This window comes from Dermacentor albipictus, chromosome 3 (assembly GCF_038994185.2).
Source record: "Dermacentor albipictus isolate Rhodes 1998 colony chromosome 3, USDA_Dalb.pri_finalv2, whole genome shotgun sequence".
NCBI lineage: Eukaryota > Metazoa > Arthropoda > Arachnida > Ixodida > Ixodidae > Dermacentor > Dermacentor albipictus.
Window position 1 is genome coordinate 155,442,563 of NC_091823.1, and position 576,716 is coordinate 156,019,278.

The 576,716-nt window shown below is 46.7% G+C and overlaps 4 protein-coding genes and 1 pseudogene across 8 annotated transcripts; 1 reads left to right on the forward strand and 4 right to left on the reverse strand.

Annotated features, from left to right (window-relative positions):
• Positions 1 to 41,619: 41,619 nt before the first annotated feature.
• Positions 41,620 to 255,199, reverse strand: LOC135920595 (mucin-3B-like). 2 transcript variants are annotated; one of them, XM_070536202.1, is made up of 9 exons: positions 254,392 to 255,199; positions 249,881 to 250,264; positions 211,878 to 212,027; positions 168,189 to 168,418; positions 104,795 to 104,919; positions 87,715 to 87,826; positions 73,733 to 73,915; positions 68,675 to 68,821; positions 41,620 to 43,000 (listed from the first exon to the last, which is right to left on the reverse strand). In XM_070536202.1, exons 2-9 carry the CDS (start codon positions 250,206 to 250,208, stop codon positions 42,848 to 42,850), a joined length of 1,428 nt encoding a protein of 475 aa, XP_070392303.1. In that variant the 5' UTR covers positions 250,209 to 250,264; positions 254,392 to 255,199; the 3' UTR covers positions 41,620 to 42,847. The 2 variants fall into 2 exon arrangements, with proteins under 2 accessions (XP_070392303.1, XP_070392302.1); XM_070536201.1 differs by lacking the exon at positions 254,392 to 255,199 and adding an exon at positions 253,256 to 254,376.
• On the forward strand, positions 120,501 to 350,732 carry LOC135920594 (acetylcholinesterase-like). Its single transcript, XM_065454913.2, has 9 exons — positions 120,501 to 120,597; positions 294,345 to 294,625; positions 296,842 to 297,157; positions 302,245 to 302,480; positions 307,282 to 307,593; positions 315,139 to 315,346; positions 324,146 to 324,328; positions 326,974 to 327,275; positions 349,160 to 350,732. The coding sequence occupies exons 2-9, from the start codon at positions 294,393 to 294,395 to the stop codon at positions 349,353 to 349,355; spliced, it is 1,986 nt and encodes a 661-aa protein (XP_065310985.1). The 5' UTR covers positions 120,501 to 120,597; positions 294,345 to 294,392; the 3' UTR covers positions 349,356 to 350,732.
• Positions 256,470 to 470,776, reverse strand: LOC135920597 (uncharacterized). 4 transcript variants are annotated; one of them, XM_070536206.1, is made up of 12 exons: positions 470,621 to 470,776; positions 457,158 to 457,308; positions 450,886 to 450,995; positions 409,054 to 409,261; positions 406,441 to 406,581; positions 395,589 to 395,671; positions 389,949 to 390,168; positions 286,415 to 286,633; positions 281,226 to 281,341; positions 269,335 to 269,426; positions 260,848 to 260,993; positions 256,470 to 256,601 (listed from the first exon to the last, which is right to left on the reverse strand). In XM_070536206.1, the coding sequence occupies exons 2-9, from the start codon at positions 457,257 to 457,259 to the stop codon at positions 281,321 to 281,323; spliced, it is 1,104 nt and encodes a 367-aa protein (XP_070392307.1). In that variant the 5' UTR covers positions 457,260 to 457,308; positions 470,621 to 470,776; the 3' UTR covers positions 256,470 to 256,601; positions 260,848 to 260,993; positions 269,335 to 269,426; positions 281,226 to 281,320. The 4 variants fall into 4 exon arrangements, with proteins under 4 accessions (XP_070392307.1, XP_070392305.1, XP_070392306.1 ...); XM_070536204.1 differs by having other exon boundaries at positions 281,226 to 281,363; XM_070536205.1 differs by lacking the exon at positions 260,848 to 260,993 and having other exon boundaries at positions 256,543 to 256,601; positions 281,226 to 281,363.
• An 11,619-nt stretch (positions 470,777 to 482,395) lies between these two features.
• Positions 482,396 to 544,906, reverse strand: LOC135920568 (uncharacterized). Its single transcript, XM_065454888.2, has 9 exons — positions 544,651 to 544,906; positions 524,664 to 524,865; positions 516,604 to 516,707; positions 511,444 to 511,646; positions 508,163 to 508,331; positions 493,091 to 493,366; positions 488,792 to 488,936; positions 487,023 to 487,292; positions 482,396 to 483,339 (listed from the first exon to the last, which is right to left on the reverse strand). The coding sequence occupies exons 1-9, from the start codon at positions 544,771 to 544,773 to the stop codon at positions 483,212 to 483,214; spliced, it is 1,620 nt and encodes a 539-aa protein (XP_065310960.2). The 5' UTR covers positions 544,774 to 544,906; the 3' UTR covers positions 482,396 to 483,211.
• Positions 544,907 to 556,259: 11,353 nt separating this feature from the next.
• On the reverse strand, positions 556,260 to 557,359 carry LOC135920577 (uncharacterized; annotated as a pseudogene).
• Positions 557,360 to 576,716: the final 19,357 nt, after the last annotated feature.

Consider the following 576,716-nt stretch of genomic DNA (forward strand, 5'->3'; position numbering starts at 1 on the left):
TGGCTTGCATGAGAATCATATCGTTGTTGCCAGATGTATATACTGAGAATTTTATCTTTTTAACCGTATATCCGAAGAGATTGAATATACTTCTATGCCCATGTTTTGTACTTCCCCCATTTTAACACAAGGGGATTGACTGAGATCGAACATTTGTGAGATACATTATAGGATAGTCTGGAACAATTTAGCATCCCTTGAGTACGTATGCCTCAATGACTGCTTTATATATACTCCATGAAACACGTTTTCGTAATCTATGAACACTGCAGTCTTGATTGTGAAAGAATGTATGACAACACATTTTTGTATATATAAACAATATATAAACAATAGTACAGGAAACAATATACAGACTTGGTTGTGCCCCTTGGGTTTCGTAATTGCCGGGCTCACAACATGCATGTGATCGATTGCTTAATGAATTTTACAGAGGCACAGCTGTTTTCTTTGCTCACTGTAGTCCATCTAGACTGAACCATATGCATGATAGATTTGAAAATTGAACTGCGCGAGTCAGGCATTTTTTTAGCTTTCCATATTCCTTTGTTATATTTCTTGTCCTGAAGTGGTGACACCACAGCCTCTTTTAGTACACTCACGTCTGTTTTGTCGACTACTCCATGGGACTTCTTTGGCTTGAACTTTCATATAGCGCTCTGAGAAGATCAGTGCCAACCCAACCGGCCCTAATTCTGCAGTTTTCGCACAATTTCAACTGCCACCGTAAGCTTTAACATACATGAAACTTATCTCTTTTGCCCTCATCTGTGATACTAATTAAGATCGCCCACACTTGCAAAACCTTATCGATAGATATACAATGCGAAAACCTCTTGAGTTGGGCGAGACGACAGTTATGAGTCCTGCCCAAGATTTCCCTATGGTAATTATATTAGCGTAGTTGCTTAACATGCTCTAAACGTGAAACAAGCAACGCACCTGATGCGAGTTGGTGAATCCACACTGATCTGACTAGGAACTTAGCCGTGGAAAGGCTAACACGGTAGCATTTAAACTTTCGCAGAGCGAAAACTTGTAGTTCCACGTTGATATTGTGTGGCACAGTATTCTCGTCTACGCGAGCAAACTGCCGGCGAATAAATGCGCACAAAACAACAGTTTACTGACAGGCATTACACCCAGAAACACACAGTTTGCCACGCATTATTCACCAGAAACACTTCGCCACAGATAATAGTGGACATGCAATGCAGCTGTAGAACACTTTCAATTAGTTGGCAAGGTGTAGTTTCTGTCTAGATGAAAAAGAATGTGTAAGCAGGATCAATTGAGAGTGAACCCCTGTTCTTGTAAGCACGACGTCGCTTGTCCTCGCGATGAGATTAATGAATACGAGTCGGTTTAAACTATGCCATTCTGAGCCTTTGCGGTATGCATGAAATAGCCTTCTTTTAGCCAACGATAGCGCGTTACACTTGTTCGAGGTACTTTGTGGAGAGTTGCAATGTTTCTTGCAGTGAACAAGCAGGTAAGGGAAGCGTCATACATACATAACAAAACAACGCTCAATGCGAAGAGGAAGACAAAGGGGTTCCTTGCTTGCACTTGCCTTCTGTCACTCTTTTCTTTTTGTTATTGTGGGAAACCTCATTTTATGCTGCAGATGTGCAATGCAGCTCCATTTTCTGAGCCACAGGCATCCGCGCACATATCAGATGTGCAGCTTCGTACCTAGAACTGCTACCACATGCCGGTCTGGAAATGAACAGCACCGGTACCCATTGTCGACGATGCACTTAGAATCACTGCGCATTGTAGGAATACTTTCCATGCACAGTTTCACAAAAACGCTCAATCGGTATCTCAGTGTCAGCGAGATGTACGTGATGTTGCAGGCTCAGTAAGGGGCCGTTAAGGCGCGGACCACTTTGTGGGTCAGAGAAAGCGTAACCTTGCCATTCAAGAAGTTAAAACCACTCGGGTGGCTCAGTTGCCGCGGCATTTTGCTGCTGAGCTACGAAGGAAGAAGGTGTGGCTGGTCCCTAGCGGCGGTGACCGTGTTCCGTTGAGCACAGAATTTTAAAAATGCTAGTGTAATTATAGTCAGCTGTAAGTCAGAAAACACCCACAAGTGTGGCCTGTCTTATATCCCATGCGTCACCCAGCGACATTAAACCGGATAATTTTATTTTACTGGACAGTTATGCTCTTGATTGTATTGAAGCAGTTCCCATGCCTAGATTACTTCGTGTCAATTCTTCAGCAGGACTCGCCTAAAATTTGCGAATACGAGGTGTTCTTTGCCCCTTACCGGACATTCGGCAGTATTGAGGAGTAGGTTGGTGCTGTGCCTCATTTCCAGTTTTATCAGTGAATGGAAAATGTGCTTGTGGGTGGAATTCATTACATTCTTCTAGTGCCACAGCAGGATAATTGACCTTTAGCTTGAAGTCGCAGGCATGAATCCTCCACAAAAAAATTCAATGTTGGAAATTTTACCGGGTCAGAGCTCGTGCTTTGAGAAGGCTTACGTGGGCGCAACGTCATACAGAGTAGACTACGTCTACGAGCCCTTGTTAAAGCTTTTTCTTTTAGACAGAAAGTGGCTTCTGCGATCGCACGAAGTACTGCTCTATAGGTGGTTTGTTCTCTCTCGTTTAACGGGAGCATGCGTGCTGTTTCTCTCCCTCCGAAACCCCAAGAAAAGCGAGCACCTGTTGTGCCTGTTACTTAGAGCGTCAAACAATCATCATCATCAGCAGCAGCAGCATCAGCCTGGTTACGCTCACTGCAGAGGAAAGGCCTCTCCCATACTTCTCCAACTCCTCCGGTCATGTACTAACTGTGGCGGTGTTGTCCCTGCAAACTTCTTAAAATCCGCCCACCTAACTTTCTGCCGTCCTCTGCTATGCTTCCCTTCCCTTGGAAACCAGTTCGTAGCCCTTAATGACCATCGGTTATCTTTCCTCCTCACTTCATGTCCTGCCTATGCCCCCCCCCCCCGCCCCCCAGTTCATTTTCATGATTTCAACTAAGAAGTCATTAACTCGCATTTGTTCCCTCACCCCATGTGCTCTGTTCTTATTCCTTAACGTTACACCTATCATGCTTCTTTCAATAGCTCATTGCGTCGTCCTCAATTTAAGTAGAACCCTTTCAGTAAGACTCCAGGTTTCTGCCCCGTACGTGAATACTGGTAAGACGCAGCTGTTATACACTTTTCTCTTGGGAGATATTGCCAACCTGTTGTTCATGATCTGAAAATGCTTGCCAAACGCACCCCAGGCCATTCTTATCCTTTTGATTATTTCAGTCTCATGATCCGGATCCGCGGTCACTACCTGTCCTAATTAGATGTATTCCTTTACCACTTCCAGTGTCTCGCTACCTATCATAAACTGTTGTTCTCTTCCGAGACTGTTAAATGTTACTTCAGTTTTCTGCAGATTAATTTTTTGACCAACCCTTCTGCTTTGCATCTGCAGGTCAGTCAGCATGAATTGCAATTGGCCCAAGAGTTAATATGCAAGGCAATATCATCAGCGAGTCGGAAGTCAATAAGGTATTCACCGTTCACTATTATCCCCAATTCTTCCCTATCCTGGTCTCTGAATACCTCCTGTAAACATGCTGTGAATAGCATGGAGAGATCGTATCTCCTTCCCTGACGCCTTCCTTTATTGGGATTTTGTTGCTTTTTTTATGGAAGACCACGGTAGCTGGGGAGCCGCTATAGATATCATTACGTATTTTTACGTACGGCTCGTCTACAACCTGATTCCGTAATGCATCCATGACTGCTGAGGTTTCGAATGAATCAAACGCTTTCTCGCAATCAATGAAAGCTATATATAAGGGTTGGTTATACACCACACATTTCTCTAACACCTGATTGATAGCGTGAGTATGGTCTATTGTTGAGTAGCCTTTACCGAGTCCTGCCTGGTCCTTTGGTTGACAGAAGTTTAAGGTGATCCTGATTCCATTTGCGATTACCTTAGTTATACATTGTAGGCAACGGACAGTAAGCTGATCGGTCCATAATTTTTCAAGTCTTTGGCGTCTGCTTTCTAATGGATTAGGATTATGTTAGCGTTCTTCCAAGATTTCGGTACGCTCGAGGTCATGAGCAATGCGTATACAGGGTAGCCAGTTTTTCTAGAACAATCTGCCCACCATCCTTCAACAAATCTGCTGTTACCAGATCCTCTCCAGCTTCCTTCTCACTTTGCATAGCTCCCAAAGCTTTCTTTACTTCTTCCGGCATTACTTGTGGGACTTCAAATTCCTCTAGACTATTCTCTCTTCCATTGTCGTCGTTGGTGCCACTGGTACTGTATAAGTCTGTATAGAACTCCTCGGCCACTTCACTTATCTCATCCATATTAGTTATGATATTGCCTGCTTTGTCTCTTAACGCATACATCTGATTCTTGTCAATGCTTAGTTTCTTCACTGCTTTTACGCTTCCTCCGTTCCTGAGAGCATGTTCAATTCTATCCATATTACAGTCCCTTATGTCAGCTGTCTTACGCTTGTTGATTAACTTCGAAAGTTCTCCCAGTTATATTCTAGCTGTAGGTTTAGAGTCTTTTATACATTGGCGTTTCTTGATCAGATCTTTCGTCTCCTGCGATAGCTTACTGGTCTCCTGTCTAACGGAGTTACCACTGAATTTATTGCACAACTCAATGATGCCCATAAGATCGTCATTCATTGTTTCAACACTATGGTCCTCCTCCTGAGTTAAAGACGAATACCTGTTCTGTAGCTTGGTCCGGAATTCCTCTATTTTCCTACTTACCGCTAACACATTGATCGACTTCTTATGTACCACTTTCTTCCTTTTTCTCCTAAAGTCTGGGCTAATTCGAGTTCTTACCATCCTATGGTCACTTCAGCGCAGCTTGCCGAGCACGTCCACATCTTGTACGATGCGAGGTTTAGCGCAGAGTATAAGGTCTATTTAATTTCTAGTCCCACATTCGGGCTGTTCCACGTCCACTTTCGGCTATCCCGCTTGTGGAAGAAGGTATTCATTATCCGCATACTTTTCCGTTCTGCAAACTCTACTAATAATTATTCCCTGCTATTCCTAGAGCCTATGCCATATTCCCCCACTTACTTGTCTCCAGCCTGCTTCTTGCTTACCCTCGCTTTCAAGTGACCCATCAGTATAGTGTATTTTGTTTTGACTTTACTTGCCACCGATTCCACGTCTTCATAGATGCTTTCGACTTCCTGGTCATCATGACTGGATGTAGGGGCGCAGACTTGTACTACCTTCAATTTGTACCTCTTATTAAGTTTCACAAGAAGACCTGCCACCCTCTTGTTAGTGCTATGAAATTCCTCTATGTTACTAGCTATATACTTATTATTGAGGAATGCGACCCTAGTTCTGGTCTCTCCGCTAAGCCCCGGTAGCACAGTACGTGTGCGCTTTTTAGCACTGTGTATGCTTCTACTGTCCTCCCAAGTTCACTAAGCTCTATCATATCCCATTTACTGCTCTCTAATTCCTGCAATAGCACTGCTAGACTTGCCTCACTAGATAACATTCTAGCGTTACACGTTGCCATATTCAGATTCCAATGGTGGCCTGTTCCGAACCAAGGATTTTTAGCACGCTCTGCTGCGTCGCAGGTCTGACCACCGCCGTGTTCAGTTGCTTCGCAGCTGCTGGGGACGGAGGTTCGGGGGTTGATTGTTGCATTCATATAGGAGGTTGCGGCCAAGTACTGCATTGGGGTGGCCAATCCTGCTCTGCTAAGGGAGTGCGTTACCGGTTCTGGTCACCGGGATCAGGCCGCACTCTAGGCCTGTTTACGCAATTTTATCAACATGCGGATTGCTTTCTTTAGATCTGGGGGAATATTGCGCTGCACCGAGACACCAACCACGGCCCTCTTGCACGCGAGGTGCATGCTATAACTCTACGCCACCACTGCGCGCCCGTCAAACAACAGAAAGCTTTAGAAATTGTGCCCCCAGAGCCTTGGGGCACCAATAGATAGCGGACCACAACTGAGCATGCGCAGAACGCAAGGTATCCTTGGGTTATTGCGTTTGCGTCAACACAAATACCCTAAATGCGAACCGTCCATGTTGCCCCTGTCATGCAAACTGGGAGCGTTTCACCGGAGTAACGGCTACGTTTCAGAGGGAGTTGGCGGTTAACGAATTTTGTATGGCCTGTGTTGTGTGCGAGCGTTTGAGGTTTTCGAGTGGCCTCCCAACCTTTACTGCGCGGCAGGACGTCAACCAACACACGGTTGCCTTGGCTACGGTGAAGCAGTATTTGCCATCGGAGTGCAGTGAGGTACGTGTCTGTTCTATGTGCGGGATTTTTAGTAAAAGGTGTCGTGCCGCGTTTTTCAACAATACATGGGTATGTATACGCCCCGGTGCCTCATTGTCTTCCGAGGCTCAACGCGCTGTAGGAGCGTCTAGTCATGCCTCGCCTCCCATTTATGTTGCATATCGCATTTCACGCGCATCAATGGTCAGTTCGCCAATATGGGGCCCGCATAGACAACTTCGCTGGTCGTTCACCTTCACAAAGTGGAATGGCAGTAAACTTTTGTAACATACCTCGAAAGAATATTGCTGATAGGCATGGCTCCAGTGCAGAAGACTGCTATTTTTTGAAGGACGTTGTTTGTAGCCCTTCGACAGGCCACTGACTCGTCTCAATAGTGAAATTAGGGCTCGAAAGGTACCAATGCAGTTCTGAACTGCAATAATACGCATACTAACTCTTTCTCGGTGACATTGTACGCCTGAAAGAGCACAACCAGAACGGAAGAACGGAAAGAGCACAAAAACCAATCCCTAAAAAAAAAAAACGTGGACAACTTTTTGTGGCTATAAACGGAAAGCTATGGGTTCGTGGCTGCTGCACATGTGTTACGCGCCAAATAGTCAGCTGGCGTTTGACAGTGGTCTTTGTTGCACGAAACAGGCGCTGAATCGACGCACCTTCACCTGCGACGATATCGCGTTGATGCAGACGTGCAAGGGAAAAGCTGATAAATAAGTAAGCTTCTACATTCAGTAGTGTGTTTTATCTCATTTACCTGTTGCTAATAAGGTATTCCTGTTCTTTTCCCCACCTTAAACTAACGTCGACGAAAACACGGGACTCTTTTCAAAAGCGCCCTCAATTGTGCGCGCTTTGCCTCGGTACCTTTCTCTCCATTGCCACAGAAAGTTGTCCGCGAGTATACATAAATGTCGACTGCAAGGCCTAGTGTCAGCAAAGTCTCAGCTGTTGTATTGTTTTACCCACACTACGCCTAATTGTTCAATGCTTTGTTTGCGTGCAGGCAGCATGTTTCCACTTTGCTATCGACCACCAAATGGTGACACTGCCATGTTTCTTGGTCTTACTGATCAATTCCATGCATTTATGGTAGAAAATAAATCTACTATGTTTCTTCAGGGAGACTTAAGTTTGACGTTAGTTGTACAAGCTATATTAGCCGTGACTGTAACGTTTTCATGCCGTCTAATGGTTTCATTAACACAACGCAACTATAATAATATCACTTGAATGCGAGTAAGTCCTTGACCTATTTCAAATATGATTGAGACTAATAGTATGTCACGTGTTGTTGAATTAGTGACCATACTCCAATATCTTTATGTGCCAAACTAACGACACAAGGTATAGCAAAACCCTGAGTAATTAAGTTTCTGTTAAGTACAGATAATGCGCTCAGTGTTTTTCGTAACAGCCTCTTACGGGTGGACTGAAGCAATATAAGAAAATCTGTAGAGGCAAACAATGCTTATTATAAATTTCATGCAATCTTCCAGCGATTATATTATTTGAATTTTCCGCTTAAACAGCGCAGACTCAACAGTAAAACACGAAAACTGTGGATAGCGACTTAGATGCGTCATCAAATGAAAACAAGAGATCAATTTTGCCAAGCGTTCTTGCATACTCATTTACCGAATGAGTGGGTGGCCTTCAAGTGTTATCGCCACAAACTTACAAAACGCTTGCGGTCTGTAAGAACTCCTTATCCTCACCTTGATGTTCCTGGCCATCGTTCATCAGCGTACGGTGGTTTAGATCAAACACACTCCTTCATCGCAGTCACTTTGCCGCCCTTCTTTCAAAACTGGAAGTAAACGACAAAGATATGGATGGATCAGGATTGGCTGACACATAGAATCATTTTATTGCGGTAGCAAATATATGGACACTCCTGAGGCATTTTTGCCTTCGCCGTTGCCGTCTTGTTTCGCATAATGTTTAAGGGCGACCACAGGGTCGCCGCGCCCCGTGTGCTGCATGTGCGGGTGAAAGCACATGAGGGCAGTCGACGATCGCGGCTCAATCTGGCGCGCGCGAGGGAGGAAGACGGAAAGCAAACGCGCCGTCTTCCGTCGCGTGAATGGCCTTGGGGCGATGGGAGGGAGAAAGGTGCGGTGCGGGTTGGGCTCCGGCAGCAACTGCCAATTTCGCGATCGGCCGCAAGAGGAACCGGCGACCACAGCTCAATCTGCCGCGCGAAACGGCAAAAGTGGTGAGACAGGGTGAGAGGTGGAGGGGCCGGCTTTTCTTCCGGCAACCACTGGGTACCTTTCGCGGCGGCGCGCGGTCATGCGCGCCGTATCTTGAAAGCGATCTGCAGATGGCTCAAGTTCATACATCTGTACGCGCTGCTTTCTCGCCACTGTTTGCGTCGAAGCGGTAGACAGCACGAAGGTCACTTCACACCGCTGCTGCTGCCGCGCTCGCCCACGCCAGCGTTTTGACAGCGAGTGACCGCGGTCATAGAGTGGCACGTGTTCATCTTTGCCCGTGCGCGCTGAGAACATGCTTGTTAAATAGGCGAATGTTTCGAAGTTTTTACGGCTGATAAAACTGCTAACCTTAGTTATAACCGTCTACTATTTTGCTCTCGCAAACGATGCTTCGCCTTTCGGGCGAACTGCGACTTTTTTTCCCCTGTTATGATAACAGCCGACACTCCAGTTTATGCTTGCGAATACGTAAATGTTCGGAACGCTCTATTACTGTGCTTTCGTCCAGTCAGCGCCCAGGGATCTTATCAACAACAAAAATTAGAAAAGATAGCGCCAGGTGCGATATTGTCGCAATTAAGATACGCTCTATCGAGGGCATTTCTCATGTTATCGCGCTGACTTTAGGAGATATCTTTAACGCTTGTTTAGCGAATCCGTCTTTACTGTAAATATGCAAATAGCAAAAGTGACCACGCTTTGTTATAATGGGGACAAGTGATTGGGCCACTTATAGACCACTGCTTATCTTGCCTTTTCTCAAAGGCTTTCAAGAAAATTCTGGATATTCTATTTTCAATTTTCATCGACAAATATAATTCGCTTACACCTAGTCAGGTTGATTTTTCGGGAAAAAAATCGGCTGAACTGGCGCTGCTGGAGTATAGAGTGCATAAGCGTGCACAAATTGAAAATAAGGCCTTAGTTCTTGCTATATTTAACGATTTCTCCAAGGTCTTCGATTTAGTTAATCATAAAATATTCTTAGGCGAATTGCTCTACTATGGTATTTGTGGACAGGCTTGATCATGTATTTACTCTTACTTATCAAACAGAGACCAGGTCGTTCAGTAAGCAACTCTTATTCCGTGGTGAAACCGGTGCTGCGTGAAGTGCCTCACGACAGTACTCTCAGGCCGATATTTATTCAGCATCGGTCTTAATCGTAATAAAAACATTAATTGCGAAGTCAAATACATTGTCATGCTGATGATACCAGTCTAATGCAATCGCACGATGACAGCAGTAGGGAGATCGTCAACAGAAAATGCTATGAGTTTAACAAAAATAAAATAAAAGCTCGTATATGCCGACCAAAGAACACAAGAATTACATCTCGTCAAGATATAATGATTAGTACCGAGACTACAGAAATCGTTGATCATTTGAAATGTCTGGACCCAATTTTCTGCATGAATATTAGCTGGGATTGCCATGGAAGACATGTCCTGCCAAAATTATATCAAGTGACAGGTGTAATTCCTTGGCTGCGATACTTGCTTCAAAAGGGAATCAAGCTTCTTCTCTATCACTCGCTCTTTAGCTTCTGTTAAATTATTGCCAACTAATACAGAGTTCAACGACGGTCACTAATCTTAATCAAATGTACTTGGTTAAGAAAAAGATGTCTTACGCATATCTTCAATCCTACTGAAGTTTTATCCTGCATTCCAGCAATCGTTAAGGTACACTAGATATACAATTATAAGGCAGGTCTGAAATTCAAATGAGAAACTCGAAAGAACATAACAAGTTTCCAAGTTTTTAGGAACTTACGACTTCACTAAAAGTATCCCGCTCGACATGGATAAAATTGGAAGGTGGACAAAGTACGATGAAACTCCGGAAGAGAGGGCTTGCCTTGCGCTCTTCCCTTCCTTCCAAAGCACTATTCCGTTAACAATTTTGACGTCCTTAATTGTTCATACCAGGATATCCGCTAGTTATATACAGGGATGAATAATTCTGAGATTTTCCCTACTTAGCAGTTTTTATTACACACTTTGGCACAGTGTGAAATCGATACTCTTCGGTCTGTCTTATTTCTATAGTTCTTTCTTTGTTTTCTGCATATCTCATACATATTCAACTGCATAGCATTCAGATTTTCACGTGTCTAAAAACTGTTTTGTATTTCCTTCTTTCTAGTACACAGAATATATTATTTCAATAAAGTATTATGTATTTAGGTATTAGCCTCAATTTTTTATATTTAGCGTGTATGGCCGGCCTATGGTAGTAGGCTGCCTGTTTAGAGTCGATATTTCCTTCTTTTTGCACCGTAGCGCTGGTATCACTCCGTAATTTATCTATGCGGCTGTAAACTGGTGAAGCTGTCTTGAATACAGCTAATGATCACAGTCATTCTTTCTGTATCTTGACCGAATAAAAATAAACTGAGTTTCATTTGATAGAGAACAGGGTGGTCCTCCTCTCCATCCTTCTTCGGACATAATACAACGCCCATACATCGCTCGCTAGCATCACACTGATTTAAAAGCTCCTTAGTGTAGTCCGGCGATCTGAGTACCGGTTAATGCGCTCTTTAGGGCGCTGAAACCCCTTTTCTTTTCCTCGTCCAATTGAGCTGTTACCTATTCCGAGTACCTTTCAATGTACCTCTCATAGCCTGCGACTCCTAAGAACTGCCCAATGTGGGTATTTGTGTGCGGCGGCGGAAAATCATGTATCGTGGCCACCCTCAAGTCGGAGACGGTGGCCGCGGTACGCCGCCGTCTCCGTGAAGGCGCCGACGGCTCCGTCCGATGACATGTCCAAGGCAGGTTACCTCTGTTTAATGCCAGCTGACATTTCGGTGCATTGACCGTTAGGCCTGCGCCACGTAGGCGCGTCAGTGCGGCCCGAAGTTGCTGCATGCGCACAGGCCAGGACGCGGAAAATATCGCTGTGTTGTGAGGTGTGTTGCGGCGAACTCTTTCTGTCCCCGCAACACTCTATTGATGAGGCTACAGAAACAGCATGGCGCCTTAGTTAAGCCAAAGCTCTTACGCTAGGTTACAAAAGTACCCGATGGCGAAATAAATGCAGTGCATCTGCAAGCCTGCTCAGTGGGGGGGACCTACTAGTAACCTCCGACTAGATCTAGGGTGTAAATGAATTGTGCCCTGCTCTCTCGACGCGTTCTTCATTGTAGGGAAACGGATTGATTTGACCCTTTCCGATTGAATTTAGGCTGCGGCAATCGACGCAATGGCGGATCCCTTGCTGCTACTTCAACCAAGGTCGAAGATGAGGTTTAGTCACTCTCGCAAGCCTCAGTCACTCTCAGTGCAACATTTCGTTCACTCCGGCTTCAATAACTCCACGCTGACGCGGTGATAGGCGTTGCGCCATCAACCGTATTGCCTCTGAGGAGGTTAGTTTGACGTCGTGTGTAACCGCAGACGTCCCGCCTCGATTGTACACAAGAATGTTCCGTAACTCATGCAGTTATGCACCGTGGTAATTTCTGAGCTCTTTTCATACCCTCAAGTAGCTTAACCCTTTATTGCCGAGTGTTGCCTACAGGTAACATAGCCGAAAAAAATTCTTGCTGTGTTTCAGTATTGCGTACGATGTATTAGGTCATCGTCACCTGACAAGAAGCAAGCGTGAATTGTTGGTTTAGAGCTGGAACACTGGATGACGAGGAAGTAGGTTGGCACGCGATTCACTTTCTTTTTAAAGCAAGGCCAGAGTAGACAATCCGATGGAAGATATGAAGCTGCGGTGGTGCCGCACATGTGACGTAACGCAGATGAAATGTGCACCTGTGGTTCACATATGATCAGAGCTGTTCATATCAATTCAAAACGATGCCGAAAGTAATTTGGGGCGAAGCCTACCTCCAGCTTGCTGCCTAGGGATTTACCGCTGTAGCTAAATAATTTCCACAAAATGTGTTTTTATGTTCATTATGCCTATTGTTGATGCGTTTTCATACTTAGCTAGGAAATAAACATTTTTCTGGATTTTTAGTTTTATCGTCCTTAACTGTTTAAGGACGTATTGCACCACGACAGGATTGTCGCTCCAGCCTTCCCACCATTCTCGAATCATGCGGAGCAGACGCGTAGTGAGCGTCTGTACACTAGATCCGCTGTCGAAAACCTGGTTGCCAAATGATGCATGGTTCTTAGGCCAAACATTGCTGCCGGTAGCCAAAGCTGCCAGTCGGTATTCCGTTCGAAGAACAGTGCCCCCAAAGCAATTGCTGATTGAAGCTTGTCGATCGACAGAACTTGATTGGGTGCGGCACACGAAGCTGTTGATCAGATTTATTCGACACCTCTACTAAACGCCGTAGCTAGAGATCGACTGAAAACAGTGCTCTTATCCGGATTTAAGCGGGAAATCTGACTCGCGCGATGATCGGAAATAGCACCTTCACTATTTATACAGAGCCGAGCTCTTTAAGTGCATGGATCGGCTTGTGGGAACTTGGTCACGGCAGGAATTACGATTAATATATAACGGGATCCTGATGTCGTTGCTGATAGTGGGCCTTCTGTGTCCACCATGAGCCGACGAAAGGGCACCATGATTATTGGGACGAGCTTCATTGGCGATCTCGATTTGACCACTGGTGTGCCCACACGCTTGCATGTGCTGCATTTCGGCCCCAATCGTGCTACGTCTCGGAAATAGCACTCATGCCATAGATGGTCTTTAGTCTTCTTAACAGCTAAGTGTACTGACCCCAAGTTTTCATGTGCCAAACGAAAGAGAACCTGACCATGTGCCTGAGGCACGATCACCTGATCAAACTTAATTCACCTACAGTCAAGGTACTTTCGGTACGTAACACCATCTCCCTCAAGAAGCTTTGCATTTTAGAGCGCAACTTTAGGCACCTGTTCCTGTGTTTAGCGTCTGCCTTCGACTTAACCGAGCGAACGAGCATGGCGAAGGATGAAAGAGCAAACGCAGAGCGCAGCCGGGGACGAAAGACGTCGACACCGAAAAGAAAGTGAGACGCAAAGCGGAGGGAGAAAGTGCAGCGCAATCATGCGGAAATCGGAGGAGAACGGTATAACGAAAGCGTGAGAAGAAATGCGTAGTTCCGCGCAAGACAGCTTGTGCGGCGACGACCGCTACAAGATGGCACCAGAGTAGCGCACTGTCGTCCGTTCAGCGATTGCATGTGCCGAGTGCCTCTATCGATACCATATACGGAAACAAAGCGTTGCCGGATTGCAGGTGTGTCTGCGGCGGCTACGGTGAATTGCACCCACGCGTCACCAGCCCGCTGCCGCTCGCGATCTTCCATTAGCGATTCACTCGCGCCACGCTTTGCCCCACTTTGCAATGTGCAACACGAGACAGATTGTCCGCACCAGTTAGCATGTCGCGAAATGAAATAATACGTACAGATCTATGATCAAATACCGCATTTGGGAGTACCATAATCGTTAATGTCTTTTTTTCCTTGTAATACATTCTCTCACAGTGCATCGGATGGTTTTCAGGCTAGGGTCCTCATTTCTCGCGGCTATCGAAGTGTTTCTGTTAATCTCTGCAAGCTTCTTTGGGTTTTATTAAATGGGCGTGACACAAAATTCCGTCGACTGTTCGAATTTTTCGGAGTCGGGCGTTTTCTGTACCATTTTCTTTTACACTCATAACACGAGATCCTTTTCCTCGTCTCAAATTTCCTTTCTCGCTCCACCTTAACCTCTGGTTCCTCTGTGCAGCAAGTATCACTTTTGGGACGATTCTCCTGCGTCCGCTCCTTCCCTTTAGCAGGCACGAACTTCTGCCTCTCGAACTTGTATTGAGGGACGGCCTTCTTCTCGTCTTTTGTTCCGCAAACCCGACGCGTCACGTACTCTGCTAGCTCGGCGGCGGTGGTCACTGTGCTGACACCTGGCCCATCTTGCACCCAATAGCATGCTTGCTCTGGCAAACGCTCATGAAACAGCCCCGGCGTGAAAGACTGGAGAAGTCTGCCGTGATCCCGAAATGCCTTTTCTTCCAGAAGCCACTATTGCCAGCTAGACATTAGATCGTACGCAAATTCTGTATAAGGCTCGTTCCTAAGCTTTTCAGGTTCGTGAAATATGCAATGGACCGCTTCTGCCGAGGACCTTTATTATGCGAAGCATATTGCAATCACTCAGTTCAGCCCTTGGGCGCGGCCGCGCAGCCACCATTGAGGGTATGAGCCATGGTTCATTGCTTCGCGTCTCATATGGGGGTCTATTCTCCTTTAAGCTTGCTATGTTTGTTAAGTTGCTTCTAGTATTTTGTTGTGTCTTCGTATATATATATATATATATATATATATATATATATATATATATATATATATATATATATATATATATATATATATATATAGCCAAGCCACAGCCAATTTCTTTTTTTTTAGCAGACAACTGGACTTAGTCGTAGTCCACTGCCTCTTGTTTTCTTATTTGAGCTGTTACGTCAGCTGCTCGGCAATGTAACAGTGTGAGTAGGCGCTGTGGCCACAACTCACAAGAAAAGTCTTGATTTTCACAAGTTCACTCAATGTTCACCGAAAACTGACCGTTTTCGTCTCCGAGCTTGTGTGGCCGCGTTAGACCTGCAAGTTTATCACATAACCTCCTCCACTGGGCGCCTCACAGGCCCGACTTGGTGCCCGAGCGCGTTTCAACTCGATGTAAAGCCGCTTCATCTCAAGTTTGCGCTGAAGATCTCGCTCTTGCATTTTTCCTTCCAGGTTCAAGTTCACACTGTACTCTTGCCTTTCCCGTGCACGCTATTCCGCCTGCCTTTTCGCCCTCTCCCGTATTTTATCTTTGCATTCCGAAAGCTCAATATCGTCGGCCTCTGACGCATGAATAGCCCTGATCAACTGTGGTCTTTTGTGAGCCGCAGACATATAGACGCAACTCCTTCGCAAGCTCCAAGAGCCATGTTTTCGGCTTTTCGGCTGTTTCCAGAGATTCTTAGCACTGTCTTCCGCGCCGCTGCTTTGACCGCCGCGTTGGTCAGCTGGTCCGCAGGCGCTGGGGACTGGCGGCTATGGGTTAATTGCAGGAGTCGTGAGGAAGGTAGCAGCCGAATAGTGCACCAAGGAGGCCAATTCTTGTTCTGGTGAGGAACTGCCTTTGTCTAAGCTTAGTGGGGCTTCCAAAGTGTGTGTCACCTAGACTAGTATAGCACCAATAGGACTGCGCAACTTTTGTTTGTCGATGTAAGGCGCTATTCCACGCCAGGGAATGTAGTGAACTGGAGGAGGATTCCAATTTACGACTTTCAGATCATAAGCTGCACGCCGCAACTTGCAAGATACCCAAGATTTAAACCACAAATATTAAAAGAAACATGCGTGGTTAGTAGCAAATGTGCTTGGCATGCATGCTAACCAGGGACATCACTGCACTCGGCAAGCCGCGGTTTCTCGACTTACGTGCACAACTTGAAAAACTTTGTAATCTGCAATAGGTGGATGCTTTTGGATATTTACGAAAGTTGGGCACTAGTAAGCACGCTGCCCTACAGTGAACTTTCACGAGTTGATCCGCAGATTTAAGCCTGGGGAACGCTACTAGGCTTATATATTTAAGAGGATATGCCTTAGCTTTCTTCCCAAAGTCTCGCCAGAAGCATAGACAGGTACACAGGCACTAGCGATTCCATTATGCTCGCGCATGTTTGAGGAGACCCACCCGCCGCGCCAGCCGCTGTTGTTTACTCCCCAATGACCCGCGCCTTCGGCCGAGAAAGACGTTAACAAGGGCAACAAAAAATCATTGGCGTGGCATCCTGGTGAAGACACATAGCTTACTCTTCCACCGTGCCCCACATATCGCACGGGCAACTTCTTGTAGAAGATACAAACTCGGGGCATCATGCGATAAAATGTCAAAACTCCCGCGTAGTAGCGCGCGTCAGGCCGTCGTCAACACGCCCTCGGAAAACTACCAGTGTTTGGATCTGAACAGCCTAGGTCAGAAACCTGGCTACATAGATGCACGGGTTGGCGATTCTGCAATAGTCCTATAAGAAAGCGTTGCTGGCCAAGGAAGTCCTCCGCTTCCGGAGTAGATCCCGCTTACCGGTGAAGTAAGGATGGACCAGCAACGATGTTCCATCAGGCTTCGCCCGGCGGCCCTTGTTCTTGTTCCGTGGCGATTATGATGATGGTGAAGCTTCAGTCAATGGCACAAACCCACTGAGGGGGATAGGCCAGGAATCTGGTGGTAATGTGATTCAATAAATAAAATAAAATGGTTAATAAATAAACAACCCGAAAAAAGAGAAGAAAGCAAATAATCCAAGATGCAAAAGAAACAATGACAACATGAGATAAAGTATTGATCAATACTATAGTAAGCCTTGCGTTTAAAGGAATGTTTAAAAAAAGAAGAAAAAAGGAAAAGGATATACCTAAACTTGAGTAAGGTAAATTATGAATCGTAGTAACATTAAACTGTGAATTTGTGCTTTTACATTTCGAATTTTTCACAATGCAGTAGAAATAAATCAATTCTTGAAACTAAAAACTATTAACAAGGCATTCTTTTTGTGCCACATAGAAATTTATAAATGGCTAGGCAAACGTTCCTGTGGCTATATCCCAAAACTGTTGCTCCAATAGAGAGTATAACAGTGCTACACAAAGGTAATCCTAAATTTTGAAGTGGAATTTCTAGACATGGTTTTCGATGAGTAGAGAACGGGCAGCATGATAATGAAAAATGATCTATAGTTTCTGGTTCATTGCAGAGGTAGCATAGAGGGGATACCGCCACACCACATCTGCGTAAGTAAAATTTAGGTGTTGTAATACGGCAACGCAGCCTGGTAAATGAAAGTTCGTATTTCCGGTTAGGACACCTATGCCGGTTCCAAGAATAATTTAAGTGTAAAAAATGTGAAGATTTTGCTAATGACAGAGCTTTTTGTCCTCACTCAAAGAAAATTGCCGATATCTGGCTGCAGTAATGTGTGCACTTGCCGGCAGCACAAATAGCACAGGAACTGCTAAAGAAGCTCGCGCTAAAGAATCCGCAATTTCATTAATATGAATGTCTCGGTGGCGAGAGACCCATACTATATTCACTAAACTTAAGTGAGGTGGAGCTAATGAATGAAACGTGTTACCGGTTGTCGACTTTGTCGACGCAGTAAGTGCACTGCATACAGATAGAGAATCTATGACGATAATACCTCTTGTAATATCAATGGGTAATTTCCGCAAAGCAAGAACTATTGGCAGAAGTTCGGCATGAAAAACTGATGCGTAATCTGGTAGGCGAAGTGAAAAAGACCAATTGAGGGATGGTGAGTAGATACCCACACCTGACTTCTCTTCACACGAAGAAGCAGCGGTCGCTGTTGCGTTTATTGTGAAACGGGCCAAATAATCTTGTAATTGTTGTGTTCATATAGGAGGTTGTGGCCAAGTACTGCACCAGGGTGGCCAATCCTGCTCTGGTGAGGGAGTGCGTTACCGGTTCTGGTCACCGGGAGCAGGCCACACTCCAGGCCTGTTTGTGCAATTTTATGAACACGCGGATTTTTTTTTTAAATCCTGTGTGAAATTGCCGGCACCGGGATTCGAACCACGGACCGCTTGCACGCGAGGCGGGTGTTATACCTCTACGCCACCGCCACCTTAAGTCTTGTAAATCTTGTAAATCTTGTAAATAGTACATGACCGGGGTCGTTGGCGAAGTATGGGAGAGGCCTTTGCCCTGCAGTGGGCATAACCAGGCTGATGATGATGATGATGAATCTTGTAAACGGTCATTCAAATATGTTGTGGGCAGAAATTTCGCATTGTGTGGAAAATTGTTTGGAAATTCAATTTTCAGCCACCCCGGAGACCTATGGAGCGGAATTATTTCTGTAAGGCGAATATTAAAATGTGCTAATTGTGCTTGCACAAATACAAATTGCGGGGTATGGAACCATGACCACGTGGTCTGAAAAAATGGACTTGGTTCACTAATAAATGCATATTGTCCACGTCGTAGCCAAGACTCATAAGCTCTTAAGTAGGTTTGAGCCGTAAGCATGCGGAATCGTGTGTGAAGACTAGGTAGGCGCGCTTCCTGGTATGATACATTATTAGCAACGAACTTAGGAAGACCTAAACATAGTCGAAGAGCTTCTCTTTCTAACAGAACAGGGGGCCTTAATTTATATTTTGCACTTCCGGAGAACAAAACACAGCCAAAATCTAGAATCGGTCGTACACACATACGATAAATCATAATTAATGTGTCACTTCGCATACCAGAGCGTCGGTTACTGATTCCACGTAGTAAACTTATGGCTCATGTCGCCTTCGTTCCAATATTTTCTATGTGAGAACGCCAGATCAGTTTTCCGTCATATGTGATACTCAATTATTTAGGCGACTCTACCTGAGGAATGGTTCTCTGTTCATATAATAATGATAACTGTAACAGCCCGGACAGCGGAAAAACAAGGACTGCACTTTTGGTTACGCTTAGTGACAGGTGCAGGTTGTGAAGTCACGTCTGTAGAGTACAGAGGTACGTTTGCAAAGAGACGTGAAGGGAATAGATGTCTCTAGCTGTCGCGAAAAATGCAATGTCATCTGCATAGACATACAGACTCACATCCTGGTGCAGTGGTACTGAACTCGTCAACAGGTTAAATAGTAGAGGAGACAGAACAGCCCCCTTGGGCACCCCTCTTGTCTGATCAAACATTCTTGAAGAAAAGCCGTTTTGAAAACAATGAAATTTTCTGTGTCTTAGAAATTCAAAAATCCGTGTCGTTATATATTTCGGAAAATTGTACGACTGCAATGTGTCCAGCAGTAGAGAGTACTCTACGCTGTCATAAGCTTTTGCTATGTAAAGTGTCACTAAAGCGCTAACTTCTTTTCTATGCTGAGCAAGTTGGATGCGGCTTTCCAAATCTACATGCGCACACCAAATGGAGAGACCGGGCCGGAAACCTATTTGACTTGGGCTCAGTAACGAATTTTCAAATATATGATCTATCATACGATCATATAAAGCTATTTCAATTAGTTTCACCATTTTGACGTAAGAGAGATAGGCCTAATGTTGTCAAGGTTGTAGCTAGCTCCTTGTTTTTTAAGCAGTGGAATAACTTTGGCTGTCCTCCATTCTGGTGGAATCCAAGCATTTTTTAGACAATAATTAACTGTGGTAAAAAAGTATCAGAAGGCATTTGAAACAACATTTAAGCATGACATTGGAAATGCCGTCAGGACCTGGAGCTGAGGCAGGCAGAGATCTAAGGACATTAGAGAGCTCTGACACTATGACTTCCACGAAGTCATCAGCGATGGGAGGCCGTAGTGGCCCATTCGGCAAACGCGATGTTTAGCGTTGCGCTAAGCCCTATCCTATGAATTCTAAAGAAGGAGAGAACTCGCGCGGTGAAAGTATTAGCGATTCAGCATTCGCTGGTGTTGGCATGAACTTCCTATATCGAAAGAATCTGAACAGAGCTTTTTTGTTGCTGGGCTTAGAGAGGAATTCATGATGTTTTTCGTCATCCTCGTGTTTGGCATTCGAAACTGTTCTCTTGAACGCAGCAGCTGCGAATTTATAATCACTCCAGTTACTCGGGCACTGATTGTAAAGTAATTTCTTCCACGCGGCTTTTCGTCTTCTATATTCCCGCGTGCAATCTGAATTCCACCAAAGAGAAGTAGTACTTTTGCTTATCTGAACATTAAATTGGGGCTTTTTAAAGGAACATTTTATTACTTCGCAAAGCCTAATGGCTTTGAAGTCATTCGGTATCGTTTTCTATACATATTGCGGCATCTGCCCTTGGTGCGGCGACACACGCCCTACACTCTTCCACATCTCGTGGGGGTGCGGGGGCAAACCTCAACACTTAAAGAAGCCTAGCACGTCATTTTAGCGGTGGGAGGTACAGCTGACCGGCGATATCCTGGCGGGACAAGAAGCTCTCGTCCAGCAAGTACGTCGAGCAGCCATGGTCAGTGCAGTCCTGGAATGAGGACACCACCCACTCGACCTCAAGAGCAACCACCTCGATGGTTCGAATAAATGTTTTCTCTCTCTCTCTCTGGGAATTAAGGACCGTTCTCAAGATAGTCTGCAATTTCTGGTAATTAACAAAAATACGCGTCGGAGACTCCAGGGGACAATGCAGACAGGGCAGACAATGCAACAGAGCAGACAATATCAAACCTAATAGGTAGATGGTCACTATTTGAAGCTGAGTCGACAGTAGACAAGGAAGTTACGGAAATTCCTGAACAGGCAAATGCTAGATCCAATGCCGATTTAGAAAGACCCTAAATAAAGGTAGCTGGCCTCGTGTTTAAGCAACAAAAATTTTTGATTATTTACGCAGTCGGATAATCGCTTTCCACATGAGTTCGTTTTGAAACCCGAAGACACATGATGCGAATTAGTCTCCGGCTATCACAATTTCTTTCCTACAAGAGTTGACAACGGTATCGACGAAACGAGTATCATGCACGCCTGGGGGAAAATATGTATTAACTAAGGAAAATGAGGAACAACCATGAATAGTTACATCTATTGCTAGTATCTCAGACTCCGTGGACATATACTGGTAGGAAATTTATCTTTGTGGCATATTTTAGTTGCTATCAAGAAAACAATTCCTCCGCCTCTCGATGGACGGTACAATCGTAATATGCGATAATTTTTTATATGAAAATCTTCGCCATTGGAGAGCCAAGTTTCCGGCGAAAGAATAATGTCGGGAGAAAGTTATGAGCAAAAATATATTAAATCAGTAACTGCAGAAATAATGGAATGGCAGTTCCTCTGGAATACCTTTAAATAACCTATGATGAATTAATGCCTGCTTTAGAAACCGCTTGCTCTAAAATACTGTCTTTTAAAAAATCATTCTTCGAAAGACTGTCTTTACCGTAGTTTGTTGATTTTGATTGAGGGTCAGAGCTGAAAGAGTTAGGACTAGAATCTGACTTGGAAAGACTATCTTTCACAAACCTTTTGGTTTTTGAGTGCGGGACAGAGATCGATGAATTATAGTTTGGTGATCTTGTGCGTTTAAGAGTCGGGAGGTCCATACCTACATCCTGGCTGTGTACCGACACTGATCCAGAGAAGCATCCGTTGTCGGTTTGCCGAGTTGGAGTTGATGGCCTCGCATTGTCTGCGTCTTGTACAATAACTTATGAGGGATCCATTAGTTGTTCTGCATTCTATGTTAGGGTCTGTGTAATAATCTGGGAGCTAGCATTAGAACTCGCTAAAGGACTGAAAAGCTGAATCATTTGTGATGTGAACACTTGAGCTAGAGTCTCCGACAGGTATGATGTTAGTCGTTCCGTAGCTTTTGACAACGCCTTTTCAACCGCTGTCGCAATAGAATCGGAAAGGGCTGCGTCTGCAACCATTTGCTGACGGGCTGTCACTCCTGCATATCCCTTAGACCTCCCCTGGACCTCAAGAACAGCAACACGGCATGAGCAACGTCTCCTTTCAATTAAATCTACAATTTGCATTTGCTGTGATCTTGCAGGACAGTTCGAGTAGTTGGCGGAATGACCACCACCACAGAGTCAACATTTCTCTAATTTGGAGGAACAATCACTAAAACTGTAGCTGTCTCCACGAGCACTGCAGCGAGATGCAGATCTGCAGCCTCTGACACTGTGGCCAAATCGCCAACACTTGTTACATTGCAGAATGCGTGGAGTTAGAGCTTCTGCCTTGTAAATTAGGGGCCAGACCCTAATTTCTGTTCGCCGCATCGTTCCAGCACATGTAACTGTGACTGACTCTGTTGGTATCTTCTAATTGTCAATCACTCGACTGCACCGGTAAACGGAGATGACGCCAGCCGCCGAAAACATTTCTCAAATCTCCTCAGGGGTTAAAGTGACGTCCACCCCTCGTACAATGCCTCTATAGCATGCGAGATGTGGTGGTACGAAACAGCTCACCGGATGGGAAGTGAACGTGCAACAATTCAGGAGTTCTTTGACACAGGTGTGGTCTGGCGAGCAACAGAGTATGCCACCTCTGCCGAACTGACGGACCTCTGTGATTTGACGGAAGTGGGATGAGGCCTTCTGCAATTCGCCCTGAATCGTTTTTGGGTTTTTCATATCGATCGTACCGCCGTCGGTCGGCGCCATGGCCACAGGAACAGTGCTGGCTCCTCTGCGAAGAAAAACTCAAGTGGCAGCTCCTGAGAAGCTACCGAGGCTGACCACGAGGAAGCCCCGTAGCCAGGTGATGCTATCGATATCAAGCAAGGCTAACACAAAGACACATCATTAAAAATATATATAAAAAGGTTATATGAAATTACAAGCTGACCAAAGAAAATACCACCCGATACTTGACCTAAGCCCCCAAAGCAGGAGGAGCCAGAACCAAAAAACGCGATTCTTAAGCGCAGAGCAAGCACAGCCGCCCCGTTGTTGTTGTTGTTGTGGTTGTTGTAGCCTGTGATGCGTGTGGCTCCTACCCACAATGGGGGATTGGCCAAGAAATGGGTGGATTATTCGAAATTATTGTGGAGCATAAATTTCCTAATAGCTATTGAAATAGCATTGAATAGCGCAGAGTTACCTGTTAAATAAAATCATAAAGGTCATATGGAATGAGTAATAATTAATTTAAAAGTAAAACCAAAAAGAAAGGAATTTAGCAGGGCATTCGTTTAGATTCCGTAAGAAATGTTCGGACAGCGAAGCATGCATCCCTGTGGCTGAATCCCAAAGTGGACGCTCCGAACGAAAGAATTGTAGGTTCTGTCAAGTCTAGGCCAAGTCTTCGAAACGGTATTTCCAAATACTTTTTTCTAACCACAGTTAAGCGGCGACAAGATAGGAGAAAGTGGTGTATCGTCTCTTCCTCATTACAAAAAGAGCAGAGGGGGGAGGGAACCAAACCCGACCTGTGTAAATAGAAATTCAGCGAGGGTATGCGGCAGCGTAATTTGGTAAGGCAGACGTCAAGCATCTTTGTGTCACAGGATTCGCTATGCCAGGGAAATGTCAGGTGCTTATACTCTGGAGAAGCAGTCAAATGTGGGTTTGCTAAGGCTAATCTTATTGATCGCATCCGAAATCTTGCCGCCGTTATCTGTGCTGTCACTGGTAGAATAGGAAGAACAGGGCCGGATAATGATGCATTGGCTAGTGAATCAGCAGTTTCATTAAAAAACAAACCTTTATGCCCTGGCACCCAAATCAAATGAACACATTGCACATGGGCTGGAACTAGTAAGTGGAATAGTTTTAGCATGGGTGACTCATTAGTTGCGGTAAGGCAAGAGCATACTGAAAGGGAGTCAGTCAGAATGGTAGCCGTTGTAATAATTGGGTCTAATTTACGTAAAGCTAGGATTACTGCTAACAACTCGGCCAGAAAAATAGGCACAATATCAGGCAACCTTAAAGAAAAAGACCAGTCGAGTGCAGGACAAAATATTCCAATGCCGGCTTTTTCCTCGCACTGTGAGGCATCTGTTGCAATGATAACGTTTGTTTCTAGGCTGCTTAGGTGGTCTTGCAATATGGCGATTAAGATGCCGTGAGGGAGTATTTTCGCGTGGTTTTGGAAAATGTCATCGAACCTGATCTCTGGGTAATTCGAATGCGTATTATCATGAAGCACCTCGCGAATTTGCACATTTAGTGGTTCAAGTAATGTTTGCACAAATATAATCTGCGGTCTATGAAACCAGGGCCCATGAATATGAAAAAATAATTCTGGATCAGAGAGCAAAATAATTTGAAGGCGGTTTAATGGGGATAGTGGCAACCTGCTGTTCATGATTTGAGAATGCCTGCCAAACGCACCCCAACCCACTCTTAACCAGAAGAATAAGAGTGGGTTAGGGTGCGTTTGGCAGGCATTCTCAAATCATGAACAGCAGGTTGCCACTATCCCTCAAAAGGAAAGTGTATAACAGCTGCGTCTTACCAGTACTCACCTACGGGGCAGAAACCTGGCGGCTTACGAAAAGGGTTCTACTGAAATTGAGGACGACGCAACGAGCTATGGAAAGAAGAATGATAGGTGTAACGTTAAGGGATAAGAAAAGAGCAGATTGGGTGAGGGAACAAACGCGAGTTAATGACATCTTAGTTGAAATCAAGAAAAAGAAATGGGCATGGGCAGGACATGTAATGAGGAGGGAAGATAAGCGATGGTCATTAAGGGTTACGGACTGGATCCCAAGGGAAGGGAAGTGCAGCAGGGGGCGGCAGAAAGTTAGGTGGGCGGATGAGATTAAGAAGTTTGCAGGGACGGCATGGCCACAATTAGTACATGACCGGGGTTGTTGGAGAAGTATGGGAGAGGCCTTTGCCCTGCAGTGGGCGTAACCAGGCTGATGATGATGATGATGATGAATGGGGATTCACATAGCCTTAGGAAAGTTTGAACTGTCAGAAGGCGAAATCGGCATATTATGGGTGGTATTCTTGCCTCGATGTATAATACGGCATTCGAAACCTGTTTTGGGAGGCCTAAGCACAGACGTAGTGCCTCTCGTTCCAACAAAACTAGCGGCCGAAGCTTGTATGCTGGAACACCGGAGAATAAAACGCATCCAAATTCTAACACCGGACGAACATACAATGGTGGACCGCAAGCAGTCTTTAAATTTTTTTGCAATTCACGAAGATTCTGCCTTGTCGTTCAACTGATATTAAAGGGCATGCAACTTCAAAGTATACCAAGAGATGATCACTGTTTGTACAGAAATCAATCGTTTTCCAAGAGGTCACAGTGGCACTTATGCTAGAAAACGTCAAATCTAACACTGAGCGAGATTGTCCGCGGACAAATGTAGGTCCACTGATATTAAGGCATGAAAGGTTTTTATCTATGGTCCAGTTCCACAGACGTGTCCCACCTGAATCTGTTTTGTAACCCCAAGACACGTGATGCGAGTTGAAGTCACCAGTAAGAATGACCATTTTTGCAGCTGGCAAGCGCAATATCCAATTGGTATGTACTGTGTACGCCCGTAGGGAAATAAGCATTTATAATTGAAAATGTACGGTAGCCTGGGATGCTAAGGTGCACTGCCAAAATTTCACATTCCGGAGACATTAACTTGAAAGCTATTTTCGCCTTATGACAGAATTCAGATGACAACAAAATCATTAAGCCACCTCCTTGTGAAAGGCGATCTAATCGAAAAGATCTAAAATCGTTAAAATGAACATTTTTCTCAGGAGTAAGCCAGGTTTCCTGTAAGATTATGACGTCAGGATTAAGATGAGTTGTTAAGCAATGTAAGTCTGTTGAAGCAGAAAACAGGGAACGACAGTTCCACTGTAGCACTTTTAAAGTAGCTATGGTGATGAAATAATTGATATAGTTACTTCAGCGACTACCGTCGCAATGAACTTTCTTGGATGCCGGAATGAGAAACTGGATTACCCTTTTTGTTTTTGGTATATGGAGAAGAAGCAGTTACTGGAGACCCAGTTCGTTTTTGCGGCCTGGTATCATGACCTGTTTCCATGTCGACCTGCGAGTCTGACTGACGCGAAGAACAAGGATCGGATCCAAGAAATGTTGGGTCCGATGTGGTACTCGGCACTAGGACTGAACTAGCTGCCTGTTCTGCAGCACAAGCGATCGATTTGGTGACTGGTGTTGCAGCTATTTGCAATAGCTGTGTCATCTGCGCGGTAAACACTTGGGAAAGACAGTCGGTAACACTTGTGACAATATGTTGCATAGCCTTCGTCATTGCTTTTTCTACGGCCGATTCAATGAGTTTCTACAAGTTGTCTTCCTGTAAAGTAGATGGCGTCGCAGTGACGCCAGCGTATCCAAAGGCTCTTTCCTTGACGACTGCAATAGCTTTTCGCCGCGAACATCGTCGCCTGTCAATTACATCGAGTACCTGTATTTCGGTAGCCCTAGCCGGGCAGTTTGCATAGTCAGCCGCATGGTTTCCTCCACATAGGCAGCAAGTTTCGGCTTCAGCTTTGCACTCATTGGGAGAATGATCGGCACCACAGGCGCGACAGCGTCCATTGGATTTACAGCCTCCTGCACTGTGGCCAAAACGCCAACAGTTCCGACACTGAAGTGGACGGGAAGCGAGAGGCTCCACTCTAAAAATAAGTAGCCATACTTTCAGTTCAGAAGGGCAGGACATGCCAGCAAACGTAGCAATGACTGATTCTGTGGCAACTTTTTCTCCATTTACCAGTCGGTTACACTGGTATACAGCTATGACGCCAGCATCAGACAGTTTCTCCAGAGTCTCAGTTAGGCTCAATCGAGAGTCTAAGTGTCTCCAGAGCCTTTAGTGCATGCTAGATGAGGAGGAATAAACGCACTCACCGGGACTGATGCGAAAGTCTTACACTTTAGGAGGTCTGCGACACAGGTTGAATCTGATGACCTACAGACTATCCCACCTCTTCCAAATTGTCGGACATCGCTTATCAACTGTAAATGACGCGTCATGGCCTGGAGCTCGGCCTGAACAGCTTGTGGGTTGTTCAGCCGGATGAATCCACCGTTCGAGGGCACCAGCGCGACAGGGATGCTGCTAACACCGCTGCGGAAGAAAGATTGCAAAGGCAAATCATCAGGGGAAAGGGAGGCTGTCCAAGGGCTGGGCCCTTGTCCAGGAGAGTTTTTAGACATCAGCGTTGTTTCAATAACGGATAAGTACTACAAAAATAAGATAAGGAAGATAACTAGGTCAAATCCACCCAAAACTCAGCCAAACCACCAAGTAAGATCCAGCTTGGGCACACCGGGGCGGAGATCGAACGCTAGCACGTACGCCCCGTCACCCAAGCTCGCTTCTTGTCCTCGTCTCGGCGGCGATAGACATTGCCCACTACGTGACTCCCACCGTAGGCATTAGGCCACCAATCGAGCTTCGAGACCTTGCTAAAATGATGACCAAGAAAAAAACTCATGTTACAAGAACATGAGAAATAGTTGAATATATTTTTAATAAGGAATTGCAGTTTTCATTTCGTGCTTTCTTAGGTTTCCAGTTTAAAAAAAAAACTTAATGCGCTATTTCAATATGCAGGTTGTCCCAACAGTCATGCGCCAAGATATTAAGATATGGAAATGCCACGTAGCTGGACAGAACCACAGCATAGGATAGGATAGGGATAACTTTAATTGTTTGTCGTGGCTCGGAGGTACTCATGTTTTTTTTTTTTTCTTGCATTACGCGTAATTACATGAATAGCCTTAAATAAATAATGAACTGCTTAAATGTTATATTTAGTTTAAAAGTGTCAATGAGAAAATTGTAGAGCAGCATGAAAAACTCCTGAAATAGCTTTCTGCTGCTCAATACGTGCTATATAAAAGCGCTTTTTCGAGCGTGAAATGAGCCCGTGAATGCACGCAAAATTGCCGCCCTACTGGCCGCTGGAGGATCGTTGCGTGTATTCGCAGGCTTGTTTTACGTTCGGCAAAGTACTTTTTTTTGTAGGACTTATTAAGTAACAGATAGCTATTCTCTCCCAGTTCACAAACCACGTCCGCGCACTGTCTTGAAGCGCGAAATAGACATTAGACAGCTTTTGCTGGGAGCCCCAGTCATTTTAACTGGCGACACGCTCAAATTGGTCCAGCCAATCTTGGCCATCTTCAAAAGCGTCGCCATGGAAACTTTCTGGTATCTTAGGATTCTGCAGCGTCACCTGCGATGGAGTTGCAGTAGCCATGGCGGAAGTAGGTAGACGCGTTCCAGCAGGGTCCTGCAAAGGGTTGAACTCGGGCGTCAGGCCTAGCAGGCGGTGACTGTACCAGTGAACAGGAGTTCCGACGAACGAAGGTGATTCTATTTTCGAGGTATGGCTCCGCGAAGGGGTGCCGAGCATGAGGCAACCATACCCAGCACCTCCACCAGTGTTGCAGCCTAGTAGAAGACGGGAAAGCCGCCGTAGAGGATGTATGGAAGCACTTTATCCGAGCAGTGAAGGCGACGTCGTTGTCGTCTCTATTTTTCCACTCGCGCGCTACTTCAGCGTCGTTCTCATCACCTGGCACATACCCGCGGCGACAATATAGGATGTCGCAATATGAAAGGATACTAGATTTATCAGCTTTATAACCTAGTAAACACTCGCTCACTAAATAAATTAACAAGCATGGTGTCAGCCCGCATAGACAAACATGCACACATAACTCTCGATCACCGCGGACACTCGCTGTAAACGCTGAAGTGAGGAAGGGCGGCAGCAGCAGTGAGCGAAATGACCTTCTTGCTGTCTATCGTTTCAACGCAAAGTGAGCAGCAAGAACACAGCACACGCAAAGCTACGAGCCCTCTGCCCATCTAGACTCTGCCGCCAAAGCAGGTCGCATTTAGGATAAAGCTCGCGGGACCGCGCGTGGCCGCGCCATAGGCAGTTATTGCCTCTGTACAATAACCACCCCCCCATCTCTCCTATTTAAGGTTCCATGCGCGCGACGGAAGATGGCGCGCTTCTTGCCCACTTCCTTTGCGCGTGCGATATTCAGCCGTGAGCGTCGACTCACGCTCGTAAACTTTCACTCGCGCATACAGCATATGGGAGGCGCCCACGGTGTTATCGCCCTTGCAATTTCCCCGCAACGTCACCGCGACGATGGTGGCCAAAATGCGCCTGGAGTGTCTATATATTTGCTATCGCAATAGAAACCTTACAAAGGCCAGTGAAGCGTCATTTACATTACTCTTCGTTCCTTCTGTTAGTAAGTCAAACAAAATTATGCCTATACAATGCAATGTTGGAATTTATATGTTGCCAAGACTTTTTTTTTAATTTACCGAAGTAGCAACAACAGTGGATGACACATAGCGTAGCCTCGTTGCTCTAGCTGTTACTGTCTGCGTCACGAGGGTGCACGCGATGTATATTGCCTGTCGAAGGAAGAATGTTGATAAGAGGCACAGGTACAGAGGAGTACAAATCCGCGGACAGCTATACTAAGTAAAAATGGTAGTTCTATCGGCCGTACAAATTTGGAAGCATAGCCCTACTAGCTAAACTAAAAAGCATGATGTTACGCATGCATAAGCAAACACTGACACATCTTGCACGATGAACGCGGAAATTCGTTTGCATAACGATGGAGCAAGAGCGGCAGCAGCAGCAGGCGAATTGAACTTCGTGCTGCCGCTCGCATCAACATGAACTAAGGCGCTAAAACACCGCGCTCGGCGGACTCTGTACACGTCGCATATAGCTTTCTTGATAAACCGGCCTGAGAGGGCGCGTGTGGCCGACTTTTTCCAAAGCCCCTGTATAAAACTAAAGGTAGGGACATTACCCCTCGAGCGGACGCGTATAGGGAAAGCATATCCCCTGGGTGCCGGGGGTCAGAGCTGCGCGCCTATTGGCTCCCGTCACAGGCCACTTCCGCTAGCACGGCGGCACCCAGGGACGCGGTCTTCGACGTTGCCTCCGAGATTTAAGTTTCCTTACGCTCCCACGATGGGCCGCCGCCGCGGTGGACACGATGCAGCAGTGGGCACTGACTCCCGTTGATACGAGCACGCATACCTTCCATTGTGGTGTATCCGAGGCACGTGAAGCAACTATAAATGCTTTAAGAAACGCCTGTGCAACGTTGCGCAATGCTTGTGTGCAGTCCTTTGACAACGCCACGCCTCGCATCCGAAAGCCTCGTCGCTCCGTTTTTAACGATGCTAAAAAGCATTCTTGCGTAAAGTGGACATGCGCTACATCGAAAAGGAAGAAGCCGGCGGCGACATATAATCAAGGCGCCGTATCTTGAGGCCACAGCAATAATGACGACATGGTAAGTTATTGTTGCAGTTCAGAGTGCACATTTCCGAGAGCCCTTGTACGATGATCCGTAGATTGCGATTTCAATCGCAATCTTCACTTAATGCCGCATGTTAAGCGGATCGCGTACTCCTGGAAAATATTTCGATGCCACCCAGAGTGACTGCGCGCATGTCACATGGAATGAGAAGCGTGCATATAGTTGCATATGCGCGTCCATAAGCATTCAAAGCACGCTTCAACCCATGAGCGCTGTCCTGCTGCTGCGCTTACGGCTTAGCTTTGGCGCCCCATTCTTCATGGGATATAATTTACTTATACCTGCTATGCGTGAAGCAAAAACGCATGGCCAAAACGTAGTTGTCTCGTCTCTTATTGGAATAAAGCGTAGATCAAGGGGAAAATTCTACTAAAACATCGAGCTCCCTATAATTTTTCAATTAGGTAAAAACAAAACTAATTTCCGATGGCTTCCGCACACAGCACTCCTGTGATACAGCGAAGCATTGAGCGTATTGCAGTAAAGCGAGCGAGAAGTTTCGTACATACGCAGTGTGAGCAACGCGTTATTATAAACACTGCAAACCCCACTCGGCCAAGTGTCTAGCTTTTCTTGTTATATAAGGCGCTCACCTGTGGTCTTCGCGCTGAAGCCTACAGTGTGTTGCAAAGAAGACAGATATTGTTATAAAAATTGGACACCCCACTGGCCCACGCTTTCAGTTTTGATTATCATCTCATGTGCGCACCTGAAGCCTTCATCTGGCGCTATTACTTTTCTTTTAGGTTGCTATAGAATGTCCCTGCAGTACAAATAAGTGTTGTGGAGAAGATATTTAAACACATTCGCCATCATGAAGGGCGTTTCTTTTTTTACATCTTTTTATAAGTATTTTTATTCTCTAAATAATGAGGTAGGCTTCATTGCACAATAACCACATGCAAGTATTTGTAGATCATGAGGACAACGCGTTGCATCTTTAAACGTTTGGATACAAGCATTTTCATTTACCGCACTTCGGCACGCACATATAATGAACTGAAGCTTACGTCAGCATGTCTTGAGAATTAAGAGCAAATTAAGTGCTTCCATCTCGATACGCTGTTTCTGCTAGGCTAGTCGAGCGATCTCCGAGTTACAAGACCAAGTGCAGAAACAATATGGTACCACCAAGTTGATAAATTCTCCACTTGCTTTTTGTCAGGTGGTTCCTCGGAAGTCTCTCGTTAGCATATCACGTGTGAATGAAGTATTTCCTCGTGGACACGTAACTTCAACGCATTATGGAATCTTCTACACTATTTTCAGATTATATGCCTTGTTTGATTAAGCATTGGTTTCAGAAAATTTTCTAAACAATGTCAATAAAACCAAAAGATGTTCGTATATTTGCAAGATGTGCGCTGATTTCTGAAGACTACGCACCTGTTTCTGCTACTATTTCATGGACGCTTTCTTGCGTCATTTGGGATCTGGTAGGTATTGTTCTCGTTTTTTAGGCGGGTGGAAGGGGGGGGGGTATACGCATATTAAGATGTGTCTTACTAGTACTCACGTACGGGGCCGAAACCTGGTAGCTTAAGAAAAGGGTTCTACTTAATTTGAGGACGACGCAACGAACCGAATGATAAATGTAACGTTAATGAAGAATGATACGAGGAATGATAGATGTAACGTTAATGCATAAGAGCAGTTTGTGTGAGGGAACAAACGCGATTTAATGACATCTTTGTTGAAACCAAGAAAAATAAATGGGCATGGGCAGGACATGTAATGAGAGGGGAGATAACCGATGGTCATTAAGGCTTACGGACTGGATTCCAAGGGAAGGGAAGTATAGCAGGCAGAAAGTCAGGTGGGCGGATGAGATTAAGGAATTTGCAGGGACAACATGGCCACAACTAGTACATGACAGCGGTAGTTGGAGAAGTATGGGAGAAGCCTTTGCCCTGCAGTGGGCGTAATCAGGCTGATGATGATGAGGATGAATATGCATTAAAAAGCTTCTCCACAATACTTGTATGAACAGCGTAGAAATTGCAATACAAGCGAAAAGAAAAAAATACTGGCATGTGGAGGCCTGAGGTGCGCACCTGAGATAATAATTGAAGACTACACCCGTACTATCCCTACCCGTACCCGCACCGGTACGCTCGTACTTCCAGTGGGGTTTCCAGTTTTTATAACATGTTGCTTACACTTGGTACACGCTCAGATTCTATCCTCGCTTCACTGCGTAGAGTATATGCTTCAGCTCGGAGGCCGCAGGCGAGCACGTGAGATAATAAAGGGTAGAAGCGCAGGCCAAGTAAGGTTTACAATTTTTACAATAACGCGTTGCTTACACTGCATGGGCGCGAATGTGCTCCCTCGCTTCACTGCAATACGTGATTGCTTTGCCACATTACAGTGTTGTCGTGCGCAGAAGCCATTCAAAATTACCGTTTTTTTTTTTTTTCAGGATTAAGAATCGTAGCAAGCCCGGTGTTTCATTTTAATTTCCCCCTTAATCTACGCTTGGTTCTAATAAGAGATCGAGACAATTACGTGTTGGCAACACGCATAGTCGGTAGTCTTCACGCATAGTCGGTATAAGAAATCACATCCCACGAGGAATGGTGGGTCAGAGCTAAGCCACCCGCACGGCAGTAGAAAGCACTTATCGTTTGAAACACGCTTTGAAGGCTTGTGAACGCGCACTTGCAAATATTGCGCGCTTCTCGTTCCACATGGCATGCACTCAGTCACTCTGTGTGTTGTCCAAATATTTTGGACCAGTGTGCGCTTCGCGTAACGTATGCGGCGTTAAGTCTTACCTGATTGCCCTAGCGTTCTAGGAAATATGGACTCTCAACTGCAACAAAAACTGACCGTGCTGTCATAATTGTTGTGGGCTCCACACATGGTGATGATGATGATCAAGCCTCAATTAGTGGCACAAACCCACTATGGTGGATAAGCCATGATTTGCTTGGTAATCTGATTTAAATACAAAATAACTTAGTTAAAAATAAATAGCACTAATCTATTAATAAGTGATATAAAGGAGTGTTGAATATGGTAGTCAGCCTTTCCGTGATAGTAGTAGTAACAAGAACATAATACTGAAATACATAAAGGCTAGACTTAAACATAAGCAAGTTCTATTTTTACTAATAATATTATTTATGTTACTTTAACAGTGAATTTGTATTATTTTCTGAATTTCCTAAATAGAAATTGATGTAAATCAAACATGGAAACTACGAAATATTAATAACGCTGTCCTTTTGTAACACACAGGAAACTAAAATGGCTAGGCAAACATTCCTGTGGCTGTATCCTAATACCGTTGCTCCATGGGAGAGTAAAACAGCATTGCTTAAAGGCAGTCCTATATTTCGAAGCGGAATTTCTAGACATCATTTTCGATGGGTAGAAACCGCCGACACGATAACAAAAATTATCGATGCATTTCTACTCGTTGCAGAAGTAGCAAACAGAGGTTACCGCCAAGCCGCATCTGTGCAAGTAAACATTAAGTGTCACAATACGGCAACGCAGCCTTTTAAATGATACTTCGGATTGCCCATTTGGGCATCATTGTCGGTTCCGAAAATTATATAGATGCATGGAGTCTGTAGATGTTGCTAATGACAGGTATTTTGTCTTTGGTCAAAAAGAACTGCCCATATCTGCCTTCAGTGATGTGCGCAGTGGCGGCACCACAGATATCACCGGACCTGTTAAAGCAGCTCGGGCTACAGAATCGGCTATTTCATGATTCCATGGCCATATGCCGCCACCGTCCTTTTCCTTTTCGATGTGGCGCGTGTCCACTTTCCAAATGCTTTTTTAGCGTTATTGAAAGCGGAGCGAGGCGGCTTTCGGCTGCGAGGCGTGGCGTTCTTGAAGGCCTACACACAACCATTGCGCAACTTTGCCCAGGTGTTTCTTAAAGCTTTTCAAGTTGCTTCACGTGCCTAGGATACACCACAATGCAAGTGATGCGCACTCCTATTACCGGGCGTCAGTGCACACTGCTGCATCGCGTTCACCGCGGAGGCAGCCCAGCGTCGGAGCGTAAAGAAGCGTGAATCTTGCAGGCAAGGTCGGAAGCTGCATGCGTGGGTGCCTCCATGCTAGCGGAAGTGGCCTGGGGCGAGAGCCGACAGGCGCGCTGCTCACACTCCGCGGTGCCCAGGGGATATGTTATCCTTATATCACTACACAATAAACATAACACGACAGACTGGACGCCTACGCAGGGAGATCGGCAAAGCTGAACTCACTCACTCGTGAAAAATCAGGGAAGCCCAATAACAGGACGCCGACACAATCATGAACCTGGAAGACTGGTGTGACAACTTCCGTCGACATTAACTATAGCACACAAAGGAAATCGCCATAACGGCAGAGATCCCAGAGGTGGATCCGCACTTACTACACCTATGGGATGCCAAACGGGTCCTCACGCGCCGCTGGAAGAAACAGAAACACAACAGGAAACTGAAGATGCACACGGCGCAAATAACAGCGGAAGCAGAAGAATGTGCCATGCAATTCGCCTCGGCGAACTGGTATGCATTCTGCGACTCTTTCGGTTGCACCCTGGTTACGACCAATACATGGCACATTGTAAAATCCATGCTGAAGCCTAGAAAAACCAAAGGAGAATGACGAGGCTCTGGAGCGGCTACTACACGCCTACCCAGGTAGCCAGCCAGACCTCACTGGCAGGTCCCACAAACCTTGGTGTTCCAAGCTATATCAACATGAACCCAAGAAACCTGCTTGGTATCTCGTCACGTCCAGGACAGGTATCACGTTGCCCCGATACCGCACAACATGAACCCTAACCTACACTCCGGCAGGACGTGAGCAAGGGCCCAGTACATGGAGAAAGCATTCAGGTTGAAGGCCACGGCCCGTTTTACGGACACCGCCATGCATGGAACGTACAACAAGGGCGCAGTGGCACTGGTATGCGACCACCGAGGCAACGTTACCTCCACTGCATCGACCCGCCCCTGCACGATCACGGAAGCCGAAGAGCCGGCCATCGCGTTAGCCATCCGCGAAGGCCAACACGCTAACAAACCACAGACGATCCTCACAATTTCTCACTAGGCCTGCCGCTACTTCCTACATTGAAGAATTGAAAGACCTGCTGCACAAGTCCTAGCCTAAATACTAAAGGAGGAGCCTGAAGGCATCACCACCCAAAATATCATCTGGATACCGGGCCACACTGGCATTACACGTAACCTGCAGGCCGCCAGAGCAGCTCGAGGATCCGTGAAAAACCGAGCACTCATCACGCCGGCTGCAGAAGGCCAGGACCCTGTCGACCTCGAGTATTCAGCCACAATATCCTACCACAGAGGGAGTCGCTTGCGATATCCACCACCCCATCGAAATCCAAAGACAGAGGACGCATGTGCCTGGCGTAGGCTCCAGACGGGCACTTAGACGAGCCTACTCATATTACCTCGCATACACCCCACAGCCTCCAGGGACGAAGGCCCATGGTGCGGGGCCGCACCAACCTATACCACATTACCTGGGAGTGCACACTACACAGCTAGAATACCCCGACACGAACGCCCCGAGGGAGCAATGGGAGGCACTGCTGTCCTGCTCGGCCGTTGAGGACCTGCTCAAGGTGATAGAGCTGAGAAGACGGCAAGAGCCAGTGTAGCCCTGGACTAGGGGCCCCGACCATTAGCGACTCTTCTGATGAGCCTTTTATTAATCTATCTATCTATCTATCTATCTATCTATCTATCTATCTATCTATCTATCTATCTATCTATCTATCTATCTATCTATCTATCTATCTATCTATCTATCTATCTATCTATCTATCTATCTATCTATCTATCTATCTATCTATCTATCTATCTATCTATCTTACACGCCGCCCGGCCCTATCCGTATCCTGCCTTACACACTGCTTGCTCTCCCTCCCATGTGGTCGTTCGCTCGGCGGACACCCATAGAGTTACACGTAATGAGTTCATAAAAATTCTAGATGGGCATTTGCACATGGATTTTCACCGTGCTTAAGGTTTCCCCATTCTGTGTTGGGCTAGCAGTGATAATGCAACCGTGTGAGACGGGAAGAAGCAGATGATTTTTGTGCTTTTTCAGCGAGTAACTACGCACTTGTTTTGCCGCTTTATGTTGGCTGCCTGCTTCTAGTTGGAAGCCTTGTGAGGCTAGATTGGTGGACAAATTACTTTTAGTGTCGTGTTCCTGCACAAAAATGACAATTTTCTGTCTCGACAATAACGCATACGTGATGCACACGATGTCCATGTACCTGCCAAGGCTTTATTTCAGTGTTGTCTCGTCCACGACTTTTGTATCTGCCCGCAAAAGCACTGTTGCGGCTATCAGATCAAGCTGCTTCGCGAGATATTTCTTTTCACTGATCAGATTCTTCACTTGCCTTTCTAAAGACACTTGTCCGGCGCGTCAGGGCTGAGGTGAAGTCAAGGTTTCGCCGGTACCGGCAAAAGGCGATGCATTTGCGTGTGTGCAGCACTATGTAGCGGCAATTCGACGACTCGGATGTGCTTAAGCTGCTCGAAGTGCGTACGTGTGTTCTTGCGCATACCCAATCGACTTCCGCGTGTCGAGCTTCTGCAGATTGATAATTTATTTATCTTATTACCATGATGGCCTAACGCAAGGCGCTACAAATTCGCTTGAATAAGGCGAGCCTCATCTAGAAACGTGCGCGATCAACGTGGAGCATTTCAACTATTCTCGTCATTTTGTCATGATGCTGGCATCTCTTTCTTTTTTATGCAGTGAAACTGGTGCCGTTAGCTCTCAAGCGCAAACGTCACAGTGAAACCTGTACTTTGTTTGTAAATAAAGCATATGCAAGCACGAAAGTTCCACTTAGAAATGGTTTACATCAATGTACACTTTCCCTCGTTTTATTGGGCAGTACGAAGTCAACATCAGTCAAAATCGTCCAATGCTTTATTCTGCAGAGACGGCGAAGGAGAGAAAGCGTGCTCACAATAGAAAAAATAATTTATTCTTGATAATGAACAGCTTGTCCTCAGAAAATATTTTCGTAGCGCCTAACAGAAGCATGGACTGATAAAGCTACACACTCTCCGCACTAAAACTATAACTCTTGTTAGGCTCCCAGCGTGATATATGACAGAACACAGCCTGCGCACCCCGTAGCTTCATATACATGTAGACGATACCGAAAGCAGGAAAACAAATCTGAACGAGCACCCAGAAAAGCACCCGTGCATAAGCTTGCCCATGCTTGTGCTCCGCACAATGTGAACAAACAAAAAAGCTCCGTTCGCACATGTTCGCGCCTCCAGTACACTTAAAATCAGTCCCTAACGTAAAACAAAACAACAATTGAGTCCTTCAATGATGCGGTTAGCCACGAGACTGAGCCAAAACACGGCGAATCTCTTGCGAATGCCTCGCCACGGAGACTCAACGGCCAACTGTCATGGAAGAGAGCGCGCCTAGACGCAAAAAAAAATATATATAGAGAAAAAAGTATACAAAAGGACGCGAGAAACACCACGTGATGGAGCACAGCAATTGGGAGACACAGACCTTCCTGCCTGCCTCCCCGGGTGCTCGTCGCCGCAGCGGCAGCGGCAAGGTAAAGTTATGTTGTCGCTACCTTTGGTTTCATTCAGGGAGTGACTGCGCCACCCCAAGTAAAACGCCCCCCCCCCCCCCTTCCATATCCACGGTGGACCTTGTCTCCGTCGAGGTTAGCTTTCGAGATAAATCGGCCCAAGCGGGCAAGAGTTGGCGCATGGGCTGCCCATAACAAGCCCTCCCGTCCGTTCCATCCGCCCACTTTCCTCTCTTTAGTGCTCGAGAAGGCAGCGCTATCCGGCTCAACCTCGTAAGCTTTCACTATCCCGCACAGAGAGCAGACGGTGCGTGGCGACGATTTTATCGCCCTGTGACTTTATATGAAACCACACGGTGACGGCGACGCCAAAAGTGTGCTTAGAGTTCCCAAAGAATTTATATCAGAATATTATAATTGCACTGGGAGGCGACAAGGCAGTGCAACCAGAAGTCTTTTCTTAGGTCCAGGACATTGTGGCGAGGTATGGAGCTTTTGCCGCGTGCCCTAATCGCAAGTAGAGGAAGACAACAAGGAGTCAAAATTTTCCATATTGTTCCTGTACCGACAGTTCAGCCAATACAAAGAGAACGAGTTCACCCCCGCTATAAACGGTGATGCAAATCACATGAAAAATATCGTGAACGTCAAGTGCATGCACCGTTACCCACAGAGAAAAATATTTCGAACCTTATCTTACAGAATATATCATTGCGACGAGTACGTCGGGACTCAAAACGGAGTCATATGCCAACTGTTGTTTACTTTCCAAACGCGATGTTAATGCAATGATTAGTGCCTACTTGTGGCCTTAATGCATCGCAGTGTACGTAGGGTAACGAAACTTGGGCCACAGCGTATTCCTCGTCAGAACATCTATGCAAAACATTGAAGAAAGAGGGTTAACCGAGGGGCCATATTTTTATTATTTATACCATGAGAAGCCAACAAACACTGGCACCAAGGACAGCATAGGGGAAATTACTTGTGCCTAATACCTGAAGTAAAGAAACGATACATTATTGAAAATTAAAGTGGATGAAAAAACAATTTGCCGCAGGGGGTAACCTAACCCACAACCTTCGCATTTCTACCAATTGAGCTACCGCGGCTTTTTCTCTTTATTTCCAGCTTGGCTACAGGCCTCAAAAGAGTTTGTGATCATAGATCACACTCGTTTTATATGTGTCAAAGTAGCAAGGATTGACAGCACAGCTTCACCACAGCCATTCCCTTTGTACACGTCACGTACCTTCACAACTATTTCTACAAAATATTCATAAACAGATCGGCCTTTAACATCACAATGTCTATATGCCAACAGACTACGCCCGACTGCGTGCAGCCCAATTGAAAAGTTAACATCCCGCTGTTAAAAATCGCGTTCAGGTGGTAAAAAACGAATGTCATGTGGATTGAGAGGTAGGTCTATCTTTAACGTTCTCTGTAATATATCCCAAAAGAATATGGCATTATTACAATCAATGAAAACATGTTCAATCGTTTCAGCTTTGTTGCACAGAAAGCATCTGCTTCCTCATGGCACATAAATCTCTATTTCCTCTAACCACGTTTTAACAGGCAAGGTTCCCGTGGGGAGCTTGAAGAAGAAGGTTCTAACGTTTGCCGGTATACAAATATTTTAACCCTTTCAGGTAACGTCTTGCCCAGGCCCTTCTTGAAAAAGTTAACCGATACAATAGAATAGGGAACAAACCTTCAATGAGATCCTTCATAAGACGCTTTCTTTTTACATTGGAGAGGTACTCAAGCGAAAATCTCGCCCTAAGGAAACAATAGGACGTTGCGACTTCACGCAAGAACCTCGAAATTGTGTCACGAGGGCCAATGGCTGCAGAAGCAAAAAAAAATCAGGCATAGAAACTGTTAATATAGTTTGGAAAAAAACACAGAAACGGGTCTATTTCGTCCCTTATCAATATGAAACGTTATACAACTTGCTGAAGAAACAAGTGGCACACCGACAGACACCTTTCTTTACTCGAAGAAACAAATTTGTCCTTGATGTGCGCTCCCACGTAGAACACCAGACAAACGTGGCAAAGATTCGGTGAAATTTTTTAATGTGCTTACGTGTACAACACAGTGCATGCAGAAGATTACATAATTTTTGCAGCGAGAAAAACCTTACAAATAGTGGCACGTGCGAAAATCGACAATTCACGGTCACCCCATGCTTCGGACATAGCACGCATTACATCCATTTTTACGAGCCAGAGTGACTCGTTCTCACGGTACTCATCCAAAGGTACCCCCAGGTAAGTGCTAGGTGTCGTGAGCCACCGGATATTTTCAAAAACACCGGGCGTGGCATTCCTATGGCCATGCGAGAGACCAATACTCTTCAGCTTATTGATTTCACTGCCGCTTTTCTCACAAAACCTTTCAGTAATTCCTAATAATGAGCTAACACTCTCCCTATCTGCAGCAAATAGGGCAACGCCATCGGCATAAGCTAGGACACATACTTCACAGGACTGTATCTTAGACACCCTGATTTCTGTGCTATTAACTATTTTTCTACAGAGTGACTCCAAAAAGAAAGCAAAAAATAAAGGACTTAACGGACAACCCTGTCGAACGGAAGAGAGTACTTGTATGCGTTGTGGGAGTTCGCCATTAACAATTAAATCGGTACATGAGCTTTGATATGCCATTTTGGTGCCTTTACACAAGATGGAACCAAGTCCTGCATAATTAATTATTAAAAAGAGAACACTATGTGGCACCATATCAAAAACCTTAGCTCGATCTATTTGCAGCATCGCTACCTTGAGGAGAGCGTTATCGCAATATTCTAAAATGCTTTTAGCTGTATGAATATTTGTAAATATTTTCCTACTTCTGATGCCGCATGTCTGATGCGGCCCAACTAACTTCCATATAATTCCCTGCAGCCTTACTGCAACAAATTTCATGAAAACCTTGTCCTCAACATTTGCCAACGTAAATGGCCTGTATCCCTGTACTTTACGTAATATATTTTTATCATTGCCTTTTGGGATTAGTACTGTGTGCGCACGAATGAACGATGGACGTAAAGTCACCCACTCGAGTGCCTCTGAAAACTGTTCATGCTGGTCTCGAATGCGGCAACATAGATGCCTTCAGGTAGCATACGTGGGTTTATTGCCCAGCCGCCTTCAACCAAAAGGATGTCGGAGCTTATGCTAAGGAGCTATTACGAAGCTAAGGAGCTTCGTAATAGTTCCAAGGCGTGTCCACTTGGAATGAATTTGCAGAATGACGCCAGTTTGCAGATATGAGCCAAGAAACCTGCTGTAAAAATTGCACTATTCTTGCCCTTTTTCAACGAAAACACTCCTTCATGCATTTGTTGGCAAAAGTAACTGGAACGCCCGTGTATTTCGTTCCACACTTTGGGAAATAATACCTCGAAAGTGGTTTCATCCCGCAAATATATACAAGCGGATACCTCTTGCAAGCTCATCAGCTACAATTATTAAATTGCAATAAGTACCGTAAAGTAATTAGCAGTTATCGTTTTTTCATTATTTGAAAGTGCACTTAGATTAATCGTGCTACTTATGTCCCTGTCTGCGAATTATCCAGCTCAATGACAAAGATTATGCTATCTGCCTCAGGCGACCTTTACAAATTCCATAAACCTTAAAAACGATCACATTGCATTAGTATATTCATCAGATTCATCATAGGTATAACATCACATTACATATGTTTTTAATACGAATCCACAGGCTAAGTTTTGTAAGAAATTGTAATGATATCTTTGTTTCTATCCTTATCTTCTGTAACCCCCTTATGTAATACCCCGACAAGGGTCCTTAAGGAAAAAATAAATGATGATGATGATGTATATTTATCAGTGATTGGGCGATGGGATACGACTGATACTTCGCCGAGCACAATGTTTTGCGACCCGCCAGCTAAACCAATTGGGAAGCCATAGCTGATACAGTTTACTGCATGAGGTGCCTTTAGTTTGCTACCCACATTGCAGGTCCAGTGTGCATGGAGCCTTGCATGTTTTAATATCGGTGACAGAATTTTCTTACGTTTTTTCCGTCACTTCAGTTCCTTTGCGTTAACTTTTCATTTTTGCTGCCGATCTGGAGTATCTATCTTTAGCGAAATAAACGCTGCGCCTCCAGTTGCTCCTTGCGAAAGCAAGAGCGACACCTTCAAGTCTATAGGAGGGGCCTTGGGGGCCCGACTTCACCCCTCCCCGCCTCCCTATGACATGCGAACGCGTCAGCGCTGGGACAATCCAGTGCGCAGCAATCCAAACCAACCCCCCTCCCCCCGCACATACACTACTAGAAAGTCTAGAAGGCTGCGGTGGACGCTGCAATGATCAAAACCTGACGACACAAACAAAGTGATAACTCCAGCCACTCATTGCTAAAAGCACGAAAATCACAATTTGCGCTACTTGCGCCAATAAAGAGGACGCGTGTGCACATTTCATCAAGTGTATCAGTTACTTCTGAAAGTATTACGCTCGTATAGTTGCGTGACATCCGAATTATGAATCGTTATATCCTATTTGTGATAGTCTCTTTTTTTTGTCCTCTATGGCGTACCCGCACATACACTACTAGAAAGTCTAGAAGGCTGCGGTGGACGCTGCAATGATCAAAACCTGACGACACAAACAAAGTGATAACTCCAGCCACTCATTGCTAAAAGCACGAAAATCACAATTTGCGCTACTTGCGCCAATAAAGAGGACGCGTGTGCACATTTCATCAAGTGTATCAGTTACTTCTGAAAGTATTACGCTCGTATAGTTGCGTGACATCCGAATTATGAATCGTTATATCCTATTTGTGATAGTCTCTTTTTTTTGTCCTCTATGGCGTTCCCCTGTACAATATTGTCTCGTTGGCGAGATGATGCGTCATCTATTTCAGCGTGTCTTTTCACAATTTGCAGCTTGAAAAGGAGCCCTATGTATGGCTGCACCATTCATCGACCATGAGAAGCCGCTGTACGGTCAGCCTATCGCTTCACGCATCTTGAGGAGCCGGTTCGCTTGGCCCCCGCATTCCTGTGGGGCGAGGTTAAACGTAAGGTTATGAGCCAGCCATCCAACTACGTGGGTGGAAACGAGGTTCAGCTGCTGGAGTTTCTCGTTCGTCTTGTTGATCTGCAGAGGTAGAGCAATACGTAAAAAAGTAAATACAGATGTACAAATCAGGAGTTCCTTATCAGAGATATGAATTTTATACCGCACCTCGTCACCTGCACAAACACACTAAAAATTTAAACCAAACATTTTTCTTTCGCTCGAGCAGTCCATGAACAAGACTCTATGGTCCCGTAGATCGTTCAACCTCTCATCATATTCTGCAGCATGATTTAAACCGTATGAACTTTCCGCAAAGATAGCCATTGTGACATAGCCAGAAAACTGCCGGCCCAACATATGCGTGTAAAACAGACATGCTATTTCTTGTTTTATGTTATCAGCGCAGTAGTAAAATGAGACGCAGACAGCAATATTTTGTTGAGGTCTATAAGGACTTACCTTAGCAAGGTATTGCTTCATACCAATTAAGAGAACCCTCGAAATATGGATTTTTTTGCGCTTAGTGCACACGCTGGAGCAAGCATTTATGACACGAATGGGCACAGACACAGCTCTCCTAGGATATCTGCACGGAGCAGGATTTTCTTGACACAAAATCTGAGGGAACGTGCCCTGCACGAAGCAATGGCTATGAGGGTAACTATACGGCGTGGGTAGTGAAAGGTATGTAGCGAGACCTTGGCGGTTCCAAATTTTATGGCATCAGGTTGCACGCAAGTAGTGCACACATTATTCGCAAAGATGACAACATGACTGTCGCTATTTGACACTTAGACCAATTCAGTGCTATTTAACCCCTCCAAACACGTCAAGAGCCATGCAGACGAGTTGAAGGTGCCTTTACAACGCAGTTGAAAACACGATTAAAACGTCTTATTACCACTGGGATGTGAACCGCTTGAATCTGTAAAGAAGGGTCTATCGTTCAGACAAACGTGGCTGGGGCATTACACACACCCCAAGTTATGAGCATTAGGAGTGACAAATACTGTTTTGAGTGGCTCCATATTGTCCAGCATAATCTGTCATATCCAGAGTGAACGTGGATAGAAGAGAAATAGGCAGCACAATACATGCTATCAAGGGCATGATCAATTGTGGCAAACGGCCTGTATCTTCGTAATGCTGTTGACGTGGCTATAATCCATGGAAAAGTGCTATGACTCAAATTTACTTCTAACGGCCGCAACCAGGGATTTCGAGATATTGGACGATGGCTCGATAAGGCCAATGGTAAGTATGTTCACGCTTTCTGCTGGATGACGCTTTTCCAAGGGGCAGACGCTGACTGGATAGGGGCGCCGGTGAACAAGGCTGACATTACTAGTGTGTATGGGTGGCGAGACATGTCTAGCCGAAAGGCCTATTACTGAATGCTAAAATTCCAGAATGGGACACGACAAGCAGCCGGCGGCCTTCAGGGTGAGTAGGAGGAAGGCCTGAGATTACGCTGTGGATTCTGTAGCAACCACTAGTTAGCAACGTCGGTGTGCCTTTCTGAGGGATGGCAGCGTTCGGTTCATAGGCTCTGCGTGGAAGCCTTGCAGTGAAAAACGGTGAGGCATGGAGATCCCCTGTGGTATGACTCTCTTGGTGAAGCCAACATTGACAACTTGAAGGTTGTTTCTAAAAGCCATGACTGACCTTAGCAACGTTTAACACTCGGACCCTCTCGAGTGAAGCTAGCCTAGCTGAAGTCTTGAGGAAATATCAGGCTGTTTGGGATATCATTGACCTTAGTAAGTAATGTAAGAAGAACTGATGCAGCTTTTACAGTGCTGACATATGGCCACGTCCTATTCTATAGAGGACTAGCAGATAAGAAGCAGTTCGGAGTAGGATTCCTGATCCATAAGGTCATAACGAGCAAGTCTGACGAATTCCACACAATTATTGCGAGGGTTGCAGTAGTCGTAAGAAAGCTAAATAGGAGGTATACTATAAAGGTAGCACAAACCTACGCTCCTACCTCAAGTCACGATGATGAAGAAATAGAACAGTTTTATGAAGACATTGAATTAGCGATGCGAAAACTGCGAACTCAGTGTACTGTAGTCAAGGCGACTTCAATACAAAAGTGGGGAAAAAGTAGGCTGGTGAACGAGAAATTGGCAACAATGGCAGGGAATATAGTAACACTCGAGGAGAGACGTTGGTAGAATTCGCGGAACGGAATAAGCTGCGAATAATGATAACGTTCTTCAGGAAGCATTGGAATCAAAAGTGCACCTGGAAAATCCCTAATAGTCAAACAAGAAATGAAATTGATTTCATCCTTTCTGCCGATCCTAGCATAGTGCAGGATGTAGAAGTGTTAGGTAGGGTAAAGTGCAGTGATCATAGGTTAGCGAGGGTTAGCATTCATCTGAATTTGAAGAGAGAAAGGATAGAATTGGTCAAGAGGAAACAGACCAACCTAGACACAGTAAGGGTGATAGCGCACCAATTCGGGTTGACACTTTCAAACAAATTTGCAGCCTTAGAAGAGAGAGATGAAGATTTACATTACATTAAATTCATAGAGACAATGAATGAAACCGTAGCTATGCTGGCTTCAGAAGCAGCAATCGAAGTGCGAAGCGATGCCCCAAGGCAACCGGTAGGTAAGCGCGCCCAATTAACAAAGGAACTAATAAAACAACGACAAAGAATGAAAGCGTCCAACTCAAGAGATCAGATAGAATTCGCGTAACTGTGAAAACTAATCAACAAGGAGAAAATAAGAGATATTCGAAGCTATGACATGAAAAGAACTGAGAAAGCAGTAAAAGAAATGGACGCAACCTGAAAACAGTCAGAAGGAAGCTAGGCATTGCACAAACCAAGATGTATGCACTGAAAGATATGGTAATATCATAAGCAATCTCGAAGACATAGTACAAGCGCCGGAAAAATTCTATAGCGACTTGTAAGTACGCAAAGCAGAAACAATACCTGCATTCATATTAGTAAAGAACACGTTAGAGAGGCTCTTTATAAACCTATCGATGAAGTTAGAAGCGCCTTGCAAGAAGATATGAAACGGGAAGAAGCGGCAGGAGAAGATGGCATATCCCTCTATTTAATCAAAGATGGTGGAGGCATAATGCTTGAACATCTAGTGGCCCTTTATATGAACTGCCTATCGACTTCAAAGGTCCCAGAGAACTGTAACAATGCCAAACTTTAATGATCCACAAAAAGGGAGACGTTAATGAATTGAAAAATATGTGCCCATTAGCTTACATCCAATATTATATAAAATATTCACCAAGATAATCTCCCATAGAGTAAGAGCAACACTAGACTTTATTCATCTAAGCAAACAGGCAGGTTTCAGGAAGGGATACTCTACAGTGGACCACAATCATGTCACCCATCAGGTAATCGGGAAATCTGCAGAGTACACTCTGCCTCTCTATATGGCTTTCATAGGTTACGAAAAGGCATTTGATTCAGTGGAGATACCAGCAATCGTAGAGGCATTACGTAAGCAATGAGTAGAGGAAGCTTACGTAAATATCTTGGAAAGTATCTGCAGAGATTCCACAGCTACCTTAATTCTCCCCAACAATAGTAGGAAGATTCCTATGAAGAAAGGAGCCAGACAAGGAGACACAATCTCTCCTAGGCTATTCACCGCATGCTTGGAAGAAGTATTCAAGCTTTTAAACTGAGAAGGCCTAGGAGTAAGTACAAACGACGAATATCTCAGCAACCTTATATTTGCAGATTACATTGTCCTGTTCAGCCACTCTTGGGAAGAGTTACCAAAAATGATTGAGGACCATAACAGAGAAGCTATAAGAGTGAGGTTGAAGGTTAATATGTAGAAGACACAGATAATGATGAATACCCGTGCAAGAAAACCAGAGTTCAGTATCGCCAGTCAGCCCCTAAAGTCTATGAAGGAGTAGGTTTACCTTGTTAAATACTCACAGGGGACTCCGGTCATGAGAAAGAAATTCACACAATAATGAAAATGGGTTGCAGCACGTACGGCAGACATTTTAATATTCTGACTGGAAGTTTAGCGTAATCATTGAAAAGAAAGGTGTACAACCAATGCCTTCTACGGGTGCTAACATAAGGGGTAAAAACTTGAGATGGACAAAGAAGCTGGAAAACAAGTCCAGGACCACGCAAAGAACGATGGAACAAAGAATGTTAGCCTTAATGATAAAAGACAGGAACAGAGTGGTGTAAATCAGAGAGCAAAGAGGGATAGCCGATATTCCATTTGACATTAAGAGAACGAAATGAAGCTCGGTAGGCCATGAAATGCATCGGATAGATGACCGGTGCACCATTAGCGTTACAGAATTGGTGGCAAGGGAAACGCAGTCGAGGACGGCAGAAGGCTAGGGGGCGGGGGTGATGAAACTAGGAAATTCGCAGGCGCTAGTTGGCATTGGTTGTCGCAGGACAAGGGTGGTTGGTGATCGCAGGGAGAGGCCTGCATCCTGCAGTGGCCATAAAGTAGGCTGCTGCTGATGATGATGAATGCTCAGTACTGCACTGTAGAGAGGAGCGACAGCGGAAGGGACGACATCTACTGCTTTGGATGTAGAACCAGCAGCAAAGATGGTACCTCGGCAGGCGTCCCAGTTTTATTCGGCAAGTGATCAATCTGGCTGGAATGTAAGTGACTCAGAGGTCGGACATAGAGGTAAGAAAATTCTACACAGTACAAGGTGAAACGCCCCGGTGAAGCAATCCGTCAGATTGTAATTAGAAGAAAGAATATGAAGTCTAGGTACTTTGTCAAGGGGCTACTGCGCAAGGACGACAAGAACCTGGTGACCCGTAACCGTAATCTGGATTCTGCTCAACCGAACAACAGTGACTCTCACACCATCGGCGATGCATCCGGCTTGTGGTATAGGAGGTGTTAATATCTACATTCGATGACGAAAACTTGTGCCTAAAACACAGATGTGTACTCCGGCGTCGGTCATAGCTCTGATGCAAAGGTTGTTGATGTATACTTGAAAGATATTCCAGTCGGAAAGTAATTTAGCAGAGCGTTTTAGCTCAAGCTTCACTTCCCGAAACTCTGTTGAGATACCGGCGCCTATGCGCGTTTTGCGCGCCGATGGACGTGCCACTGGTGCCGGCCTTGCGCAGAACACCGGAAAATGAGCCAGGAGCGCACCGTGGTTTCCTGCGTCTCTGAGCGCGCTTCTCTTTCTTATTCGCGTTTTCAGATAGAGCAAAATAAGCAACAACTTTCGCATGTGTGGGGTGGTCAAAGCTGCAAGGGATGTCGAAGAAGAATTCTGGCATGGTGGGTGGCTCAAATACCCGCAAAAACGTGCCGACGTTACGGCTTTAATCATTCCCCGCAAACCCTCATCAGCGGGAGCAACAGTTGTAATTAATCGCTGCCGTTCAGCGGCAAATTTCTTGTTCCTATCCTTTCCTTTGTCGCGTCGGTGTTTTTTCCGATCAATCATATTTAGATGGGTAAGCGATCAAGTTCGTCCGTAGTGACGCATGCCATTTAAAGGAAATTCGCTAATGTTCTGAATGTCGTATGGCGGTTCATTAGTTCATTACCACGTGCGCTAACTATTCAGCTGAATGGCTCGACTGAATGAGTGCTTCGTGTTGCACGTTAAAGCTACTAAAGCTTGCAAAATCGAAATTGTTGGTTTTATGCAGCCCGGTAAATCCTCGCACTAGCTGTCATGCAATTCATGTTTTTCCATCTCTTTTATGTGCGATATCGCTCATGTGGAACTGTTGCTAGTGGCTTCGTCCAGACCTGTTGTAGATTTTTTCGAGGTGCGAGGTTTTGACCCTGCCTCGTTTGTAAAGGGTCTAAATCGCGCTCATAGCTGTTGTGGTTTTTTCGGACATGTGTTTAGAAAATAGGTAGTTCAAAGTGAGAATTATTAACAGTTGCTGCATATACTATTTTTGTTACATTTTCGCTGAAGAGCTTGCGTCACGTCTGGGAAGCCGTCACACCTAGATGCTGTATCAGCATACTTAACACGCCGATTCATTGGTTTGGTTTACAACGTAGCCCCTCTCTGCATATTACTTTTGTGCTCAATTGAATTGTTTCTTGCTTTGCTTATGCCGCAGGGGACTAAACCTTGCATTGCCGCCAGCGCCCATTTGCTTCGATTTGCCCTGCTCTGCATTTAAAAATATCATGTGGCATCTCCCTCTAGGAACGTTAAAAAAAAGTACTGAAAAGTTGGCGAGACTTTAGCATTGTACGTTTCCAAGTAGCTCCCTTAGGGAATTTAAAATTACAAAAAGGGCGGTGGGTACAGCAGTTCATCGGCATATGCAGCAGAATTGCTTTGGTGGTACAGCACTAACACTCACCCTGATTAACCCGTGCGTTTGCTGGCTTCGTTGACTAGCATACGCGTTTCCAACAATAAATTCGCAATTACTCTACTTGAGTCGACTTTGAGTATACTAATTCGTCGATGTCTCTTGTATTCATTGGCAGAAAGATCCCAACGGCATGTGCAGACATTGCACCGTGCGGATTTGTTGCGAGATGTAAGTCTTCACTAACGACGAGTGCTTATTATTGAGGTACAGAAGCAGTATTATGGCATGGGTATTATTTAAAAAAAGCGGTCGAGACATTGCATTACTCTATAAAATTTAGCGGCTAGTTAACGTGAGCTCCACATCATTTATATGGGTTTCATGGCGTTTGTCTGCGGAACGCACCTGGCATGTATGTGGACCGAGTTGTCCCAAGCACGGGCAACATCGTGTTCATGCCCGCTCACACAGAGGCCCACGTATTCCCTTGAGCTGTCAACGCAGAAGAAGCAGACTGGCACCCGAATAAAGGAGAAATCGCACCCGCTAACTTCAGCTATCCTTGCTGCAAAGTGTTGCCGTCTGCTACTACTCGCGTGCGTACTGTTAGAAGCGCCCTCTAGGTGGCTATCAGTGGCGCCTCTACTTTTAGCCTTTACAGGCGGTGCACTACGCGCACAGGACGGGGAGGGAGAGCGATGGCTTGTTGGTGAACGACATGGACAGCGGAGGCGACTGGGCATGACACGTACCGCCTTCGGGAACTGTACTTGCAGATAACTTGTTGTGGGGCGGAAAAGGCGAGCAATGCTGCAGGGAACGAGGTAAGCGCGAAACGGAGAGGTGACAGAGAGGCATTCTGGCCACGGTAGTAGAAAATGTGGTGTGCAGCACGATTAGGCCGGAGGGATATAAGCTTATTTACATCTCTTCATCATAAAGACGATTCCTGGTACGACAAAAGGAATACGTGTGGCCTCGACGCCCTCCACGTAAGTTACAGCACCATGAAAATTATTCATGGTGCAGACACTAAACAGGTCCATGTCTAGGAATTTCCGAAAAGCAACGGCTTGGATCAAAGAAACAGTCAAAGTCGAGTTGTCTGAGAGCACAGTGTTATGAGCATCCTGATACGCTGCCTCGAGTTTACATCAGGCCATACGTGCAAGGTCGTCAGATGTAGACAGTTGACAAGTAGTTGCCTCGTATCCCGAATTTGCAACGGGGCTCGGGAGAAGCCCGAAGTGATGCGATATGAGGTGACTCTTCAGTTCCTCTAAATGGTGGCACTATGATTACGCTGCCAATGGTCACCACGTTGATAAGGACAAGGAGACGAATGCGTCATCCGTGAGGGCTTTACGTTTGTGAGTCATCTGGTCAGTCACAGACATCGTCTAATAAGACTCTTCACACAAAGCTAGAACGCCATTTATGTACGATAAGAAAGGCTCAGTTCACGTGTGGCTATGTAGCGCCCGTTGCTTCTCCTCAGCAAAGTGGCAATCATGTGGTTTGCTGGGAAGGTGACAGAGGTGCTGTCTGAAAGCGTCCCAGGTGGTCTAATTGCCCTCATGGGTTTGGACGTAGGCCCCAGCAGGTCTGTCAAGGTGGAAGATGACGTAGGTCTACACGACGATGGAATCCCAACCATGGTTACTGTCACACTCTTAGATGTTAGGCAACTCGTCGACCTCACCACCGTCCATCTCCAACAATATGACGAGATCGCCTGAATGTCAGAGGGTGGTGATCTGAATAGCTTCAGACGCAGTAGGCGGTGACGTGTGTTCACTTGGATGCCAGGAGGTAGACTCTATGCGGTGTCCAAAAGAGCCCCGCTATCGAAGGAGTTACGAAGCACCTCCATCAAAACTCTCACCTGCAATTACAGAAAGCTGCTAAATGTTCTCACAGTGTATTTACAAGTCTGGCCTTAGCAAACCCTGGCCAAGATGAATGCCAGGACACATGCGCATGTGATGCAGTAGCGGCTACTTTCTTTGATAGTCATGTAGCAATAAGATTGGTCATCTTTGGATTCAAGATAGAGTTCCAATGATGTTTTGCTAACCCTAAGACGCACAACTTTTAAAAAAAACAACTGCGATTGTGTAAAGTTGCCTATAATACTTCATTGCAGGTTTCTTTCTTCGAAGCTCTCTCCCCAGTCGTTTCTCTTCAATTAATTTCAGTTGATTCAACATCTTTACATGATGCCAAGAGCAGAACAAAAAAGCCGTTTCGATTACTGGCTTGATGAAGTGGCTACTCATTCACTGCTCAAGGGGTCATTACTCAAGGTATATTGCAGATAAAGGCTTAACTCGGTAAGAATTATTGCGTGCAGCTTTGAGAAGAAGTGAATATCAACACCTTATGGGTATACATGTGGTGATAGGAAAATATATAATAAATATTTCATGGGATTCTTTAAGATATCCGAACAGCCCAAAAAAAATTTGTGATATGCTGCAGAACAAAGTTCGCGCCTCATTCGCAGAAACAACAAAATGCACACGTGTCGTTCAAGCTGTTTCCCTTCATTTTGATGTTACCACAAGGATTGTTTTCCTCTACCCTGATACGTTGTGGTGTGAACAACAAATGCCATATTCCGTGCCTCTAGTTTTGCTATGGAAAGATTCAGCCCATAAACATGCCTTGTTTTCACAGTTGACCGAGCCTCTTTCGTTTACCATGGTCACAAATCAGTGAAACTCTGATATTTTCCGTTGTGGATCGAAATGTCCCTGTATTCTGAGGAAACTGCACTAAATTCATGGCATGCCATGATAACTATAAGCACAAACAAATGCATCCGTGGCGCAGCGAGCGGGTGGAAAACTTGGCACGCCCTCCACCCTGACCCAGAAATTTCTGTGTTGGCATGCGATCGCCCACCCTCCCCCAGTTACGTAAGTGCTTCCCATGAGAAATTGCTCTGGCTACGCCACTGAAATGCACATATAGGCATCTATAGCGAACCATTTATGTAGCTACACCAGGCCATGATACGGATAAGTGAGCATCGGAAGCACACTTAGGCTAACTTCGTACACGTGTGCTACAACAGTTGCTATATTTTAGGTCGAAGCACATATGACCACGCTCTCGAAATGAGGAGCTAGACTTGCAGCATTCGCAAGTGCTAAAGAGCACCGCGAGATACAGGCAGTCTCAGTTTCGATCGCATCGTTTATCTCCATAAAGTTGTTACGCGTTGGCCTTTATCTCGTGTCCAACTCACGGGATGAACGGGCATGCGTTCCTGCTGTACCAAATACTGCTCTTGCAGCCTCAGAAGTTTAAAGTGAGCCATTTAGAAAAGCTGGCAGGATAAATGAAGCAGCCATTATTTCGTTTGACCGGCGCAGGAGATTTGTTCATAAATAGTGTGACGATGGCTCGCGTTTATTTACCGGATGGAAGATGATAGCTCATCGTAGGCCGTTACAGAGACGCTCGCTGTACATTACAACTTCATCCTCTCATTTTATCTTTGGTTAATACGTTTCGTTTTCCAGTTCGCAGACGATAACCACTGGACAACTTCGTCGTGGGATCGATGGCGGTAAGGCTTGAGGCGCGTGATGCCAGCGGCGAGCACCACTCGTGAGACGAGGCATTACATACGTTACGTCACTGAGGCGGTCAAGAATCACGAGCGGACCGGAGTAGTGCACCGATTACATCTGGCGCAAACGTCGCTTGCAGAGTTGTGCACAAAACCACACATGGTCACATTTAGCTGAAGAAATGTGTCGACTGCTGGTGTAGTAGCGCGCTTTTGACGCTGTTGAGATCCCAAAGAGCGTGGGTGGGTGATAAGATGGGCCTCTCCTGCATGGTATAGCAAATCAGCAACTAAGGTATCCACGTCGAGTGTGAGAGGAAGAGTGGTGTGCAGACAGCTGCGAGGCGAGCTAGCTTACAGAAAATACATTGGAAAGAACCCGGTACATTTAGTCTGCACGGTGCTCTACGTGTAAGCCATGCACTGTAGAACATTGTTCCACTTTTGTTGTTTAGAATGAACATAAATGCATAGTATGTTCGTTATAGTCTTGATTGGGCTTATGATGAGGTCATTGATCTGTAGCGGAGGTAATGTGGCACCATGAAACTGGCAGGGAGGCACACGGAAGATTTAATCAGTGACGACAGCGACGAATGGATGTCCCCGATCGCTCATGTCGTCGCGTGCAGGGCCATGGCGAAGAATTATAAACAAAGGCATGAACTAATTAGGAGAAAATCAGACGCCCACCCGTTCATAGCAATTGCTACAAAGGTTTCCTCTTAATTAATTAGCACTCTGCACCTTGCGGGTTTCTGCAGAACTATTCTGCCAACGCAGGAACTGTGAAACAAGCAAAGCCATTGCAGGGCAGGTATTGCGGCAGTTTCTGCGTAGCGCGTCAGAAGGCGGACGCATGCGACTATCCAATGGTGGGTGGTGTATCATCGTGCGAATAGGCCTAGAGGCTCCACACACACACATTCTCAAAGGGAGAATGAGGTGGTGGCACAGGATGAAGACCCGGCGGCATAGTCGGAGAGTGCTTATGACATTTGCAGTGCTCGCAACCTGCAACGTATATTTTAGTATCGGGTCGGCATATTGGATAGCAGGACATTTCTTGTATGTGATGCAACATTGGCGAAACGAATGTGACTACAAGTTGGGTCACCTTGCATGACGCAAAAGACGTTTGAGTGTATGGTCAGTGGAACGACGAGCCCACGGACTCCTTGGCAGGAATAACTTTTCTCGTAAACGCGATCGTCGTGAACCACAAAACAGCTCCAGCTTACATTGACTGGCCGAAGCGAATAAATGATCTAAGCTATGGTCTTTGTGCTTTTCTATCCGGAAATTAGCAACGTCAGGAATCGGAGAGTGAATAGCGGTAAGATAATGATCAATGTTGTCAGCATCACACTCAGTAGTTGGCAGAGGAAAGAGGGAGGGACAGTCAGCGTCAGCGTGGCGGTTACCACTCTTGTAGTATACCAGAAAGTCAAGCTATTGCAAACGTAAGCCCCATCCCGATAGAAGGCCATATGTCTCTCGTAAGCCACCCAATGAGCAAAGAGAGTGGCAGTTCGTGTCGATTTAAATGTAACGGCCGCCAATGTACGGACGAAACTGGCGAACGGCTAATACAACTGCGAGGAAGTCTTGTCCTTTGACTATATAATGGCGCTCCGTTTTTCAGCACAAGTGGCTGCCATAGTACAGTGCATGTTCAGCATTGACTAAGCATTAAATTAGCACTGCGCCGAGACCGATTCCACTAGCATCGGTATGGTAGCACCACTAGCCGATGGGCAAAGGGTCGTAGCACTAGCCCTGAGGCCAGTAAAACTTCCGCTCTAGAAATGAGGATTCACAATACGGCGTCCAGTGGAAAAGTACGTCCTTTTGCAGCAAGTCTACCAGGCAGGCACACTAGAGATGTCAAGTTGTAGGTCAAGAACACTGTAGCAAAACTATATGACGAAACCAAAATTTATTGGGCGAATTTGCGCCCTCAAAACAGGCGACACTCGATGCATAATGATAGCGGCGAGCACGGTCGGCGATCGTCGAAAATCAGAACCTCCGGTCAATCCCGTCGGCTTTCATAGATGAGTGATTGAAGTTTTTAGGGTAATCCCTGGTGCCCACGTGTCTTCCAGAATGTGCTAAACAATTCGCGTCGCGCCTACAATCAGATTACACAGGCTTCGATGACAACACACAACGGATGCAACCGTCGGCAACATTCCAGTAAGTTCCAATCATGCTGGCTCGTCTTGTGCTGAGTGATAACTTTAAGTTATTAGTGGTTGGAAAGCAGTCCGCGAGAAGGGAATAAGTACACGTGTGAATAAGTCTTATCAGCAAAATTGGGAACAAAGCGCTGGAAATACGAGCTAAGGCTCAGGAAACTTCGCAGCTCCCGAGAGATACCGCAGCTAATTGAAGTTCCTGACAGCGGCAACTTAATGCGAGTCTGATGTAATCGCATGCTTGATCAGAAGTTGTATAAGAACCAGTGTTTCGAGTTCTCCAAAACGACGTTTCTTTGAGTTCAGTGCTACCGCATCTTTAACCAGACAGGCTAGGGCAACGTCAAGGCAACAGTTTGTGAAATGTTTGGCCAAAGATAACCACATCGTCCAGGTAACATAGACAAATGTCCCACTTTAGGCCCTCCAGTACTCTTTTCATATATATCTTTCAAACGCTGCGCTGGCATTGCACAAGCTGAACGGCATGCCATTAAATTCAAACAAGCCGTCTTGTGTAACGAAATGCGTCTTTTCTTTAACATCAGAATTTGCCGCTAATCAGATCGCAAATTCACTGTACGCAGAGAGAGAGAGAGAAAAAAAAAACATTTATTCGGACCATCGAGGTGGTTGCTCTTGAGGACGAGTGGGTGATGTCCTCATTCCAGGACTCCACTGGCCATGGCTGCTCGACGTACTTGCTGGACGAGAGCTTCTTGTCCCGCCAGAGTATCGCCGGTCAGCTGTACCTCCCACCGCTCAAATGACGTGCTAGGAGTCTAAGTATTGAGGTTTGCCCTCGCACCCCCACGAGATGTAAAAGAGTGTAGGGCGTGTGTCTCCGCACCAGCGGCAGATGCCGCGATATGTATGTGGGAACATTTTGCTGTATCTGTGTAGGTTTGGAAATGTGTTGGTCTGTATAAGTCGGGGAGCTACGGCATCTTCAGTGCTGACCTTTTTGTGAGGCGGAGGATAAATCCTGTGGTTGATTCGCTAGATCTCGAGTCGGTCGCAGTAATTGGATGGCAGGGGCATGAAGGTAGAGGATGGGGATTGAAGAGACGATTGGTCTTGCCCCGCTCGGTTGATTACGGCTCGAGCTAGGGCGTTCTCAGTTTCGTTCCCCTCCAGACCTGCGTGACCCGGCGTCCACGTGATTTGATGGTATTCTTGCAGCCTCGGGCCTAGAATCTGAGCCGCCAGCAGCGGTGTTCGTCCGTTCGTAAAGTTACGGCAGACCTGTTGCGAGTCGGTAACGACATGGACTTCCCTGCCTATCCTGTCTTCTTGTTTTATAACCAGCGCCGCGGCTATGGTCTCAGCCGCAGCTGGGGTCTCTGCCCTTACGGAGGCCGCGAGGATCAAGGAGTTGTCTCTCCCGTTCACGGCGGCTACCGCGAAGAGGCCCCCTACAGGGTACGCCGCCACGTCCACGTACGTTACGTACGGGTCACCCTTGAATTGTCGGCGCTGTCTCTCGACCCGAGCTTTGCGTCGTCCTTCATGGAGTTCAGACTCATGTGCTTCGGTATCGGGTTCGTCTTGATCTTGCCTCTGACCTCAGGCGGGAGTGATCGTTGCCCATCGAGGGCACGGAGCTCCGTTGCCGTTCCGGTCCGGTGGAGGATGGCTCTGCCCGCCGACGTCTTCTCTAGTCTGGCCTTTTCCGAAGCCATAACCGCGTCCGACAGCTCAGCGAAGGTGTTGTGGATCCCGAGGGCCGCTAACTTCTCGTTTGAGGTGGCGACAGGGAGACCCAGGGCCGTTTTGTACGCGCCTCTGATGATGGCATCGACTTGTTCTTGGTCGCGTTTGTTTAGCGAGTGATAGTGATACGGCATGCTATACGTTATTCTGCTGATCACCAGAGCCTGGACGAGGCGAAGCGTGTCCTTCTCGCATGCCCTTGCGGCTTTTTGTAACTCGTTTTATAATCTGCGAGATCTGGTTGGTGGCAGACCTTAGGGCTTGGATGGTGTGGGAGGCTTTCAGGTTGCTCTGGATCCAAAAACCCAGAATCCTAGTCTTATTGCCTTCCGTTATCTTCTGGCCCTCAAGGTAGAAGTCGATAGGGCCGGGGGACTTGTAGATTCCTCCTCCGTGCACCCGGATCACTTCGGACTTTTCGGAAGCACGACGCATCCCGCTCGCTGCCGCAAATCCCTCCACGGCCGTCGCGGCCTTTTGAAAGGTCACCTCTTTTCGCGCTAGGGAGCCCTTGGTGGCCCAGAGCGTGATGTCGTCTGCGTACAGGGCATAACCTAGGTCGGGGATCTTCCGCAGCTCTTTGGTCAGCGCTAGCATCGCGACATTGAATAGAAACGGGGAGATTATCGCCCCTTGCGGTGTTCCTTTGTTCGGCCCGTCGATCGTATATGATCGAGTCTTGCCTGTTCCGATGGTTGCCGTCCGGCCCGTCAGGAACGATTTAACTTATTTAAACATGTGCTCCCCGCAGCTGATGTCGTTCAGTCCCTTGAGAATGGCCTCGTGGGAGATGTTATCGAAGGCCCCTTTTAGGTCGAGTGCGAGCAAGAGGTGTTCTCCTCCCTTCGGGATGCCCTTGGGAACTACTTACCTAAGGATTAGGAACGCATCTTGTGCAGAAAGTCCCGGCCTGAAGCCAAGCATGGTGTGCGGGAAGAGGTCACCGTCCTCTATGTAACGTTGGAGGCGGGTTTCGATGACCCTATCGTAGAGCTTGCCGAGGCACGAAATCAGCGAGATGGGACGCAGGGCGTCGATCGCGGGCTTCATGCCGGGTTTGGGAATTGTTACAATTTCCGCGTGTTTCCACTCGTTCGGTACGTGGCCCTTGCTCCAGAGTTTCTCGTTTAGGTATTCGGTCAAGTCCTGGATGTGCATCGGGCTCAGGTTTCTAATCATGGCATTGGTGATTGTGTCAACTCCGGGAGCAGTGTTGCGCTGTGAGGCTCGTGCCGCGGCATACACCTCTTCCTCCGTGGTGGGAGCGTCCAGTTCTGGTCTTGGTTCTCCTTCATATTTTAGGAGGCAGGGTTGTATGGGGTCGCTACCTAGGTATCTGGTTTTTAGGGTGTCAATCAGATCCTGGTCGTTTCCGGGGTACTTGTGGGCAATTTCTAGAAGCGTCCGACTGTTTGTCGATTTCGCCTTGTCGGGCTCGATCAGGCAACGTAGGATGGCCCACGTCTGCGCCGTACTCAGGGTACCCTTAAGCGAGGTGCAAAACTGTACCCAATTTTGCTGCGTCAACTCGTTCGCGTAATTTCTGGCTTCGTCTGTTATTTTCTCGATTCGTAGACGTAGTGTCCGGTTTAACCGCTGTCGCTTCCACCGTTTGAGGAGACCCTTACGGGCTTCCCACAGGTGTAAGAGCCGGCGGTCGACTTCGGGCGTCTCGACCATGCGCTGGATGGTTTTAGTGGTTTGGATATGGGCGTACCGGAGGTGCTGCATCCATTCCGCTATGTCCGTTATACCATTTTCGGGCGGGGGGTACTGCCTGAATGCCTCCCAGTCCGTAAGCCTAATTTCGCCAATTGTTCTCTTGAGTTTCTGCGTGGATACAGAGATGCTGAGGATATAGTGATTGCTGCCCAATGTTTCGCCCAGGTGCGCCCATGAGTATTCCCTTACGTTTTTGATAAATTACAGGCCCGGAAACGTGTCTCGACTTACACTGTTGCCTACTCGGGTTGGTTGGAGGAGGTTGGTTATCAATTCTAGGCCCATTTGGTAAACCGCATCGAGGAGCGACCTTCCCTTGTGCGTGTCTTGTTGGTAGCCCCAAGTCATGTGTCTAGCGTTCATGTCTCCCACAACTACCAGCTGGTTGCAGCCAGCGGCTCTCACGCTGTCATAAATAATGTTGCGGAAGTCGCATTTCTGAGCCCTCGGCGGACTGTACAAATCCAGGATGAAAGTGCTACGTCTACCCCTCTTTTGCGGGAAGACTTCCACTAGCACGTGATTAATGTCATGATGTTGATAATGTTTTCCCACGGCCGTCACCGTTTTGTGAACTAAAACCGCGTCCTTCGGTGATCCCGGGTGTTTAATTACGTAGTAACCCCGTAGCCTGATCGGCTGGTTCCCGACCTCCTGAAGACAGATGACGTCGGGGGGGTATAGGTGATTTTGGATGAAGAGTTGGAGTGAACTTGCCTTCTTGTTGAAAGAGCGACAATTCCACTGCCAGATCTCGAGGTGTTCGGGCGCGCTGCGTGTGGTGTTAGCCATCGCTGACGTTCATGCCACCGCCGTCGCAGTTGTCGGCGTCCCTGACGTCACCCGTGTTATTTATGCGCCTGTACGCCTTGATGCGTGGGTTGGTGATCTCGTCGTCGACCCGCTTGCGCGAGCCAAACTCAACCTTGCGTATTCTTCTTTCAAGGTCTTCATGGCTTAGTGTGTTCTCCTTGACTTGATTTTTAATTCGCCCATCTGGTAAAGCATCTGTTGTATCGTAGAAATAAATACATTCGAGGGTGACTACACTTGACTGGACTGCCGCTGCCGAGGCCGCACCGGGTAGCGATGAAGGCGTGGTAGTTCTTGAGGGGGGAGGAATAGAGATGGCGGGCTCGTGGCCTATCGTTCCGCTTTACGACCCCGCCTGTGTGTTGTTGCTGGTTTTGCTTAGCGACGCTTCTAAGCGTTGCATGCGTTGGTTTAGGTCGTTAACCTGAGCCTTGAGTTTTTTTTATTTTCTGCCCTGATGCGCGTACATTCTGGGAAGCATTTACTATTTTCACTGGTATTTTGAGCGGAGGAGGTACTAGACTGATTCCGGCTCACCTTTTCGTTGTTGGCTTGGTTCTTCTTGCCCGATTGGTTCTTCTGTTTAGACGTGGATGTCGAGGTAGAAGGCTGCCGCTGCCCTTGCTTCTCTCCTAGCTTTGGCCACTCCGAGCGGAATCGGGACCTGAACTGGGACCGGGATCGGGATCGGAACCGGGACCGGGAGCGGGACATTGACCTGGACTGGGCCCGGGACCTTGAGTGGCTCGTCGAGGATTCCGAGCTGAACCACCATAGGCGGCTTCGCCTTGGCCTTCCTCCATCATTGTCGTCGTCTTCCATCCTCCTTCCGGGTGGACGATGCTTCTTGGTGGTAGTACCGTTGTTTTTTAGCTTTCCCTTACACTCGCGAGACCCCGTGGCGTGGGCTTCGCCGCAGACGGCGCACTTGAGCGAGCACTCGTGGTCGTCTGTCGGGTCATGCGTCCCGCAAGCGAGACAAATTTTGATGTTCGGGGTAGGACAAACGTCCAATCGGTGTCCCTTGCGCTGGAAAACATGGCAGATTGGTTTTGTGGGCTTGTAGGGGTGGCACTCGGTCTCCCCTCCGTAGTAGTAGACGTATCGTGGAACTACGTGAGAGCTGAACGTAATCAAGGCCGTCTTGGTCTTTCCCAGCATGCGGCCCTGCACGATGTCCACGCCTTGGGTCCTAACAATTAGGTGAGTCATAAGCCCCACCTTAATGTAGGCAGTCCACGACGTCATCAATGCGACGAAGAGGTTACAGATTTTCTTTCTTATAAAGTTGAGAATGTTCAATATAGAATCAACCCCCGGAAGGTGAGTGCTAGTTTCGGTTCCAAGGTACGTGAGCGCTATAAGCGGGTGCCGGACATTCTAACTTTCTTTATTTCTCTTTTTCTGAATGCTAAATCGGGCCAAGCGCGGGAAGTGGCTGTCTTCGTGCGGACTTCGAGATCACCCACTCACGCTTTCCAGTTGCTCAGCGATATCAAAAGTCGGATCGCGGTTGGTCACGTGGGGCGCGATCGGAGATCTTGGTTCGATACGTGTTATGTTTGGTTGCCGCAACGTCACAACGTGGCAGCATGCAGAATTTTTGAGAACGGGACAGAGAGAGCAGCCAATCGGCAAGCAATGACTCCCCGGAAGTTTACTTGCCTCGTTTGTCGTCTGCTTGTAAACAGTATACTGCAAAACGAAATGTTTCTCGTCTTCCAAATGAATGAAATCTTTATCTAAAAAATTTATTTTTTTCTTCGCTAGACCAAACACGCTTTTAAATAGCACTACGCGTGACTACTGCAATATACAACAATTACTTTCTCTGCGTGGTGCGTAGGTGGGTGTGGCGCACAACGAGAAGAAAAAAGAGCAAAGAAACGATGGAAACAGTGGCGCACTTTTCAAGAGGCAGCAACAACATCCCAGTGGAACGCTGGCACCGATAATGGGGTCGATTTCACTCTGAAACCAACGCACTATTTTTTCGAGAAAGAAACTGACACCGAAATTCGCTTTCTGCCATTTCATCAAACGCGTTTCGCACCACCACCCGCTCTCCTTCCTCCTCGAACAACGCCAGCGCAACAACCTCATTTCGCAAAGCACATGCCATTTTCTCGAATTACACTATGGATTGGATCCGAACGTGCCATTCTACAGCCGCCGGTTGTATCCAATCCAATCCACCACACGTGCCATGCGAAGCCGGTCTAGTAACGAGCGTATGATCACTCCAAACTTCACAACTACCGTCGGGTTCGGCGGCTAGCAGACGACGTGCTCGGTTGCACGGTGATAGACAGGAGCGTGTCGTCATTTTGGCGTCATCAAAAACGTGGCTGTGCCCCGCAGCTGGTGACGTCGGCGCGAGTAGTCCAATCGCGCGTGCCGGTAACCCTCTACATTTTGACCTCACCTGGGACATAATGGAGGCATTGTATTGTTTGTGGATTATTTCCAGTTAGCTATCCAGCAACCGCCAGTGGCGGAAGCGGTGCTGCTGCCACGTATCGGCTAAAACCCCTTCATAATTTGAAAGTAGCGACACTCTCCTCCTCACGGCGCTTTCCTCCTCGATTCTCCTCGCCCGCCAGCTGCGCACGGCGCGCTTTTCCTCCTGGGCTCCCGCGGACGGGCCGCAGGATTCTATGGAGGCGTGTTATTTAGGGCCAGTTGCGCGGCTGAGTGGGGTTGAAAATTTTGAGAAATGCTAATAACAGCATCGATAATGCTGGAGGCAACGTTTATGAGGAAGTTGGTTTTTCCTAAAGCCATATGAACGTGGTATACCGATGTAAAAGGAGCTTTGAGGCGAGTTCTATACTCCAGACATTTTTTCTGCCACATGATCCGATGCTTTACTTCGTGCGTCTGATCTAGTATTGCTCGTGACACATCCCTTTGTGTGTGGCTTATTAAGCGAAAGCCATAGACCTCTGTTTCAAGGTCCCTTAGTGAGCTACAGAAAATATCACGTGACCGAAGGAAGGCGGGAAGCAAACTAAAGCATGTGCAGCCGCGTTAAGAGATGATCAATGAGTGGTAAAGTAAGTATTGATTAGTGGTTGGATTAGGATGAATTCGGGTGTATTTGGGAGGATCAAGGTGGACTAAAGTCGATGAAGGTGCATTAGGGTGGATTAACGTGCATAAAGGAGGACTAGGTTGAATTAGGGTGATGAAGGTGAATTAGGCTGGATGAAGGTGCGTTGAGGTGCATTGAGGACGATTATAGTGGATTAAATTGCATGAAGAAGGATAAGGGTGGATTAAGGAGGATTAAGGTGCATTAAGGAGTATTATGGGGGCTCGGGTGAATTAAAATGAATGAAGGAGCATTAGGCTGGACAAAGGTAGATGAATGTGTATTCGGGTGGTATAAGATGAATTAAGGACGATTATCGTAGGTTAGGGTGGATTCAATTGAATGAGGGAGTATTAGGGCTGATTAAGGAGGATTAAACTGCATTAAGGAGGGTTAGAGTAGAGTAAGGTCGATGAAGGTCGATTAGGGTGCGTTAACGAATACTTTCGTGGATTATGAATGAAGGAGTATTAAGGTCGATGAATGTGGATTCGGTGGAATAATGTGCATTAGGAGGATTACGGTAGACTAATCGGTCTTAATACTCAATGAACCCTAATTCACTTGAGTCCACCCTAATCCACCTTAATGCTCCTTCATCCACCTTAATGCAGCTTAGTACTCCCAATCCACCTTAATACCACCTAATCAACCTACATCGCCCCTAATGCACCTTAGCCTAACCTATACGGTCTTAATCCTCCTTTATCAACCCTAATCCATCATAACGCGCCTTAATCCTCCTTCAGCACCTTAATCCTTATTCATGCACGTTAATCCACCTTATTCCTGCTTAATAGTCCCAATCTATCTTAATGCACCCTAATCCACCTCTATCAAACCTAATCCAGCTCGATGGTCCCTAGTCCACCTTAATATACCCTAATTGACTCTAATCGCTCTTAATCCTCCTTTATCAATCCTAATTCACCTTAATCCACAATATTCGACCTTAATCTTCCCTAATCCTTGTCAATGCACCCTAATCTACCCTAATCTGTCTTATATCCTTTCATCAACCCTTCCCTCTAATCCACCTTAAGTCGCCTTAATCCTCCTCCACCCACCTTAGTATTTGTTCATGCATCTTAATCCTTAATGCACTCTAATCCACCTTAATCTTGTTTAATACACTTTTATCAACCTTATTCCTCCCTAATCCACCTTATGTCAATCACTAATGATTCATTAATTACCTTGGGTAATCATTCTCTTATACAGGGGTGGACATGCTTTGGATCACCTCTGGCCTTCCGTGGATCACGTGATACAGTTTACAACGCGACCTTGAACCATAGAGATCTAAAGGCTTTCGCCTTAAAACTTAAAAAAAACTCGATGTTGACTAGCTAACGGTCATCACCTGCAATACCACGGGTATAATTGCCACTAATTTTTTCAGGGCGCAAGCAGAATCTATAATGCTGCACTTCAGACTGAACAACAACAGTTAGCGACTTGCGAGGTGATGGAGCCGCCCTAGAATATTAAGCATACTGAGCAAATGCTGGTGAGCAGGCCGGAAGAATGAACAAAAAATGCAGCATTACGTGATGCTTTGCTACGAGCTATAAGAAAGACGCCTCAGCTCGCAAACAACGCTATTCTATGTCGGAACAAAGTTATTTCGGCCAATGTCATGCAGCCACTGCTTCTTGCGCAAGCCGCCACGCTTTCCTTGCGGTATCATAAAAACGGCATAACCATCTTCAGGCTTCTTGCTGCAGTTATATGCGCAACAGCCCGGCATAGCGCTAACACATAGAGCAGGAAAGACAGCGTACAACGTTCGCAACGCGGAGCTAAAGCGCCGAGCCAGCCGTGGTCAGGAGGAAAAATGGCGCGAACGAAAAAGAAAAACACAAGCAAAACTCAAGATCCGCGCGTTTCCAAGGGCAACGGCAGGGAGACCCATCGTCGTCCAGAAAAACGGGGGCAAAACTGGTTGCCGTGGGCGGAACGGGCAAGGTGCGAGGAGGAGGCGAGGTGGTCGCGCGGCGCCGGCAGAGTTCAAAGAGTGCCGCTACTTTCAAATTATCAAGGGACTTTAGTATCGGCAAGCGACCGGGTGTCGCAATGGAGGTATAGGGAGTTCCCACCCCCTGACAGAATCTCCAGGAACCGTATTTTTTCTTCACCAAGACGACAGGCGCAGCCCAATGACTTGTAAAACCTGTATAAATCCTGCAATTTCCGTATCGCTAGTTTGCTGTGAGATTACTTTGCACACTGACGAGGAAATTAGGTAGGGCTTCAGTCAGATAAGGTGGGTGCATCCGGTGTGGATCGTTTGACAAAGGAGCGCATTCGATGCGTGATTTTATGCGCCTTCTGAGCAAAATCGAAAACCTTAGCGTGTTTCGACAGCTGCGTAACAAAGTCTTGGCGCTTCTACGAGGAAACAGCCTCGTTTATTATGCTAAACAACTCAAATTCGGCTGCGCAAACAGCGGTAGATTCCGACGTTATCACGTTGCATAGGTTCACATGCAAACGCTGTTGTATTTTGAAACTGCAAGACGCCTACTTTCCGGTAGTGCAACGGACTTCGAAGTGCAAGACAGGGATATTTTTCTTCGGTGAAGGCAAGGGTAAGGCCTAAATCACCGCGTCAAATGATCTCGCGCAGGCTTTAGAAGCATTAACTGAAACGCTAGTTCACAATAAGCCACTATAGAAGGGCATCTTGAAGTACGACATCCTGTCTCGGGGACGAGTCAGCCGTTTATTAAAAGCGCACAAGAGACCCTCTCCTGTTCCTCAGTCTACAGCGGCACGGCACTCCTGCATAAAATTAACCCCAAGGATTATATCGTGCGGGAAATGAGCAAAGACTGCTTATTAGACTTTAACGCCTTGCAAGTGAAACAGACGGACACCGGACGCACCAACTGGGCGTTACGACTCGCGGCTCACAGCCCGAAAGGTAGCAAGTTTATTCCAACCAAACGTAACATTGTAGCGAAGTCGTTCATTAAAAACTGAACTCATCAGCTAAGCAGTTGCTCCTGAATCTATCAAAGCTATCGCAAAAACTACGCCGACAAACACATGAACCTTGTCTTGAAGCACTGAAGCTGGTAGAAGCTTACTTTTGTGCAATGTGGTATTTCCTGCGACTTCACCTCCACTGCTCACTCCAGTTAGTTTCATAGTAGTTTGGATGTGATCCGCGGTCCTGACCGTGACGAAGGGTATCGTCGCTGGCGCATAGCAGGTGGCGTTAAACTCCACGAAAAGGCCGGAGAATCGCTACGCAGGTTCTGCTGGTGCTCCTTTGCAAAGTGGGTGTCCGAGGCACCCTGGTGCAGTGGGGTCATTGGCTGCTCAGTGGACATGTTATTGGTCGATGCAAAAGTGTTGCCCGTGGTCGACGTCCTGTAGGTAAGAAACGAGCGATTTGTCCAGGAATGCTGCAGTGGAAGTGCATATTGAATACTTGTTGTACACGTGGAGTGGTAAAATTTGCGGCGTTTTGACGGTTGTCGACACACTCTTCCCACTGCTCGGCTAAGAGAGGTGGTCATTGATGTAGCCTCCGGGGTGGGGGGGAGGGGGGCAGCAACAGCTACATCTGGGGAAACGGGGTGCCTGAGCCGTGGTACCCGTTTAGGACGGTCATAATCATCGAATCTCGTGGCATTGATAGTTGTAGAGCCCGGTTAACATTGCCTGTGTCCACTTTGTATGGGGAGGGCAGCATGCCGCCCAAGTGCCTTGCGCAAGATTGAATGGATGATTCATGAAAGGTGGCAAGGCGGCGAATCTTGTCTCACGTCGATGGCAGCCACCCCCTGGCAGCGTTGGCTAGTCAACCGAACTTAGATGTGATGCGACGTGTTTTACCAGTTTCGGAAGTTCCACAGTAATTAATAACGTCAGCTACGCACTCCGGACTCTCATTCCCGATGAGGAAGTGATAAATGTGCTCGGCGCTACCTTAAAGAATGTGGTCCATTTTGTTCTCTTCCGCCATGAGGACGTCCACATACTTGCACAACTTCAGTTCCTTTTTAATGCATGTTCTGCATGTCTCGCCAGTAACCTGAACAATCTGCGTCAACATCTATTCCGCGCATTTCTTCTTCATGGCTTGGTCTACAAAACAATTCCGAATTTCTTCTACAAATGGTTCCCAACTATTGAACGTGTGTTCGGGGGTCTCAAATCAAAACAACACAGTGAAATCAACGGACGACCCAGCGTAACGTAACTGGGTAGCAGTATTCCAGCCGTTCTATATATTGGCTAACACGCTGATAGGGGCTGAGCCACTCGTCCACATGGTCGTCTGGCTTTTCAGTGAATGTATGTGGCTCCCAGTAGTGGTGTACAAGCGTCCATGCGGAACGCTGCTGGGCGTCTCCATCTAAGCACACCAGTTGGGGTAGCGGTGCAAGGCCGTCGAGTCGGTAGCAATGGCTAACCTCGTACTGCTATGTTTCCGTCGTTTGTGGACGGCGATCTTCCGGAATTGCTTCGTCATGGCTTACCCAGCACCTCGATCATATCTGCGGTGATGGCTCATGTTTATTTATATGATTAAAGACGCCAGCTCATGTTAGGCCATCTAAGGAAACGCTCGCAGTAGAGTACAACTTTATCGTCTCCTTCTACCTTCCACTAGGACGTTTCAGTGTGTAAGAAAATTGCTGCTCTAGGAAACAGAAAATTGAACATCAAGGAAACACACGCAGGAGAAAATTTTCGTGTTATTTATTGTATATCTTGCAAGAAAAGTGCTGTGGATCCGACTGTAAAATAATGACGAAAGGTGAAGCTTGCAATGATTTTCGAAGTGTAAATTCAGATGTGAATTCATGCACTTTTTCACGTAATATTTTCCCGGTAAACGCTTGTGGGAATGAGGTGACAGCAATGAGAACCGGAACTGCCAAGTAATAAATTAACAGCTTGAAGAGCGGGACATTACAATACTCAAGAATTGGAGATTGAAACCACTGTTTCTGATTCCTAATCAAACTAACGTGCAGAGGACGAGTGAATCACCAGACTAGTGTGAGTATGCGCGCTGCCACGGAGTGGCGAAACATGCCAGGAGTTGGCAGGAGCAACTGAAGTCACCCCTTCAAAGGTTGATGGGCCGCCAGACAAGGACGCAGCTGCCGGTTCTTCCCCAGCACCTCGAATCGCAGACTGTGCCACCACAAGCCCTTCGCAATCGCCTCCAGGAAATGCGAGAAAAGCAACGGATCTTCCACAAGCGGACGGCCAAGCGGCTGCCCCATCTTCGCAGCGGGTCTCCAGTATCAAATTCGCGAATGAGGACGAAAAACAAGACCTCGATAAGCTCATTTAAAAATTCGAGGCCCACTACAAACCAGCAAAGAATCTAACGTTCAACGAGTTTCGTTTCGGCTCCCGAGAACAACGTGAGGGCGAATCTGTAAACGAGTGGCTGATCTATATCCGAACACTTGCTCGCTTGTGTGAACCGTCGGGAGGCAGGGAACAAAGTGTTTTTATTATCAGACAAGGGGCTGCTTATATAAGGACCGATACAAATATGAGCATGCGCGATTCGTACCGTAAGGGCACGTGTTAACGGGACAGCGCGCATACTTACAACTAGCATTACGAAAACAAAAGCACTATCAAAAGAAAAGCACCACCAAAAGCATCATCAACGAGATCAGCATCGAAAATCCTCAGATGAGAAAAAGTAATGTCTTCGACATGAACGAAAAAAAAGGTATACCACTAAAAACGACCATCTAGCATCGCTGTATTTGGCCAGAGCACACACGTGGGGCGTAGCCTTGAGCGAAATGACAAATCATTTTAACTGCGGCGAATAATCTCAGAAGAGGCGCTGGAAACACAATGATCGCTGTGACTGTAACAAATATTTTCATATATCGATTATTTCTACAGCCCACTAAACCAAGAGTGGGTGGGGAGGGGTTCCTCAGGACACATTAAAGTTATTTCGTCCTCCTCTACAGCGCTATTGCAATGCACTTTCACCTGTGTCAGAACTAATTAAAGGAAACTAGCAGAATATGTTGATACAGGTTTAATTTTTGATGCAGGACAGTGCCAGTGTTTCATACGGCCGTTCGACAACTTTCATTATGTAGCTGTGTCTTTTTTCTCCTTTGTAGTCTATTTAAATGACGAATGTCAGCAGCCATGGCATATGTTTGACTAACTGAGATACTTGTACTTCTGCATGCTAACACTTACTCCACAACACCAGCTCCCTCGAATGTCGAAGTACCTTCGTCCTCCTATTGAACAGACCAATGTTTCTACAAATTTCCTGAAAAAAAGATGAAGAGCGCACAAAATTCTTTTACGCTATCACGTACCTTATCCTGTATAGATTGAGCCGTTTCAAAAGAAGCAACTCCGCTATGGAAGGGATCGGAGAATTTGGCGAAAGTGCAACAGCCGTCTGGAAAGTACTTGAAGTTCGCCCCTTTCATGTCGCTTTTGTACACATTTGCATAGCATACCTGCGAAGGCAAAAGGAACAAATGTAATTCTTATCCTCTAAAAGCGAGATGTTTGAAGAAGCATATCATGCGTAGCGCCCATTTGCACCACTGATTTCAGGGCTTTCGCTTTCATAACGTGCATGGAAAACTTTTTGAGCGAATTACGCAGCACTTCAAAATCTGTGCTGATTGCTCTGAATGACCACGTGATTACCGTTTTCGCAAAGCCACGAGTGTGTATTTTTGTGCCTAGCGGGTTTACTTTGGCAGTATTGAAACGAAAGAAGATTCACGATTTCGGCAGATCACGCTGTCCAAGGGCCCTATAGCCTAAAATGATTCCAATATGTTTTTATTCCAATCTCCTAATGTCAAATTTGCATAACGGCCGACGCAAGCATCGGGCGTTGTCCCAAAGGGGGGTCTGGAAATACCAATCAAACGCTCTCCTCGTTCATAGGAGGTCACTTTTGTTTGCTTGAAAAACGAATAACATGGCCTACACTGAGCAGCTTGTCTTATCGAATTGACTGACAAGAGACGAGGAGCACTCTCGAGTGGAGGAAATTCAAAGAGGCCGAGTGACTGCACTGAATTTCGATAACCCGGTCAAGATGGTGGTGCCGGCGTCAGCGGTTTGTCCGTTTTTCCTTACTCTTAGCTTGCGGTGGTTTATGGAAAATCGCGGCGGCATGCAACGGAAGCTTAAGAATGACGCTGAAACGGATCCTCAGCAAAGAAGAGTTGGCAGAACTAGGTCGTAAATGTGCGGAAAGTGCTAGAAAATGTTACACGGCCACGCGAAACATTTTGTTCTACGCAATTAAGCCCATGCTCTTCCGCAGGTGCGAGTCGCCAATGCCCTGAGCGATCGGTGGCATCCATCCTTTATTCCTTTCAGAATGGGGGCAGCCTGCGGCTATTCCTAAGAAAAGTCAGTTTTCTTCGGTATAATAATGCATCTTTATCGCGTACACGTCACTTTGACGCGGTGAGTTTTTCAAATTTTGTGACGTCGCGTGACAGGCAGGTGAAGTCGGTGCAGCCCGAAACCTTTTTATCCATAGCCGGCGGCTAAAGGCGAAAAGGGGTCGAATCAGAAAGAACTATTTTCCCTTTGTTCGATAAAATCATGCATAATGAGTGTGTACACATCGTATTAGATGGGGACCTATCACGGTTTTCATGACGTCGCTTGACAGACAGGTTTAGTGGGGTGGTCGAAAAAAGTTTTTGACCAATCGGGAATGGCTGATTGCAGAATTTAATAGAACCGTTTGGAATAGCTTTGCGTTAAAGCGCCCCAAGTTGCTGTTAAATATTAGATATGAAGTGTTGTTCTACACTGCCACAGGGCGATATGTTCCAGTGAATTATCTGCGACGAAACGTACCATGAAAACAAAAGAGTCATGTGCAAGACGTTCAAGCTCTATGCACCGATTTACAAAAAAGGCACGCCTTCTTTGCGAATCGTTCCGAGTGTCTTTAGTGAACATCAGCTGCAATGAGCGTCGACTACTACAGGTGGATAGCGTGTTCATTTGCAATTGTTCATAGATCTTGCAAACCGCTTTAAACAGCGCGACTGAGGACATAGCAAAGGAACCACATATCATCCATGCAGAAAACATCGTCCTGCCTTCTGGTTCTTTTTCTGGGTTTAATGTGGCGCTATTTAAATGTCTCTTTTACTACTTCTGTTGCGTTTAAAAGAAGTGTGCTCCATAAAAAGCCAGGATCCTAATTATTCTATTTAGGGAAGATGTCATTGTCAGGTGCTAGAACACAATCTAAAAGAAGATGTCTATTGCTTGCGACGCTCTATCTTATCTGCGTCACTTTCTTTCCCTGTGTGTGATTAAACAAGCGCCCGTGAAGCATGCTTTCAAAAATACGATCCCGCTAGCCGCTAGCGTGCCATGGCGGCCCTGCAGCTCTCGAACAGACTGCGAATGAACAAATCACGCTAGCATAATGAAGCGTTACAGTCATATATATGGTATCGTACCTGTCGTCGACGTAGCTGCTGCATTCTTTCCCGTGTAGCGCTCTTATTTAAAATTTTACATAGGCGGGAAACGTGACATAATGGGAAGGCAATAAATACTGAACATGGCCGTATAACAATGCAATGATGAGAAAAACATATAGAGCAAAGTGTGAGATATTGAAATCAAAATCATGCATCCTAAAGATCGAACATACCTCGTCTACGATGACTATCCAAGTACCGGAACAGCTGAAACACATCATTTAACAGGCTGGTACTGCAACCAGGCTCGTCTATGGCGCTTCGCTCTGGACACCCAGCGTTTTCTGGCGGCGCTGCCGTGAGCTCCGCCCCCTCTTGGCGTCAAGCGGGTTCAATGAAAAGCAGCGCATGCCCAGTGGCCCATAGACATGTGAACAGCCCACATTTAAAGCTGCATTACCGTCACAATCACTCCACATTTTCTGTGGGATAAGTGAATAGCTAGTGAGCTAGCTAGCCGAATAGGAAAGTGCTGGGACAATGTCACTCGCAGTATTGCAGAGAGCTAAGTGTCGCGCCATGAGCACATTAAATCAAGCACTTCAATGAAGCTAGTTGGTACGAGTCCACAACTTCGGAGAGCGCAATAGGGACGTATGCTGGAACAAGAGTCTGTCTTGTGTACTTCGTTCCGTCCTTCATCCCTTATGCACTGTCCCAAAGTACGCATCAAAATGAACATGACAGTTACGCGAAATTGGTTCAAAATGTCCAGCAACACACATAGTTCTTCAGCTGTGATTAGTGTTGCTATCACCTCAGAATTATCCAAGTTGGTGCGTGAATGCCTCTGAGTCAGTAGTAGAGGCTACATATTTTGCAGGGGAATTGTGCTCTTTATTGTCGACAATAGGCTAAAACAATGACTGATTAGATTTCTGCAAGCAAACGAACGCTGAAGAGTTCAGCTGTGCATATACCATAAAAATATAACGCGGGCTGTTCGAAATAATTCACTCTTATGAGTTGCTGTAGAGCTTGTGAAAAACTTCTTAGGCTGGAAGTTATCGTTCTAATTTGCAGTGATAGCATATTGCTGCAACTTGTATCAAGTGAAATCCTTTAACACGATGACAACTGACCAGACCTGCTAATTTTACCACGATTCAGTTCTTTCATAGAAATAATACTGGTAATGGTACCGGAGATATATATATATATATATATATATATATATATATATATATATATACATACATACATACATACATACATACATACATACATACATACATACATACATACATACATACATACATACATACATACATACATACATACATACATACATACATACATACATAACGTGACCAGCATGCCAAACCAGAGGCATACGCTTTGTTTGCAGTTTCACATTCCTAATGCTGCCGCATTAAAGCGAAATCAACTACCAAGCTACAGCCTGAGCCTGTCCAGCCTACACACCTGGGAGCGCATCAACAAACTAGGACAAGTGTTTTCCAACGTTAGTTTCAGCGCTGCAGTTCTCCGGTAAACACAGCGTCGCTTGTCTCATTGGCGTGTTCGCGACACTGCTTTCGTACTGTTGCCCGAAACTACGGATGAGAAAAATGCTGCCTATAGTGTCCTCAGAATGACCGGCAAAACTTTCACGTGCTTCCTAACAAAGTTTAGAGGTTGGCTCATAGGATAAGCGAAAACGCCAGAGGAATGTGCTTCGCAATCTACCTTTCTCGCGAGAACTCGAAGTACGGGCTCGCGTTTCGTCGGCTGTCTCAAAAAATGTGGGAAAGCACACTCTCGTAAAGCACAACAAACAAGAAAAACAGCACAGCCGGGCGAATGGCAAAAGAGAACAAAATAAACGAGCAGTGGCAGCGCGCCTGAGCACCAAACACTGTCTCTAGCCCAGCTGCGCTAGGTACTAGGCACGCTAGGCCCAGGTGCTAGGCATAGGTGTGCAGCACACAGGTTGTTTTGAACACCTTCCTCACCCTTACCGAGGGAAGTCGGAGGAACGAGGGGTAATTAAAATGTCCTTCTTGGAATATGCCCGTTTCCAGCTTGGCACCCTTAGCCCATCACTAGCTCAGAACATCGGCGGCACCCGTGCATTAACAGGTGCGATCGGTGGCAAAGGGAAGGGGGGAAATATCAGTAGAGCGGGCTGCGAGTTACCGACGCAGTCTCTGCCATTTATGGCCAGTAGCAAGATATAAGGACTAGGAGATTCATGCCAGACAGAAAGTATGTCACGATATTACAGAGGACACACGCATTGTAGACTGGAATAAATGATTTTTATGCGAAGCATATTACGAGGGCTCAACCCAGCTCCTCAGGCGCGGCGGTGACCATGAAATCACGTGACACCGTGACGTCACGACAGAGGAGAAGTGGCTTTGGCTCAACTCTTGCAAGACGGGCTGGGTGGGAATCGAACCAGGGTCTCCGGAGTGTGGGACGGAGACGCTACCACTGAGCCACGAGTACAACGCTTCAAAGCGGTACAAAAGCGCCTCTAGTGAATGCGGTGTTGCCTTAGAAACGCGCTGTTTCTAAGGCGTGCGTCTGTTGCTCAGGCGCACATTTCGTTGCCGCGCCGAACGCTGCTTTGCTCGACGCTCACCGCGTCCAATGCGGGGCGCGTAGTCGCTGCCCTGTAGCCCATTGTCTTACACCCCTTGGCGGGTCGACGGGAACGCTGTCGCGTTCCACTCTTGAAGGCGAAGAAGTAATGCATGAGTTGTTTCTTCGTCTAGCCGAACCAAATATAGCCAAGCAACAGCAGTTCACCAGGCTAAACAGTGGTTCAACAACTAAAATAAAGGCTAGTATGCTTCGCATCCTGGGCTTAACCTTACCTAAGCCACAGCCATTTTTTCAATTGCAGTTCAGAATTGTACCCTAGCTATGCACTTTTTCTTTACTTACAGATTTAAATTCTTGAATTATGTGATTACTGCTGCCTCCCACGCGTTCCAGGCCCGGCGTAGTTGTCTTCTGGCGAATTTCAGAGAGTTGAACCTTTGGAAAAATGTCGATTCGAAAGCTTATTGCGAGGGCAAACATATTCATGGGCGGTGTCACCATGCTGATAAGCCGCACCGCATCCTCCTGGGAATATAAAAAAAAATCACACCGCTTTCAAAATTCAAAACTTTAACGTGGGCATGCAGAAATAAACTCCGATAAAACATCACACCTGGGCATCTGTGAATTCTGAAATGTAGAAAGCGATCTAACATCTGAAAACGGATCTGGCTGAATCAAGCCTCGCAGACCGAAAGTATTGTTTTCAAAAGTGACGGAAGCGCTCCCACGCTATTTGTGTACGCATTGGACGCAAATAAGTACACTCTATACAGGGTTTCGCAGCTAAAATTACCCTGAGGTGAAAAAATACCCGAAAGCCATGTAGCTGCACAGAACCAAGGTAATGTTATTTGCCGTCAGTTGGAGATGCTCAAATTATTTTTTATGCTGCCTAATTGGATCATCATCGTTAATTAATTAGTCAACTTCTGAAATATTATAATTAGAAGGAAAGTGTCAAGAAGAAAGTTGTAGAGCGACATGAAAAACTCCCTATGCAGCTTTCAGTTGCTCAGTACGTTCTACATAAAGATGTTTTCCCGAGCGTGAAAGAAGCTGGCAAATGCAGGTTAAATTGCCGCGCGACTGGCCGCTCGAGGCACTTTGCGTGTGTAGGCGGGCTTGCACTAGAAGTTCGGCCTTTCTCTTTTAGCGACGCTTGTGAAAGTCTTGAGCGACTCGCTGCCTAAGAGGTGCCACGTCTTTAACGAGGAATCTCCATTTGCGAAGCCAGTCCTGGCGGATTCTTCCAGTTAAAAATAGAAGTGATGAAGCTTGTCCTCAGGCATCCACTTGCTGTAGGTTAACAGTCTCGAACGTATCGAGCCACGTCTCCTGGTCTTCCGATGAAGCTCCACGGAAGATAGGTGGCTACCTTAGTCGCTCAACAACAAACGCTGATGGCGACGCTGGTGTTGTCACCGTGGCTGTTGACATGGTGCCGATCTTTCTGCTCTGCTCGGGTAAAGATCCATGCCCCGGGATCAAGTTGTGTAGTCTGCAACTTCCTCGATGGTCAGGGGTGGCGTTAGTGTTGTCTTTACGGTTCGGGCTGGGATGCCGGCATTAAGGGGGCGTCCGGTACGTGAATGCACAAACAGCTCCACCACATGTCACGTTGTAGTCACCGTGAGGAACACAGTAGCACAACTGTAAATCACGAAACAAAAAATTTCAAAAGTATATTATTACGTTTATCGTGCCAAAACCACCATCTCATTATGTGGCACGCTGTGCAGGGGCACTCCGGATGACATGGGGTTCTTTAAGGTGCCCGCACATCTAAGTAGACGGGTGTTTTCACGTTTCACCCCCATCGAAATGCGGCCGCCATGGCCGGGATTCAATCTCGCGACCTCGTGATTTGCAGGCCAACACCATAGCCACTAAGACACCGCGGCGGGTTAAACCACGAAACGAACGCTTTCTTGGGTGAACCAGTGCCCACAAAAGCAAGTGACCCTCAGAGCACAACGACAGCGGTGACAGCCGTCGGTGATCGTTGAAGTCAAGCGCGCCGTCCAACGTCCCAGCGTAATCACTGGTGCCCGCTTCGCTTCCATACAGTACTGCACAATTAGCGCCGCGCATACATTCAGATTACAAAAGGTTCAGTGACAACAGCCCATCGATAGAACAATCCGTAACGTTGAAGAAACTTCTGATGCATGCAGATGCGTGCAGTGGCGACCGACAATGTTTAACATTTGTTAGCCGTTGAAAAGCGGTAACCGATGAAAGATAAATATGTACGTCAAATAATGCAAACACGTTAGAGAGTGCAGTAAAAAGTGCACTTACACGTGCCCATATATATCTGGTATCATTTCATGGTGAGGCACGCAATAAACATAAACGTACTCGACAGAACTGTTTCCGTTATATGCCCTATCTCTAATGTTTAGGAGAAATAAACAATATTACATTTCGTACCGGAACTTAGACAACACATTACAGACTATTCGCAATAGATGTTCCTTAAAGGTTACGGTATCTTCAATCACAAGCTGTACTTCTCCAATTTTAAAGCCCTGATTTTACTGCCTTTTTTTTCATTTGCGTTGTCATCTTACGCCAAAGCCCGCCTATACGGGCAAACAGCGCAGGAGCTTCGCGTGCGAGCAGCTGCGCCGGGTCAGACAGCCTAGCGAGTGGTGGACAGAGTTTTCAATACCACGTACAATAATTTCATGTCAGCAAGTTCACTGATCCTCCCGAGACACACTTTTCATGGTTCCTCACATAACAGGGAACCAACGTGCTAGGACGTAGCAGCGCATGCGCTCAACGCACCGCGCATGCCCATGGACAGATCTTGGCTATCGGGCTATGCAAAGTCGACGTATGCGCACGTATGTTATCCTTAAATATGTTGTGCGATCTTCGCAGTCTCCCTATCGGATAGTGTCAGCATATTTCAGTTGCACAGTGTAACTGTTGGAGTGACTCCTGATCAGCGCTCCATGGTTCCCCATAGTACGAAACTTCCTAACCTGCACCATCGAATCAGCGGGTTTAGTGCTACACATTCCGAAAATGTGTAGTAGTAGCAATGAAATACACCGAAAATATTCAAAGCCTACATAATAACAAGAATTACCAAAAATAATGTGTCAAATTCGCCAATTTTTAAGGAAATTGCAAACCTAGCTATAGCAATGTGGCAAGACACCCTTCCCACACAGCCGCATCGTTGGTCGCGACTGCCTCGCACGTAGTTTTTATGGTCACGATGAAGCTTTCAAGCGCATTTACTCGCTTGACTCTCGCAAAATTATATCATTTGTTAAGTTAGCGGCATCGTGCCCACTGATGACTTCACTTGGTCCTTTGCGTCAGCGCTCTCCTCACCGGCAAATAAATTATGGTTCTCTGTCACCTTGTAGACAAGCCCGACGTTATACCGGACCCACGAAAGGTAGCCGCAGCGAGAACCTTGAAGTTTGTGGTGGCAGCAAATGTGCAGACATTAGAGGTGAACTCGTCCCGTAAGCACTCGAGACTTGCCTGCAGGCGCGCGCGGTGACCCGAGCCAGGTAGAGCACCCGTACCTGCCAGGAACAGGGCCGGTACTCACAAAAAACTTGTTGGGGATCGCCTAAGCTTCGTCCTTAATAAAGCCCGTTGATCTAAAAGTGACGTCATTGTGGTATCCTGTGTTAGCTTCTGGTTTCGGTTTTGGTTCGTTTGCGTCAGGGCCCCACTCAGCGCCAAACGCTGTAAGTTTCCTCCTGTTTACCCTCGCAGAAATAAAAGAGCATTCTTTGTATGGTCCCCGACTGAAGCAGTCCGTCTCTTTCTTGCGGCGCTGTGCGCCGCGGCCGTTTAGGCCTCATGCCATAAACCTTTCATCCGGCCGCCCCGTCGAAGCTACAACAAACTGGCGACGAGGTAAACCGCTCACTTTACTTTTATGGCCCCTTGCCTTTCTACTTCTGCTGCTCCCCTGCTTCCGGCATGGAAGACGCTACGTCCACTTAGACGTCGTCCACCGCAACTCCCCCGCCTTTGTTCTCCGTGCCCAGCATGGCGTCTGCACCACCCATGCGGCCTTTGCTTGCATTACCCGGTACTCCTTCGGTACCGCGGCTCACATGGAAACGTTCATTTTGCACGTTTCTTCAGGCGATCGGATGCGAAGCATTACAAGACGAGAGGAAGAAAGCCATTTTACTGAGTAATTTAGGCTTTGAGGGGCAGCGTCTGTACTATGACCTCGCGTCGTAAATGAACCAGACGGCTACTACGTTCGAAGACGTTCTCCGCATCTTCGACCAGCATTACGAAGAAAGCACAAATCCCCTGGTGCACCATATTACCTTCCGGGAAAGGAAGCAACTACCGGGAGAAACCTTTCAGGACTTCGTCACCGTGCTACAAAGGGTAGCGCCTGCTTGTTTGTTCGGCGCTTGGCACGACGAGTCCCTTCGCGACGAAATCCTCCAAGGCGTCGCATCAACAAGAATTAGAGAAAGGTTACTCTACGAAGGAGCGTCCTTCACGCTGAAGAAGGCCCAGGATTGCGTCGAACCGTACAGCAAGTTTACAAAAAACTTCAAGTCTTCGACAGCTCGTCCGTTCGGCGCGTCTCGACGCAACGCCAAGATGGCGTCGACAGCCATCACCTTCCTCGCCCGGGCGCGCAAGATGGCGGTTCCCGCCACCCTTCTCCCTCGATCCGGCGGCTTCAAGATGGCGCTCGGCGGCATGGCGGAAAGTCGCGACCTGGGGAGGCCGGCCAACACGGCGGGTGGCCCGAACTCCGCGAAGCCAGTCGAGACATTGCAGGCCATTGCTACTGATGTGGTTCACCTCATCACATCGCATCTTATCCAGGCTGTGCAGCCGAGCACAGGGTGAGGGAACAAACGCGAGTTAATGACATCTTAGTTGAAATCAAGAAAAAGAAATGGGCATGGGCAGGACATGTAATGAGGAGGGAAGAATAACCGATGGTCATTAAGGGTTACGGACTGGATCCCAAGGGAAGGTAAGCGTAGCAGGGGGCGGCAGAAGGTTAGGTGGGCGGATCAGATTAAGAAGTTTGCAGGGACGGCATGGCCACAATTATTACATGACCGGGGTTGTTGGATAAGTATGGGAGAGGCCTTTGCCCTGCAGTGGGCGTAACCAGGCTGATGATGATGATGATGATGATGATGCAGCCAAGCACGTTTCCTGCCGTGCGTGCGGAAAAGTTGGACATTTCGCTTCAGTTTGCTGTTCAAGGAACCGAAAGCATCGACAGTCCCCTGCTCGTACGTAGCTTGTTTTCGCTGCACGCCAACAAGTGTCAGTAGTTCCAGCTCACCCAAGCGTTCAGTTTCCGTCTCTCCCGCACAACGCTCCCTCGGAGTTCGCCCAGCCGTAGGCCACCTCGTTGCCGGGGACGGCTTCGTGCGCCGGAGTCCAAATTATTTGAATTTTTCTATCTAGCTTTCTCTGGTCTAGGATTCTGGCCGCTAGGGGCGAGATCCTTCCCTTGCTAAAATTTTTATGGCAGTTTTGCTGTCAGTGATCACAAATGATCTGGCTCGAGATCTCTACCGCCGAGTAGCTACGGAGCCCCTCGATGACCGAGGCTGCGGAGAGCGCATGCTAAAATATGGGGAGATCACGCAGCATTATAGATTGGCTCGTAGACTGGTATCCCCGCCGTAACCAAAATTAAACAGACAAGCAGTCGCGAGGAGACGACTGCAAACTTATACATATCCGCACCCGGTTATGGCGAACCACATGTTCCCCGAGGCCAAGAGCGATAAATGTAATCTTTGTGGGGCGAGAGGGACCCTCGACCACATAATATGGGAATGTCCGTACTCTCCCGGGGGAACGCACAAAATAGGTAGTAGTGACACCTGGGGGACCCTGCTGCGCAGCTCGGACTCTGAGCTCCAGCTCCAGCTCACCCAACTAGGCTGAAGAGGCTGCTGGGAACCAAGACCTCCCAGCCTGCGTCTGAGGCGGCGGCACTCGCCCCCTGACCAGCGTGTCGGGGGGTGGGTGGATCCCCTTTTCCGGTGTACATTAAAGTTTATTCTATCTATCGCCCAGCCGTACTCAGGACAATCGGGACTTCTAAAGGACTTCATCCACGACGTTCATCATCGAGCTTCAATGCAACCAGTCTCGGCGAAACTGCGTCCTCAACCTCGGCTTCTCCGTGAGCAAGCCTGCGCTGCAAACGGTATTTCGCCGCTGGAAAACAAAGTTCAGTCAGTTGTTGAGGCACTGCAGCCAACTGAGAAGATGTCGCTGCATTCATTTCTTGGTGTCACGCGATACTATGCAAAACTGATCCCGCAGTATGCTGAATTGGTAGAGCCGCTTAAGAAACTGCTAAAGCAAGGAAAACCGTTTGTCTGGGATAAGGATACCGAGTATAGCTTCCAGACAATTAAGGAGGTAATTGCATGCGAATTCGGCTCTTATGACAAAAGTGTTAAGGCGTACGTGGACCGTCGTCGTGCATCAAAATGCCCTCAATGTCGTCCAGGAGATCTTGTCCGAGTAAGCAACTCGAGAATGTCCGATCCTAAATACTCGGGACCATTTAAGATTTACCGTAGGGTAGGTCGCAATACTTTCACGCTTGGATATGGCAAACGATGGAATGCCTCTAAACTTGTGAAATGCCCTGCACTGCAGAATTTTCTTGGAAAATTCACTGAAAAGAGTCGCTGCAGTGGCTACCCTTCCCTTGATGATTGTCTCCCAGCTTTTCTTCCAGTTACTACTGGTATAGGGGATACATTACGTTTCTTGTAGCGTAATCGTGCAGTACGCACATCATTACTACGGTGCCGACCGCCAAACTAATTTGTCTTTCACGCCAAAAAGTTTTTAACATTAAAAGTCGTTACCATTCTTACGGGGGGACTATGGAGTGTAAAGTGCTTTTACGCACAATGACAAATCCACGACAGCCACAGAGACTGTCTCGAGTCAGGCTCAGGGCAAATGAGCCACCCATCAGTGCTGTCCCAGGAGGCACACAGATGTTTGCACTGTCTACGTTTGTACTCTGAATTTTTTTTCATGTATGATCCGTGTGCAAGGCTGCATCTTATTGTCTTCCCAAGACGGGTACTGGAACTGCAGAACTGGAGTGCAATAACTCATATTCAGTTTTCATGTTGTGCGTTTTTCTTAAATGGGGAAGCCAAAGATATCATTTTCTGTTGTGTAAAGAGGTCACCACTAATCATGTGTGTTACAGTGCTGACATGTGTTCTTTGACTGGTGACTTGCTTTTGTTGCGAGGAGAGCGAGTAGAGCATTTTTCCTTTCAAGGGAGAGGTGATGTGGTATCTTGTGTTAGCTTCTGGTTTCGGTTTTGGGTCGTTTACGTCAGGGCACCACTCAGCACCAAACGCTGTAAGTTTCCTCCTGTTTCCCCTCGCAGCAGTGTTGCCAGGTTTGGCTATATATAGCCGAATTGGGCTACAGAAAAAACATTTTTGGCGTCGACTTGGGTGAGTTGGCTACGCCGCTATATTTGGGCTACTGAAAATTTGCGACTTGGCTTTGTTTAGGCTATGAGTGGATCCTTAATCCCCGCTCCAGAGGTGACTCTCATAGAGTAGAAACAAAACTTGAAGGCTATGTTTTAGATGGCTGAGCCAGCAGCGTGGCTGTGCGTGTGTGCGCGAAATGCCCCCCCCCCCCCTCCCCCTCAGTGCGTCATTCTTTGAGCCGATGATTTTATCCTTGACTAACCTAAATTCACACCACGCTTCACCGTGCTACCATTTACTCCAGCAATGTTGTCTCATCTTCGTCTTATCCCGACACCCACTCACCGGGCATCGGGATGAGCCTGGGAGTGGAGGGTGTTTCACAGTGCACTGTACTAACATGGCTATGCTGAGAAACAGAGAGCAATATGGTTGTGCCATCGTGGCGCCGACATGAAAGTAGGGAAGCCTGGGTAAATGACACGCTCCAGTGTGTCCAAGGCGAAAGTGTCTGGTTGAAGTATCGCGCTAGGCACAGTTTCTGACCTAGTCCGCGTTTCGCAGGGTAAGCTTTTTTCTGCCATTTTCCTTTGCATGTGAAATGAACTTTAATGCGATAGGCGTTAAGGGCCCCGTGTCGCAGAAAATCCGGCGTCGACACCGTTTCCGTGTGAAAAAATTATCCCGAACCACGTAGGCCCTTCGGCTGGCGCATATGCATTACCGATGTAACTGATTTTCTCAAAGTAAAACGCGGCAGAAAATTCGTAAGATACGACTTACACTCACTCTATAGACATGGTACCGTCGAATGGTAATTTGATTATGCGAGAAAACTATGTTTGTTAAGCGGAACCTCGAACACAAACCCCTTTTCTAGCTGCTGTTCGACATCTTAGTGGGGGGGGGGGGGGGGGCGATGGCTTGGGCTAGTTGGTTTTCCATGAGACTGAGTGGTGCAGGCGAATCAGGACATGGGACAAAGGGAAAAAACGAGCACAAGCGGTTACTGCCAAGTAGGACCGGCGCGCCCCGCTCGGTTGCATGCAACACCATACAGATGGCCCTCGCCTCCGCAGTATCGGCTGCGCCTGCCATGCGAGCGGAATGAAAAAAAAGAACCAGAAAGCTCGCCTTCATGCATAATGTTCGCCTCCAGCGTATGCAGGTAAACATTATGGTTGCATACACTGCAGTTGCTGGGAAGGGTGAGAAGCAGTCGGGGATCTTTGAATGTTATGACATTCCACTCTTAAATGTGAATATTAAAAAGCTGAGAGCCAATTTTCATGGTACCTATTTTTTATTGCGATGGAAAGTTTGCTAGTCAGAGTGTGTAATCATGAAGTGGTAACGCGGAAAACGCCATGGAACATTTTTTTATCAGAATTTTTTTATCGGCTGTGACGATGTAGTCTTTCACTGGCAGCTTGTTGGCAGCGGTGGTAGGTGAGCGCGATAGTGATTATACGCCGGAATTAATGGGAGGCAGACGACAAATGCGGCCGTAAGTGTGACAAAGTAGTTTGTCTAACAAGTCGACGTTCCTGCGATTCATGTTTTCCGAAGTCTTAAGTACTTTTGCGGTAATAGCTACGTGCTTCCATTGTTTCCTGCCCAACTGCTTTGGTATTTAAACAGTCAAAGCGGAACCAATCGGATTGAAAACGAAACGACGATTTTACGCGTGGTACGCAGTTCAGCGTGTTGCCGTAGCCATGCGCGCGCTTTTGATTTCCGAAGCATAGAATAAAGCGCAAGTGTCTAATACTATAGCAACTGCAATTTTAAGCAATAATTATGTTGTATTAAATAACAGCCGACTTACTTACAGTAATCGCATAGACTACATTCGAAGTACCAAGATTTCATTGCCAGGTCTCGCCACTTACTGCCCTTTGAGATATTCTTTGCCAATTTTAAATTATAATCCCTACTTCAATCCCGAACAGCGTGCCTGTTTCTATCGCCATAAATCATGATCAGTTCAATTCCATGAACGTCCCACAACACTTTCTGACCAGTTGTCCTCGAAGCGTCCTCCAAGTTTTTTGTTCGCGCTTCCATTCTAAGTCGAGGGAGACCACGAGGGAAATTATGGAGGTCTACTACATCAGAAATAAAGGGTCGCGTTGCGTAAGCAGGGCATCGTTAAATTTGCATGACAGTGAATTTGAATTTTTAAGCCGCCTCATAGTGTAACATTAGATTACAGAGTTTTGCGTTTTTTGCCTGTGCACTGTTAATGACGCCATTGATGGGAGAGCACGTGGCTATGGGTTGTGTACATAAGTTTGTGCATGCCTTCGAATGAAGTTAGTTGTGAGATCAGCGCTGTCCTGTGTGTTCCTGCCTTCTGTCTTCGTCATATTGCGCTGCCCCTTCAATATGTTTAGCTGTTGTCGGTATCAAGGGTCAACCATCGCGGCATCACGGACATTTTTTTACGATGGGTTGTAGAAAAGCGATTACCGTAGTCGAATGCGAAAATGTATATACAGATAAAACTGAAAATAACAATGGCTATATTTGGCTACATACTTATTTTGCTCTTTTTTGTGTTTGACTACATTTGGGCTACAGTTTCTCTAGCTTTGGGCTACTCCACGTTGTCCGACCTGGCAACACTGCCTCGCAGAAAGAAAAGAGCATTCTTTGTCTGGTCCCCGACTGAAGCAGTCCGGCTCTTTCTTGCGGCGCTGCGCGCCCCGGCCGTTTCGGCCCCATGCCGTAAACATTTCATCCGGCCGCCCCGTCGAAGCTAATACAGTCATCTCTTCTCTCCTCCTCCTATGCCGGTGCTCCCTTCTTCCCTGGGCTCCTTCCAGGCGCCGACGGTGGCGGTAGCCTGGTGGGTTTGGTTGTTGTGTTCACAACAGGAGAGCTTCATAAATGAGTTGCTTCAATACCTGCCGGTATCCACGTTTCACTGCTTTATCGAAGCCTCGTCCACTGCCATCATTTCGATTGCGGTGTCAACGGTGGCATTCGTGTGCTCAAGCGACCTAACGGAGTGTTCTTTCTCCAACGGCGCCTTTTGATCAGCTTCACTTCAACTTCCACGCCACCGAGGGAAATTGGAACATGCGCTTTGTATGTGGATATTTACCTTTTACTTTTTTAAAGCACACGCACGGTGTCTAGGCTCTGTAAGAAACGATGGTGGTGTACCACTTCCATAAACTCTCAAAGGCGCGTTTCGTCGTACTACAAAAAAGCTTAATAATGCATCGGACCTTCGTTTCTTCATGCCATAATTCTGAAGAATGTGGCTTTCAAATTTACCTTCGGTGAAGTGATCCTAAGATGAATAAGCTAAGATTTGGTATGGTACAACTTTTTGAGAAAAGATACTAGGCGTAGAAGAAAAATATGCACCCTGACAGTTCACAAATAATTTGAAAAAGAACTGTGGGTATGTCAGCCCGCCATGTGCGTGGCCATAACAATGAGATCAATGTGGAACGTTTACAATGGTCTGGGTCATGGCGTGTCCCGTCGTTAAGAGGCTCCTTTTACCAGATCTATCCGCGCTAACAATGGTTCAACGAGCTTAGATTTGCACGACATCTTTGAGCCCATTATATTTTCGGCTGTGTTTAGCGGATGTCTGAAGACTGATTTATTATGCGTGCAGATATAGCGTACTCAAGATAGAGCTGCTGTTACTGTGCCCAGGCACAGTAACTTCCGACCTTGGTAACAACCCCGGGAATAATATTACGCGCAGCGATGCGCGCTACATAAAAGCTAGACCTGCAACGCGAGAAGCAGAAACACCGTGGGCCCAAATGACGACAACTGTCGTTTTAGTCTAGGGTTCGTCAGCAGACTGCAATTCAAGAAAATGTCTAGCAATACGCGTCACTGCAGAGGTAGACCTGAACCACTAGCAGCGCTAACAGCGTGGCCGAATTAGCATATGAAGGGGAACTTTCGTGTCTGAGACCAGAAACGGTTTCAATTACAGCGGAACGAGTGCGCCAAGCGATGTGCGTGACATCATAATAAAGCCTGCCGAACCAGAAGCGCTCACGGCGAGGCTCAGACAACACGAGGCACGGCTTCTGTAGCAGCGAGTGAACCCTTCCAACTTCAACCATGCAGAACGTTACGTAGTGCAATGAAAGGCGGCAGACGCCCGCGCTTCTCACCAAATCTTTCGAAAAAATACGAGTAACTTCTGATGAATGGCACTTACCACACACAGACGCGGGTCCCACGCATTTTCAAAGCTTTCCTGGCCGATCCTGTGCAGCGGCGAGCCGCGTTGCTTCTTCCGGATGGAACGACGAATAGTCTCTTCCCCTAGCCCCCTCGGTTGTTGCACCCAAATGCAGAACACAGGCTAGGCATCGCCGTAACACGTAAAGGGTGCCAGCGCTAGCGAAACGCTCTCCGCCAAAACTCCGCCACCAGAAACGAACCACCAGGAACGAACTGATGCAGATGGTATCGATGTGCGTCCCCGGTGAGCCACAACCACAGCCTTATGCGTCATCATACATTTGGTGCCGCTTACCCCTGCGCAGCCCAGTGCTGCAGCCAGAACAATGTTGCCCGGCTACACCGAAGGACAACGTTTGGACCGTCACCTCTTTTCCTATGGATCCGGCATCGCCATCGTCCCTGACATCATCGGATCAACTGTCTTTAAAGACCGGGCTCTCATCATTCGTCTTCAGTGAGCAGGAAAGAGCGGCTACGATTCGGGTGTTCCAAATCTATCTTTGCTTCTCGATGCAGGTCAGTCCTGGCACTCCTTTGCACTGTAAACGCTCTAGCAATACTAGCTTCTGCTCTTTCCATGCGCAAACACCATGTTTAGCATTGTTTGTGACTGTGCTTATGTCATGAAACTTTTGCTTTTGGGGGGTGATGTCGAAATTAATCCCGGGCTTCCGAAGGAGGACCCTAGAAAAAATTCTAACAAACTTCTTTCTTTGATGAAGACACTTAATGCTAAAATAGACAAAAATCATGCAGAGGTGCTCTGAGAACTTTATACAGTAAAGGAAATTCAGATGAATCTGGAAAAGCAAATGACAGACTTAAATGACAGGTTGACAGCTGTTGAAGAAAAATTAGAACAGTGCCAACTAGGGCTACTCTATAGTTAGACAAGAAAGGTTCATGCTGTAAACACAGGAACCGCTAAATCAAACGTATTCATTGGCTCGCCTGTATTCAGTTCGCCTGTCCTAAAGCTTAGTCGAATATCTTTACAACGATTGACGCCATAGGCGGCATCATTCTGTCTATTTCAACAACAAACGAGCTTAACTGTCCGTAGAGTTACGGGGTGCAGTCGTCCGACCATTGCATGTCAATTCACACACTTCCAATCAAAAATTTATTAAGGGTAAGGTTGCAAACTAATTGCGCACAAAGAGAACACTTGGCCACCGTGGAACCATGCACTACCAGCTTCAGTGGCCGAGCACGAGGCAACGCGTGCGCGATTACAAGCTCTGCAAGTGCCGGCACCGAAGTGCTGACATCGCAATTTGCGCAGGCTTCATTAGCAGCTTGTTGCGGTGACTTCTTCGAGTGTTTTCGGTTATAATCATGCTGTGTTATGATAGTCCCCAATAGCTCTCGCTCTTCATTTCCCAGGCACCATATTATACATTTGCGTGGAAGGACCATATTGTCGCATCTTTGCTACACTTCTCCTAGTTTACCACATGGATCAAATCGCGCTTGAGGAACTGTTGGTCCCTGAGCTCGCCAGACCGGTTTGGTCACGTGTGTCTCTTGAGCGCGGCGGAGGGACGAGGCGGCTCGGCGAGCGGCAGAGCGGCTTGGAAGACGGAGCAGGTTGGTCGAGCACCGGGAGACAGCTGAAAATGTGGTCGGCAGGCTGAAACCTCCAGGCCGAAGTCTTCGCCGTTCAACCGACAGACGGTGCAAGTCCGTCAGGATCTTCAGCAGCGAGGTACCAGCAGCCCGACGCTCTTCAGATCGGGATCTCGGCCAGCACGCCCCAGATAAGCCTCGTGTTCCAGGCCGCTCTCAGAACTTTCTGCCGGACTCTCTTTTCCAATCGCGTTTAATCTTTCATTTGTTTATCGATCGCGCGTTATTTTTTGTATGTTCTGTTAGTTTAGTCTTTGCCGCATTTATTGTTGCGTATATTTTGTATTTGTGTCGCGGATTTTTGTTATTTCGCGAGTGCAAGATTTCCCACGTGGTGGGCTTAGTGTCGCGCGAGCGGCGTCAGGGCATATGTTGTGTGACCCGCACGCCTTCCGCGAACTAGGCCCCGCTGCTGGTAATTTGTATGTCTTTCCAATATGTCTCGCGCATGATTTCATTTTATTGAATTGAGTGTGTGTGTTGTACGACGTCGCCTCCCGTCTCATGCCTCTGGTTCATGGTCGATCAGGCGTGGACCTTATCGCCGGTCAGCAGTCGAACCCTCAATAAACGCACGCGGGGTGGGTTTGTTGTCGCCCCATCCCCTCCGGTTCGGAGGGTGCGAATTACCCCACCATCAATCCTTTCACAGACGGCCACAAGCGCAGAAGGTTGATTAACAAGATTGAGGTGATATCTTATTTTTTTGTTCCATATATACATACATAACCTATGCCACATAACCTATACCACATACCGAGTGGCAGAGTGTGTGTGTGTGGGGGGGGGGGGGGGAGGCATGTCCGCATGCTTTCTACCGGCTCTTCTACTCAATGACATTACATGATGCACCAAATGTCCCATAAGTCAACGCTTCTGCATCACGAACTCTGTGACATGTACTACGCATACTACAGAGTGGGCAAATTTCCCGAATAATGTTAGCTGCATTAATAAAGCACCGAATTGAAAACATGACGTTCTGGTGTTGGATGAACTCACTATTCTGGTTTGCGAATCGAAGAACAGGCAGCTGCTGTCCCAAGCGCCTGGCGGCTCCGGCTGGCTGTTGCCGGCCTCCGTAATAGTCAGAATGATTATCACACTTGCCATCCTGCGCACAATAAGCACGATTGTGTTGCCACTCGCAGTTCACAACTGCAGGCGCGCTGCAAAGCGAAATCTTATTTCTATAGGTTGGGGAAAGCACTGTGATACTGCGAAGGGAGAAAACTTGTCCTCATATGCCACAGACTTATGAGGACAAGTTGTAAAATTATTAGTCTCCAGCCATGGTTGACGCACTAGCAAGAAGCATTGTTCAATTGTGTCTGGCAGTAGTTTGTTAAGAAACTAATAAATACACTAATCATAACGCGTTCTGATAGGCAAACGTAATTTGAGCTGCTAAGATAAATGGCAATAATAAGCAGTGGTTCATAAATTGCCAACATGGTATCACTGACACGTGCAATTATTTACAAAACTCAAGCATCAATATTCCTTGAAACGCGAGTGTTTAACACGCCTGCATGCAGTTCTCAAACAACATCTAATATGACGTTTAGCGACAATTTTCGTTACACTAGAGAACAATGTAAAGAATGAACGCTTGAGCTTTGCCTTATAAAAATCCAGCATATTTGCATGGGCTCTTAGTTATCCCACGCAATATAATTTAAAATTTGGCATGATTAACTTACCGACACCTGTCCTTGATGTTCCATCTATAATTACCAGTCTACAAAAGTGATCGAAACCACATGAGCTGTGGGATTCAATGATATGCGAAGCATTTGCAGGCGCCGTGTTGCGGTGTCTCGTTTGCGGTCTGGAGAAAGTTACCAGTTGGTGACAATTATTTCTATAAGGTGAGCAATTGTGTAGGTGTGACGAGAGCGTGTCCATTACTACAGCAGCAAGGCCCGCATTTATGGCCCGCATTTATTGTACTCAGCTGAAGAGACGTTACAATCACTTGCGTTACGACCTCAACCAATACAAAATGCGGTAAAATATTTGAAAACGAAAAACGCTCTCACTCTTATAATATTCTTGCTTCTATGGGACCAACGGAATGGGAAATGTAGTGATGACGTTGAAATTAGCGGGTGTGCTCCCTTCATCTGTCTTATGTCACGCCCACATGTTCTTCCTTCTTTATTGAAACTGTTTTATGCAACCTGACGCATAGACCATTTTTAAGCATTAGTCTGCTTTGACAAGGAAGAAATACGCATGCTTCCTTGGTGCAAATAGATCGATGGCCCTCGTTCAATCCCACCATCAAGGAAGAAATCTCTGGGAAGCGCAAGCCCTGATTTTAAATTATCTGTGTAAAGCTGACGCGATCAAGTCTCACACACACGCTTCTTGAATGACGCCTGTACAGCTAAGCCGTTATCACGTATAACAAGGCCTATTAACCATCTAAATGATAAAACTGCCGAACAATATGCGGTGTTACACCAAAAGGAATGAGCAATTGAAGCCTACCTGAACTCTACTCATATACCCTCGGTGCTTTGATTTTTTTAAGGAGCACCCGCCGTGGTTGCTCAGTGGCTATGGTGTTGGGCTGCTGAGCACGAGGTCGCGTGATTGAATCCCGGCCACGGCGGCCGCATTTCAATGGGGGCGAAATGCGAAAACACCCGTGTACTTAGATTTAGATGCACGTTAAAGAACCCCAGGTGGTCGAAATTTCCGGAGTCCTCCACTGCGGCGTGCCTCAAAATCAGAAAGTGCTTTTGGCACGTAAAACCTCATACTTTAATTTCTTTAAAGAGACAGTGTTTTTAATTTGCTATCATTTGATCTATCCTAGAATGCTTTCTCAACTGTTCGTCTCTTCAGCGATGCAGACATGAGCACCCTAGCAATCTGTTCGATATTTAACTGAAATTTTTTACTGATCTCTTTGACTGCTACTGCTAAACTCAATGATCACGCATCATTGAAGGAGGGCATGGTGAGAGGAAGAAGCATTTTCCATAGTTTAGAGCGCCATCTATTTTCTGTGTGAAAAGTTCCTGTCTTTCTACTGCAATTGCGAAACTGGCCGCACAAGCAACGTCGGAAGGATTGGCCACGTGATGCTAACTGCCTCGTTTAGTCCCTTCACGCGAACGTGACCTTCGTTCTTGCACCGCTGTTATCTTTAGAGCTGATTTTGATCGATTGATCTTGGCTTACAGTTCCAGCACGTGACAACACACCAGATGCCTCAACAGGCCTCATAGCCGAATGTTTTTCGTCCCTGAAGCATCGAATGACGCGAACAACTCTCGTTTCGTGCTGTATCAAATTCGGCGGGCCAAATGACAAACTTTTACCGACAGATCTCCGAACCATGAATGATCATTTAAGACTGCCCAACTTGACCCCAACTTGACCAAGTCTCGAACAGATACACGCGACACGCTGCAATACCGTTAACTTGATTTCATGAGTGTTAAGCACGCTCCAAATAAGGAGCGGGCTTGGCCCTTTGCTTTTTTGATACTGTAACAGATACGAAAGGCACGGGCAAGAAGAGAAGAAAGAGAAGATGAAGAGAACAAGGAGTTTTAGAGGCCGGGCTACGCTGCGATCACGCTGCAACCATCATGGATCTCCTGTAATTAAAACCATTTCTTCGCAACTCATCGTAACAGTTGTGGTGGAAGGTGCTGGGCAATCGACACCCGAAGATGGAGGCTGAATCACAAATTCTTCGACGTAGCCGCCGCTTTGCTAGGCTCCCACCGAATCCACCGGAGTTGAATATGTCCCACGACGCAGAAGAACAACGGCCCATTCCAACTGCTGCGCCGACCAGTTCCGTTCTACAACTGAGAGATGCGCGTCCATTCGCCGGAAGATCGGACGAAGACGTCGAGGAATGGCTGATCCATTATAACAGGGTGAGTGCCGCTAACAAGTGGAACAACGCTTTTCAGCTTTCGAACGTCGTGTTCTTTCTAACGGATACTGTGTTGTTGTGGTTCGACAATCACGAGGAAACGTTCACAACATGGGGAAGGTTTGTATCGGAAATCAAAGAACGGTTCGGCGACTGCGCGACAAAAAAGAAAAGGGCAGAACAGACGCTACTGCAACGTGCGCAAGTGCCAGGCGAAACCTGCACAACTAACATGGAAGCAGTAATAAAACTGTGTGTAATGGCGGACTCAGGAATGTCCGAGGAAGCCGAAGTCGGGCACATCCTAAAAGAGATTGCCGAGGATGTTTATAACTTCCTCATCACAAAAGACTACCTGGCTTCCGTCGCAGACATCATTCGGCATTGTCGTACTTTCGAGCAACTGAAGACAAGGCACATCACGCTGAAGTTTGGCAGGCTAGCCAATGTGACGACAATTGCAAGCGTGGACACCAACCAGCCCCTGCATCTGGCATCAATGATCCGACAAATAGTTCGGGAAGAGCTAAGCCTGCACGCGCAAGTGACACATCCAGGCACTCATAGGTTCCGCCTATCACCAAATTTCGAGCCAAACGTGGCATCCTTCTCCCCGTATCCTGCGGCGAGAGGCACTGAGGATTATGAACTCACGCCCCGACAGCAGCCATGTCTCTACGACAGAGGCCCTACATATGACGCTCGGCCACAACGAGAGCAGCCGCGTTTTCACCCCCGAGGCCCTGTGACTTCTGTCAGGCTGCGACAAGAACAGCACCGACCCTACTACCACGACGCGGCTTATGCACGATATAACGGATTTCAGCAAGCAGCAGAGCCACGTTATCCAAATGACCATGAACTCCCTCGCCGACCGCAGCCGCCTACCATTCGTTTCGAGGAAGACGCTGTGAACCGCGACCCTCCCGTGTGCTACAACTGCGGTTCCACAGGCCATATAGCTCGGTATTGTCGCCAAGGCCGTCAATCACGCAGGACACCACCGATGTTCTCGCCACCCAGAACCCGTACTTCATATGACTTGCGGACGACCGATTTGCTCCCAATGAACCACTTCTCACACGAGACCAGGCGCAGCAATTCGCCAGCATCTGAGAGGAGTTTGACGCCACCAAATAACCATCCCCGTCGCTCTCCGTCTCCTCGGCGCCTTTCTTCCTCACCGTCGCCGGGAAACTAGCATCCGCGGCCAGTGGAGGTGTGGTCGTTCGAAGGTCTTTGCAAGAAATACCTCTGCCTGTTATGATGTTCAAAAACAACGCGAATGTGTCGATTGACGGAATACCGACCATGGCGTTAGTCGATACTGGGGCGACTGTTTCTGTGATGAGCCTCGCTTTCGAAAACCGGCTAGGCCACAAAGATATGTTTTTTTTGGAACGACGGTATTACCTTTCGTGGAGTAGGTGGCGAGTGGCTTCATCCCCTTGGTGTTTGTGCTGTGAGTGTTTTGTTGGCTGGGAAAGTGTTTGTGTCGGAATCCCTTGTTCTTTCTCGTTGTTCGCACGACGTTATTCTTGGTATCGATTTTCTTGAGCAGTGCGGCGCTTCCGTGGACTGTGCTTGTGGCGAAATCTCATTGAACAAGTTATTTATATCAGCACATTCCGAACAAAGATTGGGTGGCAAAGATGGGGACACAGACACACTCAGTGTTCTTGATGAAGTGATTGCACCATCATGGTGCCTCACGCCCGATCGTGTTTCTACCACTACTGTTGATGCTGATTGTGTTGACCTTGTAGTTAGGCCTCTCCGCATAAACTGTGCTAAAAAAAATATACTTGTGCCTGGCTCTGTCGTGTGCATGACGAAAGGAGTCGCCACATTGTGGGCACTGAACTGTTCCGGCACGCCGGTTGTCCTTCCTCGCGGCATGATAATCGCTCTTTTCGATGAAGGCGCATGTAGCTCAATAGCGGCACTAACTATTGACATCTCTACAGCTTGCTCTCCTTGCGATAATCGCCATTCTGAAGAGCTAATGCTTGGCATGATAAGCAATACTCTCGGTACATCGGAACGGCAAGCAGTGGTACAAGTGCTTGCCATGCATGAGGCTGCATTCGACTTCACGCATGGAGATGCACCCCTTCATTACCGTCGTCCCGCGCTCGTCACAGAATAGATAACGCCTCAGCACACCCCATCCGCCAGAAGCCCTACAGAGTGTCATCGTCCGAGCGCAAACTTATTGCCGAGCAAGTCAAGGAAAGGAGATGATGAACAAATGTGTCGTTCAAGAGTCATCTAGTCCATGGGCAGCCCCAGTAATCCTGGTCCGAAAAAAAGATGGCTCCTGGAGATTCTGCGTGGATTACAGACATCTAAACGCAGTGACAAAGAAGGATGTCTATCCACTACTGCGAATCGATGACGTCATTGATTGCTTACACGCTGCTTCTTACTTCTCAACGCTTGATTTGCGATCGGGGTATTGGCAAATACCTATGGACCCTGCCGACAAGGAAAAGACCGCTTTCGTGACTCCAGATGGCCTATTCGAATTGAATGTTATGCCTTTTGGCCTTTGCGATGCTCCTGCCACCTTTGAAAGATTCAAGGACACAGTACTACGTGGTCTAAAGTGGGAGATATGCATGTGTTACCTCGATGATATTGTAATCTTTGGCCGCACGTTTGAAGAACATAACGAACGCCTCACCCTCGTTCTCGACTGCTTTGAGAAAGCTGGACTGGTCCTAAACTCAAAAAAGTGTCGGTTCGGTGAACGTCAAACACTGGTCCTGGGACACTTAGTCGACAAGGATGGCGTCAGACCCGATCCTCGTAATATTGAATCCGTGAGATTCATTGGCCTATGTTCGTATTTTCGTCTTTTTGCCCCCCGGTTTGCTGACATCGTTTACCCGTTGACAAGTATTTTGCGACAAAGTACATCCTTCAATTGGACACCAGAGTGTGACGCATCAATCTCTCAACTGAAGTTTATACTAACGTCAGCGCCCCTCTTGCGTCACTTCAATCCATCTTGCCCGACTGAAGTTCACACTGATGCTAGTGGAATCGGGATAGGAGCGGTGCTTGTACAACGTCACAGTGGCGCAGAACATGTTGTCGCATATGCCAGCCGTTGTCTGAGCAAATCTGAACGCAATTATATGGTTACGGAACAGGAATGCCTGGCAGCCGTTTTCGCCGTACAAAAGCTTCGATGTTATCTTTACGGTAGACCATTCAAGATTATCACCGACCATCATTCTTTATGCTGGCTGGTTGGTTTGCGCGATCCCTCTGGTCACCTCGCACGTTGGGCGCTGCGCCTCCAGGAATACGACTTTGTAGTATAGTACAAGAGTGGCCGTCGTCACGCTGACGCAGACTGCCTCTCTCAGATTGCTCTTGCGACTACCGACTGCGATGCTGAGAATTTTGACGACTGTCTCGCTGCTGCTACTCCTACGTTCCCTGACGCGGCAGACTTTCAGCGAGAACAACGGGATGATGTTACCATTGATCCGCTTTTTGTCGCTGTCCGTACTTCTGAAGGCAGCGGTCGCTTTACTGTCCGTGATAAATTGCTGTACAAAACTAATTACACCGGGCGTGGAGCGCGTTTTCTGCTTGTTGTCTCTGCTCCGACGTTCTACGCGCCATGCATGACGATGTGACATCCGGCCATTTCGGCTTTGTACGAACGCTGCACCGCACGCAGGAGCGCTTTTACTGGCCCAATATGTACGAAACAACCAAGCGCTATGTCGCTAGTTGTGAAACGTGCCAACGTCACAAGCGACCGACCACCCCAGCCCCGGGTCCCCTTCGGCCATTGACACCGCCCAGTACGCCGTTCGAGCAAGCAGGCATTGACCTTTTGGGTCCATTCCCGTTATCTAACAGCAAGAACCACTGGGTAATTATCTGCGTAGACCATCTTACACGGTACCCAGAAACTGCAGCCATACCGTCATCCACCGGTGCTTGCGTGGCGGTCTTCCTGCTCCGTGCCGTGGTCCTTCGTCATGGCCCACCAGGTGTCATCATCAGCGACCGTGGTCGCCAGTTCACGGCTGATGCCATTGAACAGTTACTTCGTTTGTGCACTTCACAGTTCCGTCATCCCACGCCGTATCATCCGCAGACCAATGGCCTCGTTGAACGAACAAACAGAACGCTGACTAACATGCTTGCCATGTGCGTCTCCTCCAATCATAAGAACTGGGACGACGTGCTGCCCTTCATCACTTGTGCATACAACACGGTGAAGCACAAAACCACGAACTATAGCCCATTTTATCTCCTGTATTCAAGGTTACCGCGAAGCCCTCTGGACACTTTCTTACCCCTCGTTCTGCACAGTGATGATTCTGTATCGAAGACTTTGTGTCTCGCCGAAGAAGCGCGTCCGTTAGCTCGTCTTCGTACTCTGTCCTCACAAAATCGTTCGAAAGAGCGATACGACGACCGTCACGTACAAGTATCGCTGCGAAAAGGTGACTTAGCCCTTCTTTGGACACCGCAACGCAAGCATGGATTGTGCCAAAAGTTCTTGTCACAATATTCAGGCCCATTTGTAGTTGTGGATCGCCTGAGCGAACTCACTTACGTCATAGCTCGCCTACTGTGCAATGGTCGGTGATCAAGCAGAACTCAGCTCACTCATATTGCTCGCCTGAAGCCTTTCCACCCTGCTTGTCCATCCTGACTTGCCCCACGGGCTTCGTCTGCTTGCGGGGAAATGTAACAGATACGAAAGGCACGGAAAAGAAGAGAAGAAAGAGAAGACGAAGAGAACGAGGAGTTTGAGAGGCTGCGATGACGCTACGACCATCGTTCACCTCTAAAAAATTAAACCATTTCTTCGCAACTCACCGTAACAATATTTATGAGCGATTTACTTGACTGCATCTCTTCGCAAATAAGACTTTGCACTGACGATTGTGTAATTTACCGCAAACTTCATTCTCACCATCACCGCTTAGCCTTACAATCTTACTTCGATTCAGTAAGGGCGTGGTGCTCTGCCTGGTTCATGCAACATGACCTTTCGAAAACAGAATTTATGCCTCTTAATAACAGTGAGTCTCGAACCGAAGCGGCGCATACCTGAAATAATACTACAGCCGCATTGGTAACTACACATAAGTACCTCGGTGTTCAGGTTCATTCAGAGCTAACATGGAACCACCATCTTGACCTATTTCTTGCATGCGCTAATCGGACATTAGGGGGTATTCTGTAGGAGCCCACTTGTGTCCTCCTCGCTCGTACAGCTGCATCCCATCAGCAGCAGCCGGAAAAGACATTCCGCTAGCTGGACTCATAAGAAATAACCCCCCGCCCCTCTAGATCTCCTAAAACATAATTTGAAGCATGCTCCATGTGACCTGTGATTACGGGCGTTCTGTACACTAATTGAACCTAAAATTGATTATGCTTCGGCTATTTTGAGGCCCTCATCAAGCATATATAATAAATAAAATTGCATCATTGCAAAAATTTGCGCTTTGTTTCATTTACTCTGATTACTCGCGTCATAACTGCATCACAGCATTTAAGAAACACGCAGAGCTGCAAGAACAATGTCACCACCGAGAAGCAGCGCGTTTGTCACTTTTTCAAAAGCTGTATGATCACTCAACACTTCACAATCACATTTTTCGTTTGCCTTCGATATTTGACCGACGCGCCCATCCGTTTAACGTTCAGCACTTCTCATGTCGTACATTTAACTACGCATATTCTTTCATACCAGGCGCGTAACTGACTGGAATGCTCTGCCTCCGCGTGTTGCTACTGCCATTGATCCCGACAAGTTTTGCAATCTGCCGTCTCCCTTCCTGCTGCTTAACATGATGCGTATATTATTATCTCATGTTTGTACTGGTTGATTACTTTGTATTTCTAATAATGTAGACAGTGTTGTTTCATTCATTTATCCTGTTGTTTGGAAGATGTATAATTTGTACATTTATTGACTATTGCCGTGTTCATGTTATTGCTTCTTTTGTTTCTTGTTGTGCTTCTCGGAATTAACAGTATTCGGTACATATATCCTAATGTCACAAGATTTGCGCTAAATTTTTTTCAGTGAATTTGTGCCGTATTCTATTCTTTATCTATTGCCCGTAGCCCCCCTCCCCATATAATACCCTCAGCCGTGAGGGCATTTAGGGGTATTTTGTATAAATAAACATAAATATAAAATAGGCGAACAGAATAAGATACATAATGCGTGTCTAATGTCATCACACTGAACTGACAACTACGGAAAAAAGCATAGTCGCATCCTTAAATCTTATTTTCAGAAAATTTGTTTTGAATGTCAAGGTCCCCTTGAACTGTCTTCATTTTTTCCTTAATTACGAGAACACGGATGCGCTCACTTGTTGTACTTCGCATTTTTCGAGCTGACTCGGCCACTGTTCAAAGTCAGTTCGCATATATGAACACAGCGAGAACAATGCTTGCACGTTGACATGTTCAATTCTTAAGTTGCGATCTTTATGAGTTCGAATAAATGGGGACTGTATTCACAAAAACTCGAAAGAACGAATTTCAGCAATCGTAATCTGAACATTTCATTAGCGAAGATGGATGATCAATTCCAAAGCGCGCATACGAACAAAAAAAATAATTGTGGGGTCGCAACATTCATATGGGAACCGATTACCAGGAAAGCTGTTTAGGCTTCATACATGGTTACATACATGGGCTGCACACGTTATGAATTAAATCAAAAAAATTTTATAAGGAACTCCAACATACCGACACAAGTGCCGCCGCGGTCACCCCACCTCCCATGCATCTGCAAAGACTGCTGCTGTAGCTGCGCCGGCAACTGTGACGCACGTGACGTTATCACCATAAAAGCGCAGGTCACGTGCACAGGCGCCGTCGCCACACTCTTTCCCCATCTCCCCAAACCTGTCTCCATTACTGGAGCGCGGTTGCCAGACACTTTCCCCATCTCCCCCTACCCGTCTCCCTTGCTGCAGCTTGGTCACCACACTATTTCCGCCTTTGCCCTACTCGTCTCGATTGCTCCTGTGCCGTCGCCACACTTTTCCTCTCTTCCCCAAAAATTGTCGGTGGCGCGCGCACTCCTGTCCATCGCGCAGTGTCCCCAATGCGGACGCGATGCGCGTAGGAGGAGGAGGAGGACGAGGAGGAAACAGGAATAGACGAAAGACAGGAATGTTAGCCAGTCCTCAGACAGCCTGGCCGTACTGGGGTAGGGGGGCACCGGGAAAGAAAGATAGTAGGGAAGAGATGATACAAAAAAACTAAATAGAAGAGCAAAGAAAAGGAATAAAGAGAGATAGGAAAGGATGGCACGACATTCTTTAAATGTGTTCTCTATGGCACGACATTCTTTAAATGTGTTCTCTATGACCAATAAGACCAGTTCTCCCCAAAAAGCGCAACAACACTTTCAAAGCCTTCTGCGCGGAGAACGGTCTCAGCCAGTGTCCGTGGGCCCTTCCCTCCGACAAAAGGTGTTTTTCAAGACAATCTAACACTCTTGGAAGTCCTTTCGTGGGCGCACTGAAGCGGGGATCCTCGAACAGAAAGTGGGCGATTTTTTCCTCGCAGCTACAGTTATCGTGTATAGTGCTGTTGGCCATTCGGATACGAAATCAGTAAGCCGCCCAGGATACCTCCTATGGCAAAGCATGCCGGGGACACATTTGCACCGACGATTGTGAAACTCCATAATACGAAATTTGAGCGCCACTGTACACATGCGTTAATTTCGTGATATGTTGGCTGGCGCAGACAATCTGCCTCGTGCGGCAGACTGCATACGGTGCTAAGTGTGGCGCGACGACCTCGCTAATTGAGAGATCGCGAAAGGAAGTGCGTGGGTGACGCGTGGGCGTGATTCACAGCAGCCACCACAGACAACCTGTGCTCATGCAGCGCTTTGCTTTCATACAGATAACGCACGCTACTCAGGGGCCATCTCGTAGCTGTCGTCCCAAAAAAGCCCCAACATGCGCCATACAACGCTTTTCTTCTCACGCTTTCGTCATACCCTCCTCTTCCGCTTTCCTCCTCGCGTTCTCTTCGTTCTCGCCACTTTTTTCATCCACCGCAGCGCTCCGCGTTTGCTCGCATTTTTCGCTGTGGTCGTTCGCTCCGTTACTAGGGAGGACGCCGAAGCCGACGCTCGCCGCAGGAACGGGCGACTAAAGGCTGCGCTTTAATATCGCTAATTTGACTCCTTTCGTAACACGCACACAATTGTGAAGTGTGTACATGTAACGGTAGTGGAATATTCACATTAATGTTTACTTCATGTTTCTCGTGAACCTGTTGTAATTTATTATTTCTACATTTCATATCTAAAAGAAAAACAAATTTTCCTTGCCCTTTCTTTGGTATCGTGGTTATAAATGGCAAAACATAGAGCCCTTTCAGGCCCGTTGACGTTCTCGCTTAGTGTAGCGATGTTATCTTCAACGCTGTCAAATCTTGCTACATTGTCGAATTCACCCCTTTGACGCCTGTCTGGTTTTCTGAAAATCCCTGCTTGTCAGAATTCGACAGCGTCTTAAATTAAGAAAGAACGCTGTTCTCACTGTTATGCGAGTCACATTATCCTGCGTGAAGTTTCGGTTATATCATGGGTACGCTGGATCGAGCCAACTGTGGTCGTGGTTTAGCAGTTCTAGCTCGGTGTGTAATCTAGGTGCACCTCAGGCCCGCCGTGCAGTGTACGGCAAGAATTCGCCCCCCCCCCCCCCCCCCCCGCTGAGCCATAAAGGCAAGCAATGCTCGTGCCGGCAACAAAGAAGCATAACAGCGTCTTCACTCCGCTGTCAGGCCATTCAGCGCAGCACGAAGGCCTGTTCATTTGGATGTTTTGTATTTGACCCATGTTGACCAGGCGTCTAGAAAACGCGCTTCTACATATGCTAAATCAACATCGTTCTCTGCAATGCCTTGTCTCTGAAATGTGAATGGCTATTCAGCAAAAAAACTGCATGCTTAGAAGTATGTCGAAGAACCTGATGAAAGGTAATCGGGCGCGCTCCCCTGCGGCGACCTTTATGACTTGTGCGCTTGGGAGACATAAAGTCCCACAATTTGGTTTTGTTGTTTGATCACAGATACACTGTTTGCGATGGAGTGAGGAGCTCTGGGATGTCACCATGGTAAGGTTCTAATGGTGGGCTGTCCCTTCTCTGTGTTTCCCAGTGCTTATTATGCGGGCAGGTAAATTTTGCTACCTTGAAATAACGATCATTTAAATGCCAAAAACTGATCAGCTCTCATGCTTTTCCGAGTGGCTAAATATATATATTTAGCGGTGGCCCATGATGTTCCGTGCCGCTGGCTAATTACGTTCACATTCATACTCCAACACCTTCACACGCAGCGGAATTTCCAGACTTAGAGAATTTCGCCGGGTTGGGCGGGTGTTCCAATTTTTTAATAAAGAATATAATATGGTTCTAGTCGATAAGGTCTTCGGACGAATAGTCAATATCTATAACAGCGAATATTTTTCATTAGTTTTCGACTGTTACAAATCGCTGAGTGGGCGCATCTTAAAACAAAATTGGACCGAAATACCGATAAATGTACTCCTCCTCGCTCTGATACCTGCTATAAAACATGAGGCATTACGTAGAAAAACACACTAATTAGCACAGGAAGCCAGTTTTATCTGGATAAACAGGTATCAAGCACAATCAATAATGAGTGAACACTAAATGAATATACTATTCATCTGTTCCTAGTTCTCCATTTCTTATTTTAATAAACAACGTTTCATAACGTACAATGCATTTGCAGAAACTGTTAACGTTGGGAATATACTTGAATCTAAAGTCTGCTTCAAAGTAAAAGTAAAAAAAAATTGATGCTGATTATTCGAAAACTGTTATAGATGTATTCGATATTTCATTGCATTTGATTTCCTCCAAGCCCTATTCAATACTCATTCGACTGTATCTGGAAATTACTCTTCGCACACCCCCTAGCTTTTTTTTATTAGGTCTTAACGCGCAGCGTCACCATATATACAAACGGGGAAAATTCTGAAACTGCATCAATAATCTTTGTTTCGTTTTATAATTTCCCCGCATTCTTAGCAGTGGGCTAATTCAGACCCTAAACCGTAAACTTCAAACAACTATACGCTTATACCCAAGCTACAAGGGCAGCTTTACTATGGTTAAACATAACTGCGGTTAACTCGTTCAGCCGTGGTTAGTGGCAACCGTAGTCCACCAGAGGTTACACGAGCTATCCTGTTCACGGTTAACCACATGATGACATGTCACGTGATCGCTTGCATGCAGGTTTCACTTTGGATAATTGTCCAGAAAAATCCCATTAAAATTGCTTTTTGAGCAAACAAATTGCTATATTAAGAGTACCACTGTGTTACAGAGATTTCCGCGTTTCATTTCCTCATCTAACCTAATTTTAAAATAATCTGCAATCGGTTGTCCCAATCGGCGGTAAAGTTGTTTTTACGGCCGCCAAAATCCGTTGGCCTCAAGCTGTTGTCTCTTTCAAGTTCGTACATCGTGTCTATACTGAGTTCCATGCGTAGCAGTCAACGCTATGCAGGCTAGAGAGGCTTCTTGCCGTGGCTTCGTTTGCACTTGAATATAGTTCACTGGGTTCGGAACGCAATTGTGTGCAACTTTTTTTTAGCAAGTTTTAATTAAACCTTAGAAACAACCACACTGCGGTATACGGCTACCGATTCGATGTGTTAGAACATGTTTATTTTTGTTGTTCTTTTCGGATTTTTTTATTCGACACCCCTCGCGTGGAGCCTCACCTGTCTGCACTCGCGAGCGAACGCTGTTGGCACGCAGCCACGCTTGGACGGAACGCGCGGAAAGATAAATTTTCTTGGCCGAACTTCCTGCGTAGCTTCCACAGCGTGGACCACTGTGTATGAAAATGAGTAGACATTCACGTTTCGCTATGTGTTCTTTCTGTGGCGAAATGGCGTGTCTGATTGTCGTCGTTACAATTTTTTTCTTCTATTTGTTGCGTCGTCATTGCGCTGTGTGTCTGGTTCCTGGTGAACTGTCGTCGGTTTCCCCACGACGCTTCTTCGCCCGCCAGAGCAGCGTCTCCGTGACGATCGGCTTTTGTGGCCCGCAACGTTCAAGCTATCCAGGACATGGAACAACAGAGTGGGCTGAGAAACGGTGCCGCCAACTAATGCTCACAGCTTTGCTATTTAGCGCAGTCGAAAGGCCAATATGGATGTATCCGCGTGAAAATTCGTGGCACGAAGCAACCACGTGTGACGTGCTGTAGCAAAATGGAATGAAACCTCCAATGGTCGTGGCAGACCAAATGATACGCCTGTGGGGAAGATGTTTGTGAAGCACCGGCGCTTTGTTCGAAGTGCCTTGCGCCATTGGGCCCGTTTCCGAAACGTCGTGTATCCTAAGCCGATGTTGCCAAGCCCGTTTAGCGGTCAACTGCGGTTAGCGGCCAAACCGCCGTTTAAGCTGCCGTAAACCTGCGCTAACCACGTTTAGCGATAAACACAGTTACGATAACTTCCGTTAAGTTCGTCAAAGAAGATATCGCACGAAACGGCGGTCTATCGAATAATTAATGGGTAAAAGGTGTTCGCTCCCGCTGGCGCTTCAAATTTTCATGAAGGTACATCACGTGGCTGAGGAGATAGTATGCCACTGAATGACGCTTCCATACCACTTGGGTCTGCTAAATAGCGCTGATGCGATTAGTCGCCTTTGGAAGGAACAAGGTGTCAATGGTTTTGTCCGCTGAAGCCCGCTCGAAGCGACATTCATGTACGCTAAATGTATCTCAGAACTCCTGCGGTTCTTGCAGCGCTTACAGAAATGAGGACAAAGAGAAGATTTACTCTGGACATGCGCTGACTCAGATCCTGTTTATTTACTGAAAACACTCGCATATATAGGCATGCCACCTCATTAGCAGAAGAGCAGAAAGACATCACACGGAAAACATTGCACATGAATTCATCACAACATTATCGCCGTTATCACAATTTACACATGCCAGTGAGGTAACTAAACGCAACGTCACTCAGTGCGGTGGACAGTAGGCTAACACACCTACATATTTTCTTTATGATGTAGGAAGCACCGATTACTTCCTTTGCAAGCTGCTGTCTGTGAATGTTGTGACTACCTGCTGTCCAGTGAAAATGGTTGTGCACCTATGTCTGAGAAGCCAGTGGTCCTTTCACGGCAAGCGAAGTAATCGGGGCTTCTCATATCAGACGGAAAGGAGAGGGATGTGCTAGCCTGCCATCCATCCACCTTGGTGACACTGAGTTTAAGTAACGCGCTAGGGCGAGTATTATGGTAGCCTTGATAAGGCAGTTATGCATCCAAGTAGAATTCCTTGGGTTTCATGTCTTTAGGTTCTTCTGCTAATGTTATTGTATCCATATACACACGAATGTTTTCAATAGCAAAATATAGTTGCTGCTCAAGGCAGGTCGAGTGTGCTTCTTCCCTTAGTGGGCGATTTGTGAGCCTTGCAAGAACCTTATGTTCACTGCGCACCAACTTGCTCAGTTTACAATTTTGATGTATCCCAAACCTGCTCTTCCCTTTGAAAGCGAGTAGCTTTGCCTCGTATAGCCCTCCCTCTTTCGGCTGCTTTAGCGGTAATTCGGTGGCATGAAAGTGGTCGGACTTTGGGCAATGAAGTAGAGGGAACATACCCAGGGAAAGGTTGGAAGTGACGGATGGGAGGCGGTGCCATCGTGCTTGAGACCTCACATAACCAAATGGTGGGCAGTTGCTAGAAATAGGAGGGACCCCGCTATTACTCCGATTCGACGTGGTAAGGTGAGGGAAAAGGTGCCCGTTTTCGGGCAAAAGAATGGCCCGGAAGAGATCGAACAGAGAAGGAGGGAGGTTGTCGTTCATTCGCTCGCTTACTCGTTCGTCGCACGTGTCTCTAGCCACCCGGCGGTGCCCACTCAGTAGCAGACGATGCGGCGGACGAGAAGTCGTAGCAGATTGTGGTCTCTCGCGCAACTGAATTGAGATGGGTGCCATTGAACGGTTGAGGGTACTGTCGCTCGCTCGTTCGCCCGTAAGTCTGTCGGGCTATTCGCTTACAACGATAGTCATCGTTGGTGGTTTCTGCAAAATTTTCTTTGCACGCTAACCAACGCTGGTGGTGTTTCTTTGGTGCCATCTCTTGTACCCTTAAAGTGTAACAGCTGCAACACCAGTGGCACGCTCCACGTCACGGCAGCGTTCTGACTCCTTCGGCGCCATCTCACTGCTTGCAACACTTTTCCTTCGAGCGAAACTGAGTTTTTGTTTCGACTTGGTAATTTCCTTTTACCACGGAAGATTCGGAGCACTTGGTTTACACTAAGCATGGTCTTAAGCAGCGCTAACTTGACAAAACGCCAGAACGAAGAGGGGATAGACACGCCAATCAGGACATGTAAAAGAGCCCGGTGACAGACGTGTCATGTGTCTCCCTTCTTCCTTCTTGTGTTACGTCAAGTTTAGCGCGACTTAAGACCCCCCCATGCTTGGTAATATTTCTCAACTCATTTTCGACTGCTTGTTTCCGGAGGGCAGAGAAGTACGTATCCTTCGCGCTTTTATATTTTAAGACCCGTGCAATACATATAAGCGCCTACCAGGAATTAAGCCGCGATTTTGCCGTAGGAAACAACTAATGTGTGCCAGTATATTTTTATTATCGTATTAAATCGTGCCGGCCTGAAACACATCTGTATGTCAGTGGGCTCGGACGTCGAATAAAGCTGAGGCTCGAATTTGTTTACTACTTCTTGTGAATATTTTGTTCACTTTGCCCTCCGTAATCATCCTACACCATGCCGGGCCAATGCAATAATCACTGAGAGCGACTAATTAGAGGGATGGATAACAAGAAATAAAAAGAAAGGATTGAAAATAATTCTGACGGGATGCTCCAAAAGGACTTCTTCTTGGGCAAGTTGGTGCTTAGATTTCCTAGGTATACTTTGTGGCGCAAAATACATTTCTGGAAAAGGGACAGAAGAAAGGGAGACAGTGAAGCGCCAAACAACCACCTGTTTAACTACCAACTCCCTTTCTTCTGTCCCTTTTCCAGAAATGTATTTTGCGCCACAAAGTATACCTAGGAAATCTGACGGGATGCTTCTGCTGGAAATGATAACAATACGAATAAAGCTTTGCTCACCCGCTGATACTTTGCATGAATTGTGTATAGGTAGCAAAATTGGGCGCAAGTTTGTATGGCCTGAAAGCGTAGAAGGTGAACGGCGTTTTTATGCCAACTTCAATTTTCAAATTCTCGTGCAGCGTCTGAAATAATGAGAGGAAAACATAAACAAGCATATTAGAAGCTGTTCCAATGCGCTCGGAGCTGGTCACTTAAGACCACGCTTGGTAATATTTCTCCACTATCTAATGACATGGCTGTCAAACTTTCCGAAACAAAATCAACAAGGACACACGATGGAAACCACAGGCGGCGCCGTATGCCATCGCCAAAAGCCTTGAGCCATAGTGTCCCGACTGCGGATGGCTGCTGCGGCGATGCCAGCCATTCGCACCGAGAATAACGCCAGTGAGGTTTTTCGGCAACCCACTAAAAGTCATGGTCCGAAATGCAGCTGATAAAACCGCACACACCCTGTTATTGCCCACAGAACACTCAGCTCGCACACGAACTCTAAAAGAAGAAGCAATACCCTCGTTTCTCAATGCTGGTTCATGTTGTTGTCATCTTGAGTACTCCCGCGATGCTTTTAGCATAGACGTCCTTTGCAACCGGTCGTGAGTTTAAACTTTCATCGCAGTGGTCGGCCGCTTGCCCTTGAAAGGAATAGAGAAAACTCCTGTGTGAGGCTCCGGTGTGCTCCAATTTATTTTGCAGCATTAGCATGTGCATGTGCCGACGACGCCGATGTGCCAACCAATGGAGCGCGAGCTGCGCGAGCACGCTAGCCGCGCGCGCATTGAGCAGGGAGGATAAAGTTAGGCTGTGAATAAGATCCGCGATTATACGAATGATCTGCAGGTAAAATAGCGGAAAACATCATTTTCCTAAAATACGGTGAGAGCTTGTGTTAAAATAAGGACAGTGCTGCCCGTCTTAAGTTTTGCGGACATTTCACGCGTGATAATATAGAGCTACTTTTCTATTCTTCACAAAACAGAAAGAATTCCGCATTTCCTTGTTTGTTGAATTCCGCGCTGTTGCCGCACTGTGTGACTGTGTGAAGAACTGTCACTGTGTGAAGAACTAGATGTCGGCCGCTGCGGAGCTCCGTTGTGTCTAGTTCGTACATCACACCTGCACCAAAAACGTGATGGGGATAATAGTAGGCAAAAAAAAGTCAAATTGTTTAGGTAACATATCCAGAAACAAGCGGAGATGGCGGAACAACACCCAAACGAGCGCTGCTTCGACCCTCGATTTCAGCCCCGCGCCCCACGCTTGCGCGTTCTCCAAAGTTAGGGAATGGCTAGTAATATATATATATATATATATATATATATATATATATATATATATATATATATATATATATATATATATATATATATAATATATGAAAATAAATGCATGTTCTATGACGTTACGTAGAAGCGCAATAGGTAAACTATTCAGGCGACGTGTGCTTACGAGGGCTAACAGACACTGGCCACCATGATTGAAGCCAGCGAACATCAAGATCTCAGATCAGCCAGAGGCCCCTCATGAGTACGTCCCACTAAATGCAAGTGTCCACGTCATCTGCTTTGAATAGCACGCTGCATGACCCCCGGCGGCGGAAGCGCCGGCCCGCCACCACTAAGGATCTACAGCAGAGAAAGGATGGCAATGGTTAACTCTGGAAACGAGGGCGACTTCGGTAAACAACGAAACCGATGATGTCGCATTGGTGGACGAAATCGCCTACGTGATGTCAGTCACTTGATGATGGATGTGGCATGGGCCCATGTAGCAAGGGAATAACTTTTCAGAGAGGCCCACTCCTCATCAAGGGGTCCACAGTCGCCCGAGCACACCAGGCGAAAAACTGTCGTCGCACTGTCGCTGGTCTTAAAGGCGCTTCTGATTGTCTCGGGAAGCCGCGAGTCAACTACAGGCTTTTTTACCACGTGTAATCAGCACGAGCAATACCGTCGCGTGCACATACAGTATTCGAAGTCACCAGGGAAGGCAGAAATGTGTCCAGAGGTAAACTCGGTTCACGTCCGATCAAAAGGCACACGGGAGATTATCCAGCATTATCTTGGCGGGAGCAACTATATGCGAATGTCACTTACGGCAGTTCAAGGTCCAAATCACGGTGGTCAGCAGGCACGTACTTTGACAGCAGGTCTGTTACGGTCCGATTCAAGCGTTCGCCGACCGCGTTCATCTGGGACGCTATGATGTGGTGATATTGTGCTGCTTGGAGCAACACCGCAGGATATCGTCGATTATCGTCGATGACATTTGACAGGAAATTACGGCCTCAGTCAGTCAGTAATTTACGTGGGGCACCGTTTGTTAAAACTACGTCATGAAAAAAAAATCGGCCACGTCTATTGCACAGCTAGTTGCCAGCGCTCGTGTCATTTGGTAGTGCGTCACGTAATCGGTACCAACGGAAACCCATTTGTTTCCTGAAGCAGATGTAGGTAAGAATCCGATAAGCTCCAAACCCATACGGAAGAAGTCAGGTAGGACGACAATAGGCGGAATGTACGCAACGGGAAGAGCAGACCGTCTCTGTCGCCGTTAACAGAGCTCCCAGGCACTGTCATACCACCGCACTGAGTAGGCTAGGCCCGGCCAATTAAAGCGACGTCGCATGCCGTCGCGCGTACGAGTAACACCAAGGTGGCCAGCGATTGGGGCGTCGTGAAGCTCAGAAAGAACATTCGAGCGCAGGTGTGATCGCATAACTAGAGGGAGATCAGCATTGCCAAAAAAACACGTTACGCCGATATAATGTACCATTCTTCTGGGGGAATGCGCTCAGGGAGGCGTCGCTGAGAAAGTATTGCAGGCGCTCGATTACCTCCCTTAAGTAGGCATCTTCACACAATTCATGGGGCGGTGTTAAGGAACCGGCTCATGGAAAGGACAAAATGGAGGGATTCAGTGCGCGAGGAGTCCCACTCGGCCACACGGTGGCAGGACAAACAATCCGCATCTTTATACAGGTTCCCTGTGTGTATACCTCCGTCCAGGTGTACTATGGCAGTTGCCCTGCACATCGAGGGAATCTGCACGTAGGGTCTTTCAAAGAGGCCAGCCTCTTTTCAACAGTCGGCCAAATAGATAAGGGTGAAATTTTGCTACTGCCAATGCAAAAGCGAGACACTCACGTTCTGTAACTGAGTAAATTCGCTGTATTGTAGTCAGCAGCTTGCTGACATAAGTGATGACGCAGTTCGCCCCACGCTGACGTTAGGCCAAGAGCTCGCCTATCTCCTCACCACTCTCGTCGTTCCGTACTTCGGTATTAGTCTAAGTGGGCCAAAATTGGAGACATTTTTCGAGGAGAGTGGTTAAGTCGGAGAAAGCCGAGGCTTGTGCAGACTTCCAGGTAAAAGGGACATATTGTTTAAGAGCTGCGAGCGGCATCACAATCACTTCGAAATTCTTCACGAACCGGCGAAAATTGGAGAAGAGCCCCACAAAGCTGCGAACATCTTTCGCAGACTTGGGCAAAGGGAAATCTTTCACGACTCCATTCTTTTCTGGGTCAGGGTTTACGCCGGCAACCTCCACAATATGACCGGTGATTGTGATGTGGCGACAGTCAAAAGGGCACTTCGATAAATTCAACTGCAGTCCGGCACGGCGCAACACGTTAATATTCACTGAGATGCGTTTGAGAACTCTAACAACCTTAGGAGAAAACACAATCACGCCGTCTAAATAACACAAACATGTATACTACTTGAACTCGTGAAACAGAAAATCCATCGTTCGTTTGATGTGGCTGGGACATTACACAGACCTAAAGGCGTGGCCTTCAACTCCTAAAGCCCATAGCCTGTTACAAAAGCCATTTTCTCTAGGTTTATTAGCTCCACAGCAATCTGCCGATATTCAGATCGAGTGTCGATAGAAGTATGCGGCACCATATATACAATCAAAGGCCTCATAAGTTCGTGGTAACAGCAAGCGCATTTGTTAGTAATGTTCTTGAGGGGCGATAGTTGACACAAAAGCACTACGATCCGTCCTTCTTTAGAGCAAAAACAACAGGCGATGCCCACGGACTTGAGGATGGCACGATAATGTCCTTCGCAAACAACTAGTTGACTTCCTGCGCAATGACGCTTCGCTTAGACGCAGGCGCTCGATAGGGGCATCGGTGAACTGGATTGGCATCGCCTATGTGTATGCGATGCGCGACAGTGGACGTCTGGCCAAAAGACCGATTACTGAAGTAGAAAAGATCTCGGTACGACTCAAGAATACATCTAAGGCCTTCAGGGGGCTCAGGCGGTAGGTCATTGTGGATCATATTGCGCATTTCCCCGCTGGCACCAGTACTCGGCGTCGGAGTGTCCTTCGAAAGACATGTAGGATCCAGTGCAAGAGGTGCTAGCTGAAAGACTTGCAGGATGCAATGGTGGGCTAAGGAAAAGGCCTTGTCGAAAGAATCGCTTGATGAAACCAAAATTAGTGAGTGGAAGGCAGGTTCTGTAAGCCGTAATCCTCCGTACCGTGTAGAGTGCAGCGATACCGTGCAAGAGCAGGACGACAGTAAGAGACGTCACGTAGTAGTCGCCATCTGGAACAGCCGGCGAACTTGGCAATTCGACATACGCAACGGTTTTAGATGGTAGGCGAACAAAATTTCTGCAGTATACCAAGATGTAGGAGGTTAGTGACTCGTTTCACAGATGCGAGGCAGTTCAAGGCAGAGAACACTAATAGAGCAATCAATCGGAACAAAATGGGGCTAAAAAAATCGAAGTCCAAGTATGAGGTCGTGAGGTCACAGCGCAAGGACCGCAATTTAACTACGACCAACCACAGTAACGCGAGCTGCGCACATCCCAACACCAGCGGTCATCCCATCGTCAGCGACACGCACGGCTAAGGATCTTCTTTATGCGATGACGAAAAGAGGCACTCATGAGAATGACGTACGCCCCACTATGAACCAAAGCTCTGACAGGAAGGCCGTCGACGTGGACTACAGGTGTGTTCCGGTGGGCGCGTAAGGGCCAAAGGGAATTTCGGATCATTGCTGTCAGTGCAGCTTTACTTACAGAAGCTGCACAGTCTAGTTTTCCGGCGAGAAGCGACGGCTAATGGACGGCGAAGGAGAGCGGCGGCGAGTCGGTGAACGAGATGGACGGCGATGCGGCAGAAGCGACTGGGCGTAGCGGCTGACTTCCCCAGGGACATTTTGTGCAGAGCATACGGTTCGGAGCGGATAGCGGCTTACAGCAGGGAAGCGACCAGAGTTATTGGTAAATGGGCTACGGGACTGAGAAGGTCACTAGCTCCCGCAATAGCGAGCAATGTGTCCAGCTCGGCTGCAGAGGAACCAGGTAGGCATATCGTCAGCTTTTGTCCATTCGGGCGGATTTCTGGAACGATGAAGGACGTACGGCCTACGACGAGGCCTGTCAACGGATGGTGTCAGGCGTGTTCATGGCGCAGACAGTAGAAACTAAACCAAGGCTTGCAAATTCCTGGCGAACAACGGCCTGGGACAAGGCAGCAGGCGTCGTCGAGATCTCGGATACAGTGGGTTTATAAGAAGCTGGATATGCAACCTCGAGTTTTCGAAGGACGATGCGCGTCATGTGCTCTGATGGAGATGATTGACACAGAGTTGCCTCGCAGGACCACGTTGAAGCAGCATTACGTATATACGCTCGAACTGAGGCGACATGCTCCAGAATTTCGCTTTCTCTAGACGACGGCACTCTTTTATCACACTGTCAACGGTGGTCGCATTATTGAGAACGGGTAAATTGAACGCGTCGTCTGCGAGACCCATCATGATGCGGCAGACCTTGTCAGCCTCGGACATCTTCAAGTCATCTTGTAGACACAAGGGCAGCATGTCCTGTATGTACATGTAAAGCGCAGTTGACGTCATGTTGCATACCGCAAGTTGTCTACTGGCAGCAAGCTGTTGATAAAACATCATCATCATCATCATCATCATAATCATGAGCCTATTTTATGTCCACTGCAGGAAAAAGGCCTCTCCCTGCGATCCCATATACCAGTGTCCTGCGCCAACCGATTCCAACTAACACCCGCAAATTTCCTCATTTCGTCACCCCACCTAGTCTTCTGTGGTCCTCTACTGCACTTACCTTCTCTTGTGTGACGCAGGTTACTTTGTTTAAGGGTTCAGGCAGTTCTCTGAGGCAGAGCCTCCGAGAAAGCAGTTGAGGACAAAGCTGTTTGTTTCAAACACACACACACACACGAACTTTTCATAAAACTAGAAAAATTATAAAACATAAAATATACACTCGAAGAGACATCACGGCAAAAAACACACTTAGGGTTAGTATGGTGTTAACAGTACGCGATTCCGGGCTGACCACGACTTCAAAGGCGCATAATAATCTCTGGCGTATCGCGTCATTACAAGCTCGCGAATCGCACCGCGAAGTGCGCATGCACGTGCTGATTCGTGCAGAATAAAAGCAGTCGCGCTAACTTCAATAAATTACTCCATTGCCTGCACCTACTGCGTCTGTTGTTGTTACCTGCGCTATAACAGTGGCGGCGAAGGTGGGATTTCATGTGAGCATGGTCTGCGACTGACAGGATCGAATGATGGCGTCTCACCCATAGGTTTTCGACGATACGGTGAGCAGCTGGAGCCCGTACAGGATACGGCTCGAAGCTTATATTGAGGGTAATGGAATTACCGACACGGCCAAACGCCGAGCTCTGCTGGTGTCTTCATTGAGCGATATTGTCGTGCGCATGTTGCAAGGACGCCTTTCCGACCATGTCCGGTAACAGCCAGACTTACGATGAAGTCGTTGAATACCTCGAGGAACATTACAATCATCAAGTTAATGAAATAGCTGCGAGTTTTCCGTTCTTTATGCTCAAGCAAAGGGACGGAGAGAGCGTTCGGGAATACTCTGCCGACCTTCGGAGACTGGCGGAAAGTTGCAACATCGGCAACTCGCTGCACCGTATGCTGTGACACCGCATAGTATGCGGAATCAGCGACGACGACGCACGACGCTGGCTATTAACGCGGAAGAAGCTAAAATTTGAGGAAGCACAGGAATTTGCCACAGCTTCAGAGAATGCACTAGGTGACGTTCGTGACATGCGAGAAGCAGACCCAGTGACTACGGGAACCAGCATCAGTGTTGTACAGTCGCAGCGAGGACGACGACCCTGGACGCAGTGGAACATGGCAAAGATGATGAGGCTGATATGCTGTTTTTAATGGCGCAAGGGCCAGTTATGGCCAAAGAGCGCCTTGACAAATGGCAATTTAAAGGATTGATTCTGAATGGCGTGGACAGTGAATTTATTATGGTAGGTGTGACATGGCTGTATCAGGGCCTAAAAACTTTAGCTGTACATGACGTAAATCTGTAATGACATAAAGCTAGTAAAATAATGACACTGACTAGTTATGTACGTGGACGATGGCAGTTGTGTTTTGATAAAAAACATAAGAAAACGAGACAACAGTTACGCTAAAGCATCAAGACGTCCCTCAAATACAAGGGCTGGTAATCACATGTTAAAACTTCCTGACCAAATTATTTTCAGAATGTCGATTTCGGCTGAGAAATCTAAGACTATTTGCAGTTTAAAAAGCGGTTCATCACTAAGAAAAAATCCAGGATGAAGTGGTATATTTTCCCGATATGCCGAAGGGAAACACTTTTTCCTCTCTGTTTCTATTGCAGGGCAATGGATAAGAACAAGGAGCACTGTCAAGCTGTCGCCCCACCTACTACAAGTAGGATAATCCCCGCCACTCAAGAGGTAGGAATGAGTACTGTGAGTTTCTCCTATTCTTAATCGGCAAAGAAGCACTTCCTTGTACCGTGCTGTTTTCTCACTTATCCAATTCCGTAGTTTTGAAAGAAAAAACCAGTCAAAAACACAAAGGACAAGAGACAAGTTCACGACACAACGACTGGACTATCGTAGTTTTGGTTTTATGATGTGAAAATCATTCAATGTTTCTGTATCCCACTCTGCTTGCCAATGTTTCCTCAATTTACGGCGCAGAAAGGGCTTAGGTCTGTGGCAGGAATGGGGATATTTCCATCTGTGTCGCTAAAACTCACTGAAGTAGCGTTTTCGTCAGCAGATACGTTGCTTTTTATACCTTTTTGGCTAGGTACCCAGCATAGGATATCTTTTGGTTGCACATATATGCGGAGCGCAACAAGCTATACAGCCCATTCAAAACGGGATTCTTATGCTTTCGTAAGATAATTAGGGCTCTCACGACGCTTAATGAATCTGTAAAGACAACAGCTTTACCGACATTTCTGCGCCTTATGATTTAATAGCCGAATGTATAGCGTATGCTTCTGCCGTAAAGATACTGGTGTGTGGGTTTAGTGGTCCAGATGTTGAAAATGAGGGTCCGAGAGCTGCGTAAGCAACACCAGCAGGAGACTTCGAATCATCTGTGTAATATTCTTCATAGGAGCACTTATCTTTAAGTTCAAGAAAATGTGATTGTATGTGAGCATCAGGTGCTTCTTTCGATATTTCTAAGAAAGAGAATTCACATTGATAGTCTGCCACTCCCAAGGCGGTGGAAGCCATGTAGGAGCCATTAGGACATTGTGTAAAAGAGGGACCCCTGCATTTCCTGAGAGTGCTTCCAACCGGAGGGACAGAGGAGGCCTAGTGGCCGGGCGGTTACGAAACAGCCTAGCAGTGGACAAGTCGCATATAGTCGAATGACAAGGATGTTTAACATCTGAGCTAGCTTTCATGGTGTAGGAGAAAGTTAAAGGGACCTTGAAACGCTTTTTACGATTTTCTACAAACGTACTCAGTCGTTAGAGTAGGTCCTTCTGATCATTAAATGACACATCTAAGCGCTCTGCGTAAAGCGTGTAATTTATTATAAGGTTTTAAAAATGCACATCGCTGCCGATCGCAGCGCACTGCTCGGCGGAATTTTAAGCCGCCCCTACCCACATGACCGAAATCACCCATATGACGTCAGTGGGGCGAGCTATCTGATTGGCTGACCAGGGCGCGTGATCGATAATTTTTCCAACTTTATGGTAAACAAATGATCTTCGTAATAGTTAGAATGTTAGTTAATTTGTTTTTATAAAGAGAAAGTAGCAGAAAGAGAATGCACAAGAACAATTTTTCAGTATACTTAAGCACTTCCGGCACACAGCAAGTGCCGTCTGCTTGTGTTACAACGTGCTCCATTTTGACGAGAGCTCCGCGGTCAGAGTTGGTCTCAGTCTTTTCGCGAGCACTATGATTCGACTTTGTTGCCTTGTGGACTGCAAACGTAGCGATGTCAAGCTGTGACATCGTGTCCCTCTGCAGGGCAGCGTACGAGCGAACTGGCTGCTGCGCATCGGACTGCCGCTATCCGATCGGTACCAGGGTTTGCACGTTTGTGGCCGTCACTGTACACCGGAAGATTATTAACGCACTAGCGTTTCGCGAGTCCCGTATCAGCGCAAACGTAAGCGCAAGGGGACAGGGTCTGGCCGCTTGACTGTGCCGTACGGGATGAGCCGAGATGAGCAGAAGGGCAAAGGTGAATGGTCTGCACGGTGCAGCCACCTGGTGGCATAGAGCTCAACCATACACAGTAGCAGCAACGAAGCGTATTCTTTTTTGCTGCTGGTGCGTATTTTTCGCGGGAATTTAATCATCAACACGTTGTTTTTATAAATGTTTAAGATGTTTTACACTTGGCTAGAGCAATATTAGCGCTTTGTTTGGCTGGTTAAGCGCTGCGCCAACAAGTGTCTGGACCGTGCAGACCGATCAGGCCGCTCACGTACGTCTGCGCCAAAGTTCCTTCATCAGCTTGAGTTAGGCCTCCAGTCATTTGCCGATATGACCAGCTTGCCTGTGGCTAACGGAATACCAGACACGTTCGGCGCTACGACAGAATGCTCGCAACGCACGCTGCTTCGATAGCTGTCGCTTGGGGTGGACAGCCAAGCGGCTAGCGGAGAGGTCTCGCGCGGGCAGGGGCGGGCTTCAAAACAACCGGAAGTGGACGTTGTGACGTCGCATCGTGACGCAGGACCAGTGAAGGCGGAGCTTAGCCCCGCTCGCTCGGCGATCGAGTTGAGGAGGAAAAGCATGGCTGGGGAGGAGGGCAACTTCTAATCGCTTGTAGTTCCATTAATACGTAACGCTTCACTTAAATTGTGGTGCGAATGTTCTACTTAACCTGTACCCTACGCGTCTAAAAAATTTGTCCGAACCGTTTCAGGGCACCTTTAATTATGTCCTTTGGTAGTGCAATGACCATTGGTTTGATTCGACATAGAGGCTCTGCACAGGGCTAGTCCTAAAGGCGCCTGTAGCAAGGTGGATACCTAAGTGGTCAATAGGATCTAGCATTTTCAAAGCGCTGGGAGCAGCAGAGTTATAGACTATTGCTCCGTAGTCAAGCCATGTTAATATTAGACTTTTGTAAAGTTTTAAAAGGCACCGTCTGTCGCTTCCCCAAGATGTACGTGACAAGAGATTCAGCAGATTCATAGTCTTGAGGCTCTTTGATTTCAGATACTTCAGGTGTGGTACAAAAGTCAGCTTACTGTCTAAAAGGTATAATAGGAATTTGTGTTCATGGCTCGCAGATAGCCTTTCTCCGTTTAGATCTATTGATGGGTCCGCAAGTATGCCTCTCTTGTTCGAAAACAGGACGCTCGTGCTTTTTTTCGGATTTAGCTTAAAACCATATTCATCCGCCTACTTAGACAATTTATTTATGCAAAGCTGTACTTGTCGCTCACAGATATTTTGACAATAAGAAGAGTGCCGCTCAGCACACCTCCTTGTGAAACACCAGGCTCTTGCGTAAATGGACGAGACAGAACGTTACCAATTCTAACACGGAACGTGCGACTGGACAGGTAACTCTGAATCACGTATAGCAAGTTGCCTCGAACTCCCATTTCAGACAGATCACGGAGGATTCCAAAGTGCCAGGTTGTGTCGTATGCCTTCTCCATATCTAAATATACGGACAGGAAAAACTGTTTGTGGACAAAGGCATCACGGATAGTTGTCTCAACACGGACAAGGTGGTCTGTTGTGGATTTATCCTCTTTAAAACCGCACTGTAAAGGATCGAGTATCTTGTTTCTTTGAAGAAAATGGATCAGGCGATGGTTAATCATTTTCTCAAATAATTTGCATATACAACTTGTCAAAGCTATAGGCCTGTAACTCTTGGGTGAGGAAGGGTCCTTGCCCTCTTGGATAATAGGGATTACGATTGCTTCTTTCCAGACAGAAGGAATACAGCCGGCAGACAACATGGAATTGAAGAGTGACAGTAGTGTTTTTTGGGTTTCAGGGTGTAAGTGTCTGATCATCTCATACATAATTATGTCACTTCCTGGAGCGGACTTGTTGCAACAGTTCAGTGAGGCCTCTAGAACTCAGCCATTCCAAATGAACGATTGTATGCTTCATTGGATATGCCTTTCCGACTCAAATGCAGCTGTTCTTCTAGTCGCTGGTATTTTATGAATGTATCTATATAATGAGATGTACTGCAAATGTGCTCAAAATGGGCTCCTAGAAAATCAGCTTGGTCCTCAAGAGTGCCTGTTTGTGTGTTTACTGTTTACTGTTTCGCGGCCTTTTAATTGGTTTAACCTGTTCCAAGCTTTTCTTTCGTCTGTATGAGAATTAATGTCAGAAATATAGTTTCGCCAGCTATGCCTTTTAGTACGGTGGCACGTTCTTCTGCCTTTTGATTTTATTTTCTTAAAGCTGATAAGGTTTTCTATAGTCGGAGAGCCACGGAGTTGATTCGAAGCCTTATTCCGTTGTTTTCGTGCTTCCTTACATTTATCGTTCCACCAGGGAACACGTCGTTTATTAGGCGATGAATTTCTTTGCGGGATACATATTGACTGTGCGTCGAGAATAAATGTGGTTAAATATGACACTGCACCGTCAATATTAAGCGCACGAATATCATCCCAGGTCATATATGTCAGCTCTGCGTATCGCTGCCAGTTCGCTGAGTCAACTTTCCACTGGGGTAAATGTGGAGAACATTCGTCCCGTTTCCTTAATATTAACACAATCGGGAAATGATCACTCCCGTATGGGTCCTTATGTACTTTCCACTCCAAGTATGGCACGACTGTACTTTAAACAACGGATAAATCTATAGATGAAAATGTCTTGTGCGCAACGGTGTAAAAAGTTGGCTCCTTTTTATTTAGCAAGCATGCACCCGTACTCAAGAGGAAGTTTTCAATCAGACGCCCTCTGTCATTACACCTAGAGTCACCCCACAAGGTACGATGGGCATTTAAGTCTTCCGGGTTCCGGAAGTTGCGCCATAAAGCTTTCAAATTCAGTTTTGGAGAGTTGACAGCTGGGAGGAATGTATAAGGATGCAACTGTCAGCAGCTTACTAAACAGCACTGCTGTGACTGCAACTGCCTCTAGGGGCGTTTTAAGTTGTAACTGCCGGCAAGCAACGCTCTTATCTACTATTACTGCCACTCCACCCGACGAAGCGAGGGCCTCGTTGCGGTCTTTTCGGAAAATCACATACAGTCGGAGGAAGTTTGTCTGTGAAAGTTTAAGATGTGTTTCTTGGACACACAGCAGCTTTGGGGTGTACCTATGTAAAAGTTTCTTAATGTTGTCTAGGTTGTGGGGTAAACCCCTCACATTCCACTGTAATATCTGCGTGTCCATATCATTTATGTTTTGTGCTGTGTGTCGAAGAGATATAGATTAGGTTAGCTCACGAGGCCTTTCCAGGCTCCGTGATAGGGAAGGGTTCTTTCTTCCCGGTGCGCTCAAGAGAGCTGCGCCGTTGCTTGGGCGTCTGAGACGCCGGAGTTGTATTTTTTGTGTCCATCACCTCGTCTGAGGCGGTGGATACTGCCCGCGGAGCGGGAATTTTCGCAGGAGGGGTGGGCCAATCTGCACGAGCAGTGGCCCTGGGTTCAACAGGTCCGAGGGTCTGCTGTTCCTCCTTTGCGGGGGCTGGAACAGCGCTGGCTCTTCCGGCCGGGGGGGGGGGGGGGGGGGGCTGATTGCGTGACCGCTGCCACACTCTGTGTGACTTGGGCTGCCACCGAGTGATGTAGCGCTGCCCCCCGGCGCGCCACATCGGTGTAGGACGGACTAGATTGGTTCATCGAAAAGCGCTTGCGCGTCTCTTGGAAAGAAAGGTTCAGCTTGATTTTTATTTTGGTGATTTGTTTTTCTTTTTTCCAGGATGGGAAAGAACGGGAGTACTCTGGGTGATCCCCGTCACAGTTAGCACAATCGGTGGTGGATGTGCAAGTGTCAGATGAGTGCTCGTTTGATGCGCATTTTGCACAATTAGTGCGCCCTCGGCTGCTTTGTGAACCGTGCCCGAACCACTGACACTTGAAGCATCGGCGTGAGTTAGGAATGTATGGCCTTAGACTTAGTTTGCAGTATCCTGTATCTATTGAGTCTGGTAAGTTGCTAGTTCCAAAAGTGAAGATTATGTCTTTTGTGGGGATTTCCTTGCCGTCCCGCCTAATCGTTATTCTCTGGACCTTTACTACATTTTGATCTTGCCATCCCTCAAGTAGCTCACTTTCACTAAGATCGACCAGGTCATTTTCAGAGACGACACCGCGGACAGTGTTCAAAGATCTGTGTGGGCCTACTGAAACTGGAATGTCCCCAAAAGCAACTAGTTTTGACAATTTACTGTACTGTGTCTTGTCACGAAGTTCAAAAAGAAGATCGCCGCTTCCTATTTTAGTCACTTTGTAGCCTTGGCCGACGGCGTTTGCCAATGATTTTGCCGCAACAAAAGGAGATAGTGTTCGGACTGTCTTGCTTTCATGTTGACTGTGATTAACATGGAATTTTGGGAATGTTTCTTTCGGACTCATGAAGAGGTTGAAGGAATCTTCGGTGCACCCCCTCTTGAAGGAGCGATCAGGGAGTGGAGGGAAAGTTGATTCCATGAGTAATAATAACATATTCGGCAGGGATGGCCGCCACCCACCATAGAGCCCAACCAGGGGATGACACAGGACAGGAACTATTCAGTTCTGCGCACGCCAGAGGTACATCCCCACTATAACCAAATAGCTATAACCGAAGCTGGGCATAATGCACAAGGTTAACTCTTGCCGCCAGGAAATACGGATGTAAGATGAAGTGAAGAGAAGAGAGGAAAGAGAAAAAGGTGAGTGAGAAAGACGAAGATGGAGAAGAGGAGGACAGGAAAAGGCGACTACCGATTTCCCCCAGGTGGGTCAGCCTGGAGGTGCCGTTTGTGTGAAGCAGAGGCCAAAGGGGTGTCGTGCCTCCGCCAGGGGGCCCTGAAGGTCCATACACCTAGCATCGGCTCAACCCCCAGGATCCCCTTTTCCCCAGACACGGCTAAGCCATGCACGGCTACACGCGGGAGGGCCCAAATCTCGTGTGCTCGGGTACGTGGTGTCGGAACACTACATAGAACAACCATTCATGTGAGCGTTGCGACATCCTCCACGCAACACACATCTGCCGTCATCGAAACACCAAGTACCACCATTGCGGCAGGAAAGGTCATCTGGCGAAGGTTTTCAGCAGTGGCCACCCTCGAGAACGTCGTGCCTTTCCCGTCGAGGAAATGGAAGGTGAGAACGAAGAATAAATATTGCTTGCTCTTTTCGCTCAGATCTCCGCCGACAGAGCTAAGTTGAAGCCTCTCGAGGAAGTGTTGACATGGCAGGGCCGGGAATTGCGAATGATTCTAGACATGGACTATTCGGTCAGCGTCATCTCAAAGAACATATTTAAGAAACTTCGCAAATGGTGACCGGCACAGGAATAAACGTCGCTCCGCTTAACATGCTTCCTCGGGCCATTGCCTGTTGTCGGCGAGATAACCATGACAATTCAGTCTGGATCGATTGTTGTGACCAGCAAGCTAATCGTGGTGGCATGTAACGGACCACTGCTCTGCGGCCGGAACACGATATAGGCCTTCCGTAAGGCGGGTGTGTCTTTCTGAGAAACTAGAACCACCTCAAGTGTAAATGTTGTTCGTGATAACAGGATGACGCCTCTGCTCTATGAATTTTCGGATCTTTTCGACAAGAAGTTTGGCTGTTGCAACGGCCCCCCGGTGCAATTACACCTCAAAGAAGGAGCCCGCCCACGTTTCTGTAAGGCACGTACAGTCCTTTTGCCATGCGCTCCAAGGTTTCGGCAGAGATCGACCACCTTCTACAAGACGGTGTGTTTCGTCGATAAGCATTTCAGATTGGGCAACACCGGTGGTTCCGGTAGCAAAAAAGAACGGCGAAATACGATTGTGCGGCGACTTCAAGTGAACAGTCAACGCGACGTCGCACTTGGAACAGTATCCCCTGCCCACAGTTGAAGACATATTTGCGGCGCTTTCTGCAGGCAAAGTCTTCAGCACTCTGGACCTACGCAACACGTAAAATCAGCTGCCGCTGCACGACGAAGCCAGAAAGACGGCGGTACTCAACACACACCGGGGCCTTTACTGATACAATCGCCTAGCATTTGGAATTGCTTCAGCCCCCGCCTTGTTCCTGCGACGCGTGAAATCGATTTTGCAAGTTTTGCCGAATGTTCAAGTGTAGCTCGATGACATCATTGTGACGCAGAAGGAAAACGACAAATCGGGACTGCGGGAGGTGGTTCAGCGGCTTCGTGAACACAACCTGAAGTTTAACAAAGCCACGCACCGGTTTAGGGAAGCACAAGTGTCGTTTCTGGGGCACCACATCAATGGCAATGGTCTTCATCCTCTGCAAGATAACCTCGAGGCGATACTGGCCGCCCCGAAGGCAACATCGGTAAGCCAGCTGAAATGTTTCTTGAAATGTTACTTATTATGCTAAATTCTTGCCCAACTTGTCATCGACGCTGGCTCCCTTGTATCGCTTGCTGGCAAAGGGGGCCTTGTGGCAATGGGGGCCGTCCCAGGACAGCGCATTTAAAGAAGCAACGAGTGCCTTAGGCAAAGCTAAATTTCTGGTCCATTATGACCCGCGAAAACCCCTTCGACTCGAATGTGAGACCTTATTGGTCGGCTTGGGCGCAGTGCTGTCCCACCGCATCAAACGCGAAGAGAATCCGATAGCTTTTCGCTCTAGAACCTTGACGCCGACGGAGCGAAATTTCTCGCAACTGGAAAAGGAAGCGCTCGCCCTAGTTTTCGGTGTGACAAGGTTCAGAGACTATCTTTTCGGTAATAAATTTGTGCTTGATAACGGATCACAAGCCGTGACAGGGCTGTTCCATCCCGAGAAACCAATTCCGCAGATGGCGGCGGTCAGGATACAGCGTTGAGCGCTCCTTTTATCAGCGTATCAGTACGACATATAATTCCGCAAAGAACCATTACACGCGAATGCCTATGCTCTGAGCCGTTTGCCGTTGCCGGAGCCAGGGCTCCCTGGTGAGGACGATCCCGTCGAATATGTGCTACATGCGCAAGCTTTGGCAGATTTTTCTCTTAGCGAACAGCAGTTGGCAGACAGCACAAGCGAAGACATGCTTCTCTGACAGGTGAAAACGGGGATCCTTCGTGGTTAGCCAAACCAGCTGGGGCCGGGCAACAGTGCCTTCAGCCATACTTCACCCGCAGATACGCACTCACCGTGATTAAAGGACTATTATACTGGGGGCATCGCGTAGTTCTGCCCGAGAACACGCGGGCACTTATTCTGAGAGAACTTCACGACACCCACCCAGGCATGACTTCAATGAAGCGTCTGGCCCGTACGATGTTTTGGTGCCCCACATTGGACCACGACATAGACAAGGTGGTACAAAGCTGTCAGCAATGCGTGGAATGTTGGCCCATGCCAGCGGTACAGGTCCCTTCAAGCTGGCCGAAAGCCAACAAACGTTAGTCTCGCCTGCATATCGACTATGCAGGGCCAGTGGAAGGTGACATGATCTTTGTGGTGGTAGATGCGGAAACGAAATGTATAGAGGCAGTACCCCTTAAAACAGCTATTCCCAGAAACTAGTCGAAGTACTGCGAGGGGTCTCCGCGCGTTTTGGTGTGCCCCATACGGTCATTTCCGACAATGGGCCACAATTTAGCAATTCAGTGACTGAAAGATTTTTCAAAGATAACCATGTGTGTCATGTTACCTCCGCTTCATACTATCCGCAGTCGAATGGATTGGCGAAGCGTGCAGTGCGCACCATTAAGGAAAGTGTCAAGAAAAATAAGGATGGTAGTCTGCTCAATCGTATTTCCAAGTTCTTGCTACGCTACAGGGCAACATCGATCGAGATGGCAAGTCGCCCGTCGAGATGTTGCTGGGTTTTCAACCGAGGAGCCGCCTAAGTGCACATTTTCCAGAGGAAGAGAAGGCACGGGATCCCAAGGTGAGCAGACCCCCGGCGCCGTTGTCACAAGTCTTTTCACCGGGAGCACCTGTTTGGTGGCGGCAGTACAATCACGCTTGCCAGAGATGGTTCCCCGGCACAATGATGTCAACAAGAGCTAGGCGTGTGGTCACGGTGGACACCACAGGAGGGGTGCAGCACCGTCACGTGGACCAAGTGCGGCCACGACTCACAGCGGATGAAGTGAAGCAAAAATTCTACGCAACTCGACCTGGAGACGACCAAGTCCCATAGGGTAATCAACCCTCTGCAGTGGAAGACACTGAACCATGGTCAGACGGATCACTTGGTAAAGCCCAAGCTTCCAGTGAAGCAAACTCAAGGGTACTGGTGGGCTTAGGACTTCCTAGGCGATCTACGCGCACAAGGAGACCACCCGACGGGCAAGCCTTCTAAGGGGGAGGAAGTGCCGTATCGCGTCATTGCAAGCCCGCCTATCGCACCACGAGGTGCGCATACACCTGCTGATTCGTACAGAAAAAAAGCAGCCACGCTATTCTTCAATAAACCATTCCATCGCTTGCACCTACTGCGTATGTTGTTGTTACCCGCGCTAGAGCAGTCTGGACGTGGAGAAGCGGCGACAAGATGACGAGGGAAGTGGCCCTGGTCTCACCAAAGGTCGGGGAGTAGGACCATTGCTCGGGCTACCAGAGCGCGACAGCCGTGCCATGGAGAAGGAAGGCAGGCGGCTTGGCGGCACGAACAGATGGCGGCGGCGTTCTGGCCAGGTACGTGGGCGTAGAACTTGGGCCCGAATCCCAACTGCTCTCGTCCTGCCCGCGGGCTCAGAAGCCTGATCGCCGGCCTCGGGCAGCAGCCGGCACTAGCAGATGGCGGCGGCGTTCCGGCCAGGCGGGTGGGCGTAGAACTCGGGCCCGTAGCCTGACTGTTCTCGTCCTGCCCATGGGCGCAGAAACTCACCGGCCTGGTGCAGCAGTTCACGGTCGGGTAGAGTGGCGACGCAGAGGAATGGGTTGGCAGAAGGCCCCGGTCGGGTGAAGTCCTGGTGGCTCGGGTCCGGAACCCGACGGCCTGTCTTCAATTCCCGGTCCGGTGGCCGATCTTCCTCTGGCGTCGCTTCCTGGAACTCTCCCTGCGTCTCCCCCTTCTCCCAGCGCGTCTCGCTTTCATGCGAAGCATATTAACGTAGGTTTCGGGCCTTCGCGCGACGCCCGGCGGTGGCCACCATTGACCCTGAAGTGGGGTCACGTGACATGACGTCACGTGATGACGTCACACAGGCTGCAGATGGGGCCTCATATCGCGCCGTCGGTCGCCTCCCGGCGGTGGCCACCATTGACCTTCAAGTGACCTTCAAGTAGGTCACGTGACATGACGTCACACCGGCTGCAGATGGGGCCTCATATCGCGCCGTCGGTCGCCTCCCGGCGGTGGCCACCATTGACCCTGAAGTGAGATCACATGATGTGACGTCACGTGATGACGTCACACCGGCTGCAGATGGGGCCTCATATCGCGCCGTCGGACGTCGCCCGGCGGAGGCCTCCACGCTTCGGTTCGCGCCGTCGCGCGCGACGCGGCGGTGGCGCCACCATCGCTGCATCACGTGATATGTGACGTCACGCCAGGGATGAAGCGGCGCGCGCCCGCCGTCGCGTCAGTCTCTGTGCCCGCAACCGCACCAGCATCTTTGCGCCGGGCGTGTATGCGGTCAAGATGCCTCGAAACGCTAAGGACACGCTTAGGTTAAGCCCAGTGGATGCGAAGCATCCACTGGGCTTAACCTTGATAAGCCTCTAATTTTTTTTTCTCCCGCTCGCGCCGATTCCTCGTTTGCTCATTGGTTACTTGAAGCTCCGTGGTCGCTTCTGATTGGATTAGATTTTTCTCTTTTAGTGTCTTTTCTTGCACCGCGTGTTCACGTGCCGGACGCTCTTGACGTTGTCATTTTCGTTTCAGCACGGAATTCACTTCGGCGCGCGCAATTCTTGTCGTCTGCTTCTTGCCCCCTCCAACCACCGCACCGTGTCGCGTACTACACACATCGCAAAGGCCCCTTTTTTAAAAAGTATTTTTAAAAGAAAAAAAGCTGCCTCTAAGTGCGCGACAGGCTATCTCAACACAAACTATTTGAACAAACATAATCCACTCTTTATGTAACCGTGCCCAAGGACAAAAGTCCGACAGATTTCACAGGTAACACCCAAACCTTTGGTGAGACCGGCGCCACTTCTCTCGTCGTCCTGTCACCGCTTCTCCACTTCGAGGCTATTATGCACCCTTGCAGCCGTGGTCAGCCCGGACTCCCGTACCGTTAACGCCATACTAACTCTAAGCGTGTTTCTTGCCGTGATGTCGCTTTGGGCGCTCATTTTATGTTTTATCCTCATTCTAGTTTTATTTATTGTTTGTGTGTGTTTTTGAAACAAACCGCTTTGTCCACAGTTGGGTTCTCGGAGAACCTTCGGAGAACCGTCTGAACCCTTAAACAAAAGCACCTGCATCACAGATTGGCGTCCGCGAGAGGACAAAGCCGTTCGTTTGGATTTAAAAAAATTCTAATGGCTCGGAACCATTGCTGCCACACGAGACCTGTTAGCTTTATCTGAATGCATGGGGCTGGAAGGAGCGGAGTTAGAGGCATGGTTAGACGAGCAGGAGGTGCGGGCATGAAAAGAGCGGGCGGCGAAAGGAGCAGCTTGCGTTTGAAGAGAGGAATTGACAGTTGCAGCTCAATGTAGCAGAAGCTGTGGGTAAACGTGGAGAGACAAGTCAACAACAGTTAAAATTGAAGTAGCTGTAAAGAAGTGTGCCATGAAGAGCTGCGCAGCCGGATCGCCAGTGCTACTGAAGTGGGGCTCGGGCTAAACGCTTTTCCTGGTGTGACTGACTAAGCCTACGCTTTTGTATCTTTCTGTCGACGTCCTTCTTGCCGTCCACAGCCATGTTGAACTTTCTTGCGAAAATTGGTGGAGGTTTGCTGGGTCTCCTGTAATCCTGGAATTGCGCAGCCGGATTCTCCCTGCCATGATCACCACCGGAAGTGCCACGAGCTTACCACCACCTGCTCCCCAGTGCTCCGTATGTCCCGGCACACTCCGTCAGCGGGACCCTCCCATCTTCAATGCCACAGACGACCACGACGTTGATCACGGGCTGTCATCGTACGAGCGCGTCAGCCTGAACAACAAATGGGATGACGTCACAAAAGTGACCACAATCATTTTGTATCTCACCGGAATTGCCCACTTTTGGTTTCGGAACAAGAAAAGCGAAGTCCCAAGCTGGACGGTGTTCAAGACAAAATTCAGCCAGGTTTTCGGCCGCCCTGCTGTTCATAACCTTCGTGCCGAACAGCGTCTGCAGTCGCGCCTTTACCAGCTACAGCTACCAGCTTTACCAGCTACCTTTACCAGCTACATCGAAGATGTCTTCGATCTCTGTAAACGCGTCGATGCATCCATGACTGACGGGAATGAGATCAAACATATAATTACGGGTATCGACGAGGACGCGTTTCAGATGCTCATTTCAAAAGGCCCCTCTACTGTTGCTTAAGTTATTGAACTGTGCCAAAGTTATGACTAATGGGCCAAAGAATTGTGCCAAAGTGCTGATGGGCGGCTTCAACGCCAAGGTAGGCAAGGTGCAGCCTGGAGACAAGGCAGTGGGGGAATATGGCATAGGCACTAGGAAGAGCAGGGGAGAGATATTAGTAGACTTTGCAGAACATAATAATATGCGGACAATGAATACCTTCTTCCGCAAACTGGATATACGAATGTGGACGTCGAGGAGCCTGAATGGATAGACTAAAAATGAATAAGACTTGACACTCTGCGCTAGCCCTGGCATCATACAAGATGTGGATGTACTCAAGAAAGTGCGCTGCAGTGACCATAGGATGATAATGACACGTGGTGGTGACGTTAAGAACACAGTGGCAATACTGTGAAAGACAAAACTAACTTTTATTGGGCGAACCTGTGCCCACAAAACAGGCTACACTTATAGCACAACGATAGCGGCGAACACGGTCGGCGATCGTCGAAAATCTGATCAGCGGTTCAAGCGCGTCGGCTTTTATGTTCCAGACTAATCGTTGGGACCCGCGTGCCTTCCATAAAGTTCTACATCATTCGCGTCAGGCGAATGAATCAGATAACACAAGGTTCGGCAACAACAGACTGTGGATAGAAGCATCGATAACTTCCCAGAAACTTCGGATACATGCAAGCGCATCCCGCGCTGTGCGATAATATTTGTTAGGTGGTGAAACCTGGTCGCCCGATAAATATAAATACACGTGTCAATACCCCCCTCTTAAAAAGCATCGTCCCGATGCTACAAAGATAGCGAAACACAAAGGGACACTTATTAAACATCAGTAACAAAACAACGAAAAGAAATAAAGTCCAAAGGTCAGTTACGCGAAGTCCCAAAGTTCGTCAACGCTGGTGGTACGGCTTGAGCCGCACAACGTGGACAATTTCAGGTCGTGAGCGGCGCCGCTGTGACAGCGAAATGCCGTCTGGCACGACCTCGTAGTCCAGTGCACCAATACGTCGGATGATCTTGTACGGTCCAAAATAGCGACGCAAAAGCTTCTCGCTCAGTCCTCGTCGGCGTATAGGGGTCCAAACCCAAACACGGTCACCGGGCTGGTACTCGACAAAGCGTCGTCGGAGGTTGTAGTGTCGGCTGTCGGTCCTCTGCTGGTTCTTGATCCGCAGGCGGGCGAGCTGCCGGGCTTCTTCGGCGCGCTGGAGATAGCTAGCGACGTCGAGATTTTCCTCGTCAGTGACGTGGGGCAGCATGGCGTCGAGCGTCGTCATCGGATTCCTGCCGTAAACCAGCTTAAACGGCGTGATCTGCGTTGTTTCTTGCACCGCCGTGTTGTAAGCGAATGTTACGTACGGCAGGACGGCATCCCACGTCTTGTGTTCGACGTCCACGTACATCGCTAGCATGTCGGCGAGGGTCTTATTCAGCCGCTCCGTAAGACCATTCGTCTGCGGGTGGTAGGCCGTTGTCCTCCTGTGCCTTGTCTGACTGTAGTTCAGAATGGCTTGGGTGAGCTCCGCTGTAAAGGCCGTTCCTCTGTCGGTGATGAGGACTTCTGGGCCACCATGTCGCAGCAGGATGTTTTCGACAAAGAATTTCGCCACTTCGGCTGCGCTACCTTACGGCAGTGCTTTAGTTTCAGCGAAGCGGGTGAGGTAGTCCATCGCCACGACGATCCACTTATTTCCGGTTGTTGACGTCGGAAAGGGTCCCAACAAGTCCATCCCGATCTGCTGGAATGGTCGGCAAGGAGGCTAGATTGGCTGTAGTAATCCGAACAAGAATACGACAATTTTTTTGCAAGGTACAGTGAAGGCCACACAAGTCCGAATGAATTGTGGTTGAACTTTAAACGTACGGTACATATGTGTATTCATCGGTACGTCCCGCTGAAGAAAAAGAAAATTCATAGCCACAGCCCATGGATTACACGAGAAATAATTCACCTAAAACGTCGCGTAAGCAGACTTTCCCGTAACATTTCGAGGGCTGCACATAGTACTGTGGCGTCACTTCGTAGAGAGCTAAGAAATCAAATATGACAATAAAAATTCCAATTCATTAACGTAAAACTACACAACTTCCTCATTAATGACCCGCGAAAATTCTGGACTTATCTAGCCCAAAAAAAGGACCCCATACACAAATTGACAATAAATGACGTGGACGTTAGTGACGGACAACATATAGCGGCAACGTTCAACGACTATTTTTCTTCTGTGTTCCTGCGGGGTGGTGGTCCGTCTACCAATTTCAGATCAACCAGCTTCCAGGTACCCGATCTTACCATAGGCGAAGAAGGCATTTTTTCCGCCCTTCTACACCTGAATACAAAGAAATCATCTGGACCAGATGATATTCCGAACACGTTTCTTTCCAGATACGCGGAATGGTGTTCAAAATTCCTCTTTATTATATTCCGTACTAGTCTACGAGAGGGTGACGTTCCCAGGGATTGGAAGCTGGCTAAGGTTATTCCTGTGCACAAATCTGGTACAAAACTCCATGTCGCTAATTACAGGCCAATTAGCTTGTTGTGCACCGCAGGTAAAGTGATGGAACACTTTGTTTTTAAACACATCGCCTCATTCTTGGAAGACAATAACTTTTTTTCTGAAGCTCAACATGGATTTCGTCGCGGGTTATCTACTGTGACACAGCTAATTCACACTACCAATGATTTCTGTAAAGCCCTTGACAAAGCAGGACAAATAGATGCCATTTTTCTGGACTTTGAAAAAGCCTTCGACCGCGTACTGCATGGTAAACTTCTGCTAAAACTTAGACACATCTTACAGAATCAACAAATTTTACAGTGGCTTGATTCATACCTATCTCACCGGCAACAGTACGTCCAGATATCCAGTTCAAGCTCACCCATCGCTCCAGTATTTTCAGGAGTGCCACAGGGCTCAGTCCTTGGGCCGCTTCTTTTTCTTATATATTTAAATGACCTAAAACTTGACTCTCCTGTGCGGGCCCGTTTTTTCGCAGATGACTGCGTAATTTATCACACAATTCTCACCGAAGGTGACCAGCTCGTTCTAAATAACTACTTGTGTGCTGTTAGTAATTGGTGCCAAAACTGGTCGATGACATTAAATGTCACGAAATGCAAACAAATGACCTTAACCCGAAAGAAAGATCCACGGAAGTATTCGTACAAAATTAATAGCGCTCCTCTAGAACCAGTAGAACAATTTAAGTATCTTGGCGTAACGATCAGCTCTAACCTCAGTTGGAGCCCCCACATTAAAAACATGGTTTCAGTAGCATCCAAAAGACTATGGCTAATAAGACACCGGTTAAAACATGCAACCACTAAAACGAAACTTGTAGCTTATACTTCGCTCGTGCGTCCCCTACTGGAATATGCTGACGTGATCTGGGATCCGCACACTAAAACAAATGTAAAAAGTATCGAGGGGGTTCAGAGAAAGGCACTGCGATTTATACACAACGCCTACGGAAGACAGGTATCGATATCTGATCTTCTTAGCCGCTCCGGTCTTCCTACCTTGGAATCTCGTCGAAAAATGCACCGTCTGAAGATGCTATTTGCAATAATTAATAATCATACCAAATTAGACTTCCACACTTACATGCAGTACAACAGAACCCGACAGACTCGACACAAACACGACAAAACAATTATAATGCCTCAGTGCAGAACCAACACATACAAGCTGTCGTTCTTTCCAAGAACGATAGCAGACTGGAACAAGTTGCCCTACGATGTGGCCACCTTATCATCACCCGATGCATTTTTTTCAGCAGTCAGTTCTAGCCAATAACCTTTGTGAGCTCGGTTTTTTTTTCTCTTTTTTTGGATTTGAATGTAACGCGTTTGCATCTTGTTTTGTTTGCTTTGCTTCGCAGTGCCTATGTGGTTCTGTCTTATCTGTTACTGTTGTTTTCTTGATGGACCGTTAATATGAAAAGCGTCATGTACCCACTCCTGCCCTGGCTACCAAAAGGCGGCCGGCAGTATTGAATAAATAAATAAATAAATAAAATAATCCGGCTGGCCTTGTCGGCGGTGTGTTGCGTCGCTGACAGTCTCGGCATGTTCTGACATAACGGGCGATGTCGGCGGTCAGGTGCGGCCAATAATACTTTTCTTGTATCCTTGATAGTGTCCGGGAAAATCCTAGGTGTCCAGCGGTCGGATCGTCATGTAGGGCGTGCAATACTTCTGGACGAAGTCCTGACGGGACAACAAGAAGGTAGTTGGCGCGGACTGGGGAGAAATTCTTCTTCACGAGTAGATTGTTTTGAAGCGTGAAGGAAGATAATCCGCGCTTAAATGCCCTTGGGAGAACGTCGGTGTGCCCTTCCAAATATTCGACGAGGCCTTTTAGCTCCGCGTCTGCCCGTTGCTGTGCAGCGAAGTCTTCCGCGCTTATCATTCCGAGGAAGACGTCGTCATTCTCGTCGTCTTGCGGCGGCGCGTCAATGGGGGCGCGTGATAGGCAATCGGCATCGGAGTGTTTTCGTCCGGACTTGTAGGTGACAGTGATGTCGTATTCTTGTAGTCTGAGGCTTCACCGCGCGAGTCGTCCTGAAGGATCCTTTATACTCGCTAGCCAACACAACGCGTGATGGTCACTGACGACTTTGAATGGCCTGCCATAAAGATAAGGGCGAAATTTAGCTGTAGCCCAAACGATGGCGAGGCATTCCTTTTCAGTCGTAGAATAGTTGCCTTCCGCTTTTGACAGCGACCGGCTAGCGTAAGCTATCACCTGTTCGACTCCGTTTCTCCTCTGGACTAGTACGGCACCGAGGCCTAGGCTACTGGCGTCAGTATGGATTTCTGTATCGGCGTACTCGTCGAAGTGCGCAAGTACCGGTGGCGACTGCATGCGTCGTTTGAGTTCTTCAAATGCGTCGGCCTGCGGTGTTTCCCACTTGAACTCGACATCACATTTCGTTAGATGTGTTAGCGGCTCCGCGATGCGTGAAAAGTCCTTGACAAAGCGCCTATAGTAGGCACACATGCCAAGGAACCTACGCACTGCCTTCTTGTTGATGGGTTGCGGGAACTGTGCGATTGCAGCTGTCTTTTGCGGGTCTGGTCGGACACCAGATTTGCTGATTACGTGGCCTAGGAACAGAAGCTCATCGTAAGCGAAGCGGAATTTTTCCGGCTTCAGAGTAAGCCCTGCCGACTTGATGGCTTCTAGTACTGTCGCAAGCCGCTTGAGGTGGTCGTCGAAATTCCCGGTGAAGACGACGACGTCATCCAAGTAAACGAGACAGGTCTGCCACTTGAGTCCTGCTAATACTGTGTCCATGACGCGCTGGAACGTTGCAGGCGCCGAACACAGTCCGAATGGCATAACCTTGAACTCGTAGAGGCCGTCTGGCGTGATGAAGGCGGTCTATTCGCGATCCCTTTCGTCGACCTCTATTTGCCAGTAGCCAGACTTGAGGTCCATCGATGAGAAGTATTTAGCATTGCAGAGCCGATCCAATGCGTCGTCTATCCGTGGGAGGGGGTATACGTCTTTCTTCGTGATTTTGTTCAATCGACGATAATCGACGCAGAAACGTAGGGTTCCGTACTTTTTCTTCACTAAAACAACTGGAGACGCCCACGGGCTTTTCGACGGCTGGATGATGTCGTCGCGCAGCATTTCCTCGACTTGGTGTCTTATAGCTTCGCGTTCTCGCGTCGAAACTCGGTAAGGGCTCTGGCGGAGTGGTCGAGCGCACTCTTCGGTTATTATGCGATGCTTTGCGACTGGGGTTTGTCGAATCCTCGATGACGTCGAAAAGCAGTCTTTGTATCGTCGGAGCAGGCTTCTGAGCTGTTGTTTCTTAATCACGGGGAGACTTGGATTTATGTCGAAGTCTGGCTCGGGAACTACGGTCGTCGGGGTAGATGCAACAGAATCCGAGAGGACAAACGCATCGCTGGTTTCCTGAAATTCCTCGATGTATGCGATCGTCGTGCCCTTGTTGATGTGCTTGAACTCCTGGCTGAAGTTTGTCAGCAACACCTTCGTGTTTCCTCCGTGCAGTCGAGCGATCCCCCTTGCGACGCAAATTTCACGGTCGAGCAGTAGACGTTGGTCGCCTTCGATGACGCCTTCTACGTCAACGGGTGTTTCGGGGCCGACCGAAATGACAATGCTGGAGCGAGGCGGGATGCTCACTTGATCTTCGAGCACCCTCAAGGCGTGGTGACTACGAGGGCTCTCTGGCGGTATCGCTTGATCTTCCGACAGCGTTATTGACTTCGACTTCAGGTCGATGATTGCGCCGTGTTGGTTTAGGAAGTCCATGCCGAGAATGACGTCTCGTGAACACTGTTGGAGGATAACGAAGGTGGCAGGGTAAGTCCGGTCATGAACGGTAATTCTTGCCGTGCAGACTCCAGACGGCGTGATGAGGTGTCCTCCAGCGGTTCGAATTTGATGGCCTTCCCACGTAGTCTTAACTTTCTTCAACTGGGCGGCGATGTGTCCACTCATGACGGAGTAATCAGCCCCTGTGTCGACTAAGGCAGTGACTGCGTGGCCGTCGAGAAGTACGTCGAGGTCGGTCGTTCTTTGTCTGGCGTTGCAGTTAGGTCGTGGCGTCGGATCACGGCTGCGTCGTGTTGAACTGAAGTTGGAACGTCGCTTCGTCAAGTCGTCGTTCGTCGGTGTAGTCTTGCCTTCCTGACTTCGTCGGGACGGCGGCGTGTCGTTGTTATGTTGTCGAGATCGTTTCGTCATCGTCTTCGTCGGCGGCGGAGGATCTTCGTCAGTTCGATGAACAGCAACCGCACCTCCATCGGTTGCTGCTTTTAGTTTTCCGGATATGGGCTCGCTGACCGGCCCCGGGCTGGGCCAGTGTATGGTCGGCGCTGCGGCGACAGGTAGCGGCCTGGTGATTGCGAACGGGACGGCCGTCGAGGGCTCCACTGAGTAGCGGCGAGGTAATCGGCGATGTCACGTGGGCGCTCGCCAAGCTGTGGACGCGGCGCGTTGACGGCGAAACCTCGCAGTCCCATCTCCCGGCACGGACATCGTCGGTAGACGTGACCCGCTTCTCCGCAGTGGTAGCAGAGCGGGCGGTGGTCAGGAGCACGCCAGATGTCTGTCTTCCTCGCGTAGGTGCGCTGGGCGACGGGTGGTCGTGCTGGCGGCGGCGGCGGCGGACGACGAAACTGTGGCGTGACAGGGCCCTGGCGTGGTCGCGGAGGGGGTCCTTGACGGCGTGCGACGGCGGCGTAGGTCATCGCTTGCGGCTCACGCTGCGGCGATTCAGGGGCTACTCCAAGTTGTTGTTGGAGTTCCTCACGCACGGCGTCGGCAATCGAAGCCACTTGAGGCTGTGATGACGGGAACAGCTTTTGTAGCTCCTCCCGCACGACAGCTCGGATAGTCTCGCGTAGGTCGTCGGCGGCCAGTGACTGAACTCCGGCGTAGTTTGTCGAGGTCGTGTGGCGGTCGAATTGCCGGTTTCGCATCTCGAGTGTCTTCTCGATGCTGGTGGCCTCGTGAAGAAACTCGTCGACGGTCTTCGGTGGGCTTCGTACCATTCCGGCAAAAAGTTCCTCCTTCACACCACGCATCAGCAGGCGGACTTTCTTCTCCACGGGCATTTCAGGGTCGGCGTGGCGGAAGAGACGGCTCATTTCTTCCGTGTAGATCGCGGTCGTCTCATTAGGTAGCTGCACCCGGGTTTCCAATAGCGCTTGGGCTCGTTCTCGGCGTACGATGCTTGCGAATGTCTTCAGGAAGCCGCTTCGGAAAAGTTCCCAGGTCGTTAGGGTGGCTTCTCGGTTCTCGAACCACGTCCTGGCCGCGTCTTCCAATGCGAAGAAGACATATCGCAGTTTGTCGTCGCTGTTCCAGTTGTTAAACGTAGCGACTCTCTCGTACGTCTCAAGCCAGCCTTCCGGGTCCTCGAAAGTTGAACCACGGAACGTCGGAGGTTCCCTGGGCTGCTGTAGCACGATGGGCGATGCCGGGGCTGCCATTGGGGTGGACTTAGTGGCAATCTTTCTGGTCGTCTCAGGCAAAAGTCCGTGCTCCGGGGGCAGTTGTTGAAGACGGCGGCTTGCTCGATGGTCCGGGACTGCGTTGGTGTTGTCTTTGCGTTCCGGGCTTGGATCACGGCTTGTCGGGGGCGTCCGGTACATGGACCAAAAGCACCTCCACCAGATGTCACGTGGTGGTGACGTTAAGAACACAGTGGCAATACTGTGATAGACAAAACTAACTTTTATTGGGCGAACCTGTGCCCACAAAACAGGCTGCACTTATAGCACAACGATAGCGGCGAACACGGCCGGCGATCGTCGAAAATCTGATCAGCGGTTCAAGCGCGTCGGCTTTTATACACAATCGTCGAATGTTCCAGACTAATCGTTGGGACCCGCGTGCCTTCCATAAAGTTCTACATCATTCGCGTCAGGCGAATGAATCAGATAACACAAGGTTCGGCAACAACAGACTGTGGACAGAAGCATCGATAACTTTCCAGAAACTTCGGATACATGCAAGCGCGTCCCGCGCTGTGCGATAATATTTGTTAGGCGGTGAAACCTGGTCGCCCGATAAATATAAACACACGTGTCAATAAGAACTCGATTTTGCCTTGACTTCAGGAGAGAACGGAAGAAACTAGCACATAAGAAGCCGGTCGATGAGTTAGCGGTAAGAAGGAAAACAGAAGAATTCCGGATCAAGCTTCAGAACTCGTATACGGCTTTAACTCCGGAAGAGGACCTTAGTGTTGGAGATATAAACGACAATCATATCGGAATCATTAAGGAGTGTGCAATAGAAGTGGGTGGTAACTCCCTTAGACAGGATGCCAGTAAGCTAACGCAGGAAACGAAAGATCTGATCAAGAAACGCCAATGTATGAAAGCCTCTACCCCTACAGCTAGAATATAACTGGCAGAACTTTCAAAGTTAATCAACAAGCGTAAGACAGCTTACATAAGGAAGTATAGTATCGATAAAAATGAACATGCTCTCAGGAACGGAGGAAGCCTAAAAGCAGTGAAGAAAAAAATGGCTGTGGCTTAGGTAAAGTTAAGCCCAGGATGCGAAGCATACTAGCCTTTATTTTAGTTGTTGAACCACTGTTTAGTCTGGTGAACTGCTGTTGCTTGGCTATATTTGGTTCGGCTAGACGAAGAAACAACTCATGCATTACTGCTTCGCCTTCAAGAGTGGAACGCGACAGCGTTCCCGTCGACCCGCCAAGGGGTGTAAGACAATGGGCTACAGGGCAGCGACTGCGCGCCCCGCATTGGACGCGGTGAGCGTCGAGCAAAGCAGCGTTCGGCGCGGCAACGAAATGTGTGCCTGAGCAAGAGACCCACGCCTTAGAAACAGCTCGTTTCTAAGGCAACACCGCATTCACTAGAGGCGCTTTTGTACCGCTTTGAAGCATCGTACTCGTGGCTCAGTGGTAGTGTCTCCGTCCCACACTCCGGAGACCCTGGTTCGATTCCCACCCAGCCGGTCTTGCAAGAGTTGAGCCAAAGCCACATCTCCTCTGTCGTGACGTCACGGTGTCACGTGGTTTCAAGGCGACACCGCCGCGCCTGAGGAGCTGGGTTGAGCTCTCGTAATATGCTTCGCATAAAAACAACGAATAGGCAAGAATCACATGTATGGGTTAAAAGACAAAGCCGGATGTCATTAGTAATATGTATGACATAGTTCAAGTGGCTGTGGAGTTCTATAAAGATTTATACAGTGGCAAACACGACGATAATGGACGAGAGAATAGTCTAGAGGAATTGCAAATCCCACAAGTAGTGCCTTAAGAAGTAAAGAAAGTATTGGAAGTTATGCAAAGGGGGAAGGCCGCTGGGGAGGATCAGGTAACAGCAGATTTGTTGAAGGATGGTGGGCAGATTGTTCTAGAAAAACTGGCCACCCTGTATACTCAATGCCTCCTGACTTCGAGCGTACCGGTATCCTGGAAGAACGCTCACATAATCCTAATCCATAAGAAAGGGGACACCAAAGACTTGAAAAATTATAAACCGCTCAGCTTACTGTCCGTTGCCTACAAAGTATTTACTAAGGTAATCGCAAATCGAATCAGGAATACCTTAGACTCCTGTCAACCAAAGGACCAGGCTGGATTACGTAAAGGCTACTCAACAATAGACCATATTCACACTATCAATCAGGTGACAGAGAAATGTGCGGAATATAACCAACCCTTATATATAGCTTTCATTGATTACAAGAAAGCATTTGATTCAGTCGAAACCTCAGCAGTCATGGAGGCATTACGGAATCAGGGTGTAGGCGAGCCATATGTAAAAATACTGAAAGATATGTATAGCGGCTCCCCAGCAACCGTAGTCCTCCATAATGAAAGCAACAAAACCCCAATAAAGAAAGGAGTCAGGCAGGGAGATAGGATCTCTCCAATGCTATTCACAGCCTGTGTACAGGAGGTATTCAGAGACCTGAATTGGGAAGAATTGGGGATAAGAGGTAATGGATAATACCCAAGTAACTTGCAATTCGCTGATATTGCATTTCTTAGTAACTCAGGGGACCAACTGCAATGCATGCTCACTGACCTGGAGAGGCAAAGTAGAAGGGTGGGTCTAAAAAGTAACCTGCAGAAAACTAAAGTAATGTTTAACAGTTTCGGAAAGGAACAGCAGTTTACGATAGGTAGCGAGACACTGGAAGTGGTAAAGGAATACGTCTACTTAGGACAGGTAATGACCGCGGACCAGGATCATGAGACTGAAATAATCAGAGTAAGAATGACCTAAGGTGCGTTTGGCAGGCATTCTCAGATAACGAACAGCAGGTTGTTGTCATCCCTCAGTACTCACGTACGGGGCAGAAACCTGGAGGCTTACTAAGAGAGTTCTGCTTAAATTGAGGACGACGCACCGTGCTATGGAACGAAGAATGATAGGCGTAACGTTAAGGGATAAGAAAAGAGCTGACTGGGTGAGAGAACAAACGCGAGTTAATGACGTCCTAGTTTAAATCAAGAAAGAGAAATGGGCATGGGCGGGACATGTAATGAGGAGGGAAGAAACCGATGGTCATTAGGGGTTACCAACTGGATTCCAAGGGAAAGGAAGCGTAGCAGGGTACGGCAGAAAGTGAGGTGGGCGCAGGAGATTAAGAAGTTTCCAGGGACAAGATGGCCGCAATTAGTACATGACCGGAGTATTTGGAGAAGTGTGGGGGAGGCCTTTGCCCTGCAGTGGGCGTAACCAGGCTGCTGATGATGATGATCAAAATTGTGAAGAGTTCCGCCGTCAATGCATCATCATTCGCCGTCCTTTTTCCCCATCAAGAATCGTTGTCCGGCTTGGCCTTTACTTTTTCAGTTTCCACCCTCCTCTTGCAGATCAAGGCTTTCGTCCGGGAAGAAGTTGCTCGCGAACTCTCCCTCACCTCCAAGCCGCCGGATTCAATTTCGTCCCTCAGTCCGATCTTACGACACGTTATAGAAGAACAAGTGTCCGAGGTCCTTCCTCTCGAACGGGCACCTCAACTTACCACCCTCTTGACTGACGCCGACGACGTCGCTCGACCACAACCGCCGACATTCCGGGTTCCGCCTCCGATGCCTGGCCCTGTTTTTACCCCCACGCCACCACGACCTCTGGCACATCGAGTAATTAATCCCTGGCGCACAGCGGACAATCGACCAATCTGCTATTCGTGCCGTATTCCCGTCAAGTTGCACGCCTGTGCCGCCGCCGTCGACTTTATTCACGTGACGGCCCACGCACAGCCGCGTTTAACCATCCGTTGTCCTACGCTCCAGACCACGATTTACAACTTCCCCGCCCAAGCCTTCGCCCAGTTTCCGATCACCATCCTCCTACTCATCGTCGCTCGCTCTCGCCGATGCGCCCACGTCCCTCTACCGCTGACACGGAAAACTAAATGGCACAGTTCCGGAGGCAAGAACTGCGCCATCGTCGCAGCGCTCAAGCCCTCTTCTTTTGCCGCTCGACGTTATTGATGTCGCTGTTAAACGTGTATCTGTGCTTGCCCTCATGGACACAGGTGCCGCCATATCTTTCATTGCCGAAAAACTAAGCCGCTCAATACGAAAAGTCACAACGCCTTTCTTCGGTCCTTTACTCCGAATGGCCACAGCACAGCATGTCAAGCCGGTGGCTGCGCGCACCGCCAGACTTGAAAGTTAAGGAGTGCTCTACGCAGTCGAGTTCGGTGTTCTTCCCCACTGTTACCACGATATTATTTTAGGTTGCGACTTTCTATCCCGTCACTGAGCTGTCAATGATTTCTCCCGTGCAGAAGTCGCCTTCTCTTCGCTTTACAACGCCATATTTGATGACGCTTCGTTTTATTGCACCAAGTTGTCCCTCGGCGACGACATCCATATACCTCCACACGCATCCGTTCTGGCACCTGTATCCTGCCCCGTTGCCTCCGACTGCACCATACTCTTCACACCTTCCACTACTTTCGTTCATCGCCACCTCTCACCACTCCCAACTGCACTGTTTGGCCTTCAAGCTGGTGCGACTCACCTTCTTGTACACAACCACTTCCCATTCCCTATTGCGTTGCTTCACGGTGAATCTCTCGGCACTATGAAGCCTTACGACACCATTACTACGTTAGAACTTCCAATTGGATAGTCACCGGTCAGCATACTCTACTGTAGTCCTTTAACTTCCACATCGCCTGACTAAGTTTTCAGCCACGCCATCGACAACGCCTTAAACCCCACCCAACGCCAAGGCCTTCTCAGTCTCCTCGAGAAATTTCGACCTGCATTTGACAGCCATAATACTTCTGTCGGCCGAATGACCAAAGTATGTCGAAACTTGCCAAGGTTAAGGACTGGGCGTATTGGTATAGCATATTAGAGGCTTGCTTGCGCAACATTTGCACGACACACACAGAAGAGAAACACACACCACAGAGCGAGACTGTATGTCAGCGGATTGACAACGGTTATCACTCACTGCTACGGCAGCGACCATCCCGCGTATCGTCGACAGAACGACGCGTCACTGGTGAGCAAGTAGGTGACATGCTAAGGCATGGTGTCATTGAACCGTCCGACAGCACATGGGCATCGCCAGTTGTTTTACTTAAAAAAGATGGCTCGATTCGCTTTTGCGTGGATTATCGTCGCCTAAACAAAATAACCCGAAAGGATGTTTATCCATTGCCGCAGATCGACGATGCCCTAGACTACTGACAAGGTGCGGAGTTCTTTTCCTCCCTCACTCTACGCTCTGGTTATTGGCAGGCGCCTATAGCTGCAGACAATGATATTAAAACTGCTTTTATTACACCAGATGGCTTATACAAATTTCGCGTGGTGCCATTCGGACTTTGCAACGCGCCCGCGACTTTGGAGCGTATGATGGACGCTGTCCTTCGAGGGCTCAAATGAAACACGTGCTTTTTTTTATTGGGATGATGTAGTAGTGTTCGCAGCAGATTTTCCTACGCACCGTCATCGCTTGGAGCAGGTTTTACGCTGCCTCACTGACGCTGGCCTCCAACTAAACCTTAAAAAATGTGACTTTGGGGCACGCAAGCAGACAATACTCCGACATTTCATGTCGAAGAACAGCGTTCTCCCTGATGCCACTAAACTCCGTGCTGTTAAAAAATTCCTGAGGCCAACGACGCTAAAAGGCTTGCGCAGTTTCATTGGCCACTGCTCGTACTTGAGCCACTTTATTCTAAATTTCGATTGGAGTATGGCACCTCTGGCAGAGCTTCTTCGGGGAGACCCTAATCTTTCCGCGTGGTCCCCAGATTGCGATGATGGCTTCGCGACGCTACGTCGCCTGCTCACAACACCACCGATACTGCGCCATTTCGATAGAAGTGCTCACACGGAAATACACATGGATGCTAGTGGCGTTGGTCTTGGACCTGTGTTCGGCCAGCGAAAGCCCGGCTGCCAAGAATATGTTGTTGCTCACGTGAGCCGCACTTTCGCGAAAGCTGAAGCGAACTATTCAGTCACGGAAAAATAATGTCTAGCGATCATCTGGGCCATCACTAAATTTCGTCCATACCTGTACGGCCGGTCCTTCGATATCGATCATGACGCATTTCGCTGGTTGTCGACTCTCAAAGATGCCTGCGGCCGCCTAGCCCGTTGGGCACAGGGGCTCGAAGAGTACGATATCCGGGTTTACCACTCAGGCAAGAAACACGCCGATGCCGATTCTCTTTCGCGCTCTTCTGTCTACGCCGAAAGTGTCTCCATACTAGATGGCCCACTTTTCCCATTCGCTTCTGTCTACATGGCTTTGGAGCAGTGCAAGGACGCCTTAATTTCATCCTTGATAGATTACATCTCTAATTCAAATGTACACCCACCACCCCTAGCGTTACGCCGACAAGCTTCGCACTTCACCATCCGCAACGGAACCATCTACCGTAGTAGCTATAGTTCCGACGGCCACAAATGGCTCCTCGTCATACCCCGGCAGTTCTGCACTGATGTATGCGCTAGTTTCCACGCCGACCCTCAGTGCTCGCAAGCGAGTCTCTTCACGACATATGCGAGACTACGCCATAGGTTTTATTGGCGCGATATATACAAATTTGTGCAAAAGTACATCCGCTCTTGCACAGAATGTCGATGCCGCAAGCCTGATCCTGCCGCCGTTCTGGACCAATGCAACCTTTCCCGTGCCCTTCGCGACCCTTTGACCTGTTTGGAATAGACCTATACGGACCTCTGCCATACACAGCTGCTGGCAATCGCTGCGTCGTTGTAGCGATAGACCACCTCACGAGGTATGCAGAACCAGCCGCTCTGCCAGCCGCGACGTCTCGTGACGTTGCATCCTTTCTCATTCGCTCCCTACGAACTTCTGAGCGACCGAGGCCGCGTCTTTCTCGCCGATGACATTCAAGAACTTCTCGCTGAATGCCGCGTTTTTCATCGCTGTACCACCGCATATCACTCGCAAACAAACGGATTGACAGAACGCTTTAACCGAACTCTTGGTCACATGCTTTCGATGTATGTCGCCTCGAACCACACCAACTAGGACCTCATCCTTCCCTATGTCACGTACGCCTACAATACGGCACCCCAGTGAACGACGGCCTTTTCTCCCTTCCATCTTCTATATGGCCGCGAACCATCATTTCCCATTGACACCATTCTTCCTTACCGTCCCGACTTATCAGATGGTACACCGGTTTCCGATGCCGCCCGATATGCAGAACAATGTCGGCAAGTAGCTCGCTCCCTTAGAATGCTAAAAAAATTCCAACAAAAATTTCGTCATGACGACGGGTGCCCCCACCACCAGTTTTCGCCTGACGCTCTCGTTTGGTTGTGGGTGCTTCCTAGTTCGACACCTGGTGTCTCCTCCAAGTTTTTATCCCGATACCATGTACCATACCGGATTTTACAGCAAACTTCTCCGATGAACTACGTCATCGAACCTCTGACGCCTCCTACGGACCTGCGTCATGGAGGCCGCGAAATTGTGCACGTAGATCGGCATAAGCCGTATCACTTCGTCCTCACGACGCCTTAGGCCTCCTCGGCGGCTCCGTCTTTAGAGAGGGGGGAATATGTAAGGAAGAAGGGTGCCATGCAGAGCTCCGAAGCCGGATCGCCAGTGCTACTGAAGTGGGGCTCGGGCTAGACGCTGTTCCTGGTGTGACTTGCTAAGCCTACGCCGTTGTTTCTTCATGTCAGCGTCCTTCGTGTCATCCACAGCCGTATCGGATTTCCTTGCCATAGAGCGAACGCTTCAGTTGCGCCTTCAAATGGCGCACTTGGCCACCATGGGCAGTGGTTAGGTTTGCATGGGAAACAGTTGGACAAATGGGTTCAAGAGCGATGATCGACAATATGCGAGAAAGCTCAGAAGGAGCGCGAGAAGCGAGTGGTTGAACAGGCGACTGAGAAAGCAAATCTGGAAGAAGAGCTTTGCAAGGTACGCCTTCGCACCAAATGCCTATATTCATCACACACGCAGGCTTGCTCCGAAGGGAAAAGTTCGATGGTTGGGGATGCAATAGAGCAGTGCAAAGGTGACCGGAAAACTCTCTCGATAGTGCATCGGACGGTTTGCACCATGGTTAAGATAAACCTGAAGGTGACAGCGCTTCTGAGGAACCATGTTTTGTTTTCATAAAAATGTACTGAGGTGTCCTTACTGCGTTCCTCGAATCCGACAAAAGCAACTCCTTGTGACACTATGCGCAATTGGGAGGGTTCAGGACTGTGTACCAAATAAACTCATGGCTTTAAAGATTCAGAAGATCCTTTCTGTTTTCATTCACTCGTGTGTCGTTCCACCATTGGCAGTAATGCTGCAAACATGCATCACAGCATTCACTACCTTATAACGCCGGCAGTGACTTGATCGATGCCATCCACAGACACTAATGCCTGGAGCGATATGATCGCCGATTGGCCAGTGTACCCTGACCGAGAAGATAGATGCATTCTACGGTTGATGTGGGAACGGGTCACTAAAATGAGCTGTAATGTTTAACCTATGATTTCTCTCGGACTTTTAACCTTGGACATGGTGACATAAAGACTAGATTTTGTTTTGTTCAAATCGATTGTGTTGTAATAGCCTGTCGCGCACTCAGCGGCAGCGTTCACTCTTTGAAAAAACTTTGTAAAAAGGGGGCTTATGTGATGTGTGTAGTGCGGACACGGTGTGGTGGTTGGAGAGGACAAGAAGTAGACAAGTAGTGCGCGCGCCAAGGTGAATTCCATGCTGCATGGAAAACGACAACGTCTAATACCGTCCAGCACGTGAACATGAGGCGCAAGAAAAGAAACTGAAAGAGAAAAAGCCAATCCCATCAGAAGAGACCACGGAGCTCCAGGCAGCCAATGAGCGAACGAGTAATCGGCCAGAGCGGGAGAAAAAGCAAGGCGCGCTGGCGGGGGAGACGCAGCAACAGTTCCAGGAAGCGACGCCAGTAGAAGGTCGGCCACCGGACTGGGAGATGAAGACAGGCCGACGGGTTCCGGACCAGTGCCACCAGGACTTCACCCGACCGAGGCCTCCTGCCAACTCATTCCTGTGCGTCGTCACTCTACCCGATCGTGAACTGCTGCCCACGGCTGGCCAGCTTCTGCGCCCGTGGGCAGGACGAGAGCAGCCGGGCTACGGGCCCGAGTTCTGCGCCCAGCTGCCTGCACAGAACGCCGCCGCAATTTGTTCGTGCCGCGAAGCCGCCTGCCTTCCCTCTCCATGGCACGGCTGAAGCGCTATGGTTGCCCGATCAACGGTCCAACACCTCGACCTTTGGTGAAAGCGGCGCCATTTCTCGTCGTCTTCTCGCCGCTTCTGCACGTCGAGACTATTATGCGCCCTTGCAGTCGTGGCCAGCCCGGACTCGCGTACTGTGAACGCCATACTAGCCCTCAGTCTGTTTCTTGTCGTGATGTCGCTTTGAGTGCTTATTTTATGTTTATCCTCTTTCTAGATTTATTAAAGGTTTGTGTGTGTTTTTGAAACAAACCGCTTTGTCCTCAGTTGGGTTCTCGGAGAACCCTCATAGAACCTCCTGAACCCTTAAACGAAAGCACCTGCATCACATCTTGGTACCCATTGTGTCACCATAATGGTCCAACGGTTATCTAATTTGCGTATTACATGACCTGCCCAGCCCCATTTTTTTTCTCTTAACGTCTATTAGAATATCGTCTATAGCCGTTTGATCTCTTATCTAAAAAGGTCGCGGAGCTGCTGCTTGAACGTGTCATAGCTGATAGTATCGGCCGTGTGGGTCGGAAACAGGACGCGAGGGGTTCAGCCGAGGTAAATATGACGTTGACCAGCATTACAGTTGCATCCAAGCCATTCTCCTTGCTGACACGCTCGTATGTCCTGAGCCACTCTTCCACGTCAACGCTGTTATCCGGAAAAGTTCCCAGGATCACGGGGATGTGAGAGGGCGATAAACTAGGTGGTGTTGGCAGACGTAGTTGGCGGCGTCTTATCATCAACTGGCGTCATGGCAGTAGAATCGAGACGGCGTGCTCTGCGAAGCTCCAGTGTCAGAAGTACCCAGCACCTCCAACAAATAAATTTTACGTGGAAGCACACCACGTAAACTATTTAAACAATGCATTTGCAACGGCTAGCAAGCATTGGCCAACATGGAAGCCAGCCAATATCAAGCAAGGCGCATCGACATCCTCACGTGAGCCAAAGGCCGCTTATGGATATGTTCCAATAAATCCAAGTGTCCACATCTTCGTGGGATCGCACGTTGCAATATATATATATATATATATATATATATATATATATATATATATATATATATATATATATATATATATATAGTGGAGCCGCCATCTTGGAGAAGGGGCGCGCGCAGAGAAGGACGTGGTGGCCAGGGCACAGCATTCCAGGAGAAGACGGCCGGAGATCGCCTCTCTGGATCCTGCCCCGTCCCGCCCGAGTACCAGGCTCGGCGAGCAGATGTCCGACGTCCCCGGAACTACCGCTGGCCCGGACCTACCAGCCAAGACACGTCAGCGTTTGTGCCGTTGAACGTAGACGCGCGGAGGCTGGCTACAGCCAGTCACCGTCCCGTCTAGAGAACTAAGCTGGGCCGGCGCGCACCAGGAGCGCCAGCCGGCACGAGCCCCGCTCTTCCGGAGCGCGACAGCTCCTCAACGACCGTGCCTTCGTCCCGTCGGCCGGGGCATCGGTGATGCCGGACGCCAGCGACGACTGAAGACGACCAGATCGCAACGACGGACCACAGACCGGAGGACGCCGATATCCACATCGAGCAGAAGCGGTAATGCAAGCGCCCCTACTAGGGCGTATAGACGATCGCCGCACGGACGTTAGTAAACGAGGTAGTGCGTGCGTAAAGCTTAGCAAGGGAGGACGCATTCTGTGTACAATAAGTGTTGAAAGTTACCCTGTGTTCCTGTAGTTAAAAGTCGAAATCGAATGAATGTTGTGTGTGCTGCAACTTTCGTTCATGTGTTCCTTCCGCCTGCTCAAGGAAGCGTACCAGGCGTTAACGTATGCGTGACAACATTGGCGAGCCTGCCAGGATCCCTTTAACTTCGTCACGTGCCTCGGGGTGTCTTGACCAGCGGAATGGACCTTGAGCGTTTGATGACAGCAGGGAGTGCCGCGGGCATGTCGGCTTAGGCCATTATAGCACTGTATCGCGAGGAACAGAAGCGATTAACAGGAGAACGCGCAGAGGTGCGAGAGGCTGCGAAGGAAGAGGAAGAGAGAGCCACGGGAGCTGAGGAGATAGCCGAGGCAGCTGAGGAGAGAGCGAAGGGAGCTGAGGAGAGAGCCAAGGCAGCTGAGGAGAGAGCGAAGGCTACGGATGAGCGTGCATATAGGAACTTGATTTTGGAAAAAGAGGTTACGGAAAAGTAAATGCAGCTGCGCTTGAGTAACAGTGGAGAAGAGGCAGGAAATAGCACAGATGTGCTACCTGAGAGAATAGCGACAGTGTGTCCCCAAAAGCTTATCAGCCCTTTTGACGAAAGGCGAGATGACCTAGATGCCTACATGCAGCGTTTCGAGCGAGCAACTGGACAAGGCTGGCCGAAGAGTGACTGGGCAACGGTATTGAGTATGTGTCTCGTGTGGGAAGCGTTGGCCGTGTACAGCCGAATGTCCGCGTCTGACGCACTAGATTACGACAAGGTGAAGAAGGCGCTCCTACAACGCTTCAGACTAACGACCTAAGGTTTCAGGGATAAATTCCGAAACTCCAAGCCACACGAAAATGAGACGAGCCAGCAATTCGCCGCTCGAATCTCCAACTACTTTGATCGTTGGTTGGAGATGGCTAACATAGAGAAGACATTTGAAGACTTGAGGGACAACATGATTGCAGAACAGTTCCTAGGATCACGTCATCAGGGTGTGGCAATATTCCTGAAAGAGCGCAATTTGAGGACGGTGGCGGAATTATCTGAACACGCTGACCGCTATATAGAAGCTCAAGGCCAAAAGAATTTGGAAAAGGGGAAGGAAGATAAAAAGACACCAGATGAGAGACAACAGACTAGAAGCACAATCAAATGTTTTATGTGTGACACGATAGGGCATCGGGCTCTGAACTGTCCCTTGGGTCGCACTCGCAGTTCGACGTTGAATTATGAGTTGTGCGGGCGGCCTGGATATACAATACAAACCTGCCGAGCTAAGCCAGAGAATAAGACTGCCTGCATTGTTGAGAGTGAGTCACAGTGATGTCGAAAGGACGTAAAAGGAACAGAAGGAGTCCAGCGACAAGGCAAGCTCTGTCAACGACGGCTCCGAGGTCAGAAGACCCGGAAACCTCGATGCCTGTAGTAGTCGGAATGCTGCAGGGATGAAAAGTGTCTGTACTCAGAGACACTGGGTCCAACATTGTTCTGGTAAGGCAATCCATGGTGTCGGACAGAGATATCACCGGTACAGAAACACATGTTCGATTGGCGGATGGTACAGTACGGCGAATGCCTATGGCTCGTGTATTGCTCTTGACATCTTATTACTGCGGTTGGATTGAAGCCCGGTGCGTCAAAGAACCGCTTTACGACGTCATTCTTGGGAATGTGCCAGGAGTTAGAAGAGTGGATGATCCAGATCCCCTCTGGAGTTTTTCCAGTATCCAAATTACAAGTAGGACGGAGCATGAATTCACCGAAGCCGGTGGCTAAGACAACGAAAGAAGTTCGGATATGTATACCAGAGAAGCTAGCATATTGTCAGTAGAGAAAAGCACAAGGAACCAGGATAGGAAAGATGTCGGTATAAAGAATACATCAGGCACTACCATCGAAATAACCGTGACGTAAGTGAAGAAAGGCAAGAAGCGGACAGTACGCTGCGACATTATTTTGAAATGTTAGGGAAATGGATTCAGAATAAGAAGATCCGGGTCGTACATAAGTTTGACAAGGTTGGAGAATTACTTCACCGAATAGCCAGAACTCACGATGGAAGAGAAACACGACAGATAGTAGTGCCAATGAGTTTACGAAGAGCAGTCCTCGAGTTGGCGCACGACACTATAATCGCTGGCCATCAAGGAGTAAGAAAGGCGACCAGCCGAGTATCAGAAGAATTATTTTGGCCGTGCATGCAAAGTGACATTAAACGGTTTGTGCAATCTTGCGACATATGCCAGAGAACCACACCAAAAAGATTGGTATCAAAGGTACCTCTAGGGACTATGCCTATTATTGAGCAACCTCTCCAGAGAGTCGCAGTGGACATTGTAGGCCCTATTAACCCAGCATCAATTAATGGAGACAAGTACATCCTCACGATGGTGGATGTTTCCACTGAATATCCTGACGCTGTCCCATTAAAAATGGTGGACACGGTAACAATTGCTGAGGCGTTGGTAGAAATGTTTACTAGGTATGGAGTCCCGAAGGAAATACTGATGGATAGAGGAACTTATTTCACATCAGAATTGATGACAGACATTTGCAGACTGTTGTCTCTACGACACCTCTTGACGACGCCATATCACCCCATGTGTAACGTGATGGTAGAAAAGTTCAATGGCACGCTCAACAGCATGTTACGCAAGGTGTGTCAAGAGAAACCCCAGGAATGGTATCGCTATCTACCTTCACTCCTGTTTGCATATAGAGAAGTGCCGCAGGCTAGCACTGGATTTTCGCCATTCGAGCTAATCTATGGCAGAGTGGTGAGGGGACCATTGATGGTTTTGCGGGAAATGTGGTCGAACACGAAATAGTAAGAAGAGCAAAAGTCCTCGTATGTCTATCTATTGGAATTGAGAGATAGGCTAGAAGAAACCTGTCGCATCGCCAGAGGGAGTCTTTCCGAAGCCCAGGCATCGTACAAGAAATATTATGATAAGAAAAGCCGGAAACGAGTTCTTCAGGTTGGGGACATGGCACTGGTGCTACTTCTGAACGACACTAACAAGCTCCCCATGAGTTGGAAAGGACCATTTAGTGTCAGCAAGAGAGTAAGTCACGTAGACTACAAATTAGAAATCGGAGAAAGAAGAAAAGTATTTCACGTCAACATGCTGAAAAGATATGAGTTGAGACAACCAGAAAATGTAGAGGAAGTTGCAGGAATGGTCATCACAGAATCGGATGCTGAAACTTCACACGAAGCAGAAATCCCAACGTACAGCAGCAAGAAATCAACGGGTCGAGAGAAGGTGGTGATAAACCCCACTTTATGTGAGGTGGAAAGAGAAGAACTGCAGACAGTGCTAAAAGAGTTCGATGAGATATTCTCGGACCTCCTGGGCAAGATGACAGTGCTCAAGTGCAGCATTCGATTAACAGCTGACAAGCCAGTCAATGTGAAGCAGTATCCTCTCCCGTTAGCGGTGCAAGAGGACATAGATAACGAAATTATGCAGATGTTAAAATTAGGAGTGATCCAGCGTTCCACCTCTACGTACAATTCACCTCTGGTGATGCTAAATAAGCCCGACGGGTCGAACAGAGTTTGTGTCGATTTTCAGCGCCGAAATAAGGTGTTGGTGAATGATTGAGAACCAATACCACGAGTGGATGTGGTCTTTGCGAAGGTTGCCACGGAAAACTTTTTTTCTAAGCGGGACCTAACTAAAGGGTATTGGCAGATACCCCTTGACGAGGAATCGAAAGAAAAAGCAGCCTTCTCATGTGCGCGGGGGTTATTTCAATTCAGGTTTATGCCATTTGGACTCAAGACTGCTGCACAGACGTTTGCTAAACTTACGCGAATAGTACTTCAGGGACTGCACAATGTGGAACACTATATATATGACCTCTTAGTACCGACAGATATTTGGAAGGAACACTTGGAAACGTTGCAGGAAGTGTTCGATAGGCTTTGCGCGGCGGCGATCACAGTTAAACCGAACAAATGTCAAATTGGGTTCCATGTAATTACATTCTTTGGTCACACGTTGGGCATGGGCCACGTCGCGACCCATACAGACACCTTAGAGAAGATCCAGAGTGCTCCTAGACCAGTGAATAAGAAACTGCTGAGATCCTTCTTATGTTTTACGGGCTACCATAGAGAGTTTATCCCTCAGTACGTGGAGATAGTGAGTCCCCTTACCGATCTCACGAAAAAGAATGCTCCAAGTATATTGCCCTGGTCAGAATGTCATCAACACGCATTTGAACGAATCAAGAAATGTATGGCAGAACCTCCGGTTCTGAGGGCACTGGATCTCAACAAAAAGTTCGTTCTGCGAACAGATGCATCGAAAGGTGTGTGAGGGCTGTGCTGTTACAGGAGGCTGATGGTGTATTGCACCCTGTCCTTTATGCAAACCGAAAGTTTCATGACCGGGAAAGAAACTACGCTACAGTAGAAAAGGAAAGTTACGCTTTAGTGTGGGCTGTCAAACGATTTCATATTTATCTATATGGGACTCAGTTCGTTGTGCAAACTGATCATCAGCCACTAGAGTATCTAAACCGGGTAAAGAACTCCAAAGTCATGCGCTGGAGCCTAGTGTTACAAGAGTATGACTTCTCGGTGCAGTATACTATAGGGAGCGACAACGTGGGTGCGGATTTTATGAGTAGAGTGATCTTTTATGGAGCCAAAAGGTGCCGCTGCCAAAGTAGAACAGTGGTGTGTGAATGGTGGCACTGTTGACATTGACGTAGTGTTAAGACTCGGCAGAAACTTGCGTGATGTGTGTGTGGGTGTAGTGAACTGCGGTGTAGTGCAGTGAGGTGTGAAGGAAGAAACGGCGAAGGGAAGTTACATGTGGTGTGGTGAAGTGAAGTGCAGTGTCCGCGTAAACCGAAGAGGTGACGAAGAGTGAGTGAAGTTTTCGTGGACGAAAACTCGGAAAACAGGGGGGCTGTTGTGAGGAGTGACAAGCATAAACAAGGAAAGAAGACGAGGAAGAAGGAGTGCAGCGACCGCGTGGAGCCGCCATCTTGGAGAAGGGGCGCGCGCAGAAAAGGACGTGGTGGCCAGGGCGCAGCGTTCCAGGAGAAGACGGCCGGAGATCTCCTCTCCGGGTCCTGCCCCAGTTCCTAGGCGACACATCGACGTCCAACCCGAGTACCAGGCTCGGCGAGCAGATGTCGGACATCCCCGGAACTACCACTGGCCCGGACCTACCTGCCACGACACGTCAGCGTTTGTGCCGCTGAACGTAGACGCGCGGAGGCTGGCTACAGCCAGTCACCGTCCCGTCTAGAGAACTAAGCTGGGCCGGCGCGCACCAGGAACGCCAGCCAGCACGAGCCCCGCTCCGCCGGAGTACGACAGCTCCTCAGCGACCGTGCCTTCGTCACGTCGGTCGGGGCATCGGTGACGCTGGACGGCAGCGACGACTGAAGACGACCAGATCGCAACGGCGGACCACAGACCGGAGGACGCCGATATCCATACTGAACAGAACCAGTACTGTAAGTGCCCCTACTATAGCGTATAGACGATCGCCGCACGGACATTAGTAAACGCGGTAGTGCATCCGTAAAGCTTAGCAAGGGAGGACGCATTCTGTGTGCCATAAGTGTCGAAAGTTACCCTGTGTTCCTGTAGTTAAAAGTCCAAATCGAATGAATGTTGTGTGTGCTGCACCTTGCGTTCACGTGTCCCTTCCGCCCGCTCAAGCAAGCGTACCAGCCGTTAACGTCCGTGTGTCAATATATATATATATATATATATATATATATATATATATATATATATATATATATATATATATATATATATATATATATATATATATATATATATTAGCATGGGTGTACTCGCGTGAGAGCGAACAACGTAGGTGAATGATCGATGAGTATTAACTATACACCAAAATGAGATAATTAGTATTATTTCGCCAAATTTACCACCTTTGCCTTCCACCGTGTTGTTTCTAAGGTTGGCGAGTTTGCAGCAGCTTCGACTGCAGGATGTCATTTTGCATGACAGAGTGAATCTGTGTGCATGACACCTTGTCGACAACAATTTGGTGCATAGAATGTCATGAGTTTTGTTATACGCCATCGACCACCTCAAAAACTGCCCCTTTTTTGTTGGAATGCGACAGTAAAGAAAAGCATGGTTGGTGTTCTAACAAAAGAATCCAGCCCCGTTATCCCCGTATTCCCCTAATTCGATGCCTTGGGTTGAAATAACATAATGAACACCAAGAGAGGAAATCTGAAATATAATCATTGTGTGTATGTACAGCAGTTTTAGTGGGCTTTTCGGATGGTATGGGTCAGTACAGTAGAATGCAGCTTTTTCGTCATTCATTGTTAACAAACCTCACTATTGATTGCTGCAACAAATGTAATGTAGTTTGCTACAACTCCTGCGAACCTATATATTGTGAATAAACTGGCGTGAAAATAAATACAAATACTTTGTAAGGAACAGATGTTCATTGAGACCAATAAATCTTAGCCTTACGTCTGCAGATGGTACTGCTGAATGAATGCCCACACTTTAGAATTATCCATATCATATTAGCCCATTAAAATAAAGCAATCTTCGAACAACATATGAACATAACATTTGTTGGATAAATGATTCCTTTTTATGGCCAAGTAATACAGAAATACAATATACAAAGGAAAAAGAATTAGAAGGAAGGAAATTGAAAGCATCAACTAAGGCATGAGTATAAACAGCGCAACTTTTCGCAATCTTGCAGCTGGTTATCGTCTTGCCTGAAATTTTCATTATTCGTATTTGTTTATGATGTTTATTTTTATGTTATAGCCAAACTCACACTCACTTTATTTTGACGTCATTGCTTATTTATTTATTATTTGGTCATTCCCTGTTTTTCATTACCGCCTAACAAATGTGTATTCATAATATTTGCCTTCATTTGACATCTACACTAATCTTAACCATCGTGATACAACGCATCGTGATACAACGTGTTTTTTTTCTAATTTGTTCATTGTTTGTTTTCCGAAGGTCCAAATACTTTATCTTACTTACTAGGTTGTTTTCTGGGAAAGCTAAGTCTACTGCATTATTGCCTGCTTACATGTGTCGATGCTTTTTTGTTGGGTCATCCCTACTCTTTGTAGGAACTGACAGCAGTGCCCTTACCTACTTCATCATAATCACTGCTAAACACGCCTTTCGGGCCTTTATTTTAACACTGAGGCTTGTCTTGACCTACACGATATGCAAGAGCTTCTCCCCCAATGAGGATTTGGGTGAGTGAGCAATGCGCACACAAGAACACTGCCAAGGAAAACACTTCCTGACCGGATGACAAGAACCCTTGTTCAAATGTTGGGTACAGCAACGTCTCTTCCAACAATATTTGCCCATGTTCATGATTTTCTAACCCAAAGGTTACCCTTGTTCTGTTCTGTGATTATACTTTATTCCCGCTCTTTAGGATGGAAGTTCACGAAAACTTTTCGTTTCTCCTAGTAGCATCAAATTTATCCTTGCAAAGATGTTACGTTAAGAACAACTTTTGCCAAGAAACTGTCCAAGACGTGTAGTTGAAGAAAATAAACATGCTTAACTGTGCAAAACAATTTGACGACGGCATTTTTTCAGCTATTTGATTAAGTGATATACCGTTCATTCATATCACACACACAAAGATTTCTCAACTTTTCAGCTATGTCAACGTGTTGGCCAGAGAGCTCTATTTTCTGAATATTTTCACAATATAGCTTCTGCTACTATAGTTACCTTCGCGGCATTTGCATTAAAGGGAATTTACTATCGGGAACGAAAATGCCAAGGACGATGAGCGTAAATGGATTCGCATTGCTACGGGATGTATATAGCAGAGACCTTTAGCGTGTCCGCTATACAGGCAAACCGGTTTGGGCGGATTACCGGATGGTCTTGAGCGGCCAGATTGAGCGGCCAGATTGGTGGTGCCAGCTTGTGGTGCAAAGCTTAACCACCTAAACACAGAGTCAATTACTATATTCTTCTTAGCTGGGGTTAAGGTTTCGACAGCGGCGTAATTGGTAACACAGTTGCGCCGCTGCCGAAAATTTGCACCAGCAGCGAAGCAGAATAAAGTAGGTTACTGCAATTTTAGCTGTGCGTTTGTCTGATTGAGCTCTACAACACTAAGCAGCTGCACCGCTCGGGCCACTCAAGTTTAGGCCCCTGACCATCCGGTAATCCCCCCAAACCGCCCCGGTTAGCCAGAATAGCGGACACGCTTGAAGTCTCGGTTTATTTTATGTGCCGGGATGAGCCGCGCTATCATCTGAGTTCGAGAGCGCTGGAAAGCGTGAGCCGCGCATGCGCTTTCCCAACGCCGATCTTAGTGCGGCTGATCCAGGCGATAGCACAGCGATGCAATCAAGTCGAGGCTCGGCCGGGCTTTACCACTTGCGTCCAACGATAGTACGTTCTCGAAACAGCCAATATGCGCTGTAAAACGTAATACCGGAAGCATCTGTATTTTAACGGTTGGACCATATAGTACTGTTTCACCATACAGCCCCTTCCGTTTTCTAAATACACGTAGAACCTGTTTATTAAGGCTTGGAACGTATAGTACGGCGTCACCATACAGAATCTTACATTTTCCAGACACGAAAGTGCTCGCTTTTTGTGTTACCGTCTCTGCCGGACAGGCCGTCCGTTCTCAGTATATTCCCTTTTTTATTTACGGAAAGGAATCGGTGACATATTACAGGCCCATTTTGCCCTAAACCAGCCAACTTTATTTTACAGTATGGTAAACGTATCTCGACGTCGAAAAATATCTAATCACCAACAAAGCCAAGGAAACCGTAGGGGTAATCGGCTGTTGTTGATAGTGACATGTAAAAAAAAATCAAGAAGAAATGACAGTAAAGAAAAATATAACCTGTCGGCTGTGAGGACCGAACCAACAACCTTTTCATTACGAATTGTGCTACAGCGAAGGCCGTCAATCCGTCCCCTTGCTTATATTTATGTGTACTACATCTAGCCCTGCGAGCGTTAGCTTGCGCCACTCAGAGCCGTGACAAGCTGGGGCGCGATCGGAGATATTTTGTTCGATACGCGTTCTGTTCAGTTGCTGCAACGTCACAAAGTTGCAGTATGCAAAATTTCTGACAGCGGGGTGGAGAGAGCAGCCAATCAGGAAGCGGTGACCACTCCAATGCGACCGCTGCGGCGTTTTCGGCCATGCCGGCGCCACCTGTTTCCGCGACGCCCGCTGCCTCCGCTGCGGTGACACGCATACCACTGGAGACTGCCCCGCAGAGAAGCCACGGTGCATTAATTGCGGCGGTCGTCACGCGACAACTGAGCCGAGCTGCCTTGAGTGGCAGCGCGAGAGAAAGGCGGCCGTGTTGCTGTCATCTTCCGAGCGGCCCCTTTCGCGCAAGAAAGCGTTGGAGCTGGCCGGCGCCACATCGGCCGCACTTACGGCCACTCCATCCGCATCTCGCACCCCGCAGGGCCGATCCTACAGTGACGCCCTGCGAGGCCGCAACACGCAGACGACCGCTACTCAGCCGTTACGCGGTCCACAAGCCGCTCCGAGTAGCGACCCCAGGGACGCGCTCATAGCCGCTCTCGCGGCTGCACTCCGTGCCCTGCTCGTCCAGTGCCCATCCATCGACGGCAACGTGCGACAGATGTGCGACGCGGCTCTCGCCGCACAGGAAGCTCTGCTTCACCACGACTAGGCGGGTCACCGCGCCACATAAGCGAAGGCCGCCAACTTGCCCACGCGCTTTTCGGGAGGCCACCGCCGCATCTCTTTCACCCTACTTCTTTCAATTCCCTCCCCCCTTTGTGCTGTGCGGTTGAGTTGTCCTCATCTGAGAGACAATTACTGCGCTGCACTTTACCCGAATTTTTTCCTTCCAACAAGAATCTCTCTCTCCCCGGAAGTTTACCTCCGTCGTTTGTCGTCGGCTTGCAAACAGTATACTACAAAGCCAAATGTTTCTCGTCTTCCAATTGAATGAAATCTTTGTCTAAAAAAACGTATTTTTTCTTCTCAAGCCCAAACACGTTTTCAAATAGCAGTACGTGTGACTACTGCAATTTATAACTATTAGGTTCTTTGCGTCGTCCCTAGGTGGTGTCGCGCACAGCGAGAAGGAAAAAGAAAAAAAAAACGACGGGAAGAGTGGCGCGCTTTTCAAGAGGCAGCCACAACATCCCAGTGGCTCGCTGGCACCGATGATGTTGTCGATTTCTCTGTACAACCAACGAATTATTTGTTTCGAGAAACAAAAACGACGCCGGAATGCACTTTCTGCCATTTCTTAAAACGCGTTTCGCCCCCCCCCCACTCCCCTCCTTCCTCTAGAAACGCCAGCGAAACAACCGAAGCTTCCAACAGAAGCGCCATTTTCTAGAATTAAACTATGGATCGGATTCAAACGTGCCATTTGTGCCATTCCGCAGCCGAAAACGCCACCTGTTGGATCCAATCCAATCCACCAGACGCGCCATGCGAAGCCGTATGATCGCTCCAAACTTCTCAACTCCCGTCGCGTTCGGACGAAATGCTCGGTGGGCCGATGATTGACAGGAGCGTGTCGTCATTTTGACGTCACCAAAAACGGGGCGGCGCCCCGCGGCAGGCGACGTCGGCGCGGAGTAGGCCAATCGCGCGCGCCGGTAACCGAATGAACGCGCCGAACAACCATTTCCGATCGCACCCCTGATGTGGAATTTCCCTCTTTTGCCCGATGATGTCGCGTAACACGTGAAGGTTCTAGAGCGCGCACCTGGCTAATAACCCTTTATATGCTATCTAATGACACGAAGGCTGCCAGTTTCGAGGTCCTCAATGCGAATGAGCGAGAAGGCAAAGACATACGAGCTCGATTTTTGTCAGTCACGACCATTTAATGCCAACAGGCAATGAAGCCAAGGAAAGCACAGCGGTAATTATCTGTGGTTCAAATCTCAATCTCCAAAATGATGAACTGCGCCATAACTCACCTCACGATGACTGTCGATGGCAATGCGTTAGCATTGAATCAATATGGCGACACTGCGTATTGCCACCGCCGAAACGACTTAAGTATGAGGCCTGTATTGCAGCAGCAGTCCTCTTCCGCGCTTCCCTAAGAACACTCGCAGCCAGCTAGAGCCGCCGCCACGAAGCCTGCGCATGGCACAGGAAATGAATCGCGTGGTGGTGCGAGCTAAAGCGGAGAAATGGCTTATACACCAAGCGGGCTCCTTTCTGACTGCTCTTTGTGGACAGTCTGTGCCATCTAGCGGTGCTGCGGAGAAATCCGTGCCTGGTGTTTGACACGAGAAGCGTGGCACGCCGGTGCCTGCGAACGCTGAGAATTGTTACCTCGCTTGGCCGCACGCCCAGTGGTGCATACTCTGTGTCCCAACTTAGCGACAGCTTCACTGAAGAGTGGCACATACCGAGTGCATTCATGGCGCAGCTCACCGAAGCGTTGGCGTGAAAGGCGTTCATTGAAATGCAGCACATAATTGGCACATTTGTGGTGCAGCCAGCGATTGCTTGAGGCTGCTGTTCTTCAGGAACCCATGTGACCTGCACTCGTTACCGCTCAGGGGCCGAATCTTGTAACGGTTCGGTTGGGGAACCGTTCCTTTGGCCTCACCTGATTGGCCAAAATTTCGATTACGTCACAGGTCATCAGAGGCAGCGGGGCGGTATCGCAATTTTCGAATACGTCACGCATCTGTCAATAATCCTCAAAGCGAACCGGTCGTAGGAACCGGCGAAGGGGTAGTCCGCTTTGGGTTCCGTTGCTGTGGCTTGGCTGTTGGCTTGTGACCCTGGCCGCGCGCGCCGGTCGCGCGTCCCCGGAGACACGCGGGCGTCGCGCGCGCGTGCGTTGGTTGCTCCGGAGGCTATTACTTGCCTGCGTCGTCTGCTTGGCGTTGCTCTTTCGGTGTCGACCTCGGCTGGAAATGCGATACGCTTTCGAAGAAGTGACGGATAATGAGTTGCATCGCCCTTGCTGGCTTTCTAAGTAGACCTTTAGCAGGCTACGCTATCAAATGGAAGAGACTCGGCTGCAAGCGTGCGAGTAGCCATTCCACGCAGAGGAAGGAATATTGCACGCTGCGGTTCATCGCCACCGGCCTGCAGCTCCCAGAGCTCAGTCGGACGCGAAGCATTCATCGGAATTGCCCAGATCTCTGCTGCCGGCATTGTCCACAAAGTTGCTCTCGCAATTACTGTGTTGGCCGGTTGAAGGGCTGGGTCAGCTTTGCCGTGACCGCAGTTTAAAGTCAATGCTAAGGAGATATTTGCATGGTGAGATCGAATTCCCAGTGCTATCGCCAGTGTGAATAGCTCACAGATTGCCGTTCAGCAATCAGAAGGGTTCAACCTAGGCTGGTTCAGCGCTTCCTTCGTTCGGCTGATAAAACTGTACAGTCAGGACGGGAAGGTATTGTGGAGCTCTCTTATTTGGCTGCCCTTTTTTCTCTAGTTCGGTAGTGCCATACTCTGTCTCTCAATTTCACGGCACAGCGCGCACCATCAGCACCACACTCTTCGATTTGACTTCGCGCAGACAATGCAGGGCCCGTATACCATAATGTTCGATTTAAGTTCCACTGCTTCTATCACGGGACGCGCCGTGGGGCAGATCGCAGGGATAGCGGCAGCGCGGCGGCGAGCGAGTCATGTCCGAGCCGATGACGAAGGGCGAAAAAAGAAGGAAAATTGATATAGTCGGCTAGTAAAGGTGTCCCTAAGAACCAGTTCACGGTGTTGTCGCGCTAGCTACTTGAGAAGTGCTGGCAGTGCGTTCCTGTTGCATGCATCGTGCGAGCTCCTGGTAGCAGACGACATAGCGCTGCGCTCTGCCAACTCCGTGGCCAACTCATCTACGCTTACGATACCGCCTGTGGGCTGAGAATGAAAAAGAATGACATTAATAAATTACTTCTGCATTGCGTAAACGCCCGGCACCACAAGTTTATACTTCAAAACTTGGCGTATATTATTTAATTTATATTTTACATTTGTTTAGCAAGCAGAAACATTCTGCAATTCCTCGATTAGCTCGTCATATAGTGACGTATACTTCAGAGGCGGCACCCTCTCATCTATTGGTCGCGTCCTCCCCTTCTTGCACCGCCGGCTTGGGAGGGGCACATGAAGTGACGTAAGTGGCGAAGCGAACGGTTCGTATTCCGAACCGTTATAGGATTCGGCCCAGGGGTGCGATCGCGCAAACAGCTCGCTTTTCCGTTCTCTCGCTTGCCCTATCGTGATTCGTTGGCGCCCGCGCGTTTGTTCGCGGCCGTCATTGCTCCGGGGCGGGACCACAATATGCGCTTACGTCACACGCCTGTCAATCATTCTAAAACCGAGTGGAATCGGCTGCTATCGTGGAACGGTCGACAAGGGCATTCGTTTCGAAGAATGAATGGCCGTTGCCATAGCAGCGCTAGTAGGAGACGATGCACCTGTCGTCTGCTCATAATGTCGGCGCTCGCCGAACATGGCTGGCCCTGGCGGGGGTCCATTTTTTCGAGATGAAAACGTTAGCGATGTTAATTATTGAAAACAACTGTGATCACAGTGAAATTAAATGTTGTGCCTGCGCAGTGATAAATATAGCGTTGTTTTTTTTTTTAAATTTCGATTTATGTGAGCGCGTTTGTCAAGAATGCTCACGGTTTCACGTTGTGCTCAGAGAATCGCGCTTATTGTTCGGCGGTTTGGCGCTCACTAGTCACGATGGCCGCTCCTATTGTCGCGCTTTTGGAGTCTCTCGGGCTGCCTCGGCGACGCATCTTTCTTGACGCATTTGACGAGCTTACAGAGGAAGAGTTCCGCGAGCACTTCAGGGTCTCGAAGAGCACTGTGGCTCTGCGAGCAATTGGTAGACGCCATCGGTGGCATCGCGACGCAAGACAAAGTGCTTTGTGCTCTCCGTTTCTTCGCGACGGGGAGCTTTCAAAATCCATCGGCAGCGAAGAATTCGTATCCATGGGGCAGGCTTCCGTGAGCGAGAGCATTCACGCAGTTGCGGAAGCAATAACCGTGGTGGGCCAGCAACAAGGTTGGGTGAGCTTCCCGTTGACAACGGCCGGCAAGGCCTGTGCAAAGGCGGCCTTTGCGGATCGCGGCCGCATTCCCGGTGTAGTAGCCTGTGTCGACAGGACGCTCATAGCGATGAAACAGCCTGAAGGACTCAGTCCGGACGAGACTGCCGGCTTCATGTCAAGAAAAACGCTCTACACATTAAATACCATGATCGAAAGTACTCACCATCTGCCATTTTTGGCACGCTTTCATCTTTTATAGTAGGCTCGCACACTCCCGTCACCCTGGAGGTGCCAGCCAAATTGAGGACACGGCCACGAAGGCCGGGCAGGCGGCCTCTACCCGTGCCGGTGCAATTACGGACAGCATTGTAAATATCGCGAGCAACAGAACCACTCCTCGCAGTCACCTTTGACTTGCGGAAGCTGCGGCGGCAAAACACCTGCCATTGTTCCGCTGTCTTCGTGGCAGGGCTTTCTGCGTTCAGCAGGGCGGCAAGCTCGCTCCAGAGCTGCCGCCTACGCTCGAACGTGCAGTCTTGGGTCAGCGCGCACGATGTCCGCACAAGGTACGGGTGGCCCTCCATGAACGCGACCAACAGGTCGCGTTGATGTGGCGACACGTGCGGGCCAAGTCTTACATTTTTGTGCGCCGACATAACGATTCGCTGTCGATGAACAGTGATCGCCAATTGAACTGCGCGCTCCCGCCAATTTGTTTTGGTGTGTGCGATACCACCTAGCGGACTAAACTAAAGTAATACCGCTTAAATTAGTTTCCATTTCTCGCATGAAATTTCCGAGGCAGATTATATGTTGCAACAGTAAGAACTTTTTTCTTATATTACGTGTTTAATTATTAAAGCATCACAAACATTCTGCGCTTAAGATATTGCCCCCGATCGAAGCCCAAACTGGTGTCGCAAACTTCCGGGGCTGGGCTCGCTCGTTTATTGGCTGTGCTGTCCCTCCCGTTCTCACAAATCTTACGGACGGCCCACTTTGTGACGTCGCAGCCAGACCGAACGAACAGAAAAGCGAGCTGTTTGTGCGATCGCACCCCAGCATTGGATAAAATTGACCACAGAAATCCTGAACACCAGTCCACATCAAGAAACATCGTAACAACTTGGGGCCCTATAACGTAAAACCTTTCCAATATGTTTTTATTCCAATCTCTTGACGTCAAATATGCACAACCACCATCGCAAGCATCTGCCGGTCACCCGCTGGGTTGGCTAAAAAGGCCAATCAAAAACTCTCCTTATTCATAGGAGGGCTCTTTTGCTTACGAGCAATAAAAACAGCGCTAAACGACGGGACGAGTGAAGGGACACAGACAACGGCGCTGACTAACAACCAAAGTGTGTTTATTCCGTCAGTCAGCATATATATGCTCCGCCGCTATCTGAAACCACAGAATCTACAGGATAGGGCATGCGCAGGGGGAATGCAATTGATGTGATAAGAAGGCAATCTCCTTTGGAAGGAGAGAAATGGACGGGAGGCTTACACATGCATCACCACTAACGTGAATGTGGAAGGCTTCGGATATAAGGCGTGCGCGGTCATCACGATATTTTGACAGATAGGTTACACCTTCGAAGGATGGCTTGCAGCCGCATTCATTGCAATGTAGTGACAACTGACTATATTTTGCCCGTTTCTGAAATTTGTTGAAGTGCTCGCGCATGCGGTCGTTGATGCAACGCCCCGTTTGGCCGATATAAAAAAAACGCTTGCATGAAAGAGGGATCTTGTAAACCACACAGTCACAACAGTCAGCAACAAACCTCTGTCTGTGCTGTTTTTTACAACTTTTCTTGTTGTTATTGCTTACCCTATTGACTTCGTGGCACAGGCTACCTAACTTATTTTTGGCAGTAAACAGCAACCTGACGCCTGCCCTACTGACAACCTTTTTGAGGTTGTGCGCAACCTGGTGAACATATGGTATTACCGCAACCACTTGCCGTGAGCGATTCTCGGACAGAGCAGCTGCCGACTGCTTTCCTTTAAGTTTCGCTACGAGGATTTCGGCGATGCTGGTCAAAAGTGGTACCGAGAACCCTGCGAGCTTCAGTCTGGCTACTTGCTTTTCGAAGCTTACATCCACTTGGTGGTTACATGACCGGATGAGGGCCGCCTTCATGCAGGAACTTGCTATACCACGCTTGACTATCTTTGAGTGCACGGACGAAAATGGAAGAAGGTGCTTATGAGACCGAGGAGCGTAACCCCAACATACATGATTGCTTGAGAACGTTAGCTCCAAGTCTAAGAAACGGAGTTTGTTGTCTGACGGATGCTCCGTGGTCAATTCGAAAGAATCTAGAACTGTGCGGAACAAGTCAAATATTATAGCAGCAGCAGGCTGCGCGTCAGTGGCGTTAGTATTGTAAAAAATTAGAAAGTCATCGACGTATCGCATCACTTTTACAGTGCTTGTCTGGCTGAGCTTAGTTACAAGATTGCGGTCATAGCTGGCTAATAAAATGTCACTAAGAACAGGGGCTATACATGAACCGATGCACACACCTTTCTTCTGTATAAAAAGCTTATCCTCCATTGAAACGAAAGTGGAAAGCATATAAAACCTTAAAAGCTCTAAAAACTTGTCGACGTTGATACCACATGCATTCTGAAACCTAAGAACGCCATATTTGTCTATGCAATGGCCGACTTCAATGCATACATCATCTTGAGGCAAGGAGTAGTACAAGTCCTTGATGTCCACGGAAAAGGCTCGGACAGCCTCTGCACATTCCTCACGGAGGAAGGTGGAGACAGTACCTGGCGTCTTTATGAGGAAGGGGTCATCAATGTCGAGGAGGCACAAAAACCTTTGCAGGAACACTCCCAATTGTCGTTGCCAGGTTCCACGCTCAGAAACAATGGCCCGAAACGGGCACAGTTCTTTGTGCGTCTTGGCACTGAAAAACACCGAAAGGCTGGTTTCCTTGCAGGCCTTTATGGAGGAGGCCAACTTGGAGAGTCCGGCTTTTTCGTAGAGCTGAACAGCCTTTGTTTTGACCTTCGCAGGAGCCACCCCATGCACTTCCTTGAAGTTGCCTAGAATGGCCGAATCAGCTTTGCTCTTGTACAGGTCACCAGGCATCACGACAAAACCGCCTTCTTTGTCGGATAGGAGCAGCTTGAGCCCCGCATTTCGAAGGACGGTCACTGCTGTGCGGAGCCGAACTGTGTTGCCTTTTTTGACCTGCTGGGGCAGGCAGTCGACACCTTCTCTGATGCATCTGTCAGCTTCATCTGTTCTTGCTCTACCGGCAGCTGTCCTGACGAGGCTGAGCAGTTCCGTCTTGTCCAGACAAGTTTTTAGAGCTTTTAAGGTTTTATATGCTTTCCACTTTCGTTTCAATGGAGGATAAGCTTTTTATACAGAAGAAAGGTGTGTGAATCGGTTCATGTATAGCCCCTGTTCTTAGTGACATTTTATTAGCCAGCTATGACCGCAATCTTGTAACTAAGCTCAGCCAAACAAGCACTGTAAAAGTGATGCGATGCGTCGATGACTTTCTAATTTTTTACAATACTAACGCCACTGACGCGCAGCCTGCTGCTGCTATAATATTTGACTTGTTCCACACAGTTCTAGATTCTTTCGAATTGACCACGGAGCATCCGTCAGACAACAAACTCCGTTTCTTAGACTTGGAGCTAACGTTCTCAAGCAATCATGTATGTTGGGGTTACGCTCCTTGGTCTCATAAGCACCTTCTTCCCTTTTCGTCCGCGCACTCAAAGATAGTCAAGCGTGGTATAGCAAGTTCCTGCATGAAGGCGGCCCTTATCCGGTCATGTGACCACCAAGTGGATGTAAGCTTCGAAAAGCAAGTAGCCAGACTGAAGCTCGCAGGGTTCTCGGTACCACTTTTGACCAGCATCGCCGAAAGCCTCGTAGCGAACCTTAAAGGAAAGCAGTCGGCAGCTGCTCTGTCCGAGAATCGCTCACGGCAAGTGGTTGCGGTAATACCATATGTTCACCAGGTTGCGCACAACCTCAAAAAGGTTGTCAGTAGGGCAGGCGTCAAGTTGCTATTTACTGCCAAAAATAAGTTAGGTAGCCTGTGCCACCAAGTCAATAGGGTAAGCAATAACAACAAGAAAAGTTGTAAAAAGCAGCACAGACAGAAGTTTGCTGGTGATTGTTGTGACTGTGTGGTTTATAAGATTCCTCTTTCATCTATGTGTTTTTATATTGGCCAAACGGAGCATCAATGACCGCATGCGCGAGCACTCAAACAAATTTCAAAAACGAGCAAAAGATAGTCAGTTGTCACTGCATTGCAATGAATGCGGCTGCAAGCCATCTTTCGAAGATGTGACCTACCTGTCAAAATATCGCGATGACCGCGCACGCCTTATATCCGAAGCCTTCCACATTCACGTTAGTGGTGATGCATGTGTAAGCCTCCCGTCCATTTCTCTCCTTCCAAAGGAGATTGCCTTCTTATCACATTAATTGCATTCCCCCTGCGCATGCCCTATCCTGTAGATTCTGTGGTTTCAGATAGCGGCGGAGCATATATATGCTGACTGACGGAATAAACACACTTTGGTTGTTAGTCAGCGCCGTTGTCTGTGTCCCTTCACTTGTCCCGTCGTTTAGCGCTGTTTTTATTGCTCGTAATCATGAACCAACCAGCCCAAATGCGTACTCCTTTGCTTACTTCAAAAACGAACAATATTGCCTGCACTGTGCGGCTTGTCTTATCTAATTGGCTCACAAGAGACGAGGAGCACGCTCAAGTGGAGGGCGGTTCGATGGGACTGAGCGACAGCACTGAAAATCGATAAGTGGATGAAGAGGGTGGTGCCGGCGTCTGCGATCGGTCCTCTTTCCCTTAGTTAGCTTGCGGTGGCTCATCGACAATCGCGACGCCATGCAAATGAAGCTTAAAGGGACACTACAGCGATAAATTATGTCTTCTGCATCAGTAAATTAGCGTTCTACAACACGAAAAACACCACTCTTACAGCGACAACGCGTTTGGTAAGCCAGAAAGGCACAAGAACGAAATACGGGTGGTGACGCCTACTTAAGTTCCCGCACCTAGGCGCTGTGACATCTTGGATTTTGATGGCATCTTCTAGGGCCGGCTAATGACATATAGCGGTACAGATTGACTACATTATGCTCTAAAGGAACCAAATATTAAACGTGGCAAATTTCGGGTGCCTTTATACAGCCAACGCGGTCCAAATGCGAAAACATACTTTCGAATCCGTGACGTCACGCTGACGTACCGGCGCTGGGGTTTTGGCGCGAAATTCAAATACTGATACTTGGACCCTGATTTTCTCGTCAAATAATCAAGCTACGTTTTGAAATGACTGCCTGCATGATTCTCAAACAATGCTTCATTAGTCCAAACTGATTGATTGTGTCGCTTTAGTGTCCCTTTAATAATAACGCTAAGACGGATCCACAGCAAAGAAGAGTTGGCAGAACGAGTACGTAAACGTGCCGAAAGTGCTCGAAAATGTTACACGGCCACGCAAAAATTATTAGCCATTGCCTGATCCAATTAGCCATTGCCTGAGCGATCGACGGCAGCCATTTTTTATTCCTTTCGAAATAAGCCTACAGCTATTCAGAAGAAAACTCAAGTATTTTCGGCCTGTTATAATGCATCTTTAACACGTACACATCACTTTGATGCGGTGAGTTTTTGCGGTTTTGTGACGTCGTGTGAGAGGCAGGTGAAGTGAGTGCAGCCCAAAAACTCTCGACAAATAGCCGAGGACCAATAGCGAAAAGGCGTCGAATCACAAATCATTAGCTATTTTACTTTTTCTCAGTCAAATCATGCATAAACAGTCTGTTTACCTCATATCAAATGGGGAGCTATCGCTGTTTTCGTGACGTCGCCTGACAGATAGGTAAAGGGAGGGGGGGGGGGTCCAAAAATTTTATTACCAATTGTTGACGGCTGATTGTATAATTGGAATAGAAAAGTTTGGAAGAACTTTAAGTTATAGCGCCCTTGGACACCTTTATTCCTGGATGTGGAAAATACATTACTTACAGAAACAAAAGATCATCATGTGCCTGCTAAGCTACTTAGCATAGCAGTAAGAGTAATTGGTTTGATAAGCTATCCACAACTAAAGGTTCATTGCAGCCTTTAAAAAAGGAATTACTAGTACTATGGCTATACCTTTGTTTCCTGCGCATAAATCAGCATTTTGAGGTATGGAACAAAGCGTATGGAACATCATACATTGTCTTTTTCGAGACTGCAGAGTGGCACTTTACCAGTGCACATGCATAGTTACACAAGTTGACGTGAAAGACGTTCATTCAAGAGTGGCCCACACCTAGGGCCCTATAACGTAAAACTTTTGCAATGTGTATTTATTTCAGTCTCGTGACGTCACATATGCGTAACCGTCGACGCAAGCATCGGGCGGTTACCCGCAGCGTTCCCTCAACAGCCGAATCAAACACCTTTTAGTTTGTAGGAGGTCACTTTCCTTTGCTTCGAAAACGAATAACATTGCCTGGAATTAAATCAAGAAAGGCGCTTGACCGATGGAATAGCACACTGGAGTATAAATGTTATAAACAGGGAGAAGGTGCCTCAGAAAGGCTGGCCAACGTTTCGATACGAGGACCTATTTTCGTCAAAGGCGGCCTCGTCTTTCTCCGCTTGTTAGATATAAAACGTGCCCGCAACATTCTACAGGTTGTGCGAAATTTTCTGTTGGTAGGGTGCCAGTTCCGGTCACAATTTTATAAGCTTCTTTCCTTCACAAAATTTCACACAACCTGAAGAACGTTGTGGACAGATTTGGGGTACCGCTCCTGTTTTGCGCTCCGGAATATCAAAGCTATGCCCCCGAATCTCCGGCAAGGAATCCGCAAAAGGCGGATGTGGAAAAAACATGCCAGGCTCTATGTGTGGTGCCAGTCAGGAGTGGTAAACGAGATACCGCTGTCCTGTGCAAAAGCCTATGTAGGACAAACAGGCAGATGCCTGAACGATGGGCTGAGGGAGCACCAACGTAATTTAGAAAAATGCAAAGACGTGCGCTTGGTAAAGCACTGCAGTTCCTCGAAGAAGAGTTCGCCGCATTTTGTGAGTGCAAATATATAAATTAGGTAGGGGGCAAAAGCCAGACCGCACGAGAGCTACTAGAAGACTGCCATATAAAGAGAAAGGGCTGTGATTGCATTAGTGACACGTCAATTGTGTTATATGGTTCGAATTGGGACCTTTTCTGAGCAAGAAGATAAGACATATTTTGTGGGGTGTTCTGGTGGCACGCGTTCTTTGCCTACAAACGCGCACACGGGACGCATCCTTTATATTCAACTTATTTTCATGGAACAAAATCAGTTTTGAGTGCAGTGATTGTACGTGTCTGTGAGCGTTCCTTTCTTTTGCGTGTTTTTTTTTTTGGCGCTGCTGTTATGCCTGCAATAAGTGAGGAACTCACCCACAAACTGGTTTTACAGAAGTATACATCTACTGGAACTTAATACCTACGCCAGGCAATTAGATAGAGAAATACAGACAGACTTACGTAGATGGACAAACACATAAACACAGGTGTAGCTGGAAAGTGCCTGAGGTACTCGAAGAATGCTAATACTTTAAAACGAAAACTGAAAGTGGACAAAAAGATGAATTCTCATTGGTGGGGCCCGAACCCGCCACCTACGCATTTCTAGCGCCATAGGTAGGGCATCGCACGCTCCATGCGAAATTTGTGGGTTCTACCCCACCGACGATAACGTACCCGGTTCGTCCAGCTCTATTTCCCTTTTATTCTCTAATTTCTACATTTAATTTACAACCACACCTTTTCTTGGCTTCTTGGCTTGTTGGCTTTGTGTGGTCGTTACTAACGGAAATTTACCGAGGATTACGATACTCCCTAATGCGAAATTTCATTGCAACTGCATACGTGTTTTCATTTCGCGACATATTGGCTGGCGCAGACAACCAGTCTCGTCCGGCGCGTTGCAAAGGGAGTGAAGCGTGGCGCGACTGCCTCGCTAATCGTGACGCCTGGGTGGAATTCACAGCGGCAGCTGAAGACAGACCACCGCTCATGCAGCGCTTTGTTTCCAAGAAGACGGCGCGCGCTACTCGGGCGCCATCATGAAGCCATCGTCACCGGAAAGCCAGTCGTCCACGGCGCTACGCTTTCATCCTCGCGCTTCCGCGATACCGTCCTCCTCCGCCTTCCGGTCTCTTGGTTCCGCTGCACCCTCGTCTTCCGCTTTCCTCCTAACGCTCTCTTTGCTGCCGCCGTCTTTCATCTGCGCTCCGTGTTCGCTCGTTCATCCTTTTTCTGTGCTCCCTCGCTCGGTTTCGAGGACGGCAAGGTAACGCCGCCGACGCTTGCCGCATGAAAGGGCGAGTAAGTGATGCGCTCTAAAATTGAGCCCCTCTGTTTGCATTCCTTTCGAAGCGCTTCAATACCACGTGCACTGGTGGCCACTGTTCATATTTATGCGATCTTTTCAGCCTTCTCATGCTGAATAGAAGTAAAGCATTTAATTGTGACACACGCAGCAATCTTGCCAGATTTATGACTCAAGGAGTACTACCACGCAAATCTATTCTTTACTATTTCTACTTTATTTCTGCAATCAGCCCGCCTGGAGATTGGTAAACAATTTTTCAGAGATGCCCCACTTCAGCTATCTGTCACCGACATCACGAAAATTGTGAAGTCTCTGCATCTGATAACACGCGCATACACTAATTGTGCATGATTAGCCGAAACCAAAAAAACTTTTCGATCGTGCGCCTTTCTTACATTTAGCCTTCCTCGATTGGACAAAATGTTTTCGGCCTACGCCCACTTCGCCTATCTGTCGTGCTACTTCACAAAAGCTCGAGAGTGGTCCACGCCAATGTGACGTGTACACATTAAAGGTGCATATTATGCCAAAGAAAAACTTTTATTTCGTATAGCCAGAGAGTGTCCCGTTGCGAAACAAATTTAAGATGCGTGCCCGCCAGTCGCTCTAGCGCTATATACAGGGAGCTGCCGGGAAGAATGCATCTTTTTCGTAATAATTAATATTTTTTTGTGTGTGAAGCAGTATAGCGTTGTTCATTCCTTTCGGCACCTATACAAAATCGCTCTGCCAGCTCTTTTTCGCGCAAGATCTGTTTTACCGGCCTTTTTAGGCTTGCGTTGCATGGTGTAGTCACTTTCGATCGGCCGTCTTTAGTTATTGAAGAGGAAGCGGGCTGATCGCAAACGCCGCCACCACCCTCCTCATCAGGATATTTCCTTACACTGCCGTAGCTGGGTTCCACCGGAGCCCTCTCCAGTTCTGTGCGCTTCTCGTCATTTTTCAGCGAATTAGATCGGAAAGAATAGTGAAGCCAGTTGGTGCTATGGCCTCTGAAAGCAAAGTGAGCTTCTATAAACAAGGAGAGCGTTTGATTGGGCGCTTCAAACAACGCTGCAGTTCGCCGTCATCTGCTTGCGTCACTTGTTACGTAAAGTTGATGCAAGTAGTTTGGAATAAAAAGACGTTTGAATAGCTCTACGTCCTAGGGACCGCTTCTACAAGCAAGTCCACATGATTCTGTAATTGCTTTATTACAATGTACGCACCTTGTATATGGATTTAAGTGAGGTGACCTCGGCTGGAGTGTAGGTACTTCCGGCAGAGGAAAGCTCCTCGAACAGGCCACATCCTTTTATAGGTAAAACCTTATATATCAGCCGGACGCTTTCGATGAACTTCCTGCTGCTGATGATGCTCTCCACATACTCGTGAACGCCGCTGTTGTCAATCGTGAACAAGTATCTGTTGGTAGGAGGCAGAAGATCGTACGAAGTGGCTGCATGAAAGGAAAAAGCCCTAATAAATACAAAGGCACAACACGGAAAACTAATAATTTCAATAAAATGATCTAGTTCTTGACACGCCGAAGTTGTACCACTTATGAATGACATCTTGAAATAATTCTGCATCCTGCGAGACGGAGTAACCTATTGTGCAAGGTGCTAAGATGCATAACGCATGAATGCATTCCACATGGACATTACGTCACTTAGCACACGCCTCTGAAGGCGAGTAACATGCAAGGTAGTCTGAGCGGTAAAAGTATTAACCGATCATCGGGACTTTAGCCGTGAGCCCCTGCCTTCCCCTAAGCAGTATTACAGCCGCGATAGCATTTTCGATAAATCGCTGGTGTTAACACCGCATGGCGGCTCAAGGGCTGAGTAACAATGCACAAGGGTTCACGCGCCATGAGACGAAGCACGCGCCACTTACACACAAGTACCCGCAGTCGGCAAAGACGGGGAAGAACGCAAGCCCACCGCTTAAACTGAACCGTCGCAATAAGAAAACGTTTCCTTGACGGCATACGTTGCAATGTGCGGGCTACAAAGCGGACAAATGTTCTTGAGGCACAAAGCTGTAACTGGCACTAGAGGCAAATTGAATGCATATTAAAAAGTTTTGACGTATTCGCTGTGCCTCTTCCAGATCCAGGTGCGACACAGCACTCAAAAGTACAGTTTTTGAATGCCTATATTTTTCATTATGTAAAAGAAAAGTCGGAGTTTCGCCCGTAAGGCGAAGCACCGATTGCAATAGCGAACTAGTAGACAACTATACGATGTAGAAATAGTAGTTTCGGCCACACAAACTTGTAACGATTCGCTTACTAATTTAACAATGACATAATGTATAAACGCGGCTTGGCCAGGACCAAGAAAGAAGCAGCCAATGTGTGTCCGTTTCTTTCTACGTCTTTGTTCACTCGCGCCTACACATTCTATCATGGATGCAAACGAAGTAACCTGTCCACGTGTTTTAACTAAATTAAGAAGCACAGTGTCACACGCGCACAGGTAAACATGAACACAACTCGCTCGATGAGCGCGGAACTTGCTGCCAAACTGCCAGAGTGAGGAATGGCGGCAGCAGCAGCGATCGATTGGCCTTCGTGCAGCTGTCGCTTCAATGCAAACGAAAGGTCAAAAGCACAGCGCATACGATGCTACTCGCACTACACGCACTCTGCAAACATCCCAGATCGCTTTGAAGAGGAAGCCCGTGCGGAAGGGCACTCTGGCTGCTTCGCAGATCGCTTTGCTTATGGCACATCCACGTAATAAGCAGCCGCCGCAGGAGAAGAACGCCTCCCCCCGCGCCTGCCACGTGACGGGAGAAGGTGCGCTTCCGGCCCTCATTCCTCGCTCGCACACGCGAGATTGAGCCGTGCTCGCGGCCACACCCTGGCAAACTTTCACGCGCACATACAGCATACGGCGCGCGGCGTCGATTTTATCGCCCTTTGGACTAAACTTATACGGAAAATTACAGCGAATCCAGAAATGCACCTGGAGTGTCCATATAATTGCTATCGCAATAATATTTGTCTGCAAGCAAATGTATTCAATAACAGTTTTACTGCACAGCTGCCTACGTTGTAAAAACGATAACAAAACACTACTGAAAAAGCGACGTAACGACATCTGTGACACTATACTTCTTTTGCATAACGCTGACAGCTCAGCGGGAACTGTTACGGTTGGCGTCTAGCACCCCATGCAAAAACGACTCTCGCCCACCATGCCTCATCGAAACGAAGTGTGGCTTCCTAATTTGCCATGGTTGCCTCGAGTTTATGCCGGTCTGGCGGAAGCACCGCAGTGTTTACAGCGCCCTTTTGTGTGTGTGCGACTAAGAGGGACCCTAAGAGCGTACGCGCTTAGACGAAAAGGAAGAGCGTAAGCGCCTAGTGGAAAAAGAGGAGCGCGCCCATGTTGCACGCAATGCACACGAAATGCAGCGCCTAGAGATTGAGCTTTTGAAAGCTCAAAATAATGAAAGACCTTGCACGGAGGCACATGAAAGCGAGCGCGGAATGGCAGACTTAATGGCACCCTACGTGGTAGGTGGGGAAATAGGTCTTTTTCTGGTGTACTTTGAGCGCACGTGTGAGAAGGCAAAATTTGCGAGAAACACGTGGCCGCAACGCTTGCTTGCGTTACTGCCACGTGAGGTAGCTGATATCACTGCCCGCACGGAGAAAGAATAAGCAGAGGCCTTCGATGAAGTCAAAATAAATCTGCTTAAATAATATAAATTATCAGCAGAAGCATTCAGGAGAAAATTCAGGGAGGTCGAGAAGACCAAAAGTGAGTCATACTCAGATTTTGCATACACCTTGGAGGTAAACCTGAAGGAATGGCTCAGAGAAGAGGGTGCACTCGGCGGCGCAGAAAAGACAATGCAGTGCGTTTCTTTAGAACAGTTCCACGGCTGGCTGCCAGTAAACATCAAGTATTGGGTTCAGGATAGGCTAGGCGTGGACACTATCACGAGAGCGGCTGATCTCGCTGAGGAGTACGTAACTCACCATGCGGATGAAAGCAACCAAGTTTCTAAGAAGGACATGAGTAAATATAGACCCGACAAGCCAAAGCGATGGTAAAATTCAAGTCGGTATAAAACAATGGAAAGGTCAGATTAGGTGAAAAATATTGAAGACAGCGAGGGAGAGAAGGAGTCACCCGAACGGAGTGCAGAAAGGCAGAAGGAAGAAAACTTTCGGGACAAGGAAACCAGTAGTTTCTACAACTACCAGCAAACGGGCCATATCTCCGTGGGATGCAGAAGTCCCAAACTAGTGTTAATATCACTAACTCGTACCGAGGAATACCTCAAATTGCTAGAACCGTACATTCGAAATCTCGTGGTAAACGGGAAACCGTATAGAGTGCTTTAGGACTCGGCAGCCACAATGGACATGGTGCATCTGTCATATGTAGAGGAAGGCCAGTTCACGGGAGAATATTCTTGAGTAAGGCAAGCCCTGTTTGTCCAGTGCTTGTCTCCCTATGGCCACGACTCGTACTGAAGGCGCTTTTGGAGTACTGGACACTGAAGCTGCCGTCCCGGCACATCTCCCGCCAAAATATCCATATTTGTTTTCTAACAAATCTGAGGATTTGCTGCGACGCAAGGGAATCCGGTTTAGTGAAGGAATAGTGCAAGCCCTAACTCGTTCCAAAGCAACAGATCTCGTGCCCAAGGCAGCGTACGAATGTCCAGTGATGGACGAAACAGGTTTGATAGAGGTTTCGTTAACCAGTACCAAAGAGGACAGCCCTGTAGGGGATAATACGGAAAGTACCCTAGCTAATGGATAGGTCACGCAAGCGCAGGGGCGTGAAATGTCTCGTGAAGCAGAATGCCGGAGAAAGTAAGTAAATGTAAGGCCTGCGACAATGATTGCTGAGCAGAAAATGCGTAAGGCCCGAATTAATGCTAAGCATTACTATGACAGGACGGCTAGGACGCGATGCTTTTAAGTTGGGGAAAAGGTAATGATCTTGAAAGCCTCATTGAAAAACAAAATAGAGGTTCAATGGGAAGGACCGGTTGACATATTTCAAAGATTATCTGAAACCATGTACGTAATCACGGTACCGGAAAAACGAAGGGTGCCACCAAGTGTACCATACCAATCTACTTAACACCTACCGGCAAAGGGAGGCCATCGTAAACTTGTCCTTTAACCAACCTGAGGACCACATGCGAACCATGTCGTGTCGTCTATGAGAGGCCAACTTAACTGTCAAGGCTCTCAAATGTCAATTAGGGCGCGCGGAGGTAGCTTACCTACGTCATGTAATAGGGCAAGGCCATCGTCGGCATTCCGAGGTTAAACTGACCGCAACAGACAACTTCCCGCAACCACGAACCAAGCGAGACATCAGATCATTCCTTGGCTTGGTGGGTTATTACCAAAGATAAATCCCGCGGTATTCCGAGATTGCCAGTTCTTTGACGGATGCTCTCAGAAAAACAGAACCACAAACGGGAAAGTGGGATGACGCAAAAGAAAATGATTTTAGTATGCTGAAGAAAGCATTAATGAGTCAGCCAGTGTTTAACGCGCCCGATTACACTAAGCCTTTCATTCTTCAGTGTGATGCCAGTGAGAGGGGTATGGGGGCGGTGCTCTGACAAAAGAGAGATGACGAGAACGAACACCCTGTACTGTACGCCAGTAGAAAGCTTTCAGTTCGTGAGGAAGCATACAGTGCGTCAGAAAAAGAAGGCGCCTGCGTAGTATGGGTGGTGCAGAAGCTAGCTTGCTATATCGCTGATTCAAGGTTCAGCATAGAGACTGATCACTGTCCCCTCACATGGCTGCAGTCCATGTCACGAAAAACGGTTGTCCTTTGCACTGGAGCTTGGAGTTGCAGCAGTACATTTCGATATTCGCTAAAAGAAGGGTAAGCTTAACGGCAATGCCGACCGTCTGAGTCGTTGCCCATATAGTAACGAAAGCCTCATGCTCACCCGGGTTTCATGGCATTTTTACGTTCGGTCATACGTTTTTTTTTTCGCGAAGTTGTAATCGATTATTAGCTGATTTTAAGGACCACATCTTAACGCTTTCAAGAAATGGTTGTTTTTATTGTTCAGGGGGGGGGGGGTGAGGACGCGCGAAAGGAATGGAAAATGAGTAGCGGTTTTTCTTTTTTTTAAAGCCTGGTGTAGGTTTGAGGAGGGCGGCCTTGTGCCCGCTGCATTGTGGTGGTGGGTGCGACACTGTTCTGGTGTGATTGCTTGCCCACGCAGGAGACGAAAAGTTGCGAGAAATGTTTTCAAGTCGAGATTCACCGGACCAGACCAAGGAGAGAAGCCGCCAGAGCGCCACGAGGACTGATGAACGACTCCTAGAAATCTACCAGCTACGAACCAAGGGTTCGTCACCTCCGAAGGGAATTCTGATACTGAAGTGCCGATCTCTCGCACAGCGTCTGCTGTCCCCTACGCGGCGGGACCTTCCTCCCCCGCTGGAGATGCTGTTACGGTTGGCGTCTAGCACCCCGTGCGAAAGGTGCTCTCGCCCACCATAATCTCATCGAAACAATTTGTGACTAGCTAATTCGCCTTGGTTGCTTCGAGTGTATGCAGGTCTGGCGGAAGCCCCGCAGTTTTTACTGGCCTCTTTCGTGTGTGTGCGACTTGAGGGGGACCTTCACTTCAACTGTCAAGCTCTCCAGGAGAACATTCGCGAACGAGCAACGTTCAAACGAGAAGGATAAACGTCTACAATTTCCGGACCTGATGCTTGGTATAAACGGAGGCTTCACGCCCTTTTCTTGCTGCAGGCTTGGTATAACCGGATGCGGGACACTCATTCCTTCCTGCAGGTTTGGTATCTACTGTGGCGGGACGCCCGTTCCGCTAGCCAACGTCGCCTAGAAGAAAGAAAAAACGTCTACGGATCTGAGGCTTCGTATAACCGGAGGCAGGATGCCCATCTGCCAGAATCTGTGCCTGTGGCGTGACGTCAATGGCAGCAAGATTCCTCCCACGAATTTAGAGAGCCCATTTAAGAGGCTCCGAAATGTACTTTTTGACACTTCATTGTATTTTGATCGTCTTTCACCGACCTTTGAATGAACTGAGCAAGTTTCGCATTAGAAATTGTATCGTGCATGCCAGGTCGCCATTGTCTACCGCATGCCTGCAGCCCGCCGAGAACGCCACGCTACCCAATAGTAACGTCGGTCGAGCTTCGATAAACAGCCATCGCTACAACTGGGCAGTAGTACGATACGCTACCTTGGAGTACGCAACAGAACCTACAATTCCCGCTTCCGTCGGAGGTGATAGACTTGCGGGTAACTGCAAACACGAGCAGCTCTGATAGATGTGTCACTAGGCCTCCTCTGGATTTCACACAGCTTGTTCACCGCACTAACATAGCCCTGCGAGCCCAAGCTTCTTGTAGCCAAGCAAGATATAGGAGAAATATGTTGGAGTACTCCTCTTATTCCACCACGAATGTGGCTTCCACCGTAATACAAAGAAAATGTAGTCACTGTCAGAGACCTCGGCTGCAGAAACTGCCACTTTTGTCACGTTCTACGTCATTGTGGATTCCACCATAGCGAAGTATCACACGAAAATGAGGGAAACAGCCCAATGAAGGTGACGTGCTTCGATATATTGTGTACTCGTGTAGTAAGCACGCGTGCTCCTCTAGCACGCCTGAAGTGTCACCCCGGTAACGCTGCAGTACATTGTCTCTATGCACAGACAGCAGATACTGGGAATACAGAACAGGACACTTTAATAAGGCAAACTGAAAATTCTATAGCCATGCACCTCGTCTTCTCTTATGCAATGCCCAAGAGCTTCGTCTTACTCTGCGTGCAGTATATTGGATGTGGTATTTGTCTCCCTTCAGAGAGAGCATCGCCCCGATGATCAGCCAACGGCAGGAACATGTCGTTTGGGACGAGGTGCGGGCACTTCACTTCATTCCGAGCAATAGGGCTTCATGCGCACAATGTGCACTACTTCTGGTGGACGCCAGGGATAACCTCCCAGTTCACGTCGCTGAGGCGTCGTACAACATGATACGGACTAAAGTACCTCGCGAATAGCTTTTCTGAAAGTCCTCACCAGTGGATGGGACTTCAAAGACATACCTTCTCGCCTGGCTGATAGGTGACGTATTGGTGTTTTCGACGGTCAACGCCGAGTCCTGTTTCCGGGTGAATCTGACGTGCGCAAGCTATCGCGCTTTCCAGCCCGTCAAGTGAAAGTGTCAGCGTCCGTGGCTGTATCACCATAGCCAAGTGGTGACATCGCATCGAGCATCATCGACACTTCAAGGCCAGGAAGGTGACTAAATCCTGTCTTTCGGGTTCTTTTCTGCGGTTCTTTTCATGTACGGATGTGCGTCCTCCCAATCTTTTGTTCCCATCTACGCACATAGCATGATCCCGGTAGTCTTGCTCAAGCGTTTTGCTAAGCAGTTTCTTTAAGGTTGATAGGCTACAGTCTTTCGATGAGCCGTGCCGCTGAGCGTAAGCACTGTCTTCAGGAGTGTAGCGACAAATGCAATCCCTCTATCCGTTATAATCACCGTTGACCGACCGTGTTGCAAAGCCACGTTTTAACTGTGGAATCGCGCTGCTTCGACTTGGTGCCACTTGGAAGGGCCTTGGTTTCGGCGTAGCGTGTCAGGTTAATTGGTGGAAACAAATACCCGTTATTCCAGCATTGGACGTCGGGAATGGTCTGAGAAGGTGCATGCCGATTTGGGCAAAAGGCGTCGTGGGTACTTGGACAGGATATAGCAGCCCAGCTGCTCTCAAATGTGGTGGTTTGCTTCGTTGACAATTGAGGCACGTGCGCACGTAATCTTTCACAAAGACGGCAATCTCTGGCGAGTAATATTTCTCTTTGACGCGGGTGCATGCTCATGTGCAGCAGAGGTGGCCCGATGTCGTTCATTCTGGCAGGCTTGTAACACCTCACGACGGTTAGTCGGGACGACAAGTAGGCGGCTGGTTTCGCATCAATGGAAGTTCTTCTAGTAGAGAACATTATTAAGGAAGCCAGAATGATGGCAAGCTTCCTTAAAATGTGTTGGGCGCGCTTGTGATTGAGCCCTCTAAAATATCAATAAGCGGATTCAGCTCACTGTCTTCTCGCTGCTGTGGAGCAATGGTGGCCGCGCCTAGAACTCGTATAAAAGCCGTTTCTTCGTCATCTTCTGTGACTTCCTGCTCGATTGGTGACATTCAAAAGCAGTGGATGGCGGAGTGTTGTCGTCCAGACTTGCACACCACTGTCATATCGAATTCTTGATACCTTAGGCTCCATCCTGCTCGTCGACCGGGTGGATCCTTCAGGTTCGTCAGCCAGCAAAGTCAGTGATGGTCGCTGACAACGCTGATCGAGTGGCTATAGAGATATGGGCGAATCTTCATAACTGCACATACCACCACAAGATATTCCTTTTCGGCGGTTGAGTAATTAGACTCCGCACATGAGCGCGTCCTGCTTACGTATGCTATGACTCTCTCAGCTGAGTCTCACCATTGAACGAGCACAGTGCCTAGGCCGACGTTGCTAGCATCTGTATCAAAGTGAGAGCTAGTAAAGGAGGTATCTGCAGGTGCTTTCAGAGATAATTAAACGCTATTTGCTCTTCTCCCTATATGAAGGCAACATCTGTTATAGTAAGCCGTGTTAACGCGAAGCTATGTGTAAAAAAATTGCAATAAATATTTTGAAATCTACGCTGAAACCTAGGAAACATCCCACAACCATCTTGCCTGTCGGCGATGAGAATTCAGTGAGTGCCGTGATCTTCTCGGAGTCAGAGTGGGTTCCTTGATGGCTCACGCCACATAAAAGTGACATTTTTCTGCGTTGAGTGTTACGCCGGTGGACTGTATCGTCTGTAAAACCGCCACCAACCGCCTGAGGTCTTCAAAGCACGTTTCCGAAGAAACTACGACGTCGTCGACGTACACGAAACATGACTTCCACTTCACTTCAGGTCTGACAGTAGCGTATCCATGAATTGCTGAAAGGTTGCTGGAGCTGAGTACAAACCGAAAGCAAGGGCGTTGAATTTCAGAAGCCCGTCAGGAATTATGAAAGCAGTCTTTTCTCTGTATCTCTCGCAAACGTCGATTAAGCAATAGGCATTTTTAGGTGCATCGACGACATGTAGCAAGCATGCCTCAACCTATGGAGAGAATCATCGATAAGCGCTAATGGGCATACGTCTTTCTTTGCTAGCCGGTTCAGGTTGCGCCAGTCGAGATAGAAAAGCAGACTTCCGTCTATCTTCTATTGCGATGGCTGAGGCCTGTTGAACGTGAATGCCCGCAGCATTAAAACTAAAACTGAGTTATTGTAATTACCCTAATGCAGCACGATCCGCCCATTACTATTATGACAGAAACGTGGCTTCATGCAGCTGATTCGCTTCAAGCATGGCCACCATGGATGAGCAGGACGCTAAGCTTGGATACAGCCAGGCAGCTTATCTGGCAGCATGGATTCAGCACGACTATGGTGGACGCAACCGGCTCCCTTCATAATCGTCAGCTAGCAGCCACTTCAATTGGGCACGGCACCACTTCGAGAACGGCAGGCTTACGTCCGTTGCCTTTCCAGGTTAGTTACCTGAAAGGCGTTGCTTGCGCTAAATCCAGTAATAATTGCTTGTTGGTGGTGTCGTGCCCACGAGACCTGAATGATGTGCTGAAACATTTTATGACTCTTGCGTGTCAAATATGCGATGCCGTGTCTGCAATAACACTGATGCTGTCGGGAGACGTTGAAACACATCCTGGAGCAATGACTAGGGCTCAGGAAGAAGCCCTTGCTGCTGTACTAGAGGCTATTAAGAAATTAGAAGTAGCGCACTCACACCTGCTTTGTCAACTAACTAGTGCCAAAGCCAGTAATACGGCAGTTATAAACAATTTTCGAAAAGCTAGAAAATGAGCTGGTAACACTACTCGCTGAACTGAAAATTTCGAAACTAAAACAAGAGGCCGTTGATGGTGAAATCAAGCTGCTGAACGACAAGATCGCCGCGCTGTTGGATACTCCCGCATCCGGAAGCTCGGCTGTTACAACAGCAGCTGCTGATATCCTTCGCGGTGTATCTAGTCGACTGACCACAATTTCTACAGGATGCTATGACACTGAGGATAGAATGCGACGCTAAAACCTGCGATTTTTTACCATAGCGGATGACGAAAAATATGACTGGGCTGCGTCCGAGGAGAGAATTGTTGATTCCTGTGCTGAAAAACTTGACTTAAGCCTATCTGGCATGCACTTTGAAAGGGTGCATAGGTTAGGCAAGCGGACCGATAACAAAAAGAGACCCATCATAGCGAAGTTGACGTTTTACAAGCATAAAAAATGCTTTCTTGTCAGCGGCGCGAAAGCTTAAGCGATCTGGGTTTTCCATTTGAGAATACTTCTCCCCAGCTACATGACAAGCAAGAAGAGAACTGATCGAATTCGCGAAGGCTAGAAAAAAGCTTTTCAAGCTCAGCATCGACAGAATGTTCATAGATAACAGAACCTACGTGTAGAACGGCGTCACTAGCACAGTAGCGCAGCTGAGCAGATAGCTGAAGCATATCCCTCAAACCCATGACTTTCAGCAGGCACCAGAACCTCGGATCCTACCGCCACTATCAATATCATTTACTAATATTCGAAGCCTTGTGCGCAAGCTCGATGAAGTCTCTTCTTTCCTAAACGATGCAGGTTCCGACATTATCATCTTAACGGAAACATGGCTCCATCCGGACATTTCAGACAATGAAATAAGTGCCATACATACCACGTATTGACACGTGTACAGTGTCGATCACACTTGTCTAGAGTGGCCCGAAGGCTGCTCCGCACTGCGCCTGCGACGCCTAGCGACAAGCACCGGGTTCGAGATGTGTTGGCCGATAGCGTCACGCGCGTGGACGCTGCGGCATTCGCGGGCGGCCAAGATACAGGCCTGCGTGATTTGCGGGTCACGAGCACCGGCTTTTTATCACTGGACGAGCACTGCCAGCTGAGCTGTGAACGTGACACCGCTAGAATGCTGCGGCCTGTATCTTGGCCGCCCGCGAATGCCGCAGCGTCCACGAGCGTGGCGCTATCGGCCAACACATCTCGAACCCGGTGCTTGTCGCTAGGCGTCGCAGGCGCAGTGCGGAGCAGCCTTCGGGCCACTCTAGAGAAGTGTGATCGACACTGTACTTACCTTTATTGGGCGGCCACATTTCGCCACCTAACAAATGTTATCACACAGCGCGGGACGCGCCTGCATGTATCCGAAGTTTCTGGAAATTTATCGATGCTTCTATCCGCTGTCTGTTGTCGCCGAACCTTGTTATCTGCTTTCATCGCCTGACGCGAATGATGTAGAACTTTGTGGAAGGCACGGGGGTCCGAACGATTTGTCTGAAACATTCGATGACTGCTGTATAAAACCGGACGCGCTTGACCCGCTGATCCGATTTTCGACGATCGCCGACCATATGTTCGCCGCTATCGTTGTGCTCTAAGTGTAGCCTGTTTTTGTGGGCACAGGTTCGTCCAATAAAAGTTAGTTTGGTCTTTCACAGCCTTGCTACTGTGTTCTTAAACGACAGCACCACGTGAAATCAGGTGGAGGTGCTTGTGCGTTCATGTACTGAACGCCCCCAAAAAGCCGCGATCCAAGACCGAAGCCCAAGGACAAAACCAACATCGTTTTATTTATTTATTTATTCAGTTTACCCTACAGGCTCGGAGGAGCATTGAGTAGGGGGGTTTACAGAAAAATGACAAATAATTAACGCAATGAAAGGAACTGCATAGTAAGAGAAAAAAATAAGTTTGTACATTGGAAAAAAAAAGAACACTGTTAAACATTGGAAAATATACATACAAATTCAAGGAAATACAATGGAAAACAAAGTCCAAAAACAATACAAAGACGAATACAATACAAAGTCGTACAACAAAGTCAAGCGAACATGAGAAGTTCCAAATGTTCACGAAATTTCGCAGGATCTTTTATTGAGACAATATTATTTGGAAGGCTATTCCATAGTGCGATGGCGCGCGGTAATGCAGAGTTGTTGAATGACTGTGTGCGGCCAAAAATGCGCCTGAAACTGAGATGATTATGAAATCGAGTAGATGTGCGAGAAGGAGTTTCAAGCGACAAGCGGCTAGGCCATGAATTATAGTATTATTTATGAAAGAGGCATAGGAGAGCAACAGAGCGGCGGGAATCCATGTCCGGCAGGAGAACATCGCGTTTAATTTGGGTAATGCTAGATTGACGACTGTAGTTGGAGGTTATAAAGCGGCAGCACGATTTTGGATCGCCCAAGACCAGCGTGCTAGCCGCAGGCTGCAAGGACTGCCCCCAGAGCACGGACTTCTACCAAAGATGACAAAGAATATCGGGGTCAAGACAACCCCAATGGCTGCCCCAGCGTCCCCCGTTATCCTACAACAACCTCGGGACCCACCAACCTTCCATGGAGCAGCGACGGAAGACCCGGTACCCTGGCTGGAGACCTACGAACGAATTGCGACATTCAGCAACTGGGACGCCGACGACAAGCTGCGGCATGTCTACTTCGCCTTAGAAGACGCCGCCAGAACTTGGATTGTGAACAGGGAGTCGACCTTGAGAACGTGGGACCTGTTCAGCAGCGGCTTCCTGCGCACCTTTACAAGCGTTGTGCGCAAGGAAAGGGCAGAAGCTATGTTGGACGCCCGAGTGAAGCTAGCAAACGAGAACGTTGCCATCTTTACGGAAGAAATAAGCCGTGTTTTTCGCCACGCCAACCATGAAATGCCCGAGGAGAAGAAACTTTTTGCCGAAATGGTACGAATCCCACCAAAGACCGTCGACGAGTTTCTTCGCGAGGCCACCAGTAACTAGAAGACACTCGAGATGCGAAACCGGAAATTCGACCGCTGCCCGAACTCGACAAGCTACGCAGGAGTTCAGTCACTGGCCACCGACGACCGGCGCGAGACTATCCGAGCGGTCTGTACCTCCTCCGAGCAGGAGGAGGTACAGAAGCTGTTCCCTTCATCACAGCCTCAAGTGACTTCGATTGCCGACGCCGTGCGTGAGGAGCTCCAACAACAACTCGGAGTAGCCCCTGAATCGCCGCAGCCTCAGCCACAAGCGATGACATACGCCATTGTAGCCCGCCATCACGTTCCCCCTCCGCGCCCACGGCCGGGCTCAGTGACGACATAGTTCCGTCGTCCACCGCCACCCCCGCCGCCAACACGCCAACCCGTCAACCCACGCGGCATTCCAAGGAAGACTGACATTTGGCGCGCCCCCGACCACCGCCCGCTCTGCTACCACTGCTGAGAAGCCGGCCATGTGTACACCCGAAGCCCATACCGGGAGATGGGACTGCGATGTTTCGCCGTTAACGCGCCGCGGCCGCAGATTGGCGAACCACCTCGCGATATCGCCGACTACATTGCCTCGACTCATTGGAGCCCTCGACAACCTTCCCGTTGGCCGTCACCAGGCCGCTACCTGTCGCCGCAGCGCCGACTATACAGTGGCCCAGCCCAGGGCCGGTCCGTCAGCCCATATCCGGAAAACTAAAAGCAGCAACCGAAGGAGGTGCGGTTGCTGTTCGTCGAACTGACGAAGATCCTCCGCCGCCGACGAAGAAGCCGAGTAGACTACCTCGACGACATAATGACACGCCGCCGTCCCAACGAAGTGTGGAAGCAAAGAGTACGACGATGAAAGACAGCCTGACGATGCCACGTACCAGTCACAAGTCAACGCGACGCAGCCGTGATGCGACGCCAAGACCTAACTGTAACGCAAGACAAAGGACCACCGCCCTCGACGTGCTTCTCGACAGCCACGCAGTCACCGCCTTAGTAGACACAGGACCCGATTACTCAGTCATTAGTGGACCCATCGCCCCCCAGTTGAGGAAAGTTAAGACCGCATGGGGAGACCCTCAAATTCGGACCACTGGAGGACACCTCATCACGCTGCCACCTTAGTTATTCTGGAACAGTTTTCACGAGATGTCATTCTCGGCATGGACTTCCTGAATCAACATGGTGCAGTCATCGACCTGAAGTCGAAATCGATAATGCTGTCGCAAGATCAAGCGATACCGCCGTAGAGCTGTCGTAGTCAGCACGCCTTGAGTGTGCTCGAAGATCAAGTGAGCATCCCACCGCGCTCCAGTTTTATTATTTCCGTCGGCACCGAAACACCCGTTGACGTAGAAGGCGTCACCGAGGGCGACCAACATCTGCTCAACCGAGAAATTTGCGTCGCAAGAGGGATCGCTCGACTGCATGGAGGGAAAACTGAAGTGTTGCTGACAAACTTCAGCCAGGAGTTCAAGTACATCAACAAGGGCACGACGATCGCGTACATTGAGGAAATTCTGGAAACCAGTAATGCGTTTGTCCTCTCGGATTCCGCCGCATCTATCCCGACGACCATGGTTCCCGAACCAGACTACGACATTAATCCAAGTCTTCCCATGAGTAAGCAGCAACAGATCAGATGCCTTCTCCGACGATACAAAGACTGCTTGTCGACGTCATCGTGGATTCGACAAACACCAGTTGCAAAGCATCGCATAATAACCGAAGAGTGCGCTCGAGTTCTCCGCCAGAGCCCTTATCGAGTTTCGACGCGAGAACGCGAAGCTATTGGGCAACAAGTCAACGAAATGCTGCGCGACGACCATCATCCAGTCGTAGAAAAGCCCGTGGGCCTCTCCTGTAGTCCTGGTGAAGAAAAAGGACGGAACCTTACGCTTCTGCGTCGATTATCGTCGACTGAAAAAGATGACGAAGAAGGATGTATACCCCCTTCCACGGATAGACGACGCATTGGATCGGCTCTGCAACGCTAAGTACTTCTAGTCGATGGACATCAAGTCTGGCTACTGGCAAATAGAAGTCGACGAGAGAGATCGCGAAAGGACCGCCTTCATCACGCCCGACGGCCTCTATGAGTTCAAGGTCATGCCATTCGGACTGTGCTCGGCGCCTGCAGCGTTTCAGCGCGTCATGGACACGGTGTTAGCCGGAATGAAGTGGCAGACGTGCCTTGTTTACTTGGGTGACGTTGTTGTCTTCCCCGGAAATTTCGACGATAACCTTAGGCGTCTTAAGACAGTGTTAGAGGCCATTAAGTCATCAGGGCTCACTCTGAAGCCTGAAAAGTGCCGCTTCGCTTACGATGAGCTTTTGTTCCTAGGCCACGTCATCAGCAAATCAGGAGTACGCCCCGACCCAGGGAACACAGCTGCCATCGCAAAGTTCCCGCAGCCAACCGACAAGAAGGCAGTGTTCCGATTCCTTGGCATGTGTGCCTACTATAGACGCTTTGCCAAGGACTTTTCACGCATCGCGACGCCGCTAACACATCTAACGAAATGTGATGTCAAGTTCAAGTGGAAAACGCCGCAGGCCGAAGCATTTCACGAACTCAAATGACGCATGCAGTCGCCGCCGGTACTTGTACACTTCGACGATGACGCCAATACCGAAATCAGCACTGACGCCAGTAGCCTAGGCCTCGGTGCTGTCCTAGTCAAGAGGAAAGAAGGACTCGAACGGGTGATAACGTGTTCTAGCCGGTCGCTGTCAAAAGCGGAAAGCAATTATTCTACGACTGAAAAGGAATGCCTCACCATCATTTGGGACACAGCTAAATTCCGCTCTTACGTCTATGGCAGGCCATTCAAAGTCGTCAGTGACCATCACACGTTGTGTTGGCTAGCTAACTTAAAGGACCCTTCAGGACGGCTGGCGCGGTGGAGACTCAGACTGCAAGAATACGACATCACGGTAATATAAAAGTCCGGAGGAAAACACTCCGACGCAGACTGCTTATCACGCACCCCCATCGATCCCTCGCCGCAAGACGATGAGGACGACGACGCCTTCCTTGGATAATAAGCGCGGAAGACTTCACTAAAGAGCAACGAACAGACCCGGAGCTAAAAGGCCTAGTTGAGTATTTACAAGGGAAGAGCAACGAACAGACCCGGAGCTAAAAGGCCTAGTTGAGTATTTACAAGGGAAGACCAACGTTGTCCCTAGGGAATTTAAGCGCGGGTTGTCTTCGTTCACGCTACAAAACAACCTGCTTGTGAAGAAGAATTTCTCACCAGTCCGCGCCAGCTACCTTCTTGTTGTAACGTCGGCGCTGCGTCCAGAAATACTGCACGCCCTACACGACGATCCAACCGCTGGGCGCCTCGGATTCTCCCGGACGCTGTCGAGAATACAGGAAAGGTATTACTGGCCGCGTCTGACCGCCGACGTCGCCCGCTACGGGAAGACATGCTGAGACAGTCAGCGACGCAAGACACCACCGACAAGGCCAGCAGGATTACTACAGCCGATCGAACCTCCTCGCCGACCATTCCAGCAGATTGGGATGGATTTGTTGGGGCCGTTTCCGACGTCAACACCCGGGAATAAGTAGATCGTCGTGGCAACGGACTATCTCACCCGCTTTGCTGAAACTAAAGCTCTACCAAAAGGCAGCGCAGCCGAAGTTCAGAAATTTTTCGTCGAGAACATTCTGCTGCGTCATCGTGCCCCAGAAATCCTCATCATCGACAGAGGAACGGCTTTTACAGGAGAGCTCATCTAAGCCATTCAGCAGTACAGACAGACAAGCCACAGGAGGACAACTGCCTACCATTCGCAGACGAATGGTCTCACGGAGCCCCTGAACAAGACCCTCGCTGACATGCTAGCAATGTACGTCGACGTCGAGCACAGGACGTGGGACGTGGTCCTGTCGTATGTAACCTTCGCTTACAACAAGGCGGCGCAAGGAACCACACAGATCACACCGTTTAAGCTGGTTTATGGCAGGAACCCGACGACGACGCTCGACGCCACGCTGCCCCTCGTCACTGACGAAGAGAATGTTGACGTCGCTAGCTATCTCCAACGCGCCGAAAACGCTCGAGAGCTTGCCCGCCTACGGGTCAAGAACTAACAGAGGACCGACAGCCGACACTACAACCTCCGACGACGCTTCGTCGAGCACCAGCCCGGTGACCGTGTTGGCGTTTGGACCCCGATACGCCGACGAGGACTGAGTGAGGAACTATTGCGCCACTATTTCGGACCCTACAAGGTGATTCGACATATTGGTGCACTGGACTATGAGGTCGTGCCAGACGGAATTTCGCATTCACAGCGGCACCACGCACAATCTGAAGTAGTCCACGTGGTGCGTCTGAAACCCTTTTACGGACGCTGACGAACTTCCTTGTTGTTTTCTTTGCAACGGGTGTTTCTCTTTATTTCTTTTGTATGCAGCATCGGGTCGATGCTTTTTAAGGGAGGGGTATTGAAACGTGTACTTATCTTTATTGGGCGACCACTTCTCGCCACCTAACAAATGTTATCACACAGCGCGGGACGCGCCTCCGTGTATCCGAAGTTTCTGGAAAGTTATCGATGCTTCTATCTGCTGCCAGTTGTCGCCGAACCTTGTGTTATCTGATTTCATCGCCTGACGCGAATGATGTAGAACTTTGTGGAAGGCACGGGGGTCCCAATGATTAGTCTGGAACGTTCGACGATGGCTGTTTAAAAGCCGACCCGCTTGACCCACTGATCCGATTTTCGACGATCGCCGACCGTGTTCGCCGCTATCGTTGTGCTGTAAGTGTAGCCAGTTTTTGTGGGCCCAGGTTCGCCGAATAAAAGTTAGTTTTGTCTTTCACAGTATCGCTACTGTGTTCTTCAACGTCACCACCTGACAGTATTATATTTACCGATGTGATCGCACTATAGTCGGATACAACTTTAGAAAAAAGGGGGCGTTTACTCCTCCGAGGCGGGTGCACCAATGGGCGCGCATTCTGGACCGACGTCATGCGCCGGACGGCCGGTGACTTCGCCGCTTCGGTCATCTGGGCGGGGCCTCCCCTTTTTTCTAAAGTTGTATCCGACTATAGTAAACGAGGCGAAGGCGTAGTTATATGCTTTAGGAAGACGGTAACATCTTATGCGATTCCGACACTAACCTACAAATTGTCGGGGTGGCGTGCATGACTCATTCTGAAAAATTATTTTTAGGTTGCTGTTATCGTCATCCTGACTCAAGTGTGTTGTTTGCTAGCGACCTGCGAAACATTATAACTCCCGCCGTTAAGGCTTGTCCAGCTGAAAGTATTTTTCTCTTCGGTGACTTTAATCTTCCCCTTATAAACTGGAAGCAGTTGTCATCAACCAGCCGCCTTTCTTCAGACTTCATTTCTTCAACATTGGACTTCAACCTGTGTCGAATTGTCAGTCATCCCACTTGCGATTCGATTATACTGGATCTAGTATTGACAACGGTCCCTAATGCTTTTGAGAAAAAACATATTTAGATGGTTTCAGTGACCATAAATTAATGCAAGTAAACCTTTATCTCCCGTCCCGTTTTTCTGGCGCCACAACAAAGATAATTCATGACTATAACAGATGAAATTACAGTGTTATTAACGCTGAACTGGGAACATTTCGTTTTGTGTACTGGGAACATTAGGTTTTTGTGTAGGGTAGGAAGGAGAAAGGTAGAGGGTCGTCCTAGCAACATCAAAGCATCCCGGCCGGGAGGGCCCCATGGGTTCGACTGGAGGAGTAGGCTGGTGATAGACCGTATAGGAGGTGACCCAGCAGAAGTGAAGTTGTGGCGGACCAGGAAGCCCGAGGTGTTGGCATTGCCGTTAGGCTATCCGTCTTTGTAGAAATTTCCTGTAGTCTCGCCGAGAATCCCAACGAGTCGAGGTACTCGACGACACATAGGAAGGCTGGTAGCTGATTACAACAGGGGAAGATCATATCATTCTGTCGTGAACATGGGAGCCCCAGGAGGTGGAACATCTGCAGAAGTCAGCCGCGGTGCTACATGTGAGCAGGGCAGGCCAGCAGGAGGTGCTCGAGAGTCTCTGGTTCACCGCAGGAGGCACAGGTTGGCGAGGTGGCTTTCCGAAACTGGTGCCGGCGGGCTGCCGTCCAGTAGCAGCCAACTCGCAGTCGGAGCAGCAACGAGGCATCCCTTCGTGGGAGTTTGTGCTGTGGCAGATGCCGTGAAGTCCGGCCCAGAGATACCCGTTTGTCCGGGTGGCAGGCGATGATGTGCCGACGCAGCCTGTGTCTCGAGAAGTCTGCTGCCGTTACAGCAGGGCTGAGGTGGACGCTTGAGTGCTGGGCACTTTTCACACGAGTGTCGGCCTCTTCATTGCCCGGGATCTTCACGTGTGCCGGTAGCCAATGCAGGGATAGTGAACATTCTGCGTCCTGAAGGGCCATCAGTCTTGAAGAGAGCAGCGCAACCTCAAGGCTAGCCCTATCAGGGCTCTGCAGGCAGAGCAGCGCCGCCTTGTAGTCACAGGAGATGGCTGCCTGGGTCGCCGTTAGCTCCTCCGCCAGTAGGTCCACAGCAAGGTAGAGTCCTACTATTTGTGTTCACGACTGAGTTACATTCTAATCTTGACAAATACCTGCAAACTGACTGCATGTTTTTGGATTTTTCAAAGGCCTTTGATCGCGTAGCTCACTGCCGACTATTTTCTAAACTGTCTTTTTTCTCCTTAGGCAAACTAACGCTATCATGGACTCGAAACTTTCTTACCAATCGCCAGAAGTTTACTCTGATTAAGAATTTTTCCGCCTGCTCTCTTACGTTTCCTCAGGTGTGCCACAAGGCAGTGTTCTCAGTTTACTACTGTTCCTGAAATATATTAACGACTTACCGACTAACATATCTCATGAATAACATTCTCATGTGCGGCTTTTTCTGATGACTGTATAATATATCGAGAAATTGTTAGTACTGATGACCACGTAAAATTTGAAAAGGATATCCACCTTATCAGCAGTTGGTGTAGCACCTGGCTAATTTCACTTAATCCAGACAAATGTAATGACTTTAGCTCGCAAGCATTTCCTTTCCAACTTTTCATACCATATTATTAACAATCCTCTGTCTCTAGTTACTTCATTCAAATATCTAGTCCTAACCCTGACATCAAACCTTTCTTGGACCACACATATTAACATCTGCGGAAATGCCTCCTCATCCTAGGCATATTCACGCCGAACCTCCGTAAGACGCCGACCAATGTGCGCAAATTAGCCTATCTTACATTTGTTAACCCTAAACTTAAATTTGTTTCTTCAATATGGTCCCCTCAGTACATTTATTTAACCCCTATTCTGGAATCAGTTGAGGATAAAGCCGCTCGATTCATCTCACAAAATTACACCTGCAATGAAAGTACGACGCAAATTAAAAACAATTTATCAATTCCTTCTTTGAACACTCGTCGTAATGTAAAATTTCTATTGCTGTTTCACAAGTACGTTCACGGACCAAGGCCATCAATAGCTCTGCAAATTTCTCCATTCACCTGACGAAGATTTCGTAATCATATTTTCTTTTACGCGCATCTATGGTAAAACGGACGCTTTTAACTCAAGCTTCTAATAAAGTCCAATGGCGATCAAATCGTCGCCGCGCGTCGTATGCTTTATGTGCCAGTAAAAGCTTGCGAGGGTGAGCGGACGATCACGGCTCCATCTCGCGCGTGAAAGGGGCGAATCCGGGGATGAAGCGCGCCGCGCCGCCTTCCATCGCGCGGAAGGCTCTGGGGGAGGGTCGACAGCGGGGGCGTGTTCTACTTCAGGCGGCGCCGCCCGCCCCGCTCGGCCGGGCCGCTGTATCTTGAAAGCCGTCTCCGACGGGCACACTCTGCCACGCGCGGTTTTCGCGGCATAATTCGCGTTCACGCGAGATATAGCATGGTCTGTTCGTTCGCTGCTGTGTTTGCGCTTCCTCACTTAGCGTTTTGACAGCCACTTTCCGCGGTCATAGAATGAGACCTGTTCATGTTTGCTTGTGCGTGCCTCACACCATGCTTGCTAATTTAGGTTATATGCCTATGCTTACAAGACTATACAGCCGATAAAACTAGTAAATAACGTTTGCGTTGAGGCTAGTTGCAATATACACCTCCATTTAAAAAGCAGTGCTGCGAAGTTGAACCACAGAGACGCTTCGTATGTGCTTTTCTCAACGTCCCAGCGGTGCTCTTAAGCACAAGTGCGACAAAACTACAATCCTTACTTCGTACAGCTGTTCACTAATGTCCTATCGCAATCTATGTTTCGAGCTAAACTGCGACATTCTTTTACCTTCACTTTTACCATTACGCACAGGCTTTTGAGGGTTAGATAACGTCGTAGTAGAGCATTGTTTTTTTTTCACTTTCTCTTTGATCCCTTCGCGTTCTTTCGGTGCTGTAGGGTACAGGTCTTGCCGCATTGGTCTGACTTTGGCCTCCTTCATAATACGGTGCTTCGTTAGTGGCATCTGACCGACTCTGGATGTCGATGGCAAGTAATCCTGAACTGGTGCAACAGGTCCACAAGGCGCGGCCTTTCCACTTGTAGTAAGCTTGCGCTCACGTCAAGAGCAGGTAACGGCGTCAAAGTGTAGTGCTCTCCCTGTTGTTGCGCAACTCATTCGCGGAACTCTGCATTCTCGTCGGGGTAAGCAGCTGCTGTGCCGCCTTTTGCAATGTGTAGCCGTTCCTTTCTGAACTTTTTTTAGCAGTACTTCTGCTTGCCCATGCATTACTTTGATGATAATTCTGGGTGTGGAAACAACTTGAGATGGCAAAAGCGTAATTGTCTGCTCTGTAAGACCTTCTCCATTGTACTTTGTGTCGCGCCTGACGGAGCGAAGACCCCAACATAACGGTGGAATGGTCACGTCGTCTAAGATGCGCAAGGACTTGCGTTGTAGCCCAGCACTTTCGTCCACAGAAAAAGCTACTGTACCTTCTAGTATGTTGACGACGGCGCCGTACTCGCGTATGAAGTCCTACCGAAGGTGACATCTTTGCAACAGTAGGGAAGAATAACAAACTTGCGACAAATGATGAATCCCCAATGTTGATCCTCGAAGTACACATTACTCGTAAGCGTCCGTAGCTTCCCTCTAGCAACTCTAATATGCATCCCCATCCACTCCATTTTCAACTTGCGAACTCCATTCGACTGTTTTTCAATCATTAATAAAAAGACCGCGCCAGTGTGCAACAGCATCGCCACGTGATGGCCGTAAATCTATATAGCAACATCGGCGCTAATAATTTCCTTTGTCGTCAAATGATCCGACGATAACGGGGAATTTTTGGCACTTTGAAGTTTGAAAGCCCTCTCGCCATGAGGTCGGGGCCTTCAGTTTTCCCGGTGTGGACAGTGAGATATCCTTTGAACCACGTCGGCGAAACTGCGTCGTATAGGTGGAAAATGATGCCCCGAAGAGGGGGAGTGCGATCGGCAACCGGGAGAATAGGCTCGCCAGCTCGTCTAAATCGCGTCGTTGTTCCGCTCGGCTGCCGTCAAAAGCGCGACGAGAAGCAGTAGATGGAAATAATTGGTACCCTGCAAAGCGATACGGGCAATGACGGCAGATATGCCTTGCTTCCCCACACTGGAAGCGCCAGGGCTTATAGTGAAGTTTGCGCAAATGTCGGTTCAGTGAAGCGGTAGTCGCGTCGCTTGTCCCCTGTGGTACCATGGTGATACCTGTGGAGACTGCTGGTGATACTGCGGCGTTGGCATGGGAGGTGGCGTTCGACGGAGAATATCTGCGTAGCTGAGCTGCTGCGTCTAGGGATTTGGCTCGGAAGCGGAAATCAACAGCCTTATTGGCGCACAACTTCGTCAGCGACGCATCTTTGCATTAACTGGCCGTGGAAGTGACCTTAATCTCTCCCTGAAAAATTTCGCGTATAAATCGGCGCACTCAACCCTCTTCTGTGACCGTCGCTGCTGCGGCGCTTGTCTGTCTAGCGCTGGTCAGGCGATCATACTGGCGGCAGCGTAGATGTTACGCGCGCTGTATTGCTTTGGATTCCTTAATAAATGCATTGCAAATTGTCGGCGGGTTCCGCACAAGACAAGCAAGTAGTTACTCCTTCATGCCGCACATGAGGTGGCTGAGTTTTTTTGCCTCATACATATCAAGGTCTGCACGACGACCCTGATGGCGACAGTTTTGCTCACCTTTGAGTCCGTGTTTCGAGAGGATGCTTTGCGTGGTCTCACCTTTCGCCGCTCCGGACGTATGAAGGAACTGGTAGCCTAAGTCATTCCAGCTTGGCCAGTTTCTCTCGCCCTTTACGAAACATGTGCGGGCCCCATCTTCAAGAAAGAAAGACACGTAAGATAGCTTCTGTCCAGCGCGGCACTCTTTATACTCAGCTACGCTCTCTTAATACTCGAACCAGTCTTCTGTCTTGGCAGGCATTTCCGTGAAATTTCACGGGAGATCAAGGAGTCAGAAGAGTCATCTGCGCAGAGCCTGAGTCTGCCATGTCTTGGTCACGCCTGGTCACTGGCAGACTTCCTGGTAGGGGACTGAATTCTGGGCTTAGGCCCAATAGGCGATGGCTGGTGCGGTAAACGGTGGTTTTGATGCGTGGAATTCGTCCTTGGTAAAATGTGTGGCTGTTGACAGACGTTCCAAACATTTACCCAGCACCTCCACCAGTGAAACAATGCACAAGCAGCAAGAACTGACCTTACAGGCAGGACAATTTAATTAGGTATACTGAAAAAACATTAGGCATGGACTTCTCCTCTTCTGCAGTGCGCAAGATATTCGTCTTTCTCTTCGTGCCGCATATTGGACGCGGCAATAGGACTGTGTGCTCGCTTCACTTTGCAGTGACCTTCACTGCGTGGCCTTCTATATTCAATTGGTTCGAGAGAGTTGGCTGCGGCTTAGTTCAGGTAACGCTTGATATGCAATGCCAAAGCTTGGCTTAGCCTGCATGGGTAAGTGTTGGTTTCACTTGGTTAACCTTTGATTTAGCTGTAATAATTATACCTATAATTAACTACACCATATTTATATTGTAATTATTATAATTAATCATTATACCAATCCACAAAAAGGGAGACGTTAAAGAATTGAAATACGTTTCCAAGTATACGGTGCAGCTGCAGTTATATGAAGCTCAAACTGCTAACGACGGCAAAACCCGGCTTGACACGGTTAGTAAAGCCTTCGCTTTAAAAGTGACTTCCATCGCCGACGTACCATTGCTTACGGCGAGTGATGCAGTACATTACGACGGTGCTGTAGCTGGTTTTCATGAGCGAGATAAGCTAACATGCAGCCATCGGTGCGCTGTACGTATTTTTGGAGTATACTGTGTGACTGTGGCGTCAACGCTGCTGTATTGAACTGTCACAATTAACGCGAAGGGCGGGCAAAATATGGCACTGCCAAGCAGTGACCGAGCTCAGTGGTGAATGTGGTACGCTGAACATTGCGGTTTGCAAAAATTATGTAATTTACTGGCCAAAAAGTCACGCATACGCATTGCTAGCATAGACGCAAACAGCTGTAAGTCAGCACGTCAAATTGAAGTGAAAAATATATTCTTGAGTTTAACGTGGCAAAACCACAATATCAGTATAAGGCATATCATAGTGGAAGACTCCAGTATACTTTTGACCATCTTTGGCTTCTTACTGCTCACGAAATACGTGTTACATGAACGTTCTTGAAATGCTCTCGCATCGAAAATTTGCCCCTATGGCAAGAATTTGATCCTGCGCCTTTGCACTTACCAAAGTAGCGCCAAACCTCCACTTCACCACGGCGGCTCCACTTAAAACGAAGGAACACTGAACAAGTGGCCCAAAACATGCAAAACCTGGTGGGGCCAGTTGCCTACTAGCAGAGCCTGCTCGTCCTTGCCCATCATAATGGCTGCCAAGGAGCAGCGTCACCTGAAGCGTCACAGGGTTGTGGGCACTATGCAATCTACCGGCAATCAATACAAAGCGCGCTTAGCGAATTTCAAGAACGTCAGTTGAATGAGCTCCAGTACGGCGGCATCCAGGTGGTGAGGCAGTGGCGGGGTACATGACCAACGCTGTGGCAGCGGAAGCAGATCGGTTTGTCGTCGGCTGTGCACGGATAATTCAGCTCGCCGATGTCTTCGACGTGCGAGTTCTTCGGCAAATTTCTCTCCTGGTGCAGGCTCAACGAAAAATCTGACGTTGAGCTTACGTTCTTCAACTGGGACACGGCGTGTCATTTCAGAAGACGCCGCACGGTTGTTCGGCGCTTTGCAATTCTAAACCATTAAACAGTATTGCTGGCCAATGAGAAGCCAGATCACACGGGGAGCGGGTAAAGATCAAGAAATGGAGTGACAGCCCATTTCTAGTCGAACATCTGAACACCACCTTATTCACTGTGTGGTTAAATCTTTATGCTCCTGCGGTGCCCCTCTGGCTAGCCTTTTATATGTTTTTATTTTTTTATATTTTTTTATCAGCGCCTCAATAGTACACAGCGACATAACACAGCCGGGCAAACTGGCGTCGCCATCAGATTTTTAGTGTGACACATGTGCCCAATAATACAAAACTAACGACTGCTGCAGTTTTACGTGCCAAAACGACGATGTTATTATGGGGGACTCCGTAGTGCAGGGCTGCGGAATATTTTAACCCCTGGGGCTCTCTAACGCGCGCTGATAACGCACAGTGCACCGGCCTCTAGTATTTCTGTCTACATCGAAAATGCGACCGCCCTGGTCAGGATCGAGCCTGCGACTTTCGGATCAGCAGCCAAGCACCATAACCGCAAGGTCACCACGGCGGACACCATTGACGCTGCATTGAGTTATCGTTGAAAGCAGACAAACCATTGCTTCGTGCGGTGAAACTCAAAAACTGATCTTCAAGCTATCGGACAGGAGGTCGATGCAATCTTTCTTGCTATGTTGCGTGATGGCGCTGCTTCAGGTGCAGTGATCGCCTATAACATGTATGAAAATCGCAACGCATTGCGCGTGGTTACATAAATTAACAAAAACACGTGCCAGCAGCGGTGAACGATAGCACAGCCAAAAAAAAAGAGAAGGTCTGGCTGCTATGCGTCATCTGTCTGGTCGGGGCAAACCGAGCAGTGTACGCTTCACACCCACCGCCACGCCACCAACATGTCCCCGTCCAACTAAGTGCGCGACGGATTAAACAAAGAAAGAAAGCGACCCCTACCACCAAACGCTACGTGTAGTCAGCTAGTATGCGGCGAGCGAGTAAAAGGTCATGGCTGCGAGCCTGCACAACCTCAGAAGCTGAACGTGATGCAGTTTTATCTGATTTCGGCCGCCGCTCGGCGTGCCCCGGCTTATTTTGCTGCCGCGTGTACATGAAAGGTGCACCCAGATGGTTTGCGGAAAATTTAAGTCGCTTAAAAAGCAGAATAAATGAGTCGATAATGACTCTTTCACTTGTTTCAAGTTAGCACGCAAGTCGTTAACAAAGAAATGATTGGACTAGGGTGGTTGCTTCGGCTAGTCGGTAATTCATGCTCAAAAATAACGTACAGCGCGAAGGACAGGGACACTGATAAATGAAATACACAGTGCTGACTTCCAACAATATTTTATTGCGTTGCCACATCGTGTGTATATATACAAAAAGAGGGATGCGCAGAAAATGTACGACAGTCACATGGGGTGTTCTAACAGCAAGTCATGTAACACCCGTTGCAATATGACTTGCTGTTAGAACACCCCCTGTGACTGTCGTGCATTTTCTGCGCATGCCTCTTTTTGTATATATACACACGATGTGGCAACGCAATAAAATATTGTTGGAAGTCACCGTTGTGTATGTCGTCTATCACTGTCCTTGTCCTTCACGCTGTACGTTATTTTTGAAAATGATTGGAATTTAGTGGACGATAACAGGCTCCTTTAAGAATTCTGTGATAGGCGTTGAACCGAGTGCCAAGACGATTTCGAGGTTACGAGCTTAGTTACCACAGTAAAACGAAAGCATTTATTTCACGTCGAGAAGGAGGACATCATGTGTTCTATCATCTCGTTCACAATCGTATACGTTGTAAGTGTGACTCCCATCATGGAACTCATCGGCTATGACAGGCTGTAACCAGCTTTCTGTTAAAATGTTTGTACCGGACTTACTATCCTGTAGGATGGAAGAAAGCTGGTCACGCTTATGCTTCACACTATGAAAAAAAATTAAATAATGGGGTTTTACGTGACAAAACCACTTTCTGATTATGAGGCACGCCGTAGTGGAGGACTCCGGAAATTTCGACTACCTGGGGTTCTTTAACGTGCACCTAAATCTAAGCACACGGGTGTTTTCGCATTGCGCCTCCATCGGAATGCGGCCGCCGTGGCCGGGATTCGGTCCCGCGACCTCGTGCTCAGCAGCCCAACACCATAGCCACTGAGCAACAACGGCGGGTACTTCACTATATGAAGGTTAGTGAACAAAAATCACAACGGGAACGAAAAAAACTGACACGTACTCGAGATTACTGATTTTGGTTTAGGTGGTTGCCTTCATTACATTGCCGTAACGGACTTCTGTGCATGCATACTGCGCATTACTAGTAGACCTTTTATCTCAAATGTCTATCACCGCTTGTCATATATGGAGACACAACCCTCGTACACTCTGATTATAGGTTTATTGTTCGTTTTTTAGACAGTCACAATTTGATACTGCAACGAAGAGTTAATTTAATGAATATGTCAAACCTGTCAAGCCGTTTTATTGACACGTGTACATATTTATCTTCCTGGGGTGACCATGTTTCACAGCTTAACAAATGTTGTCACGCACCGCAGGACGCCCCTGCATGTATCGGAAGTTCCTGGAATGTTATTCATACTTGCATCCGCGTCTGTGACCGAACCTTGCGTAATCTGATTGCATGCTTAGGTGACGCGAATGATGTAGAACTTTGTGGAAGGCACGCGGGTCCCAACGATTACTCTGGAACATTCGACCACTGTGTATAAAGTCGATGCGCTTGACCTGTTGATCAGATTTTCGACAATCGCCGACTGTGTTCGCCATTTTCTTTGAGCCTTGAGTGTAGCCTGTTTTTCTGGGCACAGGTTCGCCTAATAAAGTTAGTTTCGCCATTCACAGTTTTCTTGCTGTGTCCTCAAACGTCACAACCACGTGACATCTGGTGGAGGTGTTTCACGTTCATGTACCGGACGCCCCCGACAAGCCGTAATCGAAGCCCGGACTGCAAAGACAACACCAACGTCGTCCCGGAACATACAGCAAGCCGCCGGCCACAGCAGCTGCCCCCGGAACACGGTCTTCTACCAGATACGACCGAGAAGACAGTCCAAGAAGATCGTCCAAAGACCACCAAGCAGACACCCCCAATGGCAGCCGCAGTGGCCACAATAATTATGCATCAGCCCAGGGAACCACCGACGTTCCGCGGTTCCACATTTCAGGACCCGGAAAGCTGGCTCGAGACGTATGCGAGGGTCGCTACGTTTAACAGCTGGGACAGCGACGACAAGCTGCTACATTTCTATTACGAGTTGGAGGACGCCGCCAGGACGCGGTTCGAGAATCGAGCAGCCACCTTGACGACGTGGGACCTGTTCCGAAGCGGCTTCCTGCAAACATTTACAAGCGTCGTGCGAAAAGAGCGAGCCCAAGCTCTACTGGAGGCCAGAGCGCAGCTGCCGAATGAGATGATCGTGATCTTCACGGAGAAGATGAGCTGTCTGTTCAGCCACGCCGACCCGGAAATGTCCAAGGAGAAGCAAATCCGCCTAATGACGCGTGGTGTAAAGGAGGAGCTTTTCGCCGGAATGGTACGACGCCCACCGAAGACTGTCGACGAGTTTCTTCGCGAGGCCACTAGCATAGAGAAGACATTGGAAATGTGGAAACGGCAATACAATTGCAGCACTAACTCGACAAGCTACGCCGGAGTTCACTCACTGGTCACCGACGACCTGCGCGAGGCTATCCGAGCTGTCGTGCTGGACGAGCTACACAAGCTGTTCCCGTAATCAGAGCGTCAAGTGGCTTCGATTACCGATGCCATACGTGACGAGCTCCAACAAAGACTTGGAGTAGCCGTCACGTTCGCCCTCCGCGCCCACAGCAGGGCCAAGTGACAACACAGTTCCGACGTCCAGCACCACCCCCGCCGCCAGCGTGCCAACCCGTCACCCCACGCGGCATTCCAAGGAAGACTGACGTTTGGCGCGCTCCCGACCACCATCCGCTTTGCCATCACTGCGGAGAAGCCGGGTACATCTACCGCCGATGCCCATACCGGGAGATGGGAATCCGACGGTTCGCCGTTAACGCGCCGCGACCACAGATTGGCGAACGACCTCGCGATATCGCTGACTACCTCACCGCCACTCAGCGGAGCCCTCGACGACCGTCCCGTTCACCGTCACCAGGCTGCTACCTGTCGCCGCAGCACCGACCACGCACCGGCTCAGCGCGGGGCCACTCGGCGAGAGCATATCCGGAAAACTAAAAGCAACAACCGAAGGAGGTGCGGTTGGTGTTCGCCAAACTGACGAAGATCCTCAGCCGCCGACGAAGACGACGAAGAGACCATTTCAACGACATAATAACGACACGACGCCGTTTCGACGAAGTCAGGAAGCCAAGACTACACCGACGAAAGACGATATGACGACGCCACATACCAGCCACAGGTCAAAACGACGCAGCCGTGATCCGATGCCAAGACCTAACTGTAACGCAAGACAAAGTGAATAATGAGGTGAATAATGAAGAACTTTGTGGAAGGCACTCGGTTCCCAGCGATTAATCTGGAACATCCGACGACTGATGTATAAAAGTCGATGCGCTTGACCCGCTGATCAGATTTTCGACCATCACCGAATGTGTTCCCCGTTTTCGTTGAGCATTGAGTGTAGCCTGTTTTTCTGGGCACAGGTTCGCCCAATAAAGTTAGTTTCGCCATTCACAGTTTTCTTGCTGTGTCTTCACCGTCATTACAATGTGAAAATATCAGTTATTTACACAGCTCATACATAACGCCATGTGCTGTTCGACTCAACACCTACCCAACGGTTGAAGGGCTCGATCGCGGAAAAGGACAGACAGGATACGTATCATCAACCTCGAAAGGAGAAACAGGAGGTCAGTGGCAAAAACGTGTATAGTTTATGACGCTGACATTGTTCACCGCCATGGGCATATCTTTCCGTGCCTTTTCACATATTGAGTCAGTAAAAATGCATTGGCTGAAAAATTCTGGCAGGCCCCACACGATCGAAGGTTGCCTTGCATTGCACGACGGGAGAAGCGCCGGAACCTAAACTCACTGGAACAAAAGCACAATCTATCTTGGATAGGAGACCACCGTGTACAACAAAAGAACCTCAATTTACTTGCGTTTGCGAAGGCAAATAGATAAACTCAATTACGTAGTTTCAAGCTGTCCCTGTACTGGAACAATCAGGAAATGTATTGTGAACGGCCGCAAGATACCAAAAAATGTCAGCATCGCACCAAGTTTTGCTAGAGGGAGGTGTGTCGGACAATGCGCTATCTCCAGTGTGCTATTTAGTGTGATCCAATGCCGACTAAAAGGAAATTCACAGAGTGAAGCAATCCAACACTTTACCCTGCACAGCGCTCGTCACGTGATGCGCACGCCACGCCTCTTGCAAACCGCGGTCCAGCTGGAAGGCACGGCATTGGGCAGCAAAATAGTCAGGGCGCATGCATTTTCGGTGAAGTTAACAACAAAGTGGCACAAGTACAATCAGAAAGAAGCCCAGGTCTCGGAAAGAGTGCGGCTGTTTGAAGTTGTCAACAACAGCTACTGTCTCGAGGTCTAGAATAACCCATTTCTTTTGGACTAGCTGTCCAAGAAAAAATGCATCTTCTTGTTCACAGCAACACGTTTTCGAGTTAACCTTTAACACTCCTAGAAAAAGACAAAATAACAATGTTAAAGCAATGGTGGTTATGTTGAGCAGTGCGGCTGCAAAATGTCTCCATTATTTCAAGGTAGCACGAGAAGATCTACCATCTTTGGTGTCGCAGAATTGTGTCGATAATTATATAACCGTTGAATATAAACGAGCCCAGTAGAAGAGACGCCGTCCCTTCTTACTTAATATTGATCCAGGGCAATCAGCCAGCAGGTGAGTCACGAAACCACGAAACTACAGCATGGTGATAATGCATCAAATTATTGATATCATTAATACATGCAAGTAGATATACGTACCTTCAGTTTAGACATGTAGAGGAAAACCCCAAGGCCGGGTTTTTTCTTCCCTATGATGTGAGATGCAGCCTAACAGCCTCAATATTACAGAATAACAATGGCCCTCACCATATCTTTGACATACTGTGAAATACCTTCTTCCGCAAGCAGGATGGCCGAAAGTGGACGTGGAGGAGCCCGAATGGCGAGACTAGAAATGAAATAGACTTTATACTCTGCGCTAACACTGGCATCATACAAGATGTGGACATGTTCGGCAAAGTGCGCTGCAGGGACCATAGGATGGTAAGAACTTGAATTAGCCTAGACTTGAGGAGGGAACGAAAGAAACTGGTGCATAAGAAGCCGATCAATGAGTTAGCGGTAGGAGGCAAAATGGAGGAATTCCAGATCAAGCTACAAAAGAGGTATGCGGCCTTAACTCAGGAAGAGGACCTTAGTGTTGAAGATATGAACGACAATCTTATAGGCATCATTAAGGACTATGCAATAGAAGTCGGTGGTAACTCCGTAAGACAGTATGCCAGTAAGCTGTAGCAGGAGACGAGAGATCTGATCAAGAAGCGCCAACTTATGAAAGCCTCTAACTCTACAGTTAGAATAGAACTGGCAGAATTTTCCAATTTAATCAACAAGCGTAAGAGAGCTGACATAAGGAAGTTAAATATGGATAGAATTGAACGTGCTCTCAGGAACGGAGGAAGCCCAAAAGCAGTGAAGAAGAAACTAGGAATAGGCAAGAATAATATGTATGCGTTAAGAAACAAAACTTGCGATATCATTACTAATATGGATGAGATAGCCCAAGTGTTTGAGGAGTTCGATAGAGATTTTTACGGTACCAGTGGCACCCACGACGATAATGGAAGAGAGAATAGTCTAGAGGAATATGAAATCCCACAAGTAACGCCGGAAGAAGTAAAGAACGTTTTGGGAGCTATGCAAAGGGGGAATGTAGCTGGGGTTGATCAGGTAAGAGCAGATTTGTTGAAGGATGGTGGGCAGAGTGTTCTAAAAAAACTGGCCGCCCTGTATACGCAATTCCTGATGACGTCGAGCCTACTGGAATCTTGGAAGGACGCTAACATAATCCTAATTCATAAGAGAGGGAACGCCAAGGACTTGAAAAATTTTAAGACTGATTGGCTTAGTGTCCGTTGAATACAAAGCATTTAGTAAGGTAATCGCAAATAGAATCAGGAACACCATAGCCTTCTGTCAACCAAAGGACCAGGTAGGATTCCGTAAAGGCTACTCAAAAACAGACCACATTCACACTATCGATCAGGTGATAGAGAAATGTGCGGAATATAACCAAACCTTATATATGCCTTTCATTGATTACGAGAAAGCATTTGATTCAGTCGAAACCTCAGCAGTCATGGAGGCACTACGGAATCAGGGTGTAGACGAGCCGTATGTAAATATACTGAAAGATATCTATACCTGCTCCACTGCCACCGTATTCCTCCATAAAGAAAGCAACAAAATCGCAATAAAGAAAGGCTTCACGCAGGGAGATACAATTTCTCCTAGTGCTATTCACAGCGTGTTTACAGAAGGTATTCAGAGACCTGAATTGGGAACAATTGGGGATAGAAGTTAATGGAGAATACCTTAGTAACTTACGATTCTCTGATGATATTACCTTGCTTAGTAACTCAGGGGATGAATTGCAATGCATGCTCACTGTCCTGGAGAGGCAAAGCGGAAGGGTAGGTCTAAAAATTAATATGCAGAAAACTAAAGTAACGTTTAATAGCCTCGGAAGAGAACAGCAGTTTATGATAGGTAGCGAGGCACTGGAAGTGGTAAGGGAATATATCTGCTTAGCATAGGTAGCGACCACAGGTCCGGATCATGAGACTGAAATAATCAGAAGAATAAGAATGGGCTGGGGAGCGTTTGGCAGGCATTTTCAGATCATGAACAGCAGATTGCCAATAACTCTCAATAGAAAAGTGTGTAACAGCTGTGTCTTACCAGTACTCGCGTACGGGGCAGAAACCTGGAGGCTTGCGAAAAGAGTTCTACTTAAATTGAGGACGACGCAACGAGCTATCGAGAGAAGAATGATAGGCGCAACGTTAAGGGATAAAAAAAGAGTGGATTGGGTTAAATGCGAGTTAATGACATCTTAGTTGAAACCAAGAAAAAGAAATGGGCATGGGCAGGACATGAAATGAGGAGGGAAGATAGCCGATGGTCATTCAGGGTTACAGACTGGATTCCAAGGGAAGGAAAGCGTAGCAGGGGACGGCAGGAAGTTAGGTGGGCGGATGAGATTAATAAATTTGCAGGGACAACACGGCCACAGTTAGTACATGACTGGGGTAGTTGGAGAATTATGGGAGAGGCCTGTGCCCTGCAGTGGGCGTAACCACGCTGATGATGATGATGATGATGATGATGATGAAATGATTTGTGCCGAGACGTGGCGTTCTCGTAGGGTTTGTTCTGGAATAACAGTGCCGACATGGGACACTAGAGGGCACTCCTGAACTATACTCTTCGGGCAGAGCATCTGTGTCGTAGGAGAGTCTGATTAGGTGTCGGTGCTGTGGTGAGCACGTGATGCCTCTAGATCCATTCGCGTTCCCTTCACGAATTGATGCACATCGATGGCCGGCCTGTAAAACTCAAGATTACAATGCGAAAAGAGGCATCTTGATGATCGGCTAAACATTCGTAAAGAAGCGTCAATACCTACATCAAGTATTAGTTGATGCGTATTGGTATGGGTTATGGAAGTGTAGCATCTGAAAGAGAGTATTGAAAACGCTCGATGAGCGTTTTGATGTAGGCGTCAAGACGCTGCTCATCGGAGATGTAGAGGTGCTGCCATAGGGAGAAACCTCAGGCAGCACTGTAAGCATTATAGGCCTCAGAGACCTCCAGCAGGGTAACGGGACAAACTCTCAGCATATTGGTGTAGGTGGTCAGACTTTTATACCACGCAATGCGAAAATGCTTGGAGCCGCAAGGCGCTTCCACTAGCCTGTCACTGGGGTCCTTTAGGGATTAAATCCAGCAGAGAGCATGATGGTCGGATACTACGAAGAAAGGACGACCACGCAACTGCATAGAGCACAGCAAGGCATTCCTGTTCAGTAATTCAATAGCTGTGATTTAATGGTGATAGGAGGCGGCTTGCATTAGCAATAACACGATCATGGCGACGCGGACGGTGTGCTAGGACAGCGCCTACGCTATGACCGCTGGCATCTGTACGCAATTCTGTAAGGACATCAGGGCGATGATGTGGATTGGTGCTGTCGTGAAATAAGTGACGACACCAGACGACAAGAGGCGCCAGTTGTGATGTACCCCAAGAGAATGGATTATCGCGTCGAATTCCAGTACGCCTTTCTTCAATGAAATACTCAGGGGTCAAGCAGCTGCCGCAAGATCTTCAACAAAACACAGAAGTACGGGTATTGCCCTACATAACTTCGAACCCCAGCGGCTGTCTTCGTAAACGGAAAGTCTCAGACAGAGCAGGTGTTGTCGAGATCAGACCGCACTCCAGAAGCATCGAAGAGATGGCCAATGTCAGTAATTTGGCAGCTCCCAAAAAGCCATTAATGATGAGTTGCGCTGCAGCTACGCCTTTTGAAAAAAATCAGATATGTCTTTTAGACGCTCAAGGTAACTTTCAAATGTTGGCGAGAAGAAAATAACGTTGCAAAAGTAACAAACACACGTCGACCTCTTGAACCCTTGAAGCAAGGAGTCTGTCATACGCTAAAATGTAGCCGAAGCGTTGCCTAATACAAAGGCTATCACTTTAAAATGCTATAAGCCATCAATTGTTATCAATGCGGTCATTTCACTGTCGATATCCTCAACAGCAATCTACTAATATTAGGGATGGAAATCAATAAAATATAAGTAGCTGTTGTCATTGAGGTAAAAGGGCGTCGTCAATACGTGACAGTGGGTAGACATCCTTACTTGTAATTTGGTTCCTATAGCAGTAGCCTACATAAATCCGGTACGTGCTGTCCTCAACACCACCCGTGACACCCGGGCACTTCAATAAGGCTCAATGACATTTTTAACCTGCACTTAGTTCATTTCACTTTTAATTACTTGGCGTTCTCGCGCAAGAACACGATATGGTCGTCGGTGAATAGGTGTTGCATTGCTATTATGAATACGATGCTTAACGGTGTGCGTCTTGCCTAAAGGAATATCATCGAAGCCGCAATTGTATCGATAGGGCGATTAGGCAGGTCCACGGCAAGGATTTCTTTATGTTGGGACCAGTGCCTGGGGCTGGCATGAAGGGCCTGCTAAACTCGGATGAATCGTCGGCTGATGAAGCCGCCACTTGATGGTAGCCTAGGGAATAAATTTTGGCAAGGCAACCTTCCGGTAGAATTTGCTACCGCAATCTAGTCAGTCATGCCTTCAACGAAAAAAAATCACATACAGCGTGCTGTTTGAATGATTAAACACGCCATGTTAGAGCTACAAATGAGCATGCGAGGCCGGTTGTATCTGAATTGTTTAATCGCCATGAGGGCATACTCTTGCAGAAATTGAAATGCGAGACAAAGGAGATATTCACGCGACCGAATTTTTCTAGACTCCGGAAAGTATAGAAAAGGTACTAGCGATCATCTCAATCTGTTTTCTTAACGTGAAAACGCAAAAAGTTCTTAACTAAAACTCCTACTTGTAAATGACTGATTTCTAACGAAGAATTCGCATGACGTTTTACATTTTGTAAGCTCGCATCCAGAAAAGAATGTCAAAGCATTTTTAATCGACATTACCCATCTTTACTTCTCATTACGTCATGATAAACTTCTCTGCATAGAAAGAGCTATTGACGAATTCGCAGTGATAGTCTTTCAATCCGAGACCAGATTTGCCTGTGGGAATCTTTTATAGCTTCCTAAATTTTACCATTCATCGACATTCATTAATTAAGATGGCGGGCACATTTTACAAAAGATAGGCGTCTGCATAGGGTGATGTATTGCAACTTTAGTGAGCGATCTATTGTTACTGCACCTGAATAGAAGACTGGCCACCGAAGCACTAACAGCAAAGGTGTGCAAAGGGTTTTAATATGTCGATGGTGAGTTCTCTCTTTTAGAATGCAACCCGTCCGATTTTAACCGAAAAGTCGCAGAAGTTCTGTCCATCGCAGAAAAATGTCGGGAGCCTCTGCAAATGACGCACGAATTACCCAGCAACGAAAGCATCCCGTTCTTAGCCATAAGGTTCATTTACAACGATGACCATTTAAGTTGGAGCTGCGAGGTAGAAGCTAACTAAACCATCATTACCTTTCACTGTGTACATTGGAAACTAATTAGGAATGCAATTGTAAATCTGCCTCGAGGATACTTTTCAAAAACCATGCTCCCAAACAATGAATCCCAGTTTGAGCCTGGAGTGCACTGATGATGATGATGATGTGTGGTTTTTTTGTGGCGCAAGGGCCAGGTTTGGCCAAAGAGCGCCATGACAAGTGTTAATGTTGACGGTGTATTATGAAGATGTGACATGGCTGTAGAGTGGCCTAAAAGTATTCGCTGTAAAGTGCGTAAAATCTACGTACTATAAAATTATGGCGATGACTAATGAATACTATGAACATTAAAATCCATCGTACAAGAATGATGCAAAATATAAAATGTATAAGATGGTAACATTACTTGGAGCACTGCTGCCTCGCCAGAGCCCTTGAAAACAAGGGTCTAGAGGCATGTGCTATACCAAGGAGCTATCACAGCGGCGTCCTCTGAAGAGAGGACCCGCTATGAACATGTAGGGCTAAAAACATGCAAGACAACATCTTTCAGAAAACTCAGGACTGCGTTGGTGTCAAATAATGGTTCTTGGCCGAGTAACATAACAGGATGAAGGGGGATGCGCTGCCGGTAGGCTAAGGGAAAATGTTTCTTTCTTTCATATTCGGCTTCCCGACACTCCAGGAGGACGTGGAGGACGGTCAGCCTCTCCCCGCATCTACCGCAGGTTGGAGGATCATTTTCAGTGAGTAAATAGTTATGCGTGCCAAATGTGTGTCCTATTCTCAGACGACAGAATAGGACATCTGTTCGGCGTGATTTTGTTACAGAGGGCCAGAATCCTAACTGTGGCTTGATCACGTGGAGCTTATTATTTGTTTCCGCGTCCCATAGGCGTTGCCAGTGGTTGCGTAGTTTCCTCCGTAAGAAGGGCTTCAGATCCGTGACAGGAACTGCAGCGGTGGGATTAGCAGAATGCCATGCAACTGACGTGGCCATCTGGTCCGCCAGAACATTACCTTCGATGGCCCTATGACCTGGCACCCAGCATATAATTACATACTGGTTAGATGCATATGCTTCACATAAGACGGAATAGAGTTCAATTATTACAGGATTTTTGTGCTTGCAGAACGATATCAAAGCCTTCACAACACTTAGGGAGTCCGTATATATAACTGATTTTTTGAGTTTTGATTTCCTTATATGCTTCACGGTCGACAATATTGCGTAGGCCTCAGCCGTGAAGATACTAGTTTCCGGATGCAGTGCGTCGGATTCCGAGAAGGATGGCCCGACGGCTGCATAGGACACCCCGTCATGTGACTTCGATGCGTCTGTGTAGAACTCCGTGCAGGAGTGTTTGTGCTGGAGTTCCCGGAAATGCATTTGGATTTCGATATCTGAAGCGTGCTTTGTAACTTGAACGAAAGATGTGTCGCATTGTATCAGCTGCCACTCCCAAGGAGGTAGCAGCTTGGCTGGATGCATTAGGGGGAGCTCGAGGAGTGGGACATGCATTTGATCACTAAGCTCCCTCACACGCAGCGAGAAAGGCTGTCTTACGGAGGGACGATTGCGAAAGAGTGTAGCATATGTCATGTCATTAATGGTATTAAAACAGGGATGTTGTGGATTTGAGTGGACTTTCAGAAAATATGTTTGGCTAATGTATGTTCTCTGCAGATGAAGTGACCACTCATTTGATTCTACATATAAACATTGTATGGGACTTGTTCTGAAAGCGCCTGTGGCCAGTCGGATTCCTAGATGGTGGACCGGATCTAGCATCTTTAGCGCGCTCGGGGCTGCAGAATGATAGATCACGGCACCATAGTCTAGTCGTGATCGAATGAGGCTCTTATAGATATTCATTAGACACTTCCTGTCACTACCCCACGTAGTCTGGGATAGAAGTTTCATTAGATTCATTGTTTTCAGACATTTTTGTTTAAGATATTTAATGTGGGGGACGAAAGTGAGTTTGTAGTCAAGTATGACACCCAGAAATTTGTGTTCTTTGTTTACCGGTATCTGCTGTCCACGCAGTTCTATGCAAGGATCTGGGATAAGTCCTCTCTTTCTTGTAAAAAGAACACAAGAGCTTTTGTTAGGATTGATCCTAAATCCATTCCTGTCTGCCCACGTTGACACTTTGTTCAGGCCATGCTGTACCTGTCTCTCGCAGACTGCGAGGTTACAAGATTTGAAACCTATTTGAATGTCGTCCACATAGACAGAGTAAAAGACGGCGGGTGGTAGTGAAGCACGAAGCGTGTTCATCTTCACGATAAAGAGCGTGCAGCTGAGCACGCCTCCTTGGGGTACACCCGTTTCTTGCGTAAAAGGACGTGAGAGTGCATTGCCGACTTTTACCCGGAAAATACGATTTGAAAGATAGCTTTTTATTATATTAAACATATTACCGTGGATGCCCATTTCTGACAGGTCTCTTAAGATTCCGTAACGCCACGTTGTGTCATACGCCTTTTCCATATCGAGAAATATCGATAGGAAGAACTGTTTATGTATAAATGCGTCCCGGATATTCCCTTCAACACGCACGAGATGATCGGTTGTGGAGCGCCCTTCTCGGAAGCCGCACTGATAAGGATCAAGCATTTTGCTCTCTTCAAGGAAATGAATAAGTCGCCGATTTATCATTTTTTCGAATACCTTACAAATGCAGCTTGTGAGGGCTATCGGGCGGTAACTTGCCACCGAGGAAGGGTCTTTGCCTTGTTTCAAAACAGGGACTACAATGGCTTCTTTCCACGCGGTTGGAAGGTACCCTGCATCCCAGATGGTGTTGAAAAGTGTAAGTAGTGTAAGTTGCGTGTCATTGTGTACGTTTTTGAGCATTTCATATAAGATTCTATCAGATCCTGGTGCGGAACTCTTACATGCGCTCAAGGCCGCTTTCAACTCGGCAGCACTAAATGGGCAATTATAGGGTTCATTCTGTCGGCATTTATTGGTGAGTGGCTTGCATTCTTCTATTTCTTTATATTTCAGGAATGTTTGCGAATAATGGTTGGAGCTTGATACACTCTCGAAGTGCTCCCCAAGTGAGTCTGCTTGTTCAAGCAGGGTATCGCCTTGTGGGTTTACCAGGGGGAGTGAATGTGTTTGCCGCCCTCTAATCCTATTTACTCTGTTCCAGGCTTTGGCCTCATCCCTAAACGAGTTAATACTTGATAAAAACTTTTGCCAGCTTTCTCTTCTGGCCTGCCGGCGGGTTCGCCTGCCTTGTGATTTTACTTTTTTAAAGTTAACAAGATTCTCTGCAGTGGGGGAGGCGCGTAGCAACCCCCACGCTTTGTTCTGATTTTTACGTGCGATCCTACAATTGTCGTTCCACCACGGGACACGCCGTTTGCAGGACAGACCATTTACTTGTGATATACATTTAGATGCGGCATCTATTATGAAGGCTGTAAAATATTCGACAGCAGCGTCAATTTCTAGCGAGGACATGTCATCCCACGAAATACAAGATAGAGTTCGAAATTTTTCCCAGTCGGCAGTGTCAACTTTCCACCTAGGAGCCTGTGGTGGATATTCCTTTTCTTCGGGTGTTCTAAGCAGTATTGGGAAGTGGTCGCTTCCGTAAGGATTGTTGTTAACTTGCCATTCGAGTTCAGACAGTAGTGACGGGGAGACTAGGCTAAGATCTATTGAAGAAAATGTTCTGTTTGCAAGAGAATAGTATGTCGCTTCCTTCTTATTCAGTAGACAAGCACCAGAAGAGAAAAGGAACTGTTCAACAAGACGTCCTCGCGCATCTATACGAGGGTCGCCCCAAAGGTAGTTGTGTGCATTGAAGTCGCCTAGAACCAGATAAGGTTCTGGCAATTCATCTATAAAGGACTGAAATTCATGTTTAGTTAATTTGTAATGTGGGGGTATATAAAGCGAGCAAATAGTGATGAGTTTGTTTAGCAGAACAGCTCGCACCGCCACTGCCTCAAGGGGCGTACGTAGCTGTAAAGATTGACATGCTATACTTTTATGAGTGAGAATCGCCACACCACCCGATGATGCGACGGCATCATCGCGATCTTTGCGAAACGTAACATAGGTACGGAGAAAGTTTGTGTTTTTGGATTTTAAGTGTGTTTCCTGTAAACACAGCACTTTTGGATTGTGTTTATGGATAAGTTCTTGAACATCATCTAGATTCCTAAGTAGACCTCTGACATTCCACTGAATGATTTGTGTATCCATATTTTAAATTTAATTGGTGCTGTGTTTACGGAACCGGAAGGGATGTCTTAGATTACAGAGCCCTTTCGAGGCCCTGTAACCGGGGTTTTGCTCTTTTTGAAGCGTTCGAGGGAACCTCGCCGCTCCTTAGGCGCCTGGGGCGCCTTGGGGATAGTTGTGGTGTCCATTGCCTCTTGTGAGGCGCCGGACACGTGCTCTTGCGAGCGAGAAGTTACCAGGGAAGGGCCCGCCTTGGAGGGCAGGACCCCTGCGCCCACCAGCCCGGAGGTCGGTGGGGTTCCCTGGGGGATTTGGCTGCGCCGGCCATTGCCAGCACTGGAAGGGACCTGGGAGGTTGAGGCAGCCTCGGCTGCGCCCACCTTCGGGGTCGATGGCCCCTTTTCCTCGGTTGGCGGAGCAGCGCTAGCTGCAACCACCGTGGGGGCAGATGGCGTAACTGCCGACTCACTGCGTGTGGGTCGGACAGTCGCCGGAGGCCGTTGTGACGCTGCCCCCTGACGCGCCACTTCGGCAAAGCTGGCCTTAGGAAGGTGTGCAACCCGCCTGCGTGCCTCTTTGAAAGTGATATTTTCCTTGACTTTAATTGTTACTATTTCTTTTTCTTTTTTCCAAGACGGGCATGACCGCGAGTATGCGGCATGCTCGCCATCACAATTGACACAGTGGAAAGCATTCTCACAAGCTTCAGAGGAGTGTTCGTGCGCACTGCATTTCGCACAAGTTTGGCGGCCTCGGCAGCTCTGCGAACTGTGGCCAAAACGCTGGCACTTGAAACATCGGAGGGGATTCGGCACGTATGGTCTTACACGGAGCTTGATGTACCCGGCCTCGATTGACTCGGGCAGGACACTTGAATTGAAGGTGAGTATTAGGTGTTTGGTCGCAAGTTCTTTTCCATCTCGCCTTATCTTAATTCTTTTGACACTTGTAACATTCTGTTCGCTGAAGCCCTCCAAGAGCTCAGCCTCAGTGAGCTCCAGCAAATCATCGTCCGAGACAACGCCGCGGGAGGTATTCATCGTGCGGTGCGGGGTTACTACTACTTGGGTCTCCCCAAATGATACCAGCTGTGGCAGCTTCTCAAATTGCTTCTGGTCGCGGAGCTCCAAGAGGAGGTCACCGCTAGCCATCCTTGACACCTTATATCCTGGGCCAAAAACTTCGGTAAGGGACTTAGATACTAGGAACGGGGAGATTGTTCGTACTTGTTTAGCCGGTTTTTCTGCGTGGATTACATGAAAACGGGGAAAATTGTGGACTTGACGTCCGAAAAACTGAAAAACTTCTTCGGTGCGCCCTCGTTTATGAGGGCGATCAGGTAGTTTAGGAAAAGCATCTTCCATAAGTAATGTTGGGTTTTCGGCCGCGATGCCGACCACCCACCATGGAGCCCAACAGGGGGACGTGACAGGAGCTTCTGCTATAGAAACCCTGCCAACGCCAGCCGTACATCGCTGCTATAACCAAATACAGCATAACCAAGGCTGGCTAGCTACACAAGGTTAACCCTTGCCGCCGGGAAACTAGGAAGTGAGGAGAAGTGATGAGAAGACAGGAAAGATGAAAAAGACGGGAGAGAAAGACGAAGATTGGAGAGGAGGACAGGAAAAGGCGACTGCCGATTTCCCCCGGGTGGGTCAGTCCGGGGGTGCCGTCTATGTGAAGCAGAGGCCAAAGGGGTGTGTTGCCTCCGCCGGGGGGCCTTAAAGGTCCAAACACCCAGCATTGGCTCAACCCCCAGGATCCCCTTTTCCCCAGACACGGCTAAGCCGCGCACGGCTACACGCGGGAGGGTCCAACCCTCATGTGCTCGGGTCCGTGGTGTCGCAACACACCAAACGCCTGCTTGCGCAGACGCCCCTGCGGGGTGGAGTGCACTCGTCTCTCAGGCAGGCGTTAATTTCCGTAGCCGAAAAGCTTCTGAAGGCCATGACGGCCACCAGTAATGCTGCGCGTAAATCAAACAGAGAAAAAAAGATAGATTACGGCAATCCACTATATTCATAGGGTATCGCACAATTTAAAGGCGGCCTAACCTGTTGACGTAAAGCAGTTGTTCTCTGCTACGTATAAGTTGAAAAGTTATGCAAAATGACGGGCACAGAAAAAAGTAGAAATGAAATTCTCAACATCGCACCACTCAACATCGCACCAATTATGTAGCGTGCAATGGAGGCATAGTCTCCCGTTTACCGCTGTCATGTAAACGCTCTTCAGTAGGACAGTCAGGTGGGTGTAATAATAAGAGGCTGCGGGAGCGTGAGAATAAAGTTAAAAATAAGACAGGTGGCTGGTTAGCCATTCAGTGCAGAGATTGCAGATGCAAAGCTAGGTGCGACCAGTGCTCAATAATAGCAAGAAGCAAAAAATGAAATGACTCGCTTGATAATGGCGAAGCATAATATTTATAAATTACGAAATAGGTGCATCAGTCAGGCGTCAGTTACATTGCCAACAAAAAAGATAGCTTCTTTTGAGTAGAGGTACCCGAGGGTAGAGATATTTCTCGGCACATGCGAGGTGTTGTAGCAAGCGTATAAAAAGGTCGCGCTCTTCCAGAAATAAAACTGTTTTAAGTTTCCGTCTTCTGTATGCTAGCGTTTTTTCTTTTGTCCGTATCCTTTACGCACCACCCTGCACATACGTCCGAGATAACATTTCTCAAAGTTAACATCGAAATGCGTTGGTGTTCAAGTTACTTTTGTGCCTCAATGAAGAAATCAGCGGGTTCTTAAAAAATGAACTGGAATGCCAGTGCATTTCTTCGGATGTATCGGAACTGGAGCTTTGCAGAAAATTTGTTCCAAGTGGGTACGCGGTGCGAACTCAGCTGCTGTAACTCGCAGATTAAAATATATGACATAATGTATATAATTAAAAAAACTTTGTCAGCGTAATTACTTCAATTGTTCAAGTGAACATTTTGATTTCTCGTACGATTATTCGCAGCCACATCGAGTAATGTAAATCAAGGATTAGAATGGTCCTATATGCAGTACAATTCTTGATACAGTACTTGATAGGCAATCTTTAAAAAAGTTGGTGCAGTTATAAAAAACAGCCTGTATACGAAGTGGCCAGTTTCCCCACCTTAGCTAACGCAGACACGGTGATAGCGAAAGTGCCCTAGCTTTTGCCATTCCTAGCTCGTACGTATCAACCTCACATAAAGCACGTGACGCATACTACACTTGTCCGCATGACAGCAGGTTCATGTAATGCGCACAATCTGCAGTTTAATTACAAAGATGATCACTATAGCCTTGTCATTTCGCTGTCATGACCAGCCGACATGGTGAGCCTATCACTGCCGATGTATTGAATTTGTCTTCACGACTTACTGTTATAGCTGCCATCCGGTGACTGCGCGATGTCGAGGATGATGTAGTCGCAAACGGTAGCGTTCGGAACACCCTCCATGATGACCTCTTGCATTCGGTGTCCGGGGTAGCGGTTGAGAGCCTTGATTGTGCAGAGTAGAGGACCTTTATCTGCGATTTAACAATTAGGAACGTAATGCATCATTGAACGCTTACTTTTTTTAAATATTGACATCTTTCATCACATCGGGCAGTGAGAACACACGGAACAAAACTAACCCCATAAATTCAAAGTTCGAAGCAAAATAACACGCTTGTTATTACAGCGAAGCTGTATACCGCTACCGATCAAGGAAATTTTCGTGTCGTAAGTGAAAAATGAAGGAGGCGTTAAGCACTCCCAACACGTGGGCCGATCCCAACCATGCTGCGATGCCGGGCGGACCCGCGGTGGAGGTGAAGTAGGCGTTAAGCGCTCCCCACACGTGGGTCGATCCCGAAGATTGTTCAATGCCGGGCCGACCAGCGGCGGAGCTGAAGCAGGCCTCAAGCACTCCCCACACGTGGGTCGATCCCGAAGACACGTGCAATGCCGGGCCGGCCCGCAGCGGAGATGAAGCAGACGTTAAGCACTCCCCATACGTGGGCCCATCCCGAAGTTTGTGCAATGCCGGGCCGACTCACGGCGGAGGTGAAGCAAGCGTTAAGGGCTCCCCACAAGTGGGCGACCCCGAGGATAGGGTAGTGGCAGGCCGACCGGCAGCGGAGATAAAGAAGGCGTTAAGCACTTCCTATACGGGCCGAACAGGCCGCCATTGGAATCTGAACCTGGCAAAGTTTAACGCTCGAACATTATCAAGTGAGGCGAGTCTGTTAGTGCTATTGGAGGGATTAGAGGGCAGTATTTGGGATATAATGAGGCTCAGTGAAGTTAGGAGGAAAGAAGAAGCATGCACAGTGGTAAAGAGCGGGAACGTCCTCTGCTACCGGGGCTTAGCGGAGATACGAGAACTAGGAGTTGGATTCCTGATGAATAAGGATATAGCTGGTAACATACAGGAATCCTATAGCATTAACGAGATGGTGGCAGGTCCTGCTATGAAACTTTTTAAGAGGTAAAAATTGGATGTCGTACAGGTCTACGCTTCTACATCCAGCCATGATGATCAGGAAGTCGAAAGCTTCTATGAAAACGAGGAATCGGCGATGGGTAAAGTCAAAACAAAATACACCATACTGATGGGCGACTTCAATGCCAGGGTAGGCCATGAGCACGCTGCAGACAAGTCAGCGGGGGAATATGGCATAGGCTCTCGGAATAGCAGGGGAGAGGTATTAGTAGAGCTTGCAGAACAGAATATTATGCGGATAATGAATAGCTTCTTCTGCTAGCGGGATAGCCGAAAGTGGACGTGGGGGAGCGCGAGTGGCGAGACTATAAATTAAATAGATTTTATACTCTGCGTTAACACTGGCATCATAGAAGAAGTGAACGTACTCGGCAAGGTGCACTCTAGTGATGATAGGAAGGTACGAACTTGAATTAGCCTAGACTTGAGGAGGGAACGGAAGAAACTGGTACATAAGAAGCCTACCAATGAGTTAGCGGTAAGGGGGAAAATAGAGGAATTCCGGGTCAAGCTACAAAACAGCTATTCGGCTTTAACTCAGAAAGAGGACCTTAGAGTTGCAGCAATGAAGATTATCTTATGGGCATCATTAAGGAGTGTGCAATAGAAGTCGATGATAACTCCGTTAGACAGGATCTCGTCAAGAAACGCCAATGTATGAAAGCCTCTAACCCTACAGCTAGAAAAGCTCTGGAAGAACTTTCAAGTTAATCAACAAGCGTAAAACATCTGACAGAAGGAAGTATAATATGGATAGAATTGAACATGCTCTCAGGAACGGAGGAAGCCTAAAGCAGTGAAGAAAAAACCCGGAATAGGCAAGAATCCGATGTATGCTTTAAGAGACAAAGCTGGCAATATCATTACTAATATGGATGAGACAGTTGAAGTGGCTGAGGATTTCTGTAGAGATCGATACAGTACCAGTGGCACCCACGACAATAATGGAAGAGAGAATAGCCTAGAAAAATTTGAAATCCCACAGGTAACGCCAGAAGAAGTAAAGAAAGCTTTGTGAGCTATGGAAAGGAGGAAGGTCGCTGGGGAGGATCAGGTAACAGCAGATTTGTTGAAGGATGGTGGGCAGATTGTTCTAGAGAAACTGGCCACCCTGTATACGGAATGCCTCATGACCTCGAGCGTACCGGAATCTTGGAAAAACGCTAACATAATCCTAATCCATAAGAAAGGGGACGCCAAAGACTTGAAAAATTATAGACCGATCAGCATACTGTCCGTCGCCTGCAAAGTATTTACTAAGGTAATCGCAAATATAATCAGGAACACCTTAGGCTTCTGTCAACCAAAGGAACATGCAGGATTCTGTAAAGCCTACTCAACAATAGACCATATTCACCCTACCAATCAGATGATAGAGAAATGTGCGGAATGTAACCAACCCGTATATATAGCTTTGATTTATTACGAGAAAGCGTTTGGTTCAGTCGGGACCTCAGCAGTCAGTAGACGAGCCGTATGCAAAAACACTAAAAATATCTACAGCGGCTCCACACCCACCGCAGTCCTCCATAAAATAAGCAACATAATCCCAATAAAGAAATGCGTCAGGCAGGGAGATACGACTTGCCAATAACATTCACAGCGTGTTTACAGGAGGTATTCAGAGACCTGCATTGGGAAGAATTGGGGATAAGAGTTACTGGAGAATATCTTTGTAACTTGCGATTCGTTGATGATATTGCCGTGCTTAGTAACTCAGGGGCAGTGGCGTAGCCAGAAATTTTGTTCCGGGGAGGGGGGGGGGGGGGAGGAGGGGCTCACATTGCTGCGCGGTCTCCTGATGCTCCTGTCTAAATAGATGTAGTAGGAGAATTCGTTTTTCTCGGCAACCACTGTACCAAATTTGATGAAGTTTGTTCAATTTAAAAGATACACTTAAATTCTAGTGACTATTTGTTTCTAATTTCCGATTTAGGTCGTCAATATTTGATTGAAAAGTGGCAAAACTCTAATATTTTCAGAAAACGAAACAATGAAGTGTACAACTCTGTAAATCAGCAATGAAAATTCATATCAAAATGCTGTGAATTGCACATAATAGTGCATCTACAGCGGAAAAAGTTGATATGTTACACATGAATCTAAAAAATTAATATTTAAATACGGCTCTTGCACAACCCTTGTACATAACATAACAAATTCACGTAAGATACAAATACACATATCGAATTTGTCCACTTTGAATGGTGCAATGGATGCCGTTTACAAAAACGCGATATCTGTTTTTGATGCAAAGCTATTAACTTGTAAACTTCGTCGTTCTATTTTTTCGAAGTTTCGAATTTTTCAAAATATTTTAAACAAAGTTCCGCCCCTAAATCAAAATTCCGCTTCCAACAGAGACTAGAACTTAACTTACTCTCTCAAATGCAACATATTTCATTAAAAGCGATTCATGAGTTATCTCAGAAAAGCCTTTCTGCGCTTTACATGTATCTGAATAGGCCGCGTTGGAGTTAGGCCCACGCTAAAGCTTCCTCTTAAACACTTTGCCTAGCGATCAAATACATCAATAATAACTGAATTTTTATTGCCAAAGATGTGGCACATGAATTCTTGAACGCTGCGCACTGTCACTAGAAGTAAAATATTGTCGCATATACTCTGCTGAAGCATACACGCTGAATGGGGATCCAGACGTTTGTCCTTCACGAAACGTAACTGTTGACGCGCGATGCCGAGACGAACCTCGTTCTCTTCTTCTTTTGTGGCCTTGCTGTGCCACTGCATGTGGCACTACCCCCTCTTCAAAAAAATAATAATAAAACAATGAAAACACAAAGAGCTTGACGTGAGATATAGTCACAATCACTGTGGTGTGCGATATAGTCACAAAGCGCTGAGGGACGAGCGACAACAAAAACTAACCTAAGCGGCTGAAGGCATCGCATTTTAGCGACTATGATACGGTTTCAACCGCACAACATGCACAATCTCAGATTGCGGTTGTCGATGTCGGGGAGGCTGGCTTCCGTCAGGAAGGACTTCATAATGCACGTCGCTAATCCTCTGCAACACTTTGTAAGGTCCGAATTAGCGGCTCAAAAGCTTCTCGGATAGTCCTTTTTGGCGGACGGGAGTCCAGACCAAAACTTGATCGCCAGGTTGGAACTCGACTTGTCAATGGCGGAGATTGTAACGTTCTGCATCGATGCTCTGTTGTTTCTTTATGTGCACTCAGGCAAGCTGACGGGCTTCTTCCGCTCGTTGCACGAAGAGTTCAACATCTTGGGCGAGATCGAGGTGATCGATGTTGTCGCATGACAGCATTGCTTCTAACATAGTCTGCACTTCACGGCTGTAAACGAGGTAAAACGGCGTGAAGCGTGTTGTTTCTTGCGGAGCAGTATTATAGGCAAACGTTACGTATGGGAGTATCTCGTCCCACGTCTTGTGCTGTACGTCTACGTACATAGACAGCATGTCAGTCATCGTTTTGTTCAGTCATTCGGTCAAGCTGTTTGTCTGCGGATGATAGGAAGTTGTCCGTCGATGGGTTGTGCAGCTGAGTTGTGCAGCTGAGTGTAAAGGCTTTGTCTCGGTCTGTGATGGCATGCGATGGGGCGCCATGCCGTAGGACGATGTTCTGTATGATAAACTGGGCAACCTTGGAAGCTGTGCCTCGAGGCAACGCCTTTGTCCCAGGATATCGCTTTCAATAGTCTGTGGCGACGATTATGCACCTGTTGCCAAATGACGACAGTGGAAATGGCCCACAAGATCCATGCCGACCTGGTCGAAAGGTTTGCCAGGTGGGTCAATCGGATTCAGCAATCCCGCAGGCTTCACAGCTGGCGACTTTCAGCGCTGGCATTCACGGCAGGCTTGGACGTACCGCTTAACGCACTCGGCAAGTTTCGGCCAGTAGTAGAATTTGCGCACTCTATCAAGCGTTCGCGTAAAACCCAAATGGTCAGACGGAGGCTCGTCATGACAGGACACGGAAGTCATGACATGACTTCCGTGTTCGCCTCTTCTTCAAAGTGGGCCAGAACTGGTGCTGAAACCAGACGCTGTCGAAGTTCGGTGAAAGCAGTCTCCTTCTCTGAGGCCCAGACGCACGATACATAGTCCCTAGTGAGTCGAGTCAGCGGCTCCGCCATCTTCGAAAAATTTTCGATGAAATGCCGGTAGTATGCGCAGAGGCCCAGGAAGCGTCGGACACCTTTCTTGTCGGTTGGTGTTGGAAATGTGACTACAGCGGCCGTTTTCGCGGGATTGGGGCTGACGCCTTCCGCGCTGGCCACGTGTCCCAGAAACATAAGCTCTTTGTAGCCGAAGTGACACTTCTGAGGCTTAAGGGTGAGGTTAGCCGATCGGATGGCTTCGAGAACTTGCCGCAGTTGTTTCAGGTGGTCGACAAATGTCACCGAAAAAACAACCACGTCGTCGAGGTAGACGAGGCAGGTTTGCCACTTGAGACCAGCGAGAACGGTGTCCATCATTCGCTGAAAAGTTGCTGGTGCCGAACAGAGCCCGAAAGGAAGTACCCTGAATTCCTAAAGGACATCTGGAGTAACGAAAGCAGTTTTGTCGCGGTCTCGTTCATCTACCTCAATTTGCCAGTAACCACTCTTTAGATCGAGAGATGAAAAATACTCAACCTGTCTAAAGAGTCATCGATACGTGGTAGTGGGTACACGTCTTTCTTGGTGACATCGTTGAGGCGTCGATAATCAACTCAGAAACGAAGCGTTCCGTCTTTTTTCTTGACCAGAACGACCGGAGACGACCACGGACTGTGCGAAGGCTGAATGACAGCATCATCTAGCATCTCCTTGATTTGGGCTTGAATTGTCTCACGTTCTTTAGGCGAGACATGATAAGGCTGTTGCTTGATGGGGCGTGTGTCAGCGGATGTCATGATTCGGTGCTTCGTGATTGGCGTTTGGCCCACCTTAGTATACCGAGCGAAGCACGAGCGGAATTCGTTCAAGAGTTCCTGCAGTGCGCTCTTTTGGTCGTCCGCAAGCCCGGAGTCTACATCGATGTCTCTGAGCGAACCGTCCTATATGTCCACTTCAGAAGCAAAACACTCGACGATGTCCGATGATGGTTCGGCGTAGGCGACGGCAGTGCCACGAAAAATGTGCCGATGCTCAAAGGTAAAGTTGGTAACGAGGACCGCTGTCTGACTATCACGAAGTTCCACAAGGCTTGGCGCTACACAAATACCTTGGGCCAGCAACACATAAATGTTGCCTTCTACAATGGCTTCAGCGCCTCGTAGCTCGTCGGACTTGACTGGGACCATAACACTCGCACGCGGCGGTATCGTGATGCTGTCGTCCGAAACGCGAAGTGCGGATATGTGTCCAACGGCGTCGGTCTGTGTTGTTGCCCTTGCGTCGAGAAAGTGATGCAGCGCTCGCGGAGGTCAATAGTGGCGCCATATTCCCGGAGGAAGTCCATCCCAAGAATTAAATCCCGGGAACACTCGCGTAGAACCAGACAAGTGGCAAGAAAAGCAGGACCACGAATTTCTACTCTCGCCGTGCATAAGCCAAGCGGTGTGACGACCTGGCCCCCTGCCGTACGAACTGGTGGCCCATTCCAGGGCAATGGAACTTTTTTCAGAAGGCTCGCCAGTTTGCCACTAAGAATGGAGTAGTCGGTGCCAGTATCCATAAGTGCGCTCATTTTTCTGCCGTCGATCAACACAGGTATGTCCAGTGAAATATTGTCGGCGGGAACTGGTTCTGGCGTCGTCATGTTCTTGTCGTCCTGCGGTCGGCACGATACGAGGTCTTCAGCGCGTCGAGTATCAGCGGCCCCGCCTCGGAAGGTTGCTGGCGTCAGTTTTCCCGGCGGGGACTTGGTGATCTCCCTTGCGTCGTCCTCGAAGTGGTATCACGAGCAGGGGAATTTCGTCGCGGTGAGGGTGAGCGTGACTGACGCTGCGATGTACCCGGCCTGCGCTGCTGTTCGACGAATTCTGCGATGTCGGGAGGCCTCTGGCCAAAGCTAGGTGGGGGCGAATCTATGGAAAAACCCCGCAGGTCAAGTCGTCGACAGGGGCACTCCCGATACACATGACCAGCTTCGCCGCAGTGGTAGCACAGCGGTCGTCGGTTGGGTGCTCGCCAAATCTTAGAGGTGCGATCTTGTACGCGTTCCAAAATAGAACGGAGGCGGTTCGTTCTTTACGTCACGAAATAGGCGGTATGTTCCGTTCCGTTCGTCCGATAGCAGACGACACGGAATGATTGATAGCAGATATCACGCCGCAATTGACGTCATGGCGTTCGGCATGGTTCAAATTGACGAGTCGTACTTGGCTTGGTGGAACGAACCGCCTCCGTTCTATTTTGGAACGCGTACAAGATCGCACCCCTGATTTCCTCGCGGGTTTCCAGCGGTCGTCGAAGTACGGTAGCGCAGAAGTCGGAGCGGCTTCCGCCGATCGCAACGCGACTGGCGACGCAAAATAGGTAGGCGCGAAAGCTTCGGCAGGGCTCAGTCACGTTTCTGCGTAAGTCTTGCGCCGGGTCTCACTTGGCTTCACTGCTGGAAAGAGATGCCTGCAGTGCCTGCTGTACTTCTTTGTGTACGACGCTGGCGCGGGAGCTGGCTTGCGGCGGCGACGTACCATGGTGCTTCTGCAGCTCGTCGCGAACCACTGAGCGAATCAGCTCGCAAAGCAAGGCGACGTCGCACCCGAAGCCTACGGGCGTATCCGGAGTGCAGGTGGGATTTACTTGTCGGTTGTACATGTTCGACCATTGCTGAAGCGTCTTCTCCATTGCGGTGGCTTCGGTGAGGACCTCCGCGACAGTCTTTGGCGTATTCTGAACAAGACCACCAAAGAGCTTTTTCTTTACGCCTCTCATCAGATGAAGCACCTTCTTCTCTTCCGACATGCTCGGATCGGCACGCTGAAAGAGACGCGTCATGTCCTTCACGTACATCGTGACGCTCTCGTTGGGCTTTTGGACGCGTGACTGACAGGCTCACTCCGCTTTCTCCCGGCGATCGGGGCTGGAGTAAGTCTCCAGTAGCTTGCGCTGGAATTTAGGCCAGGATGACAGAGCACTTTCGTGGTTCACAAACCACGTGCGAGCACCATCCTGGAGGCTGAAGTAGACGTTCCTGAGTTTAGCGCTGTTGTCCCACTCGTTAAACGCAGCCACGCGCTCGGACTCCGCCAGCCAATCTTCCAGGTCTTCAAATATGTCGCCATGAAAAGCCATCGGCACTTGGGGGTTCAGCAGCGTTAGGTAAGTCGGTGTCACCCTTTCCGTAGAAGTCGCAGTGGTCATAGTCATCACTATTTCCGGGAGGTTTCCAAATTCTGGGGCGAAGCCTCGCATTCGCAGGCTTGTGCGGTGAACTGGAGTCAACTCCAATTGTGCGAGGTTCTTGCTGCCCAGTGGGTCTCCTGCTTAAGTTGGGTGTACCCAGCACCTCCACCAAATTGTCGCGTATACTCTGCTGAAGTATACACGCTGAATGGGGATCTAGGCGTTTGTCCTTCACGAAACGTAACCGTTGAGGCGCGATGCCGAGACGAACCTCGTTCTCTTCTTCTTTTGTCCCCTTGCTGTGACACTGCATGTGGCAATATTTATTTTGTCATAAATTATTACACTCGTACATGCCAAAAATTGGGCCCAACATCACTGGTGTCAATGCTTCCATGTTTTTGTCTATTTAATAAGTAAAGAAAGTATCACACAAACTTTAGAACTGCATCAGTTCAAAACCAGCAAAGCAGTGCATGCCGCTCATATGAAAAATGTAAAGGCCATGAAATGTACCACTTGAGGACAAATATGTTCATGAAACTTCGTCATTCAAGATCCTTGTTTACATTCTTGTATACATCTGCAACGGCCAGTGAAAAATATCTATGACGCCGTCATTTGTTCCAATGTATTACGCAGGAGCAACGTCACCGGTCGTGTATCGTGAGTGGTTGCACAGAAATTATAGTCGCAGCAGAGAACACGTATAAAAAGCAGGAGTTCTGCAGAATATATGAGGGCGAGTCAAATGAAAGTGAGCCAATGCGAATATATCACCAACGGGGTACTTTGTATAAATGTAGTCTCCATGACCATTTAGACATTAGTCCCATTGACTAACGAGTCAGGTAATTCCCGTCTCATAAGGTTCCTTGGGTTGCTGCTTCAAGATGTCTGCAACTGACTTTCACGTCATCGTCCGGGACGAATCTGGTTCCCTTGAGCTGTTTTTAGGGTTGATCCAAAATGTGGAAGTCGCAAGGCGACAGATCTGAGCTGTATGGCGTTTATTGCAGCCTTTCGCACTTGAACTTCACCAGTTTTATATTAACCGCATCAGCGACGTGGGGAGGGGCATTGTCATGGATCAAGATGACCCCATTCGTCAATTTTTCGCGTAGCATGTTCTTCATTGCGACACGCAGCTGATCCCAATATCGGAGACAATTGATAGTCTCTCAAGATTTAGCGAATTCTATCAGGAATGGCCCCTGAAGATCAAAAAATAAAAGTCAACACCTTTCCGGCGGAAATGATGGCCTTTCCTTTCTTTGGGGGTGGTTAATTCTAATGTTTCCATTGCAAGCTTTGCCTTCTTGTTTCAGGCTAGTAGTAGTGGCACCATGGTTCGTCCCGGATCACAAATGCAGTCAGGAAGTCCTCACCCTTATTGTGATACCGGATCAGATGAGTAAAGGCAGCGCCGAACTTTTCCGTATTCTGGCGGTGGTTCAAAATCTTGGGCATCCATTGCGCACACAAGAGCCGATAACCGAGATGTTCATGAATTATGGCGTGAACGGTGACGGTGAACTGAACCGTGACTGATGTTCACAAGCTCTGCCAGTTCATCGAAGCTTATCCCCCGTTATTGTGTCATGGGCGCATCAACCTTTGCAATATTGGTAGGGGTGACTGCACGATGGCTTTGGCCTGGTCTGGGATCGTCTTTGCAACTTTCCCGTCCTTCTTTCAACCATTTGTTCTAACGCTTCACAGTGACCAATGAAATGTAATGTTCAATGTACAGGGGCGCTATGCAGGATGCGCCGAGTTTGGCGAAACTCGGGATCTTCACGAGCTCTGGCGACACCCCAAGATGAAATCACGAATGGTACCGAGACACAGTTTATCTTTCGACAAGGCTCCAGTTTCATTGGTTTATCTAGATTCACTCTGGCTGGCTATCGTTCCTTGGGCGTTGCCTTCTGGGCGGTCGACATGCTGGGGCTCACGTGATCATACCGTCGGTGCATGGTCGTGCCTTCTTTCACTTGTTTGTCGTTCCACCGAGTGCATTACATGCACAAGCGAGTTATAAAACAAACGCATTTAGTACAATATTATTAGTTAGTTTAACGTGGTTTAGAAGCATTTCAAAGCTTACAACATGCACACTGAATGTGCATTAGACTAATTTTTAATTTAGTACGCTTCGCATTATACCACGAGGGAACGCTGTGGTGGCGTCATCCCATCCACTCACCGGCGAGCATGGCGGCTAAGCATCGGAGGCGCCCAGTGTAAACAAACTCGTACAACGAGCTTGCAGTGCGCGACGTAGTGATCAGGCTCGACGATGACCATCATTTCTTGGATAGTTCTGTTCCTCCGTGAGCAATCTTTCCGTGCACCCCGAAAGACTGCCAATAGCTTCGGCGATTTTATAGATCGAAACGTGCACCTACTGATCACGGCGCAGTGCTGAAGAAACAGCTTATCCGGTGCTGCTTCTGCGAGTGCGCCGAGCTCCTCCACTCTGCGCGACTGCGAGCGTCACGAACATTACATAGTGTGGGCAAAAGGCAGACATCCTATATACCTACGATGCGACAAGGAGGTGGTACCGACGATAGATCTCGCTACCAACACAGTGAAGGAGACATCGACAAACTGCAGATAAGTATATTTCTACTGCTTCATATTTAGCATAATATGAGTGCACGGATTAAGTCACTTTCGTAATAACGAACTGAATGTCCAGCAGTTTAAAGAAGGCAGTGAGAACCAATGAGTGTTCGTGCTTTTACATGCAAGTGGGCTTGCGAAAATATGTAAAAGATGAAGGTAACCTTCACTAACTTGGTGAGATAACAGAAATTCATGAGTGACGTTAAGCCCGCAAAATTTATGGAAGAGTATCTTTATTCAGGTGAAATATCAATAGCAGGTACTGATATAAAGCAGGAAACTTATACAAAAATTTCATGGGTTGAACAGCCCATGGAAGGCATTACCGAATCGTGATCGCCACGTTACCGATATCCTTGAAAAAAGTCTAGAATCATTGCATTCTACCGGTTATGCAATATGGTTCATAAACCTGGAGGTTAACAAAGAAACTTGAGATGTCAAGGACTGTGCAGAAAGCGAAGTAACAAAAATTGTTGGAGATAGCATTAAGGCAGGAAGACAGTGGCGTAGTAAACCATGGCAACTGATATGCTAGTTGAGATTAAGAAAAAAAAAGGAATTGGCAGGCAGGCCATGCACGTATTCGATCACTTGTTGCCAATTCATAACAGGTGAATGCATAAGCATGACAGAATGAATGTCAAGGAGAGAGAACTACAGCCGAGGATTGTAGAAAATTGCGTAATGGGACAAAAATATGATGTTTGTAGGCATAGGATGCAATCAGCTCGGATAAGACGGGATTGTAGGGTGAGGCATTTGTTTTGCAGCGAACAAAAATAGGTTTGTGGTGCTGACAGTAGAGACTCGTCAAGGTGCGGGGCCACCTCAGCTGCTGGCACTTTAATGTACATGACAATTGGCTCTGAAAAAGAAAACCCCAGTTATGAAAAATAAAGCAATGTTGTCCCAACGCATTGTTTTATTATGCATACTACACTAGAGGCTTCCACAGTTAAGGACACTTAGTACTACTAGTGCAACGAGCATTTTCTTTGTAAATAATGGTTTGTATGTGGCTGGTTCATTCCAATACACTTTTTTGCAGCAAAACATTCTGCTGCTGGAGGCACTCAACCGCCTGGTGGCAGTAGGCGAGCGCCAGGCACGTGCTCTTGAGAGTGTAGCAGAGGTCCAGAGGGCTGCTCTGCAACAGTAGTATCGGTGCCCTCACTGCTCTCCTGTCGAGCCCACAGAAGACACCTTATAAAGGAGCTTTCAGTTTAATATTTTGTTTATTATTCAAGAACATGAATAAAATTATTGCAGTAAACATTGTGCTGTGCATATTAGCAGACTTGTAACATGCACTTGGTGTCACTTCAAAAGAGGCAAAAACGTAAGACAACCTGTGCCACTCTTGGACCATGTAAATAAAAGATACACTAACGCAGCATACATGTCATTGTGCTGTTTGTTCTTTCTATGTGCAAGAATACAGTGCGTGTTGATTAGCCACAAGATGAACGATGTGTGTAATTCACAATGAAGACAGGAAACAGCAGGAGCTCAATAATGCTATCACCCAAAGACTGTGCATATGACTGCAACACTCCCTGACTCAAATGTGCCATTACATGCATGTTCGATTCCACATATTCTTTAACAATGTCTTATAATTGCATGTACTATATTTCACACATCTTAAGCCCTTGCATAGCACACTTCTGATGTATCCATTTCATAGGCCAAATAATTGCACACTTTGTCCTTTTGTGTTGTATGAAAAGCAGCATCCTTTACAGTCGGATAAAACATGAGAAGACAGGAGAGGCCCCGCCCAGATGACCAAAGCGCAGCAGCCGATTTCCTCCACGTCTAAAGAAATAGTCCCTCTCCAACGAGCAGGTATTAGTCTGTCCGGCGGCACGATGTCAGTCTAGAGTGCGTGCCCACTGGTGCAGGCTTGTGTTCACCTGCCTTAAAGTGCAGATTCCGCAGCCTCTTAAAGTTGTATCGGACTATAGAAGCACGTAATGCCTTGCACCAGCTGCATAGACTTCTGCAACTTGATAGCACACAATGATCAGGAGCAGAAATCTATAAAGGCATCCAAGCAAAGCTGGCTGGCCACACTTCCATTGTGAGGGGCTGTAAAAAGGTCTCGCCAAATATTCCCATGACGTCCTTGAAAAAGAGGTGGTGTTTGGCACTTCTTTAGAATCAAAAACAGATTACACTGAATGTTGTGTAGCACGTCAAAACAAACTGAGCTTGGTTATCTGCACAGCATGTAATGGGAGGTTGTGCTTCACATAGGAAACAAACTGCTCTGTCCAGTACAATTTGGAGGCCGGTATGGCACCTATTATGTCAACAGTGTCTATGTACAAATTACACTTTTCACAGGCCATTGATTTCACCATTATTTTTGTATGATGGTTCTTTCAATTAGTGCTTGTATTACATGAGCAGGTGGATCTGAAAGCAAAGCTTTGTTTGCAAACCTTCCAACTTCCATAATTGTGTGGCAAGGCACTGGCATGTTGTTGAATAGCTCACACTTCCTCGGTCCTGCACCAAAGAAGCCCAATGCTCTATTTGAAGTTGGATCGCACAACAATTCAACGGCCCACAAAGAAGAGTTACACACAGCAAAGCATTCTGCTGTGTGTATTCCTCTTCTTTGTGTCCCATGAAATTGCTGTGCAATTAAACTTCAAGCTTCTATACCAATACACCGTCTTCAACCTCACCAATGCTCTAGTTATTAGGTCACAATGGTGCACATCTTTGAAATTTCCCAACGCAAATTAGCTCTCCCAAAAATCACAAATGTTAAATTTTGCAGCACAGGTGTATGTATGCACGCGCCATATTCTTTACCACTAAACTCACAGGAATCAAAGGGGCAAGCATTAACCAGCCTTGCTGCTGCCATTACCATTATCATCATGACACTAATGGAAAAATGGAAAGACAGTGCCACGTTTCAGTAAAGGGAGCGCTGGAGGGAAAGGTGTGACAGCAAGGGCTTACAATTAAAATAACGGTTACGAGACATGTTCAATGCCAATATATGCTGCATGTCGCTCAGCCTGCTTTGGCATTGCGGCAAGCGTTTACTCGTTTGAGCATATAATGTTTTGTGTAATCATTGCTCTAAAGCTATTCAAATGGTCTATTTGCTCTGCAATTTTTATTTTTATCATGGTGGGTTAAAGACCCACTTTTCATTGGCATCTGCACCACATTTCTTCCTTATGTAATTATGCCTTGGTGGATCATGACATCTTCACGTACAGAGAGTTCTGCAGAGCATTGGATGTGCATAGTTCTACTGCTTAAGAATTCGAGCCCCATTATGAGACGAAAATATACAATTAATCCATCCAGAATAACGCCGGCCCCCCCAAAAAAGAAGATACACTGAACCTCTGGCACATGCATCAACAGTGAACAGAGCAAACAATCTGAAGTATTTTCTTCATGCAAGCCAACACACTAAGATTCTCAATGCATTTTCATTTCGCCACAAATGCATAGGCACAACCGCCTTGGCGCAACATCCACATCTCGCGCTGCAACAAATTGTGCAATGCCTCGCTGTTTCATAGTGCGGCCGATAGATTACGCATCACCGAAATTCAGCATTGTGCAAACTAAGTAACTTCACCAATGTAGAACCCCAAGTTCTTTATGAGATTAGGATTCATAGGTTACTTCACAGAATTTGTGATATCCATTTATCTATTTATACTTAATTAAACTCTTTCCCAAGAAAGTGATCCATTTGGAAGGCACCCTGACAAACAAGTAGAACAATCGGCAAAAAGTCATCAACCAGCGAAAAAGTATCATAAGCAGCTGCATGTGAGATGTCGCTAACACAAAATTTAAGTCGGCTACACAGAAGTGACAAGTTTGGCAATATAGCGTGTCTAAACATTGCTTCAATGTTAATCACAGTAACGCTGACCTTTAAGGTGCCTTAATTCCTACGTACGTTCCGTCGACACACCCGACTACGTTCGTAATGTTCCCACGAAGTAGGAAGCATACTTCTATATATGCCCGCACAGCCGCAGTATTCTGGAAAGCTAGCCACCGCTTACGCACTGCCGCATCGATAAGCGCGTCACACATCACTGACACAGTGGCCAACAGTAGTTTGATGGCGTCCAATGTAACGCTCGCCGCCGACGCTTCCCTGAAAACTCCCAGTCCCGTAGAAACGGAGGGCACAGATGACTTGCTCTACGTCGACGGTGAGCGAATGAAGCCCGCTACGCTGTCTCCGCAGACGAGAGTCTTCGCCTAGCTCGTCACACAGCCAGCGCACTGATGTCTTCGACAGGCGAAAATGACGCTGAAACTCCCCTTCGATCATGTAGGTGAACGGGTCCGGACGGTCATACTGACGCTTGCTGTCGCTGGATGCAATGAAACAGGCTGCTGCTGCCGCCGCCATGTTCCCGAGTTGAACTCGGAGGGGGTTTCGCGATGTACGAGTTTAGCACGAGTTCACCTGTCAATCAAAACCAGAGGTCACGCCCCGCGCGAGGCATGTAACTCTTGTGCGCGCACCCACTATAGTTGGGCCACGCCCAACTTATCTTCCGGCAACAGCGACGCGGTGTCGAGCTGAGAGGCATCGACATTCCTGACCGCCGACATAAAACACGCACAACGCACTGTCATCGGTGATGTACTGAGCACCACTACCAAAAACAAAGCGTTGACTGTCGCTGGCTTATGCATACATCTTCTCGGGCTCAGATGGCCGCACAACACGGTTTCATTGCCTGCATTGTGGCGCGTAGCGCACAGTAAATAATTATCGGCACGTCACTCTAGCTGCTTGCAAGGCGTCGATGCGCCGAGGGCAACGATGATGCTGAGGAGTGCGTATTGCAGCAGTCGTTTGAGATGACTGCTCTGTCATCGGTGAGGAAACGGGGCCACAGCGTCGTAAACACGATCAGCGTCCGAGAATCGCTGGCTCTTCTAGACCCAGTGCAATGGCATTTCTTCATCACAAGCACTGCGCACTCAACAGTTCCAACACCTCTCTCCGTTCGAAATCTGATTTCATACTGCACACAAGAGCCCTCACCTGCCAGAATGCGAGTGATGTGGTGTCGTTACAATATCGATCTGCGATCGCTGCTGGCTCCAGCAGAAGTAATCCGCAAGCACCTTCGACTGCACAATACACTTATATACTGCGTACATGCCCTCAGAGGCACCTTCACTGGGCAAGCGATCACAAGCGATGAATTGTGTCGCTGGGGAAGCACGCACTTTTCGCAATGTATCGCAGAGGCTTCGCGCACAAAGATAAACTGGTACATCTTCACTGAACTGCGTCACTACGCACTCTAAAATAACATACCGCCATGTTGCAGCGACAGCCGTTGTGTCGTTTTTAGTCGGTAAAGCGGGGGCCTTGATAGCCTAGTGAAGCGCCTGCGATGAACAGCCGTACCGCGGCGCTGCGTTTCTATTCCCCTAATAGAGAAAGAGTGGTCATGTCCCTCCATGGATCATGACCGACTTTATTGAGATTAGCACTGCAGCGCCCCTAAGCGACTTATCACCGTTTGAATGCCCTCGTGCGTGCGACCCGATTCCATGTACCGCTTCTAAGCTTCCGCCTCACTGTCGCCACTCGCGGCAAGAAGTTCAAAATTTAATAATTTGCTCGATCTCCGTTTGTCATCACAAATTTCTAGCGTTGAAAATGAAACATAGATACTTAAAAAAAATAAAAATGTTCGTTATTTTATTTGTTGTATTTTAACGTATTCGTTTGAGTGAAAGTGTAGGTGCAATAATGCGCCGCATGTACCCTGTTCGCATTCGATGTAGGAAAGACAGATCGTGCTCGAAAGAGGACGCACGCCCTTGACGCGCTCGGGAAAGGCGTGGCAAGCGGCTCACGGCAAGTCTGTAGACAGACAGCGGAACAGCCACGGTATCGCTAAGTTGCGATAATCCGTTGATAACAATGCGCGGCGCTGGCGCGTTTCGTTGTGCAGCCTTCTGCGCTTGAAACGTGGAAGCAGCGTGCCGCGCAGGGTGCGCGCATGTTGTCATACGCGGCTTTTTGTCTACATATTTTTTTGCCTGCACCTTCGGCGTGTTCCGCGCTATCTCTGTTCACTGACTGCCGTCGAGCAAACTCGGGTAAAACTCGGGTGAACGAGAAACTCGGCGCATCCTGCATAGCACCCCAGGGCAGTCATACGGTGACCAATTTCGTTTTGGGAAACACCTTCAGCTGCCAAAAACCTCACGGCACCACGCTGCTCAACTTCTGGAGCGTCCATTACCCCACGTAACCGTATTAAACCCAGTGTATGAGCGCATTAAAGAACATATATATTCACACCTGGGGCCCTATAACGTAAAGCTACACCAATGTGTTTCTATTCCAATCCCCTGACGTCAAATTTGCGTAACCACCAACGCAAGCACCGGGCGGTCAACCGCAGGGTTGTCTGAACAGACCAATCAAACGCTCTCCTCGTTCATGGGCAACCAGCGCTGAAGCTTCGCGTGCCGACAGCAGCGCCGTAACACACAGCCTAGCGAGCGGTAGACACAGTTTCCAGTAGCACACGCAGTGATTTCGTGTCAGCAAATTCACCGATTGTCTTGAGTCACACTTTTCACGGCTCCTCAAACGGCAGGGAACTGACGTGCTAGGACGTAGCAGCGCATGCGCTCTACGCAGCGCGCATGGCCATGGACAGAACTTGGCTGGCCGCATCGGGCTAGACAAACATTGATACAGGCGCACGTTTCTTATCGCTAAATATGTCGTGCCATCTTCGTAGCCTCCCTATCGGACGGTTTCAGCATATTTTAGTAACGCATGAAAAATGTCGTAGCGCCTCCTGGCCAGCGCTGGTTCCCCATAGGAGGTCACTTTTGTTTGCTTGAAAAACGAATAACATTGACTACACTGAGCGTCTTGTCGTATCTAATTGATTGACAAGAGGAGAGGAGAACGCTCAAGTGGAGAGGGATTCGATGGGGCTGAGCCACTGCACTGAAAGTCGATAACCGCAGTAAGAAGGTGGTGCGGCGTCTAGGATTGGTCGACTTTCCCTTAGCTTACGGTGGCTGATCGAAAATCACGGCGGCATGCAACGTAAGCTTGATAATGACGCTAAAACGGAACCTCAGCAAAGAAGAGTTGGCAGAATGAGGGGGTAAACGTGCCGAAAGTGCTCGAAAACGTTACATGGCCAAGCAAGAAGTTTTATTATACGTAAATACACCCATGCTCTCAGGAAGGTGCGAGCAGCCAGCGTCTGAGCGATCGGCGGCAGCCATATTTAATTCCTTTCGGAACGGGGCAGCCTGCGGCTATTCCGAAGAAATTTCAGTTTTGTTCGGCATATTAATGCATCTTTATCGCGTAAACGTCACTTTGGCGTGGTGAGTTCTTGTGGTTTTGTGACGTCCCGTGACAGGCAGGTGAAGTGGGTGCAGCCCGAAAACTTTTTACCAATAGCCGAGGGCGGATGGCGAAAAGAAGTTGAATCAGAAGTAGCTGTTTTTGTTTTTTCCGTCAAATCATGCATAATCAGTTTGTACACATAGTATCAGATGCGGAGCTATCATGGTTTTCGAGACGTCGCGTGGCAGACAGGTGAAGTGGGGGTGGTCGAGAAAAGTTTTTGACCAATCGTGGAGGGCTGATAGCAGAATTCGAATAGTTTTATATTATGCGAAGCATATTAACGTAGGTTTCGGGCCTTCGCGCGATGCCCGGCGGTGGGCACCATTGACCATCAAGTTACCTTCAAGTAGGTCACGTGACATGACGTCGCGTGATGACGTCACACCGGCTGCAGATGGGGCCTCATATCGCGCCGTCGGTCGCCTCCCGGCGGTGGCCACCATTGACCCTGAAGTGAGATCACATGATGTGACGTCACGTGATGACGTCACACCGGCTGCAGATGGGGCCTCATATCGCGCCGTCGGACGTCGCCCGGCGGAGGCCTCCACGCGTCGGTTCGCGCCGTCGCGCGCGACGCGGCGGCGGCGCCACAATTGCTGCATCACGTGATATGTGACGTCACGCCAGGGATGAAGCGGCGCGCGCCCGCCGTCGCGTCCGTCTCTGTGCCCGCAACCGCGCCAGCGTCTTTGCGCCGGGCGTGTATGTGGTCAAGATGCCTCCAAACGCTAAGGATACGCTAAGGTTAAGACCAGTGGATGCTTCGCATCCACTGGGCTTAACCTTGATAAGCCTCCAATTTTTATAGCGCTCTTGCGTGCCACTATTGTAAATGAGAGTACCTGCGTGCTACGCCCAGGCCTTGCAGATAATGAACAGAACCATAATTGCGCGGGGTGGGTAGGCTCACTTTCATTTGACTACCCCTCGTACATTAGAAATGCGAAGATACAATGGAATATACCAATGCGAAGATACAGCTTGATAAAGGGCAAGAAAATCGCCACTGGAAACAAAGTTCACTGCACGTATACATAAAACTTCGCAACAGGATATCTAAACATACGTATAAGTCTACAATAAATCTACGTATCTAAGAAAAAATCGCTGTATATAATGGGTCGAACAATGCAAATAAACATGTTGCGCAATCACAGATTCACAGAATCCTAGATCCCGCCCCAGTTCCATACACTTCCCCCGATGTATCGCGCGCGACGGAAGGCAGCGCGCTTGCTCCCCGCATTTCTCCTAGGCGCACACAAGACTGAGCCACCATCTTTGGCTCACCCATTCCCCCCCCACCCTCCACACGCTTTCACTCGCACATACAGCTTGTGGCGCGCCGTAACGATATTATCGCCCATGGACTTTGCGCGGAAAATGAGGGCGACGGTAGCAATGCCCCTAGAGTCTCCATATAATTGCTATCCCAATAATATTGTTACGTAAGAAGACACCGACGAAAAGCTATTTACAAGTATATTTACAAGGCTATACGCCGCAGTTGACCAAGAGGCAACAGCCCGCGCTAGCTTCCAATCGTCGTCTTCTTCTTCTTCCTGCTCGGCTCTGCGTCATTGGGAATACTACCCCGTAGCACTACCCCCGGCGGCAAAAGCGCCGTCCCGGAGCGACTAAAGGCTGGACTCTGAAGCAGTGTAGTAGCTCTTGAGCCTACTGACGTGCACGACATCACTAGACGCCAGAGTAGATGATGAGGTTGAGCTCACAGGAGCAATTTCATAATTCACAGGCGTAACCTGGCGCAGCACGCGGTAGGGCCCTGTGTATCGCGAAAGGAGCTTTTCGGAAAGTCCAACGTGACGACAGGGCGACCACAGGAGCACGAGTGCACCAGGCGAAAACTGTACGTCACGGTGGCAGGCGTTGTACTGACGCTGCTGCGTGGTTTGCGAGTCCGTAAGTCGAGCACGGGCAAGCTGGCGTGTATGATCGGCGAGGGCGATGGCGTCGCGCGCATACTCGGTTGTTGAGGTCGCAGCAGGAGGAAGTACCGTGTCAAGGGGCAAGGTCGGTTCGCGACCATAGAGTAGATAAAATGGAGAAAATCCGGCGGTGTCGTGCCGGAAAGAATTGTAAGCAAAGGTGACGTAAGGAAGGGCAACGTCCCAGTCGTGGTGGTCCTTCGAAACGTATTTGGACAGCATGTCGGTAAGAGTATGGTTTAAGCGCTCTGTCAGGCCACTGGTTTGAGGATGGTATGAGGTAGTCAGCTTGTGTTGAATAGAGCAGGAGCGCACAATATCGGCGATAACTTTCGAGAGGAAGTTACGACCACGCTCAGTAAGCAGCTGTCGCGGGGCGCCATGCACTAAGATAATGTCACGCAAGAGAAAGTCCGCGACGTCAGTGGCGCAACTGGTAGGAAGAGCCCGCGTGATAGCGTATCGGGTGGCGTAATCAGTTGCGACGGCTACCCATTTGTTCTCAGAGGATGACGTGGGAAAGGGACCGAGGAGGTCTAATCCAACACGAAAAAACGGTTCCACAGGGATGGGGATCGGCTGGAGATGACCGGAAGGTAGCACCTGAGGCGTTTTCCGACGCTGGCAGGGATCACAGGCAGCAACATAGCGTCGGACGGAGCGAGCAAGACCAGGCCAATAGAAGCGGTGGCGGACGCGGTCGTACGTGCGGGTTACGCCAAGATGTCCAGCAGTGGGTGCGTCATGCATCTGAAAGAGCACAGTCTGTCGTAGATGTTTTGGCACGACAAGAAGAAGATCAGGGCCATCAGGGAGGAAGCTCCTTCGGTACAGAATGCCGCCGTGGAGGACATATCGGCGAACGGATGCGTCGGTAGGTGTAGAGCGCAGACGCTCGATGAGTACTCGCAGCGATGGGTCTCGGTACTGCTCATCGGCGATGTTAGCGAAGGCAGACACAGAGAAAATGCCGTCGGCGGTACTACTGTCGGCGTCGTCAGGCTCGTCTACCGGGTAGCGAGACAGGCAGTCAGCGTCCTTGTGTAGTCGACCAGATTTGTAGGTGACAGAGAACGAATATTCTTGGAGGCGTAAGGCCCAGCGACCAAGTCTTCCTGAAGGGTCTTTCAATGAGCATAACCAACAAAGCGCGTGATGGTCTGTGATGACGGAAAAGGGTCGGCCATATAAGTATGGGCGGAACTTCGCAACCGCCCAAACTAGGGCCAGACACTCACGCTCTGTGATGGAATAGTTGCGCTCCGCGGGTGAGAGGAGCCTGCTGGCGTAAGCGATAACACGGTCGTGGCCACGCTGGCGTTGTGCCAGTACTGCGCCAATACCGTGCCCGCTGGCATCAGTACGGACGTCGGTAGGCGCAGAAGGATCGAAATGGGCCAGAACGGGAGGCGTTGTGAGAAGATCGATGAGAAGCGAGAATGCAGAGGCCTCGTTATCACCCCACTGGAAAGGGGCATCTTTTTTCAAAAGCTCGGTTAGTGGTCGTGCTATGGCGGCGAAATTGCTCACGAAACGGCGGAAGTACGAACAAAGGCCGATGAAGCTGCGCACATCCTTGACACACTTCGGAATAGGGAAGTGCGTAACAGCATGGATCTTGCCTGGGTCCGGTTGCACTCCGTTCGCGTCAACGAGATGTCCAAGGACAGTAATCTGGCGACGGCCGAATTGGCACTTCGATGCGTTGAGTTCCAGACCGGCTCGCCGAAAAACGTCCAGGACTGCTGAGAGGTGCTCGAGGTGCGTAGCGAATGTTGGGGAGAATACTATAACGTCGTCCAAGTAGCACAGGCATGTGGACCATTTGAAACCGTGAAGAAGGGAGTCCATCATGCGTTCAAAAGCGGCAGGAGCATTACATAGGCCGAATGGCATCACCTTGAATTGATAAAGACCGTCGGGTGTCACAAAGGCAGTCTTCTCGCGGTCGAGATTGTCCGCGGCAATCTGCCAATAGCCGGAGCGAAGGTCAATAGAGGAGAAATAGCGAGCACCGTGGAGGCAGTCAAGGGCGTCATCAATCCGAGGTAGGGGATACACGTCCTTTTTGGTTACCCTGTTAAGGTGCCGATAATCCACGCAAAAGCGCCATGAGCCATCCTTCTTTTTTACCAGCACAACCAGTGACGCCCGTGGACTACATGACGGTTCAATAATGTTCTTGGCAAGCATTTTGCGAACTTCGGTGTGAATCACTTGACGCTCAGCCGGTGATACTCGATACGGGCGGCGATGAATAGGAGGGGCATCGCCGGTATTAATGCGATGTTTAACAGCTGTTGTCTGGGCCAAAGGACGATCGTTAAAGTAAAAAATATCTTGGTAGGACATCAGAACGCGGTAGAGCGCACGAGCGTGCTCGGACGGCATGTCGGGTGCAATCATTTTCTGTAAGTTGGCGATGGTACAAATTGCCGACTGCGATGGTAGAGGAGGATCGGTTGAATTGTCGTCTACTGAAATCGATGCTACAGAGTGATCCTCGAATGAGCAAAGTTGTGCCAGAGACATCCCGCGTGGCAGCACTTGTGTCGTCAAGGCAAAATTGACCACTGGCAGGCAGACGCAATTCGCCTTAATAGATAAAATAGTATTAGGTAGTGTGATCCCGTGTGTAAGGAGGACGTCTTGCATAGGAGCCGCGATGTAGTGACCGTCGGGCACTGGTGGGGATGACACGAAGTCAACGTAAGTCAGTGCCCAAGGTGGCAAACGAACGAAGTCGACGGAACTGAGGCGAGGAAGGTGTTGTTCAGCGGGATCCAGAACAGGCAGGTCGAGGCGGAGAGTACTGGCGGAGCAATCGATGAGAGCAGAATGTGCGGAGAGGAAGACGAGGCCGAGGATGATGTCGTGGGGACAGTGAGCGATGACTGTGAATAGCACGGTAGTGGAGCGATCGGCGAAGGAGACGCGGGCGGTACACATACCAATTACGGGGGCTGTTCCGCCATCGGCGACACGGACAACAGGCGTCGTGGCGGGCGTGATTATTTTCCTCAGCCGGGTACGAAGATCCGCGCTCATTACCGACAAATGCGCCCCAGTGTCTATGAGAGCTGATACAGGAACACCGTCGACTTGCACGTAAAGAAGGTTCAGATGAGTGGGATTTGGCGACGTAGGGAGCAATGCAGCGTCACCTCGAGGCGTTGCATCGTCTAGTTTTCCGGCTGGGAGCGGCGTCCGAAGGGAGTCGGCGAATAGGAACGACGGGGCTGGGGAGAGCGAGATTGTCGTCGTTGGGGCGAAGGCGAACGAGAAAAGGGGCGGCTCGGCGCAGGAGAATCGGTGGCGGCATTATCTGAGCGGGCAGCATAGCGACGAGAAAGGCCATCTGGGGGGCGAGAGTAGGCAGTATATGTAGACTGGTTCAGGGAACTCCAGCTACTGCGGCAGTGCCGAGAAATGTGCCCAATTCGATGGCAGTGAAAACAAATTGGCTTGTCGTCTGCAGTGCGCCATTCAGAGGGGTTGCGGAAACGTGGTGGGTAAGAAGGTGCGGGACGGGGTGGAATCGAAGATGCCGGGTTGGGATCAGGGCGATGGGCCGAGCAGATGGTGTGAATACCCATGTTGGCGAACTCCTGGCGGACAACTGCCTGGATCAGGGAAACAGTGACTGCAGGTGCATTGGAGGGGCTGGAGTCGAACGCAGCCGGATAGGCGGCCTCGAGCTCACGCCGGACAATCCTGGTAACATCGCCAGTGTTGTTGGGACGAGGAGCGTCGGCACAGGAAGATGTCGCTGGGGTGTTGGGCAGACGGGCAAACTGTTGGTCGATACGTCGGCTTTTAGCAAATTCCAGGCGGCGGCACTCTTTTATAACTGCATCCACCGTCGCTACGTTGTTAAATACGAGCAAGTTGAAGGCGTCATCGGCAATGCCTTTGAGGATGTGGGAGACCTTGTCGGACTCAGTCATGTGTGCGTCAACTTTGCGGCATAGAGACAAGACGTCCTGAATGTACGTGACGTAGGGCTCCGTTGACGTCTGCACACGACCGGAAAGCGCCTTCTGCGCGGCAAGTTGGTGACCGTAGGGGTTGCCGAACAAGTCTCGAAGCTTTTGCTTAAGCGAATCCCAACTGGTCAGCTCATCTTCGTGCGTCCGATACCAAACTCGAGGTGTGCCACCGAGGTAAAAGACGACGTTGGCGAGCATGATAGTGGGGTCCCACCGGTTATTGCGGCTGACGTGTTCGTAAAGGCTGATCCAGTCCTCGACGTCTTCCCCATCTTTTGCCGAGAATACGCCAGGATCACGGGGAGCGGAGAGGGTGATGTAGGTCGTCGAAGTGGCAGCAGGTGTCGGAGCCGGTGGTGTCGGGTTGGCGTCACCGGGAGCCATGAAGTTAGGCTCGACGTACCGTCCACTGCGAAGCTCCGTGACGAGGTACAGGGAACGTCCACCTCCACCAAATATATTACGTAGGAAGACACCGACGAAAAGCTATTTACAAGTATATTTACAAGGCTATACGCCGCAGTTGACCAAGAGGCAACAGCCCGCGCTATCTTCCAATCGTCGTCTTCTTCTTCTTCCTGCTCGGCTCTTCGTCATTGGGAATACTACCCCGTAGCAATATAATAAGAGTATCCGGCAACTGATGTGTCCCATGGCCCATTACTTTCCGCAAAAGTGACAAAATAGAACTTTCACCATGCGACAATTCATTACGCCCCAACGTTTTTTTTTTCTTTTGTGGAGCGGGGGAACCTTAATGAACAAAAAAACGCAAAGGAAAGTATGCTGGTAACCATCGAATGCCAGTATGGGCAACTAACGTGTCTATTAAAGGAATATCGAATAAACCACGAGACGCTTGGTGCACCAAGAACCACGCGCATAATGCTCGGTATCCTACACCTGCGAGACAAGACTTTCTGGAGAGGTTGCGCTCAAGCGAACGCGGTGCAATCCTTCGAGTCCCCACAGTGGTGGCGGCGAGTGACCATTGTTTCTTTCTCTCGTCTGCTAGCTAGAAAGCGTCCAAAACTCTGCGAGGCGAAAATGCACTCGGCCAGAGAAAACCGAACGCGCACCGAAGTGCGCTGCGCTGTGGTCGGGGCAACACGAGAAAAATGCATGCGCTCTGGCATGCTCTGGCGGCCCCCGGGTAGGGGGGCGAGAACAAAAAATTGAAGAGGCTCGTAGTGCTCTCGCTATTAAAGGTCAAAGTAGAAACAATAAATAAGAGCGTAGTTACCTTGGCTACCATTAGCGTTTTCACTGGATGCTTTGGCGCTGGTGAAAAAAATGTTGAAATTTTTTATTTGACACGACGGCATGAATGAACCACCACAACGCTTTGTCTCATCGGGCCTCGCTGTGGGCTTTGTCAATTTGTCTGATAGTTTGCTGATTTGGCTTGTCTCGTTGTATGGCCCGATGTCCGACTTTGGAAAAGTTAATGCACCTTTGGCGTCAAATATTTATGGGAACATTAAACTTCCAAAGTTCCGCAATTGAAAATCTAAAGCGCACGTTTGGAAATGTCAATGCACCTTTCACATCAAAAGTTTATGACAGCTTTATACCAATAAAGTTTCGGAATTGACATCCACGCGCACCGTAGGTTCCATGATAATGGAACCTATGGAGCGCATGGAGATTCCGCGGCCACCGCGAGATGCCGCGGCGAGCGCGTTCGCCATCAAAATGTGCTTGAAACTTTTTGCTCGGATGGGGCTGCTTGCGTGATGTGACTCCCGGTGCATGGGCGTTGCCGCCAAATTCAGCCCGAGTTCACAATTTTCGAGGTGAAATGGCTTTTCGAGCGTGAAAACGACGTTCTCGACAAAGTCCAGAATGATTCCCCGCGCCGGGCGTTCCTTTGGTGGGCGGTGCATGGACAGCACGAGAAAATTTGGGGGGGGGGGGAGGGTGAAGCCCCATAAGCGCTGCCCCCCCCCCTCTGTCTACGCCCCTGCTCAAGGGGACTAATTGCAATGCATGCTCACTGACCGGGAGAGGAAAAGGGGAGGGGTGGGTCTAAAAATTAATTTGCAGAAAACTAAAGTAATGTTTAACAGTCCCGGAAGAGAACAGCAGTTTACGATAGGTAGTGAGGCACTGGAAGTGGTAAGGGAATAGATCAACTTAGGACAGGTAGTGACTGTGCATCCGGATCATGAGACTGAAATAATCGGAAGAATTAGAATGGGCTGGGGGGCGTTTGGCAGGCATTTTCAGATCATGAACAGCAGGTTGCCATTATCTCTCAAGAGAAAACTGTAGAACAGCTGTGTCTTACCAGTACTCACGTACAGGGCAGAAGCTTCGAGGCCTATTTTTTTATGGGGTTTTACGTGCCAAAACCATTTTCTGATTATAGGGACGCCGTAGTAGAGGACTCCGGAAATTTTAACCACCTGACGTTCTTTAACGTGCACCTACATCTAGATATACGAGTGTTTTCGCATTTCGCCTCCATCGAAATGAGGCCTCCTACCCGGGATTCGATCCCGCAACCTCGTGATCCTCAACACCATAGCCACTGAGCAACCATAGCGGGTCCCTGGAGGCTTACGAAAAGAGTTCTATTTAAATTGAGGACGACGCAACGAGCTATGTAAAGAAGAATGATGGGTGTAACGTTAAGGGATCAGTAAAGAGCTGGTTGGGTGAGTGAACAAATGTGAATTAATGATATCTTAGTTTCAATCAAGAAAAAGAAATGGGCATAGGAGGAGAAGTAATGAGGAGGGAAGATAACGGATGGTCATTAAGGGTTACGGATTGGATTCCAAAGGAAGGGAAGCATAGCAGGGGGAGGCAGGAAGTTAGGTGGGCGGATGAGTTTAAGAAGTTTGCATGGACTACATGGCCACAAATAATAAATGACCGGGGTAGCTGGAGAAGTATGAGAGAGGCCTTTGCCCTGCAGTCGGCTTAACCAGGCTGATGATGATGATGATGGTGTTGATGGTGATGATGATGATGATGCGTGGACCAATCCCTAATGATTGTGCGATGCCGTGCCGACCAGCGGCGGAGATGAAGCACGCGTTAAGCAGTCCCCAGACGTGGGCAAATCCCGATGTGCAATGCCAGACCGACCCACGGCAGAGATGAAGCAGGCGTTAAGCACTCCCCACACGTGGGCCGATCCCGAAGATAGTGCAATGCCGTGCCGACCCGCGGCGGAGGTGAATCAGGCGGTTAGCACTCCACATACCTGGGCCGATCCCTAGGATAGTGCAATGCTGGGCCGACCCGCGGCGAAGGTGAAGCAGGCGTGAAGCACTCCCCACACGTGGACCCCTCCCGAAGATAGTGCATTGCCGGGCCAACCCGCGGTGAGTGCGCAGCGCGCGTTAAGCACTCCCCACACGTGGGCCGATTCCAGGGATGGTGCCATATCCGGCCTACCCGCGGCGGAGGTGCAGTTCACCATTAAGGAGCCTACATACACAGGTTCACTCTTCAGCCTTGTTCCCAGAGTATATGGGCACCAGTGGCGTAGCCAGAAATTTTGTTCGGGGGGGGCTGCGCCACTGGCCCTATATATATATATATATATATATATATATATATATATATATATATATATATATATATATATATATATATATATATATATATATATATATATATATATATAGGCTGTCCGGTTGCGCACGCACCCAAAGCTACCGATCCGGTAACACGCATCGACGCGTGCTGGCTGCCTGGATCACCGATTTTTGCATCAAGATACCAAAGGACCTGCATCGGCTTCATTCCCTGTCGCCCTACGTCGCTCCCATCGCCTTGGTCACCTGGTCTCGGCAGCCCAATCAAGTCTGACTACCGTCTACAAAAGGACTGCTCTCGCTGAGTCCCGTCGCAGTCGGCGGCAAGGCTGTACCATGTACTGATCTGTTATTTTGCTGTCGACAGGCTGTCCGGTTGCGCACGCACCCAAAGCTACCGATCCGGTAACACGCATCGACGCGTGCTGGCTGCCTGGATCACCGATTTTTGCATCAAGATACCAAAGGACCTGCATCGGCTTCATTCCCTGTCGCCCTACGTCGCTCCCATCGCCTTGGTCACCTGGTCTCGGCAGCCCAATCAAGTCTGACTACCGTCTACAAAAGGACTGCTCTCGCTGAGTCCCGTCGCAGTCGGCGGCAAGGCTGTACCATGTACTGATCTGTTATTTTGCTGTCGACAGGTGAGTTGAAACGACCACCTGCCCGCGTTCTTTTTCTGTTTTGCTCTCTGCCGCCGACTGCACCACAATGCCTGATTGTACCGCTTGTGCTGAGCCATTGCCGCGAGACGATAAGTTTCTGACGTGCTCTGTTTGTAATGAAGCTTTCCACCTGGGTAAAAACTGCTCGGCGGTCGCTGAATCAACTTTTTCGAAAATGTCGGCAGCAAAACGTGGGTCTTGGGTATGCCCGGCATGCAAGACACAAACCGTCAAGCACCCTTCAATAGGTAATAAATCGGATGATGGAGTACTTGAACAGCAACTTTTGACTGTAAACGATAAACTGGACCGGCTGACGACTACTGTTGAAATGTTGGCTAGTCGAGTGGAAGAACTACTGACCTTCAAAGCTATCGGAGAAAAAACTGCAGAAACTGTTCTGCAGATACAGGGGTCGCTCGATTCCCTTGCTGTTAAATATGAATCGGTGTCATCGACAGTAACTGCGAACCAGATAGCAGTAGGCGAGCTTGGCACGCAAGTAGATACACTCTCCTCTAAGATTGCTGCCCAGGCTGAATTGCTTGAGAAGGTTGGCTCTGAACTTAGCGAATTAGAGCAATACAGCCGACGCTGCAATTTCGAGATTCATGGCCTGCAATATAACCCCAACGAGGATTTGCCTTCCTTCTTGTCAGGACTGGCGGCGAAGCTAAGCATTTCTGAATTCAAACTTGCCGATGTTTCTGCTGTGCACCGACTTCCCGCGCGCAGCAATACCATTCCTGTAGTCCTTGTGCAAATGCACACTGTTTCGGCCAAACAGCAATGGCTCGCTGCACGAGGAATCCTACGTGACCTTGCTCAAGACAGTACCTTTCCACGGCTTTACTTCAACGATAATCTTTCGCGTGCCCAGCGGGAACTGTATCGGCTGGCAAGGCAGAAAGGCAAAGAATCAAAATTTAAATTTGTTTGGACCAAAAACGGCAGGATACTGGCTAAGAGGGATGAAGATGCACCTATTCTGCATATCAATAAGGCATCTGATCTCGATAGTATTGCATGAGCATGAACAAAGTTGCCTTCAAGACATGTACTAATCTAAACGAGGTTCTTAGTTTCTTCCCAAATCCTAATGGTTGCGCCTTCCGTGCTGTTCACGTCAACATTCGTAGTATTAGAAAACATTGGGACCATTTTCAGGCCTTAATTACTCCTTTCAACTCCTATTTCGATGCGATCGTGCTTACTGAGATTAACATACCGGCCGCCTGCATCAATCAGTATCAGATTATTGGATACCAAGTTTTTTCATACACTAGGCCAATTAAAAGGGGAGGAGGCGTGGCAGTTTTCATCCGGGACACATGGGCAACAACTGAGCTGACTTTTTCGTTTTCCCAAGCTGAAATTGTGGCAGTGCGTCTTTGCGCACCTTCCTTGTCACTACTTCTGCTTGCGGTTTATCGCCCACCGTGTTGCAACGGTCGTATATTCCTGGATGAACTTGATACTGCCCTGGCCTCGATGTCGTCAATGGACCATGTTTGCCTAATTGGGGATGTCAACATAGATACGTTACGCCCTTCAGCAGCGACAGTTGGCAATTATTTGGACGTCATTTCCAAATGGGGCTTGCAAAACACGATCTGTGAACCTACACGCGAAGAATTCCTTGCTGGTCATCTAGTTACATCTTGCATAGACCACATAAATATACGTGCACATAACTTAAGTGTCAAATCTGCCGTTATTACAACGAAACTTGCTGATCATTACATGGTCTGCTGCTCTCTAACAGATGACGCTACCAACTTGGTCGCTCCAAACGAAGTCAAACAAATATCATTTGTTGACCCCTTGGCTTTCGAAAAATTTGTAATGAATCACGACTGGCATAACTTTTTGATGACTGTTCCTCCAAGCGACGCCTATGACAACTTTGTAACACTATTCACCGATTTCCGGCTTGCAGCTACACGGGTCTGTAAAATCAAACAACGTAAATTGGACCAAAAATGGATGTCTACAGAAATACTCACGGCAATACAAGCAAAAGACTTATTATGGGTTCAAACAAAGAGAAGTCCTAATTGTACTGCTTTGCGGCTTCGGTACAAAGAGCTTCGAAATAAGGTCAATGCTATGATACGTCTAGCAAAACGCAATAACTTACGAGCAAAATTCACGGACGCTCGTTGTGACAGCAGGAAAACATGGTCCCTAATTAACAATCTTAGAGGTGGTGATGTAAACGCTAATCGCCATGTTGATCTGATGTCTCATTTTTCTTCAAATGGTACTGCCACCACCGCTAATGATTTTAACTCATTTTTTTCAAAAGTGTCTGGTGTAGCGAGACCTCATCCAGATACTTGCACATTGCAAACTAGTATTTCAGAATCCGCCCTTCTTCCCATGTTTTCGGAACATGACCTCAAATCAATCCTTTTCAGTCTAAAACCAAATAAATCTCCCGGAATTGATGGTATCTCAATATTAGAGCTGCGCAGAACTTTCGAAGCAATAAAAGATGTGCTACTACTCATTTTAAACAATATTATTACCACTGGTATCATTCCCGATAATCTGAAGAATGCGCTGGTCATTCCTCTTTTTAAAAGTGGCGCACGCAACAATATTGAAAACTACCGGCCTATTTCTATCCTTCCATGCATTGGGCAGATATTGGAAAAACATCTGCTCAAGACAATGAGCAGCTTTTTAAGCAATCATGGCGTGTTATCTCCTAGCCAGTATGGTTTTGTGCCGAATCGGGGTACGCAGTTGCTGCTTGAAGATTTTTCCGATACACTAAACTCTGCGTTTGAACACAATCAGATTGCTCGTGCACTGTTTCTAGACGTCCGCAAAGCGTTTGACAGCGTCTGCCATAGTATACTGCTAACCAAACTTTCTTTGCTAGGCTTTCGGGGTGCGTTTTTGCGGCTTCTGAAAAACTTCTTATCTCATAGGCAACAACTTGTGTCTATTGGAAAATTTCGTAGCAGCCTGACTGAAATTAAAGCTGGCGTCCCCCAGGGTTCAATTTTAAGTCCGTTATTATTTAACTTATATTTTAATGATTTATTTAATGTTGTGAACGTCAAATTATATCAGTATGCTGATGACACTGTCCTTGTTTCACACGCTCGAAGTTACACTGACGCCATCTCTTCTTTACAAATGGCAACAACAAGAGTGATGGACTGGTTTCAGAATAATGTAGTCTATATAAATGCGTCCAAAACTCAACTTATCTGTTTCCACAACCCTGTCAAGCAAGTTACCCTATCCTCCCCGTTATATTTGCACACATCACATTGCAATCCCTGTTCGTGTGCCCCTGTGCAATACGCTTGTTCAATTAAACACCTTGGGGTCTTTTTTGACAGTGATTTATCCTGGAACTCTCATTTCGCATATATTTGTCAAAAACTTCGCGCAGTGTCTTGTGTTTTGTATAACATAAAATTTTACATGCCATTGTCTGTCCGAAAGCTTGTAGTACATGCCTTATGCTACAGTGTAATCCGGTATGGGATATCTACATATGGTCATGGCGCTCAACATTTGGTAAGCCGGGTCAACTCCGTCCTTCGTGGCATTCTGAAGCATGTTGCTTATGATGTCTCCCCCAAATCTGATGTGTTCAAAACTTTGTCTTTACCTGATTTCAATTCTTTGCTGCTTGAAACTGTTATCTTAAAACATTTTTGGTTAAGTCAGTATAAAATTCCTTATGTGCCTGTCCGTTCCCTGAGACCTAAGAATCCTTACATTACACCCCGCTGCAAGACGAGATATGGTCGAAGACTTCGTAACTATTATGTCCCAGCAATGTTTAATCTACTTCCTCAAAGCATACAAGATGTGAAAACAAAATATGGTCTTAGAAAGGCTCTTAGACACATGAATGCGTGATTGGAAGCCTGTCATGTGAGTGTGTATGTGTTTTTTTTTCACTGTTGTTTAATAACGAGTCACTGATGGCTCTGTCGCTGTCTGCCAGGCACTGCCGTTCAAGCCCACTGTGGCTTTGGCAGGCCCGATTCTTGCACTGTATGTTTCTGAAGTCATCAATAAAGTATTATTATTATTATTATTATTATTATATATATATATATATAGCGGCACGTTGCAGCTCAGCCTCCTCCTTAAGAGGAAGCTTTAGCTCGGGTGCTCCTATTTAAGTACATCTAGAAGGGGAATTCGTTTTTCCCTGCAACCACTTCACCAAATTTGACGAGGTTTGTTGCATATAAAAGAAAAAGTTTAATTCTAGTGACTACTGAATTCGAATTTTTCATTTAGGCGGTCAATTATTTATTAAACATTGGCCAAAATTGACAATTTTCAGAAAAACGAAACTATCAAGTTTAAAACTCCGTGACTCAACAATGAAAAATGATATCACAATTCTGTGAATTGCATCTAATAGTACATCTACAGCGGACAAAATAGATATGCTCCACATGAATCTCAAAAAAAAAATTAGTATTGTGGAAGTACGGCTTTTGCAGAACCCTTTTACACAACGTAACCAATTCACGTAAGATACAAATTGACACAGCAAACTTGTCCGCTTTGACTGTTATAATAAATGCCGTTTACAGAACCACAATATCTGTTCTTCATGCATAGCTATTAGTTTGCAAACGTCGTGCTTCTATTTTTTCAAACTTCCGAATTTTTCAAAATATTTTAAACAAAATTCAGGCCCTAAATCGAAGTTCTGTTTCCAACAGACACTAGGATCTAACTTTCTCTCTCAAATGCAACCAATTTCATTAAAAGCGACTAGCAGGAATATCTCAGAAAAGCGTTTCTGTGTTTTACAAGTATTTGAATAGGCCGCATCGGATTGGGCCCGAGCTAAAGCTTCCTCTTAAACAATTTATCGAGGGATCAAATACATGAATAATAACTGCATTGTCATTGCAAAAGATGCTGCAAACGAATTCTTGAAAGCTACGCACTGTCAATACAAGTAAAATATGTATTTTTTCATAAAATATTATACTCGTATGTGCCAAAAATTGTGCCCAACATAACTGACGTCAATGCTTCCATGTTTTTTGTCTATTTATTAAGTAAAGGAAATATCACACGAACATTATAACTATATCAGTTCGAAACCAGGAAAGCAGTGCATGCCGCTGATATGAAAAATTAAAAGGCAATGAACTGAACAAGTTGAGGACAAATATGTTAATGAAACTTTGTCATTCAAGAACCGTGCTTACATTCTTGTATATATGCAATGCAACTTATATATGCAATATGCAACTTCGCGACACCGAGCTGTTCAACTTTTGAAGTGTCCATTACGCGACGCAACCATATTCAACCCAGTGTATGGGAGCATTAAAGAACATTTATGTTCACACCTGCGTGTCACTTTTGTAAATGAGACATGCCGTTCTCCTACGCACGTGCCTCGCAGATAATGAACCGAACCATTATTGCGCGGTTAGTGCAGGCTCACTTTAATTTGACTCGCCCTCGTACATTAGAAATGCAAAGATACAATGGGATATACAAATGCGAAAATACGGCTTGATAAAGGACAAAAAAGTGTCACTGGAAACAAAGTTCACTGCATGTATACAGAAAACCTCACAACAAGATATTTAAGTATACGTATAAGTCTCCAATGAGTCTATGTACATAAGAAGAAGTAACTGTATATAATGCGTCAAACAAGGCAAATAAACATGTTGCTCAATCATAGATTCACAGAATCCTAGATTCCGCCCCCATTCCATCCACTCCCCCCGATGTATTGCGGGCGACGGAAGGCGGCGCGCTTGCTCCCCGCTTTTCTCCTTTGCGCACACAAGACAGCCACCATCGTCGGCTCACCCATTCCACCTCCCCTCCTACGATTTCACTCGCACATACAGCATGCAGCGCGTGGTCACGATGTTATCACCCTTGGACTTTATACGAAACATGCGGGTGACGGCGACGGCCGGAATGCGCCTGGAGTGTCCATATAATTGCTATCGCAATAATATAATAAGCGTATCCGGCAACTGAAGCGTCCCGTCGCCCATTACTTTCCCCAAAAGAAGTATCAAAATCGAACTTTCATCATGCGACAATTCGCTGCGCCGCAACAACGTATTTTTTTTCTGTGAGGCGGAGGCACCGAAGTGAAAGAAAAAAAACGCATAGGAAAGTATGTTGGCCAAAATCGAATGCCTACTTCGGGCACCCAATGGGGCTACGGAAGGAATACCGAAGAAAACATGAGAAGCTTCGTCCACTGAGAACCATACGCATACTGCTCAGTATCCTACAGCGGTGAAACAAGGCTTTCCGGAAAGGTTCCGCTCAAGGAATGCGGTGCAATCCTTCGAGTCCCCACAGTGATGGCGGCGAGCGACCATTCTTTTTTTTTCTCGTCTGCTAGCCAGAAAGCGTCCAAAACTCTGTCAGGTGAAAATCCACTCTGCCAGAGCAAACCGAACGCGCACCGAAGTGCGTCGCACGGTGGTCGGGGCCATACGAGAAAAACGTATGCGCTCTGGCTGGCTCTGGCAGCCCGCGGGTAAGGTAGCGAGAACAAAAAAAAAAAATTGGAGAGGCTCAATGTGTCCTCGCGAATAAAAGTCAAAGTAGAAAAAAAATAAATAAGAACGTAGTTACTTTGGCTGGCTTTAGTGTCTTGACATGGTTGTTCTAGCGTAGGTTAAAAAAATGTTGATATTTATTTATGTGACATGACGGCACAAATGAACCACCCCAACGCTTCGTATCATTGGACCTCGCTGCCTGCTTTGTCAACTCGTCTGCTAGTGTGTTGAAAAAATTGGCTTGTCTCGTTGTATGTTCCGCTGTAAGATTTTAGAAAAGTCAATAGACCTTTGGCGTCAAATGTTTATAACAACATTAAACCCACAAAGTTCCCCCAATTGAAAATCTGAAGCACAACTTTGGAAATGTCAATGCACCTTTCACATCAAGAGCTTATGAGATTTATACCCATAAAGTTTCGCAATTCATATCCATGCGCTCCATAGATTCCGTGGCCTCAGTGAGATGCCGTGGCGAGCCCGCTCACCATCAAAGCACCCTTGAAACTTTGTGCTCGGATGGGACTGCTTGGCGTTATGTGACTCCCGGTGTATGGGCGTTGCCACGAAATCCAGCCCGAGTTTGCAATCTTCGCGGTTAAATGTCTTTTCGAGCGTCGAAAAGACATTCTAGACAAAATTCGTGGTGATTTCCGGCGCCGGGGGTCGCTTTGGTCGGCGGTGCATGGAGAGCACGAAAAAATTTCGGGGGGGGCTGAAGCCCCATAAACCCCCCCCCCCCTCTGGCTACGCCCCTGATGGGCACTGAGGTTGTATTTCTATATTTCTGCCTTAAATTCTTGCTTGCTTAGAGCCCACGGACCATACGCAAAATTTGGATTGCCTGCGGCTTTGGCACTAGATTTGGATGGAAGCGCGGTTGAGTGCACGCCATATAATCTAACATTGCGCAGAACGGGCGCTGGCAGCGTCTCAGCCAATGGGATCAGAAACTTCGCCGCGAATCACGAGACGGCATGAGAATGGGAAAAAGGGTCACCGGCAAAAAAAACAAAAAAAAAGCTTCGGCAGGCTTTTTCGACCGTGCAAGACCATTCTGCCACAATATTTCCTGCTCTGTATTTTGCCAAACTTTCTGTATAGCGACTTCACTTTGTAATGAATCATATAGCAAAACGCAATTTTATAATAACGGAGCAATCTTTCTTCAGAAACATGCAAACACAGAGTGACTACCACAAAATTATAAACAGATGCAAGCACATTAACTGCAATGGCCTCTGCACCATGAGTCACATCAGCATAATATCGACTTTTCTCGCCACAGCCATAACGGCGGGAATACCTGATAATTTCCGAAAGTCAAGTTTTGAGTACTTTTTCAATGCCACTTGCTGGTAATTGATCGGTTGAGCAAAGAATTGAATTGAAACATTTCCGCTCATTCTAGACCTGGGTATAGCGATGCAGTCTCTATTTTCGATCGCAAATAATAATCTATGGGCTGTGTGAGAAATTATCCGCGAAATATGACGATTGCTGGAAACAACGGCGGCTGTCTCCTCTAGCGGCTGCTTGTAGCGCTAGTTATTGATGACCAGCTTATGTAGACGGAGAAGCTTTGAGGAAAAAAAGATTATAGGAACGCATACAAAAATGCTGCCACTAATGACAAGTAAAGTACACCTGAATGAATCAGGCATGCTAGGTGGCTATTTGTACCCACCCAGTTTCAAAGGGGATGCCTATAAATCTTCATCATCAGCAGAAGCAACTTTGTGGGCCCGATGGTCTCCCTTCTTTTTTATTTTGTCACTTTTTTTTATTTACTGCGAAGGGGAACAAGAGTCTGCTCGTGCAATGGCATTGGTGTCTAATTTGCATTTTCTGGTATATTCTTCCCTAAAAGTCCTTCAAATTGGTTTTGCATGTATGTTCGAGGGCAATAACTCTAGTTCTTCTGTGCCGTTGTCTCCACTCAGCGCACACAGGTGTTTCTCTATTTTGTGTTTACATTCGGTCGACACTGATCAGAAGCATTACATAGGGTAATGAGTAGAATATAGCTGACATAATTCAACGCTAAGAAAGTACAAAGTATGGCTTCGAGGAACCATTGGTGAACACCTCCCGCAGAACGAAAGGGGTGCGAAAGATAGATTGAAGCGTCTGAGCGTAAGAAGGTGCTTGCGTGAACAGGACTACACGTGTTACGGGCCAATACGGTGGCAACGGAGGAGAGGGAAGGAACATTTAGCCTATCATGAATACAGTGAGTTAACAAACTTGTTCATAGCCAAGAGTCAAACGTAAGAAAAGACGGCGGATTCAGCTATAATTACTCTTTTTATAGAAACATACGCTCTGTTCGCTGATATCTATGGCAAAAGATTTCGCGCTTGCCTTTGCTCTGTTCGTCAAATTTCGCATAAAGATCGCATTTCACAGTACGGAGGATTCAATGTAATACATGAGAATTTTACTTGCCTGACTTTTAAGAAAAAAAAAGCGAAGTTGCTTCGTTTATGGAGAACCTAGCTGCTGTCAATGCAGCGCTAGGATAAACTTGCGTCGCCACCTGTCGGCAGCTGCTAAAAGTAAGCGTGCCGTGCTGCTTTCTCATCTTTTTCTGTAATACTGGTCTCACATTCATTATACGGTCTAACTGCATTGGATATATAGAGAGCTCTAAAAGATTCGAGATACGAAACAGCTTCGTAAAATATAGAACCGAGCTATTGAAGCACTCTGATATCGCAGGCGAAATCTATGCCGTGGCTGTTACACAGTGCTCCAACGAATACTGCGCGACCAGAACAATTTCTCTATTACTGGTCTTCTCAATGTTTTTAAATAACGGGATTCTGGAAACCATCCACTTTATAGCGCTACTTATAGCGGCCTTTCACTATACATACCGGCAGGGTAGCTGGTGGTAGTTCGCGGGCGGGTAGTTGTCATCGTGGTTGTGGTCGTTGTTGCACTGGTCGTGGTCGTCGTGGTCATTTTGATCGTCGTGGTGGTCGTCCTCGTCGTGGTCGTCGTCGTGGGGGTCATGGTGGCCATCGTCATCGTGGTCCTCGTCGTGGTCGTCGTCGTGGGGGTCGTGGTGGCCGTCGTCATCGTGGTCTTCGTCGTGGTAGTTGTTGACGTGGGAGTCCTGGTCGTTGTACTTGACGTAGATGGCATTGTGGGCGCGGGTGTTGCTGGAGGCACGATGGGTAGTCGAGAGATCCTTGTAGACATCCCTGTTACAACTCGAGTCGATGGAGCAGTTCTCACCGGTGGTGGCGCGGGGATCACTGCAGAAAATGCAGAAACACGCGAGATCACTGAAATAAACTGAAGGGTGTAATGTTCATAAATTACACAATATGTTATGAGCGTCGCCGTAGTGATGACTCTAGGGCAACTTTCGGTACCTGATCTTCTTGAACCTACACCTAATGCGTGGTAATGTGCACCGAGAGCACCCGAATGCAGCGGCCATGCTCATCAGCACAACGCCATAACTCTACGCGGTAGTTCATTACACGAATTACATACTCTACGTAGACGAAACGCTGAAAGACAATTTTACAAGGCTGAAACAATTCTAATTTCATTCTTGTTCTTAATGAACCTGTGTAATAACCTTTCAAAATTAAGTATATTACATGCACGCTACCCGAGAATGAACTTGTATCCACAAAATAAACGTGATATGCAGGCGTTGGTTAAGGCTCCCATAGCACAAAGCCTCAAATGTGTCAGGAAGAAGAGGTAGTCTTGCAAGATTCATGTGATATCATAACGGGCCAGTTGATTCACATGATGTTGATCTCTGAATAGAGGAAAAACAAGCTTACACGACGTTCGTCGACTACAAGAAAATGTACCGGTGACTTTTCTTTAATACTTGTTAAGAGATACGCCAGTAATCTGATTTGTAAGTGCTGGTGAGGTGTTTAACTACTTACTAGCTTGCTGAACTTTTTCCAGGGCTTATATAGAGTGGTGTACGTTGCGATGACCTAACTATCACTGTAGTAATTACTGTCGTTTTCACTAAGCAGCATTAGTTATTTTGTAGGTAAATGAATTTCCCGAATGAAAAACTATTACAATATAAGCTTTCAAGTATTGATTATAGGCGAAACATTCAAAGCCGTTGTTTTACCGCAGGCTGATAAAAAGCTAACTCATTCGTTTAAATAGATATAGATACTCAGCGTGTAGTTTTATCGAACTCCCAAAAAATTAAGAGCTGTATATATCCAAAAACGCCGTGTCACTTGCAGCTTTCATACAGTGACCTTAACAACAATGACGTTAAATGAGGTTGCTGCCTTCTAACATACTCTTAACGAATGAATGTTGATGAATGCAGCATGGCGTAATGAATAGGTGGTATGCGTTGGTGATCAATATTACAAATACTTGTTGTCCAAGAACTTTATCAAGGTATCTTCCCTGTTGGTGTGATGCCGCACTATAAGGGGGCGCTATAGAAACAAGCTATGTATTTTCTGAGGCCATTCACAAATGACAGAAAGAGCAGAGGTGGTGAGGTCACTTGACGGCGATGCATCCGAGGCATCTGTTGGCATTGTCCGCTGTCTCTGGAACGAGCGTTTTCATTTGTACGACCTTATCTATTTCCACTACATACTCTATAGACTGAGGCTCGACATATTTGGGCATATCAGGCCACGTAGTAGCGGTCAGAGGCGCCAGATCGATCAAAGGTTAGTCCTTACCCTCACTCGTTCTGCACTAAAAAGCTGTGCCTTTTACTAATATTACCTCTATATATAGGTCTGCTGGAATAAAGGATGTCAATCTTCTGGCTGTCGTTGCAATGCTTACTTTCCTATCTGTCTGAGGCTTTGTAGATTGTGATGTGTTCCGATAAATAAAAAAATTGAGCAACAACAAGAGCAAGAAGCCTGTCCGCATATATTTGCACACTGCTGTCCAGTGTTAAAGGCAACACATTAAAGCACGACTCGAACTCTGCTTGACAGAGAACGAGTTGCAGCGCCAAAACGCACAGGGACAGAAGAACGAGGGAGACAAGTCCACATTGCAGCTCTAGTTCTTACTCTGTTTGCTCTCTATTTGCCAATGCTGGCTGCAATTTTCTCAATGCGCGGCACAGACGTGCAGGAAGGTGCCAGGGATATTAGCCACAATCATCGGCAGCAAAGCCGGGTGATTCTGTAGCACGCCGCGATTGCAACGCGATACTCGGAGCGCACTGCCAGGGACATTTTTTGCCTCAGCGGCGAACGCTGTGGATGCCGACTGAAACCGCGGTCTTTTGCGATGCATTGTGACTGCTTTGCGCTCCTTAGCGATCATCCACCGCTCACCGATGCTGCAAGAAGCGCTGCCTGCCGCGTTGTCCAAGTCTCACGTTTCAATAGCTGAAGTCTGTGCACTAACATGACACTCGCACGCAATCTGCTCGTCATTCATACATTCGATTTAACAGTGGACGCAAGTATACGCCCGTCCTAATTGAACCTGCATGAGCACCGACTTTTCTGTGCTGCGGCGTCTTACGGTGGAGATAATTATCCGGACGGTCGATATTAGGTGCATGCTCACAACGCGTCGTCTGCTACACTCACGCACAGCTTTTCCAGCAGTGAAGAGAAAGCTACAAGGACGCAGGTTGTTTACGGCCACAAGTAGTTTAGCAGCGTTTGAAATCTCCTTTGTATTACTGCAACAGGAAGCTGTCCTCGCCATGACTCGCACGTGCTCTAGTTTCGCACTTGTCCAAACGCTGGAGATAAGCGCCCTGAGAAACTAGCGGAATGTAACACGCCATAATGTATGTTTGCTGATTTAGCTGTCGTAAAACAAGAGGCATATGCTTGTTTTGTTCGTGCCTAAGCTTACATGAAAGACAATGCGGAACATTATTCAGGAGCAGGCTCTGACTCCGTTGCTTCCGCTTTATTGCCAGAGGAAGACATGCTGTTGCGCAAGATGGCGCTTACCTAACCACATATTCTAGCGCGAAAGAAGGATCGCAAGATGAGACACAGGGACAAGAAGCTCTTCGGAAAAAATGCCGATATTCGCACGGTAATAGACTGCCAGCAAATGCGCTGAGTACGGCGCTGATAACCGGGTTCTACAAACGAATTGCGCGTTATAATCAGGAAGGAGAAAACCAGGTCCACGTTTTCCGTCATCTCATGTTCAGGCCTGCGTGGTTGTTACAAGTGGGCTTGCTTGCTGCGAGCTTATTCTGCGTTCGTTGGGAAGGCAGCTGCCTAAAACTCACCACGCTTACTTACGTGAACGCGTTCCCGATTTGGGCGTAACATCTACCATCCAGGAGTTGTAGCTGTCGTAGAGCGTTGTCGTACAAATGAAGCCCGCGCTCGCATGGGTTTGATTTAAATGTCTGCAGAGCATTTATTAAAATAAAAAAACAATTATATTCTTGCAGATCTCTTTTCGTGTTGCCAACTGAGGTACGAGTAGTGGGAAGGGTGAAATTGAATATTGTGGATAGCTAGTTCTGTGGGCTTTGAATGACACCGTCAGCCATTTGATATCAAAACGAAAATTAATTTGAACAGAATAATCAGTGACTATCAAGCTCCCTCTTCCATTTCCTTTCTTTGGAAATTTCTCCAAAAGGCGTGGACAATACTTTCAGTTGATGGTATAAATATTTGGTATTACATATGAAACCTTTTCATTCTTAGAGACAAGGATGATAATTTGGCGCCAAACCGCAGATAAATACTTACGGCGTGTACTCCTCTGTGCTATAATTGTATGGCCACATCAAATGATTAATGAAATTAGTCAAAAACATTTCGCAACAATGCAGCAAAATGCAAATGTTACGGACCATTATTGGAAACAAGCGTTTTGAAAACCACAATCACTGACGATAAGAAATTGAGTTGCGAGGAACATCACAATGAATGCAGCATCATATGGTACTTGCGTTCCGGACACAGCGCATGTAGACGTCGTCCAGATGCGACTGTGTCAGCCTTGACGCAGTGTGCCACGCCGTCCGCCTCGTCTGGTCGACGAGTTGAGGGCGTGACACAAATTCAACAACCCGTTTGTGATATCGTACCGGATTGCATTGCGGCGACACCGTTATACACGTAGTGCATCGCCAGTACTTTGTAGAACACGTGCTCTACGGGAAAAACTCTGCCTGAAAATGCATGCACCTACTTCCATGTGAATAAAGACAACGTATTTTAGAACGTACGCATTCCGTCAAACAAGTCCTGGTATCATTAACGATATGGCATACTGCTGTCTTCCGCGAATTACAAAAACAAGTTCAAAAACAAAAGAACAAAACGGTTGTTCCACAGCCAGTCTGACCGTCATGAGGTGACAAATGTCGATACAGTACCTGTGACTTCTTTGTGAGCCAGTTTGTCGTTGCAATACTCACCGCTGGACGTGGCGTGGAGGCGTATCTGGTTTATACGCCTCTATCCACACCGCTCCCGACGCTTCATGTGAGATCGATCATATTGCGATCAACGATCCTAGTTGGGCTGCCTGTTCGAAGGTTTGACATGCAGTCAATCACCTTCCTGGTTCCTGCGGTGCAATGGTCTTTGCATGTTAGTCTGCGTGTCTTCCCGTGACGTCGCGTGGGCGTGCACGTGGTTGATGCACTGTCTGTCATTTCCGACGATAATTTGCTGCTTCCGTGTCATTCCGTGACAACAAAAACAATCTTTTGCCAGCTTTGCTTCATAGTTATAGACATGCAACGTGGCGTTGTGATGGACTAGAAAATTTACAATTCTTAGTTCTCAATAGTACTACGTTCTACGCGTATTTCTAGGCGTATGCATATAAGAACACATTGCACCACTTGCCTGTCTCTGTAGTGTCATATGCAAAAAAGCAGCCTGTTATTCATCACAGAGGGCATCATTTCTTTGGTGCACCTTGTAGACAGCGATGCATTTCGTACAAGAGTTTCAAAAAAGGGCGCCTAAACCATCTTAGCAAAAAGATGTGAATCTTTATTCACAGTTTAAGATTAGTATTTCAGCTGCTTTAAATAATAACTAACATTCTTTTGACTTTTTTCCTGTTGCAAGGCGGGATGGAAATGACAATGCTTGCACGGCCTGGATGGGCGCTCGGAGCTTATGGAATATTTCACTGATCATGACCTGAATTTTATCTTAGAGACAATAATTTTTTTCTACGTGACATACCGGTATTGCTCACATTGGGACCACGAAAAAGTCACCGATGAAAATGAGCAAGTCCATCATATGTAAAGGTTTGTCTCGTTTGAGAACAAGTGTGTCCTTGCAATTATTCTGCCAATGTCCACTATCAATCGCTTGGCTGCGTGTATATTTAATTTTTTATAGAATGAATACTTGACCTTTTACGAGAAATGGAGCTATTCGCCCTATAGAAAATCTTTTATTTTCAGTGGGATTGCTCCTTTATCCCGTTATTCCTATTATTCCTCATAGCCACGCAGCCATGAAGATCAAATCTATGATTGACTCAACCATTACTACGTACAGTAGAAGAAATAATATATGCAGACACAAATGGTCGCAAACCGGACGTAACATTCGACAAGCGACGCACATTCACTTGTGCGTCGGTGACTCAGTCGCTGCTTTCAAATCGACAATTCCCGTCTGTCACGTAGAAGTACATACTTAACGCCCTGATAAAATTGAGATGACAGTAATAAACACCTTCATTACAAGTGAGGGGGCTGGCTGTGCTCTATTATGTTATGTGCACATGGGAGTGTTCTAATTTAGTTCTAGGAACACATTACAGAAGCGAATGCTTAATAGTGACAAATAAATCGGGATGTCTTGGGCAAATTTATGTATTTGCATGCTATGTTTGAAATTTAATTACTGTGGACCAATCAAACACTACCGACAGGCGAACAAGCACCGCTAGCACGCTAAACACTGCCGACGGCAGTGGAAAGCGACTGATCATTCGTCACTCCTCTTTACGCATATGTTGGCCTTATGTCGACTCTGGTGTTTTAGGTTCACATATATTCAGCCTTTACCTTTATCTTTATCCCTTTATCTTTATCTAGAAGCAGCCCTTTATCTTTTTTTCTAGAAGCAGATTACTTCTGGAATAGTGTGCAAAATTACCAAGGTGCGCTGTCCTCAGCGCCCGATAGTGCGTCATCGTCGGGGGGCAAGATGGTCACCGGGCAGACTGCAATATTATGCTACGTTTAGTGTGAACTAAACCGTCCGCACTTGCACAAGTGTCTCAGCCTAACTTTCAATAAAAGTCAACCAAAAGTGTTTCGTATTACGATGTCTCCTGCAGATATTTTGTGGGCATAAGATCCTTGTTGATTCTTCGCGTTTTTATTTGTCTAAAGTAGGCTAAGCTACGCTGCGGAAATAACGTTACTTTCTAAAGAAAAACTCTAGGTGTCAAATAGCATATAGTACTTACATGGGGGCACAGGAGCCTAAAAATCTAGAATAAGATCCATGCGTATTTTCTTTTTTTCTTTTACGTAAAACCTGTGGAATGCTTTCACGCGACGGATGCACGGAGCTCCACAACAACATATCGAGGAAACGCCACAAAATCAGGCTGTTTACAGGCAGTGTCGAAGCCTGCGGCAATAACCTGCAAGTTAAAAGAGACTTTATTTCTGTGATTGCTAGTAAGTGCGAAACGGTGCATATTGTTACTCTTTTCTCACGTGACACATCGCGCTGAGCTTTTACCAGTCGCATTACTGTAAACGTCTGAGCAGCCAGCTTATTTGCAGGACCTAGAGTGGGTCAATTTTGGCTAAACATCTGAATGCACCACAAAACATTTCGGTGGCCACGAACTTCACTGGCATGTGAAAGCAGGCTTTCCAAATCGGCGAGGAATACATCAAAAAAATTATTATATATCATTAATCAAGCATATGTATTTAGTTATATGACCTGCATCACTTTCAATCCAATTGTATAAGCAAGCGCCAAAAGCAAACACAGCGAACGTGGCCTTTATCCCTGCTGTTCGCTTCGTGTCCCGTGTTTCGTAACAAAGCCTGAGTGTCCTCGAAACTCCAAGCTTCTGGCAACATGTTTCGTGATCATTCAGGGCAATTGAAGTATTTTATCATAGCAGGGTTACTTTCAGCGTGTTCATTCTCATTATGCACACAGCGTCTGGTCTGCTTGGCGACAGTATTGACTAGAAAAAAATAAACTGCAGAATAATGGCCGCCGCACTGCCAAGACCTTTGAATGAAAGCAAACAGACATCGTCTGTTGTAGCGCCATGACGGTTTTTTCTAATGCGCTGGCTATGTCTCATGTGTGTGTGCATGAATATGAATATATGCATGAATATATGCATTGCGCATGGCAAGAAAAGAATGTCACAATAAACGCCAAGAGTTGACAAACCGCGTATAAATATAGCGAAATTCATTTTCGCCGGGAAATTATAGATAATCAGCGTGTGTTTTCAGCATTGCACACAAAGCAGACTTTGAGAGCACTTAGAACGCTTTAGCAAATGTGATAGAAATTTGATCTATCTCCATTTTGTCGGAGTTAAATATTTTGACGCTCCTTCCTGACTGATCTACAAGATTATTTCTTGGTGCTTAAGTATAGGAACGATCTGTTGTCGCGGTTGGTTCTGGTTTGGGAAATTATCGCGCTGGCACATATTTATGGTTGTGTCCAATAAGGGCGCCTCAAAGTCCTTCCGTCCAACAACCCCATGTGCACGATAACTCCCGTCTACAATATACACATCACAACATTCCAGATACTATGGCAATCGTGGATATTGGAGCTATGGGGCACATGGCTATTTCAATGGCTTAATAACTTTATCCGGGCAGTGCAATAGGTCCGGTCACTCACCGTCTCTTAGACACCGTCAGCCACCTCACGTAGACCTCAATGCGCGAGCTTTCTGTAGAACTTACAGTTCGCCTCAAAAAACTAAACAATGCAGCTTCCAATAGGGCACCTTAATTTGCGAACCGGCCTCAAGTCCTCCGTTTATTGTGGATATATGGCGCGACATTTAAAAATTCTGGTCGGCTTGCATTGGGTGCTGTTCTTTTTCGCATAGCGCGCACGTCACTATATTCCACGTTGGTCATCATCATCATCATCATCATCATCATCATCATCACCGGCAGCTCATTGGTGTTGACGGAAATGCAATCGCTCCTGTTTGTGCCAACCGACACACTTCGGAATCTGCCCTGCCTTTTCTCTCTTTCCAATGCAAATCCCGACATCGCTCTATATCTTGGCAATCAGCACGTATATAACTCTAATAGAACGCCAATTATCCGCCCTGGGCTTTATGTCTTCTACGCAGCTCCATCGTCAACTAATAAAATCAACGAACTTCGGCTACTCCAGTTTGCTCTCTAATACAAACTGCTGCCTTCCTGCCTGTTACCAACATTTTTTTGCAATTTTTTTTCGTTACACTGCTGTTGACGGCGGTCTACAGTTCTTTGCCAAGTCATTAATTAACCTTAATGTTTCTGCCTTGTAAGTTAGTATCGGAAAAGAAGTCATCTGGCCCGAGACAAGGACAATGGGATATCGCTTGCAGAGGCCTTTGTCCTGATGTCGAGAGAAATAGGGTGGTAAAAAGGTATTAGCGACTGAATGCAAGGACTGCACGCTTGTTTTAACGATAATGGTAAGAATTCAGTGGCCATGACTTGGTAATTGCTACAGTGTGCTCTTCAACCATTTCTTATTTTTCTATATGTGTTTTCTTCACGTGATAATGATCCCTTGTATAGAAATGGAATAGATAATTATATCTTGAGTCTGTCTCCCAATAACAAATCGTCATTATCTCCCAAGGTGCTCTAACTATACCTTAGACTTCTGCACAACAATCTTCAGCTCTACCGCTTCATTTTGTCCGCTATGTTGTTCATTAATTTTTTGCAAGACAACTCCATCACTGCTCAACAGGACAGTGTCATCTGAAAGCAGCAGGTTGATAAGTTCCTTCCTACAGAGTCTACTAACATTAATACATCTAAGCAAGCCATGAATACCATTGGAAACATTGGGCCTGATTCCTCAACCGATTTCTTGATAGGTATTTTTCGGCTTTTCTTGATAAATATTGAAGTAGCTGGTCTATCTTTGCGGATAAACGGCTAAACAGAAAAAAATTCTGAGTTTTTACATACGGCAACCACGATATAATTCTCAGGCACGCCGTAATTGTTGTACCACATTAAATTTGATCTTTTGGGGTTCCCTATCCCACGTGCTAAAAAAACCCAGGAGGTCAAATCTAATACGGTACAACTACTACGGCTTGCATGAGAATTATATCATTGTTGTTAGATCTAAATACTGAGAATTTTATCTATTTAACCGTAAATCCGAAGAGATTGTATAGCTACTTCAATGCCCAGGTTTTGTATTTCCGCCATTTAACACAAGGAGATTGACTGGGATCGAACATTTTTCAGATACATTGCAGGATAGTCTGGAAAACTTTAGCACTCCTTGAGTACGTATGCTTCAATGACTACTTTATATATACTCCATGAAACACGTTTTCTTAATCTATGAACGCCGCAGTCTTGATTGTGAAAGAATATATGACAATATATTTTCATATATATAAACAATAGTATAGGAAACAATATACAGACTTGGTTGTGCCCCGTGGGTTTCGTAGTTGCCGGGCTGATTACATGCATGTGATCGATTGCTTAATGCATTTTACATAAGCACAGCTGTTTTCTTTGCTTACTGTAGTCCATCTAGGCTCAACAATACACATGATAGATTTCAATATCGAACTGCGCGAGTCAAGCATTTCTTAGCATTCCATATTCCTTTACTATATTTCTTGTCCTCAAGTGGTGACACCACAGCCTCTTTTAGTACACTCACGCCTGTCTTGTCGACTACCCCATGGGACTTCTCTGGCTTGAACTTCCATATAGTGCTCTGAGAACATCAGTGCCAACCCAACTGGCCTTAATTCTGCAGTTTTCGCACAATTGCGACTGCCACCGTAAGCTTTACCATACATGAAACTTTTCTCTATTGCCCGCATCTGTGATACTAATTAAGATCGCCCACAACTGAAAAACCTTATCGATAGATATACAATGGGAAAACCTCTTAAGTTGGGCGAGACGACAGTTATGAGTACTGCGCAAGATTTTCCAATGGTGATTATATTAGCGTAGTTGCTTAACATGCTCTAAACGTGAAACTAGCAACGCACCTGATGTGGGTTGGTGAATCCGCACTCATCTGACTAGGAACTTAGCCGTGGAAAGGCTAACACGATAACATTTAGACTTTCGCAGAGTGAAAACTTGTAGCTCCACGTTGATATTGTGTGACACAGTATTTTCGGCAACGCGAGCAAACTGCCAGCGAATAAATGCGCACAAAACAATAGTTTAATGACAGGCGTTACACCCAGAAACATATATTTTGCCACTCATTATTCACCACAAACACTTCGCAACAGATAAAAGTGGACATACAATGCGGCTGTAGAACACTCTCAATTAGTTGTCAAGGTAAAGTTTTGGTCCAGATGAAAAAGAATGTGTAAACAGCATCAATTGAGAGTGAACCACTCTTCAGGTAAGCACGACGGCGCTTGTCCTCGTGATGAGATTAATGGATACGAGTCGGTTTAAGCTATGCCATTCTGGGCCTTAGCGGTAAGCATGAAATAGCCTTATTTTAGCCAACGATAGCTCGTGAAACCTGTTCGAGGTACTTTGAGGAGAGTTGCAATGTTTCTTGCAGTGAACAAGCAGGTAAGGGAAGCGTCATACATACATCACAAAACAACGCGCAATGCGAAGAGGAAGACAAAGCGGTTCCTTGCTTGCACTTGCCTTCTGTCACTCTTTTCTTTTTGTTATTGTGGGAAACGTCATGTTATGCTGCAGATGTGCAATGCAGCTCCATTTTCTGAGCCACAGGCATCCGCGCACATATCAGATGTGCAGCTTCGTACCTAGAACTGCTACCACATGCCGGTCTGGAAATGAACAGCACCAGTACCCATTGCCAACGATACACTTAGAATCACTGCGCATTGCAGGAATACTTTCCATGCACAGTTTCACAAAAACGCTCAATCGGTATCTCAGTGTCAGCGAGATATACGTGGTGTTACAGGCTCAGTAAGGGGCCGTTAAGGCAAGGACCACTTTGTGGGTTAGAGAAAGCGTAACCTGGCCATTCAAGACGCTGAAACCACTCGGGTGGCTCAGTTGCGGCGGCGTTTTGCTGTTGAGCTACGAAGGAAGAAGGTGCGGCTGGTCCCTAGCGGCGGTGACAGTGCTCCGTTGAGCACAGAATTTAAAAAAACGCTAGTGTAATTATAGTTAGCTGTAAGTCAGAAAACACCCACAAGCGCGGCCTGCATTATACCCCATGCGTCACCCTGGGACATTAAACCGGATAATTTGATTTTACTGGACAGTTATGCTCATGATCGTATTGAAGGAGTTTCCATGCCTAGATTACTTGTGTCAATTCTTCAGCAGGACTTGCCTAAAATTTGCGATGCGAGGTGTTCTTTGCCCCTTACCGGACATTCTGCAGTATTGATTAGTAGGTTGGTGCTGTGCCTTATTTCAAGTTTTATCACTGAATGGAAAATGTGCTTGTGGGTGGGATTCATTACATTCTTCAAGCGCCGCAGCAGGATACTTGACATTTAGCTTGAAGTCACAGGCATGAATCCTGCACAAAAAACTTCAATGTTGGAAATTTTACTGGGTCAGAGCTCGTGCTTTGAGAAGGCTTACGTGGGCTCAACGTCATACAGAGTAGACTACGTCTACGAGGCCTTGTTAAAGCTTTTTCTAAACGCGCCCCCTTTTAGACAGAAAGTGGCTTCTGCGGTCGCACGAAGCACTGCTTTATAGGTGGTTTGTTCTCTCTCGTTTAACGGCAGCATGCGTGCTGTTTCTCTCTCTCCGAAAGCCCAAGAAAGGCGATCATCTGTTGTGACTTTTACTTAGAGCGTCAAACAATCATCATCATCAGCAGCATCAGCCTGGTTACGCTCACTGCAGACCAAAGGCCTCTCGCATACTTCTCCAACTGCCCCGGTCATGTACTAATTGTGGCCGTGTTGTCCCTGCAAACTTTCTAATCTCATCCACCCACCTAACTTTCTGCCGTCCTCTGCTACGCTGCCCTTCCCTTGGAATGCAGTTCGTAACCCTTAATGACCATCGGTTATCTTTCCTCCTCATTGCATGTCCTGCCCATGCTCAGTTCATTTTCTCGATTTCAACTTAGATGTCATTAACTCGCGCTTGTTCCCTAACCCAATCTGCTCTTTTCTTATCCCTTAACGTTACACCTATCATTCTTCTTTCAATAGCTCGTTGCGTCGTGTTCAATTTAAGCAGAACCCTTTTAGTAAGCGTGCAGGTTTCTGCCCCGCACGTGAGCCCTGGTAAGACGCAGCTGTTATACACTTTTTTTTTGGGGGGGGGGGGGATAATGGCAACCTGTTGTTCATAATCTGAAAATGCCTGCCATACGCACCCCAGACCCCTCTTATCCTTCTGATTACTTCAGTCTTATGATCCGGATCCGCGGTCACTTCCTGTCCTAATTAGATGTATTCCTTTACCACTTCCAGTGCCTCGCTACCTATAATAAACTGCTGTTCTCTTCCGAGACTGTTAAACGTTACTTTAGTTCTCTGCAGATTAATTTCTAGACCCACCCTTCGGCTTTGCATCTGTAGGACAGTCAGCATGAATTGGAATTGGACCCTCGAGTTATTATGCAAGGCAATATCATCATCCAATCGCAAATTAATAAGATATTCACCATTTAATATTATCCCCAATTCTCCCCAATCCTGGTCTCTGAATACCTCCTGTAAACATGCTGTGAATAGCATTGGAGAGATCGTATTTCCCTGCCTGACGCCTTCCTTTGTTGGGATTTTGTTGCTTTTTTTATGGAGGACTACGGTGGCTGGAGAGCTGCTATATGTATCTATAGGTATTTTTACATACGGCTTGTCTACAACCTGATTCCGTAATGCCTCCATGACTGCTGAGGTTTCGACTGAATCAAACGCTTTCTCGCAATCAATGAAAGCTATGTATAAGGGTTGGTTATATTCTGCACATTTCTCTATCACTTGATTGATAGTGTGAATATGGTCTATTGTTGAGTAGCCGTTACGGAATCCTGCCTGGTCTTTTGCTTGACAGAAGTTTAAGGCGTTCCTGGTTCCATTTGCGATTACCTTAGTAAATACTTTGTAGGCAACGGACAGTGGGCTGATCGGTCCATATTTTTTCAAGTCTTTGGCGTGCCCTTTCTTATGGATCAGGATTATGTTAGCGTTCTTCCAAGATTCCGGTACGCTCGAGGTCATGAGGCATTGTGTATACAGGGTCGCCAGTTTCTCTAGATCAATCTGTCCACCATCCTTCAACAAATTTGCTGTTACCTGATCCTCCCCAGCGGCCTTCCCCCTTTGCATATCTCCCAAAGCTTTCTTTACTTCTTCCGGCGTTACTTGTGGGACTTCAAATTCCTCTAGACTAGTCTCTCTTCCATTGTCGTCCTTGGTGCCGCTGGTACTGTATAAGTCTGTATAGAACTCCTCAGCCACTTCAAGTATCTCATCCGTATTAGTAATGATATTGCCGGCTTTGTCTCTTAACGCATACATCTGATTCTTGTCAATTCCTAGTTTCTTCTTGACTGCTTTTAGGCTTCCTCCGTTCCTGAGAGCATGTTCAATTCTTTCCATACTGTGGTTCCTTATGTCAGCTGCCTTACGCTTGTTGATTAACTTCAAAATTTCTGTCAGTTATATTCTAGCTGTATGATTGGAGGCTTTCATACATTGGCATTTCTGGATCAGATCTTTCATCTCCTGCGATAGCTTACTGGTCTCCTGCCTAACGGAGTTACGACTGACTTTTATTGCACAATCCTTACTGAGGCCCATCCTTGTTTCAACACTAAGGTCCTCCTACTGAGTTAAAGCCGAATACCTGTTCTGTAGCTTGATCTGGAATTCCGCTATTTTCCTACTTGCCGCTAACTCATTGATCGGCCTCTTATCTAACAGTTTCTCCCTTGTCCTCCTCAAGTCTAGGCTAATTGGAGTTCTTACCATCCTGTGGTCACTGCAGCGCAGCTTGCCGAGCACGTCCACATCTTGTACTATGCGAGGGTTAGCGCAGAGTATAAGGTCTATTTCATTTATAGTCTCGCCATTCGGGCTCTTCCACGTCCACTTTCGGCCATCCCGTTGCGGAAGAAGGTATTCATTATCCGCATGTTATTCTGGTCTGCAAAATATACTAATAGTTATCCCCTGCCATTCCTAGAGCCTATGCCATATTGCCCCACTGACTTGTCTCCAGCCTACTTCTTGATTACCCTTGCATTCAAGTGGCCCATCAGTATAGTGTATTTTGTTTTCACTTTAGCCATTGCCGATTGCACGTCTTCATAGAAGCTTTCGACTTCCTGGTCATCATGACTGGATGTAGGGGCGCAGACCTGCACGACCTTCAATGTGTACGTCTTATTAAGTTTCACAACAAGACCGGCCACCCTCTCGTTAGTGCTATGGAATTGCTCTATGCTACCAGCTATATTCTTATTAATCAGGAATCCGACTCCTAGTTCTCGTCTCTCCGCTAAGCCCCGGTAGCACAGCACGTGCCCGCTTTTTAGCACTCTATATGCTTCGGTCGTCGTGCTAACTTCACTGAGCCCTATCAATATCCCATTTACTGCTCTCTAATTCCTCCAATAGCGCTGCTAGACTCACCTCACTAGATAACATTATAGCGTTAAACTTTTCCATATTCAGATTCCAATGGTGGCCTGTTCGGAACCAGGGATTTTAGCACCCTCTGCTGCGTCGCAGGTCTGACCACCGCCGTGGTCAGTTGCTTCGGCGCTGCTGGGGATTGAGGTTCGGGGGTTGATTTTTGCATTCATATAGGAGGTTGCGGCCAAGTACTGCATTGGGGTGGCCAATCCTGCTCTGGTGAGGGAGTGCGTTACAGGTTCTGGTCACCGGGATCAGGCCGCACTCTAGGCCTGTTTACGCAATTTTATCAACATGCGGATTGCTTTTTTTAGATCCGGTGGAAAATTGCGCTGCACCGAGACACGAACCACGGCCCTCTTGCACGCGAGGCGGATGCTCTACCTCTACGCCACCGCTGCGTACCCGTCAAACGACAGAAAGCTTTGGAAATGGTGCCCCAAGAGCCTTCGGGCACCGATAGATATCGGACCATAACTGAGCATGCGCAGAATGCAAGGCATCCTTGGGTCATTACGTTAACGTCAACCCAAATACCCTAAATGCGAACCATCCATGTAGCCCCTGTTATGCAAACTGGGAGCGTTTCACCGGAGTAACGGCTACGCTTCAGAGGGAGTTTGTGGTTAACGAATTTTGTATTGCCTGTGTTGTGTGCGAGCGCTTGTGGTTTTCGTGTGACCTCCCAACATTTACTGCGCGGCGGGACGTCAACCAACACACGGTTGCCTTGGCTACGGTGAAGCAGTATGTGCCATCGGAGTGCAGTGAGGTACGTGCGGGGATTTTTAGTAAAAGGCGTCGTGCCGCATTTTGCAACAATACATGGGTATGTATTCACCCCGGTACCTCATTGTCTTCCGAGGTTCAACGCGCTGTAGGAGCGTCTAGTCATGCCTCGCGTCCAATTTATGTGCATACTGCATTTCACGCACATCAATGGACAGTTCGCCATTATGGGGCCCGCATACACAACTTCGCTGGTCGTTCACCTTCACAGAGTGGAGTGGCAGTGAATTTTTGTAACATGCCTCGAAAGAATATTGCAGAAGACTGCAATTTTTTGAAGCACGTTGTTTGTAGCCCTTTGACAGGGCACTGACTCGTCTCAATAGTGAAATTAGAGCCCGAAAGGTACCAATGCAGTTCTGAACTGCGAATAATATATACACTAACTCTTTCTCGGTGACATTGTACGCCTGATCGCTACTGCTGAACTTACGAGTCGCACAGGGTCGCGTTGTTCAACAAACAAAGGATGCCTGGTTAATAAACAAAACGTTACACTGACGTTTCACTTCGTGAAAGCGGGTGATCCGCGAGTGTATCGGTGCTATAGCGCACACGATGCCATCGGCCCTCGGTGCGCTTAGACGCCTATATTTATCGCATCGCAGACCTTATCCAAGACAGGGCATGCGCGGCCGCGCCATACACAGCATCAGCCGGGATAGAAGGCGCCAGTGTAAACAATCGCTTATTATATTGTCACGTGGTAGTGACGGTGAAGAAAGAAGCAGTACGGTGGAATACAAAACTAGCTTTTATTGGGCGAACCTGTGTCCACAAAACAGGCTACACTTATAGCACAACGAAAGCGGCGAACACAGTCGGCGATCGTCGAAAATCCGATCTGCGGGTCAAGCGGGTCGGCTTTTATAGAGCAGTCGTCGAATGTTCCAGACTAATCGTTCGGACCTGCGTGCCTTCCACAAAGTTCTACACCATTCGCGCCAGGTGATGAAACCACATAACATAAGTCTCGGCGACAACAGACAGCGGATAGAAGCATCGATAACTTTCCAGAAACTTCGTATACATGCAGGCGCGTCCCATGCTGTGCGATTACATTTGCTAGGCGGCGAAACGTGGTTGCCCGATAAAGATAAGTACACGTGTCAATATGAATAGCATCGTGTCAGCGCACACACGCAAACGTGAGCACTTCACACCCAATGACTGCGGGCACTCGCTGTCAGAACGCTGGCGTGAGGAATCATGGCAGCAGCAGTGAGCGGAGTTACCTTCGTTCTCTATATCGCTTCAACACAAAGTGAGCGGTGAGAACACCGAGCACGCATAGCTACGAGCCGTCAGCCCACCTAGACTGGGGCTTAATAGCAGATCGCTTTTAAGAGAAAGCCCGCGCCACCGCGCGCAACCACGCAGTGGGACAATATGGCGGTTCAGCTTGCAGGTTAGTGCCATTTAGTACCGCATGGTGGTACGGTGGTAAAGCGTGAGAGCTAGCGCTTTGAGACGCTATAGTGGATACGCTGTGCCTGCGACCAGAAGTGGTGCTAGGTGCTGCAAGGGGTTCCTAGCGAGTTGCTTGAAGAAGTGGCTCTCGATGTACTGGATTAATTAAAAATCAAATAATGTGGTTTTACGTGCCAAAATCATTTTCTGGTTATGTGGCGCGCCACAGTGGAGGACTCCGGAAATTTTGACTACCTGAGGTTCTTTAACGTGTTCCTAAATCTATGTACACGGGCGTTTTTGCATTTCGCCCGAGTCGAAATGCGGCAGCCGTGGCCAGGATTCGATCCCGCGACCTCGTGCTGAGCAGCCCAACACCATAGCCACTGAGCAACCACGACGGGCGATGTACTGGACGGCTTTCTGTGCGCGGGTAAGGTACGGTGTAGTGCCTTACCATAACAGAGTGCAATGTAGTGCCGTAAATCCCCACCTGCCTATGCAAGCTAGGCTTATTTTCAATAGTAAGCGGTGTTGTATGTTCCTATTTCCTTTATTCATTAATCGCAAACACTGAAGCAGCGCCATTTCAGGCATATGTATGTCACACTTTGCGTTGATTGCATAGATTTAAAGAGTATGAAGGACGCTTAACGATTTTTATCCTCAAATGTTTGCGTTGTCTTTTTCCACCGTGTAAGTTAATTGTGCAGACAAAATTCGCAGACAAACCGGAGGCCGAGGCCCCTCCCTCGTTCGCTTGTTTCGCGTATTAGACCAACATCGCCGATTTCACGAGCTCGCCAGTTACGCTCGCGCGTAAAATTGGAGTGACTTTTCACTTCGTGAGCGCGGATTACGAGCAAGCATGTGGATGCCGCGAACATGCAAAGCGAGCACCATGGCGTCGAAGCATAAGCTGAAATGGCGCGAACGTGGTCGCGGAAGCTACAATGATCTCGGCGGTGGGACACCTGTTGTGCCACATGCGTAACAGGCGTTACACCATTGCACTGCACACAGGCGACGCACTGCAGGGAAAGCGGCAGTGTTAGACAAGCAGAGACGCCATGAACATGTGCAGTGAGCACCGCAGAGTCGAAGCACAAACGGAAAGAGCACAAAAACCAATCCCTAAAAAAAAAAAAAACGTGGACGACTTTTTGTGGGATAAACGGAAAGCTATGGGTTCGTGGCTGCTGCACATGTGTTACGCGCCAAGTAGTCAGCCAGCGTTCGACAGTGCACTTGGTTGCACGAAACGGACGCTGAATCGACGCACCTTCACGTACAGTGGTATCGCTTTGATGTAGACGTGGAAGGGAAAAGCCGATAAATCAGTAAGCTTCTACATTCAGTAGTGTGTTTCATCTTATTTAACTGTTGCTAATAAGGTATTTTTGTTCTCTTCCCCAGCTTAAACTAACGTCGACGAAAACACGGGACTCTTTTCAAAAGCGCTCTCACTTGTGAACGCTTTGCCTCCGTAGCTTTCTCTTCATTGCCACAGAAAGTTGTCCGCGAGTATACATAAAGGTCGACTGCAACGCCTAGTGTCGGCAAAGTGTCAGCTGTTGTATTGCTTTACCCAGACTACCCTTAATTGTTCAATGCTTTGTTTGTGTGCAGGCAGCATGTTTCCACTTTGCTAACGACCACCAAATGGTGACACTGCCATGTTTCTTGGTCTTACGGATAATTCCAGGCATTTATGGTAGAAAATAAATCTAGTATATTTCTTCAGCGAAACTTAAGTTTGACGTTAGTAGTACAAGCTATATTAGCCGTAACTGTAATGTTTTTATGCCGTCTAATGCTTTCATAAACACACCGCGCCCATAATAATATCACTTTAATGCGAGCAATTCCTTGAGCTTCTATTTCAGATATGATTGAGACTAATAGTATGTCACCTGTTGTTGAATTAGTGACCATACTCCAATATCTTCATATTCCAGACTAACGACACAAGGTACAGCAAAACCCTGAGTAATTAAGTTTCCGTTAAGTACAGATAAAGCACTCAGTGTATTTCGTAACAGCCTCTTACGGGTGGACTGAAGCAATATAAGAAAATCTGTAGAGGCAAACAATGCTTATTATAAATTTCATGCAATCTTCCAGCGATTATATTATTTGAATTTCCCGCTTAAACAGCGCAGACTCAACAGTAAAACACGAAAACTGTGGATAGCGACTGAGATGCGTCATCAAATGAAAATAAGAGATCAATTTTACCAAACGCTCTTGCATACTCATTTACCGAACGAGTGGGTGGCCTTAAGTGTTATCGCCACAAACTTACAAAACGCTTGCGGTCTGTAAGAACTCCTTATCCTCTACATACCTTGATGTTCCTGGCAAGCGTTCATCAGCGTACGGTGGTTTAGTATAAACACACTCCTTCATCGCAGTCACTTTGCCGCCCTTCTTTCAAAACTGGAAGTAAACAACAAAGATATGGATGGATCAGAATTGGCTGACACATACAATCATTTTATTGCGGTAGCAACTATATGGACACTCCAGATGCATTTTTCCCGTCGCCATTGCCGTCTTGTTTCGCATAGTGTTTAAGGGCGACAACAGGGTCGCCGCGCCCCGTGTGCTGCATGTGCGGGTGAAAGCACATGAGGGGAGTCGACGATCGCGGCTCAATCTGGCGCGCGCGAGGGAGGAAGACGGAAAGCGAACGCGCCGCCTTCCGTCGCGTGAATGGCCTTGGGGGAATGGCAGGGAATGGGAGATAAAACTGCTAACCTTAGTTATAACCGTCTACTAATCTGCTATCGCAAACGATGCTTCGCCTTTCGGGCGAACTGAGACTTTTTTTCCCCTGATTTGATAACAGCCGACACTCCGGCTTATGCTTGCGAATACGTAAATCTTCGGAACGCTCTATTAATGTGCTTGCATGTGGTCAGCGCCCAGGAATCTTATCAACAACAAAAATTAGAAAAGATAGCGCCAGGTGCGATATTGTCGCAATTAAAATACGCTCTATCAAGGCCATTTTTCATGTTATCGCGCTGACTTTAGGAGATACCTTTATCGTTTGTTTAGCGAAGTCCGTCTTTACTGTAAATATGCAAATAGCGAAACTGAACACGCCTTATCGTGAAGGGGACAAGTTATTGGGCCACTTATAGACCGCTGCTTATCTTGCCTTTTCTCAAAGGCTTTCAAAAAAATTCTGCATATTCTATTTTCAATTTTCATCGACAAATATAATTCGCTTACACCTAGTCAGGTTGGTTTTTCAGGAAAATAAATCAGCTGAACTGGCGCTGCTGGAGCATAAAGTGTATAAATGTTTTCATCGACAAATATAATTCGCTTACACCTAGTCAGGTTGGTTTTTCGGGAAAATAAAACGGCTGAACTGGCGCTGCTGGAGTATAAGTGTGTAAAGTGTACACAAATTGAAAATAAGGCCTTAGTTCTTGGTATATTTATCGATTTTTCCAAGGTCTTCGATTTGGTTAACCATAAAATATTCTTAAGCGAATTGCTCTACTATAGTATTGTTACAAGCACGGGGAAAAGGGGTTTATTTAGGCGTGCGAGAACAGGAACGGCAGGCTACGAAGAAGAGGAATGGCCGCTGCACAGTCTTCGTTCTCCTCTTCCCCTCTCTTCTTGATCCCCGCGTCCCTTTGACGCGCTTGGACGCAACAGTATTTGTGAACAGGCTTGATCATGTATTGACTCTCACTTTTCCCGGGTGTCTACCAAGTTGACATTTCCAAATTCCCTGAGTTTTCCAGGTTTTCCCTGAGTGCTTTTGCAAAATTCCCTGAGTGATGCAGACCTATGTTTTATGCCAAGTCGCGCTGAAACCATATCGCCCTATGCTATCACTCTCTAGTAAGCATATGAAAAAAAATTTTAAAGAAAACCAACTTAATCCAATTTGAATGCTAACGGGTAGTGTTTATGTTATTCAAAAAAAGAATATAATGGATGGGTTATTAAAATGCACAGCAAATAAAATGTCTTCGAAAAAATTTTCAAATTGAGTTGGACATTCTCTAGTACAAATAAAAAGGAGATGCATACAGAAGCAAATATTTTCGAATATGAGCTATTTCTACCAACTGATAGCATGCTCAGTGTCATGCAACTGTCCTGACATACTCTCAGCTTGTGCAAGACGCCTCAGTGTGTGTTTCACTGCGTTAAAGAGTTTATTTTGGTTTCGATGAGGGACACCTGCATCTCAGCATCAGCCAACAATTTGTTTTTTGAGCGCAGGCTCCTTCAAAGAAGCGGTCGCATACTTAATTCCCTGTTCATTCCTCAGTGCGTCGATCCTTTCTGTTCTCGTCCTCCTTTCGCCACGCGTTCACCCCACGGACCATTTGAAGAATACTCTTGGTGAATTTACAGTCAACGTCCAATTTTTCGGACCCCCTAGGGGCCGCGAAAACTTCCGAAAAATCAGGCAGTCCGAAAAAATAAATTCATGTCTTTTACTGCCCTTAAGGGCTAAAATCGACACATGTACGTCTGAAAAAGCTCTGAATGCCTGTCAGTGAATTTATTAGGCATATCGGTGCTTCTACTGTGACAGGTGAGGGTGGGTGCACACATGTAAAATTAAGGAATACATATACTGTCCCGCGACAATTGCCCCTTCCTACGCTTGTTACGCTTCACCGCGTCACACAACTGTAATGAGGCGAAGCAGACTTTCGGGAAAGAGCATTATGCAATGCGCCGTGCTTTCCGAGCTACGAAGACAAAATTATTGCTGTCAGCGGAGAAATGAAAAAACGCGGCACCGAACGACAAAAAGCTTAACAGCGAACGTCGAAGCAGCTAGGCCTAGCGTTGCCGCAGTGGTGGCCACGGCTGCCAGCTGATCTGCGTGCGAGAGCACCGGTTCAAGGCGGCGAGGTTATCAAAATAGCAGCGGTGGTGGTTTTCATTAATGCCGTCTCGGATCTGCGATCACGCAAAACGTTTAGAAAATCGGACGGCAAAGAGTTCTTGCGTCTGAAAGTTCAGTCGTTATGATACATTGACTCTTTGGGGAACGTGGTGGTGCCGCGAAGCCGTCCGAGTTATCGGGAATCCGGAAAGTCGGTCGTTGACTGCACACTGGCAACTCCTCCAGCCGACGACGATTCGTTACGAGTCCTGTCTGTTTCTCGAGCCAGCATTACCGCGACATTTGACCCTCTAAAAAGTTACAGCTAATTTTCCCTGATAGAAGCACAAATTCCCTGAGTTTTCCCTGAGTTTTTCCAGACTACTCAAAATCCCTGAGAATTCCCGGTTTTCCCGGTTTTCCCGGTTGGTAGACACCCTGCTTATCAGACACCAAGTCGTTCCGTAAGTAACTCTTATTCCGTGGTGAAACCGGTGCTGCGTGGAGTGCCTCACGAAAGTACTTTATTCAGCATCCATCTTTATCTTTAGCTGTCTTCAAAACAGCTAGTGATCACAGTCATTCTTTCTGTATCTAATTGACCGAATAAAAATAAACTGAATTTCATTTCATAGAGAACAGGGTGCTCCTCCTCCACATCCTTCTTCTGACATAATACAACGCCCATACGTCGCTCGCTAGCATCACACTCAACCACAAGCTCCTTAGTGTAGTCCGGAGATCTGAGTACCGGTTAATGCGCTCTTTAGGGCGCTGAAAGCCCGTTTCTTTTCCTCGTCCAATTGAGCTGTTGCCTATCCCGTGTACCTTGCAATGTACCTCTGATAGCCTGCGACTACTAAAAACTGCCCAATGTGGGAATTTGTGCGCGGCGGCGGAAAATCATGTATCGTGGCCACCCTCAAGTCGGAGACGGCGGCCGCGGTGCACCGCCGTCTTCGTCAAGACGCCGACGGCTCCGTCCGATGACATGTCCAAGGCAGGTTACCTCTGCTTCCGCCAGCTGATATTTCGGTGCATTGACCGTTAGGCCTGCGCCACGTAGGCGCGTCAGTGCGGCCCGCAGTTGCTGCATGCGCACGGGCCAGCACGCGGAAAATATCACTGTGTCGTGAGGGAAGGGGGCGACGAACTCTTTCTGCCCCCGCAACATTCTATTGATAAGGCTACAGAAACAGCATGGCGCCTTAGTTAAGCCAAAGCTCTTACGTTAGGTTAAAAATTACCCAATGGCAAAATAAATGGAGTGCATCTGCAAGCCTGCTCAGTGGGGGGGGGGGGGGAGGGGGGACCTACTAGTAACCTCCGACTAGATCTAGGGTGGAAACGAATTGCGCCCTGCTCTCTCGACGCGTTCTTCATTGTAGGGAAACGGATAGATGTGACCCTTTCCGATTGAATTTAGGCTGCGGCAATCGACGCAATGGCGGATACCTTCCTGCTACTTCGACCAAGATCAAAGATGAGGTGTAATCACTCTCGCAAGCCTCAATCACTGACAGTGCAACATTTCGTTCACTCCGGTTTCAATAACGCCACGCTGACGCGGTGATACGCGTTGCGCCATCAACCGTACTGCCTCTGAGGAGGTTGATTTGATGTCGTGCGTAACCGCAGACGTCCCGCCTCGATTTTACACAAAAATATTCCCTAACCTATGCAGTTATGCACCATGGTAATTTCTGAGCTCTTTTCATACCGGCAAGTAGCTTAACCCTTTATTGCCGAGTGTTGTCTACAGGTAACATAGCCGAAAAAAACTCTTGCTGTGTTTCAGTATTGCGTACGATGTTTCCAGCTAAATGTATTCGGGCATCGTCACCTGAAAAGACGCAAGCATCAATTGTTGATTCAGAGCTGGAACACTGGATGACGAGGAAGTAGCTTGGCATGCGATTCACTCTCTCTTTAAAGCAAGGCCAGAGGAGACAATCCGATGGAAGATATCCAGCTGCGGTGGTGCCACACATGTGACGTGACGTAGATGAAATGTGTACCTGTGGTTCACATATGATCAGAGCTGTCTATATCAATTCAAAACGATGCCTAATGAATTTGGGGCGAAGCCTACCTCCAGCTTCTTGCCTAGGCTTTTACCGCTGTAACTAAAAAAGTTTCCACAAAATGTGTTTTTATGTTCATTACGCCTATTGTTGATGGGTTTTCATACTTAGCTAGGAAATAAACATTTTTCTGGGTTTTTAGGCTTATCGTCCTTAACGGTTTAAGGACGTATTGCACCACGACAGGATCGTCGCTCCGGCCTTCCCTCCGTTCTTGAATCATGTGGAGCAGACGCATAGTGAGCGTCTGTACACTAGATCTGCTGGCAAAAACCTGGTTGCCAAATCATGCATGATTCTTGCCCAAACATTGCTGCTGGTAGCCAAAGCTCCCAGTCAGTATTTCGTTCGAAGCACAGTGCCCCCAAAGCAATTGCTGATTGAAGCTTCTCGACAGAACTTGATTGAGTGAGGCACACGAAGCTGTTGATCGGATTTATTCTTCACCTCTACTAAACGTCGTAGCTAGAGATCTACAGAAAACAGTGCTCTTATCCGCATTTAAATGGGAAATGTGATTTGCGCGATGATCGGAAATAGCGCCTTCACTATTGATACAGAGCCGAGCTCTTTAAGTGCACGGAGCGGCTTGTGGGAACTTGGTCACGGCAGGAATTACAATTAATATATGACGAGATCCTGATGTCCTTGCTGATAGTGGGCCTTCTGTGTCGACCATGAGCCGACGAAAAGGCACCATGATTATTGGGACGAGCTTCATTGGCGATCTCGATTTGACCATAGGTGTGCCTACACGCTTGCATGTGTCGCATTTCCGCCCCAACCGTGCTACGTCTCGGAAATAGCATTCATGCCACAGATGGTCTTTAGTCTTCTTAACAGCTAAGTGTACTGACCCAGAGCTTTCATGTGCCAAACAACAGAGATCCTGACCATATGCCTGAGGCACGATCACCTGATCAAACTTAATTCACCTACAATCAAGGTACTTTCGGTACGTAACACCATCTCCCTCAAGAAGCTTTGGATTTTAGAGCGCAGCTTTAGGCACCTGTTCCTGTGTTTAGCGTCCGCCTTCGACGTTACCGAGCGAACGAACACGGCGAAGCATGAAAGAGCAAACGCAGAGCGCAGCCTGGGACGAAAGACGTTGATACCGAAAAGAATGTGAGACGCAAAGCGGCGGGAGGAGGTGCAGCGCAATCATGCGGAAAGCGGAGGAGAACTGTATAACGAAAGCGTCAGAAGAAATGCGTAGTTGCGCGCAAGACAGCTTGCGCGGCGACAACCGCTACAAGGTGGCACCAGAGTAGCGCACTGTCATCCGTTCAGCGATAGCATGTGCCGAGTGCCTCTATCGGTACCATACACGGAAACAAAGCGTTGCCGGATTGCAGGTGTGTCTGCGGCGGCTACGGTGAATTGCACCCACGCGTCACCAACGCGCTGCCGCTCGCGATCTTTCTATTAGCGATTCACTCGCGCCACGCTTTGCCCCACTTTGCAATGTGAAACACGAGACAGATTATCCGCACCAGCCAGCATGTCGCGAAATGAAATAATAAGTACAGATCTGGGATCAAATACCGCATTTGGGAGTACCATAATCGTTAATACTTTTTTTCCTTGTAACACCTTCTCTCACAGTGCATCGGATGCTTTTCAGGCTAGGGTCCTTATTTCCCGCGGCTATCAAAGTGTTTCTGCTAAGATGTGCAAGCTTCTTTAGGTTTTATTACGTGGGCGCCACACAAAATTCCGTCTACTGTTCAAATTTTTTGGAGTCGGGCGTTTTCTGTGCCATTTTCTTTTACAATCGTAATACGAGATCCTTTTCCTCGTCTCAAATTTCTTTTCTCGCTCCACCTTAATCTCTGTTTCCTCTCTGCAGCAAGTATTACATTTGGGACGATTCTCCTGCGTCTCCTCCTTCCCTTTAGCAGGCACGAACTTCTGCCTCTCGAACTTGTATTGAGGGACTGCCTTCTTCTGGTCTTTTGTTCCGCAAGTCCGACGCGTCACGTACTCTGCTAGCTCGGCGGCGGTGGTCACTGTGCTGACGCCTGGCCCATCTTGCACCCAATAGCGTAGTTGCTCTGGTAACCGTTCATGAAACAGCCCCGGCGTGACAGACTGGAGAAGTCTGTCGTGATCCCGAAACGCTTTTTCTTCCAGAAACCACTATTGCCTGCTAGACATTAGATCGTACGTAAATTCTGTATAAGGCTCGTTCCTAAGCTTTTCAGGTTCGCGAAACATGCAATGGAACGATTCTGCCGAGGACCTTTATTTCTTTAGCAGACTGAACTGGACTTAGTCGTCGTCCACTGCCTCTTGTTTTCTTATGTGGGCTGTTACGTCAGCTGCTCGGCAAGGTAACAGTGTGAGTAGGCGCTGTGGCCACAGCTCACGAGAAAAGTCTTGATTTTCGCAAGTTCATTCAAAGTTCACCGAAAACTGACCATTTTCGTCTCCGAGCTTGTGTGGCCGCGTTAGACCTGTAAGTGTTTAACATAACCTCCTCCACTGGACGCCTCACAGGCCCGACTTGGTGCCCGAGCGCGTTTCGACTCGATGTAAAGCCGCTTCATCTCAAGTTGGCGTTGAAGATCTCGCTCTTGCATTTTTCCTTCCAGGTTCAAGTTCACACTCGTTCACTTGCCTTTCACGTGCACGCTATTCCGCCTGCCTTTTCGCCCTCTCCCGAATTTTATCTTTCCATTCCGAAAGCTCAACATCGTCGGCCTCTGACGCATGAATAGCCCTGATCAACTGTTGTCTTTTGTGAGCCGCAGACATACAGACGCAACTCCTTCGCAAGCTCCAAGAGCCGCGGTTTTGGCAACTCCTTCAAATTCATGGCTAACCTGAATACTGCTTTCTCTACTGTTCGCGCTACTTTCTTGAAGCTGACACGAAATAGGCGACAATGACAGTTTTTACCCCCTTTGTTACCTACACTTATAGATGCCTGGTAAAACTTAGTAGAGAAAAATCTCGCACTCCCCAAACCTTGCAGCCAAAAATCTGACCATTCCCACTCAATGTTGCATCCAACGCAAATAAGCAGTGGGTCTCGGATCGCACCTGAGGCACCGCTTCTTACAGGCGGGAGCCCATGACCGTCGAGGTAGTAGCGTGCCCGGCGGTCTTGAGCTTGGCTAGCAGGGAAGGTTCCAGGCCGAGACGCGGGACGATCGATGAAGCGGGTCAGCTCTACAAGTTTCTTGACCGAGAGCGACCCACATTCTAGCTTGTGCTGAAGGCTGAACTGCGTTGTCTGCGGCGTCATTCATATAGTATGGAACGCCCTCGCTCAGAAGCAGAGAGCGAATGCTCACCACGCTTGCGGCCGACGCTCTCTACAGGGAAGCCAGTACACCGAATTTTTTAACTGTCACTGCCCCAACAGAGGGAAAGGTGCTCCCTTGCGAAGGAGGCGGAGAAAAAATGAATACACACACAAAGCTTAACAGTCCCGCTTGCTGAAGCGTAACACCACTAGTGAGCGAGAGAAAGAGAGAGAGTGACTGTGAAACGGAAGGGGTGCTATTTTCCTTTTCATAATCACTCTTTCTATCTCACCGGTGTTGTCTTCCTTCAGTGAGCGGGAAGGTTAAGCCCCATATTCGATGCAGACGTCAGTGTGTCGCGCTTGCCTTCGCCAAGGAGCAACGTCTTTTTGCCGTTGAAGCGCCCTAGGCGCTTTCTAACGGGTCCTGGTGGCTCGGCATATCTCAAGCATCCGGACTTTCGCAGTGGCTTTGGAGATGAAAGATTAACGTTTTAGTCGCAACATCTAATTCATAATTTTGTCTGTACTTGAATCAAACTACTTCCTATCCTCTACGTTGTCCTCGGTTTCAATGTCTGTTCACTTTGCCTGCTTAATAAAACTAGATTGACTACTTCCACTCTATTCTTGCCCATTGAATAGCTACAACCTCGAAAGTAACAGTCTATGTAGCTGCCTATCATGATGTTTTATTTCGACAGATGGGTCATTTGGTTGCGCTTCAGTCGCGTGCACTTCGCTACTTCTAGAGACGTCTATATGCGCGTTGCTGTAGTGTAGCACTTGTGTAGCAATAATGCAGGATATCAGGCTCGCTCCTTCGAGCGCATTACGTCATCGGAGTGTCCATGCCGTGAAGGTGCGTGTCTACCTTCAGCGTCGTCCTATATCTGCTTTTAACACCTCACAAACATTCTCAAAATTTTCTTAGAAAGCAATACCAGCCACATTTCACTTCGTATTGCTGACTGTGCATAATTATATAGTATAGTTGCACATAACACAAATCCATGAACAAGCTTAATGTACTATTCTTTCTTGTTTCCTTGTAACCCTCTTTCCTCATTGTTCGCAATTTTATGTTTTATCATTCTCAGCTCTAGTAGCCGTTTCAAAGTCTCAGCAAAAGGCTCCACAATACGGTGGAAGAATAGACCGGTGCACAGAAAGTGACGTCTTTCTGCAAATCGAGCTGACTGCAACTTTTTTCACGCTTCCTCCCTTTGCCAGCAGGAGCGCTGCAGTGTTGGACGGTCACATGTTTTGTTGTCAAATAGGGGCGCGAGGCCCTGCGCTCATCAATTTCGCTGCAACACGGCCTTATAACGCGCTATGTTGCTTTTCTGTGGCACTACTAGCTCTTTTCGATTTGTATTACTGCTTCCGGTGCTATTAGTGAAGAAGATTTGAATATGCAACTAGAGACCACCTACCGAGCTACCTCTTGGAATCTGATCAGCAGTGCTTTCATCCATCGTCGTACAACGTCTTAGTTGATCCTTTCAGCAAGTGTGCCGATTGTGCTTGTCTATATGTGCTTGTGTTGCTTCTCAGATGAAAATGGCTGCAACGTAGCCTCGATTGTGCCTAAGCATGGAGGCTGTGATAGAGAAGTACTGAGCTGAACGGGCGATCAATGCCGTTAGAAGTTTGTAATTTTTAAGTACAGTTCGTTTCTGCCCATTGCTTTCTTCAGGAACAATTTTAGACCATTATACTAGGTATCACATGCATTATTGAGACTTCTTTATATATCCCTTTGGGAAATGTCTTTACAGTCGTGCATGTTTCTCTTTAATTTTCACACAATTTTCACTCAGTCGTTCCCACGTTATAATTTCGAATATCCCGTACTTCCTTCTTGTTGACCTACTTTCACAGTTCATCGAATTCTATCTGATCTCTTGACTTCAATATTTTCAGGCCTTGTCGTTTCTTTAGTACTTCCTTTCTTACTTGGCAGAGCTTACCTACTGGTTGCCTACATTCCTTAACTCCTACTTCAATTGTTGCTTCTAAAATGAGCCTAGTTATGCTTTCATTCATCACGTCTATGGTACCTTCCATTTTCTGTTTTAAAGATGGACATTTGTTTGCGAGCACCAGCTTCAATTGGTCTGCCTTTACTCTTACTGCGTATAGATTGGCATGTTTCTACTTTACCAACTTTACTCTTTCTCTCTTGAGATTGAGAGAAATCCTAGACCTCCATAGCCTATGGTCACTTTGCTTTACCCCGCCTAACACTTCTACATCCTGCGCTGTGCTAGTATTGGCAGAGAGTATGAAATCTATTTCATTCCATGTTTCTCTTTTACGGCCTTGCCGAGTCCGTCTTCTGTTGCTGCGTTTCCTCAAGAAGGCATTCATTATTCGAAGGCTATTTCTCCATAACTTCTGCCAACACCTCTGCTCTACTGTTCCTAGAATCGATGCCGTAGTTCCCCATTGCTAGTTCACCAGCCTGCTTGTTACCCACTTTTGCATCGAAATCGCCCATCACTAGAGTATACCGAGTTTTCACGTTTCTCACCGCTAATTCATCATATTCATAAAACTGTTCTATTTTTCCATCATCATGACTGAAGGTTGGAGTGTATTACTATCACTGTATACTTCCAATTAGGCTTTATTACGGCGACTGATATTCTCTAATTTCCACGGTAAAACTCACTAGTGTTGCCCGCTGTGTCCTTATTAATTAGATGTCCTGCTTCGTATTGTCTATTATCTGGATGACTACTGTAGCAGTAGACGTGGCCGTTCGCGCTGTTTAGGACTCCCATGTCCTAACCTCTCTGAGGCTAGTAATATCCCAGGAAGTGCCTCGTAATTCCTCAAGCAGCGCTGCTAAGCTGGTTAGCCTCACTCTGGATGATGCAACTGAACAATGGAAGGTTCAGTTTTCAGTGGCGGCATATCCGGATCCAGAGCACTGTCTTCCGCATCGCCGCTTTGACCGCCGCGTTGGTCAGCTGGTCCGCAGGCGCTGCGGACTGGCGGCAATGGGTTAATTGCAGGAGTCATCAGGAAGGTAGCAGCCACATAGTGCACCAAGGAGGCCAATTCCTGTTCTGGTGAGGAACTGCCTTTGTCGAAGCTTAGTGGGGCTTCCAAAGTGTGTGTCACCTAGACTAGTATAGTGCCAGTAGTCGTGCGCAACTTTTGTTTGTCGATGTAAGGCGCTATTCCACGCCTGGGAATGTAGTGAACTGGAGGAGGATTCCAATTTACGACCTTCAGATTATAAGCTGCACGCCGCAACTTGCAAGATACCCAAGATTTAAACAACAAATATTAAAATAAACATGCGTGGTTAGTAGCAAATGTTCTTGGCATGCATGCTATCCAGGGACATCGCTTCATTCTGCAAGCCGCGGTTTCTCGACTCATGTGCACAACTTGAAAAACTTTGTAATCTGCAATAGGTGGATGCTTTTGGATATTTACGAAAGTTGGGCACTAGTAAGCACGCTGCCCCTACAGTGAACTTTCACGAGTTGAGCCGCAGATTTAAGCCTGGGTAACGCTACAAAGCTTATAAATTTAAGAGAATATGCCTTAGCTTTCTTCCCAAAGTCTCGCCAGAAGCTTAGACAGGTACACAGGCACTAGCGATTCCTTTATGCTCGCGCATGTTTGAGGAGACCCACCCGCCGCGCCAGCCGCTGTTGTTTACTCCCCAATGACCCGCGCCTTCGGCCGAGAAAGACGTAGATCAGGACAAAAAAAAATCATTGGCATGGCATCCTCTTCCACCGTGCCCCACATATCGCGCGGGGAACTTCGTGCAAAAGTTATAAACTCGGGGCATCATGCGATAAAATGTCAAAACTCCCTCGTCGTAGCGTGCGTCGGGCCGTCGTCAAAAACACGACCTCGGAAAACTACCAGAGTTTGGATCTGAACAGCCTAGGTCGGAAACCTGGCTACATAGATGCACGGGTTGGCGAATCTGCAATAGTCCTATAAGAAAGCGTTGATGGCGAAGGAAATCCTCCGCTTCCGGGGTAGATCCCGCTTACCGGTGAAGTAAGGATGGACCAGCAACGATGTTCCATCAGGCTTCGCCCGGCGGCCCTTGTTCTTGTTCCGTGGCGATGATGATGATGGTGAAGCTTCAGTCAATGGCACAAACCCACTGAGGGGGATAGGCCAGGAATCTGGTGTTAATATGATTCAATAAATAATATAAAATGAATTGGTTAATAAATAAATAACCCGAAAAAAGAAAAGAAAACAAATAATCCAAGATGCAAAATGAACTATGAATACATGAGATAAAGTATTTATCAATACTATAGTAAGCCTTGCGTTTAAAGGAATGTTTTAAAAAAGGAAAAGGATGTACTTGAACTTGAGTAAGGTAAATTATGAATAATAATAGTAAGTTTTTAACTGTGAATTTGTGCTTTTACTTTTCGAATTTTCTAAAATGCAGTAGAAATAAATCAATTCTTGAAACTAAAAACTATTAACAAGGCATTCTTTTTGTGCCACATAGAAAGTTATAAATGGCTAGGCAAACGTTCCTGTGGCTATATCCCAAAACTGTTGCTCCAAGGGATAGTATAACAGTGCTACTTAAAGGTAATCCTAAATTTTGAACTGGAATTTCTAGACATAGTTTTCGAACCAGCGGCATGATAATAAAAAATGATCTATAGTTTCTGGATCATTGAATAGGTAGCATAGAGGGGATACCGCCAGACCACATCTGTGCAAGTAAAGATTAAGTGTTGGAATACGGCAACGCAGCCTGGTAAATGAAACTTCAAATTTCCGGTTATGACACCATTGCCGGTTCCAAGAATAATTTAAGTGTAAAAAATCTTAAGATTTTGCTAATGACAGAGCGTTTTTTTCTCGCTCAAAGAACATTGGCGATATCTGGCTGCAGTAATGTGCGCAGTTGCCGGCAGCACAAATATCACAGGGCCTGCTAAAGAAGCTCGTGCTAAAGAATCGACTATTTCATTAATATGAATGTCTCGGGGGCCAGGTACCTATACTATATGCACTACACTTAAGTGAGGTGGAGCTGATGAATGAAACGTGTTTCTGCTTGTTGACTTTGTAGACGCAGTAAGTGCACTGCATACAGATAGAGAATCTGTGACGATAATAACTCTTGTAATATGAATGGGTAATTTCCGCAAGGCAAGAACTATTGCCAGAAGTTCGGCATGAAAAATTGATGCGTAATCAGGTAGGCGAAGTGAAAAAGACCAATTGAGGGATGGTGAGTAGATACCCATACCTGCCTTCTCTTCACACGAAGAAGCATCCGTCGCTATTACGTTTATTTTGAAGCAGGCCAAATAATTTTGTAAACGGTCATTCAAATATGTTTGGGGCCGAAATTTCGCAGTGTGTGGAAAAATGTTTGCAAATTCAATTTTCAGCGACCCCGGAGTCCTATGGAGCGGAATTATTTCTCTAAGGTGAACAGTTAAAGGTGCTAATTGTGCTTGCACAAATACAACTTGCGGGGTATGGAACCGTGACCACGTAGTCTCAAGAAACGGACTTGGTTCACTGATAAATGCATATTGTCCGCGTCGTAGCGAAGACTCATAAGCTCTTAAGTAGGTTTGAACCGTAAGCATGCGGTATCATGTGTGAAGAGTAGGTAGGCGCGCTTCCTGGTATAATACATTATAAGCAACGAATTTGGGAAGACCTATACATAGTCGAAGAGCTTCTCTTTCTAACAGAACAGGGGCCTTAATTTATACTTTGCATTTCCGGAGAACAAAACACAGCCAAAATCTAGAATCGGTCATATATACATACGATAAATCATAATAATGTGTCACTTCGCATACCAGAGCGTCGGATACTGATTCTACGTAGTAAACCTACGGCTCGTATCGCTTTCGTTACAATATTTTCTATTTGAGAACGCCAGTTCAGTTTTCAGTCATATGTGATACCTAATTATTTAAGCGACTCTACCTGAGGAATGGTTCTCTGTTCATATACTAATGATAACTGTAACGGCCCGAAAAGCGGAAAAACAAGGAGTGCACTTTTGTTTACGTTTAGTGACAGGTGCAGGTTCTGAAGCCCCGTCTGTAGAGTACAGAGGTACGTTTGCAAAGACAGGTGAAGGGAATGGATGTCTCTAGCTGTCGCGATAAATGCAATGTCATCTGCATAGACATACAGACACATCCTGGTGCAGTGGTACTGAACTCGCCAACAGGTTAAATAGTATTCGAGACAGCACAGCCCCCAGGGGCACCCCTCTTGTCTGATCTAACATTTTTGAAGAAAAGCCGTTTTGAAAACAATGAAATTTTCTGTTTCTTAGAAATTCAAAAATCCGTGTCGTTATAACGACACGGATTTTTGAATTTCGGAAAATTGTAGGACTGCAATGTGTCCAGCAGTAGAGAGTACTCAACGCTGTCATAAGCTTTTACTATGTCAAGTGACACTAAACCGCTAACTTCTTTTTTATGCTGAGCAAGTTGGATGCGCCTTTCCAAATCTACATGCGCACACCAAATGGAGAGACCGGGCCGGAAACCTATTTTACTTGGGCTCAGTAACGAATTTTCAGATATATTATCTATCATACGATCATATAAAGCTCTTTCAACAAGTTTTACCATATTTGACGTAAGAGAGATAGGCCTAATGTTGTCAAGGTTGTAGCCAGCTCCTTGTTTTTTAAGCAGCGGAATAACTTTGGCTGTCCTCCATTCTGGTGGAATCCAAGCATTTTTTAGAGAATAATTAGCTGCGTTAAGAATGTTATCAGAAGAGATTTCAAACAACATTTTAGCATGACATTGAAAATGCCGTCAGGACCTGGAGCTGAGGCAGGCAGAGATCTAAGTACATTAGAGAGCACTGACACTGTGACTTCCACGAAGTCATCAGCGATGGGAGGCCTTAGTGGACCATTCGGCAAACGTGATGTTAAGCGTTGCGCTAAGCCCCTTCCTATGAATTCTAAAGAAGCAGAGAACTCGCGCGGTGAAAGTATTAGCGATTCAGTATTCACTGGTGTTGGCATGAACTTCCTATATCGAAAGAATCTGAACAGAGCTTTTTTGTTGCTGGGCTTAGAGAGGAATTCATGATGTTTTTCGTCATCCTCGTGTTTGGTATTCGAAACTGTTCTCTAGAGCGCAGCAGCTGCGAATTTATAATCACTCCAGTTACTCGGGCATTGATTGTAAAGTAATTTCTTGCACGCGGCTTTTCCTCTTCTACATTCCAGCGTGCAATCCGAATTCCACCAAAGAGAGGTAGTACTTTTACTTATCTTAACATTAAATTGGCACTTTTTAAAGGAACTTTTTACTACTGCGCAAAGCCTCATGGCTTTGATGTCATTCGGTAGAGTTTTCTGAGAATTAAGGACCGTTTTCAAGGTACTCTGAAATTTCGGGTAACTGACAAAAGTACGCGTCGGAGGCTACAGGCGAATAACAGGGCAGAGAATGTCAAACCTAATAGGTATATGGTCACTATTTGAAGCTGAGTCGACAGTAGACCACGAAGTTACGGAAATTGCTGAACAGGCAAATGCTAGATCCAATGCGGATTTAGAAAGACCCTAAATATAGGTAGCTGACTTCTTGTTTAAGCAAAAAATATTGATTATTTGCCCAGTCGGATAATCGCTTTCCACATGGGTCAGTTTTGAAACACACGATCCGAATTAAAGTCTCCGGCTATCACAATTTCTTTCCCACAAGAGTTGCCAACGGTATCGAGGAAACGAGTATCATGCACGCCTGTGGGAAAATATGTATAAGCTAAGGAAAATGGGGAAAACCAGAAATAGTTACATCTATTGCTAGTATCTCACACTCCGTAAACATATCCTGGCGGGAAATTTTCACTTTGTGGCATATTTTAGCTGCTATCAACAAAACAAGCCCTCCGCCTCTCGATGGACGGTCCAATCGAAATAAACGATAATTTTTTATATGAAAATCTTGGCCATTGGAGAGCCAAGTTTCCTGCAAAAGAATAATGTCGGGAGAAAGTTATGAGCAAAAATATATTAAATCAGTAGCTGCAGAAATATAGGAACGGGAGTTCCACTGTTATGCCTTTAAATAACCTATGATGAATTATTGCCTGCTTTAGAAACCGCTTGCTCTAAAATACTGTCTTTTAAAAAATCTTTCTTTGAAAGACTGTCTTTACCGTACTTTGTTGGTTTTTATTGAGGGTCAGAGCTGGAGGAGTTAGGATTAGAATCTGACTTGGAAAGACTATCTTTCACAAACCTTTTGGTTTTTGAGTGCGGGACAGAGATCGATGAGTTATCGTTAGGTGATCTTGTGCGTTTAAGAGTCGGGAGGTCCATTTCTACATCCTGGCTGTGTACCGACACTGAGCCAGAGAAGCATCCGTTGTCGGTCTGCCGAGTTGAAGTTGATGGCCTCGCAATGTCTGCGTCTTGTACAATAACTGATGAGGGATCCATTAGTTGTTCAGCATTGGATGTTAGGGTCTGCGTAATAATCAGCGAGCTAGCATTAGAACTCGCTAAAGGACTGAAAAGCTGAATCATTTGTGATGTCAACCCTTGAGCTAGAGTCTCCGACAGGTTTGATGTTAGTCGTTCCATAGCTTTTGACAACGCCTTTTCAACCGCTGTCGCAATAGAATCGGAAAGGGCTGAGTCTGCAACCATTTGCTGACGGGCTGTCACTCCTGCATATCCCTTAGACCTCCCCTGGACCTCAACAACAGCAACATGGCGTGAGCAACGTCTCCTTTCAATTAAATCTACAATTTGCATTTCCTGTGATCTTGCAGGACAGTTCGAGTAGTTGGCGGAATGACCACCACCACAGAGACAACATTTCTCTAATTTGGAGGAACAATTACTAAAACTGTAGCTGTCTCCACAAGCACTGCAGCGAGATGCAGATCTGCAGCCTCTGACGCTGTGGCCAAATCGCCAACACCTGTTACATCACAAGGTAGAAGCTCTAGCTCCACGCATTCTGCAAATTAGGGGCCAGACCTTAATTTCTGTTGGCCGCATCGTTCCAGCACATGTAACTATGACTGACTCTGTTCGTATCTTCATATTGTCAATCACTCGACTGCACTGGTAAACGGAGATGACGGCAGGCACCGAGAACATTTCTAAAATCTCCTCAGGGGTTAAAGTGACATCCACCCCTCGTACAATGCCTCTAGAGCATGCGAGATGTGGTGGTACGAAATAGCTCACCGGATGGGAAGCGAACGTGGAACAATTCAGGAGTTCTTTGACACAGGTGTGGTCTGGCGAGCAGCAGAGTATGCCACCTCTGCCGAACTGACGGACCTCGGTGATTTGACGGAAGTGGGGTGAGGCCTTCTTCGGTTCGCCTTGGATCGTTTTGGGGTTTTTCATATTGATCGTACAGCCGTCGGTCGCACCATGGTCACAGGAAACGTGCCGGCTCCACTGCGAAGCAAAAACTCAAGTGGCAGCTCCTGAGGAGCTACCGAGGCTGACCACGGGGAAGCCCCGTAGCCTGGCGATGCTATAGAGATCAAGCAAGGCTAACAGAAAGACACATCAGAAAAATATATATATAAAAAGGTTATGTGAAATTACAAGCTGACCAAAGAAAATGCCACCCGATACTTGACCTAAGCCCCCAAAGCAGGAGGAGCCAGAACCGAGGAACGCTATTCTCAAGAGAGAGAGAGAGAGTAAAACTTTATTAATATAAATAAAACAAGGCACGATGGTTGGAGCCCCTATTCCAGGGCCCCACTGGCACGAGCGGCTCGCTGGGCTTTGTCCAGAAGAGCCAACTGGCTCTCCCGACCCTCGTCCGCAAGCCATGCCTCCCACTGCCTATTCCTCATTAGTGGATATGTTCGTGTAATATGGGACTGTCTATGTGCGGAGGCCTCCTGGGACACTCCCATGTGATGTGTTTTAGTGTGGGTGTGTCTGTGCACCACGGGCACTCGTCAGTGAACCTCGTGGGGTGTATTCTGTGTAGGTGGTGCAGGTTGGGGTATGTATTCGTCTGAATACGACGCCAGTCCCTCTCCTGTTGGCTGTTTAAATTGGAGTGAGGATGTCCAAAACGTCTCCGCTCCTGCCTTTGCTGTAGGAGGATGTCACGAGAATTCGGTGGAAGGTCATCGCTAGGCCATGCCGTTGCTCGGACGTTCAAACCTCGAGCAATACGGTCTGCCCTAGCGTTTCCTGCCAGTCGCTCGTGTGCCGGACACCAGACGATAGTGTGGTGCCCCTCCAGTTGAGTGCCTAAAATTTTGATTACTGATTTGGGTGCCGTTCCTTGCAAAAACAGGCGGCAAGCCGCTTGTGAGTCGGATAATATGACAGCCGAATTGGTTTGGCGCTCGGCGTCCTGAATGGCCAAGGCGATGGCTGCAGCCTCTGCCACGCATGCCGAGGCGGTTTTGAAGGATGCCGTTCTTATGTTGTTGTTGCATGTAGAAACTATGGTGAAAGTGTCTGAGCTGGCTCGACTGGCATCCGTATAATACACCCCCGGTCCCATGCCGAAACGTTTGTGAAGGGTCTTTGCCCTTGCTCTGCGTCGTCCGGGATGGTACTTGGGGTGCATGTTTTTGGGAATTGGGGCCAGCGCGATGTGCGATCGAACATTGCGGTCTATCTGTGCCGTTTCCTCTCCGCAATACTGGAGTCTCAGGGGAAAGCCTAACCTCGCCAATACTTCCCTGCCCTGAGTTGAAGAACAAAGTCGTTCTTTCTGGGCATATAACGTCGCGACTGCGTACTCGTCAAAAGTATTGTGCAGGCCCAGTCCCTCGAATCTCTCTGTGCTAGCGCATTCGGGAAGACCAAAGGCGGCTTTGAAGGCTTTTCTTATTGTTGCGTTTGCCTGTTTATTCTCTTGGTTTGTCAAGGCCTGATATGGAAGGGCGTATGTGAGTCGGCTAATTACGAATGCGTGAACCAGGCTGATGGTCTCTCCCTCAGTTAGGCTGTCTCTGCTTTTTGCCACTCTCCTTATCATTCTGGCCACGTTTCCTGTGACCGCCTTTAGTTTTTGTAGGGTGTGAGATGTTCCAGCATTCTGCTGTATTCACATCTCCAATATTCGGAGTGTCTCCACTTCACGAATTGGCGCCCCGTCGAGAGTCAGAGTGAGCGGCACCCAGTCCTTCTTTCTTGCGTATTTCGCACGCACCCGAATGAATTCCGATTTTTCGGGTGCGCATACCATGTCCGCCACCCTCGCGTATTCCACGACTGCGTCTATGGCCTTTTGAAGGGTTTCTTGCTTGTCCCGGTAGGACCCCTGGTGAGCCCAGAACGTAATATCATCGGCATATATCGCACAACCGAGATTCGGGTGTTTATCTAGCTCCAGGGCTAGCTTTCTCATCCCTACATTGAAAAGCAGTGGAGAGAGTATAGCTTCCTGAGGGGTACCTCTGTCGGGACAGTTGAAGGTGTCGGACCTCGTGGAGCCTAATCCGATTGTGGCCGTGCGGTGGCTGAGGAACGAGCGCACGTAGTTATAAATTCGCGTTCCGCAGTTCACCGCTTCCAGTCCCTCCAGAATAGCGTGGTGGGAGATGCTGTCGAAGGCCTTTTTGATGTCCAATGCCAATACAAATTTATCTTTCGACCCTCTGTTGGGGTGCAGGACCTCGTGTTTTAGTACTAGAAAAACGTCCTGCGCTGACACGTGGGGTCGGAAACCGAACATGTTGGCGGGGAACATGTTGTTTAGCTCTATGTGGTTCGAGAGCCGGACCTGCACAACCTTGTCAAAGAGTTTCCCCGCGCACGACGTTAGGGAGGTGGGTCGAAGGTTGTTGATGTTACGAGGCTTACCTGGTTTTGCAATAAGAATAATTTTTGCTTCCTTCCATTCTTTTGGAAGGACGCCGTCCTCTGTCCAGACCGTGTCGTTAAAGAATTTGGTCAAGCTCTTTAGCGTGTCATCACTTAGATTGCGAATCATTGCGTTCGTGACCTGATCTACCCCTGGGGTCGTGTTTTTCTTGAAGGAGTGTGCCGCTGCGTAAACCTCTTCAAAGGTTATGGGGGTGTCCAGTTCCGGTTGGTCCTGACCTTCGTAAACGGGTTTGGTGGATTGCCCGGTCGGTACAGTTCCTACGTATATCTCTTTAATTTTGTCTATCATGTCAGCTTCCCGACCTTCAAACTCGTTTTCAAGTAGCTTGAGTGTGCGACTCGCGACTGTTTTTGTTCCTCCCGGGTCAATCATACTTCGAAGAATGCGCCATGTTTTCTTTGTAGTCAACGTGCCCCGAAGCGAGTCACTGAACTGACGCCAATTGCTGTCGCTTAACTTTTGTGCGTATTCGTTAGCTTCCTGCGCTAGCTGAGCTATCCGTGTCCGGAGTTTGCGATTAAGCTTCTGCCTTTTCCACCTTTTTGTGAGGCCTCTCCGGGCTTCCCAGAGATGCAAGAGGTGACGATCCACGGCTGGAGCCTCCGTTGTCGTTTCAATTGTTTTTGTGACCCTAGAGTGAATAACTCGGATCCGCTCGGCCCATTCTCCTACGTCTGTTATGCTGCCGATTGTTTCCTGTTTTTCCCGAAATTTGGTCCAGTCGGATAGCCTTGCCTTGCCAATAGCTCTTCGAATCCCGGCTGCATTAACCGATATGCTTAAGATATAGTGATCGCTTCCTAGGTTTTCACCTAGGTTCGTCCATCGCGTCTCACTTTCGTTGTTGGTGAACGTGAGGTCAGGGGAAGTGTCGTGGGACACCCTCTTCCCGATTCGCGTTGGGAGATCTGGTTGAGTTAGCTGGAAAAGTCCGTAGCGCTCTACAACGTCTGCTAACAATATGCCCTTGGGATTGTCTCTATTGTAGCCCCAGTTTGAGTGTTGTGCGTTAAAGTCGCCTAACAATATTAATTTGTCCCTACCTTGAGCGAGTCGCACCGCGGTGGCCACCACGTTTTCAAAATCCGCCTGTTTTTCTCTGGGAGAACTGTAAACGTTGACAATAATTGTTTTAGGTTTGCCCCTTTTCTGCGGCCAAATCGTGATTATCTGGTGCTGAATAGGTTCCCGAAAAGAATAATTTACGCTAATCGTGACATCCTTCTTGGCAAAGGTGGCTACTTGAGGGTAGTCAGGGTGAGCATAAAGCTCGTACCCTTTGAGTTTTGGATTTTGTTTCCCTATTTCCTGAATACAGATAACGTCGGGAGGGATTGGCACCGATTCTATGTAGTGCGTGAAATTAGCCAATTTAGTCCGTAGCGTGCAGCAGTTCCATTGCCAGATTTCAATGTGTCCGGTCTTTGTGTTGTTTGCCATATTATCCGTGGAAATTACTGTCGCTATCAGTGTGCTCTATAGCTTTCGGTGTCCTGGTAGGAGCTCCCGGACTTTGACTGACCCTCTTTCGGGGGACAGCCGCGGCTTTTGTTTGCACATCCTCTACCATTCGTTTGAGTTTGTGTAGCTCTGCAAACATTAGTTGCATGTTTTGTGCTAACTGTTCCAGCGTTAACGAATGAGCGCTGGAGGCGGTACTTTGTTGCAGTGATGTCTGCGGTGGTGATTTGGAAGTGTGGTCTGCAATTGGTGTGGGTTGCTGTGATGTGCTGTTGTTTGCCATGCGCTTAAAAGCTTCAAACTCGGCTCGTAGCTCGGCTAAACTGTTTCGAAGTATTTTGTTTTCTTCTACTATTTTCTTGTACTTTGGGTTTTGTGTGATTGGTGTAGGTGTATTCTTAGGATTGGCAGTGGGAGATGCGACTTGCGCCCAGCTCACCTGATTATTTTGTGGGGTGCTGCATGCCAGTAGGATCCCTGGTGACTTGCTTCTTGGGGCCTCTTTCTTTTTCGTCTGATCTTGCTGCTGAGGCACCTTGGGTCGGGATGCCGAACGTCTCCTCTGGCCCGGCTGCCCGGAACAAGATCGGCTCCTCGACGGCGAGCGGGTTCTGGAGCGGCTGCGACGATCCATGGCCGGAAGGAACTCCAGCTCGGAGTCCTCGTCTTCGGTGGCGAACCACCGTAGCTGGGTCTTCGTTGGTTTCTTTGGCCGTGGTCTTGATATCTGCCTGACTGGCTTTAGTCTTTTGGGACATAGGCGGTCACCCGTTGGATGATCACTCCCACAAATGGCGCATTTGGGGGTGCACGTGTGTCCATCGGCAGGCTCCCGCACACCGCACGAGCGGCACACCTGCGCGTCGGGCTGTGGACATACGTCGGTGCGGTGACCCACGGTGCCACAGGTACGGCAGAATTGTACCGCATTTCGGTAGGGTGTGCAGAGTTTCTATTCTCAAGCGCAGAGCAAACACAGCCGCCACGTCACCCAATATCGCTTCTTGTCCTCTCCTCGGCGGCGATAGACATTGCCCACTACGTGACTCCCACCATTGGCGTTAGGCCACCAATCGAGCTTCGAGACATTGCGAAAATGATGACCAAGAAAAAAACTGATGTTACAAGTAAAAGAACATGAGAGATAGTTGAATATATTTTTAATAAGGAATTACAGTTTTCATTTCGTGCTTTATTAGGTTTGCAGTTTGAAAAAAAAACTTCATGCGCTATTTCAATATACAGGTTGTCCCAACAATCACGCGCCAAGATTTTAAGATATCCAAATGCCACGTAGCTGGACAGACCCAAAGCATAGGATAGGATAGGGATAAGTTTAATTGTTTGTCATGGCTCGGAGGTACTCATATTGCTTTTTTCTTGCATTACGCGTAATTACATGAATAGTCTTAAATAAATAATTAACTGCTTAAATGTTATATTTAGATTAAAAGTGTCAATGAGAAAAATGTAGAGCAACATGAAAAACTCCCGAAATAGCTTTCTGTTGCTCAATACATGCTACCTAAAAGCTCTTTCCGAGCGTGAAATAAGTCCGTGAATGCGCGCAAAATTGCCGCGCTACTGGCCGCTGGAGGATCGTTGCGTGTATTCGCGGGCTTGTTTTACGCTCTGCAAAGTACTTTTTCTTGTAGGACTTATTAAGCAACAGATAGCTATATCGGGACTTTTTCATGTAGTTCAAGAATTTTCTCATTGACACTTTTCCTCTAATTACATTTGAGAAGTTGAACATTTAGGACTAATTATGTTATTAGGCTGAATGCAAAAAAAAATTGGGTATCTCCAAGTGACGGCAAACAATATTGCCTTGGTTCCGTCCGTCTACGTAGCACTTCATATTTTTAAATATTGGTGCTTGATAGTTGAACACCCTCTGTATGCTGACACGGGCGCTATATATGTGCAAGTAAGCTCATCCGGGGTACCGCAAAGGGAACCTAATGTGTTTATGCAAAATGCCACATAAAAGTTCGTAAATTATGCATTATTCTTTTTTTACTATAAGTTCCCGATAAGGAGAATCTTGGGCTCTTAATTCATGATGTGTGTAACACACCGTTCTTTTGCAGGCCTTGTATTTCGTTCCGTGGATCAGTGTATTGATTTCTTTGGATACGTTTACACACGATTTTCTTTATTTGGTTCCGACAGCTGCAATATTTTAAGTTCACAGCGTAATGGCGATGAAAAGGAATGCCTGTCGGAGATAAATACGCCAAAGTCACAGTGGGTTCCCAATGACCTGAATTGTTCAGCAAGGGCGTTGATATTCCGCGCTGGGCACTATGACAAATATATTCAATCAAGTCCTGCACCGTAAGCGAAAAATGTTCAACATCTTCGCATTCCTTTCTTTTAATGTAAGAGATTGGGCTATTTCGGGGTTGCCGAGGTTGAGCGACAGTCACCTTCTGTTTATTTTGCCTTGTGTGCGTTTTGATTTCGGTTGTATATATGGATTCGATATATACAAATAACCCGTTCTCAGGAATAAAGGTTCTGTAGGAGATTTGCGCTTGCGCTTGATCATTGATCATTTCCCTTTGTGGTTTTTGCTGACGAAGTGGGTTTAGGCGTTGCATCCCTGTCTTACCCATTTGAAACACCGCCAGAAAGGACGCTCCTGGGCCTACCGGTGCTCAAGTTTGATGCGATTCGTAGATGCATGATAGGGAACCTGACAAGGCACCTCTACTTTAAGACAAATATTTGTTAATCGTGGCTAAAATAGAAAGGAATATTTATTTCGATAATGAGCTATCACTGCTTTGAGAGTGGAGTCGGGAGGCGTAGCCTTACTGATCGTGTCTCTGCAGCTAAGTGCACAAAATCATGGTTACGTGAACATTCTTAGAAAATATTTCTCTGATTACCTTCAGACATTCAGCGGCATAGGTGTTTGTATTAAACACTGGTATGTCCCGTCAGTGCCACGCATTTATTGAACTGTAATCCATAGACCTCTTATTTTTGTCTGTACACGGTTATTCCATACATACATATATGCAAGAAAAATCCGGAGCTCGGAAATAACATATCGAAAGTCCGCTTCCCCAGCATCGCTTACTTGTCATTGTCACTCTTGAGATCTCATCATAATGATTAGGCAGAGGAGCGTTTGTGTTGTTGTATTTGATTTTTTGCGTCAAGTAAAGCAATTTCAAGCCCTCGATGTTTTTTTTAGACCAACAGCTCTACTACTACAGGTACAAACCCTAAAACGTATGGTTCCGTAAATCTGACGTTCAAGATCAACAAGATCAAACTGGGAAATTGCCTGCCACTACCGGCGGCTGCTGAGCACTCTGCGTAGGTGTTCGTATCATGAAAGAGATCTGCGATGTGGAGAAAGTGCGCCAACTTCTGATAGCTTCGTATGCGCTGTGCTTTCGACGCTTACTTCGCGTTGAAGCGAGGCGCAGCACGAAAGTCAATTCGCTAGCTGCGGCTGCCAAATTGAGCAGCATCTGTATGCTGTCTTGTGGCGCAAATGCAGAAGCGGTTGTTGCTGGCGGGGCCGAGCAGCGTCCTGTACATGCATGACGTTTTCATTTCGCTTTCTCGATACTCTAAAAAGGGTTATACATAATCTGTTGTTCTTTATACGTTGCTATTTGCTCGTATTTATTGTGGTTTATTCTGCCATAGTAACTTCCTATTTTTCCTGACTATAGCAAAATTCATGCTTTATCAATCTTTATCTCTCGTTTTTGTGTGATGGTTATTTTTTATTTCTGTTCGCTTCCTAACTTCCGATTGTTGGTATGCACCCGAAAGTGGGCCTGTTCCATACCTTAGCATCACAATGCTCATCAGCCACGCAGCGCGCGCAAGCGTCGGAAGAGAAGAAGTTGCCAAGTCGCCATGGCTGCCACGAAGGCCGCCTCCGGCTACGGATACCAGACGAGCCGTCAACCACACACGACCAACGTTGTCGATCCACGATCGGCAATCACAGCGTCCCCCACTGAAGGGTGCAAGAGCGGCCTCTTCTCGGGTGCCACTTGTGGCTCTTCCATGCGAACTGGCGGCGGGTCTCCGCAAGAGCACAGCTTCTGGAGTGCCTACTCCTCCATCGTCCTTCACCTGAACTCCACGTGAGCCTTGCACTCCTTTAACTGATGGAACGTGTAGTGGTATTGTTAACGTCACGTACCACCCGCCGTGGTTGCTCAGTGGCTGTGGTGTTGGGCTACTGAGCACGAGGTCGCGGGATCGAATCCCGGGCACGGCGGCCACATTTCGATCAGGGCGAAATGCGAAAACACCCGTGTACTTAGATTTAGGTGCACGTTAAACAACGGTAGGTGGTCATAATTACCGGAGTCCTCCATTACGGCGTGCCTCATAATCAGAAAGTGGTTTTGGCACGTAAAACCCCATAATAAAAAAAATGTCACGTACCGCACAGGTTTGTTTGGAAATAATTTTTTTGCGTTTTACATACATACAAGCAAAATCCGGAGCTCGGAATCATCCCACATGCAAGATAGGCCACCATATTAATGTGGATGTAAATTATCACGTTGCCAGAGCGGTTGGGAAAATCTGCTGTTAAGATCGCAGCCAGGAACGTGTTGCTCATACCGCATAATAATTTGACTTTTTCGGCCAGTGGTCAGGTACGCTTAGATGTGATGTTTACGAATGTGACAAAACCTGAAAATTTCTTCACAATTCAAAAGTTCCCCCTCTCAACTGTGTAGTGTCACACGAGGCCTAAAGGTAACATAAAGTTGTTTATCTCGTTGAATATATTAGCTTAAATGAGCAGAAATGTATTCAGTGTATTGTCACGGCAGTGCATAAAATACAACGTAACATTTACGTAGCATGTAGCTTCTGGGACGTGAAGTATGGCTATTGTGTGTTACTACACAGATCGTTCGTTACTCTTATTGGTTACGTATTCTCTGTATAAAATAACGCTACTAGCGATCGCACCGCTTAGTATGGAAACTTAGAGGTACGTTAGTAAGACAGGCTAATCAACATCAAACGGCACAGTTTAACATTTCACTTGACGGCCTCCCATTCATTGTGGGAGGCCAATGCCTCATGTGTTTTGTTTCTTCCATGGACGCAAAAGTCACTTTAATGACGTTCGACTGAGTAGATGTGTAAAAGCAAACTGGCAGTGGCCTTTCTATTTTATTTTCTGCACATAACGCATCGTGTACTTTCACTTATTATTGTCCCTACGTAAGCCTTCTGCATTTCGCTATCTTTTGCGTAATGCTTTGTGTAATCTTTCTTATTGTGAAGCGTGAATATTGCTTGGCGCAGGATGCACCTGTTTCATTCAAGGTTTCTTGAATATTGTAGCCGCCTCTGTACAAACGAACGTTTTCTTATAAAAACATGGCCGCGATGCTAATTGTGTTGCATATATTTTCGAATGTATGCGAGCAGCAAAAATTATCCAGGCATTTGTTGTGGTACACGTAATTACCAGATTAATTCGTGAAGATAAGAAAATCATAATGCAGAAAGGCCGAAGCGGGTGTACCTGACTCGTGAGTTTAGGTTCGACGACTGATGACTGTCCTCCCCACTGTTGTTGCGATGCCAGCGTTAGGCGTCTTTCTTTATGCGAGTCTGCCCAATAAGACATGTAAGATTTTACATTGTCTGATTCTTCACTGTTTCACAACGTGGCAATGGGGTATAGAATACGTGTACCCTGGTCTTAGAACACAAACTTGTCTTGCCATTGATTTCAGCTACCAATAGTGTTCCATTGAACCAAGTAAAGTATAATTTTATTTCGAGAGAACGTTACGAAGGGGGGCAGGGGTTGACATACTTCTCACGATGAAAGCAAATGACATTAGCCCCGTCAGAAGGCCTGAGTTGAGAAAACAGTAAGACATTCTGGCTGAAGTTGTTTGTTTCTTGCTATAAACTTGCAAGATGAGGTTTAACTTTAGCCCTTCACTTGGCCAATGCCACATTTATGCTAGCGGCATCACTGTTTATGAGAATGAAAGCATTTAACAGCACTCTCTGATCGCGTCTAAAGATAAAAGCACAAATCAGCACAAATCATTTTCCAACTTCAACATCCTTGTGCTTCGAGTTGTTGGTCAACGCGCCCTCTTTTGGCAATGTGCTATTTTTATGGTTAACTTTCTTCGTATACCGGCCACAACGAAAGGCGTTGCTCCTGTGAACCATCCCTTGGAATACGGTCAATTTGTCTTCAACTGCACCATCTGAGAAGCCTGCATGAGTTTGCAGTGTAATTTTGGTTATGTGTATTGAATGGCGCAAACATATTTCTCTTTCCATGAGTGCGATTTGGACGTTGCAGGTGTTTCGTGAGCGCCGCGGACGTGGCTTGTGCCTTGGCCACTATCCTGGTGGTAGGGGTGCTCATCGTCGCACTGGTGGTTCTCACAGACAGAGGCAGTCATGATCCACGCAAGCAAAAAATAGAAGTCGTCATCCGCGGCCCCTTTGGCGTCCTGCGCGGGATCGTGCAGCCAGTGACCGGCCGAAATTTCTCGTACTCTTTCTTCGGCGTCCCTTTCGCCCAGCCGCTCAGTGAAACCAAGCGTTTTAGGCCATCCCAACTACAGGCCGGCCGGAAGGTCCTGCCGAGCAGTACCTCAGATACAAACATACCGGTGAGCTCAGTTTTATTAATTCAAGGCCTAAGACGATTGCGCATTTACAAGGCCAGCATGTAGTACGTCTACACTGTGTTTTGCGCGATAAACCACTAGTCAACAATGGAAGCCATGGATAATACCAGTGCGAACTTTCGATTTGCCATTCTTATTGAAAGCCACGGTAATCTTCAACATCTCTTTCACGCAAAAATTGGTAGTGACAAAATAAAACAAGAAATTAACGAAAAGCCTCTCCCAGAACAGTTTCCTTTTCTTATCAGACCATTCCGCGACACGTGCTACAAAGAAACACGTATTTTTTTTTTCAGTCAGCAAAATAGACAAATGATTGACGCAAGTGTTTCCCTACTTTTGAATGTGGACAGCTCTTGGTGCCTATCTCATTAAAAAAAATAAGAGTGGTCATGAATGCCTGCCGTGAATGGCGCAAACAACGGCGATAGGGGAACGTCATGACGACGGTGGCATCGGCGCGACCATGGCTATCGCGTCTATATTATTTGAATAAAAAACAGTTGGGCTCAACTTATCAACGATGAATTCTGATTATGCGAGCAGTCGAAACGCGTCCTGTGAGAGGTGCGCACTGCATCCGGGATCCCATTACGTGCTTTCCACTGGACATGGTGCGCCATCTAGTGGCGGCACCACGAAGTCCACGTACACCTCGTGGCGCATATCTAAATTTGCCAAGAATGTTTTTTTCAAGATCGTTACATAGACAGTGGCACATGCGCAGTGGTACATACTTACCGAAGCGGTCGACATTTATAGCCTGCGTTGCGTTCGCGATCGGCCCAGGTTTCAAGATTGTGCCATCTTTGGTATCAGCGCAAAGTGTTGGTCAGGTGAAATTGCCGTGCAAGGAAACTAATCCGACTGTGCCGAGAATGCTAATCACATTATCAAAAAAGCCAAACCAGCATACTGCTTAGCTGAGGCTTTCAAGCACGTACCGAACAGTTTCTGTTCATAAAATGTGCCATTTCAAACGCAAATGTGACGTGTATCTTTCTTGTCGGGCTGCTGCTCTAGTGGTTCTTATGTTTTAATTCGCCTTATGCGGCAAGTAGATTGCGCTCGCTACAATTTTCGATGACTTGGTTTAGGAAGCCTACTCATCCCTGTCAGAAACCTTCGTGCAATATGTGGAACTGTAGCTCTAGGAGAAATTTCGCTGTCGTACAAAAGAACATGTGGAGAGCATTTTTGTTCTTCCAGGTTTTGTTCATCCACAACTGCTGTGGAGCTCAATCGGGCAGTTGGACTTGGTTTTTTAAATGTTTTACAGATTTTTGTGAACACGCAAAAGGAGACACACAAAACATCCAACGCGCACACCGGTTGAAATGGATGTTTTCCGACGTGTTCCAACGCCCTTAGTTGTCATAGCTGCCATAGGTAAAGAAATAAAGAAAGTGTTAATTATTGATCAGAAGCACATCATTGGCAACACAAATGATACTGAAGGCTTCTTGAGGATGAATGTAATACAATTCATGTAGTGTGACCTGCACAGATGTCATCTGCCGACGTTTTCTTTCTCTAGTGCGGCCGGTGATCGCTTCAATACGCTTTATAGTACACTGTTGGGCTTTGTTTAGAATACATGGAGGTGGAATTTCCAAAGTGTAATTACAGCTTCACAGCTTTTCGACTACAACTCACTAAATGTTTCATAAATAGCAGTCACAATAACGGCACGGATTAAACAAGATATAACTCTTTCTTGCTGCCGAGTTTTAGACTTCGTGCGACAAGTGGGGATACTTCCATTTTTAAAGTACTTCCCCAAATTATTTACCCTATAGGTCGAGCAAGAATACAGGTTGACTCATATATTTATACGAAAACAATAACTTTGAGTATGACACATTATTATTTAACGTAGGCTCGACTACCAAATCCGGTTGCTGATGGCTCAAGCTGCATGCACATGGAAGAGGAGTCTTAATTGTCGAAAGCTTCGCAGGCGTCCTCGGCACTTCAAACGGCTGCCGTACAGTGATTTGGCTACCCAACATTTCTTAAACGGGCCCCTCATCAGGCCCCATAGCAAGCTTTGGTTATATGCTTGAAGTTGTTACATGTCCACTAGGGAGTGTTCTGCCGCGAAATTTCTTGAAATCGGCCCATTCATAGCCGAGATAGAAGTATTTCAGTGCAGTGCCGCGAACCCATGATTTCCGCAGGCGGGCTCCACTGCCAAACAAGACGCTCTCTCCACTCGCTCGGTCTAGCCTCTGGAAGCGAAATTCCTTCCCTGCGTTCTCCCAAACCGGACCTCGAAGATCGCGTGACGCATACGTCAAATGCCCCGCCTTCATTTTTTTCTCCTCAATTTCTTTTCGACGCTACGCACTTCCGCTGACGGCGTCGCGGTCGAGCTGTTGTCTCGTTCGCGCAGCGCATGATTTTTCCCGCTGTGCACAAGGACACATGACTAGCGGTATAAGTCAGTGCTACACGAATACTGAGGCTGAACAAGCTGATCGCAGAGCATAATCACCCGCGGTACACGGTAGAAAATAACGTAGTTTTGATACCTGCGCACGTGACCGCACGACCATGGGAACAACCAGTTGAAGGGAGAAGTACATCTCTCTTGCTTCGGTGCGAAGTAAAACAAAAAAAAACAAGTGGACATCCCGTTTGTGTGTTTTATTACTTCTCTAAACTTCAATTCGTCAATTCAAGGAACAGATCACACAGATAACAGGTGATCTTGAACTGTTCTCGAAGTCACATGTCATCACGAGCGACGTTGCACTGCGGACGCCAGTACGTAGGCGCAGATACCCGAGCATGTCATCCTCCGGCTTGGAGTCTGACGGCCGCGAGGAGAAGCAAAAACGGCGTTTGGTGTGAAATTTCAGATCTTCCCGCGGTGCCAGCGATGCGATATTTTGAAGACACAATCTTAATCACGCAATGTATGCCCTGTGGTTTGCAGCTCAAAATAGCCAGACTTCGTGAGGGGCCCTTCAAAACCAGCCTGAACAATCGGCAGACTGGCTGTACGGCAGGCGCGACGGAGGAAATCCATCTCCGCACATTTCCTAGCTTTCTTCATGAATTTAGGTCAATAGCAGATTTGGATAACATTTAGGAAAACAAACATTGACTTGTGCATAAATAAATTCGGACATGAAAGAATGCAATCTTCCAGCTAATTCCTTTTGCGGGCATTTGCTGTAATTGGCCCATAATAAGACATACCTATAGTGAGACAAGCGCACGTGATCACAAGAAGAATAAAATCATCTCTCAAACGAGTGCAAATAAAAATAAAAAACTCTTAATAAATAACCCGCGACCTCTAGCAATGCTTTAGGCGCGAAGATACCGCTGCGGGCGCAGATGTTCTGATTCGGCGTGCGACAGCTACCCTACTCATAGTGTCGCCTAGACCCTACGGGGCGCTTTAAAGTTGGGTCAGCTTCTGTACGCCCTGTATAAGTTGCCTGCTTGACAAATTTGCATAGTATTTATTTTTCATAAATAGCAGAAACGTACCGCACCCCACCATGAACCTAAATTTAGCCCATTTGCCCGCAACCGCTGCCGTGTCTATAGTAGTAGCGTTAACGTTCCTTCGGACTACACTTCTTTCTTATCCCTCCCCCCTTCTATGGGAGCTGCAATACTGTTATTAAGCCGCTTTGCGACTGCCCATCTGTTATACCCATTCTGTTCCTATTCTCCCCCCTTCTTTCCACCATACTATCAAGTTTGCTTTTGGACTCGCACGCTAGTAGAAAGGTGAGCGCTGCAATATCTGCAATGCTCTTGCGGTGGGTCACTGATAATTACAGCTCTATAGAGGCTAGTGGTGACGCCAAGGGAGCTAGAGAGAGCATTGTGCACATTCGAAGCTGTGCAAATGTCCAAACGAGTTTCTCGCATCCCCTTTCCTCTCTGCCATGCTCATATCATGTGAACAGCAGGATCTTTATGTGGCGGAGTTGGTGTGACATACTTTAAAAAAAAGTACACTAAAGAGACGAGGACGAGCAGAAGGAACATGATCGTCGGACCGGTGCTGTCCGTCATGTTCTTGTTTTCGTTCTCGTCTTCTTAGCGCTGTACTTTTTTCAGTCTGTCGTGCAAACACACGCTCTGACTCCCCCCCCCCCCTCCCCCCCCCGACACAGTGTGCCAGACAACAGGAACAGTGGCAAAGTCTAAGAAAGAGGCAAAGAAAGCTTCGCTCACATAAAAACGCACGCTAAAGTTGCAAAGAATGAAGTGGCCAATAACACCGACATATACTATCGTTATACAATGTGTTTGCGGGACCAGAGGAGGACAGAGAAGGAAACAAGTGCGCAAGAACCACTATGGGCATGTTTATTTGTATGTTTGTGCCAGCGTTCTCAAAAACTCTCTTTAACGTTACCACAAAAAAAAAAGAAAAGACGCTCTCCCAGTTCAAAATCCTGGTCAATATATGGGGTCGGTAATATATTTAGCAAGAACTGCGGTCGCAGTCACATAAGTTTTCTTCGCAAGAATGTTTTCTGGTTAGTCAGCGGGTTTCGGTAATAATATTTTCGCTGTGACTATTGCACGGCTTTTGTTCATACGAACTTTAGCAGCGTAAGAATGTTTCAGTGAATAGGGGCCCATCTTTTCAGAGTAACTGTTGTGCTTACGCAGCCTCGCTATAGCAAACACAATGCCACCAACACACCAGACAGATAAAAAGTGTCAAGTTATCAATCCTTGTAGTACCACCTCATATTTTTTTCACTGCCTCGCAAAGCTGAAATACTTTATATACCACTTCAAATACCACGGTCGAGACGATGCTTTATTCCAAGAAGGAAAAATGGCGTCGACGCAAAAAAGAACATGAGCCGATGATTAACGATGACTTTGTGCAGATGAAGACCGCATAAATACTTGCAAGATATGTGAGTGTGATTTTGATTACATATTTATAATTTGATTTCATGCGCTTATGCCCACCCACATGGTTGCCTTACCCTCCTGTGGTATTTTTTGTAGTTTTCATTGCGAGTTCTCATGTTAACCAAAACACGAATCCTAATTACTCGACGCGCATTTGTCGTTGCCAGATATTCGGCAGGCACGTGTTTAATGCGTCCTATCCACGACCTGCCTGCATCCAGTCGCTGCCACCCGGTGTCGAGCGTGCCGTTGCCGAGGACTGCCTTCACCTGAACATCTGGACGCCGTACCCTAACTGCACTGAGCGTAACCTGCCCGTGTGTGCCCACCGCACGGTGCTTTTTTTCGTGCATGGTGACAACTTTCAAGAAGGCGGAAACAATGACCGCCTTCTGGACGGTCGGTGAGTGCGCGCGTGTACGGCCTATGCTTTTCACTGGGTGACTTGTTAAAACGTTTGACTAGCTTTGGGAACGAACCGTGATTTTCCTGTAAGGATGTAGACGCATCCGCGAGAAAATCCCAAACACTATTGAAAACGAAGGCTGCTCTCAACTTGAGACGATCTCCGAAGCCTTCAGAAATTATTTGAAATCGATTTTTGCCGTTGATAGCGGCACTGTTTCTTCCTTCGCCACTCCTTTTGTACCCGCAGCTTCCTCAGATATCGATATACCTTGTTCTCAACTTCATGACTTCTTACCAAGTAAAGACATTACCAGAAGTGCCGGTCCGAATAGCATTCCAAATGTGTAACTTTGAAGGTACTCTGAATCGTGTGCAATTATATAATAATCAAATTTCTGAAACCGCTTGACTCCAGACGAGTCTCGCGAACTTAGAAAGGTCGATAATGTGGTTCCCATCTGCAAATCGTGCAAGAAGGAAAATATTTCTAATTATAGACGAATTTCATTATTATCTACGAGATGCAAACTTCTTGAGCATATTATTCACAACCACCTAATTCAATACTTCACTAATAACGATATCCTTTCTCAGCATCAGGATGGTTTCCGTAGTGGTTTTTCTACAGTTAATTCAATTATAGCGATATTGCCTCATCGCTTACCAACCACTATGTCGACGTTATGTTTATTCATTACTTCAAAACTTTCAATAAAGTATGCCACAAAAAATTTCTCCCTAAATTTGCACGTTTCTTACAGGCTACTATGCTGATAATTTACTTGAACGGATGACATATAATTTTCACCTTAGGACTCATTTTGTTAGTTACAATCGACAGTAGTTCACCGGTTCACACTTCCTCGGGTGTCCCACATGGTTCTGTTTTGGTGCCCGTCTTATTTATAAATTGTATATATGATGTCGTCCATGTTGTTACCAACCCCCCGTTAAGCGTCGTGTCTTCGCTGATGAATGCGTTTTCTATTATAATGTCTGTAGTGCCACTGATCATGTTTGACAAAATGATTTGTTTCCTTCTTTCTACGACTGGAGGATAAATTCGTAAATGGACATGAACACAACGGTAACAATTACATTCACGGGTCACAAAACACCCTTGCAGTTTAAGTATGGCGATACGGAACACACACTGGAAGGAGTCCAGGAATTTTAGCACCTTGGTGCTGTATTCTGTTCTAGCTTAAACTGGCACAAGCATAGTGACCCTAATTTACCAACATTGTTCCAAAAAAGAGGGTACTTAAGAACTTTACAAAGCGCGACCAAAGAATGTAAGCTAACCGCCTATAAATCGCTGGTCAAGCATGTTGTTCAATATGCATGTTCTTCAACCCTTACGACCACAACCTTTCCCCTTGAGAGCGTCACCATCTCTTATCACTGAATTGACTAGAACATCGACGAACGTGCGACCGGCTTGACATATTTTATAATAATGTGCATAAATTTGTTTGTATAGTTCCCCCAATTTATGTCAGTGGTCATTGTACACCTGTGACCTGCCAGTACGATCCTTTGAACGGTGTGTCATTCGAGTTTTTTTCTTGACCTTCAAAAATATATATTTTTTTTCGTGAACAGTTGACACTTCGAATAAACATGATAGTTCCTTGCGTCAACTTCAACATGCATGGTTTGTTAAGCAATTGTTTAGTTCCGTGTTTTGATATTTCCTTTTCCTTGTTTTAGGTATCCGCTCCAGCAATGTTTCGAACATGAGACTGCAGTATCTATAAATAAAAAAAAATGAAGAAATGACAGTGCACTCTTACATACGGTAAAAAACACACTGTGGTGAAGTAAGAACGCGCGATGGTACTGGCGGTAACACCGCGATTATTCCATTCATCAATTAACAGTGTCCCTCAAAACAGTTATTCTTCAGCGATGTCCGCCTTTCATTTAATAACTTAGTCGATTAGACATGTTCGATTGTACATTTTGGAGAGTTTTACAGGAGCGGCGCGGAAATTTTGGAGTCGTACAACAATAGTGGAACATAAGCAGTGACTGTGCGGCTGTGGTACAGCACTTGCCGACCGTGTGTGCGATTCCTGAGAGTCGCCGACGCGAGCGCTTCCCCTTTCTCTGCCCCGCACTGCACACGCCACCACGCCGCCCGAAGCAGGACGCTTGAGGTGACTCCGCACTTCAAGGCACTTTATAGCAACCGAGTCGCTCATCGTCGTATCAATTCCAGTCCGCTATAGACGTGGCCTTCGCGACGGCTTGGAGCATGTTTTTCACACAGCGAAGGAGACCTTGTCGGTTCGAGCAAATCTCCAGGTTCAACGTGTCTGTTCTCGCATGCTGGTTGCGTGGCCATTCAACGAAGTTGTCGGTTTCACCCAAACATCCTCGCGAATTGATATTCCTCCGCTCTCTAGAAAAGAGCGCGTGGCTTAAAATCCTAAACCAGTAAAGGTCTTTTCCCCTGTGCATATTGCGATTGATTGCATAATTTAATTTGACTTCACCTGTCTCATCTGCCATGTTTCCTATATCTTGTTGAACTGTACTGCACAGAGATTCACTAGGCCCGTGTATCTTGTTTAATTCGGCTCGAAGTGCAAGTGAACACCTATTGTTCAGCTTTGCAGAGGCCACAAGTCCAAACGCTATTTTGTTTTTAACAAATTAAAAAGTATTGCTTATCAAACTTTAGGCACTTGTACTTGTATCTTGGTTCCACCTCTGAATCGTTAAATTAGGCTACTACAGAAGTAGATATCTGTGTTTCATCCATTTTATGTGCCCCACAAAAATTTGCATTACGAATTAATCAATGAAAAGCACTGCATCGAAAGCGATTAACGCATTAAGGGCTAACATGATGAATGTATAATCATTATTAAAATATAAAAATAATCGACAATCCCTAACCTTTGAGGAAAAAGGCCTTTGCTAAAGATTCACGGGCTGTGTGCGACATTTCGTCCAACCCGTAAAACTCAATTATATATGCTTAGCTCGGCCAGAATGCATAACTTATTGCACGAATAATAATATTCCCCAAAATGTGAACTTCGCCGGCACACAACGCACAATGAGCGACCCCTCCTATGTCATTGCGGGGGGGGGGGAGGGGGGGTGCCAAATTTGAAGTTCGCTTACTGTGCGCTCCGGACACTTAGATGCATAGCGTTAAACGATGGCACAACGCTTTCCAGAAAGTGTTAAGTACCCTTTTACACAAGCTGTACTCAAACCACTTGTGTTTCACTTCAAACACAAATTTTCTGTTGTGTGCTCTCCCGGTTCGCTAAGTCTGTTCTTGGTGTCATTCGTATTTGGGCAAGGACAGCGTGGTAAATTTTGCGCTGTAATTTGCCCGTAATTTCGCTCGTAATACACTGATAAGCCTCTGGATCATTCTAATACGCACATTTACTCGAAAGGCTGCAATGACCGAACGCAATTCCAAATTTGACTATACACTACCAATATAACACCCATTATTGTTGCCATATATAAAGTAGTTCCTCGCGGACACTGGCGAAACCATGAACCTCCTATATGGCACGTAAAAATAGGGGAGAAGATCGTGGCTTTATTTTTAACTATTTTGAACTATTTTTATCCATTTTAACTATTTATAAATAACTAAGTCACTAACGGGGAACTTGGCAACAAATTAAACCCCACCGTTTGCTTATTTTGCTCGAATTCCATGTTGGTGCCTGGCACTGTTGTTTTAGAACTCGCAAACATTTTGGATACTGCTGGTATATTACAACAAGGAACACTTAAACAACTAACTTGGCACAAAGGGCTGTGTAGAACTTAAGACACATTAGCAATCTATTTCCGTGTCTACTGCAGTGCATACCCTTGCCGCAATAAATGTTGGTATTCTTCCAATGTAACCGCAGTGTTTGGCAAATGGTTTCAATGATTACTACACTTAATATTCAATGACAGTTTCTATATATAAAAGCGGTGACGTTTAGCAGCAGAACGTTGCAGATATACGTGATGGTTGCAAAACATGACAAAGTCTCCTGCAATAACTCTCTGAGATGCGCTCAAATGCGCTGGTGCAATTGGCTTCTTGTCACGAGCTAACACAAAGGAGCCAATTAAGTACGCATATTTGAATACGTTTGTTTGCAATGATAATGACAGTAATCGTGTGAGATGTGTGTTTTCTGTTTCGCAAAATCAGTGGAGCTGTGAGCGAAATGTATTTAAACATCGGGCTAAACTACTCACGCTTTGCTATTTTCCAACTAAGCCGTAAAAGCAGGCCTTCATTTTGAAGAATCTTAGATAACCATTTGCATTGTGATGCGTTATCCGTGATAACGCATTGTGATGCGGTCTTTGCGACCGCATCACAATGTGGTGCTTGAGATCTATGGCTATCTAGAAACAGTGGATATCTAGGAAACAAGTAAAAATCTGAAGGTCATTGGTGGTTTAAAACTGACCTCTATAGGGACAAATCTCTCGCCTTAGAAACAGCAATTTAAGAATACCATTTGTGCGGCTATACATTGATTTCAGAAAGAAAAGATACCTAAATTGTGGCTATTTCCCATTGTAACGTGCCATACGCAAATGCTGAGCCGTTTGCTTACTCAAACGAAGGGACGCTCACATTGCCGCAATTGACTGGGCGAACGTGAGGTCAATGGGAAATTGTGTTCATAGATAATTCAGAATTCCTGCTACTACCATGAAGTCTTTCTTCTTGTTGCGACCTGTGTTTGGCTTGGCCGTCCTACAAGACAAATGGTTGTCGTGAATGTGGACGGCGGAATGCCTCGCAGATACCTGGCTGTTATGGGAGACGTTGTTGTGGTGGCGCCAAACTACCGACTCGGTGTCCTCGGTTTCCTAACGGATGGCACCGAGAACGCTCCGGGAAACGCGGGCCTCTACGACCAGCTCACCGCACTGCAGTGGGTTCGCGAGTACATTGGCTACTTCGGCGGCAACGGCTCAGACGTGGTGGCCGTAGGCCATGGTGCCGGCGCTGCGTCCATCGGCCTGCTCTTGTTCAGCCGCAACACATCGGCCAAGCCACCTGGGGCGCCCATCTTCGACCGCATCATACTCATGAGCAACGGTCCATTTGGCCGGTGGGTGGGACCTAGCGAAAATCACCAGGCTTCACGTGAAATATAGGCCAACATTGTGCGGTGCTACCATCACTACCCCAGGTAGCCATGTCAATGACTACATGGGGTAGGAGGTGGTTCACCGCTCCCTAGACAATGCGACTTACTTTGTCCCTACTATGTTCGTGGTGACACCATGTCAGGACGGCGTCGACATCATTACATCTGTTTGTGGCGCTAGTGGTGGTGTTGTAGCAACAGGTGGGCTTAGTCTATATTTCAAGGACGGAAATTGCTCCGCATGAGCATCTCTTAGATTATGAGTGCGGTATTTCGCCACGTCTCCCTGAAATCGGTTCCAGCCAACGTTGGTCCCCTGGGGCCGGGGACGAAGTGCGAGAACACCCGTGTACTTAAATTTAGGCGCACGGTAAGAGAACACCAGGGGGTCCAAATTTCAGGAGTCCCCCATTACGGCGTGCCTCATCACCAGATCGTTGTTTCGGCACGTGAAACCCTACAACTTTTTTGGTCATTGGGTAACCTTATGGGTAGAGAATTGGGCTGCTGTGATAAAGCAGCATGGTAGGAAAGTGACCGCTGGACTAAATTTGGTCACTGGGTACAGAACTAGATTTATGCCGCTCTTCAATGAACTTTTTTGACGCCAACTTAGGTCACTGGGTATGTGCCAATGGGTATGTTCTACGCTTCCATGTAAGTCTTTGACGTGAACTTGGATCGCTGGGTATGTACCACTTGTGATGTATCCATCTTTATTCAGCTTCTTGACACCATTTCGGGCACCTAGGTATGTTCTACTGGGTATGGTGCATCTCGTCAACCAAAGTGACGGCAACTTGGACCACAGGATATATGCCACACTGCAATAAATCTCTTTCACACCAGCTTACATCGTCATACATGTCTGAACATATACTCAAACGTGCACCACGCACTGACTTCGCGGCGGCACCGCCAGATAGCGCAACTTGCAGAGAGAAGCGCCGTAGAGGAGCCCAGTTGAATACACCTCAAACAGCCTCATACACGACGCATCTCGGCGGTGGCAGCACGGTATGTCGTATGCTATTCTAATCTTATCTAATGCTATTTTATCTAATATGCTAATCTAAGCTAAGCAATGCTAATCACTTCAAAGTCAACATTCATCACGAAATGGGTTCTGCTGGATTTCTTTATTGAATCTTTACTTATTATTTGCTGATCTCATCACCACATCGTTGGCGCACACATTTACAGTACTTACGCCGCTCCATTATCGGCATCGACTTCAGGGCGCTGAACGAGCTCATAACAATTACACAAGGCCTACATATACATAGCGCTAGATATACTTCGTTATTGTTGGGTAGCAGAGTCGTGCTACGCAATTAAATCAAATTTCATGCGAACGTAACAGTACGAAGCAAAAGAATGTGCCACGTTGTTGCTGTCAAAGCTCTATAGCACTCATATCAACACTGCAAACACGCATACGTAGTCAATCCAGAAGCTAGCTTATGGTACACGAAGTCCACCTGCTGTGCAGACTTATCAACAGACAAAGCACAATATGAATTAACGAAACACAGAAAATATGCATGGAGACAAACGATGCGGCTTAGCGCCAACATGTCATGGCCGTGAATTGATACAGTAACATCGGCGGTACCAATCTCGTCTGTCGTCAAATCATCCGGCTGTATCGGATTCTCGTTCGACGGCAATGAGGGTAAGCCACCACTGTGGCTACCTCGTGCATTACTTTTACTAAAGCACCCGTCTTGATAAGTTTAAAGTCTGTGAAATTACATTGTATTACAATATACAATGTACTGTCATCACAGTACAATACAGTACTACAGTTCTGTATTCTACTGTACTCTATACAGTACAGCAAAGTACTATTGCAATTACAATATACTTTCATCACAGCAGCTAACGAATCACAAGAAAAAAATACTTTCATTAATTATAACTATTCCACAATCTTCATAGTGCATTTCTGGACTTGCTAAAAACTTGCAGCGATGCATAACGCGCAAATATTATCGCGAGAGCAATGCTTTATTGCCACTCGAGTTGTAGGAGAAAGCAAAAGCGAGTAAAGGGCATGCCATACCTGCCCTCCACAAGATCTGTAGCATTTATTGCATGCCCTAACTTGGTGCCCAGTCTGGGTTTGTCTCGTCCATCAAAAAAGATGGCTTTCCTGCAAATTAGAAATAAATACAGGCGTGCATGTCAGCACCGTGTCTTGCAGGAAGATCTCAAGGTCACAGTGAAAAGTCCAAACAACAGCTTTTCACAAAAGACGTCGCAAGCGAGCCTAAACAATTCAGCTGTGCCCTTACACGCTGACAACGCAAATTAACGTCGCCTATGTCAATAAAATGGCGGGTTAAGAAAGCGTGAACATCCGGAGTACGCCACGTTCAAGTTCCCTTTTCTAAGCTGCATGGTGACGCGACAACGCACACTTGCTCAAGCCTAAAATGCGTCGAGGTTAAACATTACAAGTGCGCACGCGGGCAGTGTACATTAACGCCGCCTACGATAATAAAAAAATCGGTTATGCAAGCGTAAACATCGGAATACCGCAAGTTTTAACTGCCCTTTTCAAAGCTGCTTGATGACACGACAACACACGCGTGCTCAAGAATTACTACGTGGAGCTGAAACAATTCAGCTGCGACCGCGCGCGATGGCAGTATACACACATTAAGGTCGCCTACCTCCATAAAAAAGCGGTTATGCAAGCGTAAACATCGGAGCACCAAAACTCTAACTGCACTTTTCAATGCTGCGCGGTGACGCGGCAACAAACACACTCGTGCTCAAGCATCAAATACGCGTAATTGCAATGTTTTGAATGTAAACAGGCACTTACTAGAAATGAAATGGACACCGTAAACTTTGTAGTTGGGAGAATTTTTGTCGATGTCAGCGCAACGAAGGCGGCGAAACCACTCGTCACGACGCCTTTCCGACAATTCTTGCGTCCTGCTGCATTGGTTGTAGATGACTGAAGGCACTCCATAAAACGTAACCTCGTTTGTATTCTCGCTGTTTTTTCGCCACGCGCTGCACCCATAAACCGCGCAATTTACCATGATTGCTGCGACTCAGTGCTACTGCATTCTCCGCGAACCGACGTGCTTCGCAAAAGGGCCCAAATCATGGCGCACTGGAACCGAAACCAGCTCACGCCCTTCCCATCAGCGCGTGCGGCAGCGTGGGTGTGTTGTCAGCGAATACAACCTATAGAAAGCCGTCGCTGTGGCGTCATTGGAACGATTTGCACTTCGGTCACCTCTCTTAAAGCCTGTGAATTACGCATCTCGCTCCTCCGCCTGCTACCTGCGCCATCACTTCATTTTAAATAACTTCATGCTGCCGTTCTCATCAACTGTATAGCCTCAGACATCGTTGGCGAGATCTCAGAGGGACATATGGGTAGTGTGTGATGTTTCAGTGCCCGTTGCAACAGTGCCAGATGGAAATCAACAAATCTGCTCTTGTGGCGCAGCTTACACCCCTGTTGTCCGTATCTTGCTTTCGTGTTAGTGTGTTTGATGTGCGCGGGTAGCACACCTGTCGTCCGTGCCTTCTGTGTTGATCGTGCGACCCACGAAGATTCCTCGCAATACCCACATGTCTCGGCAACGTGCATTTGGGCTATGTAGTATGTGCCAGAAATGTGCGCGGGCTTACGATGTGCTCGCAACAAAGTACTACAGTGCGTTCCAGCAAATAGGCGCTGCCGCTTACGCGCAGTTTTCTTTGTCATGCTCATGTCAATCTGCACAATTGACGGTTGCCACTTAAAGACAAGTAACACAGCCGAGAAACCAATGTACGCAAAACAAGGCATACACTATAGGTTTACACTGTTTACCAAAAGTGATAATGGGAAAACACGAATTCAGAGTGCTCTTTAAAAAGAAAACAAAACGACGTCGCTGCTTTGTGCCTAGCCCTGATAAATCGGAATCATTTCCGGAGTAGTCGGCGCTCACGCTGTGTTATATCGTTTTCTTCATTTTCGTCTCTTAGACTGCCACCAAGGATGAGTCCAAACCACTCCCACCCAAGGTCCAGGGTTCGATTCCCATCCCAGGTCATGGGTCCGAGGGCCTGAATTATGTCCTAATTAACGGTACCTTTACTAACATCATATTGAATACGACCACTGGTCATGGGTTCTGCTCCCACCAATAGTTTTAGGTCCGAGTGCTTTAATTACCTATATCCTAATTAACTGCACATAAACATCGCCTTCATTAACACAATGATCGTGAGCACGACTCCCGCACAAGATCATGGGTTCGAGTGCCTAAATTGAGTATATCTTAATTAACAGGGTCTAAATTAACTTCGGTTTTATTAACAACAAAGGTCGTGAGTTCGATTTCTACCCAAGGTCATTGGTTCGAGCGCCTTAATTAGCATTGCCTTCATTAACAAAGGTCATGGGTTCGAGTGCCTTAAATAACTGTATCGGAACTGTGCCTTAACGTCGCATTCATTACCACAAAAGGCCGTTGGTACGAGTACCTTAATTACCTATATAATAATTAGCTGTGTCCTAATTACCATCGCATTCATTATGAGCAAAGGTCGTGGGCTCGGCTCCCAGCAAAGGTCATGTGTTCCAATGCCTGTATTAACCTTATCTTAATTAACTGTCTCAATGAATACCAAAGGTCGTGTGTTCGTAGCCTTAATTACCACCATAGGTAGTGGGTACGACTCCAATGAAAGTTTGCGAGTTTGTAACCTCTTTGTACATCGTGTGCTCATGCCGACAATGCCCGATTTTCCGCCTCATGAGCCATTTAATGCTCATTAGAAAGAATTTTTCACGACTTAGCCACCTACACATTCATATATGATGTACTTTGACATTAGCAATAACACAAAAAAGCTGTATACTGTTCTTTCTCAGAAATCTTAAGGTGCGTTGTCATTAGAGTCTCTGATGTACTTCTGATGCCAAAAAACATTACAGGATGCATTTCTTACGAATGTCTAATGTTACATCATGGCGTTGTCCACAGAAACTCATTGTTCATTTCCATAAGGGTTGTTATGCCTGTGCCATCTTGCAAGATGGGCAAATTTGTGTTCACGAACAACAACTGCTTTCGCCCGTCTTACTTCCCTGACTATCCTAACCCCGCGGTCTGATTGGCTTACGGAGAGCGAGGAATTTTCCTTCCCGGCGAAGAAAAACGGTCTCAAACTTATAGTTGATTTGAGGGCTTCTTCGCTGGAATATTTCGTCACCTACGACTTAAAACCCCCAGTGTCACCCCCAGGTGTCCAAAATTATTCGAGGTTCCTCATAACATCTTGCTTCATAATCACAGGGTGGCTAGTGCCCATAAAATCTCAGATATTAATTTGGTAATGAGACGCGAGAACGCAGCGAAAGCAGCTGAAAGCCAAGGACTTGTTTAGCCTGCAACATTAAAGTTTTCCGAATCTTACCGAATGACATCGCCGCTTGAGGATGAATCGTGATTCCCCTTTCACACATGCGCGATCCATGTGGTGTGGCGCGCAAGCACTACTTTGGTCCTTCCACTGCGGCGCGCCCTGTCTCCAATTGCTGTAGCGTGAAGTCCCGTGATTTAGCGCTGTGTAAGAGGCAACGACGTCAGGTGTGCACCATGTCGATGGAGTCTTTTCTCGGCACGTAAACAGTGGCAGTTGTGCAGTTATTATTGTGCTAGGAAATGCTTTGGTGGCATCTTCAAGAACATTTCAATTACAACAGTAGGCACCACCGCAATTGTCATTCTTCTCCCGAACTGAACACTGTCAGTGCTCCACACCGAACACGCGAGGTCACGTGGTTCAGCACTGTGTGAGTGGGGCGAATGTACGAATAACTTCTCACGTCAGATGCTGCCCAGAATGCTGAAGAAATACACCATCTTCTGCAGCATATGAGGTTGGTGAACGCCCGTGCATGGCGGGTTCGCCAGGCAAGCGGACGAAAGGTGCGGTTTGGTATATTTTGGCGTCAATGACCAGAAGAAGCACAAGAACAAGTGAAAGAACACCATCATTCTCGCGTTGAGAAAGAACGTTGAGACTAATTTGCACAGAATACGGAAGGTACGATGTTCAACGGCTAATATTGGGTGAACCCTCGTTGACGGCAGGCCCGGCTATACCCTTGTATAAATAATCATCCTTGATGATCTGCCTGCATGAAGTTTGTTTTTTCAATTTAATTGCCTTTACAATGCGTGGTCTTTTCCTGCAGCTCTAAATGGCATAATCTTCATCTGGTATTTGTGAGCATGCTCTACAGCTTAAATATATTTTATTCCAGTGGTTCCGGAAGTATATCTGACGTGTGGGGCGGGCGTCTGGGGGCTTATGTCGCATCGGGCAATTCATCTCACTCTCAGTATATATATATATATATATATATATATATATATATATATATGATTGTTATATGTTTCATATATTCATAAAAGAAGAATTTAGTAGTAAAGACAAAGCAAATTCTTGATTTACCTAATTCTTCTTAATTAGGTAAATTGTGCTTAATTCAGGTGTCCGGGCACTGTTTGCGGGTCACAGATTAATTTACGTACGATATATGAAAGGAATTTCCTACGTTCTTCAAATGATAGCAAACTGTCACCTCCTTCCGATTTTCAGGAGGCCAGAACTCAGCATGCAGTTGCGGTGTTCGCAAACTCTGTTGAGTTCTCCAAATGTGCGCCTGCTCCTTTAGGAAAGCGCATCTTAAGGACATCAAACATGTCGCTCGCAACCTTGCTAAGCTTCATCAACGACCTCTGACGAAGCGCTTTGCAGGACGCCAGCCTTCCTTTCCTAGAGAACCACTTTGGGATGAAAGATATGTTGTACCAGACAAAAACAGGCAGCGTCTTGACACAGGAAATCACCGACAACGGCAGTCTCAAAAGTCACAAGCTTCTAGAAAATTTTGTTTCATTTGTTGAAGAAAGAAAGCAGCCTTTAACAAGTCAAAAGCATCGCGGTTGGTGGTAGGGAGGAAAAGGAGGGGGGTTTAACAGCTTTTAGCTTGAGAGCATGCCCCCAATTATTTAGAACCTCTAAGATAGACGGTCCGCACTGCCCTCCGGTTCCGAAGCCCCTCTTTTAGCCCCCCAAAAATTGAAAGATAAATGCGTAACTGATGTTACTTAACTGATCACATCTGTGAATTATTGGCTAGGCTATATCAGCTTTCGCCTCGACCTAGTTCCTCGTGTACGTACAATAACCCTGTGCTACGCTTCGGGTGCACCACCATGATTGGTTAAACATGGTAAACACCCTGTATTCGCTCAGGGAAGAAATTATTCAACGCTGCACATGAACGAGGTGTTTTCCACGGCCATCTTTAAATGCAGCACCCACCCAGTGGTAGACGTGCTCCGTCATGCAGGCCTGCTTGGCGCACTGAAAGTGCAAACTTTCGGCTAGAAGATTACGGTGAATTCGCCGAAACATTTCGGTCTTGTGTGTGGGCCTTATATTTACACAAGTCACGCGTGCTTCCCTGCACAGGTACCCCGACAGCACCACTTATTGCCGGGAACTGCTGCTACAAGAGGCGTCGCGACATGTCACATGCGGTAACGCGAGCTCCCCGCTGACGTGCCTTCAGAACGTAGCGAATGCATTGGACTTTGGCAGGCCCAACCGCCCCCAGTTCTTCCCGACTTTCGGCCAGCTGCTGCCTGACTTGCCGATCAAGATGGCTAGTACAGTGAAGGTGCGCTATATAGGTGACGCATAAGACCAAAGGCGTTATTCTGAAAAGGAAAAAAAATAGCTCCATCATGTCGTGTCTGCGCGAAGAAAACGTAGTTCATTACCGTTTTACACCGCAGCTTCTAGTGGCACAACAAGCACTCGAAAACATCGTATGCTTATTTCCTTCGTTGTTCTGGAAAATTTTGATTATTCCCGTTATTCGCTTATCATGAGGGAATGCGGGCGAGTAAAGATATGTGCGCAGGTAAAGGAAGAATTATGAGGACTGATGCTCGACGCTTGCTGCGACTTCGAAAATTGCCGTGGGACTCAATTCCATCACAATATGTTAATTTGCCCAAGATGTTTTGAGGAAGCTTCAGGCCAGGGGCTCTCATCTAAATTCATGGTAAAGAAGAAATCATTTTGTCTGCAATCGTTGCAACGGACAAGATGCTTTCCTGCATTAAAAGAAAGCTTGAATTCAATGACTTTCGGAAGTACTTTTTTGAAGTAGGCAGTCAATGGCCTTCAGAAAGTGTTCTCTAGTTGCGAATAATTCAGCAACAAAATGATAAATCAAACGTGCCTTGTCAACTACCGCAACTTTTCAACTCAGCTATTAAAAACGACATGAAAATTCTGTAAAGTGCGCCTAATCAAATTTCTGATGGCTGTGTGATACTTCCACTGAGTGCGCTTTAGATGTGTCATTAGCTGCAGCTTACAATATTTTGATATCATTTTTTATTGCTGAGATAAAAAGTTCGTATCCAGGATATTTGCATGCGGGACATTTGAAAAACCATTGTGAACAATGTGATGCATTTGAGTAAGGTATGAAATATAGTATATAGAGTTTGCTTGTTTAGACGATCGAGCTGTTGCGTTTTAGGAAATGGGACATTTCTTGTTTGTTGCAAGGTTGCGTAGTTGTAAACCTTAAGCTAGAATTGTTTAAACAAAAATTTCATGATGAATCGTGATACATTTTAGGCCCGAAACAAACATTATCTTTCCTACATTAGATAACACCTAACCCTAACTCTTCGAAGAAAATTTTAGTCAACTCGATGGAGCCATCGTTACGTTTAAAATTCTAAGTTCGACATGTATTTGAGCACAGCGATCGGAGCTGGCCCCGGGATAAAGCTACCGCTTAAGAAAGGCCAGCTTGACGCTGGATCTACAGGGAAAATGTAATTGTTGGATGGCCCATAAGCTGGCATACGTTGTTCCACCTTCTGTAGGATGTAGAGGTGCTATCTTTGGAAGGTTTGTGATGGCGCATTCCAAGAAATACTCTAAAGAAATGCACGCTCCTTCAAATGAGCGTTCAATGGAAGAATTTGTGGCTTGGGTGACGCACTTATGAGCTTTTTACAGACGTTTGTTTCTTTCAATGCTGTGACCCCGGTTAGTTCTGACAGATTGTAACACGAGCTGCTACGTTCCAGATTTTATTTTTCTGACAGCCCTAGAGGTGTTGAAACAGCAGGAGACCTTCCCATTCAGGCTCTAAAGATGTTTTAGCACGTTGCGTTGTTTGTGTTGGGGGACTTGAGAAATTTGAAGAATAACAGCAAACAGTGTTTCGCACATGCTAAGCACAGCGTAAACAAATAGCTGCATTGTTGAAACTCCCTGCTCAATAACTAATAATTTTATTCCCTGAAATTCATTTGATCCTCAGGCCGAAATGATATATTGCTGTCTGGACGACGTCATCGTTTATTCGCCCACATTTGACACGCATCTTGACCGTCTTTCAGCGATTCTTGAGGTGTTCCGCCACACCAGTCTCCAGCTGAACTCGTCAAAATGCCACTTCGCTTGCCGCGAAATCACCATCCTGGGACACCTCACGGACGCCAGAGGCGTGAGACCTGATCCGGACAAAATTCGCGCCGTTGCGAACTTTCCTGTTCCGAAGTCTACCAAGGACATTCGTAGTTTTGTAGGGATGTGCTCTTAATTCCGACGCTTTGTGAAGGATTTTGCGACCATCGCATGTCCCCTTACCGACATCTTGAAGAAAGAAGGCCCATTTTCTTGGGGACCTGACCATGCCGCATCTTTTTCGCAGCTCACTACTCTCCTTACCACACCTCCGATTTTGGCCCACTTTGACCCGTCTGCCTCAACGGAAGTTCAAACTGATGCCAGTGGTCACGGCATAGGAGCAGTGTTAGCACAATGCCAGCGTGGAAATTATCGCGTTATAGCCTATGCCAGCCGTCTTGTATCACCCGCCGAGCACAGTTATTCAATCAGAGAGCGCGAATGCCTCCCTCTTGTGTGGGCTGCTGCGAAGTTTCGTCCATACTTGTACGGACGCGCTTTCTGTGTCATCACTGATCACCACGCGCTCTGCTGGCTGTCCTCGCTTAAGGACCCCACGGGACGACTCGCTCGCTGGGCGTTACATCTACAAGAATATGCCTTCTCCGTGGAATATAAGACGGGACGCTTCCATCAGCATGCCGATTGTATGTCCCGCCACCCCATCGACGAACCGGCTGATGCGGACGCCATCGCTTGCGTTTTCTCTGTGTCCCAGTTGCTTGAAATCGGCAATGAGTAACACCGTGATCCTTGATTACGAGCCCTCAGCGACCATCTGGAGTGAACGCCTGGTGACGCCTCTCTCCGCATGTTTCTCCGTAAGGAGGGGGCATTATACCGCCGCAATCTCGATCCACACGGAAGTAAGCGGCGACGGTCAGTGAGTAATTGGCGCGGAGCATAGTGCACTAAATTGATGTCATAGAGCAGAAAGTCCGCAACGTCAGTAGCACAATTTGTCGGGAGGGCTAATTACGACCAACTACTCGTAATTTCATCGCACCTGCGTTCGACTCTTCTCCAACAACTTCACGAGGCTCCCTTGGCTGGACACTTGGGCGTCTCGCGCACATACGACCGTGTACGACGTCGATTTTTTTGGGCCGGGTCTCGCCCGCTTCGTGCGGCGCTACTTTGCCGCTTGTGAGCCCTGTCAGCACTGGAAGAAGCCCTCCACACCTCCAGCTGGATGTCTCCAGCCGATCGACATCCCACCAGAACTCTTTTTCCGTGTTGGTCTAGACCTGCTTGGACCGTTTCCTCTCTCGGGCTCCGGAAATAAATGGGTTGCCGTCACTACTGATTATGCTACACGGTACGCAATCTCAAGAGCCCTCCCGACAAATTGTGCTACTGACGTTGCGGACTTTCTGCTCTATGACATCAATTTAGTGCACTATGCTCCGCGCCAATTACTCACTGACCGTCGCCGCAGCTTTCTGTCGGAAGGCGTCGAGGACATCCTCCGCTCCTGCTCGACAAACATAAGTTCAGCAATTCCTACCACCCACAGACCAACGGCCACACGGAGCGCCTCAACCGGACGATCACCGACATGCATTCGAAGTACGTTGCGAGCGACCACCACGACATGGATCTTCACATACCATATGTGACGTTCGCGTATAATTCATCGCGTCACGACACCGCCGGCTATTCACCATTCTACCTTCTATATGGCCGAGAACCCGCGTTTCCCTTAGACACTTTGGTGCCCTCGGCCTCACGTTCCGCAACTGAATACGCCCGCGACGCGATCGCACACGCCGACCACGCGTGCCAGCTCGCCGGCACCCGTCTCGAGGCCTCACAGGAGCATCAGAGACGCCTCTATGATTGCCACCATCGCGACGTACACTTTACTCCGGTTTCTCTGGTGCTTCTCTGGTCACCCATTCGACGTGTGGACCTTTCCGTAAAGCTGCTGTCGTGCTACACTGGCCCATACCGTGCGGTGCCACAAGTGACCGATGTCACGTATGAAGTCATCCCCACCGACCTCTCTCAGCGTCATCGTCGGCTGCAAGTGACATCGTTCACGTGGCAAGACTGAAGCCATACCCCACACCTTTCACCGCGGATGTGTAGATTCAGCACCGGGACGGTCGTTCTACTGCCGAGGGTGATGCTACGGAACAGCCGCCGCAATGTGGCTGCACTGAGGAGGAAGAAGAAGGCGACGGGGGCCGGCTTGATATAACGTCGCCATTTTGGCCTTCCGTTAGTTTCCCTGTAAATAAATTGTAAAAAAGCATTGGGCTTCAGCTACACGTAACAATATTTTCGCAGCAATACTATCTCGCTAATTCGTATGGATAACATGAGTAGAAGACAAATAAGAAATAGACACATAGGTGTATTCGGAAATTTATTGCAACAGACACATAAGAATACCTCCTCAACAAGCAGGACATGGTTGCCGCGAGGCCCATGAAGCACAGGCAAGAAATAATGATTGCCACAGAACTCATCTCACCATAACTGTCGACGGTAATGCGAATACCAGTGAAACAATAAATTATCGTGTTTTACATGCAAAAGGCACTTTCTGACCATGAGGCACGCTGTAGTGGAGGACTGCCGAAATTTCGACCACTTGGGGTTCTTTAACGTGCACCTACATCGAAGTAAAACGGTGTTTTTGCATTTCGTCCTCATCCAAATGCGGCCGCCGTAACCGGGATGCAATCTCGCGTCCTTGTGCTCAGCAACCCAACACGAATAGCACTCGAGCAATGTACGTCAGACCATATTTCTGAAATCCTGTTTCTTTAACACGCCTAGTGGTAATTCTGGGAGTTTCGTATACTCGCCTACGTACATTGACGAATCTACGAAACTTTCAGACGTGCTAAATACTCCCATACCGCCGCACTCTGCTATGGCACTACCTTGCGAAGATGTCCATGGGCATGGAGGCAAGACGACGACTGTATGACACTGAGACAGTGACGATGGAATGAGGAACAAGAAATAGTATCGAGGAAACGACTAAGGCGCATAACGACGACAGCATGATAAAATAACATGCGCATTCCTAAATTATGACGACGCTATGACGACGAAGAGTTGGGGACAATGAGATGACGACGATGGTGAAACGAGGATTCTGTGATGCCAGCCGGATGAGAACGCGAATATTGCGACGATCGCATGTCCAAAACGGCATGGCGTCGACGGTATGACAACAGATGCATAACAGTGTCGTCGTGACGAAGACGCAAGGACATCGACGGCATGACAACGACGGCATACTCATTATTCAATGTCGATAGCATGACTACAATAGTACGAAGAACTAGGAATGACGTCAATGTTTTGATGATGGTGGTATGGCGATGATGATTATACTGCAATAGGAATACGGCGCCGACGTGACGACGATGGTGAAACGACAACGCGAAGATGGCGTGAAGACAATGGTATGACGACAAATTCATGGCGATGTATGTGTGACGACGAGAAAGTAGCGTCGATTGAAAAAACAATGGCATGATGACAATGGGCTGACGACGAGTGTATCATTGCAACGGTTTGATGGTGACTATCACGAAACGTGTATGACGACGATGGCTAGACTACGATGACATGACAGGAGTCAGAGGATTGAGCTGGAGGGAGGATGACAGCATGACCACAATGGCATGATAATGATGACTGATAATGATGGCATGACAAGGGCGCCCTAATCACGAGGGTGGTTTGAAGACGACGGCATGATGAGAATGGGATGTCGATACTGAGGTGATGGCCCTAGTCGAACGACAGCCGGCTAACGATCGCCTGACGAGGAATTCATGACGAAGAGTGCGTGTTGACAATGACGTGACGATGACTCTATCGCGACAAAATCTGTATTACGAGACGGCATGAGAAGAGTCGGATGACGTAGCTGGAGGAATGACGATGACAGGACCAGAACGGCATCGCGACAACAGTATGAAGGCATGATAGCGACTGTCGATGATGGCATGATAATAAAGAAGAATTGTCGTCGGTGAAACGAGCAAGGCTTTGGCATGACTATGATGGAATGGCCTTACAGAAGTTATAACAATTATAAGGCGATGGGCGTGACAAGCACGACATGACGATGAATGTATGACGACGATGGCGTGGTGACGACGGCAATGCGATGGGTTTAAACAATTTGATTGATGACGATATGGTGACCACAAGAACATCACGACCCCTGGATGAATGGATGGACGGATAGATGGACGGACGGATGGATGAATGGATGTACGGATGGATGGACGGATGGACGGATGGATGGATGGATGGATGGATGGATGGATGGATGGATGGATGGATGGATGGATGGATGGATGGATGGATGGATGGATGGATGGATGGATGGATGGACGGACGGACGGACGGACGGATGGATGGATGGATGGATGGACGGACGGACGGACGGACGGACGGACGGACGGACGGACGGACGGACGGACGGACGGATGGATGGATGGATGGTTGGATGGATGGATGGATGGATGGATGGATGGATGGATGGATGGATGGATGGATGGATGGATGGATGGATGGATGGATGGATGGATGGATGGATGGGTGGATGGATGGATGGATGGATGGATGGATGGATGGATGGATGGATGGATGGATGGATGGATGGATGGATGGAAGGACGGATTGACGGACGGATGGATGGATGGATGGAAGGACGGATGGACGGACGGATGGATGGACGGATGGACGGATGGATGGATGGACGTATGGATGGATGGATGGATGGATGGATGGATGGATGGACGGACGGACGGACGGACGGACGGAGAAGCTCAAAACGGCTGAAATAGGCAAAGAATGCTTTTTGCATTGAAGATAGGAACACCACCCTTGTTCTTGTTAATGCCATGGTTTCCTCTAACAGTAAACATGCCCTAATTAGGTGAAGACATCAGTCAGTGACACCAAGAAAAGTATACGGTCAATTAGTTTTTCTTTAATTGAAACGTGGAAATTAAAAGTAAAGTAAAGCGAAAGCGTACAAAAATTCATTCGCAGGTAGGTTACAAACTTACGTCTTTGCGTTGCTCGCGCGATGCCATTAGCAGATGACCTTCCACGGTGTCGATTCCTCAGAAACTTTCTTGATTCATATATATTAACTAGGTCTAAGACTGGGAGTGCTAGCCAGAGCCAGAACTAAAGGCCTCGCTGGCTTTTCTATATGATCCTTTCTTGGCCAAGGCATCGCGGCATACGCGAACTTTGGAGAATTTGACTGACCAATGAAACGTCGTGTGCTACCTAACGACGTCAAAGCTGGTACAGTCGAGATCCGCACTATGTAATGAACCAGAAAAGGCGGGAACTGAGGGACCTGAATTTTTGTAAATAAATATCAAATGAAGTCAACATACATGGACACCAAGGAAAGCTCAGGGTGAACCATTTGTTTTAACTGAAATTAAACATGGTCCACGAAGGGGAAAAGTTGTTTTTTGTGCAATTTTGGCCACGGACCATAGTACTTTGTACGCTCAATCAGGATCAGAGGACGACTGTTATCAGCCTTAAAGCGATATAAAGACAATGTGCATTGTGAGAGATGGGACATGCACTTAGGCCTACGTAAACAGTCTGTGTCGGGTTCTCAAGAAAAAAAAAAGGATTGGCATGCCGGACGCATTTTACCTGTCATCGCCATCAAGTATCGTTCGAATTGTTATAACTTGGGCGTATATTCTCTCCCTCGTTAGCTTACAACAGAGACGGGGACTAGGCCGTTGGAAATGCATGCTCCTCCCTTGAATTTCTGCGAAGAAATAAGCGCTCTTTTCTACAACACACTTATTAACTATTATATCAATCTAACGTTCCGTTAGTGTTAAAATATGCATCTGCAGTATCGGATCAGCCTCACTTTATCAACAAGTGGGTAGTAAAAAAGTGCGATCTAGGCTGGATGGATACGTATTGGGCTAATCGCGCACTGACAGGCAGTTTAGATGGTAGTTGTCGAGATATACGTCTGGTTTGAACTCACTGGATAGCTGGCAAAGTTTTATTTTTGTCTTAATCGACATATATTATTGAAAGAAGCAAATCCGTACTGTAGCATAAGTTGGGCTCCACTCGCTGCATATATATATATATATATATATAAATATGAGCTTTCCATAGCGAAAACAGTCGAAAGTTGCAAACAGCACGGCTGCTTACCGCAATAGATTTGTCTCATAAAGCAAGCCTTATATTCATAATCAACTCATAATTGTTAATTATACTCATAATTTCAGGTCGGAAGGACGTCTGTACGTTGAAGAAAAAATTACCTATGTTTTGCACCTGTAATTCACCCCTTCGCAAAAAAATATCCTGCTATTATGCAGCCGCGCTATTGTCCGATATCCTCATTATTCTCTGTTCCCTTTCTTAATTTCTGAGATACCTTAGTTGCACTCATAGCTTACTATTTCGACATATGCAGCGTGCCCTTACTAAAATCATTTTTTGCGAGTGTCGGTTTAATATGTTTTCTTGAAATTTTGCGTAGTTATTGTACTCCCGCTATTGCAATGCCAATGAGGGGCTGTGGACAAAAAATATAAATAAATAAATGAACGCTAATCCTGTGTTTTTCTTGATGTCATTGTCTGTTGGCTTTATGTGATTGTGATTTACGAAAATCGGGTCCCCCTGCTGCCCACCATCTCGTTGAGTAAACATCTCAATTGGTAAAGGCTAAGTAGGATGAAGCATTATCTTAAAGAGTCAGTCCCATTGCGGAATGAAAACAATAAGTTACTCAGAAATTGGTTTTGTAGCAAAACCAGAGACCACACCCATGAAAGGTTTCCTGAAAGATGTCACGTAGCACCCAAATTCACCATGCCACTATTATGCTGTCACAAGTGCGGAGTGATCTGTAGCGATACACGGCAGATGTTGCCAGGCATTTTTTGGCACATGACGCGGCACCCGGATGGTTTCACATGTGATGCAGCTTATTGGACTCAAGGTGCTCATCGGACACGTTGACAACGAGCGTCTCCGCTTGAAGGACATCATCCAGCGCCAGTACTTGCTGACGAGCGAAACGAAGGGCACGCCGTACTTGGCCGAAGTGCTGGAAAACATCGGCATAAACGCAACCAGTGTCACCAGCATGCTAGATTTCTACCGCCAGGTAGGCACCCTAAAACTGCATCCATACTTGGCACCGATAAACAAATGAATCGCAGTGTCCTGCGTATTGTACTTGCTTTCCTTGGAATTTATAACGCTTACCTATGTAACAACTGCAGTTTTCCGCATCGCTCATGCAGTTTGTCACTTTATTTAATTGCTTTTCTCATATTTTTATTGTAATATGTCATAGATGACATGATTACGTAACCTTCACATTAAAATCTGTGAACTAAGAACGCTACCAAAAACCGTGGCTGGCTGACAAAGAATGCTGATGGCACGTTGCGCTTCGTCTTAGATGGTATTGGATGGTGCAAAGCATCTCTTTTGAGTTGAAGTGCTGGCTGGAGGTCAGATTAATGATGCATTCGCCGCAGGCACTTTCTTGCAGTGCTTGTATTTACCGGTATATTTAATCATTTGAATGATTGACCAAGACATGCAAGGTGTTCGTAGATGATTTTGCTACTGGTGCGAAACTAGCGATTAAGTTACGTTGGCTGTCCAATACGGCCTCTTTTTTCAGTAGTAGAGTGTAAACATTAGATATGGCCCGTTACATTTTGCTAGTGCTTTCAAAATCTAAAGAGAAAGAACCACGGGAATTCAACGCGTCAAGGCTCATCGTTCGTTCCGAATGTTGCCTTACACATTATTGCATGACTACTCGAGCAAAGGCGAAATTACATTATGCATTGTGTTTTGAAAGCCGTGTGGGAACCCTTGTTCGGAACTGGTGCCTTTACAAGTTACTGATACACTCCTGTAAATTTAGATCCAGTTTGTAGCAATATGGGACACTGCAACGCGCTCAACTCTTCGCTCATCAAGTGGTTGTGGCTTCTCGCATACAAATCTGGAGACTTCGCCGATGCCGTATACAATATGCTTTAAATACTCTGGAACGCTTTATTCCTCGTGAGAGTACGCGGACGCTCCTGCACAAAACGTATTACGGGCCTGAAGAGTGAGTTTCAGCTCGCCGGGTCCTACCTCAATACATGGGGAAAAAGGAATCGTCTTTCTCAGCAACAACTGCGCAGAGTTTGATGAGGCTTGTTTCGTTTACATGAAAAAGTTAAAACGTACTCTCTGTTGTAGCTAACTTTTGATCAAGGCCGTGGTTATTTTAACAAATATGGCGGGAAACCGAAAATTTAGAAGATGATACAACCGAGATCAAAACTGGGTAAATCTGCAATGAAAAACGATATTACGATTCTGTAAGTTCTTCCTATTAGGGCACAAAAAACTAACGAAATTCGCTAATTCAATTCAGTCAGTCTTTATTTTTCTCTTGGACAGAGAAGGAGAGAGGACAAAAAGCTCGTAAGCTTGACAGAGGTCCTGCCCCCTTTATCAACTTAAACCTAGCTCAACCTAACTCAACCTAACCTAACTCAACCTAGCTCTTAAATAAACCAACCACTAATATGTGAGGAGGACCTTTGAAAAACTTTTGTTAACGATGCAACGAAGGCACGTAACATATCAATTGGGGTGCACACCTTGCCCTCTTGAAGTGCTCTAACGGATGATGTTGATAAAACTGCGATGTGTGTTCTCGCTGCAGAGCTACGATTTTTTAAACATCGGACTTCCACGTTCTTCAGACTAAGCAATTTTTGAGAAGCAATTTAGGCAAGTTGTCACCTTAAATCGATATTGTGCTTCCACTAATCGCTAAAATTCATCTTTCTTTCGCACATGCAACAAATTTGATCTTAATCAGGGCAGTGGTATCTTAGAAAAGCGTTTTTGCGTTTTATATGTATTTGAATATGCATCGTTGGAGTTGGGCCTGAGCTACAGCATCCTCTTAAGCACAATTATGGGTTTTGCGGAAAAGTCAATTGATGCTATAGGTACTTGGCTGGCGGTGGTCTGATTACGTGAACAAGGGTGCCTGCGTTCATCAAGGACAGTTATATCAGTCCTTTTTAGCACTCGGCACACAGCTTCCCGAACCTCCCCCGCCTCTCCCTGAGTGTTTTTGCTTATTCGTACTTGCGAACTAAACAAAGATGTCCATCAGACAAAAAAGCTGTAAAAAAGCATTTTCTAGTATATGCGGTAGCTTGGTTAGTAGTAAGGCGTAGCTCGCAGTAGTTAAGGAACTGCTCATTCTATATTTAGAACATTTCTTTATTAAATGAAATATTTATTGGTCTCTTGAGTTTAAACGTTTAACGTAACGCTTTCCACACACCAGCATTCCTTATGCGGCTACTCCAACGACCACATTTTCTTCGGGGAATTAGCTCTCTTCGAAGAGAACACCGAAGTCGCTCGCTTTGGGTCTGCGTCTGTAGAAAACTTATTTAAAGCACTCATTTGGAGAGTCGAAATCAAACTAACCGAAAGATTAAAGCAACTTTCATCGTAATCCCCACTCTTCTTCACGCGTTACGTTCCACAAGAGATCCTTTCTTAAGTGCTTGATACGTTTGACTGGCCGTATTCTTGGCACCAATCTTTTGTTTGAAACGCCGAATCGTTCTTGTTCCCCAAATTCTTCGTAATTTTACTTTCTTAAGAAAGCCCTTCTCGCATATTTTTTCTGCACATCGAACTAGAGTATTCTCCTGAAAGCTTGGAATACAACTACGCCTGCTGACGTTCCCATTATGTCTTGTCTGGCAGCGATACCGGACGTACGGAAACATTGGTCGATGGCGGCCCTACAGCCTCGACATCCTGGTTGACATGCTCATGGTCTGCCCGCAGCGTTACTTTGTCGACTATCTCCTGTCGGCACGGGGCGTTGGGAGTGGCAATCGTGCCTACCGGTACGTGATTAGCGGCGCCGACAACGTAGCTCGCGTCGGCAGCCTGGTGCCCTTAGAGATGCTCTTCGGGAAGCACTTCACGCGTCCCACCAACGATTCACTGAAGCGCCTGAGCAAACGGTTGATACAGCTGTGGACTGACTTCGCCAAGAACAGGTAAGGCAGCCGGTGCGGATATTCTAGCACTGCACACTGGAACATGATAAATCTTGCGCCATGTTTCTGCACAAGTTATACGTTACTCAGCGGCGACTGTTTCGTCGCAGATTCGGTGCATGGTGTCGAACGTGAAATATCGTTAGGTTCAAATTGCTTCGATTTTGTTTCTGTAGAGTTCCCATTTTGATAAATGGAAGTTTCACAAACACGTTCAGCCTAATGCGTTGGATTGGTTGCATCTTCAATAATACCGGCAATTGACGATCTCGTCCACAAGTTTTTATCCAATAGCATTGCTATATGACATCAATGGCGCATGTGCCAGAAAGCGACCTTTACCGTGGTTCCAAGGGTAAAAGCTATTTACCGCTGCAGTTAAGCTGCACGTCAGCTGCTGTTACCACAGGTGCTTTCCCACTTGGACGACCACGCCGAGAAGGAAATCAACGCCGACGCAATTAGTTAGTTCAATTAGTTCAAGAGAAGGACGGAGGTGAAAAAGTAATGGCTTACGCTAGCCGGTTGCTGTCAAATGCGGTGGCGAATTATTCTACAACGGAGAAAAAGTGCATTGCGATCATTCGGGCTACGGCGCAATTTCTGCCTGACATATACGGAAACCACTTCACTGTTGTAAGCGACGGCTACGCCTTGTGTTGGCTGGCAAGCTTAAAGGACCCTTCTGGTCGCCCAGAACAATGGAGTCTCCGACTCCAGGAATTCGGCATTACCGTGGTGTATACGTCCGGCAGGAAGCATTCTGACGCCGACTGCCTGTCGCGCGCACCTATTGACCCGCCACCGCCGGACGACGACGCCTTCTAACGAGCAATAACTGCAGACGACTTTGCTGAACAGCAACGAGCAGAATCGGAGTTACGAAGCCTTGCGGAGTACTTAGAAGGCAAGACAGACGTTGTTTCTTGTATATTTCGACGTGGATTGTCTTGCGCAACGACGTCCTCATGAAAAACTTTTCCCCTGTCCCCACAAACTACCTTCTAGTTGTGCCAGTAGCACTCCTACCAGAGGTTTTGCATGCCCTGCACGACGACAAGACAGCCGGGCACCTTGGATACTTCTGTATGCTCACATAAATAATATAAAAGTATTATTGGCCGTGCCTGACCGCCAACGTCGACTACTACGTCAAAACATGCTGTGGCTGTCAGCGACACAAGATAGCATCGACCAGGCCAGCGGGTTTAGAAAAGCCGATCGCGCCTCCTCGCCCACTATTTCAGCAGATTTCTCTTGCTCTTGTAGGTCCTCGTGCTGTTGTAGGTCCTCAACGTTAGGAAACAAGTGGATCATTGTGGCCATCGACTACCTTACCCGCTACGCCGATACGAAAGCTCTGACCAAATGTAGTGTATGTAAGTAGCCAAAATTTTCGTCAAGACATCCTCCTGCAACATGGTGCACCAGAAGTCATCATTACTGACAGAGAAACTGATTTTACAGCTGAGCTTATTCAAGCCATCCTGCAGCATAGCCAGACATGTTACCAGAGGACCACTGCCCATCATGTTAGGAATGGCCTAACATGATGGCTCAAGTAAACGCTCGCAGACATGTTAGCGACATACTTCGATGTCGAACACAACATGTGGAATGCGTGCACCGTATGTCATCTTTACTTACAACATGGCAATGCAACAAACAACACAGATAACGCCATTCAGTCTTGCTTATGGAAGGAACCCGACAACTACTCGCCCGCCTGCGCATCGAGAGCCATCAAATGGCCGATAGCTGGCTCTACAATCTGCTATGGCGCTATGTGGAATACCATCTCAGCGATCGTGTTTGGGTTCGGACCCCGATAAGAGGACGAGGGCTTAGCGAGAAATTATTGCGACGCTATTTCGGAGCCTACAAATTCATCCGACGTACTGACGCACTGGACTATGAGGTCGTGCCAAACGGCATTTCGAAGCCTCCGCGGAGCCGCGCACGAACTGAAAAGGTCCACATGATGCGTCTTAAGCACGTTTAAGCACGCTGATGGACTTTGCCTTTTTGTCTCTTCTGCGGGCATTTTACAGCTAAGCTGCTTATCGCTAGCCGATTCGTCCGTCTGTCCGTCTGTCACTTGTACGCCCAAACTCCTCCCAAACCCCGTGTGCATGCGGAACAAAATGAGAAAGAATGGTGCGCCATTGCCTGCACCAGAAGTGACATCGTCGCTCTCTGCTCTCTGTCGCAATCGAGAGCATGCGCAGCAGTTTCTCTCCTGCTCCGAAATGGATAGGCGAGGTGTCATACACACTCCTGAGGAGCAGGCAACTTTCCATCAGCAACGCCGCGAGCAGAGCCGGGACAGAGCTCGTCTATGCCATGCCCATGCTGCAGCCCGGGCACAAGTGATTCATGCAGTCGAGCGCTAGCAGAAACTGCGTATCTAGTATCCGGCAGCTTACCAAGCTGTCGTTTAATTAACCGCCGGGATTAACCTCGTGATAAAAACCCGAGTCGCAAGTTTAAGCTTCGCAGGTTAACCAACTGTACGGAGTGCTTGGGTGGTGTTTTTTTAGCTTTATTGTTGGCAGTATCGGGACGAAATTTTTTAAAATGGTGGTATGAACACTTCTACTTGTTCATCCGTATAGGGTGATCACGTTTCACCACCTAGAAAATGTTATAGCTCAGCGAAAGACACACCTGCATGTATCGGGAATTTCTGGAATATTATCGATGCTTCTATTCTCAGTCGTCACCGAACCTTGTGTAATAAAACTGCATGTGTGCATGACACGAATTGTGTAGTACTTTGTCGAAGTACGATTACTCTGGAACCTTCGATGACTCATGGATGAAAGCCGACGTGCTTGACTCTCTGATCACATTTTCGAAGATCGCCGACTGTGTTCATCGCTATGGTTGTTCTTTCAATGTAGCCTGTTTTGTAGGGCAGTTTCGCCCAAGAAAACGCTATGTTCATCATTAACAGTTCTGCTGCTTCCTTCCCCGTCACTACTACATTGCAATGCACTAAATATAAATGCTGTGATCCGCGCCAATGAATAAGTCGTTAGTAAAACATAGCAATTAGGTTTTGCACGAGGCTGTTTTACAGAATACATGCTGATAAATGCTGAATGAATTGGACTAAAGGAATTCAATGAGGTGTGAGTATATTCTATATTCTAAGATTTCTTCTGGAATGAACATTAATGGTATGCATTGTACACCACCACTTTTATGCACAGGGAGTACCTTCGCTACTTCCCATTAGAGGGCAGTGTAGACATCTGCATTGACTGTTCAAAAAGATTTGACAATATTGTTACGTAGAAAGACGCAGACGACAAGCTATGTACAAATATATTTACAAGGAAAATACGCTGCGCTTGGCCAAGAGGCAACAGCCCGCGCTAGCTTCTAAATCGTCGTCGTCGTCTTCACACTGCAGGCCTTTCGTGATCGCACATATTGTGCCGTAGCACTACCCCCGGCTGCAAAAGCGCCGTCCCGGAGCGACTAAAGATCGGACTCGGAAGCAGTGTAGTAGGCCTTGAGCCTACTGACGTGTACGACATCACTAGATGCCACAGGAGAGGACGAGCTTGAGCCCACCGGAGCAATTTCGTAAGTCACAGGCGTCACCTGGCGCAGCACGCGGTAGGGCAGTGTGTATCGCGAAAGAAGCTTCTCTGAAAGTCCGACGTGACGAGAGGGCGACCACAGGAGCACGAGCGCACCAGGTGAAAACTGTACGTCACGATGGCGGGCGTTGTACTGACACTGCTGAGTGGTCTGTGAGGCCGTAAGTCGAGCACGGGCAAGCTGGCGTGCATGGTCGGCGAGGGCGATGGCATCGCGCGCATACTCGCTTGTTGAGACCGCAGCAGGAGGAAGTGCCGTGTCTATGGGCAAGGTAGGTTCGCGACCGTACAGTAGATAAAAGGGAGAAAATCCGGCGGTGTCGTGCCGGGAAGAAGTGTACGCAAATGTTACGTATGGAAGGGCAATGTCCCAGTCGAGGTGGTCCTTGGAGACGTACTTGGCCAGCATATCGGTAAGAGTACGGTTTAACCGCTCTGTCAGGCCATTGGTTTGAGGATGGTATGAAGTAGTCAGTTTGTGTTGAATGGAGCAGGAACGCACAATGTCAGCGATAACTTTCGAGAGGAAGTTTCGACCACGGTCAGTAAGCAGCTGTCGCGGGGCGCCATGAAGCAAGATAATGTCACGCAAGAGAAAGTCCGCGACGTCAGTGGCGCAGCTGGTAGGGAGAGCCCGAGTGATAGCGTATCGGGTGGCGTAATCAGTCGCGACGGCTACCCATTTGTTCCCAGAGGATGACGTGGGAAAGGGACCGAGCAGGTCTAATCCAACACGAAAGAACGGTTCCACAGGGACGGTGATCGGCTGCAGATGACCGGCAGGTAGCACCTGAGGTGTCTTCCGACGCTGGCAGGGATCACAGGCAGCAACATAGCGTCGAACGGAGCGAGCGAGACTAGGCCAATAGAAGCGGCGGCGGACGCGGTCGTACGTGCGGGTTACCCCAAGATGTCCTGCAGTGGGTGCGTCATGCATCTCAAAGAGCACAGTCTGTCGTAGATGTTTTGGCACGACAAGAAGAAGATCAGGGCCATCAGGGAGGAAGCTCCTTCGGTACAGAATGCCGCCCTGGAGGACATATCGGCGAACGGATGCGTCGGTAGGTGTAGAGCGCAGACGCTCGATGAGTACTCGCAGCGATAGGTCTCGGTACTGCTCATCGGCGATGTTAGCGAAGGCAGACACAGAGAAAATGCCGTCGGCGGTACTACTGTCGGCGTCGTCAGGCTCGTCTACCGGGTAGCGAGACAGGCAGTCAGCGTCCTTGTGGAGTCGGCCAGATTTGTAGGTGACAGAGAACGAATATTCTTGGAGGCGTAAGGCCTAGCGACCAAGTCTTCCTGAAGGGTCTTTCAATGAGCATAACCAACAAAGCGCGTGATGGTCTGTGACAACGGAAAAGGATCGGCCATATAAGTATGGGCGGAATTTCGCAACCGCCCAAACTAGGGCCAGACACTCACGCTCAGTGATGGAATAGTTGCGCTCCGCGGGTGAGAGGAGCCTGCTGGCGTAAGCGATAACACGGTCGTGGCCACGCTGGCGTTGGGCCAGTACTGCTCCAATTCCGTGACCACTGGCATCAGTACGGCCTTCGGTAGGCGCAGAAGGATCGAAATGGGCCAGAACGGGAGGCGTTGTGAGAATGTCGATTAGATGAGAGAATGCAGAGGCCTCGTTATCGCCCCATTGGAAAGGAGCGCCTTTTTTCAAAAGGTCGGTTAGTGGCGTGCTATGGCGGCGAAATTCTTCACGAAACGGCGGAAGTACGAACAAAGGCCGATGAAGCTGCGCAAATCCTTGACACACGTCGGAACAGGGAAATGCGTAACAGCAGGGATCTTGCCTGGGTCCGGTTGCACTCCGTTCGCGTCAACGAGATGTCCAAGGACGGTAATCTGGCGACGGCCGAATTGGCACTTCGATGCGTTGAGTTGCAGACCGGCTCGCCGAAAAACTTCCAGGACTGCTGAGAGGCGCTCGAGGTGCGTAGCGAACGTTAGGGAGAATACGATAACGTCGTCCAAGTAGCACAAGCACGTGGACCATTTAAAACCGTGAAGAAGGGAGTCCATCATGCGTTCAAAAGTGGCAGGAGCGTTACATAGGCCGAACGGCATCACCTTGAATTGATAAAGACCGTCGGGTGTTACAAAGGCAGTCTTCTCGCGGTCGAGATCGTCTACGGCAATCTGCCAGTAGCCGGAGCGAAGGTCAATAGAGGAGAAATAGCGAGCACCGTGGAGGCAGTCAAGGGCGTCATCAATCCGAGGTAGGGGATACACGTCCTTTTAGGTAACCCTGTTAAGGTGCCGATAATCCACGCAAAAGCGCCATGAGCCATCCTTCTTTTTTACCAGCACAACCGGTGACGCCCAGGGACTACATGACGGTTCAATAATGTTCTTGGCAAGCATTTGGCGAACTTCTGCGTGAATAACTTGACGCTCAGCTGGTGACACTCGATACGGGCGGCGATGAATGGGAGGGGCATCGCCGGTATTAATGCGGTGTTTGACAGCTGTAGTTTGGGCTAAAGGACGATCGTTAAAGTCAAAAATATCGTGGTAGGAAAACAGAACGCGGTAGAGGTCACGAGCGTGCTCGGAGGGCAAGTCGGGGGCAATCATTTTCCGTAAGTCAGCGATGGTAGAATTTGTCGACTGCGATGGGAGAGGAGGATCGAATGAAGTGTCGTCTACTGCAATGGATGCTACTGAGTGATCCTCGAATGAACAAAGCTGGGCCAAAGACATCCCACGTGGCAGCACTTGCGTCGTCAAGCCAAAGTTGACCACTGGCAGGCAGACGCAATTCGCCGTAATAGATAAAACTGTATGGGGTACTGTGATCCCGCGGGTAAGGAGGACGTCTGGCATAGGAGCCGCGATGTAGTGACCGTCGGGGACTGGTGGGGATGACACTAGGTCAACGTAGGTCAGTGCCGAAGGGGGCAAGCGAACGAAGTCGGCGGAACTGAGGCGACTGGGGTGTGGTTCAGCAGGATCCAGAACAGGCAGGTCAAGGCGGAGAGTACTGGCGGAACAATCGACGAGAGCAGAATGGGCGGAGATGAAGTCTAAGCCGAGGATGATGTCGTGGGGACAGTGGCCGATGACCTTGAATAGCACGATTGTTGAGCGATCGGTGAAGGAGACGCGGGCGGTACACATACCAATGACGGGGGCTGTTCCGCCATCGGCGACACGGACAACAGGTGTCGTGGCGGGCGTGATAATTTTCCTGAGCCGGTTACGAAGGTCAGCGCTCATGACGGACAAATGCGCCCCAGTGTCTATGAGAGCAGACACAGAAACACCGTCGACTTGCACGTCAAGAAGGTTCAGATGAGTGGGCAAAGTCAGTAGAGGATTTGGCGGCGTAGGGGGCAATGCAGCGTCACCTCGAGGCGCTGCATCGTCTAGTTTTCCGGCTGGGAGCGGCGGCCGAAGGGAGTCGGCGAATAGGAGCGACGGGGCTGGGGAGAGCGAGATTGTCGTCGTTGGGGCGAAGGCGAACGAGAATAGGGGCGGGTCGTTGCAGGAGAATCAGTGGCGGCATTATCGGAGCGTGCGGCATAGGGACGAGAAGGGCCACCTGAGGAGCGAGAGTAGGCAGTATAGGGAGACCGGATCGGGGAACTCCAGCGACTACGACAGTGCCGAGAAATGTGTCCGATGCGATGGCAGTGGAAACAAATAGGCCTGTCGTCAGCAGTGCGCCATTCAGATGGGTTGCGGAAACGTGGTGGGTAAGAAGATGCGGGACGGGGCGAAATCGAAGAAGCCGGGGGGCATCAGGGCGATGGGCCGAGCAGATGGTGTGAAGACCCATGTTTTCAAACTCCTGGCGGACAACAGCCTGGATCAGTGAGACCGTGACTGCAGATGCGGTGGTGGGACTGGAGTCGAAGGCAGCCGGATAGGCGGCCTCGATCTCACGCCGGACGATCCTGGTAACATCGGCAGTGTTGTTGGGACGAGGATCGTCGGCACAGGAAGATGTCGCTGGGGTGTTGGGCAGACGGGCAAACTGCTGGTCAATACGGCGGCTTTTGGCGAGTTCCAGGCGGCGGCACTCTTTTATAACAGCATCCACCGTGGCTACGTTGTTGCAAACGAGCAAGTTGAAGGCGTCATCGGCAATGCCTTTGAGGATGTGGGAAACCTTGTCTGACTCAGTCATGTGGGTGTCAACTTTGCGGCACAGAGCCAAGACGTCCTGAATGTACGTGACGTAGGCTCCGTTGACGTCTGCACACGACCGGAAAGCGCCTTCTGCGTGGCAAGTTGGTGACCGTAGGGGTTGCCGAACAAGTCGCGAAGCTTTTGCTTAAGCGAATCCCAACTGGTCAGCTCATCTTCGTGCGTCCGATACCAAACTCGAGGAGTGCCACCGAGGTAAAAGACGACGTTGGCGAGCATGATAGTTGGGTCCCACCGGTTATTGCGGCTGACGTGTTCGTAAAGGCTGCTCCAGTCCTCGACGTCTTCCCCATCTTTTGCCGAGAATACGCCAGGATCACGGGGAGTGGAGAGGGTGATGTAGGTCGTCGAAGTGGCAGCAGGTGTCGGAGCCGGTGGAGTCGGGTTGGCGTCGCCGGGAGCCATGAAAGTAGGCTCGACGTACCGTCCACTGCGAAGCTCCGTGACGAGGTACAGGGAACGTCCACCTCCACCAAATATGTTACGTAGAAAGACGCAGACGACAAGCTATGTACAAATATATTTACAAGGAAAATACGCTGCGCTTGGCCAAGAGGCAACAGCCCGCGCTAGCTTCTAAATCGTCGTCGTCGTCTTCACACTGCTGGCCTTTCGTGATCGCACATATTGTGCCGTAGCAATATCAAAGAAGAATAAATTTGAGTGTACTTCAGCATTCTTTATTACATACAATCTGAACAGGCATTTGAATACACTTTTAAATTGACAATCAGCCTTACTAACTATATCAATAGCGATGGGATCCATTAGTAAGAAGTTCGTTCCTGGTGTATGCGCAAACACTGTGGGGGTGCCCCTATAAATAAATAGTGACAAACACAATGTCGAGAACATTGTAGCATTAGCTTTTGAACTACTTGAACATTACACTAGATTTATTGAATGCCTGTCCTTTTACTACCGTTAATAATGCTCCAAACGTCACTGCGCGTTGAACGCAGTAACAAAGGAAGAGTTTTATCTAAGGATACCTTCTTCGCTTTTGAAAGCGTACTACAGCATTCACGGTAAATTTTTGATACTAATACCAGTGATCTGTTTTTGCTAGCTGGTATTATTGAATGTCGAAATGTCCGCTTCTTTTTGTTGTTCATGCGCTTTAACTTGTTAGTAATCCATGGAGAGCGAGGACTCGATGAAACATTTAGGTACAAAACTATCAATGTGAAACAACAGCTTTTTATAAAAAATCAACCAGTTGTCGTTAACCGATCGCTGCTCAAAGCCGGCACAAAAAAGGAAGACCGACCAACAAAGGCCTGCTATTCCCTATTCATTGCCGCAATGTCTGCTTTACTGTTATTGTTCGATGACTGTGTTTATTTGTTTTAGTTTTTTTTGTTTGAAACCCGTTCCCGTAGAGTGAATTGTAGAGTGGTCGCTAATTCGCAGTGAACGAGTTAAACAGGAGGCTAGGTTTGGTGCATATGTAAGTATTAGGTCTGGAATGTAAGTGGCAGTGGAAGTTATGCCAGTCGGAAAGTGAACGAGCTGAGTCAAGTTCAAATGCTGCCAAAGAGTAAAAAATCCTTTGCTTTCCGTTGAGTGGAGTTTCAAAAACGGAGCCTCCATTGCTCGTTATGTCTTGAAAATTGAAGTCGTCGTGTATGAAGAGGGGCAGTTTTGGGTATCTGATGAACAGCTGACAGAGAACATAGTGCAGTTCATTACAGAAGGCCAGTAATGCAGCTGGTGGCCTATAGCAGACACAGAAAATTATTTCGAGAGCAACAATGTGCCTACGTAAACATACAAGCAGAATATAGAGTACGATTTGAATTACATGAGGAGCAAGAGTATCGGCTACCGCCAGCAGAACACCACCACCAGAGCGGTAATCACGATCACATCGCTAAAATTGGTAGCAAGCTTCGCTGTTCAGTATTTCTTCATTTTTAACTTTTGCAGAAAGCCAAGTCTCTGTCAGACCAACCGTATCAGCAGAGCAGGAATCATTAACGGAAGACGATTCTTGTTTATTTAGGATACTGCGTCCATTGGAAAAACAATAGATGCGTTTCTTGCACATAATCTAAGCAGACATAGCTATGATGCACTAGGAGTGCCAGCACGTGCGGATGCAATGACCGTGGTATCTTGTGTATTTGTTGATCGCGGTAAAACGGTTTTTCCTACGCTGTAAGTTGCTGTGCAGTAAGCGTGCGTAATTTTTTCATGATCAATTAATTAATGCGAATCGAGCATAGCTGGCTGATTATTTTTTTTAATTCTGTTAATTTCTTCTCCGGCCTCTGCGTAGCTCTGCAAAATCTTCGCTGGCTGATACACCAGACACCTTGACCTCATGCTTCTGCGCCCAGATTGTACTTCTGTTTTTAGAGACGAAACTTGATGTTAATTGCTCTAGTCTTTATTGGTGTAAGCCCCTAACCTGTGTGATCGAGGAACTTCTGGGTCAGGGATTTGTAATTTAAGGTGACGAGACATCCTGAACAGGGCCTTCTGACTAAATCGACATCTGAGTCAGGCAGTCCATTACTCCAAAGAATAATAGTGTCGCAGCACTGCACGACTGATGCAGAGAAAAAAGTAGAGTGTGCGCGCGTGATCTCGGGGTACTATGCGCCGGCGGGGCCTGGCCTGTAGCTTCCCTCGTGGACCTCGTTTCACCCTGCAAATAACCATCATTCGTAACATCTTTAGTGGACGTGCGGGGCAAATCTTGGACGATCCTGCACGACCAAGCTCTATCAACTGTGCGACGGAGTAGACACTTGACCGGTTTACGGCCACAAGCAACGGATATGGCTGATTCCGGAGAAGGTAATGACGACCCCACCTGCGGGGAACCATGCAGCAATCACGCAGGTCAGGCTGGCTACTGGACACTACTGCGAGAGCCACCCACCTTTTCGGGGAAGGCGAACGAAGTCGTTGACGACTCGCTTAAACACTACAACACAGTGAGACACCACAAGCACTAGAGCACTACGAAGCTGCTCGATAACGTGGTTTTTTTTTCTCACTGGCACCGCGCTCCTCTGGGTTGAAACCCAGGAGAACGTCCTGACCAAGCAGGGATAGTTTTCTCGAAGAATTCACTAAGTGCTTTGGGGACCCGATCTCTAAGAAAAAGAAGGCTGAGCACGCGATTTCCTCACGAACTCAATTACCTGGCGAAACATGTACAACGTACATAGAGGCTGTTTTGAAATTGTGCGTACTTGTCAGCGTTACTATGACAGACGAAGACAAACTAGGACATCTGCTTAACGGAATAGCTGAAGATGGTTATAATTTTCTCATAACGAAGGAAGATCTTAGTAGTCCGTCTGATCTGAAGAAACACTGCCGGGCGTTTGAAGCACTGAAAATGAGAAGGATTTGGCGAATGTTCGGACGCTTGGGCAGTGTTACTACTATTGCGAGTGTGTCCGTCCCAACCACGACGACATCTCCTCAGTGAGTCGGCAAATCGTTAAAGAAGAGCTTGAATGCCTAAAAATTCTTGACGATGCTCATATGTGACATCAGTGTGCATCAGTGTGCCTTCACTCCGCGTCGTATTTCTCTTCTGTTGATTTACGGTAAGGATATTGGTAAATTCCCATGCACCGCTCAGAGAAGGAGAAGGCAGCCTTCGTGACACCTGACGGTCTCTTTGAATTCAACGTTATGCCCTTTGGCTTACGCCAAAGGGCATAACGACTGACTGACTGACTGACTGACTGACTGAATGACTGACTGACTGACTGACTGACTGACTGACTGACTGACTGACTGACTGACTGACTGACTGACTGACTGACTGACTGACTGACTGACTGACTGACTGACTGACTGACTGACTGACTGACTGACTGACTGACTGACTGACTGACTGACTGACTGACTGACTGACTGACTGACTGACTGACTGACTGACTGACTGACTGACTGACTGACTGACTGACTGACTGACTGACTGACTGACTGACTGACTGACTGACTGACTGACTGACTGACTGACTGACTGACTGACTGACTGACTGACTGACTGACTGACTGACTGACTGACTGACTGACTGACTGACTGACTGACTGACTGACTGACTGACTGACTGACTGACTGACTGACTGACTGACTGACTGACTGACTGACTGACTGACTGACTGACTGACTGACTGACTGACTGACTGACTGACTGACTGACTGACTGACTGACTGACTGACTGACTGACTGACTGACTGACTGACTGACTGACTGACTGACTGACTGACTGACTGACTGACTGACTGACTGACTGACTGACTGACTGACTGACTGACTGACTGACTGACTGACTGACTGACTGACTGACTGACTGACTGACTGACTGACTGACTGACTGACTGACTGACTGACTGACTGACTGACTGACTGACTGACTGACTGACTGACTGACTGACTGACTGACTGACTGACTGACTGACTGACTGACTGACTGACTGACTGACTGACTGACTGACTGACTGACTGACTGACTGACTGACTGACTGACTGACTGACTGACTGACTGACTGACTGACTGACTGACTGACTGACTGACTGACTGACTGACTGACTGACTGACTGACTGACTGACTGACTGACTGACTGACTGACTGACTGACTGACTGACTGACTGACTGACTGACTGACTGACTGACTGACTGACTGACTGACTGACTGACTGACTGACTGACTGACTGACTGACTGACTGACTGACTGACTGACTGACTGACTGACTGACTGACTGACTGACTGACTGACTGACTGACTGACTGACTGACTGACTGACTGACTGACTGACTGACTGACTGACTGACTGACTGACTGACTGACTGACTGACTGACTGACTGACTGACTGACTGACTGACTGACTGACTGACTGACTGACTGACTGACTGACTGACTGACTGACTGACTGACTGACTGACTGACTGACTGACTGACTGACTGACTGACTGACTGACTGACTGACTGACTGACTGACTGACTGACTGACTGACTGACTGACTGACTGACTGACTGACTGACTGACTGACTGACTGACTGACTGACTGACTGACTGACTGACTGACTGACTGACTGACTGACTGACTGACTGACTGACTGACTGACTGACTGACTGACTGACTGACTGACTGACTGACTGACTGACTGACTGACTGACTGACTGACTGACTGACTGACTGACTGACTGACTGACTGACTGACTGACTGACTGACTGACTGACTGACTGACTGACTGACTGACTGACTGACTGACTGACTGACTGACTGACTGACTGACTGACTGACTGACTGACTGACTGACTGACTGACTGACTGACTGACTGACTGACTGACTGACTGACTGACTGACTGACTGACTGACTGACTGACTGACTGACTGACTGACTGACTGACTGACTGACTGACTGACTGACTGACTGACTGACTGACTGACTGACTGACTGACTGACTGACTGACTGACTGACTGACTGACTGACTGACTGACTGACTGACTGACTGACTGACTGACTGACTGACTGACTGACTGACTGACTGACTGACTGACTGACTGACTGACTGACTGACTGACTGACTGACTGACTGACTGACTGACTGACTGACTGACTGACTGACTGACTGACTGACTGACTGACTGACTGACTGACTGACTGACTGACTGACTGACTGACTGACTGACTGACTGACTGACTGACTGACTGACTGACTGACTGACTGACTGACTGACTGACTGACTGACTGACTGACTGACTGACTGACTGACTGACTGACTGACTGACTGACTGACTGACTGACTGACTGACTGACTGACTGACTGACTGACTGACTGACTGACTGACTGACTGACTGACTGACTGACTGACTGACTGACTGACTGACTGACTGACTGACTGACTGACTGACTGACTGACTGACTGACTGACTGACTGACTGACTGACTGACTGACTGACTGACTGACTGACTGACTGACTGACTGACTGACTGACTGACTGACTGACTGACTGACTGACTGACTGACTGACTGACTGACTGACTGACTGACTGACTGACTGACTGACTGACTGACTGACTGACTGACTGACTGACTGACTGACTGACTGACTGACTGACTGACTGACTGACTGACTGACTGACTGACTGACTGACTGACTGACTGACTGACTGACTGACTGACTGACTGACTGACTGACTGACTGACTGACTGACTGACTGACTGACTGACTGACTGACTGACTGACTGACTGACTGACTGACTGACTGACTGACTGACTGACTGACTGACTGACTGACTGACTGACTGACTGACTGACTGACTGACTGACTGACTGACTGACTGACTGACTGACTGACTGACTGACTGACTGACTGACTGACTGACTGACTGACTGACTGACTGACTGACTGACTGACTGACTGACTGACTGACTGACTGACTGACTGACTGACTGACTGACTGACTGACTGACTGACTGACTGACTGACTGACTGACTGACTGACTGACTGACTGACTGACTGACTGACTGACTGACTGACTGACTGACTGACTGACTGACTGACTGACTGACTGACTGACTGACTGACTGACTGACTGACTGACTGACTGACTGACTGACTGACTGACTGACTGACTGACTGACTGACTGACTGACTGACTGACTGACTGACTGACTGACTGACTGACTGACTGACTGACTGACTGACTGACTGACTGACTGACTGACTGACTGACTGACTGACTGACTGACTGACTGACTGACTGACTGACTGACTGACTGACTGACTGACTGACTGACTGACTGACTGACTGACTGACTGACTGACTGACTGACTGACTGACTGACTGACTGACTGACTGACTGACTGACTGACTGACTGACTGACTGACTGACTGACTGACTGACTGACTGACTGCGAGTCGGCGTTTCAACAGCTGAACTTTTTGTTGACTTCTCGACCGGTTCTGCGGCATTGATTCGGAGGCTTCAATTGAGCTGCATACTGACGCCAGTGGTGTGGGTGTTGGCGATGTGCTTGTTCAGCTCTGCGGTGGCTGTGAGCATGTCATTGCCTACGCTGGTCGGACACTTACAAAAGCGGAGGCAAACTACACCGTTACTGAACTCGAGTGTCTAGCAGTCGTCTTCACCATTCAGAAGTTCTGTCCATATCTACATGGCCGCACATTCACGATAATGACTGACCATCATTCACTCTGTTGGCCCGTTGGGCTGCGTGACCCGTCTGGCCGATTGGCCCGCTGGGCTTTGCGCCTTCAAGAGTACAGCTTTTCCGCTGACTACAAGAGCGGACGCTATCACACGGATGCTGATTGCCTATCCCGTCTCCCTTCGCCGCACACTAAAGCTGAGGTGATGACTTCGATGACTACCTAGCTTATTTATTTATTTATTTATTTATTTATTTATTTATTTATTTATTTATTTATTTATTTATTTATTTATTTATTTATTTATTTATACATACTGCAGCCCGTTAAGGCTATGGCAGGAGTGTGTGTACATGCGAGGAAGACTGATTATGATATGCAGAAAACATAAAATAGAAATATCAAAAATTTGAAGGAACTATACATCAGCAATAGCATTTAAACTTTGAGAAATGGGTAACAAACGAACTTGGGCAGGTAACAAATTCCACTTTTCAATCATGCAGGGGAAAAAACTGTATTTGAAAGTGTTAATGGGTGGATGGAGTGGTCTGATATTGGAGGCATCATAAGCTCTAGTTGAAGTCGGGCAAGCAGGCATTAAAAGGGAGGAATCTGATAGGCGAAAAAGAGAGTTCTTATAAGAATGGACAATCTTCAGAGATTCTATGTGCCGCCGTCTAGAAAGAAACTGGAGGTTTAATTCCTCAAGAGCAACTGACGGTGAGAAGTCTCGGTCGAAGCCGTGGTAAACAAAACAAATAGCCTTCCTCTGGACCGACTCAATACAATTAATTTCACATTGTTTATATGAGTTCCAAACGGAGGAAGCATATTCTAAAATTGGGCGAATCAGTGTTTTGAATTCTGCTAATTTAGGGTCTCTCGGAGCAGGAGACAACGTCCGGCGGATTTAACCAAGTTTTTTTAACGCTTTACTACAAATGTAATCTATGTGTTTAAACCAAGACAGGGTGGGTGTGAAAATGACGCCTAAATGTTTGTATTGAAAAACTCGTGTTAGTGGTAAGCCGTTGCATACATAATCAGAATATACGGGCATGCGTCTGTTAATAAAAGGCATTATAACAGTTTTATAAAAATTTATGCTCGCTTTCCAAGTAGCACACCCGTCACAAAACGAAACAAAGGCATCTTTAAGGCGATGATGATCAGCGAGTGAGTCAACTTGGCTGTACATAACACAATCATCTGCATAGAGGCGTATTTTTGAAGTAACATGGTCTGGAAGGTCGTTAATAAACAATAAGAGTAGTAGAGGGCCAAGTACGGATCCCTTTGGGACTCCTGAGGTGACGTCAACTACAGAAGAATCCGCATAATCTTGCATACGAATTAGAAATGTAAAGAAAGGAAACTGGGAATACAAGACACTAACTGAGGGTTATTTAGAATAATATGGAGTTTAAAAAGCAATTTAGAGTGTAGTACTGTGTCAAAGACTTTGCTAAAGTCAATGGAAATGGTGTCAATCTGATTAGGTAAGTGGATGTAATGGGAAAGGTCATGAGTGAACTCCCTAAGTTGTGCTACAGTACTGAACCGTGCCTGAAGCCATGCTGAAAGCTGTTCAATAGGTTATTATTTTCAAGGAACGGTATTTTGCGCTGATAGATTATGTGTTATAGTATTTCACATGAGGTTGCAGTCAAAGAAATAGGCCTATAGTTAGATAAAAGCTGCCTGTCACCAGATTTATATAAAGGTAGTACTTTAGCTCTTTTCCAGGAAGAAAGCACACCGCCACTATTAAGGAACTTCTGACATATAAAGGACAGATGTTTAGATGTCCATAGAGAGAATCGTCCTAAAAAAGGAATTCGGAATTCTATCAGGGCCGGCTGGCTTTTAGTATCTAAGTTTAGTATAAGATTCAAAACACTTTCTAGGCTAATCTTAATATCATCAATTGCATATGAATTGTTCGTTGCAAATGTTGAACGACTGGAATCATCCGAGGCGAATACTGACTGAAAATATGTATTAAACGCTTCTGAAATCTCTAATGGATCTTTAATAACACTGTTGTTGATTTTAAAAGGTGTGGAAGAAGAAGAGCCAGGAGATATGAAAGACCAGAATTTACGGGGGTTAGACTTGAGCAGTTTGGGCAACTGAACATGACAGCACAAATTTTTGGCCAAGGTAGTTTTTTTTCTGGAGTTTATTTTTTACCTGAGCGTACAAAACGCATGCCTCAGGATTGTTCGAGCGTTTAGTGCGGAGACTACCAGCACGTCGCAATAAGGGCAGCAGTTCTCGGTTCATCCAGGGAAGATTATTGTCTTTTTTCTTAGTTTTCAAAGGAATGAATCGATATATACATGATTTTACAATGCTTTCAAAACATACCACGAGCGCATGAATGTCACTAGATAGTCCAATTGCCAAAAAGGCGTCGAAATTATTGGACAGTTCATCTATGATACGCGCATCATCAGCTCTGGAAAAGTCTCGAAACGTGGACAGCTTAAAACTTTGGTTATGGATCGGCCGGTTTACAGATAGAAAACCAGCGTTGTGATCCGAGATACCATCAATTATTTGGTACTTGTAACCCGACTTTGCAAAAACAGTGCTGATAAAAATCAAATCCAGTACTGCGTCACCGCGGGTGGGACTGTGAACGACCTGCTTAAAGCCAAGAGATAACGAGAATTCAACAAATTTCCTGTTTAATGCATTACCATGCTAAAAAAATAAGAGAGACGTCCAGTCGATTCCGGTAGCATTAAAATCACCCAGTAAGACGAAATTGAGGAAGCTAAATTCTTTGTAGTAAAAGTGGGTCCAGGTTGTCAAGACTTTCCCACTAACTATAAGGGGACCATAGAAAACGCAAATGTTTGAAAATTGTTTACCGTAGTAAAGTCTACAGCAGACTCAATGTATGTCTAGTTCATCTCGGATCTCGGAGTCGGATTCATCTCTTCCGACTTTCCAGACCTGTGTACCTTCCAGAGCGAGCAACGTTGCGACCCTACCTTTAAATCCTTGAGGGCAGCTGCGCGTGAGCCAGCAGGAACAACGCCGTTTACTTTTCATAATGGCTTGCTGTACAAAAACAATTACTCGGCTGATGGTCCTTCATTGCTTCTACTCGTGCCCGAAATCCTCCGCCCTGCTCTTCTGCGTTCCATGCATGACGATATCACGTCCGGGCACCTTGACTTTGCACGCACAGTACACCGACTTCGACATAGATTTTTCTGGCCCAAGCTATGAAAAACAATGAAACAGCATGTCGCCTGCTGTACTGTTTGCCAGCGCCACAAGCAAAAGACGAAAGCTCCAGCAGGCTATTTTACACCAGTTAGGACACCGACGTTGTCTTTCGGGAAGTCGGCATTGACTTGCTTGGCCCGCTCCCAAAGACGTCAGCTGGCTACCGCTGGAATATAGTATGCGTAGATTACCTTACTCGCTACACGGAAACGGCGGCACTTCCATCTGCCACTGCAGCAGATGCCTCTTCATTTGAGTGCATCACGTCATACTCCGTCACGGCGGAGTATGACGTCACGGCGGTCACTGCTGACAACCCGGGGAGGGTTGTCAGCAGTGACCGCGGACGGCAATTCACCGCCGACGTCGTTGAAGAACTTTTACGCCTCTGTGGTTCTGCATATAGTCATTGCACTCCTTACCACCCGCAAATCAATGGCCTCACGGAGCGGACAAATAGGACCCTTACCAACATGTTATCAATGTATGTCGCCGCTGAACTCAAGAATTGGGACGCCGTCTTACCTTTTGTAACGTACGCGTACAATAGTGCCAAGCACGAAGTTACTGGATATGTGGCGTAGTTTTTGCCGCACGCAGGTGCTCCCCAGAGCTTTCTGGACACTATTCTACCTTTATAGTGCCAAGAAGATCCTTCCATCACCCAAACTCTGTCTCGGGCTGAGGAAGCACGTCGACTGACACATCGTAGGACGTTGTACTCACGAGGAAACAGCAAGATTCGCTATGATGCGCGGCATATCCCCGCAAGCTTTACTCCCGGTGGTTATGTTTGGTTGTGGACACCTGTCCGCAAAAAGGGATTGTACGGGAAGTTTCTCACCGCTTACCCCGGACCATTCGTTATACTCAGCCGCTTCAGTGATGTGAACTATGTCCTCGCCAAAGTGACGGCAAGTAATCGGCGTCCACGTTCGACGCAAGTTGATCACGTGGCCCGAGTCAAGCAGTGCCATCACAGGTCCCATTAAATCGCTCAGCGAGCTTCGTCTGCCCCGGGAAAAAGTGTTGCAGCACTGCGCGACTGAGGCAGAGAAAGAAGAAGTAGAGTGTGCGCGCGTGATCTCGGGGTACTCTGCGCCGGCTGGGCCTGGCCTTTATCTTCAATCTCGGACCTCATTTCAGCGTGTAAATAAACATCATTCGTAACAATAGGTTATCTCGTCTCGACCTGTCTTCAAGATCGTCCAGTAAGGAACTGAATGCCTGGCCTTATATTCTGACAGCTTCGGTGATTGGACATGGTGCGTTAATGCGAACTGCACAACCTTCGAATTATTCGACTAAACATTCAACGGTGGATAATGTTACTGTTAAGTTAGCGACTGTTTGTATTAACTGTTTCTATTGTACTGTTTTGTCTTTAGGTCGTCAATAACTTCGATGAATTCAACGTGGTGGTGGTCAACGTTTTCACAAAGTTTTGCTATAGTATCAAATATTTCTTTGTTAGTAGTACCAGGGTTTAGTTCAATGTCCTTGCAACATAGTAAGAGCTTTGTAACAAATACGCATTCGCATAAGAATTCAGAGAGCACATTTCGCATGGTAGGAGCAGCAGGCAGACGTTGCTTGTCCACTTCGAATAGAGAAAGGGAGGATTAATAACCTGCACACAAAGCAAGATGGAGTTTTTGAGCGATTTCGTGGACACCGCCCCACGGTGCCGCCTGAAGGGGCACATGAATACCAAAGTCCTTATATCCTTCCGCGTCGTTACAGTCGCCATCGGTGTTGTCAACCACCTGACGGTGGAAGCGATGCCACCGTTACAGCAAGGCTGATGACATGAGGACGAATTATTCAAGATCAAGGAAGACCGGCCCTGCTACTAATGCTGCTCCATGCCGTGCTATCTTTGCCTAACTCAATAATTAATCAGCATAATTATTATCATGTCATCTACCTGTGTGTGTCCAAACTTATTCGCACTTTGATTTTCGTATGCCTATTTTTGCTCTTTGTGTTTTCTTTTCTCGATAATCGCAAACTTTGAGCTCCATTGTACAGTAAGGTATTTATTCCTGTACTTTTTTTGATGCTACGTTTACGTAAAAAACAATTTCTCTTTAGTGTTCCGGTGTTCTTTAGCCTGCCACGGTAGCTTAGCGGCTATTGTGTTGAGCTGCTGAGCATGAGGTCCCGGCATCAAATGCCACTACTGATGGGGCCGCATACTCATGGGGGCGAAATCACAGCACGCTCGTGCGCGGCGCATGGGAGGCACGTTAAAAATCCCCCGGTGGTCAAAATTAAACCGGAGCCCCACACTACGGTGTGTCTCATAAACAAATCGTGGTTTTTTACACGAAACACCCCGGAATTCAATTCAATTCACTTCAATTAGCGTTTTTTTTTGCTGTTTTCTGTTACAAAACATATTCACGTATGTTTGGAGTTACACGTTCTCTTAAACATGTCTTAAAGCACAAATTTTACTAATACCGGATGTCCAAGCTAACTTGGAGCAAATTTTTATGGAAGAACCTAGAAGTGTAGAAAAAAGCACCAAAGGCATATTAGCGGTAGTCGTGCCTACATAGGACCAGTATTTTCATCACAAGATAATAATAATTGGTTCTTTTTATGTGGTCAGTCTTTAAATTGCTGCTTGAGTCTGTAACATGTCAAAATTATAGAGTGCCTCAAATAAACTCCCATACAATAATGTTTTGTTTTCGTGCGAAAATTAGCCTCCTAGTTTCTGCCAAGAAAAATAAAAACCCACGAAATACGAGGAATACCACTTTCTGGGGTGGGGCGCTTGCGCGAGTACTGTGCTGCTGCACTCACGCATGCAATTGGCGTACAGGCACAGCATCGAACTTAAGCTTTATTTCGCACGGCAATTCCAAATAATGTTTAATTTGAAATGCAGTTATTTTCACCCATTACTACTCAGCACAAGATGTCTGCCTTTTGGAGATAGCGAGATCAACTTTACCTACAAAAGGATGCGTGTTGAAGCAGTCAGCACGGGTGCCATAACAATGTCGCTTTGGGATTCAGGCTGGCACTGCCATGGTTACTGCTCTGGCAGTTGGCTCGCAGCGTTGCCTCCACGAACGCATATTTCTTCTGCTGTGGGTGTCTCCTGGTGCGCTTGATGCACAATTCCTTAGTTACTGCCGGCGCGTATCTCATTTTTGTGACATTGGTTTTAATTAACTAAGTCAACGGCTGAAGCTGTATTGAAATCAGGCGTTCATTGGAGAGCCTAAAAAAGCGTTGCAAACACCGAGGTCACTTAGGGTGAAATCGTGCTAATGAGTTAGCACGATTGCGATTGGCGATACGGCTTTGTCTTGCGGTACCTTATTATTATTACAAAATGTCGAAATAATTATGTCAATATCGTTATGTCAAGAGTATTCGGTTAAATTTAATATGTTCAAACCGTATAATGTCAGAAATGCTGCCTAGAATGTCTATCAGGAAATAGCTCAGGGTTCGTCAAAAAATTCGGCTTGTATTTTTATGATAACATGCTCACTATATCTTAAGCACAATCATTACGGCTTTCATGGCAGAATCGACTGCACAGAGGCAAGCTTCTGTTTAGAGTACTACATAGAGGGGAGTAGAGATAGCAGGTTTTTTGTGTTTTAGACGGTCCGATCCACCTGCATGGTTTGTGTTTGCAACTTTTTCCTGGACCAACATTTCGCAGGCAATTACCAGAAATTGACAAGGAGATCTACGACAACTATGCCCTCACGCTCTCTGACGTCACCTACCGCAACTCAACGATTGAAGCTACTGGGAGACTGGACCTGCGAAAGACCTACTGCGACTTCCTCAAGCCGCACTATATGTATATCAGGACAGACTCGCCCGATGCACCAATGGACAACTATGTTCTCTGACAGTTTTCTAATACTGCTTTGAGCACGAGTACAATTTCATCTATCCTACCAATACTCTCCACCAGTAAGAGATATTGCTCTATCTTAATTGTCTCGTAAGAGTTCGTAGGTGATGTTGCAAACATGTACGAACTGCTACTGACAACGTTGCCTACGACGAAACATCAATGGTACACATTGCTTTCTAATATATGTGACAGAATATTAGCTTCTTCTACTGCGCAGAACAAACGCTGCAAAAGAAGTACGGTACTTCGCTGTGTTTTACAAACGCGGTGTGTTACCGATTCCGTACATGTTGACGCTATAGTGCACTGTTTCTGACGCGCATGCTGTAGTGTCGACTGATGAAGTTTCATATGTAGTGTTTGAATCAACACTTCGTATTTTGTTTAATTAATCTGATGTTGCTTGAAATATGGCTAAACATGATATTTTTTTCTAGTTCTAATGCCTACTTATGACATTTTGATGGTACAAACGTGTGGAAGCACTCATTGATAAAATTTGACATGTTATGTTGAGAATATGCTCGTCAAGATATAAAATTTTTTTCCTTAGCCCTTTAAAGCGATCATTGAGTTCTTCGCGATAAAAATACTTTTTGTGGTGCAACGAACGTTATAGCAAGCTCATATTTGCAATTTCTTTGGTCCGTTTCCTTAGCCAAACTTGCTTAATCTGTTCGAATAAGTGTTACATTTAATTGCTCTGAGCTCTGACGAACTGTGATTCTGCCTGCCCTTGAGGGCGGTACTATGAATCGTGGACGGAGCTGAAGAACTGTTTAGTGAGATAGCTGTACTGCTGCTTGCAACTGCCCTGCTCATTCAAATGTTGGACATAAAATTAGGCAGAATCCATCTAACGGTGACTATCGACGGTAAATTGTTTAGCACGTAACCAATGTAACGATATTGCCAACCATCTGAACGAGTTACGTATGAGGCATGTACTGCAGCGGGACTTCCGCGCGCTGCCAATAGAATTCTCGGCGCCAACCAGCAGTGCCACCACGCACCTTTCGTATGGCCTCCGAAATGCGTGTCAGGCCAGTGCCTTCGAACGCTCACAAGCACATGATGCGGAAAGCGGGCTCCTGTCTCGCGCTTCTTTTCGAACAGGGTGCATAATACTATAGTGGCGATGCACAGGAGTGCGCGTGTGGTTTCCATGATGAGAGGCATGGTGCGCTAATGCGTGCGAACGCTGCAAATTGTTCCATTGTTTACTGCACACCCAGTGTCACATATTCGGTGACTCAAGCAGGCAAGAGGCTCATAGTGAACCAAATTGGCTGCTGGTCGAACGCTGGCAGGGAAGGTTCTCTCATGTGTGTGTATGTGTGTGTTCACATTAATAAAATTTTCGAGCAAAATAAAATCCGCATATTAAACTGTGTTCAATGCAGCCGATGTTTTCTGGCTCATTCCCAGAGTTCATTGGTTTGCTGTGGGGTGTACAAAAAGTCTTCCCTTCCCCACATCATCTTCGTCTAAATTAGCACTTAAGGACAACGCTTGCTCCTTTACGAGCAATTGTTACGGAACGCGAACGTCTGTCAGGCATCTATTACCGCATGGATTCTTTTTTATATTTATGCAAAGGCATTGCTGTTTTATTTCCTACGCACTTGCAGATTGTTAGGTATGAGAACTTCATGGGCTAAAAAAGATAATTTCGCAAGCGGAATGAATAACACCTCATGGCTTCTCTCGGCACATTTTCGGCTATACATATTTTCAAGAGAATTGAAAAATGCGGGAAACGTGACTGTGGCCGCGGTCTCTCAGCACTAATCGTCCGCTGCTGCTACTGACGAGTTTTGACCGGTCATGGCTTCTCTCGTGTGGCACGAGCAGGCAGGAGCCCATCCAGCAGCAGCCTAGCCGAAGCAATAGTGATAAAAGGAAAAAAACGGTTTTTATGGCTATGGAATGCGAGATATATGAAACGGGCGAACCGCTGAATACAAAATAGACGACCTTTGGAGAGATCTGTGTTATGGAATTCTTGCTACAGTTGTGCTATCGGGGAGATGTTGTTTACCACATTTTGATGCATCATGCCCTCGGACACTAGAGAGGGACAAGCGCCATCAATAGCAGCAGGTCGGACAACGGTCATCTGTAAAAAAGTTCGGCAAGTTGACACTCAGACGTGCTGCGGCGTGACTGATTCGTACCTTTGGCTCTGAGGCAGTGTAGGTACAACTTTCCCAGGACTGCCGTACTGGCACAAGTGGCCACATTGCCTAACATAATTGAAGGTGACAGAGAAATGGAATAGGACATCTGTACCAAAGAACTGCTGGATGCAGCTGTTCAAGTGGTGCGCGAGAGCGTAAAACAGCTGGTTTGAACTTCATATACGGAATCTCATGCAGGGGCGGGACGAAGACGTCACAGGCATCGGAAGTAGCATATTGCGGACCTTCTTCAAGAAGTAACTCGCTCTTTAGAATTTATGAAACGATGGGATTGAGTCCAAACTTGTTCTTAGCTCGCTGAACCATAAATCCTCAAGCTATCACAGTGGTAGCACTGACAACACTCCCGGGCGGCCCTTTGTAGCCTTCGGCAGCAGCTTTCGCCAGCGTAGTTGCATCTAGAGACGCCTGCGGATCCACGACATTTTATGCGCTGGTGGGTCACGTGTAACTAACTGTGAGCAAGGCGGGAAGGTTATAATGCTCACGACATTGTTATATAGCCATGAATACCCCCCCCCCCTCCAATGACCGAGCATATGACGTAACTTCTTCAACCAAGCTGTCCCCAATAGATTATGATAGACTGAGGGAAAAGACAAAAAGAAACGCGAAAAACTATGCCTCACTTCATATATCACCTCGAGGCACCCTAGCACTTGGTTTGGTGTTCTACGGACGCTCACCTCAGGCCTCATGTTACAAGTATCGCGCGGCTTACTTTTTCTTAGCTTTATATTGGGATTTCTGTCTTATAATACGGTTGGTGTCGTTGTGAGTTCTGAATGTCTCACTTCTCACAACGAGCGGTCTTTCCTCTGGACAGCTTCCCTTCCAAATAACGATATCTCTATAGAGGCTTTCTTACGTAGGGGCCCTCACAGCGTTCCAGTTGACCTAGTGCCGACCAATGGGGAATTCATCCGCGGGAGGAATCCAAGGCCAATTTAACGAGAGCCACGGAAAGCTACCCAAGTCTTCTAGAGCATAACCGATGCCCGAGAATTTGGCAGAGGGTGCATTCTATGCTGCTCGCCAGACCGGACCTGTGTCTCCTTCCTTCTAAAGTGTGGAATTTCCACGAATCACCTGGTGGGTCCTTTTAATCCTCCTCATCTAGCTTGCATTAAGGGGCTAGTTCGCGGTGTCGACGTGGGTCTATGTGTTTCTTAGGTGCTGCAGATGCTTTTTATGGCAGGTGGCATATCCGTCTACCGATGCTCGCAAGCTTCTGAGAAATAGAGTCACCACAGAGCCGGTCATTGTCCTTTTTGCAGGCACAACTAGGCCATCATAGATCAAGGGATGGCTTTAATATGCAGGGATGAAGCACTATCTGCAATGTATTTAGTGTTGGCTGTTTATCCACAGCATTAAGGAATGTAGATCGTATCTCCAGCGCCGCATTTGCGGAGGAAGCGGGTAGGCAAAAACTAGTCCCTCTACAAGCAAGCAATGCCGTTTGTTGGAAGGTTCCCACCCTGTGGACTATTCGAAATCTTCTGCTAGAAACCAAGTGGTTCAATTTCTACAAGATAGAGAATGGAAACCATATTCACGTCGTGAGGCACGGGCTATTGTATTAGAGAAGTCATGTGGGTACGCTGAAGCTACTGCACGCTACTCAAAAGCTATTACTGCACCTTTTGGTGATGTTGTAGCTGTTTCTGTGTTTGAGCTGTGGCGAAAGTCCTTGACAGTCTCTTTTGCAACCTTGCGGACACCATCGGGAAAGTTTTCACTGCTCGATGTCACAACTTTTTCAGGCTCTTGCGCGAGCAAGTGCTGTTGCTAGGATTACAGGTTCTCGTGACAATACAGACAAAGACCTCTTGGCACAGACGTCAACACGCAGTCATTAAGACACTGAACTTTCCGCATCTGATGTCGGACGTGAGGGTGATAACAGTTGCGAGTCTAGTTTTAGAAAACGATAAGTATATGCACTTGAATGCTCGAACGTGTGAACATCATGCTTCTCCGTGCTCCCCTAGAACTACTGCCATTTATAAACCAAAGGCTGAAAACAGTCAAAATTACAACCTATCAAATGATCAATCAATCAATCAATCAATCAATCAATCAATCAATCAATCAATCAATCAAATAATCAATCAAACATTTTATTTTCTTTCAAAGCATGACTACAACAAGTAAAATATGCAGAAGAGGGTTCCCAGGGTCACAAGACCATACCGGGACCCTCTGTGCATGATTATTGAATAGAAATTACGAAATTACCAGAGAAACATAGACAGACATGATTTCCTAAAAACCCGCCGTGGTTGCTCTGTGGCTATGGTGTTAGGCTGCTGAGCACGAGGTCGCGGGACTGAATCCCGGCCTCGGCGGCCGCATTTACATGGGGCGACATGCAAAAACACCCGTGTACTTAGATTTAGGTGCACGTTAAAGAACCCCAGGTGGTCAAAATTTCCGGAGTCCCCCACTACGGCGTGCCTCATAATCAGAAAGTAGTTTCGGCACGTAAAACCCCATAATTATATTATTATTACTATTTCCTGAAAGAAGCATTCTGCAGAAGGCAATTTATACTGCCGTTGTATCGTGAACGTAGGCACCAAAAAGCGCTGCCGTGGAAGTGTGGTTCCATTTCTGCGGCAGCCACTGATTTGTCATAACTTTGTGAAAAACTTTCTCCTGATTTGAGTATTTTGCAAGAAACTCAGTGTTCTACAGAAAAAAAATTGCATTTAAAGAATTGTCGTTGTTTTCGTCTGTATCGTCCTTCTCGTAGAGGGGGTTAGGCATTTTTGATCTCATCTAAAATTTGTCGTAGGGCTTAAGATCATTCACCAGTCTTCCTCTGCAGAAAGTTAGATTCTAGAATTGAACATAATACCGCCTGGATGCACCCCATTTTCGATACTCTATGCTTACTTTCTTACAACAGTTATAAATACAGGTTATTTTCATGCCGTGAATGCAACATGCAGAAGAGATATATTCATTGCTGGATATTTTAATTCTCACCATGTTTTATGGGACAATTGGTCCGATTTCTGTGGTGAACGATTGTTAGATTGAGCTTCGTCAAATGACCTTAATTGTTGAAATTCGAAAACCCCAACTTATGTATCAAGAAAAACGCGTTTGGTGCTAGACCTAACTATTCCAGTTCTGGTTGTGTTATTTTGTCCTCGTCTGCTATAAGCCCGGCCACAAACAGGTACTATTTTCCAATAATGTTTGAAATAGCATGCCGAGTTATTATTTACCAACAATTAATATGATTAAAATGATGTTCGAATTGTCTCCCCATAATTTGCTTGCACTCATAAGTTTGTCAATTAAGAATACACGGATTCATCCAGATTGGAAAGTTTGCAAAGTAATTCCACTACTTGAGAAGCAGGGCAACGGATATGCAATTTCTCTGACTTCAAATCTTGTAAATTTAGTCGAGAGAGTATTGTGTGGTCATATCGAAAAATGGTGGGCGACAAGCAAGTAAGTGACTCTCAAATAAGATTCAGGCCTGGATGCTGAATTTGGTGTGCTTATGTTGACTTGGAGGGTCGAGGTCAACTCGCTCACTGCAACCACCAGTGCGCGGCCTTAGTGGTATTGGATGTTGCGAAGGCCTATGACAGTGTGGAGCACACCATCTTGATCAACGGACTTCAAAGTGTGAATCTCCCACAGCATATTATTTCATGGTTTGATAATATCCTAAGCGGGTGCACATTTTATTGATATCAAAACCATGTTTCTTCTCAATGTTACAAGCAGACAAGGAGTGTTCCTCAAGGCTCAGTACTCTCCCTCGTTTTTTTTATTATTTTACTAAGCCATATTCTGACACCCTATGATGTTCACGTATGTGTATACGTTGGTGTCGAATTTTTTTTCAGTGTCAAATCTTAAAGATAGCCTTCATAAGGCATTGAAGTCGTATTTTAATAAGATAGAAATGTGGCTTAAAGGAATGCAAATTTCACTAAATGTCAAGAAAAGTGCAATCATTGTTTTCCCCTTAAGTTTTTCTACCCGGATAACACTCACGTACGATCAAGAGATAACACATGGGCAATCATCAAAACATCTGGGAATGACATACAGAAAAGCTTAATTGGCGGACACATAAAATAAATCGCATCTGAAGGAGCACATGCTGCTCGTTTATTACAAACAGTCTGCAGCAGTCCTTTTGTAATGCACAGAGAGATTCTGCTGGCGATTTTTCGTACGTACATCCACCCATTTTTATCCTTCGGTTGCGTATTTGTTTCTCGAAGTACTGCTTATAAATTATGTTCTCTCGTTTTTTTTTGGAACGGGAATCATTACGTCTATGTCTTGGCCTTCCGAAATTTGTAGCGAATAATACTCTTTATCATGAACTCATCTTCCTTCTCTTCAAACTCGATTTCGGATACTGACAGTCAAAATATTACTGAATATCTATGCATCTCCCCAGAAACATTTGGGTTGATTCGAGAGAAGATTTCGTCCTCTGCGAATGAGTGTTCTCGACTGCATCGTGCCTTGTAAATATTGTGCAGGAGCTGTTAGAACAATTACACGTATCAATCCGTTATATTCTTTTTCCCAAATTTATCCACTGCTACAGTAAGCGTTCAATTTGATACATTTTCTAATAACGTTAAGCTTTCGCCTATTAGATACGTATAAGGTTTATTAGATGAATCGCTTGAGAAGGTCCCTAAATATGCAGCAAATGCCACGGATACTTATGTCAGTGAGGGGAAAGCATGAGTGGGCATCTTTGGCCATCATTAAATTGATCTTTCTCTCTACGACTGCCCGACTTTGCAACAATATTTCAGTCAGAGTTATTGGTTATCATTCCAGCTATATGAAGACTATATTGAATAATATATTCTTAACTATATTGATAACAACTTTAATATTGGCTAGCCCCGTTTCCTCTCTAATGTACAGCCATGCCTTCGTGTCTCAATATTACGCCGATCAATTCCGTTTTCGCTTGGTTTTTCATACTCAAGCTTTTTTTTTAATCTGCAAGTTTTAGCCGCATATGGTAGTACCGGTACGTTGCAATTAATTGACGCAATTATTTTCAAGGATGGCGGTACGTTGCCGCCAACGATTGGGCTAATTGTGCCGTATGCGCTTGAAGAAATATTTACTCTTCCGCATATTTAATTGTGATTATCAGAGTCCCCTGTGAGTACTTGGCCCAGATAAACGTATGTTTTCGTAGTCTGACTGCGAATCAGGAGTGCTCCATTTCTAGCCAGGCCATTTAACATTAACTTCATCATATCATACTTCAACCAACCCTACTCTCACGCAGTTATGGCTTAGTTCCCCATACATATTTTGCAAGTCGTCTTTCGCCATCACATGCGGTTTCGGTGTGCTTTCGTTGGCGTCTCTTGGCTACGTGCGCCATTTCGTCTTTCCGACTCACCTGACCTTCAAATTCATCGAGTGCGTTGGAACGTCCTGATTTTAAATTGCTTGTTTGTAAAGCACCTGGTTTCGTGGAATTGGGATGCAAAGAAATCATAGCTGCGCACCCGTTGTGATGCCGTCATTGTGGCATTCTCGCCATTGCACGGTCAACTTCCCGTCTGGGTCATGCGGCCCTCGCTGCATCACCGTAGTCATGTCTATTCTCGTCATTCACTCACCAGTATGCCGCCGTCGTATTCGTTAAGCTGTCATACCGTCTCCTAATACGTGGTGATTATTTACGCTACCATCATCAAACACGACTATCAGTATATATATATATATATATATATATATATATATATATATATATATATATATATATATATATATATATATATATATATATATATATATATATATATATACATATTGTATATATTGACTATCAATGTATACGCTTTGAAAATATTGTTAATGTGTCTATTTGATTTCACAATGAAAATCATCTTTTCTGGTTTCTTATACAGCTGTATGCCTGCTTTCACATTGCACGGGGCTTCTCAGAGTTGCATAGACATCTACTTTGAGTCCTGCGCCCACAGTTACGATGCTGTCACTGCTGCGAGCGGTAGTTAGCATGAATGGCAACTTCCGATTATATATATATATATATATATATATATATATATATATATATATATATATATATATATATATATATATATGCGCCACCTTACATGTGACCGCCAGTGCGGAGAAATGAGAGCTACCATTATACAAATTTTTCTGAAGCGTTACAACCAACTCTTCTCCGCTTTCATCATTTAAGTATATTCATCATGTAAAACACCAAAGTTGTTCATGCGACTAGAAACTCTCAGAGACCTTAAATGGCGGCTACGACGGCTCTCTGTAACGCTAGGTCGCTTCTGAACTTTAACTTCGCTGGAAATTAGACAAAATTTATATAACGTATGCGGGCCAAAATTTTCATTTGGGTACGTCAGTTAAAGATAAAATGAAAAAAAGGACTAAATTATTGTTTAGAGGTGTTATATGAGAAGCAAGTCAAACAAAAGTTCCTCCACATATCCGAAAAGATCACGAAAGGCACTCGTGTAATTTTTAACGGAAGGACACTCTATCGGTGAGCTCTACAGAATGTTTGAAATATGCAAATTATTAATGTGCCTTCAAAAATATTTTGCAATGATTGCTCTCACCCAATTGTTATGCGCGCCATGCGACGCATGTAGTGGCTTCTTGCCTGTCTCATCGGTGAACTATGCGAGATGCGTTGCTGATATTTTGTTGATGTGGGAAATATTTGGTGAGTGAGGGACGATAAATGTTTGTTCGGTGCAGGGTAATTGCAGAGGTTTTAGACAGTTGCTTATTCAAGCGTTCCTGAGTGTCACACTTCCGCTATCCGACTTAGCCATTGTTTCAATATGACTGTAGAAGACACCATTTCCCGATTCAGTGAATGTTGGGGAAAGGATGAGGGTAACGTGGCGTGAAACATTCGCGTTGTAATGCTAATTAAAAGCACCGCACTTAACTGATTGATTGACTTTCATTGACTTTTATATATTTTTATTTTGTGACGTGAAGCTCCTGCTAAAGTAATCGATAGAAATGTTTTATAACGAAACATTAACGAAGGGTCTTCGTGCATCCCCTGGAAAAGTTTGGCATTACTATAATCCTTCATCTGGTGTGAACCTTGCGGGAGAAGAAGAGAATGGCCGTGAACGTGCTGAAAATTACACCTTTTTTCAAATGTGTTCCCGCATGACTATTACCGCCTTTTGTTTACGAAAATCTAACACCGCCTATCCCCAATTTGGAAATTGATAATCAAGACGTTCCGAATCTCTTACTCTATGTTGACATCAAAAAGAGCCCGGACCCAGACTGCATCCGAAAAGAGTTTTAAATATTCGAATATTAAAATGATTTTTAAATATCTGACAAAAATATTTGAGTCATCGTATAAGAAGCCAATGTTATCCTGGTGCTTGGAAGCAAGTAAAAGTCGAACCTATTGATGAAAGCAGGACAAATATGCTGCTAACAATTACAGATCGATTTCCCTCACTAGTACAACTTGCAAGTTACCTGAACACATCGTATCCAAACATCTGTTGCACTACCTGGACCAGCATAATCTCCTTTATTGCCGTCATCACGGATTTCGAAAGTTATCTAACTCATAGAAGTAGTTCACCATCTTGCTGAAACAATAAATTCCCACGGTCAAAAAGACGTTATATACCTGGATTTCGCAAAAGCATTTGATGAAGGGTCGCACCGGAAACTTTTACATAAATTTAACCCTATGTTCAAAAACCAAAATCTAACAAAATGGTTATTCTCGTACTTTTGTTTTCGTGAACAATTTCTAGACTTTGCGAGTCATCAGTCTGGCACCCAGCCCATCGTCCCAGGGGTACCACGAAGTAGGAGGAGGAGGAGGAGGAACTTTATTATTGCAGAAACCGTTGCGCGGTTTATTCCTGGGTGGTTCCCTCTGACAGGGCTCCACTGGCGATCGCGGCTCGCCGGGCCTGGTCGAGGGTCGCCAGTTGGCTTCCCAGGTCCAGTTCGGAGAGTCTCGCCTCCCAAGACCACGTAGTGAGTGTGTTTCTTGTGACTCGTGGCGAAATTGCGTAGCCCGGACGGTCGCTGCATTCGTGTGTTATGTGCGCGAGTGTCGCTTTGTGGTTGCTACACCAGGGACATGTTCGGGACGTATAACTGTCTGGGTAGATTGCGTGTAGACGAGACAAGTGTGGGTATGTGTTAGTTTGCAGGCGGCGCCAGTCCCTTGCGTGGAGTTTATTGAGAGCTTTGTGTGGAGAGCGTATGGCGTTCTTCCGAGCCGCTGGTCCTGTAGTATTTGTTAACCTGTCGTTGATAACTCGTGGGTCGCTCGTCGGTCTGTCGGAGGCGGAAGAACGGTGTGGTCTGCCGCTCGGCTAGTGAGACCTCGAGCTGCGCAGTCCGCCTCTTCGTTGCCCCGCAGGCCTTCATGCCCGGGGCACCAAACAATACCGTGGGTCCATTCTAGTGCGCGACCCAGGATTCGAATGGCTTGTATAGGGAGTGTTCCATTCAGGTATAAACGACAAGCCGCTTGTGAGTCAGTAAGGACATGGGCGGACCTTCCCTTGCTCTCGGCGTCGCGAACTGCGAGAGCGATTGCTGCTGCTTCTGCTGCTGCGCTGCATGTGGCGCGGATGGAGGCTGAGGCTACCAGCTTGCCCTGATTGACAACGGCGAGTGTGTATTTGGGCACGCAACGTGGTGACGAGGGATACGGGCTAGCGTCCATGTAGTACGTATCCGGGTCTCTGAAACAGCGTTTGTGCAACAGGCGGGCACGCGCTGCTCTTCTCTCTTGATTGTGTGTGGGGTGCATGTTCTTGGGGATAGGGTCTACTACAATGTTCTCTGTAAGGTGGTTAGGCAAGAGTTGTGTTCTTCTTTGCAGTACTGAGGTGTCAGCGGGTACCCTAGCCGTTGAAGAAGGTGTCTTCCCTGTTGAGTCTTGTTCAGGCGCTCCCTCTGCGCTATAAGCGTGGCACTTGCTAGCTCCTCAAAGGTGTTGTATACGCCTAGCGCTAGTAATTTCTTTGTGCTTGTGCTTGACGGTAGCTGTAAGGCCGTTTTGTACGCCGTTCTGATAGGAGTGTCCATGCGCTCTGTCTCGCTTTTGCGCTTGACTTGATACGGTAGCGCGTACGTGATACGGCTGATGACGAGGGCTTGTACCAGTCTTAAGGATTCGTCCTCTGTGAAACCATCTTTGCTGCGCGCTACTCTGGCGATGAGGGATGCGGTGCTTCTTATAACGTGATTTAATTTGTATGAGGCTAGCTTTATGCCGTTGTTCTCCTGGACGTGCATACCTAGTATGCGTGCGGTCGGGACACGCTTTATAGGTTGCCCGGCAATCTCGAGATGTATGGGCGGGGCTCGATGTTCCTTAGTTTGCTTAGGCCGGACTTGAAGGTACTCCGACTTGTGTGGGGCACACCTCATTCCTGCTGTGGTTAGGTATGACTCGATGTATCCGATAGCTGTGAGTAATGTATTTTCTCTGTCGCCGTATGAACCCTTGGTTGCCCATAGAGTGATATCATCGGCATAGAAGGCACATTCGAGTTTTGGGATGTTTTCCAGTTGTAAAGCAAGTTTTCGAAGTCCGATGTTGAAGAGGAAAGGAGATATTATTGATCCTTGCGGAGTACCCTTCTGCGGTAGATCATATATGTCCGATTGTAGTCCTGCTATGCCGATGCGAGCTTTGCGGTGGCTAAGAAAAGCCACGACATAATGGTATACTCACTCTCCGCATCCTATGGCGGCGAGGCCATCTAGGATGGTTTCGTGTGCTATATTATCAAATGCTTTTTCTACGTCGAGGGGTAGGAGTATGTTGTTGTTGCTGCCCGGTTGTGGGTTGAGGACCTCTTCCTTGAGGAGGAGGAAGACATCCTGTGCTGACATGCCTTTCCGAAATGCGTACATGCAATTGGGGTGTAGTCCATGTTCTTCCATGTGTTGTTCTATTCGAGTGAGTACAATTCGTTCAAGAAGCTTGCCTAGGCAAGACGTAAGCGAGATCGGTCGTAATTGATCGAGCCTGCGCGGTTTTCCTGTTTTGGGTATAAGGACTATGTGAGCTGTAGTCCATTCCTCGGGTAATGTTCCGCCCGGTGCCCATATTTCTTCGTTCAGCTGCTTTGTAAAAGCTCGCAGGGTTTCATCGCTTAGGTTTCTCAAGATGGCGATGGTGATCCCGCCGGGACCCGGTGCCGTGTTTTTCTTGAAGCTTTGTGCTGCCGCGTATACCTCCACATACGTGATGGGTGCATCAAGTATCTCGTTCGGAGCTCCCGGATATTGAGGGTATGGTTTCGGATGCCCGGTCCGGATTCCCGTGTACGTTTGCTGGAGTTCCTGTATGAGTTCATCTTGGGTTCCCGGATATTCACCAACGAGTTTTTGTAGGGTTGTGTTTGTTTCTGTTTAGGTATTTGAAGGATCGATGATGCTGCGGAGTATGTTCCACGTCTTTTTGGTGTTTAGCGTGCCTTTAAGCGAATCGCAGAATGTTCGCCAATTGTCCCTGTGAACCTTCAGGGCATAATCGCTGGCCTGTTTAATGATGTTTGAAATCCTAAGTCTAAGTTTGCGATTTAGCTTCTGTGAGCACCATCTTCTTGTGAGGCCTCTGCATGCTTCCCATAAGTGTATGAGATGGTTGTCGATTGCCGGCGTGTCGGTATCGGTTTGGTACACTTGAGTGTTGGCGTCATATAGTTCTTTGATGCGTTGGGCCCACTCCTTGATCGTGGTTAAGCGGCCTTGATGTTCCGGGAAGGGCAGACTTTTATCTAAATCGAGCTGTTGCCTCTCCCTAAACTTAGGCCAATTTGTAATTTTGGCCTTCCCTAGGGGTCGGCGTAGTTTGGCCGAGGCGCTGGTGATTTCGATAATGTAGTGATCACTACCCAGCGAGTCGTCTAGGACCCTCCAGCTTGTTCCCACGGTATCGATGGTGATGGTGAGATCAGGAGTCGTGTCACTGTTGGCACTGTTTCTTATTCGAGTAGGCGTACCTGGTACTGTAATTAGCGTGAATTCGTGGCGCTTTATGGCTTCTAGGAGCTTGGCGCCCTTGGTGTCTGCTTTCGAGTAGCCCCACGTGTTGTGTTTTGCATTGAAATCTCCGGTTATAATTAGGCGATCGCGGTGCACCAGCATTCAGGCACCAGTAGGTGCCTGAACAATGACCACGAATTAATGCTCTAGGTCAGCTTTTATATTTTATCTTTATTAATGATATACAAAAAAACATTTCTGTGCCTTTAGCACTTTTAGCTGGTGATTGTATGATCTAAAGTAAAATAAATTCAATCCAAGGGCAGAGTTAATTAAATTGTAATGGTCAAACACAAAGTAATGGTTTGAAAAATGAAAGAATAATTGAACCTGAAAAAAGTCGGACTTCATGAATTTAACCAGAAAGGCAAATATTTTAGTTACAATTATCAAATAAAACGGAACACACTAAAACGAGCGAATCAACATAGATATGCAGTAGTAACCTTTACATCAAGCCAACGATATAGATGCGGCAGTTTAAACAACTTCCAAATCACTGTGGTGGGTAAGACGCACCATGCACCGTACTACTCGCAATATAAAGAGTTTTACACACAAATCTCTGGAAATATGCAAAAATAGTATGGGGACCCTTGCACAGCACCGAAGTGTCTCAAGCTTGAGAATATTCAGGGGCTTGCCTCAAGATTTATATTTGGTAGATACCGCCACATCAATTCCTCTACCCAGGTGTGCGAACAGGATGAACTATCGGCTCTCGTAGGAACAACCCGGTACGATAGACTGAAATTCCTTTATCCTATTGTCTACAACTTACGTTAGGAAAGTTAGGATAAACAAATCAGAATATTTCGAAATCCAAACTAACGAAACAGCCAGAAATTGCTACAGTGAATTTATTTCGTTACCGCTTTTAAGAACTGACTGCTTTAAGTTCACCTATGTTCTCCGCAATTGCAAAGATTAGAACACTGCCCCAGACTGCACTGTGTTATTTTCCACCATGACTCAATACCTTCATAATATTAAGAATGTTGCGTCCGAACAGTAGCACTTTACTGCATATGTGAAGCGAACTGATCTTCTTGTTCCTTTATGACATTTAGTTTTGTTTTGTGCCAAGAGATAGTACTTTCCAACTGCCGTATGTGCCTTTACTTTTGCTGAATATCCTCCCATCTTTGCATTTTATACTTTTTTTATTATGCTGAAATTTGTCCTTTCTATCTCCTGTTATAGACCCTCTGGGACTTACAGTATCAATAAATGAAAAAAAAAACTGAAACAAATGAAAACAGGGGCTGCACACATTGCAGCACGCATAGACCCAGGCTAGTAGGGGTACAAAAAATAATACAAATGCTATTCCAACACGGTAAACAACATTTAGCAAAGTAAATATACAATAATCAAATATCAAGTCAATAGTTCATAAACAATCAAGCTTATAATTTCGATCAACTATGAGATTAGGCATAAACAAAATAAGTTTATTGAAATAAAACATAAAGCCTATTATGTATTACGTTAAAGTGTTTTGAGAAGAAAAGGAAGAAAAGATATACAAGCAAAATTCCAAATGAGTTGCACATTTCATAAATATTTGGTTAGGTCAGAGAGTTGTTAATTGTTCGATGTAGCGCTGTTGTGCGTTAGAAAATGAGGTGACAGTTTTAGAAAAAAGATATGAATAGCGTTCAAGATTTTAATGCCACTTAATTGCAGTAGACGTTTACCGTGTAAATAATTAGCGAGAAGAATATTCAAATTACTAAAAGATACCCGTCTGGTACACCGAGGAGGCGTGCAAAATAACGATACATAAAAAGCATGTTTGTAATTAACAATGGTATGCACACAGGTCACTGATTTTATTTCCATAAGAGAGCGAAGGGCAGAATATGATCAGTAGAACAAAGACTTGCTTGGATCATTGTGCTTAGAATTGGTGGCTTTTCTTGTGGCACTTCTTTTGTGTCGGCTTACCGGGCTCGCATAAGTTGGGTAAGCACCCCTCGACGACTGAATACAGTATGATAGGCGATGATGAATAAGAGCAATGTTATTATTTGTAGCGTAGTGGTAGTAGACGAATTACAAACCTGGGTTAGAGCGTGATATTCGGAAGCTTATTTGGAGCAATGACTTTGAATATGCAATTACCACTGTAAGTGGTTGTCTACATGGCATTAAATTCAAGATTCTTTTTCAATGTGAAACTAGGTGTTCCTTACTTTCTCTTCATTAGCGTCCGCAGATTTCCACCTCGAGCCGACATGTTTAGTCAATTTTGTGTTAATACTTATTTTATTGTTTGATGAGCATCGGATGTCTTTTAATTCAACGATTGCTATCACCTCAAAGCCATCTGGATCATTAGCGGCAACCCTTCGCGAACGCCGATGCTCGGGTATCACATCGAAGATGTGACAGCTTTTATTACCGGTACTTGCTGATGATTCTTAAGGTAAATTGAAGTATCTGAAACATACTCCCGTGATAACCGCAATGTGTTTATTTGTCTGACCGTACGCAGTAAACAACGGTATCGAACTCCTTTTTTATCTAGGAAGATAACTGTTACTAAGTTATTTTCACTCATCGCTGTGATTATTATTTGTGTAAGGGTCGTAACCGCGGTGGAGGTGGAGTAATTTGGTCTGAAACCATGTTTCTGATGAGAGAGCAGGTTATACTTAGCAACATACTTACGAAAACGGTTGGCATTCTTCTTCAGAAATATTCTCTATTATACGAAAAAAATGGAGAATAGTCTGCAATTAGATGAATAATAGCAATCATCAGTTTATGGTGTCACAACAACGTCTGCTCTGTTTAAACAAGATGGGCACGTTGCTGCCTCTACAGAATGGTTCGATAGGCAGCCTAAAACTGGCCCGAGAGCGTAAATATTCGTTTTACGAGCCTTACACTTACCTTATCAAATCCTGCCGACTTGTATGCTGGCAATCCGTCGCGTGGCCAAGCGGCTATGGTGTTTCACTGCTAAGCACGAAAGCGCGCGATGGATGCCCGGGCATGGCGGTTGTATTTCGATAGGGCCGAAATGCGAAAATTCCGTTGTCCCATGAATTTGGGGCACGTTAAAGAATCCCTCGTGGTCAAGATTATTCAGGGGTCCCCCACTCCTGCTTGCCTCATAATGGCATGGCGGTGTTGGCACATAAAACACCCCAGAATTCATTTATCGTTTGTTGGCGTTCTGAGTATTATAGATTTGATTTCTCCAAGTTCAATGTCGTACATTACAAAGAACTTGCCATTAGAAGTCGGAAAACTACGTGCATTCCAAGGCTGCGCAAATTTTTGACCTAAATTTAGGCTAGTGGAAGAAAAACAGGCGTTCAATCATTCAACCGTGTTGATATCACTGACATCAGGAAGTACAAAATACCCTTGGTGCGTTTGAACTGTTGCCAACATCATTCACACTTTCCCAAGTTTATGCGAAGTACCATTCGCCTGTTCTGTATTTGATGTGCATAATAATGTTTCTTCCTCGCTGTCGCCATTGCAATGAACTTGTCACGCATTGATTTTAATGGTCATAAATAAAATTTTTGACTATGATGTTTCCATTCATCACACCAGCAATCTTTCCTTTTTATGATTAATATTCATGCAGGTTTGTTTATTCATTCTGGGCTGAGTCGTGCGTATAAACCGACACTTCTATACTGCTCTCTTCGGTTGCATTTTAAGAACGGAAATAAGTTTAAGAATTCTGTATTAATGTTATCACGGTATATACCGCATAAATCAGTTATTGGAATATTATTTCTCAAACCAAGCAATCCATATTTCTTTTAATGTAGCCCCATCGCGTTTTTTGTACATTGTCGGCAGAGAAAAATATTGGTCACTGATATGTGATAGTAAACTCCACAATATTATCTACCTCAGAATATTGTAATACATGATCGATTGAAGCAGCAGAGGTGATCGTTGGTTGTGAAGGTAATGCGATGCGATTTCGGGATATATATGGCTCTAGTAAGTACATGTAATCACCCTGGGCTGAAGTACTAATATTGACACGTGTACTTGTCTATCGTTTTCGGGTGACCACTTTTCATCGCCTAACAAATGTTATCGCTCAGAGCGGGACGCGCCCGTGTCTTTCTCTTCTGTTATCGATGGTTCTTTCTGGTGCCAAGAAAACGTGCACTCGCCAGGAATGCACCAAAGATAAAGAATCGACAATTCGGGCCCCGCATGGGTCCCTTGATCACGATGAAGATGTATGCTTGGGCGCATGGCTATTTATGGGTGAGGTGGTGCAGCATGCTGGTCTACATCTCGGGAAGTTTACCCCGCGTCCCGTTTATAAAGCGTCTAATTGATTGAATGCAAAATGATTCTAAAAGCGAACGGGCAGTTAAGTGTTTCTGTCTGTTGTCACCGAAGCGTGCGTAATCTGATCGCATGTGCAGCGCGAACTGTGTAGAACTTTCTGGAAGACACGAGGGCACGAGCGATTACTCTGGAACCTTCGATGTCTCATGTATAAGAGCCGATGCGTATGACCGGCCAACCAGATTTCGACGATCGCCGACTGTGTTCGCCGTTATGCTTAAAGTGTAGCCTGTTTTGTGGGCACAGGTTCACCTAATAAAAATTAGTTGCGTCATTCACAGTATTGCTACTTTGTTATTTGCCGTCGCTACTACGTGACAGTATCGATGTTCATATCACCAAGAAACGCAACTGATAGTTTTATATTTTCTTTAAAGCGCTAAACTTCGTTTCAAGTTATATTAAGAAAAGAGACAAAGCAAGTATTCGACGATAAACTAAACCGAATGTTAGTACACATTCCAGCCTGATGAATAAGGATTCAGTGACGCGTGTGCTGCGTGAAAGTGACGGAAGGATTGTAAATGAATGCTAATTTTTCACAATAACACCAACACCTCTCCCACGGAGAGGTGAATTGCGCCGCCACGATAGCATTATGTAACCAGGAATGACAATTCTTTTCGACCTTCATTAGTCACGCTTCAGTGACAGTGAGGACGTCCAGCCGTTCAAACTGCTGAGATACGATCAAAGCAGGTGTTTGAATTTATTTCTTATGCTGCGAATGTTGCAATGGGATACCCACATAAATCTCTTAGTACAGATGTTCTCAGCTTGTAATTTGGTACGAGATATTGTTAGTAATAATTCGTATTGAAGTGCGGGCACGAGAAAATTATGCCACACGGACAAGGTCTTGCTCGCATGGAACATAAAAATACACAGGGATTCTCATTGTTTCGCACTAGAATCTTTCAATCACCAGTCCACAAAAACCTTCGCTTTTTCTCAATTTTCTTTTCTGATACGAGGTGCGTAGCCAGCTTCTCCGGTATCATAGGTCTCATAATTACGGCACGCAATTTATGTTGGGCGAAATTGGGGGGCACTTTATGGGTAATGCGTAGCAAAGCTTCAAGTGTGCGGGTTAATTGTGGTGATTACAATAAGATCTCCTGAGGGTTATGACCGTTTTTTGGGGTGGGCTTAAAAACTAGCCCGCGGCTCTAGCATAACTACAAATGCGACGCCAAAATGTGATGTAGCAAATAAGGCGAAAGCCTAAAGCAAATTACTCTGCGAAGCTAAGTACATGAATATCATGCAATGTGTTTTTTAGGAAAAGGCTTTCAACAAGTGCTCTAAAGCACCATACATCCATATTACGCTGCGTTTCCCATTGTCTTGAGGGAGCTCTACGATATTTGGCACAAATGAGGGCCACACTATTGGTTAAGCATAATCAAATCAAAAGTGCTCGACTCACAGAACTTCTGTGCAAGGAAGTCGTCACCAGTCTGCCTAATAGGCAAACCGCTCCACCACTTGGACATGCTGTCACACACTTGGGTGACATTGTCATCCCGGACCGAGATAGGACAGCACTGACGCTTTAACCATTGTTAGAGAGCACTGCCACGGCCCCAGAATCGGATCGCATTGTACTTGAGTGCATTGAATCTCTACAATCAATGCCAGCTTATTCAGGTCAGCTGTGCCTGCCAAGCGTGGTTGCCACATTGCGTGATCACGACTTCAAACTTGTAGTCTCACAAGGAGGGGTTTCGTCATTATCCGCCCTGAATTGTACCGGCAACTGGGTGACAGCGCTCTGCACAACTTCTAGGTGGAAAAAGACTTGCAGGGAACAAGTGCGAAGAAGGAGGCCATCGAATTTTGTTAAGAGGCGGGTTTACCGAAGCTAGCAGCATCTCCGAAAAATTCAAAGGTACTGCGTCTCACCGCCTTCTTATCCAAGGTGCAGGCGAAATGTTCCCCCTTCATGCTTATTGCCTCTGAGGCTGGTTCTTGGCAAAGGTGATTGGAAACCTTCCTGCTAAAGCGTCTATCGCTCCTAGAGGTCAAGGATACGTTCATCGTTCGCAGATAGTCAGAGGTTTCACACTTTTTTGTCAAATTCTGTCCATAGTGTGTGCGAGCTTTCTCGGTGGATTTCAAACCTTTAGCCCCTGCCTCTGGACGACCTCTTGGAAGTGGTACAGAAGGAGACAAAAACACACGACGTGGTGTATTGTGAGAACGCAATTGGCACCAGTGCCTCCAGGTTTAAACATTTGTTCCTAATGTACCTTCACTCCACTGTGGTCAATCACAATGATCAGTTGTACGTCCCATCGCATCAAGAAAGCCGCAGGCCGGGCTCGTATAAAGGTCGCGTTCACTGCGCCTAACAAGTTGGGAAGGATGTGCACAAAATAAACGAAAGCCGGAGAACACCTGGACCGTGCAATAAGCAACATGTCGCCAAGCCTGTACATTGCAGTACCAATGTAGTGTATTCCATTCCCACCTCTTGCGCCTGCACACACATAGGACAAACAGGATGCTGTATCAATGAACGTTTGCGCGAGCATGCTCACTGTGTCAAGATTAAGACTGGCAGTAATCTGGCTGTCCATTGTGCCCAGTGTGGCTGTACTCCACTCCTTGACCACATACGTGTGTTGAAAAGGTACAGCAATCATATGGCCAGAGAAATCTTTGAGGCATTTTCAATGTGTCAGTTAAGAGCCACCTGTGTTAGTTCCCCTTCTATTGCACTTTGTGGTAAAGAAATTGAGTTCCTTAGAAGTTAAGTAGTTTGGCCTGTGTCCACCATGTTATGGTTTCTTTTATATTGTTTAATGTCATTGACGCACGCGCAGCAGCAGTTGACCGACGATGACTCGCCTTCCCCTCCCCTTCTTTCGCTCTCTTTATGCCTGTTGCAAATTGTATATATTTGCGCAGGCTCCAATAAACAGCACTCGTCCTGTGTCCTCTCTTGTCCGTGTATTTTGGCGCTGTTTTAAATATGAATGATCCGTACCAACTAGCTCGCACCCAAACCCTTCTGTGTCAACGTACAGGAGAAAGCTGTCGTCATCGGCTCGCGCATTGCACCCATTTCGAGTGATCTTCCGGCCATTACGATGATGTACTTAAAGAAAACCTCGAGTCCATGGGATGGGTCATCATCTTCCGATTTGTAGACGACGCCCTTGTGGTGTACTGTGTTCAATTTGAGGAAGTCGAAACAAAATTGAAAGAATTTTCAGCTTATCCCATCGTCATTTTCTAGGCCTCACTTTTACCCGGGGGTTACCTGTCGTTGACACGATTCACATTATCAACTTAGGCGGCACTTCAGCCAAAACAATACATGCTGGACCTATGTGCCACGATCGAAGGCGCTCCTTATGCAGTTTTCGCCAAATCACTCAAAACTCGCGGAATGGGCCATCGCCAATGTCACCCTAAAGAACACCCTAGCCCGCTCCTACCATTACCAAGTGTGCCGAAGCTGCGATTGAAATTGAAATTGAAATTGAAGTTTATTCAAAAATGGAAATTACACAGGAAATGTTGTACAGGACATCTGGATCCCTAGCTCAAGGCTAGTTGGGATCCATGCTAGTTAATAATTCACAATCTTAACATCAATACGAAGAAGTATAAGTAAGTCATATATACATAAACATTCAATTAGAACACAAGGCAGGGTACGTGTATTAGCTACGAGAAACCGACAGAAAGGAATTTGTATTTAGTAAATTATACACTGCAAGTGAAAAGGGTAAACATGTGTACACAATCCAGATGAAAACTATGGAGATAATAGTAATGAGTGATAATGGGTTTTCACTGATAGTGAAAAACTTTTTGCTTGTTTTACTTCTGTTGGCAAGCTGTTCCATAGGAGTGCTCCAGTGTTGCTTAACCTTCGCCTACCATATACATTATGCATTTTTGGCAAGAGAAAATTTCCCTTAAGTGCGCTGCGTGTATTGCTTCTGGAATGTAAAAAATGTGATACGCTCAAAGGACAGTTAGTGGTTATGCTGTTATGAGTATGCAATATAGTTTTAAGATTCAGTAATAAATTAAAAGGCAGTATATTTAAACTTTGAAACAGCGGCATTGATTTAGCATTGTAGTCCGAAAAAGTTATAAATCGCAAGGCCCTTTTTTGAAGAAGTATGATAGGTTCAACGTATGAAACGTACGTATTACCCCAAGATGCAATACAGTAGGATAGATGGCTATGGAATATGCTAAAGTAAATTGTTCTCAGAGTGGCAGTGTCGAAGTAATAACGGCATTTATACAGCATAAAACAAGCCTTGCTCAACTTTTTACACAGCAATGCAATGTGAGGCTTCCAATGAAGATGCTCGTCTAGTGTGACACCCAAGTATAGAATTGAACTCACCCGCTCAAGGATATTATGGTTTAGAGAAAGCGAATGACAGTCTTTTAGTGGTGCTTTCCACGAAGAAGTAAAGAGAATATATTTAGTTTTCTTGATATACCCAGGTACAGCGACTGAAGGCGTGCGGCTCTCCTGAATCCATGTTGTCTGCCTTGGCTCGTTCTCTTTTGCGTGAGGTCCGGACCTCAAGGACCACGTCCGGCCATACCTTGGGAAATTCGAAGTGTTGGTGCTCCCTCATGTTCAGTTTTCCCATCGTGTTAAGAACGCCGCGGTGCATGCGGGGTGTGCGTTGAGTATTCCGCTCTGTCCCCTCTGCAAAAAAGTGAATCCTAGCAAAGCCGCACGCGTGCCTTGTCTAGATGCCCATCATCAGCTATTTCCAGTGCAAACTCGAGGCTGCGTACGAGATCGCCACCTCGAGCGGCCGATCGTATGTAGGACAATAGGGCCATTAGTTGAACGACCACCTACGCGAGCATGCCAGTAACGTGAATAAGAGGAAACAATCTCGCCATCCACCGTGTGAAGCATGGCTGCTGTCTCGGGTTTCAGGAGACTCGGGTGCTACGCCGGTAAAGAGACCAAACAGCACGCGTGATTTTTGAAGCTTTAGCCACGATGTGTATAAGTAACGCACGCGTGAACTCTCCATCGTTTGCTCTTACTGGCAAAGAGTTTAGGTCTCTTCACCACTAGTCTGATAGTGCATTTTAGTTTCATTCTTACGAGTTCACTTTTTAATCACTTGACGCATGCGCGGTTCGAAGTGCATGTTAATTCCCCATCCTCCCAAACTCCTTTTCAATTGTATATCTGTGTATGAGCATCATAAACCCAAGAATTTGGCAGACAGCGCCTCTCCGCTGTTCCTCCGTCGTATGTGGTTATTTGAAGCTGTTTTTTCACCGATGGACTCATACCAACTAGCTCGCATTCATCCCTTTTTAAGTCGGACATGTATCTTGGTAGAACTTGGCTTTGACGGGGAACGTGGCCTTCACATGGCGCTTGCGCAACGCCGCAAGCGCTAGCGAGCTAGCGAGGTGGTGAGGCGTAGTCTAGCGATGTGGAATACTAAACAACACAGGAGTTGTACGCATACAAAAGCGGCCGATGCGCTATCACGAACACCATTACCAGTTCCTACAGCAAAGACACCGCATTTGTTTAGGGCTGTCGATGCCGAGGACAGGTACGAAAAGGTCCTGAGCCGGTATGACCTCAAGTTAGTGCAATGGGAGAATGGATTGTCCCAGCGGATCATGGAATGACTAAGTGAATCTATTGCAGTCAACACTGGAAGTGGCTGTGAGTTCTATTCTGACGTTCTCGTTAAGGGCGGTCTATTGCTGCGATACATGCCTACATACATACCATACATACATAAGTGCAAAGTGGTTTCCTTTTCTCAAAAAACTGTTAACTCTCACTTTTCTAACATAACATTCTAACATAGTTGGTCACACTACAGAATATAAGTACTTAGGAGTGCTCCTTACGCACAATCTTTCATGGACTAAACACATCACACCCATTTCAGCTAACGCCTCCAGATCACTAGAATTTCTGCGCCGCAACTTAAAAAGTACGCCTTCACCACTACGAAAACTACCTTACGTAATTATTGTACGGCCACAAATGGAGTACACGTCTTGTATATGGTCTCCTCATCAAAATTACCTCATCAAAGTCCTGGAGAGCATCCAGAATAGAGCGAGCCGTTTCATATCTAAAAATTATAGTAACCAGACAAGTGTAACCGAAATCAAAATGGATCTTTCGTTGCAACCACTAACTACTCGCGGTGATATTTCCCTTCTATTATTATTTCATAGATTTGTTCACACAGTTGGCCTAACCATATCAAACCTGAAAAAAGCATCCTCGACGTCAGAACGACTGAACAATCAGTTCAGCTACACCCGAATTTATGGCAACACACACGCTTTTAATTTTTCAGCTTTGCCCTGTGTGGTCCGCTTATGGAACGCACTACCAGATACCATTGCATGCCAATCTAAAAACACTGCATTTCGCAATCTGATAACCGATCAATGTGCCGTATCAACCGTCTAAACACGTCATGTCTTTTGTAATTTTCTTGCATTTTTTTCTACATGTTAAAGAATTTCAGTGCTCCCAATTTTTTTACAATACTTACTACTCTATAACATGCAAAAACGTTTACAATGTTATTATGCTATTTGTTGTTGGCTACCATTTATTGTTATTGTTCTAGATATTGTATTTGCTAATGTATTACGAGCAATAAAAACAGCGCTAAACGACGGGACGAGTGAAGGGACACAGACAACGAAGCCTTCCACATTCACGTTAGTGGTGAAGCATGTGTAAGCCTCCCGTCCATCTCTCTCCTTCCAAAGGAGATTACCTTCTTATCACATTAATTGCATTCTCCCTGCGCATGTCCTATCCTGTAGATTCTGTGGTTTCAGATAGTGGCGGAGCATATATATGCTGAGTGACGGAATAAACACACTTTGGTTGTTAGTCAGCGCCGTTGTCTGTGTCCCTTCACTCGTCCCGTCGTTTAGCGCTGTTTTTATTGCTCGTAATCATGAACCAACCAGGCCAAATGCGTACTCTTTTGCTAATGTATTATTTTCCATATTCTGTGCGTGCTCCTTTCATTAGGCTGATGTTTATTTCTTTCCCGATTCCATACTAATACAGTACCGTATTTTCCCCCTTACACTATGCCTTCTGGAAGGCCTGTAAGGTACATGTAAATAAATAAATAAAAAAAGCAGATGAGCACAGTGAAGTAAGCGCTTCAACGTTCGATGTCTTCGTGCCACCTAAACTTAAAGATTTACCCAATACTTTTATGACTCTGCATTGGCCATACACAGATCAGGCAGTAAAACTTGTGACAAGGCTTCTGCTATGATTCAGAAACTGAGACAGCTCTATTTGTAAATAAAAAAAGTTTTGCAAGATAGCTGCTTGACCAGAAACGAGGCAAGATCTTCTTCAATACGTAGGGTACTTTGGTAGTGCGAGGCTGTAAATGTTTGCACCGAGGGCCTGTCATAAGTTAAGGTCTGGGAATGACTTTTGTAACCAAGCTGTATCTTGGTTCCAGAATGAAACGATGCCTCTATTCACACACACACACACACACAAACACACACACACACACACACACACACACACACACATGCAAAGTTATTTGTACTTTCAGACTATTGTAGCAGAGTTTGAGTAGATGAGTACCCCTCTAGCTGCTGCTTCGTCTTACGAAGAGGAAAAAGATATCCTAGAACTACCGGACCATATCGCTGTCACTGGCGCAGGTTGCTGCCAGGTTCCTGTCTGGTCATCGTGGTAGTGTTGAGACGACTTTGTGAAGGCCTTGCTAACCAGTGTCTCCACGAGCCCTTCTAACACGCTCCTCCACGCCTTAGGGGCCTTGCCCAAAGGCTGTCGGAGGCCTCTCGGTCACCGCGGAGGCTTTGAAGAGGCTGGGCAAAGGCGTTTCATGCTTGGCTCTTTCTGGCCCTACGAGCGCGCGCCTCCGCAGCCGGAGCCACTTTCTGCCGATCCGAACTCCCAACGTCTATCCATTTCTGGGCGTTGCCTCAATACATGGCTCGTACCCACGTGGGGATGGGCCACACTAGGTTGACTGAAAACTGCATCGAGTAAAATAGTAAAACTAACTAAACGTATACATCCAAAACGAAACATTAGGTAACTAAATGGTAATAGAAATTTTTTATGGTGTACGTATAAAGTTAGGTGAAATTATTATAAAGTAAAGCGTCCCACAGTCAGTACCCCAGCAGTGAATCCTTCTTGATGCTTCAATGAACTTGTGTACAGGAGTCATCATTGACCCATGGCTTGTGCCTAATCGACAGGCGCCAAAGGACAATATGTTTGGTTTAGTAAGCGCTCAATCCAGTTTAGTGGTTGGAAATAAGAGGAACATTCTGCCCAGGGAGGACAAGCGGCAGCAAGAAAGAAAGAAATGGTCCATAGATACTGGTTCATTGCAAAAAGAGCAGAGGTGAGTTATGGTTAAACCAAATCTACGAAGGGGAATATTTTGACGGCGGAAGCTTGTTAAGATCGCCTCGCATTGTTGTGAAAGACATTTGCTCGAGTCCCGTCGAAAATGTAAAGGCCGAAAGTCATCCGCGGAAAGTAGGGATGAATCGTAACCACTTAAATATAGAAGATGTTTCAATCTAGCGTCTGCTATAACAGCGAATTCAGGAAGAATATTTAAGACTGGGCCATTTAATGACGAGAATGCGAGCGAGTGAGATGATTCATTTGAAAAGATTCCACTATGACCTGGTACCCAGAGAAACCGGACTTCAGCTAAGTTATTCGCGGTAAGCATCGAAAATATATTCAGAAGGTGTGACCCATTATTAGAAGCTAAATGTGTACAAATTAAAAACCCAGCTGCAACAACTGTTGCTTTAGAATTCGGTGGGCCCAATTTTCTCATGGCTTGAATATTTGCTAGATATTCCACAAGAAATATTGGGGTATAATCAGCGACATGGAGAGCAAAAGACTAGTTAAGCTGACTTGAAAAGATGTCAACTCCAGCCTTCCCAAATTTAGTGTTGCATCCGTAGAAATAAGCAAATGAGGCGGAAATTTACTAGGATGATCTTGAAGGAGGCATGCGCGCCGGAAGAAGTTTTTAACGTTTTGGAAAAAAGTCATCAAAAGTAAGTTTCACCATTATTGAATTACGTCTTGGAGAAATGAGGTACGGTAGCCGGACATGAAGTTTTCATAACAGCGTTAAGACCAAAACAACTTGTGGTTGTCGATAACGCCGCCACTGTGTTCTCAAAAATGAATCGGGAGAATTGATGAAGATGGATTGCAACTGGCGGAGGGGTTCAATGTATAGCTTCAGAAAATTCAGGACAATAAGTTGCTTAAATCTGGACTCAAGGGGAAGAATTGCAACCTCCAGCTTATGAGCTCCTGCTTGCTCTATTTCAACATCATGAAACCATCTTGTTAACTTGGTGTTTACTAGTTTGTTCATAAGTGCAAATATTATATATTTCGTTGGATGGTCATGTAATAGTGATGTCTTGCCGTGTAACTATGAAAGCAGAAGATTTAAGTAATAATTTACTGAATTCAGCAACGTTTGCATTGACCCGTCTGCGAAACGCACATTTGTGTCATCAGCATAAATGAAATTTAATCATTTTGGTATGTAAGAAAGATCACTGTTGTATAGGTTAAACAACAAATGTACCCGCCGTCGTTGCTCAGTGGCTATGGTGTTCGGCTGCTGAGCACGAGATCGCGGGATCGAATCCTGGCCACGGCGGCTGCATTTCAATGGGGGTGAAATGCGAAAACACCCGTGTACTTAGATTTAGGTGCGCGTTAAACAACTCTTGGTAGTAGAAATCCTAAGGGTCTTCCACTAATGCGTGCCTCCTAATCAGAAGGTGTTTTCGGCACGTAAAACCCTAGAAATAACTTTACCAAGGGTCCAGGTATGGAGCCTTGTAATATTTATTTATTTCTGAAATTTGTAATTGTTAGAGGACTCGTGCTCACACCTGGCTTGTAAATAACTGCGAATTAATCATAAGCTCTCCCTCTTATGACAGAGCGTATCTCTTATCCATAATCTTGAACCTACGCCAACAATACCGCATGGTTTACAAGACCTTTTCTGATATCCAGGAAAAGACCAATGGTGTATAATCTTTCTTCAATGCACTTTATCATTATATGCGTAACAGAGAGTAATGCATCCTCAAAGAATACTTTTTTTGTAAACCGATACAACGCATAAGACATAATAGATTACTTTTGGAGAAAATTCTCTAGGCGAACGTTTATGATTGTCTCAAAATGTTTTGACTTCACCGGTAATAGGGATATAGGTCGGAAGGTGTTAAAAGTGTAGTCTGTACCACGTGTGTATGCTGGACACACTGTAGCTAGCTTCAGTGCTTGCGGGAACGAGCCACGTTCGAGCATACAATTAGCAATTGTTATTTATTTGTTTCGCAATACTGACACTCCCTTTTGGAATTTTTGCAAGAATGGGATAAAACAGGTGGTAAACTCTACATTAGTTTCATTGGCTTCGGTTGTGAAGCTCTACCAGCAGCATGATAATACAAATAGTACGTGTTATAGACAAAAGAGGCCAAATAAAGCAACAATAACGACACTTACAGCTAATGAACACAACGGAAAAAGAGCACTCCCGTAGTAGAACACGATTTAGAACGACAATGTCAAAGAAATGAAAGAACAGAGCCTTCAAACAGCTTGATGAATTTTCCTATGGTTGGCTGAGATGTAATCGATGGATGCAGTTGACTACAGTCACGAGCTACTTCAGGAAAAAAAGGAATATCGGGAAGTGTTATTGGGACAAAAAAAGAATTCTTGAAATTTTAACGCATGTTTGTATCTAGTTTCTCGGTGAAGGTCAATATCAACAAAGTCAGAACAGGGCATTCTTAATGAGTTATTAAGTATTAAATGCAAACAGTTCGGCGGTGTATTTTAGCATGGCTGGAAAGCGTGTGGACGCCTGCGAAGCGTAAAAGTTCTGTGGCTGACTGAGTGGGCTTATAACAATTTTAGATAAAATGTACAGCCTTCCTTGCGCCAATTCAAGAGTATGGCATTATTTTTCTCTAAATGAACCAGGCTATTTTCACATATTCCAGAACGGGTCGGATGAACGTGAGGTAGGCTAAATGTTTTGTATCCTTTGCAGACAGACGCAGGGCTTTCTTAAGAAAGAAAGCCATTTGGATATTGCTTTGCTGGTTATGGTCTGGACATGCGCAGTCCAATTTAGGTCAAAATTAATTAAAACATATAAGTACCGGTGTTCAGTCACACTTCGGATATTCATGCTATTCAAAGAGTACACATAGTGAAGTTTTCATTTTTTTTTCGTATTATCGACACAAACAACTGTTTTGTCTAAATTAATCGTCATTTGCCGTCTGCTGCACCACTCTGCTATCTCTTTTAAGGCATATTGCTCACTAGCGTCCTGTTTTTCTGAGTACAGCACCAATCAGCAATAATCGTATTTTTACATCGGGTTCATTTGGAATGCCATATATGTACAAGAGAAAGAAAAGCGTAGCTAGAGCTGTCCCTTGAGGGACTCCAGAAAGAATGCGCACTAATTGCGAGGTGCGCTCATAATGCTGCGCAAAGTGATAGCGGTCACTGAGGCAATTATATATGCAGCGTATCACTGGTCCTTCACAAAACAGTACGGCAAGCTTAAAGTGGAGTTTAACATGGGATACTCGATCAAAGGCCTTGGACAGACCTAAGAAAATGGCGTCAATTTGTGACTGCATATTGAGGCATTGTGCAAAATCGTGAATTATTTCGATTAGTTGTGTAGCCGTCGACAAGCCAAATCGAAATCCGTGTTGTTTTCTATCGAGTCTGTTATTGGCTTCAACAAATTTCGTCATGAATTTTAGAATAATGTGCTCCAATAATTTACTACACGTGCATGTGAGGGATGTGGGCCTATATTTAGCCGCAGATGAAGCACTACGCGATTAATGCAATGGAATAATTTTCGCCACCTTTCACTCAGGTGGAAAGCGACAATCGTCGAGTGATTTTTTTATATATTAATCAGAGGTATATGCTCATAAGCTCATCATATTGTTTCAGAGACGTACTTCTACATCCACTTTGTCCATCACGTTTTTTTCTCAATTTTTAACAACAGTTTGATTACTCCCACTTCGGATATTGTTGGAGAATCTATCAGCGTGGTTTTACATACTCTTCCAAGGGTAAGCCAAGTAGAGCCGTTATCATGCGTAAAAACTGACTGAAAGTGAGTCAGCATCTATTTCTTTAGTAGATATTGCCGCACTGTTTGACCGTTGGGAGCTCATATATCGCCAGAACTTGTGGGGTAAATTTTTAATGAACGCTTTCAGTGTGATACTGCAGTAGTGTTAGTTTATTTCCCTTTATTTTACTTTTTAATGACTAAGAGAGTTTAAACAAGCACGATAGTCAGGAATCATACTTGTCTTGTTCGTTTTTCTTAAGCGTTTGATTTTACGTTTTAGGTGAATAGCATCACGTGTAATTCATGGATTCTGTTTCTTAGTGCGTTTTCTTACGGTAGGAATAAAATGATCAGTGAAAAATCCTAGCATCTGCCTTGAGCTGCGCCCACATTTCATCAATTCATATTTGTAATCCAAATCAATAGGTTTTCTCGAACTAGCAACATCCTTCAATGCGTATATTGTCCCAAACGATGACAAAAATGATGAGCTTACCTTCCGGCAGATCGCCGCTCGCTGATTGGTCTCATTGCGCTGCCACGTTCAGCTCTCTTTCTCCGAGTTGCGTAACAGCCAGAGCGAACCGCTTCGAATGTGAACCGCTACAGAATGCGACCCCAGGTTACCACGTCCAGGCAAACATACGAGACGCGTCGATCGTGTTCCGAAAGCAATGCTAAGCGCACATAAAGAAATATACAGCGACTGCGACGCAATGTTGCCACAGATGCCATTTGCCGCGAAAGTGACCGTTCTTTGTATCACTGGTGTCACTCTAGCAACGCCTAATTTATGAGCATAAGTTGTATTTTATCATGGTTAAGCAACGTCTTCCTACAAGTTCGTCTATTTGAGCTGATCGCGCTTCGTTGATATCCTTCGTCTTCGTGGAAAATGTCAGCAACCAAATGAGCTGGCGTCCTTGAGTTGTCCTCCGCCTCCCTGCAGTAGTTCTTCACTTCTCCGTCACCGTAGCTACTCAAAACAATAAGGCTGCGCAAAGCGATTGTTTCGCTTGCGTCACAATCCGGCATTTACTCCGAAGCAGTGTGGCCACGGTCATATGCCCAGTATATGCGGTGGCACCGATGCATTATGGTTGTTGCTGGGCACGCTAAAGGAATTATTCATATATTATACGAGTGATCGATTGATTATTTCACTGAATCAGTGTAATTCAGTGGACAGTATGCATAAAATTACATTTTAACAGTCCGCCTGTGTTTCATCACCTTTCAAATAGCAACGTTGAAATGGAACACCCTTCCAATAACATCACCATTTACGAAAATTGCTGCTAGCTTTCCTGCTTCGTTTTTATGGTGTTTCGTTCCTGACCAAAATTATTCTTTAAGGCAGCAAAATAGTAGTGACTAAGTTCCGTAAATACGCAGGTTGCATGCACCCTCCCGATGTTGCTAAATAATTAATATAGGATGTTTTGGCCAAGTACTGCACCAGGGTGGCCAGTCCTGCTCTGGTGAGGGAGTGCGTTACCGGTTCTGGTCACCGGGATCAGGCCACACTCCAGGCCTGTTTGTGCAATTTTACCAACACGCGGATTTTTTTTTAATCCGGTGGAAAATTGCCGGCCCCGGGATTCGAACCACGGACCTCTTGCACGCGAGGCAGGTGTTCTACCTCTACGCCACCGCTGCAGACTGTTGCTAAATAAATGGTATTGGAATTCCGGCGCCATTCCGAAATATAATTTTTACAAGAGGTGGTCTATTCAGGTATGCTGGTGTAATTACGTGAGGTTGGGCAGATGATAACCAAGCAGGTAACGCCCTAAATTCGTGAGCATGAGCAGTGAGAAGTGAATGTCAATATAAGTGCGAAAGACAGAAACACTATAGAGTGTTATAAGAATAACCAGAAATTTGTTTATTGTGGTTCTTTCCGTAACCAATGAAATAAATTTGGCATTCTTCGGTACGGGGACCAACACAGTTACATTTTTACAGGTTTGAACTCGTCACCTGCAACAAGAACAAGAATGCATCCAAGGTAAAGAATGACAAAGTTTTTACGTAAATAAGCATTCAAGAAGTACGTAGAGGCGTCTGTCTCCAAAGCAGAAAGGTTGTACAAATTTACAAACATAAACAGAACACAAATATACAGGCCAGTATCTCCTATAGAATCTGTATTTCGAGGCTCATTTCCCCATTCAGTTATGCATTCTAAGTAACCTTGATTTTTTGTCGCGCCAATTCTAATGGTCATATCAGTCTCGAAGATTTTGAACGTGTTGTCTTCTTTTTAGGTACAGATTGAGTTCGTTGTTCTGGTTTTACATTTCTTTTTCGCTTGTGCTGTTATGTTATTCTAAAATTATTATCTGTCTAAATGCGTGTCCTGTGGCAATCATTGACTTATTGTAACACCTTTTATGTAATGTCCATATGTGGGCCTTCATAAAATTTGAATAAAAAATTAAACTTTACGTCCCCGGACAGTGAAGTGTGACACTCGGCAACGGCCACTGTGGTGTATCAGAGAGTAGAGCTGAATGCCCGGCCGTGGCATCTCCATCGCATAATTGAAGGCGATAACACAAACAACGGGGCAAGCGAGTGGCAAACTCCCTTAAGAGCGGTGTCCTGCAGCGTAGATACTTCGCAGTGGGCGGCCCGCATTTAAACAAAATTGAACATCAAAAGTCCCAGCTCTTGCCAGTCCGTATTGTATAATTTAGCAATGCTGGTACTATCGAACTTTTTTATGGTTCCTGTTGACATGTCAATAATTATGACTTTAACTGACAGACTAAATTCTACTTTTGCCATTTTATTCCCAAGTGGAACTCCCTCGAACATAAGAGCAACAAGACAAACGAGCAATGATTATTAGCTTAGAAACGGGAGATCAAGAAATGGCAAATTAAGTAACAACAGAAAGGCGTGTTATACATTTGCAGTTATGCCCCAAGGGTGAAGCACTGATAGCGATAGCAAAGCTAGGATAGCGCTTTAACTCGACAGTGGCGCTCCAACTACACGCGGGTGCAACATATTCACGTGACGCGGCAAGCAAGGTAAGGGCTGTTAGCCAAAACGTCGCTGCGCCCTGGTCTCAACAAGGTGTCTCAGGATGCTGGGACGGTCAGCAGCGCCACCAGCCGCCTTGCACGTGTCACACTTCGATGATACACATGATGCATCATCGTTGAGTAAGCTTACGAGTGTTAGAGCCTAGAGAAATATTAGGAAACGTTAGTTTAACGTTTACTGTTACCATACCACTCATACCAGTGCATGCATGCAGCAGATGAGCAGTGACGTTAGAGTGCTTATAATACGCATGCTCGTAACGACGATGTCCACAGCGGAACGTAGGACGCAATCCTGGCTTCGCCAGTGAGCCGGCTAAGCGGAGTGATGACGGCACACTCACTTTGCTTTGTTATTTTATCCATCCAGACGCATTCGGCTTCTTTGGACACCAGCTCACCCTCCGCGTTCGAACGGCGCATGCGCCTCCTTAGAGAGAATGCACGATGAGGGCTCGAACGCGCATCAAGAGTGCCGATAATAGAAAACAGAGTAACGCTAGCGAAAAAAAATGGTAAGCTACCTTCTTGTCCTGGCTTTGGAACTTTTCAAAGAGGTTGCCTCCCCATGCAATTCGGGTTCAGGACATAGTGCACTCCTGACGTAAAAGTACTGAAGAAACCCGCAAGGTGGAGAGAAGAACTTCTCTGCACCTTCCGGGTCTCCGCAGAACTAGTACGTCAAAAGTCTTGCCTTCGCTTCGAGATGTTGACAAATTCGACTTCGCCCTGCAATCTGCAAGCCACCTGGTTAGCTCAGATCGCAGAGTGGCGGCCCGGAAAAGGCTGTGGTCCCGGAGCAGGACGAATTTTCCTTCAACTGCGAGCCTATTCTTTCGAGGAACCCGCATGGATTTCTCTTGTAGCAATTGCTGCGAACGAGTGGATGTCTCATTTTCCCTTTATTAATTAATTGAGTCCTATCCCATTTGACACTGGGCACGAAGAACTCCTAAACGCTAAGCACTGGGTGCACCCAATTCAGGGAAAATAAGACAGGCAGTGCGTCTTTCGTGGTTTCCTGCCGTTCTCGCGAAGGCTAAATCACCTTCGTCTTCATCAGCACTGCAGCGAAGATTTTTCATAATGTTGGCAAGAAACCTCGACGGCGGCCGCTGCGTGTACTGTGATTGCGAACCATTCTGTCATTAACTTTGCATCTTGTAAAGTATGGTGGGTTCTCCTGCTGTGGACATCTGTTGTTTCCGAATGAAAGAATTCGTAGCACTCAAACTTCACTGGTAGTAGCAGCTAATACATCCTCTGAAAGGTTGAGTAAAGCTAGTCACTATATCAGTGACCGTATAAAGAGAAGTGCATTGTCTCTAACTAAGGAAACCTGTTGTTTCCAAATGAAAGAACTGGAAAAGGACACTTAAACCTTCACAGCTGGTCGCAGCTAATATTCATTCTAAAGTTTGAGCAAAGCTAGAGGTTAAATCAGCAACTTTACAAATAACTGTATTGTTTGCAAGTGTGGAAACGTGTAGTACACAAATGAAAGGACTAGTAACGATAACTCAAACGTTCACTGGTGGTCGCAGCTAATTAATCCTCTGCAAGGTTGAGCAAATCTAGATGTTAAATCAGCAACGGGTAAAAAGTGGCTGCGATTCATCGTGCCTTGAACCTATCTATACGACCGAAAGCTCTGTTAAAGGGAAGCTGGAAGGTTTTCCAGAAAAAATGAGTGAACATCTGTACATAATTGTTTTCAACCCTCCGAATTCCGATATCCTATCGAAATTGAGCGAAAGAAAGCGCAAATATATTTTATTTCGACGAAAAGGGCAGCAGCGGACACGTCCAGCTCGCGCGTCTCGTTTCCGCCTGTGATTGGTCGGTGCGCCTCGTGACGTCAACTCTAGTAACCGACCGCTGCCGCTACACATGAAGCCCGGTGCCAGGTAGTTTGGTGCTGTTTTTCTGAGACGGTAATGAAAAATTTAGAAAGACTGCGTTTTTCTGAGGAGTTTGGCGTTACTCCCTACATGTACGAGCCCATTGCGAAGAGCCGGCCTCTCGAAAAAGCAAACGATGCTGGTGCGAGCAGTGCTTTCGACGCGAAAGAAAGCAAAGTCTTGGGATCTCCTCGTGTTGGAAATGCTCTTTGGTGAGTATGTTTTTTTGCAAAGCGATCTAGTGATCTCGCCGATCTTTCGCCGATCTAGTGAGCTCGTTTCCGGTCAAACAACTGTAGTGTTATGTTCCTGCATGCCTCCTCGTGGAACGTAAGCGGGATGCGATCGTCAGCATTCATGCGCTGTCGAAAACTGTCGGCAATCTACACAGACGGTTTAAACGCGTGAAAAGCTTCCCGGTTCATGCAGTACGTGTAGTGACCTTCATCTGTTGACTACCACTCACGTTGACTACCACTCGCGTTTATTACCACTCACGTTGACTACCACGCACGTTGACTACCACTCTACATACACGCAGACGCACCAACAAAGGAATGCAGGGTCGAGCGAAGCAGATTACGATGGCACGCACGCAGAAGCAAGCGCGGTCAGGCACGGTCGCGAACGCCAAGGTAAATGTACGTGGTAGCGAAGCTTCCATAGGAGCCTATACGTTCAAAACCTTGCGGTCCATGGGGCTTAGCGCCATCTGTATGTGGTGGGAACACTTCCCGCAGAAGAAAAAATAATGTGACGCCATGTCCGTTAAAAGCAAAAGCGACGTCATTTTGTTTTCGAAGGCGCGAAATTTGTTTTGTTGTTCTTCCTTTGGAGCTATATATTCAAATGCCCTGCCATTCGACTTGATGGGTGTTTCGACCTTTCAGCGTGGAAAGCGATGCAGGAAAAAGCCAGCCGTACGGTTGTCGAAATCGCATCCCTGCACAGAACATACTTTCTTTGAAAGGAGGTGTAGAGTGCTGATCCTATTGTTGGATGCCAAGCCCATCGGCCAGCGCGGTCGCACGAAAACAACTACACAATTATCTGGCGGTAGTAACTCACTACATTTGACTGAACAGATTAAGAAGCAATGAAGCTACCCGCGTCACTAAATTCAGACAAACTTTGACAAGCAAGAAAGCGCGAACTGTGAGGGGGCCGTATTTCAACCGGTGATACGAGTGCGCCTTTCTGCCCATTTCAAGACGTGCATTGCATTGCGAGTGATAGTGGCGTCAACGCCCCCTGTAGCGATGGGCGCTTAAAAGAAATGCATTTATTAATAATAGTAAAATTAAACTTGTATTTTCTTAACTCGTCAAGAATGTATAAAATTGTCTAGGAATTTTATTTTCGTTGAATGAATCTAACTGTGTCTCTTTTGAATTAAAAAACGCGTTTTTCTTTCCCAATGTTTGTTCCCTCCAAACATAGTCGCGCTTCAATCGCTGCTCCTATAACCCCCCATGCTGATGCCCATGACAATCTGTACTGAACCGCTTTTCGGCCGAAGCTTCGCGACCTATTTGGATCGGCCTTGCGGACGCTGCGAAGGAACGAAACACTAGAGTTGACGTCACAACACCGCGGTTTCAGGTCCGCTCCGCTCGCTCACTCGACGGGGGCGGAGCTACAGCCCAATTTCAACCGAGGATTACGTCACTCCTAATTGAAAAAAAAACAAATTTTACCTTCATGGTTTATAAGGTTCCTGCATCCGTATATGAGCGTCTTATTGAATTCGACAGACACTTCAGCTTCCCTTTAAGCATTATCAGACGCGGTTCTTCAGTGCTTCTTCCCGTCGAGCTATATCGGCCGGGTGCTCGGACACAGCCTGGCCATAGAGAAATTCAACAAGAGGGGACACTCGGCGAAAACTGGGGCAACAGGAAACAGGTCAGCCCTACTGTTAGCCCCATCCGTTAGCTGACGCGGTCATCGGAAAAAAAGAATGCGAAATGAACTTACGGACGTTCTCTTCTTTCTTTATTCTTTCCCGCTAAATCTAAAAACGTTTTGCGCATAAATCAGCAGATTGACAGATTGAGTGACAGATTTTTCTTGCGTTACCGAGCAACAAGCTAACGGCACGCCAAGTACGCGTGATGCATGCGTCATGCGCTAGAGACGCCACCGAAGCGAGCGGCTGTAGATATGAGCGTTGGCCTGTTCGGCGACCCGTCTGCCCATTTTTCTTTTTTTTTTGCGATATCAATTATATGGACACTGCAAGTGGATATCTGCCGTCACCGTGAGCTTCCGTATGAGTGAATGCGTGTGTGGGTGAGCCGGCGAACGTGATTCAATCTCGCGTGCGCGAGCGTGGAACGCAGCCCGGATCCGTGCCCTGTCCGGTGGCGCGCGAGGCAAGAGGGGCGTACTCCGGCGGCTGCTACGGCGGCTCGGTGTCATCCTCGCCCGCCGCTCCGTACAGAGTGGACATAACCGCGACTTCTGCTACGGGGTTGGCCACGCGAATCGCGGACGCCGCAGTAGACGCCTTTGGCGGACGCCGTAGGGACGCGTTACTGGCGCTCGCGTGTCTTGAAAGCTAACTGCGACGTGCCCAAAGTGCGCGCCCCCACGGGCCTCATCTTCAAAGCTATCTGCGATGTTTTCAGAGTGCGCGTGGTGCCGATAGCTTCATATGGGCTGTTCTTTCGATACTTCGTACTCCCTGAAGCGACAGATGCATGGAGGTCAATTGGCTCGCGGCTGTTGCCGCGATTCCTGACTCCAGAGTTTTTAGTTTCCGCGATACTGGATCGATGTGTGTACATGTTTACCTGTGCATGCGTGACACCGTAATGGCTAATTTAGTTAACGCACGTTGACGGGCTAGTTGGTTTGAATCCACGACAGAATGCTTAAGCGTGCCTGAACAAGTGCGTAGAAAGAAGCAAACACACAAAGACAGCGCTGTCTCCGTGTGTCCGTTTCTTTTTACGTCCTCTTTGAGTCACGCTTACCTATACTATCATTGTTAATTTAGTTAGTAAGCGGACGTTTACGAGTTTATACGGCCGATATGACTACTACCCTTACTTAGTACAGCTATCTGCTAATTAGCTATTGCAATCGGTGCTTTGCTTTTCCGGCGGAACTGTGAATTTTTTTTTATTTAGCATTGTTTGTTGGACTCCCGGCGTATTCTAGCGTTCCTTCTCCACCTCGACACGGCACGACTGCACTATTTGGCTATGGCAAGGCGAGAAATTTTGTTTCAAATTCCGCGGCGCATTTCAAGCAATTTAGTATTTTACCGGCATAGAACCGAGACTTGTAACGCAGTTAGTGATAAACAGTTCGGCCTTCCTGGCGTAGTTAATTTGAGCTCATTATTCCGAGTGGCAGATGTCCGCGACGCTTTCTATGAGACCACCATTATTGTAACTTATGTCGGTAGATTTTAGGCACGCCCGCCGCACTCAGCTTTACGATGCGGTTAGCGAGAATCAGCTCGGCCGTGTGACGCAGTTTCGCGTGTACTGAATCTTACTGGGACAAGGGGACAAGCCTTGGCCCTTTCTCGGGGCCTCAACATTATCGTAACTACTTTAGGTACCTTTAAGGGTACTATTTGAGCACAGTGGCTACGGCCGGCGATGTGACGCATTTAGCGACAAGCAGCTCGGGCGTGTGACGCAGTTAGTTTTGGGCGTGATGAATCTTGCTTGGACAAGTCTTGGCGCCTTCTCTGACGCTGAACGTTATTGCAACTAATTTCGTTATCTCTACGGGCACTTTTCAAGCACAGTGGCCGCGCCCGATGTTGTGGCGCACTTAGTCAAAAGCAGCTTGGCCGTGTGTCGCTGTTAGTTTCGCGCGTACTGAATCTTGCTGGGACAAGTTCGTGAGGCTTTCTGTGTGCCCTCAACGTGCACCTTCTTTCGGTACTCACGCTTGTCAAAGACGCGACGAGTGATTGCCAAAAATGATAAAACTGGAGTCTGTTGCTTTAGGCGGCAGAACGTGAAAAATATAACGCTGAGGAGCTCATAGAACTCAAAATTTCTGCCTTCTGAAAACTGAAAAAAAAAACGCTTTGCACCCTCGCATTGTTCTTGCGTGCGGGTAGAATGCATTCTGTCAGCGTCTAGCATGATCTGGCTGAGAGCCGTGTTGTGGCCACCTCATTGTATGTAACACATTACCGCGCGGGCTGAGACCAAATTGTTTTGCAAACACGCAGTCACCCGTGTATTTGTGCTCCTAAAGTGCAGAAAACGATGTCTGGGAACAGAGGAATGCTTGGAAATATTTTTTCTTTATATTTTATTGTTAATGTTTGGGACGAGTGGGGTATTTCCTGCTCCAGGTATGTAAAATCGAACTGCTTTTGTTTGTAATGCTGCCCATTCACCGCTTCCCATTCACCGCTTGCTCACTCGAGCTCAAGCGGTTACACTGAGAATGCTACTGAGAGACACATACCCCACGCAAAACAGACTACACCACTACATGCATCCTGCTTGGGCCAAGCAATGGCCTGCAGTATTCTGAAATAAATATGCCTCAGCTCTACGACAAGTCTTATTGCACCAATTGCAATACATCCCTTAACGTCTATCATTTACTCTGGCCGGGCTCGCAAGCTCACATAAACTGCGAATCGGACAAGCGCAAGTTTGAAGAAGCAAGTCTAGAATTAGAATTCTAGTTCAACGTTGCGCAGAATCATCAACGAAATCAAAGCGTCACACGGCTTCGCTAGTGCCAGCTGCATGAGCGCCACCAACACGTTGATAACGTTAGGACATTTTTTGAAGTCATCGAGAGGCACGAAGCGTAGTAACAAGTTCTTCCCGGACGTGTTTACCGCAAACAACGCCAATTTTAGTAACACAATATCTTCAGTTGTGCGTTCGCGAGATCAGTGAACTAACGTAGTTGCAAGTAATTCAAAATCAAAATATTCACCTAATAACATTTTCACCTCTTAGCATTAGCGCGAAGCAGTTTTCAAACGTACCAAATATTTTGAATGCGACTGACTTTGGAAAATATAAACAGGCGACATTATTTTAGGTCATTAAACAATGATATTCCAGTAACCATGATATCAAAGAGATCCTTTAATAATATGAACAATACTACATTTACAGGCCACATGAACTTCATATTACCCTGCGTTCGTACCAACAGCAGCAAGCAATTATTATACTTTTCAGGTTTATCTCTTTGTAACACATTACAATTTCCTTGAATGCTGCTGAAAGCTCACAGGTTTTATGCACAACTCAAGAACTTTCTTTTAGGTTCCTTCAACTTTCCTTTTTCGGTGTATTACGGTTTTTATATATAACATTAACTGTCTGTATTTCTTCCATTTATTTTCCATTTTCATTTTCACTTTCTTTAATAAGCTCTCTTTGTAGCTTTCCCTAATATTGACTAATCCAAAGCCTGGTTATTGTTTAATGCATTCGCCTGCTGTCTTTCTGTTCATTTATGTCTTGTCTCCTGAAAGCTTTTATGATAAACTTTGCACGTTGCCATTATTTCTATAAATTATTATTCTTATCATGCACAGAAGATCGCAGTTCAGTTTCTGAGTACGGGATTTCCTTCCGTATATGCTTGGGTAATTATCTCAGTTTTCGTCGAGAATAATCTGATTCTGCTTCCTTCCATAGAGGCAATTAAACATCGTAATTAAACTGATGGAGCATAACATCAATTTAGGTCTCCTTTTAAGTGCGGGAAAGACTAACTGCAAATGATGTGTCCTGTCCGTTTATGATTTTGCAGTTGGATTGAAAAGCAGCAGAGTCGTGTAAAATTAACGCCACAAGGCTACTTACCATCAAGAGGTTGTACACCGTGAACTTTCTCACAGAAAACCAAGCAGGTGCCAGGAAGTTGTGCTCGTACACAGTAACCTTCTCCCCCGAGTCGATTGTCAGCTTCCTCGCGTAGTAGCGAACCAACCAGGTGATAACTTTGTTGGTCGGTATCTTGACGACGTACCTTGATTGCGGCTCTTGGTTGGCATACCCCCTCTGGCTTACTACAAGTTGGACGCTGCGTGACAGGACCGCGCCAGGTGTCATCTCAGGGGCGCAACATAACCAACGTCGCCGGCGCGGCGGCTGATGCAGACGGACGCTGTATAATTTTAAAAAAATATTTTCGGTGCTTAATACGTCTCACGAGATCCCTGATGTGCAAAACCACTGGTGGTTCCTATACTTTGGGCTCGTCCTAAAGAATAGAAAAAAACAAGACTCTTCTTTTTTTTTTTGTTGTTTGGCATCTGAACTAATAAGTGCTCGCCAACTGGAGCAGCATCAGCAGTTTCAAAATTTACACTCTGGCCGTCAACCTTTGAAGTTATCCGACGTAATCTCCGCGCGCTAATTCGTAACCTGCACTGTCCAACACAAATATGAATAGCAGGCTTGTCCTGTGCACCTGTCAAGCGCATATTTCAGCGGCCGCGAAATCGCGAATTGTGCGCGATCGCGTGAACTGAACTTTAAAGTAGGCCTCACGATATCTGCACACAATCGATGTGAACTGGTTTCTGGCTATAAAGGCTCCTGCTACCTGACAGAACAAAGAATAAATGGGATTCGTAAGTGTAAATACAATTTGGAAATGATTTTTCGCAACAGAGCGACGCAGTCATTCGCATTTGTTGCGTTGCAGTGAAAGTGGTGCGTGCTCACTGTTGTGGATCGAAAATATCGAGTTATCCCACTAGTAAAAGTAGGTGTATATATTACTCGTTCGTTCATGGCCGAATGAATCGTGATGGATTCAGACATGAAATGCAGTCTGAAATGGAATCCAGGGATAAGTCAAAATTATTCTTTCAGGAAACGTTTTATGCCCAAAAATATGCACACTTTTTCGCAGCGATCCCGTGGGCACCGCCATGCTTCATCACGTGGGGACGCGTGCATTGCTTGTCCCAGCTGCCTCCATTGCTTCTTTGTTTACAATCGATGTGCGTGATGCCCGATGGCGCGCAGCAAACCTCTGTTTCAGCAGATTTGTCGACGGTGACTGAGTGGACAACACGAAGCGTTTGCCACAGATTTGGCGGACAGGTAAGCGCTTTCTTAGCTGATTAACTTTTGTCCAAACAGCGTGACCAGAGCATACTATGCTTATATTAAAAGCGGGGCTAGAGGTCTATTCCAAGGTGGCCACGTTTTCTTCCGGTAAATTTAATGAAGATCCATGTGTTATGATCTTTGTTCTTTACTTGGCAAACATCCTGAAGCAGCGGCTTGTCAAGTTTCTGACGCAGTAAAGTTTCTCGGTGCGGTGACTATCTAATTGTTTATTTTCTGTATATTTGCCCGTGGTGTGCCTAGTAGCGACAGACGTGTTCTTGTTGCGTACAAGGCTTCGAAAGTAGAAGTTCTGTACTTTGTAATAGCTTGTAGCGTATACTTGCTAGTCACTCGCTTACTGCTTGGACCGCCACGAAACGTACACCTTCGCACATTCATGTCTTGGTGTACGTGTCCTCACCGATACTTGCGTGCATTGATTGAAGTATGCGCTCATTCAGGTATTATTGAAACATAAGCAATAGATTGGGCGTAAGTTTTCGTGTCAGTAGGTTTAGATGCATGTCGATAATCTGCGAGAATCTTACTGTCCCTGGCAAGCAGCACTGCTCTATGTGTCACTGTGTAAGAGCGGTATACTCACTATTGCCACGGGGTTGAAGTCCTTTCTTTGCGTGTTAGCACTACTACGCTTGCAGATGAGTCAACTTTCCTGATGCTGAGGGGAACACAGGCCTCAAAAAGGGCCGGCAACACAAGCAGTCCTTATGTAGCACCGAGCCGTGAATTTGGTGACGCACATTCATTTGATTTCCTATCATGCCAGTCCCTATTTTTGCAGCCAACTACAGCGCACGTCCTTTCTGCACCATTGCACATTTTGCAGCGTGAACGGAGTATAGTGCGTTGGCGCACACTCAGTTACATTTTCGACAGCTGATCAAACAGAAGTGAGGCAGAAGTTGTAATGGTTTTGCATTCGTGCGTTTTCGCTGAGGGCAGTGCAGCGTGCCGCCGAAAGCGCTGTCTCGTTCCTCCGAAGCAAACTGCTTCCCGAATAGTGTTAATGCAAATTAGAAAAAAAAGGTCATAGAATAAACAAAGTTACGAGAAAGAAAATTATGTGAATGTTGTGCGTAAAAAAAAACTGGGTGTCATTGATATTCTGACGGAGAAACTGAAAATGACATTGCTACTCGAAAGTTCGTCATGCCAAGTTGGAACGGACGTCCTCAATTAAACGTTACATGCATAGATGGCGAAGAAAATCGGCTTGAAGGTGGAATTGCTGTTTCGCATATTTCTCAGAGGAGTTCCTCCTCTTCTAGGTATATACGGTGTTCTATAGAAATTTCCGCTGCTCTCTATAACAAAAACAACAGCTGTAGTTGCAAGGGTTACACAGGCTGCAGGAAATTTACAACGTTTCGTTTTCTTAAATTTGGTTTGTACTGAAATGCATAGAGCTAGCGTATGGACACGGACACGTATACGTATGGACACGTTCAGTCACCCGATTTAAAAATATGCTTCTTAGTTCCTTTGGGCACATGTACAGCATGTGGCACTATGCTCAACTGTGAACAGCTGTTATGAGTTAGGAAAATGAGCCGTATGTGTTCGCTTATTCATGTATCCGCAGCAATTCGCATCAGCGCTAGCGTAACAAAATTAGCGAGGCCTGACTCGTAGCTCAATTTATCCGCTATGCAGTGAATAAGCGAAAAGAAGCAACGTTGGAAGCAGGCCACATTTTGATTTAGTCCTGCCATCATTGCTAAGTTTACATATAGGCTGGGAAATGCTCGTGCTACCATAGGCGCGGAGTATAATTCCAGGGAAACTGCAGAGAGTGGGCAAAGCTATGCAGTGCAGCCAAATGAGGCAAATATTTATGAGGTAATGAGAAGCAGCCCTGTGGCGCAAACGTCCACTTCGAAAAGGTCAAGAAGAATGTTTTGTTTCTAATGAACTGGCAGAACGCTGCTATCGCGCGGGCTTTCTTCAGTATTACGTCAGTTTCTCGTCTATTGGTCACTTCAGAGGTTTCCAAGGATGAGCGACAATGCGGATACAGCCTTACTGGCCGTTGCGCATTTTAGACGGCTGTTTTGTGCAATGAGAGCAAGAGACGTAATCACTAGAGTAGGTATATATAAGCTGTGTTGATTGATTTATTTATTTATTTACTTATTTATTTATTTATTTATTTATTTATTTATTTATTTATTTCGTGTACTCTCGGGGCCAGGTGCATCAAAGAGAGGAGTGGTTACATCAAATACAGAAAAAAGTACAGTGCAGCAAAATGGTGAGTAGTACAGAAATAGATGGCTCTCGGTTATACAATGTTATCTTAGTGTTCTTGTAGTGCTGGCTCATAAAATGAAATATGGTGCGTACAGTGCAGTAATACAGTGTTACGGTAATACAAAACAGTGAATCAATTGGTATTACAAGTACATGAATGAAATGCTCCTGTTTATACAATCTTGCCTAATACTGCCATGAAGTGTTGATGGTCAACAATAGTAGCGGTTGAGGCGGGTAGGCGATTCCGCTCAGCCGATGTACGCGGAAGGAATGAATGAGACATGATATGGTTTGGCCTAATCTAATTCCAACTTTGTTATTGTGATCTAACCTAGATGAAATGTATTGAGGAGGGGAGAAAAGTTCATCGCGAAGGGAAGGATGATGAAATATCTTATGAAAAAGGGAAAGTCTAAGGTATTTTCGGCGAGAGGCTAAAGATGGCAAATCAAGGTTTAATTTCGTTACAGAAGAGCTGGCAGTTCGCTTATAATTAGAAAAAACGAAACGAGCAGAGTTATTTTGTACCATTTTTAATGAGTTAATTAGGTTTTTCTAAAAGGGATCCCAAACTGCTGCGGCGTACTCAAGCCTTGGGCGGACTAATGACTTGTAGAGCATTAATTTTAGGGAAGAGGGTGCCTTAGTCAAATTGCGTTATAGGTCTGCCAGCATGCGGTTAGCGTTTTTAATTACGTAAGAAGCGTGCACGGACCACGAGAGGTTGCCAGTAATACGGATGCCAAGATATTTATACGATAAAACAGGGTCTAAGGGGAGATCATTAACATAGTAAGAAGAAAGCTGGTTAGAAGTTCTGGACACGCGCATCAATTTATATTTTTTTATATTTAATTGCATTGACAATGATTGGCACCTAGTAGAAATAGCGTTAAGGTCGGATTGAAGAGAAGATATATCAGTGTCGTATGTTATTTCCCTGAAGATTACGCAATCATCGGGGAATAAATTAATGTTGGAGGTAACACAAGAGGCTAGATCATTTATGTGAACTAAGAAAAGGAGGGGACCAAGTACCGACCCTTCAGGTACGCCGGCCTGTACTCTGCTTGGCTGTGGGTTTGAGTGATTAGCAAAGACAAACTGTGAACGGTTACAAAAAAAGCACTCTAGCCATGCAAGCAGTCTGGGATCAATGTTAATTCGATGCAGCTTAAACATTTAGAAAGTTATGTCACACTTTGTCAAATGCTTTCTCAATGTCTAAAAAATATATAGTCGGCAGGTGAAGAGTTGTCAAACATGACGTTTAGCTTATGTGCAAATAAAACTAGTTGTGTTTCACATGAATGCGTCTTGCGGAAGCCATGTTGCGATGGTGAAACAATGAATTAGTTTGAAGAAAGGTAGCAAGATTAGAGGCAAGTATATGTTCTAACATCTTACATGGATTGGAAGTGAGCGAGATAGGGTGGTAGTTATATGGACAATGCTTGTCACCCGACTTATGAGTGGGATCACCTTCCCTATCTTCCATTCAGCAGGCAAAGAACCCTTATCTAGAGACTGGTGCAATATCATTGCTAGAAAAATGGAAGAGTAACCGCCAGTGCTTTTCAAAAATTTCGCGTTTAATAAATCGTGTCTTGGCGCCGAAGAGAATTTTAACGATGAGATAATTGATACCACACCTGTTGCTTCAATGATGATGGGAAACATTGATTGGTAATCGTAGTCGCGTGTGCATGGAAGTGTAATGTCTGTAGTTGATGAAAAGTTGTGCATGAAAACATCTTTAAGTGGGGACGCTCATTCATTAGTTGGAATAGCATTTCCAGAGCTGTCCAGTCAAGGTTATCATGGCAACAGCCTTGGGATTAATGAGGCGCCAGAATTTTTTGGTATCAGTTTTAAGCATTGATGGCAAGGTATTGCCAAGAAAGTGATCCTTGTCTTGTTTAAATGCGGCTACATGCTAATCTGCCGCCAGATTGTATTTGGTCCACCTGGTTATGTTAGGTGAACTTTTGGCTAATTTGTGCAAACGCTTCTTTTTATTAGAGAGGCGCTTGAGACGGATGGTACACCATGGGGCGGATTGTGGCTTTTCTCCTAATAAAGAAGTGGTGTTTTACTAGGACTTACTCGCGGCCTTCTTCCGCAATTCCAGTGATTTCAATGCAAGCACCAGGGGCGAGCTTCGGCGTGGCCGACGCTTCAAAACCTACCTGCAAATGCAAGACGAAGTTTTTTTTTAACAGCTAAAGATTCGGTGTAGTGTTTATTATAGAAAAAAAATCATTTTATTACAAACTTCAATGATTCGGCCAGCATTTCTCGGCGCATTCATATACGTACACCTTTAACGGAGTAGAATTTCGTGAAAATTCACATCGGAGTTTTTGGAAAATCATCGCGACTATATTCCCACAGCTGCTTGCACGTTCCTTACTATTCATAAATGAGGTTGTCGGTGGCGAGAACGAACGCCGCGAACCCACGTGTTGTTAGGTCCTGAAAGTGATCCACTGAACGCGCGACTTCAGCACTCTTCTGGGAATTATTGGCATTTGTCTGAATACAACCGACTAAATTGTCACCGACCGAGCTGCCTTCGTCGGGTGGGGGGGCAAATAGTCAGTGGTGCAAACCCACTCTGGCGGCCTAGAAAAGGACAAGGTAGCCCTACATAATACAAGAAAGAAATGTAAAATAATTGACGCAAAATTTGAGAAGGGATAAACTAGAATGAAGCAATAATTATTTTATAACAATGAATGATGAAATGAAAAATCAAATACGCCTACTCGAACTTATTTGTTAAAAAGAAACGTAACTATGAGGCCTGAATTACGAGTGCATATTCCATTAACCCGAAAGGAAATTCTTGAAGGCAAGACATCGTACTTTCCGTGGTTATGCCCAAGAGTTGAGACACTCGAGGATAGTACACTGGTAACCGGTAAATCCAGGGCCAGTTAACGTAGAACTCTTGCCTTTGAGTTTATACCAATTTCCTGACTTGAAATGTACGTAACAGGCAAAGCAATCTTCGAGTGGTGACCTGCAGCGTCGTTTCAAGTGACCAACCGAATGCTCTTCTCGCTTATAGGAATTCACTTTTGTTTGCATTCAACTTACCTTCCTGTCAAGAAGGCTTGGTCGTGCTGATAACGCGCATGCCGTTTGTTACTGGAAAGTACCGAACTAGCCGCGTTAGAAAGAAAGAAATGCGGACAAGACAGATGACGGTTATTGTTGTGCGGCACATATACACCCCAAATGGTGCAACTGTTTTGAGAATGTATATTGCCCAGTAACGAATGGCATGGCCGTTATCAGCATGACATAGCATTCCCGACAGGGACGTCGTGGGCGCAGCGTTTTCAAGAAAGGAAACGCAAGCAAGGCAGATGACTATTGTTGTTGTGTGGCAAATATACACTCCAAAGGGTGTAAACTTTTCTTAGAGTGTATTGTTGTGTGGCAGAGATATGCCCCAAAGGTTGTAACTTTGCCTGAGATAGTAAGAGTGTAGTCAAAACGTCAAGTATGCACAACGTTGCGAAAGCAAAACGTGGCCATTAGCACCATTTTGTACACATCGCGACTAAGTCAGACCTCGATGAAAATAGCGGGATGTCGATAATAGAGCCACTTGTATTTTTTTTTTTAAATTGGGCTCTTCTGACGGTCTTCGACCAGTTCAAAAAAAGATTCCTATTTTTTTTTACATATTCGCCAATCATACGTACGTACAAGTAATTGGGAGGTGGTAATTCTTTTTTTACGCCGCGTGTGAGGCAGCCGAAGTGGGCACTGTCCAAAACATTTTGACGAATAACCGATGGCTAATGGCGAAAAAGATCGTAAGACCAAACATACTTATTTCTATCTTATTCGGCCCAATCACACATACTCAGTGGATGCACATCATGTCATATGGGGTGTTTTTGTGGTTTTGCTGGGCAAGTTACCAAAGTGGGCAAGTCAGTGTCGTTTCGAGCGAGTATATTTGGCTGTCAGTGTCATCCAGACATGGTAAAACAGAAAGTTTACTGGCGGCCACTGTTGATCTCGCTCACATGTGAGTGTCCTTGTCAAACTTCCTTCGCTGCGTCGACTTGAGTAGCCTCGATAGCAGCACTACTCCAAAAAAATCAATCAAGAAATGACTCAACGCAGAGTCCCGTGTTATTGTGAACTCATTTTCGTTGTGATTCCAATGTTATCGGCCTACACCTGCCTATAAAAACTGCCATTTTTCTTCTGTCAACCAAGCCCGTCACACCTACTCTCAGAGGCAGAAAACCACCCTTTGAGGAGTATATTGGCAACACAACAATAACCGTCATCTGCCTTTCCCGCATTTATTTTTCATTTAACGCTGCGACCCCGGTAGCTCCAAGTCACGAATGGCGTGCGCGTTATCAGCGTGCCAGCTCAATCCCGACAGGAATGTAACGAACGCAGCGTTTTTAAGAAAGGAAACGCAAGCAAGACAGATGACGATTATTGTTGCGTGGCAAATATACACCCCAGAGGGTGTACATTTATTTAAAAGTGTATAAGCCACTGCCGCTTTCTCCTTCTTAGCAGTTCTAAAAGTGGAGCATTTCACTCGAGCGTTCAATATCAAAGCGTCTTGTCCTTGCTCGTGCCGGCTGATCCTATAAGTATTATTTTACAAATGCTCTATAAACGAATAAGCATGTACAGTGGCTGCTTATTTACTGATGAACACTGACGTCGATTTATTAATGCTACAGTGTTAACGGCCCCTGACGCAGAAAACTCGGTGTCGGCGTAGGCGTCCCTACGAAGGAAAACGGCCGTATATCTTTAGGTATGTGCATATGCCACGCCTTGCTATATGACGTGCGGCATATGCTAGTTATATTGCCACGCCATTCAATCACTAAAGTTGCTCATACAACGTCTTATATTCTGGACAAAGTTATTTCTCGAAATTTTGAGAATGACAGTCCTCTAACAAATGTCATGAAACAAAACACCGACAGCGCATGTCCTTTTATGTTAAATATTCTCAGACTTAAATATTAAAAGCGCGAAACAATAGCAGAAACCTGACAATGGTGTAACCTCTTTGGTGCGGCTGTGCCCTGCCAGCTAGATCGGCCCACGCAAGAGGCCGCATTTCTACCAGAAAGTTCGCCTTCGTGCATAGCGTCCGCCACCAGCGTTTCTCAGTAAACGTTACTGTCACATAAGCTCCATTTTCCTGGAAGCGTGAGAAGCAGTCTGAGATCTTTGAATGCTATGGCGTTCTACTCGTAAACGTGAAGCTTAAGCACCTTCGATTTTTTTAACGCTCCGCACAATTGTCATTTGCTGTGGCGAAGTGAACTTTGATTTGATTTGATTTGATTTATTGATTTCCATTTACACACACACATGTACAGAGGAGTGGTAAATGGAGGTGGATTAGGGAAAAAAGCCGCACAGGAAACCTCACCCCCTTAGGTACAATATAATATGCCAAATGGTATGCATGCATACCATCTAGCATACCATACCATATAGCATACCATAGCATATAGCATATTGCAATATGCTATATGCTACATGGTATGCAATATGTTATGCCAAATGGTATGCAACTTGCTTTATGGATCAATAAATAGGGTCATATAGGTAGGTGAATGTTTCTAAGTGTAGCAATTCACGTGTGTATTGTCTTCGCCTTTTCTCTTATGTGTCTCAAGAGTATATCATGTCTGGCCAATGTCAACTGGCCCGATTTTCATTTCTGCTAAGCTAGCATGGCCGGAGTTACGTCATCGTCACCTCAGCACTTTCGGTGTGGGCGTTCAGCCTTAACGCTCCGAATGGCTGGTTAGCCTAGTGTTTTATATTTAAATAATTCACCTACCACTGAATCAATTGGTACTCACTTTCTCCCCTTTCGGAACACGATGCTAACAGGCTGTGTGTGGTCGTACAGCAGCTTGGCTTTTGAAGCACAAGGCTTATCTCATAAGATAAAGAACTGAGCGAGTTGGGGTTGACTCGTATCCATGAATGACGCCGAAGACACATGACAGACCCTACGCCACAAGGTTGAATGTGTCCTTTCAGTGGAGGGGGGCCCCTAACGGGCGGCTGCGGGTGGTCATATATATATATATATATATATATATATATATATATATATATATATATATATATATATATATATATATATATATATATATATATATATATATATATATATCAAAGTGACGCCTTTAATTCCAGGATGCGGCAGTGACACCGGTCAAATAACTGAAGCCCGCAAGAAAAATAGCACGATTTTACTGACATTTCGGAACCAGCCTTCACTACGGCGACAACAACCTGCTCGTCGCGAATACATAATTAATCGCAACATTGCAGTTAGAATTGCGCCGCCCAAGACACCACTGGCAGTAAAAGCACCTGCAGCGCCTGTGGAACAGCAATGCTACTCTTGGCCTGCCAAGAGCGTCCGAGCCCGCCCGTCCCCCAAAAATGAAGCAGGACTGGGCCTTGGTCCCGACTGGTCCCGACTTTAAGCACTGCTACGCCATTAACTTCGTGATCTGAGAGGCCCTCCCTGCGGCATCATAAGCTATGCAGTTACTACTTCCTGCGCATCTGAAGCTGTGCCTTTCTCAGGCGAAGGAAATGTTTACCGTCTATAGTGGCCGCACCAAAATTTAACAATATGCAGGTGAAAATCACATGCCACTTGAGGACGTCTAGAGTGCGCTAGCAGTTCCAAAAACGTACGGCGAAGAACACAAGATTGTGCGGCCTATGGTCAGCGAAGCATCTGGCGTTCGGTGTCGAAAATGAGCAGCCCATGACGTTATTGTTTCTCAGCACAACTGGCACATACCAATGACCTTGTTGTTATTGTTACCTAGAAATATGGCTCGTACCCACGACAGGGGATTGGCCACAATGGATTTATTGAAAAGTAAAGTCAACAGAATACCAAAAGGGGTAAAGGCAAACATGCAAAACGAAGAATTACGCAAACAAATTATAAGACAAATTTATAGAAGGTCTACACATAAACTTAATACACATACCTTAAATAAAATAAAACAAAGTTCTCCACGCGCGGCAACCCCAGCATTCATTCATTCATTCACAAAACTTTATTAGTGCCCTGAAGCCCGGTCTTTCCAGACCGAGGCGGGCCGCGTCCTCATCGGCACCGCCAGGCCGAGCCTTATGGCGTCATCGTGGACAGCCCGTAGTAGATCTTGATATGAAGAGCTTGATATCATCTTGTGCCAGTAAAGCCATTTTTCGTCGGGGTCGGCGAGAGTCGCGGGACAGCCCGCTAGCATGTGCCTGATGTCAATGATGCCATCGCACACGTTACATTCTTTCCAAATATCTCTTTCGGGGTGAATTTTATTTATGAAATACGTAGTGGGGTACGTCCCGGTGTGCAGTAAACGTAGCGTGACTGCCTGAGCCCTGTTGGGAAAAAGGCGAGCTCCCACAACAGTGGAAGACGGCAAGCATTACTTTATTACCAAAACCCGGGAAGCCTCCGCAATTGGAAAACTTACGGCCAATTTCCTTAACTTCATGCGTGGGGAAATTGATGGAGCACGTCGTCCAGACCAGACTGATGGGCTTCATGGAGCAGGGCGATCTGTGGCCACATGAGATGGTCGGGTTCCGACCTCAATTGTGTACGCAGGACGTCATGCTCCAAATCAAACATGATATAATAGACTCAAGGTCTAAAGATGCAAAAGCAATTCTGGGACTGGACCTCACGAAGGCTTTTGACAACGTAAAGCATGAGGCGGTCCTGGAAGGGCTGAACAAGATTAATGTAGGTACCAGGACATATCGATACATCAGGGACTTCCTGACGGGAAGAACTGCTTGCATGAGGTTCCAAACGCTGGAATCCCCCACAATTGAGCTAGGGAGTAAGGGTACGCCCCAAGGATCAGTGCTGTCTCCCCTACTCTTCAACGTGGCTATGCGAGAACTCCCCGAGCAATTGGCAAAGCTCGAGGGATTAAAATTTAGTATATATGCGGATGATATCACCCTCTGGGTCAACCGGGGAAGTGATTCAGCCGTCGAAAGCCTGCTCCAGGCCGCCACCGACATCATAGTCGATTACGCGGCCGAGAGAGGCCTAGCATGCTCGCCGCAGAAATCAGAATTGTTTATATACAATCCGAAACACTTAAGGTGCAAGGCACCATCGGAGATCAAAATTAAGGTGGCGGGTAAAGAGGTACCAATAGTAGAGCAAATTAGAATCTTGGGCCTGATTCTCCAGTCACACGGCTACAATGGCGAGACCCTCAAGAGGCTGCAGAATCACGCATTACAGACCCTGAGCCTAATTAGGCGGGTGGCCAGCAAAGGTCGAGGGCTAAAGGAAAAAAATTTATTTAAGCTAATACAGGCGTACATATTCAGCCGGGTGAGCAATGCAACGCCATATCTCGATTTGAAAGTTGTGGAAAGAGAAAAGATTGATTCTCTAATGAGAAAATGCGTAAAACGAGCGCTGGGACTGCCCATGTGTACATCAACAGAGAGACTGATGGCTCTAGGAGTGCACAACACATGGGCAGAACTGGCGGAAGCGGTGCGAACCTCTCAAATTGAGAGACTTAGCACCACGAAGACAGGAAGAGCCATATTGGCCAAAGTTGGAATAAACCCGGACAGAGGCCCCACCCAAAAGGTGGAAGTAGATAGGGAAATTAGAAAAAATCTGATTATCCCCCCTCTGCCAAAAAACATGCACCCGGAACATAACAAAGACAGGAGGCATAAACGAGCCGAAGCATTAAAAATTAGATTCGGTAATATCTCGGAGCATGAGGTGGCCTATGTAGATGCGGCGGGAGGTAGCGGCAGTTTTACGGTGGCAACGGCTGTCAGCGGCCGGGGTATTCCCGTGACTGCTGTCACTCTGCGCGGGCGCAACATAGAAGTTGCCGAGGAAATTGCGATCGCATTAGCTTGCGCTGGAACGGACGCGAAATTTGTGATCAGTGACAGCAAAACTGCCATACAAAATTTTAGCAAGGGAAGGATCTCGCCCTTAGCGGCCAGAATCCTAGGCCAGAGAAAGCTAGATAGAAAAATTCAAATAATTTGGACTCCGGCGCATGAAGCCGTCCCCGGCAACGAGGCGGCCCACGAGCTGGCTCGAGATCTCTACCGCCGAGCCGCTACAGGGCCCCTCGATGACCGAGGGAGCGGAGAGCGCATGCTAAAATATGGGGAGATCACGCAGCATTATAGATTGGCTCGTAGACTGGTATCCCCGCCAGACCCAAAATTAAACAACACACAAGCAGTCGCGTGGAGACGACTACAAACTTATACATATCCGCACCCGGTTATGGCGAACCACATGTTCCCCGAGGCCAGGAGCGATAAGTGTAATCTTTGTGGGGCGAGAGGGACCCTCGACCACATAATATGGGAATGTCCGTACTCTCCCGGGGGAACGCACAAAATAGATAGTAGAGACACCTGGGAGACCCTGCTGCGCAGCTCGGACCCTGAGCTCCAGCTCCGGCTCGTCCAACTGGCCGAAGAGGCTGCTGGGACCCAAGACCTCCCAGCCTGCATCTGAGGCGGCGGCACTCGCCCCCTGACCTGTGCGTCGGGGGGTTGGTAGATCACCTTTTTCCGTTGGACATTAAAGTTTATTCTATCTATCTATCAATCTTACGTGTGGCAGTGGGAATTGCCTACGCCCAGCAGCGCAACCTTAAATATTCGGTTTTGTAATTGCTAAACCCTGAATACCAGTTGGAAATAAGAGGAACATTCTGCGAATGGGGGAGAAACGGTGGCCACAAATAAAGAAATGGTCAATATTTCCTGGTTCATTACAAAAAGAGCAGAGGTTACTTTTGGAAAAACCAGATTTATGAAGGTAAAATGTAGGTGGGGAACTCCTCTACCGAAACTTGATAAAGTCATCTCGCACTGTCGTGAGAAGCATTTGCTCGTGTTCCACTGGAAATTTAGATGTCGAAAGTCATCACCAACGCTATTTAACATAGCAATGATCGGCCTTGCGAAACAACTCAAAGAGATCCAGGGCATACACCATGCCATGTATGCCGACGACATAACCATTTGGATCAACACGGGATCACTTAAAGAAAAAGAAGAAAGACTACAAGAGGCTGCGACCTGCGTAGAGAACTACGTGAGGGCAAGAGGGCTAGCCTGCTCCACCGAGAAATCTGAGGTGCTCAGAGCCTGGAGAGGGAAACAGAATCACACGGTCCCGACTAGCGACGAGCTCAAGCTTGGCGTCTACCTCGAGGGAAAACTAATACCGGAGAAAACGCTCATAAGAATTTTGGGCATGTGGATACAGTCGAATCAACGCTGCTCACACATTCTCGCTCTACCCAAGACATCAACTCTACAAGTCGCTCGCATGATAACGCGCATCTCCCACAGACGCTCAGACATGTGAGAGGAAGACACGCTAAAGTTGGTTAGGAGTCTGGTGATCAGCCGGGTTACCTACAGTCTCCCGTACTACAACCCAATCAAGAGCGAGGTTCAGCAGATAGACGCGATCATACGCAAGGCATACAAAACCACGCTCCACCTACCACAATGCACATCCACGGTGAAGCTCTTGGCGCTAGGACTTTATAACACTTTCGAAGGACTCAGAGAGGCACAACATGTTGCTCAGGTGCGCAGACTACAACAGACTCCGTCTGGCAGGGAGCTTCTGCAGAAGTTGGGATGCAGCGAACAGATGGAAGAAACCCAAAGAACCACGACTATCTCGGACAAAATACGAAACACAATCAAGGTGGCTCCCATTCCCAAGAGCATGGACCCCAACCTACACGAAGAACGCAGGAAGGCGAGAGCTGAATACATCCAAAAGTCACTAGCTTCCCAAGCAACAACGGTATACGTGGACGCAGCCACATACACCAGAAGGGCGAGACAGACCAACCCCAACGCAGTAGCGGTGGTGATAAACTCGGATATGCGAGAAATCGTCAGCGCATCTCTACGGGACTGCATGGTAGGCGAGGCTGAAGAAGCGGCCGTCGCTCTAGCGGCAGCGGAGGGCTATCGGACTAGGCAGTCCTTAACAATCCTAACCGACTCCTAAACAGCATGCCGAAACTACATGTTCGGCAGAATAGGTCACAGAGCGCTCCGCATATTCCGCTCTGAAGATCCCCACACACAAAACCCAGAAAAAGAACAACCAATTAGACACACGATAATGTGGACGCCGGGTCACACGGACGTGGAAGGCAACCATGAGGTCGACAGGGTAGCTCGAGGATACACTGCATACCGAGCACCCTCCGCCAATGACCTCCAGGAAACCTAGCCAGTCCCCAGAGAATACTCGGCTATCCTGAACCACTATAAGGGCAGCAGGAAGCGGTACCCCTCGCCGCATAGCTCTCTCACTAAAGAGGACTCCGTAGCTTGGAGGCTGCTACAGACGGGTGCATATCCGAACCTAAACACCCTCAGCAAAATACAACCCACACAGTGCACTGACAAATGCCCATGGTGCCAGGAAACACCCACGCTCTACCATATAACGTGGGCCGGCCAGAAAACAAATGCGGCACCAATAATACCAAACCCGAGTGCGGAGCAATGGGAAGGAATGCTCTCCAGCGAACGTCAGGACGTCCAACTAGGGCTAATCCGACGGGCCCAGCTAGCAGCGGCATCCAGCGGAGCCCTGGACTAGGGGCAGACGGCCATTGCCAAGAAGATGGAAGACACCATCTGACTCCGCGAAATTCATACAACTTTCTTGAGCTCAATAAACGTTTTTCCTCCTCCTCCTCCTCCTCCTCCTCCGCGGAATGTACGTCTTATTCGCTACCATTCAGATATGAAAGGCATTTAAATCTAGCCCCTGTTATGATGATGTTTCTGGTTAACCGCTTTCGTTTTTCTCAACTACGGAAAACGCTATGACCGGTGCCTCTTTCCTCCAAAGACCAAGTTCAAGACGTGGTTCTATGGCATAAGGCATTTTATTTTTCAGTATTTGATTTATACTCATGTGGTGAAAAAAATTGATTAGCTGATCATGTGAAACAAAAATGGAAATACTGCTGAAAATCGTATTGAAGAAGCAGTTGCGCCCATCCTGTAAACCGTGATTCATCATCATTATTCGTTCCATTAAAAGGGACCAATCCGGTCCATCACTGATCAGGTGCCTTGGCTCCTCTATTTTTATAGTGCATAACACGGTATACTCTATGAAAACGAGCGTGCCCCTCGCATTGGAGTAGTGTGTGAGATGATTACTCGTGGGTTTACTAAACAAGAGTTTATAATGGGTCCTTGCTGCTCTCTCCTGCTTTGCGGAGCATAATGATATCACAAACATATTTAACTAAATTCTCCAAATTATTGTTCAAATTCGCCTTCATGGAAGTGTTTTCTGAACATCCGCATAAATCAGTCAGCATCTTCATTGGCCTCTGGCAGGACCGATGGTGATATCTTGTGAGTGAAACCCGGCGATTATGCATATTGTTTTGCTGCTGTACTGTGAAATGGTGGAGCATTTTCTCATTTTACTTGCTGCGGTATGCTAAAGTGGGCGAATATGTCCCTAACAGCAAGGATTAGCTCTCGCTACTTTGTTTGTTCGCACCATTAAGTACCTTGAAGAATATATACCGCCAAGGTGAATTCCCATCTGAGTACAAAAATCGTAGTTATGACGCCATTTTTATCCCGTGACGTGTGCATTCAATGAATTAGGACGACTCAATTAAACGAGACACGCCTATTTTATTTCGCGAGCGTTCTAAATAAATGGCTGTAAACTGTTTGCGCACATTTAGCAAGTGAGAGCGAATATAAACATTACAGTGAATGAGAACCATGCGATGTAGGTGGAAATCGAAGTAACGCTTGAAAATGTATGAAGTGAAATCGCAGAAAAAAATTTAGTTTTTAGAGGAATTGCAAGACTTACCACGTCGAAAGGGCCTAAGGGATCCTCAGCCGTGTAGTGGCCTTCGAAAACGTACCCGTTGTCCGTCGTGATGCTCACATGGTTCAGTTGGTCGATGAAAACCAGCCGTTTACCCATTAAAGGCTCAGAATCAACGTAAAACTGCAGGAAGTGGGATAAATTTGTAATAAATGTTAGAAATTTCACGAGACATCGAAGAATAGTTATTAATGCTTAACAGTATTTCCACACCTTTTTGCACAGGAATCCTACTGTACTAAGAAACACCATGCGCTTCGGACACCCTTTCCTTCCGGCAACAGTTGCTGTTCCCGTTCACATTTGCTGCTCCGCCGCTGCTGAGTGGGTCCACTTATAATTAACGCGCATAAACAAGCTTTCCGATCTTAAGAAAGTTCTCTCAACTGGATATACATTTCTAAAGACGGTTAAACTGAAGCAAAGCAAGCTTCCCCTGCTCATAGCTGCAGTTACGCTAAGACGACGTGGTGGTGGCGGACGTATCATACCACCTTTCCTACATTTGCGAAAAAAACGTAGAGCTGCACTTGTGGCATTCCAGCATGGTGATGGGATGAACACCTTCCCTGTGATCCCAGCGGCATCATGAGACAAGGGCTGTAATGGTGTGTGACTGGCAATGCAGATAATGCCAGAAATTACTATCACTGCCGCAGAAAGTCAAAGGCGTGATACGTGGTAATTCGCACGAGGAGAGTGTTTGTGATTAAACTTTTCTTGGAACAACACGTGAATAAAGTCAGCGCGTCTTTTTATTCCTCTGCGCACTGGGAGGCCTCCTTAGTGCTTGAACCACGTGCCCGTGGCGGCATTTCTCACCCGCATCACCAGCTCTATTTTGTCATCCGGGTTGGAGCTGCACTCGCAGGTGAAAAGAATTCCGAGCAATTTGGTGGCAACTTTGAACCAACAAGTCTCCACATGTAGGTATGTACCACGCGACATGCCCACATAAATTTTTGCACCGCGGGAAACACGTATTGCTCTTCCACACGGCATGGCCATAGGGAGTAGACCCCCGACCTGATATCCATACCACACCTCAACACACGACAATGAGAGGCGGGGCTCTCCCGCGAGGAGCTCACCAATTCAAGAGGGAACGTTGCGTCTGCGCAGCAGGAACGGTGTCTTTCACGTGAGTTCCGCAGTGGGTGCTTCTAGGTGGCATGCAGTGGGTCGAGGTCATGACATCGAGAGACCTTGGGGTGCAGGGTATGTCGCGTGCTAAAGGCGCTGAGATGCAACTAGTCGCTAGCGCCACATAGCAACTTTCCTTGCTCTCTCGACGGAAGGCCGCACGCAACGAGGCAGTGGTGCAGAAAGACGTGGAAGACCTGCAAATTTCGGCACGGACGGGCGAAAGCATCAGGAATCGCCATTCACCATCTCTGTGGAGAGGAGGTCGATGTAGACACGATGGTATTGTTGTCCTTTGGGGAGTGGGTCAGCACCAGTTCGGATGATGTTGGCAATGCATCGAAAGGTGCAGGCACCGGACTTGCAACATCCATAGACCGCGCACTATAATAGGTTTCGCCGCAGAATGCGTGCTAGCGCAGATTGGCTGCCCAACTGGATTGCTAGACACGTGAGTGCGGATGAGTGTTACATGCGTGCCTTCGTCGTACGGCAGCGCGGGTAAGCGCCCGATGATTCCGAAATTAATTTCATCCTCAGCAACTCGCTTTGCCAAGCATCACGGACCTTTCTTGTTTCTTGCGTCACTTGGGATTGACTCGCGTATTTTTCACCATTCTCGATGTTTTACAACTCACGTGAAAGACATTGAAAGCTGTGCTCCGATTAGATTCGTATTATTAAGTGTATTCTTTAACACGTCTGTGATTTTCTCCACGAGCTCCAATTACAGCAACTGAGCATATATTGCTACTACCCCAATTCCACCGCAAATTCTTGATTTTACAGTATGTTCGGTAGCCACACGACTCCTCCTTTCAATCTGTTCGAAAGCGAGATTTAGTTATCTCGTACCAATTGCTTCCATGCTTACCGTGGGGATTAAGTTCACTTACAAATTTAATAATTTAGTGTTTTGCCCACGATTTTCTGTGCCGCATTTTCTTAATTTTAGGGCTCGAGAATTCAACGCGGATCACGTTAATCCCTTGATATTCCTGAAACCGTTGTCTCCACCACACTTTTTCTTCGTTTTATATCATCGTCGTCTTGTTTTTGCTTCGCACCCTGAATTGCTACTGGCATAGTATCCGTTTTAGTACATACGTTGGAGCCAAGCAGTGATATAGAATTTCTAAGCGTTGTCAAGACAGCGCGACAAATACCTTACCTTATTGGTCGTCTTGTAGTAAAGCATAAGTAGCATAGGAACTTATTACAAACAATGCTACGAAAGCAGCACAGATTGGGCTCAATTCTTCCGCATGATTCAACGTATAGCAGTACGCATAGCAACAACGACATAAACCAAAGAACAAACCGTTTAAGGCTTTCTGTTTTCGGTTTATGTACTCGTCAGAAAGTAACGCAGTTATACTAGGAAACCTGTACGAAAATAGTGCAATTCTGACATGCCGCGCAAATGCTTCGTTCTCGTCTTTTTAGTGTCACCTGTATTTCAAGATTTTCATCATAGGTGATGCGAAGAATGCGCATTCCCGCGCGCACGAGGTTGTTGGAGACCGGCGCATCTAGAGGATGGTCCTTTTCATTGAACTTGCGCCAGGCGATCGGTTCCTTACTGTCCTTTACATCCGGGTTTGGGTACTGGTACAGGATGTGTTGAGGTTTCCTGCCAGCGAATAGGCGAAACTCGAACCTGCATTAGAAATCGCAAGTGTATACTCGTATGTCATGTTCATTGGCAGGTAATATTGAATCGCCTATATTGAACACAATTCTTTAATAATGCATTTTACAGAATAATAGTTTCACAGCGCTTAAAATTTATCACGGAGGATGCTCAATGCTTCTTGCCTTTTCTGTTACCCTGTCGCCGCCGGCCACCTTGTCATACTTGTATCCCAAGAAGCAAGAAGAAAAAAAGTTAATTTCCTCAATCCAGATCAAGGAATCAACCTAAATGTCTATCGGACGCGCACCCCTGCTGCAAATTGCACGTGTAAATGGACGTGCTAACCACTGAACAGTCTCGCGACATTTGCCTTTGTCAATTTCTTGTCCTTAGTAGTGTCACTCAGGATCTTAAAATTGTGGTAAGTGCATATATTTCTAGGGGCAGATAAAGTAGCGCTTAGTCCATGGTATGGCGAAACATCTGTTGATGAGATACATATCAAATCAAATCAAAACTGTTTTTTTTTTTCAAAATACAAATTTGAAACACATGCTAGAGCTAAACGCTGGTCTAAACAGCTTCACTAGGCCCTAGAAGCCGTGATGAGGCAGTAGTTTCAACATATCGTCACTAGCCAAGGAACGCGAATGCATATTATAAAGGATAACAAAAGGCTGAATATATTACAAAGTAATATGGCAATTACGCAATAGTGAACATATTATGTCGGGAAACAGACAGTGATGAAGCTATGAATCGAATAAACTCAAACTGAAACTCGAAATACGAAATAAAGCAGAACAAAGCGATAAGAAAGAATATAGTTTCTACAAGATAATCGATTACACAACATTGAACATACACAATAATGTAAGTAAACAAGAATACCCAATAACGTTTAGAATATACTAAGATACTAGCAGCTTAAGCATAGGGAAAATGGCAAATGAATTGTCCATTAACAAAGTATTGTCTTACTTGAACCAAAGTTTTATGATGAATGTCGGCAAATTTCTTTATTATATAGGCAAATTGTCTTTTAACATCTGCAATTTATAATTTGTGCGGAAGTATGGGAGGAACCACGTAGAATCATTCGTAGTATTACCATGTTTGTTGTGAAATTGTCATGATGCGAATCTGCTTAGAAATTCCCGAAATGCAATCGATGAGAAGAGGAAGGAAGCTAAAATGCAAAATTCGTAAATACATGTTGCAGGAAAAATATGCGCGGAAAGCATATTCTGCATTCGTGGAGTAGGTATTCTTCGCTATATGGTGAACTACCCTCTTTTGAATTGTCATAACCTTGGCGATGTTGGTAGAAGTAGCCGTTGCCCAAACAAAATTGCAGTAAGATGTGATTGAAAAAGACCATGACAGATATAAAGCGCGACAGCGTGAAATCAGTCCTGCTGCAGATGAAAGCTTTTTGCAAACCTTAATATTGTGCGTGTCCCAGGAAAGCTTAAAGTCAAATGTGACACCAAGCATCTTGAGTTCGTCAACAAATTCTGTTCTTGCCCGCCATGCATTTTATCGTTGTTTGAATTGGGAAGCTTAGTTTTCTCGTAGAACAGCACAGCTTTATTTTGGCAAATTAACCTGTAGCGCCTTAGAAAGAGGCCAAGAGAGTAGCCAGGTAAATAGCTTACTACACCTTACTTTGAAGTGATCTGCGATCTGTCCAGAAATGAGTAAAGTAACGTCGTCCGCATATATAATGAAATGTGTTGTATTCGCATTGACAATATCATTATTAAAGGCATTATATAGGAAAGGTGTCAATATGCTATCCTGCGGGACCCCCAATTAACTTGTTGGGAAAGGAATATTGCGCCCCGCCAATGTTTACTGAGCGGTTTCTGTTGCTTACGTAAGTATTGAATAGTTCAAGAGCGCTCCCGTGAACTCCGTAGAAAGATTGTTTATTTAATAAAATCCCAAAAGTGATACAGTCAAACGCTTTACTAAAGCTTACATTGCTGAATGCAGGACGAACACTCAACACTGCGAGAAAAACGTCTGTTTCACACATAATTTTCTGTTGTTCTTTACTGAGAGGGTTCGTTTCTCTTCAAGAGTAATCATGCAGAAACCATCGACAATAGTGATCCATGTGCGTGGATCCTGAACGAACAAGCAACCCCCCTCCCCCCTCGACCCCCGCGTCCTTGCCGCCCATCCTCTTAACTCGATTGCACGAGAGCCCGCGCCCTTTCCCTCGCCTCCCCGCAGTTCCTTCGTGACAGCGGCGAATAGCGAACGCGTCCTCTAATTGCTCTCCTTGGTGCATCGGTGTGAACGTCGTCAGCGTTGGACGGAATGCTCGCCTACGCCTGCGGTCTCTTTTTCGAATGCGAGAATCGGCTATGGATCCGCATCGTCGTCGATCGGTTGGGCAGCGCCAGGAGGACAGCGCAACGCGTGACAAACGAGCGCGTCAACAAAGAACACTTGTGTAAACATAGAGAACGGAAACTGTACCTACAGCAATGAGACTAAAGTAAGAGTGGTGGCGTTGTCAACTATACAACCGAGAAGTGGCGCTGGCAAAATCAAAACTAATACCATCATCATTACCTAGTGATTAATACGGCTGCTGCTGCAGCGGCTTATGGGGGTCGCCGCGCTGATCGCTCCCTGGTTTTGGATATTTGGTTACCGCTTTCAAGGAGGTATTCGTGTGAGCGGCACACTAACATGACTACAGATGCCTTTATGTCGGCAGGTGACCGACGCACCTCAACTGGCAAAAAGAAGCATTTCAAACAAGTAAGTCTACCTCGTTTATTGTCACTGGCGAGGCAGTGCATGCTCAGAATTTTCGCACAGGTCTGGTGCACCTAATGCTGTCAGTCCCTGAGTTCGCAGCATACAGAAATACAGATAGCCATTTGTTTATTGGGATTGAAAGCTGGATTGAAGCAAACTTTTCGTTTTCGGCGTACCGCTATAGCAGGGAGAACGAAGCTTGAGACGGCCATATCTTCACTGGGCTACCCTCATGCTTGTAGTTGTGTACAGTGGTGCTTGATTTGTTTCATACTATATGTTATTGTCTGCATTCGACCATTTCAGCTAGATTAAAAATGTTAACATAAATACTGCTCTGCAAAGATGTACTGTCAGCAAGATAAGCTCGATCTGCAAAATGCCATTGTTTTCACAACACATTAGCAAGAAGCATGTAGTGTGGGGGGGGGAAATGTTATGCTAAATTTTATAGCACATATTACCTGCTCTTGATACTTCTGCACATTTATGTTCAGATGCGATAGTAAAGGCTTTGACACCAGTGGAGCCCTTGTATAAAAGCAAGGGACGTTAAGGAAACAACAGTACTTACAAGGAATTCTGCAAATATTTTATGAATGATGAAGAACCCTGAATAAAGTTATAATCAAGCGCAATCAATCCTCACTGATCCTTTAAAATGCAATTTACGGTTTCACGTTGCAAAAAATCTCACTGCCCTTCCTCTGTCAAATCTGTGAACTCTGTGAAGAAGCATGACCAAAGAAGCCGTGTATGTGAGCACATAATGGCGAACTACACCTTCGCCGCGGGTCGGACCGGCATTGCACTATCTTCCGCATCGGCTCACGTGTGGGGAACGCTTAACGCCTACTTCATGTCTGCCGCGGGTCAGGCCGCTATTGCACTTTCTTTTCTGATCGGCCCACGTGTGGGGAGTGCTTAGGGCCAATTTACGCTCGAGACGCCCATCGCCGCAAGCCGCACCGCACGCGGGCGGTTTGTGAAAAGGGGATGGTCGTCGCGATCGGACACAAAATTTCATTTACGCTTACACCGCATTGTAGCGTACGGTTCGCATGCACCCTCTGGTTGTCCAAATAGGGAACCAGCGACTGGCAACATGCAACAGCGAGTTGGCAGCTTCGCGTGCTGGCGACTAGCAAAATTTCGCGCCGTGCTAGGATTTGTTCTTGTGTTTGCTCTCTTATAAGTTATTTTTTTATTAGTTAGCTCGAGTGGTTCGAATGCCCTGGCCTCCGCACTTCGATTTGGGGACGCGATGTCTGTTGAAAGCTGGCAAACTTTCGGCAGTGCGCAGAGCAAAGCTGTTCCAAGTCGGCAACTATCGCCAACAGCAGACGATACAAGCATGTTTTTGTCGATGGAGGTTGATGCTTCTGCGTTTTGGCAAAAATATGAGTCTTGCACTGCCACATTCTGTGCTACGTGTGTGATGCTGTGACCCGCCTTTGGAACACCGTGCTGTCATCTTACCTGTGCCGGTTTTCTTGTTCTTTTTTTTAAGCTGCTACCACATAATGTTGCAACAACATACATCACTATGTGCTCGGTTGTGTCTTGCGCGATGGCGCAATTTTTGTAGCTGTGCTGGCGAAAGCGTGCGTTGTGTACAAGTGGCGCACCACCGCTCCTCGGCTGGACGAAGCACCAGCACGGAAAAAACAGGAAGCGACCTAATCCCGAGTCCAGTTCTGAGAATCCTCCGTCACCCTTAGCGTCTAGGCTACCGGACAGGGACCTAGTGTTGGCCCCACGGAACACATGCAGCTCTCGCCTGCGTCCCTTGTAGAAAATACGCTCAGTGTGTTTTCTGCCACCAACCGACGCACTCCATTCACCGACGGGGCCAGACCCCGTAAATAACACTGGCGACGAGGCAGGATTTGCGAAGCGGATAAGTTTTAGATGTTAAGGCCATAGCTACAGGGCAAATTCATGGTGCTGTCGAGCCTTTCTCGGGCAAATCTTGGGAATCATGGGTCCAGCGCTTCCACAATTACTTCATGGTGAGCGATGTCAGCGACGAAGCGAAGAAGCGGGCACTTTTACTCACGCTTTGTGGAGCCGACACTTTCGAACACTGTGTGCGCGCTGATAGCGCCGACGATCCCGGGAGAAGTCAACTTCAATGATTTAGTGAAACTTCTCAGGTGGCACTTCAACATCCGGACATCCGAGATTTAGAGCCGGTACGTGTTTCAAAGACGCGGCCAATGGCCAGACGAGTCGATCAGCAGCTGAGCTGCAGCCCTCAAAACCTCGACAGCCGACTGCAAATTTAGAGCGCGCCTTCAGCTACAACATCGACGACGTCGCCTGACACCGAAAAGACAACTTCCGCAGTGAACCCAACTATGCCGCCCCAAGATGTGATCCTCCAGGACAGGTTCGTCCGCGGCGTCTGGGCCGAACATCTTCCGGAGAGGCTGTTCGCAGAAAAAGCCCTGACATTTCAACGCGCGCTGGACTTAGCCGTGTGCGTCAAGTGCGTCAAAGCAGCAGCGAGGAATCAAGGGAGTGTCAAGCTCAGGGGAAATTAACAGGACGTCGGAAATCAAGCCAGGAGGAAAGCATACGTCAGTACGAAACTACTATCGATGCGACGGTCGAACGACCTTGAAACATGCTAATTCAAGGCAGCCGACAAATTCAAAACAGTTTATCCTCCAAGAAAGGTCACGTCGAGCGTGCCGGCATCTCGAAGAAAAATAAAAACATGGAACCACGCACCGAAAACAAGCAGCAACGGACACACAGTGTCAACCCACTATCTGTCAGTGAGTCCTGCTGCAAGCTGCACACAGTGCCTACACACTGCCCCAAATTCATCGTGGGCTTGAGAGTGGAAGGAAAGCCAGTGTAGGTTTAGATGGATACAGTTGCGGCATGCTCCCTAGTAAGCGAGGACAAGGACTACACAACGTGGAAGAAAAACACTCTGTGGCTTTCAAGCAAGCCGCTCAATTTGCGCACATGGGGAGGTGAAGAATTACACATCCTGGGCTGCGCACAAGTTCGTGTGAGGTTGAGATCAAAGGATTATCTGCTGCCGTTGTTCGTTATGAAGGGCACCGGGTCCAACCTCATAGGACGAGATTGGTTTTAGGCATTTCACATTCAGGTGAAGGGGGCCAACCACGTTGGAGAGCAAGCACAAGAGATCACAGAGGTCCTGGGATGACACCCAGATGTCCTCAAGAAAGATATTGACAACTATACGGTTCCTTTAATTTACCTGGAACTCGATGACGGTGCGATGGCGAAGTTTTCCAAAGCTCACCCAATTTCAGTGGCGCTGCAAGTGCTTATGGATCAGGAGCTTGATCGTCTACATCGCCAAGTGATCCTAAACCCAATGCAGCATACCAAATGGAACGTGTTAGTACTTGTTCGGAAGAGCGATGGTACACTTAGTGTCTATGGTGATTACAGGAGTACTGTTAATGCAGTAGTGACGTAGGCATCGTACCCGCTACCAACTACAGATATAGTGTTCGCAAACCTAAATGGTGGAACCTTCTTTTCAATGTTGGATCTTTGTCAAGCATATCAGCAACTGAAAATTGACGATCAAACAGCAGCACTGCTCACAGTAAACACCACAAAACCACTATTCAGAGTGGAACGCCACCCGTTCTGAATTTGCAGATATCTGATGGCTCGCTAAAATCTGTGCAACTTGTAAACACCAAAGAGCGCCAGTATCCAAATTGGAACGCGAACGAACGCCTTCGGACGCAGTCCATGCAGACTTCGTTGGTCCCGTAGAAGGCAGAATGATGCTAATTGTTGTGGACGCATACAGCAAATGGTTGGAGGTGTGCTCCATGCGCAATACACAGTCGGTGACACTGACTGAAGAACTCTGGAATCTTTTCGCAGCTTTTGGGCTCCCCAAAACGCTTGTGGCAGATAACGGACCATCCTTCGTTCCTCTAAAAGTTGAGAGCTTCCTAAAGAAGAATGGGGTGACGCATGTAACAAGCGCATCGTATGATCCCACAATGAATGGCCAAGCAGAAAGTGTGGTTTTATAAACGGAACAGGCATTAGCCGAAAACAAGGATGGGTCATTCGCGTGTAGGCTGGCCCAGTTCTTGCTATACCAACACACCACCATTTGCAGGTCAATGGGCGAAATGCCAGCTGCACTTGTGTTCGGGCGTGAGCTGCATACAGCTCTCACGCGCTTCAGCCCCTAGCAAAAGCGAACAAAGCCCATAGGAACTGCAACAGGGACACAACATCAAGAGTACTCGCTGTCGGACAGGCAGTTTTCTTTTAAACTTCGGAGGTTTTGGAAAAGCTAGGTCTCAGATCATGGCTGATTAAAGGCTCTAATGGGTTAGTGCGATGAAATGTGACCACATCAAGCCCGATGCTTTGAGACGCTCCATAGAAGATTCGGCAACACAGGGTAAGGGCTGTACGCTAATCACGAGCAGTGTCCTGCTCCCATTTATGCTTGGGATAAAAGCAGAAAACGCCACGTAATTGGAAACCACTACCTCAGGAACGCTGGAGCCTTCATAATCATCAGTGACCAAACCAGAGATTGGCTCTGCCCCTGAGACCGAGTCAAACACGACTGCAGAGTCATGCCCGCAGCGCGAACGATGCCCTCCAGATCGCAACGGTGACTCCATCTGAGCAGACAGAAACGTGTTGTCTACAAGCGACGCACTACCGCTCCTTGGCTGGACGAAGCAACAGTGCAGAAGAAACAGGAAGCCACCCCACCCCAAGTCGATTCCCCAGAATTCCCCATATCCCGGAGCGTCTCGTCCACCGGACCGGGATAGAGAGTTCGCCCCCTCGAAAACATGCGCCTCTCGTATGTGTTTTTCGTAGAAAATAAACTGAGCCCGTTTTATGCCACCAACAAATGCGCATTCCTTTCATGGATGGGGCCAGACCCTGTATGTAACAGCTTGCAAGAACCTGCGTGCAAGAACACACAGGTGTATCTACGCCAATGAACAAGGGATCTGCCGTAGCAACAGCGTAGCACGCTGAAGCGCCGCAGCGTTATCTATTAACATACTCCTCTACAGATGGTTCTATTATCTAGGAATACAGCTGTGTTGATGAAAAAGTCACTTCATCACCGAGAACACGTGTGAATCTTCAACAATGGCTTGTTGGCTTAGTTGCACTTTGCTGCTGTGGTTTCTTTAGTAGCCGTCAAGTTATTAGTGAGCCTGCAATTGATTACATGACATAATATGGCCTATATATTATAATATGATGTAACACAGAATGAATGTGCAGGAGCGCTGTGCAACACACACAAAGAGCTAGTATTTGTTAATTCTATGTTACATCATTGTTTCAAAGTGCGCTGCCATATTACATCACGACTAAGCAACTAGCCCACCAGTACGGCTTAAGCAACTGATTACAATTATGACAGACACAAAAATGATATGTACATATCAGAGTTACTTCTTCAGGTCGAGATGCTTGTCAGACGTTTTCAAGAGAAGACTGTTTGCAAGAAAACAAATATTATTTCATATTGCGGTAAAGGCACCCTATATAGGCATGAAATCCCGTAATCTTTTCATTGCTTGTTAGTGCTAAAAATGTCCCAGCAAGTAGACGTAGTGTTACCTCATTCATGCTTAAGCGAAGAGAGGCTTACGGGGCACATAAGGCAGCAATGTCCATGCATAAAAGCACGGGTGGCCAATCTGCTGCCTCTTCACTATTTATCCATACATCTATCAGCATTTAAACAGTGTACAGCTTCTGGTCAAAGTGAATACAGGCATGCTTCCTCTCTCAGCAATGGTGACGATCAAGGATGATTGCCTTCAGACCGTTTGCTGCTGCCAACATCATTTATGTATGCATTCTCTTTTTCTTCCTTTCTCTAGATAAAAAAGAAGCTTGCACAGGATGCATGAAGTCAGTGAGCCATAGCAAAGTAATGTTATTTGATTGAGTTGGGCATGGCCCAAATGTCCCATTCATGTAGTGAAAACCTAGCTAGCTAATGCACAGCCACATTGAAAAGAACGAGAAGTGCATAGGCTAACAAAGAGGTGCGCAGTACCTGAATTTCATTTCAAAGCAGACCAAGATTATCAAGTGACTATAGAGATCTAGATTAAGGGTACGCAAGCGTTGAGGCCCCCTAGTACATGGGGCCCCAACGATTGCATCCCCCTGATCTAAAACTCTCTAATAACCTTTGCAATGAGTGTATTGTTCTTGCATGCGCAATGCTTGACATAGTAAGTCATTTATTATTTGCCTTTCTTAATCAGTAACTGCTTAAACAGGTACACGGCAATGGACTTAAATGCTAGCTCGTATGGTGCTCCAGACACAAGTAGGGGAGAACATTTGCCATGTCTGCTGTAACACCAATTCCAGCATGCAGTAACTTCTAGGCAACGAATGCATGTTCATTGTGTCAGTGCAACTTGCACCAACCTCTGATGAAAGAACAGAATGTCTGCATTGTAGACATTAGCTCATTAGCACCATGTGCGGGGTAGCACAAGAAAAAAGGGGAATGTTTGTTGCCCTTTTTTTTATTTTCATAACCAGCAGACAGTTTCTTAGGTGGAGCTTTGAGGCGAATTCACAATATGTTCTGTGTAAATCTACAATGCGGACGCATTCCATTATCCAGTCACTTCATAAGTAGTCAAATGAATGCAGATAGCCCCATATGCACTGTGAAACGGAACGCAGAAATTTCCATTTAAAAAGCCATAGTTACTTACACTCTGTGCTGAACATAAAATAGAAAAAATTAGCCGTGGCAAATCGAGTGCACATTCTCATCTGCCATACAAATTCATATGTTACAAGTCATCTATCACTCGATTTCGTATTGGTTACATTTGCACGAACCTTCGTGCAGTAATAATGGCATCAATGGAGTAAAATAATCTTGCAAGTGACAGTTGCTTGCTCGCTCTATTACCATATATTAGCCCCCAGGCACTCTTGTATTCCTTCACGTATGCTACAATAGCCTGGCTGCGCTCAATCACCTCTTTCCATTCCACTGAAATGAACATGGCGTATATTCGTTAGCAAAATGGGCTTTAAAACATAAATGTTTGTCATTCTTTAAGCCTCTGAGAAGCTAGGATTAATGTCCAGCCTTGCTGTTATAGCATTTCATAAGTTCTAATCCACCGTCATATTTCTAAGCGAGCAATGATGACAATATATAGCCAAGCCATACCATTAGTACAACTGAGGTATTGCTTCCCCAGGGAGTCTCACTGCGACCTCCCGAATTTCGTAAATACTTAGACATGTGGACGTTTACTTCACAGCCTGTGTTTTAACATGACAAATACACCAGATTAATCCAGCAGCCCATATATCATTCCCCTAATCACTTGAAATACTAACTAGCACATGGCATGTTGTCATATTATATTCTGTTTGTGCGTTTGGTGAATTGCAAAAAATCATTTTTGTCGCCCTTACAGATGCTTGTATTTTTTATAGTGATTAAGCCAAAACCTTACATGGTGCTTTGCTGTGAGAACTATAACTAGCTTCAGAGTAGCACTGCACATGTACCCTCAGATCACATCGTAGACATGCTTCTATAGATACCACAGGCTGGCCACTATCAGCATAATTTTGAAATTTAGATGAACAGGGTGTGAACTCTAGTGTATCAAATAAATGTCTGTTCCATTGAGAGGCTGTTCATTTCTGTGCAATGTAATTATCAATTCACTATATTTAGGGCTGAAGAAAAGAATACACAAAACAACAAAATCAAGTTCTTTCTGAAAAACTGCTTTTTGACACTATTATATGAAGCAAAGTAAGACTTGAGAAAGCACAACTACGGCTTGGGCGCATCTTTGTGCATTGTATAAGAAGTAGAGGTCGGTAGTGTTAATTTTTTCAAACACAAATTGAACAAATATAGTAACGGTCAAATATTGAATAGTGACACGACGACGCAATTACTTGTACTTGCAATATTTATTTTCATATATTTAGGTACTACGTGTTAACCAACTAGTGCAAAAGAGAGCTAACTATTGGGGGCCAAGGATAAGTTTTAAATGCAAGGATACTAATTCTTGCATAAAAAAACTACTTCAATAGTCTATCAACAACATTAGAGCCTCATTGCAAAGAAGCTTACCAAGAAAGAATGGCTGCTGTATGAAGAGCTTCCGAAAATGCACAATAAGTTGTTTCCAAAAAAACATGGCAGTTCAGAAGAAATAAACCTAATGAAGGACCTATGTTTTTTTTTGTTGCAAGGAAAACAGCACAGACTTGTTGCATAATATATAAATCTGCTAGATCAAGAAATGTGTGGTTGGCTTTTATGCAAAAAAACACTATGGGAAAGTTTTGTGCCAATACGGCTAAAAGACACTTTCGTCTACGTGCTTGCCTTTGGGAGGCTACATACGCTTGTTCATATGCAAGTACCTGTCACATATCCGTTGTTAAAAAACTTCCAATTTATATAGTGACACGAAAGCCTCCTCTGATCACGGAAAAAGAATATAACTGTCATTTAGTATACATAACATTTAGAACATCAGGGTACTATTTTTCAGATTACGTAAATCCTCATGAAAGACAAAACTGCAAGAAACAGCATGACGCTTTGGCTCAATCCGTTACTGATTATGTCAATGAGTTTCCCATTTCATGCGGGAAAGTCGCATAGGGCAGATGGGATCTGACATGTACAGGTGAAGCGAAGTTCCGCTGTCGCATGCACGTAAACAAAGCTTATGGTCATGGCGTCAAATTTCGTTTGCGTCAATCCTCCAACCATGCAGCATGTATTGACAGGATGAAAAGCAGACACCGAGCAGACGGTACGGCGCGGATGAACAGATCTTGAGGGGCATTCAACCTTCCTATTAGCTAAGGAGCCCAGAAGCTCTCCCGTTCTGCAAGGAACTACTGAGGTAGAGTACAGCTCACAGAACACATTCTTAGCGCGAAAGGTTGGTGTCGTGTTCCACGGCTTCCGTGAACGAAGAGGCAGACTGAACTTGAAACAAGCTTTATTGTATGGCAACAACTTAACGTGGCAGAATGACAGCCAAGAAATGTAAGAGCAAAAACTACACCATAGATCGGCGGCCAGCGATTATATACAAGTAGTGTCCGAGGGTGATGTGATCGCGATTTGGCCCGCGTGACAGATGTATAGATGACACGTGTATTGATGTGCGACAGTTTGGGAGCGGCAGAGAAAGTGCTTTGCTGTGTCGTCACATGTGCGAAACATTGCATAAGGAGCATTTGCATAGCTTACATTACAGTAGATACAAAACGAATAATTGCAATACGAGGAGCAGCGATATAACTTCTAAGCTGTTCCTTAGCCTCCGCTCTCCACAAAGTGTAAAATTTGCCTGGACAGCTCTGGAAACAAACGTGTACAGAGCGAGGAATCTGCTTTGATACAATACCTATATTGAGATACATAAGAGCATAAGCGACCAGTAATGCTTCTGCAATGTTTGTTACTTCAGAGCACATGCAATTGACAGAAAAAAATCACAGACAATTATGAAACTCTCCAATACGGAATTTGACTATGGCTTCATACGTATCGTCCTTTCACTGGCGTGTACAATCGGTCTCGTGTGGCATGGTCAAAAGGAGCGAAGTATGGCGTCACTTCCTTGCTAATCTGTAAATCGCGTGAGCCAGCGCTTGGGTGACGCGTGGGTGTGATTCACAGAAGCCACTGCTAACAAACCTCCCAGACACTGCATGATACTCCGGGCCCATCTCGTAGCTACAGTCACCGCACTTCGCTTTTGTTCTCACACTTTCGCCATACACTCACCTGCTTTCTGCCTCATGGTTTTGAGGCACCTTCCTCTCCGCTTTCCTCCTCGTGCGTCTTCTTGCTTCCCGGTTTTTCATTTCCCACTGCATGCTGCATTCGCTCTAATTTTTTGCTGTGCTCGTTCGCTCGGTAAAATCGATTGAACGAGAGGTCCTCGCAGCACGACAAAAGCTAAAGGGGATGTGCTCAAAAGTGAACGGAATTACCAACCAAAGGAATATCCTGAATGCATGCACTGTAAACCACGTTACAGGAGTGGTTGAATCCGCAATAGGCGTTGTCTACAAGATACCCTTGACACGTGGGGGTGTTTACGTAGGCCACACAGGCAGGTGCGTAAATGATTGACTTTGCGAACATTGACACAACTGCAGTCTGATACAAACACCAGGAGACCTTGTCATACACTGCGCTTCTTGCAAGTGCAAGCATATCTTCTACAGGACGCTAATCGTGCTGAAATGTAGTAAACAAAGAAAAAGAAAAGTCAAGCAAGCCTATAGCATAAAGATCACCCCATGTGCCGTCTATATCGCTCAGCAAGGAGATGAGCTTAATGACTGACAATATATGCCGTGAGTAGACCGGAAAGAGCATCCCCGCACAGGCGAGTAATCTATATGAAGGTCTCATTTCCCGAAAGATAAAACAATTGTTAATTTGCACTCAGGTGTCGTGCACTGTATTTCTCTCTTAGGTGCTGTGCTTTCTTCACTTTGTGCAACACTGTTATGCCAAACCAACTAGCCCAATTGGAAATTTCCTTTAATTATATGTAATATGCTCTGAGTGCACGTTTATGTGACAGTCTTGTTTCCAACGCGCGTGTGAAAGAAAGAACAAAAAAGGTGCCATAGTATAGGTGAGCAAATAGGGAGTTTTGGGACAGAATATAGTAGTGGCAGACGCAAATTGAATCGAATACTTTTCTAGAAATGGATAGTCATTTTCACAATTAATATGGGCTGATGTTTACATAACTATTTTTGAAGTCGGCAAGTTTCTGTCATTATATTGTTGCGTAGGAAGACGCAGACGAAAAGCTATGTACAAGTATATTTACAAGAAGATACGCTGCGCTTGGCCAAGACGCAACAGCCCGCGCTAGCTTGTAATCGTCATCGTCGTCTTCACACTGCTCCCCTTTTCGTGATCGCATATATTGTTCCGTAGCACTACCCCAGGCTGCAAAAGCGCCGTCCCGGAGCGACTAAAGATCGGACTCGGAAGCAGTGTAGTAGGCCTTGAGCCTACTGACATGCACGACATCACTAGATGCCAGAGGAGAGGATGAGGTTGAACCCACAAGAGCAATTTCGTAAGTGACAGGCGTCACCTGGCGCAGCACCCGGTAGGGCCCTGTGTATCGCGAAAGGAGCTTCTCTGAAACTCCGACGTAACGAGAGGGCGTCCACAGGAGCACGAGCGCACCAGGCGAAAACTGTACGTCACGATGGCGGGCGTTGTACTGACACTGCTGAGTGCTTTGTGAGGCCGTCAGTCGAGCACGCGCAAGCTGGCGTGCATGGTCGGCGAGGGCGATGGCATCGCGCGCATACTCGCTTGTTGAGATCGCAGCAGGAGGAAGTGCAGTGTGTAGGGGCAAGGTAGGTTCGCGACCGTACAGTAGATAAAATGGAGAAAATCCGGCGGTGTCGTGCCGGGAAGAATTGTACGCAAATGTTGCGTAAGGAAAGGTAATGTCCCAATCGTGGTGGTCTTTGGAAACGTACTTGGACAGCATATCGGTAAGAGTACGGTTTAGCCGCTCTGTCAGGCCATTTGTTTGAGGATGGTATGAGGTAGTCAGTTTGTGTTGAATGGAGCAGGAACGCACGATGTCAGCGATAACTTTCGAGAGGAAGTTTCGACCACGGTCAGTAAGCAGCTGTCGTGGGGCGCCATGAAGCAAGATAATGTCACGCAAGAGAAATTCCGCGACGTCAGTGGCGCAACTGGTAGGGAGAGCCCGAGTGATACCGTAACGGGTGGTGTAATCAGTCGCGACGGCTAACCATTTGTTCCCAGACGATGACGTGGGAAAGGGACCGAGCAGGTCTTATCCAACACGAAAGAACAGTTCCGCAGGGACGGTGGTCGGCTGGAGATGACCGGCAGGTAGCACCTGAGGTGTTTTCCGACGCTGGCAGGGATCACAGGCAGCAAGATAGCGTCGAACGGAGCGAGCGAGACCAGGCCAATAGAAGCGGCGGCGGATGCGGTCGTACGTGCGGGTTACCCCAAGATGTCCTGCAGTGGGGACGTCACGCATCTCAAAGAGCACAGTCTCTCGTAGCTGTTTTGGCACGACAAGAACAAGATCAGGGGTGCTATGCAGGATGCGTCGAGTTTGGCGAAACTCGGGATCTTCACGAGCTCTGGCGACACCCCAAGATGAGAGCACGAATGGTACAGAGACATAGTTTATCTTTCGACAAGCCTCCAGTTTCATTGGTTTATCAAGATTCACTCTGGCTGGCTATCATTCCTTGGGCGTTGCCTTCTGGGCGGTCGACAAACTGGGGCTCACGTGATCATACCGTCGGTGCATGGTCGTGCCCTCTTTCACTTGTTTGTCGTTCCACCGAGTGCATTACATGCAGAAGCAAGTTGTAAAACAAATGCATTTAGTACAATATTATTAGTTACTTTAACGTGGTTTAGAAGCATATTGAAGCTTACGAGATGTGCACTGAATGCGTCTTAGACTAATTTGTAATTTAGTACGCTTCGCGTTATACCACGAGGGAACGCTGTAGTGGCGTCATCACATCCATTCAACGGGCAAGCATGGCGGCTAAGCATCAGAGAGGCCCAGTGTAAACCAACCCTTACAACGAGCTTGCAGTGCGCGACGTAGTGATCAGGCTCGACGATGGCCACTATTTCTTGGATAGTTATGTTCCTCAGTGGGCAATCTTCCCGTGCACCCGGTAAGACTGCCAATAGCTTCGGCGATTTTACAGATCGCAACGCGCACCTACTGTTCACGGCGAAGTGCTGAAGAAGTAACTTGTCCGGTGCTGCTTCTGCGAGTGCGCTGAGTTCCTCCACTCTGCGTGACTGCGAGCGTCACGAACATTACATACTATGGGCAAAAGGCAGACATCCTATATAGCGATGATGTGACAAGGAGGTGGTACCGACGATGGATCTCGCTACCAACACAGTGAAGGAGACATCGACAAACTGCAGGCAAGTATATTTCTACTGTGTCATATTTAGCATAATAAGAGTGCACGGATTAAGTAACTTTCGTAGTAACGAACTGAATGTCTAGCAGTTTAAAGAAGGCAGTGAGAACCAATGAGTGTTCGTGCTTTTACATGCAAGTGGGCCCGCGAAAATATGGAAAAGATGAAGGTAACCTTCACTAACTTGGTGAGATAACAGAAATTCATGACTGAAATTAAGCCAGCAATATTTATGGAAGAGTATTTTTATCCAAATGAAATATCAATAGCAAGTACTGATATAAAGCAGGAAACTTATACAAAAACTTCATGGGTTGAACAGCACATGGAAGGCATTACCGAATCGTGATCGCCACGTGACCGATATCCTTGAAAAAAGTCTAGAATCATTGCATTCCACCGGTTATGCAATATGGGACATAAACCTGGAGGTTAACAAAGAAACTTGAGATGTCAAGGACTGTGCAGAAAGCGAAGTAACAAAAATTGTTGGAGATAGCATTAAGGCAGGAAGAGAGTGGCGTAGTAAACCATGGCAACTGATGTGCTAGTTGAGATTAAGAAAAAAGAAAGGAATCGGCAGTCAGGCCATGCATGTATTCGATCACTTGTTGCCAATTCATATCAGGTGATTACATAAGCATGATAGAATGGATGTCAAGGAGAGAGAACTACAGTCGAGGATGGTAGAAAATTGCGTAATGGGACAAAAATATGATATTTGTAGTCATAGGATGCAATCAGCTCGTATAAGACGGGATTGTAGGGTGAGGCATTTGTTCTGCAGCGAACAAAAATAGGTTTGTGGTGCTGACAGTAGAGACTCCTGAAGGCGCGGTGCCACCTCAGCTGCTGGCACACTAATCAACATGACAATTGGCTCTGAAAAAGAAAACCACAGTTATGAAAAGTAAAGCAACGTTGTCCCAACGCAATGTTTTATTATGCATACTACACTAGAGGCATCCACAGTTACGGGCACTTAGTACTAATAGTGCAACGAGCATTTTTCTTTGCAAATAATGGTTTGTATGTGGCTGATTCATTCCAATACACTTTTTTTGCAGGAAAACATTCTGCTGCTGGGGGCACTCAACTGCCTGGTGGCAGTAGGCGAGCGCCAGGCACGTGCTCTTGAGAGTGTGGCAGAGGTCCAGAGGGCTGCTCTGCAACAGTATTATCGGTGCCCTCACTGCTCTCCTGTTGAGCGCACAGAAGGCACCTTATAAAGGAGCTTTCAGTGTAATATTTTGTTTATTATTCAAGAACATGAATAAAATTATTGCAGTAAACATTCTGCTGTGCATATTAGGAGACTTGTAACATGCACTTGGTGTCCCTTCAAAATAGGCAGAAACGTAAGACAACCTGTGCCACTCTTGGCCCATGTAAATAAAAAATACACTAATGCAGCATACACGTCATCGTGCTGTTTGTTCTTTCTATGGGCAAGAATACAGTGCGTGTTGATTAGCCACAAGATGAACGGTGTGTGTAATTCACAATGAAGACAGGAAACAGCAGGAGCTTAATAATGCTATCACCTATAGACTGTGCATATGACTGCAACACTCCCCGATTCAAATGTGCCATTACATGCATGTTCGCAACCACAGATTCTTTAACATTGTCTTAAAATTGCATGTACCATATTTCACACATCTTAAGCCCTTGCATAGCATACTTCTGATGTATCCATTTCATAGGCCAAGTAATTGTACACTTTGTGCTTTTGTGTTGCATGAAAAGCAGTAGCCTTAACAGTCGTATAAAACTTCAGAAGACAGGAGAGGCCCCACCCAGATGACCAAAGCGCAGCAGCCGATTGCTTACATGTCTAAAGAAATAGTCCCTCTCCAACGAGCAGGTATTAGTCTGTCCGGCGGCACGATGTCAGTCTAGAGTGCGTGCCCATTGGTGCAGGCTTGTGTTCACCTGCCTTGAAGTGCAGATTCCGCAGCCTCCTAAAGTTGTATCCGACTATAGAAACACGTAATGCCTTGCACCAGTTGCATAGACTTCTGCAACTTGATAGCACACAATGATCAGGAGCGGAAATCTATAAAGGCATCCAAGCAAAGCTGGCTGGCCACACTTCCATTATGAGGGGCTGGAAAAGGTCTCGCCAAATATTCCCATGACATCCTTGAAAAAGAGGTGGTGTTTGGCACTTCTTTAGAATCAAAAACAGATTACACTGAATGTTGTGTAGCCCGTCAAAACAAACCGAGCTTGGTTATTTGCACAGCATGTAATGGGAGGTTGTGCTTCACATAGGAAACAAACTGCTCTGTCGAGTACAATTTTGAGGCCGGTATGGCACCTATTATGTCAACAGTGCCTATATACGAATTACACTTTCCACAGGCCATTGATTTCACCATTATTTGTGTATGATGGTTCTTTCAATCAGTGCTTGTATTACACGAGCAGGTGGATTTGAAAGCAAAGCTTTGTTTGCAAACATTCCGACTTCCATAATTGTGTGGCAAGGCACTGGCATGTTGTCGAATAGCTCACACTTCCTCGGTCCTGCACCAAAGAAGCCCAATGCTCTAATTGAAGTTGGATCGCACAACAATTCAACGGCACACAAAGAAGTGTAACACACACAGCAAAGCATTCTGCTGTGTGTATTTCTCTTTGTGTCCCGTCAAATTGTTGTGCAATTAAACTTCAAGCTTCGATACCAATACACCGTCTTCAACCTTACCAATGCTCTAGTTATTAGGCCACAATGGTGCACATCTTTGAAATTTCGCAACACAAATTAGCTCTCCAAAAAATCACAAATGTTAAATTTTGCAGCACAGCTGTATGTATGCACGTGCCATATTCTTTACCACTAAACTCACAGGAATCAAAGAGGCAAGCATTAACCAGCCTTGCTGCTGCCGTTACCATTATCATCATGACACCAATGGAAAGACAGTGCCACGTTTCAGTAAAGGGAGTGCTGGAGGGAAAGGTGTGACAGCGAGGGCTTACAATAAAAATAACGGTTACGAGACATGTTCAATGCCAGTATATGCTGCATGTCGCTCAGCCTACTTTGGCATTGCGGCAAGCGTTTACTCGTTTGGGCATAGACAAGTTTTGTGTAATCATTGCTCTAAAGCTGTACAAATGGTCTATTTGCTCTGCAATTTTTATTTTTATCATGGTGGGTTAAAGACCCACTTTTCATTGGCATCTGCACCACATTTCTCCCGATATGTAATTTTGCCTTGGTGGTTCATGACATCTTCACGTAGAGAGAGTTCTGCAGAGTATCAGATGTGCATTGTTCTACTGCTTAAGAATTAGAGCCCCATTGTGAGAGGAAAATATACAATTTATCCATCCAGAATAACGCCGCCCCCCCCCCAAAAAAAATAAGATGCACTGAACGTCTGGCACATGCATCGACAGTGAACAGAGCAAACAATCCGAAGTATTTGCTTCATGCAAGCCAACACACTAAGATCCTCAATGCATTTTCATTTCACCACAAATGCATAGGCACAACCGGCTTGGCGCAACATCCACATCTCGCGCTGCAACAAATTGTGCAATGCCTCGCTGTTTCCTAGTGCGGCCGATAGATTACGCATGACCAAAATTCAGCATTGTGCATACTTAGTAACTTCACCAATGAAGAACCCCAAGTTCTTTATGAGTTTAGGATTCATAGGTTACTTCACACAATTTGTGATATCCATTTATCTATTTATACTTAAATAACCTCTTTCCCAAGAAAGTGAGCCACTTGGAAGGCACCCTGACAGACAATTAGAACAATCGGCAAAAGGTGATCAACCAGCGAAAAGGTCTGTTAATCACAGTAACGCTGACAGTGAAGGCGCCTTAATTCCTACGTACGTTCACCCAACTACGTTCGTAATGTTCCCACAAAGTAGGAAGCATTCTTTTATATATGCCCGCTCCGCCGCAGTATTCTGGAAAGCTAGCCACAGCTTACGCACTGCCGCATCGATAAGCGCGTCAGACACATCTCTGACACAGTTGCTAACAGTAGTTTGATGGCGTCCAATGTAACGCTCGGCGCCGACGCTTCCCTGAAAACTCCCAGTCCCGTAGAAACGGAGGGCACAGATGACTGGCTCTACGACGGTGAGTGAACGAAGCCCGCCACGCTGTCTCCGCAGACGAGAGTCTTCGCCTAGCTCGTCACACAGCCAGCACACTGATGTCTTCGACAGGCGAAAATGACGCTGAAACTACCGGTCGGTCATGCAGGTGAACGGGTCCGGACGGTCATACTGACGCTTGCTGCCGCTGGATGCAACGAAACAGGCTGCTGCTGCCTCCGCCATGTTCCCGAGTTGAACTCGGAGGGGGTTTCGCGATGTACGAGTTTAGCACGAGTTCGCCTGTCAATCAAAACCAGAGGTCACGCCCCGCGCGAGGCATGTAACTATTGCGCGCGCACCCACTACAGTTGGGCCACGCCCAACTTATATTCCGGCAACAGCGATGCGGTGTCGAGCTGAGAGGCATCAACAATCTTGACCGCCGACATAAAACACGCACAACGCACTGTCATCGGTGATTACTGAGCACCACTATCAAAACCAAAGCGTTGACTGTCACTCGCTTATGCATACATCTTCTCGGGCTGAGATGGTCGCACAACACGGTTTCATTGCCTGCATTGTGGCGCGTAGCGCACAGTAAATAATTATCGGCGCGTCACTGTAGCTGCTTGCAACGCGTCGATGCGTCGAGGGGGACGACGATGCTGAGTAGTGCGTATTGCAGCAGTCGTTTGAGATGGCTGCTCTGTCATCGGTGATGAAACGGAGCCACAGCGTCGTAAACACGATCAGCGTCCGAGCATCGCTCGCTCTTCTAGACCCAGTGCCATGGCATTTCTTCATCACAAGCACTGCGCACTGAACAGTTCCAACACCTCTCTCCGTTCGAAATCTGATTTCATAACTGCACACAAGAGCCCTCACCTGCCAAAATGCGAGTGCTGCGGTGTCGTTACGATATCCATCTGCGATCGCTGCTCGCTCCAGCAGAGGTAATCCGCAAGCACCCTCGACTGCACAACACACTCATATACTGCGCACATGCACTCAGAGGCGCCTGCACTGGGCAAGCGATGAGAAGCGATGAATTGTGTCGCTGGGGCAGCATGCACTTTTCGCAATGTATCGCAGAGGCTTCGCGCACAAAGATAAACAGGTACATTTTCACTGAACTGCGTCACTACGCACTCTAAAATAACACACCGCCACTTCGCAGCGCCAGCCGTTGTGTCGTTTTAGTTGATAAAGCGGGGGCCGGCCTAGTGAAGCGCCTGCGATGAACAGCAGTACCGCGGCGCTACGTTTCTATTCCCCTAATAGAGAAAGAGTGGCCATGACCCTTCATGGATTAAGATCGACTTTATTGCGAACAGCACTGCAGCGCCCCTAGGCAACTCATCACCGTATGAACGCCCTCGTGCGTGCGACCCGCTCCAATGTACCGTTTCTAAGCTTTCGCCTCCCTGTCGCCACTCGCGGCAAGAAGTGCAAAATTTAATAATTTGCTCGATCTTTGTTTGTCATCACAAATTTCTAGTGTTGAAAACGAAAAACAGATACCTAAAGAAATAAAAATGTTTGTTATTTTATTTGTTGTATTTTAACGTATTCGTTTGAGTGAAAGTGTAGGTGCAAGAATGCGCCGCATTTACCCTGTCCGCATTCGATGCAGAATAGAAAAACAGTGCGCGAAAGATGAGGCAAGTCCTTGACGCGCCCGGGAAAGGCGTGGCAAGCGGCTCACGGCAAGTGTGCAGACAGACAGCGGGACAGTCACGGTATCGCTAAGCTGCGATAATCCGTTGATAACAATACGCGGCGCTGGCGCGTTTCGTTTTGCAGCCTTCTGCGCTTGAAACGTGGACGCAGCATGCCGCGCAGGGTGCGCTCATGTTGTCATACGCGGCTTTTTGTCTACATAATTTTTTGCCTGCACCTTCGGCGCGTTCCGCGCTATCTCCGTTCACTGACTGCCGTCGAGCAAAATCGGGTAAAACTCGGGTGAACGAGAAACTCGGCGCATCCTGCATAGCACCCCAGAGCCGTCAGGGAGGAAGTTCCTTCGATACAGAATGCCGCCCTGGAGGACATATCGGCGAACGGATGCGTCGCTAGGTGTAGAGCGCAGACGCTCGATAAGTGCTCGCAGCGATAGGTCTCGGTACTGCTCATCGGCGATGTTAGCGAAGGCAGACACAGAGAAAATGCCATTGGTGGTACTACTGTCGGCGTCGTCAGGCTCGTCGACCGGGTAGCGAGACAGGCAGTCAGCGTCCTTGTGTAGTCGGCCAGTTTTATAGGTGAAAGTATATGAATATGCTTGGAGGCGTAAGGCCCAGCGACCAAGTCTACCTGTAGGCTTTTTCGGTGAGCATAACCAGCAAAGCGCGTGATGGTCTGTGACAACGGAAAAGGGTCGGCCATATAAGTATGGGCGGAATTTCGCAACCGCCCAAACTAGGGCCAGACACTTACGCTCAGCGGTGGAATAGTTGCGCTCCGCGGGTGAGCCTGCTGGCGTAAGCGATAACACGGTCGTGGTCACGCTGGCGTTGTGCCAGTACTGCGCCAATTCCGTGACCGCTGGAATCAGTACGGACTTCGGTAGGCGCAGAAGGATCGAAATGGGCCAGAACGGGAGGCGTTGTGAGAATGTCGATTAGATGTGAAAATGCAGAGGCCTCGTTATCGCCCTACTGGAATGGGGCGTCTTTTTTCAAAAGCTCGGTTAGTGGTCGTGCGATGGCGGCGAAATTTCTCACGAAACGGCGGAAGTACGAACAAAGGCTGATGAAGCTGCGCACATCATCGACACACTTCGGAACAGGGTAGTGTGCAACAGCATGGATCTTCCCTGGGTCCGGTTGCACTCCGTTTGCGTCAACGAGATGTCCAAGGAGGGTAAGCTGGCAACGGCCGAATTGACACTTCGATGCGTTGAGTTGCAGACCGGCTCGACGAAAAACGTCCAGGACTGCCGGGAGGTGCTCGAGGTGCGTAGCGAACGTTGGGGAGAATACGATAACGTGGTCCAAGTAGCACAGGCACGTGGACCATTTGAAATCGTGAAGAAGGGAGTCCATCATGCGTTCAAAAGTGGCAGGGGCGTTACATAGACCAAACGACATCACTTTGAATTCATAAAGACCGTCGGGTGTTACAAAAGCAGTCTTCTCGTGGTCGAGATCGTCCACGGCAATCTGCCAGTAACCGGAGCGAAGGTCAATAGAGGAGAAATAGCGAGCACCGTGGAGGTAGTCAAGGACGTCATCAATGCGAGGCAGGGGATACACGTCCTTTTTGGTAACCGTGTTAAGGTGCCGATAGTCCACGCAAAAGCGCCAAGAGCCATGCTTCTTTTTGACCAGTACAACAGGTGACGCCCATGACGATGATGGTTCAATAATGTTCTTGGCAAGCATTTTGCGAACTTCTGCGTGAATACCTTGACGCTCAGCTGGTGACACTCGATACGGGCGGCGATGAATAGGAGGGGCATCGCCGGTATTAATGCGATGTTTGACAGCTGTAGTTTGTGCCAAAGGACGATCGTTAAAGTCATATATTTCGTGGTAGGAAAACAGAACGCGGTAGAGTTCACGAGCGTGCTCGGACGGCAAGTCGGCCGCAATCATTTTCTGTAAGTCAGCGATGGTACAATTTGCCGACTGCGATGGTAGAGGAGTATCGGATAAAGTGTCGTCTACTGCAATGGATGCTACTGAGTGATCCTCGAATGAGCAAAGCTGGGCCAAAGACATCCCGCGTGGCAGCACGTGTGTCGTCAAGCCAAAGTTGACCACTGGCAGGCAGACGCAATTCACCGTAATAGATAAAACTATATGCGGTACTGTTATGCCATGTGTAAGGAGGACGTCCTTCATAGGACCCGGGATGTAGTGGCCGTCGGGGACTGGTGGGGATGACACTGGGTCAACGTAGGTCAGTGCCGAAGGTGGCAAGCGAACGAAGTCGACGGAACTGAGGCGACTGGTTCAGCAGGGTCGAGAACAGGCAGGTCAAGGCGGAGAGTACTGGCGGAACAATCGATGAGAGCAGAATGGGCGGAGAGGAAGTCTAAGCCGAGGATGATGTCGTGGGGACAGTGGGCGATGACTGTGAATAGCACGATTGTTGAGCGATCGGCGAAGGAGACGCGGGCGGTACACATACCAATTACGGGGGCTGTTCCGCCATCGGCGACACGGACAACAGGCGCCGTGGTGGGCGTGATAATTTTCTTGAGCCGGTTACGAAGGTCACCGCTCATTACGGACAAATGTGTCCCAGTGTCTATGAGGGCGGACACAGAAACACCGTCGACTTGCACGTCAAGAAGGTTCAGATGAGTGGACAACGTCAGTAGAGGATTTGGCGGCGTAGGGAGCAATGCAGCGTCACCTCGAGCCGCTGCATCGTTTAGTTTTCCGGCTGGGAGCGGCGGCCGAAGGGAGTCGGCGGATAGGAGCGACGGGGCTGGGGAGAGCGAGATTGTCGTAGTTGGGGTGAAGGCGAACGAGAATAGGAGCGGTTTGGTGCAGGAGAATCAGCGGCGGCGTTATCAGAGCGTGCGGCATAGGGACGAGAAGGGCCACCTGGGGGGCGAGTGTAGGCAGTATATGTAGACCGGGTCGGGGAACTCCAGCGACTGCAACAGTGCCGAGAAATGTGCCCGATTCGATGGCAGTGGAAACAAATGGGCTTGTCGTCAGCAGTGCGCCATTCAGATGGGTTGCGGAAACGTGGTGGGTAAGACGATGCGGGACGGGGCGGAATCGAAGAAGCCGGGCGGGTATCAGGACGATGGGCCGAGCAGATGGAGTGAAGACCCATGTTTTCGAACTCTTGGCGGACGGTCTCACTGCCTGGATGAGTGAGACCGTGACTGCAGATGTGTTGGTGGGACTGGAGTCGAAGGCAGCCGGATAGGCGGCCTCGATCTCACGCCGGACGATCCTGGTAACAACCGCAGTGTTGTTGGGACGAGGAGTGTCGGCACAGGAAGATGTCGCTGGTGTGTTGGGCAGACGGGCAAACTGCTGGTCAATACGTCGGCTTTTAGCGAGTTCCAGGTGGTGGCACTCTTTTATTTATTTATTTATTTCAGAATACTGCGGGCCAACAGTTATGGCCCATGCAGGAGGGGCTATACAAGGCATGTAAATACACTGTGACATCAAAAAATAAAAAGAAAGAACGGCAGTTTAACAGATTGCCGCTAATAGACAAGCAGAAAAATATGTATACACATGTACATATTCATACATATATTTCATTTCACTTCATTTATTGAACCCTCAAGGCCAAAGGCATTAAAGAGGGGAGTGGTTACAAAACAGAAATACATAAATAAATACAATGCATATTACAGAACAAGTATTATCATCTTCCTGTTATACAATGTTAGCTAGTGCAGAACGAAAATGCTGGTTATCAGTTATGTCGACTATATTTGCGGGAAGGCGGTTCCATTCGCGTGATGTGCGAGGCAAGAAAGACTGAAATGCAGTTTTAGTGTTACATGTTTCAATGCCAACTTTGTGACGATGGTCAATGCGATTTGACAAGTATCTGGGGAATGAAATGAGGGAATCGCGTAGCATGGGGTGATGGTATAGTTTATGAAAAAGGCTCAAACGAATTGTCTGCCGGCGGGATGCTAGAAGAGGTAAAGAAAGATTAGCTTTCATGCTTGTTACACTTGCGGTACAGTTAAAGTTGGACAGGATAAAACTAGCAGCGTTATTTTGAACCAGCTCAAGTAAAGTTATCAGTTTTTCATGGTGCGGATCCCATATCGCGGCGGCATATTCCAAATTAGAACGTATTAGTGTTTTATAAAGCAGTAATTTCAAAGAAGATGGAGTTTTGGAAAAGTTACGGCGCACGTAGCCCAACATGCGGTTAGCTTTGTTAGTAATGTATTCAATATGGCACGTCCAGTTAAGGTCAGTAGAAATATGAACACCCAGGTATTTATATGAAGTAACCGCTTCTAACGAAACGTTATTTAGGTAGTATACAGGCGGAGAGTTGGCACTTCTTGATATTCGCATAATTTTGCACTTATTTGTATTAAGTTCCATAAGCCATTCATTACTCCAACGAGAAATGTTAGAGAGGTCACGCTGAAGAATGTTAGCATCGTCGGGGGATTTTATTTCGCGGAAAACAACACAGTCATCAGCAAACAAAAGATTGTTAGATGATACAATGAAAGGGAGATCATTGATGTAAATAAGAAATAAAAGGGGTCCAAGCACTGACCCTTGTGGTACGCCCGAGTAAACTTCGCTGAAAGTGGAGTTAAAATTATTAGCGTAAACGAACTGCGATCGGTTAAGGAGAAAGTATGCAATCCATTTCAGAACATTGTAGTCGATATTCAGTTGGGTTAGCTTTAAATATAATAAGCGGTGACATACCTTGTCGAATGCTTTCGAGTAATCTAGGAAAATGCAGTCAGCTTCAGATGCGCGATCTAAAATATGGTGTAGTTTGATAGTGAAACTGGCAAGTTGTGTTTCGCAAGAAAATGACTTACGGAAACCATGCTGTGCGGGTGTAAAAAATGAATTAGACTCGAGAAAGTTCACAAGGTTAGTGAAGATTACATGTTCTAATAGTTTGCAACAAGTACTAGTGAGCGAGATGGGGCGATAATTTATAGGGGATGTTCTACTTCCTGACTTGAATAATGGAACCACCTTCCCGACTTTCCATTGTGTTGGCAGAGTGGAACTATCGAGAGTCTGCTGAAATAACTTTGTTAGTATTAAGGAACTGTAGACAATTGTATTTTTTAAAAATTTAGCATGTATGCAGTCAAAACCGGGCGATGAATGAAATTTAAGGACATCAATAAGTTTAGCAACACCAGATGAATCGATGAAAATTTTAGGCATAGTTGGGAAATTATACCGGAGTGGAACGGGATGTTTGGCGTTTGATGTGCGCGAGAAGTTCAGAACACAGGTTTCGTTAAGTTCTGATGCGCATAAATGAGCCGGAATAGGGTCACCCGACGCGTCAGTTAAGTTAATAGATTCTTCGGTATGCGGGTTGATGACGCGCCAAAATTTTTTAATGTTGGTAGATAGCATCGATGGTAAAGTGTTAGAGAGGAAGTTATCTTTTGCTTGCTTCAGCGCGGTTACATACGCATCAGCGGCAGTCTTGTATGCGTCCCAGTGTGCGTTACATTGTGATAGCCTGGCTGTACGATAACGGCGCTTTTTTCTGTTAGATAGGCGTCTTATATGGGCGGTATACCATGGGGCTTGAGGATTAGAAGTGATGGTGCGTCTTGGAAAATATTTTTGAGTTAGTTCGTGAACTTTGGCCGTGAACATATCCCAGTTAGTTTGCACAGAGCGTTCATTAAAGTTTCTGAAGAAGTTTTGAGTGAAAACTGATAATTCATTGTTAATGGCATCGAAGTCTGCTCTAATATAATCTAGTATGGTCTTTTTCTTTCTTGCAGGTTTAGGACAGGCAGTGTTAATGTTGAAAATGAGCAAAGAGTGATAACTTATGTTAGGTAAATAGGTGATGGCTGAAGCAAAGTCGGCTCGATTGGTTAGGATCAAATCTAAAGTGTTGGCTGTGTTGACAGAGATTCTGGTAGCGTTAGTGACTAATTGGGTAAGTGAAAAAACAGAGCATAAATCAAGAAAATCGCTGGCATCGGATGAAAATGGAGATAGGGTGGGAGGCTGGGTAAGCCAAGAAATACTCGGAAAGTTAAAATCACCTAGTAAAAACAAGGAACCCGATGGAAATCTGGTGTGTATTATGTTAAGTTCGCCATGAAGGTCGTTAATAAACGAGCATGGAGAAGAAGGAGGACGATAGCATACGCCGAATATTATTTTCTGATGGTCAAGAGTAACTGATGCCCAGACAGTTTCCAAGACGCTATTAGTGTAGATGCATGATGACGGTATGTCCTTCGAAATAGCAAGGAGTACGCCGCCTCCCCGTTGATTAGTTCGGTCATTGCGATATACTGCGAAGCGGTGTGCGTTGTGAAAGCACATGTACGCTTTCGCACACATGCAGCTCTCATTCACTCAAACAAATGCTCTTCTAGAGCTTTAGCAAAATTAGGGGACTGGAAGGTGGCCCCTGGACGACAGTTCCAGTCGGAAACGGTCCTCGGGAAAAAACTGTGTTTGAATGTTTCACTTCTTGCAAAAATTGGTTTCAGTAAATAACTTCCTGTGTGGTGTGTTCGTCTAGACGATAACTGTTTAAGTTCTGTGGGATGCGAAATGTTTAGTTGATGTGCTAAAAGGTTATGCAAAAACAACACACGGGACATTTTCCTACGTACTTGAAGTAGTTGGATGTTATTTGTTTTCATTAGTGTCGTAGGTGAATCAAGCCTTCTGTATTTGTTATAAATAAACCTAATCGCTTTCCTTTGCACCATCTCAAGCTGGTAAATGTCCTTCTTTATGAACGGGTCCCATAAGGCCGACGCGTACTCTAATTTTGATCTGATGAATGTTATGTATAACAGCATCCACCGTCGCTACGTTGTTGCAAACGAGCAAGTTGAAGGCGTCATCGGCAATGCCTTTGAGGATGTGGGCAACCTTGTCTGACTCAGTCATGTTAGTGTCAACTTTGCGGCACAGAGCCAAGACGTCCTGAATGTACGTGACATAGGGCTCTGTTTACGTCTGGACACGGCCGGAAAGCGCCTTCTGCGCGTCAAGTTGGTGACCGTAGGGGTTGCTGAACAAGTCTTGAAGCTGTGTCTTAAGTGAATCCCAACTGGTGAGCTCATCCTCGTGTGTGCGATATCAAACTCTAGGTGTGCCACCGAGGTAAAAGACAACGTAGGCGAGCATAATAGTAGGGTTCCACTGGTTATTGTGGCTGACGTGTTCATACAGGCTGATCCAGTCATCGACGTCTTCCCCATCTTTGGCCGAGAAGCCACCAGGATCACGGGGAGCGGGGAGAGTGATGTAGGTCGTCGAAGTGGCAGCAGGTGTCGGAGCCGGCGGAGTCGGCTTGTCGTCGCCGGCAGCCATGAAGGAAGGCTGGACGTACCGTCCACTGCGAAGCTCCATGACGAGGTACAGGGAACATCCACCTCCACCAGATATGTTACGTAGGAAGACGCAGACGAAAAGCTATATACAAGTAAATTTACAAGAAGATACGCTGCGCTTGGCCAAGAGGCAACAGCCCGCGCTAGCTTGTAATCGTTGTCGTCGTCTTCACACTGCTCGCCTTTTCGTGATCGCATGTATTGTTACGTTATGTACGGTACTTTTCTGCAATTTGATGTTCATGTGGGTGCAGTTGGCGTTTTGAAATACCGGAAAGGTATGAAAAAAGTATTCACGTTTACAAAAAGTGACCACCGAATCGAATAGGGCACAATTCGATGCATTACTACAAAGTTGCAAATATTCGAAAATTCCTATCCAATGTCGAAAGCTTCAAATATTGGTTTCGACGCGCACATACACACTGCATGCTTCAGCAGCCAGCAGAATATCATATATTGACAAAAGGTTGTTTAACTGGGCTAGTTGGTTCCTTCTTCGAGGATTGTAGCAGCAGAACTTAAGGAAAGCGGACACAGAAGGAACGACTAGACCAGGACGCAGCAGCACTGTCTATTGATTTCTTTACTGAAATTGTCACTGTTATTTATTTCCCCGCCATATCCCTTCCCTTATCTATCTGAGGCTGTCTCAAAAAGGTGACTTCTTTTCTTGTCAAGGAGACTGACGGTGTGCATATACATTGCGCTCATGCTTTACTTATCTAAAATGCCTTAAGAATTGCCCGAGTTAGCCTATCATCGTTCCTTTTCAGGACTTGCACTTAATGAAACTTGAGAGTGCCCATGCTTGCTTGGCTGTCTTATCCCTTTTAGTTCATTTCGATTTGACTGCGATTGCGTCAAAGGAGTAGTGCGCGCCATTCCCCTGTCCCGTGGAAAACAATACATAGGGCAAACAGGAAGTTGTCTTAATGATCTAACAAGAGAGCACGCATTATCACTTTCAGGGACCCTGGCAGCAATCTCGCCTTGCACTGCAAACGTTGCGAAATGAACAAGAAGGGACAAGATAGCCGAGTAAGCAAGTTCACCCCTAAATTTCATGAAGTGCAAGTCCTGAAAAGGAACGACGATAGACTAACTCGAAAGATTCTTGAGGCATTTGAGGTAAGTAAAACAGGAGCGCCATGTGTAAGCACACCATCAGTGGCCTTTTTGAGACATCCTCAGGGATATGAGAGAAGAGATATGGCGATGAAATAAATACCAGGGGTAATTTCAATGAAGACATCAGTTGACAGTGCAGCTGCGTCCTCTTATAGCCATTCCTTCTGTGTCTATATTTCTTAAGGTCCGCTGCCGCAATCCTCAAAGAATGAACTAACTAGCCTAGTTAAACACCTTTTTGACATTCCTTTTCAGCTCTCTGAGCGTTTCTACTTGTTTCCCGCATCTGCTTGACTCACGACAAATAGGCTTTCACATTGCCGTGTTCACTTGCCGGGCCTGCTTATTCTCTTGTTGCATATAGAAGAATGTTTTGGTAGAAGATGTTAGGTTGCTACTCGGGATGTTGTCGCCTTCTCAAGGACATGCAAGAAGAATAATGAAGATACTACGGTCTGAAATGTGGAAACAGATTCGCCTACTCACCAACTTCCTAAAGGTGAGATCCTCTGACGAAAAATCCTATCGTCTTCACTTGGCCAGCGCCAGTTTTAGCACTGAACACATGTGGAATAAGTGGTCCCTGCCAATCTTGAAGTCAACAGTACAAGGTCAAAAATAATACGAGTAGAGAAGCAAGAACCCAGTGGTCACAGTAGCACAGGTGGAGCTCTCACAACCTTCTAAGGAAGCACTGGAACTTGGTACAAAATTTGCGTTTCCCCCGAGACTAGACGCAGCAGGGATGCTTGCCATTATCAAACGAGTCGCAGCAAAGGCGAATGAAGAGGACGCTACCAGGGTTGTGGCTGAATAAGTAGATACACTGGATCATTCAAAAGAACGCAAACGCTATGTTAAAACTGTAAAGGAATTGAAAAAATAAAACTTAAGATTGTGCCTTTCAGACAAGGAAGAGGGATTTGTAGAATTCGATGCCAGCAGCTACGATACAAGAGCATTAGAAGCCAGCAACAAGAACTTCCGCAAGGTAAATAATAAAGACCTTACGGAACCGAAAAGAAAGGTCAAGATGCTTCTAGAAGAAATAAGCAATGGCAGCCAGCTGTACAACAAGCTTACAGCAGCAAAAACACGCTGTCGGTGTTGTTCAGTGCGACAACTCATAAAATTGGTATCCTCTTCCGTGCCATTTTATCGGAAGCAGGCACGTGACGATCGCTGCTTTCGGCGCACCTTTTCACGCAACTTTCCCAAGTTACAGTAGAAGATCCATTCATGATTATAAACTCTGAAGAACTAGCCTCTGGGCTAAGAATGTACGAAATGAATGATTGATAGGGGTTCCCGGCTGACATCGAAGAGCTGCATTATTTAATACTGCACGCAGATTCGATGAATGTGTTGAGAGAAACCATTAAGGAGCAAGGAGGCATTCTATTCAGGAACTTGGTAGGAATGTCTGGGGAATCCTTCCTGGAGCTGTTGAGCGCCTATCTTGCTGCCACAATCGCTGTACATGACGGTACCTTGTTTGTCCAAAAAAGAGGGGTCTGCATTGGATCAAAAGTATAGCACCAATCCTGAGTGACTCGTACTTGGCAGCATGAGACAAGAAAATTCAAGGATCCAACAAGGAAAGGCGCGGCACACGGATCTATTGACACGTGGACGACTTCTTGATGCTGTGACAAGCAGACAAGGCAAACGATTACGAACAACTTAAGGACACTGTACTGGAGTCCTTTCGATCAGCGCGTCCAGAGCTGAACTTATGTGATGAGCTTCCGAACCACAGTTCTCTACAGTTCCTCGACATTTTACTAGAATTCGAACCGGGACATCTATGCTGAAGGCACGAGCACAGAGCAAAGAAACCATTTCTTCCCTTCATGTCAAGCCATTCCAAGACTGTAAAAAGGGCAGCAGCGAGTGAAGCGTTTAGTTCAGCACTAAAGAAATTATGCGAGCATCAAACTGAACAAAGTTTTCAGCGGCAGTTAAGTAGGCGGATAAATGTAGGGTACCGAGTGTCAATGCTGTGCTAAATAACGGAAGGCCTTGTAGAGAAGAACAAAGAAAACAAAGCAAAAGTGGACCTGAAGTTCCGGATATCCAAAAATTATTGTGAAAAAATTCCGTATGTGCATAGGCTGACCAACAGTCTCATCAATATTGCTAAAAGACACGGCGTCCCAGTAGTGTGCTCAGCACCAAACAAGGGAAAAAATTTGTGCGCATGAGTGAACCAGGAGAAAAAGAAGCCACAATGTCAGATCACGCACAAGAGCAGATAATGCGATTGCGTCAAAGGAGTAGTGTGCACAATCCCCCTTTCCTATGGAAAACAATACATAGAGCAAACAAGAAGATACCTTAATGATCAAACAAGAGAGCACGAATCATCACTTTCAGGGACACCTGGCAGCAACCTGGCCTTGCATTGCAAACGTTGCGAAATGAACAATGGACAAGATAGCCAACTCAGCACGTGCACCCCCAAATTTCATGAAGTACAAGTCCTGAAAATGAACGATAGGCTAACTTGGGAGGTTCTTGAGGAAGTTGAGATAAGTAAAACAGGAGCGCAACGTGTACCCACATTGTCAGTCACCTTGACAAGAAAGGAAGACACCTTTTGAGACAGCCTTAGATAGATAAAAGAAGAGATAGGGCGACGAAATAAATGAGAGTTGGAATTTCAATTAACAAATCAGTTGGCAGTGCAGCTGCGTCCTCGTCTAGTTGTTCCTTCTGTGTCCGTGTTCTTTAAGTTCTGCTGCTACAATCCTCGAATCATATAGACCGTTTTTTCGTAGGCGCCGCCATATTGTGAACGCAGTGGCGCCGCCTATGAGCAGCGCCATACTGGCTTAGGTGAAAGCGGTCTTTTGCATGGCAGGTATACGCTCGGCGGTAGGTTCTAGCGTTTGTTTTCGCGGTCTTGCGGTCTGTTTAGTATGGCGTGCGTCTTCTACGTGGTAAACGGTTCTGTAAGACGTGCTGAAGTGGTTTAAGGCGTCATGGCCGGAATTTCTGCTGGCGGTGAGGTGGATGGAACACGCAGCGCGATGTGTGAGCGCGTATTTGAGCCTAGATACAATCAGCCTCGGAGATCCAATTGTGTATTTCTGAATGTTCCAATCACTAATGTGACATTGTTGCAGTATTATCCTCTATTCCTAAGCTGCGGTTTACGAACAGTGAAACATACGCGACGATCGTAACAGCGTGGGTAGCGTTCTGCTACGATAGGAGCTGTGCTGTTTGACAAGCGTTCAAACTGTTCGCTGCAGGTCACAGTGCTTGACTACTTGGTTGGATGGATGAGGTTTCCACCCATGAATAAAATAGTTTTGGCTAGTAATAGCAGCATACCTTACAGTTTGAATTAGGCTTGACCAGCAAAGCGACCGTTTACGAACTGCGCGAGTGTCCTAAGCAGTGGTAGGTGCTGGATTAGAGATATCTTTGTTCTATATAGCGCATGGTTCAAGCATACTGCATCAACGGTTATATACTTATAAACGTTGTGCGGCGTTAACGCGTTTTCTCTTGCTTTTTAGAGAAAGAGGACGATAACCGAATTTTTGTTTCGGTTGGGTTCCTTCAGTTCTCTACGACGCACTCACACGTATTACGGAAATTTTGCACTCAAAAATATCCATCGCATTCTTTTTATGCGAACCCTCTCATGTATGGCTGTATACAGGCCAAAAAAGCAATGCCCTAGCACACAGCTTATATATGTATCGCGCTGGCTCACCAACCGCAGTGATCGCTGTGTTGAGCAGCGCCATGGGCCCCATGCAGCAAGACTAGCGTAGATATGTGGTAATTTCAAGCATACTAGACTTTATATGCGTGAGAACGATGCCAGTGTATCACAAATATTTGATAGCGCCTGCCGCTTAGATGTTTCGTGGTTGCCTTAGGTTGGCCGTGCACGAGCATGCGCTCTTATGTTTTAGTCCCTATGCCAAGTGATCAGATAATGAGCAGATTTACTATTTAATGCTGGTAATACAGAGAGGCCGGTTTTGATTGTTGAATTAAAATCGATATAAGCAAAATAGTAAACAACACATGCATTCAACGCGACTGATAATGCGCGTACACCACGGCTGATTATGCACGTCACATTTTTGCGCCCTCAATACATATTTCTGCCTACAGTAGTTACCGGTGCACCGAAAGGCTTCCCTGACGACCTTATATGAACGGACATTGCGTAAATGTCACAAAAGAAGATCTAAAACATCTCTAAATCGTTCCGCAGCACGCGAAAGCAATACTTTCAAGCAGCGCCGCACCGGATCGCCCAAGCCAGAGAGGAGGAAAGGCTCCCCGCGCACCCTATCCTCCTCGCCTGATGAAACGGTCTATATTGACCACACCAGTTGTGTTGTCGTCTTCATGCTGTGTTACGTGCGTTACAAGAAAATCGAATTCCCTCGTCGATCGAAAGGCGAGAAATATATTCCTTAAAAGGCGAAGCTTGAGTGTTGTGGATGTGCTCGGACACGTAAATATTTTTACACGTAGTTGGCTCAGAGAACCCTGCAGCACCTATTGTGAACTTCAAAATGTATATTGTACGTAAAATTTTACTTTCTCATTGCTCAGCCATCATTCTGGAGCTCTATTTCGCCCTGCACCTGGCACGTTATGGGCCATGGAACCTCCGTGCACTCGGACCCCCGACTTCACAACAGTTCCCTAAAACAATGTCAATCGCTCTCAGATATAGGCGGCAAGTCTCTTAGACAACCTGCCTTTACAATGCAATAAGCCGGATTTCGTAGCGTTTGCAATTAGCTCCAACAGTGGCCTACGGGCCATTCTCAGAGCTAATTTCAGAAAAGGGTGGCTGTAGTCTATATATATATATATATATATATATATATATATATATATATATATATATATATATATATATATATATATATATATATATATATATATGTGTGTGTGTGTGTGTGTGTGTGTGTGTATTGCAACAGGTGTGTTCGTCTCAGCAACGTGGGCACGCGTCTAGAAAAGGGCCCCTAACACAAGGCAGCCACCACCCGAAAAACCGACATAGCGCGACACACAGTAACGTGAACTTCTTTCTTTGTGCTGGCACAGAACTGGCGCCGAAATGCTTCGGTGCAACACTCCCAGAGTAGAAAGGAACCAACATGGCGAGCTAGACAGAGGACAGCACAGGCGGGTCGTAGCACTGTTTAAGCGGTGCGACATGAACTGTTTCGCACGGTCGGAAACAACTGTCGGAAGCTGGCTCGACCGACTCGATGATATAGTTCACGGGCGACGTTTGCTCTAGGACTCTGTAAGGAACGTGGTATTTGGACAAGAGCTTCGTAGAAAGGCTGTAGATACTGGGCAGTGGATGCAGAGGCGACATGGCAAGATTTTTGACGACACTGGCCTTGCGTGGTAAATGAACGCGCCAGTTGACGGCTTTCTTCTGCATTAGCAGCCGCTTCAGAAATTGGTTTCGCTTCAGAAACATCAGGACGGTATGGCAGAATTGTGTCTATGCATTATGATGGTTCACGTCCAGAGAGAAGAAAGAAATGTGAGAAACCAGTGGTAGCTTGGGCCGCAGAGTTGTAAGCGTAGGTCATGAATGGAAGTACCCAGTCCCTATTCGTGTGATCGTCGGACACGTGCATCGCTAGCATGTGGGCAAAGGTACGATTGAAATGTTCCGTCATGCCATTAGTTTGAGGATGGTAGGCTGAGGCGGTGCGAAGTGCAATCTGACATTCCCTTAGGAGGGCTTCCACAAAGTTTGAGATAAACACGCCACGGTCGCTTAACAATTCACGTGGTGCACCATGCCGCAGAATGACGTGATGAAGAAGGAAGTAAGCAACGTCTTTCGGGGTCGCGGTTGGCAGCGCCGGTACTCCAGCATACCGTGTGAGGCGGTCAACGGCGACAATGACCCACCAGTTGCCGTCAGGAGCGTTCGGATGGGGACCGAAAAGATTGACTCCAACGTGGTCAAACAGTCGGGCAATGGCTGGGGGCGAGGGCAAGGCGATGGCTGTAGAGGACCGGCGGTGCTGTGAGGAGGTGTCTCGCGGCGCTGACAGGTAGGCCATGACCAAACATACGGCCGAACGTAGCAATGCATGCCGCGCCAGTAGTACCGTAGGCGAAGACGAGAGAACGTCCTGAATGTGCCAGCGTGGCCACATTGAGAGTCGTCGGGGAAAACGCTGCAAATGTCCGAGTGCAGATGACGAGGAATGACAAGGAGCCACCTGTGGCCGTCGGTTAAGTAATTGCGACCGTACAACGAGCCTTCGCGAACGGCAAAGTGTGGAGCTTGACGACGAAGTGTGCTTGAGGGCAAGTCAGGCGAAGATCGAGTCATATAGTCAGGCAGCCAAGCAATCCAGGGGTCTTTGCGCTGTTCCGCCGGCATGTCGCTGATGGCAAGGGTTGAAAACGCGTAGGTGGAAGTGGTTGACCAGACAGGTTCAGAAGGTAGGGGCGAGTGGGAGAAGGCGTGAGCGTCCGAGTGTTTTCTTCCCGAGCGATGACACGAACATCATAATCTTGAAGGCGTAAAGCCCCACGCACAAGGCGTTCAGTGGGATCTTTCAACGTCGATAACCAACACTGGGCATGGTGATCGGTGACAATGTCAAACTGACGACCGTAAAGCTAAGTGCGAAATTACAGAGCGAGACACAGATGCACGTCCACTTCTTTCTCGGTGCTGGCACAGAACTGGCGACGAAGTGCACCGGTACATATATATATATATATATATATATATATATATATATATATATATATATATATATATATATATATATATATATATATATATATATATATATATATAAACAACTTGTTCTTAATGCTTCGTTTGGCGTATTATTGCAGTAGAGCCATTTCACAAGAACAACTAATGAGAGCGATAAGCATCTTAATGAAATTTTCGCAGCAAGCATCCTTCTGGCACGGATTATTAATGCTCACGCCGACATCAAGATTTCGGTGCCGTTTGAAATAAAATGCCCGTCACAACTAATTGCTAAGGAAATGTTACGCTTCAAACGAAGCATTATGCAACATCTTCCATGTTGACTTTGTCGGCATTTCAGTAACGCAAAATTTATGGACAGACATGACACTCCGTATTGCACTAGCAGCCGATTTATTCAAAGCTTCTATAGCGTGCCGTATCCCAGCCCCAATTTTTCACGATTCCCGCGGTTTAAAAAAATGCACTTAAGCGTGATAGCAAAAAGCAGCCGAAACACCCAAACTAAAGAAAAGACGGCTCACGAAGGGAACAAGGTGGCCGCGGCAGCCGAGGGAACCGGGGACGGCTGTGTCTTGGTAGTGGCGTCACTCGTGAGACTGCGCCTCTATAACTTCTGGCGCTAATAAAATATTTAGCATATAAAATAAAAGGTTTAGTAATAGTGATCTTCGTCAAAGCTGGCAATACAGCTCTATGCATGCAACTAATAAGTACTGTGTTGCCGCTATTGGCGTCGAGTAATCACTTCGTGTAGGCGAACTGAAATTGCGCAAGTCAGGTTCCACTTGCACGAGGTATGAAAATGTAGTACACGTGATTGTGTTCAGCGCAGCACGCGTGAAGTTTTCGAATGATTGGGCATTGCTTCTTTTCCCTCTCGCTCGTGTTTTGCGCGGTGCTTAATTCTGGTAGTGCTTTTGTGTCTTTAAGTTTGTGACTTCTGTGTTTACAGACGCTCTGGCTACCTGCACATTGCAATTACACGAGTTGCCCAGTAAGCGCCCTGCTAAATCTACTAGCCCGGATTCTTGCTAGAAGAGCCAAATAATATGGCCGCAAAACCTATCTCAAGATAACTGTACACGGTAATACGTTAGAATTAAATCTATATTAGCGACACAATCTATCACCACCTTCGAGTCGAGTTATGTACGAGGAATGTACTTTAGCGGGACTCCTATTTCCTGATTCCCTAGCAACACTCGGTGCCATCTAGCGCCGCCGCCGCGAAGCCTTCGCATCGCCTACGAAAGGCATGGCGTACTGGTGCGTGCGAACGCTGGAAAACGCGCCATACAACAACTGGGCTACTCTCTCGCGCTTCGGATGGATGGATGGATGGATGGATGGATGGATGGATGGATGGATGGATGGATGGATGGATGGATGGATGGATGGATGGATGGATGGATGGACGGACGGACGGACGGACGGACGGACGGACGGACGGACGGACGGACGGACGGACGGATGGACGGACGGACGGACGGATGGACGGACGGACGGACGGATGGACGGACGGGCGGACGGACGGACGGATGTTATGAGCGGCTCCTTAGGACTGGGCTGGTGGGCTGCGCCACAAAGCTCTTGCTATTATAGTGCCTAATGTCCTAACTAGGTTTAAAAAAAGAAAAAGAGCACGATGAACTCCTACTCCGTCCTACTCCGTCCTACTCCGATGTTATGAGCGGCTCCTTAGGACTGGGCTGGTGGGCTGCGCCACAAAGCTCTTACTATTATAGTGCCTAATGTCCTAACTAGGTTTAAAAAACGAAAAAGAGCACGATGAACTCCTACAACCAAATTTCCTGAGCGCCTACTCTGAACTTTGCTTTTGTTCGTCTCCGTTTTTTCTCGTTTCCCTACTTTTCTTCCATCAATCCTCCAAACGCCTCTTACCAATCCCTAATGCAGACTTGTTTACGTGCCCCGTGCTCTCGCTGAACTCAAGGGCTTCAAGGAGGCCAGTGGTGCCTAAATGAACCACGGGGCTGACGTCTTCACATTGTAATAAAACATTCTCAATCGTTTCCCTGGCTTTACCATAGCAAGCACATCCTTCTTGTTCCTTCTTATATCTCGCTTTATAGGTGCCTGTTCTGAGGCATCCTGATCTCGCTTCGAAAAGTAATGAGCTTCCCTTTGAGCTGTCATAAATTTACTTCTTTCTGGACACACTGCGCCGTCGAGTGGCACTGCCCATAAATCAGGGCGTTGCTTCCAAGACGAGAAGTGTGGCATGCCCGTGGCTGTAAACGTTGAGAGTCGTTCCCTCACTTGCCGCGCACTCAGTGGCCCATATTGAGGGATCAAAGTTCGCGCGCGGTTCACCGAAGAACAGCGCAAAGCCAGCGCAAAGAGTTGGTGCGAAAGGCATTCCCTAAAAAGCGGCAGGAACCCAGCGCACTTGTGGCGCAGCCTGCTAACGCGTGGGGTTCCTGTCCTCGAGGAATCCTTGTGACGTGGGCTTATTTCCACTCAGCATCGGAGAAATTTAATTGATCTTTTTCGTGATTGTAGAGTGGCAGATTCTTAGTGGCACATACTTAGTTACCCAAGCTGACGTCAAATACGTTCATTGAACAGTGGCACATACCTACTGGCACACACCCAGTATTCGAGTTGGCGTTCAGTCGCACATACAACATATGGCGCGCCGCGGCGATGTTATCGGCCGTGGAATTTACACGCAACATCATGGCGACGCTGACGGCAAGATGCGCCTGGATTGTCCATATGACTGCTATCGCAATAAAACAAACGCGCGTTCTATTCAATAGCGGCAGCTACAGCATAGAGGGTGGAGGTCTTGGCCTGTCTCTACCGCTGGTGGGCTGCTGTAAATATGTTCAGCAGCCAATAGGGTGAGCCAACATCCTTGCCACTGTTCCATTTTGGTCCCTCGGTTGGCTGATGGAGCAAATCTCTGCCGTGCTCTCTTAACCATTACGTGAATAATTGGCAATAATATGTGCTCCATCTGCTCCGGCACAAATAACATGTCAAAGCAATTTTTTCAGCAGTACAAGTTGAAATTCAACTTTCGTCATTATTGCGCTTTCTCGTCACACGTTTTTTCTTTATTTTTACTCGATTTGGAGAGGGGCGGAAGACGGTTATATTGCTTATCTGTGGCAGAGGAACCCATCCATGATGAAGTAATGCAGCGCAATTGACAAATACAAACTGAAGGATAGCACGGAGGTTGACCCCTACTTCACCATGCAACCTTAGCAACTCTCACAAATGTTGGGCTTGCTACAACAACCCGTGGTGTATTCCATTCTGATGCATAATGTATTTTTTAGTTGCTAAAGTGCTTTTAAATTACGAGGTGCGCTGGTATAACAGAGCAGCCGTTTGACACAGAAAACATTTGCGGCAGTAGGCTTAACAGACATCATGAGACACTTTTCGAATCGAAGCTAGCATTGCATTTAAGCGCACATTTGAACAAAGCTGCCATGCTGATAAGTAATACAGAAGTATTTGTTTTTTGGGAGGGGAGGCGTCTATTTTGCTAGTCGCAGTGAAAATAAGATGGACCGATATCTAGAAGCAGCCGGCCCGTTGCCTCATCAGTGTTGGCCTCTGTTTACCACGGGAGTTTTATTTTATTTGCACACTGCCTTGCGCCAACTGCCGAAAGCAGAACCAAAATACCTAGAGTGTTTTTGGCGTTGCTATTGTTACGTATCACTATTAAACCATTGCTTGCCCTATAGGAGCGAACAGCAGTAGGAGGGAACCAAGAAGCAAGGGTGAAAAGCACCTTCGCTATGCTGTTGAGAGAGCTATGCTGTCGAGCGTACCACTCAGTTTTGCCGTAGCGGCAGTTACATGGCGCTGGGCGCTTCGCGACAAATCGATATATGGTGCTGGACAGTTAAATAATTTTGTTCTCTTGAGGTTCGGGCGCTGTGTAGCTGCACCCACGCCCATATAAAATGGTATAACGAGAAAACGTCATCCTTCTCCTCAAGGTACCATTCTGCCGCCTATAAGCGTACATTATTTATTTTTATTTTTATTCAAAAGAACCTTACAGGCCCTATGGAAGGGCATAAAGTAAGGGGGGCACATTAAACAGTAAAAGGTATAAAAAGTACAAATTTCTAATAGGAACAAAGCTATAAAAAGATTACCATGTTACACAATATTGAAGGCACTAGGAATACAAAGCAATATCTAAAGGCACACGAACACTTGTTACTGTTAACAGAGCAAAGGAATACCGTTTATGAAAATGATATACAACATGGCAAAAATGCACGATAACATACACTAGATTGGTCACTCGTGAACGGTATTAAATGGGAAAAGCATGAGTAACTGAGAGCGGAACGTGTCGGGATTAGATATGGAGGCTATGGTATCAGGGAGGTCATTCCAGAGACGGATGGCACGTGGTAGTGCCGATGAATTAAATGCATTTGTTTTACCGTATATGCGCATGAAACTGAACTGATTATGTAATCTGCGTGAAAAAGAGTGCGGTATTTGTAGCGTATTAGTACGTTAGTGTGATCCCATGTGCTACAAGTAGTAGCCTTGTTTAGCGATACGTTTGAAATACGTCACCCCGCTCATTCAGTCAACGGATAATTTCGCGGTTATCACCAGTTCTGTTGATGCATTTGTGTCCATCCAATAGTTAATCTTGGCAAAACATTTGGACACTACAAAAATTTCTCTCATCCTTTTCACCTTCTTGCCTTTCCAGTGTCATTTGTCTATCTCCATTGCTCTCCGAAAGACCTACGCATAGCCCGAGATAAATGCAGCCTCGAAATAAGAAAATAATCTACACGAGGCGTAAAGCCCAGCAAGAGAATAAAAATCAGCTTAGGAGATAACGTACTCTTTGAATCCGACAGCGATGTTTACGGCGAAGACAATGGTTGGCGAGTACGCGCTGACGACACTGGACAGCGGGAGCACATACCTATTTGTCGTAGACTCGCCATCGCCCTGCGAAAAGAAGAGAATTGTGATACTTGTGTCCTTTAGGTTCCCCATAGAGTCACCTAAATACATGTAAAGTGCATGACACATCTCTACACCGGGTATTACTTCATAGAAATAGCCTATGTGCGAGGTCATTACAAAATAACATTAGTCAGCCCCCACGACCTTCTCCAGGGTAGAATTTGATCGCTAGGAAACATTTTAGCAACCATAAATACTACATAAGTGACATTTCTTTCACCATGAATAGGTGAGAGTGAGCCTCTATGGTGACGCCGTCACCACCAAGGTTCACTGTCACCCAACTTATGAATGTATTCAGGGCATCCTTGGTGCATCGGTGCTTTCCGTTGACCTTTGCCTTAAGGACGTCGTCACAAAAGTAATTTTCAAACAGGTTTCTGTCGAAAATGAAGGGAAGCTACAAATTCAAAGACCAGTAAGACGGCGCACCCGCTGTGGTGGCTTCGCGGCTACGGTGTTGCGCTGCTAAGCTAGAGGACGCGGTATCCGGGCCGCAGATGCCGCATTTCGATGTGAGCGAAATTCGAAAACGACCATGTTGCTTGCCTGGCGTGCACGTCAGATATCCCGTGGCGCTCAAAATTAATCCGAGGTCCTCCACTACGGCATGCCTCATAATAAAATCGCCGTTTTGGCACGTAAAACTCCAGAATTCTTTCATTCTGCAATGAAGGAGCGCGCCACGCAGAGCTGCGCTGCCGAATTGCCAGCGCTATGCTGGCGATCGGCGAGATTCAGTGAGACGGCGCCTTGTCAAAAAGCCACGAGTGGGTGTCCCTTGCCTTGTACACCGCGGCCGAACGCCGCTGGAAAGTGTGTCTCCTTCTAACGGCCGCCTTGTACATCCAGGGCTTCGCAGCCATATTCAAAGCGTTGTCATAACAGTCAGAGCTCATCCTCGGACTATATTCAAAAATTCGGGGCGCGGTGACTTCACCCAAAGTGATGGCCACAGCCGCCACCAGCATTGCAGAGACCCTGTGCGTGACCTTTCGAACTCGGGCTCATGCTGCAATATCAAGCGGTCGTTTCGGTTGTTCAGCGCACTGTCCCAAATGAAGTCGCCCTAGTCAGAGAAAAGCGCTGGTGTGCTTCGGAACTGCGGGGTGCATGGACATTCAAGTTGGCGATCTCTTGGCTGAAAAAAGTGCGCATCGCATGCCTTCGCACAGTCCCCGACTAACCGAGGCCTTCACCACCCTCTCTGCTTTTTTCGAGGCAATAAAGGCTGGGTTCGGTGTCTAGGTTGATTTTTTTCCCTTGAATTGCTCCAAGAATGCCGCCCTTCCTTTGCGATCAGTTGGTTTTTAATGCCTGGTTCAGTCCGCAATGACATCTTCCTGCATGTCACACGCCCTAAATATCTTGCCCTGGCACTTTCGTTTTCTTCAAGCCAAACGATACACTAATTTGCTGGGCTTGCCGTCCGGCGCAAAACGATTTACGTATTGCCACTCTTCTGCCAAATTGGCTCCTAAACATTTGAGCCAATCTCACGATACCTATAGTTCCATTGGTCGCATTCGAATGACACTTCAATCGAAATGCGGCTAGTTCATTTCGCTGCATTGCTGCGAGGCTGAATGTGAAAAAAAAAATCAAGGGCACTTAGTTATTCCCTCGTAGATGAATTCGAAAGCATTAGGAGCACCGCGCAGAACTTATGCTCTTTCAGTCATCGCAATTTAACTCCGTCTTAATGAAAAGCAAAGTCGAGGCTCCGACCCCCTCCGAAAATTGTCGGGTCCGGTGTTTTAATTAACTCGATGTTAATGAAGCGTGCTTCAACTACGTTTTATTTAATACCAAAGCTCATGCTTTCCACTATTACCAAAAGACGAGAGTTCGGAGGCCTTATTTCACTCCTCGTTAAATAGCTGCCCCTTAATTAGCTCGGCCTAAACTAACACCAAAGGTCATGGGTTTGAGTGCCTTAATTAACTTCCACATAACGAATACCAAAGGTCGTGGATACGACTACCACCAGAGGTCGAGCGTCGACTCATACTAAATTCGTAGATTCGAGTGTCTTAGTTAAACCAGTCTCAATAACTGTGTCCTAATAAACTTTGCCCTAATAAACACCAAAGGTTGTGAGTTCGACTTCCACCGAAGGTCGAGGGCTCGTATCCTTCACTACCACCATAGCTATTGAGTTCGATTACCCAATTAATAAATACCTATGCCCTAACTCACCTTACTACAGGTGAGTTCGGGCACAGTTAGGGCCAAATGTAGTTAGGTTATGTAGCAAATGTAGCTAGTTAGGGCAAAATGTAGTTGATTGATTTATAGCTTTACATGAAGAGGCTTTGCAGTGCTGCTTTCGAGTATATGAAGATTGCCCATTGTCGTGGAAGTTGCTGAAGTATGCATTTCAGCAAGATAAGCAACATTGGCGTGTTCATGAGAGGTTAATTGTCGTGATATTACGGTGTATTTCGTCCAGGTAACCTGGCTTCGCAGTCTGCTGGCATCGCGGTGTGCTGACGTGTTTCATCACTTCCATATATAAAGGAACGTCTAGCTACTTGCATTCCATATAAAACTAGTTTTGTCCAAATAAACGCAAAATTGCACACGGCACTGGAAATTCGTAATACGAGCTGACTTTCCGCACCAATTTTCACACAGTTTCTTAGATGGTACATTATTTTCCTTTTGTGTTTGGGTAGTGAGATGAAACAAGTGGTGTTACGTGAATGTGCAAATACATTTACGATGGCATTTTCCACCTTATTTACCGCGTGCGTAAATTTTCTGACGTTTTTGCGATGTTCTTTCGTGTGTTAACGAAAGAAAGCAAATACAAACACGTTTTAGCACGTGCTGACCACAGAATCAGAGCTTCTGATAAGACAGGATCCTGTCCTCATGCTCCTTTGGATTGGCTTAATGAGAGGCTGCAGAACGAAGATCCACAAGTTTCAACACACTTTAGGCTTGTGCCTTTTGCATCTTGCCGTCCTGCTGTACAGTACGCGCGTGCGCAGGCCACATGAGAGCCTGGCGGAAAGTTCGAGTGGTTCTTGGACCATTTATTGTAAGGCATTATATGCATTAAAAAGTAGCGGACACTGCATCACTTTGTCCAACGACACTACTCGTGTTACATGGGTCACAAGGATACGATATACTAAACATACTAAATATGCAAGTAACAAGAAACCATTTTGGCATTCAAGGTAAAAGCCTAGATCCCGTATTGGCAAAAGGATTTTAAGCGGGAGCAGTTTTTTTCTAAAACCAGAACTTCCTAGCCCTAGGTGAAGTTCACGGTTACCGATGTGCGTTTTGCCGTCGTTTATGTCGGTATGCCAAGACTGTTGGCGCCATCCGAAGGGTTCCGCTGAATTCCGAGTATTGTTGCTAGCGTAGAGTATCATATTCGTATACCTAGAGGCAAATCTGGCGCTGCGATCGTTCAACCATCATGGGAATGATGGGAAGTACAGGCTTCGGATTGGCATTCTATTGACTGGCGAACTAGTCTACAAGTATTTTTTCGGCAGTTTTGGTTTCGGTCCAACCTGCATTGGGACAGTGCAACGCAAAGCTCTCTGCCCTTGTTATGTTGCTCGGAGTGGCGATAGCGCACTGGGCCAGCGACTGGGATTATGTTTGTGTCGCGGTCTGGCGTCGAAGCCGTGACGAGATAGCGGCGGCATCGTAAACGTTGAAAGAACGTTGTTTTGAGCATTTGGACCTTGGTTTCTTAAGTGTATTAGCTTGGCACTGTGGCGTTGCGTGCTTTATGAAACTTCAGAATAGGACAAAGAAGGCTATGCTGATACAATACATATACAGTTGTTCTTCTAGTGGCTTGCCAATCAAATTTTATTGAGGGCTTCATTATGTGCTCGTTTATGTGCTCATTGAAATGCGTGTTTTAGGACATTGAGAACACAAACTTACTTGTGGTAGGAAAGATAGCTGCTTCCTAGCTGTCGTCCACTGTCGCACAATGGCTACCCGCAAAGCCACGCTGTAACGCTTCGGATGCGGTACGCCAATATAACATATAATGAAGCATACTCGTTGGAGGCCACCAGCATCCTAACTAGCACTGCAGCAGATGTACTTAAAAGTACTTGAAGATGTTCAGCAATCGTGACAGCCGACGCAACCTTTCGAAAGAGCGAGAGAGTTCGCAAGTGCCTGTCGACTGCGAGAAAAGTCTCACGTTTGCAGCGAGCAGGCGTCGTAGCAGACGACACTAGTAGCATTCCGCTCAAGGGCGCAACGCTTTGTCACAACACAACATTTTTATTTCCAGAAATACTTGATAGTATCTTTATATAAGTACATGCACGGTTGTTTTGCTGTCGCAAAAATGAATAAATAATTATTCTTTGGCGTTAAATTGGGAACAGAATTGCAAAAGGATGCATACCCTGGTGTGTCCTGGTGACAAACCATAGTAAACCATGCTTCCATCTCAAAGTCATACAAAGTTTATGTAGCGTGTTGTACATTATATAACATACTGCAGAAATAAAATTAGATTTTACGCGATAATATTTGAGTATAGCTTTGCTTACTGCGCCCGAAGCAAATGCCACTATTCTAAAGATTGAAGTCAATCCGAAGCCTGTACTTCCCATCATTCCCATGTAGGTTGAGGCAAAGCTCATGAGAACCCCCGTAGACACTAGCGCTACATTTCCCTCTAGGGTATTTATTTAGAAACTCTATGGTTGGTAGATCCACAAGGTTGCTTGAGCTGACGCTGCTAGAGGACATTACTGCCGGATCATCACTTCAACCGCATTTTCCGATGTGTTGTCCTTTCACATTCTTACCGAGATATTCACCACCCGGGGCCGTCAGTATGTGTCCGAGCTCTTCTTCCAGCTCACGAGCCATCTAAGAATCAGCAATTGTAGCATCTCCGGTGCTACAAATTTGGCTTGCGCTGGTATGAAACAACTAGTCCAAGATCAGGTCATTTTCAGGAAATGACTTTGTATGTCAACGATCTCTTGCTTTTCACCCATCGCTCGCCCGATCACATTATGAATGATTTGAGGAGCACTGGCCTGACTACAGAGATAAAGTGGCGCATGCTGCCTTTTCCATGTTGTACACTACAGTACAGAGAGCGCGTAGTCAGCAGAGTTGCCTTCCTCGCAGCAATGACCCTCGCTACCGAGGCATTTCATCCAGAGGCATACTTTGGTGCCAAAGGGGAACACAATGGCTTGGGGCACTTTTTGCACTGTTACCAGAAAACAGGCAGCTTTTTACACGCATCATATAGCTTAAAAGCTTAACTTATTATTGATCTTGTGTGCGTCTTACGATCTGGTTTTGCGATCGTGCTGCCTCTCTATTAGCCGTAGGCCCCTTTCTTTCTTTTTTTTACATATGGTGTTTTGGTACTAGGATACTGAAAGGACCCCACTACTTGGGACGCCCAACGCAGCCCTGTGCTGTTCGAGGTTGCAGTACTCGAACATTGTTGCATCTACTGCGCTTGCAATCCCTATGGAGTACGGACAGTTTTTGGCGCGGTCAAAAAGGTTGGGTTTCTCTCTGTGTTGCCACCTGGGTCTCTTCACGCCATTTCAGGAACTCAGGTGTCAGACGCAGGGGCACTTAGGCGACGGGACAACCATCAAGTTTCTGGGAAACATTGAACACTTGAATGCGTTACAACTGCTGATGAGAAATGATGGATTACATGTGCTAAGGAATAGTGAGATCTTGTGAACGCGAGCGCTATCTCTCGGATAGATAAATGTACTGCTGAAGTGTGTCTTTCTGAATGCCACGCTCGAGACTAAACTTAGTTCTTATTCTGTCCCGCCCGGTGCAACAATCGCGCCATTCACGCACGCGAAACATGCATGGTCGAGTGATGGCTTATATCTTCTGCACAACGATGCGAGTGAAAGGCGGGTGGGGGGGGAGGGGGTATCACGGTTGCGAAGAAATTATTTCTGTCTCGTGCTTTCTTCACGTGCGGTTTTCCTAAGCGAATGCCTATGAAGAGCGAACCGAAAGACGTTTCACGTGAAAACTGTACATCAAGCATTGTATCCGCCTTTTATGTTGACGTCAGCAGCCACTCATGAGCATGCCCTTCTCAATGTCTCATACACTTAGCTCGTGCGTTCAATTGCTAGCCCAAAATCTTACTTGATAGTACACGTGGTAACCAGACCGGCTCCTCGCTTCTTCTAAATATGCCATCTGGGAATCAGACACGCTGAGTTTCGGGTTTACTAGGCTCACAGCCATGTCTCCGGCAACTCTCGTTCCTTTTCAGCAATTTTCGGACAATTATTTCCTGTTGGATACACAGCACAAATGAAGTCAACGCCATAACAAGAAACAAGGATGACAAAAATGTTCATACATATCGACGGCGGAAGTGCATTGCAATTTTCATGAGTGGCATTTTCTGATGATAAAGTAACTTTTAAAGCGGACACAGGAAGTAGCCGCACGCTCTTAGCGCGGTAAGGTTTAAGTTTACCTTTAGCTGCAAGTAACCCATAATTAATATAAACATTACTACGCTACGAAACTAACTTGATATTTGTGCTTTTGTTAATTTCCGTCGGGGCTAGAGGTAGCTGTTTCGATGTAGCTATTTCGAAGTAGCTCCAAGTATCTATTTTAAAGGTTACTGCAACGCTAAATGTCTTAACTTTTAGATTGTAACCTATAAAAAGAAAGTGGTAATTCGTGGCTCAGGGGACCTATTGTATGGAATGCAAGTTTGCTGATTATTGTGTCGCATTGCAATCCTGACATATTTTGAGCCAGGACTAATGTGTAAAATATGGTGTGTGGCCGTGGGACGGAGGCAGATTGGAATAAATTAAGATGGTATTGGTGCTAATCGGAATGTTTGTTTTCTTAATATAAAAAAATGTAAATCTTCCACGACCGCATGCTCAAGTCAACCAGCGGCAATTCAGTGGTGAACTACATGTACTGAATAAATAGGTGCCATTAGAATGTAAAAGGAAGCCACAGGAACATAAACATACATAGGAGAGAAAGAGAGGTATTTATTATGATAGAAAAGCTGAGAGGTCGGCGCTGAGGGAAGGGGAAAGGGTATAGACAGAGAGTAATAGAGAAGACGTTGATTATGAGGATGAAGATGCTGAGGAAAGTCTGGCACGCTCCAAAACTCTTCAGTCTCTTGTCCAGTCGGCTCTCACACATAAATTTGCTGAGAGCCTTTAGACTATCAGGCTGATGACGAGTATCAGGTGAAGGTTGCAATAGAATCTTTTTAGTTAATTGTCCAACAACAAATTCCGACAAGATGTCTGTCAGCGATTTTCTCTGTGCAACAAATCGCGGGAAGATACACAACAAGTGTTTTGTCGTCTCAGGAATACCGCATTCCTAACAATTCAGACTGTCTGTCCGGCCGATGACATTTAGGTAGCGCCGGGTGAAGGCCACACCGTGTCGTAATCCGTGCAGCAAGCTTGCCTTATACCTTTTCATGTTCAGCGGTATCCGTATTTTCATCGATTGGTCGGAGAATATTGTGGCGAACGATGATGTCGCATAAATTATAACTGCGGTTCAGTGTGATGGAAAGCCCCCCGCTGTCACTGCAGGCATTTTAGGCGGTGATATAAAACCGACCCACACAAAAACTAAACGCAGATGCATTATTGTGATTGAATATATATATTTCTACAGGATATATTATTTTTTATGTATGAATGCTTCCAGTAGTCGCGTTTGTAACCTTTTCCTGAAACACGACACCCTTTGACAGCAGGACGCACACTGCAGGGTGCAGGCGGGTGCAAGCTGGAATACGGTAAAAGCTCGATGACCGACAGAATAACAGCGTCGAGCAGGCCCAGTAATAACTATTCTGTAGGGGAGAAAAACGCTTTTTGCACTGCAAGAAGATGTATTATGCCGCTGTGTCTTTTATTTTTATTTTTTGTCTTTCTAACGCTTAAGAGGGGTGGTTCCTAAACTGCAGCAAATGTCGGGTTCCCAAGAGAACGCCAGACGCGCACGACCTTTGCCCGCTCACTGACACGAGAGAAAGCCACCGCTACATTCACATGACAGCGGATGACTGCCGCTCTAGTAAAGCCTCGTAGAGAGATGAACGGGCGCTCACGGTATGAGGCCGCAATGGTGGCCGGCAAAAGGTGCAGGGAGAAAATATACAAATACAAACGAACAGCAACATCTTTAAACTAAACAATCTTAGAATCATGATATACGATTATGTGACACTCTGATGGAACTGTAGCTTGATTATTGTTTTTAGTTGCGCTCTGTAAACAGATGCCATAATCAAACGCGCTTTAGCTTCAGCCAAGCTTGAGGGCAGTAATATGTTCTCTACGTTGTGTAGCTCTCAAGAAATATGCCGGGAAGAGTATCTTCGATGCGGTCTTTTTGTAACGGTCGTGTCGCGCTTTATTTCATCCTTATAACCAAGTTATAACACTCTCCGATTTGGTGGCGAGCGGTTGCCAAGCCTGTTATGTGTCTTAGTCGCTAGTGACGCGTGATACAGTTACCAGTAAGACTCCTAACGGTGCGCCAGCCAGTGACAAGAAGCGTTGGCGCCATGGCGCAGCGACATTTTTGGCGCGCTGTGTGGCCGCTGGAAGGAGCCGCATTGCCGATGAATAGTGGTAAACGTTATTCGCTTACGTGAGGGTGGTCAGCATCGCTTATGTTGTGACTGCTCTTACGAATCACGAAGACTGTAATATATGTGACCTAGGTACGTCAGCAATGCTTCTCGCTCAATTATTTATTTGCTGGTGTCTGTGTGTACCACATATTTCACCATCAATTATTGCTCCTGCTTACGCTGCTCAGTTTTACTGAATCGCACTACTTGCTCGTTTCATAAACACACTTTTTTTATCTCTTTGAATTACCGTGTTGTTTATTCTTAAAGCTCGATTATATGTTGCACTTTTGTGCGTACGTACAGCATTTTGCCTCATGCACGGAACTGGTGTTTTGTGCTGATAAGTTCATATGTTTACAAAACCATTGCAAACTATCCTTAATAAAACAATAATAATTCCGGTAATTCAGTTTGTAATCACTATATATCGCGTTTTCACTGTTAAACTGTCACATTTTCGCGGTGTTGTTTTTTGTAGTCGAGTAGAGTACGAAATGGCTTGTGAATTACTTTCTATTATTACTTTGAATTCATTAATAATTTTTTTAAATATATAAGCTTGAATTTTTATTGTAAACAAAATTTCCTTGACAGAACATACTCAAGTTTTGTGTGTTTCATTATATGTTGTGTGGTAATATTTTATCTATTTGTGGGTAATTTATGCATGTTTCATTAAATATTGATAGCTGTTTGGAGTGCGACTTAAACAAATATCAGATTTTAAGATTACTATTCTGTTCTAGTAGACTCCACTGACGAGCAAGGAGCTCGGAGAATTAACAACTGACATACTGGTGGCAAACAGACATGATTGTGCCCTCAACAGGGCTGAGGTCGCATTCGTTATGATAGCCTAAAACTTATATTTATTTGTATTTAGACATATTGTACACGAACCTTCAACATTTATATCTATTAGCATCATACCTGGTGCTGCTGTAGCAATAAATGTGTGCTGCCACGCAGCGCTGTGCTCGAAGGTTTTTTTTTCATTATTGCTTCATGGTCGTGAAGAAAAAAATGGAGCGGCCTTGAGCTCCCAAAATGTCAGCGTACAAACGAACTTAGCATTTAGCAGGCCGTGCAGTCGCTTAAAAGGCGACACGGCAGTGAGGCTATGCGATTTACGTAAGCGATGTGCTTACCTCATGGTGGTTCGCGCTAGCGATAAGCAGTCGCAGTGGCTTTCTTTTTTTCTTTATTACCGACATGGCAACATACAAAACAATACATTTTAACAACGTTCTCGTAGTGGCAGCGGCAGCTCATCCGGCTAAAGGTCATGCTCGTTTATGTGCGGAACGCTTGGGAGCCAAGCAGGCTTGTCACGTGGTGTTTTTTTTTTTCGCGGACATCCGCAGTAAGCTGAGAAACACCAATACTTAATAGATAGAAAGCGTGAAATTGTTTATTCGGACGTTTTGCAAACCGCTCTGCAACTTCCGGAATCGAATTCTCTTCCTAGCTTCGTGCAGAACTTGGCTAATTAGTTGTGTCTAATTATTTAATTGTGCAAAATACAAAAAGATAGCTTGACACACTACATGCAAAAGTGAGCAGCATGCATTTCGTCACGTCGTCTTAGAGTGCACCGGCATATTTTTAAACTCTGGCTAAAGTTACCTGAAACACCCTGTATACTAATTGCTGCAAGCTGCCTTGTGTAAATGACCTGAGCTAAAAGAATAGCAAGTCGGTAAAGGTGATTTATACACTATGATCCGGACTGTGTTTGAATTCTAAAAACAGAGAACTTGACTCGAAATGTTGGCTTCTGCTGAACAAGATTATAGCGATCCCAACAGAATTTCTACAATAATCGTTTGTATGAACACCAGAACCGTTCAACCAGTACTCCATATCTGATTGCTGGAAGCATTCAGACGTAGAATATTCTCAGGAACACATACTGCAAACATGCCATAAAATGTATTGATGTTCCAGTCGAGATGGTTATGTGCAGAATGTTGCTGCAGAGTGAGCAGAAACAATCACCAAAACAGCAACGAACTTCATTGCAGATTCCGACTACCAATTTCTGGAAAGTCGTGCCAGGCACACTTTCAGTACTGGCTGCATTCAATGTGCTATGGCATGTCCTCTAACGAAACAGAAATATAAAAAGCTAATTACTAAAATTCTATCCGTAAATAAGTATTGCCTTTTGCGCAAATCCTGATTTCGGTCGCCGCTATAAAGCTTTCACAGCAAAAAAATTCATTTTGTCTTAACACCTGCATATTTAATAAATTTAGACAGAGTCATTCCCAAAATCTTGGACGTAGCCCCTCTGGCTATCTTTATGAACTTCTTTTGTGACCTTTCCTACAGGCGTGAAGTCATGCACGTCTTCACAAGCGCGTCCTTCTGTGCATGCCCATGAATTTTGTACATGACTTTTTCGGCCATCAATTGAACTTCCCTGCAGTGCACTAACGTAACACATTGAGCAATGCTTTAAAAAAGGTATTTCAGAAGGTCAGCCGAAGTTCAAGAACTTTCTGTTGCCTACGTCGAAAGGATACCTTTTTTCTGAGGACCTACGCTTTTACGGCACTTTGTCGTAGTTACGACTATGTACCTTAAATGCCCATATTTTCAGGAGAGCATCCTCCTGACGTAGATAACTGAAAGTTGTTGAAATTCGCCCGACCTTTTGAAATAGAATTTATATAAAGTGCTGCTCAGTGAGTTACACTAGTGCATTGCGGTGAAGTTTGCTGGATGGCTGCAGAGTCACTTGTTCCATAATAATGGGCGTTCACAGAATGACGCGTGGGTGAAGAGTTGCAACACTGTATGCTTATACCAAAGGTTACAAGACAAAAATAGTACGTGTACCTATACTAAAGGTTTCTATATACCTTTTCATTGATAACTACACGAAATTCTAAGAATATGCCCTGCATTATTCGTTACTTGAGTAAAGGTTACAATTTTACTTCCGCTCTAAAGGTGCGCATAAGCGCCCCTGTATTAAAGATTACTTAAGTAAAAGTTGCTATCTAATTTCTGTGTGTAAGTGGACAAATTTCGGAGAATATTCCCCTTTATTAAACGTTACCGTGCTAAGAGTGTAGTAATAAATGTACCTTATATTTCCTTACAAATAAAACTGGCTTCGTCACGCTTTTCTCATGCGAAGGCACTTCACATTAAGTACATTTGGCAGAGGTGCTTAGGCAGAGGATTTCGTGTTGAGACTTCAAAATGACCTAATGTGACGTTGAACGTATTAAAGCGAACCGGCAATGCACGTACATGTTCACATGTTTAGGCGTACTACAATACAGAAAAATACAGAATGAAATAACAATACACTAACAGTACCGTGAATAAATTGGTGAAAGGGCACACTCACAATGCCACATCGCATTCATCCGTAGTAACCGCAAAACGGAACAGTTTGGTTAAATGCACGCAGTACTAGAACATCACTTAATCTATCAAGAACGCTACAGAAATGCGCTAGAACAAAAGAGCCTGGACATCGTCGTTGCCTTATCTACAAGATGAGTAGCCTGTAATCTACCAAAAACTCAACATGCGATTCTATGAGGGGCACGTATCGCATCCACCACCTAGCACGGGCCAAGCTGTTGAAAAGAAGGGGGCTAAGAGAAACGACGATGACCCAATGGTGTTTAGCTGGCAGTCCCCTTGCGCTAACCATGAAATTTTTTTGGTTATCATTGATTCCTTAATTCGTCAAAGTTATTTACCTACCTTTCTAAAATCTTCTATATCTGCGCGAACTCGAATATTCAATTTGTAGACGTTGCATTAAACAGTTTCCAGCTTGCTACAATGATCCTACTTACTGTTCCCGCATTTCCAAGTTGTGCCACAAGTGCGAACAAAGGTGTGAAAACAGCATCCGTCAGGCGCCTCGCATGCGCCTTCCGTGCGCTGTCGCGCATGCTAGGCGCAACTAGGCGCATGCTAGGCGCCGCTGGAAGCATGCTATGCACAACTACGCGCATCCTAGACGCCACTAGGCGCAACTAGGCGCATGCTAGGTGCAACCAGGCGCAGCAAGGTGCAACTAGGCGCATGCTAGGCGCATCTAGGCGCATACCAGGCGCAACTAGACGCATGCTAGGCGCAACAAGGTGCAACTAGGTGCATGCTAGGTGCAGCTAGGCGCACGTTAGGCGCAACCAGGCGCATGCTAGGCGCAACGAGGTGCAACTAGGCGCAACTAGGTTCAACTAGGGGCATGCTAGGTGCAACCAGGCGCAGCAAGTTACAACTAGGTGCAACTAGGCGCATGTTAGGCGTAACTAGGCGTATGCTAGGCGCCACTGGGCGCATGCTCGGTCCAACTAGGCGCATGCTAGATGTGACTAGGCGCAACAAGGCCCAACTAGGCGCAACTAGGTGCAACTAGTCACATGCTAAGCAAAACTAGGCGCATGCTAGGCGCAACAGGTCGCATGCTGGGCTCAACTAGGCGCAACTGGGCACATGCAAGGCGCAAATGCAAGCAACTAGGCACATGCTAGGCGCAACTAGGCGCCACTAGGCGTGTGCTATTCGCGACTAGGCGACACTAGGTGCATTCTCGGCGCCACGAGGCGCAACTAGGTGCAACTAGGCGCATGCTAGCCGCAACTACGTGCATGCTAGGTGCAACTAGGCGCATTCTAGGCGGAACTAGGCCCATGCTAGGCGCAGCTAGACGCATGGTATGAGCAGCTAAGCGCAACTATTCGCATGTTAGGCGAAACTAGACGCAACTAGGCGCATGCTAGGTGCAAGTAGGTGCAACTAGACGCAACAAGGCGCATGCTAGGGGCAATTAAGCGCGTAGCTAGGCGCATGCTAGGCGCAAGCTGGTGCAACTAGGCGAACCTAGGCGCAACTAGGTGCATGTTATTCGCGACTAGGCGCATAGTAGGTGCAACTAGGCGCAACTAGGTGCCTGCTAGGTGAGACAAGGCGCCACTAGGCGCATGCTAGGCGCTACTAGGTGCAACTAGGGGCATAATTGGCACAACTAGGCGCATGCTAGGCGCAAATAGGTGCAACTACGCGCATGCTAGGCGCCCCTAGGCGCATGCTATTCGCGACTAGGCGGAACTAGGCTCGTTCTAGGCGCGACTAGCCGCAATTAGGTGCATGCTAGGCGCAAGTATACGCACCTAGGCGCAACTAGGCACATGCTAGGCGAAATTAGGCGCTACTAGGTGAATGCTAGGCGCATGCTAGGGGCAACAAGGTGGAGCTAGGCGCATGCTAGGCGCACCTAGGTGCATGCTAGGCGCAACTAGGCCCATGCAAGACGCAACCAGTCGCATGCTAGGCGCAACTAGGTGCAACTAGACGCTTGCTAAGCAATACTAGGCGCATGGTAGGCGCCACTAGGCGCATGCTAGGCGCAACTAGGCGCAACAGGTAGCATGCTGGGCGCAACTAGGCACATGGTAGGTGCAAACAGAGGCAACTAAGCGCATGCTAGGCGCAACTAGGGGCCACTAGGTGCATGGTAGGCGCCACTAGGCGCAACTAGGAGCAACTAGGCGCATGCTAGCCGCAAATACGTGCAAGCTAGGCGCAACTAGGCGCTTGCTAGGTGGAACTAGGCCCATGCTAGGTGCAGCTAGACGCATCCTAGCAGCAGCTAGGCGCAACTAGGCGCATGCTAGGTGCAACTAGGCGCATGCTAAGCACAAATAGATGCAACTAGGCACATGCTAGGCGCAACTGAGTGCATGTTATTCGCGACTAGGTGCAACAAGGCACATGCTAGGCGCCACTAGGCGCAATTAGGTGCATACTAGGCGCAAGTATACACAGCTAGACGCAACTAGGCACATGCTAGGTGAAATTAGGCGCAACTAGGTGCATGCTACGCGTACCTAGGCGCAACTAGGCGCATGCTAGGAGCAACTAGGCGCATCTAGGCACGACTACGCGCATGCTAGGCACAACTAGGTGCATTCTAGGTGCAACTAGGCGCACCTAGGTGCATGCTAGGCACAACTAGGCACATTTAGGCACAACTTGGCGCATGGTTTTCGCGACTAGGCGCATGATAGGGCAACTAGGCGCCACTAGGTGCAACAAGGCGGAACTAGGCGCATGCTAGGTGCTACTAGGCGCCTGCTAGGCGCTACTAGGCGCAGCTTGGTGCATGCTAGGCGCAACTAGGCGCGACTAGGCGCATGCTAGGCACAACTAGGTGTATTCTAGGCGCATGCTAGTGCAACTAACTGTACGGAATGGCGGTACGAAAAACGGACACGGCAGTCGTGTAGCTGTCGGCTTCTCCTTGCACTAGACGACTGCAAACCTGCTTAGGGCGCCTGTGAGATGTACGGCAGAAGCGGGGATGTTTTGCGCATAGCTCCCGTTACACCGCAGCCTTGTCACATTCAGGCGGCCATCGAAACGGGCACCGGTAGTAGTGCTCGTCATTTGCTACTGCTTTTGTGGACGCTGTTGTCGCGCGCGCATGATACGATGGCACGCACTCTCCCTGCATTCTTCTTTGCTCGTGTGGATGCAATATTGAAAGGCAAAAAAAAACTGGGATAAGTTTAGTGACTGGGACTGCCTCCTATGTTATGCTTGACATATTATATTGGCACAAATATTGAAGTACTTAATACTTAGATAAATAATTTTGACCAATTAGCTAATGAGTGATACGAGAGAAAGCCGGTTTGCACAAGGTGGCTGCGAATAAAACAGTATTGTATAGCCTCTATTTTTAAAGACGTTGGCCCACGATAACTTGGACAGGCAGTTATATCAACCAATTGAACACTGGTAACGTCAATTCTCAAATAGTTTCACGTATCGTTGACTGAAGGAAAAAATGTGTGCCTAAACTTGTTACAAAAAACAAGAGAGTGGCCTGTCGCATTTCCTTTTATTTGTTCTTCTAAAGTGATGTTGTAAAAGTTTCTGGTAATCCCTCTTGTATTTATGTGGTTCTGACGAAAAACAAGAAACTATGAGCAGACTACCGTTTGCCAACTAGCAAGAGTTGTCATTCGAGCGTGAATGCGGAGTGCTTTATTACTGCCATGCCTGGAATACATTGAGGCAACAAATCTAAGGGGCCTAATTTGAATTTTAGTTATTTGTTCGGTCATCTATTCTTGTGTGGACTCGGCGGCACCATCGCTGACGTCATGAGTGACCCCTCCTTGGACGTAGTACTGCGGATATTCAGGATTTGTGAAATACCTTTGGGGATCTAATAAATTGAAAGATTTGTTCCACGTATTGTAAAGACGAAGACATGGAAAGAGAAGGACCCCTGGATTTCGCGGGAGACGATGCCGATGCAAAGACGACTAAACGGTTAAAAAATAGAGCACGCAACTTTAATGCCGTAGGTGCTTTCCAGCAGCGAGTATTGGAACTTTCTTCACAAGAGAAGACAAATGTTCCGGCTGATAAGGAACGCTATTTAGGGGAGCAGCTTCCCACTTTCATATCGTCGTCTCCTGAGAGGTTCTGGAGTCTGACGTCCGCAAATACTTTCACCAGTGATGTTTTCAAAATTAACGGTGTAGAAACTAGCGACTGTGTTGTTATCTCTAAAGCTTTAAATGCTCATTTTAAATCAGTATTCACTAAGGGCAGCGCAGTCCTTACGAGTTTTGATGTGACAGCACAATTAGTGAGAAGGGTTGTTTGAATTACTTTTGCAAATTGATGCAAAAAGTATCCTGGGCCGCATGAAATACCGATTGAGTTCCTAAAATTTTATGCAGAGTGGATTTCAAGGTATCTTCTGGTTCTATTCTCTAAATGTTTTATTGAGAGCCCAGTTCCATGTGACTGGGTAACCGCCAGAGTCAAGCCCATTCGTAAGAGTGCAATCACACATGACCTTACTAATTGTCGCCCAATCTCTTCAATTTCAACTTCATGTACAATTCTTAAAAATAGAATACATAAGCATATTTCGGAATTTTCACATAAGTATAATATTTTGTCAAGTATACAACATAGATTTAGGAAATAGTTTTCTATCTGCCTTTTATTAACTACCGTACATGATTTTGCTTAAGCTATAAATTCCGGAAAACCGATTTATTCAATTTCTACGGATTTCACTGAACCTTTTTATAGTCTCTCACACTAAACTACTCGGTATGTTATACCTAATGTGTAGAAGCTCTCAGATTATAAATTGGAATTCTGTTTATCTCTAAAATTGAAAACACTATGTATCCTTTAATGATCCCAGTCTCATACAGTACCAGTTGACTTTGTGTCCCTGGGGGCTCTGTGTTCGGGCCCCTTTTGTTTCTTTTGTTTCCTTTATTTATAAATCATAAAATACAAGAGATACCTGTAAAAGGTAACTTATATACAGGTGACTGCATCCTTCCTCGGAAATGAAAAGCCAGCAAGAACAAATTCATTTGAACGAAGCACTTCAAAGAGTTGTCCCTTCGTGCGATAAATGCCAAATGCATATTAATTTGGAAAACACCATTATCATGAAAAACCTAATCCTCTTCATTGCACATGTTCAGCTTGTAACGTCTTTCTGTTGTAAGGGAACCACTACAAGTATCTTGGTCTTTGGATTTCACATGACCTTAACTCGACGAACCACACAAACGCTGTAAGTAGCTCATCTAACTATAAACTCTTTCCCTAAGACGAGCTCTCGATCTTTCTACTCCCACTGTTCACCTTGTTGAACTTAAGGCAATTTTTCAGCGAACTTTAGATTATGCATCTAAACCTGTACACTCAGAAACATGTTAACCAAATTTTAAAAAATTCAAAAAAGAGTGGTGAGATTTATTTAAAATAATAGGTTTAGGCGAACTTCGATCACATCATTATTATAAAAAAAACAACCTCCCGACGCTAACGCAGAGAACTCGTGTTTTGAGATTGAAATTTTTTGTTTCGGTTAGTTGAATTTTATTCGGAAGTTGACATATCGCAGACACTTTCTTTTTCTACAGGATATGCCACCAGGCAGAGACACGTGTTGACCACGACCCCTTTTTGGCCTCGAAATAACACTTTTAAGTATTAGTATTTTATGGGACATTAACTAAATGGAAAAAAAACTGTTTAATGCAGGTCTGCTCACAACAATCCGTAAACCTTTTTGCTGTACACCTACAGCAGTGCCTGACCTCGCATGTCGCGCTAAGCATAAAATCAGCTCTTGTGCTTGGTTCCGGTACATAATTGTGTTTACATTACCAAATTAAGTATTTCCTTTAGGTGTATTTCTTTTATTGTTCAAAACACAACAAAAGTAATTCCACTCTGCTAAAACACCAACTTGGGGTTGCAGTACTCATAAATAAATAAATTAATTAATAAATAAATAAATAAACTAGCAGATTCGCATGCGAGGCTGCTATTGGCCAAGAACAGCCTTTGGAGCATTGCGTTTCTTCCTACTGTTACTGTGTGTGTTTATTGCCGCAGTTTTATAAACAGGCTGAATTAAGCAAAAGCCTGCTTTCGAACTTAGATAATAATTACCTACTGCCGGAAGAAGCCAGCTGTCGTCTGCCCACTCGCGGCCGCCGCCACCCTCGTCAAAATCAACCTTTGGCCACCCAGCTTATCGGTGCCGTAGCCATCAGGTCGCGCTAATGTCGACTAGTTTCGCATAGCAGTGGCACAGGGTGTCAGTATCCTGCGCCTGTTTCCCCTGTGACTGCTCAGCAGCTAAGCACCAGTCTGAATGGCGGACAGACGGGCTAAGTTGCGTAACCCGTCGCAATGGACAACACAATGATGTACCAGTTAGTGGCCGTTTCTAAATTTGGTTTCAAGGTCTTAACGTTTGCAATAATGAATAAAAATGATTTTGTTCACATTTCGCAGGTAAACTGAGTGTGAAAAAACACGTAGTCAAATAATCTGCATGCCAGCTTTCTCGCAATGGTGTCGGAGTAATTGCGGTAGAAGTGGTTAAAATTAATTTGCATGATGGGGCCAAAGCACTGCTTCCTTTATATATTCTTTTATGTTTTGCCTATGTTTGCAGTAAACAGCACACAGCTAGGTAAAGAAAACGTATACATTGGGCATATTTGATAGATTTAGCTTTTTTCTCTCTATTATAAAGGACGTTAAACACTCTCCAAGCATCCCAAAAAGTCGTGACCTATAAAGCAACATGGAAGAAGCTTAAGGCAGAGGGAAGTCGCTTCGGCTTTATCATTATGACCTTCAACAACAGTTGTCTTAAATTTATGCCTACTAGTAAGTGTTATCATTTCAGCCTACGCCAGAAAAGTGAAGACTGCTATACGTTTGAAGGTAGGAACACTCATTTTCACTTATCTGTGTAGTGCGAGGTAGATTGTCTATGTGCCCCGCACAAAATGGAACAATAAATAAATTACTCCTTATTGCAGAAATATCCGCTTTTCTTCTTTTGCTGCGAAGGCTGATAACAGCTGAGCATATTATTAACTATATTTCATTGAGATTTTATTTTATATCCTCAATACATGGTTAACTAAAAATGCAAGGCCAACTTTCTTTCTAGCCACGTTTGTACTCTTCACAAACCAGGCTATTTCGCAACTTGCCGACCATCAGATATATGATTGTAAAGGTCTCCTGCAGTGCCACGAATTCCGGCCTCTATGTGAGCAACAAACATCGCAATTGGCCTGTTTTCATTGTAAACTAAGCTTACTCCAGTTATAAGCCAAACTGAGAAGTATTGCACAAGACGAGACCACAGTAGGTGTTCGCAAAGCTCTCATAGGTGAACGAGTTCTTTAAGTGACTGGCACGTTGAGGGTGTCGCCACTTATGATAACAATCCGTGAGATAGCGAGGCGAAAGTCGCGTCGATGGCCAATCACAGCAGCGAAATACGAGAATTTTCCTGAATACAGAGGTTTTACGATGAGCATCGTTGCCGCCTCGCAACAAAGGGTTATGTTGCTCAGAAATTGTAACTGCGTCAACTAGACGTAAAGGAGACGAAATTACTTACGGCAACTACGCTTGAAAACGCTAGAGATAATGCAAATTTGCACTTTTTAAGGGAAGTGTTCGAAGACGCAAGAACCACTGTCTGCGGAAATGACTCAATGGCAGAAACGACGTCGTGACTGATGCTGCTCTTTCTTTGGAGCTTAAGTCAGGTGAGGTATATAGCCTAGCTGTTTGCTCTCTATAGGTGATCAGTCATTTGATATGAAGGTGCGAGAAGCGATCTAAGTTGCTCTTCTTGTCATAAACAAGCCAGAAAAGGTGAAGTGCGGAAACCAAGGCGCCGAGGATAACCGCCTTAAATAACCGACAATATAACGCGATAGCCGCCAATAAATAAGCGATAGATTCATACATATCAAAAGAAATGAAAGAAAGAGGAACGTCTAGACAGACTCCAGAATTATAGAGCGAATTTCCTGCTCACAATTTATCGCAGCTCTGCCGCCTTCTATGCCGCAAGTGGTAATGCGTATACCCGGGCTTCCCGGTGGCAGGGCCGGCAAAACAATCGCATCCAAATTCTTCAAGTTAGACATGAGATACCATCCTACCTCGAAACCGTAGACCCTCGCTTTCCTTATACTTACGTTTTGGGCAACTAGTACCGCCTCAGGAATTCCTCCATAACTCAACAACAATTCTTGCACAGTGCTCAGTACGAGGTAGCTTGTTCGATGCCGACCACGAGGTATTGTGCCCCACGACACCTGGTGCATTGTGTGACCCGAACCGAACCATGTAGTTAGAATGGCGCACCTTTTAAAAATATTCTGACGTGAAGTGCGGCTACTGAGCTAAGTAGTTAGGTTAATGAGGCAAAATAACAAAGAGTTCGTTCTAGGATATAAGGCTTATTTGGAAGACGCAGTCAATCAGAGATTCTGTTTTTGAAAGGTTGGGTTCATCTCGAGCTCATCTCGTAGAAGCAACTAGCACTTCTCCTTAAATATACGCTAAAGCTATTTAAGTGGGCGATCGTTTCCTCGTCCATAACTCTGAAATGTTTTCGGTTCTACGAAGGAACATTTGCTCGGTACACTCAGCGTATTTCTTTTTTCTACGTGAGGAACTCCTTTAAATATTGCCTGCCTGAATAGAAAAAAAACTGTGCAGAAACCATCGGCGATAATTCTGAATGTAAGCAAATAAACCCAACGAACGAACGAACGGACGGACGAACGAACGAACGAACGAACGAACGAACGAACGAACGAACGAACGAACGAACGAACGAACGAACGAAGGAACGAATGAATGAAAGAACAACCGAACGAAGAAGCGAGCGAGCGAGGGACAGTGCCCCCTCCCCCTGATAGGTGCCAAATCCCGCAACGCGGTTTACCGACAGAACGCGCCCTTTCCATCTGTATCTTCCCTCGCCTTTCCGGTGTTCTTCGTTGTAGTCACCGAGAGCGCACGCGTCCACTTCCTCTAGTTCGTGTTTCGACATCAACACCGTCAGCCATTGATGGACGCCCGCCTGCGAGTGCGGTTTCGTGGGCGAGAATCCACTAGGCTGGCCACCTACGGGCAACCAGCGAACGAGCGTACGCTTCCTTTTGTACACCCTCCAGGTGCTCCCCGCTTCTCGCTTGCCCGAGAGCAGTTGTTCTTTCCCTCGCGTTCCCGGAATTAACGCGCGACTGATCCCCCCCCCCACTTCTTCCCACCTCTGCTCACTATTCTCTTACGCGAGAGCTCACGCTTGATGGTCCCCTCCTTGTCTGTCTGTGACAGTTGGTTACCTGAAAGAATGCGCCTTTCTTCTAGGCGCGTTTTCTCGCATTCCCTGCCCAATTGTGATCGCCGTCGGACCATTGTAAGAGCTTGGAGGACAATCCCATCGCTGGCAACCAGTTGTAAGATTTTAGGTTTTTGTTGAAGGGAAGGACTTCCCGTCGCTTGCTACCAGTTGTACGGGTTGTAGTCGGGCATGAAATAAGTGGTAGCTGGCCCGTGCTGACGTCCAACTCACCCACGCTTGGGATGTGGTTGTAGGGAGGAAATTTCTCTCATCGAGAACTAGGAGTACCGCATTTATTTACAATATTTACATTACGACTGGAAATACATTTCAACAGTCTAGCATGACTCCCAAGTGGAGCACGCAAGATGAAGCACCCGCGCACGCGAGCACACCGCAAGCTGCCGAAATACTGCTGCTTAAAAACCCTATGTCCTCCCTGGATACCTAGGTGAGGGAAAACTGCTGTCCAACATTCGTCTAATCCAACTCTCCACAGTCGTTGAAGGCGAAGTCGACTCGCTCTTAGGGGGAGAGTTCACACACTCATCTCTGCACTTTGCATTCCCAGAACACACCGAGTTGAGCGGGTCCTCGTAAACATGGGTTGTCACGCTCGAGCCCAGCGGGCGCCTCTTGATTGCAGAGCTCATTTCTCAGGTAGCCGCCTCGACTGTCAGCAAACTGTGACGGACTCTGGGGCCCGCGAAAACGCACCGCAAGACCCCATTTTCCAGGAGTCCTCTTGCTCCAAGTGGACCGTTTAGCCGACAGGGAATCAAGTAAAATACTCGTGCCGCCGAACGTGGCTAGCAATGCTGGCGTCGCCGACTTTCCGATGGAGGCGCATGGTTGATTAACTTTGCTGTGCTCTCCAGTTCTCCGAAGGAGGTGCACGGTCGGTTAACTGTGCTGGCGTCACCAGTTCTCCGAAGCGACTTGTCGCAGCGGGCCTGGAAGGGTTCGAAGGTCACTTCTCCGGAGCACGCCACTCTCGCAGACCAATCGTAACGCCATCGACCTACCACGATAACGGCCGAAAGAGCTTAAGGAAGCTATACGGTTGAAAAGTTGCTTGCCGGCCTCAAAGAATGGACTGATTAGGTTGGGGCATATACTTTGAGAGTATGGCAGACACCAGGTACGCAGGTTTCTCATTTAACTGCCCAATAGCGAAAACCTACGTTCGTTGCTGATAGAATGACAAGGGGTTAATTCCAAAAGGGGCGCTTCTATCGGCTCTTGTGTCGTGCCCACTCTTGTGGTGAATTCCACTGGTTGATCTTGAGCACGCTTCGTTTTTTCTTTCTTTGCTCCGTTGCAGAGAAATTAAACTCCACTGGTCGATATACAGGAAGTTTGCGTTTTCCACTGGTCAATTTCGATCAACCGACTCCACAACGGAGTACTTGGAGTACTGGAGGGGTACTCGAGGGGTACTTGGAGGGGCACTCGCGTACGCGGATACTCCTGTACGCGCTGTCGTCCCTTCCTGATTGACCGGCTGGGTCGAGTGTTTTCAGCTGACAGTTGAAGTGAAATTGCGATATGGCAGGCAGATTTGGGTCCGAACTACCACGGCACTCACTTCCAAAGCATGCTTATTTTTGCACTTGTGGACCTCGATTGGGTCGCCCCGTACCGGATATCACTTCTCACTAGTGAATTCGCCACGCCGCTCCAGACGAACCTGTAGAATTCACTATAAGTAACCTGTTGTTGACAAATCTTGACCGAGATGAAATTGATGGTTGGCATGTTCAACCATACTAAGAACGTTTACATTTCTGGAGGACATTTAATGACTATCCACCGTAAGAGTAAGAGGTTTCACACAGAATGGTCTTAACAATGCTTAAATATATTTCCACGTGCGTATTTTAGAGCGCAGCTCTTAGGCGCCGGTTCCTTCGTTGAGCGTCGGCGCCCCTCGGCGTAACCGAACGAACGAGCACAGGGGAGGATTAAAGAGCGAATGCGGAGCGCAGCGGGGTATGAAAGATGGTGATAGTGAAGAGAGGGCGAAGAGGAAAGTGGAGGAGGAAGCTACAGCGAAAGCATGAGGCGAAAAGTATAGGAGGAGAGTATGGCGAAACGTGAGGAGGAAAGCAGAGTGCCACACGGTAATACAAGATGGTGATATACCACATCTGGAAACAAAGAGCTCCCTCGGCCTAATCGAGCGAACGAGGACGCTGGAATATGAAAGAGCAAACGGGGAGCGCGGTTTGGTATGAAAGACGATGATTGCGAAGACAGCGCCAAGAGGAAAGTGGAGGAGAAGCTACAGTGAAAATATCAGGCGGAAGCGGACGAGGAGTATATGGTGAAGAGGAAAGAAGATTGCCACGCGAGGCTACGTGATGGCGATATACCAAACATGGCGATATACCATATATGAAAACAAAGCCCAACCTCGGCGTAGTCGAGCAAACGAGCGCGGTTGGGGATGAAAGAGCGGACGCGGAGCGCAGATGGGTATGGAAGACAACGATAGCGAATAAAGCGTGAAGAGGAACGCGGAGGAGGAGGCAACAGTGCTAGTATGAGGAGGAAAGCAGAGTGCCGCATGAAAGTACGACATGGTGATCTACCATACATGGTGATGTGCTATATATGAAAACAAAGCACTGGCGCGTGTTTCGGGCCCACACCACATGCGCTACTTCGCCTGCGCTGTAGCCACTTGAGAATGCGCATGTGAATGCGCTCCGCGCGAGACACGCGTTTCCTCGTTCGCGCTTTCTTCCTGAACAATGACCCGCGCAGCCGATCGAATTCAAAGCACCTGCGAAGCGGCGCTTTGATTTCACATTAGGCAGCATCGTAATGGTCGGTGAATTTTTTTCTGCACAAAACAGCTGTATAAGATATAACAATATTCTTGGAACTATGATTACAAACTTTATGAAAGTCAACGCTTCTTCTCGCCGCGCATTTCTTTCTGTCCTGCGTTTTGCAATGGTGGTGAAACCATGCGCCGTGGAAAGTCGCCAAGTAGTCCCACCCATCCGGTATCTAAGTTACATATCTATACTATTGCGAAAGGAAGCAGGATACAAAGAAAACAGACAATTGATAAGGGTATGTCGATGCTGGGATACACAAGCTACAACAAACCGATGGTATGTCAGGAATTATCCAAAAAACGATGGCCCTTTTATCAGTGTCGCTGAGGTTTATAGCTTGCATGTGTGTTTGCCGGTTTATGCTCTCTACTCCTGCAAGGTTACTTGAGGACAGCTCCAACTTATTATTTATGTTGCTATGTTGGTGGGATGCGTTTAAAACGAGGGGCTACAATAAAAGTATACTACCACTTCACTGGGAGAGTTTATTCTATTTTGGCGCCCACTCAGCGGCACGACAGGAACACAAAAAAGACAATGTTTACAACCTTTTTTTACAACCAGGCAACACAGTGGAGCCCTCAAATCCTGAGGAAATTTGCATTACATAAAAAGCTGTGCGTGCTGACTATGAAACCCGAGAGCAATTCAGCTTGGCTTTCACGTGGTGGTACGGAAGATTAGGGGATAGGACAAAATGGCGTTGTACAGACCAAATGAAAAAATTCATCTCGTTAAAACAGCAATAAAATAATGACGGAAATCGGACTCCTAAGAACAGGCCTATTTAGTGCAGTTTGAGTGACACACTTATACAGACCACCTCATCATCATCATAATCATCATCAGCCTGTTTACGCCCGCTGCAGGGCAAAGGCCTCTCCCGTACTTCTCAAACTATCCCGGTCATGTACTAATTGTGGCCATGTTGTCGCTGCAAACTTCTTAATCTTATCCGCCCCACCTTGCTTTCTGCCGCCCCTGCTACGCTTCCCTTCCCTTGGAATTACCTTCTCATTACATGTCCTGCCCATGCCCATTTCTTTTTCTTGATTTCAACTACGATGTCAAGTCGCGTTGTTCCCTCACCCAATCTGTTCTTTTCTTATCCCTCAACGTTACAACCATCATTCTTCTTTGCAAAGCTCGTTGCGTCGTCCTCAATTTAAGTAGAACCCTTTTTGTAAGCCTCCAGGTTTCTGCCCCGTCCGTGAGTACTGGTAAGACACAGCTATTATACACTTTTCTCTTGAGGGATGATGGCAACCTGTTGTTCATGATCTGAGAATGCCGGGCAAAGGCACCCCAGCCCATTCTTATTCTTCTGATTATTTCAGTCTCATAATCCGGATCCGCAGTCACTACCTGCCCTAAGTAGATGTATTCCCTTACCACTTCCAGTGCCTCGCTACCTGTCGTAAACTGCTGTTGTCTTCTGAGACTGTTAAACATTGCTTTCGTTTTCTGCAGAATAATTTTAATAGCTACCCTTCTGCTTTGCCTGTTCAGGTTCAGGAGCATGCATTGCAATTCGTTCCCTGAGTTACTAAGCAAGGCAATATCATCATCGAATCGCAAGTTACTGAGGTATTCTCCATTAATTTTTATCCCCACTTCTTCCCAGTCCAGGTCTATGGAGACCACGTCAATGAGAAAAGTAAGGCATAAAGTTGATCAAAGCCAACATCGGGCTTGTTTGTCGTGGTTTGTTTTTCCGAAAATCTGTATAATGCGTTCACGCAAGAAAACTTTTACGGCAACGTACAGCTCTAGGACAGCAAGTAAAATAAATACAATTAAAGCAGAAATAAGAGTTCGGATAGAAACAAGGGTCGATTTGGGAGACTTGAGTTAGAATTCTGGGCATTCAAAGGAGTTTTACCGAGTGAAGTTGCCACTAAACACTACTCCTATACATAATAAAGACAAACAATTGTAAGATAAGGAAACAATGTTGCGCAGGGTTATATAACTCATATGATAATTTTCTATCAGTAGCATGCTTCACGCACTTCGATCAGTAAACTTTGGAAGCTCGTCACAGCAGAAGAATATTTTTTTATCAAGAATTTACTGGAGACTGTTTGCGAGCAAGGTTGTAGATAACCATTTTTGTCAAATCTGAGGTGATGGGCCAACGCGTCTGGAACACTTGTCGTAGATGTTGTATTGCGGTATTCATATACCAGTCAAAGTGATTGACATATTACAATATTATATGCTAGGAGAGAGGCAGCATTTTATTTACATAAAGACTGCAGAAGGTTTCATCTTGAAGTTTTGTCACGTGGTTACAGCTATGCAGAGAACTAAGCGACAGCTGTGGCCATTTGCGTGGTGCTGGTGGTTGGGCGAGGCACGAGCATCGCTATCAACGATATTCGGTCGCTTCTTGGCAAGCTAAGCCGGACTCACTGACTTGCGTTCTACGAGATGGCGATAAAAATCATAGAAATCACTAGCGGCCGCGCACTCATGTGATCTCGAGGTAGAGAGCAAGTGAGTGGCGCCCATTACGACGACTTATCCGTTTCTTGCCGGCAGCCTGCCTTCTGAAAAACAACGGCTTGTGCGCAGCAGACTGATGTTGTGAGACGCCTTCAAAACCGCATTCAAAACCTCCTTCCTAATTTTTATTTTGGTAAAAAACACTTTGCTCAAATGCTTCATTGCTTTAACTTAAGGTTCTTATGCAGAAAGGCAAGATTACGTCAGGTTATGAGTGATAGGCGGCAGTATCCATACGGTGGACGCCAAGCAGGCACGTGAGTTCGCGGACGAGATAACATCCGAGCTGACGGCCGTGATCTGTCGTAACAGCGCTGGGGCATCGGAAGCCCGAGATCTAGCCACTGACAAACGCGGAAGTCCCAGTAAGCGCCCCTATGTCAGTGAGGGGAAATGCTTACGGCCAGCGGGCATAATGGTCTACGCAAGTGAGTATGTAGCGTGCACCTCGAGATGATAGCAGCCGGCCAACGATGCCAGTGTGAATGTGATCTAACTGAGCTTCAGGTGGACGAAAAGAGTGACTTGGCGACTTGTTGTGTCTTGCCGTCTGGGAGCGTTGATAATAGAGGCATTCGCGAGCCCAGCAGTTCACGTGAGAGTACAAATACGGCCTCACAATAGGAGAAGTAATTAGACGGTGCATGGCATGAACTCTATGATGGCTTCCACCGCGTAGCTTGTCAAATACTTGGTGGCGGAGTTGGAATGGAACGAATGGGCATGTTTGAGCCCTTGACACGCCGCAAGTGAGAGTATCCGAATAAAATGGAAGGGGTTCGTGGGACAGTAATATGTCGTAGCAGAGGACCGGAGGTCCCGAGGCTTGGCGCCTGAACGCGGCGCCACGGAAATTTCTTCGAAATAAGGCCGAGAACCGCACAAAAGCAACAGAGTTGGGGACAAGGCCAATAACACCGCAAGCCACACAACACTGCACAAACGGTTGTGTTGTTATCTGTCTTGTACAGGACTTTCGCGCTCTCCTCATTGATGCCGGGTTATGAACCTACTCTGCCGAAAACACGTGTTGTCAAATTAGTGTATTTTTCGTGAGTATAGCGCGTTTTCATGGAAACCGGTGAAACGCGAATATTTTTGCTTGGACCGGTTTGAACCACAATGAAACGCTTCGAAAAGCGTCAAAGTGGTTTTAAAGCTGCGCCTGAAACAAACAAAAAACCGTGAGCTCTACCCAAACCCGCACCCAAACTAATTCAGTTCGACAACCTGGAACCCTCCAACGAGAAAAAGTACACTTTTAGCTTCTTCCCAAACCCCTTACAGTGAGCGGTTTACCGCTTAGTGGAGCCACGGACCCCAGTGGCTAAACTGGTAGTCACACCTTGTGACGGTTTATTCAAATACAATCTGCTTGACAAATTCTTGCGTCCCGCGACTGTTCTCGTCAGGGAAACGCTTAAAAGAACTACATGTTATATTTATGTCACTATCAACGCCTCACACCAGCACCAGCATTAGGTGGGATATGATGTATCACTGCTGTAATAACGTTGTGTTCTCTGGTTAAACACTGCGTCACAAGATTACGCTATTCGCGTTGTTTCTGCCGTGCATCTCTACAGCGAACTGGTGAATTGGAAGCAGTAGGAAGTTTCCAGAACAGTTAAAGAAATTTAGCGCTTCATAAATGGTAGAGAGCTCAACGGACCTAGTTAAGAATTGGCCGATTAGGCGTCGGAAGTACGGGCTTCGTAATGAGTAGGAATGTTGTTACGGCGCTCGTCTTGCAACATGGGTTGGTACTTTTGCCCAATCACTTTTCGCAATGCTTACACTTCCGCGAAATTTCCCGTGATCATCCGCATCGACGTTTATGAGCGACATCATTCCTGGCGGTGTGGCCAGACTATAGGTTTGGCTTTATTCAAGGAAAGTTGTATCCCGTAGATGTAGACGCATCCGGTGTTCATCACGCGTAATTTTGCGATAGTGTCACTGAAAGTGGCCACAGATAACCACTCCGGGCAATGGAGTAGCCAGAAATTTCGTTCAGGGGGAGGGGGGGGCTCACGTTTCAGCTCGGCCTCCTCATATAATTCGTCAAGGGATCAAACACATGAGTAATAACTCCATTGCCATTGCCAAGGATGCTGCAAACGAATTCTTGAACACTACGCACTGTCAAGAGAAATAAAATATATATTTTTCATAAAGGATTACACTCGTATGTGTGAAAAATTGTGCCCAAAATAACTTATATGAATGCTTCCATGTTTTCTCTATATTTATTAAATAAATAAAATATCACACGAACTTAAAAACAATATCAGTTTGCAAGCAGCACAGCAGTGCATGCCGCTGATATGAAAAATGTGAAGGCGATGAAATGAACAAGCTGAGGACAAATATCTTATTTAAACTTTGTCATTCAAGCACCTTGTTTACATACATGTAGATATGCAACGGCCAGGTAAAATCTCAATAAAGCTGTCCCTTCTTTGAATGTATTGCGCAGGAGCAGCTGTTACCGGCCGTGTATTGTGAGTAATTGCACAGAAATTATAATTGCAACAAAGAGCACACATAAAAAGCAGGAGTTCTGCAAATAGTGCGAGGGCGAGTCAAATGAATGTGAGCCAATGGGAATATATGACAAACGGGGTCCTTTATTTGAATGTAGTCTCTATGAGCATTTAGACATTTGTCCCAATAACTAACGAGTCGCGGGATTCCCGTCTCATAAAACTTGGGTTGCTACTTCAAAATTTCTGTAGCTGACTTGAACATTGACTTGACTTGAATGTCATCGTCCTACAAGAATCTGGTTCCATTCAGTTATTTTTTTTTTCAATCGCCCTAAAATGTGGAAGTCTCAAGGCGACAGGTCTGGGCTTTATGGTAAATGTTGCAGCGTTTCCCACTTGAACTTTGCCAGTTTTCTGTTTAACACATCAGCGACGTGGAGACGGGCATTACCATGGAGCAAGATTACCTCATTCCGGAATTTTCCACGTCGTTTATTTTTGATTGTGACACGCAGCCGATCCGGCGCTTCACAATGTCGGAAACAATAGACAGTCTCTCAAGCTTTAGCAAATTCCCTCAGCAAAGGCCCCGGACAATCGAAAAACAAAAAGCAACACATTCCCGCTAGAAATGACGGCTTTTGCTTTCTTTGGGGGTGGTGAATTCAAATATTTCTGCTGTAAGCTTTTCCATCGTATTTCAGGCTCATAGAAGTGGCAACGTGATTCGTCCCCGGTCACAACAGTAGACAAGAAGTCGTCACCCTCATTGTGATACCAGTTAAAGTGAAGCAAGGCAGCGCTGAATCCATCCGTCTTCTGGCTGTGGTTCAAAATCTTCTGCATCCATTGCACACAGAAGAGCCGATAACCGAGATGTTTATGAATTATGGTGTGACATGAAACGTGAATGATGTTCACGAACCCTTCGTATTCATCGACGCTTATGCTCCGACCTTGTCCGATCAGGTCATCAGCCTTTGCAGTTGTGTTGGGAGTGATTGCACTGTGGCTTTGTTCTGGTCTCAAATCGTCTTTGCAACTTTCACGTCCTTCTTTGAACGGTTTGCTCCAACGCTTCACAGTGGCCCATTAAATGCAATGTTCAACGTACACGGCAGCCATACGGCGACTAATTTCTTTTTGGGAAACACCTTAAGCTGTCATAAACCTCACGACACCAGGCTGTTCAACTTTCGGAGTGTCCATTATGTCAGGAAACCATGTTCAATCCAGTTTATGGGAAAATTAAAGAACCTTTATCCTCACACCTGCGTGTCACTTTCATAAATGAGAAATGCCTGTGTGCTACGGGCATGCATCGCGGATAATGAACCGCACCATTATTGCGCAAAGTGCGTTGGCGCACTTTCATCTGACTCGCCCTCGTACATTAAAAACTCGAAGATACAATGAAATAAACAAATGCGAAAATACAAGTTGATAAAGGGCAAAAATTGTCACTGGAAACAAAGTTCACTGCACGTTTACACAAAACCTCGTAACAAGATGTTTAAATGTACGTATAGGTCTCCAATAAACCTACGTATCTAAGAAAAAGTCACTATATATGATGCGTCAAACAAGGCAAATAAACATGCTGCGCAACCACAGATTCACAGATCACAGCCCCACTCTACCTACGTATCGCGCGCGACAGAAGGTGGCGTGCTTCCTCTCCACTTTTCTCCCTTGCGCACACAAATATGAGCCACCATAGTCGGCTCACCCATGCCACTCTCCAACCTAAGCTTTCACTCCCACATACAGCATGCGGCGTGCGGTCACGATAGTATTGCCCTTGGACTTTATATGGAACATGAGGGCGACAGCGATGGCAGGATTGCGCCTGCAGTATCCATATAATTGCTCTCGCAATAATATAATAAGAGTATGCGGCAACTGAAGCGTCCCATAGCCAATTACTTTCCGCAAAAGTAAAAGTAACACAATTGAACTTTTGCCATGCAATGATTTGCGGCACCGCAACAATGTATAATTTTTCTTTTGTCGTGTGGGGGCACGGACACAAAAACGTACAGCAAAACATGTTGGCCACAATCGAATGCAGACTTTGGGCACCTAACATGGCTACCGAAGGAATATCGAAGAACACGTGAGGCGGTTGTTCCACAGAGAACCCCCCCCCCCCCCTGGCTACGCCCCTGGCCCCCGGTGTTATCGCTAATAACTTCTTTGTAGCTCACCTTTTTCTGAATAATTTCAACGTTGTGGTGGCGTTCACCACTCTCTGCTTATACAGGCATCTGCATTTCGTCAGAAATAACATTGCCGTAATTTCTTTTTCGGAGTTGCTTCAACACTAATTCCCCGTGTATTAGTAATGAAATATGCAAACGAAATTTATTCTTGTTCTTATTTTGTTTTCTTACCCAGGTATTAAGAAAAGCACCTTAACTTGAAGCACTTGTTTGACTTGGTGTAGATAACGCGTGTTGTGAACGTGCTCAAGACTCCCATTGCGTTTCGTTCGGCGCATTCATGGTAGTTGTTCTTTTGACCAAGCCGAAGCATGGGCTTCAAACTAAGGCGCATTTCTGAATGCAGAGGTCGCATAAGGCATTTAGATAGAAGCTTCACTTCTCGAGCGCCCATCTAGCTAATCCTGAACGTTCGCTTTTGAGGTATACCGACGCTCTGTGAGTGTTTGTATGGTATAATTCTCGCAAGATTGTGTGTATTGTGATTTTAAAGTGAATTGAACGTGTACTTGTTCTATTTACTAAAGTTTGTTCATTCTTAAGATCCCTTCATGAGCCCAGGGGGCATTAATGTAGCGAGGGTGCATCATAAAGAAAAAAATAGACAAGAACTACAACAATATTATGACACCGTTTTTTTTCGTTAATTTCCGCTTCCACTCTTGCTGCTTTCACACAAATCGTGGGAACGGTCCGGGTGTCTCCTCTCATATTGCGGTTTGATGTGCCAGTGACCCACTAAGGGGTTATGTCTCCTGAAAGAGCTCGTCTTGTTCTTCACAGTGGCGCCGTCGCAGCACACAGTTGGGCCAGCACAGAGCGGTTCACCTTGGACGTCTCTGTCTTGGGGAGCGAGTCGAGGAAGAAAACGCCGCCGTATAGGTGCTTGTGCACGGCCAGGTTTTCTGAAAACGATAGTAGCACATGCCGAACATCCTTGAAGCGAGGGCGACAAAACAATGAAAATTTGTTCGAGTGTTTGAGAACCACTATCTTGTATGTGTACAAACTCCTTTTCATTTACAAAACCGCTGTAGCAACGAACAGTAGCCTTATGCTAACAATGTTTGAGCTAGCACGTCATTAAACTACATATGATGTACGTCACTCTATATCATGCACCCTACCGTTAAGCCGCACCTAATACCGCACACAATCTTTATCGTACAATCTGCCGAAGTACTTAAATGTTCTCGAAGTTAATCCTTTTTCTGTTAGGTTGTTTTCTACACAGACTTTCATAGAATTGATAAATCTTTTCGAGCCTTCGACAGAACAGCTCACCAGTATAACTGTTGGACAACACATTGTAAGTGACTTGAATGAATCTGTTTATATGTATATTTGTCTATTTTGGCATTGCATTTGTGTAATGGGAATTGGCGCGAAATTGGGTAATTGCGTAATAGCGCTAATTGTGTCAAATGACAAATATGTAATAGATTACGTGTAAAATTATTATTATGCAATAGATTGCGGGCATTCAGAATATTTTTCACTGATTAGAATTCTGTTGTTGCGTATACTTTGCAAACTATCGCATTGCCTTTGTTTTTCACCACACTGCTGCTCTACGGTGCATAGGCGGGTCCACAAGCTGCATTTGGCAGCTTTTTCCCTGCCGTCCTCTCTCATTCCGTACTTTGTTTTGAGAGGAATCCATCTATCTATCTATCTATCTATCTATCTATCTATCTATCTATCTATCTATCTATCTATCTATCTATCTATCTATCTATCTATCTATCTATCTATCTATCTATCTATCTATCTATCTATAAAATTAACCCCGCGCTGAATAGAGTCGAACCCAACTCCCATGGCTTGGTCAAGCCGAGGAGCCCTACGCTTAAACGAGTTCCCTCACAAAAGCATTCGGTTGTTAACCGCTGCCCAATGACCATTTTATGCCAACCTGAGTCCCTTGCCGTTGAGCACGAGGCCAACGTGGGTACCATTCTCAGCGTTCGCAGACACCGGGCGCGCCACCCATCTCGGACGCCACACGCGCAGCGTATCCACAGGAAGCGCGGCACAGGTGCCCACCGGCAGTGCTCACCTCATACACGACGAGTATCGCAGCGTTCGCACGCACACATGGCGCCACGCATTTCGGAGGCAATGCTTCGCAGCGATGCCGTTAGATCACACACCCTGTCTGTAGGGAAGCGCGATGGGGGGCTACAGCAAACGGCTCCTGCACACCGGTGCACTACTGGCACAGACTGGAAGGCCAGGCAAATAAATTCGCATGGACTTCGCGTCAGCAGCCTTAAATCGCGCAGTGCGTCCAAATGAAACCGGAAAAGAGAAGCCCCGCTCTGGTACGCGGATCATAAGCGACGTGTTTCGGCGGTAGAAATGCGTTGCTTCGATGCTAATCGAACCACAGTCGACAGGCATCGTGAGATGTATTTTGTACGAATGTTCTTTCTTTTTAGGTCTCCTCACAGGCACCATTAGAACAGTTTTATGGCTCTTTCACGGTCTAATATTCTGTAATATGTGTTTTTCATATCCATATAACATCGTCCTGAAACTTTTTATATATGAGTCTTTCTCTATAGGGAATATGTAGGCTCGACTCCCACCGACAAGTCCTCTTTTAGTCCACTTTCATTTAGCTTTTTTTCTCATTATTCCTGCACTTCAATTTAAAAAAACACAGTAGAAGTGCCCTGTACTTTCCTTCGTTTTACGTGGCTGTGACTAACAAAAATCTTTTCCATCGATTCCCTTAGTTTCGTCCATAACAATGTACTTTGTTGGTTCTGAAACATTTCCGTAGTCTTCGTCCTGGCCTATAGCGCTTGTGACGCAAACTTCTGTTACGCAGTCCTAGAAATGTCTATCAAACTAAAGGGGTATTTCTTCAAAATATTAACTTGTAATATTACATCTCTCGGAGCTCTCTTGTCCGACCACATAACGGAACCAGCTGCATTCTAACAAGGGCTAATGCATTTCCGCTTGACTGAGACCGCAACCACAATGTTCATAGCACAGCATTAATACCGCGATAACTACAGTTTTCTCTGTAGTAATCCCGTTAGCGAGCCCTCGCTTGACCACTGCATTGTCGAGAGGAGCTACGTGCAAACAAGCGATGCTACACAAGCCGCCAAAATCTCCAGGCAAGGTGACACGTGCGATATCGCAACATCAACAGCGCTCTCAGTGGGTTTATGAAAGGGGCAACACATCAAAAAGCTTGAAAACATGCGCTTCATTCATGTCATTTCTTCTTGATATGCATCTAGTTATATTGTGTTTCTCTTTGTGGACGTATTCGATGTGTCGGCATATATATATATATATATATATATATATATATATATATATATATATATATATATATATATATATATATATATAATATTGCAATAAGAACACGTTGGAAGTGAGCCCATCGCCTTGCATCGTCCTTCCTCGTATTTTTGTTTGCTATGCTATATTCAGCAACCGCAGTTTCATTGGGCATTTTTGTCATTGTAACGTTCTGCCTCACTTTGCGTCAACGGTCAACCACGTAGTGCCAAAGCCCAGAACGTACACACCAACCATCGCTGTGCGAGTGCAATCGGCCACAGTTTTAAAGCGACGCTTTCTTTGCAGAACTTCCCATTATTTTGTCACTCTGTCGCCGCCGCGGTGGTAGTCACCTTTGTACGCTGTCTCAACTGAGTAGAAGCTGTCGCAATCGAGAATATTATAAATTTGTATGGGTGTCGAGTGACTCTGCGCTGGACGCTTTGATAGCCTTCCCCGCACTTGCCGATGGTAGCTGTCAGCCAAATACGCCGATGCGTCCGCCGCTGTTAGCCATACAGTTTCGTACAACTACAAAGGGAACTGTGGCGCTAGTGTCTACAGGAGCAGCAAGCAAGCTGGTTGAGCCAGCATGGCAATTACGGTTACGGCATATGAATCTGCCGTAACTTCGTCTTTCTTGCTTCAAACTATGCCTGCCGACAAACTTTTTTCAATATTCTAGATTCCGGCGGCTTCTATGACGGGGCCTCCTACAGCGAGTCTACTGCGGTACAGGAATGTAGTGACTTCGGCAGAGTCAGCAATCGCCGCTCAAAGCCATCCCGTTCGGACAAGGCTACGACAAGAATTTAAACTTTTTGCTTCCAAGCAAGACATTCTGACCATAAGAATGCAGATCCCATACGCGAAGATCCACTAAGCAAATGAGGAAGCACATGTGAATTTATTGGGAAAGTATCCACAAATATTTCCTTACACTAATTCTGCCTCATCGCGAATCATTAAAATTTCAGTCATTGGGTGACTTCAGCTTGAAAACACCAATGGCCTTAATAAATCACTGGTCAGCGCTTTTGGGACTGCCGTGCACAGCCAACACTCACAAAAACATTTCCGGTGTTATCGGCATCTTGCAAAGAGACTCACCTTCTCTAATTGCAATTGTCTGACGCAAGTGTCAAAAAATGTTAAATATACAGTTCTCGCTCCAATAATAGCTCGCCGATTTTGACACTTCCAAACATGACTTGATTGAGTACTGTCAATATAAGAACTTCACGCCCTAAAGAGGTTTTAGTGAAAAAAAACGTTATACCTGCGATGGTTTTCTTGATTCTTTCGGCAAGGAGTCGGAGTTCATTTTTGTCGCCCCGCCTCTTAACTATAACTGCGGCGGCGGGTGCCTCTCCATACTCGGCGTGCTCGAGTCCAACCACTGCAACTTCTGCGATGTCCTGCGAATGTTCTCGCAGTAGTAATTCCTCCAGCTCAGCAGGCACGACCTGGTTGTCCATGCACTTGATCATCTCCTTAATCCGCTGCACGAAGTAGAAACGCCCTTCTTCGTCGTAATAGCCGGCATCTCCTGAAGAGAGAGCAAAATCAGGAAGGTTACAAATACAGGCATGCGCCGCGTGGTGCCCTTACAGGGAGCTTAAATAAAAGAGGAGAAAATTAAGCATAAGAAGGCATTTGTTTCACAGCTTCACAGACTACGCTTCAAAGGACTCGGCTAGGAATTTATTCAGTTAGCAAACAAACACTTTCGAGCTCCGCGGTAGCACAAGAAAAAAGATGAAAAAGAAGCTGATGGTATTGGAGAGAGCAATGAAACCTAAAAATATCAACGCACTGTGAGCTAAATTGTGAGACGAGTGTCGGTTCAAATTCACCAACAAATGTAGGAGAGTGCGGATGATGCCACCCGATAGGCCCACGATGGTGGCCATGTTATAACAATACCACTGTCCCGAACAAACGCAGCCACAAGTCTTCGCTCTCTCGCCCGCGAGCTTACGCAGAATCTGTGGAGCACCAATGAATTCTCGAACGCACGTCTCCACAGATTGGCTCCACGTCAGCAACTCCGTCTATCACCAGGGTTACCACGAGCGGAAGCAACGCTTCTGTGCCGCCTGTGGCTCGGCGTGGCATTCACGAACTCCTATTCATTCGGCATTGGAATGGCCACAAGGCCCTACTTGCGACACCTGTGGCTGCGAGGAGACGATTGAGCACCTCCTTTGTGACTGTCCCCGTTACAAAGTGCCAAGAAAAGCGCTCGTGACAGCGCTCGAAAAACTGGACGATCGCCCCTTTAGAGAGAAAAAAGCTCTAAGACATTTGTCCAGACGGGCTTCAGCACTCAAGGCCTTAAGGGCTTTGGTAAAGTTTTTAAGGACATGCGAATTGCGCGACCGTCTTTCAGTGTTGTAGCGCGTATAGTATTGCAGTACTACGTGAATTTCCCGATTTCCTTTTTTCCTCTTCTTCTTCTTTCTCCTTTTATTCCCTTTACCCCTTTCCACAGCACAGGGTAGCCAGCCGGTACTTACACTGACTAACCTCCCTGTCTTGCCTTCTCTTTGTCTCCCCCCTCCCCTAGTGCAACTTCAAACTTATAATGACAGTTTCTTTTGGCAGACAGTGCAATGAGCTACGTCAATGTGTAGCAAGTCACTGTGTTACTGTAACTGATGGCAGAAGAAGGCATGAAACTGAGGGTGCGCGCGTCTCCACACCGGCGCAAACTGTTAGGCTTAGATAGACCTTTGTGGTGCTATAAACATAACGTAGGTTCGTCTGCTAATATGCCTTGTGTTTCTTCCCCCCTGCAAGAACCTTCGGCAACGACACGCTTCTCTGATTCGGTAGTTTGTGTCCAGCATGCTGCGCGCACTTGTGTTCACCCTTTTGTTGTTGTTAAAGCATAGCGGTAAAGGCGGCTTGTGTGCACCAGGCGTGCGAGGCAATGACGAGTAAATATTGACGGTGGCATAAGAAACCATCAAAACCATTATTTGGGGAATAAACTTCATCTTTAAGTTAGCTCATTCAACTAGAAGCTGATGTTGTGCGACTCACCCGACTTGCACCAGCCTTCGCCTTCAAAGAACTCAGCGGTCTCCTTGGGCCGTTTGTAGTAGCCTCGCATGACGGTCGGCATGCGGAAGCAAATCTCCCCTGTCTCGTTAGGACCGAGCTTCCGACGAGACACGATGTCCACTACCTGCGGAAGCGAGAAGCCGAAATACATGCGCATGCTACACAATACACAAAGCATGTTTCTACAATTTAAAAATTCGAGCTCCTGACTTCCAACAATTTTAAGACTATGACTTGTCATCATTAACTGGCCTTGTACTGTTAATACAAAATTTTAATGTGAATGTAATGTTAATAAACTTTTAGGTAGCAGATACCAATAACATCGGTGGAAATTAGGAAACATTATCGCAAAGGAGATACACCAAAATATTAATTTCTCTTTAGTAGATATAACAGTTTGCAATTGTGGAATTAAAACGTGAAATTCCTCGAGGCATGTTCGCATAATATATGCCGTGTATGATAATATTCGTACTCTGACAACAGTATTTTGTCCCGCATTGCGCGAGGCAGGCTGTTCCGTAAAATATTAAATGGAATGCCGCTACGTTTTCCTCGGTGCTCTGAGGCTGAATATGTCGATATTGGCAAAATTCTGAGCAATTATGTGTACCATTCCGTAACTAAGCGGGTTCATTACCAAAAATGCAATTTTTCGTTAAGAAATACAATGTGAGTGATTCCTGGGTGAAGTCAGAAAGTATTATTTGTGCTCCACACAAACGATTGATAATAAAGATTACTCTAAATAAAAAGAAAGTCCCAGTTTAGCCCGAAGGCTGAAGCATCGATTGCGATAGGAAATTACCAGACAGGTATACGATGTAAGGATAGCGCTATTATCGGCCGTACCAAATTGTCAATATTCGCTTGCTAACTAAATGAACAAGCATGGTGTCGATGCGCACAGAACACATGAACGCAACATTCTATGACCGTGGACGCACGCTGTCAAAACCCTGGCGTCAGGAAACGCGGTAGCAGCAGAGAGCGAAGTGAGCTTCGTGCTGTCTATTGCTTCAACGCAAACTCAGCGCCCAGAACACAGAACACCCAGAACACTCTGCCCCCAACGCAGATCGCTCTCAGGGTACGGACGCGCGACAGCGTGAAGCCACCACGTGCGCAGGTGCCGCTGGAGTAGAACGCTGCCCCCCTGCTTGTCCTCTCCCTGGGGCCTCGCAATGTCGGGTGCTTCGTGCACGACGAGACAGGCGGGCATCGTCCCCGCTTTGCTCCCATTTCGCTGGCAAGATTGAGCCGGGATCGCCGCCTCCCCTTGCCCACTTTCACTCGCACATACAGCGTAGGGCGCGCGGCGACATTGTTATAGCCCTCGGAGTTGATAGGGAACAGCACGGCGACGGCGATGCTGACGGTAGAAATGTGTCTGGACTGTTCATATAATTGCTATTGCATTCATATTTACTCCGATCTTAGCGTAAAAGCCTTTCTTTCATTTCGACCCCTATTCTCGTAGGTTAATAATTACAACTTCCCGTGTGTTCGCTCATCAGTTGGTGTTACTCATATCACTAGGCTTGGTTCTTTGCTTTTCAAAATCTTCATTATTGATTTGCCATAATGCGTTTTGTGAAAAATTTGGTGTTTCACAAACTTGAAGACTTGGAGGCTATGAAATGAAGATTTGGAGACCATGAAATCATGGTTTCTTTCTTGGTTATTGACGCCTAACCTCCCTAAAACCATAGTCATGTACTTTTTGATTAGGCCTTTTTGGATTACTAACTCAAAATATTTTTATGGCATAGTCAGTATTTATACATATAAGGCTTGCTTTCATAGTTCATGAAAAAGGCATTTGATTAAGTAGATATACCAGCCCTCGTGGAGGCAGTGCGTAATCTAGGGGCACGGGATGAAAACGCAAGTCGCATGCATAAAATCTACAGAGATTTCACAGCCAACTTGCGTCTCCACAAGAAGGTTACCTCTGATGAAAAGAGTGAGACAAGAAGACACAATCTCTCCAATGCTACTCACGGCATGCTTAGAAGTAACCAAGCTATTAAACTGGCAAGGCTTAGGAGTGAATATCTCAAAAGCCTTCGGTTTGCAGATGACATTGCCCTTTTCAGTAACACTGGGAATGAATTGCAACAAATTATTGAAGATCTAAATCAAGAAAGAGCGACAGTAGGATTGAAGAACAATATGCAGAAGACAACGGTAATTCATTTTCAATACCCTGGGAAGGAAACCAGAATTCTCGATTGCCATTTAGCTTTTAGAGACTCTGCATGAGTTCGTTTGTCTAGGTAAATTACTGAAGGGGAACTCTGATAATGAGACTAAAATTTACAGAATAATAATGGGTTGGAAGACATACGGCAGGCATTGCCGGATCAACACCGGAAGCTTGCCAATGTCATTGAAAAAAACAATGTACAATCACAGCACTCTACCAGTGGGGGGCCAAGTATATGTAGGTTATCATAGAAGCTCGAGAACGTATAAGGGGTTCCAGCAAGTACGGACGTGAGCACCAGTAAACAGAACGGACAGGACAACGCTACTAAACTGCTTTTCTTCTACCTTGGGCTCCTTTCTACGTGTTTCCTGTTCTACGGATCCCCCCAACCAGCGTTGTCCTGTCCGTTCCTTTAACTTGTTCTCACGTCCGTACTTGCCGGAATCCTTATACGTTCACCATGCACCAACTGGCCCAGCAAAGCACACTACTAAGCTTGAGAAGAGATCAAGGATTGGGCAAAGAGCGATGGAACGGAAAATGTTAGGCGTAACGTTAAGAGACAGAAAGTGAGCGAGGGGGTTGAGAAAGCAAACGGTGATAGCCGATATTCTAGTTGGAACTAGGAGCAAACGGCAGCTACGCAGGCTGCGTAATGCGTAGGATAGATTACTGGTGCACCATAGGAGTTGCACAATAGCTGCTAAGGGAAGGGAAGAGCAGTCAAGCTCGGCACAAAATTTGGTAGAGTGATGAAATTAAGTAATTTGCTGTCGCAAGTTGGAATCAGCTAGCGCAAGACAGGAATAATTAGATATCGCTGGGAGAAGCCTTCGTTCAGCATTGTTGATGATTAATAATAAGCTCGTGATTATAATGATAACTCATTCAGTGTATCACCACTTACAGATACCACAAAACTCAGTGCAAGCCCGACTTACCATTTCCCTCGCAGTTACAGCTAACTGTCGTTTGAATTTTTATATAAAAATTTAAATTCCGGAACTTTACGTGCCAAAACCACGACATGGTTATGAGGGATGCCGTAGTGGGGATCACAGAATGGTTTCGAGCACCCGGGGTTGTGTGAAGCGCATTCAAGGAACGGCACACGGGTGTTTTTGCATTTTGCCCCCATCGAAATTCGGCCGCCGCGGCCTAGATTTGATCCCACGCCCTTAGGCATAGCAGCGCCGTGCCATAGCCACTAGGCCGCCTCGCCCGTGACATTTACATTTGTTAGCTGCAAAAATGGACGTAGCCGGGCAGTCAGGCTTGCTCTAAGACGTTTTGGATTACCGGTATAAGCCTCGTCCGTATGGCTTAATCTGCACAAGGAATCGCTATGCTTCGAATGAATATCGCATGTGTTGAAGTAGTTTTCTTTTCCTCTTTAACGACAACATAGAAAATGCTAAGAAAGCATCCCCATGAAATTCTTTTAGATTTGCACGACAAGTATTATGTCCCAAACACAGGAATGGTCCCAGAAGGGTACGTTTGATCTTAAAATGAAAATTCTATATGCATTTCGCGTGATGGTGACGATAATCATGATGATGTTTATTGCGATGCCCGTTGAAACGGAGCGCGTACGTATGGTCGTCTAGCCTGCTTGATTAAATAAGCTTTGACTATATTTATCACTATTCTGTCTTTTGCCTATCTGATCTCTGTCTTAAGTTTAGTAATTAAAACCTTTATCACTAATATGTACCATTACCTACACTTCCTATGACTCCGCTTTCATCAACCACTTCCCTGCTTTTTCGCCCACCAATTATCTAATCATACCTTACCCGTCTTGATTGCTGACCATATCTTCATTCCCTATTCTTTCTGTTCCAACAATTCTGGAATATGTACACTCGTTACGAGTCTCGATGGATGAACATCTGCGAATTCCCATGCGATGTACCGTCGTTTTCAGGCTTTTCTTGCAGCACCTACATGCCTCCTCCTTAGGCACGCATTTGCTCCTCAAAATGCTTATGTGCTGGAACGACGTCTGGCGATCGATGATAACGTCAAGCCAGACACCTAAATAATCAGCGCGAACGCACCTTGATCTCAGTCATGCAGGCCGGATATCCGAGGTCAGTGCCCCTGGCGCCGCGCATGCCGGGCGAACAGATAAGGGCGCCGCTTTCGGACATGCCGTACACGTTTACGAGGCACTCGAGGCTGCCGAATGCCTTGAAGGCAGATTCGTACGTGGCCTGGGCCAGGTTGCCGCCACCGACGCCCAGTCGACGAATGCTGGCCAGCTGCTGTCCGGTGCGAAGAATCTCGGCGCACAACACGTGCAGGAAAGACGTGAAGAAGAAGGCCGCGGTCACCTGCGCGGAAGATGGCCACGAACTCCGTCATTAGGCCCGGTGCATCAGATAAGCAGCAGGCACTAACAGGGTGCCGTGCACATGGCTAATGCCAGAGCAAGAGAGTCGTTATTAAAGAAAAAATTACTTGGATGACGACCATTCGGAGGTTGTCATCACCTGTGATTATCCGCACATTGCTGGTGGCAAGTATATCAGGCTATCTTAAAGTATTTCTTCCTTTTCGTTGTTGGGCTACCGATACCACAATAAAATTTAACAAATACGGTGATCCCACGCACTGTGAAAATCCATGTAAGCGAACCTATCTATGCCATTTGCTTTTATTGACAATGATTAGCGTAGATGTGGTCGGTGCACGTGTAATTTCTTGAGCGTTATGTATAATACGAGAATGGTGAGTTGATGTTAAACGTTAACTTGCGTGCACCACTGCCGTTTGTCTGCGTAGTACACAGAACACACAGGGAGACGTGTTTGCTCGAGGCGTTATTGTTCGCCATTGCTCATAATCTCCAAGAGGTTTGAGCGTCATCATTGTCTGACGTGCAGATTGAATTGTGGCAGCAGTGTTAAGCTTTAATTGAATTATGCGGCTGTTCGTGCCGAAACCACGATTGAATTACGAGGCTCGCCACAATGGTGGACCCCGGAGTAATTTTGACATGTTGGTGTTATTTAACGTGCACCTAAATCCAAGTTAACTAGCGTTTCTGGATTTCGCTTCCATCGCAATGCGGCTGCCATGTCAGGGCTGGACCCCAGAACTCAAGCAACGACACAGCCATCAAGTTGCCGCGGCATTCCCAGAAGCGTTGATTAGACGTAAGACCGCTTGCGTAATGCCATCTGGACCCTATGGTGTTTTAATGCGGCTTTGCTTCTGCACGTCCTGCGTCAGTTGTCTGCTTGGCTAATTTGCGAGGTGTTTATTTTCCAGAAATAGCAGAAGCATACCGCACCACACCTTCATTTTTTTTGCAACCCCTGTTTCCTTGCGTTATCGTCATCTTTTCCCTCTTACGCCATCTCCCCCTGTATGGAAACTGCAAAAGAAACAAAGCTATTTTTCATTCGTTTCATGACTGCGTCGGTTCTGCCCATTTTCGGCCTCCTCTTTACAGTTCTATCTAGACCACCTTTGGATTTACTTTTCAAGAAGGCCACGGATAAGTACACCTGCCAAGAATCTAAACTGGCAACAACTAGGGAGCTCCAAACGTCATTGGGCACACGCCACGTGGTGGAAAGGTTCAAACAATTTTACCGCATCGACTTCCCTCTGTGCCACGTTCCTTCAATGTGTATGCATACACGCGCTCACGACGACCTCCCGACGCGGCGCGCCAGAACGCAGCAGCAGCAGTGCAGAAGTCGAAGGAAAAGGCAATGAAAGCGTCGCTCTAAAAGTACACTATAGTAGATCACCTAGTTCGATCTCTTACAGGTGTGGAAATTGTGCTTCACAAAAGAAATTACAACTTTCACTGTGTCAGGCCCACAAATCAGACTCGTCGAACTATGCGAATGATGTCTGCCAGAATTCCAAAATTTATAGGCGGATGTTTACTCCAAATGCCATCAAGCACGCTGTAAAACACTACACATACACACAAACATGTATATATATATATATATATATATATATATATATATATATATATATATATATATATATATATATATATATATATATATATATCAAATCTATCCGCGTCCGGTGAGTTAGTGGGCTGGGGCACCCGCCGTGGTCGCTCAGTGGCTATGGTGTTAGGCTGCTGAGCACGAGGTCGCGGGATCGAATCCCGGCCACGGCGGCCGCATTTCAATGGGGGCGAAATGCGAAAACACCCGTGTACTTAGATTTAGGTGCACGTTAAAGAACCCCAGGTGGTCGAAATCTCCGGAGCCCTCCACTACGGCGTGCCTCATAATCAGAAAGTGGTTTTGGCACGTAAAACCCAATAATTTTTTTTTGGCCCGCTGGACTGCTCAGAGTTGTTCTTCCAGGCTCGAGCTGTGCAGCGCGGCCTGCCATCGCGCACGGAGGCTGTCGATTGAGGCTTCGCTCGCATTGTCCTGTATTAGTTCCTGGCATTCCCATAGCATGTGCTCTAGCGTGGTTCTAGTAAAATGTTTCCTTGCGGAGACCAACGATAAAGCACCGACTGTCTGACCACGAAAATGGCTAAAGTGGCCGAAGAAAGTTATCCACTTGTGCCTCGAGCAGTCAGTCGTGCGGCAATCTTGCGTGCATTTGCGGGCTTCTTTCAGGCTCGGAGAAACTTTTATGTAGCACGTATTGAGCAAACTAAGGATGTATCGGGAGTTTTTCATTTCGCTCTACAACTTTCTTATTGACGCTTTTCATCCAATTAACATATTTGAGAAGTTTATTAATTTACTCTACTTATCTAGTTAAGTGGTATGAAGAAAAATTGTTTCAATATCTCCAACCGACGGCAAAAAACATTACCTTTTTCGGTCCAGCTACGTGGCATTTGCATATTTGTTTCATCATCATCATCAGCCTGGCTAAGCCCATTGCAGAGCACAGGCCTCTCCCATACTTCTCCAACTACCCCCGTCATGTGCTAATTGTGGCCATGTTGTCCCTGCAAACTTCTTAATTTGATCCGGTCACCTAAATTTCTGCCGCCCCCTGCTACGCTTCCCTTCCCTTGGAATCCTGTCCGTAACCCGTAAGGACCATGGGTTATATTCCCTCCGCATTACATGTCCTGCTCATTCCCATTTCTTTTTCTTGATTTCAACTAAGATGTAATTAACTCGCGTTTGTTCCCTCACCTAATCTGCTCTTTTCTTATCCCTTAGCTTTACTCCCATCATTCTTCTTTTTATAGCTCGTTGCATTGTACTCAATTTAAGTAGAACCCTTTTCTTAAGCCTCCAGTTTTATGCCCCGTACGTGAGTACTGGTAAGACAAAGCTGTTATAAACTTTTCTCTTAAGGGATAATGGCAACATGCTGTTCATTATCTGAGAATGCCTGCCAAACGGACCCCAGCCCATTCTAATTCTTCTGATTATTTCAGTCTCATGATCCGGATCCGCAGTCACTACCTGTCCTAAGTAGATGTATTCCCCTTACCACTTCCAGTGCCTCGATACCTATCGTAAGCTGCTGTTCTCTTCCGAGGCTGTTAAACATTACTTTAGTTTTCTGGAGAATAATTATTAGACCGATCCCTCTGCTTTCCTTTTCCAGGTCAGTGAGCATGCATTGCAATTGGTCCCCAGAATTGCTAAGCAAGGCAATATCATCAGCGAATCCAAGTTACTGAGGTATTCTCTATTAACTCTTATCCCCAAACGTTCCCAATCCATGTCTCTGAATACCTCCCATAAAACGCCGGGAATAGCATTGGAGAGATCGTGTCTCCTTGTCTGACTCCTTTCTATATTGGGATTTTGTTGCTTTCGTTATGGAGGACTACGGTGGCTGTGAAGCCGCTGTAGATATCTTTCAGTATTTTTACATATGGCTGGTCTACACCCTGATTCCGTAATGCCTGCATGACTGCTGAGGTTTCGACACAATCAAATGCTTTCTCGTAATCAATGAAAGCTTTATATAAGGGTTGGTTATATTCAGCACATTTCTCCATCACCTGATTGATAGTGCGAGTATGGTCTGTTGTTGAGTAGCATATTTGTTTAATCCTGGCTAAAGTTAGCGGGGACACCCTGTATAGCCGCAGATAGACTGCGCACACACTTGCCGCTTCGCGGCAAGTGCACCTTCTGCAATCGTAATATTGTTATGCGCTATTCCCGCGCACTGAAGCACGCATCCTGCGGAGCATGGAAGAATGCGCCAGAAGGGCGGTGAAGACGACGATCGGACTAGCGCTCTTGTTGTTGTTCTACCATCTAGCCTGCAGCCATCTCTCCGAGTATATATATTTTGTAAATTCAATTTTCCATCCCTTTTGGTTACACTCATTCCAGTGGATCCATTTACCGGAAAACGCTTGCGACGAATGCTGTGCGCGAAGGCTAGCTTTCTGGTTCTCTTTTGATTTTCCCCTGGACGTCTGACATTACCGCTAGTGCGGATGCGTGGACGTGAGTGCCATCTCGTGGCACTTCAAGGTGGCTTCCTCTGCTGTCCTTCTGGCACTCTCTTCGCGTATCACAGTCTTCTGCTCTTCTCCTCACCCTTTCGACATACTATCCTCCGCTTTCCGCCTAATGATTTCACTGTAGTCTCTTTCTCCACTTTCTACATCGCTATCTCTTCTCTATCGCCTTCTTTCAATCGCGCTCCGCGTTAGCTCGATCATGCCGAAGAGACATGCCGAATATCAACGCAGGAACAGGCGCCTAAGAGCGGCGCTATCTATGCAAGATCAGGAGCCATACCATGTGCCGGGATATGGCAATCGTAGTTAAGAAACGGCATCACGTAAAGTGTTCTTCGTGTTCAAGTTTAGCAACGTCCACTTTTCGTCACGAGGCAGGTTTTCATATAACGCAAGGCCCGAAAGAAAGGACCGAGTTGTACCCTACGGTGCCAACAACGCACACGCGCGCCACTCAGACAACATGGCGCCGCAGACACTTGCTCATCAGCAAAAAAAAAACAGTTTTAACATTCTTTAAAGATATATCGAGGACATTTTACCCTCAGGTAGAATATTGCCAGCACTGCGAACATCACGCGTCAAACTTCTGTGCACTCTACTTTGCTATTCTAATGCATAGGAAATAAGGATCTTTATTGTATGTTTAGGATTCTTGTGAGCACTTAGCTTGCCTGTGCTGACCAACACCTGCAGAACCAATATCTATACACTCGAAAGCGTCCAGGCCCAGGCACTTAGAAAGTGTCTTTAATTTTCGCCATGCTCGTCAGCAGCTGAAACCATCGGGATTGCACACGACTTCCCAGCCAAGGCTCATACATTCATGGAAGTGCTCAGAGCACACGTAAGCCACCTTGCTCGAGCCCCTGTCCATCATCTAACCTCACTGTCAAAGGATCGACCACGTGCCTCCTTCCGTCGGACAATCCCGTCCTATCGTGCATACCTTCCATCAGGTTATACAGATTTAGCGAGAGTTCCGTTTCTTCATTGGTGCTTGGCTCAAGCAAATGTTTTACTAATGGTACCAGGAAGACGAAGAAAACCACAACTCTCGTCACCAGCACTCAAGCAGCTTTCACTGATCTTGCTGTATGAGACATACAACGAGCATCACCATTTATATACTGGCGCTTCAACCATGGTGAATTGGTCTAGAGGATCGGTGATCTTTCCTGCAAAAACCTCCACCGTGAAGATTCGACTACCTCACAAGGCCACATCTACTGCGGCGGAACTCGCTTCTATTCTTTGTGCACTTCCAGTAATTTCTGATGAACTGCCCAAGAAATGGAGCGTACTCAGTGACTCAAAGGCTGCTGTTCATTGTTTGATTTCTGCCTTTCTCCGCGGACCCCACGAACAACTAGTTCTAGAAATCAGATTGCTGCTTCAACACCTCGTCGAACTAGGACATGACACCATGTTACAGTGGATTCCAAGCCGCTGTGGTATATTGGGCAATGAACATACTAATAAGGACATGACACCATGTTACAGCGGGTTCCAAGCCGCTGGGGCATAATGGACAATGAACATACCGATACAGCAGCACGATCTGCGTAAGGAGAGGGCTTGCAAGACTCGATATCATTCTCAAGAACAGACGGAGCAATAGAAATTAGTGCGCTTTCAAATGAAGCCGTGAGATCAATATGGAACACACCATGCTTGAAGCATACACGTCTGCACTTACTGGACCCATCCCTTGGACTACGACCCCCATCTGGACTCTCGACTCGAGACAACCGTACTTTGCCGACTGTGGCTTACTGTCACTTTCACAAGATCTTTTGCCTTCCGAGTCGGTATGGACGAGAGCACGGTTTGCAGTTACTGCGGCGGCAAAGAGGCGATAGGACACATACTTTGCCACTGTCCTCAATAAAGCGCGCACCAGCTGTCGCTAGCGGCTGTGTTGGTCCAACTTGACGACAGGCCATATTCAGAACAGACAGTCTTAGAATGCCGACATGAACTGTCCTCACACCGAAACTCGGTCAAGGCTTTGTTGACCTTTTTACATGGCAGTGGCATATTAGAAAGACTTCAATGATCCCGTCCTTCTTTTTCCCGCCTTTCTTTTTATCCACGTTCTTCTTTCTTTCTTTACTTCCCCTTTCCCTTCCCCATGCATGGTAGCATACCGGAGGCTTTATCTCTGGCTAACTCCCCTGCCTTTCTCTCATTTGCATCTCTCTCTCTCTGTGAGTGCTTTTTCATAAATTTTTCCGCGCTTCTAATCCGTGTTATGTCTTATCTGCAGTCTCTTATGGAGGTATTTTATCATTTCATGCGTTTAATTTAGGAGAAACCTCGGATGAGACAGAACCAGGCCGTGTGGACATGCCTCGATGTACTTCTAGTGAGTGAATTCGGAAGAGCCCAGGCTGAGTATAACTTGGGTGAGCTGGAGTCCGAGTGATCCATAAGCAAAAAATACATACTTTGCGAGTTCCGCTCATTTTCCACAGCTATTCACGTAACCGAGCCGTAAAAGTGGTTTCATTGCCGTTAGCAGCTGGTAGTGGGCCACCGTTTTACCAGTGGTGATGCGTTCATAATATGGTATATTGTGTAGAGCTCATTGCGAACCATGTGAATGTTTTACTACGACGCTGATGTATTAGAGGCTCGATTGCGCAACATATGGGCGACGCACACAGAAGAGAAACACACACCACGAGAGCGCTCCTTGCAACTATCGTTTTATTCCCTTGTCAATGGAATAAATACTGTGTAAAGGGGGTTTATTCGGGTCGTAGAGAAGCAGCGACCAAAGTGGAAACAGCAGGTAGGGCGCAGCCAGCGAGCGAGCAGGGTACGAGCCACGCGATGGCAATGGGGCTTTTCAGCCTGCCGATCTTCTTCGTCACAATAACCCCCGGAATTGAAGAGTAGCCATCCTGGCGACCTAGGAAGAGGTGGGCGGATCGTAGTACTGCTTCAGCCGGTCAATGTGTACAGTTTCTCGCCCTCGTCGACGGAGATCGGGAGATGGCGATACGGGTTCGACCACGTAATGTGATCACTGGTGATGTCTGTTCAACCACGCGGTAGGGCCCGTGGTACTTCGGGAGGAGCTTGGACGAAAGGCCAGGAGCAGCAACAGGCGGGACCCAAAGCCACACGCGTGAGTCGACGGGGAAGGGGAGAGGGGGAGGATTGAGGTCATGGCGCTCTTTTTGGTGGCACTGTTGAGCAGACGTCGAAGAACGGGCCAGTTGTCGGCATTTCTCGGCGTGCTGAGCAATCGCAGAAACAGGTGAGCATTCAGCAGGGTCCGGCCGGTACGGGAGAACAGTATCAATGGTGCTGGAGGGATGGCGGCCGTAAAGCAGGAAGAAAGGCGAGAATCCAGTAGTGGCTTGAGAGGCAGTGTTATATGCGTAAGGGACGAACGGAAGTACAAGATCCCAGTTGGAGTGGTCAGATGCAACATACATTGATAGCATGTCACCAAGAGTTCTATTGAATCGTTCTGTTAAGCCATTGGTCTGTGGATGATAAGCAGTAGTAGTGCGGTGAATAATTTGGCATTTAGATAGGAGTGACTGCAGGACGTCTGAGAGGAATACGCGGCACCGATCACTCAACAGTTCGCGAGGGGCGCCATGGCGGAGAACGAAGTTGTTTAGTATGAACGAGGCGATGTCTTTTGCTGATGCAGCAGGCAAGGCGGCGGTTTCCGCATACCGTGTCAGATGATCTACGGCCACAACAATCCATCGGTTGCCAGCGGCAGTAGATGGAAGAGGCCCGTATATATCAATGCCGACGTGGTCGAATGGTTGTGCTGGGCAGGGAAGTGGTTGGAGAGGTGCGGTGCAGAGATGCGGGACACATTTGCGTCGCTGGCAGGCAATGCAGGAGCGCACGTATTTGTGGACGAAGGTGTACATCCCTCGCCAATAATATCGTAGGCGAAGCCGTGTGTAAGTTTTTGACACTCCGCCGTGACCACACTGTGGGTCAGAATGACAAGCGGAGCATAAATCTTGACGTAGGTGGCGAGGCACTACTAAGAGCCATTTGCGGCCGTCATTTTGGTAGTTGCGGCGGTATAAAAGTCCGTCGCGGATTGTGAAATGCTGCGCCTGTCGGCGTAACGCTCGAGGTGCCGAAGTTGCCGGAGGATTTGATAAAAAGTCGAATATCATGACGATCCATGGATCTTTTCGTTGCTCCGATGCCATGTCCAGGATGTCAAGTGGTGAGATGTCATGTCTATAAGTAGAAGTGCTGCTGTCTGAAGTAACTGGGGAGCACGAGAGGGCATCGCCGTCAGAGTGTTTGCGTCCAGAACGATAGACGACACGGATATCGTATTCCTGGATTCGGAGGGCCCACCGAGCGAGGCGGCCCGACGGGTCTTTTAGGTTGGACAACCAGCAAAGAGCGTGATGATCCGTCACCACGTCAAAGTGTCGACCGTAGAGATATGGACGAAATTTTTGAAGAGCCCATACGATAGCCAGGCACTCTTTTTCTGTGACAGAGTAATCGGCCTCAATTTTCGTGAGGGCACGACTAGCATAAGCGACGACGTATTCGGCATTAGTGTTCTTGCGTTGTGCGAGCACGGCACCAAGGCCGACACCACTGGCGTCAGTGTGAAGTTCTGTAGGTGCGCTTGGATCAAAATGGCGCAAGACTGGCGGAGACGTGAGGAGGTGACGAAGAGTCGTAAAGGCATCATCAGAGGCTTCCGACCAACCAGAAAGTTCATTGTCGCCTTGAAGAAGTTGGTTAAGTGGTGCGATCACTGTAGCGAAATTGCGAACGAAACGTCGAAAATAGGAGCATAGGCCAATGAAGCTGCGCAGTGCTTTCAAATCAGTGGGCTTCGGAAATTCGGATACGGCGCGAAGTTTATCAGGATCAGGAAGAATGCCTTCTTTGGAGAGAACGTGGCCTAGTATAGTCAGTTTTTGAGCTGCAAATCGGCACTTTCTTAAGTTATGCTGGAGACCATCATTCCGGAGGCAGGTCAAAACTTGATGTAAACGCCGAAGATGGGTCGGAAAATCAGGGGAAAAGACGACAACATCGTCGAGGTAGCAGAGGCAAGTATGCCACTTTAGGCCACGTAGGATGCCGTCCATCATGCGTTCGAAGGTGGCGGGTGCATTGCACAGACAGAATGGCATCACAGTGAATTCATACAAGCCATCTGGTGTTACAAATGCGGTTTTAGAACAGTCAGCGTCCGCCATGGGCACCTGCCAGTAGCCAGAGCGGAGATCTAAGGAGGAAAAGAACTCCGCTCCTTGCAAACAGTCAAGTGCGTCGTCAATACGTGGCAACGGGTATACATCCTTTCGGGTAATCTTGTGAAGCCTTCGATAGTCGACGCAAAATCTTATGGAGCCGCCTTTCTTTTTAACTAGGACGACTGGTGATGCCCAAGGACTACTAGAAGGCTGGATGACACCGCGATTAAGCATATCGTTCACCTGGTCATTGATAACTTGTCTTTCAGTCGCCGGTACTCGGTAGGGACGCTGTCGAATTGGTGCGTGGCTCCCAGTGTCGATAGTGTGCGAAACAGTCGTTGTGCGGCCGAGTGATGTTGCTTGGCAATCAAAGGAGGAAGAGAAGCCTTGGAGCAAGCGAAGAAGTTCGTCGCGCTGCGTCGTCGTAAGGTCACTGGCAATAGCTGGCGTAAAAAAACCCGGTAGGGACTGTGCACGCGATTCCTCGAGAGCAGCAATATAAGTGGAGTCATCCATCGCGTCAGATATTGAAGATGAAGTCAGTGGCTCTGCTCTGCCAAGGCTTTCACGGCGGCGTAAAGTAATTGGTTCAGCCGATGGGTTGGAGACGCACATGAGAGAGGCGCCAGCTTTGAACTCGAGGACGGCGAACGGCAGTGGTAGTGAACGGCGGCGAACTAAGAGTTCGGACGGAGCGAAGAGTACTGTGCCGTCATCTACATAGTCACAAGAGATACTGACAAGGGTGGAAGACCAGGCAGGTATAATGGTGTCTTCTGAAACAGAGATTTTGCGGCAATGGTCCTTATGGTCAGTGATAATATCAGTCGAAAACTGAAACAGCTCGATTTCGGCGCGGGCGCAGTCAATGATCGCATGATGTGTGGAGAGAAAGTCCCAACCTAATATGACGTCGTGTGAACATGATGGCAACACGACGAATTCTATGACATAGAGGACGTCCTGAATGACGACACGAGCAGTGCAGGCGCCGGATGGCTCGACGTGCTGCGCGTTGGCAGTTCGAAGAGACAGTCCAGAAAGCGGTGTCGTCACTTTTCCGATCTTGCGGCAAATACGGGCTTCTATCGCTGAAAGTGCAGCGCCGGTGTCGACAAGTGCTAGCGTCAATGTTCCTTCTATTGCGACTTCAATAACGTTCTTCGGGGAAGTGTGAGGCCTTATACATTTCGCTGGCACCGCAGTTCTCGCCTCCTGAACTGCGATATTTAGTTTTCCTGGCGCAAAGGGCTCCGACGCCGGTGCATGGGTGAAAGCAAGCGGCGGCGAGGAGAAGGTGAACGGCGAGCAGCGGAGAATGCGGTGTCGACAACAGGAGGAGAGTCAAAGGTGTCCGAATAGTTGCGGCGTTGGTGGAAACGTGGCGCATATGGACGCACATTGTTGGGGACGTTAGGGGTAAGGGGGCGACAGTGACGACAGATACTCGGGGGGGGAGGGGAGGGTAACGACAAAACCAAAAAGATTTTTAGAAACATGGCCATCCACCACTGCCAAGCCAGTTTTGTCATGTGATCATTTTTGACATCGCACAAAAGGAACCACGATACAACATTCCAGATTAGCGCGTCAGGGAATCTATTTCCTTTGCACTAAGGGAAACTGATGGCATGTTCACGCACATACTTCCGAAACGTGCAATCTCAGCGGCTTCAATTATTTCTCGCGTCATGTAGCGATCTCTGGTGTGTTATTTGTGTGTCGTCCAAATGCTGCGCAATTGAGCCTCTAATATGCTATACCAATACACCCAGTCGTCAACCTTGGCATGTTTCGTCTCCACTTCAGTGGGCTCCTTTAATTGTCTTTCTGCTCACCCTACCATTCCCTAACATACATTGTCGTCGCCATCTGCCGAGCATGAAGTCTGGCTTTCCACATACGCATGAACCAGCTACGTCCAGAAGTACTACTTCTCTTCGGGGGCTTTGCACCGTCGCAGTCAAAGGGAATGCGGGAATGCAAGCTTCTGCACTCCGAATGCCACAAACAAGTACGTTTCTTCGGGGACTGCCTCTTCTTACGTGTGCATGGGTCAGGTTCACAAAGAGGAAAACGTGACTGACGTTGTTTTAGGAACCTGGCGGATGCTACAGCTGAATTCATGCGGATGCAGACGCTTTCGCAGCTACGAGCACCGATGAGGCGAAAGACCACCTCCTCATTGGAGCCCATCCACATAGGAGGCAAGGTGGCGCTACCGGAACCCATCAAGGACGTTCTCTGTAAGGGACCAAAGTTTGCCGTTCAACCTAAGCTCTCTACGCCATCTCTTCTGGGCATCGTCAAGCGCGTGTCCAAGTTGGCTCCGGAAAGTGAATCTGACCGCTGTTTGTCCGAAGGCATCGATGTTTTTGTGAGATGCAAGACACCTCTAAACGCTGTTCCTGTCAAAAAAGCAGTGTCCTACCTAAAGGCGCATTCGCTGGCTTTAGTTCCGGTGGGTAAAGAAGGATGCTTCTTGGTGTTACCTAAGGAATTGTATTTGTATAAAGCAACAGAAGCCATCAGAGCGACTTTTGACTGCCGCACCAGTGCCAGCTTGTCTAAAGTAAAAAATGAAGCTAAGAAGTTGTGCGCCAGATCGAAACTAGATAATCTCAATAACTCTCTTGATAAAAACAGAAAATTAAGCTTACAAATGTTCTTCACAACAAAGATCCATAAAGCGCACTGCCCGCTTAGGGTAGTTGTCACTGCTAAAGTCACCTGGCAGTTTGCCGGTAGCCTCGTTCCTGCAGAGCAGGTTAAAATTACTGAAAGTTGACGACCCCTTTTTAATAAGAAATTCTGAGAAAGTCATTGCGTTCCTACGAGAAAATTGTTACAAGGGGTATTTGGCATACTCTTTTGATGACTAAGACTTAGTTTACCCTATTCCTCCCAAAGAGCTCTTGCTGTACATTGAACAATGTTTTGACAATTACGGAAACGTTCCCTTTAAATGATTCACAGATGCATGTTGGAGCGTTTTTAGAGTTGTTGTCCTGGTATTAAAGATCGAGCTACGTGTCTTGGAATGGAAACATTTGTCTTCAGAAACAAGGAATATGTATAGGTTCGTCTATCACACCAATTTTGAGCGACTTGTTCCTAGCCAACATTGGCAGAACCCTAGCGGCGCACCTCATGAATTCACGGGTTGCTCATGTGTTCAGGTTTGTTGATGATTATTTAGTTCTAGTGGAAAATGTTAAAAACATGACTCAATCGCCATTGACGCACCTAGAAAGAATTTTCAGAGAGGGGCTAGAGCCATTAGTGATCACAAGTGAAGAGCCAGACGGTGGATCAATTAGGTGTGTTGACTTAAAGCTAATTCTGGGCTCCAGTCATTGCTGCCGGCAATACGAACTGCGTGCGAATAAGCCTCCTTTGCGCTTCGAATCTGCGCGTTCAAAAGTCGCAACACGAGGCATAACACGAGGCATAGTTATGTTACAGAAACGCATTGCGAAAATCGTGCCATCACAGCATTGCTAACAGCTTTCGGGAGCAAATGCGGAGGCTCACGGAGGCAGGTTATCCGTTCCATGTATTAGTATCTGTGACACAATGTTCGCTTGAGGAAATCAACCAGGGCACCATTATCTGGGAAAGAGCCCTGCGGTCCAAGCACACTAGAAAAATATTGGTGATGGCGTACATCCATTCGATCGCGCACCGAGTGAAGAAAATTGGTAAGAGATGCGATATAAAAGTAGTGTTTTCCGCGCCGCAAAAATTGCTGAACATGTGTGCAAAGGCAAAGCTAGGTGCCGCACAGAAACGACGCTGTGAAACACAACATAGAAGAACGTTCGTCGACTGCACTTCCAAATGCAAGATTGTGAGCAAAGAAGGCAGCTTAATGACGCGAGAAATAATTGAATCCCCTGAGATAGCGCGTTAGGGAAGTATGTGCTTGAGTATGCCATCCGTCGCCCTTAGTGCTAAGGAAATTGATCTTCTCAAGCGCTAATCTGAAATTTTGTATCGTGGTTGCTTTTTTGCGATGTCAAAAATGATCACAGGACAAAGCTGGCTTGGCATTGGTGGGGGGCCATGTTTGTAACAATCGTTTTGAACGATTTCTGTTTCCGGATTGCCTTGCATCGAAGGTCGGATATCAGAAGTGTAGTTCTGTAAAATATACAACTCTGATTGGCCACAAAAAGGTCGTGGAATTCCCTTCAGTATAGGGAACTAGGGAAGAAGAATGTTTTAAAAGCGGATCTTTGCCGCAGAGAGAGGGGGCGCTGCGTGTCCTGACGTCTGCAGACTTGTGAGCTCTGACTAGAACCTGACGAATTGCTTCAATATGTAAAGAAATTTAAAATAAACCCCTTTCACTCTTACTCCCAGACGTACTCATCTATATGGCACATACTATTCCTTGCCTAAACGCTACGCTGAGTCTCAAACACACCAAGAAGCAGGCGGCTGTTTCATGACCTGCATGACACACATGTCACGGTATTCATACTTGAAGAAAAAAGCCAGTCAAAAACACAAAGGACAAGACGAGAGGATCACAGCACAACGACTGCCAGTCGTTGTGTGTGAACCTCTCCTCTTGTCCATTGTGTTTTTGACTGGTTTTTTTCCTTCAAGTATGTACCAACTGGCCCAGATTTCAACCCTTCTGCACGGTACTCATGTCATGACCTTCAATTTACGTTCGTCATATACTCTCGCTATACTATGCCAGTTTTGGTACATACCATGTTACGAAACGACCATGACAGCACGAAGGCGTAGGCGGCTTGATAGATAGATAGATAGATAGATAGATAGATAGATAGATAGATAGATAGATAGATAGATAGATAGATAGATAGATAGATAGATAGATAGATAGATAGATAGATAGATAGATAGATAGATAGATAGATAGATAGATAGATAGATAGATAGATAGATAGATAGATAGATAGATAGATAGATAGATAGATAGATAGATAGATAGATAGATAGATAGATAGATAGATAGATAGATAGATAGATAGATAGATAGATAGATAGATAGATAGATAGATAGATAGATAGATAGATAGATAGATAGATAGATAGATAGATAGATAGATAGATAGATAGATAGATAGATAGATAGATAGATAGATAGATAGATAGATAGATAGATAGATAGATAGATAGATAGATAGATAGATAGATAGATAGATAGATAGATAGATAGATAGATAGATAGATAGATAGATAGATAGATAGATTCAAAGTGGCAAGTGTTCGCCAAGAAGTGCCTCGCATTTAAAAACTATCAAGTGCTCGGGGCGTACACTAACCGCTCTGAGAAAAAAGCATGGCGAAATCAGGAGTCCACAAAATTCAGGTGCCGCGATTTATGACTGCTTCAAGAGATACAAATCTTACTTTACAGCACATATTACAACAGCAACATTACAAGGATTTGGACTCAGCAGTCTTTCCAGAAACGGTCAACCGGTTGTCACCTTGTTTTTCTCGACTATCTCGGAAAACTCCGGCAGAGTGAGTCGAGGTGGCGTCAGGACGCAGACTGCTCCATCGAGCACTGTCGTCATTGCCCAGAGGAAGCCGGATCCATGAGTGATGGGCGCCGGGAGTAAGAAGATGTCAGTCTCGTCGTACGAGACGCAAGGTCTGCAACATATAACATTTTTTTTTTTCAGACAGTATGCTCACGCTACGCTTTGTAGGTGGGGTAACAACATGTTTTGTGGGCGTGGTAACTAGACAACGAATTGTATTTTTAGGGCATTAAGCGGCAGGACAGGTGAAATTTCGCTGTTGCCATTGCATTACTTTGTTCATGTGGCTATCTGGTAGGCTGCGTTAGCCGAACTGTTTACTTTGATAAGTAATTGCATTCACAAGCCCGCTAACGTCTTTGTTAATAGATGAGGAAGCACGAATACCTTCATTGATTCCAAGTAGGATTTAGGCAACACACCTGCACCTAAGTGCCTTGACTCACACTCACTAAATAACTCTCTAGCATAACCAACTACGCATTGCAGCTGCTGTCACCATCGTGTTCACGAGACAAGACATTATCTGCAGCGTTTACGCCGATTCGCGGTTAGGTTTCTGAGCGGCCAATAAGTCTTTGAGGCACCCATAATTTACGAGAGGCAACAGCGTCTGCTTCTCACAGACGTTGACGTAACAGCATTGTCCACACGACAGCAAGCTGCGGCATGGCCATACCACCAAACTCCGGTGATACGCTACAAGCGACCGTCTTACGAGCTCGGCCACAGCGCCGTAGGTAGCTCATTATTTACTCAGGGTGTTCAGTGTCACTTAAAGCACCATCGCTATCTCAATATTTAGTCCCCTCTTCCCCTAACCGCACCTACTTCTTTTTGTAACAAATAACATAATTGAACTGACTATTTTATCTCTCAAAGGGCATCAGCGAGCTCTCCAGTACTCCTCTCCACCCTTTCTAGTTTTCCTCTAACGAGCTATAAAACATTGTGTGTGGCCGAGTGCCCGCTCTAATGTTTTTCACAAAGAGAAGTACGGTTCTGAGAAGTACCTCTAATGTACAGATGAACTTATTTCTAGTTATCACGCATAATAACGCTCAAAACAAAGGACATTTAGTCTCTGCTTCGGAAGGTGCACCAACAAACACAGCTCTCCTAATTAGATCTTAAAATTTTCCCTACCTCTGCAGTGGCATTCTGATTTCTGCGATTTACACTTCCCCTGACCTATCGCTTATGTTAAAATGCGTCTGTAAAATATTTTAGAGCGAAGCTTTTAGTGTAACTAGAAGCGCTTAGAAATGTTCTATACGCGTCTTCTGACGCTGTCCTGAAAAACATGATTACTCACGAAGCTGATGAAGGTTATATTCAGTCGAAATGTGGGATAAGCTTGGGGTGATTTGCAGACAAACTTTGAAGTGTGTGGGTTCACTAAAGGCGGAATAAAGGTAGTAAACAATTGTGTTCTGCCTCTTTAGGAAGAAAGTTTCCCAACAGCCCGGGGACAACCTAAACTGACAGCCCTTTCATAGTTGAATATCATTTTGGACAAGTTATGAGTGAGGTGTACAAGAATGTTTGATGTTGTAGCTTAAGGATGTCATTTGTGACAACTCATGCATAAGCGTCGCCGAGCTTTACATGAGTGTTTTCGGTACCCCGAACAAAATTTTACCAATGCTCTGAAAGAACTCTGTTTGACATAAAGTTGAGATTTTCAAGTGGACTTCAGGTGATATATTGAGGCAAAATTGGTTATGGCTACCTTTCTGTATGTTAATTGGTGATTCGTGGGCCGTTTCAAAAGTTTCAGGTAATAGCAAACAATGTCGAAAATTCGTTAGCCCAGTGCTCCACAGTGTCATACGGCCGTTATCGGCAACATTTCCCGCAGCCCGAAATAAAGTCTACGTGGTTCCGAGTTCTCATTGGCTGGAAATAGAGGTATGAGTGTTAGCTGTGGTGAAACTTTACTTTTTTTGTGGCCTAAATTGGAGCTTTCATAATAATAGCACAACCGTTTCTTTTTACCATATTTCTCTTCGTTATACAACGTTCGCGTTGATTCCCCGGTCCATTCGTAGAAATAAACAAAGTATGTCTTCAGTATTTGTTAAAACAAAGGGCAGGACCTGAATGTTGCGCAGACAAAGTTCGAAATGTGTGCGGACAGATATGGCATTTGCAATAAATTAGGTGTGCGTATATTTGTAATTTATGAACGGCACCTAATTTATGCCGTGGCCCTTGGCGAACTATAAATGCAGCTCATAAATATAGAAAGGTGAACATTAAGAATAGTCACGTGAATTGAAATATATGTAAATTTACTGCCACTTATGTAAACATTTCATTTCCGTTATTCGCTATGCTTCCGACTGTACAGAGAGAACCGTACACCACACAAAACTTACATTTACTGAAAAAGGCGAGAGAGAGAGACAGAGAGAAAGGACATTTCATTTGCAGTTGTCGAGTCACTGTAGCGTGTCAATTTTGATTAGAAAACTTCGAAAACAATTACTAAGCCCTCATTTTCCCCCAATTTTCATATGCTATACGAAGTTTGGATTATATTTTCCGGGCATTATCGGGGAGGCAAGCGCGTCACACGGTTTATGTTTGGTTAACAAGAGAGGCTGGTTGTCCTGTATAATTAAGGTAATTTCTAAGTGCGCGAGTTGATAAATGAAGAGCGCGAGCGCTTCCGAACGTTATAAGGGCGTTTCGTGAACGATGCAGAAATTAGCCTGCTGCCTTGGGAGAACTCTAACTTCCAACGAGATAAAATCTAACCGAATTTGGGAAAACATGATGAAAAATCTGCATTGGAAGTTGAATATGGGGAGCTCATTAACAAACATCGTGAATCTTTTCTTACGGCAAGTGGTCTAATGTATTAGATGCGTGTTATAGTATGAAGTGTTAGGTTTAATTACAGGTCTCTGCAGTTCTTAAAGCGACTGCTCGAAAGAAACAGCTTTACTTGATATCCGCGCGTGTTTCTTAAAAGTCGCGCAAGTGTGCTATATTTTTTCAAAGGGTGTACGTGCCTGACCAAACATACGCTTACATGCAGCCTACATGAACTTATGTGTCAAGTCAAACAGACAACGCTCATGAATGTTCTTGAGTAGCATGCACAGTCTAATAGTAGCTTTGTTTATACCCTTTTCAACACTTCCAACAAGTGGCCCATTCGCGTCGTTGAGCATAATGCCACTAAAAAAAAGCAACAAGTGGCAACGAAAGCTCACTTGGAGACGCAGTGGTTGGCCACGAAGCAGTAGTGTGTGAACTCGACTCCCTTGGGGAGTCCTGTTGTGCCGGACGTGTAGATAATAGCGATCACGGTGTTTCGAGGGTCTCCAATGGGACATTCCCGGAAGCTTGCTTCTTCCATGTCTTTGAAGGGTGCCGCAGACACAAAACCATCAGCTTCACCCATCGCGAACAAGCCCTGTGCAAGATACAGCAGTGATATTTTTTTAACCTGTTCGATAAAAGACATTACCATCATCACAACCATCATCATCATTGGCCTATATTTATGTCCACTGCAGCTCGAATGCCTCTCCAAGCGATTCCCAATTACCCCCACGTTGCTATAGCGCACACCAACTTGTGCCTACAAATTTCCCGATTTCCTCACCCTACCTAATTTTCTGCCGTTCTCAACTGCGCTTCTTTCCCTTGGCACCCACTCTGTAACTCAAATGGTCCGTCGGTTATTTAGCGTACGCATCACATGGCCTACCCTTCCGGACACCTCGCACGATTGAGTCCCATACTGCAGGAGTTCGACATAACCGTCGTCCACAAATCCGGACGCCAACACTATGATGCAAACTGGCTATCGCGCACCCCCACTGACCCGCCGCCGCAAAACAACGAGGATGACGACGCCTTCCTAGGAACAATAAGTGCGCAAGACTTCCCTGAACAGCAACGAGCACACATGGAGCTAAAAATCCTCGTCAGTATTTGAAGGTAACACCAACGTTGAATCTAGGGCCTTTATGAGAGGTTTGCCTGCGTTTTCCAAGCAAATTGACTTCCTTGTAAAGAAAGTATCAGCAGTCCGCACCAGCTACTTTCTTCTTATTCCCTCTGCACTCCATCTAGAAGTACTACACGCTTTACATGACTACTGGGTACCTCGGATTCTCCCGGAGGCTATCGTGGATACAGGAAAGGCATTACTGGCCACGGCTGAACGCCGACGTGGTCGGGTTAATACAGCCTCTTAAGCCTCCTTGCCGGTAATTTCACCAGATCGCAATGGCCTTGTTGGTACCATTTCCGGCGTCAACGTCTGAAAATCAGTGAATCGTCGTGGCTACCGACTACCTTACCCGCTAGGCTGAAGCGAAAACCCTGCCTATAGGTAGTACGGCCGAATCGCTAAAATTTTCGTCGAAAACATCCTGCTGCGACATGGTGCCCCAGAAGTCCTGATCACCGACAGAGGAACAACCTCCACTGCAAAGCTCACGCAGGCCATATTGCAATACAGCCAGACGAGCCACAGGACAGCTGTCTACCAACCGCAGACGAAGTGCTCTTACGAAGTGGCTGACAATGACCCTCGCTGACATGATTGCAATGTACGTCGACGTCGAGCACAAGACGTGGGATGCCGTCCTGCCGTAAGCAACATTCGCTTACAAAACAGCGGTGCAAGAAACAGCGGATATCGCGGCGTTCAAGCTGGTTTACGGCATGAAGCCGACGACGACTGTCGACGCCATTTTTCTGCACGTCACCAGCGAAGATAAACTTGCCGTCGCCAACTATCTCCAGCGCGCCGAAGAAGCCCGACAGATCACCAGCCTGTGGATCAAGAACGAGCAGAGTACCGACAGCCGGCATAACAAAGTTCGACGACGTTAGGTCGAGTACCAGCCCGGCGACCGGGTCTAGGTTTGGACCCCAATACGCTGACGAGGGCTTTGCGAGAAACTTTTTCGATGCTATTTCAGACCCTACAAGATCATCCGACGTTTTGGCGCAGTGAATAACGAGGTGCCTCATAATCAGAAAGTGGTTTTGGCGCGTAAAACCCCATAATTTTTAACAATGAGGCCGTGCTAGACGGCATTTCGCAATCATAGCGACGCCGACCACCGCCTGAAATTATCTATGTTGGGCGCCTTAAGCCCGTCCGCTAGCGGTAACTAACAACGGAACTTGTCTATTTCTCTTCACTGCATGTAGGTTCAGTTTCTTGCGCTCATGTTTGCAGCATTGGGACAATACTTTGTAAGAAGGGGGAATTGACGCGTGTGAGTGAGTGAAGTAACTTGTGCATTTTTTTTTACCTGCTTACCTGTTTTCGAGGACTGCATTTCACCCACTAGCAATTCAAAGTTATCTCGCTCAGCGAAAGACGCGCCTGCATGAATAGAACTTACTGGAACATTAACGACGCTTATTGTCTATTGTCACCGACGTCTATTGTCACCGAAGTTTGTATGATTCAATTTCACGTATGCGTGACGCAAACTGTGTAGCCCTTTCTGAAAGACGCGCGTTCCAGCGATTACTCTAGAAACGCCGATGACTCATGTTTGAAAGCCTACGCGCTTGAACGGCAGATCAAATTTTCGACGATCGCCGTGTGTAATAACTTATGGGGTTTTACGTGCCAAAACCGCTTCCTGATTATAGGGCATGCCGTAGTGGAGGACTCCGGAAATTTCGACCACCTGGGGTTCTTTAACGTGCATCTAAATCTAATTACACGGGTGTTCTTGCGCCGTGTGTATTTGTCGCTATCGTTGTACTTCTAGTGTGTACTGTTTTTCTGGCCATAGGTTCTCCTAATAAAAAGTTAGTTTCGCCATTGACAGCTTTGCTACTGTGTTCATGACCGCCAATACAACGTGAAAATATTATTGAATCTAGAGAGAAAACAGAGCGACAACTCGTTGAAATTATGAAAAAAAGGTTGCAGGAATATCTGAATTGACGCCGTTAAAAATAGAATTTGCAGACAGGTTTATGTTGAAAAACTGAAGCAGCTAAATTATGTAGTATAAATGGTTATATACACTTTACGCTTCAATTGGTGAGCTAGAAGCTGCTTACGAATAATTTACCAAAGCTATGTAGGAGCTCTATTAAAGGTTATAAAGATTAAACTTGACGTGTACGGTTGCTGAAGTTCATATAACTACCTATCGGCACAACCTCGTACTGCAAATCCGCTCGTACTACAAGTACACGATGCGCAGGAGTGGGCTTCCGGTTATTTTCGGGCCCCTCTTGTATAGCCTTCTTCGATCTTTTCGTAGGCTATTAAAATATTGTGACAGTAGTTTCCGCGATGTGGCTAAGCTCTACCTGAGTTGTCTTAGATCTTAAAGAGAGTGCTTGCAATTGTTTCCCGTCTTAGAAAATGTGTAGACACTGTAAGTGCTACGAAACGGTGTTCACATGGCCTATAAACAGAGTACCACTGGTATGTCGCAAATTATTAACGTGTAAATGTGTTTCATTGTGTTAGCCATAATTTCCCCAGTCCAACTGTTATTTTTGTACCTACTTTGAGAATGACTGAACGGAAAAGAAGGTAAAGGCAACTGAAAGAATTGAATTTGCGTTCCGAATAAGTGACATTATAGTACTTGTGATATTGCCGCTGTTTAGATTAGGCCGAGGAATGTGCAATCGCACATTCTGACAGTAGCTCTTTGACACAAGCGGAGCTATGATCGCGAGAAGTGCATGGGCGTATGGCATGGCCTATATGATTTGATGCTTGTCTTATCTAAAAGTGTGCATGTGTGCACTGGAAGTGCGAAGTAATTTTTACTGGTGCTAAAACAAGAAACTGACAGATTTCATCAAGCAGCCCAAGCAGGGCTTCTACGATTTATTTCGCACCAGCAAATTATAAGTTTATTACTTGCTTCTAACACAACATAACTTCTACAAATACCATTTTGTGACGTGGGCTCACAGTGTTTTCCAAGTTTACGCGATATTTTATGGTGGTATACTCGGCCACGATGGTAACACTGAAGCCTTTTTCGACTCGTTTGATGTGGCTGGTCGTAGCAGTGCTTTACTGCTCCTGCTATAGAGTGCTGGTTCGTTTAGTTTCTCTCGGAGACTAAAACAGTGCATTTCCCTGCACAATACCCAAATGTACATTGAACTCATCTGCAAGATCGGTTATAGAAGTATTGTTGCATAATGTAATTCGGAACCTTATTCTTACCGCAAACGCTTCGGCACGATATCAAATATGATATTTTACAGCGAAGATGTTAGGAGAATTAGAGAAACGGTTTTCTTGCGACAGTAAATACTGGCGTGCGATAGCGCGGTTGGTGTCAGATGTAAATGCAGCGCAACGTGTGTTGCCCAACGAAGTGACATACCAAAGCTTTACTAAACGATCAAAACATAAAGGCTATCTTGCGCATGCGTCACTGAAACAGACAACAACTTACATGCCCGATTCTAGCCAGTAATATATAATTTCACGTCGTGTTATGCCGGCTCCATGCTCGAGGTCAGCTAAGGGTTTCTATTGCTTCGCCAGCTCAAGCTCGTGGTGTTATCCAGCAAGGTCTCCTAAATGGGAGCCTTGAAAAGGACCGTATGACCAGGACGACGCTCATCTATCAACACAAACACGGCCAACGAACAGATCATTCTGAAAGGCTTGGGAAGTCGCCTTTACTGCTTTGTTGTCGGTAATGTATCGGTTGCTCTAATGGGCTTACATCTACGCAGGCTTTTTTTAATATTTTATTTTGTAGTGCTCGCTACACATGGCGCTTTATATATGTCTTTCTTGTTTTCAGCATTTCTCAGAAGCTTAAAAGTGATCTTCAGAAACAAGTGACCGACATCGGCTGTTTCCACCCACACATTCGGCGCTTATCGTTTTTCTCCCAGCACTGTACGCTGTTGTTGAAACGACTGTGCACCGGTTTATCTCGTTCGCTTTCTGTTACCTCATTTTATCTTCCGGAATTTTCTTTTGTTTCTTTATTCTCGGCTTGATTTTCAACTTCTCGTGCTCTAACTAGATGTAAGCGAAAACAAATAGCCGTAAACATTTTAACACGATGAAGTGCTGTTTGACATTTTCATTCAAAAGAAGAAATTGTTTCAAGAACACATTTTGCAGCACTTTCTTGTTCCCCTCACTAAAAATCTATTTACTTACTCCGTACAATCGACAATATCAATTGAATTGTGGCTCCGGTGTGCGCTTCACCTATGTTTGATGCTTTTTGAGATGCTACATTGCCGGACACAAACGTGGTGGCGTATAAAGCACTGCCGAGGAAGAGTTTCACACAGGCGAATAACCACTGCACACGGTAATTTGATGTGACCAGCTAAGGCAGCCTAGAAATCCTGAGAAACAAGAAACCAAAGTCCACTCGTTGCTGCACCTTGAGATGTAGAGACGCTGTTGTCTTCTTCACTTTCTCTGTGAATTGGACATCCGACAGAACATGCGTGCAGTTGCTGTCGTTGATCTGATAGTGTAGCTCTCCTGCGAGAAAAACCAACAATAAATAAATGACCCTTTAAAAACAAGTAAAATAAAAACTCAGGGATGTCCATAGATAAATTATGCTTTAGCGAGTACAGCCCATAATAATGTTTTTTATTATTATTGCGCAAACATTACATGCCCCATTACGCGAGAGAACTCCGGCTGCGGCGGCGGCGTGGCTGAGTGATGGTAAGAAAAATGGCCGACAGCGCAAGGACGCTACGGTGGCTCTACGGTTCTGGTTCACTGAAGGCGTGCCTAGTGCATGGGTCATTGCACACGTCACGTCTTAGCCATATGGCTACCCAAAGGTGCTGCCTACTGCGTTCATCATTGGGCATGTGACGGCAAAGCCCATTGGCAGGAGGTGGCGCCACGTTATGGGCGTTTAAAAGGAGCGCGCTGCCTCCCAATGGAAAACATCAATCGAAAGCTTTTCACTAAAGGGAATATAATTCTGTTGCATTCCCACACGTAAGCAGTCTTAAGTCTCTTTGTCAGGTTTTTGCGAACCGGATGTGAGGCTGCTGTTTGTCCGTGATAGTTCTGTGCATGTGATGACCTTTGCAGTACCTTCACTATACGCCTACAAATTTCCTGTCCGTATACGACTTCGCTGTGGAATACTCGTTTCCAAGCCGTTTGTCATGTTCGGCTAGACTTGGGAATCCAGGTGAGAGTTCCGGCAGCGTAGATTAGTCGGTAAAGGTTTCTCTTCGTCCTTAAAGTCAAGCAGGGATTCTGATTCTTCCTTGAACAATTATAGTGACGCTGACCGAAATTACGCGTAAGACAGCCGTGAAAGAACTATCGCATATTTTGCAGTTTAGAATATTGCTAACTGCTTTGTACCGGGCTGCCACATTTATGCCATTGTGCCTGTGTGTATCATCTGAGCCATCGGAATCTGGGATTTCTCAATTTAGGCTCAAATTTCATTGAAGCTTACCCACGTGACTCAAGTGACTTTCACTCAGTTGACTGTGCCTATGTCTTGCACCTGCATATTTCTTCCGGCAGCTGTCTAATGTATAGTTCATAATCACTGGATCGTGGGCAGATGTGCAATCTCTCTAATTCTGGTGAACGTAAGACCAACCAGTAAGAGGCATCAGCTATATACACGCGCGACCGAAGGTGGAACTACAGACTGTTTCGTCACAGTGCTTACCTGCCCGCTGCAATAGGTGGGACCGAAAGTGTCACACTGCAAGCTCATTTACAACCTTGAACGCCTTAAGGGCGCTAGTTCGTCTACAACTTACACCCTCAGAGCCGTAAAGGGTGTGAGAGTGTTAGTTATAGAGAGAAAGTGCCCTGAAAGGTCTGAGTCGCTCTACAGGGCTGCAAAGTTTGCCAAGCAACTAAAACTGCTCAGGTTGCATATTCAAAGCCCCTTTTTATGCCCTTCACAGGCAAATATGTTTGTTCTTGTTTTTGCTGTCCTCTGGTTTCAACCGGAGTGGTAGGACGGGCCATTATGCAATACTGATCCAAATTTGACTGCATATACAGCATGCAGTGTAGTCTCAAAGGGGTGATCGTGTGAGCCTCCGTCTCACTTGAAAGTACGCACAGCAGCGTATCGCTACAATATGCAACACGTGTATTGTAGCAGACGATTTGGTGTGCATATGACTGCTTGCAACCACTTCCTTGCTTTAGAACCTAAGTTTGATGTCTTAAACGTCCCTCAAGCCGCTCTCCCAGCTCTGTCACGGTATTGAAAGACATCATTGGAACTTAGTTGCGAAACATGGCATAATAATTTGTTGATAAGTTTCTCAAACAATGTGTATTCAATCGTGCTTGTATGGTTGCTAAGTCTACCACAAACATCATCATCAGCAGAAGCCTATTTTTTATCCATACTGCAGGGTGGAAGCCTATCTCAGCGACGTGAAATACCCCTGTCTTCCGCCAGCTGATCTGATGTTATGCCTGTAAATTTCCCAAATACATTACACTATCAAATTTTCTGTCGTCCTCCACTATGCTTTTTTTTTCTTTTGGTGTACATTTTGTAACTATAGTTTACGCCGGCTTTCTGCCCTACGCATTAAATGGTCTGCCCAGCTCCCCGTCTTTTTCCCTTTGTGTCAACTCGAAAACCGGCTACCCCGTTTGTTCTCTAATCCCGACAGCCATCTTCTTGCCCCGTAAAGTTACACCTAACATTTTTGTTTCTATCGCTCGTTGAGCGGTTGTGAACTTCACCTCAAGCTTATTTTTTTAATTTCCAAGTTTATGTTCCATATATTAATAATAGTAGATGGCAATGATTGTACACATTTCAAAGATAGGGCTAAGCTGCCGGTCATCTGTCTATTAAATCATTTATTCTGTATTCGCTGAAATGCAAAAGCATTACAAAGGGGATTTGGTTACAGAACATTTAATACCAATTACAAAATCTGGGAAAGTATAACATGAAATATGAATCAGAGCACGGTGACTTGCACAATAAGAGGAAAGAGAACAAGTTCCGACAGCCATAAAACAATAAAGATATCAAAGACAAAAAATGGAAAAAACTCATATAACAGCACAATACATAGACATAGTTACTAGGTAAATAAATTGCAATGTAAAAGCGCGAACAGAAGTGGCCCTACCAAGCGATAATGCGTGATAAAAGCAATGTTAGAGGGCAGGTGGTGGGGACAGGGCGCACACTCAGGTCTGTTATCGTTGTTAACTCCTACTAATTGCTACATAAGCGCAGACATGAGTTTCGCGTGTAAGAAATGATAATAGTACACTTCGGGAAGCATCCATAAATGAGAAATGTTTTACGTGCACGGTGATAAATGGGACAGTGATAAACTGGCTTTTCTCAGTGTTATATTAGCTGTGCTACAACAGTAAGCTACGATAAAGCGAGTGATATAGCAATTGAAACAGTGAAATCGATAGTTTGTTTGTCGTACTTAGCATCCCAAATAGCAGTGGCATACTGTAATTTGGAGCCGACAAGGCTTATGAAAGCGGCAGTTTTATTGCTGTAGGAAATTCATTAAGATCATTATACTGATGTGTGTTTTTTTTATTAAATCAGAGGTTACACTGACGCCAAGGCATCGATAAGACGAAACATGCTCAGGAATAGTACTGTTAAGTTTATAGACTGGAAGGTGCTCATGTTCCCGAGAGCCACAAATAAGTTTGGCTCGTTAATATCAAATTCCTTACTGATTTTTCAAACAAACTTCTTGAATAATATAGGTTCAACTGTACTTTATGTTCGCCATGCTTGTTAGAAATCACACCATATATTACCGTCTGGCACATCATAGACGTAGTCACTTTAGCACCATAAACCCTGCATAACTAACACAGTCATGAGCAATAGGATTAATATATGTTATTGGAAACTCAACATGGTAAACCGTTAATTTAAAATTGAGATTTTGTTATGCTTGCCGTGTATGTCTCAACCAATTTTTGTACTTTCGTAAGTTTTCCGCTCGTAATCAATGTCCTTTGTACGCAATTAACTTAGATAAAGCTATCCCTTCACAGGTTTTTGAGGCTGACTCCCAGTGGTGAATTCTTCATCTCTTGCCATCCTTCTCAAGAATAAATTTCTCTTCTGGATCTCAAATTTCTATAGTATTCATAACTTTCCCTGCTAAGGTCCTGAAACATATGTTGCTAGTCGTCACTAGCGCCACTGAATAAGACAATGTGATTCGCAAAGCGTCGTTTGCCTAGATATTCACTGTTCTTCCGCACTTCTAGTCCTTCCCAGTCTAACAGCTAGAATTCGGCTTGTAAACGCGCATTGAATATCATTGCAGAGAGAAACAAAGAGAGATATCATTGTATAGATAGCGTCTCCTTACCTCGCCGCTTTCTTGTGGAAAAGCAGAATGGTTGTCAAGCCTTTCTGGTAACTCTTATAAAACTCAGCTATACGTATAGCGCCATGCTTCCTTACTGTTGCTATCTCTTTTATAGAAATGTATTTCCGTAATCTATAGAATAGAAGTGGTATAAATAGGGATCAAATGCCTCCGACAGGCTCGCCACGCTACGTGGGTGAAATTATATTTGTGAAAGGCGGCCTGCTCATGCTTGGCGTGTTAGTTTTAACGGATAAGAGGGGTGCCGTCTACTTAGGGAAGCCATATAGAGCGGTGGGTTATCCTTTGTAATTCTTTTCCATTACCTGATTTGATGACTTAGATGTAAGCCATTGTAGAATGCGCCTTCCTAAAGCTAGCTTGTTCTCTTGGTCGACTGAAGATGTTGACATGATCTCATTGGGAATGAATTACCTTTGTGAACATTTTATACAGCACTGTACTTAAACTCGCGAGCCTATAATTCATGCATTCTTTAACATCTCCCTTTTTTGGATCAGTGTAATGTTGGCATTATGCCATCTTTCTGGTACACTTCAGCTCTTGAGGCATTGAGTATAAAGAGTCCCAAACTTTTTCATTTGAATATTCGCTTCATCTTCGCTTAAATCGAGTGTTATTTGATCTTTCCCTGACAGTTTTCCCCGGACATATCTTGCAAAGTCCTTTTAATTTCGTCGCTAGTTACGCATGGAGCTTCTTTATACTGTTCGTTACTACATCCATTCAAGATTGCGAGCCCATCTGTACACACTATATTTCAGTGTAGAAGTCCTGTGCTGCCTTTACTATATCATAGAAAATGCTAATGACATTGCTCTGCGTATCTTTCACTGCACGCATCTTGCTCTTCCCTGTGCCAAGTCTTCGTCCCACTGATTTTACGCTGCGAACACTTTTTAGTGCTTCCTCAATCTTCATGACATTTTTATTTTTATTACCACTTACTTTGTCCTTGTTTATTGGCACTGACAGGTCTCCTTATTGTATCGCTTGACAGTTTCGTGCTTTGTGGTTTCTTTATTAGGTCACTTGATTCTTTGTACAGCCTACCTACTTATTGCCATACTTACCACTTAATCGTTCCTTAAACAATGAATGTAGATACAGTTTCATTCATTACCTTCATGCTATCCATCTTCCTCTTCTAAAACTGTTACGTATATAGTCGGCGCCAAAAGTTTAGGGACGGCAAGGTCTGAAAAACCACGAATTTCTGAGCAACTATGAACGTAGTCTGTACAAACCTACAACATTAAGCTGTTTTCACATACAAGTGTACGCAGCCCAAGCTGCGGAAATTTCAAGCTTCTATCGCATGCAGTGCTACGTAAAATTTGACTACCATGGCATCTCCTCTACACATCCTTTCAAAATATTTAAGGTGAAGCTCGCTTAGCTTTCAAACCGCTATCGACTGCGCAGGTGCACACTGACGTCACAAAGTCGCGATCCTACGAAGCACGGTAATCATGCCACAGGATACATAGTCTTGTTCTCCATAATTTGGTCCTCACATACTGCAATCTTTCGGCAATAGAGCTTCAGACAATAAATACTTGATGTAACTCTGGCTCTATAGTGTCCCCGGGAGCTGCACGCGCGGCGGTTCAAGCAGAATGAAAATGATGGGTTGTAGATCGGCTTGCCCACACTTCGTCCTTGTGGCTTCAAACCGCTTCAAGTCTTCGTAAAGTTGTCAATTTCTACAAAGGACTGGGTAATAAATAATTAAATAAATGTTATTAAATTTTTCCGACGGCGCGATTCGAATTCGGGACTTCAAGCACAAAAGTTCGATATTGAAAGCACTACGCCACGGATGCATGAATCAACGCACGGCATAGGACGCCCTTATAAATTTCTCCTGGGCAAGCCAACGTGTACAGAGGCTTAGAGTGATACGGTTTGGTCCCCTCGACAGGCTGTACCACTGCCGTTAGTACAGACTGTGCGGGTTCGCAGACCTTTTGGCAATTTATAAAGCGTAGAGTGCCTTCAAATTTATGAGAATGAAGGCAGTTAAAGCATATGTGAAGAAGTACTCACAAAGTAAAGAACGCAAGAGCAGACGACAGCGCGGCTGTCCTCAACAAAAGGAAAAGAAAGACAAGGGAGGCTCGTGCAGCGAATGAAGAAGGGGCTCGCACAAGGGAGATCGTCAGACCGCCGGCACGACTAGGGCCGCAGGGTCTACGGAAACCACATCTACGAGTGAGTTTCACTCGACCAGGCGTCCGTCTTCGGGAACTGGACCGGGCATCCGTCATCGAGACAGAGAACGCCTCGTGTCTTTACACGGAACGAAACCTCGGAGCGGCCTGCTGCAACCTCGAACCCGCATCTACGCGCGAGGTTCAGGAGATTGGGCGTGCGTCATCGAAAACGGGCCCCTGGGGCCGTCTTCCTGCAAGAAACCTCGCAGCGGCCTATTCCCGTCGACAGAGCTATCGGCTGTCCGCCTATCCGGCCCCGTAATGCTGCGTCTACTTTTCCACGCTAGTCATCAATCTACCAGGGAATGGTCCACCTGAAAGACTCTATGAGTCTCCACGCTCCTGACTTCAACCGCAACCTTGCGACACTACATTTCTTTTCTTTCCCTGTTTACGGACAGCTTTGCATGCATGGTTCTAGTTCAAGATATTCGTGTTTACGTGCCATCTAATATAATTGCCGTGTGTTTCCTAATCCGGCACTATCTCATCCAACTTCCTCGAATTACACGCCTTGCAACGTGACGATCCTAACCATGACAGCATGATAAAGAAAGCTACAAGACCGTCTGAATCCACAAACACCACCTGTGGTTGATCAGAGCACCACAATATAGCTTGCGTGCTCATCTAGCTTGTTGTCGCACGCGTACCGCATTCTTCTTTTACGCCGCTGACATCATGGCCCCATGACTCTCATATTCAGTAACGTGTCGACCACCGGAACTCTGCCAATGTTGAGGGGCGCTACTCCAGGAATTCATGGTGAACACCACTAGAACCAACGAGAAATGTATTAGCCCTCAGCTCTCTTTAACACTTTCTTTTTTTTTCTCTTTTCTACGCTGGCTCATTTTTCTTTCGTATTATTTCTTTTCTGTATCTTAGCCCCTTAAACATGTTCAACTAGTACCAACTCACCCGAATGTCGATCCTTCTTCAATTCCAACGTTCCGGCCGGTTCCGGCCTTCAATAAGGTTTTTGATGAAGGCCCGACCCCGGCCGGAACGCCGAAATGAAAAGTTTTGTTTTGAGACGTGTGCCTGCACTCTTTCAATTTGTACACAGGGTGATCATTTCTAAGTCCTTGTGGAATTTTAAATATCGCATGTTGCAGGAAACAATCATTCTAATCATGTCTCTTATTAAGAGAGGCGGACATCGCTTGCGCGAGAAATTGAGACATATTCAACCAATTAGCAAAATGTAACTAACTTTCTTTTCTATTATTTCCTTCACGACACATATTGTAATTTACGCATTGTTGCCTGTGAGTTTGCAAGGCGTATCCACTTGGACTGAATTTTGAGAATGATGCTACTTTGGAGATATGCTCCATCAAACCTGCCGTAAAAATGTAGTTTTGTTCCGCTTAGTTTTTAGCGAAACGCTCGTTTATGGATTAAAGCGCAAAAGTAATTTGAATTCTCACCTGTTTCGTTCCACATTATGGGAAAATATCTCAAGAAGGGCGTCATCCCGGAAACCAATTTCAAGTGGATACGTCATGCGAGCTCACAAGCTACAATTCGTAAATTTCAATATGTGCCGTAAATAATTACTGAAGAAGTTGTTGAGTGAATTTTCCTTAATTAGTTGGATCTGCGTTTTGATTTATCGTGCTAGTATTATCCGCCTCGTTGAATATTCTAGCTAGTGAAAAAACAAATTATCCTGTCTGCCACAGGCCATCTTAAAAAATTACGTAATATTTAAAATTATCGCCTTGTATATACCCTTGCCTCGTGACTGGTTTTTGCACACTTCCTGCACATGCATTTTCGAGGGATATTGTACTCCTAATGCTAGCGTATTAAACGTCATAATTTCAATTTATTGAGCTCGTAGATTTAGCTTTCGTAGAACGCACCTTCTGTCAGCGAAGTCTTGGCCAGCACCAACGTGGCACCGGCAAATATGCAGCCGTACATGGCAGCCACGTTGTCTACGCTGTTGCTCAAGTGAACGCAGACGCGGTCACCCGTTGCGACGCCGTGCTGCTGGAAGCCTGTAGCGTAGCGTTGCATTCGCAGGAACAACTCGCGTCGTGTAAGATGCTCGTCATTATCGACCTGCAAGACGAACACATGGGAATGGAGAGATTGCCGTGCAAAGATGTCGTTTCATGAATCGCTTGACTCTGCTATACGCGCTACATACATTCAACGTTAATGACGCAGCGTGTACGACTGTCCTTGCCTTCTCAGTCAACCATTCAGTCAATAAAAAAAGCATTCATGTTTCCGCAGGTAGGACGAAGACGGGCTAGGGTTGGTGTTCTAAGTTGTAGTGGTCAGACAGCAGCGATGGAAAACTTAGCCTCCCCCCTCTTGAGTAATGCTTTACGACAGGTGAAGCATTCATCAAGCTACTTGGAAAGGGTTCACTGCATCAGTGAGGGCAAGGAAACAGTACAAAAGAAATGTATGCACAAGAGTAGAAAAAGAAACATACAATGTAAAGCAAACGTAACTTGCTGCGAGAAATGTAGGCGGTGTTTTTCTTTATGTTTTTAGACGATATCATATTTTTATAAAACGGTGTAGTGCTTAGCGAACGTAATGTTTTTTTTTTTATCACAGAAGTTCCTAGCTAACGAGCACATACTTTGCCGCCATTAACGCGAGTTTCAAAGGCGTAATTACCAAGCACTGCTAAGCGACGTTTACATGCGTAGCATTTGTATGCTTACCCAACTATAAATTTTTCCGTCCATCACGTAAGACGAATGCAATAGTTCATACCGCCCTGAACAATGGTTCATACCATTGCAATGGTTGACAATCGAATGCAATGGTTCGTACCGCAGACAATGTGGTATACACCCGTAATAACATGAAAAGTTCAATGGCGCATACCCACGTAAGGCGGAGGCTCAGCATACTAAAGCGAACAGTGCATGCATTCGTTTAAAACACCCATACAACCCAAAGAACATCATACGCTTCAATAAATATCAAGCTCAAAATAAGCATCCTAAGCATCAGTGAAGCACTGCATACCTCCATAAGCAATTGTAGTAATGGTTTTGCCAGAGCTTCGCTGGACAGCCATTTTGACAAGGACCGATAAGAGTCGATAGGGTCGGATCATGTTCTATAAGGTTGATAACGGCCGATGAGGGTTGATAAGGGTTTATGCTGGTCGAATCAAGTTTCATAACAGCAATGACACCGGGCTGCTTGGAGATGAGCAAGGCACACTGTGCTGATGCATACTTATACAACTCCCGAAAGAACTTCTCCAGTAATTTTTTTATCATGGCTGTGCAGATCTCTCAATGACAAATTTGGAGGCAGTCACATTACAATACATCCGAATTTTTTTAGAAGTATACAAAATCTTACCTGTTACGAGATGATTGTCTTCAAATTGGAACTCTCCATAGATCCGAAATACGAGCCGAGCGCAGAGTACGTGCAGTTAAGGGGACCCCGCTATGGCAGCAAACGGAAACGCCGTTCAACGAAGCTCGACCAACTTCGAAATTTAATGTCGTGGCCAGTAGAAGCAGGTACTGTTGCCACCCATTTTGCCAAGCAGGCACAACATGCCATCACTGAAACTGGATCCTATCCTTCGTGACGGGTCGCACTCAGTTTCAATATTACGTAAATTGAGCGTTTAAATTCGATAATAAATACCTCCGATTAGGCGCAATTTTCGAAACATGATTAGTATGGGTGTATTAAAATGTGACCGCCTCCACATTTGCCATTTCGAGAGCTGTCCCTAGACTCTTGTAAAATATAAATTACTAGAATTTTGGTATTTGATGTGTGAAAATTACGTTTTTAGTGACCAAGTGTGCCTACCCTGACCAGGAACTCCTATTAAGAAAGCGCCTACTCCGCTAGTACGCTCATAGCCTTTATAATAAGAAATGTCTAGCAAAAAAAAACATAACCCTCTCTATTCGACAAAAAATCGCAGACTAAACTCCAGCTGCAATTTACTTACAGCCAATCATTCTTCAAAGCACTTGGCTCATAAACCATGTATGTGGGTGCATGTCATCATTGGACCCACCATACTGTACTGACCGGTGTGTACGCCCCCTCTGCAAGCGTCGAATCCTCATGAAAGCTACGCGAGGCGGAACGAGCGCTGCCCTCGTATAAGTTAAGCCCGAGATGGGTCACCGTGCCTGGACGTAGTATAATTTTTTTAGACTTTAAGAATAAAGTGCAGGAATTGAAGAATGTCCCCAAGCTCTAGCAATGTGTTTATCATATAACTGAAGCGTTCTTGCCAAATTTATGCGTCACACGCAAGAAACTGTAGGGCGCAACTGCAGGTTCTATTTTAATGTATGCCACGTCCATGAGGTGCGTTACCTAGGGAACACCAGATCGGATTGGGACGCCAGCCTACCCTTCTTAATGCGCGATGCTGCTCGCAGTGATAAAGGTCCTGTTGCCATAGCAGGAGCACGTTTCCGTTGACAACCACCAAGTACTACCAATCTGTACGTCTTTTATTTCAACGCAAAATGCTTTCAACAGTTTCCCTCTTCTTTTTCTGTCGTTTCTTCATACGGAAATCTGTCTGTATGCTGGCATGTTTTGCTCTGAATACGGCCAACCACAGAAATTAGGAACGAATGAATCAATTAGGAATGATGCTTAACTGAAAGGTAAAATTTTATTTTGTCTCTTACTCGAGGGATGCTGAAGCTGCTTAGCGTAGGCTCTAAATGAATAAATGTTCAACAATGGTTCGTGAATATATGCTCCCGTCCGCGATGTTCCTCTATGGAAATTCACACGAAGTCGCAGCCAATTGACGCACGAGTACGACGTTAACACCCGAGGCTTGCTGCCGATGGATAATTTTTAACACGCCGGAAATCACCTGGCGATTCCTGAATTTTTACGACTGTGACATTTCTATCTGTGTAAAGGTAATTTCTCTTTCGTAACGTTTTGTTTCGATAAAACTGCTAGTGCTCCACTGCATCATAACTCGCTTGTACATCTAATTATTCCCAGTTTCCAGCTTAGCATAACCTTATTTCCAGGTGATATAATCGACAGAATATGTTACCACAAAGCAGTGCACATATCATTTCCTTCCTTCTTGATTAACAACGATGGCTTAACATTACAACGTCGCTTGACTTCACGCATGCTGATCACAAATGTACAAGGGATACATAGGCTCTAAACTTTGCTTTTTTAAACGCTTCATTGATATGACAATCATATATCAGTTGGGGCATACTGACTGTAAAGGTGTGCTGAGTGAACCTGAGTGAACCTGAGTGAACCTGGAGGAATCGTGGGTGAACCACAGCTTATACGGCCATTGTCGCGACGGGTTCATCGCTTGCGCCAGCAGGACAAGGCAGTAAATAATCAGAGCTATATTCGTTTTAGCGTTGTTAAATGCTGCTTATGCGTGATTAGGAGCGCGTTCATTAGGCACTGACACCTTCCTTGGCCCCCTTCATCCCAGGCGATGTATGTACAATACAATGTATGTACAACAAACAGTACAATAAAAAACTTCATGTCTGCTACACACTTCCACTTTTTGTGTTCAACTACCATGATAAGTACAAACTAATGCCGTCAATTATGAAGCTTTGTCTCACCAGCCAACACCACTGCACCTCGTTTTAAATCACACGGCACAACAACCATATATGATAAATCTGATCTGAATAAATATTTGAATGTTAAATTCCACTGCGTGTTTGCGCAAGATGTGAATTCATTGCCATCTCCTACGAATACCTAACCGAAGTTCTCTGCCAGCAATATTGTCAGCAGTGGAAATGGTATCCTGTTTCTGCAAGTAAACTTCGAGAAACTGAAGTGCCCAGTTCTGAGCATATTGAGAACAGCTTCCTGATTCGTTAATCTACTTGGTGTGCAGTTCATTTGAATGTCACTTTCAACACGTAATTCACTTCAGACATCATCTGCCGGAGCGGGAATCAGCCAAGATGGTGCCCCTTTTTAAATTGGGCGAACAACAGCCGTTTTTCCTAGAAGTTTCATAAATATATTTTTTTTATGTATACCGCCAATCTCAAACGAAATCGTTGTACCCACCCCCCTCTGTAACGCCCTTTTGGGCCCTGAGGGTACTGTCAATAAATAAATAAATAAATAAATAGTATAGAGGGCACATACATGAGTTAAGCTTAAAACAGACTTAGGACACGTACTGTGAAACACAATGGAATACAGATTTACGATAATTAGGCATCAAGATAACTGTGACAATACACAGAACCTAATTACATAAACGTAGAATCAAAAGCAATTAAAATAAAACTAAGTATACATAAAATAAAGGTTTAACAGTTTTTGTGACGAACATGGTAGCGTTGAACAATGTATAAAAATAACGTGTCAATTAGTGATCGAGACTTATGGGCACGTACTGCTTTCTCGGCCAACACTTGAATGTTTTTTCAAGTCAAACTTCCCGTAATTCAAGGACCCAATTAGTTCCACTCTGATAGGTCTGATACGCGCAAAACCGATAACTATGACTTTATGAAAGGTTATGTCGCCCTGAAAAAAATGAAACCGTAACATTAGTCTAGCAAAGTTACCTCACTTACGTAAGGTTAGCAAACCAGTATGTTCCATTGGTTGTTAGTTCATAATAATTTGAAATAAACTATAATGCCCTTGTCTGCAAGCCTTCAAGCCTGGCCAATAGATTTATTGGTGAAAGGAAACCAAACAATCTTAGCATACTCAAGGATAGTTGAAGAATTATGTCGTAATATAGTAGCTTTGGGTCTAGTGAGACCGGACGAAGGCTCCTTCACAGGAAAAGAGAGCCACTTTAGCGCGCTCGATGTAATTTTTTAACGCGCGTTTCCCATCACAGGTCACCTGATACGTTAGACCCAAGTACTTGTGCTTGAAAATCCTACTTAGAGGCGTGCCATTGATAATGTAAGTTAAGTCAGATATTTGTTTGTTTCTAGTTATTGTTGATGTCGGAGATTTCTCTTCGTTGAAAGTCATCTACCACTCCTGACACCAAGAGAAAACGGACTTCAGGGGCCGTATTCTGTAACGGTTCCTTTGGGAACCGGTTCCTTTTGGCTGTTACGTCTGGATTACGTAACTCGGAGAAAGAGTGGAACGGGGCGGCGTGAGGGGAACCAATCAACGAGCGGCGGTCTGCCGGAAGGTCACGTCATCATTTTTGTTTGTACTTGGGGGACGGTATAGCAATTAAAGGATGTTGCTGGTTTGATAAAAAAACATTGGTTTCTACAGAACACTTGCAAATATATTTTCAGTCATAAATGTGAGCTTGCGGCGCAGACCGCTACTGGGAGTTGTAAGTTTATTTGTGTTGTTTTCTTATTTAGTCGCTAGGTGGTGTGCCATACGCTATGCAAACAAGTTGCCTCGCTTTGTTTACGTTTTGGACTTGCCAGTTTGCGCGCCGCGGATCCAAAACGGTGTACCCGCAGAAGGTTAGGCTGCTGGGTCCTCATGTTTCAGCGAGGCAACGCGATATACTCGTGTCATTTGTTGAAGAGCACCCCTACCTTGCGAAGGCGTCGTGTGTGCTGGGTCAACAGCTGACGGCGGCGCGCAAGGAGGAGCTCTCGCAGCAAGTGATTGCCTTGCTGAACGCTGAGGGCCCGGCAGTGAAAACTGCAGCCCAATGGCGCGGCGTGTGGAAGAAAGACGTGTATAACGCCCGCCGTGATGCAGCCAGGTAAGCACACTCGTTGACGGAGCTTTTGCGCACCATATATTCTAACAAACGTGTTAATCACAGAGGAACCGGAAGAGGCAGCCTGCCCGGACCGCGAGGGCGGGCGAGCGCCATCGGAGTCTGCCCGCCGTTCTTTGAGCCCGACGAAGAGGTGAACATCAGGCGCATGGGTTTCAATAGGTCAACGCCAAGTCGACGTGCTGTCGCGATTCGCTCAGTCACCGCCGTTATGGCTGATGTGTGGTCGCGCGCTAGTGTTGCCGCTCAGAAGATGGCCCGAGCTTGAGCGGAAATCGTCAAGCTATTTACTATCGCTTGCGTCAAGTAAGGTCGACATTTTTGTTTAATACCTTTCATCAGTATTTCATTCTACTCATTCAAACATTAGGGGGGTTAATAGAGTTGATTTTCCGGTCGGAGCCGGCGAAATGTCTGAGGTTGTATTTAGTGTGACGAGCATCGAGTGATTATTACAGAGTTTGAAACGAACAAAAGTGTGTGGTCCGGATGATATCCCTACATCATTCCTTATAAGTTGCTCGGGCATCTTTGTACTTCTGTCGCTTATTTCAAAATTTCTTAAATAACAGCGTTGTTCCTGGTGATTGGAAACTAGCGCGAGTGGTGCCAATTCATAAGAGTGGACAGAGGAACAGAGTTGAGAATTACGGACCAGTATCCTTAACTAGCATTTTATGTATGTAAGGTTATGGCACATGTGTATACCTGCATCATGTCTCATCTTGATAACAATAACCTTCTTCATCCTAGTCAGCATGGGTTTCGGCAGGGTTTTTCGTGTACGACACAATTGGTTGCATTCACTCATGAGCTAGTCTCAGCAGTCGACAAGAAACAAATTGTTGATTGTATATTTCTGTATTTCAAAAAAGCTTTTGACGTCGTTACGCATAGTCTACTGATCGCTAAACTTTTACTATACAAATTGGATGAGAAGGTTATCGCATGTATTGCCGAGTATCTTCGCTCAAGATAGATGTCTGTGGCTCTCAACGGATGTTCCTCTGAATACGTACCTGTGACTTCTGGGGTTCCCCAGAAGTCACATTCATGGCACCACTTCAGGCATTACATCATCATTTACAGCATGGTTTCCAAAAAGGATTTTCTTGCGAAACCTAACTACTAGAATTCACGTCAGACTTACACTTTCATATGAACAGTAATAAACAAATTGACTGCATCTTTTTGGATTTCTCGAAAGCATTCGATCGTGTAGCCCATAGTCACCCGATATCAAAGCTCTCAGCAATTAAACTCAACTCACTAACCCTATCATGGATTCGTAATTTTCTTACTAATCGCGAACAGTTCACTGTTGTTGCTAACTTTTCCTCTGGCCTCTTTGACGTCACCTCTGGTGTACCTCAAGGCAGTTTACTTGGGCCTCTTCTCTTTTTAATTTACATTAACGACTTGCCGAACAATATATCATCTTCTGTACGATTATTATTTCACAGATTTGTTCACACAGTTGGCCTAACCTTATCAAACCTGAAAGAAGCATCCTCGACGTCACAACGACTGAACAATCAGTTCAGCTACACCCGAATTTATGGCAACACACAACGCTTTTAATTTTTCAACTTTGCTCCATGCGGTCCGTTTATGGAACGCACTACCAGATACCATTGCATGCCAATCTAAACACACTGCATTTCGCAATCTGCTAAGCAATCAATATGCCGTTTCAACCGTCTAAACACGTCATGTCTTTTGTAATTTACTTGCATTTTTTTCTACAAGTTAAAGAATTTCAGCGCTCCCAATTTTTTTACAATGCTTACTACTGTATAACATGTAAAACCGTTTACAATGTTATTATGCTATTATGTTGTTGTTTACCATTTATTGTTATTGCTCTACATATTGTATTTGCTAATGTATTAATTTTCCATGTTCTGTGTGCACTCCTTTCATTATGCTGATGTTTATTTCTTTCCCGATTCCATACTAATATGTTACCGTATTTCCCCCTTACACTATGCCTTCTCGAAGGCCTGTAAGGTACACGTAAATAAATAAATTAATATTTAGAATGTTTGCAGATGACTGTATAGTATATAAGGTCATCAACAGCGAATCTGACCAACAAGCACTACAATATGATTTGGATTTGATTGCCACATGGTGTGAAAAATGGAAAATGTCACTGAATGAGCAAAAGAGTGTCCACGTCACCTTTACCGGGAAGCGCTCATATGACAGCAATCGTAACACTATAAATAATGCTACTCTTGAACAAGTGTCAGAATATAAATACTTAGGTGTATTTTTTTCTGCTGATCTAAGGTGGAACAGACACGTTACTCATGTTAGGAACAAGGCTGTCGGAGCATTAGGTTTCTTGAAACGTATCTTTAGTAGCTTGCCACAGAAACTTAGGCAGCAACTGTATTTCACACATGTGCGCAGTACACTAGAGTATGCGTGTGTTTGCTGGGATCCATATACTACAGAACTTGTAGATAAACGAGAAAAAGTGCAGAACAGGGCAGTTCGGTTTGTCCTTGGCAATTATGACAGGATGCTTAGCATGACAGAAAGCAAAAAGGCATTAAATTGGCATCTTCTCAAACACCGTCGCCGAAACCTCAGATTAAAATTTCTTCATAACATATACCACTCTAATGCGGGGATAGCCAGGTAATTGTATTTTAAGCCGCCCACATGTTTCTCAGAAGAACTATGTCCCCGTCTTTTTTGCGGTCAATATGATTTGCACATGTTTCTCAAAGGCGAGATCACAAATTAAAAATATGTGAGATTCCTTTTGACGCTCTATTGCATGAATTATGAACCGACTGTAACACGACTGTAATAATAAAGATAAAGCTTTGTGCCAAATATGGCACACCATGAAGATGGCTGAGCGCTCTTGCTGCCATGGGCGGAAAACAAACCTTCACGGACGGTGGTATTTTTAGTGCGATGTGGGGAATGAAATGAAACAGTTGTTTGCTGCGTTCAGGCACAGATTAATGTTGCACTTCCTCTATCTTACCAACGACTTGTTTGTGCAAGGTGGCCGCTTACATCTTTGTTTCTTCTCGTCAAATTCTGGCCAGTGGCCGACTTAGTCAGATCGGTCGTCTTTGGGTGGCATTGCGGCCGCTGGTCCCTGTGCTTTTTTGACTTGAACCTGGAATTCGATGTCCTGACTAGAAGTCCTTCCTGGTCGCTAGTTGGGTAGGCACTTGTTATGCGAGGTAAGGCATTCTGCAATTTCTGCTTTTAAATGAGCCAGCGGTAGTACTTGTCTCCTCCTAAGCTGCTCCTGCACCCTCCTGTACAAGACCCATGCTGTTACTACCGATAAGTCTAGCATAGGCGTAAAAATTCGAAAGTGCCATTTCTTCGACCTCTGATATGCATGCAGTAAAGTCCAAACAGCGAGTGCAGCAGGTCAACACCACCCATGTGCCTGTTATGGACCTTTACTACGCTGGGGCAATCAATTTCGCGAAACACCTTGGCGGAGGTAAACCAGCGCTTAGTTTTTTGGACTGGATCTCTCCCAACAAAGCTCGGCAGAAATGTCACTGCGCGGTTATCGTATCAACGCACACACGATAACTCCACGTCATGTATCGCGTTTGTGAGTGCCTCTGAAGCACCACGTCCTTTACATTTCAGTTCCTTTTCGCTTTTCAGGCGGCTGTTTGGTAGACAATTCGCCCTTACCGTACTGATCGTCAAAATTCCATCTTGTGATAGAGTGACCTGCAACTTCGGGCTATTGAACAGATGGCAGCACGTTACCATATTTTGTATTTCAAGTTCATACTGTGCCAAATATGGCACACACCGATTTCGGTTTCTCTGCTGTAGTTGCAGGCAAAATTGAGAAAACTAGTAACTGCCTTGAATTGACGAGACCAAAAAATATGCCAAAATAATTTTTCTATGCTTCTGCGGTCGAAATTTTCAGAGAAAAAAAAACAATTGCTTGTGTTTGCCCCCTCCAAGTTTCACGTTGCATCCCAAAATCTACTTCACCTCTGTTTTGCGTATCGCTCAAGAGATGGCAGCACTTGCCGATAATAAGTGCGCATAACTATGAGATTTACTCTGATGGTATCACATTCTCAACTGGGAATCTCACACACGCGAAAAAGAATGGTAACTGGTATGTGCCAAATATGGGACGCCATGCAATAGAAGGTTAAAAGCGACGCTTTCCGCTACTCTTTCTATGTTCGTACTATAAGAGATTGAAATACTCTACCACCTGACACTGTCTGTATTTGTTCAAATGATGATTTCTTCCATGCTTTATGAATGTAATTTTGAGTGTTCATTTATATGAGTTGTACCCTCCCTGCTGTAATGCCTGAATGGCGAAGCAGGTAACCAGTGAATAAAATAAAGAAATGTTTCATTGTCATGATTTTGTTTATATTGTGTTATAGCGTAGTTGCACCTTGTTAAGCAGCAATTACGAGCATTATGTGAAATCATGCGTGCAAGAAATGCAATGTTGAAGCAACTCTTGAGTTTAAACAAAGCAGTAGTAAGCATGAGTGTCCGCTATGTAAGGAAATCCTGCTCCAAAAAGTGCTTGGCATGTCTCGTTTGTTGCTATACGTTTCAATATGTGCTATACAGATTGCTTTGAACGACATTTCAGTTGCTGTGCAACTTGTGCTGTGCTTGTGTGTCACACATGAACAGACACCTTCAGCTTTGGAACAATGCATACTGCACAGTAAAATAGGCATCGCAAAGCAATATTCAACTATGCAAGATTGGTTGCCATTCACCTTGGAAATAACCTTTATTTAAAGAAAATTCCCTGGCAAGACAATATTCAAAAGCACAGTGAACAAAGCAAAGGAGTAACATAATGGCACATGGCTATTTGTCACTGCATGTGTATCTGTCATGCTCAACATAGACAAATCATGTGCTTTTCACAACCGCAGCATGCAGCATACTACGATTAGCCACATGTGAGCACACGCAATGTGTTATGTTGAAGTGCACGGCCTATTTACTTCATGAAAAGAAAAATAAAACATGTTCCACCAGCACATGTCTCCGCCTCATTTGCCAGCGAATGCGCCGGCGCACACTTTGCAGGTAGGCAATGCGCAAATTTCTGGGCAGCCGAAACACACCAGCTATGGATTCGCGCACCGCACGGCCTCATTGAAACAAAGCTCAAGAAGGCTGTACAGGGTGCGCCTGCGGTGGCACCTGTACTTGAAGCGGCACTTGTGCCTGGGCTGGCCGCTGTGCGCTGTCGTCATGTGCACCGTCATCATCTGGGTCGTCTGGCAGAGGCACGCCTGCTGCAAGGCAGAGGTTATGCAGCGCTGCACAAGCTGCAACAATAGTGGCTGCTTTCTGAGGCGAGTAGTGGAGCACCCGATACATCTGCAGGCATCGGAAGCGGCTCTTGACGACTCCTATGCACCGCTCAACGGCATTTCGCATTGATGCGTGTGCCTCATTATAGCGCCCCTCTGCCGTGAGGCGATTTGGGTGACCAGGCACAGGAGTCATGATCCATGGCGCTAGCCGGTACCGAGAGTCCCCTGTAAAGTGTTGCATGTTAGTGAACGAAATGGATACATTAAGGCGCAATGCAAGAACACAGTCTACGCCAGGGCCCTTTTACAACAGGAGCGGGTCTTGGATTTATTGTTGCAATATCTATCAAACATTGACCTTCCCGGAAAGTTGTAAAGAAAGTTCAACTCATTTTAAAGAAAAGCCCTATTTCACCTGTTGTCTTGGCTGCAAATCTCATTCTCAGGTTAAGTTGGACATGTAATATTTATTTCATACTCGTGGTTTTCTGCTCCGTTCATCCCATTTGCCCCTCCCTAAATGTACATCTTCCACTAAAACTTATTAGCTCTTCTCTCTTCAGAAGTGTTATTTTATAAAACACTTCTAAGGTCTACTCTCGAATATGCTGCCAGTATCTGGGATCCTTGCTCTACCTTTCGTACCTCTTCTCATGAAGGTACCCAAAATCGAGCTACCCGTTTGATCCTTTCTAATCACTCCAGCACCACATGTCACTGCAAGAAAAAAAATCACACACATTGCGACACAAAGCAAAATAGCGCAACTTGCACCATTCTACAATATATACTACACCGATCACTAACGTCGATGCCGAAAGTTTCACGCACACGCTTATTCCTTTGTTCCAAGGACAGTGACCAGGGACCAGGTCCCCGAGTCCATTGTCACCAACCCTTTTCCACCATACTTGAAAACTGCCATTTCGACGTGTTCTGTAGAATTCCACCCCTGCCTGTAGCGCTCCACTTGGCATTCAGTGTATTGAAATTAATAAATAAACAGCATAACATGTCAGCTGTTGTATACATGCTGGTACAAATATCTGCCTTTTAAGAGAGACTTGTTTCTCTCGATAGTCACTGCAGGTTCATTAGGTACCGCTGCATTCACAACACATTTCTAGCAAATCACGCTTTCTTAAAGTTTGCTAGGATGCAAAACTATTTGACTGTGTATGTTTTACATGTGGAAGAAGCACTGCTACTTCAGGTGCACTTACCAAGCAAGACTTCTCCATGAAGTAACAGGCCACGAGTGAGGCGGCGGCGAAATGTAGAATGCCTCCAGACGAATGAATCGTGACACGATCCCGGAAACCGTGGGTCAATTTCCAGGATATTCAGCTTCGCGTCGCACACCTCATAAGGGAAAGCAAAGAGAAGGTGTCAGTGCCACTGCAACAAATATGTGGCAACATATTTGCTTACAACACTACTTGCCAAACAGTTACTGTTCAGTCAGTGAACACAATTACAGAAAAGGAGATATCAACATACGCAGTAGGCAGTTGAACTAATGATCAGCATGATAACAGTGTCATCTTAACCTACAAATGCAATGTTGGCATGTGTTCACATGCTCATGTATGGCATGCGGTAACAACACTATGCGCAAAATAATTCCTTTGGTTTCTTCCGTCCATATTGTATAAGATTCTGCTAAAGAGTGAACCTATGTTTTTTTTTTTCAGACAAAGTGCCTATTACAAGCGAAAGAACGCGGAAACAGCATGTGCCGTATTGACAGCTAGAGCAAATGGGTGTTCACACATTCTCATTCTCCCTCACACCATTTTCATTGATGGGATGCTCCTTTTCGCGTTTACAGTCTGTTGGCCACAATGCTTTAGTTTTACGTCGAATAAGAATCACAAGGGCTCGTCTTCTGTTAGGATCGCTCGCAGACGAAGACTCCCTTCACTGCTACGGCGTCTATTCCGGTTTAAGTCGCGCGTAATGTGTTTACATTGTAGCATCGAAAAGGCTATTCAACTGTGATTGGAGAGCACTGAAAAAGTGCGGCCGTGTCCTATGCAAAGATCAAAGTCGTCATTACACATACAACACAAACGCTACTTTCTCTAATAGGAACGCAAGTATTGCCGGCAATTGATGAAAAATAACGAAACGGAAGTTTTTTTACAACGTGCACTCGCGCAAACACATATCGAAAATATTTGTCAATGAACAATACTCACGACCATGCAGTTGAGGGTGTAATACCCTTTACGGCTCCAGTACGATTCCGTTTCGCCGGGGCCGAGCTTCTTAGGGCGAACGATGGCTATCAGACTCCCGTCCACACATCCTAGAACTCCTGGAATTTTTCCACGGCTAAGAAAGCCTTCCTTGACGGCGGCTTTCTGTTGCGCCGTGGATGGGAATCTAACCCATCCTTTTTCCTTGCCCACAACCGTAATGGCCTTGGCGACGGCTGTAATGATCCGGCTGACCGAAGGCTACGACAGTGCAATCGCTTCTTCATTCCCGACGCACTGTTGAAAGCTCCCGGTGGCAAAAAACCGCAGCGCGCACAGCACTTTCATCGTAGTGTCGACACCACGCAATCTTTGAGGTCCGAGATGTCCTTCCAGCTCATCGCAAAGACGTCGCACTATGTCTTTGGAGAGACTAAAATGCCTTCGAAACTCTTCTTCGGCCATGCCGAACGCGTCGCGTCGTTGCCTCTCGTCGCGTCGTTGTCTTTCGGCACTCGCCAGCAGCACAACCAAGGGAGCCGCCATTGCCGTCTCTGTCTCGTCTCGTCTAGGTGCCGGCTCGTCAGCTGGCGCGAGATTAGCCGGCAGCCGCGGTTGCCCTAGCAACCCTCGACATCATGCTCGCCCCTGCGCGCGACTCTCAAACGAACCACTTCTCCGCGGTTCCGCTCCTAGCAGGGAACCGGTTCCTTTCCAGAAGATTGGCAACCTGTGTGACGTCATCAAAATTTGTCGTCCCGCCCACCAGGGATGACGACATCGAAGCGCCGACCAATGGCAACAGCCGAAAGGAACCGGTTCCCAAAGGAACCGCTACAGAATACGGCCCCAGGGTATTGTTTAAGGTTTCATGGCCATGATTAGAATGAATATCACTGCACAAGGTGCAACCATCCGCAGAAAGTCGAATATTTTCATAACACCTGGAAGGCAAGTCGTGCAAATGAGGGGGGAAAAACGGGTCTCAGGCCCCTACAATGCGGCACACTGGCAGTTACAGGGGCTGAACTGGAGGCGCCATTATTATTTTGAATTAAGTATTGATTAGTGCGGTAGTTCACAATACATGCAAAGGACCATCACCTAATGGGAATTGATTTTTTATTAGCGTTTTCTGTGGTACGCGGTTGAATGCCCGTGAAATATCTAGTAAATCTAGGTCTAACTGAGGTCCTTGTGATTCTCAGGACCCCTACTTTGTAAAATAAAGTTTTACCACCACCACTGTTGAGCTCCTTTGTCAATGAATCAGATATGTCATGTGTTAGTCCGATGTGTTTAGTGATTGTCGAAAGTCCTCTGCGGAAATCATGTTGACAGGGTAATAGCGAAGATTCTTAGCCAATATAAACGGTTATTTGTTATAGTACTATATGTACCAGAAGTTTGCATGCAGTCAAAGTCAGTGAAATTGGTCTCAAATCAGACACCTAAGAAGCGTTTGAGATTTGTGAACTGCGACTATTTTGGGAATTTTCCAATCTGCAGGAAGGTCATTCGATGTTAAAAAAAATTCTTCAATTGTTCAAGAAATACGTTGGGTATATTGCCTGGGCCAGCAGCTTTTTCGTGTCAGTCTTCACTAGATGGTTTAGTACCCCTGCTTGAGCAATTTTCAGTCGATAATATGTATACGGGCACACGGCTACATGGGTCGAAGGAACAGTGATTGCAAATAATTGCTAGAAGAATTTACGGTCATAACAATTTCGAAATTTCTGCTGCGAGTCCTGAAAAAAATTGGGAACAATGCTCCTATAATAGTTTGCTTTACCGACCGTAATTTAGGTTTTGTATCGATAACAGCTACACTGAGCCTATGTCTAGTTCAGTGAACGGGATTTATTTTGAGCGTTTTTGTAGCCTTTTTTGTTTTAGTTTCTTTTTATGGATAGAGTCGTGTTTGATCCATCGATTAGCTTTGTTCGACTGTTTCATCTTATTTAGCATGTACTTACAAGCGCGAAAAAAGAGATGTCTTTCAGCCTGTTCCATAGAACGTTACGGCCTATTTCTAGGTTACCGCCAGACACCGGCCATAGTCAAGATAAAGATACTTCGTAAAGGCCCGTTCATAAATATTTGCGCTATTGATTAAGTACACACGGATAGCGAAGTCGAATCCGTTATTTGCGCAGAAGATACGAATTGATTTATTTCAGTAATTGACATGAGCAGCCTCACAGGCAGAGCGACCTAGGCAAACATACTTGGGCATAACGGGCTTTTAATAAACACCTTCATAACAGAGTCTCCTAATACAAAGGTAAAAAATAATGTCGTACACAGTCGAACGAGTTCTTATATTCGGCGGCAATGTTAGCTGGCAAAGTTAAAGCACTTGCGATCACTTTTCGCAAACTTATGTTGTGGGATGTGCACACGAAAAACTTGGCAGACACACTATCCCGAACTTAGGTACTTTAGGAAGATATCAAGATACATTGCCTCAACAAACTAAGTGGCTAATATATTTTTCTCTGTTTCAGTCGCACTTAAAATATTTCCTCTTGGCGTGGGTAGAAATCTCATTATCTAATGTGAAGAAATTAATAACTATGCAACAGAGCGCGTTATCAGCCTATTGCCTAAGCACCTTTTTTTTTAGTTCCTACCGTATCATTATACTCCAGTTTACGCGTTAGCAATGCTACTTCTCTTTATGCAATACGTATTCTTTGCCTGTATAAGTAGCATTTTCAGAACGGAATCACTTTTTTTATCTGAAACTGCGAGTCTACACAGGAATCCAATTCCCTACACAGCACGACACTGTGAATTCCCGTATGTGCCACGGCCGCGCACAATGTGTAAAATGCAAACATTCAAATTGCTCTTCCTTCAACGCTAAATAATCATAGACTAAATGTATCTATCGCTACTGTCTTATGGAAACCTTAAGAAAATATTTTGGGATGGATCTCTGCAGTACCGAAAGTTTTGGATTTCAGTCTGTTATTATTGTACTAGCTGAAATTACTGTTTGCTATGTCAAGCATTGTCAAGCCGCATTACAGCCGTTTTCTTCCCCATCTCCTATGCCGTGGGATGTAGCACATGTCCCGAATAAATACCCCAAGAACGCCTCAAATGCATGCACAATGGTTCATCATTCGAAGTTGATATTGCAAAAAAATTCCTTGCTCCCTCTTTAGATGACTCGGTCATAACACAAACGCGAAAGGCGTATTCAAAAAATAAGTGGAAGCTTCCTTGCACATTCAAAAATACAAGTCCCCAAATGTGCACAGTCCTTTATAAATATAAATAAATAAATGAATTGTCCGCCATTCCACTACTGCGAAGAGGGGCGCAAGCGAAGCTCGGGATCCGCGGCTCTTCGTTGTGGTAACGACTCGGCTTTGCGCTCCCTCACGGCGAGGTCCGCACGTCGGCGACGAGCCCTTTCTCGAGCGAGTTTCCGGCGGCATTCATGAAACGCCGCCTGTTGTTCGGCAGAATGCACGACGCGCGGCCCGCTCCCACTGCCGTTTCTTCGACGCAGCCTGCTCTTCGGCAGAACGAACCAAACGCGGCCTGCCCCATCTTACTGCCGGGCCTAAACTGGCGAGAAACGGCGCGAGCGACGCGAGTCAACACGCGATCAACCCTTTTCCTCTTCCGGAAAGGCCTGTGATTGGCTCGCGCCTTGCGCTGCGTCTTCTTCTTCATGCCTATCCCCCCGTTTAAAACCCCCGTTTTCCTCCCTATAAAACCCCCGTTTTAAAGATCGCGTACGATGAACTGATAGTGCCTGAATCGGTTAGCGTGGTGGTCTGGCATCCCGGAGGTCGGTAGCTCGAATCCACAGCCTGACAAGCCGTGTTAATTTTCGCCTGACTTGGGTCTTTTAGTACGGAAGCACCGACGCCGACGCGACTGCGGCAATACAAGCTTCGCTTGATTAAGTGATAGCTTCGCTGGAAGGGCGAAAGCAATGACAACAACACTAAGCACACGAGACCAGGGCTGCTGGCTGCTCAAAGAGAACTCCGGAAGCCACCGCGCGGTAACGCATGGCCGAATGGCGCCGTTATAGCGACGGAAAGGCAACGCGCCACGAACGCCAGCACCTCCATGGACGCGAGAGCACCCGCATGAAGAAAATGAAAAGTTGGAGGACGCTTCGCTTTTAAGAGTTGAGTGCAATAGCATTCGCAAATGCCTGACTGCTTCTCACATTTTTCCTACAACTGAAGCTTATGTAAGCGTAATTATTACCGTAAGACGCTGCTGGCGAACGCCATGGACGAGGGCGTGTTTTCTGGTGGAAACGTGCCCTCTTGCGTGTGCCGACACCGGAGGAGGTGCCCAGATACACAAAAAAAAGAAATGACATCATTTTCAGGTTGATGTTGTTGTTTCTTCGTTTTACTATTTAAGTCCGAGAAGATTTCACATAAAAGACACGCGTGGTCGGTGTTTTCTTTCATGGCTTTTGTTTGTGGGTGAACATTCTCAAAATTACGAGGAATAACCTTGTCAAGCATGTAAGGCAATTAAGGTATGACCAACCTTAATGATAGAATGGTGTGGCAACATAACCGGGATATACCGCACGTCATACAGCATGGCGTGGCATGAAGATTTACCCTAAATATACACCGGAATTTTCGTTGGCGCCAACGCCAAATTTTCTGCGAAACGCCGCCCATAGCGCTGTATGAAATGTGGTGCGACTCAACGGGCATCATCTTCACCCTAGAAAGAGGAAGCCCGCCACCGTCCCTGTATACCGCCCGCCCAGGTGGCCCACCGAGATGACTCGCAGGCAGCAACACCGTTCTGCGACCGCTTTGGCTTCAGCTCACAAAGGCACGAAATATCCTCATTTCATGCGAATGCCAGGCAACTAGCGCTATGATTATTCCAGCACGTACGTACACGGGACACATTTTCGGCGGAGCCAGGCATAAAACGCTTTCGTGTTAAAAAACGAAAGAAACTGTACAGAACATTTTTCCTGCTATTTGGTCTTAGCCTGAATAGGTAAGCCAAAGCAAGTTTACCAAAAAGCTAAGACAGCGATCGGCGTGGCTGCGAGCCTACATGCGTTCCGATTCCAAGGTTATGTGCAAGCAAAATGCATGGCGTTCTCATCAGCTTCCCTTTCTACTGCCGTTGTCACATACAATTAGAGGCAGAGAAAACAGTCGCAGGGGCCCCAACCCAGTTCCTGGCAATCTTCATGCTGTGGGCACTGGAGTGAATAAACTGGGTAGGTTCAATTCTTCTATTGTGGGATCACATCTGCGAAATAATTTCGTTGCTCGAGGCCCGTTTTCGTTGTTGCCGTCGTCGTCGATGCCACTGCAACTGCGGTAAATGCTCCTGAGTATGAAAAGACGGTTATTTCTGGAACCCTTCAGGGAAGCAAGGCACTGCGTCATGAGGGTAAATTCCGCGGAAAGGAAAAGTGAGTACAGAAAGAGAAAATCATGAGGGCAACAGATTCGGCCGTGTTCGGGAGGGGACAGGTCGAATAGCTGAAGGAAGGTTGGACAGCAGAAGAGACAACGATGTAGCGGACGCTCACAGGGTGGCGATCATAGTTTGATCCGTTGACTTTGTAGTGCAGAAATCTGTGGCACGCCGGGAATAGCAGGCTAGTCGTCGTGGCAGTCGGAAGGCCTTGGCGTCTGTCGGGGGTGGCGGCTAAAATTGACGATGTGCATGCCGTGCGCGGATAGTGAGAAGATCGTCATGGATGGGGACGGACGCGCAGTGCGCTTTCCGGCCAAAAAACTCAAAAGCCATGTGTTGCTACAATATCATGAGCGTCGCGCAAACAAGCACGAGCATTCCTGGTTTGCAGTTGCAAACGACGCTCTGGTGCATGCAGTGGTCTCAGTGGAACGGACACTACACTTCTCATGCTATAAACAGCAAAGATTTTCCTTCAGTGTGCCCGATCATGTTGCGACGCCTCTGACACCGCTGGCAGCTTTCCTTACTATGACCGCCACATGAGACGCCGGGTAGCGGGAAGGGCGCTTGAAATTGTATATTTGCAAAAAAGAAAAAGCAATCCTGGAGTGAAAATATTAACTCGGGAAAGCACTTCATATGCTTCGACACTAAGAACTCGTAATGCTCCACTGTAATATTATTCGCAGATACAGTTTATGCAAAAATAATATCCATTGACTGCGGTAGGTATTTCAGGAAATAATTTTCAATGGGTCCAACACAAGCGACTCTGTTTTCTAACATTATGCCATGGCACAGCTTTCGTCAGGTAGCTTTTTATGGGCCAACCCATGACACTATCAGGTAAGGAAAGGAACGCGTGGCGTAAACAGCGTACTGCTTGTAAGATACAAGAGGGCAATGCACCTACAAGGTAGGGACATTTAAGATTACAGCAAAGCGCCCGTTAGAATACTCGAGTGGGCACACGTGTTCAACTCAGTATATTGCTTCAACATACAGCAAATAATAAGAAACAAGTAACAAACATCTTTGCGTAAAAAGAGCAGCAAAGTTCAAAGGCTACCGAAATAGCAGGGGCCGACCCCATCATGAATGGCGTCCATGTTTTGAATTCCATATCTTCTTTATCACGCTACAGTTTCCAAAGGAGTCAATGATCACTCACCAAGGCCAGTCGCTCAGGATTTTTGGCAAGACCTTCCTTGACGATTATATACGCCGAGCACAGGGGTATCTCTACGCTCGGAAAGGGGGAGTACACCACACCGTCTTTAATTAAAGCTTTCATAGCTGAACACCGCGTTGAAGTGCGCGCTTGACGATGCAAAAAACAAACTTGTTATAAGCTTCTACTGCAGGACTGAGTCCGAAGCATCACCCAAGGCCTGAAACACCCGGCAAATGCGGACAGCGAGCCTCCGTCACCGCCTGGGTTTTACTACTGCACAAACAGCTCCGCATCCCGTGCTGCTGCAGTTGATAAGATTTCTTTAGCGCGTCAGGGTCTGCCTTGCGGATTACCGCCACTTCTGCTGTTGTGAAGTTACCCAGCGTGCACACGTAGCTTCCATCTTGTTCATCTATGTGGTGCTGACAGAATATAGCAAGCATCATAACCCATCTGCGACGCTTCCAAAACATTGGTTAGAGCCCTGACAATGTCTGACATTTCTGACAGAAATTCAGTTCTTATGTCTGCTTCTTGCACTCTTCTTGCCTAAAAGTTTTCAAACATAGTGTCCAGAATACACCGGCACTTTGACTGCAATTGCTTTTTACCTGCCGGTGTTGCTGTGATGTCCTTAGTATGGCTGCGTTCAGTATTGTAATGTAATACAACACAGTAGGGCTATGCTATTGTGTCAGCCATCTTCTTTATTCCCTCACGCTGTAACTTCTTCTCACAACGTCCACGTACACTCCCCCTCTTTGAAGACTCATCCCTCGGGGGACGATACACAAATTCGTTCCCAATGTTTGCAAACTAGAGTACGCCGTCATCGTTGACGTAACCAACTCTCTTGAGAAAACCTTCTTGCACTGCAGTTTGCACCACGCGATACGGTGCCATGTACACCTGCTTCGTACCCAGAAGACCTTTTCTGACGAGCACTAAATTTCTCAGCTGTATACGGGGTATCCGCGTGTTGTGGTGGCGGTCGAACTGCCTCTTCATATCTTCGCGGTATCGCTGGTAGGCTTGCGCAGTTTTCCGCTTCTCGCACAATTGCAGGCGGTCAGCAATACCAAGCTGTTGATCAGCAGGGAGCCCCGGTGTCTTTCCAAATGCTGCGAAATATGGACTGCAGCCGATACTCGCAGTGTGCGACCGATTGTGATGAGCTACAGTGGCCTCCAAGCAGCACTTCCATCCGTTTTTGAAACTGGGGTACATGGAAATGAACTGTTTCAACTCTTGTGCGACTCTTTCATCCATGCCATTTCCTGCAGGATGGTCGGGCGCGCAGCGTCGCAAAACAACTCCTTGTTCCTTTGCCCACTCTTGCAGACGCTTGCTTACAAATGCTGGTCCATTGCTTCATGTTACTACTTCGATGTTCCTAAACATCTCTCGGCTCAAAAGGGCAATCACACTATTTGCGTCTTTCCTACGTGGTCGTGCGCCCACTATTTGAGTGCACTGGTCTATTGCCACCAGGAAATATCGTGTTTTTCTTACTCCTGCAGCCTTTTTCTTAAGCTCTGCAAAATCCACCTGGATGACTTCAAAAGGTATGTCTGAATGTCGAGGTAGGACCATCTGGTCTGTTCTCTGAAGGTACTTTACTTTATGGACTTGACATTGATGGCAAAACTGGACGCACCGCTGGACGTCGTCTTCCAAGTGTTTCCACCGGAAACGCTGAAGAATTTTGCGATAAGTTCGCCAGAACCCGTCATGGCCACCAGAGTCCGGGCAGCAATGATAGAATTCCAAGATTACAGGCACCATTGTTTCCGGGACTATGAACTTTCCATCGTGGAGCTCCAGTTCTTCAGTTCCCTACCACAGCAGAGTTGCGCTGACAGTCTCCTGATCTGGCGTTACCGCGAGTCTGGTGAGTGCGTCTGCATGCTTCAGGTGTTCTCCAGGACTGTGATGGATCACGAACACAAACTGCTGGAGTTTACTCACCCACCGCGCAATTTTTCCTCTAGGCTCTGCGAGGTTAAGGATATACGTCAAGGCATGGTGATCGGCAAAGAGCGTGAAGCTCCTACCATCCAGGTAAGGTCTAAGATAGCATACGGACATTGTGACTTCCAAAGCTTCTTTCTCCGTCGTCGTGTAATTCAGTTTCGGTTTCGAGAATGTATGCGTATAATATCCCACGACCTTTCGTTGCCGGCTCCGTGGAGCTTCTTAATCCCTCTAGTAAAGCACTGCGCCTGTGCCATAATTAGAAGCGTCGGTGTTCAGCTCGAAGGGCAACTTGAAGTCTGGAAGCGTCAGAATTGGCTCAGACGAAATGATGCTCATAAGGCTTTGATAAATGGAATCTCAATCTGTTGTCCACCGAAATGGCGATTCCTATTGGTCATTTCTGTGAGGCACTTTGTTTTCGTGGCACAATCTTTAATGAAAGCTCGAAAATGTCCCGCAAAACCGAGAAATACTCGCAGAGTGTAGGTCATACGGTTTCTGCGCTTTTCAGATTAGTTTAACTGATTCCTGCTTTGTTGTCTTGGTTTGGCCATCATATACTCTACCTAGAAACACAACTTTTCTTTGGGAAAGCTCACTTTTTTTCATTAATCTTGAGTTCCGCATCACTCAGTGCTTTAAATACACTAGCAAGATGCTCTGAGTGCTCCTCCTCAATGCGAGAGTAAATTATTATATCGTCGATATACAAGTTACAAAATTTCCCAAGAAACGGTCACAATACGTCATTCATCATTTTATGGAACCAAGCGGGTGAGTTCTTCCATCCAAACGGGAGTCGATTATACTCGCAGATGTCAAAAGCCGTTATTAAGGCGGAATATTTCTTGTATTCTTCAGAACGTGGAACTTGCCAAAATACTTTACATAAATAAATACGCGAAAACACTCTGCAGCCAACCGTCTCGTCTATGATAGAGTCTATTCGTGGCACAGGAAAAGGAAAAAGCTCTGTCTGCTTATTAATTTGCCTGTAATCCGTGCAGAGTCAGGGGCTTCCATCTTCCCTCGGTGCAATATCGATGGGCGACGTGAAGATAAACGTTGGTGGACGAATTATCTGTGCATCCAACATCTTCTTTAGCTCGTTCTTCAGCCACATTCTCTTCTCCCGTGACATATTATATTGCCTTTTTTCATCACTGTAGTATCGCCTAACTTAAATGGTACCTCAAACTTTGTAATTGCCTTGGGATATCCCTTCAAGCATAGCTATTCCGGGTAAAGCCTCTTAACATCTTCATCTGATAATGGCTGACGCAGGCTCCTCGAAGGAGGTGAAGAAACGTCGAGATTGTGCCGCTTTTAATCCGTAGTCACTTCTCCAGCCCAGTAGATGTTAATGCGAAGTGCACTGATGGCTGGGCGTGATACAAGTAATTCATAGGGTACTCCGTAGAGAACTAGCACTAGCAGGATATGGTTTAACATGTCCATTTATCATGAATATCTCCCCTTCCGTCGTATCCATGTATTTCCACAGCCTGTTCCAGTTTTACTTTCTCCGTCTCAATACGGGCATTTATAATTGTGATGCTAGCTCCACTGTCAACTAACGTGTTTTTTATCTTTCCATCAACAAAAACAGATATATAAAAGAGGTTTGCATGCGACAAATCGACAGCTTCTCTTGGTGTCTTCAGGCAGAAGCCGAAGCCCTATTTCGTTATTTTTTTCTGACAGCACCTGACTCTTCGTGTTGGCTGGAGCCTCCTTGGTGAGTCAGAAAGGACACAGGAAAAGCGGTAGACTTCCAGCTTGCAAGCGGGCGTTATTCATCAGCTCATGTGGCAGAAGGACACCTTGCACCAGGCATCATGGGCTGCCGCTGGGGTCCCGAGTCTTGTAGGGAGAGGTTTCGCACTCGCTGCAGAAGTTCTTCAATCGTTTTGGTCCCTCTCAGTTTTCGTAATTTCTAATAATATACAGTAAGGCTAGGCTATGGTGTCAGCCATCTTCTTTATTCTCTCCCCTCGTCCCTTGGTCGTTTTCGCTAAGACACCCGTTAACTTCTTCTTCACAACGTCCACGTACATGTAACACTCAATAGAGGCATTTAAAGTGGTGGTAGCGAAAAATATAAAGGATCATCCTTGTCTGCATGAATGCTTTCAATATCTAAATGCAGTGGTAACTATAACTATTGGTGCAAGGCCCCCCACATCTATGCGGCAAGTGCCATAGCTCGAAATAGAATTTTTCTTTTAGTGTTTCACAAGGCGTCTGATATGTATAGATTAGGTGTGATCCGTTTCTTTTTATTTATCCCAGTGTGGAGAGGGCATCACTAAATTGTTGTCTTTTTTACTTTTGCGTCTCTTGTTTTTTATTGGTTTCTGAATTTATCAAGCAGCCGTCTCATGATGCCAAAGTGACTTATGTACTGACAATTGTCAGCTTTTGTTTAGCAGAAAAACAACGCATTTCCTGACCCATCGTTTGCCATCCCATGACTCGCATAATTTTGCAGAGTATTTTGCCTATGTTGATTTATTGATTAGCTTGACCTCTACTAAAGAATCTTGCATTCATAAGTACCATTCTTTCCTTAAAATCATTCGACACTTCTCATCATTTCTTCGACACTTCTTCATAATTTCTGTACCTTGGGCTTCTGATACTATGCATTTACCATATTTGCTTGTTGTTTCTGACTAGAAATGTCTTCTTTAATTTAGATCTTAAATTGCACCTTTGGGACACACAGAAGGGCTCGCAATTACATATCTGCATAACAGGGGAACATGTTTCATTAAACATTTTCAAAATCCCATAGAAGATTGATGAATGCAGCTTGCAGTGTTATTTGACTGAATGAGCCATAAAAGTAACTCATCTCACTTGGTAAATTAAAGCACATATTAGTGTGATGTACAGCATATGTTACACTAACATGGTGAGTTATCTTGCTTATACAGCAAATTAATAGGTGCGCGAGAAAGAAGTTATTTTTGTATACGCATTGTACACACTGATTTAAGGAAAATGAGCTGGAGCTGTCCACATAATCTACTTATTCCACCAGCGAGTATACTTAACAAAAATGTGTCCCAGCTGCATAGTGGTAATTGAGATTATGTCAGTATTGCATATGTGCCCGTTGTCTAAAATAATTGAATTTTGAAAATCCTCGTAGGGATCTGATGTGCCTATCTGCATTTCATGGATACATGTAATAGACTCAGCATCAAGCGCAAGTGAATGAGTGAATGGTCCCACAGGCCTGGAGTCGATCATGCAAATAGATTCGCTGCACACATTTGTGACAAGAAAAGATATACCACATGAAATGGCATGCAAGGAAGTGTTCAAAATATTACACAGTTAATAAAACACCTACGCTATTAATATGTGGGTTCATGCACTTGACTTCGTCCGTATTAGGTACTCGCATCTTTATTGCTTCGTGGCACAGAAATACTCGGCATCAGGCTGTTTTTCTGTCGTGGCCTTTGTAGAAGCACGACTGTTTAACGTGCAGCAATTACACAGATTCTATGACTTGCTTGTGGATTCGCCAGCACAATTCCGGTGCGTTGGTCCACCTGTCCAGCAATTTCCTACTGAAGGAAAACCTGCAAATAAAAACACCGCTCCGCACCTAAAAAATGCTTTACCGTGGCGCTTCTGAAACGATTGTGATGCATCACAGAAGCTATCTGCTCGTGTGATGTTCTGAACAAGACGATACATTCGTTTACTTACAAGAGAATTTATATGCCACAGTACTTCGGCGCTTCGGTGTCTCAAAAGGCACGAATGTGCCATAGCGTCCCATGTTGACGCGCGATCGTATGTCAAAGCTAAACTGTACGAAACTACTACGCATCCATAAAACAGATTCGAAACTAAAATTCGTGCTTTATTGCATGAATGCCTACATCGCGATTTACATAAGTCACGCACTTAGCAAGCGCTTTCGATAAACGTAATATTAACGCATCATTTTCATAAAGCCATCAGGTATGCGTTTTTAAATGAAAGCATAAGGTTACCTGCACTTGTTTTCAGCTCTTTCAATAGGCCACATTGACCAGCAGCAGCAGGGTGGAGCCCTAGCGGTTCCCACTTTTCGGGTAGCTTTTCCTCTAGAGTTGGTTATACTAACTCTATGATGGTGTTCGCCCATGCCCCGGCTAAGGTGGCTAGAATGGGGAGGTGTGAAGACCGGCCCCTGGAGGCTGGCCCCAAAAGGCGTTCCTGCCGCGTAACGGCGCTGCGCACCGGGGCGCCGTAGTTTCTCGCAGCGTCTGCATACCTCGGGGCGGTCAAATGATTTGTAGTGCTTTAGTTTTTCCGCTTCAATGCTTTCGATGCTAACAAGTTTTCTTTTTTTTCAGCCTTGTAGAGACCGAGAGAATGTAATGAAGTGTTTCACAGCTCTCATTGTACGTCAAAACTGCAAGCACCGACGGCGCAGCCGATACAGCGAGGAGGGCTCTTGCATCCGCCTTTTGCCGAGGTTGGCGCGCTTATGCCATGCCGAAAGTACAGTTCATAGGAATCACCGTGGAAGGCCAACGCGTTGGAAGATCTTTGTATGTGTCGCGCGCACATTCACATATTTGCTATTCTAATAGGGCTTTAGAGGGAGGAAGTTAAGGCAATATATCAGCGTTGGTATATCCCTACCTGCCTTGCACATATTTGCTATTCTAATAGGGCTTTAGAGGGAGGAAGTTAAGGCAATATATCAGCGTTGTGGTAAAAAAATTCTAAAAAGTACAAAACGTTCATGACTTAATATTATTTTTGGCTTGTAGCGCCACTCAGAAAGAGCAAAAAAGGGAAGGAGGTAGGGGTAATCAAAGGGAACAGAAAACAGAGTGAGCGCTAGTCTGTTTAGCGCTCAGTCTGTTTAGCGCTCCCTTTGATTACCCCTACCTCCCCTTTTTTGCTCTTTCGAGCTGCGCTACAAGGCAAAAACAGTCATGACATACCAACTCGCCCAACCTGCACGCTTTTGACTTATTATGAGTTTATTGCAGATAGCACAGCCATTTCAGAGCATGAATTTTTTTTTTCACAAAGCACGCGGCCTAACTCTCTTGACTGCGTTGTGAGGAGCGCACTGGTTATTCCTTTGAGCGAAATGCGAACACGTGATGCAATAAAACTTAGCCACCGATCCTGTTAGAGCAGTGGAATGCTCCGTGAAGCCAGTCAGTGGCACATTGGCTGCTAGAAGCAAGAAATCCTTGACCACTTTTGCATGCAGTCGTGTAGTGCTAAATGCACGAATGAGTCGGTGCTCGAGGGTGTATAAGGTTGTGCAGACAGACTGATGAGTACAGAAGACCTCCCTCCGCCCCCCATGTCCCACTGTTTGCAAGCTTCTGCTGGTGCAGTACTTTCTCTTATCACAAGGCAGACATCCCTACCTGCCTTGCAATCAGTTAAAATGATGCGCTACCTGGCTACGTAGCCAGCAATGTAATAAACCAGGCGTGCATCACTGTATTTCTCTGCTTAGTCCACACGGTCCCAGGCAACTTCTGCCGCTTCTTTTGCTTCGGCAGGTAGTTCAGTGTCGTCCAAGGATGTTTCTTCGTTTTTTGGGAGCAGCTGCTACTCCGACAGCGGCGATTTCAAAAGTACAGGGGATACATTTCCTCCCGTGGTGCTCTTTGCCAAGCGGTAAAACCTCACGCAGTAATGTAAAAGCTCAACAGAGCTGCACTAGACCACGAGAGCTACCTTGCGCAGCGCCGCGGCCTACGAGACTGACAGACTCACGGTGGCCCCGATGGAAGCACCTAATTTTCCCCCAGTGGTAGGAACGCGCAGCCGGGCTTCGCTAGGGAATGGTGACGGCGCTGCGGTGATCACACCTCCCCATTCTAGCCACCCTACCCCGGCCTCGCCGTGTTGTGGCGCCGTCGACTGCTTCCCGGTTCTGCCATGCGGTGGCGGTGGAGTCCTGGGCTGCTTTCTGGCTCCTCCAGCAGGGGAAGTTAGCTTGCCGGTCGTGGTCTTGCCGGTCTTGACAACTTAGACCGCAACATTTTGTGAAATATTCTGGAAGAGGAAGGGCTTACGTCACGATTGCCTACTGGTTTTGAGAGAGATTTACCTAGAAAATACCGGTTGAGTTGAATGCGAAGGGATGACGAGAGAGGGAAAAGTTCATATCAACGAGCACGGAGGAAAGAAACTCAGTAGAGGCCTTGACGTGACTCTTTGTGAAGCTGAAGTGAAGCCGGAAGTTGGCGTTGCTCATGGCGTTGCTCCGCCTACCAGGCCAGCTCTCCTATCTTGTTTCAAATTTCTCGCGAAACCACGCCGCGCTGCACGTAACCGGGCTGCTCGGACCCGCGCGTTCCGCAGCAATACTAAACAATCATTAGCACGTTAGCATGATTCCGCCAAAGAGGGCAAAATTTCCCGCGGATATTCCTTCGTCCGTTGCCCTTGCCGTGGCGTGGTACATTGCGTGCAGCGTTGCATGCGCGTTCATTTCACGAACAATAGGCCCTCCTGTCCCACCTGGCCCAAGCAACATCCGGTGAAGCACGGTCCAGATAACGCAACGCAACAAAACACGGAGACCAACGCAAACCTGCCGCATAGCGCCTTTGCCACTGTACGAAACCTACGGAGCAATACGTGTGAGCGCACAGAACAATAACAAAGCCGTCATTGTGGCCCGAAAGGCGTGACCGCTACAGCATAGAAATAAAAGAACAGGAAAAAAAGGGAGAACCTACTATGTCATTTCCTCCACACTTTTCTCCTAGCGCGCGGAGGGGTTAGGGCCTCTCCTCAGTTTCCTTCCTCCATCTCAACGAGGGACTGAGGCAGGGGTGCCCTTTGTCCCCACTGCTGTTTATGACGTAGATGATGAGGATGGAGAGGGCGCTAGAAGGAAGTTATATCAGGTTTAATCTCTCATACAAACAGGCCGGTACAGTAGTAGAGCAGCAGCTTCCAGCTTTATTTTATGCGGACGACATTGTGTTGCTAGCTAACAAGCAATGTAATTTGCCACGTCTTGCTAATAGTATCTGTGCACAGGAATGCAACAATTTAGATTTGAAATTTGGTGTTAGAAAATCAGGTGTTATGATACCCAATGAAAACAGTGAACACACAGCGGCGATACAGGGCCAAGAAATATGTCCGGTAACAGAATATAAATACCTTGGTATATGGATAAATGAAGGCAATAGATATATGGAAACACAGAGAAAAACAAAAACAGTGACAGGGAAGATAAATATAGCCATAATGAGATACAGAGCGCAATGGGGGTATTGGCCTCGAGCTCCACCACTGGAAAAGCTGGCGCCACCGTCGGCGTGACGTGCTAGGAGGGATCAAGTGGACATCGCGCCCGCGTCGGCTGCTTCGGGCGCGCCGAAGCGAGCTGAAAACGAGTTTAAATTCCATCGAACGCTGCGGTCCTCATTTAGTGGCGAAATTTTCCCGCTTCGAGTGTCTCCTTTACAACGCTTACAAGCACTACAATAGGTAGTGGCTACCTTTGAAGGCGCGCAACATGGTAGGCTACTGCTCGGTGCCGCAATTCCGGACGTACTCAACGGACCCCGGTGTGAGCCTTATTCCCACGTAGCCGCAGGACACGCTGCATGAAGCTTGGCTCGCGAAACATAAAACCGGCAAACAGTCATCGGCTACAACTCGGGTATGCAGCAAGCACAGACGCGAGGAAGATTTCTGCTACGGCGCCGGGTCTGCGATCTTCGGAAAACGCGCACTGAGACGCTTGCCCGAGTCCGCTGCCCGACTAATGTCATGACGGTTTGGTCGATGAACTTGTCGATGCTATAGATACTGGCAAGTTCAGTGGAGTAGAAAGGCAGCGGTAAGAAACACATTTAAAAAAAGCATGGCATATGGTCATGTTCGTGTTATGAATTAATGCACTAGATTACAAAAAGGAGCAGAGGGAAATGCAGTGCGACGCAACTCGAGAAACAGTACTTAAAGGTCAAAGAATTTAGAAGAAAAAAAGATTGAATCGTCGCGATGGCACATCACAGTCCCCGTAGGCGTCGCAGTCTCTACAATGAAATTATTTTTGAACAGCTCTGATAGCGCCCACGTAACAATGGTTGCTTGTATACTGCCAAATGCTCATATTCTGCGGCCTAAAGCTCATGGCACGGTGCGAAAACGCGCGCGCGGAGAAAGCGAAACAGTGCGCGGACAAGCATGCAGACGCGCAGTCGGTCGCTGCGAATCTGCGCGATCGCTGCATTGAGGCTTCGTTCTATTACACTCCATTTAGTTATACAAACACTATAAGAACATATTTCGCATAGTTTGCTCTCAGCGTTTACCTACCTTTCAGGCAAGAAGCCGGTTCGGGAGGCTTCATCGCAGCGACCGCGCGCAGTGGCGTTCACTGTACGTATTCGGTAAAGAGATAGCGTCTGTAAACGATTGTGTGCTTTCAGTTTGCCCAAGATTATTATTTATACAGTAAGAAAATTCTCTCGTTTCGAAAGTACTTACAGAAATGTCGGAGAGAGCTCGCGCGTGGTGTTTTCAGTGAGCGCTGACAGCAAAACCTATGAGGAGCGCGTCACGTGATCCCTCATACTACGCCAGCGAGGGGCTTCCGATAGATGGCGACTCCGTAACTCCTCGCCGCCAATACAATACGTACGAGGTGCTCCGAGGTATGTGGAAATGTGTAATGGCTCCAGGACTTACTTTTGGAAATGTGGTTGTTTGCTTTAAATCAGGAGTACAATCTGGACTCCATGGGAATTAAAGGTCAGTGGAACGCCTCGCATTGGGCGCTCACAGGAAGACTACCAATGAAGCTGTGGAGGGTGATATGGGCTGGACTAGCTTTGAAGTGAAGGATGCTCGCAGTAAATTGATTATGAAGAACGACTGAGGAATATGGAAAAAAAGTAAATGGGCTGGGTGAGTGTTGAGGTATCTGTACAGGAAAAACATTGATTCACAGTGGAGGAAAAGAACTAGAAACTTACCAGCAAGTATGCACCCTCTAGGGTGGGCAACACAGCAACAAAGAATGTCAAGGGGAAAGTCAGAGAGGCGGAAATAATCTCGCGGCTGGCGGCAATGGAGAAAGAAAACCTGCCATGAGTACTACTTAAGAGGCAAAAACGAAATCAGGAAAGAAACAATTTACGATAACTCAAAGGGAAGCTCGTTACTTTTCGAAGCGGCATCTGGATGCCTTAGAACACGCACCCATAAAGCGAGATATAAGAAGGAAGAAGAAGCATGTGCTTGCTGCGGTAAGATTAGGGAAACGATGGAGCATGTTTTATTAGAATGTGACGACGTCTGCCAAGCGGTTTATTTAGGCATCACTGGCCTCCTCGAAGCCGTTGGGTTCAAGGAGAGCAGGGGAAAAGTAAACATGTCCTCAATAGATATTAGTAAGAGGCGATTGGAAGATTGGTGGAAGAAAAGTAGCGAAATGACAAAAAACGGAAACGTACAAAAGCAAAGTTTGCAATAGGGGGTGAGAAAATTTGGATGTGGGAGTTCATAGTGTTTTTGTTACTTTATTTTTTTTCCTTGTTTAACCTAAGTGGAACATTAGGCAGTATAATAACAAGAGCTTAGTGGCGCAACCTACCAGCCCCTTCCAGAGGGGAAGCTCATAACGTCCATCCACATCCATCCATGATGACGTCCCGGTGCGGTAACTCACCGGGAAGCTAAAGATGGTGGCATTCTTTCTTGGCCGCCATTTTGGTCTTTCCGCCCTTTTGGGCGGCCATCTTGGAGTTGCGCAAATTTGCAGTACACTTGCAGGAGTTTGTGGCGTGTCCACCACCGCACACTGAACACTTGGGCACGCATTCGTGAGGGGCCCGCAGACACTCCATGAGTGGAATATGTTGCCCGCACAGGCCGCAAGTGTTCTGTCTCAGATTTGGGCATGCGACCATCCTATGGCCGACGGCACCGGTCTTGCCACAGGCCGAGATTGTACGGTAGTAGGGTTGGGCGGGCACCACCATGTTGTCATAGTGAATAAAACGCACGCGGTTTGGTATTACCGGCGGAGGTAACACGCGATTTGTTCGATGTGCCATATTTTCGCACATCAACAGTGGTGCCCGCTCTGCAACGCACCTTCTGCTGAAGTGTCTCCATGGTATCCGAGTTGCACACCACGATGACACCGTGGCAAACGTTTCCGCCGTCTTGCCGTAGGTATCCGTGGAGCGAGACCGCTCCGCGTTCGGTGTTGACAGCGAAATTCCCGATCACTTGGTTGGCTGTCGCGAGGTCCGGGGTGTAGATCACATTCAGATTTTGTTTTCTGGACGGGAGAATCGATGCGGTCTCTGCCCGCTCGGACCCGAAGTAAGCCGTGAAAGCGGTCCCGTAGCGATTGTCGGAAAGGCTTCGTACAAGGAAATCTGCTCACGTGGCTTTGCAACGACCACGTAGTCGTCCGGATTGGGTCTTAGTAGCGGGCGAGGCTTCCAATTTGTGAAGACTTTGCCCTTGCTTCCCGCAGCGCGCGAGGCGGGAGGCTGCGTTTTACCGGCCGGGATGCCGAGGGCGGGGCGGCGGCGGGCGCCACCATCTTGGCGCTCTCTTGCAAGCGGCAAGCGGCTGCGTTGAGCAGAGCTTGGCTTCGAATTTTCGAAGGAATCGCAGAATTGGGCTCCTCGGTCATCGGAACGGTCGTCCAGGACATTGCGTCCGGGTCGTAGCTACACTGCGTTAGCGTAGAAATGGCCATGTTTCCTCGGGTAGCAGTCTCTGTGCCACCGGGCATCGGCGTCGCCGTCAGGCTCAGTCTCCAGATGCCATGGTAGACATAGGGGTACCCTTGGCTGCAGTTCTCGCTTCATGTTAAACAAAAAGTTGCAATTTTCTAGAGGTGAACACAATCTTTTAGATTGTTCCTTGAGTACATATCGCTTCGCCAAAGCTGAAGCCTCAATTTCAGTAAAAAACGCAATAATTATGTGATCATGACCATTACGGGCTTCCTCATCGAAATTTCATTACCGATTGTACCATAATATTCTGGAAGCCACTGAAATGGTACCACATGTCCAGTGTAAATACCAAGTCCGGCAGGTACCCTAAGTCCAGGGCCAAAAGCTAATTGCCTAATTTAATGCTTTTCGTTCAAAGGCTTTGCAGTGCTGCTTTCGAAGCTACGAAGATTACCCATGGATGTTGAAGCTGCCGTACTACGCATCTAAGCGCCTGCACCATGGCGTACAGCGCAGACAATGTTGGTGTCGTTAGTCGCTCTAAACACCGAGAAAATTTCTGGTTCATCGAGAGAATGAAAATGTCACAGGAAGAGCTATGTTGTGTAGAGGAGCCGTAAGTAAATATGTGCTTCGTAGTGGAGTACTTCACGCTCATGTAGGCCAGTGTTGTCTGTAAAATAGCTGCTTGAGGCATGTGCTTCGACCCTATTCCTGGGATGTACATTCGAATCTGTGGAGGATACAGCATCCACGGAGGCAACTACTGACATTCTATGGCACCTGTTTGGGGATAGTAAGTTGAATTTCACCAACAGCTTGCCCGAATCCGGAATGGTTTTGCGTTTGGACCACGCGCCTTACATGTATGCGGGGCATCTCCTGAATTCGTAGCCGGTAAGACTTAAACAATGAGCCTCAGCTACTGCCTCTGTACAAGACGACCCCTTCGAAATACCGACACAAATACGCAGGTTATTGTTATGTTGAGCTTCCAAGCTTTTCTAGTTACTTGGGGACAGTTGCTGCAACATAGGAAGGCTATAGCGAACCATCAGCATAAGTATATGGAGTATCACCATCGACCGCTACCCCTCCGCGGTCCAGCAGCTAATAATTTGGCATGCACCGCAGATTAGCCACCATAACATTTTCAGTTCTAGTGTCCCAGAGAGGTTACGACCGGTGAAGACACCGAGAAAGCGCTGTGTCCGTACATAGGGGAGTGCTCGACTACGAAGACACAGTGGATGTGCTTGCGAGTAAAGGCCGCAGCAACACTCTTCACTGGTGATAGATGTAGCCCCCGCGATGTAAGGTACGCTGACTTGTGTAAAAGAACTTGCTGTAGTCGTTGCTCTATTACTCAACGAGATCATGAAGCACTCCATGTAGTAATTTCATCAGCGTACAGCGTCATATGTAGCCCAGTTGGTAGGCTCTTCTTCAAGTGAACCAGAGTGATGCTGAATAATAAATGGCTAAGGACTGCCCCTTGTTGAGCTTCCCTTCGAACAGGATAGCAAGATGTCAGACCTTGAGCTGCCATTCAAATCTGCCGTCCTTCGAGATAATTAAATGGCCATGTAAAATTATAAGCGCGTGCTCCAAAGTCTGCAGCTACAAGGGCCTTAAAAATGATTGATGTAAAACAGAATTAAGGCCGCTCTGATGCCAAGGAAGGTGACTATTACAATATGCCCACCACTTAAATTACTTAAATGATATTGCGCGGGAAAAAAACGACATGGACGTGAGAGAAGACGGCACAGCAAGCGTAAGCTTTCAACTCATGTTGCTGTTGCTTGTTGTGTCGTCTCCTCTCACGTCCGTGTCATTCTTTTTTGTCGCGCAATATCATTTAAGTAATGGATTACTAACTTGCCTGGAATGCTGCTCTCATTATGCCCACCACTTTAACGGCAGCTCACGAAGCCACATACCAAATTTTGGTTATATGCTGGAAGTTGTTATGTGCCGTCTAGGAAGGCTTCTGCCGCAAGAATTTTCCAAAGTGGTTCATTAATAGCCGAAATAGAAATATTCAGCCCAGGTAGCACAACCATCAGGCGCCAACGGAAAGATCCCGGAGACTAAGAGCGACGAACAGGCCGGTTCAGTACAGCACGCCAAGAGACCCTGCCCTAGCAGAACGAAAAGCAGACGTCCTCGAGGACCTGCTCAAAAAGCTCTCGGGAAAAATGGCGAAAATGTTCGAGATGCTGGCGGCGCGCATTAGTGTAAGCAAGGCAGAGAGAACAGCTCAGGCTCTAAAGTGCGGCAGCCAGCTCGCAGAGCTGTAGAAGAAGATACCGTAAAGATTGCAGGCATCAAAAAGGAAAGAGTCATTATCTGCAGGTGGAATTGCCACCGCTTCTAAAAAAATCAACGATGACACAACGCATTAAAACCACTGCGAACAGAAAAAAAATGCCGACGGAGTAATAAACCAGGAAACATTCGACCGTGCCAAAATTGCCGGGTAGGCCACCCACATATAATGCACAAAAGCAACGGAGAGGGAAATAGACGTGACCACATTAGTCAAGAAAGTACTGGTCGCGATCCCGCGTATTATGCGAAAAATCACTGGCATTAGCCACATCCTCATAGAAGTCATGGCTCGCAGGAAGAGGAAGAGCAGCACTTTCGCCCTGAACGTCTACAGTAGCCCATCCAATTTAATCTGTGAAACGATCACTATCGCGAGTGACAACAGACTCGTTATCAGAGGTGACTTCAACGCTTCACACATGCAATGGGGATATGTGCACTTGTCAAAGAAGGGAAAAGACCTGGCCGACCTCATAGAAGGGGCCGGCCAAACCCTTCTCAACTAGCCGGCCTCACACACCAGAGTGGGTGAGGGCCCTCATAGGAAACCCCCACCAGATGTAGTGCTGCCGAGGTCCCAACGAGGCCCTCGACGGAAACCTCCAAACAAGAAATCAAGGCGGTCCTCCGGGCCATCAAGACCAAGTCTGCTCCGAAACCCGACAAAGTGATCAACAAGATGCTCCGGAACCTCGATGACCACAGGCAAGCCGCTTGACTGACTACGTCAACGATTGCTGGTGGAATGGGGGGACACCCGACGAGTGGGAGAGGTCCGACGTTATCCTCATCTCCAAGCCGGGTAAATCCCTAGAACTACAGAATATGCGACCAATCTCTCTCTCTCTCACTTTTTGTGTAGGTGAATTGATGGATCGCGCCTGCCTGAGCAGAGTTAAAGGGACACTAGAGGCAAATGCTGGGTGCTGAGGAGTTCTATAGAGATTTTTACAGTACCAGAGGCACCCACGACCATAATGGAAGAAAGAATGGTCTAGAGGAATATTGTTACGTAGGAAGACGCAGACGACAAGCTATGTACAAATATATTTACAAGGAAAATACGCAGCGCTTGGCCAAGAGGCAACAGCCCGCGCTAGCTTCTAAATCGTCGTCGTCGTCTTCACACTGCTGGCCTTTCGTGATCGCACATATTGTGCCGTAGCACTACCCCCGGCTGCAAAAGCGCCGTCCCGGAGCGACTAAAGATCGGACTCGGAAGCAGTGTAGTAGGCCTTGAGCCTACTGACGTGTACGACATCACTAGATGCCACAGGGGAGGACGAGCTTGAGCCCACAGGAGCAATTTCGTAAGTCACAGGCGTCACCTGGCGCAGCACGCGGTAGGGCCCTGTGTATCGCGAAAGAAGCTTCTCTGAAAGTCCGACGTGACGAGAGGGCGACCACAGGAGCACGAGCGCACCAGGTGAAAACTGTACGTCACGATGGCGGGCGTTGTACTGACACTGCTGAGTGGTCTGTGAGGCCGTAAGTCGAGCACGGGCAAGCTGGCGTGCATGGTCGGCGAGGGCGATGGCGTCGCGCGCATACTCGCTTGTTGAGACCGCAGCAGGAGGAAGTGCCGTGTCTAGGGGCAAGGTAGGTTCACGACCGTACAGTAGATAAAAGGGAGAAAATCCGGCGGTGTCGTGCCGGGAAGAATTGTACGCAAATGTTACGTAAGGAAGGGCAATGTCCCAGTCGTGGTGGTCCTTGGAAACGTACTTGGCCAGCATATCGGTAAGAGTACGGTTTAACCGCTCTGTCAGGCCATTGGTTTGAGGATGGTATGAAGTAGTCAGTTTGTGTTGAATGGAGCAGGAACGCACAATGTCAGCGATAACTTTCGAGAGGAAGTTTCGACCACGGTCAGTAAGCAGCTGTCGCGGGGCGCCATGAAGCAAGATAATGTCACGCAGGAGAAAGTCCGCGACGTCAGTGGCGCAGCTGGTAGGGAGAGCCCGAGTGATAGCGTATCGGGTGGCGTAATCAGTCGCGACGGCTACCCATTTGTTCCCAGAGGATGACGTGGGAAAGGGACCGAGCAGGTCTAATCCAACACGAAAGAACGGTTCCACAGGGACGGTGATCGGCTGGAGATGACCGGCAGGTAGCACCTGAGGTGTCTTGCGACGCTGGCAGGGATCACAGGCAGCAACATAGCGTCGAACGGAGCGAGCGAGACCAGGCCAATAGAAGCGGCGGCGGACGCGGTCGTACGTGCGGGTTACCCCAAGATGTCCTGCAGTGGGTGCGTCATGCATCTCAAAGAGCACAGCCTGTCGTAGATGTTTTGGCACGACAAGAAGAAGATCAGGGCCATCAGGGAGGAAGCTCCTTCGGTACAGAATGCCGCCCTGGAAGACATATCGGCGAACGGATGCGTCGGTAGGTGGAGAGCGCAGACGCTCGATGAGTACTCGCAGCGATAGGTCTCGGTACTGCTCATCGGCGATGTTAGCGAAGGCAGACACAGAGAAAATGCCGTCGCCGGTACTACTGTCGGCGTCGGCAGGCTCATCTACCGGGTAGCGAGACAGGCAGTCAGCGTCCTTGTGCAGTCGGCCAGATTTGTAGGTGACAGAGAACGAATATTCTTGGAGACGTAAGGCCCAGCGACCAAGTCTTCCTGAAGGGTCTTTCAATGAGCATAACCAACAAAGCGCGTGATGGTCTGTGACAACGGAAAAGGATCGGCCATAAAAGTATGGGCGGAATTTCGCAACCGCCCAAACTAGGGCCAGACACTCACGCTCAGCGATGGAATAGTTGCGCTCCGCGGGTGAGAGGAGCCTGCTGGCGTAAGCGAGAACACGGTCGTGGCCACGCTGGCGTTGTGCCAGTACTGCTCCAATTCCGTGACCGCTGGCATCAGTACGGACTTCGGTAGGCGCAGAAGGATCGAAATGGGCCAGAACGGGAGGCGTTGTGAGAATGTCGATTAGATGAGAGAATGCAGAGGCCTCGTTATCGCTCCACTGGAAAGGAGCGTCTTTTTTCAAAAGGTCGGTTAGTGGTCGTGCTATGGCGGCGAAATTCCTCACGAAACGGCGGAAGTACGAACAAAGGCCGATGAAGCTGCGCACATCCTTGACACACTTCAGAACAGGGAAGTGCGTAACAGCATGGATCTTGCCTGGGTCCGGTTGCCTGGGTCCGGTCCGGTTCGCGTCAACGAGATGTCCAAGGACGGTAATCTGGCGACGGCCGAATTGGCACTTCGATGCGTTGAGTTGCAGACCGGCTTGCAGAAAAACGTCCAGGACTGCTGAGAGGCGCTCGAGGAGCGTAGCGAACGTTGGGGAGAATACGATTACGTCGTCCAAGTAGCACAAGCACGTGGACCATTTGAAACCGTGAAGAAGGGAGTCCATCATGCGTTCAAAAGTGGCAGGAGCGTTACATAGGCCGAACGGCATCACCTTGAATTGATAAAGACCGTCGGGTGTTACAAAGGCAGTCTTCTCGCGGTCCAGATCGTCCACGGCAATCTGCCAATAGCCGGAGCGAAGGTCAATAGAGGAGAAATAGCGAGCACCGTGGAGGCAGTCAAGGGCGTCATCAATCCGAGGTAGGGGATACACGTCCTTTTTGGTAACCCTGTTAAGGTGCCGATAATCCACGCAAAAGCGCCATGAGCCATCCTTCTTTTTTACCAGCACAACCGGTGACGCCCAAGGACTACATGACGGTTCAATAATGTTCTTGGCAAGCATTTTGCGAACTTCTGCGTGAATAACTTGACGCTCAGCTGGTGACACTCGATACGGGCGGCGATGAATAGGAGAGGCATCGCCGGTATTAATGCGATGTTTGACAGCTGTAGTTTGGGCTAAAGGACGATCGTTAAAGTCAAAAATATCGTGGTAGGAAAACAGAACGCGGTAGAGTTCACGAGCGTGCTCGGAGGGCAAGTTGGGGGCAATCATTTTCCGTAAGTCAGCGATGGTACAATTTGTCGACTGCGATGGGAGAGGAGTATCGGATGAAGTGTCGTCTACTGCAATGGATGCTACTGAGTGATCCTCGAATGAACAAAGCTGGGCCAAAGACATCCCACGTGGCAGCACTTGTGTCGTCAAGCCAAAGTTTACCACTGGCAGGCAGACGCAATTCGCCGTAATAGATAGAACTGTATGGGGTACTGTGATCCCGTGTGTAAGGAGGACGTCTGGCATAGGAGCCGCGATGTAGTGACCGTCGGGGACTGGTGGGGATGACACTAGGTCAACGTAGGTCAGTGCCGAAGGTGGCAAGCGAACGAAGGCGGCGGAACTGAGGCGACTGGGGTGCGGTTCAGCAGGATCCAGAACAGGCAGGTCAAGGCGGAGAGTACTGGCGGAACAATCGATGAGAGCAGAATGTGCGGAGAGGAAGTCTAAGCCGAGGATGATGTCGTGGGGACAGTGGGCGATGACTGTGAATAGCACGATTGTTGAGCGATCGGCGAAGGAGACGCGGGCGGTACACATACCAATGACGGGGGCTGTTCCGCCATCGGCGACACGGACAACAGGCGTCGTGGCGGGCGTGATAATTTTTCTGAGCCGGTTACGAAGGTCAGCGCTCATTACGGACAAATGCGCCCCAGTGTCTATGAGAGCAGGCACAGAAACACCGTCGACTTGCACGTCGAGAAGGTTCAGATGAGTGGGCAAAGTCAGTAGAGGATTTGGCGGCGTAGGGGGCAATGCAGCGTCAGCTCGAGGCGCTGCATCGGCTAGTTTTCCGGCTGGGAGCGGCGTCCGAAGGGAGTCGGCGAATAGGAGCGACGGGGCTGGGGAGAGCGAGATTGTCGTCGTTGGTGCGAAGGCGAACGAGAATAGGGGCGGTTCGTTGCAGGAGAATCAGTGGCGGCATTATCGGAGCGTGCGGCATAGGGACGAGAAGGGCCACCTGAGGGGCGAGAGTAGGCAGTATAAGTAGACCGAATCGGGGAACTCCAGCGACTACGACAGTGCCAAGAAATGTGCCCGATGCGATGGCAGTATAAACAAATAGGCTTGTCGTCAGCAGTGCGCCATTCAGATGGGTTGCGGAAACGTGGTGGGTAAGAAGATGCGGGACGGGGCGAAATCGAAGAAGCCGGGCGGGTATCAGGGCGATGGGCCGAGCAGATGGTGTGAAGACCCATGTTTTCAAACTCCTGGCGGACAACTGCCTGGATCAGGGAGACCGTGACTGCAGATGTGGTGGTGGGACTGGAGTCGAAGGCAGCCGGATAGGCGGCCTCGATCTCACGCCGGACGATCCTGGTAACATCGGCAGTGTTGGTGGGACGAGGAGCGTCGGCACAGGAAGATGTCGCTGGGGTGTTGGGCAGACGGGCAAACTGCTGGTCAATACGTCGGCTTTTGGCAAGTTCCAGGCGGCGGCACTCTTTTATAACAGCATCCACCGTGGATACGTTGTTGCAAATGAGCAAGTTGAAGGCGTCATCGGCAATGCCTTTGAGGATGTGGGAAACCTTGTCTTACTCAGTCATGTGGGTGTCAACTTTGCGGCACAGAGCCAAGACGTCCTGAATGTACGTGACGTAGGGCTCCGTTGACGTCTGCACACGACCGGAAAGCGCCTTCTGCGCGGCAAGTTGGTGACCGTAGGGGTTGCCGAACAAGTCTCGAAGCTTTTGCTTAAGCGAATCCCAACTGGTCAGCTCATCTTCGTGCGTCCGATACCAAACTCGAGGTGTGCCACCGAGGTAAAAGACGACGTTGGCGAGCATGATAGTGGGGTCCCACCGGTTATTGCGGCTGACGTGTTCGTAAAGGCTGATCCAGTCCTCGACGTCTTCCCCGTCTTTTGCCGAGAATACGCCAGGATCACGGGGAGCGGAGAGGGTGATGTAGGTCGTCGAAGGGGCAGCAGGTGTCGGAGCCGGTGGAGTCGGGTTGGCGTCGCCGGGAGCCATGAAGGTAGGCTCGACGTACCGTCCACTGCGAAGCTCCGTGACGAGGTACAGGGAACGTCCACCTCCACCAAATATGTTACGTAGGAAGACGCAGACGACAAGCTATGTACAAATATATTTACAAAGAAAATACGCTGCGCTTGGCCAAGAGGCAACAGCCCGCGCTAGCTTCTAAATCGTCGTCGTCGTCTTCACACTGCTGGCATTTCGTGATCGCACATATTGTGCCGTAGCAATATGAAATCTCACAAGAAACGCCGGAAGAAGTAAAGAAAGCCTTGGGAGATAGGCAAAAGGGGAAGCCAGCTGGGGAGGTTCAAATAACAGCATATTTGTTGAAGAATGGTGGGCAGATTGTTCTAAAAAAATGGCCACCCTGTATACGCAATGCCTCATGACCTCGAGCGAACCGGAATCTTGGAAGAACGCTAACACAATCCTAATACATAAGAGAGGGGACGCCAAACAATTGAAATATTATAGAGCGATCAGCTTACTGTCTGTTGCCTAAAAAGTATGTACTAAGGTAATCGCAAATAGAATCAGGAACACCTCAGACTTCGGTCAATCAAAGGACGAGCGAGGATTCCGTAAAGGATACTCAACATAAGACCATATTCGAACTATCAATCACGTGATAGAGAAGTGTGCGGAATATAACCATCCCTGATATCTAGCTTTCATTGATTACGAGAAAGCTTCTGATTAGGTCGAAACCTCAGCATATATGGAGGCATTACGGAATCGGGATGTAGACGAGCCGTATGCAAAAATACTGAACGATATCTATAGCGGCTCCACAGCCACCATAGTCCTGCATAAAGAATGCAACAAAATCCAAATAAAGAAAGGCGTCAGGCAGGGAGATACTATGTCTCTTACGCTATGCACAGCGTTGTCAGGATCGGGGGCTCAATCCCATCGCTCGTGATCCTTTGTCAAGATTGGAGTCCGGCATGAATTCGAAGGTAGCTGGCCCATGCCGTCATCCAACTTATCCACGCTAAGGACGCTGATGAAGGGAAGAGCTGCTTATCATCGAGAACGAGGAATATGGGTTTATTTACAGTATTTAAATCAGTCTAGCATGACTGCTTGAGAAAAAGAGTGTCAGTCCAACATGACTGCACGAGAGAAGTGTCCAGCATTCGCACCACAGCACTTTTTAAACACTCGGTCCTCCCGCAATACAAGGTGACGAGAACGTTCGTTTACTCATTGTCAACTTACCGCCGCCCTGCAGAACAGTTTATGCACACATAGGCACACACATTCCGATGTCCGGCGCCGACATCAGAGGGGCGCCATTCCGGGAAGCTCGGAGCCTTGGTGGGTAGCTCGTTGTCCTGCGTCCCGGAAGGCGCCTGGGAAGCAACAAAAAACGGCTTTCTCGCGGCAGCTCGCTCATGCGTTGCAGATCAGGTCCGCGTTGGGAGCTCGGGCACAATAATTCGCCCGCCGAACTCGTTCCGTCACAAAGGCGATGGGGCTGGAGGATGGCGGCGGTGTCAGCACAAAGCCCGCTTCATCGAACGCATCCTAGCTGAAGCGACGGAGAGTGGGGGATGCGTGTCTTCTTCCCCGGTCGTAACTGCGTGGCAATCTTGCATTGCAGCTCGCCATTCTTAACAGTGCCTCCATGGCCCGAAAAATCTCGACTGTCTAGCGCTGACAACCGCTAGGCAGGAAGAGAACGGCTGGTGGTCAGGGGGGCATTGATGTCTTGGCTCGCAGCGACCACTTGTGTATTGATGTCACCACCCCAAAACATCCAACAAGGACAGGCAAATGCAAAATGAACCCCACAACACGGCTCTGTGCCGAGATAACGTGCATTGGCTCTCACTTTAGACCCGCTAGGCTTCAAAAAAACAACATAAGTGCAGAAACAATAAGATGCTGCATTTCGCTATGCCAATTTCTGAAGCAAATTCCTGCTGACAAATTCAGCAATCATGGAGGGGATCCTGCTAAATGAGAGGGGATCTTCTTCGCCTAATAAAACTACCACTAGTAACCTGAAAATTTAGGCGGGACCCTCAAACGCAGAATTCAAATTAGCCTGCTCAAACCATCCGCATTGCTATGCAACTTTCCCTTTTTATATCTAAAGGAGAAGTTGTACTATTGGAGAATGAGGCTCCATCGGACAAGCGGCCGTTTTTGTGTGACATTTGATTGAGCCACGTCAGAGGACAGTGGTCGGTCTCGAAGATGAACTTCGCTCCGTACAAGTAACACGACAAGATCTGGGTGGCCCAAACTAAACAAGCACATTTCTTCTCTGAAGCGCTGTAGTCTTTCTCCCTTACATTTAGTTTACGGCTGGCATAGAGGATAGAATGCTCCTCGTTATCGTCGCCGACCTGACTAAGTACCACGCCCAGACCTCTGTCGCTTGCGTCGCATTGAACTATGAATTCCTTTGTGTAGTCTGGCGCGCGAAGCACAGGACGAGAAATCAATAGCGTTTTCAAACTTTGGAAAGCGTTCTCTTTGTCCTTATCCCAGTGTACGTTACTCGGTGCTCCCTTTCGGAGGGCGTCTGTTAATGGACTTGCCAAGTGCGAGTAATTCGGAATGTACAGTTGATAGTACCCCACAAGTCCCAAAAATGAACGAAGGTCCGTTTTCGTGCGCGGCTGAGAAAATTCTCCAATCGTAGCTATTTTCAGCTCGGCCGGCCGTCTCATGACCTGACCGACAACATGGCGCAGATGAGTAACCTGCGAACAACCAAACCTACACTTTTCCGCTTTCATCGTTAAGCCGGCTTCCCTCAATCATGAGAACACCTGTTTGAGATGCGATGCGTGTTCTTCCCAGCTGTCCGAAAAAATGGCCACATCATCAAGATAAGTAAGGCGAACTCCTGCAAGTCTTTTAGGACAATATCCATTAATTTAGAGAAGCTAAACAGCGCGTTCTTCAGCCCGAAGCTGAGTGCGAGAGGGCGAAAAGTGCCTACAGGTGAGATGAATGCGGCATAACGGCTGGCACTTTCTGAAAGGGGAACTTGCCAGTACCCACGCATGAGATCTATAGTTGAAATGTATTTAGCAGCGCTAACTCTTTCAATTCGTTCCACAATGTTGGGTATTGGGTACAGCTGATCCCTTGTGATGGCATTTAACTTCCTGTAGTCAACACACGGTCGAGGGTCCTTGTTAGGCGTTTCTACGAGTATTAGTGGTGACGTGTAGTCACTCTCAGCGGGCTCAATAACTCCCAACTCTAGCATGCGCTGTATCTCTGCCTGCAAAATCTCTCTCTTTCTTGGAGACAACCTGTAAGGCTTTGATCTTACTGGTTCGGTTGATGTCAGCTCAATTTCATGCGTTATTAGTTCGGTTCTACCCGGCCAATCGCTGAATCGGTCGAGATATTCTCCTAACACCTCTTTTAGCTCATCTAGCTGCTCGGGTCATAGAGCGTGCGAGCTTACCGAGTGTTCTACTACTTCTTCTAGGCCGATTTCAGAGTTGGAGGTCGCCCTATACTCCTTAAAGGGACACTAAAGGTTACTATTAGGTCAACGTGGACTGTTGAAATACCATCACAGAAACCTCAAAACGCTTGTTTCGTGCCAAGGAGAGACTTATTTTAAGAGAAAATGCGTTCTGAAGCGCCCGCGTACCTCTAGCGCAGTTCAAATCGCCCGCCCTCCGATCGAGGAGTACTGACATCATGGTCTCATGGTGACGTTGCGCCATCGGTGAGTAGAACGGCGTCCGCAGACGGCGCTACGGCTTTTCTGCGCAAAGCGCAAACGCGCGGCCAGAAACACAGCCAAGACAGAGCCGACAGAAGTGTGAAAGCGGGAGTATGGTGGCTAGCGGAAGGAGAAACGAATTACGTCCCATATTACGTCCCACGGCACACGGAGAGTCCGTTTTCGCTAAACTATAGGCTGCAGCGAGCTCGCAGCGTGGTCGGCGTGGTCTGTGAGAAGTGACGAGCCTTTTCGCACTCGCAACAGGGCATAAAAAAGTGCGAATCGACGCAAAACTCGGCCTAGAAACGTGCTTCGCCAAAGCCGACCCAGATGTCGTTTCCCGCACCGCTACCAGGCGCCGCTACTATACCTCAAACTCCAGCGCAAGACGCCCATAAGCTGGTACTTCATTCTATGACGCAAACTTCGACGCTCATCGCAATGGACCCTGACACCGACAGATTGGCTCGCGATGGTGGGCTCAACTTCAGCGATTTGAGCACCGACGAGCGCGACCTGCTGCTGAGGGCTCGCACTGCCGGCGTCGTTGCGTACTACGACGGCGGCCTCGACACCGGCTCTCCGGAGCAGGAAAGCAACGAGGGCTTCCCACGACATCACATGGACGTGGAATTCTCGCTGCTTCTTCCAAATGAAAGTTTCGCGAGCCAGCAGAACCCTCACAGCATGACGCGATAACGAAAGTACTGAAACTCCAAAGCGTGCGCGGCGCAGAGTCGAGCGCGCAAAGTAGAGCGAAAACGAAACCTTTCGAACACCCATATTACTGAAGGGTAACGCCAAAATGTTATTTTTTCTTAGAATCGAATAGACGTAGACAAGCAGCATTTTTCCCGTCTTATAATTGCATGAAATGATATTTTTAATACGAGTAGTTGAGTATTAGTAACACAAATTATGAGGGGTCCTTTCGTCATCGAGCTAGTACCGGAATGTCGCTGGGGGGTCTCAAATCGTGTCATGCATTTACCTCAATTTCTCGGTTACTAAAGCTCTGTTCGCGATTAAATTGACGCCTTTGACGTTCTAGAACATTGCTCTACCACTTTAACTTGAGTTTCTGGTAACCTTTAGTGTCCCTTTAAACTTGGTACTAGTGCCATCCTGCTCTTTGATGGTATTGTTAACGACTCCGCGCCGCTCTATATACGGCTTCATCGAATTGCAGTGATATATCCTCACTTCCTTCCTGCGACCGGGCATTTTCAAAGCATAGTTAGTATCTGAAAGTTTGTGCAACACTTTAACGGGCCCGTCCCAGTGAACTTCAAGCTTTTTCTTTCTTGGAGGTTTGAGGATCATTACCTGGTCTCCGGCGTTAAACGTACGAAGCCTCGCATTCTTGTCGTAATAGAATTTGGCGTTCTTTTGAGCTATTGCCATGTTCTTTCCGACTAGTTCTTGGGTTTCGCTTAGCCGTTCCAGTAAATTTAGCACGTATTCAACCACTCTTCGACTCTCCCTTCTTTCCTCCCACATCTCTCTTAACATTCTCAGTGGAGAACGGAGTGTCCTCCCATACACTAGTTCTGCTGGTGAGAACCCTGTCGCTTCATGTGGAACCGTTCGCAAAGCAAACAAAGTTGCCGGCACACAGTTCTCCCAGTCCTCCTTGTGCTCGTAACAGAGCGCACGCAAAACTCGCTTAAGCACCGAATGCCACCTTTCTACACCGTTTGACTGAGGGTGATAGACAGAACTGTGTATTAACTTTACCCCGCCCTTCTGCAAGAATGTGAAAGTCAGTGTGCTCGTGAATACGGACCCTTGATCTGCCTGAATTTCGGCTGGAAACCCAACTCCGGCAAACACTGCCAAAAGCGCGTCTACTACTTCGGTGGAGCTGAGCTCTTTCAAAGGGATTGCTTCAGGAACTTGGTAGCCGGACACAGCATAGTAAACAAGTACCTGTAGCCCGATTTTGTTTTTGGAAGAGGCCCTACCGTGTCGATTACAAGTCGTCTGAAAGGCTCTGCTATTAAGGGAACTACCTTCAGTGGAGCTTTCCATGTCTCTCCTGGTTTACCAGAACGCTGGCAGGCGTCGGATGATCTTACAAAATTTTCTACGTCTTTGAAACAGCCAGGCCAGTACTATTCCATAAGCAATCTTTCCTTTGATTTGTTTATGCCTAGGTGGCCGGACCACCCATTTCCATGACAGAGATTCAAAAGGTCCTCCCTATACTTAGTAGGTAGAACTAACTGATCTAAAATCCTACCCTTTCGATCTCTATAGTGCCGATACAACAATCCTCCTCTCTCATGTATCGTTACGTTGCGCCTAGCAATGCCTTTTTTAGCTGTGTCATGTAATTTAGCTAAGCTCTAATCATTCTTTTGCTCAGCTGCCAGTGACTCTCTATCCACAGGTAAGAGCTGATCAAAGTTCTTTGAGGCCGGTGATAATAACGACCCTGTCTCGCTTGTGAGTGCGTCAGCTTGCTCTTCCTGCAGGCTAGAACTTTGATACTCTAGTGCTACGCTCTCATTGAGCTGGTCAGCTTGCAGGCTCTCCTCGACTATTCTTTTGTCCCTCGGGCTTAGCTCGTATTCGGGTATTGAAGTTATCCCCTTTTCGGCTTCCGCTGGAGGAGCTTGTGCATATTCAGTCGAAAGCGCCACGATCTTACGAGCTTGGCCTCGGGTAATGCCTGTACTATGCCCTCTCCCAGTTTGAGCCCTCTGTCACGCAGTAACTGCTTCGAACGATTCGAAAAGATGTAAGGATACTGCAGTGACAAAAAAATTACCGACGATTACGTTACTTCCTAATGCGAAATTTGAGCGCAGCAAATGCGAGCCTTTGTTTGGGTTTGGCCTCGGCCTCGGCCGCGCGAACGGTAGAGTCTTCTCTGCGACGGCGATGAGCTTCTGCTTCAGCCTCGCTTACTGCTGGTTGCTCTCGACGGCGGCGATGAGCCTCCGCTTCGGCGGTGCGAACGGCAGGGTCTTCTCGGCGGCGGCGATGAGCTTCTGCTTCAGCCTCGCTTACTGCTGGTTGCTCTCGACGGCGGCGATGAGCCTCCGCTTCGGCGGCGCGAACTGCAGGGTCTTCTCGGCGGCGGCGATGAGCTTCTGCTTCAGCCTCGCTTACTGCTGGTTGCTCTCGACGGCGGCGATGAGCCTCCGCTTCGGCGGCGCGAACGGCAAGGTCTTCTCGGCGGCGGCGCTTAGCCTCTGCTTCGGCGGCGCGTACTCCTGGATCATCTCGACGGCGGCGACGGTAAGCTTCTGCTTCGGCGGCACGCACCTCTGGATTCTGACGGCGACGGCGCTGGGCCTCTGCTCTGACAGCTCGTTTAGCAGCAGCAGCAGCAGCAGCAGACGGAGGACTTCCATCGGTCGTCTCGCTCATGGCTCAGAAAGAACTGGCAGATAATTTCGCAGTGGCGAACGGCAGCGGCAATTTCGGCTCGGGCGGTGCACATATACAGATCCGCCGCCACCGATCTGGCTCTCTCATTGCCACCGCACAGGGGTTGCATTGGAGGAGGAGCGAAGAAAGGAATTAAGTTCGAGCCGGCGCTTTGACAACCGGAGACTCGCAGGAAGAGGGGGGAGGGGGGCGGCGTGTACACCCAGCGGCAAACGATGGGGGCAGAAGCGCGCGCAGCAAGCGGACAACACGATAAAGGGAGGAGGGAAGAGATAGCAGCGACTGACTGATGCCGCTGACGCCGATAGTGAGTCAACCCCAGCTGCGGAGTTGGTTTCAGGGACAACGCCGCCGATGCCGACACAAACAATATGATACCCTCGCTTCCGCAACGCTAAGAACCAGGTCTAGCCGTGGGAAGGTGGTCACGTATTCGTCGACGTGCCGGGGCCTACGTGAAATAACCGGCGCGTCGGCAACTGAAGAGCACCCTATCCGCCACGCAAGAACAGGGGGGGGGGGGGGACCCTTTTCTCCTCTTTCTGCATGGCGGCGACGGTGTTCTATGCAGTCACGTTATCTTGACTCTTTAGCGGCGTCAGCGGCATCCAGCGGTATCAGTCGGTCGCTGCTAGCGCTGGGGGGGATGAAAGGGGGGCGGAGCTGGTTACGAGGCCGACGACAACGCCGACGACGACACGAAACCCAGGAACGGACGCCAAAGAGCTGTGCTCTAAAAATTTGGAAACTGCAGCCTCAGTCTCTAGCTCCCCGAATGGTCCATTGATTTTGACTTTGGCCATGGGCAGACACAAGCTGTGTTCTTCTACAACCTGTTTTATCCATGCTACTTCTCCCGTGAAGTAGTCTACCGTCACGTAAGATGGATGGACAATGTCCATCGTGGCGGCACTGTCTCTTAGCACTCGGCATGGTTTTCCACTAACTTGCAGGTCGTGAAGATATGGACTTAAAAGTTCCATATTCTCATCTCTTTCCTCCACGTAGGACAAAACTACGCTAGGCTTCCCGCAGTTTACAGCTATATGTCCCAGTTTGTGGCATTTGTAACAGTGAATTGGTCTAAAAGATTTGAATTTTCTTTTCTGTTCTTTTTGTGTGGTTTCTTCGTTAAGTTTCTCCTCGCTCTTTTCTGCGGGCTTTTCCGCCATGTCTACAGGCTCCAATGGTCTAGTGTGCGCACCCTTTTTGAACGGAAATGGTTTCCGCGGTCCATTTCGACCGTCACATTTTCCTTCCTCGGCATTCAACTTTCTACGGGTTGCGTACTCTTCGGCTAATTCAGCCACCCTTTCCACAGTGTTTACATTACCTCTGTCTTGCACCCACAGTTTCACAGCTTGGGGGATGGTTTTGTAAAACTGCTCTAGACACATGCATTCAATGATCATGTCTATGCTGTCATACGCTTCCGCGCGTTTAAGCCACTCGACTAGGTTGGCCTTTAAGCTATATGCAAACTCCGGATATCCCTCGCTATCTTTCTTGCCTGTGCTCCTAAACCTTTGCCGAAAAGCTTCGGCTGAAAGGCGGTATTTCTTCAGGAGACTAGCCTTAACTTTTGCATAATCATATGCATCCTATGCACTCAATCTGGCGATTACTTCCGCCGCCTCACACGGCAACATAGACAGCAACCGCTGTGGCCATGTACTCGGGCCGAACTTCATCTTTTCGCAAGTCCTTTCGAAATTGCTTAGGAACAAGCCTATGTCGGTCCCGACCTCAAATGGCTTTAATAGCCTGTCCATGCGGTATGATTCTGCCTCACTTGATCGTCCCAGAGCGCCTTCACTTCCTTCAGACAACTCCAAACGTTTGCTTTCAAGTTCAAGTTGCATTTTTCTTAACTCGCGATCTTTATCGCGTTCCCCTCTCTCTTGTTATTTTCGCTCTCATTCTTCTCTTCTTTTCAGAAGTTCAAACCCCATTTCAATTTTTTCCTCACTGGCCTTTTTGGAAATTAGCTCCAATAATTCCGATTTTAGCATTTCCTTGCGCACATCTAGGCGAAGTTCTTCAACAACAATCAACAATTCGTCTCTCAGCAGTGTCCTTAATTCCATGACTGCTGCTTTACTGCCTTGATTCTGCTCTCTAAATCTAGCTAGGAAAACACAACCCAGCTAACACTCAACAATATAGCTTCCCTACTGTTCTAAACAGAACAACCACAAAATGAAGCCTAGAGAGTCAAAGCAAGAACCAAGCACTCACCGCAGTCACAGCACCACATCGCAAAGTCCATCTCACCGCTTTCAGCCATTTGTCAGGATTGGGGGCTCAATCCCATGGCTCGTGATCCCTTGTCAAGATTGGAGTCCGGCATGAATTCGAAGGTAGCTGGCCCATGCCGTCGTCCAACTTATCCACGCTGAGGACGTTGATGAAGGGAAGAACTGCTTCTCATCGAGAACGAGGAATATGGGTTTATTTACAGTATTTAAATCAGTCTAACATGACTGCTTGAGAAAGAGAGTGTCATTCCAACATGACTGCGCGAGAGAAAGTGTCCACCGTTCGCACCACAGCAGCTTTTAAACACTCGGTCCTCCCGCGATACAAGGTGACGCAAACGTTCGCTTACTAATTGTCAACTTGCCGCCGCCCTGCAGAACAATTTACGCAAACATAGGCACACACATTCCGATGTCCGGTGCCGACGCCAGAGGGGCGCCGTTCCGGGAAGCTCGGAGGCATGGTGGGTAGCTCGTTGTCCTGCGTCCCGGAAGACGCGTGGGAAGCAACAAAAAAACGGCTTTCCCGTGGCAGCTCGCTCATACGTAGCAGATCAGGTCCGCGCTGTGGAGCTCGGGCACAATAGTTCACCCGCCGAACTCGTTCCGTCACAACGGCGATGGGCTGGAGGATGGCGGCGGTGTCAGCACAAAGCCCGCTTCATCGAACGCATCCTAGCTGAAGCGACGGAGAGTGGGGGATGCGTGTCTTGTTCCCCGGTCGTAACTGCGTGGCAATCTTGCATTGCACCTCGCCATTCTTAACAGCGTGTTGGCAGGAGGTATTCAGAGACCTGGATTGGGAAAAATTGGGGATAAGAGTTAATGGAGAATACTTTAGAAACTTGCGATTCGCTGATGATACTGCCTTGCTTAGTAACTCAGGGGACAAATTGCAATGCATGCTCACTGACCTGGAGCGGCGAAGCAAAAGTGTGGGTCTCAAAATTAATCTGCATAAAACTAAAGTAATGTTTAACGGTCTCGGAAGAGAACAGCAGTTTACGATAGGTAGCGTAGCACTGGAAGTGGTAAGGGAATACACCTACCTACTTAGCGCAGGTAGTGATCGCGGATCGGGATCATGAGACTGAAATAATCAGAAGAATAAGAATAGGCTTGGGTGCCTTTGGCAGGCATTCTCAGATCATGAACAGCAGGTTGCCATTATCCCTCAAGAGCAAAGTGTAAAACAGCTGTGTCTTACCTGTACTCACGTACGGAGCAGACCTAGAGGCCTACGAAAAAGGCTCTGCTAAAATTGAGGAAGACGCAGCGAGCTATGGAAAGAAGAGTGATAGATGTAACGTTAAGGGATAAGAAAAGAGCAGATTGGGTGAGGCAACTAACGGGAGTTAGTGACATCTAAGTTGAAATCAAGAAAAGGAAATGGGGGGCATGGGCAGGACATGTAGTGAGGAGGGAAGATAACCGATGGTCATTAAGGGTTACGGACTGCATTCCAAGGGAAGGGAAGCGTAGCAGGGGGCTGCAGAAAGTTAGGTGGGCGAATGAGATTAAGAAGTTTCCAGGGATAACATGGCCACAACTAGTACATGACCGGGGTAGTTGGAGAAGTATGGGAGAGGCGCTTGTTCTGCAATGGGCGTAACCAGACTGATGATGATGATGATGACGATGATGATGAAGATAATAGGCAAATACTACGTCAAGCCAAAGCGATAGGTTAGTGCTTGAGAATCTCTATGCCGTCAATATTATCGCGAACAGGGCCTTAATACTCGAGAAATCAAGGT

What these genes read in the sequence shown, in the direction of transcription:
- LOC135920595 (XM_070536201.1), bottom strand. Translation starts at nt 253,376, where the DNA reads ATGCTCTGCAGACATTTAAATCAAACCCATGCGAGCGCGGGCTTCATT. An exon ending in TACCACCAGCTACCCTGCCG is followed by an intron (nt 212,028 to 249,880) that starts GTATGTATAGTG and finishes GTTAAATCGCAG; the next exon opens with ATAAAGGTCCTCTACTCTGC. An exon ending in CTCAATCTATACAGGATAAG is followed by an intron (nt 43,001 to 68,674) that starts GTACGTGATAGC and finishes CTACCTCTGCAG; the next exon opens with ATCAACAAGACGAACGAGAA.
- LOC135920594 (XM_065454913.2), top strand. Translation starts at nt 294,393, where the DNA reads ATGGCTGCCACGAAGGCCGCCTCCGGCTACGGATACCAGACGAGCCGT. An exon ending in GTCCTTCACCTGAACTCCAC is followed by an intron (nt 294,626 to 296,841) that starts GTGAGCCTTGCA and finishes TGGACGTTGCAG; the next exon opens with GTGTTTCGTGAGCGCCGCGG. An exon ending in CCTCAGATACAAACATACCG is followed by an intron (nt 297,158 to 302,244) that starts GTGAGCTCAGTT and finishes TGTCGTTGCCAG; the next exon opens with ATATTCGGCAGGCACGTGTT.
- LOC135920597 (XM_070536204.1), bottom strand. Translation starts at nt 457,259, where the DNA reads ATGGCTGTGAGCCTAGTAAACCCGAAACTCAGCGTGTCTGATTCCCAG. An exon ending in ATGAAAATCTTGAAATACAG is followed by an intron (nt 406,582 to 409,053) that starts GTGACACTAAAA and finishes CACTTCCTGCAG; the next exon opens with TTTTACGTTGATTCTGAGCC. An exon ending in ATTGCGGAAGAAGGCCGCGA is followed by an intron (nt 390,169 to 395,588) that starts GTAAGTCCTAGT and finishes CCTGTCACGCAG; the next exon opens with CGTCCAACTTGTAGTAAGCC.
- LOC135920568 (XM_065454888.2), bottom strand. Translation starts at nt 544,773, where the DNA reads ATGAAAGCTTTAATTAAAGACGGTGTGGTGTACTCCCCCTTTCCGAGC. An exon ending in CAAGACTTCGCTGACAGAAG is followed by an intron (nt 516,708 to 524,663) that starts GTGCGTTCTACG and finishes TTTTTCTCGCAG; the next exon opens with GAGAGCTACACTATCAGATC. An exon ending in AGATAGTCGAGAAAAACAAG is followed by an intron (nt 493,367 to 508,162) that starts GTGACAACCGGT and finishes TCTTCCGCGCAG; the next exon opens with GTGACCGCGGCCTTCTTCTT.